General features: G+C 38.7%; 3 protein-coding genes across 9 annotated transcripts; 2 read left to right on the top strand and 1 right to left on the bottom strand.

Annotated features, from left to right (window-relative positions):
• Positions 1-73,754: 73,754 nt before the first annotated feature.
• Positions 73,755-316,791, top strand: ATG10 (autophagy related 10). Of its 7 annotated transcripts, none has more exons than XR_004349287.1 (12): positions 73,906-74,050; positions 88,809-88,925; positions 131,054-131,161; positions 189,493-189,526; positions 213,302-213,440; positions 227,443-227,540; positions 302,158-302,255; positions 302,937-303,052; positions 303,377-304,332; positions 307,059-307,216; positions 313,029-313,138; positions 316,316-316,791. XR_004349287.1 is itself a non-coding variant. In XM_032627481.1 (8 exons), the coding sequence occupies exons 2-8, from the start codon at positions 88,818-88,820 to the stop codon at positions 303,412-303,414; spliced, it is 705 nt and encodes a 234-aa protein (XP_032483372.1). In that variant the 5' UTR covers positions 73,755-73,789; positions 88,806-88,817; the 3' UTR covers positions 303,415-304,625. The 7 variants fall into 7 exon arrangements, 1 of the variants encoding a protein (XP_032483372.1); XR_004349286.1 differs by having other exon boundaries at positions 88,806-88,925; XR_004349283.1 differs by lacking the exon at positions 189,493-189,526.
• Positions 316,792-321,032: 4,241 nt separating this feature from the next.
• RPS23 (ribosomal protein S23) lies at positions 321,033-322,866 on the bottom strand. The gene is made up of 4 exons (XM_032625052.1): positions 322,762-322,866; positions 322,140-322,299; positions 321,356-321,476; positions 321,033-321,227 (listed from the first exon to the last, which is right to left on the bottom strand). Exons 1-4 carry the CDS (start codon positions 322,763-322,765, stop codon positions 321,081-321,083), a joined length of 432 nt encoding a protein of 143 aa, XP_032480943.1. The 5' UTR covers positions 322,766-322,866; the 3' UTR covers positions 321,033-321,080.
• An 11,594-nt stretch (positions 322,867-334,460) lies between these two features.
• On the top strand, positions 334,461-363,952 carry ATP6AP1L (ATPase H+ transporting accessory protein 1 like). The gene is given in 12 exon segments (XM_032626538.1): positions 334,461-334,624; positions 335,316-335,433; positions 338,573-338,754; positions 345,886-345,932; positions 346,174-346,242; positions 347,749-347,959; positions 353,188-353,238; positions 359,011-359,096; positions 359,099-359,250; positions 363,668-363,679; positions 363,681-363,768; positions 363,771-363,952. Coding segments are annotated over 12 exon segments (1,362 nt in total).
• Positions 363,953-558,936: the final 194,984 nt, after the last annotated feature.

Below are 558,936 nucleotides of genomic sequence, written 5' to 3'. Positions count from 1 at the left end.
TGTGGTTCTACTTAAAAATTTGAACTAAAGAAAAGGATTCTAGTATTAAAACATGTATTTTAAAAAATTGGTAACCAGGCCTTATTCTTCCAAATGGTGATTGAAATTTACCCTATAGATAATTGGATACTAATAGTCAATATTAGTATGAAGTTCTAGATTATATGCATTTCATATATTTTAATTTAAATTGGTTCTTTAAGTAAATGCATCAAACATGTTTCTACAGATAAAGATGCAGACCAAACTGGATAAAATCTTCTCTTTTGCTCTCTTCACATTCAGCAGCCTTCTCCTTGATTTTGCCAGTATACTACCTAGCTCTTTCAAAATGAAGAGAAATAAAATAGATACCATAAGATGAGAAAAGAAAAAAAAAAAGCAAGTTTAGGTTTCTACAAACTACCCAGCACTCACCTGGTGGGAGTCTGACATGTTATGTATAAATGGCTAGAAACCTATTAGATTCATACTACTATGTAACAAGAAATTTATTTTCACAGCTCCATTCCTTCTCAAGAATTTCTTCCCTAGGAATACAAACGTTGATTGATATCAGATTAATAACAGCACACATTTTCCTAAGTTTTTTGCACGTTACGATTAGTAGTAAGAGTTCCCTTTCTAACATTATGGTGACTGTAGCCATGTTTTCCTGGGGTCATGGAATGGCCTATGTTTTAGTTTCCCTGGGCTCTCTGGATTTCTAGTTAACTGATATTTCAGTGCCTGAAATTTTTCAGTGATCATTTCATCCTTCCTTAATTCTAAAATGTATTTGATTACGGAATTAAATTTGAATAGACTATTAAAAAAAATCCAAGCATGAATATTTCTTGAAATGGTCGTTTTCCCGATTAGAACAAACTCAGTTTGCACAGTGATAATTCACAAGCATTTTGAATTCCAGTTATGAGCTTCTTTCCTTTATTAGAGCAATTCAGATGCATGAAAATGGAAGCACGTTTCAAAAATATCAGGAGCACAGATTTCCCTTAAAATTTTTTTAACTTTCACAGAAAATTAAGGTTTTCTGGGCTATAATTTCACTTTTTTTTGACACTCTGATAGGTGTATGGCTTTCCTCAATACAGCTGTTTTCCTTCACTACCTGTGGTGATGTGGTAGCAATGTTAAAAACCAAAGGCATGCACTAAACTCCTGCAATAATATTTCTAAACTAATCCAACATGAGGAGAAAAGTGATTAGAAAGGTGACAGTTCCCAGTGGAAGATGGATAAGCTATTTCTAGAAACTACCATTACTACTGAAAAAACTAATTGCTTTCCTCCTGTTTTTGGATATTTCCACCAGTTCAGGAAGGACAAAGTGTGAAGAAACTTCACCTTGCTGCTACTTATAATGTTTCTTTCCTGAAACTGCACAGAGCTTTGGGTCTCCAAAGCAAGTTTTTGAGACAATAGACTAATGTGCTTAAGAGAAAAAAGATGAAATGTTTCTGTGTCTATGAATGAGTAGATCAATAACTCACTGTTCTTTTGATAAATATTATGGAGTGCCTACTATGTGGCAGGCACTGAGCTGGACAAAAACAAAAAATATAGAGTCTTTGCCCTGGATGGGCCTATATATTAATTCTAATGTGACGTTAAGTAGTAGTTGTCAGTCGGAAAAATTACTATGGTAGTCCCAGGATAAGGAATGCCTCAAATATCACCCCGGTGCCCTTTTACGGCCTTGCAAAATTTGTTTTAAGCCAGTTCTACCAAAACTTACATTAGGCTAGCAATTAATTATGGGTGTGGCATATATATTACCCTTTTTTAAGTTCTATAAAACTCAATAAAATATACTAATAATACATCGTGAGATATGGGAATATTTGGGCTGACAGCTGAAAGCAAGAGCCTCAAGAGCTGTCCTAGTGACTATTCTCCATGGCATTGTATTGTGGAAAGAACATAAGCTTTGATCTAAATCCAAGTTCTTCAAGCTATTAATTGAATTAGCAGGAGCAAGTCACTTAGTTTTCCTCAGTCTTGGTGTCCTTATGTGTAGAACAGAGCTAAAAATAATTTCTGCCTTGCGAGATTATTGTGAGAATGAATTGAACTAATATATGTGAAAGCACTCTGTAAAATTTGAAGTCCAGTAAAAAGTTGCTTTTTTATAGCAAATTCACAACAACGCCCATTAATCAACATGGAAACATTGCTCTAGTCATAGTACCAACCTTTAAGATGAAGGATGCTTGTTACATCTGTCAGAAACCCTGATCATGGTTAATATTACCATATGGCTAGTTAACATTTTTAAGTAATAGCTATTTGATTTCATGGGAAGAAAGATCCTATTTCTTTTCTTGAGAAGGTTGCAAACTATTTAAACTTTATATAAAACTGTACTAATAAAAGGGCAAACCAAATGAGAATCATTTCCATACTCACATGACAAAGTGATAAGAACTTATGTCATAAAAGGAAAGGAATTGTATTGGTTGGGATGGTTTTGGTTGAAAATAACAGAAGATCTAACAAACACTAGTTTAAGTCAGAAGGATATTTATTGTTTATTTAACAAGAGTCTAGTTATACACAATCCCAGGGCTCAATGATGTTAGGGCTCTGGGTCAGCATCTTTGACATTATCTTCATCTTCTATCATGTTGCTGCCTTATGTGCAGTCACAAGATGTATGTTTCCCTTCCAAGCATCAGTCCTTTACATCAATATCTCAGACAGGAAGAATAGGAGCACTCCAAGGAAATCAAACTATTACCCAGAAAGCCCCTGGAGATTCACTCTTACATCTGATTGGCCAGAACTGGCTCACGTGACCACCACTAACTGTAGGGGAAGCTGAGAAAACAAATATCCAGCAAAAGACCTTATGGCCATACTGTAAGGGCCTTAGACCAACCATGATTCATTTCTTGGGGCTAGGCACATTGTGACCAAACAAAATCAGGGTTTTAATAATTAGGGTAAAGCAGAGTGGAGAAAGACTGTTGGAAAACTCCCTGATGGTATCCATCTGAGATATTTTAAATGTGTGTCTACAACTAGTTAATGAGCTAGACCCTATACAAAAGAAATATTGTCCTTGCCTTTTAAGAAAGATTCTAAGAACCATAGCCTGAGTTGTAAGGTTCTGGTAAAGAAAGTCCAGTAAAGCAGCAAATAAAATATTATATATCATAGCAAAGAAAGTCAGGCTAAAAGCCGTTTGCCTCTATCCCCCCTGAAGCATGTCGAGTCTGTGACTCAGTGGTTGCTTTCTCTCTTGTGAACTACTGATCTTCTGAAATGGTTATTGTAGTGTTTTAGCCAACAAGTTCTTACCCATCTAAGTATGAGTTCTGTGATTAATTACAAGGTGTAGAGCTCTCTTCAACCCATCAGCCTTTTCTGTTAATTTGTTTAAAATTTTGTTTCCTAGGCTGGGCTTTGATAATACAAACAGAAACAGTTAAGAACCAACTCCCACCTGCTAACTCAAATGAGGGCTGTGCAATTTGCCCTCTTTTCATGTTATATCTCACTGATAGCTGACTTTACAGCATTCCCTGTTTTGCTTAAGCTAGATCTAAGTTGTGACAAATTACTTTTTTATAAATGCTCTCTCTTCAGCTCCCACTGTATCTAGCCAGAGACACACCACCTTATGATTCCACTGCATATCCTCTGAGAAGGAACATTAGTTTCAGAAGGAACATTATCTGAGGACAGCCTAGAAAGGTGATGACAATGTGTATTCGTTCAGACTTTGGATCCCTACTAAATTTTATTTTTATTATTTTATATATTTTTTGCGGTACGCAGGCCTCTCACTGCTGTGGCCTCTCCCGCCTCGGAGCACAGGCTCTGGACGCGCAGGCCCAGCGGCCATGGCCTGCGGGCCCAGCCCCTCCGTGGCATGTGGGATCCTCCCGGTCCAGGGCACGAACCCATGTACCCTGCATCGGCAGGCGGACCCCCAACCACTGCGCCACCAGGGAAACCCCTTACTAAATTTAAAAAAGTGATCAGTCTTAGGGTTTATTTCTTTTGGCACTTAAAAAAGCTTGCTTTTTCCTCCCTTACAATCTTAATAAGTTGTAATAGCATTATTGTCATACCAGATATCAGATGAAATGAACCCACTGGCAAAAAAAAAAAAAACATCCGAAATAATAAATTTGTACAATTACGACTTCTCTCTGCCCTCCTCCCATTCAGCTTACTCCATCTTTCAGTCTGGTTTCAGATATTAGTAAGTAATGGAATAATACACAGGAAATGAATAGCCCCTCCCCTGCCCTGTAAATCAGAAAAGTCATTTACAGGAGCTGAGTGATGGAGGGAGAGATATGTGGCAAGGGAATTGAACCTTAATGGCCACTCAAGAGCTATAACCATCTACCTCTCTGCCAGTCTGTCTGTCTGTCTGTCTCTCTCCTTCCCTCCCCTCCCCTCCCCATCTTTCTCAATATTGCCCCTCCCCCATTTTCTTTCTTTCAGTTTCTTTCCCAGTTTACAAATCTCTCAGGCCTGGGAACCTATTGTCTTATTGGGAGGTGGTCTGTGTGTTTTAAACATTGAATTCCCCCAAGTGCCTAAAGTCACTCCTTAGGATGAACTTTCCCTTGACAATGGGATGCTTGGTTACTGGTCCTCCCTGGTGGACCCTGTTTTTGATCTGTGTGGTTTTCTGCAAGATGTTAATTGTGTGGTTCAACCTTATATTGTCATGAAAGAAGTCAGAGTCATGAGAATAATCAAGATTTGAAAATAAAAAAGTCATCATAACATTGTTTAGAATGTACTTCCTAGTTATATGCAAATATGGCCACTCTGAGAGTTTTCAAAATTCAAGCAAGAAAATGGATAGTTGTATCAGGTTCTGAAGCAAGAGATATAAGGAGTTATCATTCTTTTTATCTACTTTCTAATATTTCTTTTCCTTCTTCCAACTTCAAGCTAGGAATGAACTCTATCACTTCTCAAGACACCAGCAGATCATCTAAACCATCTTCTAAACCTTGATTATACATTTAGAATCACCTGGGAAACCTCAAAAAATCTTAATACTTGAGTCTCTCCCAGAAATTATTATATCATTGGTCTTCAGTAAGCCCTGGGCATCAAGATTTTTTAAGAAGTCCCAGGTGTTATAATACCCAACCAAAGTTGAGAACCATTGATGGTTAGGGAAGAAGTTGTAAAACAATGATGGAAAAACATGTTTGGTGGGCAAGTCACTTTGTGAAAGACTATAGACGTTATGCTATAGGTTTGGCTGCTGTAATAAAAATCCAAAATAACAGTGGCTTAAACACAACAAAAGTTATAATCTCTCTTATATTACAGACTGAGCTAGTGGGCATCTCTGCTTTGAGAAATTATTAGAGGCCCAAGGTCTCTTTATTTTGTTGCTTTGCTCTCAATCACACGGTTCAGAACAACTCGCCACTATGTCCACATTCTAGTTAGCAAAAGGCACACTCTTTCTTTTTTTTTTGCGGTACGCGGGCCTCTCACTGTTGTGGCCTCTCCCGTTGCGGAGCACAGGCTCCGGACCCGCAGGCCCAGCAGCCATCGCTCATGGGCCCAGCCGCTCCGTGGCATGTGGGATCCCCCCAGACTGGGGCACGAACCCGTGTCCCCCGCATCGGCAGGCGGACTCTCAACCACTGCGCCACCAGGGAAGCCCAACACTCTTTCTTCTTAAGGAAACAATCTAGAGATTGCACATGTCACTTCCATGTCCCATCTAACAAACCAGAACTTAGTCATAAGCCCACAGACAGTTGCAAGGAAAGCAAAGAAATGTAGCCTTTAATGTGAGCAGCTATATAGCCTGATAAAACATGGGCTTCTATTATTCTGAGGACAAAGGAGGAATACTGGAGGAAAACTGGCATTCTTTGCCACAAACATCTTATTGTCTTTCCAAGGTGAAGTCTTAGAGGTTCTGAAGTAGTTGGATTCAACAGGAGGGAAGGAATGGGAGAAGAGGAGAGAACTCTGTGGTTAGAGAGAGTGAGTTCCGTGTTCAAGGTATTGGAGTAGGAGTCATCCAGAAGCTGGCTTGGGTGAGTCAAGTAGCGATAGATGAGATTCCCAGAGTAAAGGAAGTGCAGGGACGATGGGGCTACAAGTCTCACATGTGGAAGCCACTGTACAGAAGGCTGTTGTCACCTGATCCTCTGCTGTGAATGCTATTGCTTTTCCCACCCCATGTATTTAATAACGAAAATAGAATGCGGCTATTTATCAGGTCATATCCTGATCCTTGGAAGGGCTTGGAAAGAAATGATTTTTACAGCATAGGATTGCAAAAACTGACGCTGAATGAGGGATTTACACTTTTCTTTCAAACCCAGGCCACTGTTGGTGGGCATAGAACACTGGGTGTGTTGATTGCTAACATGATTTATTGCTGTCCCTGTGTATTCAGCTACATTCTATGACCTTTCTTTCACAGTGTCCTCTGCCTTGATAAAATCACTCTATTCTATGTCAAGTCTTTTTAATTCTTTTTCTGAATCAAGTAAGAAACAATTTCCAATGGATTCAACTCTAACTTTTTTTGCTCATTGTTTGTTCCCTGGAGACTGAATAATACATTTAGAAGTTGAAGAATTGTAAGCTGCTGCTTTGTACACAGTGTCTTTAACTTTTTTGTCTAGGTTTTCAGTCTAGCTTCAGATGAACCTTTTATTTTTTTCTTTTTTACACATGAACTTTGGGTGTCCAACGTTAATCACTTGCGTCTGTGACTAACCATTTGTGTCCCCCAAATATATGGAATCATTTAACTGGGCACATGGTGGGGGATAATTGTACATACAAGAAAGAATGGTAATTAAGCAGTTATGCACAAAAGTAGTATTGCAACAAAAAAAGCGGGGGGTGTTGGGAAAGGACCTGAAACTTTATCCTCTGGTGGTCCATCCATCTACCCATCTACCCATCCATCCATCATTCCATTAAAAAAATCTTGCAAAGTGTGAGTCTCTATAGAACTTACTAAGATTCAAAGATTGTTATAAAATGTTTCCAGTCTTTAAAGAGTTTATATGTCATAACTTGAGCAGACCCAGTTTTGAGAAAAGAAAGGAAGTTTGTCAGGAAGAAAGGAAGGAAAGGAGATTATGTACCAACTGTGTTCTAACTACTGTGCCAAGTTTTACATACATCATCTAATTAATCATCAGGACTAAGAAAGACAAAGGCTATATCACAATTTGGTAGAAGAGTATAAATGCATAAATAACTATAACCACATGTCATTGGTACTGTAATAAGAGTAGGAGCCCAGATAAGGGACAGGCTGATTCTGCCTAGGATGGACAAAGAAAGCTTCCCAGAGGAGCCCTGATTTCATATGGGTCCTGATGAATGATCGGGAGTTGCCCAGGTAGAAAGATGGGGAGGACACTGTAAGTGAAAAGAACAATGTGCACAAAAGCATAGAGATGTGAGGAGTAGGGCAGGTTTGGACACTGTTGAGTGGTTGAGTGCTAAGAGGAGAGATTGGAGAGGTGGGTTGGGATTCTGTTCGTCAAGCTAAGGCATTTGAATTGTATTCTGTACGTAATGGGGAGCTATTGAAAGTTTATAAGCACGGAAGTAACATGATCAGGTTTATGTTTTGGAAAGATGACTGGAAAAATAAGCAAAGGAGGAAAAGACTAAATACACTCATTTTCACCTAGCAAATATTTATTGAGTACTTACCATCTTCCAAGCATCTTCTAGGGGCTGAAGATATAGCATTGAGCTAAATAATCAAAAATTCTTGCCCCCATGCAGCTTTAAGGAGGGAAACAGTCTATAAACAAATATATGCATATAATCACTGAGGTGGTAAAAAGAGCTGTGGAGAAAATAAAGCAGGAAAGGAAGATACATTCTTTGCAATTGGGTGAACACTTCACCCTATATATTGTAAATCCCACTGAGAAGGAAGGGAACATTTGAGCAAAGACCTGAAGGAAGAGAGAGCAAGCCATGTGGTTATCTGTAGGAAGAGAATTTTAGGCAGAAGGAATAGTGCAAAGCCCTCTGTATTATATGAGAGTTCTGAAAACCCTAAAATGACAAAAGAGAGGGATTTAAGATTTACATTCCCATATTTGTATGAAGGAGGCACTGAGCCAAAGAAATACTGATCACCTCTTACATATCATTGAGAACTTCTACTCATTTGTCTAAAAGTATTTGAGTTTGACAGGATCTTCTTTTATAGATCATTATGGGGCCTGAATTTTAGACAGAAGTAACTAAACTGTTTCCTGCTATCACTCAAGACCAGCAATTTTGCATTTAAGCGGTGAAGCCCAGTTATCATGCCAAAGCCAAGAGAATAGTTCTTTGTTTCTTTTGTAGTTTTAAGCTATTCATTTCATTTTCAGATGCTCAAAATCTGCACTTGATGACCACATTTAAGGGAACTCTCCCCCAAACCTAAGGGAGACACTGATTGGATGGCACATGTAGAAACCCTTCAGCAAATAAACAAGATGAGTAAAATTGGGAATGTGTCTGGCTGATCATGGTCTAGCTGAGTGCATTGCACACACGGAGTTAAAAATGAAGCCAGAATCTGGAGTGATATCATTAGTGTATACCATCCTGGAACTGTAGTCAGACCACACACATATTTAATGCACTGAACCCACCTTGAAATGCCCCTCAGCCCCCAGAGAATGAAGTATTAGAAAAAATCACGGGGCTGGCAGGAGGATGCTGAGTGATCCATTATGCTGTCAATGTCACAATTCATCCTGAACAGCAGAATAAAGTTAATAGGGGAAGTTCTTTAGTGCTTGTTCAGCTGCCTGCCACCCAACTCTGTGGCAGAAAAGCAAGGAGGAAATAGATATATCATTATAGAATGCATCAATAATAAATTATAGAAATGTCTTATATATAAGGAGTAGTTCCCTATATTTATTTGAAGTATCAGTCTTTAGGATTGTGTATTTGACCACTCAATGCCAAAAAAAAAAAAACAGTCAAGTCTTTTTTTTAAGACTATTGATATTTTAATAATAAATTAATAGTATGAGTCAAAAATATTGAAGACAAGAATTGAAAAGTGTCAAGAAAAAAGAAGAGAAGTAATATATTTCCTAGTGTTCAATAAATAAAAAATTGGAATAAACGTATCTATTTATAGTGTACGTAAAGAGCATCTCTGGAAGTCAACTCTTCTATCTGAATTTTAAGTGCTATTTTTCAGCTCAGAGAATTTCATGGTTTATAGTAGAATATTTTCATTCCAAATCTATGTACCTTTACCTCTTAAAAATATTTCCTAAACTCTACCAGCATTGCACTACTTGGTTATGGAGTCAAGAACTTACACAATTCAACTAAAAGCTATCAAACATTTAGAGGTTAAACACCTTCTGTGTTCAAGGTGCCGACTGGGCAACGTATTGCAGGAAATGCAAACTGAGTAAAATCTAGTGCTTCCTCCCAAAGACCATAGGAGGTAAAGTAAAAAATTATAGTAGATGACACAATGTGTTCAGTGCCCTAAGGGTTCAAAGGAGAGAGAGAAGACCATGGGTTAGAGAAATCAAGGAAGGCTTCAAGGAAAAGTGACATTTGACCTAGAACCTTAATGGATGGATAGGATTTCAATAGGCAGAGATGAGGTTGGTTTGAGCAGAGTGGGGAAAACAATTCAGGGGAAGACAGAACTTATTTGAGAGGAGAGTTTCCTGTTTTGCTGGAACATGATGTATGTATGTGGGAGTAGCCAGCCTAAAGCTGGAAGGTGGGCGGCAGTCATGGGGTCTCTGGACTTCGATGTCAGCCTGCAGTCTGGACTCGATTCAGTCAGCAGTGGGGCTCCATCGAAGTCGATGGATGTGACATGATGTGACATGACACCACTCTGTTTATGCTCTGGTGCCCATGCTTCTGTACTCAGTCACATTCGCCTGCTGAAAGGGTGAGGCTGGTTCTCCAGCCCTGGGGGACAGATTGGTTCTGTACTACAGATTTACTTAGAGGGCAGAGCATGGTAGGAGGTATTTGGGTAAGTTCCTCCCACTCCCCCAGGGATAATCTAGCTGCTGAATGTGGACTGTGACCTGGCTATTTAAGTGTCCTTTGAGCTCCTGAACATTTTCAGAAGTGAGGGAAAAAAACATCGTCATCCACAAATATTTTTTTAAGTGTAAATTCAAAATAAATTAATATAAAATAAATTAATTAAATAAAAATTAAAATATTTTAAAGATATATTTTAAATTCACCTACTAGATGAACAGCAGCAGTTTTGCCCTGTTCTAGATTGGTGGTAAAATAGCAGTCTTAGCCAGAAGCAAAATAAAAGCTTGAACTCAGAATAGGAAAGGGCTAAGGCTAAGGTTGGTGCACCGAGTAGATAGGCTATGGAATCCTTGCCTTTGCAATGCTGTTCTATTATATATTAATTTCTCAGATAATTTTTTTACATTCTAATTTAGGAGAAGCAAAGATAATGTTAGGTATTTAGCAAGATACAAAAGAAGTGATAGCCATCCAGAAATACAGAAATTCAAAAGAAACTTTAACCTGTTAATAATGTGCATCATATAGGGCTCCCCTGGTGGTGCAGTGGTTAAGAATCTGCCTGCCAATGCAGGGCACATGGGTTCGAGCCCTGGTCCGGGAAGATCCCACATGCCGCGGAGCAACTAAGCCCGTGCGCCACAACTACTGAGCCTGCGCTCTAGAGCCCATGAGCCACAACTACTGAGCCCGCATGCCACAACTACTGAAGCCCACGGGCCTAGCGCCTGTGCTCTGCAACAAGAGAAGCCACCACAATGAGAAGCCTGCGCACCACAACGAAGAGTAGCCCCACCCGCCGCAACTAGAGAAAGCCCGTGTGCAGCAAAGAAGACCCAACGCAGCCAAAAATAAATAAATTAAAAAAAAACTCACTTAAAAAAAAATAATGTGCACCATATAACATGATATGTAGTAGAATATAAAGTTCCAGAGTGTTTTCCCCTGGGTTATGTTCAGCACCTATAAACCCTGTTTAAACATCATCTTGCCACGGGGCTGTTTGCCCTGTTTGTCCATTCTGGGTACCAGAAGATCGGCTGCAGTGGTTATTTGGGTTTGTATTCCACATACAGACTTTTAACAGTACCTAAAAATGGTTCTTTAATCGAGATTTTTTAAAGACACAGAAACCTTAATTAAGAATGGCTGAAACCCTTGTAGGATGAGAACTTTACAGTACAAACTCTTATTTGATAAGATCAAAAGCAGTATTGTGTCAATTAATCAAAAAATTTGGTTAAAGTCCCAACTCCTAAAAAACAACAAAACATGCTCTGGCAATATTTTGATGTAGAGTCAAGGTCTTTTTTCCCCCTGAGTGCAGATCTGTGTTTTAAAGACTTTCTTACATAAATCACATCCACAATGCATCTATTTCTAGTTTCAGTTTATTTAAAGTAAAGCAGACATTTCTGAGGCAGTCTGAATCTAGAACCTGAAGGGACTTTTATGATTCCTATTACAGTCTTTTAAACATTTTTTTGCTCACCCCTATTGCAACAATAATTTTTTTAGTGGTTTAGGGTTATTAAGACTTTCCAATGCAGTCAACTTAATTTTCAAAATAACAACTACTCTCTTTTTTTCTATCCTAGTTTGTCGATTTTCATAATATTTAATTAAAATATGCTTAATTTAATTAAATAAAATACTACAATCACAATTCTAATTAACCCAAACAGGCTTGGGAACAAATACAATGAACTCTTGGTTAGTAAACCACAGCAGAAGTGGGAGCAGAAGTCCTTGGATATATTGGAGAGTAGTTACTGCCCTCATGTGCTCAGCCTGTTGTGCATATCAGAAAATTTTGTCCACAGAGGGAATGGAGAACATCTGTGAATCTGGCAAGTTAGTTAAGTGGAAGTGGTTGAGAGTTTCTACTGTATACAGTTAGTTAAGCAGTTAGTTTTTGTTAACTACTCAGAATAGCTATGTGATTCTAGATAAATATTACTAAAGAAATGGTTAAACACACGCAGACATACACATACCTAAAGCAAAGGTATTTTTCTTAGGTGTGGGGAAAGGAAATGTTGGCTCTGGCCCTATTGTGAGTTTCCGTTTGTATGTTGTTGGTATTCTTAAGTGTTCTACCCTGAATGTTCATCTGTGCTGTAATTTCTATATATCAGGGATTTTATATTAATTACAGAATTTTTAAACTCCTTAAAATATAGATAGTGATTATTTTATAGGCTTTTCTAAGAATTAGTGAAACAACGCATGTAGAGTGTTAATCACTGAGCTGATGAGCTTTACCCTCCCCCGCCATCTTCTTCCAGTTTGAATGCAATTGTCCAAAATCCGGACTTTGAGTAGAGTCTTCTTCAAAAGCATATTGACCAACTTGAAGGGGTTCCCACTGGCCAAATTTGGAATAATCCGAGCATCAGAATGAACAATAACAGGAAATAATTAAACACATTAAGTTTTAAACATATCTATGAATTCATGCACGTAGGAAATAAATTTAAAAGAGAGGGGAAGAAGGGAAAGCTCTTCTCTAGAAAAAAAAAAAACGCCAATTAGCAAATGGAGAAGAAATAATAGAAATAATAAATTACCATTTTACAATCACCATAGTAATTACAATTATTTAGTCAAAAATCGTCAGTGGATGCTAAAACAATTGGGTGAGAGAACACTGGGGAATGGGATGTTCAAACAATCTTGCCTCATAGATTCTCATTTACTACAAAGGGAAAATACAGCTTTAACAATGGAGAAATTTGGTGAATACTACCTTCAGCAAGAGACTATACATAGCATCACCAATGAGGTACAAGCTGGCATCACGAGGTCCCTAATTTGTTGCACACAAAGTCATCTGTGTAGTATTCCTGCTCTGACTCCCCAAGTCCCAGTTTAGCCTGAATCTAATTATGAGAAGGCAGTCAGACCCATCCAAATTGAGAAACATTCTGGAAAACAAAACAGTATCATCAACAACAAAATATGTAAATCGATGTGGCGAAAGAGAGAAAAGCTGGGAAATGATTTAGGTTAAAAGAGACTAAAGGGACAATTGGGGAAATTTGAATATGGCCTGCATAATACATAATGTTATCAAATCAATGTTAAATTTCCAGTTTTATGGTTATGTAAGAGAATGTCTTTATTCCTAGGGGTAAAGTGTCAGAAAAACAATAATAATAATAATTGTTGTGTTTATGTGTGATGTATAAAAGCATATAATGAGAGAGACAGAAAGCAAATGTGACAAAATAATTGGGGAATCTCCATAAAGGTTATATGGATGTTCATTATACTTGGAAACGTTCTGTAGGCTTGTAATTTTTCAAAGCAAAAGCTGAGAAAAATAAATATATCTCTACAGCTCTAGGTACTGCCCTTCCTAATTTGCTATTACACAGATTAGTGCAATGTTGGATCATCCAGTGCAAATTGTACCATTGTCCTCTGTCACCCATTTATGTTTGCTCTGTTACATGCATTCTCTCCCATAGCCACCACTTACAGCAGAGCATACAGAACCAAGGATTTTCTCTTGCACAGTAAAGCAAAACCATCTCCAATATCTTGAAGGAGATCATATGCAGATCTTAGTGAAACTTGATAGTGGAAGAAGACATAGCAAAGAGCAAACCTTCTGACAGGGCCTCAGGGGTGCTTGCTAGAATTCCCACTAACTGCATAGATTATTAACCTAGTCACCAAGATGCCCTATGCAATACTTTAACTTGAAGTACGCATAACTGAGACTGTTAGGAAAAATAAACAGGCCAAAAAGCTGACATGAGAATTACCAGAGAAAATAAGGTAGATGGCAATCATATGACACAAGTCTCTACTAATCCAGTTAAAACTCAAAAGTTCAGCAGAAGTTTTCTGACCAAACAGGTCCAAATGGAGGCCCAAGTGGAAGAAGAGCTTGCTCCACTGAACGTTCCCGAAGGAGATTCCAGTGAGCAAAAGCGATAGGGTCGTCCCTGCAACTCAAGCACAACAGAATCACAAGGTGTAACTCTGTGACCGGAGCAAGATAACAGCACTGTGGAAACTTTGGTCTCTTTAAGAAAGGTGTGGGCATTTTCTACGTGCATGTCACAAAACAGTCCTGTCAGCAAGATCTAAGTATAAGAAAGGGAAACTCTAAGGTACAATCCAAACAACAAGATGAGAATATATACACAGGCAGGAAGGTGTAACAGAGAGGTTAAGGGTGACTTTCCACCGATAGGGTTGATTAAGACATTCAACTCTTCAGCAGAATAAGTGAGAGTGACTGTTTTAAAGACTGGCAAAGTTTGTGTGTAATAATTCTCTTCTTCAAACTAAGAACTTCCTTTGGTGGTAGTAGAAAAGGTCATACTTGTTTGAGCCAGATGTTAGTAGCCTGGAATGGGAAGACATTTTGAACAACAACAACAACAACAAAAGTATTAGGAGAAATGTGAAAACCAAAGAGCTAAAGCAGACTGGCCATGGGAATTAGGGAACATACATACTGTTGCTTCACCTACATGGATTTTCTGACCCTAGGATCAGGTGCTATAGGAATCACAAACATTCTAAAGAACATAAAACATCAGAAAATAAAAGGGGCTTTAAATATGATAATACACATGGGATAATAACGTCTGAACTTTTCAAGTTCTTGCTATGGACCAGGCAGGCAGAGTTCTAAGTATTCTAACTCATTTACTCCAATTCTCTGAGTTAAGTGCCACTATTCCCATATTACTTATGGGAAAATGAAAGCACAGGGCAGTTAAACTACGCAAGGCAGAACCAGGGTTTGAAACCAGGCAAACTGGCCCACGTGCTCTTAACTACTGTTCTTTGCTGAAATGTTATTAAACCATTACAGTAATCTTTTTGTAGACCCCTTAATGGCATGGTAAAGTGTTTTAAAACATTAAAAACGGTGGCAAATATGTATACGCAGGATGCTCCCAATTTTAAAAATATGATGATTAAAGGCGAGAGAGAAACTGAGGGAGAAAAAGCAAGCATGAGGAACACTGAGAGAGAAGATAGGAAGGCAGTATGCAAGACGTCAGTGCTAATCTCTCAATGATGGTTTCTCAGTAAATTTTATCTTCTTATTATTTTTATGAAATTTAAATTTTTTCTATGGTGAAAATGTATCATTTTATAATTTTTTTAAAAAGCTACATATAAAAGAAATATTCTGGAACTTAAAAAATAATCATGTCAGATATTCATAGAAGCAGACCTAGTCATCGACTCACTGTTCCTCGAACTTCACCATGTACCTGCCACTTACACAATTTTTGCCATACGAGTTCTACCTCCACTCTGATTTACTTAATAATCCTTTCAATTAAATCACTATTTTAATTTAGCATCCTAAGTAATATATATGAAATAATATTTTTGCTATTATATGGGTTTTTTTAATGTAAATAAACATGTAACTCTTACAATGTCTTGGGCAACCACAATATGAATGGCCACTTTGGGAAAGACTATGCTCCTCCAATACTGGCTTCAGAATCACTTAGGTGTACATGACAAAGAGGCAGATTCCTGGTTTATGGAAGCCTGGAAACCTGCCTTACAAACAGACTCTCTGAGAGATTTTCATCAGCCTAAAGTTAAGAACTGTCATATTATGGGTTCCCCAAGAGGATGTATAATGGTCAAGGATTTGGTACTGACTCTGAGGTAAGTAAAGAATTTAGCAAGATAACCAGGATGCCATCCAGAACTGTACCATCAGACCACCCCAGGAGACAGATTGTGTACAGCATTAGTGATAACCTGGTGATGGTAGAGGGGAAAGGCTAGTTATTGCAAACTAAATGAAATCCCTTGTTTCTTTTGTTACCAAAAAAGACACCCTAGAGAGTGGCTTTGCTGTCTTGTTTTAGTGACAGTTCTTACTGCTGACAAATCTTATCGCAAAATGTATTAAGTATGTGACAGTTCAGATTAAGGTTGAGGTAGACCTATAAAAGTAGGGACAGAAAGCTGCCCCAAATCCAAAGTCCAGAAAGGAGTTGCTGCAGCAGAGGGAGCAACAGAAGCTCATGTGAAGGAACCAGTTAAAGAGCTGGACACTGTGGGCAAAACAGAAGTTGGCCAACCAGTGGGAATCTTAGGTATGAGCTGACCTGAAGAATTGAATGAAGAAAGTTTTCAGTTTAATTTCCATGTCGGAAGAGACCAGGCTTTGTTGAGAAGGTACCTTGATGATCCCTCTGCAGAGTGGAAAGAAGCCTCAGAGCCTGGAGAAGAAAGCCGCTCTGCATAACCAGGAGACAGAGCCGGAAACGGCCTGAAGGGAAGGGGCTCTGTGGCAGCTGCCAGCAGGAAGAGCTGCTTGAGGCTTGGGAAGAAGTGTCTAAAAGGGGTGTCTCTGTTGAGATGCTGTCATTGGGTGAGGTGACCCTTCTCCATAAGTTACCAACAAAACCACACATATCACAAGGTGTGCAGACCAGACTCCTGGAAGCTAGTGAGGGAGGAGCTGACAGCTGCTATGTGGGTTATACAATTAATGGAGAATTTGCAGATGCGTAAGACCAGAATAGAGAATGGAGATGACTTTGTTCGAACACATAACAGAGGTCTGTGGGGTGATGAGGCCCGAGTAATCTAGTCCAGGTAGAGGTGGGCTAGGAGAGAAGCATCATGTAAGGAGACGTTCTTGGAGGGATTTCACACAGTGACAAAGGTAGAACCTTCACTGGGTTACTGCCAGGAGCACTGGGGCTAGGGAGTTTGTAGTTTGTTAGTATCACAAAAATCCAGAGGAAGAAACTTTGCTGTTAAGATAGACAAATACTTAAGCAATTGGGAGGAACATTCTCTGGTAACAAGAGAGGCATGTATGAGTGCAAAATCAATGTAAATGAAATCATGCTGTAATCGGAAAAGGGTTTGATAAAGATAGCAAAGAGAAAACGTGGAAAGAGGACCTGGAACAAACACTGTCCTGTGACCTGGAAGCTGTTCTCCTTCTGTTGCAAGCATAGCCTGGGGCCCTCAGGACCCACTGACCTGGTTACCTCCAGCCTAGCAGCCCTTGGCTTATTGGTTTAACTATATTTCCTATACATTCTCTGAGTCTGTTATTCCTCTTCTGAAATGTGTAATTGCTATTTATTTCTAACTTTTTTTCTATTATATACACATCATTTTGAAACCTGATTCCATTCTTAATATTGGTGGTTCTCAAGAATTTTCTGGTCCTCTTGAATTCCTTTTCCCTTAATGTTCACATTAAACCTTTCCTAACTGTATCTGCCCACTCCCCTTCCCCCTTTCCCAACATGCAAAAAAAAAAAAAAAAAAAAAATCCAGGATAGCTGACCAGCAAGGTGATTAGAAAAAGAAGGGAAGGGAAGCTAGTATTCTGTGGAATTGGTGGCTCCAAGCGTGGGTTAATGGATGGTTGGGACCATCCACTGTGTCACATAACACTCTGCAAATTGACTTTGCCCTTTCATATTTAAATGATACAGGTGTCAACGAAGATATGAGATGGTATCAAGTTTGTCATGATTCAATGAATGTGCATCTGTCTTCCCTCGTTCCACCAAGGGAAATGCATTAGGCTGGTGATGGTCAGCTGTCCAGCTAGGCTGGACAACTAGGCTGAGGGAGCACCAAAAAGGGGCTTTCACTGCATTTTGTGCCCCCTACCATTTCATCCTAAGACTCCAACCAAATTACTTTACATGGTGGCAAGAACTGCTCTGGGCTAGCCGCATCATCTGGGCCTAAAATTCAGATGTCAGAAACAGTTTCCTCTAGGTTATAGAACTATGTTGTCAAGCCAGCCACAGATTATAAAATAACCTCTGGGCATGTACACGAACAGTCACACCACAACACTGTGATGACGACCAGTCTGTGGGCACATGCTTTCATACATCCAGTGGGCCTTGGACCCAAGGAGGCACTGAGCATAGCAGGTCTGAACTGGCCACCACTAGTAGCTAAACTGTTTGAGGAAGGCAGGGACTGGGCTTGCAAAGGAACTTGCAGCAGTAAAGAAAAGGGAGGCACTGGGCAATGCAGAGTTGGTGGTGTAGAGCAGCTCCAATCGGCTCTGAGACACGTTGCTGAGAGTGTGACCAATACTGCAGGGAAATAGCCTGACTCATACCCTTAGCGCCTGAGCACTCACAGCCAGAAGGCCACTCTCTAGCACCCCCATGCACTCTGCTACCATCAGCTGAATTCTATACTTACTAAGATTCAGGTTATTTGTTCCTCAGCCTGTTTCATGCCAGTTAAACGTGTCGTTATTAATAATAAATAAAATATATAAATATATGAAATATGAATGCAAAAAGAAAAGTTGTTTCTATGAAAACTTGGTTGAATATTTTGAAAACATTCAATAAAAGTAAGTTGCTGGGCACTGGTTAAAGTGGAAAAGCAATTATAAAAATTTAGATGGACTCTGCATTCAGTTTGTCCAACAGGTGTCTTTAAGTTTTTGCTTCCTTTTAAAGAAATTATAACTGGAAATAGTACTGGATATACTATGGGTGCAGTTTATGCATGAAAGAAAAGGTAGAACTCCAACCAACTGACCAACATTCAAAGAAAAAGCCTTTATATCAAAAGCTTGGCAAAAGAATGCAGTTATTTTAATTTAAAATACAAATTTGATGTGTATATCCATGATATTTTTATGATTCATCTCTTTAACATCTTCCATTAACCAACCAACTCCCTGTCCTGATTACATTTGATTAAAGGGTCTCTGTGGAACTCCCTCATTCATTATTCTGTTGAGATCCAAGGAATGAGGAATTCCCATGATCAGTCGCTTCTTCAAGGTACAGGGCAGTAGCATTTCATAAAGGAGGAAGTTCTAAAGATCTTGTGTAATTCAAAGCTTTAATTCCAGCCTAATCATGAACAAAAAAGGACAGGTATTCCTAGTTATCAGCTAAAAGTGGCACCATGATAGTGTTACCGACCTTCCAGAGTGGGTCCCCAACAAGAGTCCTTCTTCCTGGTGTTGTTCGCGCTGATAGAAGGAGACCGAGTTTGGTTCAGAAGCAGAAGAAAGTTTTATTCTTTGATCAAAGAATGGAGAGGTGGGAGCTCCCGCTCTGGAGTACACGCTCTCTGAGACGGGCGGTTGGCGGGACCAGTTTATAGGGTTCATCTGCGGAGGGAGGGGCAGTGTCCTTGCCCGTTGGGGCAGGTGTGTTGCGCAAAGCACACCATATCTCAGTGCCAGCATCTCTGCACTGGGAACTCCAATCCCATGTCTTAGGTGCAAGGCCTCTGCAGGGCCCCACTACAGGCAACTGAAACTAGACTAAGCACAAAAGAAGTGGTTAGACCTTATATTGTATCATCTAGATTCCATCTTATTTTTCCCAGGACCCCAGTGGGCTTTGCTGGTGACAATAGTGATAGCAAAACCCAATTTATAAAAATCCCTAACATACCAGCTTTGAAATTGAGATTCTTGATAAATTTAGAAGCAGTTTCAGAATTTGCATTCTTTCCATTTTGTGCACAAAGACGTTACTATTTTATACTACATCATTTCAAATTGTCCTGTATCAGAAGCAACTCTCTTTTTCTGGGACAGTAGAAGTAAGCCTCCTAAAGAAGATGGTTCCAGGCAACACCTCTCTTCTTGATGACGCAGGCCTCTCCCCTTGAGCTTCGTTTTGGCATAGAAGCTTATGCTCATTACAAGCGTTGACCTTCTCTGAGCTTTTCCCTGGAATAAGTTACTTTTTAAGCTCTTCTCTTTCTTCAGATGCTATGAGTCTCTAGCAATATCAGTGGGCTTCAGCTCATTTAAGTTCTTCTTGAAGCTTGTGAATGACTTTGCAGGTTGTTTTATTTTAAAGTATAGGACCGAGATACTTATCTACAAATAAGTTTAACATATCTAGGCAATTTGATTTCTTCAACATGTCTTTCTCCATCGCTAGGTCTCTGACCAGAATGTCAACTCTAGTCCCTTAATAATACTTTCAGATGACCTGTTAGAGTCCTTCAGGTTAAATATGAGGCACTGATACACATTATCTTGGCTTTACCAAATGGCTTTGACCAGAGCTTCTCATACTGAATTCTAGGACCTGGAAAGGTCAAGAGGCAGTTCTGAGGGCATTACAGAAATCAGAGGAGCAGAGACAAGGACTCCAGCAAAAGGAACTGTTCTCTTCCTCTGTGCCTTCTGTCTGAATTTCCCAATTTTATTCTGAAATAGCTCCTTTACCTGGAGCCCCCTTATGCAGTTACATCAATCAACTGACCTATGTGTAATGCCCAGAAATTGAGCAGAAAAAAGGCCCCAGCCCCTAAACTCCCAAACTTGTTAAAAGGACATGCATGATGTTTAGGCCCTTGATTCTTTTTTATAACAGCTTTTCTGAAAAGTCAGTCACATATCATGAAATTCAATCTTTTAGATGTACAATTCAGTGGTTTTGAGTGTATATATATACTGTTGTGCAACCATCACTGTGATTTCACAGCATTTTCATCACCCCAAAAAGAAACCCCAAACTCACTAGAGTCACTTCTCATACCAGCATCCTTTTAGCTCTAGACAACTACTACCTTTGTCTCTATGAATCTGTTTATTCTGGATATTTCATATAAATGGAATCATACAATATGTGACCTTTTTGGTATCTGGTTTATTTCACATAGCATAATGTTTTCAAGATTTACCCATGTTGTACCATATATTAGTATATCTTTTTTTTTTTTTTTTTTTGGCGGTACGCGGGCCTCTCACTGTTGTGGTCTCTCCCGTTGTGGAGCACAGGTTCTGGACGTGCAGGCTCAGCGGCCATGGCTCACGGTCCCAGCCGCTCCGCGGCATGTGGGATCTTCCCAGATCAGGGCACGAACCCGGCAGGCGGACTCTCAACCACTGCGCCACCAGGGAAGCCCAGATAGTATATCTTTTTTTTATAGCTGAATAATATTCCATTGTATGGATATATCACATTTGTTTATACATTCATCTTTTCTTTGCTTTTTTTTAACATCTTTATTGGAGTATAATTGCTTTACAATGGTGTGTTAAGTTTCTGCTGTATGACAAAGTGAATCAGCTTTACATATACATATATCCCCATATCTCTTCCCTCTTGTGTCTCCCTCCCACCCTCCCTATCCCACCCCTCTAGGTGGACACAAAGCACCGAGCTGATCTCCCTGTGCTATGTAGCTGCTTCCCACTAGCTATCTATTTTACATTTGGTAGTGTATATATATATATATATATATATATATATATATATATATATATGTATATTTATTCATCTTTTGATGGACGTTTGGGTCTTTTCCACCTATCTGCTATTGTGAATAGAGCTGCTATGAACGCTTGTGTACAGATTTTTATTTGAACACCTGTTTTCAATTCTTTTAGGTGTGTGCCTAGAAGCAGAGTTGCTAGGTTATATGGTGATTTTATGTACAACTTATTGAGAAATTGCCAAACTGTTTTTCATAGCAGCTGCACCATTTTGCATTCCCAACAGCATTGTATGAGAGTTCCAGTTTATCCACATCCTCTCCAATACTTGCTGTTTTCTATTTCAAAATATTATTATTATTATGACCACCCTCATAGATATGAAGTGTCATAAGGTCAGTCACCTTATTGGTGTTTTTATTTGCATTCCTGGATGACTGACAATATTGGGCATCTTTTCATGTTCTTATTGGACATTTGTATACCTTCTTTGAAGAAATATGTATTCAAGAAGTTTGTCCAGGAGATATGGGAACATATGTATATGTATAACTGATTCACTTTGTGATAAAGCAGAAACTAACACACCATTGTAAAGCAATTATATGCCAATAAAGATGTAAAAAAAAACCCTGCATAGTCTGTTGTTTTGTTCTTGAGTTGTGTGATGGTGAATTTTATGTGTCAACTTGGCTAGGCTATGGTACCCAACTGTTTAGTCAAACACTAGTCTATGTGTTGATATGAAGGTATTTTGTACATGTGATTGCCATTTATAGTTGACTTTAAGTAAAAGAGATTACCCTTGATAATGTGGGTAGGCCTTAATTCTATCAGCCTTAAGAGCAAAATCTGAGGTTTCCTGAAGAAGAAAGAATTCTGCCTCAAGACTAGAAATCTTGCCTGAGTGTCCAGCCTTTAGGCCAGACCCCATAATATTGTGAGCCAATTCCTTAAAATAATCTCTTCATATGCATGTGTGTGTGTGTGTATAACTACATATATAATATATATGTATACATGCTTATATATATTATATATTTATAAATAAATATTATATATTTATATATGTATATATGTGTATACACATATATAATATGCAAACACGCTCACACAGTATACATATACATCCTATTGGTTCTGTTTCTCTGAAGAACTCTGACAGATAAAAATTGCTAAAGTTCTTTATACATTTATATATTCTGGATACTAGACCCTTATCAAATATATGAAAATAGAATCCATGTTTGGTTAAGCCACTTCAGCTGAGTTTGTTACATGCAGCCGTAAAATCCTAAATGAATCTCATAAGGGTTTTAGAGAATCAGATAGGATAATGCATGTAGAACAATTAAAACAGTGCTTAATACATAACTCAATGTTATTATTATTTTCACACATCTGAATTCATTTAGAGAAATGAGCCCTGCTCACTGAGGCTTAAAGATATCATTCATTATTCAGTAAATGCTTATGAATTCCTATTATGTATAACACACTATATGATGCAAGGTCAGCTTCATAGCATGCGGTCTGTGCAGTCATACAGGGCCCTGTGCCTGGTTTAATGCTCTGTTGTCATCATCTTAAAATTCTTATCAAGTCTTGAACAAGAGGCTCTGCATTTTTATTTTGCACTGGGCCCTACAGATTATGTAGCCACTCCTGTTATAATGAATAGAAAATTCTTTTTGCTCAGAACAGTAACTGATGTTTCTAAAAATTACCACGTGTTATTCAGAAAATAAAAATTTTTGCTGAATATACTCTGTTTCAGAAGACTGAGAAATATACAGAAATATCTTACCAAACACAATGTAAATAAATGAAGTTTGGACATGTAACAGGTAAGCTTACATTATCTGAAAAATTCACTTATTTAGAACAGTCAAGAGCCTGATAAATGAAATATCAATATATTTTGCAATAACAAGAAAGACAGAAATTGTAGGCTTTGTTATGGTAGTAGTTATTAGGGGTTGAGGAGTTTGCACTGCAGAGGTTTTGGGGGTTATGAAATAAAAGTTTTGAATTAGGTATCTTCTCCCCAGTTATTATTGGTTACATACAGGAGCTCGCTCAGAGACATTGGACAAGTTGCCTAACTTCTCTAAATCTTAGTTTCTCTTTCTGTAAAAATGAGGATAACATACAGCTCACAAGTCTATGCAGAGAATCAGATATTTAGCACTGTGTCATATGAGGTACAATAAATGTGCTTTTCTCTGAATTTTCTCTTTCAAAGATGTATTGAGCACGTACTATGTGCTATGCCTCATTCTAACCATTGTGGACGTGTAGCTGGGTAAAGGTCCTTGTTCTCAAGGAGATTATATTCTGGTAAAGAAGGACATGATAAGTATGAAGAGAGATAAATATAATCACTTCAGGCTGCAATAAGTGTTAATGAGGGTTAAATGGGTGGGGGGCTGCTCTAGCTAAAGGGGGGGTGGTCAGGGAAAAGCTCTCTGGGAAGGTGATGTGTGAATTGAGATCTGAAAGACGAAAACGAGGAAGTCAGGTGAGGATCCCAGACAAGCACATTCTTAGCAAAAGGCACGGCAAGAACAGAGGTCCCGAGAGTGAAATGAGCTTGGCTTTTGTGGAGACAGTGACCAGAGCACAGGAGTCAGGGAGCAGGGTGGCCTGTGAGAGCAAGAGGACAGACAGGTGCCAGGTCAGGAAGGGCTTTGAGGACAAAGGACAGCAATTTGAATTTTATTCTGGTTCACAGAAAAGCCTTTGGAGGGTTTCAAGCAGGGAAACTCTATAATCCAATTTTATGCTTCAGGAAGATTCCTCTAGCTGGCTGCTCTGTGGAGGACTCAGAAGGACTGAAGGTTGGCAAGAGTGGTGGCAGTGACCACTTACTGGGGGTGTTGCATTAATCCAGGAAAAGGAAGATGGGGGCTTCGACTATGGTTGTGGTCTTAGGAGATGGTAAGAGGTTGGATTCAGGATACACTTCGGAAGCAGAACTGACAGGACTTAGTTGGACTGAATATAAGGGTTAGGAAAGGAGAGAGCTTTTCGTTTTTCCCTGATGAAAAATTTAATACATGTTCACTATAGAGAACTTGGAAAATTCAGGAAAGTATTCAGCAGGCTACCTGTTTTAATATGTAAACTTAGCTTTTTTTTGCACAAGAAGAAATCTATTATTATTGTTATCCTTTTGAAGATTTCGGTGTACCTTAGCTTATTAGAGGCATGGGGGATTATTCAAGTTAGAAAACAGAGAGAGAGCGGGAGAAGGAGAGGGAAACAAAAAAAGCTGTTTCACCCTGTTTAATACAGACTTTCCTAACCTTAGTTCAACTTTAAATTTTTTTGGTGGTTGTTTTGTATAACATCTACTATCAGCTCTGTCAATGATCACCAGAAAACAAGATCTAATACTGCACTGGATCTTTTCCTCTCATTTCTCACTGCTTCCCTTATGTATAGAGTTAGATTTGCAGGTTCTAAACTCAGGACCATTTACTGAGTGTACCAACACAGTTCTTGCACTGGCTTTATTCCTTCTCTTAATATTCTAGGAGGCAGGGACTTCCCTGGTGACACAGTGGCTAAGAACCCGCCTGCCAATGCAGGGGACATGGGTTTGAGCCCTGGTCCAGGAAGATTCCATATACCTCGGAGCAACTAAGCCTGTGCGCCACAACTACTGAGCCTGTGCTCTAGAGCCCGCGAGCCACAACTACTGAGCCCCCGTGCCACAACTACTGAAGCCCACGTGCCTAGAGCAACAAGAGAAACCACCATGAATGAGAAGCCTGCGCAACGCAATGAAGAGTAGCACCTGCTCGCCACAACTAGAGAAAGCCCGTGAGCAGCAACAAAGACCCAACGCAGCCAAAAATAAATAAAATTTTAAAAATATATATTCTAGGAGGCACATGGTGTCTGGATTACATTGTTCTATAGTATTTTCAACTGTCTTGCTAATCCACTGCTGTTTCTTCTAACAGTTATTCTTACAAAAGCGGTAGGGAACTTGTATAAAATTATGTTTAAAATTTACATTGTCTTCCAAATATCTTATTTTTCTCTTAATGGAGAAAGTGACAGCCAGTGGAATATGAACTACATTGATAACATACAACTAGTAGCAATGAAAGAAACTGAGTTTTAAACTTGAGAATGCACATCTAAGGTGTTTATAAATTTATACAGTCAAATGTCCTTAATTTAATTCTCCATTTAATTTGTAATTTGGGAGCGACAACACTCGGTATTTAGTGAGGTTCCAAGTATCCAGGGCAGGGGTTGGGGGAGAGGGAGATGGTAGAACAAAAATATTTCCTTTGTCTTTTATGACTTGAAATTGTCTAAAATGTGATGAAGAAAAAATACCTCATTTAAAAAATATATTTTGGGATAGGTATTGGTAATAATAATTAATAACGAGTGCTTTTATGCCCCAGAAGCAATTGGTGCTGCTTGTCCCATTAAGGTGGACATGGTGAGCCTTGATTATACTCAGCTTAATTTGAAGATTTTAATAAAGGAAAAAACTTGTAGGAAGTGTGGTATATTATCATACTTAAAACAGCCAATTAAATTAGTCTCCTGATACCAGCTACTTTATAAATTCATTTATCACACAAGTTATTCTGACCTTTCCACCTCTTCCTGGATAAGGATGGTAGCAATTTCCCAGTAGCAAAATTATTGTTTTTTTTTTTTTTTTTTACAGAGCTTCTTTTCCAGTTTGAGTTTCCTTTCTTTCTGCACTTCTATTCTTGAATCCCCTTCTGAGAGACTGGAGTCCCATTTACACACTGGCAAGAAAAATGCTGTTTGGAAGGATATAGGAAGCTGCATCTTAACGTCCAAGCTAATTAGCCACACCTAAACAGTTCACGAAGGCATTTTGCTCAATACGGAGTATTTCCCTTATTCAAAAAACAGAAGAAAGTGTTGATCATCTATTGAAGCTTGACATACTCGCCAAGCAAATGTCAATCCTTTTTTACACCATTCAGTTTCATGGGTTCTAATACCTTTTTCCTAAATTTTAATGTTGATTCCTACATGTTAAATGATGATCCATTTCTCACATGCAATATTGACATAGATCATTCACTCAGCTAATTGAGAATGTTTCCCTTTATCAACAGTTTTTCATGGTTCAGGGGCACGACATCTCTTTCTAAAAAAATAATTAGAAGGTGACTCTAGCCTTTTACCAGATTTGAGAGATTTGAAGAAAATAACTATCTTTGCAAAAATTGCATTTGAAGTCAGTCTTTCTAAAAGATAAAGATAAAGAATTTTCCAGAGAAATAAGGGGGGCAGGGGTCATGGATGGAAGAGAACTTCCATTTACTGAGTACCCATTATAAGCCAGAAACTGTGCTTGGAGTTTTACATGAGTTTTTTCCTTTAACACCATGAGGCGTTTATTTATTTGCATTCTGTGGTGAAACCGAGGCCCAGAGAGGTCAAGTAACTCATGCAATCAGCTGATGGATGCTTGGCCTGGGCTCTAACACCAAGTCTGTTGGACTAGATGCCATGCTCCTTCCATTTCACTATACTTTGCTGCTTCAGTTGGCAAGATCAATGGGGTCCCCATATTCTGAGGGTTGCAGCAACTCAGTGATCAGAGCTGGTTCAGATTCAGAGTTCCCTTGACTGTTTTCTCAGTGGTGTTGATAGAGGCGTGGGAGGCTCTTATCCCATGTAACTTTGATCTCTCACCCATGGTCAAAAGCAGGCAGTCTCTTAGCGTGAGGCTGAGATACTGAAAAGCTCTGTGCGCTCTTACACAAAGAAGCAAGACTATCACTGCTTCCTATCAGTGTTGCTCTTTGTTTTCTCTTGGTAGCTGGGATTTTGTTCTAAGGAAGGACACTATTATACATTTTCCTCTGTGCTACTCACACATTTGCTGATAGCCACTCAACCAAGTGCATGAATTACTGAAAGGTTCAATCACCTAGTATTTTAGACTATTACTCATAGTAATAAACTGTTGGGATATCTACTGAAGAGAGACCAACAAAGCATCATAAAAGCAGCATTCCTGTGCTTATACACATTCATAAAGATCAGCGCTAAGAAGAATTTCCATATTGCTTTGGATGTTAAATTTCCCTAAACATACATAGTCCAATTTTCTGAGGCCACCCTTCAAAGGACTATCTAGTTCTTTTAAAACAAATAAAAAATATGTGTAGCTCAGTATTGAGAGGGAAGACTGGTCTCAGGGATTCTTTTGTTTTTACAAAATATATTGGCATTTCCTCCTACCAAAATACCTATGACTTGTCCAGGAAGAAGCATCTTGATCCAGAGCTATCTGAATTATTTTTCTAGCTTCAGTTAGCACTCTTCAGGAAGAAGTCAGCCTCTTGAGCTCCAGCCTTCATATCTTGGGGCACTGTCTGAGATGACCTAGATAACCTGAGTGAGGCAGGATGGACTAGAAAAGGCAGGTTAAGGAGTTACCTCTCCTACAAGGGTGAGGCAGGCAGCGGGGGCACAGGCCCAGCTGCAGGCGCTGGAAGTGAGTCCAGTCCAAGAGCAAAGGAAGTCTGCATCTGACCTGGTTGTTGTCTAGCCAGAAGGCTGCCAGCTTGGGGCTTGATGCCAAAGGATGAATCCAGAAGCTGTCGGAGATTGAGAGTTCCAGACCTTTGCCTGAGGTTCAGGAGCAGCCTGGGGACTGAAAAATAGGATCAAGGTGAGCTTTAGTTCTAGAAGAACCCATAATAGTTAAATTACCAAGGAGAAGAAACACAAAAGGGCAGCAGTTACAAGACCAATGAATACAGTGGGAACAGGTCTTCCAAGCCTGGGTGTCAGACCTAAAGCAGACACTGCATTCCAGGCTTAATTTCCTTAAGTCATTCCTGAATAATGTTGGGCCTGGGGAGCTCGGTTGTAGGGAAGGGGTTGTCAGAATAGCTGCATTTGGAGCCCAGGGACCCCCTAGGAGGACAACGTCAGGGACTGGGAAAAAGGCCATGGGGACAGGCTGTATTCACTGAGGTTGTACATCTGTGTGTCAGGAAGTCAGGCTGGAAAGAAAGGGCACAGGTACTCCAGATGAGGGCTCTGGGAAAAACATGCCTTCTTTCTATTGCTGTTGGCTCTTCTGAGGCTGTGGAGATCTACCTCTTTTGTTCTCCATGGGACCCTATTAAAAGGTTTCTTGTGTTCAATTTGTATGTGGTTTTCCCATTCCTATGGGTTTCCTGAAAATTCGAATACAGGTTTCAGATGACCCAGTAATAATTTATAGATACCATGGCTCAATGACTTTGCCCTGGAGACTCCTACCTCTTAGAGAGTCTGCTACTTGTTGAATGTTGAAGGATCCAGCAGAGCAACACAGAGCCAAAACCACATATGGAGTTGGAGCCCCATATGGCACTAGAGTGGAATTAATTGGAGTAGCAATTGCCATTCTATTTCACATAATTTTGTGTTTTTATTCCATGGAATTTTAGCCACAAGAACGTTATTCACAGGATGTGTCTGTGGCATGTTTTGCACTGACGAACAAAAGGGAACACTGCATCGACCACGATGCAATTACACTTCCTTCTGCACAACTTCATCCATGCCTGACATGTGGAATCTGCCCAGGACTGGCTGTGAACCCTGCAAAACCGTTGAACGATAAATTATTGTCATCATGCCTCAGAAGGCTGTGTCACATTTGCCTGCAACCATTGTACAGACCTACCTTTTAAAAATAGATGTGTTTTTGCACTCTTGAAACTACTTATTTTCTTACTCTTTGTCACAACCAGCCTAGTTTAAGCTGACGGTAAAAAGAGGTTTTGGAGGTTTTCCACCACAAGGTTATTTAAAGTTCTTTGAGCTGCCGCCAGACCTTCATTTAGCATTTTAATAAACTTCCTGGGCCAAGGAGTAATTTTCCTGTATCCTCTTTGTCCTCAGCATGAAGTAATAGTACAAAAGAGGGTCATCATTTTTAGGCCAGTCACCTGCATGAATTATAAAATTATCCTTACGAACAACCAGATGTAAGGTCTGGGATAGAGAAAAGGGGATCAGACTTTTTTCTGTGATTAACATTAAAAAGGGGTGGTCATAGACACATCAAGGGTTTAAGAAAGTGCCAACAGAAATATTTTTCACACAGATAGTTAGAAAGGACTTTAAAAGAAACTGCACATACAGTCAAGTTACAGGAAGATAACTAGAATTAAATTGCCTAAACTTTTGCTTGCTGGTGGTGTCCTTATCTGGAGCCTCTCTAAAGGCAGAAGTACCAATAGACTCCTATGTTTACATGGTGATATGGAAATCGGCCTCCAAGACAGTTGTAAGGCTCCCCAGAGAATTTTTTGGAAACTGCATCTCTGGGTGCGGTGTGATGTCACTTTTCAGTGTTTCTAGGCATTGTGCCAAAACTCAGTGTTCAGGAAAATAATTGCAAAAATGTTTAAATAATTTGCATGATGTTTCTGAAAGCAAAGGAAAAGCTGCCTGCTCCATTCCCAAAGGAGATTTCAAGACACAATCAATGTTGGGCCACAAAAACACTGTTTAGACAGAATAATTATCAGCCCCTTCCCTTCTCTTTCATTATTAAACTGAGGTCTATTCCCTCTGAGGGTTTCACCTGGCATATGGAAAGACTGTTTTGCTAAGTCCCCTTTATGGATGTTCAAACAGGCTAAGTAAATTCAGAGTTTACTAAATTGGCTCTTTCATGTACATCATTTGACATGAAGTTGCTTCTACGTCATGATTAGCTTTTTTGTTTCTATTTCATGTTATAATCAAGTATGATGGAATTATATAGGATGCTTTCAAACTACCAGAATTCTTGAAAATGTATCCCAATGCTGAGTTCATTTCATTCATTATTGACACCTTTAAACTGAGCTCAAAGGACCCTAAGTGACAGGGTCATCAAAACAACACACAGAAGGATGCAGTGGGTGGAATCGTATTAAGACAAAAAAGTGAAGTCGTGTTTAAATTGTGTTACAGCTTTCAATGCCCAAATTACAGTACAGTTATTTCTTTAGGGATCTACTTAAAGTACTGTTTGAATTGAATCAAAGTTATTTTTACAGAGATTCTTGAAATGACATTTTGTGATTTAAAAAGACATGGCTATTCTTTATATTGTAGTTTATTGATTTTGATAGTTTAGGAATGAATACATTGAAAAGTGGCACTGTTAGAGTACACACCAACACAATTTTACTCTCTCCCCTACCCCCATACTGCCTATTCAAACCCACTCTGTGCAACCAGTTTTTCCCCTGCCTTGTGGAAGGCACTACAGTATTAGGATAGATAGATAGATAGATAGATAGATAGATAGGTGATAGATAGATAGGTGATAGATAGATAGATGTATATACATACTTAGCTAATAAAATGTCTTTGGACACTTTTAATCTAAAAAGGCTAATGTTACTAATTAATGCCTAGTTCTGTGTAACTGTTAAAGACATTAATTTGAAGTTAAGCACCTTTTCTTACTTCGGGCCTTTAGCAGAAAACAGGGTGAAGTTAGCTTCTTCTCTTTTGACTCTGCCTTCTTTTCCTTGCCACTCACTGTGATTTCTGACCCCACCAGGGTTGGGATGTGAGTGAGGGAAAGACGTAAGGAAACAGGCAAAGATTTACTTGACTGGTATACTTTTTTTTTCTTTTATTTATTTATTTATTTATTTATTTTTGGCTGTGTTGAGTCTCGTTGCTGCGTGCAGGCTTTCCCTAGTTGCAGCAACTCTTCATGTGGTGTGCGGGCTTCTCATTGTGGTGGCTTCTCCTGTTGCGGAGCACAGGCTCTAGGCGCGTGGGCTTCAGTAGTTGTGGCTCATGGGCTCAGTAGTTGTGGCATGAGGGCTCTAGAGCACAGGCTCAGTAGTTGTGGCACACAGGCTTAGTTGCTCTGCGGCATGTGGCAGCTTCCCAGACCAGGGATTGAACCTATGTCCCCTGCACTGGCAGGCAGATTCTTTTTTTTCTTTTTTTTGCGGTACGTGGGCCTCTCACTGTTGTGGCCTCTGCCATTGCAGAGCACAGGCTCCGGACGCGCAGGCTCAGCGGCCATGGCTCACGGGCCCAGCCGCTCCGCGGCATGTGGGATCTTCCCGGGCTGGGGCACGAACCCGTGTCCCCTGCATCGGCAGGCAGACTCTCAACCACTGTGCCACCAGGGAAGCCCATGGCAGGCAGATTCTTAACCACTGCGCCACCAGGGAAGTCCCTTGACTGGTACACTCTTGATGTGTTGACACTCTTCAGACTTGGTGAATGTTTACACCTGACTTTTTCCCTCATGAGCTCATCTATAATTTTTTTTTTTTTTTGAGACTCCCACATCATTGGGTATCTCTTACCTGGAATGTCCAGCAGAAATGTATCTCCTCAAAGTGGTCTTTTCTGATGCCTCCATTAGCTCTTGAGTATCTAGCAGAAAACTTGTACCTCTTTATGCTGAGGTCTCCTCACTCTCCAGGTGATCCTTCTGGGCAGAACCTTAGACAACTCTGGCCTGTTTTGCTCATCCATAGCTTAGTCTGGTCCACAAAACGCTGATCTGGTGTCAGTTATACTACAGTTATTCCCCTCTGCACTGTGGCTAAAGGTAGCTTAAAGCTTGAGCCAGTTTATATTTTTTCAGGCCTGTATCAGACATGCAGTCCCAATACTAGGAAACACATAGGATACTTCCTGCGTGGTCCCAAAAGAGGTCCTCTCACATTTGAGGTGAAGAAGTATCTCCCATCCTACCTAGCTTTTAGACTGTTAGATTCTCAGCACAACTCTCTCCAAATACATCCTCTCTCTTGACCTCTCTAATCTCTTTTTTCAGGGTAGAGTTGGTAGTTTTTACCAACTCTTTTGGAAGTTCTTCTTAGGTGGCCTCAAAACTCACTTTGGAATGTTGCTGTAGAAGGAATCCAAAACTACCGCAAATGACTATGCAGTTTGTACCCCACACAAAGATATCAAGCTACAGGGATGAGTGAGTGCTGAATTACAGCCATTCCTCCTCTAGCAGCACAGGGTGCCAGAGGGGCACTTTACTGCAATTCACCTACCCAGTGGGATTGCTTTTCTGCTAATTTGCACAAAGGCACCTATTGCCTTGGAGCCCTGGTTGAAACTGAGACAGAGTCCCATGTGAAATCCCATTTCATTTAGATGAGTTACAGGATTAGCGTTTTCTCTACATGAAAACCATCTACAGATATTGATGGCACCTGTGACAACTGTTCAACAGCGTCAAAAAATTACCAGGAGGCCAAAGATGTCATCCTGTGACTTTTCATTTGAACAAAATATCATATTTTTAGAGTTTTTTTCAACAAGAGCTCCAAGATACTTCAATGAGGAGAGAAAAGTCTTTTCAGCAAAAGGTGCTTAGACAACTGGATATCCACATGGAAAAAAAAATGACCCCTACCTCACACTGTGTACAAAAATTAACTCCAAATGGGTTATAGACCTACATGTAAGAGCAAAAACTATACAGGTTTTAGAAAAAACATAGGAGCAAATTTTGAGGCCTTGGATTAGGTAATGGTTTCTCAGATATGACACCAAAAGCACAATCTACCAAAGAAAACATAGATCAAATGGACTTAATCAAACTTCAAAAGTTTTGTGCTCCAAAGGACACCGTCAAGGAAGTGAAAAAGCAATCCACAGAATGGGAGAAAATGTTAACAGGTCATAAATCTGATAAGAATATATGAAGAAGTCACAATAAAAAAAAGAGACATGCTAAAAATGGAGAAAGGATTTGAATAGATATTTCTCAAAAGAAGACATTCAAGTGACCAATAAGCACATGAAAAGCTGCTCAACAACATTAACCATCAGGAAATGTAATCAAAACCACAATGAGATACCACTTCGCACTCACTAGAATGGCCATTAGAAACAAAAACAAAAAAGAGATAATAACAAGTGTTGTGAGGATATAGAAAAATTAGAACCCTCATACACTGCTAGTGGAAATGTAAAATGGTGCAGCCACTTTGGAAAACAGGCTGACAGTTCTTCACAAAGTTACACATAAAGTTACCATAGATCCAGAAATTCCACTTCCAGGTATAAATACAAGAGAGTTGAAAACATGTCCACACAAAAACTTGTACCTGAGTGTTCATAACAGCATTATTAGTAATAGCCCAAAAGTGGGAAAGAACCCAAATAACTATCACTTGATAAACAAAATATGGCATATCCATACAGTGGAGTATTATTCAGCAATAAAAAGGAATGAAGAAATGATTCATGCTACAAGATGGAAGAATCTTGAAAACATTATGCCAAGTCACAGAAGTCAGTTACAAAAAACCACATACAATATAATTCCATTTATATGAAATGTCCAGAGTAGGCAAATCCATACACACATAAAGTAGATTAGTAATTGCCTGGGCAATTTTATTTTTGGACAGTGCATTGCTAATGTATAAACAAAAAATTGATTTTTGTATATTGATCTTGTATCCTGCAACTTTGCTGCACTATTTTTTTTTGTTTGTTAGTCTTTTAGTGGATTTCTTAGGATTTTCTTGAATACAAGAATATTTCATCTGCAATAAAGACAGTTTCACTTCCTCCTTTTCAGTCTGGATGCCTTGTATTTCTTTTGCTTGCCTGACTTCACTGGCTAGAACCTCCAGAAGTATGTTAAATAGAAGAGGTAAAAGCAGGCATCTTGCCTTGTTCCTGACCACGGGGGGGAAAGTGTTCAGTCTTTCACTATAAAGAATTATTTTGCTGTGAACTTTTTGTAGATATTCTTTTGTCAGGTTGAGGAAATTTTCTTCTATTCCTAGTTCGTTAATAGGTTTTTTTAAAAAATCATGAATGTATGTAGGATTTTGTCAAACACTTTTCTATGTCTATTGTGTTGAATATATGGTTTCTGTCCTTTATTCTATTAATATAGTGTGTTACATTGAATGATTTTCATATATTAAACCAATCTTGTATTCCTAGGGTAAATTCCATTTGGTTATGGTGAATAATCCTTCTTATATATTGCTCGATTTGGTTTGCTAGTATTTTGTTGAAGATTTTTGCATCTACATTTATAAGGCCTTTTAAATTTAAAATTTCTCTTAGCCTGTTTGTCCACTTAACTGACCATTGTGTCTTTAGCTGTGCAAAATTTTCTAGCTTTTATGCAACCAAACTAGTGAATGTTTTCCTCTATGGCTTCACAGTATTTTTTTCTTGCTGAGAAAGATTATTCCTACTCCAAGACCATAAAACTATTTATCTGTGTTTTTCTTTAATATGGTCACTATTTTATTTCTTTTAATGTTTAGAGTGTTAATCATTGGGAGTTTACATTTATATAGGCTTTAAATTGAGGACACAATGGCCTGTTTTTTTTAATCATTCCTTTTAAAAAATTTTTAAATTTTATTTTATTTATTTTTTTATACAGTTGGTTCTTATTAGTCATCAATTTTATACACATCAGTGCATATATGTGAATCCCAATCGCCCAATTCTGCACACCACCATCCCCACCCCACCGCGACTTTCCCCTCCCCGGTGTCCATACGTTTGTTCTCTACTTCTGTGTCTCAACTTTTGCACTGCAAACTGGTTCATCTGTACTATTTTTCTAGGTTCCTCATACATGTGTTAATATACGATATTTATTTTTCCCTTTCTGACTTACTTCACTCTGTATGACAGTCTCTAGATCCATCCACTTCTCAACAAATGACACAATTTCGTTCCTTTTTATGGCTGAGTAATATTCCATTGTATATATGTACCACATCTTCTTTATCCAGTCTGTTGATGGGCATTTAGGTTGCTTCCATGACCTGGCTATTGTAAATAGTGCAGCAATGAACAGTGGGGTGCATGTGTCTTTTTGAATTATGGTTTTCTCTGGGTATATGCCCAGTAGTGGGATTGCTGGATCATATAGTAATTCTATTTTTAGTTTTTTAAGGAACCTCCATACTGTTCTCCATAGTGGCTGTATCAATTTACATTCCCACAAACAGTGCAAGAGGGTTCCCTTTTCTCCACACCCTCTCCAGCATTTGTTGTTTGTAGATTTTCTGATGATGCCCAGTCTACCGGGTGTGAGGTGATACCTCATTGTAGTTTTGATTTGCAATTCTCTAATAATTAGTGATGTTGAGTAGCTTTTCCTGTGCTCTTGGCCATCTGTATGTCTTCTTTGGAGAAATGTCTATTTATGTCTTCTGTCCATTTTTTGATTGGGTTGTTTGTTTTTTTAATATTGAGCTGCATGAGCTGTCTGTATATTTTGGTGATTAACCCTTTGTCCCTTGATTTGTTTGCAAATATTTTCTCCCATTCTGAGGGTTGTCTTTTCATCTTGTTTATGGTTTCCTTCGCTTTGCAAAAGCTTTTAAATTTCATTAGGTCCCATTTATTTTTGCTTTTATTTCCATTACTCTAAGAGGTGGATCAAAAAAGATCTTGCTGTGATTTATGTCAAAGAGTGTTCTTCCTATGTTTTCCTCTAAGAGTTTTAAGGTGTCCAGTCTTACATTTAGGTCTCTAATCCATTTTGAGTTTATTTTTGTGTATGGTGTTAGGAAGTGTTCTCATTTCATTCTTTTACATGTAGCTGTCTAGTTTTCCCAGCACCACTTATTGAAGAGACTGCCTTTTCTCCATTGTATATCCTTGCCTCCTTTGTCGTAGATTAGTTGACCATAGGTGCATGGGTTTATCTCTGGGCTTTCTATCTTGTTCCATTTGATCTATGTTTCTGTTTTTTTTTTTTTTTGCGGTACACAGGCCTCTCACTGTTGTGGCCTCTCCCGTTGCGGCAGACACACAGGCTCAGCGGCCATGGCTCACGGGCCCAGCCGCTCTGCGGCATGTGGGATCCTCCCGGACCGGGCCACGAACCCGCGTCCCCTGCATCGGCAGGCGGACTCCCAACCACTGCGCCACCAGGGAAGCCCTATGTTTCTGTTTTTGTGTCAGTACCATACTGTCTTGATTACTGTAGCTTTGTAGTATAGTCTGAAGTTAGGGAGTCTGATTCCTCCAGCTCTGTTTTTTTCCCTCAAGACTGCTTTGGCTACTCGGGTACTTTTGTGTCTCCATACAAATTTTAAGATATTTTTGTTCTAGTTCTGTAAAAAATGCTATTGGTAATTTGATAGAGATTGCATTGAATCTGTACACTGCTTTGGGTAGTGTGATCATTTTCACAATATTGACTCCTCCAATCCAAGAACATGGTATATCTCTCCAACTGTTGGCATCATCTTTAATTTCTTTCATCAGTGTCTTATAGTTTTCTGCATACAGGTCTTTTGTCTCCCTAGGTAGGTTTATTCCTAGGTATTTTATTCTTTTTGTTGAAATGGTAAATGGGAGTGTTTCCTTAATTTCTCTTTCAGATTTTTTACCATTAGTGTATAGGAATGCAAGAGATTTCTGTGCATTCATTTTGTAACCTGCAACTTTACCAAATTCATTGATTAGCTCTAGTACTTTTCTGGTGGCATCTTTAGGATTCTCTATGTATAGTATCATGTAATCTGCAAACAGTGACAGTTTTACTTCTTTTCCAATTTGTATTCCTTTTATTTCTTTTTCTTCTCTGATTGCCATGGCTAGGATGTCCAAAACTATGTTGAATAATAGTGGTGAGAGTGGACATCCTTGTCTCGTTCCTGATCTTAAAGGAAATGCTTTCAGTTTTTTTCTTCATTGAGAATGATGTTTGCTGTGGGCTTGTCCTATATGGCCTTTATTATGTTGTGGTAGGTTCCCTCTTTGCCCACTTTCTGGAGAGTTTTTATCATAAATAGGTGTTGAATTTTTTCAAAAGCTTTGGCTGCATCTATTGAGATGATCATATGGTTTTTATTCTTCAATTTGTTAATATGGTGTATCACATTGACTGATTTGCGTATATTGAAGAATCCTTGCATCTCTGGGATAAATCCCACTTGATCATGGTGTACGATCCTTTTAATGTGTTGTTGGATTCTGTTTGCTAGTATTTTGTTGAGGATTTTTGCATCTATATTCAACAGTGATATTGGTCTGTAATTTTCTTTTTTTGTAGTATCTGTCTCTGGTTTTGGTATCAGGATGATGGTGGCCTCATAGAATGAGTTCGGGAGTGTTCTTCCTCTGCAATTTTTTAGAAGGGTTTGAGAAGGATGGGTGTTAGCTCTTCTCTAAATGTTTGACAGAATTCACCTGTGAAGCCATCTGGTCCTGGACTTTTGTTTGTTGGAGGATTTTTAATCACAGTTTCAATTTCATTCCTTGTGATTGGTCTGTTCATAATTTCTATTTCTTCCTGGTTCAGTCTTGGAAGGTTATACCTTTCTAAGAATTTGTCCATTTCTTACAGGTTGTATGCATTATTGGTGTAGAGTTGCTTGTAGTAGTCTCTTAGGGTGCTTTGTATTTCTGTGGTGTCTGTTGTAACCTCTCCTTTTTCGTTTCTAATTTTATTGATTTGAGTCCTCTGCCTCTTTTTCTGGATGAGTGTGGCTAATGGTTTATCAATTTTGTTTATCTTCTCAAAGAAAAAGCTTTTAGTTTTATTGATCTTTGCTATTGTTTTCTTTGTTTCTATTTCATTTATTCCTGCTCTGATCCTTATGATTTCTTTCTTTCTGCTAACTTTGGGTTTTGCTTGTTCTTCTTTCTCTAGTTCCTTTAGGTGTAAGGTTAGATTGTTTATTTGAGATTTTTCTTGTTTCTTGAGGTAGGCTTGTATAGCTATAAACTTCCCTCTTAGAACTGCTTTTGCTGCATCCCATAGGTTTTGGATCATCATGTTTTTATTGTTTTTTGTCTCTGGGTATTTTTTTATTTCCTCTTTGATTTCATCAGTGATCTCTTGTTTATTTAGTAACGTATTGTTTGGCCTCCATGTGTTTGTGCTTTTTATGTTTTTTCCCCTGTAATTCATTTCTAATATCATAGTGTTGTGGTCAGAAAAGATGTTTGATATGATTTCAATTTTCTTAAATTTACTGAGGCTTGATTTACGACCCAAGGTGTGTTCTATCCTGGAGAATGTTCCATGCACACTTGAGAAGAAAGTGTAATCTGCTGTTTTTGGATGGAATGTCATATAAATATCAATTAAATCTATCTGATTGTGTCATTTAAAGCTTGTGTTTCCTTATTTATTTTCATTTTGGATGATCTGTCCATTGGTTTAAGTGAGGTGTTAAAGACCCCACTATTATTTTGTTACTGTTGATTTCCTCTTTTATAGCTGTTAGCATTTGCCTTATGTATTGAGGTGCTCCTATGTTGGGTGCATATATAGTTATAATTGTTATATCTTTTCTTGGATTGATCCCTTGATCATTATGTAGTGTCCTTCCTTGTATCATGTAACATTCTTCATTTTAAAGTCTATTTTGTCTGATATGAGTATTGTGACTCCAGCTTTCTTTTGATTTCCATTTTCATGGAATATATTTTTCCCCCCCTTCACTTTCAGTCTGTATGTGTCCCTAGGTCTGAAGTGGGTCTCTTGTAGACAGCATATATGTGGGTCTTGTTTTTTAATCCACTCAGGAAGCCTGTGTCTTTTGGTTGGATCATTTAATCCATTCACATTTAAGGTAATTATCGATATGTATGTTCCTATGACCATTTTCTTAATTGTTTTGGGTTTGTCTTTGTAGGTCCTTTTCTTCTCTTGTGTTTCCCACTTAGAGAAGTTCCTTTAGCATTTGTTGTAGAGCTGGTTTGGTGGTGCTGAATTCTCTTAGCTTTTGCTTGTCTGTAAAGCTTTTGATTTCTCCATGGAATCTGAATGAGGTCCTTGTCGGGTACAGTAATCTTGGTTGTAGGTTCTTCCCTTTCATCACTTTAAGTATATCATGCCACTCCCTTTTGGCTTGTAGAGTTTCTACTGAGAAATCAGCTGTTAACCTTATGGGAGTTCCCTTGTATGTTATTCGTCATTTTCCCCTTGCTGCTTTCAATAATTTTTCTTTGTCTTTAATTTTTGCCAATTTGATTACTATGTGTCTCCATGTGTTTCTCCTTGGGTTTATGCTGTATAGGACTCGCTGTACTTCCTGGACTTGGGTGGCTGTTTCCTTTCCCATGTTAGAGAAATTTTTGACTATAATCTCTTTAAATATTTTCTCTGGTCCTTTCTCTCTCTTTTCTCTTTCTGGGACCCCTATAATGCGACTGTTGTTGCATTTAATGTTGTCCCAGAGGCCTCTTAGGCTGTCTTCATTTCTTTTCATTCTTTTTTCTTTATTCTGTTCCACAGCAGTGAATTCCACCATTCTGTCTTCCAGGTCACTTATCTGTTCTTCTGCCTCAGTTATTCGGCTAGTGATTCCTTCTAGTGTAGTTTTCATTTCAATTATTGTATTGTTCATCTCTCTTTGTTTGTTCTTTAATTCTTCTAGGTCTTTGTTAAACATTTCTTGCATCTTCTTGATCTTTGCCTCCATTTTTTTTCCGACATACTGTATCATCTTCACTATCATTATTCTGAATTCTTTTTCTGGAAGTTTGCCTATCTCCACTTCATCTAGTGTTTTTTCTGGGGTTTTATCTTGTTCCTTCATCTGGTACATAGCCCTCTGCTTTTTCATCTTGTCTATCTTTATATGAAGTTGTTTTTTGTTCCACAGGCAGCAGGATTGTAGTTCTTGCTTCTGCTGTCTGCCCTCTGGTGGATGAGGCTATCTAAGAGGCTTGTGCAAGTTTCCTGATAGGAGAGACTGGTCCCAATGGCCTGCTTTTTAAAATTCATTCAGTAATTCACCAATTTATTAAAATTTGTTCAATAAAATTATTAAACACCTGAGAAGTGCTATACACCATTCTAAGCATTGTAAATACAAGTGTAAAAACAAAAAAAATCAACAAAAAAAAACAGGGTCTCTGTTCTCATACAGTTCTCATACAGTTGGAGAAGAGATTCAACAAAAAAATAAACAGGTAAACAAGGTAATTTCAGATAGCTAGAAGTGCTATGAAGGAAACAGAACAGGATGATATGATGGAGAATAATAGAGCTTTGTTAGATACTATGGTCAGCGAAAGCTCCTCTAGGATGGTACATTTACCACTTTAATGATGAAGATCTAGTCATTGGAAGAGCCAAGAAAAGAATGTTCAAATCAGTGGGGAAAGCAAAGGCAAAGGCTCTGGGGCCAAAGCAAACTAGGTGTATTCAATCAGCAGAATGAAACCGCTGTGAATGGAGTGAAGGGAGTGAGATGAAGAATATTACTAAATAATTCTCAATGGTGAAAAACTGAAAGCATTTCCTCTAAGATCAGGAACAAGACAAGGATGTCCACTCTCGCCATTATTATTCAACATAGGTTTGGAAGTCCTAGCCACAGCATTCAGAGAAGAAAAAGAAATAAAAGGAATACAAATTGGAAAAGAAGAAGTAAAACTGTCAGTGTTTGCAGATAACATGATACTATACATAGAGAATCTTAAAGATGCCACCAGAAAACTACTAGAGCTAATCAATGAATCTGGTAAAGTTGCAGGTTACAAAATTAATGCACAGAAATTTCTTGCATTCCTATACACTAACAACAAAAGATCAGAAATTAAGGAAACAATCCCATTCACCATTGCAAAAAAAAGAATAAAATACCTAGGAATAAACCTACCTAAGGGGGTAAAAGACCTGTACTCAGAAAACTATAAGACACTTTTGAAAGAAATCAAAGATAACACAAGAAATCAAAGATGATGGAGAGATATACCATGTTCTTCGATTGGATGAATCAATATTGTGAAAATGACTATACTGTGCAAAGCAATCTACAGATTCAATTCAATCCCTATCAAATTACCAGTAGCATTTTTTATAGAACTAGAACAAAAAATCTTAAAATTTGTCTGGAGACACAAAAGACCCCGAATAGCCGAAGCAGTCTTGAGGGAAAAAAACGGAGCTGGAGGAATCAGACTCCCTGACTTCAGACTATACTACAAAGATATAGTAATCAAGACAATATGGTACTGGCACAAAAACAGAAATATAGATCAGTGGAACAGGCTAGAAAGCCCAGAGATAAACGCACACACCTATGGTCAACTAATCTATGACAAAGGAGCAAGGATATACAATGGAGAAAAGGCAGTCTCTTCAATAAGTGGTGCTGGGAAAACTGGACAGCTACATGTAAAAGAATGAAATTAGAACACTCCCTAACACCATACACAAAAATAAACTCAAAATGGATTAGAGACCTAAATGTAAGACCAGACACTATAAAACTCTTAGAGGAAAACATAGGAAGAACACTCATTGACATAAATCACAGCAAGATCTTTTTTGATCCACCTCCTAGAGTAATAAAAATAAACAAATGGGACCTAATGAAACTTAAAAGCTTTTGCAAAGCGAAGGAAACTACAAACAAGATGAAAAGACAACCCTCAGAATGGGAGAAAATATTTGCAAATGAATCAACGGAAAAAGGATTAATCTCCAAAACATATAAACAGCTCTTGCAGCTCAATATTGAAAAAACAAACAACCCAATCAAAAAATCGGCAGAAGACCTAAATAGACATTTCTCCAAAGAAGACATACAGATGGCCAAGAAGCACATGAAAAGCCGCTCAACATCACTAATCATTAGAGAAGTGCAAATCAAAACTACAATGAGGTATCACCTCACACCCGTTAGACTGGGCATCATCAGAAAATCTACAAACAACAAATGCTGGAGAGGGTGTGGAGAAAAGGAAACCCTCTTGCACTGTTTGTGGGAATGTAAATTGATACAGCCACTATGGAGAACAGTATGGAGGTTCCTTAATAAACTAAAAATAGAATTACTAAAAATAAATTGTACATATATACAATCCAGCAATCCCACTACTGGGCATATACCCAGAGAAAACCATAATTCAAAAAGACTATGCACCCCAATATTCATTGCAGCACTATTTACAATAGCCAGGTCATGGAAGCAACCTAAATGCCCATCAACAGACTGGATAAAGAAGATGTGGTACATATATACAATGGAATATTACTCAGCCATAAAAGGGAACAAAATTGGGTCATTTGTAGAGACATGGATGGATGGATCTAGAGACTGTCATACAGAGTGAAGTAAGTCAGAAAGAGAAAAACAAATATCGTATATGAATGCATATATGTGGAACCTAGAAAAATGGTACAGATGAACTGGTTTGCAGGGCAGAAATAGAGGCACAGATGTAGAGAACAAAGGTATGGACACCAAGGGGGGAAAGTGGGGTGGTAGTGGTGGTGGTATGAATTGGGCAATTGGGATTGACATATATACACTAATATGTATAAAATAGATAATCTTCTGTATAAAAAATAAAATTAAATTTAAAAAATAAAAGGATATTACCAGATGAGGCAGAGAGTTGGGTTGGGGCTAATTCATCCAGGGGATTTCAGACCACGTTCAAGAAGGCAGTGAGAATTATTAAACAGGAGAACATCTGATTGTTATATTTTTAAAGGGTCCCTTTACTACCGTGTGGAGAACTAATTGTAGTGGGACAATAAAGTGGGGGGATCAGTTAGAAGGGATGATGATGGCTTGAAGTCAGGAGGTATACATGTATACGGAGAGAATTAGAAGATTTGAGATGTATTTCGAAGACAATAATAATAACTGATGTTTATTGAGCACATAATGGGCAACAGCTATTGTTCTAATTTCTTAACAATTTATTAATCCCTACCATTATCTTATGAATCAGATAATGTCATCATCCTTGTTTTATATATGACAACTTGACCGAATGTAGGTAGGTTACCCAAGGTGATATAACTGGTCGATGATAGAACTGGGATCTGAACCCAGATAGCTTGTTTCCAGGGCTTATGCTCTTAAGCACCCATTTTTAATTTCTCTTGAGTAGAGCCCATGGACATGCTGGTAAAGTGAATGTTGGAGGTTGAAGGAAAAGCAGAAATCAGAGATGACTTAGGTTTTGGGAAGGTTTGGGGATTATGCACTTGGTGGATAGTGGTGTTATTTACTCAGATAGGAAATATGAGGGAAGCTATAATCTAGGGATGGGTATATATGTTTGGTGGTGGTGGTGGGAGGGTGGTAGCAGAAGAATTACCTGTTCTGATTTAGAAATATTGTGGGGGTTTTTAACATCTTTATTGGAGTATAATTGCTCTACAATTAGTAGAGCAATTACTTTAGATTTTGTTAGTAGTTTTAGTATAGTAGTTTTTGTAGTAGTTTAGTAGTAGTTAGTAGTTTTTGTTAGTTTCTGCTTTATAACAAAGTGAATCAGCTATACATATACATATGTCTCCATATCTCCTCCCTCTTGCGTCTCCCTCTCACCCTCCCTATCCCACCCCTCTAGGTGGATACAGAGCACGGAGCTGATCTCCTTGTGCTATGTGGCTGCTTCCCACTAGCTATCTATTTTACATTTGGTAGTGTATATATGTCCATGCCACTCTCTCACTTCGTTCCAGCTTACCCTTCCCCCTCCCCGTGTCCTCAAGTCCATTTTCCATGTCTGCGTCTTTATTCCTGTCCTGCCCCTATGTTCTTCAGAACAATTTTTTTTTTTAGATTCCATAAATATGCGTTAGCATACGATATTTGCTTTTCTCTTTCGGACTTACTTCACTCTGTATGACAGATTCTAGGTCCATCCACCTCACTACAAATAACTCAATTTTGTTTCTTTTTATGGCTGAGTAATATTCCATTGTATATATGTGCCACATCTTCTTTATCCATTCATCTGTTGATGGACACTTAGGTTGCTTCCATGTCCTGGCTGTTGTAAATAGAGCTGCAATGAACATTGTGGTACATGACTCTTTTTGAATTATGGTTTTCTCAGGGTATATGCCCAGTAGTGGGATTGCTTGGTCATATGGTAGTTCTATTTTTAGTTTTTTAAGGAACCTCCATACTGTTCTCCATAGTGGCTGTATCAATTTACATCCCCACCAACAGTGCAAGAGGGTTCCTTAAGGTTTATATCAAGTAGGCAGTTTAATGTATGATGTTAAGGTGTAGGAGCTAGGTAAGGGCTAGAGAGAGTAATTTAGGACTCATTGGTAGAGAGCTGGTATTTAAAGCCAGATTCCTAGATAATGTAGATCTAAAAAAGAAAATAATAAGTCCATGTTCAAGTTTTGGTACACTTAGATGTAGAAATAGAAGCCAAGAAATGAAACAGAAAAGGAGCAGCCAGCAATGTAGGGGGAAATCTAGTAGAGTGAGGTGTCTTGGAAGTCATGAGGCAACTATTCCAAAATACGATTTATTGAACAACCAATGCCTTTCCTCATTAATCTGAAATGCCACTTTTATCCAATTTTTACCCATGTTTACCCAGGTTTATCTCCAGACTCTTCCACTCTACTTGTCTATTCTGCCCTAAGCACAAACAAGGTGCTGAATCAATCACTACCTTACCTTAGGCTGTAATTTTCAAAAAGATTCTGACTGTTCTCACATATTATTTTTTCTGCATTTGCACCAAATTGTCATACTCCAAATAATCCCATTGGAATGGCTTTGAATTTATACAAGCATGTGGAGGAATATTGACATCTTCATAACAGTCAGTTCTCACCAGGAAATATTCTTCCATTCAGGTGTTTTCCTACATCCTCAGCAACGATTTATAGTTTTATTCCTGGAGGTCTAGCTTGCTTGCTCGTAAGTTTATTCCTAGATAGTTTATGGTTCTGGTTGCTAACATGTATCAGCTTCTTTTTATTGCACTCCTTAATTGACTATTGCTGGGTTTTCTTAGAAGTCTTTGTTGTAGGCCACAGACAGCAACTCTGACCAACTTAAGCCAAAAGGGAACTGAGTGGAAGTGGATGGGGGAGTTTATTTGATTAAAAGGAGATTAAAGAACCAGCCTCAGAATATGTAGTACTTTTTATAATAATAAGAAAAGTTATTTTGATTAATACATTTTATAAAACTAATAAAGTTAAAATGTAGTAAAGAAGTTTAAAATGGGAACATATTAATATCTTTATTATATAAATAACTCCTAAAACTATAAAACACTATGAACCTAAAAAGTAAATGTATAAAGGACAAAAATAAACACTTTACAAAGTAGAAAAAAACAATTAACAAATATATGAAAAATTATTCAGGCCTCACTAGTAGTAGAAGAAATGTCATATAATAAGGTATTACTTTTTGATATGTCAAATTAACAAAATTTTGTGGGTTTTTTTTTTTTTTGTAAATGATTAATTCTGGCAAGGGTTTAGGAAAATTGTATCCTTATCCATTACTGGTAAAATGTAAAATGGTATAAGAAGTGTCAAAAGCCTTAAAGATGTTCCCAATTATACTGTCATCGAATTAATGGTTATATTTTCAGTGTTCTATCTTTTGGAAGTGATTCTGAATGTAGAATACATTTTATGTGTGAAGATGTCCAGTTCAGCTTTATTTATGAGATAGCAAAAAAAAATTGGAAGCAGCTCAAATGCAGGAAATGGTTAAGGATAGTATAGCACATCCACTTGGTAGAATGTTAAATGAAATTTAAATGTGAGGTTTATGAAAGCTAAATAATAACTAGAAATGCTAATGTTAACATGTGGAGGGAAGAAAACCACCCAATTGTCTGAAAGGAATACACTCTAGTGGTTATCTTTGTTTCCTAGCACTTAGGTGCCTTTTTTTCTACTTTTCCAAAATTTTTCCAGATTTTCTATTGTGAGTACATTTTGTAATATAACAAAAATACAAAAAAGTTTCCGCTGGGGCCTGTGTCTACTTTGAGGTGATTGCTCTTTTAATTCGTATTTCCTAACGCCCAGGAGCTCATACACGAATTTTTCCATTTTTCCTACTCCTTGCCTCTAAACATCAGTCTCTCTGCACCCTCTTGGGTGTCTCTCCCTTTTCAAGGCTAACTTCTCTTCTCTGGAATCATGCTCTGTCAGTTTCCCTCAGTCTTCAGCATTTTCAGTCTCTTCTTCTTCATAGGCTCTTTCCCCTCAAGCAACACTATACACAGGTCTTATCTTTATTTGAAACAATCGTTACTTGACCCTTTTGCTTTTAATGCTCACAATCCTTTTTCTTTTTTACCATCACACTTCTTTATTTCATTATAATCATGTTTTTACCTTTCTCACTTCTACTCAAAACACATCCTTGAGGGTCACTATCACTTTTCTACTTTGTATATATTGAAATGACAGAGGTAGAGTTTCTCTTCTGCCCTTACATTTCCCCCAAAGTGCAATCCTAGCCCTGTGCTCCCCTGGTTTGCTCTCTCCCTTTAGTCTTACTGTGTTCTGACTTCATCTATTTCCTCCATGTGCTAATTCCCTGCCCTGACCAAGACTGCAGCTTTATACAACTCCAGGGTCGTCAAGTACCTCCTAGTCCATTTGAATGCCACCCACTGCAATTATGCAGTACACGGCCTGTGTGTCTATATGCTGTGACTTTGGCCTTGACCTCTCTCCTTAGTTGTTCTCCTTAGTTGCTACCCAACATGTTAGACTGCACATCAGATGTCCCATTGTCACCTCTAATTTGTGTGTGAAAAGTGATTGCCTCACCTTATCTTCCAGACTAGTTCGTTTTCCACCTTTCTATCTTCATACAGTGAAACTCCATTCAACCAGTCCTCAACCCCAGGTCCTAAACCCCAGGATCATATCCTCCCTCCTAATGTCTTATCTTTCATCCCCACCAAACTCAGGCAACTGAGTTCTGTTTTTGAAACCAGTACAGACCTAGAGAGAATTCTGGTTGCAGTAGCCTTAGCTGGTCCTAGAGAAGATGCTCCACTGGGTGTGAGGCAAGGGGACTGGTGTGAATGGTAGTGATGGAGAGAGTCAGAGGTCAGAATGAGAGCAGTAGTGTAAGGGGGTCAAATCCAAAGTGAGAGGGATAGGTGTACAAAGGCAAGGGATTGGTGTTGAAGACATCAGGAACAAGTGATGAGAACACAGAATGTAAGATTAAGTGAAAACTCAGGCTGTGAGGGGTTGGGGTCTAACCCTGAAAGGTACTTCCGCTTACGTGGCATAGGGACTCATCCTTTAAAAAGTGGCTAGCCATTCCCACTGCCACTATCTTAATTCACTGCTTCAGTGCTTTCACATCCTATTGGATCTTCTCTATGCCTTCTCCCACATTAGGTTAATTTTCTCTATTCCTTGCTTTGAGCACCTGTCTTAGTCTGTTTGGACTGCTATAACAACAGCACCATAGCCTGGGTGGCTTATAAACAACAGACATTTATTTCTCACAGTTCTGGAGCCTGGTAAGTCCTAGATCAAGGTGCCTGCAGATTTGGTTTCTGGTGGAGACTACTTCCTGGTTCACAGACAGCAACCAAACATCATATCCTGGAGCAAATAAACCCAGAAGGAATGGGGCCTGCTAAGTAGGTAAGGGTGGTGTGTTTGTGTACTTGAGGATTTGTTTGAGATTTGGGCAGCAGCAGCCTGGACAGGCAGTGGGGTCCTGGGTGGGTGCTCACATAAGAAGGCCTACCAAGTCATTCTAGATGGGGGTCCACCAACGGGGGAAACCAAATAGAGAGCCAGAGGGTTTATCCAAAGAGAAGCCAGTCAGAAGAAACTATATCCCAGATGAGATCAGTGTGTGAGCAAAAGTGGGAGGGAGGAGGGTCAGGCACCCTTAGTGAGGGATTTCAGGCCACTGCTGCTGTCTCAGCTGCCTTGTACAGTCACTACAAGACACAGAGTGACCTTCAATGTGAATAACACCTAAGTCTGCATCTCCTTGTAAAGCAAGGGTCAAAAACACCTGGCTTTGGGCTTTTTGTGCTCTTCTTTAGGCCACCCCTGCAAAAGAAAAACAGGACTTATCAATATCCATATGCAATAGGATGAATGCTCGTGGAGGTCAGGATCTGAATCTTTTAAGGAATCACGAGGCATATGGGAGAAGCAGCATCATCACTGTCCAGATGATGCTTTGTTAAATGCTTCCCTTTCACCAGGTCCCTGCAGTGCAGTCTACTGCCTTAGACATTCCTGGCTAAACCGTGGACTTGGATGAAAGCCAAGCAGCTGAGGGTGAGTCTAGGTAAGATGGAAGGTGATGCTGCTCAGGGGAAAACAGCTGGCTAATGGTGTTCAATTTATCTTGGCTCTTCTACCTCAGTAATTTTCCATTTTTATCAAATCTCAATATCTGATATTTCAGTATCTGGGATTGTTTCTGAGGTCTCAAATGATAGCTCAAAAGGTCAGGAATGTGATACCATGATGAGAAATGATATTAGAAGCATCACATACAAGGTCTTATGTTTGTGAGAAAGCCGGTATATAGGTATATATACAGACAACTGTGTATATTTCAGGTCACCAAACCTTAAAAAAGACAACATGGATTAAAAACAAAAAAGATCCTTACAAGGACAACTAAAAATACTAAAAGGTGATGGCAGTTCTTGTTATGAGAACAGACTGAAAAGATTAAGGCTCTTCATCCTGCAAGGGGCATAGACTGCAGCCTGTAAATCAAGAAGCAATGGGAAGGCTAGTGAAAACACTACTTTGTCCATCAGATCCCATGACGCAGCCACTGAGAGGGCCACTTAAAGCTCAGCAAAGCTTCTGTCTCCTTTCAGGACACAGACAGGTAGGTGAAAATGTACACATTAGGTAATAAGAACTGTGTTATTTCATGGGTTGTGCAGACTGATAATATAAATATGTATGCTTGATGAGAGTTTATAAGCATTGATCAATGATTCATAATGTGCAAACTAGTGAAAAATACTCCTGTTGCAGACATTTGAGGTTGTAGAGAGGGATAAATCTGACATTTTGGCTTGGGCAGATCAAACATATGACCTAGCATGGCATTTCCTACACTATTTTGAGGCACCTCACTTATCATCATCTATATCTGTATTTTTATTCCTATATTTTTATTCTATTGATAAAACTGGTGTGCTGTCTCTTTTTTTATAGTAAAATGGTTTAAAATATATATACTTCTTTATGCCATTATGATGGCTTGGGGAAAAATGAGGTCATCTGCCAAGTAATTGAAAAGTTGTGTTTAAACAGAACGTGCGAATTGCCTGGTGGGAGTTTGTTAAAAAATGCAGATTCCAAGGCCTGCCTCAGTAGTCTGAAGTGAGATCCAAAAATCTATATTTTTAAGTCAATTCAGAAAGGAACTGTGAAAAAGTAGTTAGTCCCAAGACCATGATTTGAGACACAATGAAGGAAGAGCATTTCCTTCAGCATTGTTTCTAGCCTATACAGTGCCTTAGTGATTGAATCAAACACTTGATTTCCATCTGCCAGAAATTAAATATACAAACTACAGAGGTAAACAGCACTCCAGAGCTGTGCAGTACACAACCTGTACACACGTATGCAGCCTTGTTTTCTTTCAAGCCTTCAGTTTAAAGCTTAAACGTCCTTTGTGCACAGGAAGCACGAGAGAGCAAGTGCATCTGTCCCTGGCAGGAGGCCCTGGCAAGAGACTTCTTATTGCCTTTTCACCCTTGTTATCATAATTGACTTCCAGCCAAAGCACGGACATGAGGAGAGACACCTCAACAAAGCAAAGGGTAGGTGAACAGAGAGGTGGTTTTAGTATGAGAGAGGTAGTTTTTTCATGAAAAAAAAAAAGCTATAAATAGTAAAATTTATACTGATAATTTAAAAATAGTAACAAGACTGCAGATTTGTTACGTTATGTACTTTATAAATTTATTTATTTATTTTTGGCTGCATTGGGTCTTCCTTGCTGCGTGCAGGCTTTCTCTAGTTGCGGAGAGTGGGGGCTACTCTTCGTTGTGGTGCGCAGGCTTCTCATTGTGGTGACTTCTCTTGTTGTGGAGCATGGGTTCTAGGCGCGCAGGCTCAGTAGTTGTGGCTCGCAGGCTCTAGAGCACAAGCTCAGTAGTTGTGGCACACGGGCTTAGTTGCTCCACAGCATGTGGGATCTTCCCGGACCAGGGATCGAACCCATGTCCCCTGCATTGGCAGGCGGATTCTTAACCACCGCACCACCAGGGAAGCCCATGTTACATATTTTAAAAAATAATTCCAATAAAGAACTTCAAGTCTGAGTCACAAAACAAGTTGCCACTTTTACCTGACATTTCAGAATATTTGTCATTTTACATTTAAGATTTCCATCTACAAAATAGCAACTTTCAGTACGATTTCAAATACCTTATATTCTAGGCTCCACACAAACAACCATCAGTTCACATCTCTAGATGCAACTATCTCTTCTTACAATGCAAGTTTCATCATTATCTCATCCACTTTCTCTCTCCTGTCTTGTTTCCTTCTACTCTGTGTATTTCTCCTTTCTCACTAGTGACACATGTTACAAGCCATGTGGCAGTTTCCCAACACTGTCACTCAGTTTCACCCAATTTTCTCCATCCCTCCAGTCGTCACCTCAGCCATCTGCCATAATCCTATGCTTGGATTACAATGTTCAGCTCTTTTTGGTGTCTCTGCCTCCAGTTTCTTCTAAGCTATTCTGGACATCACAGACAAAACAATTTCCTAAAATAAATTTTTCAGAGTATACTTTTCCTTGTTTAAGAATTAAATGACCCAATCAGTTGACCCACACCTCACCTGTCCAGGTTTTCTGTTGCTATTTCTTTCCTATTGATTTCAGCACCATTTACCATGTAAGTGATTTTATCACTAGCTGAGTTCCTTTGCTCAAATGCTCTCCCTGTGAAGACACCTTAGGGAAAAGAGCTTTTCATATATATGCATTTAAGTACACCCTTCAATGGCGGTTGCCTAACTTGGCTATGCTTTGGAATCACTGGGAGAGATTTTAAATGACACAGTACCGTTCACCAGCCCTACAGGTTCTAATTGGGTAGGGCTAGGTCGGGCCTGGACTCAGAGATGGTTTAAAAGTTCTGCAGGTGACTCTGGTCAGCAGTTTTACTCAGTGCTGGATACACAGCAAGTGTTTAGTAATTAGGGAGAGAGTGAATACATTCCATTCCTTGCCTTAAAATCTACCAACGTTCCCCATAGCTCTCAGGATAAATATCAAACCCTAGTTTAGCACACAAGACTCTTCATGATCTGGCCCTTTCCGGCCTCTGTTGATTTATCTTCTGCCGTTTCCCCCATTCAGCTTTTGCCACACTCATACTGAACATTCCCTCTCCTCAATTCTTAACCATGTTCAATTTGTGCTTCCTAGGGTATAGCACATCTTATTTTCTACGTCAGTGTCTGTGCCCATGCCTTATCTCTCCTACTGGATTGTAAACCGCTTGAGGACACTTCTCTCCCTAACGCATCTTTGTCTCTCCCACTGTGCCAACACAATATCTCGCACATATGTTTGTTGCTTAAATGAATACATTTCACTAAAGTCATTGCTAATAAAGCCTTGTTGTATGAATGAATGCATTTCTATTTTCCTTTCATTGTGCATTTTAGATCAAAAGTTATTGTGGAATGCAAATGTTCTTTACACCTTTTAAAAAATGCCCCTTCAGATGGAGTGTTGACATGATTTTTAGCACATAGTTTGTGTGTGAAACAGTAAATGAAGTTAACACATATAAACTTTTCATTAAAATTGCCATTGTTGAGGATATAACTGAGAGTGAAAAAAGGAGGGCCCACATTCGTCTCAAAGTATAATTATACTCATGGTAACATGTGAACAACCTTAAGTATGTTTCCATTTAAATTTAGAATAAATTGTTCTTCATATCTGCTTGAAATCTAGAATAATGATCCTCCAAGTGTGGTCTAGGGACTGCCTAGTCACGATTCCCTGGGGTATATTTTAAATATAAAAGGGGTAGCCCCACTCCAGATACCTCCCAGGTCAAAATTCCCAGGGTATGGGAACCTAGAATCTGTATTTGTAACAAGCTCCATACATGATTCTTAATGCCAGAACAGTTTGATACCAACCTGTCTAGAATTAAAATAAATGCTCCATTGCATTTATTTAGTATAGATAATGGCTTGGTTTTAGAGCATATTCTTTTTTCTTTATTTTTCTAATAAATTTATTTATTTTATTTTTTTATTATTTTTGGCTGTGTTGGGTCTTCATTGCTGCACACGAGCTTTCTCTATTTGCGGCGAGCGGGGGCTACTCTTTGGTGCGGTGTGCGGGCTTCTCATTGCGTGGTTTCTCTTGTTGAGGAGCACAGGCTCTAGGCATGTGGGCTTCAGTAGTTGTGGTGCACAGGCTTAGTAGCTCCGTGGGATGCTACTAACATGTGGGATGTTCCGGGACCAGGGCTCCAATCTGTGTTCCCTGCATTGGCAGGCGGATTCTTAACCACTGCATCACCAGGGAAGCCCCTGGAGTATATTCTTATTAATGAAAACTACTTAGGTGAAGATGTATTAAATTAAGGGCTAGTTTGAATACAAGATAAAAGAACAAGATAAAAAATCTCTTTGGTATTCATTAGAATGATATCTACAGCTAAAACTTTCTCCTTCTCTTGAAATTTCTGAGGTACTTTCTCAGCAAGAAAAATTTTAGAAAGGTCCCATGCAACGTATAGATACAACGTTGTATGGATACAACAGTTATATTTTCAAAATATTCTCAGGAATGAGAAATTTACAATTCTTGAGTCTTTGACTGTGTTGTTGACTTCTTTAGTAGTTCTGTGTCACTGCTAAGACATCAGGATACAGTCTCCATTATGTGATGTCACAACAGCAGCAGCAGAAGGCAGTTAAAGACCCACTAAAGTGGTTTTATAAACTCTTTCTCCAGAATCCCTTTTAAGGGTTGGACTAGTCTGCCTGGACTGCCACAATAAAATACAGTCTGTGGTATTATTAAGCAACAGGTTTAAACAACAGACATTTTGTTTTATCACAGTTTTGGAAGCTCATCCATGAGCAGGGTGCTGGCAAATTTAGTTCCTGGTGAGGACACTCTTCCTGGCTTGAAGATTGCCACCTTCTTGCTGCACCTTCACATGGCCTTTCCTTGTGCTCACTGAGGGGTCATGGTGGAGACAGAGGTCTGGTCTGATGTCTCATCCTCTTCTTATAAGGACACCAGTTCTATCCAATTAGGGCCCCTTCTTATGACCTTGTTTATCTTTAATTACCTCCTTAAAGATCCTATCTTCATATACAGTCACACTAAGAGTGAAGACTCAACATACGAATTTGCAGGGGACATAATTCAGTCTATAACAAAGGTGTTTTCAGTGCCATTGACCTTGTTATTCAGTCTTCCAACTCTAGGCATTCACAAATATATTCCATTCATTTCCACAGGACTTTTCTTTCAAATATCAGTTCTCAGTGACCATAGGATCTTGTTGGGATCAGCTCTAGCCTTTACCTAATTTAACTGTTTATGCTAGCTCTCATAGCTGAAGCCACTGTATGATAAGGTCTGTTGTTAGTGGGCTGTAAAACTGTTTTTAAGTGGCCTTGCATTGTAGGCTTCTTCATGATGAACCCTGTTTTGAAGTCAGTGCAATGATAAAATGTTGGCCTTATCTATGGTGCAAGTTACTACATATTTGCCTCATAGAACACTAAGCCCAGTGACATTTGCTTATGAGAATAACCCTGTTGGAGGTGGTATTAGTGGACATCTTATCTAAACAAAAAAGGGCCAGCTCCAGGTTGTTATCTCTAAATACAATAAATACAGTTATATCTAAAACAGTGCTATCCAACAGAATTATAATGCAAGCTGCAAATGTAATTTCAAATTTTCTAATAGCCACATTTAAAAATGAAAAAGAAATAGGTAAATTTATTTTTTAAAGCATACTTTATTTAACCCAGAATATCAAAAAACATTCTGATTTCAACATGTGATTACTATTTTAAAATATTGATGAGATCTTTTACATTGTTTATTTTATTTTTTTACGGTACGCGGGCCTCTCACTGTTGTGGCCTATCCCGTTGCGGAGCACAGGCTCCGGACGCGCAGGCTCAGCAGCCATGGCTCACAGGCCCAGCTGTTCCGCGGCATGTGGGATCTTCCCGGACCGGGGCACGAACCCGTGTCCCCTGCACTGGCAGGCGGACTCTCAACCACTGCGCCACCAGGGAAGCCCATACATTGTTTATTTTTAATAAGCTTTTGAAATATGATGCACATTTTACACTTACAGCACATCTCAATTCAGACTAGCCACAGTTCCAGTGCTCAGTGGCCACATGTGGCTAGTGGCTACTGTGTTGGACAGCACAGGTCTAAAGTATCCAAATCTGGATATAAATCCCACAGTTTCAGAGCTGGAAGAGAAATCCAGGATGTAGATTTCATTTTTTTGTCATGTTAAATGTATCCATCTGGTATACATTTCCACACAGTAGGAAACTTCCATCATGTTTTTTCTCCCTGTGGTATTAAGTGTCTCTCTTTTAGGTGTCAGCATTATGACTTAAGTTCCTCTTGACAATCAGTTGGTCAGGTGTCCATTCTGATATGAATCATTTCTTTGTCTACAGTGAGGCAGACCTCTTGCCATCTTCCATCACAGGACATCTATCTTGTCATCTGCCATCACAGGACAAGGTGATAAGGTACGCTCATTAGGGGAGCCATGTTCTTTCAGTCCTAGCCATTTAGTGCTCGAGGCAGGAACTTATTGAAAGAATTAACACAGCTTCCAAAAGTTTCTATTGACTTGGTAGTAGCTTAGGCACCAGGAGATTATGGCTCCTCATGTACAGACATGTATTTGATTTAAACTGCTTTGAATTTTTATTCATCTTTCTGAATAATAAACCTCACCATCATTCATTAACCTTTGGAAGCAATGTAGGCTTTTCTTTATTTGGCTTACCCTCCCATTGTCCTAAGTCAGATTTTTAAAGGTCAAATTTCAAAATGTAATGGGGTTGATATTAGGATTGGTGAAATTCTTTAAAAGAAGATACTGACACTTCCCTGGTGGTGCAGTGGTTAAGAATCTGCCCGCCGATGCAGGGGACATGGGTTCGATCCCTGGTCCGGGAAGATCCCACATGCCACAGAGTAACTAAGCCTGTGTGCCACAACTACTGAGCCTGCGTTCTAGAGCCCGTGAGCCACAGCTACTGAGCGTGTGCCACAACCACTGAAGCCTGCCCACCTAGAGCCTGTGCTCCGCAACAAGAGAAGCCACCTCAGTGAGAAGGCTGCACACCACAACGAAGAGTAGCCCCAGCTCGCTGCAACCAGAGAAAGTCGACACGCAGCAACAAAGACCCAACACAGCCATAAATAAATAAATAAATAAATACACCACAACTGAACTCCTTGGCCACCGGTTTCAGGTGGAAACATGTCAATCTCATACCCGAGTAGCTGCCTCTAACTCCCCATTGTATTTGTCACAGCTTCTAACGTAGCACCCTGCATGTAACAGATGCTCCACAGATGTTTTTTGAATAAATAAGGAAATGTTTTATAGCTAGATATTCCAGTTGAGCCTAAACTGGAATGCATGCATCACTTTACCAAGTGATATGCGTGGAGAGTAAAGAAGTCCTTTCTATGTTTCGGGCCAGGGACCAAAGCAACAATGAGATGGAGGGGACAAGGAGACATCTGATCATCTAGGCCTACTCAGTACTCAGGGACCAAGACTAATCCCTGTGGAAAGGTCATTCTCCCCATTTCTACATCTAAAGAGCCTGGATCCAGTGTAGAGAGGATAGAAGGTGTCACTGAGCAAGTAGGCTGGCAACTATTGAATTTTAAAAGGAATTCAGTTTTAGCACTAATGATATATTGAGCTGCTTGAATAATGAAGTTCCATAATAGTCATCAGAAGAGCTATTAACTTACATCAATAAAACACACTCACACATACACACACACACACACACACACACACACACACACACACACATATATATATATGTTTTTAATAGTAGAACTGAACATGGCTAACCTGAATTGAAGGTACATTTTTCTAGTGAGGATTTGCCTCTGCTTCTGCCAGATGCCCTGGGGCATTATCGAGCTAGAAGCATTTGGCACAAACTTTCCTAGACCACACAAATAAATGTAAATACCAAACCCAGTGTGGGCAGGTTTGTGCTTTTGAATTCATCATGTAAAAACTTTTTTCTCCCTCAGCCCATAATAAGACCTGTGAGAGACAGCTTTTCTTTATGGTTCTTTTTCTCAGCAGAGCTTTTTCTCTCTCATCCTCTCACTGTAGCCCTTCAAAGCATCTTGGCTGATGTTTGTAAAGGCCTCAATTCAAACTCTCCATTTCTTGGTCAAGGTTTCTTCTCCAGTCTCCAACATTGCTTTCAGTCATGAGGCTCTAGGTTCCTTTTATTGGCAAACCCCTCAGAGTAGCCTGTGGTATCTCCTTACCACTCTGGTTTCAGCTCTCTTTTCCACTTTGGTTATGGTGGATTTCCCTTTGTTATACAAAGAGGCTCAAGGTGAACACCAATCAAAGTACCTGACAAAGGCAATCACAAGTACATAGGTCCCCTGTCTCTCGCTATCTGGTGACAAGGTAAACTTGGTCTGGGGTGTGGCAGGATGCACCATAAGGCTGGGCCACAGGCAGGGATGTGGCCTTCCTTTATACCAGTTAGTGTGAAAATAGTCTTTCATGGGGTGGGGTGGGGGTGCTGCTTTAACTTGAGAATCATTTTTATCTAAGTACAGAATTCTTGGTGGCAAGTTATTTCATCTCAGGCCCTTAAAATTATTAATATATTGCCTTTTGCCTAATATTTGTATTATCTCTGGCCAGTCTACATTTTATTCCTTTGTAAGTCATCTGTTTGTTCTCTCTGGTAACTCTGAGTAGTTACCCTTTGTTTTCGATGCTCTGTAGTTTCATTATGATGTGTCTGGGTATATTTATTTTTATTTATTTTTCTTAGTATCTATGATTCCTGAATCTTAAAATTCTTATTCTGCTATTCTTAGAACGCATATCCATCAATTCTGGAAAATTCACATTGGTATCTTTTCAAGTATTTCTTTTCTCCCGTTCGTAATATTCTTTTATCTTGGAATTCCTATATTGGCCCTCTTCTTCTAGTCTTCATATCTATTAACTACGGTGACCAATCATCCAGTTTGTTCAGGACTGAAGCGTTCCCCAGGATGTGGGATTTTCAGTACTAAAACCAAGAAAGTCCTAGGCAAACCAGGATCTGTAATTGTAATTGTATTCTCTGTTTCAGAGCTATCTTCCAGTTCATAACCTCTCTTTAGCCATGATTATTAAAAATTTTAGTGAGTATATTTTTCACTTCTTGAACTTTTATTTTTCAAATAAGTTTTTCTTCTTTTTAGAGTTTCTCAATTTTTAAAATAGAATTTGGATTCTAAAATATCTTTAGTATGATTACAATTTTATATGATAGTCTCTATCAGAATTTCTGTTATGTAAAATTCTTAGGATGATATCTTATTATTTAGTGTGTCTGCTGACTCTAATTCATGGTGGATTATTTTCATCCATGTTTTATAATTTTATATTTTTAAGCTCATTTTCAGAGATGTTTATTCTGTATAATCCTGGACAGTCTAGTTAAAGTGTATTTCTTCAGAGAAGTTTTGTATTTTCCCCTTCAAGATACCCTAGGTATATCAATAGCCTAGGATTAATTTTATTATAATTTCTTAATTTGAAGGGCTCCAGGAGCAGGCAATAGTATAAATTTGAACTCTATAATCGTGGGAGTCAAAGACCTATGGTTATAAATTTTTGAGGGAGACTTTTCTACCCAGAACTCAGTCCAAAGTAAACAAACTTTCTTATCCAGTAAGTGGAAATTCTGTTGACTCTTTTACAGGGGATAAAGTTTTAGGTAGATCTTTCTTCATAGGCATAAAAACCCAAGTCCTTAGATTGCTAAGACCAGCAAAGCACAGTGCCTGGTCTGGTTTTCTATTCTATTTTAATTTGAACACCTGTATATTTCCCATATTTTCTTGCAAGATAACAATATAATGATAATAACAACAATAGTAAAATCTAACACTTCTATAGAGCATATATAATGGGCCAGATATTTTCTAAGCATTCTACATTTGGTCCTCATATAACCCTTTATATAATATGTAATAATATCTTTCCAACCTTCCAGATGAGGATACTGAGCCACAGATAAGTTAATTAACTTGCTTAAGGTCACACAGCTATTAAGTGGCGGACCTAGGATTCAAATCCATACATTGTGACTCCAAGTTCTGTATTTTAATCATTAAAAACACTACTTCTCAATTATGGATTTAAAGTAATATTTTTTCCAGTATTTCTTACATAGTAGTAGCAGAGTTTTCAGTTTATTTCAACTGTCATATTTCCAGGAAAGGAAATCCCAAATCTTGATTTTAACATTTCATCATTGTGCTGGTTAATTTTATGTGTCAACTTGATTGGGCCACAGGGTGCTTAGATTAAAGCTTATTTCTGTCTGTGAGGATATTTCTGGGTGAGATCAGCATTTGAACCAGTGGACTCAGTAGATTGTCCTCCCCACTGTGGGTGAACATCATCATCCAATCTGTTGAAGGCCTGAATAGAACAAAAAGGCAGAGGAGGGAGGAATTTACCCCTTTTGCTTTCTGCCTGCTTCCTGAGCTGAGACATTGGTCTTCTCTTATCTTTGGACTAGAATTTACACCATCAGGCCCCCTGATTCTCAGGCCTTCAAACTCAGACTGGAATTACACCACTGACTTTCCTGGGTCTCCAGCTTGTAGATGGCAGATTGTGGGACTTCTCAGCCCCCATAATCTGTGAGCCAGCTCATCATAATAAACCTCCTCATATATATCTCCTATTGGTTCTGTTTCTGTGAAGAACCCTGACAAGTACAATCATACTCTATTTTTTAAAAAATAAATAAATAAATGTATTTATTTATTTATGGCTACATTGGGTCTTTGTTGCAGTGCATGGGCTTCTCATTGCGGTGGCTTCTCTTGTTGCGGAGCATGGGCTCTAGGCACGTGGGCTTCAGTAGTTGTGGCTCATGGGCTCTAGAGCACAGGCTCAGTAGTTGTGGTGCACGGGCTTAGTTTCTCCGTGGCATGTGGCATCTTCCCGGACCAGGGATCGAATCCATATCCCCTGCATTGGCAGGCAGATTCTTAACCAATTTGCCACCACGGAAGTCCCAACAATCATACTCTAATTTTCCTGATCTTTCAGCTTCCTATTTATTAAGAAATTTCAATAAAAATGTATGTTTATTGCAATGGTCCATGCTATTTGTATTTCAGCATTTCTAAGGGATTCCCAAAGAGAGAAGTTTGTAAAAGAAAATCTTGAATTTTTTAAGATGAGGAGAGATGTTTAAATTTGAATGAAGAGTTGAGGGATATAATAATAATAAGTGAAATCACTAAAGCTATGGTAAAAGGTAAATGATTGCTGTAGTCCAGTTCTTTTCAATGTGCAGCCTCCCAAAGGCAGCATCAGCACACTTGGGAACTTGCTAAGAGCTACAGATTCTTGGCCTCACCCCAATTTTACTAAATCAGAAACTTTGGGGGAAGGGGTAAAGGCCAGAAATCTGTGTTTAAACAATCTGGGTAATTCTGATACACCCTAATGTTTGAGAACCATTGGTATCACCTATTTAGGATTTAATTTACTGCAAACACCATTTTTTTATAGTTGGATGTTGTTTTCCATGCGATCATGTAAGTTTCTGTGCATCATAAAGTATTAACCCTCAAGCTGAAGTTTACTGCCTCTCCAGCTAAAATAGGGATATTAGATTCCTTTTCAACTTCTCCTTCCTATTATATTGCAGCATTGTAGTACTACTTCCCTTTAAACATGTGTTTTGTTTTTGCTTTTTTAAAGAAGTTTTGTCATTAGATGGAAAAGTAAAAAGTTTGGAAGTTAATCCTTTTTTTTAAATGTAAAAAAATATATGAACACCACTACTCTTTTGCATTGTTATTTAGTAAGCAGTAGGTGAGTCTTTGGGTCTTTTACAACAGATCAAAGATATAACCCTAGTTTTATGACTTGACTATCCTAAGTACTGACTAAAAGTAAGCTATAGTAAAGCTGCCTCTGAAGTTTAACAGTATATTAACTAATTGTCAAGATTGGTTCTCCAGGGACTTCCCTGGTGGTCCAGTGGTTAAGACTCTGCGCTCCCACTGCAAGGGGTGCAGGTTTGATCCCTGGTCAGGGATCCTACGTGCCGTGTGGCCAAAAAAAAAAAAAAAAAAGATTGGTTCTCCAGCAATTATTTCTATGTCCATGTTTAAAATATTTTGATGTTGTTCTTTCCTTTAGCAAACATTTATTTGTCACCCTGTGCTAGGTACTGTGCTAGATGCTGAGAATACAACCATGACCAGGACTGACACGGTCCCTATCACCACAGAGCATAAAGGTTGGTGGAAAGATAGACAAGGGCACAGGTGATTACAATACAGCATGATAAGTGTTATGATAGGTGAAGTACAGGGTGCTATTGGAACTGTTCTCAATAAAAATGCAACGTAACTACTGTCTGAGTGACTTATTGCTCTTGATTATAAAATATGCTCACAAGACTGAAGCTAACTCCTACTCATCCTTTAGAAGACAGCTCAGATTGTCATAGCCTCACATTCTCCACCCTGCCCCCACATTTGAGATCAGGGTCATTCCTACATGCTTCCATCAAACTCTGTATATGTTTCTTACAGTACTTCTCACAATATATTCCAACAGGCTATTCAAATGAGTCACTCTATTATACTCTAAACCCTTGGAGGGCAAGGGCTCTGTCTTATTTGTCTTTGCAATTCTAACACAGTGCTCGCACCCGTATCCTTTGGTACTCTTCTTATTGCGTGATTTAGGTTTGCCTTCCGCTACGGATCGCTGTTATATTCTTTATCATCTTGGAAAAAGAATGCCCTTTTTAAAAATTGATATTTTCGTTGCAAGGAATATGAGCTCATTATAATCCCTTCCTCCCAATACTGATTGTTGTATAGAAGGTATACCTTAATATTACCCCAAAACTGATGTTTTGAGGTAATAAGGGTAGAGGGAGTGAATAATGAGAATATTATGTGGTACATCATCCCCACCCCTCCTTAATAAATATGGCATACTGAAAAGATGCAACAGTGATGGCCATAGAATCTCTTTGGGGAAGTATGGGGAAAAGAGCATATGTTGGATGGTCGGAGTTATGGACTGAAGTCACCATTTATAATTTCTTTGGCCATTGAGCATCCAAATGCTCCCCCTATTTGAGAGAAATTCCCCATTGTGTGAGTCTTGGTGAGCATTATGGCTCCAACTCCCTCTCCAAAAGCCCAGTTAGCTAGATATCCCCTCTTCCCAAATCCCAGCAGTGAGGGCATGAGCAAAACCAGGGCATGAAACCTGGTTTTGGCCAATCAGACTTGAGCATTTGAATCTGAAGTGAATCATTTGGAGGGTAAGGATGGTTATGTTCCCAGGAGCCAGTGGTTCCAGCATGGTGTCTAGCAGTATCTTTACTTTGGCGGGGTCAGCAGAAGTATCCTAACCAGATTTGACTGTAACCCTGTTGTGGTTCCTACTGTCTGATTGCCCTTGGTTCCTGCCTGTTTTTTCAACCTGGTTCTTCAGTCTTCTTGTTGATTCTATGAGCTCTTTGGTATTCTGCCAATAAATTCCCTTCCTGCTAAAATTAGCCAGTCAGTTTCTATTGCTTGTGAGCAAGAACTTCATCTTTATACTGCTTTTCTCAAAGTGCTTTGTGTTTACTGAATAAGTAGTTGTTGAATGACCAAGTGGCTGTCATTTTTTACTCCTTGACCAAGTACGTTTTCTGTGGGACCATATTTCTGATTCTAACATAAGTCAGAAGAACTTTTATTTTATGAAATATTAATAAACATTTTCTGGAACACATAAGTTCTATAAGACAAGTGATACCAATGACAAATTTGCAGTGCAGCAGGAAGGTAGGGGGCCTCTGGCACAATCCTGTGGAAGTTGGGGAGGCAAACACAGGACTGAAATCCCTGAACCCATTCTAAGCCAAATCCCTCCTCCTAAGGGAAGGTCAGCTTGTGTTTCCGCCTGGTATCTGTTCACTGAGCCTCATCCACAGTGAAACCCAAGGTGGCAAGCCTCCCACAGGCTTTACTCAGCCCTAAAAGCTTATGCTCAAGCCTCAGGTTGTGAGGATGTGCTGGGAAGGCTAAAGGGAATGGTTGGCTTCAGGATTTGAGGCTTGAACAGTTTTGTACTCTAGGAATGTGGGTGTATCATGAAAGTTTTTGTTGCTTAACATTCTTCTTCCTTTTTAGTCTCTCTTCTCTCCCACAGCACAAGTTACAATTGATTTTTAAAGGTTTTGATGGGTTTTTTTGTTCCTAATATTATATCTTATCATTTCATTACATTTATTTATGGAAAATTTTACCTCTGATAACTTGCCATTTTTAGTTTATATTTTATCTTCCCGATACTATTTTTATAGAAAATTATTAATATATTGATTGTATTTATAGATTTGGTGATGTAAGAAAACTTTTTCGAAATGGATCTAAAAATTTGAATGTTAAAAAAAAATTAGATGGTTGAATGTTTATCTCTGAAATTTACTGATTATAATTGAAAAAACTATTATTGGGTAAAGCTTGCCAAGTGAATAATGATCTTACATGTCATTTACATGTCACATGTTATCTAGTTATAATTCATTTGTAGTTCTTTTCACCGCTCTTATCATTTGGTACTCAGAGTAACGATCCACAATAATGTTTCTAAAAACATCTAGGAAATTTTCCATCTTGCACGCATATATCATTTAAATTTAACTTTCATGTAGATCTTAGGTATTATGTTTTAGAATAACATACAGCTCTGCAGTTGTTTTGCTACTAGAGCATTCTTAACTGATTTCCATATCAATTGATTCTACGCCTTGTTGTGATGTAAATAAGCCCTAAAGATAGAGTAAACTAGTGTTTGCTCTTTAGTAAACAGCTCTATCAGTGACTTTCTCAAATATACAGGAAGGCTTATCAACATTATCAATATCAATGCCTGCCAGACTGTGTACATATCTTTTTTTCATGCGAAAGCTTGGTTGATTTAGCCTTTAACATTCCTCCAACAACAGATCTACACAGCCTCACAACATGCTCCGGCTGAAAAGTTTTTTTCTGCTTATCTGTCTAGGCTCTTGCTGACTAAAGACTCAACTCTATTAAGGCAGGGGCAGTGCTTTGTCTTCACTGTATTTCCAGTACCTACCACAGGACCTGGCATATAACAGATTCTTGATAAATTTGTGAAAAGAATGGATGAATGTTAATAGGCTTAACAGTTTCCATTTTTCATAGAAAGAGCCAGTATGAGGTAGACCTACTTGTGAAGGTTAATTTTATGTGAACTTGATTGGATTAAGAGGTGCTTAGATTGCTGATAAAGCATTATTTCTGGGTGTGTCTGTGAGGGTGTTCCTGGAAGAGATTAGCATTTAAATCTATAGACTGTGTAAAGATCACCCTCACCAATGTGGGTGGGCATCATTCAATCCTTTGAGGGCCCCTGAATAGAACAAAAAGGTGGAGGAAAGGTGAATTTGTTTTCCTTGCTTGAGCTGGGACATTCATCTTCTTGGCGTCAGCCTTTAGACTCCTACTGGGATTTACACCATTGGCTCCCCTGGTTCCCAGGCTTCGGATTTGGACTAGAACTACACCACAGGTTTCCTGAGCCTCCAGCTTGCAGACAGTATATCGTGGGACTTCTTGGCCTCCAAAATCATGTGAGCCAATCTGTCACAGAAACGGGGACCCTTTCCAGGGCCCAGGAGTGAGCTCTTGTCTAACACACGGAAATGAATTGTCCGAGGAGACACACGTGCTGACAAAGCAAGAGACTTTATTGGGAAGGGGCGCCTGGGTGGAGAGCAGCAGGGTGAGGGAACCCAGGAGAACTGCTCTGCCACGTGGCTCACAGTCTCAGGTTTTATGGTAATGGGGTTAGTTTCTGGGTTGTCTCTGGTCAATCATTCTGACTCAGGGTGCTTCCTAGTGGCGCACGCATCACTCAGCCAAGATGGATTCCAGCAAGAAGGATTCTGGGAGGTTGTTAGGCCATATGGTCTGGCGTCTCCTCTCTCCTTTTGACCTTTCCCAAATTATTCTGGTTTGTGATAGCTTGTTAGTTCCTCATTCCTTACCAGGACCTCCTGTTGTATGACAACTCATGCAAGTGGTTACTATCATGCCTGGCCATAGTGGGCAGTTTCGGTCAGTGGTTCCCCTAACAAATCCCTCATAATAAATGTGTTTTCTACATATCTATATATATTCTATTGGTTGTTTCTCTGGAGAACCATGACTGATATACCCACTTGTTTGAAACACAGGTCTCTTTGAGGTCCCCACTTTATTTTAGCCTGGCTCCTTTACTCACAGCCTAGAAGTACTACTTGCATTCTCCTAGCTACAGAATGCCAATTCCAGATCATTTTCCTTTCCTATCAAGCAAAATTTCTCTTGAGTTGGTTCTATATCACCCCATCTATACCATTTCCCATCCTCTTCATCACCATATTTTTCTTAATCCTCCATATTCATCTAGGTTTTTGGTACCAGGCTCACTGTCTTTCTCTCCAACCCAACCACTGCAAAAATTTCAAGGCCTTCATGAATGACCCATCAACTACCACACTCTCATAGTTCTGTGGTGTATTCAATGCTAATGGCTTCACTTCAGTCTACTTCAGCAACCTACCTTGCAATGACCTTTTGGTCTTGTCTTCACCTGGAACTAACTGATATACCTGGATTCTCACACATCAATTTCTTCCTCTCCAAACATACCCTCCTATTCTGCCAGTCCTCTCCTGTTTCTGTAAACCTACTCTCTTATTGACACCATGATGATGTTTAGTTCCTTGATTCCTCTTCTTTTCCAACTCTGTTGGTCCCCTCTCAGCATCACTTCCTTACCACCCAGTTCAGACCCCAGGGAATCTCACTTTTATCACTCTCCTACTAGCAACTTTAATTAACCCTGCTCTTTCAATTCTCTTCAGCACCTGGCAAGCCTGCAATTCTGGACTCATTCACTCATCTGTGTTTTATACTTCTTCACCCAAGCAGGATGGGTGGTACTGAGAAAAAAAAAAATCACAAAGTGTAGTGTAGGAACTAGTATCTCCACAAATATAGGAATCTAGTCTGAGCTGTACTCTCAAATCCTATACATCCTTTCTCAGCTTCTCTTTTTTCCTTTAAAGACTATTACAAACTTTTGTTTTTTAAGCCCTTTTCCTCACTTTCGAAAACTGGCTCTGCTAACTTCCCATTTCACAGAGAAAGTAGAAGCTACCAGCAATACTTTCCTCGGGGCTTCTCTGGTGGAGCAGTGGTTAAGAACTCGCCTGCCAATGCAGGGGACATGGGTTCAACCCCTGGTCTGGGAAGAGCCCACGTGCTGCGGAGCAACTAAGCCCGCAAGCCACAACTACTGAAGCCTGCGTGCCTAGAGCCCGTGCTCCACAACAAGAGAAGCCATCGCAATGAGAAGCCCATGCACCGCAACAAAGACCCAATGCAGCCAAAAGTAAATAATAAATTAATTAATGAAAAATAAATAAATAAATACTTTCCTCAACTTGGCCTCCACAGCACTTCTTTCCTCCCAGATACAAAAGCATCTGTTTCCACTCCTAGCACTACATCTTTCTCCTTTGCCCTCCTTCTAGTTAATGCATATTATTATTTAGGACTCAACCCCCTTCCTTTCTCCTCAGGGGCTGTGTTCCTCAGTTATCTCTTTTCCTTTTAGTTCTTGGCCTATAGACTGGATCAACTCATACCCCCTTAAAAAGTGAAATACCAAAGTACCTTCCTTTGGCTCTGATTCTCTGCTGCCTTCCACCCTATCTTTGCCTGCTCTTCATAGAAAAGCTTGACATCTCCACTTCCTTGCTGCTTCCTTTTGCTGTTGTTGTTTTAAAAGACCCATCTACTTTGTAATCCATCAGAAACTGACTTAGACCACCACCATAACAACCAAAATGCTTTGCTAAGTGATCAGTGTCTTCTTAAGTTCCAAATCCAATGGTCACTTTTCAGTATTTATCTTCCTTGATTTCTTTGCTTTATTTTTGATACAGTTAACCACTCTCTGGAACCTCTCTTCTTGGTTTCTCCTGTCCCCCTCCTAATTCTTTCAGAATCCTTGTGGACCCTTCTACTATTTTTAAAATATTGATGTTCTCTAAGATTTCACCCTCAGATCTCTCCTCACTATATATACTCTCCCTTGAATAGTGCCTTTTGTTAACATAGCTGCAACTATCACCTGTATATCAGCGACATCCAAATACAGGGGAGTGATTTTTTTTCCAGTGGGAATTACGATTTAAAGTCAGCATGAAAGGCAAAAATAGAGTAGAGTTAAAATTACCTTTGAAAAATCTCCTAAAATACTGTATACACGATTTTAAATATATATACTACCCACCAAGAAATCCTACACAGCCAGTTTTCCTCTGCTATTGGAACAGAAGGTTGTTTCTTTAGTTGAACACCAGATGAAGTTGTTGGCTTGCATTTAAGGGGCCATGTTATAAGGAAAATATGTTTTTGTCTTTTTGCCAAGCACGTAGAGTAGAGCTAATATGTTAAGTAAGTCTAGGAGATAACTCCACTGTATATATTTTCAGCCTGACTTCTTTCATGAGCCCTGGACTTATACACCAAACTACCTACTGAATATCACCTTTTGGATATGCCAATCCAGCTTGTTTTAGTTAGAGTTCTAAAAGCTGAAGAAGTGAGATAAGTCACATTCAACTTAGCAAAGGCATTTATTAAAATGATAACAGTGATGTGACAAGGGTTTAACTCACATGTGGAGTGCTTTCCTATCTTCTGGGTTGATGTTCTTATTCCAGGCAGGTGTCCTTTAGCATTACACAGCTGCCGCAAGCCAGTCTGCCTGGCTGGAGCCATAGGCAGCTTCAGATTGGTGGAATCTCTAGGCCAAGCATCACACAAGCCAGTAACCTCTGGCTGAACACCTTTATTAAGACTAGTGGAATTCATAAGCATCAAGGAAGGCATTTCAATTCTTTACTGGCCCTTTCAAGTGCTCTGCTTCACCCATATATATATCACCTTAAAGACCATCCTCATGAAGCCATCATGACCCATCAGCCAAGCGAAATTCCAGCATTTCCCCATTGACTGGACTGAACATTTATTACAAGTTGTATGTATTAAGAGCCAATTTTAGAGACAAGTCTATATATAGGGCAATAAGCATCACCTCCTCGAAAAGGGAACCCTCCTACACTGTTGTGGGAACGTAAATTAGTGCAGCCACTATACAGAACATTAAGGAGATTCCTTAGAAAACCAAAAATAGGGTTACTGTATGATCCAGCATCCCACTCCTGGGCATATAACCAGAGAAAACTCTAATTAGAAAAGATACATGCACCCCAATGTTCATAGCAGCACTGTTTACAATAGCCAAGACATGGTAGCAAACTAAATGTCCATTGACAGATGAATGGATAAAGAAGATGTGGTATATGTATACACTGGAATATTCCTCAGCCATAAAAAAAAGAATGGAATATTGCCATTTGCAGCAACATGGATGGACCTAGAGACTATCATACTAAGTGATGTAAGTCAGACAGAGAAAAACAAATAACATATAATATCATATGGGGAATCTAAAAAAAGATACAAATGAACTTACTTAACAAAACAGAAACAGACTCATAGACATAGAAAACAAACTTATGGTTACCAAAGGGGAAAGGAGGGGAAAAGGGATAAATTAGGGGTTTGGGATGAACAGATACACACTACTATATTTAAAATAGATAAACAACAAGGATCTACTAAATGGAACAGGGAACTATATTCAATATCGTGTAATAACCTATAATGGAAAAGAATCTGAAAAAGAATATATAACTGCATCACTTTGCTGAACACCAGAAACCAACACAACACTGTAAATCAGCTATACGTCAATAAAAAGTTGTTTTGAAGAAAAAAAAAGCTTCACCTCCCCTTCATCATACACATCAAACAATATAAAGAATTAAAAGCATCATAATACAAAGCAGTCAGATATTACATCAAAAATGTAGCAACGACTTTGGCCTGTTTCAATCCATATTTAGCATTCTAACAGCACATCACTTCAATGGGACTGGACAGCTTTCATGGTGTCCTCCTTCTTCCTGTCATCATTCATGTTCCATTATATGCTTTTTTTTTTTTTTTTTCTTTTTGCGGTACGCGGGCCTCTCACTGTCGCGGCCTCTCCCATTGCGGACGGAGCACAGGCTCCGGACGGGCAGGCCCAGCGGCCATGGCCCACGGTCCCAGCCGCTCCGCAGCACGCGGGATCCTCCCGAACCGGGGCACGAACCCGCGCCCCCTGCATCGGCAGGCGGACTCCCAACCACTGCGCCACCAGGGAAGCCCCATTATATGCTTTTTATTAGCATGCCTTGAGTATATATAGAATAAGGATGTCTCTTTACATCCTTCTACTATCTATGCCTACTTCTTTATATTATCAGTACCTTAATTTGAGGAAGACTGAACCATGCAGGGACATTCAACACAGTCAACTCTGGGTTGCAGAAGGTGGGGAACTGCACATTTGGAATGTCCCATTATTATCCTTTGCTGGCCATCACATTTTAGCTTTCCTCCCTTTGAAGTTGACCTCTTTAACTCCATTGTTATTCTCTTTAAGAACAACAGGATATAATCTATATCCAGATAACATTCCTTTCTTTGTGTCAAATAGATATTCAGTAAAGATTATAAATAATTTGCTCCCATCTAAAATCACAGACATCAATTTTAATTTTTTATATTGGAGATAGCATTCTTTATTTTTATTATAAAAAGTAACATATAGATAATACATTATTTTTTCTTAAATCTGAAATAACAAAAAAGTATGAAGAGTAAAAGTCATCCATAATACACTTACCTAGGAATATCCATTATTAATTTTTGGTTATAATTTACCATTTTTCATTAGGACCATAAATGAAGTCATACTTTAATACACTGATTTGTACCTGGTCATTTTTCCATTTTAGAAAACACAGATTACATGATTATATTAATGATTGTATTATTCCATTGCTTCTATGTATCAATCTCATAAATTTGAAAATGTATATCTTTTTGTTCTCCACAGCCCTGCAAAGCTGGGATTATTACTAATTCCCTTATATAGAAATACAGATCCTGAGGTTCAGAGTGGGTAAGTGACTGCTGAAAATTTACATACCAAGTAAGTGGCAGAAATAAAGGTTGCTCTAGGACTTCTTGACTCCAAATTGGTGCCCTTTCCACACAGTGTGTCTCCTGTCTCTGTAATGAGATAATGCAGATGAAGGGGCTGGACAAGTGCACCCTATTGTTATTTATTTAAAGAGACAGCCTAAAGGGAGTCATTGCCTCAGGAACAACTTCTGATTTGGTCTGAATCTAGGGCAACTTCCTGAATTAAAACTGCACAAAGGCTTCTAGGGTTGCAGATTGAATTCTTCTTTATGCAAAACATCATTATAACACAACAGTATCAATATGCAATTGAATCCTACAATAAGAATTAATTCCTGATCAGTGAACATAGCCATACAACATTAAAGAAAACAGGTCATTATTGAAAAAGGACATTCAAATCTGCAAGCTTAACAGCAGACCCTACGTATGTACATTGATCTTGTCTCATTACCCTTTTCCCCCCTTATTTTCTTCACCGAATGACAAGTGGAATGTCTAGCAGGGGAGGGCATCTTGCTACATTGGTCTAAGGAATCTAACCTGGGGCCTAGAAGGCAAAGGAGGTTGAACCAAAAATTCTGAAGAGTTTATGAGATTCTATAGTTCTCTATTCTCTATTCATTGCTTGCCAAATCAATGGATTCTGGAGACAGAGTACTGCAAATATCCTGTTGAACTCTTTTTTCCCCACATGGTCCAAAGGTGTTGCGCATTCTTTTGTCACTGATAATTTGCTATTGATCTACTTTCTCATTTATGTCTTCTTGGCCCTCACACTACGCAGTTGGTCAAGATTTTGGTTTCCCTGGGGCAGCTGTCCTCTTATGCCTCCAAAGACTCTGGATTGACTTTCCCTTCAGGGTCCTGGACACTTCATTGAGACTTGGGACTAAAAGTCCACAGTGAGAACTTATTCCTATGAGGTTTTTGGGTACAAATTGCCAGGCCTTATTAAAATATAATTTTCAGAAAAAGATAAAATGATGACTTTCATACAGATATAAAAAAGGGCACATGTTAAAGAATTCATTTTACTCATATAATATGAGAGAACCAGGCAAAATGGGACAGCACTGATTTTTCCATGGGTAGGATGGGACAAATAAAATCACTACTGGAAGGACAGAAGTTACACATTTATCAATTACCCATGACTTACAAAGAACAGCAAAATAACTCAAAGACAATGAATAAGGCTAGAATCTAATAACCCAGAAGAATATGTTATAGACATGCATAATTTTTTTAATACCCCTCCTTCAAAAATGAAAGAACATAGGGCCATCCCAACCAATTCCAGTGGAATAAGACAAGTAACCTGGATAATATCAGACCACTGCCAGAGTGATCCCTTTAGAACATTGAATTTCCCTGACAAATTTAAAACACAAGTTATAATTCCTAAATGTCCTCAAATGTTTAAAAGATAAAAATGTCCAACCAAGAATATTAGAAAATGGAGTAAATATCAAAATTCACTAAAATATTCCATAATTATTCATACCAGCTTTATTTATAATAGCCAAAAGCTGAAAATAACCTAAATGTCCTTCCCAGATGAATGGATAGATAAACTGTGGCAACCACCAATTTTTTTACTGTCTCTATAGTTTTCCCAACTATAGTTTTTTCCTCTCATTCTTTAAGGTAAGTGCTATGTACACAGAGCTTCAAGATAAGTTTCTTATCTCTGTCGTCCAATCAGATTAGCTCCTCTCTTTCTTTTATGTAATTTACCTTTTCCTGAGGACCTCCTGGAAGGTGGTAGAGGACATCTGCCTACTACAGGCTGCAGCAGAGATAGCTATTCTCCCCCTGTATCTACTTTCCCCTTCTTCATTTTAATAAAAGAATCCCACTTTGTCAAGGTTTGACTGAGCCCTTGGCTACCTAGCTAGAGACTGCATTTCCTACTTTCCTTGTATCTTGGTATGGCCCAGAGGATATGTGCAGAAAGAATATGTATAAAAGTATTCATTGAGTAAAGGAAAACACTAAATATAATACAGTTTGTATAACCCTATTTTGGATTTTTTTTCTCCCACTTTACAGTGTCTCAGCAAAATAAAATAAATGACAAGCCAGAAGTCTCAAGTTCTATGAGGCCCTGTGGGAAACATGGACATTTAAAGTGGAATGGACAAACAGAAACCTGTGAGGGTGAAAACAAGAATGGTCAGGGAGCTAGAAGGAGAATCAAGGGATTATGGTTTTATGGAAGCTAAGGGAAGCAAGACTTTTTTTAGAAGTGATCAACATGTCCAAATGAAACAGAGAAATCCAATAAAATAAGGAATGAAAATGATTAATGATTCATAGATAATTACCCTTAGTCTCAGTTTCATATCGATAAAATGGGTATCTCATGTGGTTATTACAAGATTAAACTAAACATAAGCTTCTGGTTTGTGGTAGGTGCTCAATAAATTTTATACCTTCCTTTCTCTCTTTTTGTGATTAACTCATTGTTTTATTCTAATACTAATTACTAGTGAGAAGCCCTGCTCAAGGCTGGGTAGGCACTGATGACAGACAGCACTAAAGAACTGTGTAGTGTACAGCCTGCCAGTACTATCCCTTGCCTGGAAGTTACCTGATTTACTTTTAGTTTCTTTGGTTTTGGCAGGTGAATTATGAAACTTAAAAACATCTCAAATGCAAAAAAAAAATTTGTTAACATGGTGTGTTGTTAATGCACGAAAAGTGTTTGTAAATTACTGAATACAATGTAAAGCAACACATTCTTATTGTATTAAAGCTTTATGTTTTTACTTATTTCTATTTTTTGGCCCTGCCACACAGCTTGCGGGATCTTATTTCCCTGAACCTGGGTCAGGGCAGTGAAAGCACGGAGTCCTAACCACTGGACTGCCAGGGAATTCCCATAAAGCTGTATGTTTTAAAGATAACTGCTTAAAGTTGGAGACACCCACCCACTGAAATTCTCATTGCCCTGTGATTTTTAAAAAAGCAAGTGGATAATTTTAATTGTCAGCTGTCTGATTTATATCTATAGTTGCTCAAACATGTTAGGACAGTTCATCTTTACTAGCAGAATCTTTTTTAAAATTGAGTTTTAAACTATTTTACATGCAGTAAAATCTATCCTTTTATGAGTTTTGGCAAACAAAGATATAGAACACTTCCATTACCCCTCAAAATTTCAAGCCCCTTTTTAGTCATTCCCTTCCCTTGGTCACTACTGATCAGTGTTGTCCCTTTTTCAGACCCTTTTACTTTTAAACAATTATAGGCTCACAGGAAATTGCAAGAATAGTACATAGAGTCCTGAGTACCCAACACCTAGCTTTCTCCAGTGGTGACATCTTACATAACTGTCATACAAGATCAAAACCATGACCTTCATGTTTGAAGGCAGATTTTCCTTTCACTTCTTTGCCTGTGTTTACTCTTTTCTTTTGACACAAATTTAATTCTGTTGTGTTAAGAGGAGCAGATGCTAGTTTTCCCTTAGATGTCTGCAGTTGCATTTTCAGTATTTCAGTTGGATCACCTCTGTTACTCCTACATCTTTCTCTAGTCTTTTCATTATTCCACCTTTTCCCAATTTAATTCTCCTGCTAGATTTTTTTTTTTTCCTGAGCTTTGTGACACAGATGGTACTACTGTCAATTCTCAAATCCCTAACTTTTACCTCGGTCCTTAAGTTTCAAAGGGGATGGTGCTTGTGCCTAATTGTTGTGTTCACAGTAATTTTGCAGCTTGCGTTATGAGAGCCGGCACGGTTCTCCAACCCCCGAGACACGTTCTAGGGGCACTAAACGGTTCAGCTCCGTTCTTGCCCTACCTTTCACCATTGGTCATCCTTTTATTTTCCAGATACTTGGCTGTTTGTTAGAGGAGAGTATGCAGAGTCTCTCGAAACCGCTGGCAACCCCTCCTCTCCCTCAATGCGCTGCCTTTGTAACGCGCTGAGCAAACAGCCGCAGTTCGGCTCTTTAGGCCGTTGAAGTGTGGGGCGGGGCCTCGGCGGCTGCCGTAGCAAACTGCAGGGAGGTCACGCCTTCCGGCCCCGGCCCCACGCACGAGGCCCACGACGTCAGCCGCCCGCGCAAGCCTAGTCCTAGGGTGTGCGGGAGGTCCAGTGCGCATGCTCTGACTGGGTCGCCTCTGGCGACGGAGGCTGAGGGAGGGGTAGAGAGCGATCTTACTAGTGGGCGTCTCTGCTGGCTGGCTCTGCTCCTGTGCCACCGCCCTCTTGGCCCCCGGGGGCCCGTTGCTCCCCTCCCCGCTACCGGTGGCTCGGCGGTACCTCGCAGGGTGAAGGCTCCCTCTCCCCGGCTCCTCTTCCCCCCACCCCGTCGCCCCGCCCACTCTGGGCTGGGCGGCAGGGTCAGGGGCCGAGCGGAGCCGGGTGAGTATTCCCACAACCTTTGCCGGCCGTCTCTTTCCGGCTCTGTTTCCCGCACGGTCCTCTCCCAACTGCCGGGGTAGAGAGGAAGGGCGGGCGCGGGTGGGCGGGAAACAGCCCAGCCCCGAACAAAAGACTGGGGAAGCGGGGCTCCCGCCGGTGAAATGCAGGCCGGGTCGCGCTGGAGCCGCTGCGCGGGGGCGAGCCGCTGGCGGGTGTGGATCGCACTCCTGGGCCACCATGGAGACCTCACCCTCGATTTAGGTAGTTACAGACCTGTGTTTAAAGCCTGTACGGAGACAGAAATTCTTTGCCTCGTAACTTTGAAACAGAGGATATGAAGTTACTGGTGATTCCAGTGGTTAAGTGCCACTTAACTTGAAGGAGTTTCTAATCATTAAGAATTAGGAGATTTTCTTCCAAATAACGTATCTACTCAGCATTTGAAATCACGAATGGGGGGTGGGTGGGATAAAGGAGTAGTTAACTGATTTGTAGAAACAAACTTTTATGATGGTAGAAATTATAAACATCTCTGACAAGGCGAAAGGATAGCTACATGTCTTTTCAAAGTCAAAATAGAGCCTTGTCTAATAGGCCCACCTGAGAATCAATTAATTATCTAGGGGACTATACTTTTGCTTGACATAGTATCGATTAGGGCCCAGGCTTTGCAGTTACTTTATTTTGGTCTAATGGAGCAAATTATTTCTGACTGGGAGAAAAAAATACTACTGATGATTATAGTTTTATAATCCCTATTTCCAAGATTTTTATAATTTTTACCATTGAGCTTGCTCCTTCATTATGAGTTCAGTAAATCTTTGCCACAGGCTCACTTTGTATGAATCATGTTTATAACGTTTCAAAAATGACACTTCGACAGTGGCCTCACTCTTAAGTGGCAAAAGCTTAGTTTATACTTTTCAGAAGTGGAAGGCATAGGCCCTATGTAGTGTTCAATTACATTATTAGAATCCTGCATAGAATCCTCCTTGCTTCTGAAGGGTCAAATATGGACAAGAGGAGACATTTACAAAGTGAAAACTTGGCCAAAAAAAAAAAAGTTGAGTATTGAGAAAGTCAAATTAAAGTCTTGCAATTACAAGGTTTAAAAATTGATATTTTACTTGAAACTAGTGGAAACAGTCTTTTCACTGGTTCTAAACTGGATTCATTGGATATACAATAGAATGTTACAAGATTATGCTTTTAAGTTTCTGAGAATGATAAGCAACCCCTTAGGAAAAACAAGTAGGGTAAAGTTTATCTAAGTAGTTTCCTTAAGGCTGGGCTTGATTTGGTTATTAATATCTTTGAAGCCTAGAGACCTTTTGGGACCCTAGAGGCAGTGTTTGAAACATAAACATGCTCAGGGAACCATAACAACAACAGAATGCCCTAGAGATTATTTGGTGATTAACAAATGTCTTCAGGGGCCAAGTGCAGCTGGGTATAAAACAACTGGAAAGTAGGGAAACAGAGAAGAAACCCTATGTAAAAGCATCCAGATTAGGGAGAGGCAGCTGAAAACGATGTAGACCCAGATGCTCCTCTAATGTACCTGGTATCCCAGGCTTTATTGATCTTGTAGGTTTATAGGACCCAGAAAGAGTATTTACTAATATGAATTTAGCTTTGAAGTTAGAGTTATTTCATATCACTGTCATGTAATAGCTTTTCGAGAAAAACTTTTTAATCATCTCTTCTGAGTTCAAGAACTTACAATAGTTTCCTGTTGTCCTCTGTTTTAAATAAAATCTCTTTAGAGTTTTAAGGTGATTTAGAAACTGCTCCACTCCCCCTTCCCACCCCCAGTATTCCTATATTCCTTAATATTCCTAACACTCTCTATTTGGGCTCTTTACCTGTCTACTCTGCCTCATTTCAATCTGTTCCTAGATTCACTGACTGCCCCCACTCTTCATCATTTTTTGTAGCATCTCTGCCTTTCAGTATCCTTTTATACTTCTAGGATTATCTGAAATGTAACTCTTCTACTAGAGCAGAGGCTCTGGTTCCAGACTGACTGCCTTAGGTCAAACTGCCACATTTAACAGCTGTTACCTTGGACAAATTGCTTAACCTCTCTGTCCCAATTTCCTCATCTGTAAAATGGTGAAAATCACAGTGACTACCTCATAGGATTGCCGTGAGGATTTAACAAGTTACTATAGTTTTGTTACATAATAAGAGCTGAATACATGCTATTGTAATGATTATTTAATCCATAGTAATTCTTTAGACAGTGGTTGTACAATTTATCACTAATTTTTACTGTCTTTTATTCTCTAATGTTCTTTTCAGTTTGAATCTTTTCTTATAAATTTGATTACAAACTGTTGAGGGCAAAGATCATATATTATAATCTTTTTAAAAAGTCTCTTAAAGTTCTCCCAGGATGATTCTGGGGGCTCGATATATTTTTTCCCTATCTTACTATCTAGTTTTCTATTTTCTGTTTTCCATTTTCTGTTGCTTATATTTTAAAATGTATACCCTATTTTGCTCTAAAAGTACTTACAGTAGATTATAAACTATATATAATATAAAAACATACAAAATAAAGGTAAATCAGTCATGAAAATATGAAGCTTGAATAGAAAGGTGAGGTTGGGGTGCATTATACTCAAATATATACTGTGACCAGTTGTATAGTTGTTAGTGGTGGGATACAGACTGAGTTATGAGCTTCATGATGGTCAGAGGAAAGAAGGAAACATATCACTTGCTGAGGAAAAACATAGCTTCCTTGGAAGTATTTAGTGAGTGAAATGCACATTGTGATCACAGATTTCAAAGATATGCATGTAAAGTCATACTAAGAAACCCTAGGGTTAAGTTCTCCAACCTTGTTAAGCCTACTTCTCATTTTTTCTCAAAGGGGGCTCAACTGCCATTTTTATGGAACTGTTTCATACATTGCAGGATGCTTATCATACTTGGTCCCTGAGCACTAAATGGCAATAGCAGACTACAACCTCCACGCCGCCTTTGTGACAACCCAGTGTGATCCTACTCATTTCCAAACAACTCCTTCAAGAGTGGTTCCTCCTGATGTTGGGAACCATTGGACCTTATCTGCCCATACTTTATACAACCTATGCTTCAACTACTGCCTTATTTTATTTCCTTTTAACCTAGCATATTCTTTTCAGGCCCTGTCTTGCTGGAGCACTTCCATCTTTTTGACATGCTTTTGTCTCCACTTGGTAGACCCTTATTCAAATTTCAAAATTCAATTCTGCGTTTTCCAGACTCCCTTTTTTTTTGGAGTCTTTTCTGATTTTCCCAGAAAAAATTTGACACTTCTTCCTCTGAGGACACACACATAGCAAGTGCTAGGATATTGTAGGTGCTGAGTGAATGAATGAAAAGCTTGCGGAAATAAGAAGGCACATTAATCTAGCCTTTAATGGAGACTTTGCAAGAAGAAAAATTTAGAGGGACTGTCTCTCCCGTTACAAAAAAGTCCAATAGCTTTTTTTTTTCCAAAAAATAATGACACTTGGTAATATATTTTAAAAACACATTGCTCTATCATATATTCAGACTATTTAGACCAGCACTGAGTCCATAACCTCTGATACAATGTTGATCTTTTTGTACCTTCTTATTTGTTGAATATCTTTGGCCAAGGTCATAAACCTTTAGTTCCTGGTTTTGGTCTAATGAGCATATGTTCTGACTAGAGTTAGTTCTACAAGTCCCACTGTTCAAAGGCAGCAAAAGAGTTTGAGCTGATGGATCATTTCAAATCATCACTGTCAGAGGAACAATTTCTCTCATGTGCATGCAGAGAAGTCTTGGTTTATGTTAAAAAATGATAATCTTCTTATAAAAGTAATGACACCGGTATCAGAAAGATTAGATGTCATATAAATCTGTTGTTTGAATGGGAAAAGATCCAATTGATGAATAGGCTTAAAAGTTTAGTTGAAGAAAGGTGCTATAGAGAGGTAGAGATATGTAAAATAAATTCATTTAAAATTTTGAATTTTTCTTTTGTTCCTTACAATTTTTACTTAATATTTACCGTGTGCTTAACTCTGTTATAGATGCTAAGATATAAAATTATAAGTCACAGGTCCTCAGCTGTTTAGACATTGCTCTATCATCTTCCGATTTTCCTTGCTGTGGAAGAGATGGCTGAGGCTACACTGATTTTTGTTCCTTTGTAGATAAACTGTTTTTTTCTGCCTGCATTTTTGTTTTCCTTTTTGTTCTTTAAATAAAGATATTCCATAGACTACCTGTAGGCACAGGTTTCCTTCTAGCAGTTTTCTCAAACATAGTGAGTCCACTCAATTTATAGAAGTAAATCTCTTTAATCTTTCTTTTACCCAGATCAGGAAAAATTTTTCAATGGTATGTTTGCTTATGATTTCAATTCAGAAATGCCAGTTATTTGTAGGTTGGATCTGTGTTCTTTGTCCTTTCTATCAATCAGTATGCATTGTTTTCATCTTGGTTCTTTTCCTTCTGTGTTTGGAGATCACCTCATGTGTATATGCTAAAATGTTAATGAGATTCTTTTCCAGCTTCTATACTTCTCTCTTTTGCCTCTTATATAGAGTTTGTCTAATATTGGGTTGGCCCAAGTTCGTTCTGGTTTTTGCATAACATCTTATGGAAAAACCCGAACGAACCTTTTGGCCAACCCAATATTATATGTTTGAATTCCCTTCCAGTTTTTTCTTCTTCAGTTTCCTTTTTAATCTTAGCTGTCTTTTTCCTTCTTATCTCTTGCTTTCAGAGGCTGCGTTTTTATTTTTCCTTTTTCTTTTTCAATTGGTAAATTAGATAATTTCTAAGTTTTTCTCCTGATTCCCATTGTAAGCCCATTATAGGAGCAAGCTTTCTCTCTTCCTCTTTATGGCAGTGCTCCTCTTTCGTACGGTGCACAAGCTTCATCTTGGCCCTGTGCTATTATTGAGGTTTTTGGTTTTCTTACCCTTGACAGAAGAGGGACTTGTGTAGGGATGGTGTTGCTCATTCTTGTCAGAGTGAGTAAGCTACCTTCATCCTCCTCACTACACTTAGATGCTGGGGACTCTTCTTCCTCAGTGTTAGGTTGGAGAGCATGTTGATAGATACAACCCAATTTATGAAGGATAGATCTTTCTGTACTCAGGAGAGGTCTTATTTTCCTATTGTCTAATCTTTCAGTCCTATGTCTCTAATGAGGGGAGTATTTTTCTGTAATTTGAAGTGGTTTATAGTTTTTTTTTTTAAATAAATTTATTTTATTTTTATTTTTTTTTTTGGCTGTTTTGGGTCTTTGTTGCTGCACGTGGGCTTTCTCTAGTTGCAGTGAGTGGGGGCTACTCTTCGTTGCAGTGTGCGGGCTTCTCATTGCTGTGGCTTCTCGTTGCAGAGCATGGGCTCTAGGTGCGCAGGCTTCAGTAGTTGTGGCACATGTGCTTCAGTAGTTGTGGCTCGTGGGCTTTAGAGCGCAGGCTCAGTAGTTGTGGTGCACGGATTTAGTTGCTCGGCGTCATGTAGGATCTTCCTGGACCAGGGCTCGAACCCTTGTCCCCTGCGTTGGCAGGCAGATTCTTAACCACAGCGCCACCAGGGAAGCCTGGTTTATAGTTTTTTGAGTTTAGTGGTGAGACCGTATTCTTCTGAGGGCTCATACTGTTCCCCGCAGCTACCTATTGCTGACACCTTCCACTTCTGGCCATGAACATTATATCATTAGTAAAGAATGTTCTTGAAAGAGAATTACTAATGGGTATTAGAAGCCAGTTGTGGCATATGCCAATTTCTCTGGTGTAAATATTCCCACTGTGGTCAATTTCAGGCTGTCAACATGATGTCAACTGGCTCCCCAAATTCCTGAAAACTTAACTATTGACTCTTTGATATAATCCAGCTCCAGCATGCCACGGCATAAAGTCCCACTGAAGGAGATGTTCCCTAAACTCTTGGAAGATGGTGGGGGTTGAGGAAAGGAAACGGTCTCATGAACTCTGTCCTCAGCCCCAAGCTGCGGGGCCACTGCAGGCTCTTTTTTTCTGAAGGAAATACAGAATTGAGAGTGAGATGCCTTCTTACCCTCTTCCTAACTGGACCTTTTGCTGCAGAGGCCATAGCAAGCATCAGCTACCAATAAAGCTACCCCAAATCCCTCAGTTCTAGTTTAGGTACAATGTTGTATCCTGTTTAAAGTTTGATTTCAGATGTGTGTTTCAGTGGGAAGGCAAGGAAGGAGTGCTGAGCCTGCTGGCCAACTGCTGCCAAGCCTGAACCAGCTTCCTTTCTTTTGCTGCTTCCTGTGCTATTTATTGGATTACTGGGGTCACACCTGCTGTGCCCTGCCCAGGCTGCCAAATGCCTTGAAATCCAGGCCCATTAATACCCCTATTAAAATGATCTCTCTTTTGTCTCAGTGTTCTAGCATGAATCCTCCTCAAAAGTATCTCTGGTGCTAATTACAAATGCTTATTTTGGGGCCTTCAGAATCAGGTAGTTTCTGGTCTGAGCCTAGGATTCCACATTAAAATTTGTACCCTGGGTGCTTCTTTACTCTCTAAAATTTGAGGACCACTGCCTGAGGATCCTGCTAGGTAAGTGATTAACTAATCTAAATTAATTCAAGCCAAGTTCTCATAAAGATAATAGGTTGAATTCACTTCCCTTGCTAGTAATTGCATGTTTTTTTAGGAAAGAGTCTAAATCTAAAGTTAAAATGCAGAATTGCTGCAGGGAGGGACAAGTACAAGTAGGCAAGGAAGTTGCCTACTTTTATTAGTTAAAAATGATCTTTAGGGCTTCCCTGGTGGCGCAGTGGTTGAGAGTCCGCCTGCCGATGCAGGGGACACGGGTTCGTGCCCCGGTCCGGGAAGATCCCACATGCCACGGAGTGGCTGGGCCCATGAGCCATGGCCGCTGAGCCTGTGCGTCTGGAGCCTGTGCTCCGCAACGGGAGAGGCCACGACAGCGAGAGGCCTGCGTACCGCAAAAAAAAAAAAAGATCTTTAATGTTTAAAGATATGCATAGTACAATATGTTCTGTGATAATCACATTTTTGTAAATGATCTAAGTTCTGGGGAAATTTAGTTATATGTCTTAAAGTGTTTTAGTCTTGTTATGACTCTAATATATATTGATTTATAGGTTCATCAAAAGAAATGTCTCTGACCAAAAGCACAAAACAAACAAAAACAAAGAATCAGTTCCCCACACATTAGATTAAAAATCCTATAAAAAATGTGGAGAGCTGTAGTGAAAAAAATTGTTTTTAAAATTAAGAAGGATCATTTGAACAATGATTATATACACAGTGTTAGAATTCGTTGGGGCCGCATTTCTGAAAAGATATTTAATAGCAGCAGAATAAGCTTCTTCACACTGTCTACTTTAGGGCTAACCTATAGTTTAGAAAGACTTCTTTCACTTGGTGAGGAAAAAAAATTATTCTACCTTTCCAATCTTTAGCCTCTGTTGGAGCACTTAAAATAAGGTTTTGATTGTTTGAGCTTAAAAAAAACAAACAGCTGTTCAGCAAGTGTGAAAACTCAAGCAAAATAGATGTATTAACAGTTTACACCTTATGACATGAAAGAGCTCTGACTCATTTCTGACTTTTTCTTATAAGAGATGAGAGGTTCATTGTTTAGGATAAGATGAGAATTGGAAGTAGTCTTTTACTGTGAGTTCATCTGTGTTCTGTTGTCACCTCTGGTCTGAAGATAGCTTAAGTCTGGAAACATAGGCAGTTCACATGTCTCAGGTTTTCCATGTGCAAAATAAGGATTATTCTTGCCATTATTGCTTGATAAGCTGCAGTTGTGGTTATTTCCATTTTTGACCATAATTTCAGCCATCTCTTAATAGAAAGTTCTTAAGATTCTAATTTCTGTCTCTACTAGTCTAGGAACTTGGTAAAGGACCAGAGTATTACAACTTGAAAAGTACATATAAAAATGTTAATTGAATTATATTTTCCTTTTTAATGAGTTGAAATATTCTAACTTGAGCAAAGAGGCAATAATTACTCAGTGATATTTCATTATACCATATTATGATGATTTGAATTGAGATGGATATCATTTTAATATAGTATAATTCCTAATTTTGTAATCAAACCATAAGTGTTTTTATTATTGTATGTAACATCCTTCAGCAAAGCCCGGTCCTTAGATAATTTTAAAAGTATTCAACCAAATATTAATTAGTGCTTTGATGTTCAGTCATCTTGCTAGTGGCACAGTGCTGTTAATTAGATAAACTATGGCTATTGAGTGAAATTTTATGTTTTGACTAACATTTTGAAGAGTTCAGTAAACCTCAAGTAACTGGAGGGCTTAGGGAATGGAGTGTTTTCACTTAGTTCAATTTTATTATTAAGTGAGGGTTTGTTTGGAATTTATAGAATGTTCCAAAATGTATTAGTATTCTTTATGAATTAAATTCAATTTTTTTTGATTTAGTATCTCTCAGTATATGTCACAGTCATCATATAGTCGGAAAAATGATTTCTCTAACCACTTTGTTTTGGTCTTTCTATTCTCGTTCTGTATCCTCTCCCTGAGTGATCAAATGTGTTCTGTTATCTATGAAATGCTGATTTAGAATCAATATTTCTAGCTCAGATTTCTCTTTCCTCTTGAGTTCCAGATCCATCTCAAATTTCCTGCTAGATCTCTTTGCTGGGTATTCCATAGGCATTTCAAACTCAAACTCCGTAGTGCTACATTAAACCCATCTCACTCCCCAGACCTGCTTTTCCTAGAGGGGTCTGTTTCAGTCAGTAGACCACCATTTAAGGCAAAGAGCTAGGACTCTTTCTTGAACCTTTTCTCCCATCAATCCCTTACATACCAAGGTCAGCCAGTTGTTGTGATGAGTATACTACACTATCAAAATATCTTTTGAATCCGTCTCTCTTCTACCCTACTGCCAATCTTTGGCTCTGTTTAGCATTATTTTGTCTCTCCTAAATGATTGGAAGGACCTTTTAACGGGTCTTCAGTCTGGTTAGATCTGTAGTCCCTTTTGGAAACCAGAATGCAAATCTGATCAGTTTACTACCATTTCAAAACCCTTTAGAGCCCTCAGGCTACAAGGCTGTCTTGTCTTCATCAACTGTGGTTTTCTCAATACCCTTCCTCTACCTCTGTATTTCAGTCAGACAAAAGTTCTTCAATTACTAGACCTTCTCTTACATTCTTAGGCTTTTGCACAGTCTGTTCCCTTTACCTCCTCCTTTTGCTGTTAGCTTCTTCCTTTTACAGACTTCTTAGATGTCACTTTCTCAACTTGTATCTGCACTGAAGCACCTTGTTACCCAGAATTCTTTGTGTAAACTGGAGATCTCACTTACACCTTGAAACATTTGACTGCCTTTGTAGAAGCCCCTAGAGTTTATCGACTCTTCTGTACTTGGTTCCTGTACTTGGTGCTTTCTCTTCCCAAACTTGTTCTCCCACTGTTCCCCTATTCCTCTCCATTGTGATCTCAGGAGCACACATCCACAGCAAAAAAAACTTGTCTAAACCCTTAATTCATTATTCCCTTTACTACATTCTGTGGAGTAAGATGTTAAAAAGTGTTCCCAGGAAAAAGAATTTTGTGGTCAAAAGAGTTGGGAAACCCTTAGTTAATAGTTTCCCCATATAAATGTGCATTGTGAATCTCCAGGGTGGGAGTGGTGAGTGGATGTAGTGTGGATGTTTCCACACGTATCTTACATGATGTTAGCATCTGCACAGGTTAGTGCTTCCACTAACTCATTTTAAAGGAAACTTGACTTAAAAAACAAACAAACAAACAAAACCCAAAAACTCTTTGAATGGAGGCTTTTTCCTCTTCTCTACAAAGCTCAGGGTACTGAGATTGCTGGTAACCCCCACTTCTGAAGAGCCAACTTTAGGTTACTGCTTCTCCAGCCTCATGTAAATATTCCTGCTCCTTTGAGGCTCATGAAATTCAGCTCTACCAGGTATGGCAAGGTAGACTTTTTTCTCACATGCTGTCCCTAATCACTGGTAGTTGCTGCCTTGAGGGCCATCTTGAGAAGGAATCCAAGGCTGTGTTTGGCTATCATGAACACAGGTATTGGTTTTTAGTGATTATTCTTGATGGACTTGGCATTATATACCACATATTACTTACCACCTCTGTGCTCTATTGTCTTCTACCATTTGCCCCTTGTCATTTCTAAATCTCCTAGTTTAACTTACATATTTTTTAAAGAGCTCTCCATTCCCAGTAGCTCTCAGAATAATCCTAAATGACTTCAGTGTCCATGTGGAAGACAGTAAACATTACACGTCTTATAGTTGTTTAAACTTCCTGAGCTCCAGTGACCTTCGTCTCCAAGCTACCTTATATACTTATTTCCATGGCCACAGCTGAGACCTTCTCAATTTCTAAATCTCATAGTCTTCCCATCTTCCATTTCCCTCCTTTCACTGCAGTTGTCCTTTACCCTCTTTCATATGCAGTATTTCTTGATACTGCCATATTTTCCCAGCCCCTTTAACCTTCTCTTGGCATCTTTTCTTTTCCTACATAATCTGGACCGCTGAGCTGTTCTCACTAGCATATTCTGTTTCCTCTTTCACCCTTATCCTTTCACTGACTCAACCCAGCAAAACCTCAACTTGCATGCATATTCATTGCAGCCCTCTCTGCTTGTTCTGACACTTTGGGAGCTGAGGACTGCCGAAGGCAACCACAATACCTCACAGAGTGTTGCACTGCAAATTCAGGCTCGCAACCTGTGCTGGACCTTCACTTGTACCTGCTCATCTTAAAATGCTGACTTCTCTTCTTCTTCACCATCAATTCCGAATCTATACTCGCTTTCTCAAACACTCTGCTTTTATCATTATCCTCTACCCCTGCATCTGAAAATCTTGTGATCATCACACTTTGTCTTCCTTAATTTGGGGTGCCATTGAAAAACTTCTCTAATTTTTATATTCATCCTCAAATGCCTTTCCTCTGATTGCAAGGGACAAGGTGTTAATTGTGTTGTTCAAATCCATCCTGTGCTGATGACCACATCTCCTCCTAGCCCCTTTAGGATATTGCTTCATCAGTCACTTTCTCTCTTTGGTATTTTCAACTTTTACCTCTCTCCAACCCCCTTTGCTCAGCTTAAACATATATTCATATCTCCCTTTCTTAGGAAAAACAGTATCCTCCCTTAAGCCTATGTGCTGCTTCTGTTACCAATTTGTATCACTTTTCAATCAAATTTTTTGAAAAGTAGTCTACAAAGTTTTTACTTATTTCCTCACTTGTAGTTTTCTCCTCAGCCCACCACAATCTGGCTTCTCTCTCCACCATTGCTGAAACTGCTCACTAAGGCATCAATGACTGCTTCATTTTCAAGCTCCATGGATGTTTTCAGTCCTCTTCTTAATGGGCCTCTCTTTTCTTTTGACATTGTTGGTTCTTTGTTAGCTATTCTCTACTCCCTGGGCTCTGTGGCACTGCTCTTGCTAGGATCTCCTAATGCCTGACTCATTCTCTAGCTCTCTTGTTCGTTCCTCTTCCTCAGTAGGTCCCTTAAATGCTGCTGCTCTGAAGGTTTCTTCTTCAACCCACTGCTCTTCTCACTATGCACAGAGGTTCCTAACTTTCTGGTTAAGACCCCTCAAACAATCTGTTGAAAATTATAGAATCTTTCCTTTCCAAAATATAGATAGACATATACATACAAAATTTAGTGTAAAATTTCATGACCCACCAGAAGGCTTATTAAGAATTTGCTATATGCATTCCAGCTGGGCAGTATTCACCCTCATGGTTTCATTTGTCTCTTTTAAACAGATGACTTGCAAATCTCTTAAGTTCATTTTAGCTTTGCCTCCATAACTTAAGATGCATATTCTTTCTGCCCCATTTCATTGCCTGGCTTTAGATTCTCATGATATCTCATCCAGCAACAGCTTCTAACTCTCCTCCCTGCCCTCAGGCTGTACCCTTCAGATCCATCTTCCACAGAACCACCGATGATTTACTATTCTGACCTTTTCAGCTCCAACGTCTGATTCTCTGTTTCCTGTGGAGACAGTCCAAACTCTGGCATGGCACACAAGTGACCTTTCAGGAAGTTCATCACTATTTTATCTGGTATCTTTGAGGCCCTTCCCATCCATTTCTCCTCCACTAGTGAGGGCAGACAGATTTAACTTGCATGGGATTTGACTATCTCTGTCTTACTATACTCTCTTTATCATGTTGGTGACATCAAACTTGCGGTTCTGTACACCCTTACTTACCTTGGTTCACACTGTCCTCCCCACTTGGACCACTATTCTAACCCTTGTGCTTCATTCACTGACAATTTGCCCTGCAAAAACTCCTACTTAACCTTAAAGGTTTATCTCCACCCTCACCCCAGACACTTTCGCACACCATCCCCTCTTTGTAAGGAACTCTTCTTGTGCCTACCATAATCTGTGCATCACTCCGTTGTATATACTTTAACTCGAAGTCCTCTTTTCCATTGCTGTCAGAATTAAGAGTTGAGCTGTAAATTGAGAAATTTGACTAAAGCTAGAGTTAAAAAAATACATTTGTACTTAAAACATTTTATTTCAACTTAAAACATATAAACATTCATTTGCGAATTTTCTCATGTATGACCAAGGCATTTTCTTTGAGTATGGATACTTGATTGGAATTCATTGTTCATTCTTAATTGTAAATTTCTAGTTTTGGTTTAAAAGAAAGAACTCAAGCCACTTGTGCCGCAATCTGAGTGCATAATCCTTGATTTGTACGATTTTTTCCCCCTCAGCCAATCTTTTCAGTTGTATTGTCTATAACTAGTTCAATAGTAGTTTGTTTTTTCTTATGAAGACTTACCTTTATAATCTTTCCAAGTCTTTATAAAGTCTACGTCATAGAAATAACAGTTGTGTTTCTTTTTTACTTACATTTTATTGGTTTGGTTTGTGTTGCATTTAATTAAAGTATGTATTTATGATACATGAATATGGTTTGTGAAAGTACACTCAACTGATAGGAGCAGAGATGCTTCATAAAAAGCATGCTGTAGACATCAGTCATTGTTTTACAGAGGGAATAGACGCTGTGTCAGTTAATCTGGCAAGTTGAATGGAGGTTGGTCTTATAAGAGAGTTTCTGCTGTAATTATTGTCACTGGTTATCTCCCTTCATTGCAAGATAAGTTCTTTTTTTTTTTTTTACAGTTCATACTTCATTTACTTATTCATTCATCCAACAACTGTTTATCAGGTTCAGTCTAGAGCCAGGCACTAAGCTGGGTGCTGGGGGTACCAAGATGAATTAGACTCGGATCTTGTCTTCAAGATGTTCATGGTTTAGTGGGGGAAACAAGGTACATCTTGATGGAAGCATCCTGGAGGGACACCTGTAGAATGTGTATGAGTTTGCCAGGTGGGTAAACGCTTCTGCAACCATGAAGGACAGAGAAGTAAGCAGCTGTAGAGTGAATGTCCCCCAGGTAACCTTTGGCAATGTCTGGAGACATTTTTGGTTGTCACAACTGGGGAAAGGGACGCTACTGGCATCCCAGTGGATAGAGACCAGGAATGCTGCTCAACATCCTGCAATGCTTCATTCAAGATAAGTTCTTACAAGGCAAGAACTATACACTTTTTCATTTTTGTGTATCTAACCTTTACCTATGCACAGTGCCTACTACTTACATACAATATGTATTTGTTGGATGAGTGAACAAATTCTTATGTAGGTCATACTAAATTTGAATATTCAGAAAGAACACTGGACTGAGAATCAGCTAGTATAGACAGATCATTGGCCCTGGAGCCAAACTGGAGTTTGAACTTTTCCTCATTTGTATTCTTGAGCAGATTACTTACTCTTTTTCATTTGAGGAATGAGGATCACAGCAGCCTTTGGGCTGTGTGAGGATTAAATGGGAATGTGAAGTGTCTAGCATAAGCACCTGACATAGTAAGCAGTTAACAAGTGCTAATTGTCCTGATGATGCTTATCACTAATGAGGAGAATGTGGGAATTCACTTGGTCCAACTTTTCTCATAGACTTGAACTATATAATCTGAGTTTCCTTCCAGCTGCTCTAAAATTTTCTTTCTATAAACAATGTTTCATGTTTTAGATAGATTTATATAACAAATATGTGGGTAATCCTTGATTTTGGCACATTTGTAAACTCAATAAAGTAGGTAATTAATTAGGTGATCATCACCTTACACCTTGCAAAACAAATACTTTCAGGCTTTAGAACATCTTTTGTTAGTGAGTTGAACTCTAATATAAGGTGTGAAGAACAGCCCAGCTCCACTAATCACTGTGATGCTGTCTATATAAGAGCTAAGGTAGGAGATAGAGAAGGAAGTGTGAGGAGGTTGTTTGGAAGCATTAGCTTAGAAGAAGTGAGATAATGAACACTTGAAAGTTAATTTATGGACAAACTAAGCTTTTTGAACCATAGATACGTATTTGTTATCAATACAAAGCTAGGTTTTGGGTTTTCATGTTTTTTTGTTTTTTTTAAAAAATAAATTATTTATTTATTTTTGGATACATTGGGTCTTCGTTGCTGCGCACGGGCTTTCTGTAGTTGCGCGAGCGGGGGCTACTCTTCGTTGCAGTGCGTGGGCTTCTCATTGTGGTGGCTTCTCTTGTTGCGGAGCACGGGCTCTAGGCACATGGGCTTCAGTAGTGCGGGCTCTCGATCACAGACTCAGTAGTTGTGGTGCACAGGCTTAGTTGGTCTGCTGCATGTGGGATCCTCCCGGACCAGGGCTTGAACCCGTGTCCCCTGCATTGGCAGGCGGATTCCCAACCCCTGCGCCACCAGGGAAGTCCCTGGGTTTTCATGTTGATCACATTTTGTTCCTGATTAAAAAAGGGGGATAGGGTGAGAAAGATGGAAACAAAACACTTTTTTTTTTGGACTGGCTCTGAGGTTATTTTCCAATGTACATCCCAAATTTTTGTTTGTTTAAAGAAATAAGTGAATTAGCTGAATTCTTTTCAGTATTCATTCCACAGCTGATGCTAATAGTTTTTATATTTCAGTTGTTATTTAGTATGGAAGAAGATGAGTTCTTTGGAGAAGAAACGTTCCAGCATTATTGTGCAGAATTCATTAAACATTCACAGAAGATAGGTGATGGCTGGGAATGGAGAACTTCAAAGGTAAGAAAATTTTATTTTCTATTTCAATGGGGTTTTTTTTGTTCCCCCGCCCCCACAAAAACCTCAGTAATTGAAAGTAATGTATGAAAGCTAGTTTGATTTAGTAGAAGGCTTAAATTGAAGAATGTTTTAAAACAGATGTCCATTTTATTACTTCAGCTATATATACTCATTATAATTAGGCTAATGAAGTATTATCTACAAAAGTCCTTAGGTGAACTGCTTCAATTTAATAATAAGAGTTGTTAGCATATTAATTATCTGAATGTAAACAGGTGCTTCTGTGGTGCTTCAAACCATTTGCTTACACTATTAATTTTCTTAGGAAACTACTTTTGTCCAGAGAGTGGAAAGATAATCCAGAAACCAAACCATAGTCAAATAATCACAAATTCTGAAATATTGAGGACTGTATTCACTGGGAATTTCTTAATAATATAAATACTTCCAAAACATTCTTTCTTTTGATTCTATTCAGTAGTAATAATGTAAAAGGTCTATGTACTCATTTATTTCCACACATACATTTAGTAAGGTTCTCTGCCAAAAGCTCTTTAAGAGTTCCTTGAAATACTGTTCTTAGAGAATAAGTAAGTTTTCTCTACTTGACATTTTATCTGATCCATGAAAAAGTGGTGAATCCTGATTCTCTGCTGATTAGCTGTTTCCTATATGAAATCTGAGAAATGAGAACAGTTTTGAGCTTATTCCTATGATTCAGATCTAGAGGCTAGGGAAATGCAGGCCTTGATCAGATCTAGATTGTCACTGGGAGGAGAAGCCGTGATTCCTCTTGGGTCGTATATCAGCTAAGCTTTGACAGGGGAGCTCATGTGAGGGTTCAGAGGTATAGAGTCAATTTCTTGTGGTGGATTCTAGCCCCACTCTCTAAGCTAGTGATGGGACAGTTCATAAACTTTTAAGACATCTCTTGCTGTAGGATAACATGACCTTACTAGCATCTTTTATTAATTTTGTTCCTGAGTATTTAAAAATTTTGTTTGCTATTGTTTGAATTTTTATTCATCTTATTTCTTCTATGATTGTTATTGACATATAAAAGAACTGCTAATTTTTGTATATTAATTTTGTAACTATTCAGTCATCTTACTGAATTCTCCTGTTAATTTTCATAATTTTTCAGTGATTTCTCTTGTGTTTTCTAGGTAGAGTGAGGTTATCTGCAAATGAGGACTTTTTTGTTGCCTTCTTTGTAATATTTCTCCCTAATATTTATGAACTGAGTAGAAAAATGTTAATAGTAATAACAGCTCTCTTTGTCTTTTTCCTGACTTTAATATTAATGCTTCTGATATGTAATGATTAAAATGTTGGTTGTTTATTCATTGAATGAGAATAGGTTTCTGACCCCTTTTGTCCTGTAATAATTTGTGTGATTATTCCTTGGGAACTTTCCCTTTTTACCAGGTTAAAAAAAAAAAAAGAATTTTTCTTTTATCTTAAGTTGGAAGCAGGATAATAGAGATTCCTGTTACCATTTCAGTGACCTAGCAGAGTTGGGGAGCAGAAAGGTAGGAAGTTGGGTCTGTGTGTGTATGTATGTGTGTGTGTTGGGAGACTCTGGGGAAGATCTCCAAGAGACAAATTTTATGTCAGAAGTTTCTTCACTGAATTTGTTGAAACTAGTGCCATAAGAACCAGTTTCCAGGATTTGTTTTTATTCTGGCCTGGCCTCTACTTCACGGATGGGTATGGCTGAGTCTAGTTTCTTGTTTGCTGCCACTTTCTGCTGAGTTCCCTACCCTTTGGAGTAAGAATTGCACCTCTAATTATTTAATGTGGGGGTAAGCCTGTAGATATCAAAACAAAACAAAACATTCATCAGAGAAAATCTTTATAGCCTTAGGGTAAGGACTGCAAACTCAAAAGTCTGTGAAGACCTGGTTGGGTAATGTAAGTGGGTCAAGCTGCCAGGGACAAGACAGAATGGAGACTGAGTCTTGGGGCCTGTGGCAGACCAGAGTGCTTGGCCTGAGACCAGGTTGGAAACATGGGCCTAGGGGTTTACCAGATCTTCCAAGAAAAGTAAAAAAGATTTGGGGATAAAATCTAAATTTTTAAAGGTTGGCAACTAATTAAAAGAGATATTTTTTAAACACAGTGAGGACCAAACCCAGCATGCCAGTGATGTATAATATGTGGGCTCTGTGTGGCCAGTGGGTGACTTCTGGGACTGGATGCATGGTGTTGACAGTGGTTTCTCACCCAGCCCTGCCTCAGTGCATGCTGTTGATCTGAATTAGGAAAAGGGGCTCCAGCAAGGAGATCCCTCTCTTCTGTATTTTGGAATGTTAGTATTTTTACTACTTAATTTCTGCAGTTCTATACCCAGTTTAAGAAGGAAATTGTGAATCAGACACTTTATTTCCTTTAACCTTCCATCTGTATTACATCTCAGGCTTTGTGGGACTGTTTGGAGACAATACTTAGAATATTCTTTTACTTTTTAAGCTCCAGAAATTAATTTTTATATTAAAAATAGTTGTATTGATGTATAATTGACAAACAATAAACTGCACATATTTAAAGTGTATAATTTGATCAGTTTTGACATATGTACGGACCCTGAACCTTCACTACAATCATGAGAGTGAACATATCCGTTATCCCCAAAAGTTCCCTAATACAACTTTTTAATGCCTCTCTCTGCCCCTTTTTGCCCCTTATTTTTTAAAAAAACCTTTGTTTATCCCTGTATGTAGAGGCTCCTTTAAAGAGTACATATATTGTCACTCATACCTTCAGGTTTGTTCACAAATCACTTTGGTACCACCCATTTTATTTTTTAATTTTAAAATAATTATGACAATGTTTAGAGAATTGGTATAATTCAACTTTTTATATAAGGCAAAGCATCATTTTTTCCTGCAAAGTTGATGAGAAAAGCAATGTGAATTAATGAAACATGTAAATAATTTAAAATTTTTAAAAGGAAGAAGTTTCTTAAAATAATCAAAATAGTCCTAATTTTTATATCTGGAGGTATGCAGATTAAGGAGAATACTTCTAAATCAGTATTTTTTCAGTGGGGCTTAATTCTGTTGGCATCTGGGCAGGATAGTTCTTCTTGTGCTCCTACCCCCATCATCTCCAAACCCTTTAGGAAGGCAGTACACTTTTGTTGAGAGCCATTGTTTAACATGATGGTCTGTCAGATATTAAAGATAGTGGTTAATAGCATGGGCTTCAGAGTTAGATAGACCCGAGTACAAATCCTGACTCTACCATTTACTAACTGGATTTTAGACAAATTACTTAATGTCTCCAAACTTCATTTTCTTTATCTATAAAATAGGAATAATAGTAATACTCACCTAACATGGCTATTGTATACGTTAAATGAGATTTGCATTCAAAAAGTTTAGCACAGTTTCTGGCACGTGGACAGTTACATTGTGGTTATAAGTTTTAGTTGGTTGTTTGAAATTTTCAGCATCTTTTGTTATAGAAATAAAGCTATGAATGAAATTGTAGTTAGGTTTTCAGAAACCTTCATGAAAATCTATTAGCACCAAATATACTGTAATGGTCTGTAGTGTATTGTTCTGAATTCTTTACAATAAGGGGAGCAGAAGATGGTAAATAACAATGAATGCAATTGTTTGAAACACATTATAGGGTTACGTTGTTTTATTGCACTTTGCTTTATTGCACTTTATGGATATTGCATGTTTTACAAATTGAAGTTTTGTGGTAACCCTGCCTCGAGCAAGTCTATTGGTGCCACTTTTCCAACAACATTTGCTCAATCGTGTCTCTGTGTCATATTTTGATAATTCTCACAGTATTTCAAACTTCATTATTATATTTGTTATGGTGATCTGTGACCAGTGATCTTTGATGTTAGTATTGTGATTGTTCGGGGGTGCCAGGAATCCTGCCCATTAAGACAGCGAACTTAATAAATGTGTGTGTTCTGACTGCTCCACTGACTGGCCATTGCCCCATCTCTGTCCCTCTCCTTGGGCCTCCCTATTTCCTGAGACACAGCAATATTGAAATTAGGCCAATTAATAACCCTACAATGGCCTCTAAGTGCTCAAGTGAAAGTAAGCATTGCCTATCTTCACTTTGAATCAGAAACTGGAAATGATTGAGCTTAGTGAGGAAGGCATGTCAAAAGCTGAGTAGATCAAAACCTAGGCCTCTTGCACCAAACAGCCAAGTTGTGGATGCAAAGCAGAAGCTCTTGAAGGAAGTTAAGTGTGCTACTCCAGTGAATATGCAAATGATAAGAAAGTGAAACAGCCTTACTACTGATAAGAAGAAAGTTTTAGTGGTTGGGATAGAAGATCAAACCAGGACAACTTCCCATAAGCCGAAGCCTAATCCAGAAGAAGGCCCTATCTCTTCAATTCTATGACAGCTGAGAAAGATGAGGGTGTTACAGAAGAAAAGTTTGAAGCTAGCAGAGTTGGCTCATGAGGTTTCAGGAAAGAAACTATCTCCATAACATAGAAGTGTGAGGTGAAGCAGCAAGGGCTGAATGTAGAAGCTGCAGCAAGTTATCCAGAAGATCTAGCTAAGATCATCAATTAAGGTACCTACACTAAACAACAAATTTTCAGTGTAGACACAACAGCCTTCTATTGGAAGAAGATGCCATCTAGGACTTTCACAGCTGGAAAGGAGAAGTCAATGCCTGGCTTCAAAACTTCAAAGGCATAAAGGCTGACTATCTTGTTAGGGGCTAATACAGCTGGTGACTTTAAGTTGAAGCCAGTGCTCATTTATCATTCTGAAAATTTTAGGGCCCTTTAGGTTATGCTAAATCTACTCTGCCTGTGTTCTATAAATGGAGCAAAAAAGCCTGGATGATAGCACATCTATTTATAAGTGGTTTACTGAACATATTAAGCCCACTGTTGAGACATACTGTTCAGAAAAAAAGATTCATTTCAAAATAGTACTGGTCATTGACAATGTACCTAGTCACCCAAGAGCCCTGATGGAGATATACAAGATTAATATTGTTTTCATGCTTACTAACACAACATCCATTCTGCAGCCCATGGTTCGAGTAATTTCAACTTTCAAGTCACATTTTGTAAGAGATACATTTCGTAAGGTTATAGCTGCCAAAGATAGTGATTCCTCAGTTGGATCTGGGCAAAGTCAATTGAAAGCCTCCTGGAAAGGACTCACCATTCTAGGTACCATTAGGAACACTGTGATTCATGGGAAGGAGTCAAAATGTCAACATTAACAGGAGTTTGGAAGAAGTTGACCAATCCTCATGGATGACTTTGAGGGGTTCAAGACTTCAGTGGAGGAAGTCACTGCAGATGTAGTAGAAATAGCAAGAGAACAAGCATTAGAAGTGGAGCCTGAAGATGTGACTGACTTACAGCAATCTCATGATAAAACTTGAACAGATGAGGAGTTGCTTCTTACGGATGAGCAAAGAAAGTGGTTTCGTGAGATAGAATCTACTCCTGGTGAAGATGCTGTGACGAACTGACAACAAAGGATTTAGAATATGACATAAACTTAGTTGATAAAGCAGAAGCAGCGTTTGAGAGGACTGACTCCAGTTTAGAAAGAAATTCAAAATGGGTAAAATGCTATCAAACAGCATTGCATGCTACAGAGACATCGTTGGTGAAAGAAGTGGTCAGTTGATGTTGCAAACTTCATTGTTGTCTTATTTTAAGAAATTGCCACAGCCATCCCAACCTTCAGTGACCACCACCCTGATGAGTCAGCAGCCATCAACATCGAGAAAAGACACTCCACCAGCAAAATGATTATGACTCACTGGAGGCTCAGATGATGGTTAACATTTTTTAGCAATAAAGTATTTTTTGTTCATACAATGTGTTTTTAGACCTAATGCTATTGCACATTTAATATAGTGTAAACATAATTTTTATATGCATTGGGAAACCAAAAAATTCATGTGACTTGCTGTATTTTGATATTTGCTTTATTGTGGAGTTCTGAAACCTAGCCCTTTATATCTCCAATATATGTCTGTATATATCTTAAAAATCCATGGGCTCATAATGTTAGAGAAGGAGGGAGGGATGGGGGGGTGGGGAAAAAGAGAGAGAGAGAGAGGGAGGGGGAGAGAGAGAGAGAGAGAGAGAGTGAGTGGAGCAGAAGAGACTCCAAACCTAACTCATTGAACACCATTGGGATTATCTAGGGCATCAACTCATCAACTCCTTGGTCTGAAAATTGTTAGTCAAAAGGAAAGAAATAAGCATTTATCCTGTCTTTCCTGCATGAATTATATCTCATAGTAACTAAATAGCCTAATTTGATAAGGAAAATTGTTTTTTCCCTGAGAATTCCATCTAATAAATATGGAAAGGATGATAGAATTAGAAAGTCACCACTTTTCAATCCCTAATGAAATGAATTAGTCAACAATAATCAGTAGATGAAAATATAAGGTGAAAAATTGATGTGAAATTTACAAAAGAGGGATTGACCTATCACTACCTGAACCTAGCATTCAATCTTATCATTACTGAAAATAGGATATCCAGATATTATGTACTTTCTGAAGTTTTATAACCTGAATCACAGAGCACAGTCTATGGAATATTCTTGCCCCCAAAGATAAACCTGAATAGAACCAATTAAGGAAGACAAGTGATAGAGGACCAAGTTAATTGACACCACAGGAAGCAAATAGAAAAATTCAGAAATCTAAAGGACAGTTGACCCAGTTTCCTTAAAAAGTTAATGGTAGGATAAAGAAGTGAGGAGGAGGACTGCACTTCTAACTATTTAGAATTAAGGACCAGTTTTTTGTTTTGTTTTGTTTTTAAAATATCCTTGGGGCAGCGACCAGTAAGCTGTCCCGGTGCGCAAAACTAGTGTGCAGCTCAGATCATGTGAGACTCAATCACGGGAGGGTGAGATTACCAGCCTGGTTCACTAGATGGGTCCACTGACCATGCACTTGGGTGTGTTGACAGTGTCAACTTGCTATGAAAGTTTCCAAGTCCTTACTTTCCTTTTCTGAATTTATCTTATTGACCCATAGCAAAGAGTTTGCAGATTGAGAACAGTTTTGGGACTGGTAATTTACAATTAGTTCTTGAATTGGCACCAGTTCAGACCACATTTTGAGTAGCACTACTCTAAATTAATAGAAATCAGGAGACATAGCCTAATGTAATGTGTGAACCTTCTTTGGACCCTGACTCAAATCAACTGTAAAAGGACCTTTTTTGAGACAGTTGGGGATATTTGATTATGGACTAAGGTATAAAATGATACTAATGATGTTAGCAAAGAAAAAAATATACCAGGGATAGATGAAGCAAATGTGGCAAAATCATGACATATATTGAATCTAAGTAATGTGTATGTAGGTTTAATTTTGGTACTGTTCTCTCTACTTCTTTGTATATTACATATATGCTTCCTTTTCTTCAGTGTCATCACAATTTATTCTTCACCCTAAACTTTATTCATGATAGCATATGTTCTTAGCCTTGTCTTAGATTCAGAGCCTTTTTGGGAATTTGTGCAGTTTAAAACTTCAAAGCAACTTGCCTTCTAAAATTTTTTCTTTTGTTTTTGTGTTTTTACTCACTGGATATGAGTACATTAGTTCTGTGATATCACCTTTTACAGGTTATTGATAAAATAATTTCCCATAGCTTTTCAACTATATTCTCTCACTTTTGTATAGCAGAAACAGGAAGAGAGACCATTCAGGTACTGAAAACAAAATATTCTATTCTATTAATACTAATTTTGAGATTAAATTTTATACAAATAACTAGATTATTTTGTATGTTACTCGTTTTTTTAAAAAAATTTTAAATTGAAGTATAGTTGATTTACTTTGATTTACAATGATATGCAGAAGAATTGTTTATTTTATTTTATTTTATTTATTTTGGCCGCATTGCACGGCATGCAGGCGGCATGAGGGACCTTACAAGACCAGGGATCAAACCCATGCCCTCTGCAATGGAAGCACAGAGTCTTAACCACTGGAACGCCATGGAAGTCCTGTTATTCTTAAAGAAGAATTAAAAGGCCTCTGCTCCTCACCCCCTATTAACCCCTGTCTCTTCAGTTAAACCTACTTGATTATATTTTGAAATTTCATAGCAGCACACTAGAAATATTTTGATTATTTCCCTGACAGCTTAGGAACCCTTATTGAAAGGGCTTATTTCCTAATTTATATAGAGTAAAAATTTAAAATTTTATTCTTAGAAATTTAAACAATTTGAATTTCTTTTTGATTCCTGATTTTTTTTTTTTTTTTGCGGTACGCGGGCCTCTCACTGTTGTGGCCTCTCCCGTTGCGGAGCACAGGCTCCGGACGCGCAGGCTCAGCGGTCATGGCTCATGGGCCCAGCCCCTCCGCGGCATGTGGGATCCTCCCGGACCGGGGCACGAACCCGTGTCCTCTGCATCGGCAGGCAGACTCTCAACCACTGCGCCACCAGGGGAGCCCTTGATTCCTGATTTTTAATTCCGTTTTAATTCCTTCCTTTCAGTAGTCTTTCACTATGATTAATTCACATTGATTTTCTTAAAACCCTTCAACATTATCCTAATTACATCAAATTCATATTTTTAAAATAGATTCTAAAATATTTCCATATCTTACTTCATTCCATCTTTTAACACTATCTTGTTAGAAAACCCACCCTACCCTTCCCATCAATCCTGCTGCCGTGCTGAATTTCTCACTTTGTTTATTTGCACAGATATCTTTTTTTTAATGTCTTACTATGAAAAATTTTAAGCATACAAAAGCAAAGAGAATAGTATAATGAATTCCCATGTACCTATCACTTAGCTCCCACAATTACCAACTCACAGCCAGGAATATACTGTTTTAAAGCATGTATCATGAAGTGACATGATATATCTCAATTAAGTTGACTTTCTTTTTTCACCTTCCCCCATATGTCTTAAAATTATGGGTTTTTCAAGTGCACTCTAAATTTATCATTAATATTAAAATTAATAATCTCAGAAAAAGACTCTAGAGACATAAAATATTATTTCTACAAATTTTTATTTATTTAAAAAATTATGGTAAAATACATATATATAACATAAAATTTATCATCTTAACCATTTTTAAGTGTATAGTTCAGTAGCCTTAAGTACATTCACATTGTTGTGCAACCAAGTTCCAGAACTGTTTTCATCTTGCAAAATCAAAACTCTATACCCCTTAAACACTAACTCCTCATTCCTCCTTCCCCAGCCCCTGGCAACTACCCTTCTACTTTCTATGAATTTGACTACTCTAGGTAGTTCATATAGGGGGAATCATACAGTATTTATCTTTTTGTGACTGGCTTATTTCACTTAGCATGACATCTTCGAAGTTCACCCATTATTTCTACAAATTTTGACTTAGGGATTTATAAAGTAGAGAACTAAACAGAGAATTGGGGGGTGAATTTCCGTTAGATGATGCCATCTTGAATTACATAGCCTCATTCTGTTAAGAGATTTCATTTCTTTTATTTTGAAGCACGACATTATTAAAGAGAGTTAAAAATGCTTTCTATGTGTGTCTAGTAAGACTAATTTTTCATCATGTCTCCAATTTGCTGATATTATATAAATCCTACTGGCTAGTTCTATCAGAAACATAATCAAATTCAAGAGTAAATAATGGAATTAATATCTTAAATACAGTTATTTTACTTTGCCTATGCATTCATTTTTGTGGTATTTATACATTGAGTTGTTGGAAGTAAGGCTTTCTATTTTAAAGGTGAAATATTAACTATCCTCTTATACTTTTTGATCTCTATGTACACAATATCCTTAGACAGATTCTTTGCTAAAATTTAGTGACAATTTTAAGGTTTATGAAAAGAATAGACGTTTCCCACAGGTTTCTTAAGTATAATATTGCTTTATGTGAGTAACAAATAAATACATTTGTTGGCTTGAAATACTTAATTTTGCTTAACTTTTATTCTTCTTCCTCCAGCTTATTAAAAACATTTTTTATATATCCCAGTATTAATCCTTTTTAGGGTGGCTGTGAGCATGTTATTGCTATTAGTTTTAGTGTAATGCTGTATTTGTTTAAGTCATCTACTGTGAGTTAATGAAATATCATTTCTGGCCCCAAATGTCACTAGATAAAGATTAAATATATTGCATTCACATAGTCTCTTGATTAGACTAAAGTAGAGTTTTTTTAGTTTATCTTTGGAGATTAGGAGAAAAATGCACTTGGAGCAGCATGCTGTGTTTTTGTAACAAACATTGACTCATAGTTACACTAGGTTTTTCATTCATAATTTATTGTGTGTTATGATATGATCTGTCACTTAAGCATATGCAAATCTTAAGCAATCACTTCAAGAAGAACAAGTTGTATTACTTGTGAATTAAATATTTTTGAACACCATTTTTAAAGACTATCAAGAGTATCAGAAAGGAAAGCTGTAATACTTTACAAATTTATCAATTGAACTTAAACAGTGAGAGTAATTGTGCACATTTAACAATTAAAAGCACATTCTTGGCTAACAGTGATGTTTGGGTTTGTTGGGCAGGCTGGCAGACTCTATTTCAAAAAGTCTCCTAGGGAGTTAACACTGGTAAGTTTATCAAGCCCAGGATCTGACCCTCAGATTCAGATAGAATAGAATGGATAGAATGGAATTCAGATAGAATGTCTCTCAAAGAGGGATCCACATCGAGCAATGTCTAATTATATATATCCTTTGACATTTGTATCCTGATATATATATATATATCAGAATCTAATTTATTAATTTATAATGAATAGAATTGTCAAATGAACTGGAATGCTCCTGTCATTGTGATGATTCATTTTGTTTTGTAAGTGGGCAAATCACAATTGCGTGAACACAGAATGAGTACAAATTCTCATGTGTAGTTATATGAATGAAATATTTAGTGGCATAATCTAAGAGTGGCATCATACATCTGGCTCTGCAGTAGGGATAATCTTACCATTTGAGGCCAAGTTGTTTAAAGTAATGATATGTAGGGTAGGAAATCTCTTTCTTGAATAGTGTAGTGGGCAATGCTAATGTTTCCTCCACTGATCTCATTTTTTTTTTTTTTTAAGTTTTAATGACTGACCAGTCTCTTTAAGTCACCATTTGATTATAGCCAAATCTTGCAGACTGGGGAGCTATTCTGTCTCTTTAGGGTAATTTGCCCATCTGCTCTGATCTATTATGAGTTAATTTCATGCTTGAACTCGAAAAATGCTTATTTCTAAAGCCTTGGATTGGGCCTCCAGTTACAGACAGCATTACCCTGATCTTGAATGTTTGTAGAAATAGAAAAAAAAAATCATAAAAGAATCACATTACCCTAATACAATTGTGATTGTTTTGGTGAATTTCCCTCATGTGTAGACTTTCATTTTTAGGTCCTCTTAAACACGTGTTGCTAAATTTCCTAAATGGGATTTTAATGGTTGTTCTTTTAAATTTAAAATATTGGAGTGAAATTACATATCTAAAACATTATCTTCCCTTTTAGGAACAGAATAGGTGTTCACTTTAAAGATTGATTCTGCTAGGTATATGTTGTAACTGGTTACCTAAATGAACTGTCATACTGCTTCTAGTGCTTTTAAAAATAATTATTTGGTGCTTTCCATGTCATCTGACATAGCAAAAATATGGTTTCTTTTCCAATATATATGGCTTCATTTTGGTCATATTGTTTTAGTGACAACTTCCAGAACGAATTGCATGCTATAGCAGCAATCACATGTATTCTTGCTTTACAGCATCCTTTTTTAGGCTGACAACACTTTGTAAGTATATGGGGTAGTCTTTTTTTCTTCATTTTGTGTCAAGATAACTTAAATAAATGAATAAACTTGGACACCGAGATAACAATTGACCTGCCCAAGTCTGAGCTACCACTGGAGCAAGGACCCAGGTCTTTGGACCACTACAGTCCCAAATTTCCATTTATTTATCTGCTTCTAAATAATAGCCTTTGTACAAAGTTTAATCACATAAGTGATCTCACAATTAGAGTTCGGTAACCTCAAGCTCCGAAAATTGAGCTCCTCATCTTTCAACCTCCTGTCAGTTGACTTCTTTGTTTTAGTAGATGGCTCTACCATCCTTCTGGCTCAGGCCATAAACCTGAAGGCTTTTACATTCCTCTGTCTCCTCAATACCTAGACCTGATGGATCATTATATCAGTTTATTCCACCTTTAAAAATCTCTCACATTGGCTTACCTCTGCCTCCTCTGCCCTCCTTTCCCATTGCCACTGTCTTGGCTCAGGCCATTGTTTCTGCTTTCTGTCTCTGATCTCGCCCTCTGCCAATCTGACTTCCACCTTGACAGAGTGATGTTATAAAACGCATTTCCAATCCATTACTCCCTGGTTAAGATCCTTTAGTGATTCTCCATTATTTCAGGATATAGTTTAGGGTCTTTAGCTAAGCATACACAGCTCACGCCTAAAAAAGATGCACTATTTTGAGTCTGGCTTTGTTTGCTCAACATTCATTTATGCATAACTTTATGGTCAGTGATTGGTCCGAGGTTATGCTTGGACACCTGAGCATGATGGATGGAGTAAGACTTCCACCCTTCCCAAACCATCTATATGTGTGTTGGGGAGCACATTCAAAGTTCAGGCAGGTTTCTACTCTGCCCTGCCTTCTAGTTTCTTCCATGTCCTCTGTTCATGTGAGCAGCTCCACCATCAGCCCAGGACTTGAGGACAGTATGGTTTTCTTGAGGCATGTGGGTGGAGGCAGCCAGGGTGGTTTGCAGAGTTCAAGCCCCTCTGTGGTCTCTCATTTCCAGGATCTACCTATTACCTTTATGGTTTTGTTGTCGGGAGGTTGCTTGTCCCAACTGGGATGGCTACCTCAGACTTGCTCCTGAGATTGCTACATTTGCTGGCGATGCTGCTGGACTGCATATTTTCATCTTTGGCTCCAGATCAATTGAACCTCTCTGGCCTTGAAGCTGCCCTAGCCTATGGTCCAGGGAGAACCCTATCCCTGACCACCTGACCACAGGGGAGGGATGGCAGCAGCCCCAGGCAGGAGTGTCACAGAGTCCCACTGTTCTTACCCTAGTTTCAACAGTGTTTCATGAATAAGTACTTCTTACTAAGTTATTTGACTTTGGTTGATTACCAGAATCCTGAAATGTTTTTTTTTTTTTTTTAAACAATTTTGAATAATTTCCAGTTGTTTTTTGGAGAAGATTTGAAGTCCTGCCTCCTGACGCCACAGGATGATTTTAATTTGCATTTTCCTAAAAACTAGTTCATTTGAGCACCTTTTCATATGTTTATTAGTTTATTGTACCTTCCTTTGTGATTTGTTTGGTTAAGTCTTTTGCCCATAATCACTACATATTTTTCTGAGATTAAATTTAAGCAGATAGGTAACCCCACCCTCAAGTTTGGCTTAGAAGCCTGCCCCTTCTCTGTAGTTTCATATAATTGACGCTCAATTTTGTATGGTGGTTATCTGTATACTTGCCTGATTCCCCACAGTAGTCTGAAAGCTCCTTGACTGCAGGAATTTTGTTTCTGTACCCTCACTTCTATATCTTTGGTGCTGAGTGTAGTAAGCACTCTATATGCATTTCTTTTTTTTTAATTTAATTAATTAATTAATTAATTAATTTTTGGCTGCATTGGGTCTTTGTTGCTGCGCATGGGCTTTCTCTAGTTGAGGCGAGCGGGGTCTACTCTTCAGTGCGGTGCACGGGCTTCTCATTGCAGTGGTTTCTCTTTGTTGCGGAGCACAGGCAGTAGGCGTGTGGGCTTCAGTAGTTGTGGCATGCAGGCTCAGTAGTTGTGGCTTGCGGGCTCTGAGTGCAGGCTCAGTAGTTGGGGTGCACGGGCTTAGTTGCTTGGTGGCATGTGGGATCTTCCCGGACCAGGGCTCGAACCTGTGTCCCCTGCATTGGCAGGCGGATTCTTAACCACTGCACCACCAGGGAAGCCCTCTGCCAGGTTTTTTATTTGTGTAAATGCATCTCATTGTACTTCATTTCATTGTATAATATATTGTTTGAAATAAATGGGTCATTGACTAGTAGTTAAAAACCTATTTGTTTTACAAGAATTTTCATTAAATAGTAAAATTCCTTTTTAGTAGAATGAATCATTGGGTCCAATGTTATTATGTAATGTTATCGGCGACCTCTAAATTTATTGCTGCTAAGCTCACTGGTAAATTCTTTGATCTTTTAGTAGTATTTGACAAGGATTGATCATTCTTTTCTCCTTGAAATACTTTTTTCATTTGGTGTCCTTACTCTCGGTTTACCGCCTATATTACTCTTCACTCCTTTTCATAACCTCATAATATTAGGGCACCCAGGCACACTGACTTTCTTGCTGTTCCTCAAACACACCAGACAAACACTGCCTCCTGGGAGCCTCTGAATTGGCTGGGCCCTCTGTTTAGAACCCTCATCTTCCAGATATGACTAACTGCCCCCATCCCTCTGTCCTCCCATCCCACGTGTTTCCTCACGTGTCACCTTCTTTCTGAGGCTTCCCTGACCACCCTATTCAATATTTCAAACTACTTGGTCCACCTACCTACAGCCTCACTCCTGATTTCCCTTATCCTCTTCTACATTTTCTTTTTCTCATACTATTATTCAGCTTCTAACATGCTCAGTAATTTAGTTATTTATTATGTTTATTGTTTAATGTCTCTCTTTCCCTGCTCAGGCTATGAGGACAGAGATCTTTATTTTGTTTGCTGATATGCCCAAAGTAACTAGAATATCATTGGGTATAAAGTAGGTACACAAACAGGTATTTGCTAAATGGATGATTGAATATCTGATTTTCTGGAAAAAAGAAAAACCTACACTTTGTCTGAAGAATTTTATTAGACAAAAAGTTTTATTTGAAAAAACATGAGAAATTTAAAAAAAATGCCAATGTTCTTCTTTCATACCTTAATTGATGAATTAGGATCCATGAAAACACCATAAAATTTACATAGAAAGTTAATAAGTAGCATTCAAATAACCTCTTCAGGGCAGTCTTTTTAATAAAACTGGCATTTCTGTAAAAATGGAATTCTTCCATAATTATATGCAGTATAGTAGAATTTAATGCATACTTTAGATTTTAAAATAACCATATAACAGTGTATTGAGTGGGACCTTTTTATCTTGCTTCTGAATTGCAGCTAAGGCCCCAAGCTGAGGACAAAAGACTTTTGAGTAACTGATTTTCTATATTTGGATTGCTATGAATAATCTACTAGCCACTGGGGTCAGAAACCTGCCTGCAGAGACTGCTCAGAGGAACCATTCCTGAAGAACTGGGATCCCCCACCCCACCCCAATATGAGAATAGGATTCAGCGAGCAGAAGTGCAGAGTTGTACTGAGAAACAATTCCCTCCCTCACAAACCTCTCTTTGTTCTCCAAAGAACCACTTGTGAAGTATGGAGTACTTTACAGTTGGGAGAGGGGACATTTCATTGCCTAGTTGAGCATTGCCTTATCCATGGACTTGCTGATCTGCTGTTTTCTGCTGGAGCAAGGCTAAAGGGAGTTGAGAGTAAGAGTGGGAAGCAGGGGACACTGTTCAATCTGTTTAATATGGTCACTTCAGAGAATAGCTGTGCTGGACCTATTTTTCCATTGTCCTGCTCAAGCCAGGAGGTGTAAAGGGAACTCAGCAGTGGTAGGGTGGATGGTTACTGTCTAGATCAGATAAATGTCCCTGCAGGATATTCTGAAGAGCCCATTTAATCACTCATGAGGGAGCCAGCAGCTGCATGCCTGCCACACGCAGGAGCAGTCAGTGTCAGCCAGAGAAGCAACAGCAAACAACAAGGAGAGGACTGTGACTGCAACCAGTTTAGCAAGGGGATGATTCTCCTTCCTGCTTCCAGTTCTCAAGCCATGGGCTCCTGGACGAAGTAGTAAGGGGCAGAAGGTTTCTCTGAGCAAGACAGTGCTTCATTTCTCCATTCTAAGCAGCAGAGAGTGTGGGTTGAACTACAGGGAAAAAAGAACTTCAAATTGATTTTGAGTCTGAAATCTTCAGAATAACAAAAAGGGCTTCCCCGGTGGCGCAGTGGTTGAGAGTCTGCCTGCCGATGCAGGGGACACGGGTTCGTGCCCCGGTCCGGGAAGATCCCACATGCCGCGGGGCGCCTAGGCCCATGAGCCATGGCCCGTGAGCCTGTGCGTCCGGAGCCTGTGCTCCGCAGCGGGAGAGGCCACAATAGTGAGAGGCCCGCGTACTGCAAAAAAAACCCCAAAAAACAAAAATAATATAAGATTGAGTCTTAATTTTCTGAAGTCTTGAGTTCTAAAAACTGAAAGCATCTAAAAAGTTATAGATTGGGACCAAGTTGTTGTTTAAGGATCCCTAATATATCAGTTAGGAATTGCAGCATAATAAGTCATTATAAAACTTAGTGGTTTAAAACAATAACCATTTATTATTCCTCAGAAACCTACAAATTGGCTGGACAGTTCTGCTGATCTGTGGCAGGCTCAGTTGATCTCCATAGGGCTTACTTATATATCTACAATCCAGCCGAGTATTGGCTGGGAGCTGGCTAGTCTAAGAGGGCCTCATCTAAGAGGGGTGATTCAGTCTGTTTCCGTGTTCCAGCAGGCTAGCCTGAGCCTGTTCTCATAGCAGTGGTTAGGGTCGAAAGGAAGAAAGTAGAAACACTCAAGCACTCTTTCAGACCTTTACTTGAGCTTTTCTTGGGGGGCCAAGCTCAGAGTCAGTGTGGAAAGGCACTACCAAAGGACAAGATATAGGGAGATGTGAAAAATTGGGGTCACTAATGCAATCAATCTGCCACACCTATCAGGTGGGAAAGGAGATTCCACACAGGAAAGCTAAGAGCAGTTATTGGAAAAAATAAATTCATTTCATATTTCTGCTCTGAGGAGTAGACCCCTTAATCACAGGTTACAATTGATTTGGACTGCATAGGCTCTTAAAACAGAGACTGTTTGTTCTACATATTCTTTCTAATATGAATTTACCCCAGAAGTCATTGTTTAAAGATCCTGGTGTTTTAATTTGGGGGTCACACTGAATTTGAATGTATATAATCTACCTAATATATCAATAGATAATATCTAAATTTTATGTATCAGGAGAAAACTATATACAGAAAACATGGAATTTGGAGATGAATGGCAGAAGATATAGCAAGGAAAGTTACAAGAGGTTGCCTCTGGGTAGGCTGACCAAAGTATGGGGAGGGGTAAGAAAGGGGCTGCTGATTTTTGTTTTAACTGCATTCTAGGCAGTTTGACTTTTTAAATTATGTACTAAATTACTTTGATTAAAATCAGTAAAAATTTTTTTCTATAGAGGAAAGTCTATTTTCAAAGCACCATCACTGTGCTGTTATTTACATATACCTCATTTAATTTAATCCTTACAATGTCTCTATGAGTTAGCTGTTGTTATATCTACTTCAGATGAAGCATGTGGGACTAGAGAAATTAAGTGACTTGTCCAGGGTTACCTGGTCTTTAGGTAAGAGTCAGGGTCAAGATTGGAACCAACGTGTGTCTGCTTTCAAAGACTGTGGACTTAACCCCCAACTTATAGTTTAATATTGAATTCATCGGGCTTCCCTGGTGGCGCAGTGGTTGAGAGTCCACCTGCCAATGCAGGGGACGCGGGTTCATGCCCTGGTCCGGGAAGATCCCACATGCCGCGGAGCGGCTGGGCCCGTGAGCCATGGCTGCTGAGCCTGCGCCTCCGGAGCCTGTGCTCCGCAACGGTAGAGGCCACAACAGTGAGAGGCCCGCGTACAGCAAAAAATGTATATATATATATAGAATTCATCTACTTAGTTAGAAGCTGAAGTTTAATCTGCTCTATACCAGAGACCCATGCTATTTTGTAGCCAACACAAAAGAACTGGAATATATGTATTTTTTTCCTGCTATCAAATTTTAGTTGCTTCTTAACAGCACCTAGGCTTGAAATGGAAAAACAGCAATTGAGTAAATTCTTTCAGTGGGAATATGATGAATATTCAGCATGTAGAAATTTTCTCTGAGGAAAAAACATTTACTTTTATTTAATAATTTGAGTATTATATTAGATGCTTAGATTTTAGATATTGGATTATAATAACACCTATATTTAGATTTTTCTTGAAAGGTGTATTTATAGTATAAGAAAAGCATTTATAATTAGAAGTTTGATTAAGATGAACTGTTCTGTTTTTATGAATTTTCCAAGTTATCAATATCCAGCTATATTATCTTTAGGTATTGAATTTGGTACAAACTTCATATACTAATTGCCCTTAACAGTTGCTGTAGATAATTATTGCAAAATGTCATTGAAAAGACAGAATTAATATATTAGTTTAGTGCACATGGTGATTTAAAGATTAGAATATGTTAAATAAACTGTGTCAGAAATTATAAATAAACTGAAATGAGTAAATTTATCCTTAAATTGCTAGACAAGTCTTCACATTTAATGTTACATTAATGAGTTTTGTAGAGACTGTTTAGAATAAAATCCCTTTTTCATCAGATGTTGCACATATGCCTTCACTGTTTGTTTTTCTTCAAAGTAAAACTTAATGAAACAGCTAATAAAACCCAATTTTACTCCTGATCCTCAAAAGAAGCAAGCCCTTGAAGTGTGCCCACTGTTTATTCTTTTGCACTGGTTTTTGCTACTTTTCAGCATGTAAATTTTCCAGTAATGGAAAACAGTCAAAGGCCATTAAACCGTTTCTTCCAAGTCTTATAAACCCAGCGTTTATTTCTTATTTGTAAAGCAGTTGCACAATGGAAACATGCTTTGCACACATACAGAGAAGTTTGGTCTCAGATCTTCATGTTCACCTCCTGCTGACTTCAGGAGGGTATAGTGCATGTGCATTTAAATGGATCTTTATTATGTAAATAATCAAGAACCAGAATAGGGATTTTAACTACCCTAAAAAAGTGAGAGGTTTCAAAATGAAAGGTGTATATGAGACACCTAGACTGTGTTACTCTCGTAAACCTGAAAGTATGTTCAATTGGTGAATGGCTTACGAAAAAGGATCATCTTGCATGAATTAGAAATCTATAGATGGCAGATGTGTGTATACCCCAAGTAGCTTGTTCACTAACCATAGCATATGGCATCCTCTGTCTTCCTGCTTCTTTATGGAGAGGATTGTTTGGTGATAGGATGGAGGTAGATATTTGGGTTGGGATGAGAGAGCATTGCTACTCAGTGTGGTCCTAGATTGGCACCAATGCAAGAAGATAAGTAAAGAAATTGAAAACAAGTACTTAGAAACTTGTTAGTAATTTGACAGAGTAATTTTATGTCTGTCAAATATAAATTAAAAAAAGATACTGACAATGGGGGAGGCTATGCATGTGTGGAGGCAGGGGATATATGGGATATCTCTGTACCTTCCTATCAAATTTGCTGTGAACCTAAAACTACTCTAAAAAAAGTTCTTTTTTTTTTAATTGGGGCTTGTATTTTGTATGTTTTGGATTTTTAAATTTAATTTTTATTTTTTTCTAGTAATCCATTTTTAGTGTTTTTCACAAAAGTATGTCTATGACAGATTGGAAATAAAAATCCTGATATTTCGCCACAGATGGCTTGAAAAGCATTTGGTCTAAGATGAGATTTTCAAATGTTGATTTATGTCCTTTTGCCCCATTACATAACATTAGATATTAAAATTTGAATAAAAAGGAAAGACCATCATTTATAATTCCCATACCCTAACAGAACAGCTTGATGGTATTGAATGGTTAATGAGCTAAGGGCTGCATAGTAGAACCTGAGGTGGAGATATTCTGATTCCCATTAAGTGCAGGTCCATATGCTCTAGTGACCACTGAGTGAGAGTTGGTGTTGACATTCTCATAAGAAAATCTCATAAGAAAAGCCTGACTAGGATCTTGTGTCCAAATGGAAGTGGGCCATTGCCAAATAGATATTTTTTAAAATAGGGTAGGTTTTAGGTGGAGGAAAGGAAAGAACAGAGAAAGCTGAATTACGTACTTTGTGGCGCTTTTGAAGGATCAGGAATTTTGGACCACCATGGGACATTATGTGGGCCTTGACAACAAAGGGGAAGTAGAAATGGGAGAGCATCAATTGACAAATTTCATTTACTTTTCAGTTTTACCTAGCGTATCTTAGTGCTACTAAAAATCCTCACGAGGCATGCCTCTTTGGTATGCATTTTATTCATTGCTGATACCTGGACAAGCAATCAGAGTATAAAGCTGAGATTTATGTGTTATATAACCTCGAGTCATAAAAATGTTCATAAGTCATAGAAATAGAGGCTTACAGTTAGGAGGTCATATAATTCACCTTGTTCCGAATACTGCTTCTACTAAGGCTGCTTATGATGCATTAGTTGTTTTGTAGCCACTCTATGGGTTCTGCCCTTGAGGGTGGGAGGCCGGAAGGGAGATATCCTGGGTGTATCATGCAAGAAGCACAGGTCTCAAGCCCTGGTTGAGCTGGAATGAGACTTACCCAGAGGATTGTCCAAGAATATGCTGAGCTTGGGAGAGAGATAAGCTGATCCAAGAGGAAGCTGAAAGTTGACTACTGGATCAGAGCTTCCTAATTGCCATGCCATGCACATTGCTGTGCCCACTGCTGTGCTGTGAACAGGCTACAAGGGGCCTCAGGATACTACGGTCATAATTCATTAACAGTGTTTTGTACCATCATTCAGAAATTTATAGTAGTTGAAATGATATTTGAGTATTATTTGAATGGCTCCCTATGTAAACTAAATTCAGTAATTATTTTGGACCAAAAAGCTTTAGGTGTGTTACTTGTGACCTGGAGGTTCTCTGTAGTATCCACGTCATATTGCACCTACCCTTGACATTAGACCTTGAATCATTCCAGTATGTCTGATTACACACTTGTGATATACTTGTCATTAGTAAGCTCTTTTTTATTCTTAAAATTGTGATAAAATATATACCACAAAAATATATGTAAAACATAAAGTGTACCATTTTAAGCATTTAAATTAAAATATTTTAAAATTATGGGAAAAATACATAAGATTTACCATCTTAACCCATTTTTAAGTGGTTCAGTTCAGTAGTACAGTTTAGTAGTATTCACTACATTCATATTGTTATACAGCCATTACTAGCACCCTTCTCCAGAAGATTTTCCTCTTAGTAAACTGAAACTCTTTACTCACAAAACAACTCCTTCTGCCCAACCACCATTGCACTTTTTGTTTCTATGAACTTGACTGCTACCTCATACAAATGGAATCATATATTTGTCCTTTGCAACTGGTTTATTCTACTTAGCATAATGGCTTCAAGGTTCATTCATATTATAGAATGTGTCATAATTTCCTTCCTTCTTAAGGCTGAATAATATTCTATTGTATATATATTACATTTTATTTATTCATTGATCTTTTGATGGATATTTGGGTTGCTTTTATCTTTTAAAATTTTGTTTTTTAATGCATGTAAAATATTTGTATTTTAATTTCAATTTAATTTTGCTATCACCATCATCATTTTATAATTTTTCTGACAGAACTTATGTATGATTGTTTTTATTACTTTTATTATCATTTTCTGATACTAAGTGTTGCTAAATAAAACATTGAATTTTGTTGCCTTTTGATTTATTTACTTACTTATACTTAGTTTTTGCTTTTGGTGTTAACAATTAGCCAAAGTCACATTCTTGTTAGAATTTTGTAATGAATTATTGTTTTTGGAAATTATTTTTTTCTAAAAATCAAATAATCATTGAATGTAATTTAATTAAGTTGATTAATTAAAAGGCTTTCTAGTTTCAGGAAATAAATTGTCAAACTATTTTAATCATATATCTACCAGTTTATGCATTACATATATTCTGTGAATATTTCAAAGTTTTAATTTTTGGAGTGATAAATGACTATTTGTTTGAATTTTCATGAAATTTGTTTTTAAAACATTTTAATGAACACAGATTTCTCATTCCTGTAAACAGGTTTTATGTGGTTGTAAAAGCCTATTGGCCCTATTCTTCATATTTAACAAATACTTAAATTTTACAGATATTGTACTTACTTTTCCATCTTAATGGATAACTTTTTATTAGAGCTGGAAAGCCGTCAGTTTCACAAAGAAACACAGTATGAAAAAACGTTGAAGTCACTAGTTAGGTAATGAAATGCGAATCGTCTCAAACTTTGATGTATGTGCCTGTGACTTTTTCCCCTTAGCCTAAATGCCTTCCTGGCAGGAGAAGTTATGAGATGAAGACACAGTACCAAGCAAACTGCACTGACACCTCACCCCCAGCTATTTCAGTTTATTTAGATTAAGCTAAATAAACCAGTTACATGGTCACATCATTAAAAGCTGAAGCCGAACTGCCTCCCACAAGGATGGAAGCTGTCATTTTACCAGCCAGGCTAGAAACTTAGGCCAGTAAAGCAAAAGAGATGGAGAAGGTGGCACTCTCAAATAATACTTGTAAATGTATTGATGATATGTCAGATGGCATAAAGGCAAAATTAATCCAGATTATTATTAAATCAAACAAGCTTTTATGTCACATTGGTGAATCTACACATGTTAGAAACTGCCAAATTCTGGCACAGGTAGAATTCCTAAAGAGAAACGCTAGGAGGAATATTGGTTCTCTGTAAAGAAGTACCAAAACAAATTACCGGGGATGAAATACTGAAGGTGGTAAATTCATACTTTGAAATAAATAAGGTATTATGGAAACATACTTGAATTTGTATTACTGGTAGAGTGACCGCAGTGACAGGACGGCATAACGGCCACACATCAAGAGTCATGAAAACACTGAGATTCAAATAATACGATGTTTTATTCACAGAAAAACTCTGTTGTGTAAAAGTTTGCCTGTATATGAGTTTCACATAGTCTCATATATCAAAATGGAGAATCTAATGTAACTGAAGCTGCTTCACTCACATTTGTTTTTGGCTTCATGTGAAGAAATGGGATTGGAATACAACTTTCCACTGAAGGGCAGAGGATGTCCAACAAAGAGTTTTGCAAAAGTTTATGAAAGAATTAGAAGTTGTTTTGGTAAGCAATTCTTACTTTGAAGATTTGTTAAAAGGTAGTTACTTGGCTTTAAAAAATAGCTTAGGGCTTCCCTGGTGGCGCAGTGGTTAAGAATCCGCCTGCCAATGCAGCGGACAAGGGCTCGAGCCCTGGGCTGGGAAGACCCCACATGTTGCGGAGCAACTAAGCCCATGCGCCACAACTACTGAGCCTGTGCTGTAGAGCCCTCGAGCCACAACTACTGAATCCCGCACGTCTAGAGCCCATGCTCCACAGCAAGGGAAGCCACCACAATGAGAAGCTTGCGCACCACAACGAAGAGTAACCCCAGCTCGCCACAACTAGAGAAAGCCCACGCGCAGCAATGAAGACCCAGTGCAGCCAAAATAAATAAATATATTTTAAAAAAAAAAAGCTTAGAGAATTCCTTGGTGGTCCAATGGTTAGGACTCTGTACTCTCACTAGCCATGCGGTGTAGCAAAAAAAAAAAAAAGAAAAACATAATTAGCTGAATAAATGAACTTAATTAATAGAAAATTGCCAGGACCTCATGATAACGTATTCACACGTACTGATAAAACTTATGGATTCAAGTCAAAACTTCAGCCTTGGAGGGGCTTCCCTGGTGGCGCAGTGGTTGAGAGTCCGCCTGCCGATGCAGGGGACACGGGTTCGTGCCCCGGTCCGGGAAGATCCCACATGCCGCGGGGCGCCTAGGCCCATGAGCCATGGCCCGTGAGCCTGTGCGTCCGGAGCCTGTGCTCCGCAGCGGGAGAGGCCACAATAGTGAGAGGCCCGCGTACCACACACACACAAAAAATTCAGCCTTGGAAATAAGGAGTTAAAAAAGATTCACTTGTGGTATTTAGTCTGTGTCACAGTTTGAAGAGTAAAGAATGATTATTAAGACAAGTAGAGCAACATCTTGTATACTTAAGGAAAAGCTGCTTCACTGGTTAAAGCAGCTTTTCATTTGTATTTACAATTATTCATACTATCATAAGAAATTTTCACATTTCATTTGTTGATGAAAGTAAAGGAAAATCTATTTGTTTTACTGAATGATGGCACTTTTGAAGTACAGTTTAGATTTGAATTATCCAAGTTGTGGTTAGTGATGAGAAAGGAGTTTCCATCATATGGAGAAAAGTGATAAATACTCCTTGCTGTAGAGACAGAAAGTAGATTAGCCTGGGGCTGGGAGTAGGAATGGGAATTGACTATAATAATTGTATACTATAAAGAAAATATATTTAAGATTTTTTTCACCAGCTTTCATATAGACACCACCAAATACCTTACAGTTTACTCCATTATACTGCTGTTCAAATATGAATTTTTATGTGTCATGATGTGAAAAGGGTTAGGAAGCACTGGACTGAATCATATGACAATCTGGAAGGCTGAGGCAGGAATGCTAACTGTGATGGGTCCCAAATTCAATAACTAAGAGATATCAGAAAATGGAGTAAAAAGCAAGGACTGGGAGAGGGTAAAGTTTCAGGAAATATATTTACCAACTGGGCATGTGTAGTGTCTTATGCCTTACTGATATGGGGGATAAGGGCCAGCAGTAGTGGGATGCATAGATGGCAGGAGGGTGATGAACCAGACTAAGCTGGATTAAGCCAGATAGCTGTACAGATGGTTTCTGAACTCTGGCAGTGTGGTTTTCAAGTCTGTGTGCTTGACTCTATGCCATACTGCTTCTCAAGTCTGTAGTGATACTAACCACCCATCTCCTTCTAAACTCCCACCCCTGGTCTCAGGCAGATTGTTCTTATGACTTGGGCCTTTTCCTGTAGAGAATGCAGCCTACAGTGGATGCTATAGTAGGGCCTCCTCCTAGACTGTGACTCGGATGTTGCTGGGTCCCACTTCAGTTGCTTGTTTGGGGGAAAGCTAAAGAATAAAGTCTGATCTTAAAATGTTATCAGAACATTTACTCTGCAGCAGCCCATCATTTATGTGCTGTGCCGTAGAATATGGTGGCCACTAGCCACATGTGGCTATTCAAGTTGAAATTTAAATTAAATAAAGTTAAATAAAATGAAAAATGTGGTTTCCTAGTTGCACTCGCTGCATTTTAAGTGGCTACTGCCTACCATTTTGGACAAAACAACATTACCATCATTGCTGCTGCTTTTGTTGGACAATAGCATTCTCACTGGTCCCCTTCTTCACGTATGCTCCATCAGAAGTGAGAGCTCAATTCCTATTGGCTTCTAACTCCTCAGGCTGCCTTACTTCAGTGGCTGGCCCCACTATTTCTGTCTTTCCTCATATTGTGATAGACAGTGATACCAGAAAATAATAGATTTCTGTGGTCATTAATTGCTGGTTCATACAAGATTTACTTTCTTAAAACAGTTCTGCGATACTGTTGATCTTGTTCTCCTTACTTTATCTTGCAAGTATAACAATTACAAACTGAGTTCTAAGAAATCTCTTCATGACAGCCTGTCACACTTTGGCTCCTATTGAACTTGAAGGCATCTATATCTTGGGGCTTAAAGTTGTGCTTTGCTGCTAAGCAGAGCTCGTGTATTTGTGTAGCTGGATTTTTGAGCCTAGTTTTAGGATTTTGCTTTTATTCATGCCAAATATCATCTCATTTTTGCCTGACTGAGATTTGTTTTAAATTAAATCTTGATTTGATCTGATAAACCATTATTATTATTATTATTACACCTAGCTTTTATAAGCATACCTTTGTAGGCTGGCTAAAAAGAAGTCATGTCAAACGAATCTATTTCCTTTTGAGAAGGTTACCAGATTGGCAGGATGCTATAGAAGGAGTGAGTTTCGTCTCAACCAGATAATTTAGAATGTTTTCAGGGGTGGGCCGTTAGGTGAATAAGGACTGCAGAAAACATCGAATTTGAAAAACCTGAGAATATTTAGTCTGGAGAAAAATAAACTATTTTAGATATTCAAAGGACTGTGTTGAGTGAGCACTGTTGATCAGAAGGAGAATTTATTGTTATCAGAGGAAGTTTTCAAGGTTAGTTATGAGAAATATAAAGTGTTGTTTGTATGTTCAGGGGAACACAAAGGTTCCCAAGACCTTGGAGCAGCACCACATAAGAAGGGGTAACTGCAGGATATTTCCATTCTTGCGACCACAAAAGTGAAGTGAGCCAAAAAACACAGTGGGAATTAAACGAAGTAGGGTTAAGTTTTCATTAAAGGCTGTGCTGTGCATTCACCACTCCTGGTTGCCCTGGCAACCAGGCTCCCTCACATGCTAATGACATTATAATGAGAAAAAACACATGCAAATGCAGTAAATAGTAATTAGAGGCACAGCCATACATGGAGTAGTGAGCTCTACCTTGGGAAGGTCTGAGAAGGAGCTGGTGAAGGGTTTGTACTGAAGACAAAGAAAGAAGTGATGAAAAACATTGAGTTATGTACAAAAGAGTTAAGTTGAGCCTGCATCGAGTATGCTTTAGTATTTGTCTCCTGCAAATACATGTTGTTTCTCCAAGCAGAATTTAGTCAAAGTCAGAAGTCATGCAATTGTACATCCACATTGTCTTAACAATTCTACCTGTTGGCGTCATTAAGTGGAAAGAATCTTAGCTGTATTTGCTTTAGATTTGGAGCAGCTGTAGCAGCCTGCTCCTTGGAGTGCTCTCTGCCCACACTGGGCAGGGCTGGGCTCGCCCAGACAAGGTAGTGGAGCCAGAATATGTAGCCAAGAGTCAGTCTTGGTGAAGAGAGAGTCTTAAATGTGTTACTTCGGATGAGACAAGTAGGACCAGTGAGGGACTATATTTGGTTAATATAAGGTGACACATGCTGTCTGTGTCACTGGAAATGTGTCAGGAGACACTGGGTGACTGCCTCTCTCAGGTGTGATAGGTAGGGCTTTTGTTTGCCTGAATGGTTAGACTCAGAGTCTGTGAATCTGTGCTTGATTTCATTCTCTTCCCTTTATTTCATTATTCAGGCTCTTCTTTTCTGTCTTTTCTATTTTTATTGCCACAGTCTGTCTGTGTATCTTTCTTGGAAATGGCTAGAAAATGTTACATTACCTGCTTCACATTATCCCAATTCTTTGATTTATCTTTTTTGGTGTCAGCTGAATAGAAATTGCAATAGCTTTTGAGGTCCATAAATGTTTACTGTTCTTTTCTCTTCTCTAAATTAAAAAAAAAGTTTTAAAATTTCATAAGAAATGCACATATACTTTTGTAAAAATCTACACTAGTATATTATTAAAAATGAAAGTAATTTAGACATATATGTCAAAATGTTTTAAGTGCCTTTCAGCTACCTCTCATCCCCCTGCCAATTCCCAGTCCTAAACTTCTCCTTGGAGAAAACCAGTGTTAACAGTTTGGAGAGTAAACTTCAAAATCTCTTCCTATGCACTCATATATATGGTTATTATAATGTACACTATTAAGACATTTATTCATATCTAACACTTATTGAGGGATTACTATATGCCAGACACTGATCTTTTTTGTATATTAATTCATTTAATCCTTAGAACCGCCATTTGAGGGATTTTATAGAAGAGAGAAAGGTCAGAAAAGTTAAGAAATTTTTTCACGGTAACAAGCCAAATTTATATCTGAGGAAGTCTGATTTGGAGCTCATGCTTTCTCTCATCACACTATCCTACCTGCCCTGCAGGTAACATATACATATATGTTTTCTTTTTCCATATATGTGGAATCAATCATTTCATATGATTGTTCTTAAAGTAATTTTTTAACAATATCCAGAGGTTATTCCATATCAATAACTTCCATCTGCCAGGTTTTTTTTTTAATTGTTACATTTTGTTCTCTTGTTCAGATGCACTATAATTTAAGCTTGCCTCTGTTGATGGGCATTTAATTTTCTATGGCAAATGATACTTTAATAAATGTCCATGCAAAACAATTTTTATGTGTACTTATTCTTATTTCTGTAGAATAGATAAATAGCATTATTGAATGAGAGGGTATGCTCACTTGACATTTTGACAGATGCTGAAAAATTGGCACAGCTATTACTCCCTTCTTGAACTACTCCTCGGTGCCTGAGATGCTGACCTTGTGGTTTCCTTCTACCTCTCAACTATTCTTAGTGGCTTCTTCTGCTGCTTCCTCCTCATCTCCCAATAGCTCAACTCTGGAGTGCCCCAAGGCTCAATCTTTGGACTTCTCTTCTCCAATTAGACACTTTCTCTAGGAGATCTTACCCAGCTCCTTGGCTGTAAATACTATATATGCACTGATGACTCTTGAAATTGTATTTTTAACACCTATTATGTCCCTGAACTTCAGGCTTTTATATCCAGCAACCTGACATACATTTGAGTGTCTATGAGGCAGCACATTTAACTCACTTTCGCTTAACCTTCCCCCTCTCCCTCACAACCTACTTTTTCCACATATTTCCCTATTTCAGTAAATATTAGCTTCTAGTTGCTAGGGACAGGAACCTGGCATTCCCCTTGACTTCTCTCTTTCTCTTACATCCCATGTTTAATCCATTAATAAATCCTACTAACTCTATCTTCAAAATATATCCATAATCAACCACTTCTCACCACCTCCACTGCACCACTGTAGCCCAGGCTGCCATTATTTCTCGCCTAGCCTGTTGCAATAGCTTCCTAACTAATGCCCATTAGGAATCTGGTCTCTAAACAGCAGCTACAGTGATCTTTTAAAAATGTGAGTACAATCATAACAGTCTGTGCCTCAGAATCCTCCAGTGACTTCCGGTCTTTGTCAGAGTAAAATCCAAAGCTCTGACCATGACTTACATGGCCTAAATTGTTCGCACCCCTCTCCTCTCTAGTCTTAAATTCCATCATTTTCATGCTCCTTCACTCTGCTCCAGCCATATACTATCTCTGCTGTTTCCACTATGGAGTCTAAGTGCAGCTCATTCCCATTGTCTAGTGTGTTCATAAAGGTAGCTTTATGACTTATTCCCTACTTCAGTCAGATCATCCCTCACCTTATCAGTAAGGTCCCCCTGTCTGTCCACCATATGTAAAATAGCATCTTCCTAACCCTATCACTTCAGTCCCCCTCACTCTAATTTATTTTATTTTTATTGCACTAAAACCATCTACTGTACATATTCAGTTGTTATCTTCTCTGCCCTGCATCTGTTCCTCCAGAGTGCAAGCTGCCTGAGGGCAAGAACTTCTGTCTGTTTGGTTCACTGCTGTATTCCTAGGGCCTAGCACACCATGTTATATGAACTAAGTGCTAATATTTGTTGAATGAATAAATGAGTGAAAGAGAAAGGCAAAATTTCTCTCCTGACTGGAGCAATTTATATTCTTAAATAGTATATGAGTATGCCCATTTTCTCATACTCTCTAGACTATGAGATATTACTGATCTTTAAAAATTTTCATTCTAAAAGATGAAAAATGATATATTGTTTCAATTTGCATTTTCCTCATTACATTGGTGTTGAGCATATTTTTATATGCTTATTGGTCACTGGTATTTCTTCTAGGAATTTCTTGTTTATGCCTTTTGTCTCTTTTACTGTAGTTGTTTATCTTTGTAATAGTGATTTGTAGAAGTAACTTATATATTACAACTATCAATCCTTCATTTCCTATATGTATTGCAAATATTTTTCCCCAGACTGTCACTTCTCTTTTAACTTTGTTAATAGTATCATTTGTCAAACAGGAGTTTTTTAATATTTAATAAATCTGCCAGTCTTTTGCTTTATGGCTTCTGGGTTGGTGTTTTGCTCAGGAACTCTTTCCTAACTTCAAATTAAGAAAATATTCTCTTATATTTTCCTCTAGACCTTTATTTTTTATGTTTAGGGCTTTAATCCATCTGGAATTTATTTTAGAGATTGTGAGATGTGGTAATGTAGTTTGTTTATTTTATTTAATGGTGAACTGCTTGACTTCATTTCATTATTGACTCCATTCTTCCATCTGTGATCCAAATTCTCTTTTTATCATATATTAAATTCCAACATGTAAATGTGTCTATTTCTAGACTCCATACTCTAATCCCTGATCTATTTTTCTTTTCTGTCATAGTAACATAGATTTTAATTATTACTAGTGCTCTTTAGTTGGTTTTGATATCTAATAATCCTATCATTCGTTGTTTTTTAAAAATTAATTACCCCATGCATTTTCTTTTAAAAGTAATTTTAGAATCATTTCACAAGTTTCATAAAAAACTTGTTGGGATTATTTTCATGTCCTACAGTACAGTAATAGAGTTTCCTTGACATAATGATAGGTATTTTCCTGGATATTTGACAATTTGTGTTCGTACCAGGAATAGTGTATTTTATCTTTATGATTTTAACTGATTATTGCTACAGTTGTAAAGTTACTGATTTTTATATGTTGATCTTTTTCCTGGCCACTCTCTGAAACTTTCTTATTTTATTACTTTTTCTGTTGATTCTCTTAGATTATTTAAACAAACAATGAAATCATTTGCCATTTTAATCTTTTTCTTTGAGAACTTTCTTCAGGCAGTGAGCTGGGACACTTGTAGAGCTTACCTTGTTTATTTCCTTTTCCTCAGAGATCACTGTCCTACACTGCCTGTGTCCAACATCTTCAAACCCCAATTTCATATATTTTTTGTTTGGTTTTCTAGTTGCTTAAGATGGGAGAGTAGATCTAGTCTCTGTTATTCTATCATGGCTAGAAGACCAAAGAAACACTTAGACGAATGCAAAAATTCTTGAAGGATACCAGTCTATCGCTTTATTATATGAAATGTAAATTTAATGAATACTGGTTTTAAGCTAAGATTCTGTTAGATACATGACCATCAGTTCAGCTGGTCTGTTTTTAAACCTATGGTTGGGAACACAGCATGGCGAGAACATGATTAATTCATGGAAATGAGGAAAGACTCTCTACGATTTGTAGCATAAGTGTGGGGTGAGGTGGTGAGCTTCTCCTCCTTCTCTATTGCATTGTGTCCACCTGGCTTTCACACAACTCCTGCCTTGATGCAGAGGCAACCTGCTAATGTCAAGCTATGGGAAGCAGGAGTTCTGATGGAAGATACAGAAAGAGAGGGAATCAGTATAAGAGCTTTAAACACGCACAGGCTTGGAATGGAAATGACTATGAGGGCAGAGATTGTGACTAATTCTGGAAAATATGTCAGGAAACTTTTGTTACATCAATAAAAAAGGCTCAGTGGACAACATCCTCCCTCTCTCCTTCCTCCTCTTCACTCTTCTCTGCCAGCAGTCTGAGTTTGCCACGTTTCTGGTTTTGATCCAAGTAGTGGATATTGAATGCTCTTTTTGGCACGTAGGATGACTCCAGTAAAGTCTTCAATCTCACATTATCCAGGTCCCATGCATAAAAACAGTGAGTGTACTACTGTTCAGCCTTCTCTAAAAGCTGTCAGTACTTTCATCCCCATTATTGGTCAAAACCCTTTTGTTTTCCCGCAACAGCCGTGAGAGTCTGGCCTAGTATCTTCAGGTTGAAACAGCTTCTGAAACACTGGCCTCCCTCAGCTGTTCTGGGCAACTACCCCTGTGTTAGGTGCAGGAGCTGTGGGACTGCCTTTCTCCAAGCTCTTGCTGCCTCTTCACCTGTACTGGGCTGAATAGTGTCCCCCCAAATTCATGTCCACCCAGAACCTGTGAATGTGACTTTATTTGAAAATAGGGTCTTTGCAGATGTAATCAAGTTAAGATGAGGCCATATTGGATTAGCGTGTGTCCTCAATGCAATCTGACTGATGTCCTTCTAAGAAGAGGGAAATCTGGACACAGAGATATAGACACACAGGAAAGAAGGCATGTGAATACAGAGGCAGAAATGGGAATGATGTGTCTATAAGTAGGCAACAACCAGTACCTAGAAGAAGACAAGGAAAGATTCTCCCTTAGAGCCTGAAGAGAGAGCATGGCCCTGTCGATACCTTGATTTCAGACTTCTAGCTTCCAGATGACCTGTGAGAGAATTAATCTTTGTTGTTTTAAGCCACCCATTTTGCGGTACTTTGTATGCACCCATGCCAGGAAGGCCTTTCTCACCTTCCTTTCCTTCTTCCCACCCGCACAGCAGGATCCTTTTCCCAGTAAAACTGCTTAAGATCAGGCATCCTTCATTTCATGAAAAAATAGGAAACTTAATAAATTATTTGTATGGCTTTGCAAGGACAGTGCTTTGAAATGAAAGTGACAGTTTGCTACCCTGATAATTTGCTACTGTCTATAGAATTTCTTTCAATTTATTTTATTAAGTACAAAATTACTTTAATACTCTTAATTTCCTTGAATAATTCCCTTATAACAGGTAATTTTATAAAAATATTATTTATGAGAGGAATAAGATTTGGAGTAACTTTAAATTTAGAAATCAAGATGGAGAAGCTCAGAACTTGGGTCATCTTTGTTTTCTTATTTTATCTATGATATTAGAAAAGCAGTGATAAACCTTTGAGAACATTTCATCTAGAGCAAACAAAATATGGTAAAATCTCTACAAACTTAAATTGAAAGTAGAAACAAAGACAGAAAAAAATTTTTTTCTATAGCAGGCCCCCATCTCCTCTCCAATCAGTTATAGCATTTGTTGGCTAATCCTTGGGCACAAATAAGCAGGAATGCTCTTGGAAGCAGAACCAAATTGTTTAATATAATAAAAAGTATGAGGGTACACAGGGAACTGAAAGTTGAAAAATCAAAATGGGCAGTTTGGAAAACCTGAAAATAAATTATTAAAAGGTGAAAGAGGGAAAAGAGAATGAAATTCCACAAAAATGCTTAACAGTGAAACAACATTGTAGAGATATCTGTTGAAAGTGTTAATAAAGAAAATGGAACCAATGTGATCAAAACTAACTTTTGATGCTTTGGCTCCAAGAAAGAGAGGGATTTAGCATTATTTAAACTATAACCACTTTTTAAAAATTTGCATGAAATAAGCAGGCTGTGCAAGTACACATCAACAGGTATGTGTGTGTGCTCATCCCTGCCTCCTCTCCCCAATAAGGTCATCAAATTGGTCCAGTAACCTCCTTTTCTGGGCTAACAAGTGGCTGATTTTCTTCTGCTCTTTATTCCCTGGGGTCACTGCACTTGCTGTGCTTTTTTTTTTTAAATTTTTGAATTTTATTTTATTTATTTTTTTATACAGCAGGTGCTTGCTGTGCTTTGACCTGCCTTTGGGGAAGGGGAGAGCAGTGCGTTCTACTGCTCATCTAGGAAGTCAGAAGGGGTTAGAGGTAAAAAGCAGAGGGACTTGGTAGGGTAGGTCTAAGAGTCCTGTCAGGGAAAGGGAGTAGGACTATTGTAGGAAAACTAACTAAAATGAGCACAGTGCTGGGGTTTTCAATATGTCTTCATTGAATGGAATTGAAAATTGAAGGCCCTAAGTGGTGTAAAACAATGTCCACTTGAGAAGCAAAGTGAAGGTATACCATAATTAGGTAGTGACCTAGGAAAGAAGTATTGGCCTTATTTTGGTTTAGCAACTAAAGGGTAAGTTTAAAAAGGAGAGAAAATAAAAGTTAATATTGTATGCAAGAACATTTTATGGTTCTTAGAGTATTATTGATTGCAGAGAGTGGAAGGAAAGCACAGTATTACATTTTTCTTTCATGGATTGGATTTTTATATTTAATTAAATAACTTTTACAAGGAAAAACAATACATGATCATTGTAAAAATTCTAATAATATATAGATATATAAAATACAGATGAAAATATTTCCTTCCCTCTCCTCTGACTCAATTTTGTAGTTTGTTTTCTATGCACATGTAAATATATGTACGTTTATAACATATTTACGAAAGTGGGATCATTGTTTTGTAGCTTACTTTTTCCACCTAACAGTACATAATGGACATCTTTCTTTGTGAGCATATATAGAACTATCTCATTATTACTGATAGCTACATAGTATTCCATCATATGGATGATTTAAATTTGTTTAAAGGAACCCCTATTGGTGAAGAATAACTCAGTTATGCTCACAGTGATCCCTGCAACCTTTAACAATATATCAATAATTTTAATTCCTGATTTTTCATTTTTGGATAGTAACTATTGATTCCTGCTGTGATAGATGAGGAATTTAGAGTACTTATACTATATCCCACATTCCTTTCTGTTCCTCCTTCTGATTTTTAAATTAATTATATTATTATTTTTACATCATCAAGATTTATAATATTTAGATTCTATTCAGTAACTGTAATTAGTCCTCTGTGCTTTGTTTATAGGTTGATTAGAACTTTAAACCTAATAAGAGTCTGTAATGAGTATGCTAATGTAAACAAGAGTAACTGCTGAACTAAGTATTGTAAGAGAAGGCCGTATAACCCTCTGACACATGGCTGCCTTAGAGAGAATATTTCAAGTTAAAATCCCACAGATTCTCTTTTAGTTTCATACCATGACCATGCTAAGAAAAAGCTCTTTTAAACTGGGCAGAGCCAGAGAACCTCCAATTAAGGACCAATGGTCACCATGTTTTGTGGTTTAATTCCCAGGTAGTGAACCAATGTGTTCAGTAGTCATTCACACCTTAGGTCACACAGATAAAGGCAATAATCATAACGGGTTATGCTGTGCAAATGGTGAAACAAGGGGGTATGGGCCTCTGTTGGATGCGACCACACATCCAGAAGAAGATTTAATTCTTTCCCAGAAGGACAGCTGCTGCTCCCTCAGCTGGAATTTATTATTATCTGAGGTGTATCTCCAACCCTCTCCCCCAGAAAGTATGGAGAAGGTATTGATGGACTATTCAATAAATGGCTGTGTCATGTTTAATAAACTCCAAAATACTATAAGACCAAGGAGAAGACCAAGGTCTTTTTCAAAGGTGAAATATGTTATATACCTACTTTTACTTTTGGGTTTTTGGTTTCTTTTGAATTTTTGCCTGAGTCAAAGGCTGGCAGTTACCCATGAATCATTTTGACTGGATCTGGTCACTCTTGATACTGACTCAGAGGCATCAGAGTCAGCCATGGTCAACATCCACACACATATTGGGAAGGTGTAGCAGTATCGGTTAGTGAGATTGGGTGGGGGTTGGGGCACGAGGAGACGTTTTAATATATTCAAAATTGTGTTCTGGAGGATCTCTAAATCCTTAACAGTTACCTTCATACACCATCTAACTTTCAGGCTTTAACAAAAATGAACAGATATTAGTTTAGTGTCTGACTTACCCAGTGTAAGCTTTGCTTTTCAGCAGCAGTTTTTCTTTTTTTTTTTTTGACCCCAAGATTAATTAGCTCTGGGCAGTTACTGGTAGTATTGGTTTGATCTCTTACAGAGGAAAGAACAACCACTTGAGATCTGTGGCTTAGGTTTGGCCTGTCCCTCAGGGTTCCATTGGCCTTGAAGGTCCTGTTGTTTGTTCAGTGCCAGCAGTGACGTAGAAACTTCCTCTTGTCTTAATTCCTCCCCAGTGGCCTTGACAAGCCCTTCCTGCAGCTGATCATTATGGGCAGTTAACTTGAGTTTATATCCTATATGCAATCCTTTATTCCAAAGCAGGGTTGAGGCTCTTAGATAACCACCTAATTTTTTAGACAGCAGTGTTTTTCTAGAGTAGATTGTTAAAAGCTTATTAAAATTCAGCTACAAGAGCCCCATAGTTATTTGAGTAGCTCGATTCCAGCAGGCATAACATAACTGTCTGAGTGGCATAGCTTTTGACAGCTTGTAGGAAAGCAGACCTAAACATGTTCTATTAGGAAATCCTTAGTATGCAGTCAGTACTACACTAGAAAACTTGCTTGTCTCTCTAGGGTTCTATAAGGCCTCCAGAACATTTTCTCCTGAAAAGTTCAAGTTGGAATCCATTGCAGAATTGCGCTGGCCTGGAGGTATATGTTCAAAAGGCAATCAATGAAGTATTTGTTTAACATGAAGTGTTTTTTGTATATAGGCACAAAAGGGTTTGTACACTAAAAAAGTAAGTTTCCTTCCTAACCTTCCCACCCTCCTTACCCAACCTCAGAGGTCATTACTCATACCAGTGTCTTGGGTGTCCTTTCAGATATCTTCAATGTACACAAGCATATGTGTTTATATTTAAACAAATGGTAGGATAATATACATACATACATGTGTTCTGCATATTTTTTACTTAATGATCTATTTTGGTTATTATTCCATATGAATACTTACAGTCACTTTTTTATGACTGCATAGCATTCTGTTATTTGGATATACTATAATTTATTTAACCAATCCTCACCTATGGGCATTTAGGTTATTTCCAATACTGTGCTATTAAAACAATACTTTAATACATATCATTGCATGAATTTTACTTTCTACATGTGCAATTGTATCTGTACGATAAATTCCTAGAAGTAGCATTTCTGGATGGAAGGTATGTGCATTTTAAGTTTAGATAGTTATTGTCAACTTGCTCTACAGGGAGGTTATACTAATTTAAACTACCCTGCCCTTGGCAATGTATGAGAGCGCCTGCCTGTTTTATCCACATCTTTGTCTACAGAGTGTATTTCACGTTGGCTTTCTGATCTTTGCCAATCTGATAGGTAAAAAATGGTATCACATAGTTTTAATTTGCATTTTTCTTATGGGTAACGTTGAACATATTTTTATATGATTAAAATCCATGTATACTTCCTGTTTAGTGAACTATCTATTTATATCGTTTGCTTATTTTTCTATTGGGCTGTTCCTCTTATTGGTTTGTGAGAACTATTAATATACTGAGGAAATTAAAGCTATTTATATATTGAAAAAATTAGTCCTATTCTATGATTTGAGCTACAGATCTTTTTTTCACATTTTAATATTTGCCTTTTGACTTTATGGTGTTTAGAATTTTTTCCATGCAGTAGAGTTTATCATTATTTTACATGACTTTACATGATTTTTATTTACTTTTTAAATATCCTTTAAAAGCTTTTAGGGAATTCCTTGGTAGTCCAGTGGTTAAGACTGTGCTTCCACTGCAGGGGGCACGGGTTTGATCCCTGGTCGGGGAAATAAGATGCTGCAAGCCTCGCAGCCAAAAATAAAAAATAAAAAAATAAAAATAAATAGATAGGGCTTCCCTGGTGGCGCAGTGGTTGAGAGCCCGCCTGCCGATGCAGGGGACGCGGGTTCGTGCCCCGGTCCAGGAAGATCCCACATGCCGCGGAGCGGCTGTGCCCGTGAGCCATGGCCCCTGAGCTTGTGCTTCCGGAGCCTGTGATCCGCAACGGGAGAGACCACAGCAGTAAGAGACCCGCGTACCGCAAAATAAATAAATAAATAGATAGATAGATAAAAGAGTTTATAATCTTCCAGTGTTTTCATTGTGAACACATTTATGGTATTGTTTTCCTCATTTAAATCTTTATTCCTTGTTTTGGCATAAGGTGAAGGGTATTCCATCTAGATGACCTGAGGAGTTTTGACCGTGAGGATGTGTTCTCTTTTTATTAGTGGTGTCTGGGTTACATACAGCACCTGCATTTCCTATTAGTTTCTCTTCTACAGTGACATTGTGGAGCAACCTGCTTTGTGGCAGTGGGCAGCAGGGAGTCCTGATGGCAGAAGTGTAGTTGGACATGGGAAGGTTTTAAGTTATGAGATTACTGGCTGTTACAGATGACCAGGTCAAGGCTGGGCAAGTTGCCAGAGAGTAGGGTTTGAGGTGGTAGTGAAGACCATATAAAAAGCAGTCTCAGCACAGTCGAAGCTCCGAGATGAGCATCCACAGAGGCAAGTTTAGTATATGGAGTGCTCCGAGTGAGCCCTGGAATTCCTGAAAGTTGGGAGCTGTTTGTGGCCTTTTCTGCAGAGGCAGCTGCAGAGTCTGTGGCTGGCTCTGTTCTCAGAGTTCAGAAGGGGACTCCAGTGAATTTAGTGCAGTGGTTCTCTACCCTGGCTTTTCATTAGAGGCTACTGGGAAGATTCTTACTTCACCAGTCTGAGGGTGGACCCCAGCAACAGCATTTTGAAAACTCCTCAGATGATTCAGATGTGCAGCTAGGGCTGAGAACCACTGTTTAATGCAGTCAGTTTGCTGTCCCTCAGGGATTGCAGTGCTCCCTGCCTCAGTGCTTCCAAATGTGCACACAAATCACCTGGGATCCTGTTAAATACAGATTCCAATTCAGAAGGTCTGAAGTGGGACTTGGGATTCTACATGTCTAACAAGCTCCCAGGTGACCCTGAGGCTGCTGGTCCCCAGACCACACTTTGAGTGGCTTGAGCTTTTTATTCCATGTGCAGAGCCTGGCGTATACCAGTCCGCGAGCATCAGTAAAGATCTTTCTGCCATGATCCTGCTCTCTGGCAGAACTCGCTTAGTGTAGTAGAAAGAACACAGGCCAAGAGGCTTGCCTTCTACTTCTAGCTCTGCCCCTAATTAGCTGTAAGACAAGTCTCTTAAAAGTGCTTCAGTCCTTCACCTTCTTATCGCTAAAGCAGGAGGGTTGAACTGGGTAAGCTGTAAGGTTCCTTTTGTTCCACCTCCTCCCATGCAGGTCTGGGGTGTTTTCAGACTCTGTGGGGATGAGGTCTTTATGTGGAGGTCAGTCTAGATTCTACAGTAAGGACCCTGGCTTCCCTTTGCAGGCTTTCTTTCTCTAGGGATGGGGCCTAGATCCTGATCTTAGAATCAACTGGAGGAAGTAAAACTAATCAATGTTAAAAAATTAAAGGAGGTTAATGTTAAATTGTAAGTACAAAAAGAATGCAGGGAAGCTAGAGCGGAACATCCACTGGAATTTTCAGGGGGAGGTTTGAGTTCAACTTTGTTTACTGGCCTTGATTGACTGTAGTGCCAGTTCAGAGGGCAGTTTTCATACCTTTATGTTTGTTGTCTCTAAAAAAGCATCCTTCAACAGCGAAGAATAAAATATTTTCTGCCTTAAATTAAAATGATGTGGGAGAAAGGCCTACTTATGTGGAAGTAAATGTTTGAAATGCTATAAAACTCTCCTTTTTCTATATTTAATTTTTCAAGGCTAATCTTGACTATTAAGAGGTTGATAGTGAAAAGAAAATCACCATGACCAAATATAGGCTGAGTCAAAAACTCTTTCGCACCTCCCTATAGACACTAATAAATAGTATCAGAAATTGCCTAAAACAGAGATTTAAATTGCTTAAATTATAAATAATACTGAAAATAATGTCTCTATCTTAAAAGATACCAGATAATTTATTTAGATTTTATAACATAGGTATACAGGAATTTCTGACTCACCTCTTTGATGTCAAAGGAGGTGTATTTTGCATTGTAATTAGAGTTTTACTAAATTGTAGCTTCCCTTAGGAAGAGGTTGTATGACCAGCACTCAGGTATAGAAAATATGAAATAGAACGTTTATCCTCATTTGATGAATTATACTCAGTACACACAGTTTAGTTCTGACTTTTCTCTGAATATCCTATGATATTTTTTCTCTGTTGCTAGATTATTTTTATTAAAAAAATTTTTTTTTTTGCGGTACGTGGGCCTCTCACTGTTGTGGCCTCTCCTGTTGCGGAGCACAGGCTGCGGACGCGCAGGCTCAGCGGCCATGGCTCACGGGCCCAGCCGCTCCGCGGCATGTGGGATCTTCCCGGACCGGGGCACGAACCCGCGTCCCCTGCATCGGCAGGCAGACTCTCAACCACTGCGCCACCAGGGAAGCCCTGAAAACATCTTTATTAATAGATGATACAAATATTATAATTATAAAATCAAAAATAGTCTATAAACAAACTTAGCAAAGTTGCTGGCTACAAAGTCGCTAGATTATTTTTAAATTGCAGACGGTGAGTACTTTTTCTCAGAAACACATACTATTATGGTTTTATTGTATTTGGTAAATCTTTTATATAATCAGGTATTGATTATCATAATGAGAGTGATGATACAATACAGTAGAAAGTCTCGTTTTAGACTACGAAATGCAATATAGGTCACTTTATAAAAAGATTATTTTGGTTACAAGTGACAGAAAATCCAACTTAAGTTGGGTGAAGCAAAGAAGGGACTTTTGGGGTCCATGTAATTGAAAAATTTGAGGGTAGAGCTAGCTTCAGGTGTGATTGGTATAAATAGTGTAATCGGGATCTGGTCTCTGCATATTATGGCCTTGCTTTCCTCTACATTGGCTTTATTCTCAGGTTCCATTTAATCACATGATGGCTGCCAACACCGCCAGGGTTTTATCTTTCTGGTTCAAATCTAGTAGAAAAGAGAATAGCTTTCACTAGAATTTAAAACAATAATTCCATCTACAAAATGTAGAACTTTAGTGAAATAATAAAAGATGATAGTATTCGATGCCTAATAGCTTACTTTACAGGCAGGAAGGATATTCAAAATATTTAACAACCTATGGTAGTGGCATCAACCAGTCTGAATGAGTTGGCTGCAGTCAATCAGAACTAGTGTTGATCATGACCAAACAGCAGGGCGGCCCCTGTGTGAGTCCTGGCGGGATGACAGCCTAACTAACTGGGAGGTATTAAAAAGGTGCCACCAGATTTCTCAGAAAATATAGTTTCTGTATTAGTTTCCTAGGGCTGCCATAACAATGTACCACAAACTGTGTGGCTTAAAACACAGAAATTTATTCTCTCACAGTTCTGGAAGTTGGAAGTTGGAAATCAGGGTGTCAGCAGGGCCATGCTCCCTCCAAAGTCTCTAGAGAAGAATCTTCCTTTGCCTTTTCTAGCTTCTGGGTAGTTGATGGCAATCCTTGGCATTCTTTGGCTTGTAGTAGCCAAATTTCCCTCTTCTTATAACTACACCAGTCATATTGGATTTAGGGTCTAGTCTATTCCAGTATGATCTCATATTAACTTGATTACATCTGCACAGACCCTATTTCCAAATAAGGTCACCAACAAAGTTCCCGGTGGACATGAAATTTGGGAGGATACAATCAACCCAGGATAGTTACCTAATATCAAATGCTCTTACATAGTTGTCATGACACAAATTTTAAAAAATACTCAGTATTAAAAAAAAAATACTCAGTATTAAATAGCTCACAAACACTCTAAAATTGTCTTATTTTATAGTTAAAAACTGGATATTTTAATCTTAGTAAAAGTATTTAAGTAAATTATGAATTTTTTAGTTTGGATGCTATTTTGTATTTTTTTTTTTTACTACGTCAAATTAACCATGTTTTTCTTAATTATAATTATTTTAATTCTGTTAAAATATGAATGTTAGTGTGACATTTTGGTGGAGAATTAATAATATTCATTGATATGTGAGTATGTTTGTGCATGACAAGTTATTACATTTTTACACAACTTCATTAAGTTCAAACAAGTTTTGCCTTAAAAAAAATGAAACTTACCACAATTAGATGAACATCATCCATTAGTGTATTTAACAGCAAGTATAAAAAACAGAAGAGAAATGCAACTGGTGAAGGGCTTCGAAATCATATCTTACAACAAACATTTGAAAATGGTGGTAATTGTCTTCAACTCTTTGAATAATGGCTCTGTGGAAAAGAGTTTAGACTCCAGAGGGCAGAACTAGAACCAGTGAATTAAGGTTAAAGGGAAATATTTTAGTGCAATGTAGAACTAAACTTTCTCAATGAACAATGTGTCATATGCCAAAATGGAGGTGGTAGTCATATAAGGGAGTGAAGTGCAGGTTCCTGGAAGTGCTTAGGAAGGTGCTGAATGATTACCTCTCTGGGACCTTTTAATGGAGATCTTCCCTTGAACAAGAAATTGAAATAGAGGGTCCCTTCTAGCTTCAAGATGCATGTCCTCCTAAAATTTCTATTTCTGTATATGCCATGAACATCAGTATTAATTATGTGACAAGATATTTCTATAAGTTTAGATATTTTTAAACAGCTGCCAACCCATTGTGTTCTATGAATTCTATGCTTTGAAATGCTTGGGGAATAAAAGGGATTTAATCTAAGAGAAGAGGAAACATCATTAATAGGTATGAAAAGTAGGGGATTAAAATTTCTATTTATTGAGTACCTACTATGTACGGGGTATTGGATGAGTTTCTTTATCCATATTATCTCATTTAATATACTTAGTTTTTCATTGCTTGGTTTGGAACTTACGAGATGCTGTAGATCTTAGAATGATGAGTTCTTACAATAATTGGCATTTTCTTATGTATTGTTTGGTGATGGAACACAGGACTGTTCTGATGGCTACATGTGCAAAACACAGTTTCAAATTAAAAATGGGACTGCAGTGTCACATCGAGGAACATCTGCCCGTGTACAAACATGTCTTCCCATGGAGGTGAGTGATTTAACATGTCATGTTTTTCTTTTCAGTCTTTGTAAAGTATAAAGTAAAAATTTAAATCTGATAAATAATATATTTTAAAAATTAACTGCTATCAGATCCTGGACCTGCTGTAGAAGTGAACATCATTTGTAGGAGGTTATTTAAATCTGATAAATAATATATTTTAAAAATTAACTGCTATCAGATCCTGGACCTGCTGTAGAAGTGAACATCATTTGTAGGAGGTTATTTTCTATAATATTGAGAGCAGGAACTGTGGTAAAGTTAAGATTCACTCCGGATCTATACAGATTGTAGTAAGCCTTCACCCTTTTGCTTTCTCTTGCATCTAAAGACCACAGATGCCTTCCGTTGCCTGTTGATTTTTTCCCAGTAAAATCCCACCAGGATAATACAGGCCTATACCTCAGCTGCTTAATACATGGATGGAGATCTCTTTACCTAGTCTGCCTTTAATTTTTCTCCTATGTCCTTTAAAATATGCTGGATCTGGGTCTCATTCCTTAGGCAACTTTAACCTTGACTTGAAAATCTTGCTAAATTAAAATTTAATAAGGTGCTAATAACGGCTTAATGGTTTTCTGGGATATTTTCAATTTTCTTTTTATCAAAATGCAAATAGCCTTATTGTACTTTATATTGTTAATAAAGTTTTTTATATATCTATTGTAAAAATAAACAGTAGAGAAATATATTAAAAGAGTAAAAAAACTCCCATATGTCCTTCAACTGGAGGTAACCACTATTAATATTTTAGTAAGTATCCTTATACATATTTCTGTCATACACACACATACATACTTGTGTTCTGCAATGAACAAGCATAGCATGGATATCTTTTCATGTCAGTAGATGTAGATATCCATAGTTCTTTTTTAACATCTCCATTGCATTCCATCCTATGGATGCACCATAATTATGTGGAACCCATATTGAAGTAAAATACTTGAATTTTAAAATTGAGGGGCTTCCCTGGTGGCGCAGTGGTTGAGAGTCCGCCTGCCGATGCAGGGGACACGGATTCGTGCCCCAGTCCAGGAAGATCCCGCATGCTGCGGAGCAGCTGAGCCCGTGAGTCATGGCCGCTGAGCCTGCGCGTCCAGAGCCTGTGCTCTGCAACAGAAGAGGCCACAACAGTGAGAGGCCTGCGTACCGCAAAAAAAAAAAAAAGAAAATTGAATTGGTGGGAATCTAATTGCTTTAACATAAAGAAAGAACTCTAATGCTTAGAATTCTGAGTATCCTGGTAAAATGGGAAAGGAGACTTTTTTGTGAAGGAAGAGTCCTTTCTTAGGACCTGTTAAATCAGTCCCCTTTGACAGTCCAGCACTAACCCCCTCTGCCTGTGTATGATGCTGGCCTGGAAGTAACTCTTGCCTGTACAGTTTAGTTTGCAAGTTATTCCTGAGGGTAGGTAATAAGGTAAGTGCCCCCGAGTAGGTGTTCAAATCTTGATTACTGTTTCCTGGTTCAAGTAACCAACATCCTATCTGAAGCCAAGCATGTTGGGAAGCTTTTCAGTTCATTATATATTAGCTTTAAAAAATGCACATGGAGGGCTTCCCTGGTGGCGCAGTGGTTGAGAGTCTGCCTGCCAATGCAGGGGACACGGGTTCAAGCCCTGGTCTGGGAAGATCCCACGTGCCACGGAGCAGCTGGGCCCGTGAGCTACAAATACTGAGCTCTGCGCGTCTGGAGCCTGTGCTCCGCAGCAAGAGAGGCCGCGACAGTGAGAGGCCCGCGCACCGCGATGAAGAGTGACCCCCGCTTGCCACAACTAGAGAAAGCCCTCGCACAGAAACGAAGACCCAACACAGCCAAAAATAAATAAATGAATAAATAAATTTATAAAAAAAAAAAAAAAAAAAAAAAAAAAAAAAGAAGAGGCAGAACTGGGATTCAAACCCAACCTCTCTATTAAAAAAAAAAAAAAAAAAAAAAAAAAATGCACATGGAGATGATGATTTAAGAGATAAATTACTAGTTTTTGCCTAACAAGTTGTCAGACATTTGAAAAGCACTAAAAAGTGGTGTTGACAGTGTGAGGGAACTGACACTTTCTGGTTGATGTTTTAACTTTACAAAGTTTGAAGATGTGCACATACTATGAACAGTCTATTCCAATTCTAGGAATTTAGCTTCATAAAATATATTTTTTCAACATTTTTTATTTTCAACATTTCCCAACAAATTTCAAACACATATGAAAAAGTTGAAAGAATTTTGCAGTGAACATCCATGTACTCATCACCTGGATTCTACCATTAACATTTTGCTGTGCTTGCTGTATTACATATCCATCCCTGATTCATGTATCAATACATCTTTTTTGATGCAGTACTTTTACATCAAAGTAAATTGCAGACAAATACTTATAAAATAATCAGAAATGTACACAAAGTTTTACATGCAAGTATGTTCATTTTACCATTATTTATAATAGGAAAAATAGAAACTAAAATGTTCAACAGCAGTGGATTAGTTACTTACAGCACATCTTTGTGATGGAGTTTGTGATTCAGTAGGTTTGGACTGGGGCCTGAGAATTTGCAATTCTAAGTTCCCATGTTATGCTGATGCTGCTGGTACAGGGACCATCACACTTTGAGAAACCACTGCAGTACTTTATAATACAATTCTTAGCATATTTGAGATGGTGTACAGCTGAGATGGTTAGCTAATATGATGTATGGTAGAGTTGATATTGCAATAATCTTGATGAGATAAAAAATGTCTTAGGTTGAGCCTGATATGGAGATTCCTGTTAAAGTGACTTATTAGGGATGTGTTCTTAGGAGAAAAAGAGTGCCAGAAGCAGGACAGAACAAGGGATAAAAGCTAAGGAAGATTGTGGTCTCACTAGAGACTAACTTTAGTCTCATCTCCTTGAAGCTCTGGAGTACAGATACCCAGAATTAGTCCTACTTTGTGTCCTTGAGGCTGACCTTTTGTACTCTGTAAGTTATTGGTTTGTCAGTCAGTCACTGGCTGACGTAGAGATAGACATAGCTTCCCAAGCAAGATGGCTCCAGTATTACTGAGAAATTCTTCAGAGAAGGAGGCTGATGTGTGTTATCAGCCAACAATTACACCGGCCTTAAGGGGACCTGGGTAGGGCACCAACAGCGTCTACTACCAAAGGGTAATCTGAAGCCAACAAAATGGCAGCTGTAGGGAAATTTATGTATAAGGTCTGCATTGACATGACGGAAATTTGTTTGAGGAAGAGCGAGTGATTTTAGTTGACCATAAGCTCAAGATAAGTGAAAAGAATGCCATGGATGCTAGAGAAAATAACTGGAACCTAAGCTACACTAATGAAAGCATTTATAAATGGATTCCAAATATTGACTGGGGACCCCTGGAGGGTCCCTGAAAGAGGGGCCCCGGGAGGGACCCCTTTCAAGGGGTCCACAAGGTCAAAACTATTTAACAATATTAAAGTATTATTTACATTTTTACTTCCATTCTCCCCGAGTTTTCCAGAGGCTACCTATGTGTGATATTGCAACAGAATGAATACAGAAATAGTTATAGGAATCCAGTTGTCTTTAATTGAGTCAGACATTAAAAATATTTGCAAAATGTAAAACAATACTGCTTTACTTACTCATTTATGTTATTTTAGAAAACATTTTTCATAGAAATTTGCTGTTATATTGCTATGTATTTTTAAAGTGAATTAACAAATTTTTTTAAAAATTCAATTCTAACTTCTAATATAGTAAATATCCATATATATAACTCTCAAACAAAAGTTCCTTGGAATCCTCACTGAATTTTAAAAGTATAAAGGAGTATTGAGACCAGAAAGTTTAAAAATCAACTGATCTAAAGGAAATATTACATTATTACATGTGAAGAGCAACATTGATAGCTAGAATGCATAATGAATGAATCCATAAATAATAGCTGAAAATAAATCATAAGTAGGGTTTATCCAATCAAAGAAGCATGCCATGGGTGGGCTTGAAAATATATTATTATGAGGACTATTTGGGAGCTCTGAAGACCTAGGAAGGTTAGTTGTCTTAAGATATCTAGAAGGCTTTCCTGTGGAAGACAGAGTAGACTCATTTTGTTTCTGAGGATAGAATTAGTTTGTGTCTGGAAATTATTCTAGACAAGTCTCTCTACTGTCTAGAGTTGCCTACAGTGAAATTGGTCAACTTGCGAAGTTGTGAGTTCCCTTCCCTTTCATGGAGATGTTCAGCCACAGAGTAGATAACCCTTTCTCCATAACAGTAGTCACTGATGGAAATGTTCAGATGCTTAAAGCACCAGGCAGATGATGAGTGAGTGAAGTGGGGTGATGGGAAGTGGTGGGAGCTGTGGAGAAGTGGAGAGGGAATGGCTCATCCAAAGGGGTAGTAGAAATGCAGCTCCAGGTGGGTTTAATTGAAAAACAAACAAACTGCAGGCCAAATAAACTATGTGTATGTGTTCAAATGGTCTTTAGGCCACCAGTTTATAACCTAGTCTCTAATATTATAGAAAGGAGTCCTGCATTGTGTAGAAGACTGAGCCAGGGGACCTCTGAATTCTCTTTAGAATTTAAAGCCTGATCCATATCTGTATATCACATTTCCTATTTATTTGAAAGAATGCCTCTACTAATAGTTGCTTTAAAAAGATTTTTTAAAAAATTGGCCATGTATGAAGTGCGAAGTCAACTCACTTCTTTGTTCTAACCAGAACCGGCAGTCTTGACTGTAGAAGGGTAGCTGGATTCATGATTTTTATGCCTGTGAGTTTAAACCTTTACTAAACAGGATTTTAAAAATCAAAGTGAAATATAATGGAACATATAAGTGAAGTAATTTGTGAAAATCATAAACTATGTCTTTTTTGAATTTTTAAAATATAATTTAAAATGATACTTGAAAGAGTGAGATGATATTCAGAAATCTACTAAATATATTGGGGTAACTTAGTTCTGGTTTTGGGGAGCAGGAGTTCTTATAGGTTAATCATTAGATAAGACATTTATTGTTGAGAGTAGTTTATATGATTTGCTTGTGACATTTCTGAGTTTGTGAAATAACAAGACTGTGGCAATTTTTGAACAAGATCTTTTCTTTGGAAAAGAAAAGAAAATGAGGCAAAGAGAAATTCATTGCCTCAATTTAAAATCTTATAAATGTAAGTGAATATTTTCAACAGGAGCCAACATAATCAACACTGGTTCTTGAATATCTTATTATATGTAACACTAATTTCTTTTTTTTTTAATTTTTATTTATTTATTTATTTATTTATGGCTGTGTTGGGTCTTCGTTGCTGCACACGGGCTTTCTCTAGTTGTGGCGAGCAGGGACTACTCTGTTGTGGTGCATGGGCTTCTCACTGCAGTGGCTTCTCTTGTTGCGGAGTACAGACTCTAGGCACACGGGCTTCAGTAGTTGTGGCATGCAGGCTCAGTAATTGTGGCTCATTGGCTCTAGAGTGCAGGCTCAGTAGTTGTGGCACATGGGCTTCGTTGCTCTGCGGCATGTGGGATCTTCCCCGACCACGGCTCAAACCCGTGTCTCCTGCATTGGCAGGTGGATTCTTAATCACTGTGACACCAGGGTTAATCCGTAACACTAATTTCTATAAATGGATGTTGGTGCTAATACTTCACTTTATCAACTTAGGACTTTTTGGATTTAACTGAAGACTTTTCTTAGAGAAATTAAGATATCATTTAACACTAGTGAAAAACATGATTTAACATGTTAAATGCTTTAACAAATATGAGCTTATTGTGGAAAGTCTTATAAAGCCTTATTTACATAAATAAAACAATAGTTTGAGAATAGAAGTGGGAGCAAAGGCTCTATATTCATGTTAGACAATTTTTTGAGGAAAATTAGTCATTAACCTTTAAAACTCATGTGAATATTATTGCAAAATAATTACTAAACTTTAAAAATGTTTTGTGGGCTTCCCTGGTGGCACAGTGGTTGAGAACCCACCTGCCAATGCAGGGAACACGGTTTTGAGCCCTGTTCCGGCAAGATCCCCCATGCCACGGAGCAGCTAAGCCCGTGTACCACAGCTACTGAGCCTGCGCTCTAGATCCTGTGAGCCACAACTACTGAGCCCACGTGCCTAGAGCCCGTGCTCCACAACAAGAGAAGCTACCGCAATAAGAAGCCTGTGTACCTCAATGAAGAGTAGCCCACACTCGCCACAACTGGAGAAAAGCCCATGTGCAGCAAAAAGATCCAATGCAGCCAAAAATAAATAAATAAGTAAATTTAAAAAATGTATTTTGTAAGGTTCTAAATTAACTCACTGGCCAATAAAGACTACAATGACTAGAATAAAGAAACAAGGTGTACGTTTTTTTTTTTTATCATGTTTAACATTAAACTACTCTAAATAAAAGGAAACAATGAGATGAATATTCAACATGGATATTGATTGTTAATAATGAGTAGTAAAAATTATTAATGAATGCTTAGAAGAGGGAAACGCCTGAAAGTCCTTCCTGTAGAGCTAGCTTTTGTCTGACATTGCTTTGCATTTTATTTTTATCTCTAACTTCTTCATTTATGAAATTCTGAATCATTTTCATAGAATAGAGATGGCCCAGTTTTTCCCCTTTGATTCATTCAATTTAGATACCCATAAATATTTATTTTAGGTTGGTCAGTTTTTTTTTATATTATTGAAGTTTGGATTCTTCTGTCTGAAGTTCCATTTCTTCCTTTTGATGAGGTATCAGAGATGGGTATTGAGAATATTTTATTTATTCATTTACTATCTTCATTTCTTTAAAGCCTGAGGTTACACCTTCAGATTAAATTTTTTAAAACTATGAAAATGATAGATTCATAAAAATAGTAATAGCATGCTACTGGAAAAAGGAATTTTTGTCCTAGGGCCTTGTAGTCCACTAACTGGGACTTGCCTTAGTCCAGGGCAGGTAGAATATTATAGGGAGCCCTGAACAAAAAACAACCTATCATAAATTCCCTGAAGCGTAAAGCTGAGAATCAGTAACAGGAGATGATCTCAATTGCCAAAAGAACATATTCAGAGATTGATGATCTTCTGATGTAACCAGGTCTTCAAATATACACATTTGCCCTAAGGATGTTATTAAGTGGCTTCTAGGATGAGTAATATTTTGTATGTCTGAAATAGACTCATATGTCAGAATATTGTGGGGTTTTTTTAATATATAATGGATAAATGACAAGCTACTGTTCTCAGTGTTAACAATTTCTCTGTAAAGCAACTGCTATTTTTAGACTGACGTATAGACATGTTGATAAATGTAAATGATGAGTAATAAGCATGATTACCACTAGTATTTGAAAATGTAATTATTAAAGTAATGCTAACATACCAGAAAGTCTGTTATATTTAATGTGTGTAGATGCAAATAAAAGTACCTGTAATAGTCAGTCAGTATTTATTTATTGATTTAATGAATCTAATGCTGATAGATAAGTGGATTTTTAAAGTAAATAACTATTAATACAGTAGACCCCAATCCCACAATACCATTTTTGTGTTTTTCTTGAGGTATTATGAAAATGTTCAAAGGCAAAGTAAATTTTAATTTTGTCTAATTTAGAGTGTAAATATATGCCACAGAGTAAGACGCATGCTCCGCAGCATGTGGGATTTTAGTTCCCTGATCAGGGGTCCCCTACATTGCAAGACAGATTCTCAACCACTGGACCACCAGGGAAGTCCTGGAATCATGGAATCTTAACCACTGGACTGCCAGGGAAGTCCTCCTTAGTTAAGTTGAAAAGGTTAATTTAAAAAATATTTTCTGGGGCTTCCCTGGTGGCGCAGTGGTTGAGAGTCCGCCTGCCACTGCAGGGGACACGGGTTCGTGCCCCAGTCTGGGAAGATCCCACATGCCGCGGAGCGGCTGTGCCCGTGAGCCATGCCGCTGAGCCTGCGCGTCTGGAGCCTGTGCTTCGCAATGGGAGAGGCCACAGCAGTGAGAAGCCCGCGTACCATAAAAAAAAACCCAAACAACAGCTATATATATATATATATATATATATATATATATATATATATATATATATATATTTTTTTTTTTTTTTTTTTTTTTTTTCCTGGAGTGAAAGAAATGCCCATCAGCATAATATTCTATGCAGGGCTCAAAAAGTCTAAAGAAATTGAATGTTGAAATGGAAATGTGAAATATCATGGAAAACTGCAATCTTTGGATGTTTAAAAGATTGGGTTTTTTTAGCTTGAATGAAATTAGCTACTTGGCAGGATTTTTTTTAAGTGTCAGATAAGGACTATTATATAGAATATTGTTTTACTACAAAATTATTGCCTAGAACTAAGGACATTCATATATGTAGATTGCTACTTATATAATTGGACCAATATAGCTCCCAATATTTCTTTTACTAGTACCTAAAATGCTCCTATTAAGGAGGCTTTATTAAAAATGTGGATGGACTATTTTTACAGGGAGAGAACAAAACATTTTCAGACTGGAATAGTGGTTCTCAGCCTTCCTCCTAGACTCTAAGCACTGACCTGGTTAGATCACTTTGATCCCCACTGTGTCCTTAGCATCTAGCCCAGTGCCTGGCATATTAATGCCAGAAACTAATGTAGCCTGTACCTTGATTTTTCTGGATTTGAACTTTCTAAAATTCCCTTCTCTTTGAAATACTGTTAACTTACTAAAAGTCAGCAATGTTACAATAAATATTTTGTCATTATCAATTTTTTTGTTTATTAAATGGTACTTATTAAATGAAGTGGTCAGTAATATTTCTTAAAGTTTATTTTTGTATTTACATGCCTAAGGGTGAAAAATAACTTTACATAAAATAAATGGAAATATCCAAGTATTGTCTGAAATCTGTTGTTTGTAGAAGTGCCAAGGTATATTAAGATGAAATTTCAATCACCAGTTATCCCAAAGGACCGAAAGTGACGTATTTGACAGAAGATCTTTTTCAAGAAAAGTTTGCCAGCTTCCACACTGGAGCTTTTACATATAAGATGATTGGTAGTTTAGTGTTCTTTTTTAAAAATAATAAACAAATGAATATTTCAGGAAACCTCTGATAGACTGAATCAGGTGGAACTGATTTAATGTTATGGATAATTACATAATTAGTGCTGTAAAAAATAAACCATACCGTCTACTTGATGGACTGGAGCTGCTGTGAAGGAGGTGTGTAATTATACAATCAGCATCCTCCTCCTATGCTGATTCTAGGTAATCCTTTTTCTTCCTTGTCTGAGAAGGGGCTTCCTGTCTTGTGTTTCTTGACGTTAATTTTAAATGAACAGAGCTGAGCATTGAGCAGTTTCCAGTCCCTTGATAAGTCTTTCCATGCTCCAGGTCTGAGTGAGAGCATCCTCTGAGACCAGTGGCTTTCAGACTTTTTTGATATATACCCACACTAAGAAATACATTTTACATCAGGACCCAGTACACTCCATACACACATACCTGAAACCAAGGTTCATGAGAAACAATTTTTATTTTTGATCTACCTACTTATCAATCTATTCTGCTCTATTTTGTTTTTTTAAAAATGCTGAAGTCCACCAGTTTACTTCAGAACCTCCTAACAGCTCATGACTCACATTTAGAGAATGTTAGTTAGATCCTTGATGATTGCTAATGTCAGTGGAAGGGATTCAGAGAGTAGCATAATGGGGCTGCCATGGGCTTTAGGTAGCAGGTGGTGTGGCATGGTTGAAAGAGCAAGGGCTTTGGAGTTGGGAAAATTTGGTTTTAAATCCCTACTTTTCCTCACTTTAACTGTGTACTTTTTTTTTTTTTTTTTAAACATCTTTATTGGGGTATAATTGCTTTACAATGGTGTGTTAGTTTCTGCTTTACAACAAAGTGAATCAGCTATACATATACATATGTTCCCATATGTCTTCCCTCTTGCGTCTCCCTCCCTCCCACTCTCCCCATCCCACCCTTCCAGGCTGTCACAAAGCACCGAGCTAATATCCCTGTGCCTTGCGGCTGCTTCCCCCCAGCTATCTACCTTACTACGTTTGTTAGTGTGTATATGTCCATGACTCTCTCTCGCCCTGTCAAAACTCACACTTCCCCCTCCCCATATGCTTAAGTCCGTTCTCCAGTAGGTCTGCCTCTTTATTCCTATCTTACCCCTAGGTTCTTCATGACATTTTTTTCCCTTAAATTCCATATATATGTGTTAGCATACGGTATTTGTCTTTTTCTTTCTGACTTACTTCACTCTGTATGACAGATTCTAGGTCTATCCATCTCATTACAAATAGCTCAATTTCATTTCTTTTTAAGGCTGAGTAATATTCCATTGTGTATATGTGCCACATCTTCTTTATCCATTCATCCGATGATGGGCGCTTAGGTTGTTTCCATGTCCTGGCTATTGTAAATAGAGCTGCAATGAACATTTTGGTACATGACTCTCTTTGAATTTTGGTTTTCTCAGGGTATATGCCAAGTAGTGGGATTGCTGGGTCATATGGTAATTCTATTTGTAGTTTTTTAAGGAACCTCCATACTGTTCTCCACAGTGGCTGAACCAATTCACATTCCCACCAGCAGTGCAAGAGTGTCCCCTTTTCTCCACACCCTCTCCAGCATTTATTGTTTCTTGATTTTTTGATGATGGCCATTCTGACTGGTGTGAGATGATATCTCATTGTAGTTTTGATTTGCATTTCTCTAATGATTAATGATGTTGAGCATTCTTTCATGTGTTTGTTGGCATTCTGTATATCTTCTTTGGAGAAATGTCTATTTAGGTCTTCTGCCCATTTTTGGATGGGGTTGTTTGTTTTTTTGTTATTGAGCTGCATGAGCTGCTTGTAAATTTTGGAGATTAATCCTTTGTCAGTTGCTTCATTTGCAAATGTTTTCTCCCATTCTGAGGGTTGTCTTTTGGTCTTGGTTATGGTTTCCTTTGCTGTGCAAAAGCTTTGAAGTTTCATTAGGTCCCATTTGTTTATTTTTGTTTTTATTTCCATTACTCTAGGAGGTGGGTCAGAAAGGATCTTGCTGTGATTTATGTCATAGAGTGTTCTTCCTATGTTTTCTTCTAAGAGTTTGATAGTTTCTGGCCTTACATTTAGGTCTTTAATCCATTTTGAGCTTATTTTTGTGTATGGTGTTAGGGAGTGATCTAATCTCATACTTTTACATGTACCTGTCCAGTTTTCCCAGCACCATTTATTGAAGAGGCTGTCCTTTCTCCACTGTACATTCCTGCCTCCTTTATCAAAGATAAGGTGTCCATATGTGCGTGGGTTTATCTCTGGGCTTTCTATCCTGTTCCACTGATCTGTCTTTCTGTTTTTGTGCCAGTACCATACTGTCTTGATTACTGTTGCTTTGTAATATAGTCTGAAGTCAGGGAGCCTTATTCCTCCAGCTCCTTTTTTCGTTCTAAAGATTGCTTTGGCTATTCGGGGTCTTTTGTGTTTCCATACAAATTGCGAAATTTTTTGTTCTAGTTCTGTGAAAAATGCCAGTGGTAGTTTGCTAGGGATTGCATTGAATCTGTAGATTGCTTTGGGTAGTAGAGTCATTTTCACAATGTTGATTCTTCCCATCCAAGAACATGGTATATCTCTCCATCTATTTGTATCATCTTTAATTTCTTTCATCAGTGTCTTATAATTTTCTGCATACAGGTCTTTCGTATCCTTAGGTAGGTTTATTCCTAGATATTTTATTCTTTTTGTTGCAATGGTAAATGGGAGTGTTTTCTTGATTTCACTTTCAGATTTTTCATCATTAGTATATAGGAATGCCACAGATTTCTGTGCATTAATTTTGTATCCTGCTACTTTACCAAATTCATTGATTAGCTCTAGTAGTTTTCTGGTAGCATCTTTAGGATTCTCTATGTATAGTATCATGTCATCTGCAAACAGTGACAGCTTTACTTCTTCTTTTCCGATTTGGATTCCTTTTATTTCCTTTTCTTCTCTGATTGCTGTGGCTAAAACTTCCAAAACTATGTTGAATAAGAGTGGTGAGAGTGGGCAACCTTGTCTTGTTCCTGATCTTAGTGGAAATGCTTTCAGTTTTTCACCATTGAGGATGATGTTTGCTGTGGGCTTGTCATATATGGCTTTTATTATGTTTAGGAAAGTTCCCTCTATGCCTACTTTCTGGAGGGTTTTTATCATAAATGGGTGTTGAATTTTGTCGAAAGCTTTCTCTGCATCTATTGAGATGATCATATGGTTTTTCTCCTTCAATTTGTTAATATAGTTTATCACATTGATAGATTTGCGTATATTGAAGAATCCTTGCATTCCTGGAATAAACCCCACTTGATCATGGTGTATGATCCTTTTAATGTGCTGTTGGATTCTGTTTGCTAGTATTTTGTTGAGGATTTTTGCATCTATGTTCATCAGTGATATTGGCCTGTAGTTTTCTTTCTTTGTGACATCCTTGTCTGGTTTTGGTATCAAGGTGATGGTGGCTTCGTAGAAGGAATTTGGGAGTGTTCCTCCCTCTGCTATATTTTGGAAGAGTTTGAGAAGGATAGGTGTTAGCTCTTCTCTAAACGTTTGATAGAATTCACCTGTGAAGCCATCTGGTCCTGGGCTTTTGTTTGTTGGAAGGTTTTTAATCACAGTTTCAATTTCAGTGCTTGTGATTGGTCTGTTCATATTTTCTATTTCTTCCTGATTCAGTCTTGGCAGGTTGTGCATTTCTAAGAATTTGTCCATTTCTTCCAGATTGTCCATTTTATTGGCATAGAGTTGCTTGTAGTAATCTCTCATGATTTTTTTTATTTCTGCAGTGTCAGTTGTTACTTCTCCTTTTTCATTTCTAATTCTATTGATTTGAGTCTTCTCCCTTTTTTTCTTGATGAGTCTGGCTAGTGGTTTATCTATTTTGTTTATCTTCTCAAAGAACCAGCTTTTAGTTTTATTGATCTTTGCTATTGTTTCCTTCATTTCTTTTTCATTTATTTCTGATCTGATTTTTATGATTTCTTTCCTTCTGCTAGCTTTGGGGTTTTTTTGTTCTTCTTTCTCTAATTGCTTGAGGTGCAAGGTTAGGTTGTTTATTCGAGATGTTTCCTGCTTCTTAAGGTGGGCTTGTATTGCTATAAACTTCCCCCTTAGAACTGCTTTTGCTGCATCCCATAGGTTTTGGGTCGTTGTGTCTCCATTGTCATTTGTTTCTAGGTATTTTTTTATTTCCTCTTTGATTTCTTCAGTGATCACTTCATTATTAAGTAGTGTATTGTTTAGCCTCCATGTGTTTGTATTTTTTACAGATCTTTTCCTGTAATTGATACCTAGTCTCATGGCGTTGTGGTCGGAAAAGATACTTGATACAATTTCAGTTTTCTTAAATTTACCAAGGCTTGATTTGTGACCCAAGATATGATCTATCCTGGAGAATGTTCCATGAGCACTTGAGAAAAATGTGTATTCTGTTGTTTTTGGATGGAGTGTCCTATAAACATCAACTAAGTCCATCTTGTTTAATGTATCATTTAAAGCTTGTGTTTCCTTATTTATTTTCATTTTGGATGATCTGTCCATGGGTGAAAGTGGGGTGTTAAAGTCCCCTACTATGAATGTGTTACTGTTGATCTCCCCTTTTATGGTTGTTAGTATTTGCCTTATGTATTGAGGTGCTCCTATGTTGGGTGCATAAATATTTACAATTGTTATATCTTCTTCTTGGATCGATCCCTTGATCATTATGTAGTGTCCTTCTTTGTCCCTTTTAATAGTCCTTATTTTAAAGTCTATTTTGTCTGATATGAGAATTGCTACTCCAGCTTTCTTTTGGTTTCCATTTGCATGGAATATCTTTTTCCATCCCCTTACTTTCAGTCTGTATGTGTCTCTAGTTCTGAAGTGGGTCTCTTGTAGACAGCATATATAAGGGTCTTGTTTTTGTATCCATTCAGCCAATCTGTGTCTTTTGGTGGGAGCATTTAGTCCATTTACATTTAAGGTAATTATTGATATGTATGTTCCTATTTCCATTTTATATATTGTTTTGGGTTCGCTACTATAGGTCATTTCCTTCTCTTGTGTTTCGTGTCTAGAGAAGTTCCTTTAGCATTTGTTGTAAAGCTGGTTTGGTGGTGCTGAACTCTCTCAGCTTTTGCTTGTCTGTAAAGGTTTTAATTTCTCCATCGAATGTGAATGAGATCCTTGCTGGGTAGAGTAGTCTTGGTTTCAGGCTATTCTCCTTCATCACTTTCAGTATGTCCTGCCACTCCCTTCTGGCTTGTAGGGTTTCTGCTGAGAGATCAGCTGTTAACCTTATGGGGATTCCCTTGTGTGTTATTTGTTGTTTTTCCCTTGCTGCTTTTAATATGCTTTCTTTGTATTTAATTTTTGACAGTTTGATTAATATGTGTCTTGGCGTGTTTCTCCTTGTATTTATCCTGTATGGGACCCTCTGTGCTTCCTGGACTTGATTAACTATTTCCTTTCCCATATTAGGGAAGTTTTCAACTATAATCTCTTCAAATATTTTCTCAGTCCCTTTCTTTCTTTCTTCTTCTTCTGGAACCCCTATAATTCGAATGTTGGTGCGTTTCATGTTGTCCCAGAGGTCTCTGAGACTGTCCTCAGTTCTTTTCATTCTTTTTTCTTTATTCTGCTCTGCAGTAGTTATTTCCACTACTTTATCTTCCAGGTCACTTATCCGTTCTTCTGCCTCAGTTATTCTGCTATTGATCCTATCTAGAGTGATTTTAATTTCATTTATTGCATTGTTCATCGTTGCTTGTTTCATCTTTAGTTCTTGTAGGTCCTTGTTAACTGTTTCTTGCATTTTGTCCATTCTACTTCCAAGATTTTGGATCATCCTTACTATCATTATTCTGAATTCTTTTTCAGGTAGATTGCCTATTTCCTCTTCATTTGTTAGGTCTGGTGGGTTTTTATCTTGCTCCTTCATCTGCTGTGTGTTTTTCTGTCTTCTCATTTTGCTTATCTTACTGTGTTTGGGGTCTCCTTTTTGCAGGCTGCAGGTTCGTAGTTCCCGTTGTTTTTGATGTCTGTCTCCAGTGGCTAAGGTTGTTTCAGTGGGTTGTGTAGGCTTCCTGGTGGAGGGGACTAGTGCCTGTGTTGTGCTGGATGAGGCTGGATCTTGTCTCTCTAGTGGGCAGGTTCACGTCTGGTGGTGTGTTTTGGGGTGTCTGTGGCCTTATTATGATTTTAGGCAGCCTCTCTGCTAATGGGTGGGGTTGTGTTCCTGTTTTGCTAGTTGTTTGGCATAGGTTGTCCAGCACTGTGGCTTGCTGGTCGTTGAGTGAAGCTGGGTGCTGGTGTTAAGATGGAGGTCTCTGGGAGATTTCCGCTGTTTAATATTATGTGGAGCTGGGAGGTCTCTTGTTGACCAGTGACCTGAAGTTGGCTCTCCTACCTCAGAGGCAGAGCCCTGACTCCTGGCTGGAGCACCAAGAGCCTTTCATCCACACGGCTCAGAATAAAAGGGAGAAAAAGTAGAGAGAATTAGTAGAAGTATGAGGAAAGAAAGAAGGAAAGGAGGAAAGGAAGGAAGGAAGAAAGAAGCAAAGAAGGAAAGAAAGGAGGGAGGGAGGGAGGGAGGGAGGAAGGAAGGAAGGAAGGAGGGAAGGAAGGAAAAAAAGACAGAAAGAAAGATGATACAGTAAAAATAAAATAAAGTATAATATAGTTATTGAATTAAAAAATATTTAGAAAAAAAAAAAGGGACGGATAGAACCTTAGGACAAATGTTGGAAGCAAAGCTATACAGAGAAAATCTTACACAGAAGCATACACATACACCTTCACAAAAAGAGGTAAAGGGGGAAAAATCATAAATCCTGCTCCCTGAGACCACCTCCTCAATTTGGGGTGATTCGTTGTCTAAAGGAGGGAGGGAAGGAAGGAAAGAAAGAACGAAGGTAAAGTATAATAAAGTTATTACAATTAAACTTAATTATTAAGAAAAAGAATTTTTTAAAAAAAAGTCATGGACGGATAGAGCCCTAGGACAAATGGTGGAAGCTAGAGTATACAGACTAGATGTCACACAGGAGCATACACGTACACCTTCACAAAAAGAGAAAAAGGGAAAAAAATCATAGATTTCGCTCCTAAATTCCACCTCTTCAATTTGGGATCATTCCTTGTCTATTCAGGTATTCCACAGATGCAGGGTATATCAAGTTGATTGTGGAGCTTTAATCCGCTGCTTCTGTGGCTGCTGGGAGAGATTTCCCTTTCTCTTCTTTGTTTTCACAGCTCACAGGAGCTCAGCTTTGGATTTGGCCCTGCCTCTGCGTGTAGGTCGCTGGAGGGCGTCTGTTTTTTCGCTCAGACAGGACGGGGTTAAAGGAGCCGCTGATTCGGGGCCTCCGGCTCACTCAGGCCGGGGGTTGGGGGATGGGGGAAGGAGGAGCACTGCGTGCGGGGCCGGCCTGCGGCGGCAGAGGCAGCGTGACGTTGCGGCAGAGGCCGGCGTGACGTTGCACCAGCCTGAGGCCCGCCGTGCGCTGTCCCGGGGAAGTTGTCCCTGGATCCCGGGAACCTGGCAGTGGCGGGCTGCACAGGCTCCGCGGAAGAGGGGTGTGGAGAGTGACCTGTGCTCGCACACAGGCTCCTTGGTGGCGGCAGCAGCAGCCTTAGCGTCTCCCGCCCGTCTCTGGGGTCCGCGGTTTTAGCCGCGGCTCGCGCCCGTCTCTGGGGTTTGCGCTTTCAGCCGCGGCTCGCGCCCGTCTCGGGGGCTCGCGCCCTCAGCCGCGGCTCGCGCCCGTCTCTGGGGTTTGCGCTTTCAGCCGCGGCTCGCGCCCGTCTCGGGGGCTCGCGCCCTCAGCCGCGGCTCGCGCCCGTCTCTGGGGTTCGCGCTTTTAGCCGCGGCTCGCGCCCGTCTCTGGAGTTCCTTTAAGCAGCGCTCTTAGACCCCTCTCCTCGCGCACCAGGAGACAAAGAGGGAAGAAAAAGTCTCTTGCCTCTTCGGCCGGTGCAGGCTTTTCCCCGAACTCCCTCCCGGCTAGTCGTGGTGCACTAACCCCTTCAGGCTATGTTCAAGCCGCCAACCCCAGTCCTCCCTGAGCTCCGTCCAAAACCAAAACCCGAGCCTCAGCTCGCAGCCCCGCCCGCCCCGGCGGGTGAGCAGACAAGCCACTCGGGCTGGTGAGTGCCGGTCAGCACCGATCGTCTGTGCAGGAATCTCTCCGCTTTGCCCTCTGCACCCGTCGCTGTGCACTACTCCGCGGTCCCGAAACTCCCCCCTCCGCCTCCCGCAGTCTCCGCCCGCGGAGGGGCTTCCTAGTGTGTGGAAACTTTTCCTCCTTCACAGCTCCCTCCCACTGGTGCAGGTGCCGTCCTTATTCTTTTGTCTCTGTTTTTTCTTTTGCCCTACCCAGTTACGTGGGGAGTTTCTTGCCTTTTGGGAGGTCTGAGGTCTTCTGCCAGCCTTCAGTAGGAGTTCTGTAGGAGTTGTTCCACGTGTGGATGTATTTCTGGTGTATCCGTGGGGAGGAAGGCGATCTCCGCGTCTTACTCTTCCGCCATCTTCAAGGTCCCCCCCTAACTGTGTACTTTGAACATGTTACTGAACCTCTTTGAGCCTCAAATCCCTCATCTGTAAACACAGATTCCAAATATTTGAGGGAGTCAGGAAGTGGGGAGTTGGGGGCTCTATATTAAATTATGTCATGTTAGAAAGCCCCTGACCGTTGCTGAGAAAGTGGTAGGTGCTTCATAAAGTTTATGTTCCTTTCCCCACTCCTTTTCAGTTTCAAACACCTCACCTGGGGAAGGGTGTGGTAATAACCCCTGCCTCACAGGGTGGTTGTGAGGATCACATAGGATAATGGGAGCCAAGGATTAACTAATGTTAATTTTTATCAGAGCATCCTTAAGGCAGCATCACTGTTTCAGAATAAATCTTTGTGCAAGTGGAATAGAGAGTCCTGCAAAGGTTAAGTGACAACACTAGAAAATAAAACTGGTTCTGAAATTCTGTATTATGACTTAGTAGCAAGGATGTTTTGAGATGTAGTGGTATTGCATGTGGATATTGGAGAACTGCTACCAAAGCTGCCAAAGGATGATTTATAGTGCCTATTATAAATTACTATATACAAGTTGTTGCATTTTACATTATATATAGAATTTAAAGAAACTTAAAAATTATTCAGCAGAGGATTTTGCTTCATCAAGACCTGGAAAATGAACATCAGAAGACAACTAATTACCTATTGTATAATATTTCTGTCATTTTCTTTACCTTAACAGGAATGCAGTATAATAATTTAATTGTGAGACATAGAAGAATGTAGCCTCCATCTCACAGCTTGAAATCTTGGGAGGAAGGAGAATTTTTATTGTATATTTGTATGTTTTTATAAAAGCACCTTCTTTACTTTAAAGGTGTTATAGTTTTTACTACTTCTAAGTTAGTTCATAACTTTGAAATGCTGTTTCCTCACTAGTTTTAATTTTTTATTTTCTTGCCTGAAAGAAAACTCCTTGGTTTTGATACTGTCTGTGCTTCTCTCTTCCATTCATCTTTTCTCTAGAATTTTACTGATGTTGTGATTATTTAGTGGTAACCTGGGCTTTGTTGGTTGTGGGGAAGGGACGTAAATCAGACAAGGCAAGTATAAGACCATGACAGATACAAAGCATCTTTTCTATATCTCTTATTCTCCATGGTATTCAACTCTGGTTGTTCTGAAATATTTCACTCTCATTTTAGGCCTGTGCTGGTTGATTGCACTTAATTTCGGTTTCATTTCTATGTTTCCAGTACCTTACATTGTGTTAGGAAATCACCTAACACTTTATGTTACGTTCAAATCACACTTATATTCAGAAGAGGTGTGGCTCCTTTATGACAGAAGTACCTTTTTCTCTGCCAGAAAGCTCATTTGGGCTTAACCAAAAAGAGTTTCAATGTAAATTGAATATTGATAGAGAAGGGAGGTTAATTGGCCTTAGTAACTTGGTTGCTAAGGAAGCATTTTCCTGATTGGGAGGAAACTCCCCTGGGTATTCTACAGCTTCTTGTGGACCTAAGATGCTTTGTTTTATCTTACTTTCTGTTTCTGAGTTGGAAGAGGAAAGAGCAGAAAGCTATCATAGGAATGAAAAGCTGTGGGAAGCAGATGGTTGCTCTCTCTTCGCTACAGAAAGAGAGAGCTAAATACTGACTAGCAACAAGCCAATGCCAGCAAGGACTCTTTGTGTAAGGCAGACAGTTGGAAAATACTATGAAGGCAAGATATAAAGAGCTTGCATAGGAGGACATAGAGAGGTTAGACTAGGGTTTTTTCAGTGCCTGGAAACATGTAGGTGAGAGAAATTAAAGGGTATTTTTAATGGACATCCAACATCCATGTTAAATAGCAGGATTAAATGTTTTCTGTATGACTGAGTTTATTAAGAGGAGTTATTTAGTTTGTATTTAGTTATTTGCATTTTGAAGGTTTTGTACTATATTGTATATTAAATTTAGTTAATCTGTAATTATTTTAATAAAGAATGTTTAGTTACAGACATCTCTGTTACTGTGTAGTTTATTGAATAGTAGTACTAAAAGTAACTTTGGAGTAAACAAATTGCACATTTTTCATTGAAATATTATGTTTCAAAACAAAAATGCCTTTGAATATTGGTTATCCATATATGCTAAGCTTTAGGTAATACTTTAAGTAATTTGTGAAGTATTATTTCTGCATACTAAATTATGCTCCGCTAACCTCAGTAAGTTAGTGCCTATATTTTTTTAAATTTCATTCTTTTAACTCATCACTTCATTCAACAAATATTTTTTAGTATCTACTGAGTGTTAGGCACTATGTTAAAGGATACCAAAAGGAATAAAACGCTCCTCAGAAGCAGTGACATACGTCTCAGGAGAGTTTAGAGAAGAATATTTTTTCTGGCATTTTATGGTTTGTGTTAGGTTTTTTAGGTTTTCTCCATAACTAGTATTGAATATTATTATTTGTACTGAACATTATTATTTAGTTTTTTATGATACTTTTAAATTGTAAAATTCTTTTAAATAGTATTATTTGGATCATTTTTATGGACATACTTAAAGAGACAACCAGAATTTCTTGGCTTCTCCTATAACCCTGAAGTGCTATAAGAGGATACATAAGTCCTCCTTGGGAACCTCTCTGGAATTTATCTTTAGTTTTTGTGGTGTAGTTCTTGTCCTGTGAGTGTGACTGGAAGATCTTAGAGAAAAAGCAAAATGTGATGATCCTTTTGAGGGCCTCTGATTATAATAATATTCTCAGAGAAGCTAGTTTAACATGTATTACTTAAATATAACCAGAGGGCTAAATATATGAGTGGTCATCAGTGATGAATTTTGCATTGAAAGGTCAGACGAGATGACCAAGTAACAGACCAAATTGGACTCCTTCAGAAGAATAGTATTAGAATAATATGAAGAGTACTCAATGGTCCTCTTTCCTTTTTAATTTGGATGTATAGGTACATTCTGATAGTTAAAAATATATATGTGCTAAGTCTACATTTTCAGATTTATCTGCTACCTAATTTTAATCTTGCTTCACAATTCATTGGTTTAGGCTTTTTATAACCTTTGTAAGTTGGATTGTCTTTCAAAGATTTGAGGTTTAGTAAATGAAAGGTGTCATTAGGCATAAAGGAGAGCAACAAATATGAGATTCAATGTTAAAAGGTAAATATTTTATAGATTTTTGAGCAGAATGATGAATAAATGAGAAAAACTCGTGTATGTAATAATAATAATACTTAGTGACTCTTTGGATGTCACATTTATTTTAACTTAGTATTCATTAGTTTATAATAGGAGTATTGTTTATTTTTTTATAGTTGTGAAAGAGACTGCACTGAGCTGAGATTTTAAAAAATTGTTTTTTTTTTAAGAACTCAACTGCTTCTATTAAGATGAAGCTCAGCTAGTAAACTCATTAAGTAAGGACCCTAGGCAGTTCTCTAGCTGAGACTGAAAGCACGGTACTGTAGATATCTTTGCATTATCGCCATGAATGACCTTGAAGGAAGCCAGCACTTCATAAAGCAAAATCCTCTCTGTGCCACTTCATTCTGATTTGATTGATGCCTTAGCAAAAGCTGGAAGATTTCCTTTCCTTTATAGTGTGGGGCATATACTCCTTATACTTCATAGATTTTGCACTTGTCTGGAGTATTTTGTTGGCAGGTTCTTATGGGTTCTGATCTTTCACTGACTGCAGTACAAGTAAGCAGTGAAATCTCTCTCCTTTGATCAATTATTACTAGGGAGTAAGGTCTTGGTGCATTGGGATCATGGTTTTTAAGAATGGAAATATACTGACTTTCTAACTTGAGTGTAATACAGCCATTTTTCTTCCATCATAATCTTTCCAAGCATCTCAGTAGGTCGAAGGGTTTTAATACTGAGGTTTTATGATTTATATTATTCAAAGGATATAGATTCCTGTCTAGCCACTATTCACTGTGCTTTCTTAGATTGATAGTTCCCCTTCCTTTTAGTTTTTTACTTTAATGTGCAATGAAAGTTTTAGTATACATTTTTATACTCAAAGAAGAAGGCACCAGAAATCTTAGAAGATAAAGTGATTATTTTGTCTCTTTGGAGTTCCTTGGTCATTTACTACATAAGAAATTATAAGTAAGGATCATACAAAAGTGCAGTCATTTATTTGTCTGCTCTCACCTTGCTGTAGGAACACCAGGAGGAAACTTTTCAATATTTTGGCTCTGAAAAGTATGTAAAAGCTACATTAGGATCCTTGAAGCCAAGTATTTAGGGATTAACACATGCATTACATTGGGTGGGGGTGAAGCTGATACCAGCTTCAACCTGGTGTATTGCAGAGACCATTTAGAGCCTTTTCCTCTCTACCAGGGAGCCTGGTCAGCCAGTGACTCCAAACCGCAGTGCCTCACTTTCCCTCTCTGAGATCTGAAACTGGTACTCCTGACCTACCTCTGCTAACCTGACTGAATTTTGCACCTTGCTTTGCTCATCTTTCTGCTTTTCTTTGTACTTGGTCCTGTGTGAATCTCCATTTATTTCTGAACTCAACCTTGTAAGTTGATTCGCATTCCTGGTCTCTTCCTTTGTTTCACAGTTTGCTTTGATGCTCCATGGTTCTGTCTGGACTAAGCCAGTCATTCAGTTTTCTTGATAAACTGCAAGTCCTGACCCCTAAACTTCTGTTTTATGAAGATAAAGGGGTACAATGAGACTGGCTTTTTTTTTCTAGACCTCTTGGCCACAATGATTTATAACAATCTATACATCCTGGAATTCAGTGAAGTGACTGTGTGAGAGTTTTTGAAGAAGGTAGTAAAAATATAAGAAATACAATTTAGGAATACCTAAACGCCTATTCTTTTATATCTTCTCATTTGTTGAACCCAGAAATATCTCAGTAAATAGGAACTTAGTCATGCTGAGTTTTTTTTTCCCTTCAATTACTTGATTAACATCATGTCTCAAGGGCAGCTTCATTCTGAAGACCCTCTTGAGAGTCTTTGAACATGCTTAATTTATTCTAAATTCCTTTTATAACATATTTTCTGACTGATGAACTTCTAGATTTTCTTTTAAAAGTGCATATGAGTGCATTGGGACTAAAATAAATTCTCAGCCTTTTATCCAACTGTTAGTACTTTTTCTTTCTTTCCTTCTTTTTTTTTTTTTTAACCAAGTTACTAAAATGGTTAGAAACTCATTCACCTTCATGAAATAGAAAGCAAATTAAGAAGTTATGGAAGTCTTTAAGTCATTTTGAGTTTATTTTTGTGTACGGTGAGAGGGTGTATTCTAACTTCATTGATTTACATGCGGCTGTTCCAACTTTCCCAACACCACTTGCTGAAGAGACTGTGACATCATAAAACTCCTAGAAGAGATCATAGACAAAACATTCTCAGGCATAAATTGTGCCAGCGTTTTCTTAGGTCAGTCTCCCAAGGCAATGGAAATAAAAACAAAAATAAACAAATGGGACCTAATCAAACTTACAAGTTTTTACACAACAAAGGAAACCATAAACAAAATGAAAAGACAACCTACAGAATGGAAGAAAGTATTTGTAAACAATGCAACGGAAAAGGGCTTAATTTCCAAAATATACAAACAGCACATACAACTCAACAACAAAAAAACAACCCAATCAAAAAATGGATAGAAGACCTAAATAGACATTTCTCCAAAGAAGAAATACGAATAGCCAATAGGCACATGAAACGATGCTCAACAGCTCTAATTATTAGAGAAATGCAAATCAAAACTATCCTATGAGGTAGCACCTCACACCAGTCAGAATGGCCATCATTAAAAACTCTACGAATAAATGCTGAAGAGGATGTGGAAAAAAGGGAACCCTCCTACACTGTTGGAGGGAATGTAAGTTGGTACAGCCACTATGGAAAACTGTATATATTGATAAGCTCCTCAGAAAAGTAAAAATAGAATTACCATATTATCCAGCAATCCCACTCCTGGGCATATCCAGACAAAACTTTAATTTGAAACGATATATGCACCCCTGTGTTCATAGCACAATATTCACAATAGCCAAGACATGGAAAGAACATGAGTGTCCATCGAAAGATGAATGGATAAAGGAGATGTGGTACATATATATAATGGAATACTGCTCAGCCATAGAAAGAACCAAGTAATGCCATTTGCAGCAACATAGATGCAACTACAGATTATCATACTAAGTGAAGTAAGTCAGAAAGAGAAAGACAAATACCATGTGATATCACTTATATGTGGAATCTAAAATATGACACAAATGAATCCATTTACAAAACAGAAACAGACTCACGGACATAGAGAACAGACTTGTGGTTGCCAAAGGAGAGGAGGTTGAGGGAGGGATGGGGTGGGAGGTTGGGGTTAGCGTATGTAAGCTATTATATATGGAATGGATAAACAACAAGGTCCTACTGTATAGCACAGAGAACTATATTCAATATCCTATGATAAACCATAATGGAAAATAATATTTAAAAAATGAATGTATATATATGTATAACGGAATCACTTTGCTATACAGCAGAAATTAACACAACATTGTAAATCAATTATATATTTTTTCCTCTATAGTATTTTAATAGACTTTTTTTAGAGCAGTTTTAAGTTCACCACAAAATTGAATGGAAGGTACAGAGATTTCCCATATAGCCCCTGCCCCTGCACAAGTTATGGCCCGTTATCAACATCCCCCAGCAGAGTGGTACATTTGTTACAGTTGATGAACATACATTGACACATCGTGATCACCCAAAGTCCGTAGTTTACATTATAGTTCATTCTTGGTGCTGTACATTCTATGGGTTTAAACAAATGTATAATGACATGTATCCATCATCAACTATATTTCAATTAAAAAAAAAGTTATGGAAGACTGAGGTTTTACTAACTAGAGATATATTCATAATTTTTACAGATAGTCACAATCAAGGTTTTTTTTAGAAACCAATTTTGTAAACTAGGTATATAAAAAATTAAGGTAGAAAATTTTAAATTATTAATGATACATATAGAATGTAGAATTGCAATAAATACTCAATAAAGGTTTAAGAAATTGTTATTCCATTAAGCTAGCAAAAAGAAAAAAAACATGGATAGTTGCAAAAACTCGGTAAGAAGTTTGAATAAGGTTTTTAAAAAAGGTTTTTCTGGGACTTCCCTGGTGGTCCAGTGGTAGAGAATCTGCCTTGCAATGCAGGGGATGCGGGTTTGATCCCTGGTCGGAGAACTAAGATCCCACATACCGTGGGGCAACTAAGCCTGCGCGCCACAACTACGAAGCTTGTGCGCCACAACTACTGAGCTTGTGTGCCTCAACTAGAGAGCCCGCGTGCCACAAACTACAGAGCCCATGCACTCTGGAGCCTGTGCCACAACTAGAGAAGAGAAAAAAATCCCACACCACCACTAGAGAGAAACCCGCGGGTTGCAACGAAAGATCCCACATGCCGCAACAAAGATCCGGTGTACTGCAACGAAGACCTGATGCAGCCAAAATAAAAATAAAATAAATAAAATATTTTTTTTTAAATAAAGGTTTTTCTAGTTTGTTCAAAAGCTATATTAAAGGACTATTGTATTTATTTCTAATTATTTTCTATTAGGCCCTCAAATACACTTAAAATGTTAAATTATTTTATTTTTATTTATGAAGTGATTGTTGGTTAATCACAATATGAATTTGGGGATAATAAGGGATTAAAATGGATACTATGAGTTGGAATAAAAGCTTAAGACAGTAGATGCCAAACAGTTTTTAACTGGGTCAATGGTGGATTCAGTTCATGATGTTTATTGTATTTTTCACCAAACTATCATTTCCCATCACTCATCAATTCAATTTTCAATCTTTATTGAATAACTACTATGTACTATTTTGTATAGCGAAAAAATAATCAAGACATTATCTTGAATTTCAATAAATGTTTAAAAGCCACATATTTTAATAAATAATCTGAGTGGATTCTACAAAGAAAACGTTTTCTGCTGTATTACTATTATTAATGCCAATTATAATTTCTAATATGAAATAATGGAATAAAATTAAAAGTGGCAATAGAATTAACAAAAATAAAACCATGAAAAACAACAATAGACAAAACAGTAATAGCTTTAGAGATATGATTGAAATAACATATGTATATTATAATTTTGTTTTGCATGTGCCTGAGTGATTATGTTTTAAGTATGTTTTGGTTCTATTATATATTGCTGCCTAAAAAACCACTGCAAAATTTAGTGGCTTTAAGCAATAACTGAGGCTAGAGTCACTTGAAGGTTCAACTGAGCCGGATATCCAAGATGGTTTGAGGTGCCAAACACTCATGTGAAACTGGGATGACTTGAATAGTTGAGGCTGGCAGAGCATCTCTTTCTTTCTATGTGCTCTCTCCACGTGGCAGTCTTGGGCTTCCTCTAGCATGGCTGTTTCAGGGTAGTTAGATTTCTTAGCTGGTGGCCTTCTCTCCCAGAGAACATAGTCCAGGAGACTCTGGGCAGTTGAAGGACTTCTTATAACCTAGCCTTGGAAAGCATGCAGCATCACTTCCTCCACATTCTCTTGGGCAAAAGTGAGTCTCAGGGCAAGCTCAGATTCAAAGGTAGAAAACCACATAAGGGCATGTGTACACTCAGAAAGCATGGTTTATTGTGGGGGGAGAAGGAGAGAGGGGAAGGAGGAGAGATATCTTTAGAGATTAGCTATCACAATGTGAAATATTCATTCATAAGTGGACAATAATCATTTCACCATATTTTTGATATAATTTGTATCAACATACTTCCAAAATTAAAAGTCACATTAATTTTATACATAACAGTATTTTATAGCCAAAATATACTTTCACCTGAAGATTAGTAAGAGATTTAGTTGCAATGAGAAAAATAAATCTTTTGAAAATAATTGCCTTAATGCTTTCATTTCAGTTTATGTTGAGTATGTCCTGGATACAAGGTACTGCCAAAGTCATTAGGGGAAAGATACAGGGAATTATAAGACCCTGTTTTATAAGACCCAGCGCTCAAGCAACATTAGTTTTTGAGACAAGTTTTACCCATCAGGGGTCAAATAGTACTCCATAAGCACTGACAACTTTTCACGGAAGGGAGAGATAAACATTGTCTGAAATTATTTAGGAAGTCTTTATAAAAGACGTTCATAGGCCTTGTATCCTGAAAACTACGAACCACTGATGAAAGAAATCAAAGAAAATCTAAATAAATGGAAAGATACACTGTGTTCACAGATTGGAAGGTTCAACATAGCAATGATATCAGTTCTTCCTATATGTATATATATATATATATATAAATTATATATTATAATGTATTATTATTATATATAAATATATATTTACATAGTTCCTCTTAAATTTCCAGCAAGATTTATTGGGATATAGAAAATATTGTCCTAAAATTTATAGGAAAAGGCAACGGAACTAGAATAGCTAGAAGCACTTCTAAAAAGAAGAATAAGTGAGAAGAATCAGTCTACCTGATTTTAAGACTTCTTATGTCAACACAGTAATCAGATTGTGTGGTATTTGTGGTGTGACAGACACATAGAGCAATGGAATAGAGCAGAGAATCCAGAAATAGATGCACATAAATATGTCCAGCTCATTTTTGACAAAAGTGCATAAATAATTCAACTGAGGAGAGATAGCCATTTAAATAAATGGGGCTGGAGCAATTTGGACGTCCACAGGCAAAAAATGAACCCTTACCTAAGTCTCACATCTTATACAAAAGTAACCCAAAATGGATCATGGACTTAAAGACAAAATATAAAATATACAAAGCTTTTAGGAAGAAAATAAGAGAATCTTTGGGATCTAGAACTAGGCAAAGAATTTGACTTGAGACCAAAAGCGCAATGCATAAAAAGAAAAATTGATAACTTGGACTTCCTTGAACTTTAAAACATTTGCTCTGCAAAAGACCCAGTTAAGAAGATGAAAAGAGAAGTCACAGAGTGGGAGAAGATATTTATAAACTACATATCCAACAAAGGACTACTATTGAGAATATATAAAGAACTCTCAAAACTTAACAAACAGTCCAATAGAAAATAGGCAAAAGACATGAAGAGTCACCAGAGAGGATATACAAATGACAAGCAAATGAAAAGATACTTAACATTAGTAGCCTTTAGAGAAATGCATTACACACCTATCAAAATGGCTAAAATAATAATAATTTAAAAATGGTTATAATACCAAATGCTAGCAAGGATGCAGAGAAAACAGATTCACTCAAATGTCATTGGTTGGAATGTAACATGCTATAACCACTCTGGAAAAAGTTTGGCAGTCTCTTAGAAAAATTAAACATGCAACTACCGTATGACACAACAATTACACTCCTAGGCTTATCCCAGAGAAATGAAAATTTATGCTCATACAGAATCATACACAAATTTTTAATAATAGTTTTATTTGTAATAACCAAAACCTGAAACAACCCAGATGTTCTTTCATGGGTGAATGATTAAACAAACTATGGTACGTCTTATAGTCTGGAATACTACTCAGCAATAAAAATCAGCAAAGTATTGATACACACAGCAACCTGGATGAATCACCAGAGGACTATGCTGAATGAATAAAACCAATTTCAAAGGTTACATAATATATGATTCCTTTTATATAACATTCTTAAAGTGATAAAATTTTAGATTGGAGAACAAAAAACTGATTGCCAGGGTTAAGGAGAAGATGGGGTAGGAGGGAGATGAGTGTCACAAGGGATCTTTGTTATGATGGAAATGCTCTGTATCTTGACTGTATCAATGTCAATATCCTTGTTTTAATTTTGTACAATAGTTTTGCAAGATGTAACCACTGGGGGAAATTGGGTAAAGGATCTGTATTACTTCTTACAATACATGCTTATCTTACATGTGTGTTTATAATTACCTTGAGATTAAAAGTTTAATTAAAAAAGATTTTAGATTTCAAAGGCAATAATGGGGAGAATGAAGGTACTTTTTAATATAATTAGAAAAATCCTACTTCTTCAATACAGGTGATTTCCATAATCTATTAGAAAAATCCAATGAAAGAACAAATTACACAAGTGTGATAAGCTCTTAAACATCTTAGAGATTTTAGTATATTTTGGAAAGAGGATACTTATTGACTGAGGTGTATTGATGTGATTTCAAGCAACAGGACCAAATCAACTGGAGCAATACTAGCAATGTGGGACATTTTTTGGAAAGGAAGTAAGATGTAGGCAGGCTATCTTTTCTAGGGACCCCATTTAGAAATCAGCTTCTTTGCTATTTCTACCTTTTTTAAGCTTTTTTCCTCACTCCAATTCAGTGGCTTTCATGAAACTTGCAGGAGACCTGCATGTTGACAAAGTCCTACCTGGAATTTAACGAGATCTGGGTTTTTTTGCCGTATTTTTGTAATGTGGAAAAAATTGACTTGAATTTTATCCCATAGTTGTAGGTAGCAGTGAAGTCTTTTCAAGAAGCATTTTCTGTTGGATTAGAGCTGACTTAAGGTCATTTGGTTAATACATAGTCAGGGAGCTGTAGAAACCACATTACAAGACCAGGGTTAATTAGTACCAGCAAAATCATATTACAGTCAATATAATCTAAAAAGCTTTCTGGATAATAAGACTATTTCCATGACAAAATGTTGGAAAACATATGTTTCTGATTTTCTTCTTGAAATGTAGAAAAATTATATTTATAATAAAGTATGCATATACATACTTAAAATGGAAATATGAAATTTTCGTATTTATGAAACACTACCAATTTGGCTTAATAGCTTCTGTATTTGAAGGTGGGTTTGACATTTTTCTTTTGGATTTGTCTCATTATGGTGTCCTCAAAATTTAATATACAGTAAAAGTAGCATTCAAATCAATGGAGGAAAATGGTTATTTATTAAATGTTGTCAGGATAACCAGATACCTATTTGGAAAAAAGATTGGATACCATCTTCCTATCATATGTCAAAACAAATTGAACTGCTAAATGTACAAATTCAAGTATTAAAGCCCTAGAGGAAAATATAGGTTTATATTTTTATAATATGAAGTGGCAAGGGCTTTCTAAACATGACAGTAATAACCAAAAAATGTGTGTTTCTGATACCTATTTTTCTACAATAAACCATCCCCAAACTTAACAGCTTAAACCAACAATGATTTATTATTTCTCAAGATTCTGTAGATTGGTTAAGTTATTCTTCCATGGGTCTCACCTCTCACCAGATATAAGGCTTTTTTTATCTGGTGGCTGTGACCTCTCCCTCCCTGTAGTGTCTTATTCAGTTGTCTAGCCCAAGCTTCTTTACATGGTGGCTGGGTCTTGAGAAAGTGAAGGCAGAAGCTATGAGGCTTGTTCTAGACTCTAGAACTCATATTCACTTCTGCCACATTTTCTTGGTCAGAACAAATTGCAAGGTCAGCCAGATAAAAGGGGGTGAATAAATAGGCTCTGCCTCTTGAGCAGCAATATCACAATGCAAAGAGATGCAGACATAATGAAGCATAATTCATTGGGAACCATTATTATAATCATCTCCCTCAGAATCTCTTGCTATCTAAACACTCTGCCTAAAAACAGGAACAAAGTAGATCTGGTTAAAGTTTTGGATAAATCTCTTACTCTTGTTCAGCTACTTGCTGTCTGAAACTTAAGATCTAAATAGATTTGGATAATCTGGTGACCTTGCAGTCTGCATTTGCCAACTACATATGCACTATCCTAACTTGGAAATCTCATAGCTTTATCACTGGCTTTAAGCAATTTGATTATGATGTGCCTTGGTATAGTCTTCTTCATGTTTCCTGTGCTTCAGTTTTATTGAGCTTGGATATGTGGGTTTATACCTGTATAAATATTTATATGCCGCCCCCTCCACCATTCCTTTCCTTCAGGGACTGCAATTACATATATATTAGTCTACTTGAAGTTTCCCCACGGCTCACCAATGCTCTGTTTATTTTTTTATTTAGTCTTCGTCCCTCTGTTTCATTTTGGATAGACTTACTGCTCTGTCTTCAAGTTTGCCAGTCGTTTTTTCTGCAATGACTAGTCTTTCTTTAATTCTTTCTTAGACATTGTAGTTTTCATCTGTAGAAGTTTGGTTTGGATCTTTTTTTATATCTTCAGTGTTTCTGCTTAACATGTTCAGTCTTCTAGCTCAGGGGATGACAAATAAGAGCTCATGAGCCAAATCTGTCCTAGCAGATTTGTTTTGTAAATAAAGTTTTATTGGAATACAGCCATGCCTATTTGTTAACCCATTGCTTATGGCTGCTTTTTGCATTACAATAACTGAGTTGAGTAGTTTTAACAGATTCTATGCAAGCCTACATTTCTTACTATTAGGCCCTTTATAGAATAAAAAATGCTGACCTCTGTGCTTCCTGAATATATGGGATACCATTATAATCACTGTTTTACTATGTTTATCTACTAATTCTACCACTGATGTCATTTCTGAGTCAGTTTCAACTGATTGATCTTTCCTTTCACTACAGTTTTGTATTTTTCTGCTTCTTTGCATGCCTGGTAATTTTTGATTAGATACCAGATATTGGTGGGTTGTTGAGTGCTGGATATTTTTGTATTCCTATAAATATTCTTCAGCTTTGTTTTGGGATACAGTTAGGCTTTCTGAAGGCAGTTTGATTCTTTTCAAGTCTGACTGTTAAGCTTTGTTTGTTAAGTGGGACCAGAGCAGCCTTTTGTCTAGGGCTAATTTTACCCGTCACTGAGGCATAGCTCCTCTGAGGAATTTATCCAATGCCTCAAGAATTATGACTAGTAGGAACCTGAATTATTTCCAGCTCTATGCAAATGTCAGCTATTGTTTCCACCAATCCTTTTAGATGGTTGTTTTCTTGACCTGTGTTGTTTCCTCATACACATAAGCTAATCCGTACTTAGCTGAAGATGAGAGAGACTTCTTTTTCTGTGTAACTCTCTCCTTTCTGATTCTTTGCTTGGCCTCCCGGATTCCCAGTTCTATCTCCTTAACTTGAAACCTTTTGGGCTCTGCCTGGGTTATGGCTCTGTCCTGTGGCCCGAAAAATCTCTCTTGGCAATAAGCTGGGGCAATCTTAGAGCTTACTTTGTTTGTTTCCCATATTTCAGGGATCACTGTCTTTTGTTGCCTGATGTCCAATGTCTTGATGAATCATTCTTTCATATATTTTGTCTAGTTTTTTAGTTGTTTCAGGTGGCAAGATAAATCTCTTCCCTGTTACTTCCTCTTGGCTGAAATGGTCTTCAGAAACCTAGAAACTTTAGATGGCAAGTAACATTTGTATTTTACTATATTAAAAACAAATAACAATATTGTAGAGGATACTGTAAACTAAGTTGAAAGACAAGGTTATAAACTGGGAAAACTATTTGCAATTATTGTGCCCTCCTAAGCATTGAGAGCTCCAATATAGAAGCAAGTCTCGTAAATCAATAAGAAAAAGATGAACATTTCCAACAGGAAAAGGGTATTTTTGTTTGTTTATTTACTTTTGTTAGTGGGCAGTTGATAAAAGAAGAAATGAAAATGACGAATAAATACATGAAAAAATTTCTGTCACAATGCTATTCAAAGAGATACTAATTGAAATAACCAAGAGATACCATTTTTCACCTGTCATATTCTTAAGGAAGATAACAAATGATGATACACATGGATAGCAAAATAGGTACTAATACACGTAGGTAAGAATGTAAATTGTCACAATTTTCTTGGAATGCAGTCTGATAATATGTATGAAAATTTAAAACAGTTACTTGATTTAGTGATTCCAAATCTAGGTGCTTATCCTAAACAAATATTCCTGCAAGTTTGTAAAAAAAAATTATTGTAGAATCACCAATAAAAACTAAAAATAATTTGAATGCCAATTATTAGTCAAATAGTTAATCTTTATATGTGCAATTATTTTTATTTTTTAATTCTACAATAATTATCTTTACTATTTTTTGCAGTTATTTCTTCAGTGGTTAAATATATGTATGTATATACATTCAGGGTATCACTATTCTTTCACTGTAAACAATGAAGTAAATATATGTTTATTAACAAAAAAGATGTCTTCAACATGTTAAGTGAAAAAGGCAGGTTATGAACTAGTACGTATAGATGATATCTGGGAAATATACACATACAAACATACATGTATATACACGTACAACATTTCTTTGAAATGTAGAATTACAGGGAATTTTTTAGTTTCTCATTCTTATATACTTTAATTTTTCAAAATAATAAGCATGTAAATAATGAGCTTGTACACTCAGGAAAGAAAATGCTCTTTCTATATTTTAAACAGGAAGATATCAGAAAGGAAACCTTCACAGAGAAGCCTTAGAAGGTTCCAAGAAACCGGGTTGTAAAATGGAAATGACACCTGTGATTTGTCAGTTGGTAGATCTGGTTAGTAGAAAAAGCAGGACCCAAGTTTGAGTCCTGGCTCTTTCCTTTATAGGTGGGGTGATTGTGGGCAAATTACTAAACATCTCTAATAGTTTTTAAAGTCTTTATTTTCAAATGTAATATATCATATAATTATTATATTTATGTCACAGGTAATAAAAAGTGCTCAGCAAAGAGTAGTTTATTAAATTTTTAAAATATAAAATAAGGGAATGAGAATAGTTTTTACCAGGCATAAAATCTATTCGGATGATGGGATGAGTTTATTATTATCATGCTGCAATTAGCAAATACTAATTATCTCTGTATGAGAGCTGCTATCTTTAATTTCAATTAAGCTCAATTTTTGTCTAAAATACGATCTTCAATTAAGAGAATCACAGAGTATTTTGTTTCATTTCATTTTAGCCAGGAGTGGTGTCTGTACTTACAGCTGGTAGTTCCTCTTGTCCTATCTTTCTTCAGTGTGCCACAGCCCACCGTGGCTCCTACTTCTGGCTGGGGAGAGATGGCTTTAGGCAGGAAGTGCAAAGACTTATATTACTGCTGAAGAAGTGGGCCAAGTGACTTGGTACCCTTCCTCCTGGGGATCTCTCTGCCTTCTCTCTGTTTCTAACCACTCCTTCACTCCTAGAGATAGGCTGGCTCTGAAGAACAAGAGGAACCTTGTCTTTCTTGAAACGAGGTGTATTACTTTAGTAGGAAAATTAATAGACATTAATGATTTGAACTCTTCAAATAAAAAACATTTCTTTACCCTTATGCAGCCTTATGACAGCCCAGCTTTAGAGACTTTACAGAGGCAAGAAGTCTATCAGTTTCTTTCCTTTCACTTAAATATAGTTTCTTGCCACTAATATTGTGAAATAAGAATCAATGTTTATTTCCAAAGACATTACTAATCTTTTAAATGAAAACACTGGCACATCAGTTATCACATGGATGTTGTTTTATAGTCAAATAAAGACTCGTAAAGCCTCAGTTCTACGGTCTTTCTGGGTTTGAAATATTTTTATGCACTGCTGTGAGAAGAGCAGGTGCACTCACATCTATTTCTAAGATTTGTCTATTTTATCAGGTGATTTGGGTTTAAAATTTCTGCAGATGTCAATTTCAGTCATTTTTGCTGTTAGTAGAGCAGCTTAGAAGTTAGCTCTTATAAGTCTAGCTTCATATTTATTTTAGAACAACTTATACCTGTAACCTATTTTATCTCTCAGATATGTTTCCCATGGAGTGACTTAAATCCAAAGTTAGCTCAAAATGGAACCCTCCCCCATTGGAATATTGCTGTTTCAATATTTTGCAGTCTTTTCTAGTCCATGGTATCAACATTGCTTTGCAGTTTCTTTTGCTGCCCTCTAGCCCTTTGGCTTCACCCTCCATTATTGTATTTCCTTGATGAGTGCCTGTGTCAGGCTCTGAGGTGTTAAGGGGAGGGCGCCATAGGTTGTGGGCTAACTATGCCGGCTTTATTATTCAAGTCTTGAGAGCTTATAATGGGTCCCGTCTATCCAAAATATTACAAAGTTTGTTTGCTGTTGTTAGTATCCTAGTGAGACGTGGGGGCAAGCCTGGTAACTTAGCATTTCATCCTAAAGTAAAAGTCTCTATGAACACATTATGTAGACTAATGCCCTTACTTAACAAAAGAAATCACTAATTAGTAACTTCATATACTTTCTATACTGTGCTCTGCTACACTCCACTGCCCCAATTTTCTTGATAACATCATCTGATCAAATAATACCTTCTATCCCTGTCTTTCATGTTTATATTATTATATATATTTTTCTTAAACTACCTAAAAGAAATAATTATAAAGAGATACCTATGAATTACCTACAAAGAAATATCTTCTGAGTTACCTCAAGGTTAAGGTAAATTAGCTGCATTTACTTAGTAGTTGTGTATGCTTTTTGAAGCAATAACATAATCTATTTTTAACTTTAGCAAAAGTAAATCCTCTGCAAAATTATAGTTAGTTATATCTAAAATATCTTAAATTGTTATGTGTTTTGTAAAACAGAATTTTAGGTCAACCTTGATTTTTTTGGTTAAGGAAGGAATTTTCTTTCTTGAGGAAGAATACTATGTAAATACTAAAGTATTATTGTTATTATGGACGCTAATGACCTTTATCCCTATAAATATTAACATTAAAATTTTAAAATACCTTTCTTTTTGCCAAACCCGAACATTCCTGAATAAAAGATCAAAGGTCGCAGAGCTATGATAATTCAGTACTAAAATATCAGAGTATTTAGAAAGTCTGTTTCACAGTTGCTTAAATTATGTGAAAAGGTTTATCTAAAGGTCTAGGACCATCTTAAATTATAGCATAATATTTGCCCAAAGAAGTCTCAAGAGAGCTTACAATAGATCCATGCCACAAGAGTTTCAACCTGAGCAACAAAATAGCCATGTTTAAACACTAAGTCAAACCAGAAACATGAATCATTTTCTTCATTTAATTTAAAAAGAAATTTCCAGTAATTTCCCATTATATTAGCTTCATTTTAATAATTGAAGATGCCAGACATATAGGGTACAAAATAATGGGCATATTTCTACTGTAGCAGATTTTTTTTTCACTATTATTCATATCTCTCACAAAACCAAAGCAATCTTGTAAAATTGAGGTGTTGTTTACCATACCCCTGTGTTCACAGTGGTGTGGGTCTGGGAGAGAATTATTATATGGAGCTGGAGAACTAGAAGGAAGGGAATGGACATCTTAAAACTGGTTTAATAATATCAACAAAAAAACAATAAAGATGCTATATGGAAAAGGATGAAGTATTGCTCTAAGGAAATCTTGTTTCCCACTGTGACATTTAGTCTGGATTTTCTGTAGTATTGATTGTCTCATTCAGCATGGTCAGGAAAGTTATTTTTCAGCCCCAAGCTGTCAAAAGCTAAAGCTTTTGAATACTAAGGCGTTGAATACTTTTAAATTAGATTAGTTAATCAGTTTTGAGACACAGGAATGAAATATTTAAGTCTTTTCTTAAGTTTAGTATTTTAGTATCTAAAAAAATAGAATATATGGTAATAGTGAACTTAACTTTTTAAATTGAGCTCAGCTTTTTCTTTTAAATTATTTGCTCATGTTAGTTTAAACTAACACTGTGCAAATAAAGGGATCATTGTTTCTTGACTTCCATACTTGATTTGACCTAAAAACAAAGCTCTTAGTTAATGGGACCAGTGAAAAATTTTCAGGTCACTTAGAGTTGATTAAGATTTATTGAAACAATCCTAGTCACAGCAAGAACAATGTGAGTTTGCAAGTGCTGTATAGTTCTCCTTTATATGGTCCCCAACAAGTCAGCCTGACCAAATTACAGGGACCTTTGCCCAGCTTACCCACAACCCATAGACTTGTTGACAGCATTGAAGTAAAATAGAAAAATGAACCATATAAGAGCAATAAAACGGCATTACATCTTGAATTTAATTTAATTTAGATTTAAGTAGGGACTTGAACTGACGTGAACCGTGAACCAAAAAAACTAGACAAACCATACTAATTTGTAGATCTTCTTTCTTTCACCAAAAGGAAAAGAAAAAGCTATCTGAGTGATCAAACTGCAACTTCACCTAGATTTATATTTTCTCAGATTACTCATTGGAAAAAACCGAAAAACCAAACTAGAACAAATATAAATATTTGCCAGCCAAACCTAAATATATTATTCAATTGGGAAAAAAAAGAGTTTAGCTCCCCAAAGAAAAGAATGGATGCAGTTTGTTCTCTATTTCATGGTAGTTAAGTGAATTTAAAAAGTACATTGATTAATAAAAATACTTAATAGTTAATTTTAAAGCAGCAATTGTTTATATATTGAATAATTTTAGTTAAGAGATAACTTATTTAAGGGATATTGGTATAATTACTAATTGACAAAGTACTGTAATTTACTTTGTATGATTATCTTTTTATGTTTAAATATTATTTCTGTGTAATTTTTTTATAAGTGGAATGACATTTATAGATATAGAGAATTGTTAATTTACAGTGACTACATCAAACTAGCAGGGACAATGTAGTCAAATATCCAAATGCATTGTGTATGTTAGATTGTGCCTCTTGTTCAGAAAATAGTGATATAGCTCTTTTAAAGTCAATAATAGTAATCATAAACAAGATAATCCCATCAGCACAAGTCAGTCTTACTCTGCGTGTAGCAATTTAGCATAGTATTGCACTTAATAAATTATCATTAATCATAAATACATTTTTACATGTGCATATTTAAGTTCTTTAACATTTGCTATCTTGGTTTTTCTGTAGGGCTAAGGTACAAGACACTCATTTGAAATCTGAGAAGCAGCATAATCAGTCTTTTGAAGCCCACTGCAATCAATATCTATGCAAATTAGGTGGTTATGGAATTTACACAGCTTTGTCAATCAATCACTAGTCAAGTCTCCGCCCTACACTCAAAATACTAATAGATTTTTTTCTTTTTAAAGAGACAATGACTTCTTTCTAAGTATTTGTTATATAGGCTAGTGCTATTACTTTGACTGCCTCCTCTCCCCTACCACCTTTTTCCTGCACACTTACCCCCCGCACAGTGAGGCAGCCCATGCTGCCCGTCTCTCTAGGTGGCAGGTGTCAAGATCAGGGGCTTCCTGAGTGCCACCCATGGGCATCTTATGGCCCTGTCCTTGGCCCTGAGTTCTTGAAGGAACACATTGTGGGACCCAGAGCTGGTTGGACCAGCATCCTTAGAGTATTGATCAGGTGTTACCTGCCCACTGAGAGAGAGGTCTTCAGTGGATCACTAAAGGGCTCCGTCTTTACCTTGATCATGTCAAATTCTTACCAAGGACTTGGTGGGGACACAGAACACTTGCTAACCAAATAATCAAAAGATAGAAGCTAAGACGGATAATTAATTAGGTAGGCTACTAAAATTGGGGTTCAAAGTTTATTTCTGTTATATGGAGTAATGGAATATCTAGATTTTTTTTGGCTTCCTATAACCACAGTATGAATCTTTAGTCCTGAGGATGGCTGAAGAAACTAATGCGTAAGTCTGTCTCGGAATGGAAGCAAAAGGAAGTTAATAATCCCTCTGTTCTCCACTGGTTAGATCACATCTGGTGAATTGTAGAGTTCTATTCTAAAAATTTTAAGGACTCTGAAAAGCTTGAAACTGTATAGAAGAGGATAACTCAGATGATGAGGCAGCTGGAAATTTTAAGTTTAAAGTAGAGAGGATATAGGTAGAATGTGATGTTGCTCGTCAAATATTGAAAATGTATCTGCAAACTCAGTATGTGAGTTAGGAATTAAGTTCCTAAGTTATGGGTACCAAGAGTGCACACATATGGTTATTTTCTTGTGTAAATAAAGTCTGGGGACAGATAGTCCTGGGCTAGAGAAGCAGCTCCACAGAGTCATTGAGCACTCTGACTCTGGTATCTTCAATGAATGATTGTTTCTCTTTTCAAGATCACGTCATAGTAAGTTGCTGGAGCTCCTGCAATCACATCTCTATTCCAGACAGCAGGAAGAAGCATAGGTATGGTGTGGGGGAAGGGCACACCTTCTGCCTTTTAAGAAACCTTCCCAGAATTTCCGCAAACTCTTCCACTTACGTCTTTTTGGCCATAGCTTGGTCTCATGGCCACACCTGGCTGCTATCGAGGCAGAATAGAACCAGTAGGTAAAAGTTTCAAAAGGGCACCTTTTATTTATTTATTTTTTTTTGCGGTACGCGGGCCTCTCACCGCTGTGGCCTCTGCCGTCGCGAAGCACAGGCTCCGGACGCGCAGGCTCAGCGGCCATGGCTCACGGGCCCAGCCGCTCCGCGGCACGTGGGATCTCCCCCGACCGGGGCACGAACCCGTGTCCCCTGCATTGGCAGGCGGACTCTCAACCACTGCGCCACCAGGGAAGAAAAGGGCACCTTTTTTAGAGGTACCGATGTTACTGTTGTTGAACATTCAAAAGCAACTAGGAAATTGCCTATCAGAGAAGTTTTAGGGGAAGACCTGATAGGTACAGTTTCTTCCAACACTATGTGCCAAGACTATTTCAATATATGTGTGCATGGGCCATGCCGAGTTTTAGTTTGATTAACTTTTCTTATAAGAGATTTTGATAAAATCAGATTTCTGCTAACTACATATCAATAATGATGTGTTCCTTAAAGTGAATACTTAGTACACAAATCTTGTTATCATGTTATTCAGAAGCCACCATATTCTTTAAATGGAAAGCACTCTAGTGAAGTAGGATTTTGTGGACACATAACTTCACGCATTTAGCAATCTTTCTGATACATGAATTGTTGTGCCTTATGAATTTTGTTATTAATTAACTTGCCACAGGAAGTATTGATCAACTGATTGACCCAAATTTCACTCAGTATAGCTATAAGACAGATACATTTTAATATTTGTGGCATATGAAATGTGTAGGTTCAGTTTTATTTTGTGGTGGATTTTTATTTTCCCTTGGTGTCTGAATTACATGAGTTTCTTCAGAAAATATTGAGTTGTTGATGTGATGTGTATTTTGGATTTGTATTCACAATTCTATAATTAAGAGATCTAAATATTAAAGTTATAAGTTTTGTAATTTTAGACAATAGTACACTGCCTGGACCGTAAATCTATAAGAAGTAGACTGAAAACACTCTAGTACTTCTAGGCCAGTGCTTATTCTATAGACACAGGTAATATTCAAAAGTTATACACAATAGTTGTTGGAGAGCTGCTCCATTAGAAACAGAAGAAGAAAATCTATTGCTTGCTAAACCAGAAAAATGTCATATAAAAAAGAAACTTTCTTTTCAAGATTCCAAATAGGTAAACGAAATATCAGTAAGAATGCAATTGTAAACACTGTCAAATTGTGCTCTTTTAGAGACTTAAATGAATTTTCCAGTACATAAAAATACTGTTATGTGTACATAACTTGGCCTGTACACATTTTCAAGGTATAGTTTTGTTTTAGTTACTCACAGAGAACAGTTCTGGAAAACATTTTTGCTTCAACCGAGAGTTTTTATGGTGTAAAGCATAAAAGGACAGGGTTGGGGGGCGATGCCCTGACCTGATACATACTAGACCATGGACAGATCAGCTCTGCTTTGTGGAAGCAACTGTGGGATCCCAGCTGTTTGTTCCTCCTTTTGCTTGACATCGAGGCCTCATTTCACACCCAATTTGAATACTTTTGGTTTGAGGACCCTTAACTTGATCTTCAGATGGAATCCTTAACTAATGTGATATGTACTGCATTGAACTGACTTGAGCCAAGCCTTCTAAAGACCACAGTTTACTTTGCTGGGAGAAGGATTAAAGTGGAGGGATTGATTACCTTTGTCTCTTTCCTTCTTTCTTCCCAACTCTTCCCCAAGAAAAAAAGGACAAATCTTCTTCCACCACTTGCTTTTTCTAAAACTTTGCACAAATAACTCAATAGGCCTCAGGTTCTTTATCTGCAGATAAGGATAATAATGCCTATTATGTAAGGATTATGGCAATTAAGTTCAATAAACATCTGAGTTCTTTCTGGGATCTTGGTCTAGTAAAATGTAAAATTATTTTGTTGTAAAGCTTTTAGCACAGTACATAATGATCAACAATTGTGATTCCCTTTGCATTCTAAAATGAGGTCCTCATATAACAGGGACCCCTATGATCCTGTAGTCTCAGCTGTTATTCCATGGGCCTCTCAGTTTAGCTGTGCTTGCTGGGTTGAGATTCACTCTTACATAAACCTACCTGCCCCTTTCTCTTCTTTTTCTACAGCATGTCTATGGCTCGTTACTAGGTCTATTCCTCACCTTCCCTCCCTTGTCCTGCTTCCCATTTGTCTCCCTTTCCTGCCCCAGAAAAAAGACTTATCTTTCTTTTAGAAATTCATGCTAAATTGCAGTATATGTGTGTATGCCTGGGGTGGGCTTCAGTGGCTCTCCCATTTCTTCTGCCTACAGGTTTCTAGGTTGGTTGGTTTGTTTGATTTTTAAAGCTCAAGAAGTGTTCACAAGGTGATCACACCTATGTATCCAATACCCAGATAAAGAAGAACGTTACCAGAACCACAGGACCCCCTCTAGGCACTTTCAGTCGCTATCTGCTCTCCAACAGTTACACTAATCTGATTTCTGATACTTCACATTCATTTTGCCTCTTTTTCTGAACCTTATATAAATATATCATACACCACATGTTCTTTTGTGTGTGTCTTCTTTTTTCAACATTTTGTTTGTAAAATTCATCCAAGTTGTATGTAGTTAGTTGTTTGTTCATTCTACTTGTATGTATACGGTTGCATTGTGTGAATTTACCACATTTGTTTATACATTCTTTAGAATGATGGGGATTTGGGTTCTTTCCATTTTTTGACTATTACAAAGAGTGCTGCTGTTAACAATCTTATACATCTCTTTTGCTCAGTATCTGGACATATTTCTGTTGGGTTATACTTGGGAGTGGAATGGATGGGCCAGAGGGTATGTATATGTCCATCTTTAGTAGATTATACCAACACAGCCTTCCTAGGTAATTGTAATAATTTATACTCCTACTTGTTTCATAGTTTCAAAAGAGCCTACTCTCTGTCCACAAGGTGGAGTAAATTAACTCTGTCGAAATTTTCTCATTTCCTCCTTTCAAAATTAACTGTCAATTTTTAGATAATGCTAAAATGTTTCTATCAATTTGGGATCAAACTTTGAGCAATTATAAAATATCAATATATTGGGTTGGTCCAAAATTCATTTGTTTTTTTCTGTAAGATGGCTGTAGTAGCACTTAGTTGTCTTTGACTTCATTCAAAACAGTTTTGTTAGATTGTATTGTGACAGCTGTCATATCAGCATGCATTTAAAAAAAAATCAAAATTGGTGAATTTTTTTGTAGCCATTTTAATATTGAAAATGGAAGAAAAACAACATTTTTGGCATATTATGCTTGATTATTTCAGAAAGGTAAAAACGCAACTGAAACACAAAAAAAGATTTGTGCAGTGTATGGAGAAGGTGCTGTGACTGATCGAACGTGTCAAAAGTGGTTTGCGAAGTTTCGTGCTGGAGATTTCTGGATGGTGCTCCACCGTTGGGTAGACCATTTGAAGTTGTTAGTGATCAAATCGAGACGTTAACTGAGAACAATCAATGTTATACCACACGGGAGATAGCCGGCATACTCAAAATATCCAAGTCAAGCATTGAAAATCATTTGCACCAGCTTGGTTATGTTAATCGCTTTGATGTTTGGGTTCCACATAAATTAAGTGAAAAAAAAAACCTTCTTGACCGTATTTCTGCATGCGATTCTCTACTTGAATGTAATGAAAACATTCGGTTTTTAAAACAAATTGTGATGGGTGATGAAAAGTGGATACTGTACAATAATGTGGAACGGAAGAGATCGTGGGGCAAGCGAAATGAACCACCGCCAACCACACCAAACTCCGGTCTTCATCCAAAGAAGGTGGTGTATCATGTATATGGTGGTATTGGAAGGGAGTCCTCTATAATGAGCTCCTTCCGGAAAACCAAACGATTAATTCCAGTAAGTACTGCTCCCAATTATACCAACTGAAAGCAGCACTCGACAAAAAGCGTCTGGAATTAGTCAACAGAAAACACATAATCTTCCATCATGATAATGCAAGACTGCATGTGAAAATGAAAAGTGTGTCTTTTATTTTTACGTAAAAACCAAAGGAACTTTTTGCCCAGCCCAATAAAAAAATTAAGTACAGGTAATCTGTTTTTCTGTATAATATTCAAGGAACTGATTTAACATTTGATTTTTCAGCCGAACTGAGTAGTAAGTTAACTGACCGGATTCTGTACTGGTTTTGGCTGCCATATTGGGATTAGCTGAAGGCAATAGATAGAAGAGAGTTATAACACTTTAATAGTTTTTTCTTAAATGCCATTGTCTTATTAAATTAACTTTTAAGCAAGGGTTCGTGAGCTTTCTTGGAACACCAGCTCACAGGATGAATAGCTGACCTTTATGAAGCACTTACTGTGCAAAACAGCTCTCATTTCATCCCATGGTAACCTTCCTCGGTAGGTGTTGTCATCAATCTTTGTTTTTAAAATGAGGAAATTAAGACTCAGACAGGCTAAGCTACCTGTTCCCCAGTGCTGTGTTGAGTCTCTTGGACTCCGTTCTCACCCATCACACCATCCTGCCCCCAGCCCTGCCACATGGCTAACATGGCTACCGGCGTGACATTTCTAAAACTCAAAGCTGAGCATGGCACTCCCCTGCATAGCAGAGTTTGACTTGCTATTAAATTAACTTTTAAGCAACTTTAGAGACCGGCTGATCTTAAAGGAGACAATTTAACCTTCATCGTTGTAGTTCTATGTGAGATTATATCAAACCATCATAGATAAGGCCTTTTGTTATTATTGTTATTTTCTATGGAAAAAACATCTGGAATATAAAGTTATATTCATCTATATGTATTCTTGTTTCAAAATGTCTAGTGTTTATTGATGCTGTAGGTATTTTGAAATGAATGTGACATACATGAGTTGATTTTGTTATCAATTCATGCTGCATCATAGAGTCTAGAAAGGATTGAGTTATTATGATGAACACGTAATAATGTCAGTGTTTGATGTCACACACTTGTGCATAATGACATCAGCACAGCTGGAGCTTGATAAATGGACTTCCCTGATATTTTCTCTACAGAAAATGTTCAGTAATTTCAATCAGAAATGAAATTTTCTTTACAGAAATGTTCAGAAATTGTTCAGTAGTTTACTGCACTGGTATTGGCTAATAGGTATGCAAGAAACATAACTATTACTGGTTACTACTGTTTCCATTTTGCAACAAACCACATCATAAGTTTCTTGTGTTCAGTCATCACTGGGTATATATTATGTTAAATGAAAAAGAATTACATATTCTGAATATTTTTCTCCCACACTTCAAAATGTCCTTTTCAGATATTGTCTAACTGCCAGCTAATTTACAGCTCTGAAACCTTGTTGTTGTAGCATTTCAGAATAGAGTATTCAATAATTTAAAGTGAAATGAATCACTGTGTGATGAAGAATTGCTGTTAAATCTTTTGTGATATAAGTGTTTCTTTGCTACAGTCATATATGTAATTGTACATTTCAATGAGATGCCCTCTGAACATTAGAGGACATGTTCATGAGCTGAAATTCCAAAAACAAATCTAACGATTTGACAGCCCTGCTCAAAAGACAGCAGCTCAGCATTTTAGAGGTTTCCATGTATTAGATGACAGAGTCAGGATGAGCCTGGGAACATCCTCTGCTCTCTGACCTTCTGCCTACTCCTCTGTGTCGGGCTTCCATTGTCTTATGGTCCTGACAGGGAGGCACCCACTCACCAACCGGTCTCTCACTTCAGCGATCTCAGTGGCAGGGGGTGGGGGCAACAGTCACGAATCCCAGCACGAGAATGCCAGCAGTAGCTCACTATGGTGGCTAAACCCTTGTTCTTGTTCTCATGGTGATTTTTTTAAGGGAAAATAATTTCCAAGCTCTGCAGAATGGATTTAACATACTATTTTGATGCTCTCACAGCTGATTTCAACAAAAATTCTTAGTGCCTAAACGTTAAAAATGGAATAAATATTTTCATAAATTCTTTGAAAGTAACAATAAGCAGATCCAAATATATTGACTATTTTTCCTATTTGGTTTCTTCTGACTAGACTAGTGCTTTTAATATTACTGCACTTCATTTTTACGGATAATCAAGAATGTGCATGAAACCTTAATTTCCAGCACAGAAGGATAATTGCTCAGTGATCATTTACTTTCTTTAAAACATAACTGAGGGCTTCCCTGGTGGCGCAGTGCTTGAGCGTCCGCCTGCCGATGCAGGGGACACGGGTTCGTGCCCCGGTCCGGGAGGATCCCACATGCCGTGGAGCAGCTGGGCCCGTGAGCCATGGCTGCTGATTTATTTTTTGTTTTTTTTTTTGCGGTACGCGGGCCTCTCACTGTTGTGGCCTCTCGCGCTGCGGAGCACAGGCTCTGGACGCGCAGGCTCAGCGGCCATGGCTCACGGGCCCAGCTGCTCCACGGCATGTGGGATCCTCCCGGACCGGGGCACGAACCCGTGTCCCCTGCATCGGCAGGCGGACTCTCAAGCACTGCGCCACCAGGGAAGCCCGAAAAAGAGCTATTTTTAAACATGCCATTAAAATGGTATATGAAATCAAATGGCATATGAAAACTGTACTCACCTTGGTGTTTTTTTCTGACCTACACCTGTAACTTAAAGTGGACCTAGGATCTGGTTCACCTATTTTAGTCATGGAACCATAGGAAGCACCTTGCTGATCACTAGTAGTCTGAATCCTTACTTGAGAAGTTGGGAAAGAGAGCCAATCCTGTTCAGTGATTAGCTCAATAACAGAGGTAGCTCCGGTATCCACGCCACTTACATGAATTCACTGCTCTTTCCATTTGGCTGTGGTTTACTGTTGTTTTTAGTTTCAGCAGCAAGGTGTTTTAGATTAAAGAGATTTTACAGTACAGTTAAAAGCATAGAAAACATGAATTTAGTAGAAAAGACACTGATCTTGAATAGTGATGGCTCTGCTGGTCTCGAGATAATCTTTCTATGGTATCGGGTCATAATCATTTTTAAAAAATTTGACTGTCATTAAGTCATATCATAGCTCTTGTACAAATATGTGCAAAAACAACTGAATTATAGTGTGTGAATAAACATTCCCTGACCCCAAGCTGATTTTCTTACCACTGTTTCTATGAGCAAGCAGAGGACCATTTAAAGTAAGAAAAGTGGAGGGAAATAGAGAAGTATAAAGGGCAATTTGAACAGTAAATGCACTGTGGTATCCGTGGGACCCTTCTCCAACTTTATGTGATAGCGTACAGTATAGAAAAGGTTCTTTCAGCAAGTGTTTAGGAAAATATGTTCCAAAAGATCTGCATAACATTAGTGTAACCAAGTGTTCCTCTCTGTGGCTTCCTGTTTTGGAATTAAATGCCTTCAGGATACTCAGAATAACTCTGTTTAGAAACACAAGAAGAATTTAACCTCTTATGTTCCAAATCAGTTTAAAAAACTATAGGTTAATTAGAAAACAAAAATATCTCATCTTACTTTGTTTCTCAATAGTTTCAGCTAAACTTAAAAAAATTTTATACATAAAGTAGGTGGGGTGGTATAGTTAGAAATCAAAGTTATAAACAGGAGTTCTTACAGGAATTATTATCACCAAAATTGTAAGATCAGTTTTGTTTCCTTATAAACAATTTTCATAGACTAAACCTTTTTGCACATAGGATTATTTCCAAATGAACTCAGTGAAAAATTTCTACTCTTGTTATCTGAAGGAGGTTCATACAGGGAACAGATAAGCTGAATCTGTGGTTGCTTCTTTGTGGTGTTATTGTTCAGCATTCTTAAGTTGCTGCTGCAAAGCCAGCAGAGGGAGCACCAAACAATATTTTTGTTTAGCTTAAAGCTTAATAATGTTTTTTAAACTCTTTTCTCCATTTTCATTTAAAAATATATCTACAACTAATCATTTATTGATTATACAGTTTTTACTATATAGATTTAACTTTCTCTGTGTTTCTAATTCTTGTTTGAAATTAAAAGACTTAAAAGGGTATTATTTATGCTATTCAATTCTACGTATATCCGTTAAATGTCTAATGTATATAAGGTAAGTAATGGAGAGTCAAAGGTGAATACTCCACAGTCTCTGTCCTTTAGGTATTTATAGTCTAGTTGAATAGAGAGAATTATAAAGATCCTTCTATTTACAAGGTAGAATATGGGCCACTTATCTTGATAAAGAATCATTGGAGGTATTCTTGAGAGGGTGATATTTGAATTGGACCCTGAAGGAGAGGTTTCCTAAAATGAAAATTCTAGATTGGAGAGAACAGCATAAATGAAGGGTGTATTTGGGAAAAGGAAACTATAAGGGTGTGGCTTGACAGAACATGAGTGATAGAGGGGATGTACTGGGAAATGAGATCAGAAAGCTAAGGTAGAGTCAGATACAGAGCACCCTGAAATCCATGCTTAGTAGGTTTGGTTTATTCTTTTGGCAAAGGAGAGTAAATTGCAGACGATTAAGAGGAAACAAATGATGTTTTTCACTCTGGGTAAAAGGTTGCCTGGAGAACTGAGAGATTAAAACTGGACACTTCTGTACTAGTTCATGGGAGGAATATTCTATAATAATAATATCTTTCTTTTGTATTTGTATGTATACATATCACGCATGTGTATATATAGACACTGATATATATGTTTTTGTATATATTTTCACATACATACAATTTATACAACAGTACTGTTCCTAAATCATATATGTAAATATATATCCTTCAGAAGTATCCTGTGATTTAAAGATTTGTACTAAAAATGTAATGTGTACATTTAGCTAATGTGTACCAGGTCTCATAGAAAATTCAGAGCAAAGCTGGTACCCAAAAGAATGCCTAGGTTTCAGTCTCTGTGACCAGGAAATTGAACAAGTTACCATTACTCCCATTGGAGATGTAAGGGATGACAGGCTGGAGTGGAGGTGGAGGGCAGGGATTATTCAACACTGGTGTATCAGACTGGAGATGCTGGAGGGCATCCATCCTTGTAGAGATGTCTAGCACATACTTCCAGTTTTAGGTTTGGAGCTCAGAAGAGAAGCCAGAGCTAGAGTTTGGGAGTGGATGAGATTATTCAGGGCAATTAGACGGAGAAGAGGAGTGAAGTGAGAACCAAACCTTGGGGGATGCCTACATGTAGGAGGATAAGGAAAGGAAGAAGTGTGGGAAGAAGCCTGCACAGACACTGATAGAGCTGCGAGTAGTCAGGAAAATGCCCCATTTGTCACTCAACAATATGTGCATCACTGCTGTGTGCAAAGCACTGAAGCCTCTGTCCAGAGTGTAAAGGAGGGGGCCTGAGCAGAGTCAGCTGCTGCAAGGGACAGTTTAGGATGGGGACTGATGGGAGGGTCATTGGGTTTGTTTATTCAGGAGATCAGACTTCCTAAATAGTTCCTTTAGTTGTGTACTAAAATACAAAGTAGACTTCCACCTCACAGCTCTGTTTATGCAAAGTTAAAAGATCCAGAGGACCGCCCCTTGGCTCAAAATTTATGGACTGTAACTTTGATATCCAGGTGTGTTGTTTGTGGGTCAAACTCACTTGTATAGTTTTCAAAAGATGTACAATGCCCTTGTAGCCTTGATTACTTATCTTTATTTTATGACTACTTTGTATTTGATTTTTTATAACAGAGAAAAAAGTCATTGTCTTTGCGTAAGTTCATTGTAAAAAATTAAAATACAATGACGAAATTTAAAAAATCACCCCTTAAATAACTACCATAATACATTAGATAACCAGAAATAGAACTTCCTTCCCTTTCTACTTCCTCCTCCTTCCCTTCTTTCTTTTTTTCCTATTGCTTTGTTGATCATAGTATGCCTTTTATTTTAAATAAAAAGGATTAAATTTACTTTTACTTAAATTTATAAGAAGGAAAAGAAACTAAAGGTACCTAAAAGAATTGTAGAGCTTCCAAAGAAGTGCTTCTTGACTACAAGACATAGTATATATTTCGGAAGATCTGTCTACAGTCAAGAAATGAGATTATGACAAATATAAGGAGGTTAGAGTTACTGTTTTATGATACACGTTTCTGTTGAGACCATTTAGATTGATTGCTTTTGAAAGATTCACATGTATGCTCTACCTTCCTGTCCCCTCTCAATTTGTGTTTGTTACATTAGTTGTACTTGTTTAAGCTTTATGACATTTACATCATTTTGTAATTAAGGCCTATACTTGTTTAAATCTAGTTCTATATTTAACTGGAGTTCAGTACTCACCATGATTTTTTTTTTTACCCTGGCGTTTCCATCCTTGAATTTTAATTTTGATTCATATTTTAGTTGTCTAGTTTCCATCAATAAGTGGAATTATTTAGGAAGGGCTATAGACAGCTCTTTCCTGTTGAGAACATATTTTGTTGTATTTATCCTATGCAGACATCTTGGTTAGGAAGACTGCTCTGGGGACATGGTTTCATTCCTTCAGAACTATACAAACACTGGTCAGTTGTCCTCTGCTGTTGAAAATTGCTGTGGAAAAATCCAATGCTGGCTTCATTGTTCTCAGATTTGTGCAGGATTTCCTTTTTTTCTTTTCTTCTCTCTTCCTTTTCTTTCTTTAAAATTTTTTTTCTTTTGGTATCCTCTGTTCAACTTTAATGTTATAAGCATGTGGAAAATGAATTAAATTGAACCTTTATTTCACAATATGCCCCAGAATAAAATCCCAGATGGGCTGAATAATTAATTTTTTTAATAAGACCCATACAACTAGTTGATGAAAACACTGGTAGCCCTCTAATCTTTCTTAGAATCTTCAAGATAGAAAACATGAAGAAATGATCTATAGGTTTTTCTGCATCAGAAAGGAAAAAAAAACCTCAGAAAACAAAAACCAGCAATAAGTCCTAATAATATGAAAGGAAAAATTGCAAGAGGTAAAATATTCACAGTAAATGTTAGATGATAGATGTTTGTTGTGTATGTGTTTTATATATGATAAAACCACTGCTGCAAGAGAAAAGTGGGTAAAAGGCACACAGAGGCATTTCACAAGTGGAAGAATTCAAGAGACTAGAAGACTTCTAATAATTTCATGTAGGCATAAAGGTGAACTTTTAAGAAAGCACAAAGGAATTTCCCTATTTTGAATACAGATACTCTCATATGTAGTTACCGATGTTGGATTAAATAAACTTAATTATCCCTTCAAGCTGTAAAATTCCATGTTTCTGACATGTGTATATCAGATCCTTGCTATTAGTTTTTCTCCTTGATAAGTTCAGGAACAATGTCTTATGCATCTTTCTGCTCTTCACTGGTGCATAGCTCAAACCATATCATGTACTTTGCATGTACTGGTCCTGAAATAAATATTTAAATATTGAATAACAATTGTAATGAATTTTTAAAAATTAATGTCTGTTAACTTATTTTATAAAATATGAGGGGGTTTAGACTGTTTTGTATAGATACGTTAAAATTTATGGTGATTAGTCTTATGCTTAGAATTTTGATAAATGCATTTTATTACTTGAATAGAAAGATTTATTGTTTTATAGGGTAATCGTATACCTAAATCTCATTTTGCAGAATTCAGTTGTTGTTAATTTCAGTGAATGATCATATACAGAATTGTATTTTTAGACCCTGATTCCTGTGAGCTGCAAAGAATTTTGTTTGCTTTGTACATGGTTTATTGGACATTAATGCTAAAATTATTTAAAAACCTTTGAAAATGATTTTAATGTGAAATTGTGGCATAAAATGCACATTGCATATATGATTAAAGGTTAGTGATAATTGATCATTTTTGTTATGTTGATTTAAATAGGGAAATTGAAGTTTTTCGCAAATAAAGGGGTATATTCAAAGTGATAAAATGATTTTATAGGCTATTTAACAGCAAACTTTCTTTGGAGAACCATATTGTGGTTAGTGATATTAAAACTGGTATCAGCCTTGGGATATCAAATATATTTATTTTTAACTTTTATGTAGATACAGTTATTTAAATGTACATTTCAAGTACATTTCAAGTGTCTTTCAAAGTAATTTTGAATGAATTCCATTTGAGAAGTGAGGAGCTAGGTTTGTTAGTTATTAAGCCAAATATAGTAATATAGCTTATTTTATTGATCTGTGATTTTTAAAATTAAGAGTGAGAAAAGTCACAGATGTAGTTTGTTGACATATTGCAATCCATATGTGTGCTTTTCTGATAAGGAAGGTATAGCATATACCATCTTTCCAGAATATTTAGCACCAGATTTATGATTTTTCTAATTTGGTTTGTAGCTTGCCAAAGAGCATGTGAGTGCATATTTGATCAGAAGCATATTTTGCCTTGAATCAGATGAAGAATACTTAATGAGTCAATGCCAAGAAGCAATGCAGAGATGATGCAGACTAGCAGACTAAAAAGGCTTTAAAATGCCTTAATGTGAAATATAATAAAGATAAAGTAATGTTACATAAAAAACCCAGTTTTTCAGTTTTTCATGCCCATCCCCTTAATAAAATTCTTTACCAAAACTATTAGGAGTGATATTTTGTATTTATGTGATGCATTTTGCATTTTCAGTGGGGTGAAGACTTATTTCAAGTGTATTGTACTCATTCTCTCTTGAGGGCTGAGAAAGACAGGAAATGTACCTTTAGGTACCAGTAGGTCTGCTCTCTCTAGCAAGCCTCCCTCTAAGACTGAGTGCTAGAGATTACCAATTTAAATTAATTTTTTTCTTTTGCTTGTTTGATAGGAAAAAAAATTATCTTTGTGTTGATTTGTATTTCTTGCCTTATCAGTGAGGTTAGAAAATTTGCCGGTTTATTCTGCCACTTGTATTTCTTCCTTTATAAATTGCTTATCCTTGTTCTTTGTCCATTTGTCTATTAAGGTCCTCGCTTCTTACTGGTTATGAAATTCTTTATTTGTTAAGAAATAAACAAATACACACACTTCGTTGTGTATGTTACAAATATTTTACCTAGTATTTTTGTATTTTAACTTTGCAGTGGTTTTTTGGCATATATAATTTAAAAAATGATTAGAGCTAAATCTAGTAATCATTTCTTTCTATGCTTTCTTTCTTTGTTAAGATTTGAAAGACCTGTACAACCCTAAATTATATAAAATTTTCTTTCTTTTGAAACTGTGATGTAGGAGGGAGTAATCAGACAAAGCCTTCATATTGCTTAGTTTAAATAAGTTATAAGGTATTACCTTTGTTGGACTGTGTGATTTTTTATTTATAATGACTCATTTACAGATATCCCATAGATATGATTGATTTTTTTTACCGCAGGTTGTGGAGGGCCCTTCCCAAGTGAAGTGTCCAGTGTTCTGTGTTCTTAGTTGTTACCATAACACTTCTCCACTGTGGAAGAAGTAGAGAAAGGAGAGTGAGGGATTAGACCTTTCCAATGACACTCTCTTCTCTTCTTCTCTACTTGAAGAGCACTTTTACTTACAGAAATTATAGAAATGCATAATTATTTGATTTCCAGGCTAGTCCACAATAGCAATAATAGTTTTTTTCCCACTGTTCATTGTATAAAATGTCAGCCATGTTTTGAGTTAATTGTGGTTTTAAGGGTAGCCTGGGAACCTGAACAAAAAATGGTTTCAAGTTCAAAACAGGTTACAAATAAACTTTGGAAGCATAGCCCATTTGTAGCTTGTGGTTTGCTGGTCAGTCTTCTTGAGGAGCCATATCTAAGGACCCTGGACCAGGAATGGTCAATTGATCTTGGATGACTCTAACGAGTCCTCAGGGATTCTGCACAGCAGATTTACAGTAAGACTTGTTTTGTAAGTTCTGTGAGGTAAGAGGCAGTCTAACTGGTGCATAGGTATGCCTTCTGTTTAGGATCTAGAGCAGAAATACCCAGTAGAATTTCCTGCAGTGATGTAAAATGTATACCATAGTACTGTTCACTTCCTGATCAGAGAAATGTTCTGTATCTTTGCCATCCAATATGGTAGCCACTAGCCACATGTGGCTCTTGAGCACTTGAAATGTGGCTAGCGTGACTGAGAAACTGAATTTTTAGTTACTTAATTTTAATTAATTTAAATTTCAGTTTAAATAGCCACATGTGGCTAGTGGCTCTTATATTGAAAAGCATAGATCTAGAGGTTTATATTGAGTGGAGTACAGTCCTGAGTTTCACTAAATCACAGAATTGACAAGTCAATTTAATACCTATTAGAGGTTTTCTCCCTTATTATCTGATAAAAAATGTCATGGAATGTGTAGCTCTTACTTGGATCCTGTTTAGAGGAAACCAACTATGAAAAGTTTAAAAGACAGTTTTGAGACAATCTGGGAAATTTGAACTTGGATCAGGCATTAGGTGGTTTTATGGAATTAGTGCTAACTTTGTTAGGTGTGATAATAGCAATGGGTTTGTATTATTAAAACACAACAGTGAAGTTTTCAGATGAAATAATATGATACTTAGGGTTTGCTTTAGAGAAAAAAGTATTTGCCGGCGAGTGGCTGAGACAAGATTGGCCAGTGTTCACAGATCTTTAGCTAGCTGAATGGCATATGATGTTCATTATACTGTTTTTATGCTTTTATATGTGGTAGAATGTTTTCACAATAAACAGTATTGAACTGGGAGAGCTCCTTGTTTGTCATTTCAGCCGGTTTTCCAAGTCCATTTACTCAGTCATTAAATGGCAGAGTTAGGATTCAGATCTGTCAATTGGCTGTAAGTTCTGTTCATTTTCTATGACATTGCACTGTATCATATTTTGGACACATGGTTCTTCATCCCACCTGCTCCATGACCCTTGACAAGTTGTCTTGCACATTTCTCTCTCATGTGGATACGGCTAAATTTGGTAGCAGAGCTGGCCACATAAGTCAGCAGAGGGGAGAGCTTTTCATAGCAAGTTGGATCAGGTTGGAATATTACAGAATCCAGATTTGGGGGCTGAATATAAAAAGTAGCTTGGGAGCAAAACCAGAGGAGCAGTCCAGTAGCAGATTTGAGAGGATAGGAAGAAGCAAGGTCCAAAGAGATCTGAAATGGATAAGATGGGACCAGGTCAAAAGGCTGAGAGCATAATTTATGTAGAAAGTAAGGATGATGACTGCTAATTCTTACTGGGAGACAGTTGCATAACCTGCAAGGGCAGGTTAACTGACTTGGCATATAGCCATATTGACATTATTTATTATGAAATGTATATACCACTATACCTGCTCATCTCTATTTATTTAATCTAAAATAATTGTAATAGTATAGAATTTTTATCTGGAAGGTACTGTTGAGGTCATTTAATTCAACCCATTTATTTCTAAGTGTTACCAAATTCATATTGCATTTCCAGCGGGTAATTGGCATTGAGTTATGTACCATAAAGATTACAAAATTACAGTTATGTATGCTCTCAAGAAGATTTTGAGATGAGTAGATAATAGTTATGATTATTGAAGTAATGCAAATATTTGGTTAAACTGATTATTGATTAAAGTAGAGAAGAATAATTTTATTTATAAAATAAAATTTATTTTATTAATACAACTTATGAATTGTATTTACACTTATATTTCTAATCTCAGGGCTATTGTTGAGCAAGAATTTCTCACATCAATAAATGAACAGCCACACAGTGTACATTTTAACATTATTGCAAGTGTCCATGTTTTATATTTCATACCAGGAATAGGGGCGGGGGGAGTTCAGCAAACAAACCATTAATGCAGGAATAAATTAGTGAGTGGAATGTTTGTTATACAGTTGCCTCACTAGGACATGAATATTTAAAAGCAAAGTAAAACAAGACATTATTGAATAGCATCATATTGGCATTGTGATAGTTTTCTAATTGTATTTATTTGCACCTTTTATGGACTATTTGAATATTTCTTTTTGAGTTCCATTTCAGAATTATTTAGTTAAAGCCAAGAAAAAATTGTTCCTCCTCCTGTACCCAAACTATTCTATAGTCAAAAGCAATAAGCTCACAAAATCAATTTCTAAGTTTAATGGCAGATATTTGAATTTATTAGGTACTATTAAGTTAGGACTACTATACTCATTTGTTCATTCATTGATTATTTCTTTATACTTATTCATTAATTTTTTTTTTTTTTTTTTTGGCCACACTGCGCAGTTTATGGGATTTTAGTTCCCGCCCAGGGATTGAACCCCGGCCCTCGGCAGTGAGAGCGTGGAGTCCTAACCACTGGACCACCAGGGAATTCCCTTTATTCATTAATTTAACAAACTTAATATGTGTTCCCATTGAGGATGAAAGTATAAATAAGACATAGCCCCTACCCTCACGCTGCTCACATTTGAGCTGAGTAAACAGTAAGTAATTGTGATTGAGTATGCCGACTGTTATAGTGGTGGTAAATGCAAAGGGCCATGGAAATATTATGGAGGAAAGGATTAGCTAGGAGATGGAATGGGGTTGAGGTACAGACATTTTTCATGGAAAAGAACCTTGAAGAATAAATTGAGGTTGATTATATTTCTTGTTACATTAATAATGGCAACTGTGAGAATCAGGGTTTTAAGGATCAATAGGTGTCATCTCTCCTTAGCTCTGAAGGTACTTCTGCTTCCATTTTTCCCCACTGTCTGCTTCAGATGCTTTTTTGTACTGCAACCTTTGATCTCTGTTCTATCTGGTTTTATTCTTTGGATCCTGGTTGACATCTGGTCCATTTTAGATTACTGACCTGACTTTCAGCTATCTACTCTTAGTCTGACCTGGCACTCTCAAAGTACTCTGCTTCTGGTAACTGCCCCTCTCCTTGACCTACTGCAGCTTCAAGCGAGAGGAGCTTTGTTCATATGATCTGGCCAGACATTCAGAATCCTACTCCAGCCAAGGACTCCAGTGTCTTCCAGCCAATTTTATTTTTTCTGAGATGGCATATTAGAAAAGAAAGGTCTAAGAAAATGCAGGTTTGATATGGCTCAAGACCAGGGTGCAAGAGGATTGAGAGGGATGTTTGGAAAGGCAAGTGAGGGTTGGACTGTAAGAACCATAAAAAACTTGGATTTGGCGCTTTATTTTTCATACCAAATGGGACCCATAAATGGTTGTCAGGAGGACTGTGACACCATCACATCTATACTTTGGAAAGAATGGTGTCATGACTGGACCATAAAGAGGAGAGATTGCAGTCAGGGAGACCAGTTAAAGGAAAGAGAAGATGAAGCCCTGAACTGAGCAAGACAGTAGTGATGGAAAAGAAGAAATCAATCAGAAAAATGTCAGAGATGGGACTAGTAAGATTTGGAAACTAACTGGAAATTGAGCAGGGAAGGAAAGAAAAATATTCAAGATATTTTCCAAATTTTCTGGTATGTGTGATTAGATGGGTTATTTTTTCCTTTGTCATTACAATTGTAATTAATGTAAAAATTAATTACATTTGTAGCTATTTGTTTAATGGCTGTCTTTTCCATTGGACTGAACTCCATGAGGGCAGGGACTTTGTCTTTCTTGCTTATATCCTTATTCCCTAGTACTAGACACAGTGTCTGGCTATACTGATACACTCAATAGTTATTGACCAACTAACTAGTTTATTTGTTCAATACAACTTATTGACTACCAGGCACTGTTAAAGATGAATTTTAATACCTTTAACTAAAACATGAAATACGTGAGGATGAGGAAGATTAGTGAAAACATAAAGGATTATATTTTGTACACATTGAATTGAGATGCCATGAACATCTACTTGGAGATTGAATCTATCTAAACTTCAAAAGAGCGATCTTGGTAGTAGGCAATTCAGATTTGGGATGAAAGTGAAACCTGAAGCTATGGAATATTTGAGATTAATAGAGTAAGAAAAGTGAGGCATAATAATGGCTGAAGACAGAATTCCAGGGAATACAAATATTTAAGAGATAAGTAGAGAAAGAAGAGTTAATTAAGGCAACTGAGAAGGGTGTCCAGAGTTTTAGGAGAAAATCAGGGGATAGTGTTGTCACCAAAGGGAAATGAGGAAAATCTTTCAAGGAGGAGTATGTCTTGGGATATAGTATTTGTGAAATTTGAATCCCTAGAAGAGTTCTTGGAAGTCAGGACTTCCTGGACTATTCTCTCTCTCTCTCTCTCTCTCTTTCTGCGTCAGAATTTATGTCTTAACTCTTTAATTTATGGTCAAATTACTTTAAACTGTGGGTACTTTCTATTACCTTATAATTCCCTCTATATGAGTATTGTTCAGGCAATACAGCCTTAAGATTGTTGCCTATGAACTGCAAGAGGAAAAGACAAAAATTTAGAAATAAGTTTGTGCTTTTAAATGAAGTGTATATCCTAAACTAATTTTCTCTTCAAATTTTTATGGCTCCTTTCATTTGAATAAATTTTACTTTTCAGTTGTGATAACACTTTTAAAGCAATTAAAGACAAATGAATCATTATAAATGATTGTTAATGCATAAGGTTATTATTGTAACATTCGTGAATCCACTAATGTGTGAGGTAGAATGGGGAAGCTGTTATTCTTTGGTTTGTAAGGCTTTTTGAGTTACTATGAGTTTTATTTTAAACAACAATGAAAATCACAATCTCCCTTTTATTCTCCTGATTTTCTTTGGAAAAACAAATTATTTTAGCAATAGCCTGGGTTCTTTACCATTCAATCAGTCAGAGAGAACTAAAAGACAGACAATATAAAAACTTTCTTTGGAAATTAGAAACACTTAAGAATTTTTTGGCTGCAGGAATCCACTGCTTATGATATACAAGTGTATGTGCCCATAAAGATCTGTTTTGTATCTCTAAATTTATAAATTGTATGGGATGTTACTCATTTAGTATGACACATTTCCTTATAAATAGACTCCATCAATACTGTACTGTGCTTCCACTAGATGATCAGTAAATTTGGGTTGAAAGATTAATTGTTGACAAGATTTAGAAGCTACCTAATGTTTCAAAAATGCTTGACTACGGATGGGGGTGAAGGGTAAGCTGGGACAAAGTGAGAGAGTGGCGTGGACACACATACACTACCAAATGTAAGATTGATAGCTAGTGGGAAGCAGCCGCATAGCACAGGGAGATCAGCTAGGTGCTTTGTGTCCACCTAGAGGGGTGGGATAGGGAGGGTGGGAGGGAGATGCAAGAGGGAGGAGATATGGGGATATATGTATATGTATAGCTGATTCACTTTGTTGTACAGCAGAAACTAACACACCATTGTAAAGCAATTATACTCCAATAAAGATGTTAAAAAAAAAAGCTTAATATAAAAAAAAAATGCTTGACTTGTTGAAATTATATATTGGGTTGGCCAAAAAGTTCGTTTGGGTTTTTCTGTACAATCTTACCAAAAACCCAAACCAACTTTTTGGCTAACCCAATACAAAATCGAGACCCTTCTGGTTCTCCAACAATTGTTGCACTTAGTAGAAACTATCCTGGCCATTGGTATTTTTTGGCCAGGTGCCAGGGAAGTCTTCGATAACACCATATCTGCCCAGGTGCCATTAGTTCAGCAGGAAGTTTCAGAGCCTGTGGGATATACATGGGGAAAAAGTCACAAAATAAATGGATGGAATATGTATTTAGGAGTAGTCAGGCAGGCAGGGAAAAACTGTAGAAAGAACATTTGCATTTTTGGTTTAGGCAAATCTTACCTAAAGTAGGATGAAAGTAACTTAATTAAGGGGGATTATTCTAAACATTTTTTCCTTGGCTTCTTGATATAGAGATTGATTTTGGTAATGGATAAAAGAAGTGACACAAAAGAATCCCTGCATTTACTTTTTCTGTTTGTTTGTTTTGTTTTTATTAGCTTCATCCATTTCCTCTAACGAATCTCACTGTCTTTGTTGATACCATACTCTCTTTTCCAGGCAACATTTTAATCTCTCATGGCTGAGCAGAAAAGTAAGTACTGGACCCCAAAGGAATGATTGTAATGCAGCCAAGATTTAAGCCAAGAGGCAGTAAGGTGATTTAGAGGTCAAATGGCCTGGATCAGGCTAGAGAGTAGAAGTATTATCTACCCATTTAGGTTTAAAGGGTTCTAATATTTCTGGCAGGAAGATTTATATTTATTACCTTGAATATATTTGAAATCTTAATAACGTGTGCTCATACGTCTTCAAAGTATTCGTTAAATGAGTGAAATGATAAAATTACATTCTGCAAGATGGGGTTCGGTAACCCTGGACCTAGGAGTAAAGGTTATACCATCCTACAGCCTTTTTCCTTGAGAGGTCACATCACCATTTCTATAGTTAATTCTTCAGATTGGTGTAAAAAGAATTGTTAATTTGGGGGTATCATGGCCATAGATGACTGCAGTCCTGTGATCCTGCTAGCAGGAGACACTGAGAAGGTGACATAGGACATAAATGCCCTCTTCAGGCATTTCCTAATTTGCGTGGGTCCTTTGCAAAGCTGTGAAATAGACTAAGTTTCTTTTGGAAGCTGGACATTTTTGCTTTATTTATGAAGACTGCTTTTTACAATTAGAAGTTGGAGGCAGTGCCTGTACAGCCTAGTCTAACCCTAAACTACTTGTTAAAACAAAAGGAAATGGTTAGATTAAAAATAGATTATCTACTTTTTGTTTTACTCCCCTGATATCTGTGGACCCTTTTTTAGTATATCCAGAAGATGAAATATTTTGGGCATGTTTGTAGAAAGTATATTATCAATAAAATATTACTCTTTAAATTTTGGGATTTATTTTGGTAAGAACAGAATTTGAAGCCATCTACTGAGAATTACAATTAGAGTAGGATATAGGAATTAATAACCTGTAATTTAAATATTTTTGTTATTGAAGCCTATCATGCTTTAAAGGGTTTCTTAAACTGATATACCCAATTTGAACACAATCATTACTAATTAAGAAACTTGCTTCTGAGGGTTCAACTTTGGTGGTCCTTTTCTTAAAGTATCTGTGGATAGTACAGAAAATGCCTGACACCCTCTTTTGGTCTCAAGTCATAATCCTAGTTTGGAAGGGGGCATAAAAGTGAAGAGATAATGCTAAATTATTATCTAAAAGTTATCAGTCACCATGTACCCAGAAAAGACTGAACAGATGAAAAAAAGATTAAGCTAAGTTGGGCAAAATGCCCAGAGATGCCAACAAATGTAGCTTACTTTAGACAAGAAGAAAGAAAGAAAGAAAGAAAGAAAGAATAATAATAATGAATATATAAAAATTATGCTTAAGAGTCAGGAATTTCCTTTCTTTGATTAAGGTAGTTTCTTCTGTCTTAAGGATAATCTATTTTTATAACTCAAAATTCTAATTAAGGAGTGTAATTACACACACACACACACACACACACACGAGTACAGCTATTTAAAAAAATAGCATGAAAGGTCCCAATTGCCTACCAGATAGCCTCATGTTATAGTCTCAGCTCCGAGGTGGTACTGATTCTACCTTCTTGCCCTGTCACTTTAGCCTAATTTTAAAAACCTTAACTTGCCCTTAAATTTTACAAAATGCAGTGTTTCGTCATTAAATATGTTACCTGAAGGATTTTTTATATGCATTTTATTGGATTGAGGAAGATCCCTCTCTTTCTAGTTTGGTGAGTGTTTTAATCATCAATGGGTGTTGAATTTTGCAAATGCTTTTTCTGCATCTATTTGAAAACTGTATGGTTTTTCTCCTTTATTCAGTCATTGTGATGAATTAAATTGATTTTTGAATGTTGAACTAACTTTGCATTCTTGTGATAAACCCCACTTGGTCATGTGTTAACATTTTATATATTGCTAGAATCAGTTTGCTCAAATTTTGTTAAGGACTTTTGTGTTTATGTTCATGAGGGATATTGATTTATAGTTTTCTTGTATTTTCTTTTTTGGTTTTGTTATCAAGGTACTTCTGTCCTAATAAAATGAGTAGGCAAGTGTTTATACATCTTCTCTTTTTGTAAAGATTTTGAGTAGAATTGGTACTATTTCTTCCTTAAATATTTTATGGAGTTTACCAGTGAAGCCATCTGGACCTGGAGTTTCTTTTGTGAGAAGGTTTTAAACTATAGCCAATTTCTTTAAAGGTAGAGAGCTACTTAGAGTATTTATTTATATGTTTTGTAGTGAGCTTCAATAACTTGTTCTTTCATGAAATTTATCTATTTCATATGAATTGTAAACTTTTTAGTGTACAGTTCAGAACATTTTCTTGTTATACTTTTAATGTCTGTAGGATCTTTAGTGATAGTACCTTTTCATTTCTGGTTTTGATGATTTTTGTTCTTTTTTTCTTGATCAGTTTCACTAGGTGTTCGTCGATTTTATTGATCTTTTCAAAGAATCAGTTTTTTGGTCTGTATTTCCTCTGATTTGTCTATTTTCTCTTTTGTTGATTTTGCTCTTATCTTTGTTATTTCCTTACTTTTATTTGCTTTGGGTTTACTTTGCTCTTCTAAAGGTTGAAACTTAGGTCATTAATTCTGGACTTTTCTTCTTTTTTAATATAAGCCCCTAGAGCTATAGTTTTCCTTCTAAACACTGATTTGGCTGAATCCCACAAACTTTACTTTGTTATATTTTCATAAAGAATGAGGTATTTTATAATAACCTTTGTAAATTTTTTAATTTGACCCATGGATTATTTAGAAGTGTGTTGTTTAATTTCAGAATATTGAGAGTTTTCCTAGATATCTTATTGGCAGTGATTTCTGATTTAATCACATTGTGGTCAGAGATACTCTGTATGGTTTCAGTCCTTTTAAATGTATTGAGACTTGTATTGCCGAGTGTATAGCCTATCATGGTTAATGTACCACGTGTACTTAAAAAGAATCAATATTTTACAGTTTGGGGGGCCATACTATTCTAAAAATATAAGTTAAATCATAAATCCTCTATGTCTTGACTAAAATTTAGTTTAGTTTTTCTATCAATTGCTGAGAAAGAGGTGCTAAAGTCTCTTACTATGGTTGTGGATTTGTCTATTTCTTCTTTTAATTCTGTCAGTTTTAGGCTCTGTCATTAGGCACATATACACTTATGATTAAAAATGTATATGTGCCTAATGACTTTGTTGAAAAATTGACTCTTATCATTACAAAGTATCCCTTTTTATCTTCAATGATATTCTTTATCTTATAGTTTACTTTCTCTGGTACTAATATATGTACCATATATCTACTCTAGCCTACATGTTTATTGTTTACATGATTTATCTTTTTCTACCTAATTATTTTTCTCTTGTAGACAGAGACTGCTTTTGCTTTTTCTTTTAAAAATCCATTCTGATAATCTCCATCTTTTTTTTTTTTTTGGCGGTACACGGACCTCTCCCGTTGCGGAGCACAGGCTCCTGATGCGCAGGCTCAGCGGCCATGGCTCACGGGTCCAGCCGCTCCGCGGTATGTGGGACCTTCCCGAACCGGGGCACGAACCTGTGTCCCCTGCATCGGCAGGCAGACTCTCAACCACTGCACCACCAGGGAAGCCCAATCTCCACCTTTTAATTGAAGTACTTAGTGCATTAACATGTAATGTAATAATTAATATGACTGATTTAAGTCTGACACTTTTTCTGTTATCCCACTTTTGGTTTTTGTTCTTCCGTTTCCTCTTGCCTGCTTTCTTTTGGATGAATTTTTAGAATTTCATTTTGATTTCTCTATTAACTTTTGGGATAAACCTCTTTGCACTATTTTTTGACTTATTATATATTACAGTATACATTCTTAACTTTCTGCAATCTAATTAGTGTTAATGTTATGCCACTTCACATAAAATGTAGAAACCTTGCAGTTATATACATCCATTTACCACATCCCTCACTTTATATGTTATCCTATATGTTATATCTACATACATTATAAACCTCACATGATAGTGTTATAATTTTTTGCTTTAAGCTCTCAGGTATTTTTTAAATATAAGATAAAATTATACTCCTTAATATTTACCCAAATATTTACCATTTCCAGTGCTTTTTATTCATTCCTCAAAACCTGAATTCCCTATGGTATCATTTCTCTTTAGCTTGAAGAATTTCTTTGTCATTTCTGTAGTGTGGTCTGGTGACAATGAACAGCCTTAGTTTTCCTTTATCAGAAAATATCTTTATTTCACCTATATTCTTAAAGAATATGTTTGCAAGATACAGGTTTCTTTAAAGATATTGTTTTATTGCCTACAACGTTTCTGATGAGAAATACATGATAATTCTAATTGTTGTTTTCCTGTATGTAGTGTGTTGTTTTTCTCTTGCTACTTTTAATATTTTCTCTTATTTTTGGTTTTCATCAGTTGATTATAATGTGCCTAGGTGTGGACTTATTTGCATTTATTAGATTGTGATTTTGTAAACTTCTTGAATCAGTAAATTTATTTCTTTCACCAAATTTGGGACACTTTCTGCCACTGTTTCTTCAAATCTCATTTTTCTGCTCAATTCTCTCTCTCAACTATTCTTCTGGTAATCTGATGGACAAGCCTCAGATTCTCTGTTCATGTTCTTTCAGTTTTTTTTCCTTTTTAAGACTGGCTGATTTCAATTTGTCTACTGTGTAGTTTAATAACTTTTTCCTCTGTTGTCTCTAGTTTGCTATTAATCTCATCCATTGAATTTTTAATCACAAATATTTTTATTTTTTTAGTTCTGATATTTCCATTTGGTGTTTTTTGTTTGTTTGTTTGGGTTTTTTTTGCTTTGTTTTTTGCATTTCCTCTGTCTCTCATGAAATATCCTGTCTTTTTAACTAGTATGAGCATATTTTTCTTTACCTTAGTGAGTATCTTATAATAGTTTCTTTAAGGTCCTTATTTAGTATAGCTGACATCTGGTTCAACTTTTCTCAGCAGATTGAGTCACATATTCCCTGCTCATCCTATGTTGAATAATTCTTGAGTGTATCTTGGATATTTTAACTGTTATGTTTTGGAGGCTCTGGATTTAGTTACATTCTTCCAAAGAGTGTTGATATTTCCTTTTAGCATTCAATTAACTTGGATTCAAACTGCAAACTGCCATGCCTATAGTAGGCAGTGGCTGAGATCTCAGTTCAGTTTTTTACAACTTAGCTCCCAGCTGCTTTCAGTTTGTTCCACACATTCATGCTCAGGAGTCAGCCAGAGACTTAGACTGAGTTTGAACATGGAATTTAAGGTTCTTTTTCTTTATCTCCCTCATTTCTGGGGCTTCCTCCATATTCTCCAGCAGCTGTGGTTGCTCCAGGCTTTTTCTCCCTGTTTCTCTACTTAGAGAGGTGATGGGACTTTTAGCTGACTTCCTTCTGCCAGTTCCTTTGCCACCACCACTTCCACTGCAGCTGCTTCTAGAGAAGAATAGCAAAAAACAAGTCACTTGCTCCAGATGTTGACTCCCCTCAAAAATCTGTCTTCCTTAGTTGAGTCTCCAAAGCCTTCAAATAGGTTTTCCCCCCTGGAATGTATATCTGTTATTTAGAGGAGGATTGGTCTGTTAGGCACCCTTCCATACTTTACCACTTGGGCATCCTCTGCTCTATCACTAAGTCTGAGTCTCTTAGCATCTTCAGTTCCTCCTTCTCAACTGACTCATTCCATTTAACTTCCAGATAAACCCAATTTCAGATTTACATATATATATTTTTAAAGCTCTCACTTTCACATTGGTACCACCTCAAGCTACCTATATGTTATCTTTCTGTCTTTCTATGTCATTTCTTAATAGGGTTATCTATTTTTAATACTTATAGTTCCTCACCACAAGTTTATACCACTCTTTATAGTTTTGCATTTTCTCTTAGTATGCTTTTGATATTTCTCTCTTAAAAGACATCAGTGATAACTGAACCATCAATTCAAAATTTCTCCTCAGACTATCCTTCATTTCTCTGTAACATTCAAGGCTGTTGACCATGGTCTGCTGGAAGCTTTCCCTTCTGCGACTTACATGTCATTTTCCTTTTTTTTTTTTTAGAAATAGTATAGGCATGTTATTTATATATTTATTTTAAATTTTATTTATTTATTATATTTATTTTTTGGCTGCGTTGGGTCTTCAATCCTGTGCGTGGGCTTTCTCTTCTTGCATCGAGTGGGGGCTACTCTTCATTGCGGTGTGTGGGCTTCTCATTGTGGTGGCTTCTCTTGTTGCGGAGCATGGGCTGTAGGCATGCGGGCTCAGTAGTTGTGGCTCGCGGGCTCTAGAGCGCAGGCTCAGTAGTTGTGGCACATGGGCTTAGTTGCTCTGTGGCATGTGGGATCTTCCCGGACCAAGGCTTGAACCCATGTTCCCTGCATTGGCAGGCAGATTCTTAACCACTGTGCCACCAGTGAAGCCCCCATATCATTTTCAAATCTTTATTTTTCTTCTTTATCTGTGAAGTTCTCATTGCCAGCTCCCCTCGTCCTCTATCTCTGAAATGTGGTATTCCTCAAGACTTTTTCCTGGCCTTGTCTTATTTTTCAATTAGAAATCTCATCTACTACTACTGGAATTGTTCCAGTTACTCCTTTTATGCTGATGACTCAAATCCAAAATATATTCAAGCTTTAAAGTTATATACATGGGCAGAATTCTGGCTCTACATCTTACTAATTGTGACCTTAGGCAAGATGTGTAGCCAAGATCTTTAGGACCCACTCTGGGTAAAACACTAATACCATATAGGGTTGCTTATCACATTGGCATGCATAGTTTATAGTATACATATAATTTATGGTTAATGCTCAAATGTTGGTAACAATTATTAAAGCCATTTCTACAGTACCCGTCTCTCTTCAGACTTTTGCCCTACAAATTCAATGGACTATAGAATCCAGATGTCTTAAATCAGCATCTCCAAAATAGTACCTAGTACTGATGTCCCTTTTACAGTTAATGACACTATCATCTTCTCAGTTATTCAGGCTCAAAACATTGGTATTGTCTAATGGATGGGCTTCATTTTGGCCCCTTCCATTCAACAGTGATTTGCTTAGACAAATAAATACTCTCTAGGACCATCTCTCTTATTTGTTCCCTCTTTCCCACTACTATTTCTAACTATTTTTTAAAAAACCTCTTATGATCTCTCTTGAGGGTCATTCTATTTAGATAGGCTTCTAACTTATCTCACCAGGTCTTTTCTCTCTAATTTCCCATTCATCCTTCAGTTTGTTTCCAGATTATCCTTTTGAAAACAAATCTCTAATCATATTACTCTGCTACATGGATAATCACCATCGTCATCATCTAACATTATTTTCTTATGTGCTAAGCAGTACCCTAAATATTTTACATGAACTGTTTCATTTAGCCCTCCCAGCAGCTCCATAAACCAGATATTATCATTATCATCTCTGTTGAACAAATGAGGAAGCTGAACCTTAGAGAGCTTGATTAACTTGTGATGTCACCCAGCTAATAAATGGTGCAATCAAGTTCTAAGCCCAGGCAGAGCAACTCCAAAGTCTACCCTCTTAATTTGTTAGACTGCACTGCTTCACAACTACTTCCTTATGATCACCAGTGCCTATCAAATATAGTTCAAGTTTGACACTACCTAACACCATACACAAAACTAAACTCCAAATGGATTAAAGACTTAAAGGTAAGACCAGACACTATAAAACTCTTAGAGGAAAACATAGGAAAAACACTCTTTGACATAAACCATACCAAGATCTTTTTTGACCTACCTCCTAGAGTAACAAATAAAAACAAAAATAAACAAATGGGACTTAATGAAACTTAAAAGCTTTTGCACAGCAAAGGAAACCATACACAAGACAAAAAGACAACCCTCAGAATGGGAGAAAATATTTGCAAATGAAACAACAGACAAAGGATTAATCTCCAAAATATACAAACATCTCATGGAGCTCAATATCAAAAAAACAAACAATCCAGTTAAAAAATGGCAGAAGACCTAAATAGACATTTCACCAAGAAAGACATACAGATGGTCAAGAGGCACATGAAAAGATGCTCAACATCACTAATTATTAGAGAAATGCAAATCAAAACTATAATGAGGTATCACCTCGCACAAGTCAGAATAGCCATTATTAAAAAATCTAGAAACAATAAATGCTGTAAAGGGTGTGGTGAAAAGGGAACCCTCCTGCACTGTTGATGGGAATGTAAATTGATACAGCCACTATGGAGAACAGTATGGAGGTTCCTTAAAAAACTAAAAATAGAACTACCATACGACCTAGCAATCCTACTACTGGGCATATTCCCTGAGAAAACCATAATTCAAAAAGAGACATGTACCACAATGTTCATTGCAGCACTATTTACAATAGCCAGGACATGGAAGCAACCTAAGTGTCCATCGACAGATGAATGGATAAAGAAGATGTGGCACATATATATGATGGAATATTACTCAGCCATAAAAAGAAACGAAATTGAGTTATTTGTAGTGAGGTGGATGGACCTAGAGTCTGTCATACAGAGTCAGGTAAGTCAGAAAGAGAAAAACAAATACCATATGCTAACGCATATATATGGAATCTAAAAAAAAAAAAAAAATGGTACTGATGAACCTTGTCGCAGGGCAGGAATAAAGAGGTAGACATAGAAAATGGACTGGAGGACATGAATTGGGAGGGCAAAGCTGGGGCAAAGTGAGAGTAACATCGACATATATACACTACCGAATGTGAAATAGTTAGCAAGTGGGAAGCAGCAGCATAGCACAGGGAGATAGGCTCAGTGCCTTGTGATGACCTGGAGGGATGAGATAGGGAGAATGGGAGGGAGGCTCAAGAGGGAGGGCATGTGGGGACATGTGTATGCATATGGCTGATTCGCTTTGTTGTACAGCAGAAACTAACACAGTGCTGTGAAGCAATTATATTCCAATAAAGATCTATTAAAAAATTTTAAAAATATATATATAGTTTAAGTTCTGTACTTCAGTCCTCTACAATCTGACTTCAGACTAACAATTCTATCATATATTAAATCTCTCATACAACTATGTTCCAAACAAACAGAGTGACTTGCTAAACTGACCATGAGTTTCATTTTCTTGTACCTTAGATCTTGCCATCTTTTCTGCCTGGAATAACCTATGCCTCATAGGTTGGAATCATCCATTATTCAAGCTAAATGACACCTTTTAAGCTGAGACTTCCTGCATCCTTGTAGGATCCAGTTAGGATTGAGGTCTTCATTTGTAATCCCATAAACACTGTTTACTTCTTATGCAGGCATTATAACAGTTTGATGTGTGTTGTAGTCACTTGTGGAAATGACTCGTGGGTTTATCTGTCATGTTTTTATTTTTGAATCTACTCAGTATACTGTTTTAGGTATACTAGATGCTCAGTTAATGTTTATTGAATGAATAAAAGTTTGTGATTGTGGACCTCAATAATTAGGATTATTGCTTTGGATTTCTGAAGTATATGAGCTTGAGAGGCAGATATGGAAATTATAAATGTGTTAATTTAATGAAATCACCTTTTTAAAAGGACTGAGACTTTTCTAAATAATCATACTTTAAAATATTTGCCTCTGAGTTGGGTTTTGATTTTCCCAGGGGAGTTTTTGAAGGTTTAAAGTTCTAATATTTTAAATGGGAATTTTAAAACTGTTCACCATGGGTGGACCATGGTAAAGAGAGAGCTCCAAGAATGTCAGTGAATAAAAATACTCACATAGCTAAAAAGTTTTCTAGGAACTATAACTGCAGTTCCAAAATAAGCCCACTTCACAGAGACTTGAACATACAAATATAATAATTGCAAAATTTTATTGTTAAAGAGATTTGGTCAAACATTAGGCTGATATGGTTAGTCATTGAAGATGTTCTAGGACAGAGGAATTTTAAGCCAAAATTTAATAAGTTAAATTTAATAACACCCTATGTTCTAATGGTGAAGGGAGACTATTCTTGCACAGGGATGGATTAGACAAAAATTCAGGTGTAAAATAGAGCTGATGAGTGCAATGGTGGTTATAGAACAGAGGGGTGATGTATTCCTTCTGGGTGTATGGGTTGTGATCTCCTTTTGAATATTGATAAGTGTCTCATCAGATCCCTCAGGCAGTTCTTAAATATTTCAGCCACGTGCATAGTCTCTGTTTTCTTTCTGTCTCTCCTTTATCTTTCTGTATAAAAGTTTTGGGGACTAGATTTTGGTGACAATATAATTGGAGAATAGAAGCATAAAGCTTGTTTGTGTTGTTATTTTGTTTAGTCTTACTCTAGCTTTCACTTTTTATTGATGCTATTGGCTTTTTATCATAATTTGTCTTGTCTCTCTTCTCTCTTCCTTTGTCCCCCTTCCTCTTCCTATTTCTTTTCTCTCTTCCCCCCTTTACCCCATTCTCTTTTTCTCCAATGTTTCTTTTTTTTTTTGCGGTAATCGGGCCTCTCACTGTTGTGGCCTCTCCCATTGCGGAGCACAGGCTCCGGACGCGTAGTCTCAACGGCCACGGCTCACTGGCCCAGCCGCTCCGCGGCATGTGGGATCTTCCCGGACCGGGGCACGAACCTGTGTCCCCTGCATCGGCAGGCGGACTTTCAACCACTGAGCCACCAGGGAAGCCCCTAATCTAGTTTTTCCTCAGGAATTTATTTAGTGCCTTTTGTTCAAGGAGGTCAACACACTTCTATCTATGTTATTTTGTTTATGCTCAAGACAAATCTAAAATCAAACAAAGGCAGAAGGTACCAAAAACCTACATTCCTACAGTTCTTGAGCTACAGTGTGTTTTGGAATTCAGATTTGGGGGATTTTAGAATAGTAGTATAATTAGGTAAAAGTAGATTCTGTATTATGTTACATTCCCAGCGTTGTGTGAATGAAGTCGATCTCCAATGGTGAATTCTCTGGCTGATCCATGGGGAGGTGGTAGAGTGGTCTGGTCTGGAGAAGCCTTTTCTGGACCCTCAGATTTCATCATGTTGGGTGTAAGGCTGGGTTTGACCCTTTGTTATTTATTGCTGTAAGTGATTTTCTGTTCACTTTCTTGCAAGAATTGCTTGAGTTAAAAGTTGAAATTCGTGACACAACTTTAAATACATTTTTTTAAAAAAAGTGAAGTTCATTTATCGAGGAACTGAAATCATTAATTATGTTGTAGCTCCTCACCTTTTTTATGATACACGTATTGCTGTGGGTATAGTGCTCTAAAACATCTGCTCAGTAGTCCGTTACAGCGGTACAAGAATGCTTTTACATGAAGGCAATAAAGTAGCAGATGCTTCTTAATGACAACTTCCCAGTTCATTTAGGAAACAAGTCAGTTCTGGATTTGGTTTTTCCTCCACGTGTGGCACCTGTGCAGGCAAACGATTCTAAAGAGGTTAGAACTGACAAATCAAGTCCCTCTATGTAATTTTTTAGGGTGCTCCAAGTTAGTCTAAAAGCCTTATCTAACAGCACTTTAATGACATTAGCATTTTCCTTACTATGCAAATAATTCTCTACCATTGTAAGTAACCAGGAAAATACATTAATTCAGTATTACCAGCTTACGCTTCTTTTATTTTATTGTTTGGAAACTTCTGTTGCATCCTGATTTATCATTAGCATTACAAATAGAAAAAGTGGTTGAATGCCTATGCTTGGTAACAGGGAGAATGGGGGTCCAGGATTTGGAAGTCACATTCCTTCCAGGAGCAATTTCTGTTACCTCAGAGACAGATCGTGAGGCTCTGGTCATGTCCACATGCCACTTTGCACCATCCTTGTCCTTAGCAGGTTTGGCCTTCTCCTCAGTACAGTAGGCAGTCAGTCCCCTGGGTGTGTTCTGAAGGGTGCCAGGGAAGCCGCCGCTGCTGCCCCTCTTCCCCCATGTCTGGTTCTCCTGTACAGTAACTGCGTGGTCAGTGATTCATTTCAAAGGAAACTTCTTTTCAAAGGAAAAGACTCTTGGTAAGATGCACATTTCTAGCCTGTAACATTTACTGTAAATGAGTTTTTCAAGTCCCTTTCCTCTGAAAATCAGAAGGGCGAATTTGGAAGTCTTGTGCTGAAAGAGGAAGACAAGGGCATGAAAAGGTGGGTATAGGAGATGCTAAGGATCAATTTTTTCTTCTTCATAATTTTTTAACAATGGTCTGGGTCAACGGCATAGTCTTTAAAGTGGATACGTGCACCCAGGGGGCTTGCAGAACAATCCATTGAGATGTGGGAAATAATATTAGAGCTACTTTTATACTTTGTTTATTTTTTTAAATGAAGCTTTACTAATATTTAAACGTGGACTCACACTGGGTCTTCACGCAGTTCATTTGTCAGAAGACCAGAAGTCCTATATGTTACTCAAGGCATCCGAAAGGGAATGGGGAGCCAGGTGCTAGGAAGGGGCCAACATTGCTGGTTTACTCCTACAGGCTTTTGTTATGTATCACAACTTATTGTGCCCTGGATTTAGTGGGATGATCTCATCCAGTTTTAGTTAACACAACTCCTACTTGTCAGACTAGGGACTTTAAAGATCCCTGCCAAGAAACTTTAATGAACAACAACAAAAACAAAATGGCAGAATGTAAAAACGACGATATAATCTGATCTTTCAAAAAAAAATTCTCTCTCCAAATTTGAAGTTAAAACTTCTTGAGATAGGATTTATATTTACTCTTATTAATGATCACCCTCAACCTGTGTGTATGTTGTGCCTAATGATCACATGAAGCTCTCTGTGTTGATTGGCAACTCACTGAAAAGCATCTAGAGCATGAAGACAAACCTCTTAGGACTTGGAGAAATGACTGAAATGTGTATGTCATGATTTACTAGGCACAGCCAGTGATATATGTCTTCCACGTGGGTCATCTTTTTTAGCTGTTGCAACCATTAAAATCACCTACCAAAAAAATGGAGAAAAAACTGAAGCCAGACTTTTGAAATGCCATGTCATAATTAAGATTTAAAGCAGAACAAACAAAAAATTCTGTAGCGTATTCAGTCAAATTGCTGTCATCAAAATATTACTGGCAAAAAAAGTGTCTGTACAATTACTAAATAACTGTTTTTCAATAACACTTTATTTACTGTGTTGATTTACACATTTGGAACCCAGGGCTCTTTGTCTATGTGCAGATTAGAACAAGATTCTTTATGAAGAGGAAGGAAGTCACATCTGGTTCTTCGGAGTCCGTTTTGAATTAAGGCTGTGCCCCTGTGCTGGAGAGAGAGGCAGGACTGCCGGGCAGGCAGGATCTGGGCGTTTGGTGTCTGGGTGTATGGTCATCCAGGACTGTGACCAGGGCTGGGTGCTCAGCAGCACGGGCTCTGAAGCCAGGAGCCCAGTGAAACGCTGGCAACTCTGTGCTCATTTGCATGTGATTTACATGTGTGACCATTTAGGTGCTAACTTTTGCAATGGGTACTTTAAAATCAACATTTCTGCAACTTTATTCAGCCACAGCCACTGCCCCATAAAGCTGAGGGCAAAATGGGCAAGATGCCCAAAGAGGAGATGAGGGCAAGGGGCCAGTGAAGGTCCTGTGGTGCTCAGAGCAAAGAGCAGAGCGGGACGCCTACTTCTATCAGTGCCCAGATCATCACCTAACTAAAATAATCACTGGGAAAATATTTTTCCCTCATCTTTGTCTTATCCATGAAGGTTTTCAACTTTAATCTTTTAAAATGTACATAGTATATTACACAGAAATACATGTTCATAACTGATCAGAAGGTAAATATACACACATTAAAGATGAATGCTTAAATTTTTTGATTCCAGGAATCACAATCAAAAAAGTTGAGAGACCCCTGATTTATAGGACGGAAATGATAACAGAGAGTTTATGCTCCTTCCATTCACTTATTTCATTGAACAAATATTGATTGAATGCCTACTATTTGCCAGGTACTGTTCAAGATGCTTGGGATATCTTAGTGAATAAGTTAGGCAAAAACCATGCCCTCGGGGCACTCACGTCCTAAGGGATGTGTGTGTGCCATAGCGTAGCCTTTCCCTGACCCCAGACCAGATGAGGCCCCAAGATACATTCTTATATTTTTATAGCACTTGCGACACTATAATCAAAGAATTGTTTATGGAACGATTTGGTTTTTCCTGCACTCTCCCTCTGGTTATAAGCTCTCTGAGAGCAAAGACTGTGTCTGTTCTATTTCACCACTAACTCTCCAGTGGTGGCACCATGCCTAGCGTATTGTAGATGCTCATTAATGGTTAGTGAAAGAATATTTGCTCTGTCTGCACACACTGTGTACATGTGTACACATGTATGTGAGTTGGCTCAAAGCTGAGAAAGAAAGGCGTGGGGCATTCTCAAGCAGAAACTATTGCTGAGGGCAGGACGTGTAGTGACAGAATGAAGTGTGCAAGGAGAATTTTTAGTGTCTGCAAGAAGAGCTTGTTAGGAAGAAGCTTGGGTGATTAGAAGTGTTCCTAAAAATCTATCTGGGTGGATGATATGGTCATTGGACTAAAAAATAAAACTTGCGGAATGGGGATTAGGATATTAAAAGGGTCAATCCTATATAAAACTGGTTTATATTTGAAAGAACTGAAACAAAAAAGGTAAAAACCACACACAAAAAATTTTTAGATGTGGTAAAATTATGTATACTCTGGGACTCTGTGCATTTTCTCTAGTAGCATTTATTGTGATGATAATTTTAATGATTTGTGTGATTGTTTATCATATCTCTTCCCTTTAGGGCACAATGTCTGCTGTTGGTCTCCCCTCTGTTCCCAGATCCTAAGACAGAGTCTAGAACAAGGGTTGGCAAACTGTGGCCAGCTTCCTATTTTTGTACAGCTCACAAGCTGAGAACGGTTTTTGCATTTTTTTTTTTTTTTCGGTTTTTGCATTTTTATATGGTTGAGAAAGAATAGTGTTTCATGACACACTAAAATTATATGAAATTTAAATTTTAGTGTCCATAAATAACATTTTATTGGAACAAAGCCACAGTCATTAATTTACATATTGTCTAGGCTGCTTTTGTGCTACAGTGGCAAAGTTGAGTGGTTTTGACAGAGACACATGGTTCACAAAGCTTAAAAAATTTACTACCTGACCCTTTAAGAAAATGTTTGCGGACCCTTGATGTAGGATATAGAAAATACCCTATAACATTTGATGAATGAATAAATAAACTGATCAGTATACCTACTATGTGTCGGATAGTTTTATAGTTTATCTTGTTTAATACACTTTAAACAAGGAGAAAGTGCCGTCATTTAACAAATAAGGAAACTCAGGCTCAGAGGGATTAAGTGGTCTGCTCATCCAGAGAGTGCAGAGTCAGAAACTGAGCCCAGGTCTAAGTACAAATTCCATGCCCTTTTCCACATTTGACTATACTATGCTTCTCTAATATCTAGATGTTTTTATCTGAGATTTGAATATACACTTCCACTCCAGTAGAAAGATGAGAACGTTCACTGTGCTCTCATTGCTGCTGCAATAGTATTGTTTAACCACCCCCCAGCCCCTATCTTTGTCCTGGCACAAGCACGAGGTATGCGCTTGTGGAAATTTTTAAGGGGTTCTCCTAGTAAAAGAGCCAACAAGCAAACAAATGAAGCCTATTCACATCCACGTAATCCAGAGACAGTTTTGAGGAAAGGGAAGGAACTCAGGCTCACTTGTAGAACAGTTCACAGCTGATTCCTAGACATGATGTTTCTTGTGCACATACCGAGACAGCCCCTCCTGAAATTACTAGTGCTTGCCTTTTGGTCTGTTTATCGAGACCTTATCAGTTTCACTCTTTGGCAATGAAAGTTACTCATTTCTGGATTTGAGTGTAGACGTTTATTCATATGCTGAAGGAATTTGCAGTTTATTCATCAAGACAATTAAAAATCTCACGTGTTTAAATTAGGGTAGTGCCATCTCTTACCTTAGAAAATTACTTCAGCCAAACTTCAGCCTGTTGGATTCAATTATCATCATTCTTTGAAGGCTTAGAATTTATCATCCCTTCAGGAAATCTAATGAAACATTCTAAGATAGAAAAAAATAGAAAAGGGGGAAAGTTCACCAAATGGAGACACAGGTCCTTTAATAAGGTTCTTCTTACTACTTATAAAAATACAATAGGGCTTCCCTGGTGGCGCAGTGATTGAGAGTCTGCCTGCTAATGCAGGGGACGTGGGTTCGTGCCCCGGTCCGGGAAGATCCCACATGCCGCGGAGTGGCTGGGCCCGTGAGCCATGGCCGCTGAGCCTGTGCGTCTGGAGAGACCACAGCAGTGAGGCCCGCGTACCGCAAAAAAAAAAAAAAAAAAAAAAAAAAAAAAAAAAAAAAATACAATAAAAGGAAATTAAGGAAGGCCTTAAGACGGACTCATAGGAGTGGGCACACTATGGTCTATGGACCATAGCTTGTTTTTGTAAATAAAATTTCACTGGAGTATGGCCACCTCTATTTGTGTTTGTCCCAGAACTACTGAGTTCAAAAGCAGAAGTTTGGGAGTGGAGCCCGAGAGTCAAATGTTTAACATCCCCTACTCCCCCAAATCCCATCATCTGTGCAGAGTGAAGGAATCCTGGGCCTGGAGCCTGGGGGCTTAAATTTGTGCTCTGGCTCAGTTTCTTACTTGCTGGGTGACCATGGGCCTTCCTCTGGAGCAGAGGAGCAAATGGCATAACGTACACAAATGTCCTTAGAAAAACTGTGAACTGTTGTAACTGAGGCTGGTCTTTCTTATGTAGCATGCAAAGGGTAACTCTGAATAGAAACACATTTGACTGATTCTGAAGCTCAGAATACTAGGTAAAAGTCTTTCCCTTTTCCTTTACTCAGTCATGATTTACATAAGTAATCTCTTGTTTTCATATCCCTTATCCTGCTAATTCTTTTGCATTTAACTTCTCAGAAATCTTAAAAAGTAGATGAGAAGAACCTGAGTTTTCCTTTAAAAAGTGCTTCTGAGTCCTTATTTTTTTCTAAGAAAACGATACTTTTTATATATTGTTCTGATGTAAGGACTGATCATCATGGACATATGTTAGGTACCTCTAACCATTATTACTATTCCCTTCTGCCGGGGAACCTGTGTTCTCTGGCACGGAATCTCAGAGGCAGCCTTTTCTGCAGTCCGCCTTGCGCTCAGCTTAGTTGCTAGCTGCCCAACTCTGGGTTCAAGCTGTCTTGCTGTCTCCCGCACAGTCCTAAAGGAAACATGGCCTTCGAAGCACAATGGAGCCAGCAGTAAACATCCAGAAAACTGCCAGATGTGCTTTGGCAGGTTTCTGTGTCCCCTCCCTACTGCCTTGCCCTTGAGCATGCCAGGCTGCATCGGATTTAATCCCGCACAGGAGACAGATTCTTTCTCTCAGTGAGAACCCACATTGGCCATGCGGATGCTAATTCGCTCCCCTCTGATGGAACTTGGAGAGCAAAGAATGGCACCCCTTTCTTTCCAAAAAAAAATCAGGAGTAGTGATAGTGTTACTGGGAAAGGGGGAGGCTCACTGAGATGCTATCCTTGGGACCATCTTGGTACCAGTGTCACCCCAGATGCTGTCAGACACACGCCTGCCTGGTGTTGAACTCTCTCTTGCATACTGGATGCAACATTTACAGTTGCTAAAAGAATGCCATCACTTGCAAAGTTCTTGTGACAATCACGCACTCAAAAGCCACAGAGATCATGAAAAAAAGAGTCATTCTAGGAGTAAAAATAGTGAAAAAACCACCCCACTGTAAAATAATGAGCACGTGAAACAAAACAAAACAAAAAGGGCCTGCTTACTTAGAGTCCCACATAGGTAGGTTATTTTTATAATTCATTTAAAATGTTTTAATAATTAAAATTCTTCCTTTCTTAAGGAATTAATTTTTCAACGATTTGTCCAAAGGCTTTGTCAGTCTTTATCACTTCTGAAAATATTAAAAGGATGTTGGCTCAGGAAAATCAAGTGAAGTTTGTTACACAGTCCATCTTTCCATTAGATGGAAAGATTAGATGGTTATGTGTCCACTCATGGATGCAGCTAAAGACTGTCCTGAACCAGTACTGTCCCTCTGTCACTCTTTGGCTTCTTTGCTACGATTCTGGCCTGTAACTGTTAGGTTTGAATTAAGAACCTGATTGGTGGAAGATAAACAAATAGAATCTCTTTCCCTCAAGGGACATTATGAATAAATCTCATTGCTTATGTTTGCTCAGTAATAGTAATAGAGATTTCTAGTCATAGAAAAAAAGTTTTTCTTCCTCCAATTACTTTTCCCTGTAGGCTAAATAGAGATATGGATCTCATTTCCTAAGCACAGTACACTATTTGGATTTGCTTTCAATAAAATATCTATGAAGTGTCTTTAGCATGATCACTATTTAATGAGATTTAGTTGTAAAGCTTAATTCATATCAGATTTTCTAAATGAGAGATCACTGTCAACTTATTGTTAATTGAATTCAATAAAATCAAGGTTTCTATAATTAATGTGAACTACTTAACCTTTTAGCTCTTTGAATGCATGTAACTTTCTAAACACAGGTATCTTCTCATTTAATGAAATAGCAACATTTTGAGGAAAATAAATGTACATGTGACTCCTTTTTCTATTAACACTTAATATCAAATTAAATATATCCAAATCCTCTTTAAAACATAATAAAAGAAAAGTAATAAAATATTAACAAACGTACTAAAAATGTTAATAGTAATCTGATGGTGTCTAGAACATCAGTCCAAATTAAGTATATAACAGTTAAGAAAGGGCATTCTCCAGTACAAATAACAGTGGTTTCAGGATCAGTAGATGTGGGTCATAGGCCTGCCTCTGCCTCTAATTATCTGGGTGACTTTGGGTAAACCACTAACCTTTTTGGGCCTTCTTGTTTGGATCAGCAAGGTGAGTGTTGGGCGAGATGGAATGATTGAAGTTCCTTTCACTATTAGAGTTCTGTGATTCTGTATCCTGTAACATGGTAGCAGAAACTTTTGTTACCTTAAAAAAAATTTATGAGAATTAAAAATATTCAAAAAATTAGATTGAAAGGTATAAAGAACCTGCAGACCCATCAATCAACCCCAACAATCATCATTCCTTGGCCAACCGTGCCCCTTCCACATCTCCATCCACTGACACCTCTCCTGTGTTATTGTAAGGCTAATTCCAGACATCAGCCTCTCTTTATCAATGTAATCCCTCTGCCATCTGTACTGTTAGCCCTGAGGTCTTAGATATTGTATTTTGTTTTTAACGAATCTCAAATTGTCTAGCTATTTTTTCCTTTTCATTTTTTAATTGAAATTTTAAGATAAATACAGATTCACGGCAGTAATAAGAAATAATCAGAAAGATCCCACGTACCCTTAACCCAGTTTACCCCAGTGGTAACATCTTGCAAAATTATAGTGTAATATCACAACCAGCGTATCGGCATAGATACAATCCACTGATCTTATTCAGATTCCCCATTTTATTTATACTGATCTATATGTGTGTGTGTGTGTGTGTGTGTGTTTGGCTGTATACAACTTTATCACATGTGTAGGTTCATGTATCTACCACTGTAGTCAAGATATAGAACAATTCCATCATCATGGACTCTTCATGTTATTTTGTAACCATACCCACCTCCTTCTGCCCATCCCCTCAACACTAATCTGTTCTCTGTTCTTCATTTCTAAAATTTTGTCATTTTAAAATGTTATATAAATGGAATCATACAGTCTGTAACCTTTTCAGATTGGCTTTTATCACTCCATAATTACCGGGAGATTCACTCAGGTGATTGTGTGTATCAACGATTTGCTCTTTTCATTGCCGAGCAGTGTGGGATGATGTACCACAATTTGTTTAACCATGACCTGCTGAGGGACATCTGAACTGTCTCAAGTTTTTGGCTATTCTGAATAAAACTACTATGAACATTTGTGTACAGGTTTTTCATTTCTCTGGGATAAATGCCCAAGAGTGTAATTGGTGGACTGTATGGTAATTACATGTTTAGTTTTATAAGAAACTGCCATATGGTTTTCCAGAGCGACTGTACCCTTTTATACTCCAAGCAGCAATGTATGAATGATCTAGTTTCTTTGCATCTTCACCAACATTTGAAGATGTCACTGTTTTTTATTTTAGCTATTCTGATAGATGTGTAGTGATAACTCATTGTAGTTTTAATTTGCATTTCCCTGATGGCTAATGATATCGAATTATTTTTTATATGCCTGTTTGCCATTTGTATATCATCTTTGGTGATCTTTTGCATTTTTACTCCTCCATTTACTTCTTTTCAGAATTTAGGGTCAGGGTAGGCTTGCTGGTAAATCACCTATGATGTTTGTTATAATATACTTAAACGGGAGGAACCAGATCTGCAACTGCTGCAGAAAATATTGCTTACCAGTGTTCTCAGCTCTGTGTTAGAGTCTCTGGGAACACAAAGATGAATAAGACAAGAACCTTGGTCATTAAGTTCTAAAACCATCTGGCACTTTGGGAAAGGGAAGCAGAAAGTATGTAGAAGTCCGAGATTTCCAAATTGCATGACTTCATAGGATGATATTTGCATGGGCATCATGAAGGTGACCACGAATGATGGAAAGATCCTAGCAGAAACAGGCCAAGAATTCAGTTCATTTAATATGAGTTAAGGATGCAAAAATGTCTTTGCCTGTAGGTGGCTGCTCAGAGCAAGGGGCTGGGTTGACATAGCAGCACTCGCAATTAGAGGACAGGTACTCCGGCCTTCAAATCCTACAAAGGTACTCAGCTGCCAGTGAGAACAGTGACTGGAGTGAAACTTCTGATAGCTCTTGAAGAAGCTTTTTCTGTCCCCTCTCTCTTATTCTGTGGGCCTCCAAACTGTTCCAGAGAATCTGAATCTATGTCTAATTGATCACCAGTTGCAAGAACCTGGGGTCAACCCCAGCACATACCTGAGTGCTTAATTTGAGTTTGGGTGAAGGACAGTCTTTCCGGGAATTTTATCCTCCCTAGCAGGACTGAGTCTCAGGCAGATTATTTCTGAAGTTTTGTGCAGAAATTAATGACCGAATTCAATATTTATTTACAAACTGGACAGTGATGGTCTAAGAAGAGAAATAGCTTAATAGAGAAGAATAGGGAATAAATACACACATACACACAAATCTAATTTATGGTAAAAGTGGCATTAAAAATCAATGGGAAAATGATGGTCTATTAGAAATCGTTTGGGAAATATTCTTACCTCACACCATACACAAAAACAAAATTCAGATGGATTAATGATCTAAATGTCAATTTAAAAACATGTATGTATGTGAGAGAGACAGAGTATGTGTGTGTAGAATAGAGGAGTTTAACATTTTTATATTTTTTAAGGATGAGGTGGGACATAGCAGGAGTCCTTCTAATGAAGATAGATAACTCAGAAGCTGCAAACAGAAAATGTACAGCTTTGACGACATGAAAGTAAAAAAAAAAATTTATGATAATATGTACAAGAAACAAAGTTAAAAAAAACTGAGTGAAAGTGTTTTATACACACACACATACATACCACACATATACTTGCACACCTTTGTTTTTCTATGGTGCAGAGATGTATATATTTCTAGTAATAAGTTATTATTTCTAATATACAAAGAGTTTGTATAATTCAATAAGAAAAAATGGAAATTAAATATCAGAAAACTAGGAAAGGAATAAGAACAAGCACACCAAAGAAGAATATAAATTACCAATAAATATATGAGTAGATGTTTACTTTCACTAGTAATCAAGGAACTAGAAACTAAAACAAAAATATGACATTTAAAAATTCATCAAATAGGCAAAAATTAAAAACAAATAGTATTCAGTATTTATGGGAATTGGGAAAGGGCATTCTTTTACATTTTTGCTGGTAATATAAATTGATACAGCCTTTTTCTGAGGACAAATTGGCAGAATCTATTGAAATTTGAAATGTACGTACTCCCTCATACATTAATGTCACCTTTAGGAATCTGCACCATAGAAAAACAGAGGTGTATAAAAATATATGTGCTAAGATATTCATGGCAGCATTAGTTGTAGCAGAAAATTATAATTAACCTAAAATATCTAGCAATATGGAAATGTTTAAAAAAACACACACAAAACTATGGCATAGTCATATATTGGAATGTAGTGAAGTCATTAAAAGAAGGAACAAAATCTGCAGCACTGACATGGCAGCACGTGCTAGTATGTTCATGAGTGAATAAATCAAATCAAGGAACATATGTATATATAGCATGACTTAATTGGGGATGCAGAGGTGGGAGGGTAGGTGGATGTATGTGTATAAACGTGTTTGCAGACCAAAAAATAAAAACGACTGGAAAAATACACAATGACCTTTTGAAAATTGTTACAAATCTGAGGTACTGAAGTGCTGGGATGAGGGGAGTTTCACTTTTTTTTTTTTTTTTTAATGTACTTGTGCAGTGTTTGCAGTTATTTTTAATCACAATGATTTAATAACGTTACAAAAGAAAAGAAATTAAAAATGCTAAAGAACCCAATCTTTGACCAAAAAGAAAGAATTTTGGTTAGAAGAATTGCTTTAAAAGAAGACGTATTTATCTTTGCCTAATGAAAATTTAAATAAAAAAATAGACAAAACTCTTCCTTGCTATTGTATTAATTTTCTGTATCTGGAATATTTATTTTAGTGGTTTCTCTTTGGTTATTTAATTCATTGTGTTTAATTGATAGTGTTTACTGGAGTTTAGTGAAAAGCTATTTTGTAAATATCTTCAATTGTGATTTACCTAGTGTAATATCTCCCCCAGTGAATTGACTGTGAGTGGGGAATTAGTAAAGCAGATAACATCTGGAGAGTAGTATGTGGCTTTACTTATCTCTACAGGAAACCTTATTTCATATTGGTAAAGTTCGAAATCTTTCCTGTAGCTCTTCCCGATTGTTCATTGTTGTTACCGTTTTAATGAGAGGGAGAAATGAGCCAAACCAACCTGCTTCTTTCCTTCTACTAAATTAATGTCAAAGGAAATTCTTCAGCCCAAATAAATAAGTGAATGTGGATGGAATCAGATTCTGACTCAACATGTTCCAATTAATTGCTTCCAAACGTTAAGATACATTCTTAAGAAACCCCACACATATTAAAAAATCAACCAGTGGAGAATGATTAGGTGAGAAGTGAACTAGCTTAGAACCATCTTTGTTTAAAAAACCTCATTTAAGTTGACATTAATATTTACCATCTACTCTATTATAAATCAAGATTTATTGTAGAAATGTATCAAAGATAACACAATAATAAAGAAAACAGATTCATCTCAGGTTTTGAAATGTACCTAACAAATTCAGCCTCTTGCAAAATAGCTTTCTTATTCAAAATGGAACTGGGAATTGTTCAGCACACAGTGAATCACCTTTTGGCAAGTACAATAGAATCTTTAGGGACATTTCGCAGTATCTTGTTCAATTGTTAGGATGTTTTTAGCTTTCACAGGTAAGGAAGAAGGTAGCTTGTATAGTCATCATCTTGTTGCTAAAATTGTACAGTAAAGATTTTTCAGAGTGGCTGTTGCAATAGATCTTTTTACTTTTTTTTTTTTCTCTTCCTGTTTCTTTACCCAGAGCTGCTTTGTCTCTCAAAAACAATCTGGAATTACTTAATGCTGTTTTCTGGTTTTACTATTTACCCAGGACTCAAATGTTAAACATTAATGTGGGAAACTCCCTTTTCCTTACCTCATGGTCCTATATTTATTTAACTGTTATTTTGCAAGAAGAAAACCTCATCTTTCTCTCTCTGTGTTAAAGGACTTCTTTTTATTGACAGACACATTTAGTTTTTGTATTTGCTTTTTTTCAGGAGGCTTTAGAGCCACCCCTGGATGATTTTGAGGTGACGGAGACCACCACGGCAACTGAAGTGATTAAATATGAGTATCATGTCTTATATTCCTGCAGCTACCAAGTGCCTGTGCTTTACTTTAGGGCAAGCTTTTTAGGTAAGACCATGTTGGAAGCTAAATGTAAATTCATAGCATTTACATATAAGGCAGAAAGCAGATTTGGAAAATTATTCTTGAGAGAAAAAAATAGAGTTAAAAATAAGAAAACTGTGGGTGAGGTAAGGTTTTACCAGTAAATTTTCTCATGCTTTAGAAAGAGTATCAAGACTTCAGAGTGAATGATATCATCCCAGCCTTAAGTCTGATCTTCAGATTCTTGGCCTCCTGCCCAGCGTTGACTAAGCCCCCTGGCCCTTTTTCTTTTCTTTACTTTAAACAAGGAGGAACAACTTAAAGCTACAATGTTTATTTACTTCTAACTTTACAGTAAAAATTTCTTTCAATCTCAAGTGATCCCATTAACTCAAAAGTCCCCATGTCTCCTTCCCCAAGCACAAATTATTATTTCAGGAACTGTTTATCAATCCATTTAAGCTATATTTTAAAATAGCACTAACATTTCCTTCGGCCATCTATACATCTCCAATACCTCAGCTTCCTGCGATGCTGTTACTCAACTCATCCCCCTTGCCAAGAAGGTGGAACACCCTGTCTCCTCTGAGGCCTTGGCTAATAAAGCTTATTTAATGAGCAGCCACGTGGAGCCCTCACCCTGCAGCGCAGCCGGGACTCCCCCCCTTCATGTCCTGCGACTTAACCGGGTCAACATCTTGAGGCCCCTCCACCCTGGGCTCAGAGACAACCCCAGCCCACCCCTACCCTATCTCTCCTTTTCTGTCTGGACTTATCAGCAGCATTTTGCATTTTGAACAGGCTCCTAACCTTTTCTGGATAGCTAAGACATCTGAATTTAGCCAGTGATATTTTATTTTTAATTAAAAAGTAGCTTAAGCTGCTTTGAATGTGTATTTGGTAGATTTAATCACTTGCTGCCTTATATTGTTTAATGGTCTCTAATTTTGCAGTGTTGGCGGTTTAACAAGCACTTAGGATTTAAAACACAAGAACAAATTCTCATAGACTCCCTGGTGAGAAGATTTTACTCTGAGGTGCAGCTCCTAAGAACTGACAATTTGGGGTAAATTTTCAACATGGAACATGGGGAGTTGAGGACACTGATAGTTCACCAATTCACAAACTCTTGCTGTAGATTTATCCGTATGATTATTACAGGCCTTTAAAACACTCACTTTATTGTAATTCTATTGGGTTTGGAGCCCAGAGGTTAAAGGAAGTTTCTTGTTAGTGAGCTGTGTTATACTAAAAAGTAGAAGGGGATACATATATTTACCAGAGGGAAGAAAAATGTCCTTCTAGGTTTTGGTTTGCAAGGGCTCTACCCAGTACCTTCTGGATTCAAAGCCCTGTCAAGGCTGCAGGTAGAGGAAATAGGACACTACTTCTTCAATACTGTACTTTCATATAATTAGTATTCACCATAAGCAGTTAATCACCAGAGAAGAGCTCCCAGAGACAAAACAAGTTGTTTAGCTTGTCAGCGTTAGGGAATCGGAGGTGCTGAAACATGACTGCTTCTAGCTGGAAGTGGGTCTTGCCGAGGCCGGCGGATGAGCTCATACGTGTACTTTGCTCTTATGTGCCAACAGCTCCCCTTACAGTACAGCACAGTAATTGTTCCTGCAAATCCAATTATATTTTAATGAAATTTGTATACTTCCTAAGATCTTTTCTTCATGATGATTTTCTATTTCTTAAAAAAAAAAAAAAAAAAACCTAGCCTTTTTGGATCCTATTTATATATTTTTAAGATGCTCTTCATTTATGTTTTTATAAAGGAAATCAAAATGAGTCATTTATTTTGTGTGGAAGCATTTCTTGTTCTCCACCCTCCCTACTCTGTGTTCTATAGAATGAGCATTAGGAATTTTTTGATTCCGGAATTCACTTAGTGGTTTTTCAGGTACATTAAAATACCATATTTAATTTTTTTAAAGCATACTGAATGTTTTCCTGTGAAGAAACATGAAAAATGGTTCTTTCCTTTATCGTAGTCTAATAATTTCTTTTCTCTTTTCTACCTAACTTAACCTAATGAGTATTCTAAAAATGTATTGGCCTTTACTCTGGTGTCAGAATTTTTCCTTTTTTCCCCTCAGTCCATTCCCTCTTTATTTGTTACGTGATTACTCTGGCCCTTCATCTCTTAAACAAATCTCTGTCAGTGTGGTGAATGGATTCCTAACATCTTCCTCTTATTCCAGGTCCAGATTTTTCTTTGTCTCATTCTAAGAGAGTTCCGACCTAGAAAAAGGATGGCTATAAAATTTCTTGCTCAGGGGTCTTTTTTTGTTGCTTCAAAAATAGTTCACTTAGCCTTGTTTTTGACAGATATTTAGGATTTTTTTTTTTGCATTTGACTCAGTAAAAATTAGTTTCTCTGCTTTGCTCTAAATTTTATTTCAGTACCTCTTTTTTTAGGTAAAGAAAGTGGTAAGTAATTCCCATTTAAATTGACATTACCTTTTCTTTTATCGACTGGCTTAGATGCCAGAGGAAATCTTTATTCTGTTTCTTGAAATGCATATCATTGGACTGTGATTACCTCTTATTCCTTGATATGTCCAGTGTCCACCAAGCCAACTACTGCCTAAGACTCAGCTTACATGCCACTTACTGTTGTCACCCCCATGTCATATCATATCACATTATATTATATATCATGTTGCACAATATCAGAAAAATATTTGTTTACTTGTCCCCTATAAAATGGTAAGCTAGAAGATAGGGGTTTAAGGTAAAAAGAGGGAGGAAGGAAATTAATAGTGAGTACTTACAATCTACAAAGTTATAAACTTTATTCATAGCTCTGTGTGTGTGTGTGTAATACATATGTGACATATGTATTCTTTGTCTTACTCATTTTTATACCCACAGTATCAACAAGTATTTATTGAATGAAACAGTGAGCAGGAATTTCTAACCATTTTTGCATATAGCCCAAAGATGGAAATCTAGCCATCTTTGCATATAGCCCTTGTGATGGTGCCTTATTTGAACTTTTCTGATGAGTTATATGGAAGGGAGTAATGCTGTTGTCTCCAGGAAACTCAGAACCTAAACCGTCTATATATCTTTACTCTTTAGTCTGGTGCTTCCCAGAGACAGCAGGAATGCTTGACTGGGGAAAATAGAAAGTCCTGAGGACTCAAAGGTGAGCATCTAAGCTAGGTGGGCAGCCCTTCCACTTCTATAAACACATATTTTTATTTGATCCTTGAAGGCAGACAGCTAAGGTGAGACAGCATTCTGTTTCTGGGCATACGCAGAAACATTTCTACTACTTGGCCATACGGGAACTCCGTTCCCTAGGGTTTAACATGAATTTAAGAGAAGAAATAAGTCCTTCCCAGCACTCTTTTTTCCCTAACCACTCTTGCCATTTTAGGTTTAGGAGAGGTGGGGGGGGCACGCTTAATACCATTTGCTACCCAGCAGTGGGTGAGAGGTAATTGCACTTCTCTCAAGTACTAATAAATAGCCTACATTCAGACAGTGCTTTGTAGTCTATGAAGTCCATTCTCACAAAGCACTCTTGTCTTCAAGGGCCCACCTTTTTTTCTCCCCCACTATTTTTTTTTTAAAATAAATGTATGTATTTATTTATTTTTGGCTGCGTTGGGTCTTCGTTGCTGCACGTGGCCTTTTTTTTAGTTGTGTAGAGTGGGGGCTACTCTTCATTGCGGTGCTCGGGCTTCTCATTGCGGTGGCTTCTCTTGCTGCGGAGCACAGGCTCTAGGTGCGCAGGCTCAGTAGTTGTGGCGAACGGGCTTAGTTGCTCCGCAGCATGTGGGATCTTCCCAGACCAGGGCTCAAACCCGTGTGCCCTGCATTGGCAGGCGGATTCTTAACTACTGCGCCACCAGGGAAGCCCTCCCCCAACTATTTTTGAAGCGCACCACGTTAAAGAATTATTTGTAGTGTGCGAAAGGCTTCTAGCTGCTGCTCATCATTCCAGCACCTTTTTATGTCCCAGTGTTCACTTTTGAGGGCTTGACTTGGTCAAAAGCTGATGGTAAGTGTTAGAAATGTGGTGTAAACCTTAGAAATATACATAATGGCTTTGGGCTTCACCAGACTCCTAAGCTTACCTAGTTTTACCTTTCATTACAACTAGAGATTTCTACATTTATTTCAGCTTGAATTCTGATTAATTTCTTCCCTGTCTCTCTTCCTTTCCTTTGTTTGCGATCTCTATTGAAAAATAGGCCAAGTGGTTCTTCTCATTTTCAAAATATTTAATTCTTTGGTGCTGACATATGGGTTCTTCTTGGGAACCGTTCTGACATATTTCTTTAATTAGTTAGAAGGGCTGCTTTTGAATAGGGAAGGAAACAACATTTCTTCCATTCAGCAACTGAATGTCTGTTCTTTCTGGAGATCCATTCTATTATTGGCCCAGGGAGTAAGAGTATAGAATTAAAAATGTAGCCCAGATATTTCACGTAGAAGATTTATCCGCTTGTTATATGCTTGAATGATGCTCATGGAGAAACAGGGCAGGAGAAATAGCCAGAGAATAATTCCTTCTTAAAGGCAGCATGACCAAACCAAGATAAAGCCCAGCTCAAAGGAAGAATAACGAAAAGGTTGGAAATAGAATAGTATATACATCATCAGGGAGGAGGAGGAAGAGGCTTGTCCCTGGTGTGGAACCGGAGGGAGTCTTTGGACCGTATAGAAGAAAATGACAGGAAAACAGGAAAGACGGGGGTTGGAGGAAGTTGGAGAATAAAAGTAAAATATTCATAGCTCTGCCCAACAATTTTCAAGGGAACATAACAGGTTGGCTTTTCTGAAGAGGCTGGGAAAAGCACTGGATAAGGGGAGACAGGTGAGTGCCAAGCTGTAGGGCTGGAAAGCATGGCGTATTTGGGGAACAATGAGAGGCTGGTTTGAGGAAAACCTCTATTCCAAATTGTAGAAGAAGTGGTTGGAAAGATATGTTGAGGTAAAATTATGGAAGAGATAATGGATGGGTTGGGGTTGGAGGGTATAATGAAAGGGTGAAAGAGGTTGAGCAAAAGTGAATGGGATCAAAGGAGGGGTTTTCTAGAGCAGGAAGTATGACTGGGTAGAGCAGAGAGAGAATTGATGAAGGATGAGAAGAAATTATGAAGAGTGAAATTTAAGAAAAGGAATTTGGCGTTTTTTGGTATAGTTGTTAGAAATATTTAAAAAAAATTTTAATAGTCTCTTATAGAATGAACTGGAAGGAACATATTTTCAGGGAAAATAGAGTGAGAGTGAAGGCTGCTTGTTGAACAGGAAAGAAAGGTGGATTAGAGGGGTACTTAAAGATTAAAGCAAAAATGATTCTAGTTAATTATTATAATGACCAGGAAATAGAAAATGACTTGGCAGACAATTTAGTCTTATTTGGTAGTAGAGAATCTTTAAGAAAGTTCATATATGCCACTTATATTTAAATAAACCATAGGTCTAGCCAAAGTCATAATAATGCAATGGAACATGAATTTTAGTGCATTAAAAAGAGATTCTAGGGGTTGAAATGAAATTTGAAGAGCAAACAGTGAAAATTATTAAGAAAAATAATGAAAAATTATTTAACTAGTATAAATATATTCAAACCGAAAAGTTTAAGTAATAGAGGGAATTTAATGAAATTATTTGTCGAACCAGGTAAATGTTTGAAACGTTATGGGGAATTAGGGTACAAGTAGGATGCTGGGTTAGAACACATGATGGGGATAGAATCCCATTGAAAAGTCAAACCCTAATTTTAAAATGTATTAAAGAAAAGGTGCAACAAAACTACAGGGACACCTAATTAGCTAAAAGGTTTATTCAAACCTGTGTTAGTACAAAGCATCACATACACAAAAAGCAACAGATTTTACATGGATTCAGAGGACAGGAAGAGGACATGAAAAGGCAGACAAATTTATTTTCTTACCAATAAGGGACTATACTTTAGCTTTCCTGGACAAATAAATGTGTTGTGGACCATAAAGAAGAAACATTTCTTTGCTTACTCTTGACAAAACAAGCCCTGTTTGAAACATCCATTAAAATGTACATGAGTGCCTACTGTGTGCACAGCACAAAAACTCATTAGCTTATTTAAAAAATATGCTGAGGAAAATCACTGCATAACTGGAAACTAGTATATTGGTTTTCTCCTCCTTTAAAGTCACCAAAGCAGAGTTCGTTAAGTCCATATATTAGGTGCTGTGCTGAGAAGGTGATCATGGGAAGGAGATCAAGTTGGATGGATAGTCAGGGTGCTGCTGCAGGTGTTAACAGGTCCATGTTCTGTGGGGTACTGAGATTGGAAGAAAGCCAGGAGTCCAAAATGCTGAGTACTGGTGTGCCAGAGCAAGAGGTTGGAATCCAAACCTCAGAACACTTTGGGTAGGATTGAAAGTAGAGTGCATTCTGCTTTAGAACCGGCAGACCTAATGTAGATATTCATCTGGTGATGTGGTCTTCGGAGTTCTGATGAATAGCTGTATCTCAGAGTTGGTGTCTCAGGTACCTTGTAGACCCAGTTTTGCTTCCCTTGGGACATTTTCTGATTCAGAGATTCTTCAAGAAGGTCTTGTGTGTACTTCTACTAGGTTAAGTGTTTAATTTAAATGAGAGGATATAGCATCACCTGCATTATTGTAAGTTCTTAACACAGTTTGTGGACAGTTTAAGGTGACCCCCAAATTACTCCTCTTTGTGCTGTTGGGCATATTTCTCATAAAGATGGATTGCAACGTACATAAGCTTTCTCATGTAACTGAAAGATGTCTTACATTTATTTTCCACTCAAAATTACTAGACAAATATATGACATTTAAAGCATTGGGGATGATAATTTTGAAAATTGATAAATATTAAGCAAGACTTATAAACCATTTATCTGGGGTGTATTAGTTAGGTTAGCATATACTTAGCTGCAAATAATTGAACCTTCCCATGATAAAGCAGAAAAGGATTTATTGGAAGGGTAGATTGTAGAGTCAACTGAAGGCACAAGTGTTAAGATGTCTGCCTCTCTTTGGCTTTAGTGGTATGGAATGGGGTTCTGCCTACCACTTATTCTGGAATTTATCTCCCAAGTAGGAACTATGTTGGGATGCTGAAAAATCAAATATTCACTCTATCTTCATCTACTTAACACTATAGATTTATATGAGGGTTTTACATAAATGAAAAGCTTTTTTTTTTTTTTTTTTTTTTTTTTTTTTTGGGTTACGCGGGCCTCTCACTGTTGTGGCCTCTCCCGTTGCGGAGGACAGGCTCCGGACGCGCAGGCTCAGCGGCCATGGCTCACGGGCCCAGCCGCTCCGCGGCATGTGGGATCCTCCCAGACCGGGGCACGAACCCGTGTCCCCTGCATCGGCAGGCGGACTCTCAACCACTGCGCCACCAGGGAAGCCCAAATGAAAAGCTTTTAATCAATGAATTTTTAATCATGATTGTTCAGTCTTTATTCTTAGTAATAATTGTGCTTATTGCTCTAGAAATAATATTGAACATCCATCTATCCAAGCATTGGAAAATACTTATGCACAAGACATGAAAATGCTTCTGGAATGCATAGATGAATAAAGGAATCAGAGATGATTGATGCCCTCAAGGAGCTTACAGTCTACTGAGGGAAACAAGACAGGTTTGAAATTCACTGTAACAAGTAGAATATGTTAAGGGCCATAAGAGAGGTAAAAATTGTCACCAGGCAGAGAATAGGTTAGTGGTTGACAGAGGCTGGGTGGGTGGGTGGGGGCGGGGGTGAGAGAAATGAGAACATGTTGGCTAAAGGGTACAGATTTTCAGATATAAGATGAATAAGTTCTGGGAGTCTAATGTACAGCATGGTGACTACAGTTAACAATACTGTATTTATACTTGAGAGTTACTAAAAGAGTAGATTTTAAATGTTCTAACCACATTAACACATATACACACACACAAATGGTAAATATGTGAGGGGATGGATGTGTTAACTAACTTAATCGTGGTAACCATTTCCCAGTATATACATATATCAAATCATCATATTGTACACCTTAAACTTACACAATGCTACGAATCCATTATATCTCAATAAAGCTGGTGGAAAAATTACCACCAGGCCTCAGAGGGCAGAGATTACCTTGAGCTGGAGGGATCAAGAGAGGCCCTGGTTGGACTTGGGATTTGTCCATGCATTGATGAGGGAAAGGGCAGGCCTGGCCTACTAAGAAACCTAGGAAAGGCAAAATTCTAGATACCCCTAGGTTAGGCAATGCTGGTAGAGACTACTAGTGACAACAAAAACAACACCACAGGGGCATCCCTGGTGGCGCAGTGGTTGAGAGTCCGCCTGCTGATGGTGGGGACACGGGTTCGTTCCCCGGTCCGGGAAGATCCCACATGCTGCGGAGCGGCTGGGCCCGTGAGCCATGGCTGCTGAGTGCGCGTCCAGAGCCTGTGCTCCGCAACGGGAGAGGCCACAACGGTGAGAGGCCCACGTACCGCAAAAGAAAACCCAACAACACCACAACTAATATGTGTGTATCACTTTATAGTTTACAAAGAGCTCCTGGGTACTGGTCAGAATGCAGAGTCTGGAGCTGGAACGCCTTGGTTCTGATTCCTCACTCTGCTAATTACTATGTGACGTTGTAGAAGTTACTGAACTTTTTGTTTCCTTTCTTTCATCATCTAAAAAATGAGATAATAATAATAATACCTACTTTATAGAGTTTTAAGGTTTGTGAGCTAATACGTAAAGTGGGGCTTGGCATGTAGTACCTTCCAGTAATGCTGGCTGAGTTCTGTGTCTTTGCCCTCACAATAACACTGTAAGATAGGAACTGTTACTCTCCTCAAGTACAGTCATACAAACTGAGTGCTTCGCGGGGTTAAATGGTTTATTTATTCAAGGCTACATAGAAAACTATGGAGTTAAGACAAACTCTCTAGCCTTTTTATTTTACTGCACAGTGCAGTAACCAAAATTTAAGAGACATTAAAGAGAAGTTGCCATAATCTGTACTTTTGGAATTTTCATTCAGATTTCTTGAGGTTCATACTCAAAATGCAAAAAATGTATGTAGGAATAAATAAAAATTACAGAATTAGCCAGCAGAGTAGCTGATGAGAATGTACATGAACAATTAACACTCATTTCATATCACAATATAATTTTCTCACTGAAGCAAAAATGAATTTTCCCGTTTGATGGAGCGTCATCTCTGCCTTACTGTGGAGTGTGACATGAATTTTTATAGACTTCAAAGCTCTCTTGAAGACAATATATTGAGTAATGACATATTTCATTGTGAAAAATCCACCCTTTCCTTTTTATTTCTAGTGACCACATTCAGAACATTATTCTTACATTTACTCTAAATAATTTATATTCTCTCTAATCTTCTTTTTAGGAGTTATGAAATTTTAGTGAAAGCATGCACCGCAGGTTAAAGGTGACTTCAGCATGCTTGCACTAGCGTTAGGTAGTGCTAGTGAAATATCTCATGCTGTTATTTGATTCATGAAAACTAATAGCCCTGAGAAATTTAATTTAGAAAGCTGAACATTTTGAGTAGTATATAGATTACTTGACATGTAGGTTATTATTCAATTGAGAGATTTTATATGAAAATGTTAAATTAAATGCTACTGGCAGTTGCTAAAGATTGTACTTTTTAATTATTCTATTTTTCATCCAATGTCTCTGCCTCTTTTGTCATTGACATTTTATTATAGGTTGCTGGGTTCCTTTAGCTCAAATGTGTATTATCATTCCAGGTGATAGAAGCACATAGTAGGCACTCAATAAACACTTGTGAAACAAATGACCTTAATTTACCATGCTCACTTTGTAGGTTGCTGCTGAAATTATTTCAGCTTCTACTTCTCTTTTTCAAGTATGCAAGGGATTTTACTGAGCTTCTCAGCTTCAGTGTGATTAATGAGATTTCTAAGCATGTTGAAATTGGTGCTATCGAATATCTTGGGTCTGAAACTAGGGAGTTGTTGATTGAGTATGCCTATGTCTCCTCTGACTGAGGCCAGACGGAAAAAATAGACCCTATAAACAGGGCTTAAAGTTCTTGATTGAAGATAACTTCAGCTGAACATAAAGGCACAAAATAATGTTTCATGAGTTTAACCAAGTATTTGTTTATGTCCACATTTTAATTTAATTTAATTTTTATTGGAGTATAGTTGCTTTACAATGTTGTGTTAGCTCCTACTGCACAGCAAAATGAATCAGCCATACATATACATATATACCCTGCCCTGTGGATTTCCCTCCCGTTTAGGGCACCACAGTGCGTTAAGTAGAGTTCCTGTGCTTTACTGTATGTTCCCATCAGTTGTATTTTATGTATTTTATACATAGTATCAATAGTGTATATCCACATTTTAATTTTAAGTTTTGGGTCTTCAGTTTTCATAAATAGATAGATAGATTCAAAATCACAAAATTCTTCATGTTTCTGCCATATTTAAGGTTTTATGATGTGATTTAAGAAATATATTTGACTATCTCGTTTCAATGATTTCAGTGGGATATGTGAAGCCTCCATTTTGCTTCTGTAATACAGTCATATTTGAATATATTTTGCATGTCAATTGCATATGTCATGGTTTTGAAGATATTGCTGATCAGGTCAGCATTTTTTGTCTTTGAATACAGGATCACAAAACTAACTTTTGTATGTTTTTTCTCTTGAAGGTGTGAGCTATGACTAGGCAAACCGGTGATGAGGGCTTAGGGAAAAGAATCCACATCATACTTCATTAAATCATTATTGTCATATCTGTATGTGAGAGACAAAGCTATATTACCCAGATCTTCCGTAGTGTAAATGGTTGGCAGAAACTGGAGAGATTGACACTCTTGTCAAAGTAACTTGCGCAAGCACTCATTTGATCATCATTAATATGTGTGTTTTTAAACAGTTTTCTAAACACATTAGAGAATCCAATCACATCCATTCACTTAAAAAACACTCTTCTCTTTGTAGCAAGCAGGTAGCACTCTTATAGACATACATAAAAGAGTATCATGCATCTTTCTATGTTTTGAACTTATTTTTTATTCCTTGTGATTGTCTCTTATTCTGAGCTAGCCAGGTCATTTTTTAATTCTTATATTTAAGGTGTTAAATTTTTTTCTCTAAATTACGTGTTGCCTGAAAACTTATGACACATACCCTTAATTCTAGCATCAAATCTGATGAAAATATCCTATAACATTTGTTTTGGGTCTCTCCACATTGTTGCTAGGCTGCTGATTATTGCATTTTGTATGAATGTTTCCAGCAGGGTATGCAGGGTTTTGACAGTGGTAATAGCCAAACCATTTACTCCATCCTTAGATTTTTAGCTGAAATATTTTAAGGAATAAAATTGAGATCATTACTGATGACCAGATTTTAAACCCAGCATTCTTCTCTAGGTATGCAAAGCCTTTCCCTGTCTTAGAGGAAATAAAGTTAAGGAAAGCATCCTTTCACGTGTCATTTATTCAGTAAATATATATAAAGCATTTGCAGTGTGTGAGTGAGGCTTAGAACTGCACAGCAGGGCTGCTGTGGTGAAAGGACAGATGCAGTCTTCACCCTCAGAGGCAGCACGGAATAGCAGGAGGAGCATTGAACTGTGAGTCCTGAGATTCCAGCTCCAGTGCAGTCATGAGCTGGCACATGATTTTGGCAGATGTATATTTCCCAAGACCTTGGTCGCCTTATCTATAAAATTAGTAATTATACCAGCTATAATATTTTATTATCCTACAACTTGATTTCTTTTAACTTTGACACCTGAAAATTATTTTAAAAGCATGTCACCTTTTAATAATTTGATTATTTCATTTGCTATTTGACACTGACGTACCTAAGATGCTATTCCCCTCTTCCAACATCAATACACACACACACACACACACACACACACACACACGTGTATGTGCATATTTTGAAGATGTGTAGTGCTTGAGATTAAAATTTGGCCCTATTCTGTAAATGTGTTCAGAAAATAATATAACACAGATATTGAAGGCAGCTTGTTTTAAACTTGTAGCTAAACATGACATTCAAATGTTAATTGGATGAATAAATCTTGTTCATTTTACAGACATGGAAATGTCAATGGAATAAAACAATTTATCACAAGATAATGGTTTCCTGCCACCAGATAAATGCCAAGATGAAGATACTTATTGAAAATGTATCAAAATATTCTATTGCTATTTATTGAAAATAAAGGTTGAGAAAAGTTCAACTTTTCAGGTCAAACATGAGAAATGCCCTGCCTATGGTATTAGTATATTACTGTATCAAACACAATGTGCGTGGTATAGCAACATGAGAAAATTCTAAGAAATAATGGTCTATAAATGAACCTTTTAGCTTTAAGGTATGAGAATTACTGGAATGGTGCAATGGGGGCTAGGAGGAGATACCTAATATATATTGAACTCTTGTTATGTGCGTGACACAGTCCTGGTGTGTTCACTGATATAAACTGTTCACAGAGCAGGATTTTTTTTTTTTTTTTTGGCTGCGTCGGTCTCTCTTAGTTGCGGCACGTGGGCATAGTTGCCCCGCGGCATGTGGGATCTTAGTTTCCTGATCAGGGATCGAACCCGCGTCCCTTGTATTGGAAGGCAGATTCTTAACCCCTGGACCACCAGGGGAGTCCCAGGAACACGATTTGAAAAGGATTATTATCCTCATTTTTTCAGGTAAAGTTAAAAGCAAAATAGTAAATCAACTATATTTCAATTAAAAAAAAAAAAGAAGCAAAATACCTTGCAGTCATATACAGGATAAGTGCCAATACTAGGATTCACACTCAGCCCGGACTTCAAATTTTGTGCTCTTCTCCTACACCCCACATCTTTACTTGTACTCCATAAGTCTGAATGCAATACCTTTTGGTTTGGGGGGCTTTTGAGTAGATTATTTCCCCAAGTTTTGTTGTACCTGATGACCAAATACTTCTTTGGATCTAATATGCTGATGAGTCTTCTTTAAATGACGTTGTCCACTTACCTAAAGAAAAGAGCACACCCATAGGTCTTGAGGACTTGGTTAGCTCTAAATGGGCCAAGTAGCACTAAATTCTAATTTAAGACCACCTTCTTTTCAACAGTGTGTGGTTTTAAAGTCCTTAGGTAATTCCCTCTTTCTGCTTTTTTTCTGAACCTAGATGTCTATTTCTCCACTTTACTTAACCTTGTGTCATAGTATTCTTCGTAAAATACATTATTTGGGTGATTACGAATATAGGTGAATAATCGAAGTTGCTCAAACAAAGAAAAGGAGGTTTATTGTTCACTAAAGCTCTTACTGATCTCTTCATGCCAAGTCCTTCTCAAGTCCCTCCACCCCTAAGATCTCTTCTCCACCTGCCACAAACAGTGGGTGTTAATGTCTCCCTCCTCTGGACTCTCAGAGAACTGCAGCTTTCCTCTGGCATTGACCATTCTACCTAGGATTTTAGTATCAATATTTACTGATGTACTTGTCATAATTTCCCTAGTAAGGAAATACTCCTTACTAGGAGAAACTGTGTGCTTTCCTCCTCTCTATTCCCCATGGTACCCAACAGAGTTATTTGAACATTACAGATATTCAGCCAACAAAAGGGTGAAAGAAGCATGTGTATGGTCTCTGATTTAAGGATTAGAGGAAGTATTAAGACTTCAGAGGTATCTATAGTACACCCTTGTGAATATATGAGTCTACCTGGTCCTTTGCCGATGCTTCTATTTATCAGTTCTCTAAAACACATTTGGATCATTTATTTTGTAAAAATTCCTAGAGGCAATAAATGAGCAGATAATTTAACTGTTAGATGGTTACAAAGGGGACAAGATTGAATGTTTACATTTCCCTCAGGAAGAAAATAGTAATTCATATAGCACTCTTTTGATATATAAATGGTGTGTGTAGTAGTAAAGATTTTTTTTAAATCATAATATTCTTTCAGTAGTTTTAGATAGACATCAAGCACCATTGTGTCAAATGGATTACTAACTGGCAGTCTTTACCATGCACTTTCACAGATGGAAGCCCTTTAGCTCTGAAGGACATATGGGAAGGAGTTCATGAGTGCTATAAGACTCGGCTGCTGCATGGACCGTGGGACACTATTACCCAACAGGTTAGAGAGTATTTTCATTGTATTGTATGTGATTCTTACCCTGTGCTCGTCTTTTCTTCTAGTTCTCTCTCCTACTTTTTTTTTCCTGTTTCACTCCTCTACTTCCTTACAGATTTCAGTTCAAAGACAGTTTCCTTTAATACATCTTCCCAGATCCAGGCTTGGTTTAGCCTATCTGTTATAAGCCCTCATAGCACCCTGTAATTTTCCTTCATAGTGCATCTTACAGGTTTAAATTATCGATTTGGATTTTTTTGAAAAAAATTTAATGTCTGTCTTTTCCATTATACTGTGTACTCCCATGTGGGCAGACCCTGGGTTTTTTTTTCCCTCTTCACTGTATACCCAGCACCAGCACAGTATTTATCATACAGTAGGTATTCAAAAAAAAAATGTATTAAGTAAATGAGAATAGAAACAAAGTTGGCATATACACCAAGAAATAGATGATTTAGCTTGTGTCACCTATAATGCTTCAGAATTTTACTAATAGGTGCATTTGCAAAACAATTAACTTTTGATTAATAATAAATTTGCAATAGTGATCTGAAAAAGTTGAGAAAATAGATCTACAAAAGTAGATATAAAAAAATAGATTTGCGGGCTTCCCTGGTGGCGCAGTGGTTGAGAGTCCGCCTGCCGATGTAGGGGACGCGCGTTCGTGCCCCGGTCAGGGAGGATCCCACGTGCCGCGGAGCGGCTGGGCTCCTGAGCCATGGCCACTGGGCCTGCGCGTCCGGAGCCTGTGCTCTGCAATAGGAGAGGCCACAGCAGTGAGAGGCCTGCGTACTGCAAAAAAAAAAAAAAAAAAAAAAAAAATAGATTTGCAAAAGTAGAGAAAAATAGATTTGTCAATCATATAAGTCATTATTACTGCCCTGCTAAAATCAGTAGTTAATTATTTTAGAAATTTAAAAATACTCATCATCTTTCAACCAATCATTTTCTCTTTAAAAATAATTTTTACTTATATCAAAAATCTTATTTTTTCCCAGCCTCTGTTAAGCTTAATCAAAGCTTCCTTTAAAAATAACTTTATCAGCCACCATTAGAATTTTTTTTTTTTTTTTTTTTTTTTTTTTTTTTTTTTTTTTTGCGGTACGTGGGCCTCTCACTGTTGTGTCCTCTCCCGTTGTGGAGCACAGGCTTCGGACGCGCAGGCTCAGTGGCCATGGCTCACGGGCCCAGCCGCTCCGCGGCATGTTGGATCCTCCCGGACCATGGCACGAACCCATGTTCCCTGCATCGGCAGACAGACTCTCAACCACTGCGCCACCAGGGAAGCCCTCAGCCAATAGAATTTTTATGCCCTCTTACGTGTTTGATCACAATAATGACAGTTTACCTCCCAATCAACTTAAGAATCCTTAGCATCTCATAAGTAGTTCTTTGGCAATGACTGCAAATGACCATTTTCTAGGTTTTAATTGAGGACAAAACTAGTTTTTAAGTATATGAATCACACTGCCCCTCAAATTAATCCTTTTCTTTCTCTTCCTACTGTCACCTTCCTAGTTCAAGCCCTGTTGCCTCATCTGGAACAATTAGTAAAACCTCCTACTTTGGTCTTCTGCTCCTTTCCTCCCTGCTCCTTCCCTCTAGTCAATTTTTCCTAACAATGCTGCTCTTATCTTACCCATGTGCAAACCTGCAATAGCTGTCCAAGGGGCTATGGTATGTGGTCTAAATGCCTTGCTGGCGTTCCAGTGGCTGCCATTCCCTGGGTCCTACCAGCCCTTTCAAGCTGTTCTCCTACGCCTCCATGCTACACAGTTTCAGCTCCTGCCAAGCATGGCTGTTCACTTCCCCAAACCCATTTTGTGCAGTTTGTTCTTGGAATTCTTTCCAGGTTTCATGCTTTCCCTGTTGCCTTTGTTCTATCTTTATATATCCCCCTCGTTCTTTCATATGTTCCTTTTCTCGGAAACTACTTCTGCTTACAAAAATGGCCCCCTCTGAAATGCCATTTCTGTAGACCAGGAATCAGTGGTTGCTATGAAGAAAGATAATATAATGAGATATATAAGCAAATCCATCATAAAGATTTTTGGCAAGCGCATTTTATTTTATGCAAAGTGTTTTAGATTAACCTTTAAGTATGTCAAGGTAAGTGCTAAGCGTTTCAACTTCCAGTGTCTTGTAAGTGACCACAAACTGTCCAAAAATGTAGAGTCAGAATCCACAGGACCCAGAAAATCTTTGGTTGTGAGAGTCAAGGAAGATGGCAAAGGATAGAGGAAGGGAGCATCCAAAAATATATATGTATTTAACTTCAGAGCCTTTTTTCTCTGCTCCTTCTCAATCACGTTTAACATTGTGCACCTGAGCCCGATTCTTATTTTTTTCTTTTTTCTGTCATTAGCATCGCTATCATTAATTGTGCTATAGCACAATTCCACGTGGTCTATGTCATTTGGGTTTTAATTCCACATGTCTCTGTTCCGGCTTGTGACATATGAATAAGATTTTGAGGTCAACCATATTTTCTTAGTTACCTAATATGATGTTGCCAATAGATTTCATTCCATTGATGGAATTCCTAAGTTGCTAAACCAACCACATGAACAAATCTGTATGTTGATAGTTTTTAATGAAATTGACTAGTATCTTTTAGTTTCCAGGCATTTAAGCATCATACAGACAGCCTGTTAGCAGATCATCTTTTTCCTACTTGTCAAAGCATGGTAGTAATGATCAAATCCTATCACAATAAGCATTACTATCTCAATACCAAGTATGAGGCCCACTTATTGGGAGGGATATTTGATATAACCAAAGTACAACATAACTATAACATTTAGATGTTCCTTTGGGATTTGTCTTATTGGGATTGATCTTGTATCCCCACTTTTGATAACACACTTTGTTTAAGCTTTAGAACTGCTCATCTCAGTGTATGTCCAGGCATTGAAGACCTAGCAAGGGAAACTCATTTGTTGTCATTGTACTAACTTGGTATTTGAAAGTCATTATGAATATTTACTTTGGAGGTCTTAGCTTTTAATCCCAGTTTAGTTAATGGGTTGCTATTTATGTGCTGTTCTTTGCTTGAGATCTTTGAGAGAGTGTGTCCTCAATTTTGTAAGGCTCCATGTGGAGAAAAAATAGGGTGTCCTCAGTGCTGTGAAGGGGAGGGTGTGATACAGCACTGGGGAAGAATGAGCTGATAGAATATTGGTAGCATCAAATGGTAGATACCATTTTGCAGGATTATTCTAAAGAACCATTAGGTTGCAGACTGAACATGATAATAATATCCTGTCCTCCAGAGTGGCTTAAAAACAAAAGTAGCCTTTGCTTAATACAACATGCATTTCACTTCATTTTCAGGCGTGACAGTGCTCATATAGTTTATTGCTCTTCATCTTTAATAATCACACTTCTGTTCTCTCAGCATTTGTCTTGATGATAAGGACCTATTCATGTCAGATATGAACTCTCTGTTTTGAAGACAAGCCACTCATGAATCTCATACATTTGATTATGGTGATTACTTACCTGCTTTTGTCCAACATTACGGACTACCTATTATCTCAACCCTGCAGCCTAATAAAGAACTTCCAGAAGAAGAAAGTGAACAGATGCCTAGGTTCGATCTGCCTAAATTTGGTACAGTGAGTGTTACAATAATAATCACTGGAAGGTGTGGGCTCTATGTTTTAGGTAAAGAACTCCTGTAATCTTGGCATGAGTTAAAATTAGAGGATAAGAAATCATACTTTCAATTTTACTCAAAGATACGTGTAAATACACATATCTTCATATAAGTGTATCAGATAAGTAATTTTTTCTTACCATCTCCTTTTTTTAACTTTATATGGAAAATTACAAACATAATATAAAAGTAGAGGTAATAGTATAGTGTACTTGCAAACTAATGACCAATCTTATTATTTTGGTATCTCACCCAATCTGGAATTTTTTGGTAGCAAATCCTAGACATCATATTATCTCATCCATTCTCATCCATAAGTATTTAAGTATGTATCTTTAAAAGATAAGGGCTCAATATCAAAAAAACAAACAACGCAATCAAAAAAAATGAGTGGAAGACCTAAATAGACATTTCTCCAAAGAAGACTTACAGATGGCCAAGAGGCACATGAAAAGATGCTCAACATCACTAATTATTAGAGAAATGCAAGTCAAAACTACAATGAGGTATCACCTCACACTGGTCATAATGGCCATCATCAAAAAATCTACAAACAATAAATGCTGGAGAGGATGTGGAGAGAAGGGAAACCTCTTGCACTGTTGGTGGAAATGTGAATTGATACAGCCACTATGGAGAACAGTACGGAGGATCCTTAAAAAACTAAAAACAGAACTACCATATGACCCAGCAATCCCACTAATGGGCATATACCCTGAGAAAACCATAATTCAAAAAGAGTCATGTACCCCAATGTTCATTACAGCACTATTTACAGTAGCCAGGACATGGAAGCAACCTAAATGTCCAATGACAGGTGAATGGATAAAGAATATGTGGTATATATATACAATGGAATATTACTCGGCCATAAAAAGGAATGAAATTGGGTCATTTGTAGAGATGTCTGTCATACAGAGTGAAGTAAGTCAGAAAGAGAAAAACGTATAATATTGTATAATAACGCATATATGTGGAATATAGGAAAATGGTATGGATGAACCTATTTCCAGGGCAGGAATAGAGACACAGACGTAGAGAATGGACATATGGACACAGAGGGGGAAGGGGAGGGTGGGACAAATTGGGAGATTACGATTGACATATATATACTTCCATGTGTAAAATAGATAACTAGTGGGAACCTGCTGTACAGCATAGGGAGCTCAGCTCCGTGCTCTGTGATGACCTAGATGGGTGGCACTAGGGGTGGGGTGGGTGGGAGGGAGGTCCAAGAGGGAGGGAATGTAGGTATACATAGAGCTGATTCACTTTGCTGTACAGCAGAATCTAACACAACATTGTAAAGCAATTACACTCCAATAAAAAATAAAAGTGAATAAAAGATAAGTGCTCTACAGAGATGTTTAAAGCAGCTTTATTCATAATAGCCCAAATGGAAACAACTCTGAAGTCCTTTAGGAGCATGGTTAAACAAACGGTGGTACTTCCTTAGCACGATACTACTCAGCAATACAAAGGAACCAACTATTGATACGCTTAACAACCTGGATGAATCTCCAGAGAATTATTGAGTGCAAAAAGTCAATCCCCAACTTTTGCCTAGTATATGATTCCATTTAGCTAACATTTTTGAAATGAGAAGATTATAGATTGGAGAATAGATTGCAGTTTTCAGAGGTTGTGAGTAGGAGGAAAGTGGGTGTTGTTATAAAAGGCAACAAGGGAAGCTTGTGGCAGTGGAAATGTTCTGTATCCGACTGTATCAATGTCAGTGTCTTGGTTGTGATAATATACTATTGTTTTGCAAAATGTTACCACTGGGGGCACTGAGTGAAGGGTATGAGTGATCTCTTTGTATCATTTGTTACCGCTGTGTGTGAATCCACATTTATCTCAAAATAAAAAAAATTATTTTAAAAAGGTAAGGATTCTTAAAAAACATAACCACAATTCTGTTATCACAACTAAAGTTGTTAATAATTTCTTAATATCATTAAATAAGCAAATGTTTGAATTTCCCCAATTGTTTCCTTTCCTCCCTTCCTTCCTCCCTCCCTCCCTCCTTCCTTCCTTCCTTCTTTCTACTTTCCTTCTTTCCTCTCTCCCTTCCTCCCTCCCTTCCTTCCTCTTCTTTTTTAAAATAGTTTCTTTGAATCAGGATCCAAATAAGGTTTATACATTAACATGGTTAACATCTCAAGACTTTTGAAACTAAAATTCTCATTCCTTCCTTTCTTTTTTTCTTGTAGGTTTTGTTAAAGAAAAAAGTTGTTTGTCCTGTAGTATTTGCAGTCTGGATTTTTTTTGATTGTATCTCTGTGGTGTGTTTACTATGTTCCTCCCTATTTTTTATATACACTCCTAGTTAGATCTGGAAGCTTGATCAGATTCAGGTTTAGTATTTTAGGGCAAGAATACTTCATCGGTGATTCTGGGTACTTTTATAAGGAGGCACATAATATTTGGTTTTTGCTCTTTTTTTGTGATGTTAGCAGCCATTGATGATTATTGCCTAGACCCATTAATTCATTAGAGGGGTTGCAAAATGGTAATGTTCTAATTCTATCATTCGTTATTTATTAGCTGCACTACTTCTGTAATGACAGAGTTTCCCTAACCAGCTTAGTTACTTGAGGTGTGCTTTGTATAGAAAAGGCAGGATAAATGCTTGATTCTTTCTCTTTATGTTCTAGCTTTCAAGATAATGAGTTGGTTCTCTAGCATCCTCCAAAGGTGACCAAGAACGTTTTTTTTATGGAGTCATGGATATAAATGTTTTATGTATTTCAATTCATTGTAGTGATTTTTATTGATGCTTGGTTTGTCTCATCTTTGGCCAGTGTAAGTCTCTCTCTCTTTTTTTTTTTTTTTGGGCTGGGCTGTGTGGCTCATGGAATCTTAGTTCCCCAACCAGGGATCGAACCCAGGCCCACAGCAGTGAAAGTGCTGAGTCCTAACCACTGGACTGCCAGGGAATTTCCATGGCCAATGTAAGTCTCTAAGTTGGCTCCTGAGTTATTTTGATACAACCCAAGTAGCTTTGATGGCTTCTTGCTTTTTTTTTTTTTTTTGCGGTACGCGGGCCTCTCACTGTTGTGGCCTCTCCCATTGCGGAGCACAGGCTCCGGACGCGCAGGATCAGCGGCCATGGCTCACGGCCCCAGCCGCTTCGCGGCATGTGAGATCCTCCCGGACCAGGGCATGAACCCGTGTCTCCTGCATCGGCAGGCGGACTCTCAACCACTGCGCCACCAGGGAAGCCCGACTTCTTGCTTTTTGATATGACAAGTTGATGCTCAGACTTGGGCATTCTCCAAGGAGGCTTGTCCCCTTCCAGAGTCCTTATCTAGGTGCTGCACCAGACAGAGTGGATTTAACTTTGGGCACTACCACTTACTAGCTGTATGACCTTGGGCAAATTACAAAAACTGTCCGTGTCTTATTTTTCCATTAAAATTAATGGCAGCATCTACATAGAGTTGGTAGGAAGAGTAAGAGAGAGGGTTGTATACAAAACTCAACCTGTGTCATCTCCTTTCAAATATATTCTTTCTAACACCTGAACTGTGTGCTTTAGATTTGGAAAACTAAGACTTTTGAGGTACCTTGTTTTCTGATTTTACATGTCTGGGGAAGGCTGTCCAAGTGCAGGTAAATGAATGGGTTTGGGTGGATAGAAGTGGAAAGAAACTCAATGATTATTTTTCCATGTGATCCCACACAAGTGCTGTGAGAGAACTGGACCAGGAGGAGCCTTGAATACACATTCTGTATGCCTCAAATACCACTAATTTCATTGTGAAGATTTTAGCATGTCTAAAACATGCAAAGGTATGAGAATTAATTTCAGTGAGTTTTCATATTTCCATGATAAATCTCTCAGGGTAAAAAACCAAACACACACACACACACACACACACACACACACGAGACACATACACAATAAAAAATCTAAAACTCCTTAGGTACCCTTTGGTAGATAGATTGCTTTTGACTCTCAGTGATGCAGGAAGTCACTGGTTAAGGATTCTTAAATAATGAAGCTTGATATGTTGCCTGGTGATTTATAATGATGGCTGATAAACTGATGATTTAATTGTGCTTCCTCTAGTAATAATCTTAAGTGCTCAAGTGAAGTTCCAGTGATTGGCTTTCTTCTGAACTCAGTCTCCCTAGAGTCTCTAGGCATCTCTTTTACACAACATCCGGTAACTGACTTTTAACTGTTCCTATTTTAAATAATACAAATCAATTAAAACACCCAGCTGTTTAACAAAACTTCTCAGTGTTGGTGTAAGTCTCGGTGGGTATTTCCTGATGGCTCATAATGACATCAATTTAGTGCACCTGGTAGGATCAGTGTGAACTGGAAGTGGCTTAATTCTTAAATGACAAGAAAATTAAGAAGCCTTTATGGATTGCTGCTGCTGCTGCTTCAGAATCACTGCCAGCTCCACTGCTGGCTCTTTCACAGTAGAGTTTTATTTAAATGGGACTGCAGACATCATGTGATTGTTTTCTCTGTAATTTGCTACTAATTTGTTGATTCTGAGTTTCTAGGTATTTATTCTGGACATTAATTCGTCACCTTAGTGGGTAGGTTTATAATCCTGTAGTAATTATATCTATCTTGCAGACTTTTTGTAGAAACCCTCCAATGTTTTAACAGTACTCAGTAATTCTACCACACTTCCCTGTTTTAGGAGAGTGAATGCTTCGTTGTGTGTCACTTTGTTTGGTATCCTGGGGTAATGATGACAGTGCTATTTTCCTTTGTTGGTAATTACTTTTAGATTGTCAATCTGCACATGCATTATGACTTTTAATGTTTATTGAATGTTGATGCTGTGGATTCCATACATCATCAGAGTACTTCACTCTCCATATTCATTTTTTTAAAATCAATTCAGAAATATCCTCTGTCACTCACAATCTATTGTGCTTTTCTTGTTTGGGGGTAAAAAACACATTTTTGTAAGTTTTATTTGTTCCTCAGACTTTCCTTATATTAAGGGGTACATGAAAGTTCTTTCTCATTATCTTTGACTAAATAATTAATTTTTCTCAAATTTTTTTTGACTTTACACCCTGGAGTGTTTTAGAAAATCTTAACTTCATACTAAATGCTATTTAGGCGTTGATATAATATTACTTTCTCATCCAGCTTTTGATTACTAAGTTAATTTCTAGAATGTTTTATTTTATTCCATTTCAATGAGAGTTTAAGACACATAGTTAAACAAGGAATGTATTTCTTATAATAGCCAGCTTATTCATTTATATTTGGGTCTTATTTCTTTAAATTGAAATTTATTTCAGTAGACAATAAAAACAAGAGACTGGTTAGTTAACGTTTTTTGTTATATGTATATCTGGTTGAGAAGAATATTGCTTAGCTTTTTGCCATCAAAGTTGCACTTTTGACTCAGCATATGACTTGAATTTATATGAGGGCTTTCTTTAAAGAATTTTCCAGCATTTCATTGATCCTTAGAACTTTTATTCCTAAAAAAGGAGCAGTTTAAGAAATAGAGACATAGATCTAGAGAACAAATGTATGGACACCAAGGAGGGAAAGCAGGGAAGGGTGTTGGTGGTGGTGGGATTAATTGGGAGATTGGGATTGACATATATACACTAATATGTATAAAATAGATAACTAAGAATAAAAAAAAGGGAGCAGCTTATAAATGTGAAAATAAAATACCATTTAAAATATTTAATAATTAATTTTAATATTACTCATCTTAACACATTTCATTTTGATAATTACCTCCCATCGATTTTTAATTTTTAATAAACATCTTAGTTCCAAAACTTCAAGTTTGAGGAATATTTATATTCTCATTTCTAGTTTTTGAGAAAGAGGTTATTGATGGGTGGGCTGTAAAGCAGCAGCTAGAAGCAGGTAGACAAGCCTGGGGGAGTGGAAAGGCAGGCACAGGACCCAGAGGGGATAGAAGATGGACTCTGCAGACAGGCTTATCCATATATCTGTAAGGGTATAAGCTTCCTAAGAAAGATGCTATTTGTTTTATCTTATCTCTGGCACAGTGGTTGCTGCACATTCATATTCTGTAATACAATATTCCACCTTTAAAGAAAATTCTATTTCCTATCCCTTTTGCCTTTTCTTTTCACCTGTTGTTTACCTGGTTCTTTTCCGTGTCAGCTGTTAAATTCCCCATATTACGTTTGCAGTCTATATTTCAAAGTTTAAAATTTGGCAAATAAATAGAGATACTACCAAAGTATATAAAGTGTGTTTGTAAGTCATTGCAATTATTTTATTGCATGCTGATGTTATTTTTTCAGTACATTAACTAATTTCTACTTCCCTCTGTCCAATCTGAATTTCAAAAATATTTAAAGTCGTGTATATACATACACTCAAATGTAAGATTAATACATATACTCTAAAGATCAAAGCAAGTGAGTAAGAACTAAGTGATAGAGGGGAAAAGACAGTTTTACAGAAAACCTAGACTAAGGGTCATATCTGAGCTTTCTAGAACAAAATAGGGAAATAGCAAAAAAGGGAAAGCCAATTAAATGTTGCTTTCCTTCTGTTATGAAATGAAAGTTTATCAAGAGAGACAAACCTTTTTCTTATATTAAATTTTAGGAAGATAATTTTACAAATATAAAAATATAATCTCCTTTATAGATACTACTTAAGCCACCTTTAGAAGATGGAGAGGGAGTGATGTTCAGTTGTAATTGTGTGGAAGAGTTATAGTAATGTTCTGCATGTGTGTAGATTTACACTGTAAAGGTCCTTATTAGCAGCTTGCCATTCAAATTCAGCCTGTAGATGTATTTTGAGTGCCTGGAAAGTTTTTTTGAATTTGAAAGCCTTTGGACTGGTTATGTGCTCTGTAGTTAATCATGGTCACTTCCCCTTCCTATCACCTTATACCCTATTTCACTTACTTTGCCCACCTGTCTTCTAAAGGCATATCGGTTTGCCTATTCCATTATTGATACAAGATAAAAAGAAAGTTTAGAGATTATGTATGATTATGAATCTTAGTACATATCTTGGACTATTTTCAAATAAAAGTGCTATCACTTGAGCATAAAATTTTTTAATAACTTATTTTTTCTGATTAAAAACGTAATACATATGGATCATTTTTTTTTTTTTTTTTTTTTTTTTGCGGTACGCGGGCCTCTTACCGCTGTGGCCCCTCCCGTTGCGGAGCACAGGCTCCGGACGCGCAGGCCCAGCAGCCACGGCCCACGGGCCCAGCCGCTCCGCGGCATGTGGGATCTTCCTGGACCGGGACACAAACCTGTGTCCCCTGCATCGGCAGGCGGACTCCCAACCACTGCACCACCAGGGAAGCCCGTGGATCACTTTTAATAAAATACAGAATAGCATAAGGAAAAAATAAAAATTGCTCAATCTCAAGCATTATAAATTACCACTGTTAACCTTCCAGTGTATGGCTTTTTAGAAATATTATATATATATATTTTTATATAATTATATATATAATATATATTCACACATATGTATACATTATATATAAATATACACAAACACAAATGAGATCATACTATGCGTCTGGTTCTTTTTTGAAATTTACATCACAGCTATCTTTTCATGCCAATATTTAAATACATCTAAATTTTCCTTCTAATCACTGCTTAGAATTCCATTCTGAAGCTATACCATAATTGTTTTAACCAATTTTATGTTGTGAACATTGAGTTCTTTTACAATTGTATTATAAACAGTTCCTAAGTGAACATCTTTGTACATACAATTTATGCAGTTGTCAGATTATTTCTTTGGAATAAATTCTTAGAAGTTGAATTGGTGAGTCAATAAGCATTCACTTTTAAAGATTTTGTTAGATATTCCCATGTCAATCTCAGAAAAGATGTACTAACTCCTCCCACCAGCAGTATATTAAAGAACCCTTTCCCTAAGTGCTGGCTGACACTGGCCATAATTGTTCTCTTTCACATGTTACAATCTGATGTCAACCAGACTTCTGATTGGAGACATGTATCAAACAATCGAACACCAAAGTTACTGATGAAAAAAATGTAGGTTTTTCTCGCAGTTGATTGGCACATACATTTTAGACACCGAGGAAGTCGATGTATGGTCAGAATTAAAGGGTCTGCTTTGCATTCTTGCCAAGACATAGTCTTGTTTCTGCCGTCCAGAGAAGCCCGTAGGAGTACCTGCAAGCAGGGCTGAGGCTTTTCTTTGTAAGCTTTATTAGGTTTGCACAAATGATTGAGCAGAATCCATGGAAGCACGAAGTCCTGCTCCTTTAAGCATGGAAGATAAGCTCTTGGATGGCAAGATTTTTGCAAGCTGGAGTTGTCAGTCATCCACCTCACCCAGATAACAAGACAGGAGTGGAATATTTGATAGTAACATTGTATCAGAGCAGGCCAGCCAGGATGAGGTTACTATTAATACACCTCCCTCCAAACAATAAAAGGGTTAGCATTTTGAATACTTTCAAAATACTATCCATTTGGGTCCTGAAGAACATCTCCTAAAACTGAAAATTTGGTTTTGGCACAGTTGTGCTTGAGCTGTTCCCCCTGGCAGTAATTGGCTGTGAGATTAATGTATTCTTTAAGTAGAACCAGGTCATCACCATATAGACGGGTGCTTGTCTTTCTGTTTGCTGTCACAGGAAATCAAGTACTCACTTCTAAAAGCTCAATCAAATTGGAAATGAATTGAAAAGTGTGGGGCATGAATGCAACTCTATTATATAACCTTTTAAGATTAGAATTTATCTTGTCTAAAGGTTTTTCAGTCCAATAGCTAACACTTAGGGAGCATTTCCCAAGTGCCAGGTATTCTAAATATTTTACATTTATTATTTCACTTAATCTTCCGAACACCCATATTAGGTTGATTCTATTCTCCGCATTTTAGAGAAGGGGAAATCAAGGCATAAGGACATCAGATAACATGCTAAAGGTCAAACGTCTATTAAGTGACAGAACCAGGATTTGAACTTATGTTCATGAACTCATGAGTTTGAGAACTGCATCATTATCACCATGCTTTAGCTCCTCCTGCAATGTTTATCTTATTCTCAAGATGTTATCATATAGATCTGATCCATTTTTGTGTCATGGACCCCTTTGAAATCTGATGAAAACTCCAGGACCTTTTCCTTGACACAAAATTTTGCAACCCTATTAAAGAAGAACATCCAAATCTTTGGAATTTGTAGTGGCTGTCGTGGATTAGAACTCAACATCCATTCCACCCTCCTTCTCTTGTTCCTTTCCTGTATTGCAGACATTGGAAAGTTAAAATACCATTCTCCATTTCCCTCTTTAAGAGGGGTCTGAATTTGATTTAGGTTCATCATATTGGTTGCATTCGTGCAGGATTTGGAAGGCAGAAGTGTTGGAGACTGTACTTTGTTGGAAGCACTGTGGGTCATGAGGGTTGTCTGTGTGGCTCCAGTGTCCAGTCACTAGCTTTGGGTGTGTCAAGAGGCAGTGGATGGGGCGACCATTTTGCTGGTGTGATTGCAGCAGGTGTAGCATGGCCCCGGAGGTGGCCACAGTGGAGGCAAGTTTCTGATCATGGGAGTTGGGAATATGATTCTGGAATGGCAGATTCCTGATCTGAAAAGAGGCATTATGTCCCATGGTCTCCAGTTCTCCAGGGAGGCTCTGGGAATTGTTCCTGGAAAGTAATCTAGAATGTGTTTATTCAGCTCTCCCAGTGAGGGCTTCAGTTAGACAGAGGAGATTCCATTTTTTGCAACTGAATCTTGACCGATACAATATTATATAGCTTGACCTAAGGATAGTTTTTTCAACAGGTTGGGAGTTTGGTTCTGAATTCAGAAACATTTGGGTTCTTATTCAAGTTCTACTTATTAACAGTGACACCAAGGACTAATTATTTGACATTTCACCTTTCTCTTTCACAAAATGGGAAATTATTTCTATATGGGGACTATTATAAGGACTACTCCATTGGGTTGTTGTGAGAATTACTTGAGTTAATTCATGTGATGTGCCTAGCATAATGCTTGACCCATGATTGGTGCTAAGAATGTGAGCTCTTATTTATCATTAATCCTTAAATACTGTGAAAAGAAAAAGCAGTGGGCACAATTTGTGTTTTGGATAAAATACAGCACTGCAGTGGTCAATAGAATAATTGTTGAGCTTCAAGTTTCCTACCACAATATATTCACAGGCTCAAACTGATAGTTTATTGAGGAGGAAGCTGATGTAGAGTACTTACGGGTCATATTCACTTAGTTAACTAGATAAAAAGTTTGGTAGTTCTCATTCAAATAGCATTCAAAACATTCTGGTAGCTAATCTTCCTCAGGAGAGACCTTCAGCTTTAGATGGCTATTTCAACATGCTGCTCTTTATGTGATGTGGTTGGCAAATCATGGGAGGGATGTCCCAAGGCTGTTAGAGCAGAAGTAGCCCATCTGGGCCTGTGAGAATCCATCCACAATGCTGCTCTCCGAGCCATGCCATGAGCACTTGCACTCTAGAAACTGTTGTTGTTATTGGGCTTGTGGCTAAACCTACAGCTTCCCGTAGAGATACAGAAATGTCTTAACATATCCTACAATACATCTAGAATTGATTAAAAAAAATTTTTTTTAAAGTAATGCTGGGGGCTTCCCTGGTGGCACAGTTGGTTAAGAATCTGCCTGCCAATGCAGATGACATGAGTTCGAGCTCTGGTCTGGGAAGATCCCACATGCCGCGGAGCAACTAAGCCTGTGTGCCACAACTACTGAGCCTGTGCTCTAGAGCCCTCAAGCCACAACTACTGAAGCCCGCGCACCTAGAGCCTGTGCTCCGCAACAAGATAAGCCACCGCAATGAGAAGCCCGCGCACCACAAGGAGGAGTAGCCCCCACTCGCCGCGACTAGAGAAAGCCCGCGTGCAACAATGAAGACCCAACGTAGCCCAAAATAAATACATAAGATAAATAGATTTAAAAAAATAGTAATGCTGGGAATAAATATTTTTAAAAATTGCTACATGTAAGAAAGTGAAGTAGATATTAAGGCTTATTTTCCAGTAGCATTAAAGGGTAAGGAAACACAATCCAGGCACAGTTTGTTCAATTATACTGAATAGCTAACAAGGCTAACTAAATTAAAAAATAAAAGAAATGTTCTTCAGTTTAAGGGCAAAATGTCTCCAGAAATTTTGCACCCTTTGTGCAGTAGAAACTGTTTCATTAAATCACTGCAATATCCCCAGCACTGCACTAGTAATTGTGGTGGAGCCAGAGGAAGTACAGGGTATTTTACGTGACTAGAAAAACTTGTGTTATATACTGAAGAGAAAAGGGTCATATATACATGGGCACTGTGAGATAAACCACTTCCTGGTTAAAGGAGTTAAATGGAATACATGTCTAAGTAGCTTCCTCTAATCAATATGCTCCTTTCTGCCAGGCTTTCTCCCCATCCCCACCCCACCCCCACCCCCAGCCTTATTCAGATAGTCTTTAACAGCCAAGAACACCCTCACATGGTAGTTCAGGCAGGTTTTGAAAACTTAGACTTATTAATATACAGCCAGTGGGGAACTCCACAACAGGACAGCCAGACAGTCAATGCTGTAGACCTCAGAAGGTTGCTTATGTAACCCGTTTAAAGGTTCCGAAATCCTTCCTCCTCCACTGTGATTTGAAGGTGGTCATAGAATCAAATTAATTGCAAACAGCTATTAAAGGAGAAAATCTGTTTAATTAAGAATCCTGTAAATTGATCACTTTGAATCCTCAGAAGTCCATCTCCTAGGTAGAAATAATCAGCAAATTGCAATTATTTTCCACATTTTATTTGAATTTATTCAAAGGCATGTTTGGCATCAGTGTCACCATCAGGAAAGGCTAAGTGATCAAAAGCACTGTTCTCTTGAATATGTGAATGATATTTCCCCTTGGACTTTAACTTAGGAGATTTAGGTTATAACTTTAACACAAGTTTGGCTGTTGTTTTCCCCATTGATCGAAGTGGCTGTCCCTAGAGGTGTGGACCATATGGAAACCGTCTTCTCAAAACAGGCCCTTCTTCTACTGATGAAGCTTTAATCAAATCATTATCATTTCATACACTCCCATCTCCTAAAGTTATTGTGTCAACTAACCTGGGTTTCACACTGGGTTCAGGGAAGTCCCATGTGTGAGTTGGGGTATCTTGGGGCTATAATATGTGTATGTTAGGGTGTATGTGAGGGTGTGAGGGGGATGAGGGGACATATTTGGAAGAGGCCAAGTAAGGTAGATGGGTCTTTGGAGCTCTGCCCCTTACTTCAGTCAAAGCACGTCCACTTTCTTCTGTTTTTCAGTTCCTTGTAAGGTTTTATTTTGCAAAAAGTGTTCTGCTGCTTTAAAATGTTTGAAAACGTCTGAGCTAGAGGACATATTGCCAAGATATAATTCAAAAGACTGTCAAGTTAAAGCTGTACAACTAACAGTGCTTTGTTCCTTGACAAGGGGAATTTTAAACATGGCAAGTCTGTCTTTTGAGAGTTGAATCAGGAATATATAAGTCCATATTATTTCCAGCAGGTTGCTCAGAAAAAGATCCTTTTGGTCTTAACTGAGATCATTGTGGCCAGGCTTACCTTTGCATCTGTTGTAGTTATTTTTTGCGGAGCATTGAATAAAAATAGTTCTTAGAATCCACAGCCTTGGATACGACAGTTCATTCTGTCAAACTGAGGCAGATTCTAACAACTAACGATATGGCCCAGAAGGAAGGTGATCAGGGTATTTAAACTGAGCTCTCCATCCTGGCTCTTCATAGGAGACAAACTTTTGGCCCTCTGGGTATTTTCTGGAGCTCCTTTAAAATCAGAAAATGTAGCCAGTTAACTTTGGAAACTAAGGATCTTAAGTTTTTACAGCTGCCAATAGTGTCTCCCTCGCTATCTCAACTTAACCTGTACTTTAGATAAAGCTCGCCAATCTGCATACACACCAATGTAGTTCAGGGAGATCATCCAGGATGACCCTTCTTCCTTACTTGTGTGTAGTCTGCTTTCACCCTTGTCTCAGTCATGCCTGGTTTCAAGTACTTTGTTGTGTAACCCTAGTACCGACCTTCTTTTGTCCTATGACCTTGGTACTTGAGAGATGTCTTCCTGATGCACAAACCTCAGCTCTCTCTTGTGAACATTGGCTTTGGTCTTGTTACTTGAAGAAAAATCCTCCTATCTTCTTCTGGCCCACAAACAAATTTGGCAGGACCTACCTAACCATCCCAAACTCTTCAGCCAAGATGAGAGGTTTTCCAAACCGGTCTAAGGACAGCGGTGGCTTTCCAGGTAGTGGTTTGGAAATCTTAGGTGCCCCTTATTTTATGTCTATCTGTCTGTCTATATCTATTGATAAAATGATCCATATGCCCATACCAAGTTCACATTCAGGGGTTCAGGGGACTAACCTCAGCTGAATCGAGTGCCCTGAGCACTCTTGCCAAGGGCTGGTGTTTAGCAGGAAGTAAAATCCATTTCCTAATGTATGAATGTTCTCTCAAGGTCCTGGTTACTGCATGATGTTACATGCTCTATCTGTGGAAGGAGAAGCCCTCACATATTTTGGAGTGAAAAATGTGAGGAAAATTGGGAGAGAGGGAGGGACTGGGTCTGGGGAAAGTTGATTAAGGGGATTCAGCTGTTAATGTGGTATATTTCCCTCTAGGTTTTCATTTAAGTCACCTGCTCAATTCTAGATTTAATTTGTAGACACTCTTAAGTAATATTAGATCATATATAAGCGAGCAAAAAGAAACCAGATTTTCATTTAATAACCAATAAAGAAGGTTAGGATAAGGATGCATATTTTCTACAGGTTTTCTGTAGTTTTGATGTCAACTTTGGACTCACTCCCAAAAGCAAAGATTCCACAACCTGAATTCCTGGTCTAAGAGGTTATTCTTCTTTCATTCTGCAACATTCTAAGAACAGGCAGCTATTGTATTTTTAAAAAAATTTTTATTGGAGTGTAGTTGCTTTCTAATGCTGTGTTAATTTTTACTGTACAGCGAAGTGAATCAGCTATATGTATACATATATCCCCTCTTTTTTGGATTTCCTTCCCATTTAGGTCACCACAGAGCATTGAGTAGAGTCCCCTGTGCTATACAGTAGGTTCTCATTAGTTATCTATTTTATACATAGTATCAATAGTGTATGTATGTCAGTCACAATCTCCCAATTCATCCTACCCCTCCGTCCCTTTTCCCCCGTGGTATTCATACATTTGTTCTCTACGTCTCCAGGAGGGAACAGTACTAGAATAGTTTCTTGGGATTTGGGGACTTATTGAAACTTTAATTGCTGTTTTGTTTGACTTTTCACATTGACTTTTCTGAAGACCGAACACCCTGATTTCATCAGTGGAAGTATTACTTAATGGTTTTTCTTTTTTTTAATATTTATTTTATTATTTATTTATTTAATTTATTTTTGGCTGCATCGGCTCTTAGTTGTGGCATGCAAGATCTTCGCTGAGGCATGCGGGATCTTTTGTTGCAGCGTGAGGGCTCTACGTCGCCCCGAGCAGGCTTCTCTCTAGTTGTGGCATGTGGGTTTTCTCTCTCTAGTTGTGGCGTGCCGGTTCCAGAGCGCGTGAGCTCTGTAGTTGTGGTGTGAGTGTTCCATGGCCCATGGGCTCTGTAGTTTGTGGCATTCAGGCAGCCTCTCTAGTTGAGGCACATGAGCTCAGTAGTTGTGGTGCACGGGCTTCGTTGCCCCATGGCATGTGGGATCTTAGTTCCCTGACTAGGGATTGAACCCACATCTCCCGCATTGTAAGGCGGACTCCTCACCGCTGGACCACCAGGGAAGTCCCTACTTAATGGTTAATATGATTATTTTCCTTTAATGTCCTATAAGGAGCATGATGTGCCTTAAAGGTCTTCAGGTGCATGTGCACATTCAGCTCACACTGACATGTTATATAGCTAATTTTCCCCTAGTTTTTCCTGCACATGTTTCAGCTCAAAGCAGGCAAGTTCCTCTGATCATTTATCTTAGCTGCAGAGATTCTTCAATTCTCAATGTTAATATTGATTTCTTCTTATAGTGAAATCTGGTAGAAATTTTGAAATTTAGGGTGGGATTAATGGATGACTTCTAGTATTACGAAAGAAAACAAGGAAAGAAATCTCCAAGTGAGACAAAAATTGTTTTACCGATTTAAACATTTTTTTTCTGAATATTTACTGACTTTTCTCAAAACATGAAAACTGCATTCTTTCTTGGTAGAATTTGTGTGCTTGTGAGAGACTGTCTCAAACTTTTCTTTTTTAATTAATAAATTTCCTACATGTTAATAACTAGAATGTGCGTCATTAAGATATATTGAAAACCACATAGAATCTATAGCAAGAAAGAAGTGGATTAAAGGTTGAAGCTGCCTCTTACGAGTTATATGCCTTGAGGCAAGTTACCTAAAATTCACATTGCCTAGTATAATATAGCAACACCAACTTTCTTTGGGGTCGTATTTGTCTGATAAACTTTTCTCTGTCCTTTAATTATTCATCTTTCTCTGTTTGTTGTTCTTGATAAATAGGACATTAAAAAATTATGTACAGTAAAATTCACTTTTTTTTTTTTTTTTTTGCTGTATAGTTCTCTGGATTTTGACAAATGTATAGAGAAGTGTAACTCTCACTACAAACAAGATGCAGAGCTGCTCCTTCACACCTGCCCCATATTCCCTAGTGCAGCCCCTTGTCCTCAATCCTTTCTCCTGCCCCAACCTTTGTGCTCTGTACCTATGTTTTCCTTTTCCAGAATGTTGTATATAGATTTATACAGTATATAGTGTTTTAAGTCTGGCTTCCTTCACTCACCACAATGCATTTGAGTTCATGTTGCTATATATCAATAGTTTATAATTTTTTGTTGCTGAGTAGCATTCCATTGTATAAGTGTACATTTTCTTTATTCCTTTACCACTTGAAGGACCTTTGAGTTGTTTGTACTTTTCATTGATTAAAAATAACACCCCATTATAAAATTCTTTAAGGTGGAAACATGGTAAAATTCATTAACATGGTTTTTGGTTGATTTAAGTTTTATTTCTCTTGGGTAAATACTTAAGACTAAGGTTACTAGTCCATATGATTTTTATAAGAAAACACCAAACTGTTTTCCAAAGTGTTTGAACCACTTTGCATTTCCACCAGCAATTTCTGAGAGTTCCAGTTGCTCCACATCCTTACCAGCCCTTGATATTGTCAATTTTAAAACTTATTTTAGGGCTTCCCTGGTGGCGCGGTGGTTGAGAGTCTGCCTGCCGATGCAGGGGACACGGGTTCGTGCCCCGGTCTGGGAAGATCCCACATGCCGCGGAGGGGCTGGGCCCGTGAGCCATGGCCGCTGAGCCTGTGCATCCGGAGCCTGTGCTCCGCAATGGGAGAGGCCACAGCAGTGAGAGGCCCGCATACTGCAAAAAAAATAAATAAAAAAAAAAAAAAAAAAAAAAACTTATTTTAGCTATACCAATTAGTGTATTATAGTATCACAGTGTGGTTTTATTCTGCATTTGCTTAATGACCAATGGTGTTGAGTATCTTTTAATGTGTTTGTTTGGTGTGTCTGTATTTTTTTTGGTGAAATGTCTTTTCAAATCTTTTGCCCATTTTTTGATTGGATGCTTTATATTCTTATTGTTGGCTTTTGAGGGTTCGTTACATATTCTAGATACAAGTCCTTTACCAGAAGATATGTGATATACAATACATGCTGCCACCATGTGACTTCTCTTTTTATTCTTTTAACAGTATTTTTCACAGAGCAAAAGTTTTAAAATCATGCAAAGTCCAGTTTATCAAAAAAATTTTTTTAATGTACTGTACTTTTAGTATTATATCAAATAACTCTTTGCCTAGCCCAAGATCACAAAGATTTTTTATAGACATTTTATAGTTTTACTTTTTATACTTATGTCTATGAGTTTTATACTTATGTCTATGAGTTAATTTTTGAGTAAGGTGTGAGGTCTGAGTTCATGTTTATTTTTTACATGTGGCTGTCCATTTGGTCCAGCACAATTTGTTGAAAAGACTAATCTTTCTTGATGGAGTTGCCTCATACCTTTGTCAAAAATAAACTGACCATATATGAGTGGCTCTATTTTTGGACTTTCTTTTCTATTCCATTGATCTATTTTCTATTCTTTCACTAATACCACACTGTCATGCTTATTGTAGCTTTATATTAAGTTTTGAAATCAGAGTATAAGTCTCTCAACCTTGTTCTTTGACAAAATTGTGTCAGCTATTCCTTTGCCTCACAGCCTTTCCTAGGCTGGTTTGGATCTGTCCCGGACATGCACTGCTTGGGAGTGAGCTTGGGCCTTCTGTTTGTGTGCAGAATTAGGGGATCCATTTCTCCAGCTCTCTATGGTTTCTCCCACACTCTCTGGATCTCAGAGGCTCCTTTTCCTGGTCTTCTGGCTAGAAAGAGAGGGTTTCTCTTGGAGTTTTAATTTCTTGCTCTGCGTGTAGTTTCATATTACTAGGACTACCCTTGAGACAAAGCAGCAGAAGAAAAGAGAGAAGAAGGAAAAAAAATAAACCCAGATATTCCCTCACATCTTCAGACTACCATGTCTCCTTTTCCCACAGAAATGTGTTTTTTTGTTTGGTTTGGTTTTTTTCGAAGTTTTAGGCTGCCACTGCAGTGCAGGTCCATGACTGGGGCCATCCTTGGGGCAGGACTGTGAGAGAAGAAAGAGGGGGGAAAAAATCACATAGATCTTCCCCACCCTCTTCAACTCACAGGGACCCCTTTTCCTGGCTGTCTGGCCAGTGTTTTTGTTGCCTGCACTCCTTGCACAACCCCACACTGGGCAACCCGTGGGTCAAAGCCAGGAGATAAAAGAGGAAAAGCCAGGGAATTTACTCCCCTGGAAGTTTTTCTTCAAGTTTTGGCTTCTCTTTCCAATCTGCTACTACTGTTAACTTTTCAGAGTCCTAGAGTAGTTGCTTTTAAAATTTTTGGGTTTTTTTTAGCTTTAGTCAATCGGAGAGATAGGTTGTAGTGGGCTTGCTCCATCTTGGCTGGCACCAGAAGTATAGAGTCCTTATGTTTTAGTGCTATTTATATATTTTTCTCATATTGCTGTACTGAAAAAATCCAGTCTATTAGTTTTGCCTTTAAACGAGAGAGTTTAATCTGTTTACTTTTATTGTGATGTATTTCAGTTTTTCTCCTACATCTTATTTGTGCTTCTGTTTGTCTTCCTTTTTGGTTTCCTCGTATAGCATTCTTCTAATTTTAAAGAGTTATGTAACTTTTATGAGATTCCTAATTTTTATCTCTAAAATGGAGATAAAAGGATCTAACTAGAATGTTATTTTCAAGATTAATGAGGTAAAATATTTAATGTATCTAACATGTCCCAGGTACAGTAAATATAACTTAATAAGATTAATTGAACATCTATTATGTGTTCAATAACAGAACAAATATAAATTACTGCTCTTATGAGCTTACATCCTTGCAGGGGAGACACCAATAAACAAAATAAATAAGTAAACTACATAGTCTGATAGAGGACAAAAATTGCTATGGAAAAATATAAAGCAGGGAAGGAGTTAGGGAGAACAGTGGGAAGGTAGAGTTGACAGCTGTAAACTGGCAATTTAGTTTCCTTCTGTATGAGAAATAGTACTGCTTTGTCCTTTGCACGTTTCTTTTGCATAGCATTTTATATGTCATTTTGCAGAGCAAGTTAATATCTCATATTTTGTTTTTATTCTCATTCATGGATTCAACAAATGTAGGCCCCATTTGTGCTAGACTCTGGGGTACAATGGAGAGCAAAACCAGACCTGGCATCCCTGTGAAGTCTTAAGGGATTTTGCTACATTATTTTCATACTAGATGAAGTCAATGATGCAAATGTATTTATCTCTTCCATACTGTTTCTTGAATTTTACTATGTAATAGGACATTGTAATAATTGATAGTTTAGCAAGATTGACATGGTCCGTATTTTCATGAATCTTATAATCTAATGAGAAGACAAACCTTTAAACAAACAACTGCAGCGTACTCTGGCTATAGTATGGAGAAGATTGGAATGGAGGAGGACCGAAGGCAGGAGACCAGTTAGGAGAAAGAAGTAACCCAAGAAAAATATGATGATGGCCTAGATGGGGGGTGGAGGTGTGTGGAGATAAAGAATGATTCTAGAGATAAAGAGGAAGTTTATTTTAGGAGATGGAATTGACAGTGTTGGGGAAACTGGGTGACGGATGATGCCAGTCACAGAGGAGGGATGGGATGAATTCAGTTTTCAAGATCCTTAAAGTTTAAAGATCATGCAAGACATCTAAGTGTCATATCTCTGAACCTCATGAGAACATATCAGGAATATGTATGTGGATTTGGAAGTTATCAGTAATAAATAGTAATTGAAGCCATGGGAATAGAGGAGGTCACCCAGACAAATGTGAAATCAAAAGAGAAAATGGCCTAAGAGAGAATTCAGAAGCATACCATTATTTAAGCGAAGAGTAGAAGACTGCCTATGAAAGGCATTGAGAAAGGGTGGCCAAAAGTGTAGGAGGAAACTCAGGAGATTCTGAGACCCTGGAGCCTAGGGAGGAATGGGTTTCAGCACCTTGAGCTTGTTGTATTCAGAGAAGCCAGGTAAGAAAAGGCTGAAATGTGCCCATTGGGTTCAGTAACGACAAAGTCATTTGTGTACTTGTGATGAGTAAACAGATTATTGTGGTTTGATGCCTCAGTGGGGAGATGAGGAAGTAGACAGAGTTAATAATTGTTTCATTAATTGGGAGAGAAAGATAGGATGATTCTTGGAGAAGAAAATGAAGGGGAAGGAGGGGTTTATTTTTCATTGTAGTTGATTTGTTTGTTTTTAAGATGGAAAGGACTTGAGTGTTTTAAAAACTCATAGGAAAGAGCCAACAGAGAGAGAGGATGTAGAAGGAGAATTGAGAGAGCAAAGTTCCAGAAAAGGTGGGGTTGATGGAGGGACAAGAGATGGCTCTTCCTTTTTAACAGAAGTTATAGAGAACAAGATATGGTTATGGATTCAGATGTATTTTTAGTTTGGCAAGAAAAATATATTTTATGGTTTCTAAATTTTCTGTAAAGTTGGAAGCAAACTCATCTGCTGACAGAGAGTGATTTCAGAGCTTTAGAGAAAATGGAGATTTGAATTCCTTCTATGGGGATGGAAACGTAGACTAGAGAAATAGGACAAGGAGGAGGCATGGTGGGTCCACTTGAGATGTGCCCAGTTACATGATCTTCTCAAGCAGTGCAACCTGGATGGAAGTGCAAAATAGAGTCAGCCAGAATTGGGATTTTGCCAGGTGTTAAAATGGAGAGACAGTAGACAAGAAAATTGCGAATACTGGTAAGAATGTGATTGAAGTGATAAAGAGTAGAATCTAAGTTTAATAAGGAAAAGAGGAGGTGAGCTCATAGAAAATGTGGACTAGAGGTTCCCATGAGATCAAAGAACTGAAATCTTGGGGATCTTCTAAGAGATCAGAAAAGATAGGATATTTTGGTCTGGAAATGGTTTTAGAGGGGGAGTGACTGTTGGTGTTGATAAATTCCTCAGTGTGACTTTTGGTGTGCTTAGCTGAAGTGGAAGTCAAGAAAGAGAGGCCAGGGTGTTGCATGGATCATCCACATGGATATAAAGTCAACTTGGATGATGGCGGCACTTGAAGTAGAAGAAAAGACTATGAATCAAATGCTAAATTCTTAGAGGCTACATCAATAAATAGTAGCAATGAGAAGGGGGAACAAATATAGGAAAAACATTTAGGAACATACATAATATTTCGGTGATAAAAAAATTTGAGATGGAGAAATTTTGAATTCTTGTGGCTATTTGATGATATTTAGAAATCAATGTTAATTTTTTTAGATATGATAATATCATCATTAACTTTGAGAGATATATACTGAAATATTTATGGAAATATTTATGAAATGATGTCTGAGATTATCTACAAAATATTCCAGGTGTAGGGGATAGGGAGTGTAGAGTAGGTGAAGGTATAGATGAATCAAGATTGTACAAGGGTTTATAATTGTTGAATCTAAGTTATGGTTATTAGAGAGTCCATACATGATACTGTCTACATCTCTGTGTGTTAGAATGTTTCCATAAAAAATTTTTCCATAAAAAAAGTGAAATATACAAATAAGACCAAAGGCTTCCTAAAACAAAACAAACCCAAACACTTTCCATCACCCTCAGAATATTTAAAGAAACAAAGAAAACTCCAAGAGATATCTCTATATAAATTTTTAAAAATTAAAATGGCAAGAAATGTCCCTTACTTTTTTAGTCTTGATTTTGCTAATAAAATCAGTATTCTCCTTGTTTATACACTACAGTATTTCACAAAATTCGTTTATATCCTCTTGAAACTTTCATTTCTGGCTGATTTCTTGCTATTTTTGTCTGTCCTTCTAAAAGTTCTGACATGAATAACTCTGGTAGCTTGGACCTTTAACTGACTTGCTTTTTCTTCATTCAGTGACCCAATATGTATTTCTTAATGAATGTGTATCAGACAATAAACAAAGGAGAGCAAGGGGAAAAATAATAACAGAAATGGGGTGGAGGTAGAAGGTATGAGAACCCAATGGCATGTGCATCAACGGAGCTGATTTTTAAAAAATATTTTCTTATCGAGGCATAACATACATACGCAAATAAAATGTATACAGATCATTAATTATCATGTAGTGATTCTACCTGTGTACCTACCATTCAACCAAGAAATACATTCTAAAATCTCAGAAGCTCCCACCTCATACCTGCTCCCAATCACTTTCGTTCCCTTCCCTGTAAATAAAGCCATTGTCTGACTTCTCAAACCTTCCATTCATTTTGCCTGTTTTTGAATTTTATATAAATTGAATCGTATACCATGTATTGTACTCCTTTTTTTTTTTTTTTTGGCTGCACCATATGGCTTGTGGGATTTTAGTTCCCTGACTAGGGGTTGAACCCAGGCCCTTGGCAGTGGGAGCACAGAGTCCTAACCACTGGACCGCCAGGGAGTTCCCAGTATTGTATTCTTTTTTTTTTTTTTAAACATCTTTATTGGAGTATAATGGCTTTACAGTTGTGTGTTAGTTTCTGCTTTATAACAAAGTGAATCACCTATACGTATGCATATGTCACCATATCTCCTCCCACTTGAGTCTCCCTCCCACCCTCCCTATCCCACCCCTCTAGGTGGTCACAAAGCACCAAGCTGATCTCCCTGTGCTATGTGGCTGCTTCCCACTAGCTATCTATTTTACATTTGGTAGTGTATATAAGTCCATGCCACTCTCTCACTTCGTCCCAGCTTACTCTTCCCCCTCCCCATGTCCTCAAGTCCATTCTCTACCTCCGCGTCTTTATTCCTGTCCTGCCCCTAGGTTCTTCAGAACTTTTTTTTTTTTTTTTAGGTTCTATATATATGTGTTAGCATATGGTATTTGTTTTTCTCTTTCTGACTTACTTCACTCTGTATGACAGACTCTAGGTACATCCACCTCACTACAAATAACTCAATTTCATTGCTTTTTATGGCTGAGTAATATTCCATTGTATATATGTGCCACATCTTCTTTACCCATTCATCTGTCGATGGACATTTAGGTTGCTTCCATGTCCTGGCTATTGTAAATAGAGCTGCAGTGAACATTGTGGTACATGTGTCTTTTTGAATTATGGTTTTCTCAGGGTATATGCCCAGGAGTGGGATGGCTGGGTTGTATGATAGTTCCATTTTTAGGTTTTTAAGGAAACTCCATATTGTTCTCCATCATGGCTGTATCAATTTACTTTCCTGCCAACAGTGCAAGAGGGTTCCCTTTTCTCCATACCCTCTCCAGCATTTACTGTTCGTAGATTTTTTGATGATGGCCATTCTGACTGGTGTGAGGTGATACCTCATTGTAGTTTTGATTTGCATTTCTCTAATGCTTAGTAATGTTGAAAATCCTTTCATGTGTTTGTTGGCAATTTGTATATCTTCTTTGGAGAAATGTCTACTTCGGTCTTCTGCCCATTTTTGGATTGGATTGTTTGTTTTTTTGATGTTGAGCTGCATGAGCTGCTTGTAAATTTTGGAGATTAATCCTTTGTCAGTTGCTTCATTTGAAAATATTTCCTCCCATTCTGAGGGTTGTCTTTTCATCTTCTTTATGGTTTCCTTTGCTGTGCAAAAGCTTTTAAGTTTCATTAGGTCCCATTTGTTTATTTTTTTAATTTCCATTTCTCTAAGAGGTGGGTCAAAAAGCATCTTGCTGTGATTTATGTCATAGAGTGTTCTGCCTATGTTTTCCTCTAAGAGTTTGATAGTGTCTGGCCTTACATTTAGGTCTTTAATCCACTTTGAGTTTATTTTTGTGTATGGTGTTAGGGAATGTTCTAGTATCATTCTTCTACATGTAACTGTCCAGTTTTCCCAGCACCACTTATTGAAGAGGTTGTCTTTTCTCCATTGTATATTCTTGCCTCCTTTATCACTAATAAGGTGACCATATGTGCGTGGGTTTATCTCTGGGCTTTCTGTCCTGTTCCATTCATCTATATTTCTGTTTCTGTGCCAGTACCATACTCTCTTGATTACTGTAGCTTTGTAGTATAGTCTGAAGTCAGGGAGCCTGATTCTTCCAGCTCCATTTTCCTTTCTCAAGATTGCTTTGGCCCTTCGGGGTCTTTTGTGTTTCCATACAAATTTTGAAATTTTTTGTTCTGGTTCTGTGAAAAATGCCAGTGGTAGTTTGATAGGGATTGCACTGTATCTGTAGATTGCTTTGGGTAGTATAGTCATTTTCATAATGTTGATTCATCCAATCCAAGAACATGGTATATCTCTCCATCTGTTTGTATCATCTTTAATTTCTTTCATCAGTGTCTTATAGTTTTCTGCCTACAGGTCTTTTGTCTTCTTTGGTAGGTTTATTCCTAGGCATTTTATTCTTTTTGTTGCAGTGGTAAATGGGAGTGTTCCCTTAATTTCTCTTTCAGATTTTTCATCATTAGTGTATAGGAATGCAAGAGATTTCTGTGCATTAATTTTGTATTCTTCTACTTTACCAGATTCATTGACTAGCTCTGGTAGTTTTCTGGTAGCATCTTTAGGATTCTCTATGTATGATATCATGTCATCTGCAAACAGTGACAGCTCTACTTCTTCTTTTCCGATTTGGATTCCTTTTATTCCTTTTTCTTTTTCTTCTCCGGGTACTGTGGCTAAAACTTCCATAACCATGTTGAATAATAGGTGTAAGTGGGCAACCTTGTCTTGTTCATGATCTTAGTGGAAATGGTTTCAGTTTTTCACCATTGACCACAATGTTGCCTGTGGGTTTGTCATATATGGCCTTTATTATGTTGAGTTAAGTTCCCTCTATGTCTACTTTCTGGAGGGATTTTTTATCATCAATGGGTGTTGAATTTTTCAAAAGCTGTTTTCTGCATCTATTGAGAAGATCATATGGTTTTTATCCTTCAACTTGTTAATATGATGTATCACATTGACTGATTTGCATACACTGAAAAATCCTTGCATTCCTGAGACAAACCACACTTGATCATGGTGTGTGATCCTTTAATGTGCTGTTAGATTCTGTTTGCTGGTATTTTGTTGAGGATTTTTGCCTCTATGTTCATCAGTGATATTGGCCTGTAGGTTTCTTTCTTTGTGACATCTTTGTCTGGTTTTGGTATCAGGGTGACGGTGGCCTCTTAGAATGAGTTTGGAGGTATTCCTCCCTCTACTATATTTTGGAAGAGTTTGAGAAGGATAGGTATTAGCTCTTCTCTAAATGTTTGATAAAATTCGCCTGTGAAGCCATCTGGTCTGGGCTTTTGTTTGTTGGAAGATTTTTTAATCACAGTTTCTATTTCAGTGCTTGTGATTGGTCTGTTTATATTTTCTATTTCTTCCTGGTTCAGTCTCAGGAGGTTGTGCTTTTCTAAGAATTTGTCCATTTTTTCCAGGTTGTCCATTTTATTGGCATATAGTTGCTTGTAGTATTCTCTCATTATCCTTTGTGCAGTGTCAGTTGTTACTTCTCCTTTGTCATTTCTAAATCTGTTGATTTTAGTCTTCTCCCTTTTTTTCTTGATGAGTCTCGCTAATGGTTTATCAATTTTGTTTATCTTCTCAAAGAACCAGCTTTTAGTTTTATTGATCTTTGCTATTGTTTTCTTCATTTCTTTTTCATTTATTTCTGATCTGGTCTTTATGATTTCTTTCCTTCTGCTAACTTTGGGATTTTTTTGTTCTTCTTTCTCTAATTGCTTTAGGTGTAAGGTTAGGTTGTTTATTTGAGATGTTTCTTGTTTCTTGAGGTAGGATTGTATTGCTATAAACTTCCCTCTTAGAACTGCTTTTGCTGCATTGCATAGGTTTTTGGCTGTCATGTTTTCAGTGTCATTTGTTTCTAGGTATTTTTTGATTTCCTCTGATTTCTTCAGTGATCTCTTGGTTATTAAGTAGTGTATTGTCTAGCCTCCATGTATTTGTAATTTTTACAGATTTTTTCCTGTAATTGATATCTAGTCTCATAGCATTGTGGTTGGAAAAGCTACTTGATAAAATTTCAATTTTCTTAAATTTACCAAGGCTTGATTTCTGACCCAAGATATGATGATCTATTCTGGAGAATGTTCCATGACCACTTGAGAAGAAAGAGTGTTCTGTCGTTTTTGGATGGAATGGCCTATGAATATCATATAAGTCCATCTTGTTTAATGTATCATTTAAAGCTTGTGTTTCCTTATTTATTTTCATTTTGGATGATCTGTCCATTGGTGAAAGTGGGGTGTTAAAATCCCCTAGTATGATTTTGTTACTGTTGATTTCCCCTTTTATGGCTGTTAGCATTTGCCTTATGTATTGAGGTGCTCCTATGTTGGGTGCATAAGTATCTACAATTGTTATATCATCTTGTATTGGCCCTGTGATCATTATGTAGTGTCCTTCTTTGTCTCTCATAATAGTCGTTATTTTAAAGTCTATTTTGTCTGATATGAGAATTGCTACTCCAGCTTTCTTTTGATTTCCATTTGCATGGAATATCTTTTTCCATCCCCTCACATTCAGTCTGTATGTGTCCCTAGGTCGGAAGTGGGTCTCTTGTAGACAGCATATATACTGGTCTTGTTTCTGTATCCATTCAGCCAGTCTATGTCTTTTTGTTGGAGCATTTAATCCATTTACATTTAAGGTAATTATCAGTATGTATGTTTCTACTACCATTTTCTTAATTGTTTTTGGTTTGTTATTGTAGGTCTTTTCCTTCTCTTGTGTTTCCTGCCTAGAGAAGTTCCTTTAGCATTCGTTGTAAAGCTGGTTTGGTGGTGCTGAATTCTATTAGCTTTTGATTGTTGGTAAAGGTTTTAATTTCTCCATTGAATCTGAGTGAGATCCTTGCTGGGTCCAGTAATCTTGGCTGTAGGTTTTTCCCTTTCATCACTTTAAATATGTCCTGCCATTCCCTTCTGGCTTGCAGAGTTTCTGCTGAAAGATCAGCTGTTAACCTTATGGGGATTCCCTTGTATATTATTTGTTGTTTTTCCCTTGCTGCTTTTAATATTTTTTCTTTGTATTTAATTTTTGATAGTTTGATTAATATGTGTCTTGGCATGTTTCTCCTTGTATTTTTCCTGTATGGGACTCTCTGTGCTTCCTGGACTTGATTAACTATTTCCTTTCCCCTATTAGGGAGGTTTTCAACTATAATCTCTTCAAATATTTTCTCAGTCCCTTTCTTTTTCTTTTCTTCTTCCAGGACCCCTATAATTTGAGTTGGTGCATTTAATGTTATCCCAGAGGTCTCTGAGACTGTCCTCAATTCTTTTCATTCTTTTTTCTTTATTCTGCTCTGCAGTAGTTATTTCCACTATTTTGTCTTACAGGCCACTTATCCATTCTTCCGCCTCAGTTATTCTGCTATTGATTCCTTCTAGAGAATTTTAAATTTTATTTATTGTATTATTCATCATTGTTTGTTTTCTCTTTAGTTCTTATAGTTCCTTGCTAAACTTTTATTTTCTCCATTCTATTTCCAAGATTTTGGATCATCTTTACTATCATTACTCTGAATTCTTTTTCAGGTAGACTGCCTATTTCCTTTTCATTTGTTTGGTCTGTTCGGTCTTTACCTTGCTCCTTCATCTGTTTCTTTGTCTTCTCGTTTTGCTTACCTTACTGTGTTTGGGGTCTCCTTTTCGCAGGCTGCAGGTGTGTAGTTCCTGTTGTTTTTGGTGTCTGCCCCCAGTGGGTAAGGTTGGTTCAGTGGGTTGTAGGCTTCCTGGTGGAGGGGACTAGTGCCTGTGTTCTGGTGGATGAGGCTGGATCTTGTCTTTCTGGTGGGCAGGACCACATCTGTCAGTGTGTTTTGGGGTGTCTGTGACCTTATTGTGGTTTTAGGCAGCATTCTGCTAATGGGTGGGGTTGTGTTCCTCTCTTGCTAGTTGTTTGGCATAGTTTGCCCAGCACTGTAGCTTGCTGGTTGTTGAGTGGAGGTGGGTCTTACCGTTGAGATGGAGATCTCTGGGGGAGCTTTTGCCGTTTGATATTACATGGAGCTGGGACGTCTCTGGTGGACCAATGTCCTGAACTCGACACTCCTACCTCAGCAGCACAGGCGTGACACCTGGCCGGACCACCTAGACCCTCTTAGTCACACGGCTCAGAAGAAAAAGGAGAATAAAAGAAAGAAAGAAATAAGACAAAATAAAGTTATTAAAATAATAAATAATTATTAAAAATAAAAAATTAAAAAGTAATAAAAAAAGAAACAAAAAGAAAGAAGAGAGCAATGAAACCAACAAACAAATCCACCAATGATAACAAGAGCTAAAAACTATACTATGAAACAAACAAAAAAAAAAATGGACAGAGAGAACCCTAGGACAAGTGGTAAAAGCAAAGCTATACACACAAAATCACACAAAGAGGCGTATATATACACACTCACAAAAAATGAAAAAGGAAGAAAAATATATATCGTTGCTCCCAAAGTCCACCGCCTTAATTTTGGAATGATTTGTTGTCTATTCAGGTATTCCACAGATGCAGGGTACATCAAGTTGTTTGTGGAGATTAATCCGCTGCTCCTGAGACTTCTGGGAGAAATTTTTCCTTCTCTTCTTTTTTTTTTACAGCTCCTAGGGTTCAGCTTTGGATTTGGCCCCTCCTCTGCATGTAGGTCGCCTGAGGGCATCCGTTCTTCACTCAGACACGACGAGGTTAAAGAAGCAGCTGATTAGGGGGCTCTGGCTCACTCAGGCCTGGAGGAGGGAGGGGTACGGAATGCGGGGCGATCCTCAGGTGGCAGAGGCCGGCGTGACTTTGCAACAGCCTGAGGTGTGCCATGTGTTCTCCAGGGAAGTTGTCCCTGGATCACGGGACCCTGGCAGTGGTGGGCTGCACAGGCTCCCGGGAGGGGAGGTGTGGATAGTGACCTGTGCTTGCACACAGGCTTCTTGGTGGCTGTAGCAGCCACCTTAGCATCTCATGCCTGTGTCTGGGGTCCACGCTGTTAGCCGCAGCTTGCGCCCGTCTCTGGAGCTCGTTTAGGTGGTTCTCTGAATCCCCTCTCCTTGCGCATCCCAAAACAATGTTCTCTTGCCTCTTTGGCAGGTCCAGATTTTTTCCTGGACTCCCTCCTGGCTAGCTGTGGCGCACTAGCCCCCTTCAGGCTGTGTTCACGCAGCCAACCCCAGTCCTCTCTCTGGGCTGTGGCCTCCAAAGCCTGATTCTCAGCTCCCAGCCCCCGCCGGCCCTGGTGGGTGAGCAGACAAGCCTCTCAGGCTGGTGAGTGCTGGTCGGCACGGATCCTCTGTGCGAGAATCTCTCCGCTTTGCCCTCTGCACCCCTATTGCTGTGCTCTCCTCCGAGGCTCTGAAGCTTCCCCCTGGCCAACCCCCGTCCCCGCCAGTGAAGGAGCTTCATAGTGTGTGGAAAGTGTTCCTCCTTCACGGCTCCCTCCCAGAGGTGCAGGTCCTGTCCCTATTCTTTTGTTTCTGTTTTTTCTGTTTTCTTTTGCCCTACCCAGGTACATGGGGAGTTTCTTGCCTTTGGGGAAATCTGAGGTCTTCTGCCAGCGTTTAGTAGGTGTTCTGTAGGAGTTGTTCCACATGCAGATGTATTTCTGATGTATTTGTGGAGAGAAAGGTGATCTCCATACTCTTCTGCCATCTTGAAGGTCTCTGGCCCATTATTGTATTCTTTTAATCCTGGTTACTTAAGCAAAATATTATGTTTGTGAGATTCATCCATGTTGTTGCAGGGGTTTATTAATTTTCATTGCTATGTAGTACAGTATTTCATTGTATGACTACACTACAATTTACAGTATTTATCTTTTACTATTGATGGACATATGGGTGCCCCCCCTCAAGTTTTAGTTGTCTTTTGATGCATATACATGTGCATTTCTCTTGGGTATGTACCAAGAATAAAATTGCTGTACCATAAGGTATGAATATGTTCAACTTTAGTAGGTAAAACCAAACAGTTTTCTAAAACTATTTTATCAACATACACTCCCATCTGCAGCATAGGGATTTCAGTTCTTCCATATTCTGACTACTGTTTGAAATTGTCAGTCTTTTAAAATTTAACCATTCTGGTGGATGTGTTTTGGTATTTCACTATGGTTTGAATTTGATTTCCCTGGTGATTAATGAGCTTGATACATTCTTTTATGGAGTGCCTGTTTAGGTCTTTGCCATTTTTTCTATTGGGTTGCTTGTCTTTTTCTTACTGATTTGTAGGAGTTTGTAATATATTTTGGGTATGACTTCATGATGGATATATGTATAGCATATAGCTTCTCCTGTGTGGTAGACTGACTTTGGATTTCCTTACTGGTATCTTCTAATAAACAGAAGTTTTTAGTTTTAATGTAAGCTAATTTATGAATCTTTCCTCTATGGTTTTTGCTTTTTGTAGCCTGTTTGAGATAATTGTGTACTACAAGGTCATGAAGATAGTCAATGTCCAGTGCTGTTCAATAGAACTTTTTGCAAAGATGTTAATGTTTTTATCTGTACTGTCCAATGGAATAGTCACTAGCCACATGTGGCTGCTGAGCCTTAGAAATGTGGCTGGTGTGACTGAGGACCTGGATTTTAAATTTTGTTTTAATATTAATAAATTTAAATAGCTACATGTGGCTGTTAATTGTGCTACTGGGCAGCTTTGTTATCTAGATGGTTTATTATTTTACCTTTCAGATTATTTTGGTGAGCCACTGGGAACTGCTTTTTGTTTATGGTATGAAGTATGGGTCAAATTTCATTTTTTTCATGTGGATATTTGATTGGAACAGGACCATTTATCAAAAGATTGTCCTTTCAACAGTACTCTGTCACCTTGATTACATGTTAAGTTTCCACATATGCATAGGTCTGTTTCTGGAATCTCTGTTCTATTCAGTTGCCTGCCTTTGTGCCAATACCACACTATCTTTATTACTGTAGGTTTATATTGTCTTGATATCTAGTAGAGAAAGCTGCCTAATTTCATTCTTCTTTTTCTTAGGTAGTCTTAACTTTTATAAATTTAAACTTTATAGGCAGCTTGCCAATTTCCACAAAATCATGCTGGGATTTTGGTATTAAATTGGATCTAGAGATCAATTTGAAGAGAGTGGAAATTTTTACAATATTGACTCCTCCTATTCATGAATATGGTATATCCCTCCATTAATTTAGTTTAAAATCTTTTCCTTTAATATTATTTTATAGTAGTCTACTTATAGCTCTGACATATCTTTTGTTGAATTTTCTTAGCTTCTTGCTTTGTCTAGGGCCTCCAGTACATCGTTGAATAGAAGTGGTGATATGGGTATTTCATTCTCCATTTCAGAGGAAAAACTTTCAATATTTTATTTTATTTATTTATCTTTACTGAAGTATAGTTGATTTATAATGTTGTGCCAATCTCTGCTGTTTGCATTAGGTTTTATTTTAGGTATTCTTTTTTTTTCAAATAAATCAAATATTTTATTTTTTTGTTATCCTTCAAAATTCTTCAAATCCAAATGTTTACATTTTTATATAATAGGTATACTTTATCTGATTAAGAAAGTTTCTTCCTATTCCTAGTTTACTCGGTGTTTTTGAGATGTTAATATTTTTAATCAAATGCTTTATCTGCATCTTTTGAGATGATCATATGATTTTTCTCTTTTATTCTTTGATATGGTAAATTACATTGATTGATTTTCAAGTGTTAAATCAACCTTACATTCCTGGAAAAAAAATACAATTTGGTTTTAATACACTGTCCTTTTAATATATTGCTTGATTTAGTTTGTTAATATTTTGCTTAGGACATTTTCATCCATATTCATAAGAGAAATTGGCATTTTCCTTTCTTATAGTGTCTTGTCAGTTTTAGATATCAAGCATATGTTACCCACATAAAATGGGTAGGAAAGGGATCTTATTTTTCTATTCTCTGGAGGAGTTTATGTTATGTTGGTGGTATTTTTTCTTTAAATGTTTGAGAGAATTAATCAGTAAAGCCATCTGGGCCTGGAGTTTTCTTCATGGTAAGGTTTTTAATAAAAGATTTGATTTTTTTTAATACATATGATATTATCCAGCTGTCAGTCTCATTGTGGCTCCTTTGAAGGTAGTCTTTCTTTTTCTCTGGATGTTTTCAGGATGAACTTCTTGGTTTTTTAACTATTATATATCTATGCATTATAATCTTTATATGTATCTTCCTTGAGATTTATGGTTCCTTTTGAATCAGTGGCTTGATGTTTTTCATTGGCTTTTGAAGTTTCTTGGCCATTTTCTCTTTAAATATATTGCTTCTGCCCCAGGATCTCTATCCCCTCTTGATGACTCCAATTACAGGTATTTAGACCTCCTTACCATATCTCGTATGTCTGTTAGACTCGTCCCGTGCCATCCCCCCAGCCCCCCACACACACTTTTGCTTCTCTGTGCTTCATTCTGGATTTTTTTTTCTGACCTGTCTTCCAGTTTCATCTATGTAAATCTGCTCTGAAAGCCTTTCATTGAATTCCAGATTTGAGTTATAGTATTTTCAGTCTAGCGTTTTTATTTAATTCATTATAAAATCCCAGTTCCCTACCAAAATGCTCAAGCTTGTCTTAAATGCATTAATAGAAGTCTGAAGTCAATGTCTGCTAACACTTTTCTCTGGTTCATGTGGGTTGTTTCTATTGTCTGTTTTATCTCTTGGGTTTTGGTCAAGTCTTTTCATTTATATAAGTTTAATAGCTTCTTTTTATTAGGAGCCAGATGTTGTGCATATAAAAAGTTTACAGGGGTAATTTAAGGCTCTGTGACATGTTGTTTTTCTCCAGAGAGGATTTATTTCTGCTTCAGGCAGGCATCTAGCTTAAGACACTAGCAATTTCTGCCTATGTTGATCCAGCTAAGGACTGAGATGTTTTGAAGCTGGGCTTCAGTTGCTATATGGGCTGGTCTGTTTTCAATACCCTTAGTTTTGAAGTGTAGTCCTTCCAAATCTCATTCAAAATCTTCATGTGCTTACCAGGGCCTCTCTTCCTTAGTAGACCCTGAACTTTCAGAATCAGCAGTTGCAAAGGAAAAGGCAGCTCCAAATGCCAGGCTCCCTTTGCTGAGCTTCCTTCTTCTCCATATTCTTTGTCCTACAATCCCATGTTTTTGTAACTCTGATGCCTTCAAACAGATGTTGTTAAATTTTTTCCAGCTTGCCTAGTTCCTAGTGGGAACCATGCTAGATATAGAACTCATATGAGCTGGGGCTTTGGAAGATAGTTGGGAGGAACTGTTTGGAATTGTCAGTGGGGAAGGATCACTCCTGTCCTAGCTCCAGGCACTGAGTTTCTATTTGAGAGGGCTCCAAGGGAAAGAGACCTTAGGGGCTGTCAGATATTACTCAGGACAAGAGTTAAGGGATTCATGCTGAGAAGAGGCTAAGGAAGTTGGAGAGCTTGGGGAGGGGCGAGTTAATATAAAAGTGTTTATTTTTTTATTTTAGGATAGGTTGGTTGAACTAGATGACATCTAAGTTTCCATGTAATTTGAAATTCTAGGATTCTATTAAATGAGCTGGGCTTCCATTTAGGTTAATTAGAAGTTTAATTAGAACTTAAAATTTCTCCTATAGAGATAAGGAGGCTTATCATCATAAAGAAAACTTCCGGGTTTTAATTTCAGCACAATAGCTCCCAGTTGTAAATTGCTGAACCAGCTTCTTTCTGTAATGCACAATGGGATTCTAAAATCTTAAGTCTAAAGGGAACCAGTTGCAATATTATCTGCTAGGAATTTACTGTTCTGTGGATCATTGTGTAGTATACACTTATGGAAACTGCCTCATTTCCTCATATCTTATACTGCATTATGTTTTTATTATTTCTTTTATACAGTCTACAGGTTCTGGGTGTTTCTCTGCTCATGATGTAAGTGCCTCCACTCATCTAACCTCTCCTGGGTCTTCATGCTCATTATCTTCTGTCCTTTTCTCCCCTTTGTTTCCCACTGCTCCCTCCATGCCATACTTTTCACTATGCTGTCTAGAATTGCTCTTCCATGGTAGAAAGAGCTTCCAACATTCTCAGCCTTTCCACTGAATATTCCTTTCAGCTATTGTCCTCAACTGAATCCTGGCTCTCCCAAGAGGATCCTGCTGCTCCTGCAGCCTTCTCTTTCCTGCATATCTCAGACTGCCTTTTTGGCTCATGACTCCTTCTTCCTTGTGTAAAATCTCCAGCTCCTTTCAGGTCAGGGCTGACCTGAAAGTCTACGCTCTTGACTGCTCTCATGTACAGCTTCCTAGGACTCCCCTTCGTTCACATACTTGTGGATTCCTACTCTAGCAGTCCCCCGACTTCACTGAGTCCTTCAGTCAATTCACCCCTCTACTTTTTACTGTTAACACCTCTGCACCTCAGTGTCCTCACATCTCTCCAGACCCAGTGTAGGTTCCATGGCCTGGGTCAATAATCATGCTCTTTCAAACTTTTTATCATCTTGTATCTCTCTTATGTTGTGCCCATATCCAAGCAACTGAACATCCCTGTGGAAAAAAATCACACAAACACATTGTCAAGGCTCACTTCAAATTGATGACCACAAATCTCAAAAGGATGTGTAGAACTACCAGGTCATTCAATGCCACTCCTCTAGTAAATTCACTTTCCCACTCCTCAAGGGCACTATTTCACACTGTTTCCTCTCACAGCTCAGCTTCTCTTCCCCACTCTTATCTCACAGTGAGAATAGATATAATCAGGGGAGAGCCCCTCATCTTCTCAGCACCAGTGCTTGAGCCTACTGACACCTGTACCCACACACTCTGCCTTAACTCCTGTTACCATGGGAAAAGTGGAACTACCCCTTGCCAACACTAAGCCCTGCTGTGTGCCCTGGGCCCTAAACCCTCCTCCTTCTCAAGGATGTGACTCTGGCAGTAACGCCCTATTCCTCTAGCATCATCATGTCTCCCTGCCACCCTGCCACAGGATCCTTCTACTGCTTTACGAGCACCTTTATTTTCACCCATCTTGAGAAACTTTCTCTTCAAAGATTATGAATAGGCAGTTCACAGATAGGTACAAACAAACATCTTAAATATTTGAAAAGGTACTCAAGACCACTCACAAAAAGAGTAAAGCAAATTAAAACTATATTGAAAGGACCTTTTCACCATACCATGTCAGCAAAGATAAAAAGTTTGAAAACATAGTAATGAGAAGAGTATGGCGGAAAGGGTATTTTCACACAGAGAAGTGGGAGAAAATAGGTACAACCTCAATGGAGGTCAATCTGAGTATATCTAGAAAAATTACCAAATGCATATGCCCTTGGACCCAGCAGCCCCACTTCTGGAGTTCATCCTGTATTAGACCTACAAGCGTTAGAGTGCCTCCAGGGCTTTGTGGACCTTCTGTGTCTACATTCTCTTCCTAAGTGGTTCTACCCACTTCCTTGTCTTTTAAGTACCTTTTATACACCAGTGACTCTAAAGTCAGACCTTCAACTGAGAGATTCCTGAGCACTCCGGACCAGCTCATCTCAACAGTCTACATGATGATAGTTTGATGGTATCTCAAACTTAAGGTGGCCCAAGTAGGATTGATTCTTCTTCCTCCTCCCTAAATCCACTCCTCCTCTCACCAAGCCTTTTTAATTTCATTAAATGACTCCACTACCCTCCCTGTTTCTCGGGCCAAGAAAACTAACAACATCTTTGATTTCACTTAATCCTGAACTTTTGGCGTCTATTTATTCCTTGACTTTATTCCATTTTTAACTTCTTTTAACTTGAAGATTTGACTTTGCTTCTCACTCTCCAATTTCTGTTTTAAACTTCCTCTTTGGACTTGAGACAAGTTATAGTTTTCCAGGCTAAGAGATTGGTTCCTCCTGTCCATGATACTGGCTTGTTATCTCTCCCTGCCTTGGCTGCATCTAACTACCTCTCCCAGTCCTACCTGGTGACCTTCCTTCCTCTGGCCACCACCTTGCTTCAAGTTTATGGGGAAAGCTCAGAGAATGCCAGCCAGAGTCTTAAGTGACTGATATGGAAAACTTAGAATGCCAGTGTATTAATTTATAGTTATGTGTTGTAACTGCCATGTGAATGGGAAAGCTGGTGTCAGCTAATCAGCATTGAGGAAGATTATTGGAAGCCACTTTATAATCAGAATATTATATGGTGAGTCTAGAAATCTCAGCAAAGAAGAGTTAGATAATTTTAAAGGTAACAAATAGCTCGGTGTGGCCAACTCCACCATGCTTATTTCTGCCAATAGACTAGTCACTTTGTCATCTGGTCTAATAGAATATAGGGTTCATGAGAGCAGAGTCCATATCTTTTATGCTCACCATTAAATCCAAAACTTAGCCTGTGGATGAATATGCCCAGAGTTCCCTGTCCTGGATGGTGCTACATGAGCACTGCCAAACTCTGCTCTCTGTTTCCCATTTTCCCCTTGATCTCTGCTAATTCTCTCTCTTCTGTTGACACATTCTTTCTGAATCATTCAAACCAGAATTGTGCTCTCTCCACTTTGAGCCTTAGATATTGTCTTTTAAGGTAACTTTTGTACAAATTTAATCCCAAACACTTAGGGTTGATTTCACCAGTTTAATTACGAGGTTCTGCCTCACTGTCACCTAAACTACTCATTGGCCTAATTGTGTATCAGAAGCTAGAAGCGTAAGACATCTACTCATACCCATGGATTTCCACCTGTTAATCTTTGAACACTGCTTCATAATCCATGGATATTTAAATATGAATGCCTTAAGATTTTTCTAAAAATGTAACTAATCTTAAAGAATAGAGATTTACCACCAAAAAAATGTGCCACAGAATCTGAAGGCAACAAGAATATAGTTGACTTCTTTGACAGGTAAAACTAGAACAAAAAAAAAATAGGTATGATAATGAGTTAAATGTATGATATTTTGTAAGCTTGATAAGGATACTTTAGTAGAAGCAGATGAAGACTACTAATTTACAGAAGATTTGCAGTTGCATTGTTGTTGCAACAATATAATTGGGTTCCAATTATAATTATTATTATGATTAGACTAATGAGATACATTTTTTAATATGAAAAAAATTCATTCAAGGGTTGTTCTTACCTTTCATGTGTAGAAGAATCTGAGTAATAAAGCATCACTATCTACATATGCCAGGACTTTTGTGGTACCTGAGAAGAAGATAATAAGCCCCTTGGAGCCAGGGATAATTGCTCAGACCAGGCTGTGGTTTACCAAAACCTCCTGCGGGAGAAGAGTGTATCTCTCAAGGTGGAGGGGCTCTCTCATCAGACGGCAGTTAACACTCATCAGAGTTCCTGTGGGGAACCAAATGCAAACTGGCAGCCAAGGAAGTGTACACAGGACCATCTTCCTCTGTTCCAGAGGACAAGGACCATGTGTGTTTCATTCTCCACAGCTTTCCCTGTACCTAGCCAAGTGCCTGGCACATAAGAGGCTCTTGCTAAATATTTACTAAATAGTATGAATGATGACATTGTATATTTTACAGCTTTTATTTGTTGTTTATTGCAGTATAACAAATTACCCCAAAATATAGTGGCTTAAAACATTTGCTACCTTCCATTTTCTGTGGATCAGGAAAACAGGCATGGTCCTCTTGTTCTGGGTCTGTCACAGAGCTACAGTGGTTCCCAAGGCTCGACTAGGGAGGATCCACTTTCTAGCTTACTCACATGATGGCTGGCAGGACTCAGTTTCTCACAGGCTGTTGGATGGAGGCCTCCCTCGGATCCTTGCCATGTGGATCTCTCCATAGAGCATCTCACAATGTGGCAGCTTGCTCCATCAGAGTGAGGAGGTGAGAGGGCAAGAGAGAGAGCTACTACTGTAGAGGTCAGAGCCTTTTGTAGCCTAATCATGGAGGTGATATTCCCTCACTTTGGCCACATTCTGTTCATTATAAGCAAGTCACTAGATCCAGCCCACATGCAGGGAGAAGGGATTGCACAAGGGAATGAATACCAGGAGATAAGGATTATTGAGCCATTTTAGAAAGCTGCCTACCAAACCTTGAGTTTCTTTAAATGATGACATTCTCAGAAAAAGAATATTAATTTTCATATGTCTTTAAAAATTGAATTAAATATGCCATAGTTATTCAGAAACATTGGTTCATTTTTTTCCCCTGAAAAAAACTCCACAAAGGTCAATACCAATAAGTACAGCACCTGTTTTGACCATATTTAAAAAAATATTTCCAGATTGTTACATTGTAATAAATAATGACCTTCTGAGAATTCAAAGACCCAAATACAAGGGAGTGTATTGCAGCAGGCTTAATCAGTGTTTAGTGATGATGAAATGTAGAATCGAAAAGCCAAGGATAGAAATCAAATTGCGTTTCTACAGAAAGATCCTCAACAATTGAAAAACTGCTCTATAAAACTAAAGAACAGCTTGATGATTTAGAAAATAGAAACTGCAGAAATATTCTGTAGATCCTAGTTATGTCCCCACTGCTTATTAGCTTGCCTGTTTGAGAGCAAAGAGGAAGGGCAACAAAAAGAGATTCAAATTAGTGAATTTTGCTCTGGCCCTGAGCCACACTGGCTTAGGACTATTAATGCTAAGTATATCCTGGACTAAAAATAAATCTTCTGCCCCTTTATTTTCAAGTAACTTTCCTCCTTCATATCCAAACCAGAACACAGACACATATTATTAATTTATATCGAGACTTATTTGATGGATTCTTTAATGAATGGAGTTTGATGTTCTGATATGGTAAAAATTATTCATTATATCCACAGTAATGTTATTGTTTTAAAATAACATAATCAAATTAGTCACCTCAGCAACTTCAGGAATGCTAATTGTATATGTATAGAATAATAGGTCAATGACAGACTGGCAACACTTTAGCAAAAGCCACTTCTAGATACTTAACCTATGGCCAGGAAATGTCTTAGCCTAGCAATAGATTATTCTACTATGTCTGGACAATAAAACTCATACTATTAAGAGTTTTCATTAGATTTATTTGCGTTTACAACTATAGGAGTGAAGATGGTACCAGCAGCTATATTCTCTTCTTATTTGAAATCCAGCTCATAGAAGCAAGATGCTTAACCCCTCTATAAGATTGCTTAGATCTGTAGTGAAATTAGAAAGGTCATGGGCTTTGCAATTAGACAGACATCAGTCTCTGCCTAGTTTCTTGATAGCTGTGTGACCTTGAGTAAGTTATCTAACTTCCCTGGAAACTCAGTGTCCTCCTATATAAAATGGGAGAAATGATGGTGATGATTATGGTAATGATGATGATGATCACAGCTAACATGTGTTAAGTGCTTATTATGTACCAGGCACTGTGTTATTTTTAGGTGCACTAGTTCATTCACTCCTCATAGTAACCCTATGAGGTATAAGTGTAATTCTTATCCCATATATGTCCTATCACACACACGTACGAATTCTTTCAATCTGTCCATTACATGGTGGTTTTACCATTACACACACACACACACACACACACACACACACATGAATTCTTTCTATCTGTCCATTACATGGTGGTTTTACCATTTTCAGCTTATCTGTCCTTACCCCAGAACCATAATCACAGATTTTGGCTAGACTCTGACTCTTTCCTAGTAAAAGAGGCAAATTCCTTGTGGAAGCTTATAGCCCCACAGATTATTAGGGACTGTTTTTGCTTTCTGTACCATGGTGGTTCTTTTCTGCTATAGGTTCTCAATGCTTTTTTCTCTATTCCTAATACTTTTTTTCATAATGACTTCTTTGGTGTGAATAACCTTGAATTCATATGTCTTATTTTCACCTTTGGGGCCTGTGTGTGTGTGTGTGTATGTGTGTATGTGTAGAGAATTACCATCGCTATTATAGCTTGCTTGTATTAAACAAGTTCAGTTGTTTTTGGTACAATATCCAGGAGGGAATGGTGGAGATAGACCTATCAATCACTGGAGTATGTCAGTTTCCTCCATCTCTCATTTACTATCCAGATCTGGGGTCTTTTTACATGAATCCAAAGTCTGTGCTTTTTCTAATATGTAGTTAACAATCTGAATGACACGTTCTTTATAGTACCACAATAATCCCGTCCATTACATTACTTAATTTATGGGAGTGCTAACACCAAAATCGATAAACATTATTTCTGACATGTCAAGAGTGTTAATGGTGTGATTAAAAAAGAAAAAGATTCAAAAATCTCTCTGCACAGAATCCTTTGATATACTGTTGTTGAGGCATACCTACCCAAAGCTGCGATATGGAAGACTTAAATCATTAAGACTCTGTCAACTTTAAAAATGTGTGTCAGAAGCTATTTTTAGCCACACGAATCTTTTATGCCATATTGTGGAATTCTGTTAGCAGATAGAGGGAGAGACTGTATGTTTCAGAGAAGATTGTCTCAGGTTGTTTTGAGACATATCAACAGTTGCTAAGGAACCGTCGCTAATGCTTCTGGGAAATTCTATAATATTTCACTTAGAAATCGGGAGAAATTTTTATAGAGCAAAGCTTCTTAGACAAGGAAAGCGTATGAAGGGTGATATTAGGGAACAGCTTCAAACTGGTAAAAAGTATTTTAAAGTTTCCTAGAAGATTGAGTTTAAATGGGGTTTCTCAGCACCATATAATCGCCTCTTACAGAATCCTGGAAGCTTTCATTTACATCTGATTTTAGAACAAGTAGCATTTTAAAATCTGGTCACATTTTAGTTTATTTTCCGTGATTGATGTCTTAAAATGGAGATAAGCACTTCTTTTCACACAGAGAATTAATTAGCATGCTAGGGTGGTGGTTCCACTGATTCTCTTCTCTTTTACTGAAACGCTATATTAATAGTAAGCACTTAATAGGCACTGACTGTTTACTAGGTTCTACAAAGATATAGTCTTGGCATGTAATGGTTTTAGAACCCAAATAGTCCTCTCTGATTAGCTGCGGCATTGTCGATAGTGAAGAGACTTTCGCCAGCCACTTTCACTGAGGCTTATGTTGCTGGGGGAGTCAGGCTAGCAGCCTAACAGCCAACTCAGTGCACCATCCCGGTGAGGACCTGCCGCATATCAACATCCTGTTACCTGTGGTCTGCCTGGCCACAGAGAGAAGGTTTGCTCCATACAGAAACATTACTTTTAGACAAGCTGATTTGGTCTAACTGTTTGGTCTACATGCTTCGTTACTTCCAGGCTTATTAGAGTCTGAGGAAAATGTAGCAATAATTCATTTTTTCTTTTTCTCTCTCATTCACGAACATTAAGTGAACACCTGTCATAAGCAAGGAGCTGTGGTTAGTGCTGGGGTTAGGACGCATTTAATACACAGTCCTTGTCCTCAAAGAACTTATATTCTGGTGAGGAGACAATTCTGCGAACAAGCAATTGCAAAACAGTAGGATAAGGGTCACCATAAAAGTGTGTAAGGAGCTGAGGAAGGAACAAGGGCAGTTTTTCTGCCTGGGCAAAGGACTCATAGATGGAGTTGAATATGAGTATGTTAGTCATACACACGGGGAAGGGGGTGAGAGGGAGCAAGCAGTGTACAAAGGGTCCCACAGGCATGAGCAGAAAACAGGCTTCCGTCAGCCTTGACGCTGGTGCCTGGAACCCCAAGAGAGGCTCAGAGATAGAGCAGGACAGTGCACAGAGGCCCTGCCATTGAAGGCTTATTCTTTCAACATATTAAACCCCTGCTCCCCTTTTTTGGTTAGAAGACCACTGCAGTGGGCCAATAATAACAGGGATGGAAGAGAATGTAGACTGTGAGGAAGGAAATAACATTAGAGGGAAATATTAGGAGGGAAAATATGTATGACTTGATGAAGGCATGGGGGCAGGGCTGCTGGTTGGGGAAATACATGACCCGACCGTCCTCCAGCACGTAGAACTTCTTCCTCTCGTGTTCTGCATCTCTCTATGGCCCTCTCTGTGCTCCATGCTGCTTCGTGAATCCAGGCCTGTTCTCCTGTGGTTCTCTTTGTCTGGAACACTTTCCCACCTGGCCTAGTGATCTTCTCTGAGCTAGCATGGCTTGCCCTTTTGATGCCTCTGCATTTCTCTATTTAGGATACCAACTGGAAACTGTTCAATGCGGTATCTCTCCTACTTATGTACAACCTCTTCCACAGTAGCGGCTGTGTTTTGTTTTTATTTGTGTAACATGCATAAGCAGGGTGTTAACCTTTGTGTAAGTAAGAGCTAATAAATGTTCATTGATGTGAACTGGTCTGATAGAGTTTGGTTGTTTTTTTTTTTTTAAACTACTATATATGTTTTTTGCCTTCAGATTGCAGGTGGGGTGCCAAGTGCAGTAATACTTTAGAAAACACCCAGATGTCAGATAATCACAAGGACAGGGCAAGCCAGGCAACATGTCTTGGTGTTGCCACTTGTCTTGGTGTCTGTTCATTCTGAGGTTTTTCCAACAGCCGGAGAAGCCAAGAGCCAAGACAGCATCAGGCCATTTGACTGGACTCAGAATGTACAATGTAGAGATGGTTCAAGGACCTGATGCTGGCAGTGTAAGATGTAGACATGCAAAAATGTAGATACAAACAAATAAAGTGAATTCTAGCTAAGTATCAGGTGAATGATTCAGACTGTTCTGTGCTAGAGGACTATAGAGGAGATGTGGAAGGCCAATAGCCCTTGAGTATATAGTCAGCAAATTCAACATAATGCTGAGTCTGAAGACCTGAGTTTGCGTGCCAATCAGAACATTCACCAAAGAAACATTTTGCTAGTCTTTCAGTGAATGTTGACAGAGAAGCTTGTGTCAAAGTTGCATTAAATGTCATGCTTGAAGTAGGCCAAATTGTGAAACTGAATAGTGCATTTCTTTCTACGTTAGAGAAGCAGAAGCTATCAGAGAACACGTCTGTGATGGTTTGATTAGTACCCTCTCCCCAGGTTTACAGGAAGCACCACAATATTCTTGATGATTCTGTGCTTGTTTTAGCTGAAACCATCTAGTCAGACAAATCACTGGTCATCACAAAGTCCACAATACAAAACATGGCATGGAGCGTGTTTTGTTGCGAAGGTAAAGGTTCCTTGGATGTATGGAGGAGAACTCAGAATTATTAATACTAGACACCTGCCTAAGACCAGCCCATTGAATACCATATACAGTTGACCCTTGAACAACACAGAGTTAATTCATGCATAACTTACAGTTGGCCCTCGATGTCCACAGTCCCACCACAGCCATGGGTTTAACCAACCATGGACCATGTAACAGTATTTACTATCAAACAATATCTGCCTGTAACTGGACCCATGCAGTTCAAACCCACATTGTTCAACAGTCAACTGCATATGGAGTCATGATAAATATCTGATACTATTTTTCCTCTGATGTGGCAAGACAGGATGTAGTTACTGATGCATCAACTTCCCAATTTAAGAATGGAACTAAATAGAGTTCTTATCACAAGGAAAAAAATTGTTTTGTTTTTGTTTTTTTTCGTATCTATATGAGATGATGGATGTTAACTAAACTATTATGGTAATCATTTCACAATATATGGAAGTCAAATCATTATGTTGTACACCTTAAACTTATACAGTGCCATACATCACTTATATCTCATTAAAATTGGGGGAAAAAAAAGAATGGAACAAAATAAATGAGAAATAGTATAACACAGTGATTAAGAATATTTGATTTAGTGCCAAACTGCTTAGATTCAAATGCTGGCTTTTCAAAACCAGTTGTGAAACCCGGAGCAAGGTAATAATTCTCTTTGTGCCTCAGTTTCCCCATCTGTAAAATGATGACAATAGTAGTACATACTTCATGGAGTTGTTACATGGATTAAATAAAATAATAAATATAAAATGTTTAGAATAGATTGTAGCACATAGTATGCAATCACACAATAAATATTAGCTATTATTGTTATTAATGATCTTATCTCAAGTTGATGATAAACATAGTCTCTATGAATTCATTCACCAAATTCAAAATTAACCTTACTACGTGGCTAGTATGAGACATAAGCTCAAATAACAAACGTCACTATACTTAAGTAGAAATAAATTCATGTTATTTTGCCATGAAACAGTCATCATGGGGTGGATGATCTGGTAGTGATTATCACTTTATGGAACTCTGTCACTGGGGTAAATAGCGACCCACATGGAGATTACCCCAGGCTCTGGGAGGCCGAAGATATTCTTCAGAATTTCAAAGCATATCAACTGCGAGGTTGCATAGGGATGAGTGGAAATGGACATGCCAGGATAACAATCAGGACACGTTGTTCCTTCAGGTTTCTAAGAAAACAAGTATCAAGCTTAAGAAATTCTATCACCCCATCTCTGATACAGTCCAAAGAATAGCCTTGTAATTTGTATGCCATCTACTTGGTTTTAACAAAGCATTTGAATCTGGTGAGCACATTGGTAGGTTAGAAAATACTGCGAAGACAGTCTGCGTGTGGAAGTTTATAAGCATCATTTGTTTACTCTGCAAGGAAGTGATGGTGAGAGTTATAGATGCAGACAGATAGCAAATATGTTTACAGTGACTAATAGCACCAAACAAGCCAGCACATGTATACCATTATTGTCAGCTATTTTTTTTTATTTGTTTGTTTGTTTGTTTTAAGATGCCCTTTGTTGCCTTCAAAGATTTCGATTCACGTATTAACATGAAGGTTAGGTCAGATAAGAATGCATCTAATCTCTGCCGTATGTAGATGGCCAAAGCAAATTATTATTTGGAATATAAACAACCTTATTACATGTTGTCTGCATACCAATGACTGCACACAGGTGTCTCACAGTCAGAATGATGAATAACAGTGGTTGGGTTGGTTTGCCTAAGTTGTGCATCACTTTGGTCATATTATCAATCTCCAAGAAGAGAAAGATTCTCTGAAATTTCTCTGGACCACCCCTGAAAGTTAGAGATAAGTTTCATCATCTCAGTGGCATCATCTTTTGCAATCAATCAGCAATAGCCACCAGAGATTTAGTGGTAGTGTGTATAAAAGGCGCTGTGATAGATAGCACTGTTCGGGAAATGGAAATCTACAGCATGGTCTCCTTTTCCAAAGATGGGGCGATAATGCACAGATTACGTAGCAGAATTAATTAATAATAAGTTATAAAGTGAGATAACTCTTAAGAGGTGCTGCAGGCAGTATATGGAAAAGCACCAGATCACTGATAGAGATATAAGAAGAAAGTTTGTTTATTGTAAGCTGAAATGGTTCTGGAAAGACTTCTTGAAAAGAGAGAGATAGAGATGGAAGTGGAGATGGAGATGGGGAGAGAGAGAGAGAGAGAGAGAGAGAGAGAGAGAGAGAGAGAGAGGGAGGGAGGGAGAGGGAGACAGAAAGGATTATTCTAGGTAGGTGGGACCAGCACAGACATGAGGAAACACGAGGTATGCTGAGAGTAGAGAACAAACCCAATTAATGACAGTATAAACTACATGAAGAGCCAGGTTACTAGGAATTGCATACCTTTGAGGATATGCAATGGCAGGTTAGGGTGTGACAAGACACGGGATAACTGTGAGTCTCTAGGATATGAACAGCAGAAGAATGTTCATATGAACAATGAAGGCTTCACTCTTGTCTGTGAGTAGGGTACCCTGACAGAAGATAAGCCTAGAAAAATATTAATAGTTTGATGCCAGTTTGCAGGGAAACTGAATAGAGAGAGGGCCGTGCAGTTCAAACTTTATAGGTTTGGATTTTTTACCTAAGGGTCACAAATCCCCAAGCTTCAGGATATATGTGAACCCCTTGAATCATAGGCAAAAACCTGTGCATTGTTCTTATTGGATATTGAAAGACATTCATGCCCCCTGCCTCCAAATTAACCTTCACTTAATAAGTAATGGATAATAAGGAATGATTTTGAGCAAGAGTGACATAAAATTGGTAATTGGGATGATGACTCCGGTATCTGTACAGGGTGAGGGACAGACTGGAGCAGAGGACACCAGGCGGGAGGCTGCAGCAGGCTGGAGGGACAGATGTGGCTGTGACAGCCCCATGGGTGGGACTGACAATCTTCAAGGAGGTAGAGGGAAAAGGAGGTGTTTAAAGGAAAGCTCTCCTTTGTGGGATAATGTCAAAACATTTGTGGAGAAGATGGGGAAATGGGAGGTAGTGAAGTTCAAATCAGTTTCTAAAGAAATCAATCAGTTAACATTTATTTATTCAAGCCTCTTGAGTCTTCACCATGTTGATGTAAAGCCTTTCATATAAAAACTCTATTCCTGTGGCAATGAGAGCTTAGACTTACCTTGCAAGGCCTGATTGGAAAGACGTATTAAAAATAAGGACATTAGGGGCTTCCCTGGTGGCGCAGTGGTTGAGAGTCCGCCTGCTGATGCAGGGGACACGGGTTCGTGCCCCGGTCCAGAAAGATCCCACATGCCACGGAGCGGCTGGGCCCGTGAGCCATGGCCGCTGAGCCTGCGCATCCGGAGCCCGTGCTCCGCAATGGGAGAGGCCGCAACAGTGAGAGGCCCGTGTACCACAAAAAAAAGAAAAAGGACATTAGTGAATTGTGAACTGCCAACTCATATGAATGCTGAAATTAAGATAGTTTCTTTCAAAATTACCTGATTTCAAATTTCCAGTTAAATTCGTGGAAGTTGAAATGTCTCTAAATATTTTGGATGCCTCAGTTGTTGCAGACATTTAGTTGACCAGTTTTCACTCTCTCAGTGTCACACATTCCCAAGTCATGAGATTTCAAATTTTGTAGGTGTTTCAGAAATAGACGAGTCCCTCATTGTCTCAGTGGGTTGACCATATTTAATGAAAGAATATTAGAATTCTGAAAAATAACATATTCTAGCTGACTATACAGTAAAACAAACAAACTAACTAACACCACCTTGTACCTTCCCCTGAGGTAATACAAAGACTTGGGGACCATCACATTAGGGGAAGATTCATATTTGCTCTTGATCACCTGAGTCAGTAAGGACAATAAATCTTCTGGGCTCTAAGTTAATCCCACCCAACTGTTTGTAGTTGAGCACATCTGGGAGGCAGAGGCCAAGTGGGAACTGTGGAGAGGAGACACTGTCTTCAAAGGTCAAAGCACTTACCTTTCTAAGCCGATTTCAAGTCAGTCCAGCTGCCACAAGTGGTCTCAAAACCAAAATGGCCTTGGCCCCATTATCTGACACAAATATGGCTGTGGCAGAGCCACTCGTCAGGGTCTCTGCTGCCTTAGCATGTGCCGAAGCCATTTTCCGACAGTCTGGTGCCTTCCTTGACGCTTTCCACACAGCGGGTATATTGAGGAGCATCTCCGTGCCTACTGGGTGATTGGATGGCTCTTTGGCGGTCTCTGGTGATAAACATTAGATACGCTTTTAGAGGGAACAGCTGAATACTTGACTCCATTTGAGCAAATGCAAAAACAAACATTTGAATGAATCTGCTAAAATTCTCTGGTGTGAACTTAAGTCTGATACTGACTTCTAGCTATAACTCAGAAGGATCTCTATGTTGTTGATGTATTATATAGAGTGGCACCTTAGGGTGAATTATCTATATAGTATTTAAATATTCTCTCTCTCTCTCTCTCTCTCTCTCTATCTCTTTCTCTCTCCACCAAAACCTCTCCTTTCTCCAGTGGTTCTTCTAACAGGAATTCCTAAGATGTGCCTGTGTACATGTCTGTGGGTATATATAATTGTGCTGGGTATAATTAATTTTTGATTACCAGATCTTCATAGATATGAGCATTAAACCTCTTAATTATCACAGTTACAAATGTCCATTTGGTAACTTGCTATCTTGTGTCAGTAAGCGAACTGGACATACTGAGTTGTTATATCAAAGAGAGCTTGTATTTCCACACTGCATGCCACTAAGTACATGAGGGTTCTTTTCACTTCTGTTCTTTTTAATTCTTGATAGAGCATGTATAATCAGTGACATAAACATCATCCATTAGTCAGTTCAGCCTTCCCTGAAGTATTAGTATTCTAAACAATCCTATTACCAAGGCATTATTTTGATACTTTATTAAAAGTCCTACAGCTCTAGCACTGCTATACTCAAACACAGCTTTATGCAATTAGGATTATAATGGAAGCTTTATTACAATGGTATATAACTTATATCATCCTAATAAAAGTTCCTGTACATAGCAATGCTTTAATAACGTTGTTTCTGTAACAGTGATTCCTTAGTAATGGAGCTTCTTTCATGGCAACTTCATGATTAGGAAATGATGTCAGTAATAGAAATGCAAATAAAGATTTTGAGAGGAGCGTTTGATGCATGGCTCTATTACTGACCTGCTCTCTTTTCATGCATTACATCTAATCATTATAAACCTACCATGTAGATTATAGTTTTGCTTATTATTCTCCTGTAATATTTTAGCATTTGTGTCCTTCCAAATTATCAAAATTGACTGCCATTTTAAAATAAAATTCAAGGGTTAAAATAATTTTAATTAAATTTTGTTTCTAAAGCATTCTGAATGTTTCACAAAAACTTCCCTTTTATTGTATCAAAGATTGAGTGGACCAATAACATTCAAACTGGGGTATGTGTACCCCTGAGTGGATATGAAGACATCCCAAAGGATATGTGGGTATAGAAAGGTTTAAAGGAATTAATATCCAGATCTTCTACTTCCATATGTACCGTCTCATAAAATCCATCTGCCTCGAAGGCCCTTACGGAGATTTTCCTACCACACCTCCCCCTTTTGCCTTTCTCCACCTAGAAAGGCATACATCGCACCCACCCTATCCCTTACCATGTCATATTGCTCCACTCTCCAGGCCCCAATCCATATGTGTGTGTGTATATATATTTTTTGTTTGTTTGTTTGTTTGTTTGTTTGTTTCAGTACGCGGGCCTCTCACTGTTGTGGCCTCTCCCGTTGCGGAGCACAGGCTCCGGACGCGCAGGCTCAGCAGCCATGGCTCACGGGCCCAGCCGCTCTGCGGCATGTGGGATCCTCCCGGACTGGGGCACGAACCCGTGTCCCCTGCATCGGCAGGCGGACTCTCAACCACTGCGCCACCAGCGAAGCCCCCCAATCCATATTTTTAAGAGTCAGGAAGTACAGGATTGTGGTTAGTGCCTGGGCTCTGGAACCAGGGAGCGTTGTGGATACAGGCTCTGTGACCTTGAGAAGTCTAAGCTTTCTCAACCTCCGTTTCTGCATCTACAAAATGGGGATAGTAATAATAGGGTGTTGTGAGGATTAAGTGAATTCAAGCATGTGTGAAAGAAGTATGACCTGTAGTACAAGCTAAATGATGCTATTAGCCCATGATATCCAAAAATATTTCACTTTACATGTTTATTTATCAAATTTTATAATATATTGTTTTTGCTCAACCGAGTACTACCAATAATTATAATGACAACCCAATCACACATCTTAGTTAATACCTAGAGCAAAATGGTCACAGGAAATTTTACAAAGTACACTCCTTTCTGTATATATATTTTTTATTTACAAGAATGTGATCAATAAAATGCTTTTAACCATGAAATATACATTAGGATAAAGTTCTTTGAGAGAAGCAGAATGGAGATGAATTCAAGGAGAAAAATATAAAACATCCAATTGAGGGTGAGTTTTGACAGGGCGGGAGAGAGTCATGGACATGTACACACTAACAAACGTGGTGGGGTGGATAGCTGGGGGGAAGCAGCCGCAAGGCACAGGGATATTGGCTCGGGGCTTTGGGACAGCCTGGAGGGGTGGGGGGGGGGGAGAGTGGGAGGGAGGGAGATGCAGGAGGGAAGACACATGGGAGCACATGTGTATGTATGGCTGATTCGCTTTGTTATAGATCAGAAGCTAACACACCATTGTAAAGCAATTATACCCCAATAAAGATGTTAAAAAAATAAATAAATAAAAAAAAAAAAACAAAAAAAAAAACATCCAATTGTTCATATATTTTTAAAATGAATGATGGTGGGGATCATAACACTGGGGCATTTATTTCTGATTGAGTGCATTTAAGAGAGTGACAATAGTATTATTTAAAATTGTATGTTTAAGTAAAACAGAATGTTTCTAAAGTTGTTCATATTTACAATACTCTAGAAATTACATCCTTTGCAACTATTTAATGAAAAATTTTAGAGGTCAACTATGTGCCTTTGGGTTTTTGGGGTTTTTTTTGCCTTGGGGTTTGTAGATACATACTTTTAAAATATAGGTATGTGCAAGCAAAAACATTCAGACATTGTAATAAAACACTGTAAATTGGAGTAATGGTGTAAGTGAAAGTAGAAATATAAAATTAACTTCATAATTTATGTTTTCTGAGTACTAGATATTAAGAATATAGATAGTAAGAATAATACCTTCCTTATCAAGTTTGGAAACTATGTAAAATTCTAGAATTTAGAGACTCCTCTGGCAGAAAGTTGATTTGACTCTGTGTAGACTAATTTGGCTGAGTATCTCTGGTGCTTCACAGTAGGTCAGTGTGAAGACTACAAGTGTGCTCCCAAGTTAATTAGTAATGTTTGGGAGAGAGCCTTACCTTTGAAGAGGGAGGTGGATTTGTCCTTTGATCTGCTTATGGAAGGTGTCCTCTCAGAGTGGATCCTGTTGAGGCAGAAATGGGGAGGCTGTACTGCTGGATGGAAGCTCTGAGAACTTTACTTCATGCTGGAAAAGGCACCTGTTACTGCTACTGGAGGAGCACCAGCTCGGACAGGAAAGAATGAATGGCCCCCTTATGAGGGACTTGCTACAAATGGGCTATTTCCTATGTAAAAAAAAAAAAAGTGTTGAAGAAAGTGTGTATGCCCTCAGGTGTGTTTACTGCCAATTATATTTGTATCAGTTTGATGGGCACGATTTTAGTTCTCATTCTTATTTAGGCCATGCCTCAAAATGAAAGTTTAGATGCCATTTTCTTCCTGGGCAAGTTTCAAGTCAGCATATCCATAGTTGTAACCATAATGAATATACAATTTTGTGAGCTGGTTTTCTCACTTAACATTATTTTCCAGACCCTTGCCAAGGAAAGTAGAGCTTCTTAGACGAGTGATATGATAATACTGTAGCCATATTTATACCAAATGGCACAGAATCTGAGGAGAGCATAAACTTTCGTTAATGTGATTTGTGCTGGCCTATTTTCCTGACCTTCTGAGACCCAAGTACCAGCTTGTTGGAGACTCAGGTCAGATAATGCAAGCCTGCGCTGAGAGCTTGGGCGTTGGCATACCATTCCTCAAAAGTTGCTGACCCTACCTCAGCCAATCTGGAAAAACAGCATCCAGGGACATGACGTGTTTACAAACTTTCAAGAGAGTTACTCAACCCCATCCTGAGCCCTAAGCCTTCTTCCATATGTTCTCCTGAATCGAGTCAGTAATTCCCAAGGGTTGCATCCTATGGCCAAGTCAAAAGTGGCATGAAGCCTAAGCTACTTGCTTAGAGTCTTTGTAGAGTCTGTGTGATGTTTTTGTGAAATATTTCAAAGGATGTTTTAATTTGTAACATTGACAGTGCTACTTGAAGCAGTGAGGGAGTAGTCAAGCAGTTTGCATTGGTGGCAATATAAATTAGCTTAATAATTATGGAGGGAAAGGTGATAATATAGATTAACAGCCATGTAAATATCCCCACTGTTTCTACTCATTCCTGAAACTTGATTATACACACACACACACACACACACACACACACACACAATTTATAACAATATAAAACTGGAAAATAATCTAAATGTCTCACAGTGGAATATCTATTATGATATATTTGCCAGATGAAATGTTATGTACCTAAAAAGAAAATTATGAGGATTATGCAAAATATAGGAAAACATATATGAAATAATGTTGAGAGGTAAAAGGAAAATTGAATCATAAAATTATATATTCACTGTGTACATAACTATGAAAGATAGATAGGTGGGTAGGTAGATATCAATAAAATTGGAAAGAAATCAACCTTTAAGAGGAAGGAAAAATAGAACTCAAGGATGACCTAGTCTGAAGCAATCATGAGATTTATTGACTTTGCTGGTCTGAAAGGCGATGGGGAGAAAATAATGGTGAGCTCAGATAACCTCATTCACCAGAGGGCAGACAGCAAAAGCAAGAAGAACTACAATCCTGCAGGCTTTGGAAAAAAACCACATTCACAGAAAGATAGACAAGATGAAAAGGCAGAGGGCTATGTACCAGATGAAGGAACAAGATGAAATCACAGAAAGACAACTAAATGAGGTGGAGATAGGCAACCTTCCAGAAAAAGAATTCAGAATAATGATGCTGAAGATGATACAGGACCTCGGAAAAAGAATGGAGGCAAAAATCGAGAAGATGCAAGAAACGTTTAACAAAGACCTAGAAGAATTAAAGAACAAAGACCTAGAGGAATTAAAGAACAAACAAACAGAGATGAAGAATAAAATAACTGCAATGAAAAATACACTAGAAGGAATCAATAGCAGAATAACTGAGGCAGAAGAACAGATAAGTGACCTGGAAGACAGAATGGTGGAATTCACTGCCACTGAACACAATAAAGAAAAAAGAATGGAAAGAAATGAAGACAGCCTAAGAGACCTCTGGGACAACATTAAACGCAACAACATTGTCATTATAGGGGTCCCAGATGGAGAAGAAAGAGAGAAACAACCCAAGAAAATATATGAAGAGATTATAGTCGAAAACTTTCCTAACATGGGAAAGGAAATAGCCACCCAAGTCCAGGAAGCGCAGAGAGTCCCAGGCAGGATAAACCCAAGGAGAAACATGCTGAGACACACAGTAATCAAACTGACAGAAATTAAAAGCAAAGAAAAATTATTGAAAGCAACAAGGGAAAAGTGACAAATAACATACAAGGGAACTCCCATAAGGTTAAAAGCTGATTTTTCAGCAGAAACTCTACAAGTCAGAAGGGAGTGGCATGATATACTTAAGGTGATGAAAGGGAAGAACCTACAATCAAGATTATTGTACCCGGCAGAGATCGCATTCAGATTTGATGGAGAAATCAAAAGCTTTACAGACAAGCAAAAGCTAAGAGAATTCAGCACCACCAAACCAGCTCTACAACAAATGCTAAAGGAACTTCTCTAAGTGGGAAACACTAGAGAAGGAAAGGACCTTCAAAAACAAACCCATAACAATTATGAAAATGGTAATAGGAACATACATATCGATAATTTCCTGAAACGTAAATGGATTAAATGCTCCAACCAAAAGACACAGGCTCGCTGAATGGATACAAAAACAAGACCCATGTATATGCTGTCTACAAGAGACCCACTTCAGACCTAGGGACACATACAGACTGAAAGTGAGGGGATGGAAAAAGATACTCCATGCAAATGGAAATCGAAAGAAAGCTGGAGTAGCAATACTCATATCAGATAAAATAGACTTTAAAATAAACAATGTTACAAGAGACAAGGAAGGGCACTACATAATGATCAAGGGATCAATCCAAGAAGAAGATTCAACAATTATAAATATATATGCACCCAACATAGGAGCACCTCAATACATAAGGCAACTGCTAACAGCTATAAAAGATGAAATTGACAGTGACACAATAATAGTGGGGGACTTTAACACCTCACTTACACCAATGGACAGATCATCCAAACAGAAAATTAAAAAGGAAACACAAGGTTTAAATGACACAATAGATCAGGTAGACTTAATTGATACTTATAGGACATTCTATCCAAAAACAGCAGTTTACACTTTTTTCTCAAGTGCACACTGAACATTCTCCAGGATAGACCACATCTTGGGTCACAAATCAAACCTCAGTAAATTTAAGAAAATTGAAGTCATATCAAGCATCTTTTCTGACCACATGCTATGAGGTTAGAAATCAATTACAGGGAAAAAAAACATAAAAAACACAAACATATGGAGGCTAAACAATATGTAACTAAATAACCAAGAGATCACGGAAGAAATCAAAGAGGAAATCAAAATATACCTAGAGACAAATGACAATGAAAACATGATGATCCAAAACCTATGGGATGCAGCAAAAGCAGTTCTAAGAGGGAATTTTACAGCAATACAAGCCTACCTCAAGAAACAAGAAAAATCTCAAATACACAATCTAACCTTACACCTAAGGGAACTAGAGAAAGAAGAACAAACAAAACCCAAAGTTAGTAGAAGGAAAGAAATCATAAAGATCAGAGCAGAAATAAATGAAATAGAAACAAAGAAAACAATAGCAAAGATCAGTAAAATGAAAAGCTGGTTCTTTGAGAAGATAAACAAAATTGATAAACCATTAGCCAGACTCATCAAGAAAAAGAGGGAGAGGACTCAAATCAATAAAATTAGAAATGAAAAAAGAGAAGTTACAGCAGTCAACGCAGAAATACAAAGCATCCTAAGAAACTACTACAAGCAACTCTATGCCAATAAAGTGGACAACCTGGAAGAAATGGACAAATTCTTAAAAAGGTATAACCTTCCACAACTGAACCAGGAAGAAATAGAAAATATGAACAGACCAATCACAAGGAATGAAATTGAAACTGTAATTAAAAATCTTCCAACAAAAAAAAGTCCAGGACCAGATGGCTTCACAGGCGAATTCTATCAAACATTTAGAGAAGAGCTAACACCCATCCTTCTCAAACTCTTCCAAAAAATTGCAGAGGAAGGAACACTCCCAAATTCATTCTATGAGGCCACCATCACCCTGATACCAAAACCACACAAAGATACTACAAAAAAAGTAAATTACAGGCCAATATCACTGATGAACATAGATGCAAAAATCCTCAACAGAGTACTAGCAAACAGAATCCAACAGCACATAGAAAGGATCATACACTGTGATCAAGTGGGGTTTATCTCAGGAATGCAAGAATTCTTCGATATACGCAAATCAATCGGTGTGTTACACCATATTAACAAATTGAAGAATAAAAACCATATGATCATCTCAATAGATGCAGAAAAAGCTTCTGACAAAATTCAACACCCATTTATGATAAAAACTCTCCAGAATGTGGGCATAGAGGGAACCTACCTCAACATAATAAAGGCCATATACGAAAAACCCACAGCAAACATCATTCTCAATGGAGAAAAATGGAAAGCATTTCCTCTAAGATCAGGAACAAGACAAAGATGTCCACTCTTACCACTGTTATTCAACATAGTTTTGGAAGTCCTAGCCATGGCAATCAGAGAAGAAAAAGAAATAAAAGGAATACAAATCGGAAAAGAAGAAGTAAAACTGTCACTGTTTGCAGATGACACGATACTATACAGAGAGAATCCTAAAGATGCCACCAGAAAACTACTAGAGTTAACCAATGAATTTGGTAAGGTTGCAGGATACAAAATTAATGCACAGAAAATCTCTTGCATTCCTATACACTAATGATGAAAAATCTGAAAGAGAAATTAAGGAAACACTCCCATTTACCACTGCAACAATAAGAATAAAATACCTAGAAATAAACCTACCTAGGGACACAAAAGACCTGTATGCAGAAAACTATAAGACACTGATGAATTAAAAATGATACCACAGATGGAGAGATATACCATGTTCTTGGATTGGAAGAATCAATTTTGTGAAAATGACTATACTACCCAAAGAATCTACAGATTCAATGCAATCTCTATCAAATTACCAATGGCATTTTTACAGAACTGGAACAAAAATACCTAAAAATTTGTATGGAGACACAAAAGTCCCCGAATAGCCAAAGCAGTCTTGAGGGAAAAAAGCAGAGCTGGAGGAATCAGACTCCCTGACTTCAGACTATACTACAAAGCTACAGTAATCAAGACAGTATGGTACTGGCACAAAAACAGAAATATAGATCAATGGAACAGGATAGAAAGCCCAGAGATAAACCCACGCACCTATGGTCAACTAATCTATGACAAAGGAGGCAAGGATATACAATGGAGAAAGACCGTCTCTTCAATAAAATTAGAAATGAAAACAGAGATGCTGGGAATACTGGACAGCTACATGTAAAAGAATGAAATTAGAACACTCCCTAACACCATACACAAAAATAAACTCAAAATGGATTAGAGACCTAAATGTAACACTGGACACTATAAAACTCTTAGCGGAAAATATAGGAAGAACACTCTTTGACATAAATCACAGCAAGATCTTTTTTGATCCACCTAGTAGAGTAATGGAAATAAACCAAAAATAAACAAATGGGACCTAATGAAACTTAAAAGCTTTGCACAGCAAAGGAAACTACAAACAAGACAAAAAGACAACCTTCAGAATGGGAGAAAATATTTGTGAATCAACAGACCAAGGATTAATCTCCAAAATATATAAACAGCCCATGCAGCTCAGTATTAAAAAAACAAACAACCCAATCAAAAAATGGGCAGAAGACCTGAATAGACATTTCTCCAAAGAAGACATACAGATGGCCAAGAAGCACATGAAAAGCTGCTCAACCTCACTAATTATTAGAGAAATGCAAATCAAAACTACAATGAGGTATCACCTCACACCAGTTAGAATGGGCATCATCAGAAAATCTACAAACAGCAAATGCTGGAGAGGGTGTGGAGAAAAGGGAACCCTGTTGCACTATTGGTGGGAATGTAAATTGATACAGCCACTACGGAGAATAGTATGGAGGCTCCTTAGAAAACTAAAAAAAGAATTACCACATGACCCAGCAATCCCACTCCTGGGAATATATTCCGAGAAAACCATGATTCAAAAAGACACATGCACGCCAATGTTCATTGCAGCACTGTTTACAATAGCCAGGTCATGGAAGCAACCTAAATGCCCATCGACAGACAAATGGATAAAGAAGATGTGGTACATATATACAATGGAATATTACTCAGCCATAAAAAGGAACGAAATTGGGTCATTTGTAGAGACGTGGATGAATCTAGAGACTGTCATACAGAGTGCAGTATGTCAGAAAGAGAAAAACAAATATCGTATATTAATGCATACATGTGGAACCTAGAAAAATGGTACAGATGAACTGGTTTGCAGGGCAGAAATAGAGACACAGATGTAGAGAAGAAACGTATGGACACCAAGTGGGGAAAGTGGTGGTGGGGGGGGTGGGGTGTGATGAGTTGGGAGATTGGGATTGACATGTATACACTGACGTGTATAAAATTGATGACTAATAAGAAACTGCCGTATAAAAATTAAATTAAATTAAATTAAAAAATTAAAAAAAAAATAATGGTGAGCTCAGAGCTCAGCCTTTAAATCAGGGTTCATTCCTGAGTTCATGTGGAAAGCCTCTGTATTTACTGCTACTGATTTTCTTTTTCGACTTTAGACTCTTTCTTGTGTCCTAGACTTTCTTATCTAGAAAATACAGAACTAGATCCAAAGTATAAAAATCAGTTTTTAGGATTCTGACAGAAGTTACTATGGAGAAATGTTTGGTCAGGAAATAGGATTAGAGTGTACATTTTTTTAATCCTGACATCATTAAGTTGCTTATATTTTAATAAAATATCTTTAAATATAAGAAACTGCCATTCTTGCCCATATGTATCAGCCTATTCCTCTTTCTAACACTTGTTTGCAAAATACCAGGATATAATTATGGCCTGAAAGAAAATCCATGATTATATTTTTATATAGAAGAGTATGATTTCTTAATACCGTAGCCTATTAGTAGCATTGTTTTTGTTTCCTGGTTTCAAATGACTAGTAGTCTAAAAACTGGGGGAGTATCTCATTGTAGCTAAATTTTTACAGGTCCAATCTTTACCTAACATTTTTCATTATTAGATGAGTAACGGATTTTATAATGGGTTTATCACATCCTTAGGAATTTTCTTCATAGACTCTCTTTCTAGAGCACTTCTAAAGAGAAAAACTGATTTTAACTTAAAGAAATCACTAGGAATCTGCTTCTGGGAATAAAAAGAACATTTTAATTATCAAAACTGGGTAAGAGTCAGGAAGGAAATACCTGTTAGCTGTAAACTGGGGTGTTTTGTTAGAAATTTATGTTGATTATATTTACATAAAGAGAAGCATTGTGGTATTTTAAAAAATCATCTTAAAGATTAATCTGTATGTTGTTCTGTTACTTTAAAATTCTATTTGGCATCATCCTAAAAAGTAATTATACTAACAGACTGCTATTTTATTTTGTGTTGCTCATAAAACATCTTCCTATGTGATAGTTGCTAGACATTAATATCTGGTTACCAATAAATTAGGCTGTTTTGTGAGTTTGTTCTTGAAAATCCTTGACTTTCTAATTGCTGATTCACCACTTTATTATACCCCAACATAATCTAAAGTGGTGTCACTGTTTTAGTGAGTATCCCAGAAATAAACTTAGCCAAAAATTGTCACCGTTATGTAACGTAGTGGAAGGGAAAAAAAAAAGAAGAATTAATGCTTGGAAAGCACAAGCTCCCTATTGTTTTCCTTTAAGACAAAAATAGAATAAATGTAACGCCTGCAAGTTGTTTCATGCTCAAGTGCCGCATTTAGTCTCAGTAGGCTTGGTGTTGGTAGAGAAAGACTAAGTTCTATTCTTGAATCTGGACATGAGTCTTGACTCCATAATTTCTGAGTGCCAGAGAGGTGGATAAGCCACCTCTCTGAGCAGATTTGTACAAAATGGGTGGAGGCTGAATGAAGGTTCTTCGGTGTGACCCTCCCACAACTCAGGGATTTGACCAGAGAGACAGGAAACCGAGTGTGTCCTCTACTGCCAACACCACCCATCACGTACTTTTTAAAAATGGATGTTTCCACCCGAACAGAACATTTTAATAAAAACATTGATATGGACCATAACAAGGCTTTTTAACAGAGACTTAAAGTCCTTTTTGTCTTCATTTAAAGCTGCTTTATTTTTCTTTCTGTGGTGCTGTATAAAATCTCATCAATATACAAAATCATTCTGAGCTCAGATTTTCTCATTTTCTCTGGATGAGAGCTTTGATTAGCTTTTTGCAAGTTCTTCATTAGTAATTGGCTTGTGTTTTTGTTTTTGTTTTTGGCTGTTGTCTCTAATAAGTTTATGTTCTATCAAAGAATTATTTGAGGATGGTCTGAAATATGCTATTCCATGTTATGTTACAGAATATTACAATTTAATATTCTTTATAAAATGCAACCAACAAGTGCTATTAGCATTAAATGCTCATTTCTTCCTTTTGATGCTGATGGCTGGGGTGGGTTGTTCCGTCTTATCATCATGCCTGACCTAGTTGTGCAGCCATTCCTGTTTAATTAATAGACATTTACATAAGCTCTTTTTTCCCCCAGCAAGCTTTATAATCGTCTTGTTGGTTATCTCCTTTCACCCTGTGAAGTATCAGCAGTGCTATTTCCATTTTGCATATCAAAATACAGAAAGATTAAATTATGTACAACAAATTGATAAGTGAATAAGTTTGAGAATGCAGAGTTCTGGCATATTAATGGTGTTGCTTAAAGCAACAACCCATATATAGACTCTATAAATATATTAAAACTCTGCTCTCTAATCCAGGAGTCACAGTTGGGACTGTCAGCAGCCCAAGGAGGGAGCCCTTTGTAGATTTACGCAGGGGTGGGAGAATTAGTTTCTGGACTCCCTCTGGAGCCATGAAAAGAAAGTTTTTGTTAGCAGAAGAGGTCGTATCTAAGGACTATTGCTCTGGTGTCTGTAATTTTTAATAAAAATTCTAGGAAGCCGGGCTTCCTTGGTGGCACAGTGGTTGAGAGTCCGCCTGCCGATGCAGGGGACATGGGTTCGTGCCCCGGTCCGGGAAGATCCCACTATGCCGTGGAGCGGCTGGGCCCGTGAGCCATGGCCGCTGAGCCTGCGCGTCCAGAGCCTGTGCTCCGCAACGGGAGAGGCCACAACAGTGAGAGGCCCGCATACCGCAAAAAAACCCACAAAAAACTTCTAGGAAGCCTAGTGGCTTCTGTGCAACATATGAATTTGAGGAACTGTCTATTTTTTTTTTAATCCACCTTTCCAAACACCACTAGAATTTTATTCCCAATTAACTGGCCACAAAATGTCAACAGGTACAGCTAGAGCAAAGCATAGCTTGTGAGGACCTTTCTTGGGTACTTGGGCATGACTTTCATTTCTTTCCACATTTTTTTTTCTTAAATATTTTCTCACTGTCTTTCTAACTATATCCTCATGCACTTATTAGGGGTAAAAATGTGTACCAGGGTATATCTTCTTTCCCCCCTTTTTCCCTTTTTTTCAAAACTATAAGAGAGGATTGCTCAAACTTCAAACCTTCTTTGTCTTGTGTAGGTGTTGATTATTTCCAGCAAATACTTTGGAACTTAGAGGGATTACCTCAATCATTTAACAACACACCAAAAAAACAAAACAAACAAACAAACAAAAAAAAAAACCAGGCATTTTTTTTCTTCTTCAGTTTACCAAACCTGTTAGTCTTACTCAAAAGATGGAAGTCTCTGTGCCTCTCACTTAACTCCCTTCCCATTAAACTTAGAGTAGCTTCTTCCTGTCTTCAATTCTACTGCCATACTCTTTCCCTGCTCCAAGCCCTGCCCATCCTTTAGGGTTTGGACCAGGTTAAATACCACATCTTCAGGAAATCTTTGCTACTCGCTCCTCCTCCCAGACAAAACTGACCTTTTCTTTCTCTGAGTTCCTATATTCCTGGGTTTGTGCCTTTTAAATGTTGAATCGCACAACTACAATAAGCATTAGCTCTGCTGGGTGAAAACAGTAGTTGAGTTCCAGGCATGATACCTGGGTACCATGAGTATCATTCCAAGGAACAAACCTTCTTTCCATGTGTGGGGTCTCAGGCTTGGCCACCTCTGCATCGTGGTTTTCCTTTAGTTTACTGGTGAGCTCCTCTATGGCCTAGGTACTTATATGTCTTTCTTAGGAAACCCTCCATCCTACAGTGGGGAGCATCTCTTTCTGTGCTAGTGCCACTGTGATCACCTACACAGTTTTCTGTGGAGTGTGAAGCCTCCCCATGCCTTCTTTCCAAATGATGAAAAAAAAAAAAATCCCTCCCACCGAGGGCGTCTCTCTTGCCAGCTTTTCTTGTTACTGGTCACAAGTCCTATTATTCATCTCCCATCATTAGACCAGGTGACACTGCTATTCTCCTTGGGGATCTGCTTTTCCATTCTGTTTAGAAATCCTAAGGGAACGGAAGTGAGTAGTGACAAACTTACTTTACCTTTGGAACTCTCTGCCCTTGAGGTGCAATCTGGGACTTTCAGTCCTGGGCATGTAACTGACTGTAAACCTCAGGAGTTGAGATAATAGGGTGTTGTTTTATATCTTTCTAGTACTTCAAACTGAAAGTAACCTCTGTGAAAGCAGATTTTGCTTCTGTCTTGAGTGTACTTATATTTCCAGTGCCTAGAACAGTGCCTGGTACATAGAACAGGCTCCATAAATATTCGCTGAATAAATGAGTGGGGAGGTGGATGGCTAGATGGATGAATGTTTAGCATAGAGTCTTACCCACATTAGGTATTCAGTGCTGTTTATTGAATGCATGAGCAAAAATTGCATGAAGTAATGAAGGAGTGAGTTAAGTAGAAAGGCATGAGTTTATTACATATTTTAGTAGTATTTGATCTGCTTCTAAGTCTGAGTAACAAACCTTAGGGGAATAAGGTGGCATGGCAGAGGGAAGGCTAATTCACAGAACTAAAATATGCATCTTGCATCAGTTTTTTAAAATGATAATGAAAGATATTATTTTTAGGCTTCCCTGGTGGCGCAGTGGTTGGGAGTCCGCCTGCCAATGCAGGGGGCGCGGGTTCGTGCCCCGGTCCGGGAGGATCCCGCGTGCCGCGGAGCGGCTGGGCCCGTGAGCCGTGGCCGCTGGGCCTGCGCGTCCGGAGCCTGTGCTCCGCAGCAGGGGAGGCCACAACAGTGAGGGGCCCGCGTTCCGCAAAAAATAAATAAATAAATAAAATAAAATAAAAAAAAGATATTATTTTTATGTAGAAACCAGTAGATTTTAGAATATATTGTATAGAAGACATAAGTTTTTTACATATAGAGTTATTCCTAACCATACCCTCAAACTCTCCTTCGTTCTTAGGTACACTTTGGAGGAAATATTTCAAAAACCAGATATTGAATTTCTTATCTGGGGACTCTTATAAATGTACAGGAGGTGCTGCCCCTGGTTTTGTGCCAAGGAGAGAGAATGTTTTGGTCTCTTTCGTGGAGGCCATTGGTGATTCCTGCACAAATATTCCCCTTTATGAAACAGGCTGCATGTGCCAGTAATAATTTACTTTGGCATAGTAAGATGTCTTTTTCTATGCAGTAATTCCACAAATTATTGTTGCGTGCCTACTAGATGAAAGGCATTGTCCTGGATGCTGAGATTAAAATAGTAATCAGAATATTTCTTCTACCCTCAAGAAATTATAGTAGAGGAGGACTCCTGTAAATAGTCAATGTCCTATACAGAACAGTGAGGAATTAAGCAGTAGGCTTAAGCATGGGTGCAGTGGGAACACAGAGGGGGGGCACCTGATACAGGGTTGGGGTAAAAGAAAGCTGAGATCTATAGGGAAGAAAAGGACATTAGTAGGTGAGGGGGGGGTGGGGAGGGTGTTCCCGGCAGAGAGAACGGCATGTTCAAAGGTCTGGAGGTAAGAAAAAGCATTGTGTTCGGGGAACAGCAAGCCGTGTCATGATAAACTGTACATAAATATAGGTAAATATCTGGTTTTCTGATTCTGAAGAGGATTTTTTTTTTATTGGAGTATAGTTGCTTTTACAGTGTTGTGTTAGTTTCTGCTGTACAGTGAAGTGAATCAGCTCTATGTATACATTTATCCCCTCCTTCTTGGACCTCCCTCCCCCCCATCCCACCCATCTAGGTCATCAGAGAGCACCGAGCTGAGCTCCCTGTGCTATATAGCAGGGTCCCACTACCTATCTATTTTACACATGGTAGTATATTTATGTCGAACCTAATCTTCCAATTCAGCCCACCCTCCCCCTCCAACCCTATATCCACACATCCGTTGTCTATGTCTGAGTTTCTATTCCTGCCCTGCAAATAGGTTCATCTGTACCATTTTTCTAGATTCCACATATATGTGTTAATATATGTTATTTGTTTTTCTCTTTCTGACTTATGAATAGGATTTTTTAAACATAAAAATGATAAAAGAAATAACAAAGGAGAAAAATTATTGATTTCATTATTTAATAATACATTTCATATCTAAATCATCATGAAAATAATTTAATGACAAATAATCTGGAAATAAAAAATGTTTTGACTGTTTCAGCAACTTTTCTGAGAGCAAGGGTAATCTGTTTATGTACCATTGTATTACTAACATTTGACCCGGTGCATGGCTCACAATGGTGGCTGAATGAATGAAAAGAATCAATATCCTCAAAAGATACTAAAGAACTAATATAAATGAATAAGAAAACCAAACAAATTATATGAAAGGAAATAATAAAAATAAGTGCAGAAATTAGTAAAACAGAAGACAAAGGACTGATTGACAAAAGACACATATGATGGGACTGGCACATAGTAGGCACGCGATAAATATCTGTTCAGTCAATAAAAAGCAACAGAAAACTATGAACATGTGTATAAAATATCTGAAAGGGAATTCACCAAATGGAATAAATCTGAGTTGGGCAGTTTTAGATAATTCTGTTTTTATTCATTGTTCTTTTCTGTATTTTCTGAACTCTCCATGTATTGCTTATAATTTTTATGAAAATACATTAATTTGAAATTTGAAAAAATAGATTTTTAAAGAAGTGGACTGGAGAGGATTAAAACCAGGGACGATCCTTGACACCAGCTCCAGTCAATGGGATGAGGAGGTACGGTGCTCACTTGGATGACTGTAAGGCATAATCTCTTGGAACTTGTTCTCCAAAGTGGCAATAATAAAGCCTATCTCAGAGTTATTGGGAAAGGGGACCCCTGCAAAGCTCTTAGTACAGTGCCTGATACTGTAGGTGCTCAGTGGCCATTTTCCTTTCCTAGCCTGAGGAGGCAGGATGAGGGAGATACCCTTCTCCATTTCTAAGGCATGTGCCCCGAGTGGAAGGCAAATTTGATCAGTCTGGAATGTGAAACTGGATGAAAGCTTAGCACGTGAAATTATATTTGTGCCGTCCTGGAGCGCCAAGAAAATTAAGAAATGAACCAAGTAACTCATCATATTTATTAGATGTAAGAATGAAGGTGCAGTATTATCATTTCCTTATGATAGTCATATCTAATAGTTCTGAAACCAATTCACAGTATTCATGTCAGACTTATTTTATGAGACATTTAACCATTGCTAAATTAAATTTCATAAGAGATTGTGCCACTATAACTCCTCTGGAGTTACAGAGACAGAAATCTGACCCATCATTTCTACTTTCACGGAAAACCATTTAGCAGAACTTTGTTCCAGTAGAAGTGTTTATTGAGTTGTAAGCCTAACACAGTTCATTGGCTGCCTGCATTTACACACTGACATTTTTCCCAGCGCAGATTTGCATCAGTTCATTAGTACTGACAGCAGATGGTAGCACTTTCACACAAATTTACCTTCTGAATTGATCTAAGAAATGTCACTAAAGCGATCCTGACAGTTTTGATGTTCTTCCATTTCTGAAAATGGTATGTTAAACAAATAAGGTGTAGGATTTTAGATTTTTTTAACTCTAACACATAATTCCTAAACCAAGCAAAGATGCTTTTATCTCTGATTCTGGCTGTCTGAAGGAGAAAGTAGAAAATGCAGATAATCCTTCCTGATAGTGTAAACCTTAAAAAATCTCCATTGCAGAAAAAAGGCTTTTGAAGAATATTATCCAGATTGTCTACACTGATCAAATGCCTCAAATTATTTGTAAATTCTCTACCTTACTTTGTCTGAATACAAATTGCTTGGCTTACAGGATAAGCTCATTGAATGTGACTGAAAAAAAATAGTATTGGCTCAAGTCACAAGGCTAACTGATTAATAACATACTTAAAGGATTTATTTAACAACAAGAAGGACCTTTTGAGTTCTAAATGCTCTCAAAAACAATACCTTTACTAACATTCTAATGGCAGGAGCACATGTTAGTACTGACTTAATTTGGCTAAAATACAGTAACTTTGTTCCATATAGTTTTATCCCCTCCCTTCCTTTGTGCTATTATTGTCATGTATATTACATTTATGTATGTTATAAACCCAACACTACAGTATTATAATTTTTGCTTATATAATCCTATGTGAAAGTAATTAAGAGAAGCAAATATACTTAGCTCATTTTTTATGCTTACCATTTATGATGCTTTTTATTTTTTCCTGTGGATTTGAGTTACCCTCTGGTATCTCACTAATACCCTCTGGTATTATTGCCTGAAGGACTTCCTTTAGTATATCTTATAGGCAAGTCAACTAGCAAGGAATTCTCTCAGTCTGTTCCTTGAGAATGTATTTACATTACCTTCATTTCTGAAGGACAGTTTTGCTGGATATAGAATTCTTGACTGACAGTTCTAGGGTTTTTTTCCCCCAGGACTTGAATATGTCTTTCTGTTGCTATGAGAAGCCAGCCATTATTGTATTCTTATTCCTCTTTATGTGATGAGTTCTTGCTCTCTTTGCTACTTTTAAGATTTTCTCCTGTCTTTGGCTTTCAGCCATTTGACTATGATGTGGCTAGGTGTGGATTTTTGTGTTTCTACTTAGGGTTTGTTGAGCTGCTTGTATCTGTAGCTTAAATGTTTTTCATCAAAGTTTAGAACTTTTCAGCCAGTATTTCTTCAAACATTTTGCCTGCCCTTTTCTCTCTCCTTTCCTTCTCAGACTCCTACTACGGGTATGCTGGTATGCTTGGTATTGTCCCACAGGTCTCTGAGGCTTTGTTCTTCATTTTTCTTTTTCCCTTCAGATTGAATAATTTCTATTAACATATCTTCAAAATCATTAATTCCTTTTATTGCCATCTCATATCTACTGCTGAATCCATCTAGTGAATTTTTTATATCTGTATTGTACTTTCCAACTCCAAATTTTTATTTGGTTCTTTTTATAGTTTGTGTTCTTTGATTGAGATTACCTATTTGCAGAGTCATTATCATAATTTTCCCCTTTTAACTCTTTAAATAGAGTTTTCTTTAATTCTTCAAACAAATTTATAATAGCTGCTTTGAATTCTATGTAAATCTGATGACCAGGCCCACTCAGAGTCAGTTTTTATTCATAGATTTCTTTCCCTTTGTGTGTATCTTTTCTGTTTCTTTGCCTGTCTCATAAATTTCTTTGAAAACTAGACAATTTAGGTAATATATTGTAGCAATTCTGGATTCCTATATTTTTCCCTGAGGGTTGTCTCTTTGTTATTGTTGCTGTTGTTTTTGTTTGTTTGTTTTAGTAGCTTTCCTAGGTTTTACCTGCAGAATTTGCCTACTCTGTAAGTGTGGCCATTCATGTCTCTATTTTGTCTTTCATTCTTATTTTCATGTTTTTGCCTGACTTCCACAGGGTCACCAGCTCTCTCTGCATGCCTTGCTGGTTAGCCAGTGATTGGACAGAGGTTGTGCTTATATACCTCAAGCCTATAAGCCTTCCCTCATTTGTTCATGGATGTGTGTGTGGGTTGGGAGCACATCCAAATTTCAGTTAATGTTCAAGTTGTCATCAGCTTTTACTTTTCATCAGGCCTTCTTGTACCTCCCTTGAACATGTGCTTAGTTCCCATCAGCCCAGGATACCTGGAGAACTTACCTAGCCCTTCTACAACTGTCTCACCTCCAAGATCTCCCTATTAGATTTTGTTGCTAATGCTACAGGGCAGTAGTTTTCTTTGTCTTGGAAATCAAGTCAGCCCTGCTAGCAGCACAGCTACTGATTCTCATGGCCAGCTCCGCTCCCGTAAAACTTCCCTGTTGAGGAGCCAGGTGGAGGTCGGGGAGAGTATGAGAGTATTTCTAGGCAAGAAGGCTGAAGACTCTCTCTGTGTCTGACTTGAGGTTCTAGCAGCTTTTCATGAGTTAAACACTTACCAAATTTTTTATTTGCCTTTGGTTGATTTCCATATCCCAGAAGTGGGTTTTTTTGACAATTTTTTTCAGTTTTAAACTTGTTTTTCAAGGAAATTTGTTGACCTCTATATCATTCTGCTATAGCTAGAAGTCTACTCCTATTGTTATTTATTTATAAAACTTTTCTCAAGAGATTACACAAATGTCCCTTATTATAATTCCTATTATAAGGAGATCAACATCTCATAGCTTGGCTTTTTTAAACCAACGCATCTTACCAAAACAATATAATTTTCATGTTTAAAATACAATTTAAACATTTGATTTTTAAAGGCAGTCGTTGCTTTAAATATATTCTATCTAATTATATAAATGTAAGTTCTTAACATAATAAAAGACAAAGAATTTTTTTTAATGTCGCCAAACCTGTATTAAAGAACTGTCCAAGCTGATCTAAAAGCTCTTCTAAGGCATGAAAGTCCCTATTATTTAAAAAAGTGTTTCACATAAGCATTACCATGCATTTTATTAGAATATAACCTTAAATGCTAATATAACTGTTTTTATTTTGTTTGAGGAAAAATGAATATTAAAATGCTGTAGATTACTGAAGGGTTTTTGAAGTGCCTGAACTTGTTTTTAAATTCTTTAAATTATTTTCCATTAATTTGTCCTGAATACCAATATATTGATAATTCTAATTGCCATATATATGGTACATAGACTTTTTACTAATTTAGAGTTTTCTTGCCCTTGGTTATAATCAGTTGTCAAATGTTCCTAAACATTTCGACACTGGTCAGTGATATTTTTCCTGTGCTGCATAACTCTATAGGAGCTTTTTGTTTTTACATATTGAAATTGGACTTTGTTATAGGGTATTATAAGACCGTATTCTGGATGTCTGAGTGCTACTATCCTTGTCTGTTTGGATAACAATGGGTTTAATAATAATAGCCAACTAAGTGCTTATTATATATGTCAGGTACTGTTTTGAACAGTTTTCTGGCATTTTTTCATTGAAGTAACACAGTCAGTCTATGAGGTAGATACTATCATTAGTCCCAGTTATCAGATAAGGAAACAGAGACATGAAATGATTAAGTGGTTTGCCTCAAAGCTCACAGCTACTGAGTAGTGGAGCAGAACTTAAGTCTTAACTACAGATCCCAAGCCTGCTTTTATCTACTTGCTATATGGAGTGAGCAAAAGATGACTTGTAGACATGAAGTCCAAGTCTTTACTAAGGAGCATCAAATAAGCAGAGCTACAATGTGACATGGGCTGACACCTGCTTAGAAAGTGGACCCCCGAACTTTAAGTGTGTCTGTAACTCTCAGATGTATGTTATACTCTGATGTGGTTATTCTTCTGAGGTCTTGTAAACGTTAGGCCGCAGACCTGTAAGGAAGAGGCAAGGTCTTGTCTATATGATGAAGCCATTCCTCATGAGAGTTACCATCTCCTCAAGGAGACTGAATTATTAGGGGTTAAGATTCTTGGAGGACACTCTTGCATAGTGGTTGTGAGTGCTTCCATCCACCATGCAGGCCAGGAAGGGAAAGCCCAGCCAAGTTCTCTTCCTAGTGTCCCCCGTGACTCAAATGGGCCTGGGAGCCCCAGTATTGTAACACTCTGGATCTTTTAGAGCCCTGTTGCTTAGTGTTCTCTTACCCTTTCAGTATTCCCAGGCTTTCAGTAGAGTCTTGTTTGACTAGTCCATTCCACCTCAGCTACAGGATACTTGGGCTCAAGTGTTTAAAGTTGGGGGAGTTTCCCCATGAGCGTGAGAGTGGCCATGGGAAACAAGGGCTGCCAAGGGGAGGGTGAGACCTGGAGGAGTGGAGGCATGGCTGAGCTGACTCTCCCCTTCATGAGTGTTCCATGTAATGCCATCTTTGGAGGTCTAGATTTCATTTTATTAAAGAAGGTAACATGTCTTCACGGATTTGGTTACTGCTCTTCATTCCTTCCAGTGTTTACTACACAAGTAATCCAAAAAGAATTTAGACTAAATTTAACCTTTTAAATCTCAGCTCTATAAACAATAATTATTTTAGTCCAGGATGATTCTAAAATTCTTTCACATTTCCTGTGTACATTTCCCGTACTCATTTCCCTTTATGGTCTTCTGTATCCATCAAGTTTCTCTGCACAGTTGGGTTTTTCTTGCCATTCTGATCTCTGTTTAAAGATCACCTCTTCAGTAAGGCCTTCCCTTTCACCAAATCGAAATTATTACCACAGTCCCTCCAAAATCACATTACCCTGTTTTGTTTTATTCATAGCACTTACTATTATCTAGATTATCCTGTTTACTTATTTGTTCTATGTGTTTATTGGCTGTCTCCTGCACTGGAATGTAAGTTCCATGGGATCAGGGACTTGGTTTATCTTAGAAATAGTGATCTCTGTAACTAGATCCAGAACTATTCCTGGAAGACACATAAGAGATGATCACTAGATATGTGATGAATTAATAAATATTAGTTTAAGGCAGGTAAGGGGGGCCAGAGTCAAGTTGGACAGGAGGACTTGTGATAAGCATAACACATCTGGGGCTGTGACCCCAGCATCTGGTTAGGGACAGATATGAGGGGTAGGGAGAGAGCAGGAGATGGGAGCTCAAGCTCTGTGTGAGAATCAGGACCCTGGGCAGAGACATCCAGAGGTGGCACTCAGGGAGACATACTCCAACCTACTCCCAGTGGATAGCTCAGCCCTCACCACACGTGCACACGCGTGCTCGCAAACACGTGCATCTCCATGCCCAATGTCACCCATACAAATGGAACTATTCCTCCCATTTCTTATGGTTGGGTGTGTTCACTTGTGCACAGCCATGAATGTTTTAGGGTTGGACAGTGGAGGCAGCAGGATACAATTCTTCCCGTGGACAGCTCTGAGTTCAGCTTCTCCTTGGACTGGCTGAGAAGAGAAGAAGCCAGGAGAAGAAGCTAGGCAGCCCCTAGTCAAGATCCAGCCTACAGGCTTGTTTTATTTGGCCCACACCATGTTTTTAAAAAATTGTGCCCATATTTAAATTTAGGGGGTTTTGCATAAAAATCTGGATTTCTAGGTTATTTTGACAAATGGGAAGACCTTGCACACCAAGCCTGCACCCCACATGGCACAGCTGGCTGAAGCAGAGTGGCAAGCACAACCTCGGCTGGGCTCTCCAGGTCCCCACAGTCCTTGTCACCTGCTGGTGTAGTTAATTGGCCTCACCCCTTCGGGTCACTTGCCTGGTCTTCATAGGTAGTTGTCTTGGTCTCTTTGGGCGGCTATAGCAAAATACCACAGATTGGGTAGTTGATATACAACAGAAAGTTATTTCTTACAGTTCTGGAGGCTGGAAGTCTGAGACCAGGTTTAGGTCTCCAGCCCTCTCTCGTGAGGGCCCTTTTCCAGGTTGCAGACTTCTCTGTGTGTCCTCACATGGCAGAAAGGGGCAAGCTAGCCCTCTGAAGCCTCTTTTATAAAGGCATTAATCTCATCATGAGGGCTCCACCCTCATGACCTAAGCGCTTCCCAAAGGCCCTACCTCCTAATACCATCACACTGGGCATTAGCATTTCAGTGTATGACTTTGTGGGAACACAGACATTCAGATCATAGCAGCATTTGGGTTTGCAATCTCTGGCATAATGGCTAATGCACAATGTAAGCAATTGATAAATTTATCAACAATAATTGTTTTTGCATTGGTAGAATTTATGCATAGATCACTCACTATTATAGAAACCTTCTAGGGCTCCCCAGTGCTTGCCAAATGATGTTCACATCCCTAACTTGGCAGCAGTCTGACCTGTATCTTACATCCAGTTATTCTCTCATAAAGGCAGTGGAGTTCCATCTTACGGACTTTGAACTTACGGAAACAGCCCCGTAGGCTTGGGGGAGACAGAAGGAGAGACACAGATAAACAGAGAAACTCAGGGAGAGACAGACAGACAGACAGAAGCAGTGCAATTTAAATAGTGCCAGCTGGTCCCCTCTTCCACACCACCACCTATCCCGTCTACTCACTGGACATGTGCCCACTGGCACTGGATGCAGTTATGCCTGAAACAATTAACATGTTGACAAAATTTATGTAAGAAAATATGTGAATGATTTTGGTCCCCTTACCATTGACAAAGAGATGAATGAAATGCATTGTTCAGATGGTCAGGCTCCTGGACTTCATGGATATCCTTGAGTTAAAACTGAAGAATAATTATAGGCCAAAGGAAACACTAGCTAAAGAACAGTTAGAGGGAACTGATAAATGTATCTGCAGCTTGTATTGAGTGTCTGTCCTTTATCGATAAATGGTTTCTTCTCACCAACTTTTCCTCGTGTTTGGGTTATCAATTATATTTCAAAATAGGAATCAATCTGTATCTTAATTTTATAACTTGAAATTTAAAACAAACCTTTATCTTAAAGGAGTAAACCAGATTATGGATTTTAACTTTTTCAAGGTAACTTAAGCTGGCAATCCTGGGCCAACTCTGATTCTTACAGGAGCATCCGATACTTGGACAACCCTTTTTCGTACTTCATCCCTGCAAGACTAATGAATTCATGACTCCTGTGTTAAAGAATTCTCAGAAAATCAATAGGTAAGAAACAACATCAAGCTACATTGGCTTTCACTCTTATTTTAAAAGTGTAAATCTTTTTATGTGATTCTAAAAGCTAAGCTAAAAAAGAAATATTCTTTGTAATAATAGTAATGGCTAACATTTATTGATTTTTTTTTTTTTTTTTTTTTTTTTTTTTTTTACTGTGTGCTAGGCACTGTTCTAAGTATTTTGGATATAGTAAAGCACTGGATTCCTGTAACACCCCTCCGAGCTAAGGACCATTATTTTGCCCAGTTTGCAGAGGAGGAGGCTAAAGCACAGAGGGGCTAAATGACTCCGCTAAGGTCACACGTCTAGTTAAGCGGTGGAACTGTCATTTGAACCCAGGCACTTTTGCCTCCAAGCCATGCACTTAACTGCACTCAGCTACCTTAGCTAATGTTGTCAATTGCATCAACTTGGAATCATGGAGGGAAGTCAGGAGCCCCAGTGCCTTGACCTTCCCTTCAACTGCTTTAGTGAGGGATGGATCCTCAGCCTCTTTGGCCCTCGAGTCCCTGTTAAGCAATGGGCTGGCATTTGGAAATGCTGAGATTCCAGGTGCTGAGCGCACGTCTTTGAAGAAAGCCTCGTTTCTATGATGGTTGGTAACTGATTTTCTACCACTCAAACAACTACAATGGAAACAGAGTTTTCTGTGTTTCACTTGTTTCCCAGGAATGTCAACTACATCACGTCATGGCTGAGCATGGTAGGGCCAGCTGTCGGGCTGAATCTGCCTCTGAGTTACGCCAGAGCAGCCTTTCAGGATGAAGGAAACGTCTACAGACAAGGTAAAAAGAGAAGCCTGCGCTGCATGTTTCACTGTTGCAAAGATCCTGGTGTCTCTTTTGCACTTGGATATGTCGTCCCTGCTGGCACCACCATGTATTAAGTCTGCTTTCCTCTTTAACGGACTGGGCACTGACTTGTTTGTTTAGTTTTCCAACCAATCAGCACCCACTCATTTAGGAAGCTTTTGGCTTTCCTATAATAACACTCACCCAACCACAGAGCTGAGTGGTTTTATTTTAGAATTGATATTCTTGAAACAAGTCTTCACTGCTCAGTTAACCTTCTTTTATTTTCTTGGCTTTTGTTTTGTTCTTGTTCTTCAGATTCTTCTATTGAGCCAAAGAGCTTAGAAGAACTCTGAGAGTTTACGTGGCCGGCCCTGGTTTTAATGGGACCAATATGGTGTGAGATTCAGATCACCGAGATTTTGACGTGGATTTTTTTTCCCTTAGAAGCAAATGTCTGCAGCAACTGATGTACTCTATGTTTAGAAGACACACTGCAAAGACACAAATCACTATAAATAGCAAAAAAGGAATCTAACTTGGTAATAGAAATACTGACATCATCAGGGCACTTCCAGGTCGTTCCCTCATGTCTCTGAGACTCGTTCTCTTCACCTTTAATTTGAGAATAACAAGCTACCTCACAGGGTTGCTGTGTGAAGCACATGAGAGCCTTAGTGTATGAGAAAATATGGTAAAGTATTATGCAAATATTCATTAAATGGTCACCTTTCTTATATTTGATTGTCATTCACCTAGGCTGTCAATAAGTTTAATAGTCAGTAAGATATTAAGATGAACCATAGAATTTTCGGTTTGGGGTTGCCTGTTTTGTTTTTCATTTTAACTTGCTAGGGTCTTAAACTAAGAGAAAAACGTAATTGACTCTTTAGAGCATCTAGATTAGTGTCTGTCAGTGGGGGATGCACTTTAGAGTCACTTGAGGATCTTTTACAATTACAGACGCTGGGGCCACCTGCTGGAACAGCCCCTCTGGGGTGATTCTGATGCACATGCTCCTGAAGAAGTTCTGGTCTGGATGTACCTTTCAAGTGGCATTTATTTGTGTTGCTTTGGTCTCCCAGTAGGTCTTTTCCAATTCTGTGCATAGCTCCTGCAAGATGGACTTACTTCCTAACATTGCCCGGACCTTGCCCCGAGAATCTGGATAGCAAGGAAGTCTAGGAGGCATTTGGAGAGGCGGCCTACTTTGGAGAAGCAGTTAGGATGAGGGGATTATCTGCTGGCGAATAGCAGAGGACCGTGACAGCCCTGTGAGTCTCTAGGTTAAGGGCTGTACTCTCATGAAGGGAACAGAAGTAGAGAAAGGGTTAATTCAAACTGCTGGAGAAGCTAAAAGCAAATTTTAAAACGCTGAGCTGCACATATTCTTGCTGGAATGAGAGCCTGCTTACATGCTTGTTGGGCATTTTGGTATTTACCACTTAACATCTTTTCAGCTTCTGCAAGGGATTTCCACCTCCCGCCCCCGACTCTCCCTAATGTAAACACAGATTTCTCAGCAAGTCATTTCTCAAGCCATGTCATTTCTAGGGTAAAAAAAAAATTGTAATAATGTGTCATCTGGATGATGTACTCGTCTGGAAATACTAGTTATCCTTTTTGAACAGATTCTGAGATGACAGTAGTCTGTCAGTTTGGGGGCAGTGTGTAGTTTCTTTTTTTTTTTTTTTTTAATAAATTTATTTATTTTATTTATTTATTTTTGGCTGTGTTGGGTCTTCGTTGCTGTGCGTGGACTTTCTCTAGTTGCCACAAGCGGGGGCTACTCTTCTTTGCGGTGTGCGGGCTTCTCATTGTGGTGGCTTCTCTTGTTGCGGAGCACGGGCTCTAGGCAGGTGGGCTTCAGTAGTTGCAGCACATGAGCTCAGTAGTTGTGGCTTGCAGGCTCTAGAGTGCAGGCTCAGTAGTTGTGGTGCATGGGCTTAGTTGCTCTGCGGCACGTGGGATCTTCCCAGACCAGAGCTTGAACCCATGTCCCTTGCATTGGCAGGTGGATTCTCAACAACTGCACCACCAGAGAAGCCCTAGTTTCTTTTTTTTAAGTTAATTTTTTTTTAATTCCCTGATTGATGAAGACCTAAAAACTCACCAGTGGCAGAACAAAGTTCTGAAGATCTCCTGTAGGTTGTAGAGACCACCCTCCCCAGACAGATGCTTCTCCTCAAGCAGCTCTATTTTTTTCAGAATTTTTTTCACTTAAACTTTTAATTTTTGGTTGATAAAAATTTCCATTTTTTAAGAATGCAGTTAAATAACAGACTGTTATCCCAAGTGTCATAAAATTAGAAAATATTTTGTTTTGTCAAAGTAACAGTTCTTTCTCTGCAACATGAGGGTTTTTTTTCTTCGGGGTTTCCTCTCCAGCCAATACAATGCAAAGCCCCTTCAGTGAGGAACAAGACTGGTTAAAGCTGCTACAAGTCAGTCTCCTAAACTCTACTTTTGTGTGATCTTGGAAAAACGATTTCACCTCTTTGGTCCTCAGAGTCTTCATCTGCACCATGAGGAAGCTCAGCCATGTGAATTTTGAGGCCCACCTGACTCTTGGGTCTGTGAAATTGGGAGAGGTCTAGGGAGCTGGACGGTGAGGTTGGTTTGCTACTAGCTGCGTGGCTTGAGCTAATTTTCTTAATCTCCTTTAGTCTGTTACCACTTCTGTTTTAAAAAGTCCGTTAATATCAATCCCACTCGCCTAAGAAGGGCACAGAGATCGAAATGGTGAGTGAGTCTGAATGCACTGCATAACTAACACAGTGCCGCATGGAGTCAGCGGGAGAGGGTAATCTGCCCTGCTGCCGTCGAGGCACATGCCTGCCCCTTCCCACCTCCGTTTGGGCCTGACTTCTCCCCAGGCGAATGGGCTCCTGGTCGGGCGCCTTCTCTGCCCACAGCCTGACTGTCCCTCATGCTGGTTCTCACCTGGAAGTGTTTCCCTCCCCATCTCTCTGCCCAATTCTCAACCTGCTATATGTGATCCACTCTTGACAAAGCCATCTCTGACCACCACAGCCCCCCGTGTTGGACCTCTCCCTTTGTTATCCCTGTACTTATTCATAGAAGCATTTAACTATCTCCTTTTCACTCTGATTTGATGGATAATAAGTAACTTCTTGAGCCACTTTTTTGGGTATGTTGTAAGGTGGCATTCAGGAAGGGTTGCTGTCTGCCCCTCGTAAGTGATCCAGGGAAAGCTTTCAGTCTGGGGACCCGAGTGGGTGGGCTAGTTCTTTGAGTAACCATGGAAGGGTCAGAGGGTGTGCTGATCATCAGGTACTGGCCTACAATCTGGAGGTTAAAAAAATGAAACTACCACCCCCCACCCAATATATATAAGATAAGGAGGAAAAAAAAGTCAGAAGTGGGTTTTTGCATCCATTTCTCCCAAGATAGGTATAGTTTTTCTTAATACTCTCAAGATATTAGGAAACAGAGATCTGCATTATCAAAACTAGTTCTACACATATATATGGAATCTAAAAAAAAAAAGTTCTGAAGAACCTAGGGGCAGGACAGGAATAAAGATGCAGACGTAGAGAATGGACTTGAGGACATGGGGAGGGGGAAGGGTAAGCTGGGACGAAGTGAGAGAGTGGCGTGGACATATATACACTACCAAATGTAAAATAGCTAGTGGGAAGCAGCCGCATAGCACAGGGAGATCAGCTCGGTGCTTTGTGACCACCTAGAGGGGTGGGATAGGGAGGGTGGGAGGGAGACGCAAGAGGGAGGGAGATATATGTATATGTGTAGCTGATTCACTTTGTTATAAAGCAGAAACTAACACACCATTGTAAAGCAATTATACTCCAATAAAGGTGTTAAGAAAAAAACAAAGAAAAACTAGTTCTTACATAATTCAGAGAGCTGATATTCCAGTGAGTTGGAGTTTTGGGGGGATTAAAATCTGAGAGTAAGAATATGCAAAGATTCACTTCGGCAGATACTTACTGAGTTCCTCTTGTGTGCTGAGCCCTAGGCTGGGTGGCAGGGGCAGCAGACCGAGAGCCCTGACCCGGCTCATACGAATGCCCCAGTCCAGTGGAGAAGACAGACAAGAAGAAGATTGATGGCACGACGTGTGTTGTAGCAGTGGTGTGGGAAGCAAGCACCAGGGAAGAGTCACAGAAGAGGAATGTGAGTAGAGTTGTGAAAAACTTAGGATTTAGCCAGGCCAAGAATGGAGGAAGGAAAGACCTTGAAGTTACATGTGGGGAAGTGGTAAAGAGTGAGGCTGGCTAGCAGGACTGGGGCCAGGTCTGGAGGAGCCTTTATTGCCACACTGATGATTTGTATTTGGCCTGAAAACCACAAAGAGGTGCTGAGGGAATTCAAGTAGAACAGTTAAAGTGATCATATTTGTATTTCAGAAAGAACTCGTATTTTTAAAAGGACTAATCACACATACACTTTGTTGGTTTTTTCACCAGCAGGCACTGGCCCACAAACTTTAGAAGAAACAGGAGTGCAGAAAGGGCTGGGAGTATGTCAAGGACAGTTTTTGAATTTTGCCTAGCACCTTTCAAAGCAAAACCTGCCAGTGTCCTGAAAAGTCTGAGTCCTGGTTTACTGTGTTATTTGGGGCAAGTCACTGCACCTCTCTGAATCTCTGTTTCCTAACGTATTAAATGGAAGGAAGGGTATTAGTTCAAGTAAAATCAATTTATTGTATGACCAGTATTTTTTTATGAAATAGAATATGTCTAGGAAAAGCATTCCCTGGGTTTCCTTTACTGTCACAATACTATCATACAGCACATCTGACGCTAGATGTTATGCGTTTTCCACACATCAGACAAGTCTGCAACACCAGCTAAGTGTTCTACAATTTAGTTCAGTTCTCATATCATCTACCTGAAGTTAGTATCAGATCCTCCAGGTTAAGTGTTCAGTCCCATAAGACTGCCCCACTTAAGATACCAGTTGCAAGTCCCAGATTGTCACCTGTATTTCTAACTGACCAGCTATAAATCTGGGTTCCAATGACCCCCCTCCTTGTGTCCAGTAATTTGCTAGAATGACTCACAGTACTCAGGGAAACACTTACTTATGCTTATCAGTTTGTTATATAACAAAGGATATGATAAAGGATACAGAGGAGGAGCTGCACAGGTGAGGTCCAGAAGGGTCACAAGTGCAGGAACTTCTGTCCCCCTGTGGTTGGGGAGCACCACCCTCTTGGCATGTAGACGAGTTCACCACCCTGGAGCCTCTCTGAACCACGTACTTTTGGAATTTTTATGGAGGCTGCATCACATAGGCATGATCAATCATTAACTCCACTGCTAACCCTTCTCCCCTTCCCGGATGACGGGGGATGGGGCTGAAAGTTCCAAGCTTTTAATCAGGGCTTGGTCTTCCTGGCGACCAGCTCCCATCCTGAAGCTATTCAGGAGCCCACCAAGAGTCAACCCATTAGAACAAAAGCCACTCCTATCACCCGGGAAATTCCAAGGCATTTAGGAGCTCTGCGCCAGGAACTGGGGCAAAGACCAATATATGTTTTCTATTAGTTCACAAGTACATAGAAAAAAGTGCATTGCACATAGTGAGGTTATCATTGTTTTGTGAAACTTTGATTTCAACTAGAAGTAGAAACACAGACATAGAAAATCTGTGTCTATGGTGTGTGTGTGTGTGTGTGTGTGTGTGTGTGTGTGTGCACTAGGTTGTGATGTAAACGTATCTCTAACTCCAGGGAGCAGAGATTTGAAAACTAATAGGCAAATAAACTCCCTTCCAATTCTAAGACCTTTGATTCCCTTCTTAAGCTGCTGACCGGTAAGTTGCTAAACGTTGTTCTGGAAGGTATAGGGAGTACTTAACTATCAGCATGCCCATGGAACTGATATGCACATAGGTTCTGGAAGCGCCCCTTCTGGGTTTTTACAGGGCTTGTCTGTAAAAGTGCTTTCACATTTTTATTCTTAAATTTCTTAGTGTTCTTTATAGCAGTTCTGTAATGTAAACCCCTTGCTTTTGTCTAACTTTTGTGTTGTCAATAGCGACACCTAGTGGTCAAAGAGTCCTATTGCAAATATCTTGTACAGACTTAGAGCTGAAAAGTGATTTTAGAGATCACCAAGTCCCATTTTGTAAATTATTAAAAACAAACTGGAATCTCACATGTATTCCTACATTCATATAAACTTTACATGAGAATAAATAAAACCTATGGCTAGGTGGTGATTTCTTGGGTTACTTTAAAGCTTTTCAAATACCCAGAGATCACTGTTAGTAATAACAGTGAAGCAGAAATTTAACAAAGCATGCCCTGATAGGCTAACAGGAAGTCATAGTTCAGTATATCTGCAGCCGTTGGTGCATTGGTATTTACACGTGCATGCCAGATCTTCAGGGTTTAGTATGGTGCCTGGCACTTGGTAGTACTCAATAGATCTCTGTGGAATGTTTGTGTATGTGGGTGATCACTGAGCCCAGGGGAAGCCTCCCATGGTTTCCTTTCTGCAGACGCTAAGGACTGGACCTGTTTTGCTCCTGGGAACTGACACCCACTCCTCTATCCTTTGAGAAGATTCATTTCCCCTGCCACCAGCAGCAGAGTGGGAGGAGGTTTCCATAGCCCCCTCCTTCAGTAGGTTCAGAGAGAGAATACCCAAGCCCTTTCCTGCGTAGTGAGAGGAGATGGTTAAATATAGTAGCATATAGTAGTTAAGGGGAGTGAATTCATTTCCATGTATCAAAACAGGCAATTCTCGGGGCCTCCCTGGTGGTGCAGTGATTAAGAATCCACCTGCCAATGCAGGGGACACAGGTTCGAGCCCTGGTCTGGGAGGATCCCACATGCCGCGGAGCAGCTAAGCCCGTGCGTGTGCCACAACTACTGAGCCTGTGCTCTAGGGCCCGCAAGCCACACCTACTGAACCCACACACCTAGAGCCCATGCTCCTCAACAAGAGAAGCCACCGCAATGAGAGGTCCGCGCACTGCAACGAAGAGTAGCCCCCCCGCTCACCACAACAGCAACAAAGTGTGCGTGTGTGGCGCGCACAGCAGCAAAGACCCAACGCAGCCAAAAATAAATAAAATGAAATAAATAAATTAAAAGAAAAAAAACAGGCAATTCTCGTAGAATGTTGAGTTAAAACAGAAAAAAAAGCTAGATGCTAACTATGCATGCCACTTAACACTATATAAAAAATACACTAATACCACACATTTTCTGTAGTACATATACAGTATATGTATCTAAAAACATTAAAGTGGTCAGAAGGACACACAAAACTTGTAAGAGAGGTTACCTCAGAGGTGGAGAGTGGGAACTTGGACTGGAAGTGATCAAAGAAGACTTGGGCTCTTTTTTAATGCAGTATACACATGTATCCAGAGACTGCAACACTAAAAATTCACTAAAAAAAAAGATTTTCGTCCTTATAATTTGGAAGTCGCAGAAAAATTTGAAGGAGAAAATTTAAAACTTACTTGTGTTTATAACCCAGGGATACTACAGTTAAAATTTTGATATATTTTCTTGTTGTGGTTAAACATATTTAATTAGGATCATTCTGTATATGGTTTTACACCCTGATTTTTCCCACTTAACATTTTATGTGCAGCATTTTCCTATGTCATTTAACATTCTTTGAAGAAAAACAACTTAAAATGACTAGTATTTCTTTTAAATCAAAATGTACCAAATAGTTTTAGGGCTTTGGGGGTTGTTTCTAATTCTTCACTGTTTATTTAACATGCATTCAACTAGCACTTATTTCCTGCATGGTTAGGAGGACCTGTGCTAGGGATATAGTGTTCAGTAGGGTTCCCCCTCCCCCCAGAGCTTTCAAATGTAAGATATGTGTGCAGAAATAGTTGCTCACATTATGTTTCTCTGGGTTACACTGTTACTAAGGGAATGAAGGGATCAAAGGATATGGAATGTTTTAAGATTTTTGATTCATGTCGCTAAACTGTTCTACCAGTAAGGCTATACCAATTTACATTCCCCAAAGCAGTCTGTGTTTTACCATTTCCTAAAATCAATGAAAATGATTTCAGTTTATTGTGCTTTTATTATTGAACTGATCATTTTTCTCATCTAGTCTTGCTAAAATTTGCATGGATTCTCAGCTTTGTTTCTTCCTGATGTGTTACATGTGTCTCAGTGCTCCTAGGGTTAGTTTCCAGCTTCTTTATTGTCCACTTGATTGTTCCATATCTTCATTTTGCCCCTATCAGAGCTGACTGTACTGGTTCTGGTAGGAACAGAGAGAGTATGGCAGTTAAGCAATTAGGACATGTATGTAATTTTAAAAAATTATTATGGGAAATTTCATACATACCGAAAAGTAAATAGTACAATGAACTTTAACATACCTATAAATCAGAATCAGCAGTTACCAAGATTTTTGCCGTATTTGCTTCATTTAACCCTTTTTTAAAACTTTATAGTTGCTTAAATATTTTAAAGCAAACACAAACGTTGTGTCGTTTGTTTTTACAGGCACACACTGCACATTTTTTATTTGATCTATTCTGTCAAGTTTTACTTCAGTCTTAGGTGTTAAAACATCTTTGGGTTTTTGCCCTCTGCATTTATTCCTGAGGTTGGGGCTTTATACACCCTCTTTCTGATTCTGTATTTACCAGTGACATTGTGGAACTTTTCTCTAAAATGGCCCACTGCTCCATAAGTAGGTTAGCTGGTGCCGTCAAAGCAGTATGTGAAATGTATAGGTTGCAGGTTCTGCAGCCTGGATCATGCATCCACAGATCCTTACCACTCTGGGGACATTTCATAAATGATGTCAAATCACAGGCAACTTCTCACGACTGTTCTCAGCTGTGATTAAATTGGAAAATTATGTAATAATCCGCTCACTGATGTACAAATTTAAACACTAGCTGGTTTCTTGGGAAGAAACCATTCAAAAATCTGAAAAATATATAGATCCCTTTTCCAGAAAAATGTATGTGTTGGGTATGTGTGTGTGTGTGTGTGTGTGTATGCATACACGCACAGGTACATATTTATATCAGAAAATTCTACATACAGTTTCAGGAGATTCCTAGACCCTCTAAAATATAATCCTAGATCAAGACTCTTAGTCAATAAATCGTTCAAAATGGCTTTCTTCTATCTCACACACACACACACCCATACATACACACACACATCTATGTTATGTCATGGGCAGGAGGAAAAGGGGTATGGTGACGGGGGAAAAAACCTACCTAATTATAAACATAAGAAAATGTGTAAAATATAGAATAAACAAAGTCAACTATTGTATATACTGGAATTAAAATTCTAAGGAAATACCTGGAATCTATCAGGAACCTAAGGGGGGGGCAGTGTGGTCCAACTTACCTGCAAACACACACAAAAACAGAATCCCTGAAGCTGTCAAGCTATATAGAGAAAACATATCTTCTTATAAACTGGATAAACAAATTCACCAAGCTATTGGGGGAGAAAGATATGACAAGACAATCTATTTCATGTCATTGTTTCCAAAGCAGGTGTTAATGTCCAAAATGTGTTTCAACAAGTAACATTTCCCTCAACTGTTCTCAGCTGTGATTGACATAAAAAAAGAATTATTTAAAATGTGGCTCACTCTGCCCCCTATTGTACAGGTTTAAACATTCACTGGTTGTTAAAGAGGTAAGAAAGCATTATAATATATCAGCATCTAACCTCATCTTATTTGAAAATTTGGGTATGCTCAGCATGTCCTACACTTGTAACCCAGCCAAGTAACATGACCCATTGTTCAACTTCTAATTAACTACAAAGAGGTTTAGAAAGCTAGACTTAAACAAAAACTCCTACCTACACTATGAGTAGATTAGACAATTCATGTCAATAATCTATTACCACAAATAAGCAGATCACTGGTAAGGACCTGCAGAGGAAGCTGACACTTCTCAGACTGCAAGGTCTGAAGGGGTGATCGGAGGCCACAATTTCCTCCTCTCCCTCCTACAGGAAAAGCTCTCCTTATCATCAGAATTGCTGTTTGAAAGCTTCAGATCCTCTGGGAAGCAAGGGAGGTCAATGATGTTCATCAAGCCTGGCTCAAGTTCTAAGGGCTGTATGTGAGTGGCTCCCTCATTTTGAAGATAGATACCACATATTGAAGGCTTAAGTGACAGTCTGAATGAGGTGGCAACTGTTTGTGTGCATATTTGGAAATGTTGGTTATCTGTCACTCCTGGGTCCCCTCAAATGATCACTCTAAAATATTCAGTTGTTAAATGTTCTAATACTTTGCTCTAAAACTCCTGTGGTGACAATACCATGACAATAAGCTTTAAAAAGTCCACTTGTTTTCCTCACATACTAGTAAATATAACATCATTTTACCAAATAATACGGATAGAAATTGTGCTAGAAACGAAGAATGCTTAGTACATCCTGCCAAGGCAGTCCCTCAAGTACAATATCATAAGAAATGTGAGTTAATACTTGGATGATCCATTTTATTTTAGACTTTATAGGTCAGAATAAAGATTATACAAGCAGCTGTTAGTGAAAATTTTATTGTAATATGGTAATTTATGACCTTAGTCTCTTTTCTCAACTTTGTATAAAATCAATAAAGACACGTTAGCTACTTTGACAAACGTGAAACAGGCTCCAGGAATGTTACCCACAGATGACTATTATAACAAAATCCAGGCATTTACCTGGAATGAATTCATCTATACAAAGATATACATTCAAATTTGCATAGCTGTCAAATTAGAACTGTCTCTCAGCTCTATCAAAAAAGGAAAAAAACCCCATATAGTTGAGGTATTGTGTATTTCCATAATACAGTTTACAACAAAAACTCTTATTAAATACCCAGCATTATGTATGCCATAATTCACGAAGGAGCCACCTGTAAGGTAGTGTTTATTATTTTGCTATGAGGTGCATCTCCTACAGGAACAGTTTAGAGGACAGATTATTTTTCTAGTTTCAGCTATGCCAATTACTTCGGCAAATTATTTCAAAAATACTTGAGCTATTTTTGGCTTCTGACTTATAAAATGAGGTGGCTGGAATAGAGCAGTAGTATCCCCATAAGTGTGGAAAGCAAGGGGATAGCTTCATAAAGACTGCCTGATAGCTTGTCGATAAGACAGATTTTTTCCAGAAATACTGTAAAGATTGTTTTCCAGAAGATCCGGAGTATTTGTATAATCTAACAAATACCTTAGGGACTCTGACGTTCTGGATTTGGGAGCCACAGGACTAAGTGATCTCCAGATTCTTTCTGCACTAACAACTTCTGATATGTTTGGGGTTTGCTAGGCAAATGTAAGAGGTCATAGAATTTAAATATTTACTCATCCACAATTTTTAAACCTTTTAATTTGTAACTAAGACTCACAAGAAGTTGCAAAAACAGTATAGTTTGTATACTTCACCCAACTTCCCCTTAATAACATACTTGATAACCAGAGTATATTTTCAAAACCAGTAAATTGACAACAGTATTAACTAAACTACAGAACTTGCTTTATTTCATCAATTTTTATATGCACTTTCTGGGCACTATGAAATTCCATCACAAGTATTGATTTGTGTAAATACCACCACAATCAGGACACAGGACTGTTCCATCACCACAAAGACACTCCCTCCTGCCACTCTTTTATTGTTTGTCTCTATCCCTATCATTCATCCTTGGCAGCTACCCATCTCTTCTCCATTGCTATAATTTGTCATTTCAAGAAGTTCATATACATGAAATGATACAAGACATATGTAACCTTTTGAGATTGGCTTTTTGTACTTGGCATACCACTAAGATCCATAGAAATTGTTGCACGCAACAAGTGTCTTTTACGACTGAGTAGCATTTCATTTATGGATGCAACCAGTTTATTTGCCCACTGAAGGACATTTAGGTTGCTTCTAGTTCTTGACTATCACAAATACAGTTGCCATGAACATTTGTGTACAGGATTTTGTGTGGGCAGACATTTCATTTCTGTGTGATAACTACCCAGGAGTGCAATTGCTGGATCCTAAGCATATGTTAACTTTATAAGAAACTGCCAAACTTTTCTAGAGTGACTACCATTTCAGAGTCCCACCAACAATCCAGTTGCTCCAGTCTTTCCAGTGCTTGGTATTGTCAGTATTTTTAATTTTAGTCATTTGCTAGGTGTATAGTGATATCTCCTTATGATTTTAATTTGCATTTTCCTAACGGCTGATGTTAATCATCTTTTCATGTGCTTGTCATCTCTTCAGTGAAATGTTTGTTCATTCATCCATTTTGTAATAGGATCGTTTTCTTACTTTTGAGATTAGGGAGTTCTTCGTGTATTTTGGCTACAAGTCTTTTATTGGATATGTGACTTGCAAATATTTTCTCCCAGTCTGTAGTTTCTTTTTTTTTTTTTTTTCTGTAGTTTCTTTTCATCCTCTTGACAAGATATTTCACAGAACAAAAGATTTTCATTTTGATGAAGACCACTTTATCCCTTTTTTCTTTTTGTGGAACGTGCTTTTGGTGTAATCTCTTAGAACTCTTCACCTAACCCTAAGTCATGAAGATGTTTTTGTCTATAATTTTTACAGCTTTACTTTTTATATTGATATATGATCCATTTTGAGTTAATTTTTGTAAAAGGTGTGAAGTTGAGGTTGAAGTCCATTTTTCTGCTAATCGAAGTCCCCACTATCTATTGAAAAAAGTATCTGTCCGCCCCTCAATAACTTTTGTATCTGTCACATAGCTGTTGGTCATACCTGTGTAAGTCTATTTCCAGTCTCCTAGTTTATTGATGTGTGTCTGTCCCTCCTCCGACACCACACCCTCTTGATTACTATAGCTACAAATTGTCTTAAAACCAGTTTGTGATTCCTCCACCTTTATTCTTCGTTTTCGATATTGTTTTAGCTATTCCAGTTCTTTTGCCTTTCCATACAAATTTTAGAATTAGCTTTTCTATTTCTACCAAAAAGAGCTGCTGGGATTTTGCTTAAATTTTGCTCCCAAGGTTACTGCCTCATTTCCCTCCCTAGAACTTCGAGAAGGATCCAAGAATGAAGGGGCTTTATTCACAGGTGGTGGGGAAGTAGGGGGTGGGATGGAGGGAATACACAGGAGGCAGAGGCAACTCACATCAGGGTCAAACATTTGGGTCTGAGGCACCTGTGGTGGATTTATGGGTCAGTTGTCACAGGACAGAGGCGTCCTGGGTGTACCCAGGAGACAAGTGCGAACCATTGTAGCAGGGTGTTTTAACTCCCAGGCTTGTTCATCTTTATAGGTTTGGCTGAGGTCTCAGCACTGCAGGAGCGAGACGCGGGAGTAGGTGGCTGTCTGTTCCACCCGGCCTTATCGTCCGACCCCTCCTCCCTTCTGCGCGCCCGCCCCTGAGCAGAGCTTCCTACTGCCAGGGCCCCACCCTCCCAGCACCTGAGCCCGGCAGTTAAACTGTGACCCTCAGCAGCCTCTTCTGTTACAGGCAGGCGAGGCCCAGGGGCTCCCCATTTGGCTCAATTACACCCATCTGGAAGCATCTGGTCAGCATTTGGGAATGGCTTAACCAGTAACTGTGCAATTAGAGGCACTAGGAAACATTGGGATGGAAACCAAGAACTGCCAGTCCAGTTACCACATACAAATGTACCAAATTACTGACACTGCAGAAATACAAAGGATCACGAGTTAATACTACAAGCAACTCTATGCCAATAAAATGGACAACCTGGAAAAAATGGACAAATTCTTAGAAAACCACAACCTTCCGACACTGAACCAGGAAAAAATGGAAAATATAAACAGACCAATCACAAGCACTGAAATTGAGACTGTGATTAAAAATCTTCCAACAAACAAAAGCCCAGGACCAGATGGCTTCACAGGCAAATTCTATCAAACATTTGGAGAAGAGCTAACACCTATCCTTCTCACACTCTTCCAAAATATACCAGAGGGAGGAACACTACCCAACTCATTCTATGAGGCCACCATCACCCTGATACCAAAACCAGACAAAGATGTCACAAAGAAAACTATAGGCCAATATCACTGATGAACATAGATGCAAAAATCCTCAACAAAATAGAAGGAAACAGAATCCAACAGCACATTAAAAGGATCATACACCATGATCAAGTGGTTTATCCCAGGAATGCAAGATTCTTCAATATACGCGAATCAATCAATGTGATACACCATATTAACAAACTGAAGTAGAAAAACCATACAATCATCTCAATAGATTCAGAAAAAGCTTCTGACAAAATTGAACACCCATTTATGATAAAAACGCTCCAGAAAGTAGGCATAGAGGGAACTTCTCTCAACATAGTAAGGGCCATATATGAAAAACCCACAGCCAACATCGTTCTCAATGGTGGAAAAATGAAACCATTTCCACTAAGATCAGGAACAAGACAAGGTTGTCCACTCTCACCACTATTATTCAACATAGTTTTGGAAGTTTTAGCCACAGCAATCAGAGAAGAAAAAGAAATGAATCCAAATTGGAAAAGAAGTACAGATGACACGATACTATACATAGAGATGACATGATACTATACATAGAGAATCCTAAAGATGCCACCAGAAAACTACTAGAGCTAATCAATGAATTTGGTAAAGTAGCAGGATACAAAATTAATGCACAGAAATCTCTTGCATTTCTATACACTAATGATGAAAAATCTGAAAGAGAAATTAAGGGAACACTCCCATTTACCACTGCAACAAAAAGAATAAAATACCCAGGAATAAATCTACCTAAGGAGACAAAAGACCTGTATACAGAAAACTATAAGACTCTGAAAAAAGAAATTAAAGATGATACAGATACATATACCACGTTCTCGGATTGGAAGAATCAACACTGTGAAAATAACTATACTACCCAAAGCAATCTACAGATTCAGTGCAATCCCTATCAAACTACCAATGGCATTCTTCACAGAACTAGAACAAAAAGTTTCACAATTTGTATGGAAACACAAAAGACCCCGAAGAGCCAAAGAAACCTTGAGAAAGGAAAATGGAGCTGGAGGAATCAGGCTCCCTGACTTCAGACTATATTACAAAGCTACAGTAATCAAGACAGTATGGTACTGGCACAGAAACAGAAATATAGATCAATGGAACAGGATAGAAAGCCCAGATATAAACCCATGCACATATGGTCACCTTATTTTTGATAAAGGAGGCAAGAATACACAATGGAGAAAAGACAGCCTCTTCCATAAGTGGTGCTGGGAAAAATGGACAGCTGTAGGTAAAAGAATGAAATTAGAACACTCCCTAACACCATACACAAAAATAAACTCAAAATGGATTAAAGACCTAAATGTAAGGCCAGACACTATCAAACTCTTAGAGGAAAACATAGGCAGAACACTCTATGACATAAATTATAGCAAGATCCTTTTTGACCCACCTCCTAGAGAAAAGGAAATAAAAACAAACAAATGGGACCTAATGAAACTTAAAAGCTTTTGCACATCAAAGGAAAACAGAAACAAGACGAAAAGACAACCCTTAGAGTGGAAGAAAATACAAATGAAGCAACTGACAAAGGATTAATCTCCAAAATTTACAAGCAGCTCATGCAGCTCAATATCAAAAAACAAACAACCCAATCCAAAAATGGGCAGACCTAAACAGACATTCCTCCAAAAAAGATATACAGATTGCCAACACATGAAAGGATGCTCAACATCACTAATCATTAGAGAAATGAAAATCAAAACTGCAATGAGGAATCATCTCGCACCAGTCAGAATGGCCATCATCAAAAAATCTACAAACAATAAATGCTGGAGAGGGTGTGGAGAAAAGGGAACCCTCTTGCACTGTTGGTGGGAATGTAAATTGAGACAGCCACTATGGAGAACAGTAGGAGGTTCCTTAAAAAACCAATAATAGAACTACCATACAACCCAGCAATCCCACTACTGGGCATATACCCTGAGAAAACCATAATTCAGAGTCATGTACAATGTTCATTACTGCTATATTTACAATAGCCAGGACATGGAAGCAACCTAAGTGTCCATCAACAGATGAATGGATAAAGAAGATGTGGCACATATATACAATGGAATATTACTCAGCCATAAAAAGAAACAAAACTTAGTTATTTGTAGTGAGGTGGATGGACCTAGTGAAGTCAAGTCAGAAAGAGAAAAACAAATACCGTATGCTAACACATATATATGGAATCTAAAAAAAAAAAAAAAATTGGTTATGAAGAACCTAGGGGGAGGACAGTAATAACATGCAGACGTAGAGAATGGACTTGATGACACGAAGAGGGGGAAGGGTAAGCTGGGACAAAGTGAAAGTGGCATGGACATATATACACTACCAAATGTAAAACAACTAGTGCGAAGCAGCTGTGTAGCACAGGGAGATGAGCTCAGTGTTTTGTGACCACCTAGAAGGGTGGGATAGGGAGGATGGGAGGGAGACGCAAGAGGGAGGGGATATGGGGATATATGTATATGTATAGCTGATTCACTTTGTTATAAAGCAGAAACTAACACACCATTGTAAAGCAATTATGCTCCAATAATGTTTAAAAAGAAAAGCATATGCAAACTGACAATGTATTTAGCTCCTGCTCTAATGAAAGAGATATTTCTCATCTCTCCAAATCCTGTGGAATTGATTAGAGAATGGTACTATGTGTGTACGTCTATATTTGATATCTTTGGTTGAAATTTTCAGTGGAGATAGCCTGTTAAAGATAGAACATGTCTACGAAAACCAACTTGCTCACTAGTAATTTGGTACACTCCCCTGGTATTATTCAAGTTGTGTGTGTGAATAAAAGCTTCCCCCTATTAAAAAACAGAAAAAAGTACCATATTAACATGTACGTCTTAGTAATATGTCAAATATATTTCAATTAAAAAAACAAAAAACAGCCTGTCTCCACCCTCGTGGAAAGACAATCACACAATTGCGACAAGTATAAGCACAGAGAGTACAAGTATAAGCACAAGTATGAAGTGTGAATTTGGGATCAGAGAGGTCTGAGGTGGGAGGAGCAGCAGGTGACCTGCCAGGCACTAGCTGAAGCTGGCTGGGGAATGCAGGTTTGAGCAAGTGAGAGGTCGTGCTGCTGAGCAGGCAGAGAAAAGACAACACACAGGGTCTCCTATGCCAGGTATGGATACTGGTCTTGATCTTAATGGGAGATAGTAAGCCAAAAATTTCCATTTTCCAAAGATCTTAAACATAACTCAGAGAACAAATTAACTCATACCTACTAATGCTGCCAAAAGCAGTTCTTCAGATCACAGATTTAATAAGGCTAATAAATTTTAGATATAATTTTACCATTTTTTCCCATCAAAATCGTCAAGCAATTTGTGGACAGAGGACCCCTATGTACCCAACCAACACCCACTTCAATTATCAAAAGACAACCGACCCATCTGGACCATTTCTACCTAGTCACTTCCACTACTTTGTGTGCCTCAAAATAAATCTCAAGGTCAAAATCTTTATTACTGACAAGCTCAAGACAAGAGTACTTAGATCAATCTTTCCATAACTGGTCTCCCTTACGCCTTAATTTGCCTGGGATACACTTCCATTAACTCCTGTCTACTAAACTGTGTAGTGCCTAAGTTTTGCTATCATAAACACAAAATTACCAGATGGATCCTGGTGACCTTTAGATAAATGAAAATCACGAGAGCAGGGAGTAACCTGACCATAGTATCTATCATATTGGGTCCCTAAGGAGATGGATCCAGGAATGTACATTTCTCAGGGATCCCAAGATGATTCCCACTAGAAGCTCGGAGTTTTTTAGGCCCTTACACAGGAACACTGTATATTTATTTCAGACTTAAGCAATATTGTTTATTCCACGGAGAAGGGAAAATATTTGTTATCAATTCCATTTACTCTAGAAAATCCTGAATTAACTGTTTTCTCAATCTCCTAAAATTGGTAAAGCATACAATGCATCTCTGTGGTGAGAAAAGACACAAAACATATTTTTGGCATATGGAAATTTATTACTATCCTGCTTTCATCATCAAAACTTATGATCTTGGTCTTTCCTTCTTGCCTTTATATAAGGCCAAAAGAGAGACATTGGCTACTTTGACAACCTTAAAGCGGACTCCAGGAATGTCACCAACAGCATGACCTTTGCGACCAAATCCAGCAACCAGAACTTCATCATTTTCCTGGAATAAAATCAACAGTTTACTTCTGGTGTAAGTGGCAATCACCAAAAATACCCATTTATCCTATAAACAACTGAGGGAAACAGTTGCTACCCCAAAAACAGAAGCTAACAGACTAAAACACTTACCTCAATAAAATTCAAACAACCATCATTGGGTACAAAGGCAGTGATTTTTTTGCCATTCTTGATTAGTTGAACCCTGACACACTTCCTGATGGCAGAATTCGGCTGTTTGGCTTCAACCCCTCTGAAACATAAACAGCATGTAACACAGTAAGTTGGCTTTCTGAAAAGGGACACATTTTAGTTCATTAAGCGTAAAACTTATTAGAAATTGTAGTATTCCTACCTTTTCAACATAATCCTAAATTGCTAAACTTAAATGAAGTTCTTCTTTAGTCTTAGTTTCATTAGACAAATAGGGGAAACTTCTGGCCTCTTTATAGTTGTAAAACACAAACCAAGAAATAGAGCTAAAAATCCTGGATTCAAATCAGTACCACTAAATTTGATGGGATCATTTAGTAAAGTCAAAAAACAGTTGAGTGCTTGCAAATTCATGTGGCTCAATCTTAGCTGTAGAACAAAACTTCTCCATATTAGTTTTCTCACCGGGAAAGATGTAATTGTAAAGATGAAATAGTTGATGGGTGCGAATTACTTAGAACAGTTTCCACATGTATTAAGCTCTCATAATGTCCCTTGTTTCATTATCGCTACTTTCTCCCCTCCGATGCCACCCCAATTCCTTCCAAACTAATGTTGAAAGTTTAAAAACCTCTGGAGGTTATTTAACTTCCCAAAAGACACAGACACACAAAGACCTAGAATTTACATCAAGCCGCCTTTAAGCGCATCTATCCCGAGTTACCATACTAAAACCATGAAACAGCGATGGACTTTCACTTACACTTTTTCAAGCACAATTCCCTTGGCATGCGAGGCACCTCCAAAAGGGTTGGCCTTCAGGGCTGTGCCCAAATGGGCTTTCTTGTACTGCTTATCATGCCACTTCTGGTCTCGTCGGTGGCTACGGAGCTTCCTGGCAGTACGAAGACCGCGACACTTGCCTAAAATTGAAAATCACCTTAGATCCCCAGTAAAAACACCCAAATCTTATTTTACATTATCTCAGGTACTAGCCTCCTCTAGACTACAGGCTGGTAGGCTCTGACATCACACCCTGGCCCTAGTCCGAACTGCAAAGTTTCCCTTGAACCATCTAAGACGTGGACACAAGCGCTCCAACAGGTGTGCTCTCCCCAACGAATGAAGCCCCGCGCCAAAGCTCGGGGGGAAGCGGCGCCCTCCCCAACATCCCCGCATCCCTCTCGAACTCCGGCTCCGCGGCCTCCGAGCAACCCTGGCCCCTTCCCGCCCGGCCATGTGCCTGCGGCAGCGGCGCTCCCCCGGCGCTCCCCATCTGCTCCCCACCGTGGCTCCCCCTCACCGTTCTGCTTCTATCTGCCCGCCCGTCCCCGAAACCCCAGTTTGCACGCGAAGCCCCCTCACCCCGGCCCGGGACACCTCACCCATGCTGCCGGCGCCACGGGCCTAAGCGAAAGAGAGAAGCAGCGCAGGAAGGAGCCACAAGCCATCGCGAGCAAGCCCCGCCCAGATGAGGACCCTTGCGGCTGTCTGCGCAGCGCCTGGTCCGGCTGGCGCCTCTCGGTAGAAAACGAGAAGTCTGCGCCACTTTCCAGAATCTGCGTCCTGTTTAATTTGTGCCCAATTCAGAGATATCTAATTTGCACTGGGGTTTATTTCTTTTTATGTGAATGCCTTGGACAGAAGGAACAGGGACTACCAATCCCAGAAGCCTTTGCACGAGCCCCGCTCATGACGCAGGCGCCCTGGGCAAACCCACAGGGCGGGCTTTGTGGCGCTGGGTCGGAGGACGGAGAGGTCAGGCGTGTGGTTCTATGTGCTGTCGAGTGGAGGCCTTTTGCGTACAGTTTGGAAAATTAGACCTCGGAGCCTTAACTCCTACTCACAAGAAGCACAGTAAATTGAAAAACGTTTAGTGAAGCAAGGTGACGTAGTATTTAAAAACCCATGCTTTAGTGAGAGACCCGGCCTTAAACCTCAAAGCTGCCGTCTTACTTGTGGAATCTTGGGTGATTCATTTAATTGAGTCTTTAAACTTCAGTTTCTCCTGGAGAATGAAGTAGATATGAAAGTTTTCTGGGATGTTGGTTCATTCCACAACTAGTTTTTAAAATGTATTCTCTGTTCCCGGCACTGTTCTAGGCACTTGAGGATACAACAGTTAACAAGAGAGTGCAGGTTTCTGCTCTTATAAAGTCTGTATTCTAGGTATGAGTAGACAAAATATAAGTGTATTTAAAATAAAAAGATAGTTTTATATATGGATAAGGTGCTGTAGAGAAAATGCAATTGGTTAGGTGATAGTGACTTGGGGATGTAGGTGGCTACCTTGGGTAGGGTGGTGTTAGAAGGTATCCCTGTGGCGATTACATTTGAGCTGAGATCCTCAAGAGAGGGAGCCATTCAGACAAGTGTATGGGTAAAGCCTTCCAAGAAGAGGGATTCTCCATAAGTAGCATGGGCTGGCGCTTCTCAAGAACTGAGGGATCAGGGAGGGGGGAGCTGAGTGCTTAGAGTAGTGTGGTGATAGGTGAGGTTTGAGAGGTGCACAGGGTCATATGGAGCCTGTAGACCATGGTCAAGACTTGGTTTACTCTTCCTGTGATTGAATGCCTTTGGAAAGTTTTCAGCAGGGGAGTAACAAGATAGGGTTTATATTTTTATAGTTTCACTCTGGCTGTTGTGAGGAGAAAAAAACTGTAAGAGATGAATCTGTGAAGCCAGTTGGGAGGGTGTTAACGCTACTTCAGTTGGGAGATGATACCCTTCTCAGTCCAAGGTGGTAAAAGTGGTTGGATTAGATTTACAGTTTGATGGTAGAGCCAACAGGATTTGCTCAGGACTGTAGGATGTGAGAGGGAAGTTAATTATAATTTGCAACCTGAGCAACTGAATGACTTGTGTTATTTACAGAGTGGGAAATACTGGGAGAGGAGCAGATTTAGAAAGGGATATTAAGGGTGCCGTTAAGGATGTGTTAATTTTGAGAAGCTTGTTAGACTTCCAGGTAGGGATGTGAGGTGGGCAGTTGGATATACGGGTATGGTGTTCAGGAGGGTCATCAGTGAATAGATAGCATTGAAAGCCATGGCTCTGAGTGAGATTGTTTAGGGGATGACTGTAGGTGGAACAGAGAGAGGTTGGAGGCCTGAGCCTTAGGCGCACGGAAACTTAGTGGTATGAAGAGAAGCAGATGAAGCGAAATAGACTGAGAAGGAGTGGCCAATGCCGTACTCTAATCAAAGCCAAGTGAAGAAGGTGGAAGTGAGCAAGTGTGAAGGAAGGGTAAGATGAGGACTGAGAATTGTATTTGGATTTGGCAATGTGGAGGTTGTTGGTGCCTTTGTCAAGAGGGGATCCCGTGGAGTGGTGAAGATGTAAGCTTGATTGGGTTGGAGTCAGAATATGGGAGAGAAGGAACTATAGACAGCAATTATGGACAGTTTTTGCAAGGAGTTTTTCTATAATGTGCAGAGAAAGGGGGCCATATCTGGAGAGGATTGTGGAGCCAGGATGGATTTAAGAGGGCACATTTTATGACATTTTTGTATACTGATGGGATTATTCCAGTAGAGAAGTAAAAAATAGATAATTCATAGAGAAAAGGGATGACTGCATGAGCAAGTCCTTGAGTAGACTAGAGGGGTGCCTAAGTGGAGGAATTTCTTTTTTTGGCTGCGCATGCGGCCTGTGTGATCTTAGTTACAGTCCAGGGATCGAACCTGCACCCCCTGCAGTGGAAGCGCAGAGTCTTAACCACTGGACCACCAGGGAAGTCCCTAAGTGGAGGAGTTGACCTGAGGAATAATAACAATTTATCTACAGTAATAGAGAAGGCAGAGTATAGGGGTACAACTGCAAGTAAATTGGAAGATCTGTTGATAAGAAGACGTGGAACTTCTCTTTTGACTACTCTTATCTCAATGAAATTAGCAGGGTCATCAGTGAAGAGAAGGAGTAGGGAAAAGAGGTTTGAGTAAAGGGGGTAAGATGTGAAATCACGTAGGATAACAATGCTAGCATTAAATAGTATTTACTGTGTGCCACATATTTTATGTGCCTTACATATATTAACTCATTTAATTCTCATAATTCTGAAAGGTAAATACTTTTATTACCTCTTTTACTGAGGGATAGTGTCTTAATCCAGTCACACTACTGTAACAGAATACCATAGACTGGATGGCTTATAAACAGCAGAAATTTATTTCTGACAGCTCTGGAGACTGGAAAGTCCAAGACAAAGGTGCTGGAAGATTTGGTGTATGGTGGGAGCCCGCTTCCCGGTTCATAGACTCTTTTGCAATAACCTCAAGTGGCAGAAGGTCCAAGGCAGCTCTGGGGTCGCTTTTATTTATATTCTGTTTTTTTGTTGTTGTGTGTTTTTTTTCCAGTTTTATTGAGATATATTTGACATTTTGGACCCTCCTTATAGGAGTACTAATCCCATTCATGAGGGCTCCACCCTCATAACCTAATTTACTCCCAAAGGCCCCCCACCTACTAATGCTATCACATTGGGGATTAGGTCTCAACATGAATTTTGCCTTCTAATTTAGAAGTGTGGGAGGATAGATTGACAAGAGAATGTAGGATTGTTGAACAATTTTGAGGACCCATTTGAAACCGTAGTTACAAAGTTACATCAGCATGGTTTTGTGTATTGTTCAGATTCATTCAGTGTAGTGACTGAGTAGGTAGAGAGTTAGCTTTTAACACGACTGGGAGTGGGATCTAGTTAGGTGAATGTGATGGAGGAAGGGCAAGGGAGTTGAGAGTATAAGGAATCTCTCTTTCCATGAGATTGAAGCTGGAGGAATAAAGAGCCAGAGATAGGCAAAACAGTTCTGAAGGCCTGGCCCTACCGGATATGAGCAATTTCTATGAGACTAAGTAAGATAGTGCAGCATTAGTACAGAAGTAGATAAATTGACTAATGAATAGAATAGAGAGCTCAGCAAAAGACTCCTATAGAATTAGTATAGAATATTATTAAATGACAGAATTAGATGTCAGATCAATGTGTAAAGGAAGGATTGTCAAACAGATGGAACTACACAAAAAGTGGTTACCCAAAGTAAATTGAATCACCATCTCAGGCTAAAAACAAAAATCAACTCCAGGCAGGTTGAGGGCCTGTATGTCAGCAATATAATTTTAAAATTCTTCATAGAAAACAAAGGTGAATATCTCCATGAACTTAGGAAAGGAAAATATTTCTAAAGAAGAAGAAAAGAATGATACATTTGACCATATTAAGAACCTTTGTTCAACAAAAACACCTGAAAGAAAGCAAAAAAACAAGTTACAAACTGAGTTGATATTCACAGGAAGTGTTCATATAAAGTTGGGATGGTTTGTTGCTTGAAAGTTTAGTAAAACATCCTGTAAAATCATCTGGGCTGGGTGTTTTCTGTGTGGGAAGGTAATAAACCTCAGCTTAACTATCTTTAATTAAATCTCTCATTTAAACTAAATCTCTTAATTTACAGAACTATTTGAGAACTGTGATTTCTTCTTGAGTCAGACCTGGTAAGTCATTTTTTTTAAGTTTGTTTCATCTAAGTTTTCAAAATTGTTTCATAAAGCTGTTATGACATTCTCTTATGCATGAATATATGTATTTTTGTATATATGTATATATGTGTTTTATATATATTTGTTTTTGGAAGGTTTTTAACAGTGAATATATAGTACTATATATAGTATATAATACTATACAGGTTATCTCTTTCATTTTGAGTGAACTTTGGTAATGTGTGCCTTTCAAGGAATTTGTCCATTTCATCTAAGTTGTCAAATTTATGGACATAAAGTTGTTTGTACTGTTCCTTTATAATCTTTTAAATATCTGTAGATTTATAGTGATGTCTCATCTTCCATTCCTGATATTGGTAAGTTGTATCTTCTTCCTCTTTTTTTCTTGGTCAGTTAGAAGTTTTGTAATCTTATTGATGTACTCCAAGAACCAACTTTTACTTTCACTGATTTTCTCTATTGTTTTTCTGTTTTCATTTTTATTGATTTCTGGTCTTTTTTATTATTTACTTTCTTCTGCTTGTTTTAGACTTAAATGGAAGCTTATGTCATTGATTTGCAGTCTTTGTTCTTTTTTAATATATGTAGTATGACTATCCTTCTAAGTACTGCTTGAGCTGCATGCTGTGAGTTTTGATATGTTATATTTTAGTTTTAATTCATTTCAAAACATTTGCTAATTTCTCTTTTGATTTTCTTTTTGACCTATGGATTATTTAGAATTGTGTTATTTAGTTTCCAAATATTTGGAGATTTTCTAAATATCTGTGTTATTTATTTCTAATTTAATTCCATTATGGTCTAAGAACATCCTTTTTTGATTGCAATATTTTTAAAATGTGTTGAGGTTTGCTTTATGGACCAGAATATAGTCACTCTTGGTGCATTCTCTATGTACACTTGAAAAGAAAGTATATTTTGCTGAGGAAGAATGTCCTATAAATGTTAATTAGCCCAAGGTGGTTGATAGTGCTGTTCAGGTCTTCTGTATCCTGTATTCGGGATGATAGTGACATTATGTGGAGAGAGTGGGGATCAGAGTTGGATGTTGGGTTATGTTTACTTTAGGTAGTGGGTTTAATTATTATATTATTATATAAACCAACAAGTAAATAAAGCATGAACTAATGGTCAGAATGCGTTATGAACCAAGGATTTTGATTACTATAGCTATGAAAATTTTTTTAAAAGGATTTAATTTTTGTTTTTGGAGCTTTGAATTTTTTACTTCGTGATAAAGAACTTATTATGTAATTTGGAGCCTGAAAGGAGACAGAATTTCCTTTGACCTTGGACCCTGAATTTTCTAAAAGGGTACCCAAACAAGAATCAGCTTGAGGAATTAGAGGAAAAGATAGCTGCCATGGCTAAAGTGTAGTGAGCCAGCTGGAAAACAGAGGAAGGTGAAGTCCGAGAGGTGGGCAGGATCAGCTCACGTCCAACCTGTAGGCCAGGATAAGGAGTTTGGGTTTTATTCTGAGTGTGATGAGAAGCCACTGGAGGCTTCAGGTGAAAGAATGACAAGATCTGATCTGCATCTTAAAAATATCACTGTGCCTGCCATGGTAGGCCACCACAGAGGGACAAGAGAGGACTCGGGCTATCCAAGGAGGGGACTGTTGCAATAGAATAGGTGAGAGATCATAAATAAGTAGCATTGGAGGTGGAGAGATGTCATAAGGGTCAGGATATAATTTGGAGTTAGATCATGTTGGAAAGAGCAAAATCATTGACATCATCATCATCACTATCACCACCACCACCATCATGAACATCTAACAGATACTGAGTACTGTTTAGTGTCAGGCTTAGGATTTCACATGCATAATTTCTTTTATCTTTAAAACAACTCCTATGTGGTAAGTGCTGTTATTAGACCCATTTTACCATTTAAGTTGAGACTTAAAGAAGTTAACTTTCTTAACCAGAACACATTTGTTGGTTTCCAGATTGGTTATAAGACACAATTTTGATTTTTAAAGAGTTTAGAAAAATTTTTGATAAATGTAAAGTAAATGTGTTGCAAAATTGATGGGAAATAATTTTCTAGCCAGCAAAACACCAGGAAATCTAAGGGGTATAGTTGTTAAGATTAAAGTATTCTTAATATAAATTGCAACCCCATATCCATGGGTTACTAGAGATATGTGAAAACCGACAGACACTTTGTCACAAAAGATCCTGTTTGGTAGTTCTTAAAATGTTGGGGGAATGGGGGCAGGAAGGAGAACAAGTTTTTCCTAGTATTTCCTCCAAGTAGAAGGTGTTAAATTAGTTTAACTCCTTATTTCTCTGCCAGTCTACTCATTCCATGCCAGGTGAGATGAGGTGACATCTCTCTTCATGTGGTAAATTTAGAAAAAATAGTTTAGGCATGTTCAGTTCTTCCTTTTTTCCTTTTTGGGACCCAGCCTGCCATGGAGCACACATTTCCTCCTGTTTCTTCTGGGGCAGGCCTCTCTTCCCTATTGAGAGCCTAGTGCTGCTGTGATAGGCTGCCATGTCTGTCTTCTGCAGGGAGGGGTTCAGTTACAATCCATTTTGCTCCTGCGCTAAGCTTTGTCCTCCAACCTGGCCTTTCATAGTAATAAAGATGGTATTTGGGCCTCTGCTTGTCTTACTCCTTGTTTTATATCTCAGTTTAGCACTCAGGTGGGGCAGAAGAGTATTATTATTTGACTTCTCTCAGAGCCCGCCAACTAAGAAGAAAGGTTGATCTTCATAAATTAGATCAGTTGATGAGGAGACTTAGGTCAAGGGTGATGCTGTTTCTTTGTTCTGTATGGGCAAGAAGTTAGCTTTGGGGAAGAATGGCTAAGAGTTTTAACAATGTTGACAATTGATTCTGGAGCATTTGGAATGGTTAGAAGTTACTCCTAGTGTTTTAGCTATAAAAATGGAGGCATTAGTTGCTGTGGAAGTGTGACAAGATAAAATAACAGCTTTAGGGGGCTTCCCTGGTGGCGCAGTAGTTGAGAGTCCGCCTGCCGATGCAGGGGACACGGGATCGTGCCCATGCGGCGGAGCCGCTAGGCCCGTGAGCCATGGCTGCTGAGCCTGCGCATCCGGAGCCTGTGCTCCGCAACGGGAGAGGCCACAACAGTGAGAGGCCCGCTTACCGCAAAAAAAAAAAAAAAAAAAAAATAACAGCTTTAAGTGGGGAAGAATAAGCAGTAAAAGTAAGACCAGTGCGTATACGCTCTGTATAACTACTATTGATAAATGTTGAGTGCTTCATTTTACCTGATTAAATTATTAAACACAACTTTTCCTGTATCCAAAATTAATGAGATTTCTTATCCTCTCATTCTAGCTACTTTTTGATGTAGTTGTTGTTTCTTCTCATATACCTATTCTGTGGAACTAAAGAAATATGTGTATTGCCATATAATCTTACTAACATTCAAGCCTGATCTTTAAAATCTTGTTATTTAATTAAACCTCTGTGTAGGATCTAAGGGGAATTGACAGTGCTGTTCTTTGATGCCCTTTGTGAAGTTCCTGGAAGAGAGTTATCATTTTAATATGCATGTTAAAAGTTGTTCTCCAGGTGTTCTCTAACTTGGCTGAAAACCAAACAAAAGAAAATAGGCTTCTATTTCATCAGGGACCTTTGAATTATAAGAAATGAAAGATAATTTTTCTCACTAGGAAAAGAAAATAACTTTCTTCACTCAATGGAACATTAAGTTTTAGAATCTTATTCCCTGGAGAGGTTTAAGAACCTGTAGATGGGCCAAATCTGTGCTGTCTGAGTTCAGTGGGGACCAGTTGATGTTTGTGATGGAGAATGGCTGGTGTCACTCTTTCTGCCTTTTCATTCCATAGTAAAATGAAGTTTCACCAGGACTATTTGTAGATTATTTAAATGTAATAATATTATAATATATAAATATAAAACTTTTATGAAAGTAAATGTGTAAAATTATGAGCATTTTCTGTTACTAAGATTTTTATTGTTTAAAGGACTTTAAATAAGGTTAACAAGATTTTTTTCCATAAATTGAAAAAAAAAGAGAAAAAGAAGGAATGAGGAAGTGGAGGAAGAGAGGAAGAAAAGAAGTGAGGGGTTCTGGGTTTTTATAGCTACACAAAGGACAGAGGTAATTTTTCCACTGCTCTAAAACATTACTTTTTGATCTTGTTGGTTCTAGCAGTCATTACTGATTATGAAGATAACCCAAATGAATGAATCTATAACCAGTTCATATATAAGATCATTTTTTGTACTATGTGCCAATGAATTTTGAAATTTACTTATATAGGTTTTCAGTTAAAATTTCCAGGCTTATGTTAATTATGCAGCGGACAACATCTTGGATTTTACCGAGTAGTTGTACATAATGCTCTGAAGTACTAATTTTTGTCCAAAGAATCCATTTTGCTCTTTCTATAAACAGCTTAAAGTATAGGGCAACATCAAATAGCACATATTCTCAATGTGAGTTTTATTTTATGAATTAAAACTCTGATTCCTGTCTGTTGAGGTGAGGACTGTGCAGGTGCCTGTGAGAGCATTTTTGAGAGTAGTAGAGGCATTTTCTTCCCTAGGAAAGCTGCTTCAGCTCTTCAAAGGAGATAGTTATGACTCATCTCTTATCTCTTTATCTATTATATACCTGCCTCTCTCCCTCTCATCTAATCAGCCGTTGCTTGGAGTGGAGGTGGGACTTCAGAGAAGTTTGCTAGGTGAAACGTCCCCAGAGTGTTTACCCCAGCAATTATGTGTTCACATCTCTGCATATCACTCGTTGAGATCTTTTTTGGGGTGAAGACTAGGTCCTTTTTACCTTGTATACCTGGCATCTAGCATATGACAATCAATGTTTGCACAATGGACAGATTTATGAAACATCAGACCTCCTGGTTCAGTTTAGCTTGAGAAACGAGAATGTAAAAGTGTGCCACTAATTTGGCACATTATCCACATTCCACGAAGTCAAAGGGGGATCTCAAGTAAGAAACATTAACATTTAAATCAAAAGCACTTGTGTTGGGGCTTCCCTGGTGGGGCAGTGGTTGAGAGTCCGCCTGCTGATGCAGGGGACGCGGGTTCGTGCCCCGGTCCGGGAAGATCCCACATGCCACGGAGCGGCTGGGCCCGTGAGCCATGGCCGCTGAGCCTGCGCATCCGGAGCCTGTGCTCCGCAGCGGGAGAGGCCACAACAGTGAGAGGCCCGCGTACCACAAAAATAAATAAATTAAAAAATTAAAAAAAAAAAAAAAAAAAAAAAAGCACTTGTGTTTCATTTGCTAACCTGATTCTAATCAACTCAAGTTGATCTGATGAAAATTGGTAGAAATCATGGCAGCAATTAGGCTCTGAACTTGATAAAGAGTCCGTATTAGTCTGGATTCTCCAGACAAAACCAATAGGAGATATATACATATATATGCACACATATGAATATGAATATATGATTTAATATAGGAGTTGGCTTTTGCAGTTATAGAGGCTGAGAAGACCCAACATCTATAGTCAGCAAGCTAGAGACCCAGGAGAGCCAATGTTGTATAGTTCCATTTGTAGTCTGAGTCAGACAGGAAAAGACTGATGTCCTTGCTACAAGACAGGTAGAGAAAGTGAAGTCTCCCTTACTCTACCTTTTTGTTCTGTTTGGACCTTCAGTGGGTTGGATGAGGACCACTCACCTTGGAAAGGGCAATCTGTTTTGCTCAATCTGCTGATTCAAAATGTTCATCTAATTCCGAAACACCCTGAGAGACACAACCAAGTATCTGGATACTTAACAGCCCAGTTAAGTTGACACACATTAACCGTCACAGAGTCATACCCCTGACAAGGAGCAAGAAGTACATACATAATATGGTATTTTGCTAATAAACTAATGTAATGTGGGTTTTGTCCATTTGCATTTTCAACCTACTGAATTTGATGGAATACTTGAATTAGTTGATTTTCTAGCTACAATTGCCTAAATATTCAGGCGCTAGGAGTCACAGCCATGTGGCGTGAAGTGGGAATTAATTATGTAACATTTTTGATAGGTTTATTCATTATTCTGTACACTTTATTTAGCACCAACTTGGACCAGCAGCGTCTTGGTGTACATCAGTTAATTAGACATGTTCCCTGCCCTCACGGAGCAGGCCTTCTGATGAGGAAACACAATGCAAATAAGTAACAAGAAAATAAATGTCTTGGTACAAATTGTGATATATGTTATGATGAGAGTGAACAGAAGGCAGGGAGAGCTAGAGGGGTGTGAGGTGATCCCTACAGAAGGAACAATATGTGCAGAGTCATTGAGGTGCAAAAAAGCGTGGCATATGGAGGGTGTTGAGAAGCTGAGTGCAAGCCAGTGTGCTGGAGCATGGTGGAAGAAGGGTGGCCATAAATGAGGCGAGAGAGACCAGGAAGGGCCAGGTCATGCAGGCTTTGTAGGAGGTATATGGATTTGGATTTTGAATCAGCGTGCAAAGACCATTGTAATTGATTTGAACATTTGACTAATGTGATTTTCAGTCTGAGAGCATTTGGATGAATAGAGACTGTGGTCTGACAAACGCTAGATGCTCCTTGAAGTAAATTTTAGAATTAAGATAGATCCATTTTTTTCCCATGTGAACTCAATTCTGTATAGTTATATATGATTATGGAAGATAGATTTTTGATATTCATATTTTCAGGTAACATTTCATTTAATAATATATAGTAAATCAGAAAATGAAGCAAATCCAAGTATTTTCAGTTGAAAAAAAGGCAGCATGGATGTACAACTTCCTGTTCTCTCATGGAAAATGTTGAGGGAATATTTTCCATGCACCTCTGTATTTTCTGTTTATCTTGTAAGTCACTAATTGCTCTTCGTTTTGGAATATCTTTAGGATGTTTGTATAGCGAACAGCCTTGAAAGGTAGAAATAATGTCTTTATCTGTAGCAGAGGGGCAGGTTTGTTTATAGCCTTGGAAACTCAGGGTTTTTCTCCTGAAATGAAACCCACCGTGTATACAAGCATCCATCTGGGCCCGCCTATATTGCTTTATGGGCCAAGGGAACTAACACAAATAGACTGATGCTCATACTGCTTGTTCTGTGGCGAGTAGTAAATAAAGTCCTTTGTCTCTGACCCATGAGTCTTGTCTTCTGCTAGTATCCATGAAGCCATAACAGGCTAACCTGTTAGCTCCCAAGTTGGGAAAAACCTCAGACCTTCAAAGTTTTGGACAGAGACCCCTTAAGCTGTCTGAGCAGGCAGGTACAATGCCACACAGGTGATACCCTGTGCTTTGCAGTCTGCAAGCTATCATATTAGCATTTTTTTGGTCACTGATTTTCTCCTCCAGAGTCACAAGATGAGCTATTCTCAGACAATCACATCTTAAGTGTGACTTCTATTCTAAAATACATGTGTGAAACCTACTAACTACTAATTATTCTGCCTTAAATATTCTTAACCAAGTGGGAAAAAATTTCGACACCAGAAAGAATGCTATATTAAAATTTTAGAATTATCCAGTCATAAAATATATTAAAATGATACTTGATTTAAATAAAAAATGTTGTATATGTGTATGTGCCTGAAAATATAAAGGAAGCGTATTTTCAAGAAAGTTTGTTACATGATAAGCACTAAGGGACTAACACTGTGGTTTCTGAGTGTTCACAGAACCATTATTATCACAGTACAGGATCACCATGGGCTTGGGCTCTTACCTCCTCCTGACCAGGCGTTTGAGGAGCAATGTGATCAGCTACTCCTTCTACTACCGTGGGAGACTATGAGGTATTGCTCGGGCAGCTGGAGATGTTCTGTGTTTGCACTGTCCAGTACAGCAGCCACTAGCCACATGTGGTTATTGAGCACTTGAAGTTTGGTTAGTCTGAATTGAGATGTGTATAAGTGTAGATTAAATCAATATACCAGATTTCAGACTTAAGGCAGAAAAGGAAGGTAAAATATCTCATTAATAATTTTAAAAATTACTTATGTTTGGAATAATATTTTAGATGTATCAGGTTAAATAAAATATATTATTAAAACTAATTTCACCTGCTTATTTTTAATTCTTTCAGTGTGGCTACTAGAAAACTTTAAATTACATATGTACAATAGCTCTTATTTTATTTCTACTGAGCAATGTTTTAGATCTTTGCTACTCACAGAGCAGTCCTCAGGCAAGCAGCATCAGCATCATCCAGAAACTTGTTAGAAACAAAGAAGCTCATGCCCCACCCCAGACCTACTGAATCAGGATTTGCATTTTTAGAAAATCTCATGTGATTTGTATGCATGTTAAAATTTGAGTAGCAGAGAGTCCCTAAGACTAGGATTGCCAGATTTAGCAAATAAAAATACAAAATGTCCAGTGGAATTTAGATTTCAGATAAACAACAAATAATTTCTTAGTATAGTATGTCCCAAGTATTGCATGGGGTATACTTAGTAATAAAATTATTTGTTTTTTTATCTGAAGTTCACATTTAACCAAGTGTCCCGAATTCTATTTGGCAACACTGCCTATGACAAAACTCCTCCTGCCCAGACCTGTCTTGCTCCTTGAAATTCCGTGGAATCAGGAAGAGGACAGAAAGGTAAAAGGAAAGGCAAAGAGTGGAAATTGGGTGCAGTGAAAGAACAGAGAAGAAAGGAAATACATGCTGAGAAGTAGGAATAAGATGGGGCATGGACAGACCTTTTGTATTTTATAATTTTTATTAGCAATTTTCTTCCTTCTGTTTTCTCCCACTTCTCCCAGTCATTGTGATTTAATCTTCTCATTTTCTATAGGGCTCCCTAGAGCCATGTTAGAAGATGGTATTTGTGCAAAGTGGACAGTGAGGAAGGTAGTATCTCATCAGGGTCAAGTCCCAAGTCTTCCTATAATGCATCCTCTCTGAAATGCCACTTACAAATAGCCCCTTTCAGCTACCAGTAGTTTGCCATTAAAAAGATCAAGGTTCTTAAATGTCAAAAATGCTGACACTTGGGCTTCCCTGGTGGCGCAGTGGTTGAGAATCTGCCTGCTAATGCAGGGGACACGGGTTCGAGCCCTGGTCTGGGAAGATCCCACGTGCCACGGAGCAACTAGGCCCGTGAGCCACAACTACTGAGCCTGCGTGTCTGGAGCCTGTGCTCCACAACGAGAGGCCACGACAGTGAGAGGTCCGTGCACCGCGATGAAGAGTGGCCCCGCTTGCCACAACTAGAGAAAGCCCTCGCACAGAAATGAAGACCCAACACAGCCAAAAATAAAAATAAGTAAATTAAAAGAAGGCTCAACATTAAAAAAAAAAAAAATGCTGACACTTTCATTTTGGAGGATTTTCTTTATTGTGGCTTTTTAATTGTATGTTTTTATACAAAACAACTGTTAGGAATTTTGTTGTTTGTTTGATGCTTGTTAGGTGGTGGTGGGTTGAAGTGGAGGCTGGCAAAGAAGGAATAACAATAGATATTCTTTATTTAGCTAGGCATTGAAGTAAGAAAAAGCTTTCATCTGTGTTAATTATTTAAAATTTTATTATATTGTGCTAAAAACACAATATGAGATGCAGTCTCTTAACAAATATTTAAGTGTGCAGTACAGTATTGTTAAGTATAGATGCAGTCTTGTACAGCAGATCTCTAGAATGTATTAATATTGGGCTTCCCTGGTGGTGCAGTGGTTGAGAGTCCGCCTGGCAATGCAGGGGACACGGGTTCGTTCCCCGGTCCGGGAAGATCCCATATGCCGTGGAGTGGCTGGGCCCGTGAGCCATGGCCGCTGAGCCTGCGCGTCTGGAGCTTGTGCTCCGCAACGGGTGAGGCCACAACAGTGAGAGGCCCGCGTACTGGAGAAAAAAAAAAAAAAAAAAATAGGCTTGAATGTATTAATATTGCTTAACTGAAGCTTTGTGCCAGTTAATTAGCAAGTCCTATTTCCTCGTTCCCCAGCCCTTGGCAACCACCATTCCACTCTTTGATTCTATGAATTTGCCTGTGTTAGACACCTCATATAAATGGAATCATATAGTATTTGTGACTGGCTTATTTCACTTAGATAAATGTCCTCAAGGTTCATCCATGTTGTCACATATCGCAGAATTTCCTTTTTATTTAAAGGCTGAATAATATTTCATTGTATGTATATATCACGTATTGTTTATCCATCCATCCATCAACAGAGACTTAGGTTTTTTCTACCTCTTGGCTATAGTGAATAGTGCTGCAGTGAAAATGGGAGTGCTAATATCTCTTTGAGATCCTGATTTCAATTCTTGTGGATAATGATCCATAAGTGCAATTGTAGGATCATATGGTAGTTCTATTTTTAATTTTTTGAGGAGTCTGCATATTGTTTTCCATAGCAGCTGCACCATTTTGTATTCCCACCAGCAGTGTACATGGGTTCCGATTTCTCCACATCCTTGCGAACACTTCTTTTTTTGATAATGACCACCCAGACAGGTGTGAGATGATGTCTCTTTGTGGTTTTGATTTTATTTCCCTGATGATTAATGACATTGAGCACTTTTCATATACATGTTGGCCATTTGTGTGTCTTCTTTGGAAAAATGTCTATTCAAATCGTTCGCCCACTTTAAAATTGTGTTATTTGTTTTATGCTATTGAGTTGTAGGAGTTCCTTATATATTTTGGAAATTAACCCTATATCAGATGTATGTTTTGCAAATATTTTCTCTCATTCTGTAGGTTGCCTTTTCACTCTGTTGATTGTTTCCTTTGCTGTGTAGAAGCTTTTTAGTTTGATGTAGTCCTATGTCTGTTTTTGCTTTTATTGCCCATGCTTTGGGAGCATAGCCATAAAATTATTGACGAAACCAACGTCCTGAAGCTTTTCCCCTATGCTTTCTTCTAGGTTTTAAGTCTTTAATCCATTTTGAGTTGATTTTTGTATATGGTGTGAGATAAGGATCCAATTTCATTCTTTTGCATGTGGATATCCAGTTTTCTCAACATCATTTGTTGAAGAGACTGTCCTTTTCCCATTGTATGTTCTTGGCACCCTTGTTGACCAGTTACCCTTATGTGCATGTATTTATTTCTAGGGTCTCTAGTCTGTTCTATTGTTCTATATGTCTGTCTTTATGCCAGTACTGTTCTGTTTTAATTACTGTAGCTTTGTAATGTATTTTGAAATCATGAAGTGTGATGCCTCCAGCTTTGTTCTTTCTCAAGGTAGATTTGGCTATTCAGGGCCTTGTTTAATCTTCACAACAATTCTTTGAGTTAAGTACCTTTGTCTCCACTCTGCAAATGAAGAAAAGTAACTTGCCTAATATCAGATAGCTAGTAAGAGCTGGAGCTGGGAATGCACTTGAGTGCTGTCTGACTCCAAAGCCAGTGTGCTTTACCATTGCATTTCATGCCTCTCAGCAAATAGAGAGTCATGAATTCAATAGGACACATACATAAAATTAGTTTAGCCTCAGAGAGTTTTACTTAGTTATTCACCTGAAAAATGCCTATGATATTGTATACTTCATAGATTTTTGAGGAGAATTTGTTTCCTGAAAAGCATTATGAGATTCTGAAGAGAGTACCAAAACTATGCCAATTTCTAAAAAGAGCTTAATAATCTTTCATTGCAATGAATAATCAAACAACCTAAACAGACTCATTAGTTTCACTCTGTACTCTAAATTAAGCAGTATCAGGCCCCTCCTTCCACCCTCTCCCACACATAATACATCCTGGAAAAGCTATCTTTTTATTGGTTGAATATATTAGTCAGTCACAAGGCGTAAAAAGTACTGCCTCTGCTCTGTTTGCATTTATGAATTAACAGATGTGCCTGGTTTGAAAAATGGATTCATTTCTTGGTGGGAAGAAAAATTAGTTTTTCACTTTATTTTTTTATGTATGGGATTTTCACTAACCTTGGACCAGTTACTTGCCAGGAAGAACATAAGGTGAGTAAGTGCACATCTTTTAATATGATGCGTCTGCAAACTTCAGTGCAAGTATGAAATTATGTGGTTCTGTAATTTCTTTATATTGTTGCGTAGCTACATTTGTTAACAATTCAAAATGGATATACTAGATTAGATCATTTGGTAGCTACTAAAATCATTGAATGAGAGTTTATAAATAAGAGATTAAAACATAATCTTTATTGTAAGAGGGAAGAGTTAATTTATTTGTTCAAAATATCCAAGAAACATTTGTATTATGTATCAAAGTATATCTCTATGAGAAAATGACTCAAATCAGTGTTCTTGTTTCCTTTATACTTATAAGTAAATGTTAATTTCGGTTTCTCCTGCTGTTTTTATGTGAGAAGAGAGTAAGAAAACACTTAAAAACCTCAGAAATATGTTACCTGTCCCCCAAAGAACAGGTATTAAATCATTTTAACTAGTAGGAGATGGTAATTGTGTGGAGTACATACTATTTAAAACTAACAAGCAAAATTTCTATTTCTATTTCCTTTGTCCTTTTGGCTTCTTTCCATACCATGTAAGGGAACATATAGAGATTTCTATATAAAGAAGAACATGCAAAATCTGAATAGCAATTAACTTATGTCATATCCCCCAATTACTCATTATGTGCTCTCACAACAAATCCATCAGGGGATTTAGTGTGAGCACAAAGGAAGGTGTCAAGCAGGATGATCTGCCAAAACTTGTGTTAAGGAATTCTTAAGTCATCAGCTAATAAAAACAGTAAGTACAGGTATTTTTTATTTGTTTCCAAATCAGTTAGTGCTTTCCTTCAGGTTCACTTTCAAGTAATAAGTGACCTATACTCCTTAGGTGGTTAAAGCTTAGTAATGTTTCCTCACCTGGTTTATACAGAAATGACTGATTTATGTATTACACTGGTAAAATATACACCAAGAACTGTAAAAATCCCAATTCTGTTTTTGAAGCAAGATTAATGGGTTTAAATAATTTTAGTTCCAGAAGAGAACGTAGAAATCATACAAATCAGTGATCCTTTGAATCTAATAATATGTCATATTAATTCATTATGAAGGAAACAACAGTTGCTGTTTTGTGAATGTTCTTTCATATCATAGATCTGGAATTTAAAATATATTTCAATTCTATGAGTAATTCAAGGTTCTTAAGTCTCTAGGAAGGGTGATTGTATTTTAAGCCTGATACATGTTACCTGAGCTTAGAGAAAGTAGGGGTCATCACTCTTCATTTACATATTCCTTCCTCAAATTGGGTTTATACTTAAACAAAAAGAAAATCTTTTCCCTCTCACACAGCACCCCCCGTGATCTCCCATTTCCCACTTGCCTTTCAGAGTTTGTTCGTTCATTAAGTTGTTAGTTCATTTATGCATGTAACACATAGTTTTAATACTTGATACTTTTAAATAGGCACAGTGCTAGGTGCTGGTTGTACAATGGTGAGCAAAACAGATATAGTCTCTGCCCTCATGGACCTTTAAATCTAGAACAGAGGTGCTCATTAATCAAATGATATTATTACAAATAAACTGTGAAATGTGCTTTGAAAGAAAAGTATGGTAGACTGTGAACACATATAATAGGGGGATCTGAACTAGTCTGAAAAGTTAGGGACAGTGTTTCTGAGGAAGTTATATTTGAGCTGTGATATGGAGGACATGACAAGGAGGTAGGGAGAAGGGCAGGATGGAGAACATTCCAGGTAGAGGGGACAACAGGTGCTAAGACTCTTATGAGGGAAGAAGGGAACATGAAGCATTCAGGGAACTGAACTAAAGAACGCTAGTGTATCTGGAGGAGAGAGGGGCGGAGGCAAAATGAGCACAACTAGCAGGCTGAGGCCTTTCAGGGCCTTGTAGGCCTTGGTAGGAACCTGATCTTCACCCTGAGCAGAACCATGAAGGAGCTACTTCACCTTCATCTTCATGAAGGCATACTTGGGAGACTCATGATGGAACACCTGGTAAATCAAAAATATTTCACCAGCCACTGCAAGCCTAGGGCTCTTGATTACTTTTCATGTACTGCAGAGTTCCCTTTTACTGGAAAAGGGTCTGAATATTTTAGTGCTAATGTAGGTTTATTTTTTTTACATTAAAAATCAGTGTTTCTTAGTTTATTCACATGGATAATTTAAACCAGATAATCCTTTAGTTCTCCTTTAGTTCAGAGATCATGTAGTGATGTGAAAATGCATGTGTACTGTGTTTTGTCTTTGGTTGAGATTATGGCTTCCTTTAAAACCTCATTAGTTTAGGCTTATGGGTGTGGGCAAGGCCTATCCAAATTAGAGTTTATTTGAAAAAGAATATAGCAGCATTATTGTATGTCCATAGATTCATTGAAATGAAAATAAGCCTATTTTGTGTGCTAAAAGCTTTTCATTAGTGAACATGTGGAAATTTTTAATTAGTAGAGTCTCAAGCCAAGCATATTAATGATATGATAACTCATTCATTTATTCATCTACTTTTATTCAGTAAACATTAAACTCCTTTGCTGACTAGATATTTTCAAATGACTTGATATATTATTATCTTATTTAGGTAAAATATATCTCAATTTTATGTTTTTGTTCATTAAAACATTTTAAAATTGAATCCTTAACCTTGTATCATGAATTATGATTTTTGGATAAAGTTCAAATTAAAAAAAATTAGAAATCTATTTGTATATGGTGATATTAGAAAGCTTGAAACTTTTCAAGAAATATTTCTGGAGTATTAGTCTTTCTTTCATGTATTCAGTTACTGTTTAACTTGTACTATAGAATTTGGAGTTTAAGTAGGTAGAGATCTTTTGGCTAAAGCATATCTCTATTGTGGTTATATGATTATTTTGATCGGAGCCTCACTCTTGCTGCTCAGGAAATTTAATTTCTTAGTGCTCCTAGGTGTGATTTGAGTCAGAGGACTGATTAATGCTAACCGTACTCACAAGAGACATAGTATAAATCAGAATGCTAATTTATAAATTTTTAAAGTAAGGCATCTTTTAAAAAAGAATAAATTAGAAAAATTTATCAAAGTAATACATATACATGGTTAAAACAATCAAATGGTACCAAGACACATAATAAATTATTTAAAAACTGTCTCCTATTTTGTCAGCTTTTCTCTAGTAACAAACAACTGCAAAATTCCAGAATCTTACAATCTCAAACATTTATTTCTCACCCCTGTTACAGCTACAGGTGGGCTGCCATGGCCCTGCTCCAGCTCTGTTTCCCATGTCTTCTCATTTCAAGACCCAGACTTGAAAGAGCAGCCTCTATTTGGACATGCCATTATCATATCAAAGAGAAAAGGGCAAGGGGTGGTAGACGCATGTAACATCTCTTAAAGTTTCTGTGGAACTGGCACATTATTGCTTCCACTCATATTCCATTGGCCCATATTCCAAGACATATAGCCAAGCCTGATGACGGGGCAGGAAATATTCCCCCCACAGGGAGATACTACAAGGAATATGGCCAAATACAGGGATACATTCATCTCTGGGATTGCTGTTCCTAGGCAGTTAGTTGGGAACAATCCCACTTGCCTTTCAGAGTTTGTTCGTTCATTAAGTTGTTAGTTCATTTATGCATGTAACACATAGTTTTAATACTTGATACTTTTAAATAGGCACAGTGCTAGGTGCTGGTTGTACAATGGTGAGCAAAACAGATATAGTCTCTGCCCTCATGGACCTTTAAATCTAGAACAGATACATACACTGTATGTATTAAATATTATTATTTAAATGATATATGCAGATGATTTCTCAATTTATACGTTTTAGATTTTGTGTAACAACTTCCTTTTATTATCAACAGAGTATTTAACATATAACATGGTCTCTCAGATCCTCCTTTTGCGTAGAGATCTCCCTCTAGGTTTCCCTTCTTCAGAGCCCTTTTGTCCTGTTGCTCCGATCTGGATTGATTCTCTCTAGGTCTGATGTGCAGTAGCCATCCTTAGGTTTCTCTTCATTGTTCTTCTGAGTTTGATCCACTGTTTATTAGAACGTATGCTTTCCTCTTTCTTGGTTTTATCCCTTACTTTGGTGGAGCATGTCCTCCATTAGCTTTTGAAAGGGTGTAAGAAATACATTTTCTGAATCCTTGCATGATTCTTGTTTTTTATTTCTGGAAGCTTATAGGACATTTTCTTTCTTCCAGTCTTCAAAATGTTACAAGTACCTTATCTCACAACTATCAACTCAGAATGGATCCTCACATAGCTAAATGTAAACGCTGAAACTTTAAAACTTCTAGGTAAAATGCAAGAAAAAATCTTTGTGACCTTATGTTAAGAAATGTTTCTTTTAGACACAAAAAAATGGACAATAAAAGAAAAACAAATTCATTAGACTTTTGAAATTTAAAACTTTTGCTTTTTGAAAGTCACCATTAAGAAAATGAAAAAGATATAGAATGGAAAAAATGATTTTCAATGCATATATCTGACAGAGAACTTGTATCTAGAACATACAAAGAATTCTTTCAACTCATAAGAGGACCATGAACTTATTTTTAAAAATTGGAAAAAGTTTTAAACACATACTTTACAAAATAAAATATATGAATGGCGTTAGACACAAGAAAAGATGCTCAGCATCATTAGTCATCAGGGAAATGAAAATTGAAACTACAATGAGATAGCAACCCACACCCATTAGAATGGCTACAATTAAGCAGACTGACAATACCAAATGTTTTGTCATAAGAATGTGGAGCTACAGGAAAGCTCACATGCTGAAACTGATAGGCAGTTTAAAAGTTAAACTTACACATTATGACTCAGCCATTCTACTCTGGGTATGTATTCAAGAGAAACAAAAACGTATTCCACAAAACCCCATAAATGTCCATCAGTGGGTTCATAGACAAAATGTGGTATATCCATACAATGAAATATTTCTCAGTAATAAAAAGGAATGAAATATTGATACATGTAACAAAATCAGTGAATTTTAGTCATTAAAAATCTGGAAGAGGGGGCTTCCCTGGTGGCGCAGTGGTTGAGAGTCCGCCTGCCGATGCAGGGGACACGGGTTCGTGCCCCGGTCCGGGAAGATCCCACATGCCGCGGAGCGGCTGCGCCCGTGAGCCGTGGCCGCTGAGCCTGCGCGTCCGGAGCCTGTGCTCCGCAACGGGAGAGGCCACAACAGTGAGAGGCCACAACAGTGAGAGGCCCGTGTACCGCAAAAAAAAAAAAAAAAAAATCTGGAAGAATCCAGGCACCAAAGAATATATGTTACATGCTTCTGTTTATAATTGGAGAAGATACAAACTAACCTAAAGTGACAAAGTAAGTCTGTAGTTGCCTGTGGCAGAGGTGAAGGAAACATCACTTCACTGCAAAAGTGCATGAGGAAACTTTTGTGGGATGTAAATATTCTGTATCTTTATTGTGGCAGTGTGTCATAGGTATATGTCTATGCCCAAATCCATCAAATTGTACACATTGAATGGACTAATGCAGTTTACTATACTTAAATTATATGTCAATAGAGCTGATAAAGTGAAAAAATAATTGCATGCATATATGAATTTATTAACAGCATCTAGTAGAAATATAGTTATCAATTTATCATCTTAAATTCTCACTAGCTGTTAGAGGTTGTATTACAAGGAGAGTGGTGCATTTAATTTGTAATTGGTTCCATATAATTAATTCTAAAGCATTTCACTATAATATAGATTTAGTAACTCTTTATATCCAAAATTATGTTTTGCATATAGATAATAATGTATAATATATATATTTCTCTAATTGTAAAAGTGTTGGGTTTATATGATAGTTATATATATAGGTCTTAGATAGGAATCTCTAAATATAGAATTTGATCTGTATTCTCATATATTACAGGTACAACTTATGAAAAATTAAAAATATGCAGTAAACTAAAAATTTTTATGACATGATACAATTGGAGATTTAAACTGATGTGATATTTAATATTAAAGAATTATTAATATTTTCTAGATATAATTGGGTTGTTACTTTTTAAAGTCCTTATCTTTTAGAAATACATACCTAAATAAATATAATTTCTGATATTTTCTTCATAATAATACTAGAGTGGGGAAGTGGGTGGGCACATAGGTAAAACAGGATTGGTTATGACTTGATAATTACTAAAGCTGGATGATGGGCACAGGTACTTGGGGAGGGTGAAGGAGCTTATATTTTTCTGTTTAAATTTGTGTATGTTTGCAATATTCCATGATAAAAAGATGTATATATCTTCTAACATAGCAATTTCACTTCTAGGAATTTATCTTAAGGAACTTCTCAGGAGTATGAACAAATAATCCATGATAATGTTCAATGTAGTATTGTTTATTAATTGGAAACAAGTACTTAATAAGTTTTTAGTTTAAATAAATTAATACATTTGTATGATGTAATACCACATGGAATTCAAAATTATGTCAGAAAAATATGTAATAACGTGGGAAAATATTTGTGATATATTTTTAAGTAAAAAAAATTACACACTTTAAAACGGGATGTTTATAAAAATCTGTTTAAATGATATAAAAAATAAATTATATTTGTGTGTAGGGTGTGTATGCATGTATGTAGAGTGAAACACTGGAAGGATATATTATTATAATTTATATCTTCATAATTTTCAGAAATACCTTTTTGGCAACAGAGTCTGTCTTTTTTTTAAATAAAAAGGGTTGAATATTTTTGCTTTAATATGTTGACTGTACAATGTGATATAAAATTTCACTGTAAAATATTTTATTATGTTTTATTATTTGGTTATTTGATTTATTATTTGGTTATTATTTATTTTTGGTTGAACCTCAGTGTCTAGCATACTGCTTGGCACATAGTAAACTCTCAGAGTAGATTGTTTATTCAATGAATGAACATTAGGGTTGATATTTAAAAATTTTTTCTACTTTAAAATTTTCAGTCTTTTCCTTATTTTCTTTGAAGAACATATATAGTATTACTTTTTAAATCAGAAATTCACTATTCAAAAGTGAACAGTTTTGACAGGCTAAGGTTCTCCTCTACTCTGAGATGTAACAAACCAAAATGTCCTTAAAATTACATATAAAATCTAAAATGTAGATATTTGTTCAGCATCTTTTTATTTTTGTTTCTTCTAGTTTCAGCTCTCCAACATCTTCAAATAAAGAAGTGGTTATGAACAATGGTAAGACTTGTAATTTCCCTTATGATTTCTTGGGGGGTGGAGGAAGGGTTCTGTCTGTGATGGGCTTCCCTGAACACCAGTACTGGCATCAGCAGTCTGATGTGAAAATCTCTGAAACTACAGTATTCTAAATTATGAGCCAAAAGAGACTTAAGCCTGTGCTTAGCATATTATTGTCACTCAATTACATTAATAAATATATGACACTTAGCCTTTGTACTCATATCATTTTATTTGACAGATCAGCAGAATAATGGAGGAATGAAACCAGTGCAGGATTTCACAATAGGAATCACACAGGTATGAACATGTTAGGAAACTAGATTGTATCATTAAAAAAAGTAAACACATTTCAATCAGGTCACAGCCACTGTGAAAATATAAGTAATAATTCTATTAATAACTAACATTCTTGCTTGAACTTTAGGTGAGGAAATGTATTATGGTAATCTTATAGTTGAGAAAACACTTAAGTTTCACTTGCTGTCATATACAGTATTTTCATTACAATATTCAGTTTTACTTTTGTTCCTTTCCAGATAGGATCACTATAGTAACAGTTTATCTTTGGTTACTGGTAAACTTGGGTTGCTGCCTGTTCAATTTCTCTTTTATCTCTATTTACACTGGAGTAATTGGTATGGAATAGTTGCTCTGGATAAGTGAAGCTTCTTTCGGATAGAGACCTGCCTTTATGATCTCCAGAGTGACATACTGAAGTGCATTGTCTTGGGCTTCCTGGAAATCTGCAAAGGTTTCATAAGATGTAGAATAAGGTTAGAATACCTTGCTAGTTTATGTATATTAAATGACCTGGAACTACACTGTCCAAGAGAGTAGACACTAGCCACATGCTGCTATTTAAATTTAAATTCAAATTGGATAATGTTAAGTAAAATTAAAAATTAAGCTCTTCAATTGTACTGGCTACATTTCCAGTGCATAATAGCCAATATCACAGGAAGTTCTGTTGGACATTAACGGTCTGGAGAATTACGCTTGATTTTCAGAAACCTCTTGTTTTCTTTGTTTAACATATTAATGAATTTATTTAAAGTTCTGAATTATTTGGGTTCTTATGATATTATTTTTTGAAAAGATTACCGCCATTAGTTTCAAGGCATGGTGAATTTTAAAAAAAAATTAATAGACTTTTTTTTTTAGTAGTTCTAGGTTTACAGAAAAAACTGACCATAAGTACACAATATTCCCATATACCTCTCCAGTCTGCAGCCTGCTAATTTCCCCTGTATTTAAAATCTTTCATTAGTGTGATGCATTTGTTAAAACTGATAATCCACTACTGATACATTATTAACTAAAGTCCATAGTTTACATTAGCATTCATTCTTTGTGTCGTACATTTTATGGGTTTTAACAAATGTATAATGATATCTATCTACTATTACAGTATTATACAGACTAATAGTTTTATGGCCCTAACAATCTAGTGCACTCCACCTATTTATTCCCTCTTCCTCCCCCAGCACGGTGACTGGTGACTTTTTAAAGTCATTATTGCTAATATTATTACTTTCAAAGTTGGTTTTTGGTTTGTTTGTTTTTATAATTTGGTTCTTTACATTTTTGGTGCTTTGTGGAACTGGGTTCATGTGCCTTTCAGGTATACCTATCATTTTTAGGCTTGATAGGTCCACCCATCTTTTCCCCACAATAACATGGACTCTGAAGCTAGCAGTTTCAACAGGTTTTGAATTGGCTTTTTTACTTCCAAGAAGCCTTTTGTACCATGGATACAAATTCGTATCTTAAATTTCATTTATTTGGTTAATTATGCTAACTACAATCTGAGCAGACAAAGATTTAGAAAAAGAACCTTGGAATGCATCCAGCCATCATAGCCCGGTTAATGTCTCCGTGGATGGAATTCCCTGCATTCTCTTTTGGGCCAAAAGAATAACAATTAAATTTAAGAATCAGACCTGGCTGGACCTTAGAGATGAAGCCATTGGCCACAAGGCAACAGTGGACGCTGGCAACTCAAATTGCAGTGAAGGAAGTGCCATGTAACTTGACTGCTTTGCTGGAGCAAGCCCTTAGGGCGAGTGTAGCCTGTTAACTGGGTGGTCCAGTTTTCTGTCATTTAGGAAAGTAGAAGTAGGCTCCTTTGTACATGACCCTGACATACATTTCTGAGGAAACGTCTAATGTCTAAAATGAAAGAACAAGTCAGAAATTAATTTTTTTAATTTCTTATTTTTTTCCCCAATAATTTTATTCTGAACACTTTAGCTAATTGTTATAATACTTTGTGGAAGTTCAGGATTCTGAAAATGAAGTTTCCCAAACTCGTTCTGAAAAAGAGAAAGAATTCCAGGCTCTATGTCAACTCCAAATGTGAGGTGTCAAACTACTTTTGTCCCAGCAGGAAGGAAATTGCATATCGGTGAGCAGAGTCATACATATTCTAGTGGGTGAAACAAAGAAAGCTGACTCCATCTAGCCAGGGCAGATATTTGATTCTAGGAAGTGTTCTGAAGTTATGGAACATTGCCTGTTTGCAAATGTGCAAGGGTAACTTTGAATGGCCAAATTTCAGAGAATTCTTTAGGACATTTAAAAAATGATTAGAATAATTATTTTTGAGTTGAGATAAGCAGATTAAACAACTATCCCTATCGAAGAGGAAGTCAATTTCCAGTGCCTTTCTCTGCTTTTCAGCCATCCAAGCAGATATTTTTTGCTTGTATTTGTTTTGGTCCAGAGGGAGGAAGTCTGGCATGTCCCACTTGCTTTCTATAAAGCTCCTTGCTTTCAACATTTGTTGGCATAATGGAGGCTTTTGGAAGATTCTCTGCATTTGTTCTGGCCTGGTTTAGATGGGCAGAATGCTTTGTATAAACCATAACATGCTCCGTGTTTGTGTGTGTGTGTGTGTGTGTGTGTGTGTGTGTGTTTCTCTGTATTATTCTTATATACTTTGGTGGGAACACTTTTTTATTTCTGAACTTCTCATTTAAAAATTCTTGATGATGGGTAAAAAATGGATTATATTCATGTATGCTTACAAGTTACATTACAAGTTTTAGTAAGTATGTTGCTATTCACAATGACTATCTCTTATCAGAGAGCTAGGGAATTGTAAGCAAAATCCAGAGTCCTCCCGGATTTGTTTATTCTGTTAACAGCATAACTATCAAAGAGACTCCAACATTGCTGAGAGCTCAGGACTGTTTCCTCAGCCTCTAATTAATTCCCTACAGTGCTCTTTATTTGTGGTCAGCTGCGGGGAGAGAGGCTGATTGCCTGGGGATAGTCTTGCCTGTCCATGGCTGACTGGCCCTCCTTGATTCCATTTATCCTGACCCCAGGGAATTTGTGGGGTAGATCAGGGCACCACAGCTTTTTGCTGGACTTTAGAAACCTTGATTATCACTGGGAACCTAGAGAGAGAAAGAATGAAAACTTAGCTTCTAGGCCCAGTTCTGCCAGTGAGCTCTGTGACTTTATAAACAGGAGCCACTCTAGGATCATCATGAGTGAGATGGAGATGGTGGCATCTATTACTAGCAGCTAACAGGACTGGAGCACTTGGAATTGGCCAGGCACCTTGTGAGGACTTCACAGGTATGTTATCTGTTATTCCTCACAATGCTATTGCGAGTTAAGTCCCTGAGTCACAGGTACAGTTATCATCGGTGTTTCAGGTGAGGGTGGGCTTAGGAAACTTGTTAAGATCATACAGCCTGTATGGTAATAGAGCTGGGGTCTAAAACATCTTTAACAATGCCATTTTCCCTCCTCTCTCTTGGCGCTATCTCATTGCAGTGTGAAAATCAAATGAAGAAATGTATGCATGAGAACTTTGCCAAGTGCTACTCAAAGTATAAGATACTAATGACAACTAGAGTAAAATAGTGTCTAGTTACCTGGTAGAGAGGCCTAAGGAACCTTTGGTTTTCATAATACACAAGTTAATGATTTTTTTTTCTTTGTCACTGCCCAAGAATTCTAGTGGGTGAGTTCTGAGCGTGTATCATCCACCTTTTGGAGTCCTGCTCAGGTGAGTGTGCAGGCATCCTGGAGAGCCCTCCCAAGGGCATGATGGGGAGGCTTCCCAGGATGTGAGGCATTCAAGGACCAGCTGCTGAGACTGTCCCTGATTCCTGTGAATTGCATAGATGAGTGAGATGCCTTTGTTATGCTGGCAAGGAAATCTTATATTCAAGAACCAGAAAGGGAGTTGCGGAAAGAACAAACCCAAGCTAAGACATAACCATGTAAGGTCAAAAGCACAGATTAAAAAAAAATGACCATATTTTAGTGCTTGGAAACAAAATGTTCAGGGAAAGGCAAATTGTTGGCAGACAGATTTGCTACAGAAGTCTTTTTAAATAGTGAAAGCCTTACAAACAGCGCATAATCCCAGCATCTGTGTGTATTTTGAATTTAGGCAATTAAAGTCTCAAGAATTCAGAATCTGTTTTAAACATGGGAGGGTAGGGCGCTTGGAAGAGTAAATGAAGCTCTTTTTTGAGTGACTCCCTAGGCTGTATTTCCCCTTTATGGTGCAGCATGTGGTGCAGTGCTTGGCACATAAAAGAATCTCACTGAATGATTGCTGAATTTGCTTTGTTGAAATTGGGCCTCATGTTCTTTACTCCACAGCAGAGCATGTTAACAGCTTTCATTGAAACCAGGACTGCTGGAGAAAGCTCTTGGGACATCAGAAGCATGGAGGCCATTGAGCTGCTCCACCAGAGATTCGGGTGGGCGCAACGTGGCTTTGCTTGGAGCTTCAGTTCATTAGCTGGAGAGCCAATTTGTGGGTAACTAAGCTATTCTGATTCCTTGGAAGAACTAGAGAACTTCTGTTAGAGTAACTGACCAGTCACATTTATAAAGTACAATCCAAGAAATGCACTTCATTTCTTTAAAGTATTTTCGGTAATTTGTAACAGATTATCAGAATATTGTTAGAGAAAAATCCTCTTGAAAACTTGCTTTACCGAGTAAATTAGCTTATAAAGTGTTTGTAAATGAGTGCTTCTAAGGAACCTAAGCTTATGATGTTAGGAAATAAAGATACTTCTTTTAGCGATCTTATTAATATGGTTAATTTTGTGAATACTCCTTCCGTTTCTCCATAAGTAGTAGGAAGATAAACGAGCTCAGTCACTAACATTTCTATTTCTTGATAAGTGGGACCAAATTGATGAAATTATATTTGTGTGATTTTTTTCAAATTTGTAATTGGACATTTTATAACCACCTACTTTGGCTTTTTTGTTTTTATAATGTATATTGAGGTGTTATAACTTCAAGACATTATAATGTCACATATCAGCGTCATCCTTTATATATTTAAATTTCTCACATTTTCCCATTTCAATTGTATTTAGCTTTTCATCATTCTTATTTTTCAACCTTTTTGAAATTTAAATGAAATATAATAAACTGCACATATTTCAGGTATACAATTTGGTCAGTTTTGACATACATTTATACCTGTGAAACCATCATCACAAGCAAGACAGCACACGTTTTCATCACACTCAGAAGTTTCTTTGTGCCCCTTTGTAATCCATCCCTCTGCCATTCCCACCTTTCTAGGTAACCACTGTTCTGCTTCCTATTGTTATAGATTAGTTTGCATTTTCTAGAATTTTATATAACTATAATCATATAGTGTACGCTTTTTTTAGTTTAGCTTCCTTCACTTAGTATAATGATTTTGATATTCTTCTACATTATTGCATGTGTCAAAGGAGTATTTCTTTTTACTGATGAGTAGTAAGTATTCCTTTGTATGGATATATCACAACTTATTTATCTTGATGGAAATTTGTTTTTCCTCCAGTTTTTAGATAACTTTCCAAATAAAGTTGCTGTAAATATTCATGTACAAGTCTTTATAGGAGCATATATTTTCATTTCTCTTAGGTGAATACCTAGGAGTGGAATGGCTAGATCATATGGTATGTGTATGTTTAGCTTATTAAGAAACTGCCAAAAGGTTTTTTAAAGTGGTTGTAGCGTTTACCTTTCTACCAGCGTTGTATGAGAGTTCCAGCTACTTCACATCCTTACTAACATTAGGTATGATCAGTGTGGGACTACAGAGAAAATATTATGTTTCTGTATGGTTAGCAATTTCTAAACAAATTTTGCTCGGACCTGGGTTAAAAGATAAGTCTTGGGGTTAGTAAGGGATGTACCTCCTCACAGGAATGTGATTACATGTCAAGGAGTAATGAAACTCAGCACCATTGACATATTCCAGGGCTTGGAAACCCAGAGAAGCTTCTTATCGTCTCCTTGGAGACTTTATTTACCTACATGGGTATTAGACATGCACCCATTTGTTTCCTTTATGGTGAGCTGTTTGCTCCCATCCAAAAGCTATTAAAATTCATACACTTTTATTTTTCCAAGGAAAATTTCTGACACTAAAGAAGCACATGTCTTTCTCCTTCTCTCAGGAGTTGAAGGAGGAACGACTGTCTCCTATATGAGTTCCCAGGTTCATAATTTTAGTGTTCCTTACCTGTGTTGTAAATCCCAGTATGTGTAGGATGGCATCTGGCTTTCAGCAGGGGAAGAATTTGGCTAAAAGGGGAACCAATGTGGTTATTGCTCTGGGTTAGTGATAATCTATCTCCCCTCCAGGAAATCTTGTGTTAATGTTCCAAATAATGTGAATAAATATAGATACTAAAAGCTTAAGAGTGTTGGGTTTTTTTTTTGAAAAAAGTTTTAACCATACTGATTACTGTACTACGGCATCATATTGTGGTTTCATTTTATATTTGCTTGATGACTAATGATATTGACATCTTTTTATGTACTTACTGGTTATTTGTATATCTTCCTTTGTGAAGTGCATGTCTCTTGAACACTTTAAAGTTGGGTTTTCTCCTTATTATTGAGTTGTTAGTGCTATTTGCTGTATTTTGGATACAAATTCTTTGTGTATATGTGTTGTGAATATTTTCTCCCATTCTGTGACTTGCCTTTTTCGTTTTCTTAACAGTATCTTTTGAAGAGCAAAAGTTTTTAAAATTTGATAAAGTGCAATTTATCAGTTTTTTATTTTATAGTTCATACTTCTACATTTTTTCAAGAAGCTGTTTCTTACCCCAAGATTGCACAAATGTTATTTTATGTTTCTTCTATGTGTTTTATAGTTTTAGTTGTTACATTTAGACCTGTGATCCATTTGGAGGTAATTTTTGAGTATAGTGTGGAGTAAGGGTTATTCCTACTTTGATGGTCTGTGTTTCTGTTTTCTAAGGTTGTCTCTGAAGTTTGGTGATGCTGAAAATCCCAGAGGTATTGATATAAGGTAGGTATGGATAGCACTTTGGAATGTCATAGGTTCAGCACTTCAGATTAGCTCCATATAATTTATTCATTCAACGTGTAAGTATCAAGGGACTGCTGTGTGCCCAGTATTGTGACACATGAAATGCCACATTTATCTAATTACACTGAAAAGTCAGTGATGTTATGATGGGATCCTATAGTAATACTTTCTTTAGTTTCTACCAAAGCAACTATACTTTTTCCCTCTTCCTTTAGCGACCTAGAAAATACATGAACCTGAGAATGTGATACCTCTTGCCTCTGAGCAAAGAATAAAATATGTTAAAGCTCCAAAACTGAGGCTCTAGTTTGAAGTTATTTTCTGTATAGCTCCTTACAACTGAGTCACACTTATCATTTAACTGTAACTAAAAATTCTCTGTTAGCTGAATTCCCCAGCAGACAATCAACACAGGCCTGCATTTTTCTGTGTTTATGTATGGAATAATGCATCTGCCAACATTGGCTTATCCAAGCAGTTAGGAACTGCTCCAGGGGTGGGGAGCAATTTGAAGGCATTAAACATTTTTTTCTTATAAAAATATAATGCTCCTTTCCTATAGGAGCAACCTTTTAGTGGAGATAAGCAGCCGTGTCTTTAACATTTCTTGAAAAACCAGAAGGATGTGTTAGGGCAGTCTTTCCTAAGCTGTGTTCTATGGAACACTTTTGCTCTGTGTAAATGTTTATCATATTTCCAGAAAAGGGGTCCTGTGGTCAAACGTGTTTGAGAAAGACTGCACAGCGTGTCCTCTTGGAGATTCACGGTATAAATCTGTATGTTGAAGTTTCTGTGAAGACGCGCTCTTAAGGAAGATTGCTGCACTTGGTGACTTTGATTAACCTAGCATTTCCTGTCTTTTCTTTTTGTTGCTGATGGTTGTTCAGCAGTTAGTTGTGATTTTGGTGTTTTCATAAGAGGAGATGAGCTCAAGTCCTTCTACTCTGCCATCTTGTCTCCAGTCCCCCTTCCTTTCTTTTTTTGCCTCTAACCTAGCATTTCCTATGTTTAACCTTGGAAAGCTCTTTCCTCAACATGTGCCTACATATCATGGGATAAGAGTGTTTCACTGGTCATAGTTTAGAACATGCATGCCATCATCTTTCAGAGACACTTTATAGAATCTCACAAGGTGACCAGACACATATACATATCTGTTTGATATAGGAATGGGGAATATTTTTGATTCAAATAGCACCTTTTAAAAATTTTTCCCTAGAGGAAAGTAGCTTTTTGATTATTATTTTTTCTGATGGTAAAGCTATGTGGCTGACATTGTCAGTGTACCTTGTCTATATACTGTTGGGCATTTCCATTTGAGAGCACTATAGTCCACCAGCTCAACTTTTTTTTTAAAAGATGATTTATTTATTTATTTAAAGACTTATTTATCATTTATTTATTTTATTTATTTTTGGCTGTGTCAGGTCTTAGTTGCAGCATGCGGGATCTTGCGTTGCGGTGTGTGGGCTTCTCTCTAGTTGTGGAATGCAGGTTTTCTCTCTTTAGTTGTGGAGCACAGGTTCCAGGGTGCGTGGGCTCTGTAGTTTGTGGTACGCGGGCTGTCGTTGAGGCGTGTGAGTTCAGTAGTTGTGGCGCACAGGCTTAGTTGCTCCATGACTTGTGGGATCTTAGTTCCCTGACCAGGGATCAAACCTGCATCCCCTGCATTGGAAGGTAGATTCTTTACCACCGGACCCCCAGGGAAGTCCCCACCAGCTCAAGTTTCAACTGCCAGCCTTTCTTTGCCTAAAAGCTTTCTCTGGCCAAAGGGGCCCACTGCCTCCCATCTGTACCCCAGCAATGACTGAAAGAAGTCTGTAAATATCCTAGCTCCCTCACCCTCGGGTGAGATAACTCAGAGGTGTGTGTTCTACACTGTCTCCCAGGATTCCCTGTGGGCATTAAGCCCCTGTCGTTCACGGTGGAAGCTTGCTTACCTTTGTCCTTTGGGGCTGCCTTCCATTCCTCTGTCATTTCTCTTCTCTCTCTTCTACATACTTTTGTTTGCTTGTTTGTTTGTTTTTATTTGCAATACTTCATTAAAAATTTTTTTTAATTGAAGTATACTTCAACTATAGTTCATTTACAGTGCTGTATAAGTTTTGTACAGCAAAGTGATTCAGTTATACACACACACATATATGTGTATGTATATATATATATTCTTTTTCATATTCTTTTCCATTATGGTTTATTTCAGGATACTGAATATAGTTCCCTGTGCTATACAGTAGGATCTTGTTGTTTATTTATTATATATATAGTAGTTCGTATCTGCTAATCCCAAACTCCTAATTTATCCCTCCCCACCCCTTCCCCTTTGGTAACCATAAGTTTGTTTTTTATATCTGTTAAGTCTGTTTCTGTTTTGTATCAGTTTTTAGATTCCACATATAATTGAGCATGTGTAGAGATGTGGATGGACCTAGAGACTGTCATACAGAGTAAAGTAAGTCAGAAAGAGAAAAACAAATATCGTATATTCACACATATATGTGGAATCTAGAAAAATGGTACAGATGAACCAGTTTGCAAGGCAGAAATAGAGACACAAATGTAGAGAACAAATATATGGACACCAAGGGGAGAAAGAGGAGAGGTGGGATGAACTGGGAGATTGGGCTTGACATATATACACCAATATGTATAAAATAGATAATTAATGAGAACCTGCTGTATAACACAGGGAATTCTACCTCACTTTGCTGTACAGTAGAAACTAACACAACATTGTAAAACAACTGTACCCCATTAAAGAAAAAAAACAATAGAATACTACTCAGCCATAAAAAAGAATGAAATAATGTCATTTGCAGCAACATGGATGGACCGAGAGATTATCATACTAAGTGAAGTAAGTCAGAAAGAGAAAGACAAATGTCATATGATATTCTACATTTTTTGGATGACTAAATTCCCCAATAAATTTGGGATCACCTCCACAAAATACTTGTATTCACATCCTTGTCTCAGGGTCTGCTTCTGTAGGAGCCCAAGCTAAGACAAGGTTATATATATCTGTTGAAAACTGAAAGATTGGAAAATACTGAGCTATAAAAAGAAAATGAAAATCATTCATAATCCAACCACCATTGGTCATCACAATTAACATTTGTGTTTTCTATTTTTACTTTTTTTTATTGTGGTAAAAGTTACATAACATAAAAGTTACCATTTTAAAGTGTTCACGTCTGTGGCACTTAGTACATTCACAATATTGTACAACCATCACCTCTGTGTAGTTCCAGAGCATTTTATCACTCCAAAAGGAAACTCCCTACCCCTTAGCAGTCGCTCCCCATTCCCCCTCCTAGCCCCTGGCAACCACCAGTCTGCTTTCTGTCTCTGGATTTGCCTGTTCTGGACATTTCATATAAATGGGATCATACAACATATGACCTTTTATGTCTGACTTTTCCAACGTATCCTTTTAAAAGAGCAACTTGGAAGGGCAGGAACAGAAGTAGGCACTGAGCTGTTCCATCCACCTCCCTCCCTCCTTCTCCTTGTTTAACAACAGGCACCCTGTGTGGTTGCCAGGGGCTCTCCTGGCCTGCTGGAGCACCCTTTGCCTGCATGTCCACCAGAGGGCCAGACATCCCCCAGGGCAGCCGTAACCAACAGGCGTTTCCAGATATCCCAGCAGGACAGAGCCAAAGTCGCCCTCCAGGGACCCTGCTGGATGTACGCCCTTACTTGTTCTCCCCTCCCTCTGCCTGTTTCACATCTTTCCTCTCCTGTCCTCCTGGGATTTTCTTAAAAAAACACTTGCCCACAAATCCTTGCTCAGGCTCTACTCCAGGAACCAGCACAGGTTTGAGAGGCCAGGGCAGAGGGTGTCATGTCCCCCAGGCCCATGGGCATGACATTCCTGCCCTCAAGTGGGCCAAGAGACACAGAACCAAAGACCCTGTGGGCTGGACAGCTGTTTGGCAAAACGACCCGGTGTTTTCACCAGGAAGGATTTTTTCGAGCAGTTCCGTTGGTGCATTAATGTTCCCACCACACTGAGGCTGTGTCAGAACAGCCTCAATCTCAGGCCATTATCTGAAACAGGGCTGCAAACAATGTGGCGGGCTCCACCCCAGCCCTGAGCACAACAGAAGTCACTTCCAGGGAATCCAGAGCCAGCCTGCCCTTTCTGGGAATGGCTTGTCTGTCCCATTGCCCTCTGGAACAGCTGACTCCAGAGTCCAGATCTGAGATGTCCACCACCTCCATCCTTCTGGCCTTCAGCGTTCTCGGTGGTTTGTTGCAGTGGGCGGGGATGGCCAGACTCAATTGCATCCCTCAAAAAACCTTTCTGTATCTGAGTCAGGAGCCCAGAGTGAGCAGGGGCTGTCCCAGATAACAACGAATGTTTTATAACAACAGGCCAGCACAGAGCATTCTATTTAAACAAGCACAACCTATTTTACAGATGAGGAAAGCAAGGCCCAGTTGGGTTGTTTAACAACACTTACCATACCACTAATAAGAGCTGTATTTCTGAGAACTCTTTTGGCTGCATAAAGTCAAAAGGTAACTGATTAATAGGATTGAAAGTGTTAGCTTCAGACACTTAACTTACCTCACCAGGGCAGCATCTTTTTCCATCTCTTGGCTCTGCTGTCCTTGTGTCAGTTTCATTCTCAGGCTGGAAAGATGGTGGCCAGCTGACAGTTATCCACTTAAGCAACATAAAAGAACTCTGTTGCTTGATAGCTATAGCACAGCTTACATCTTATTGACCCAGCCTGGGGCATATGCCTCTCTCTAAACTGATCACAGTGATTAAAGGGCCACCATACACTGATTGGCAGGGTCCGGGAGACCACTGAGAGGGGAGAGGGTCAGCCCTATACACACCAAGATGCTGTTCCCAGAAGGAGCAGGAACATAACCTACAGGTGGGCAGAGCCAGGATCAAAACCCAAGCTTTCACCCTGAGCTATACTGATCTCAGCTGCTTTCTTTTTCTTTTTTCCATTAAAAAAAATTGAAATATAGTTGATTTACAATGTTGTTAGTTTCAGGTGTATAACAAAGTGGGTAAACATATTAACATTTTGATCTCTGTCTTTCCAGAATTTTTTTCTATGCAGTCACACATTTTTAATGAAAAACGTGATTATGACATATGCATGTTATAACTTTTTTATTGCTAGAGAATATTCCATTCCAAAATGGCTAAGAGTAAGGGCTCTGGTCTCAGATGGGATTCTAAGCCCAGCTTCAGTGCTTACTCTCTGAGTAAACTTGCACAAGTTAGTTACTTAACCCCCTTGTGTCTTAGATTCCTCATCTGCAAAATGAGGATAATAATATTCTCTATCTCATGGTGTTGTAGTGAAGATTAAATAAAATATACATAAAGAATTTAGAGAGATGCTTGACACATAGTAAGAGCTATTTTATTTTTGACCATTATTTATTTAGCTACTTCTATATTATTGTCCATTTAGTTTTTCTCAATTTTTTTGCAATAATAAAATTTTTTTAATTTTAAAAAAGAAAAAATACCCAAGCTTTTTGTGTTTTTCCTTTTGTAGGAATTTGTATTGCTCACTTTGGGGCGTTCTCCTGTTACTTGCTTTCATTCCCACCCATCAGGAGGCTCTTGTTCAGAACTAGAAAGTAAAAGCCTCTCTCTGAGCCAGTTCTACTACCTGACAAAAGAGGGCGCAGTTGTACTGTTCGTCAACAGTGTCCTGCATCAGCAAATGTAAAAGTGCTTTGGGGGTAATACTGTTTTATAATCATTGTCAGATTCACCCTTACCAGTTACAACAAATTGTCCATCCAGAGCTGGTTTAATTTGCACCGAGTCGAGGTTATTTTCAATAATTCAATTCAGCAACTTTTAATGCAACTGGCATGTTTGCTCTGTCAAGTTACTCCTACCACTGCCAACGCGTCAGCAGCCTGCAGCGGTATGATGCCCTTTTGTTGCCCAGTGACACCAATGATATGTCAAGCCTGTGGGAGGTCACTTTTGTTGATTTCCAGGTAATAAACTAAAGCATATGCTCAATGCACCTGTGTGTTTGGTGCCAAAGAAATTCTGTTTGTTTGAAAACATAGATGTTTAAGGAAAAGAGAGGAGTAGATATCTTTAAAATTATATTAGTATGAATTATGTTCCTTATCTTCTAAGGTATGAAATAGAATAGGATCAAGTATTTCCTCTTCCTGCACAGTGATCCCCCCTGCCCCCCACAAGGACTTTCTTTTATATAAAGGTTTATCCAGTCACTAGTAATTATCAGCGAGGAATGCCAGCAATGTAAGCCAGAGTGAAGCTGTGGCATGAGCCCAGTGACTGACACTTCCTGGAGCAAGAGGCCCTTCTGGGGAGAGGAATTGTCGGACATTTATTTTATTTCCTTCAGGGAAAGGAGCAGTGATCCTATCAGGGCAGATAAGAAGTACATCTGAAGTGTGAGTGACGGCTTTGGCATTTAGCATAGGAATGAAACTGTCAGCCAGGGAGTCAAAAATATCCTAAAGATCCTCTTGAAAGTATTTGGGGAAAGGCATAGAGGCATAAGAAGTTCCTTTTCACCAACAGAATCATGGGCTGAGAGACATCTGTCAACTTCCTCTGACCTGTTTACCTGTGAAAAAAGCTTAACTTGTTCTTCCAACTCCCTGAAATAGGCAGGGTTTTACATGTGCCTTTTATGGGTTCTTCCCAATCTTTTCCATATATAAATATATATTTATTCCCCTTCCCCCCAGGTTGGAGAAGTGTGGTGAGGTAGTTTGGGGTAGGGAAGGAGTTTGCATTTGGGAGTTCGAAAGACATGGTTTTGAATTACTTCTCAGCCACTTGGGCAAGTTACTCCACCCTCTCGATTTCTGACCTGTCTTTATGGATGTAAAGAATTCATGGCCTAATATATATGTGGCAACACCCAGGACCGTGTTAGGCATGGATTAACAATAACTAATCCTTATGAGTCCTCTTTGTGTGTTGGCACTGTTGTAGTTATTTTACATATTTTGTCTTCGAAACTTATCATAATGCTGCAAGATAGCTGTTATTATCCCTGTTTTACAAGTGAGATGACTGAAACTCTGATGATTACATAATTGTTCAAAGTGATATAATTGGTAACTGGTAGAGGCAGAATTTGAATTGTGGACTGGCTCCAAAGACAATTTATAATACATGTAATATATATATATCTATTTATATAATATTTATAAAGTATATATTGTATCTATTTCTCTCACACTTTTAAAAGAGAAGTAGGTGGAAAGGGGAATGAGGGGGTAATAATGAAAACAAGGAATAATTCACACATAATCTTGCCTAACAGATGAATTGACTGATTTATAGCTCTACCTTGTTCCAGAAATGACTTACAATGACTTATAGAAATACTTCAAGAAAAATAACTTTGAAAAATGGGCAAACCACTTCACACCCATTAAGTTGATTATTATAAAAAAAAAAAAATCCCCAAACTGAAAATAACAGCTGTTGCAAGGATGTGGAGAAATTAGAACCCTTGTTCCACATTGCTGGTGGAAATGTAAAATGGTGCAGCCACTATGGAAAACCGTATGGTGGTTCCTCAAAAAATTAAACATAGAATTACCATGTGATTCAATAATTCCACTTCCGATTATATACCTAAAAGAATTGAAAACAGAGACATGAACAGATATTTGTGCATCCATGTTCATAGCAGCATTATTGACAGCAGCCAAAAGATGGACATAACCCAAATGTCTATCAGTGGATGACTGAAAAACAAAATCTATCATATACATACAATGAAATATTATTTAGCCCTAGAAAGGAAGGAAATTCAGATAAATGCAACAGCATGAATGAACCTTGAGGGTATTATGCCAAGTGAAATAAACCAGACACAAAAGGACAAATATTTGTATGATTCTACTTATGAGGTACTAGAGTAGTCACATTTGAAGACAGAAAGTAGAATGGCAGTTGCTGGGGGCTGGGGGAAGAGGGGACTGGAGAGTTAGTGTTTAATTGGTACAGAGTGTCAGTTTTGCAAGATGAAAAGAGTTTTGGAGATGGATGGTGGTGATGGTTGCACAATGATGTGAATGTACTTGATGCCCCTGAACCATACACCTAAAAATGGTTAAGATGGTAGATTTTATGTGTATTTTACAATAAAAAGTATAAACCAAAAAATGGGAAGACATGGGATTAAGGAAAACAAAAGGAGGAAAAGATCAGCTAAACCACTAGTGAGGCTGGTACACAAAACCATGAGACCATCTGTCTGCCCTGGCTGGAAGCAGCACAGTAATTTCGCTCTGAAGCTCTTGAGCAGCCAGCATGAGAAAGAATCACCCTTCACGTGTTCATGGGGTTCATAAGACTACTGAGAATGTGCTTGTGAGGAGCACATTCATCCCTGGTGTTGTGCAGTGCGTGACAGCATCCTCAGCAGCAGCCTCATGGGGGACAGAGCACTGGGCGTCAGAGGTGGACCTTGTAAAACACTCTTCATGTGGACAGATGCAGAAGCAAGCCCAGTCCAGGGAAGAGGTAGTGCTGGTGGTGATGGAGGTTAAGGTATGCATACAAAAGGCTGCGTTCCACATCTACAGCTTTGCTGATCTATCTGGTTTATTCTAGGAATAAAGTATAGAGTGATGTCACATGCATGGCAAACTCAGGTGCCTCAGGTGAAAGCTCATATGCCTCAGGTGGGCCAGCTGGGGACTTCGGCAAAATGTAGCCGGCATCACAAGAGGTATATTTTATAAAACTTCAGCTAATTTTTGCTTTGTAGGAATGCAGGCCCAATCTTGCTGGATCTTCTGACTTTTCAATTAAAGATAGAAATGTAGATTCCTGGGGGAGGTTTTCAGGATGTTCAGAACTCTGGGCCAAACAAAACTTACCTGTGGGCTGGATACAGAGTGTTTACAATCTCTAGTCCAGAACGTGGATAGACAATGTGTCCCTCAGGCATCCTCCACAGATATTGTTCTCAGTCATGTCTTAAGAGGTAAGTGGCAGTCAGCGTGAGGGCATTTTCTTTGGCTGGAGTTGCAGCATCAAATGAGGCCATCTTTTGTCATTGAGGAGCTTGACTCTTCGGGCTAGTGCCTGAAGAGAAGGCCACTTTGCCTCTTCATAGACAGGCCAAGTATCCTAAAAGCCAGGCCAAGAGTCTCCTTCAGCAGTTGTTTTGTTTCAGTCTAAGCACAGGTAGTTGGGCAAGCAAGGCCCCTAATGTCTATGGTATGATGGGTGGCTACAATCATTTTAGCATGGAAACATGGTAAAGTGTCCACCTAAGTCTTAAAAATGGATCCTCAGTAAAGCATTCATGGGTAATTCAATTTTCTGATGTACCCTTTTAAAACCAACTAGGTGACTGAATGAGTTGTAGGGTTATATTCTAAAAGCTAGCCGAATGTGGAAGCTGCCTTCTACAAATGATTGTTCTCATTTAGAATCATTACTCTGTAGACTCTGTAGCCCCTGTTTCTTTATTGTGATAGTATTTAGATGATGGGGCCAGTTGTCGATTTGAACCTCTCCTAGTTCCAATTAATTAAATCACTTCATTGCACATATGAGAAAGCTTTTCTTTCAATTCTCTGAGCAGACTGCAAGTGGTATACAGGTCTTCCAAAAACAGTACCAAGTCTGCATGGTACATCTGATAAAGAAGGAGAGTTAGTGATGGGGGGAAAAAAAGACACAATATACCAGGAGTTACGGAGTTGTAAACTGAGAAGTGCCTCTGAAACCAGACTGCTAAGGTTTGAATTACAGCTTCATTGTACTTAATACTGTGTGACTCTGGGCAAGTTACTTAACTTTTCAGTGCCTGTTTCCTCATCCATAAATTAGGATAAAATAGTAACTTATTCATAGGCTCTTGTAAGTATTAAATGAGTTAAGGCAGTGTCTGGTATGTTAAAAAAAAATCTTCAATAAGTGTTAGCTTTTATTATCTATATTTTACGTCACTGGGAATCATATCTTCCCTTAAAAGACTCTTCCTATCTACTTCCTGTCAATAGAATCAAAGGCAGAGAAAGTGAGAATTACTATTCTTTGCGAAATTTATATTAACACATAAAATTTTGAGTAGGCTTTGAATTTTAGAGACAACAGACGTGGTTTTAGGTGAACTAAGGATCAGATAAAAGAGGTTTTATTTCAGAGCCTTGAATTTCTCTGGCCACTTAATTATGACAACCATATATCCCAGAGTTTCTGGGTCAGTCTTGATTTAAAATTAAGTTTCACTGTCCCCAAGAGCACACTCACATTTGTTAGATAATGTGTTTAAATTATTCAGCAAATATGGCCTCAGTATTTAAATTTGACTGATTAGGGCTCTAGAACCCCTAGCCCAACTGTGAAGCAGATTTTCAGAGGAAAGAGTATGTCACTTCAGCTCTTTCCTCTTGACAGATCCAAGGCTTTACCATTAAGGGGGGGGCAGTTTTCCAAGGCCCGAGACTGCACCTCTTCCTTCTCACCAGCCATTCCAATCAGCCTGGCAATGTCCCTGATCCTGCCCTGCACATGTTCATCTACCTGTGCTATCTGGACTGGCACTATGATTTCATCGCCTCTCCGGCTCACTTCTGCCAGTTGAAAGCTCGAGATGCATCAGAAGAGAAGGAGCTGCTGAGGAGCCAGGGAGTCGAATGCTATGAACTGAGAAGCCAACAGATCTGCAAAATTTATGTTTAACCGCACAGGTCCCTCTTCCTCAGGAAGTCCACGATAGGCTCTGAAAGGAGGTGTTCCTGTTGTGTGCTGTTTGACTTGTGATATAAGATTTTCACCAAAAGGCTTGATTTTCTTTTTTTAAAGGAAATACATGCAAAGAATACATTTTGGAACATCCACTGGCCTTCTTAGATAGACTTGGAGCAATGATAAAGGTATCTCAGGAATCCCACGGAGATAAATATGATTGCTGCCCCAAGGTGTCTTGAAAGTAAAAGAATATTTCAAGTTAGGGACACCCCCCCCAAAAAAAGGATGCAATATAAAGAAGGGAAAACACACTTGGTCTTCCTTGCCTTTGTCAGTTTGGATGTGATAAATATAGAAATGATAAATATAAGGTTATCTGGAAGTTCAGAATTTAAAGTATTTTGTAACATAGTTTGCATTTCTCAGAAGTTATATCCCAATTTTGTTTTAAAAAATAGTCTTTTTTTTCTCTGTCACAGAACTGTTTAGGGAAGACTCCTGTCAATATGGTGGAACACTTTATTCAAGGGCATTCTTGTCTTTTTCTTTGCTATTCAGAGGCAGCCCGGTTCAGTTTCTGAAGGAGCAATAATAGTCTTATTTCACTGTGGTGCCAAGACTTGCCTCGTGCGTCTGATTTAGACTTCCATCAGCTCTCCTAGGTACCACTTAAAATAAACAACTAAGCTAAATAAAAACAATTTGCTTACTATGCAAATACATCTCCAAGTCCCCTTCCAGTGAGATAGCATTCCCTAAAGAAATTCTGGAACCACCACTCATCTTCTTATAACCATTTTCTTCCACATGGATTTCCCCATAATCCTTTTCAGTTCTTGGCAGATACTGAAGAATGGCTCACTCTGCATCCTCACCAAAGCTTCTCTAGTATGCCTTCTGTGTTAAAGAGATCTTATGTGTAAAAACTACATTGCATTTCCCTAACTAGGGTTTCACACATGAGCTAGGTTCTACTAAGATACCCTGCACAAAACCTCGAAAGCAGTTGAGAACAATGCAAGATAGGGGGTCATGCACAGAGAAATTGGATCCTCTGGGCAGCTGTGGTGATGGGTCTATAGTCTAGTCTCATCTTTGATGCCAAGTGTGACTGATCATGACTGTGGGATTTCTGGTAAAACAGTCTCATGTTGGACATTTCTTTTGGCTGCAGTATTCTTGGCTGTGAATGTAGATTTGGTTGCAGCCCTCTCAGAATTCTGTAAGCTCCTATTAGTCTGTAGTGAATTCCTTTTTGTTTTTTTTTAATTGAAGTGTATTTGATTTACATCCTTTCTGTTTTAATACCTGGAGTAGATTCTGTAGCCTGCAACTAAGAATCTTAATTTATGTACTTATTTGTACCAAAGATGGTTGCAGGGAGCACACCCTCAAGAAAATGGGAATCTAGGATTGATTATCTGACTCTGTTTAGCTTAAAATTATAGGGGACTTTGTTAGCATTAGAGGATGGAAACTGAGAGCCCGCGCCATTACATAAAGAAATTTTCATTGTGGTTGCTTTGAGTGTCCACTGGTGGTATAAATGGTTGCTGTGAGAGGCTGTAAGTACATGAAGGGTCAACGTAATTTACTGTTCAAGCTGGGACACTTTTGAAAGTAAAAGTGAATGTCATTGACCATTCTAAGATAACAGACATAAACGGGATGGCTCCAGGCAAACTGGGGTATATAGTCACCTTAGGTATGGTGGTAATCCTGTAAGGTAGGCTAGCTCTTTCTAGCTGTGCTGGAGGGTTTACAGAAAGAAAATGATAGCCCAGGATTTTAAATTCACAGCTCAAGGCATGGTGAAAAAAAATCCAGGGAGTTTCTATAACTGATCTGCAAGGATCTCTTACCTCTTGTCAAAAGGCTGACATAGTTGAAAATCACACACAGGTCTGATCCTGCAAATTGGTAAACTGCATTACATGTGGAATTCACAGCCTTACCAGGTCTCCTACATATACAAGAGAACATTTGTTTCAAAATAGAAGGAGACTGAAATAGGAATGGTAACTGTTGGGAGAATTTAGACAACGTAAGGTATATTGAATCCCAAACTCCATTAAGTTTTTCTTGCTAGCAGAATCATCCTCTCTGAGATAAAATGATTCTTGCCTTGCTTGAAGGTCCTGTGATGACCTCATCAGAGACAGTTACCTTGCCCATTTTCCTCAATGCCTCTAGACAATTAGTGTCATATTCTAGCATATTCCAGGGAACCAATTGCAAAGTTAAATATGGGAGAATAAAATTGCAAGGTTTTGCTAATTTATGCAGCATAAGACCTGGGGAATATATTTGTGAATGGATTCTGGAGGTGCTAGCTCAGAGAGTGAGGTGTATAATTTTAGATCAGGCTGAATCTTTTGAGATAGGTTCTCTTACCAGATTTTGGATTAATTGTGGTGGTTTGAGCAGCTGGGAGTATTTCTAACAGTTTTCTCAGTTGGTTGCTTACAATCTGAAACTCAACAGTGACAGACACAAAATAAAATAGGCCAGAAATTTCTTGGTATACTATGGAGAAAAAAAAAATTTAAACTTAGAAAATTGGGATATAGGAATGGATTTATCATGTATAACCTGTTCTCCATCCTTATAACTATTTTCCTCTGTGAAGGACCAGAGGATACTCCTTTTGTCATAGCACTGAGAAACACATTGGGAACATGGTATCAGCATTTTTGAAAAGTGTTCCAGTAACTGTCCTCTGTAGTCTATGGGTGAAGGTAAGAGGTGCTATCCTTGAACTAAGGATTCCACTTAGTCTCATAGGGAATCTGGGATCCTGGAGTGGCCGGGGTCAAATAGCAGCAGAGCAGCCTTAAGGGGCTGAAGGGTGGAGTGTTAATCAGATTAGTTATGTTTATTAATGGTATTCTATGGTAGATTTGGCTAGACAGTCCATTGGAATACTTATTTATCTTAATAATAATAATAAATGATCTAGTTCTGGTGTAAAAAAGACCTTACTTGACCCATCATGGTGGACTCGGAGCTGAGACTGTTCATGACTTAAGAAGAGAGCCCTTGACTGAAGAAGAGACCTATTAAAAGAAGGTCTTTGGTCTTCGTATCTAATGTTGAATATTATCATGAACAATTGTATGTTTGTCCATCAGGTATCTGTCTTTTTGTATCACTTCTGGTATGTTCTGACTTTTAGGTAAAAAACTGACACTATTCCAATGGGTACTTTTATTATTAACCTAGTATATATGTGATTATTTTCCTATAATTGTTAGTGATGCAGGAGCACAGCCTAAGAGATGTCTGTCTTCCTGGGAGGTCTGGAAAAATATGGCAAAGAAAGTGATGTTTGACATGAGTAGCAGTTAACCAGACAGGGAACATGGAAAAGGACAGATATGGCAGAAGGAAACACATATGCAAAGATTGGACCTTATCATGTGCAGGGAACATGATAAATACATGTATATGGGTTGGCACATACAATGTATTTGGAGAGTGAAAGAGAGATGCAGCTGGAAATGGAGAGAGGAAACAGATCCCTGTGCTCAGGTAAAGACTTAGAATCATGACTTGAGTTAATGGAGAGACCATTGAGAGGATTTTGGAGGATTCAGAGGTTGGTTCAATAAGACATAGTGACCAGGTGGCAAGTCACAAATGACTGGTAGATAACTTATTTTGGGTGCTGGTGGAAGGTGATGCCGATCTCTGCAATCAGGGAGAAACAGGTGAGGGTGGGAGTGGGAAATGGGAGATTCCTGTAGGCAGGTCCTGTAGTAGAGGTCCAAGTAGGTGGTTGAATGTATGGATATGGGGTACAATGAAGAGGTCTGGACTAGAAATAAAAATTTGGAAATGTAGTAGCTGCTGTCAGAGTCCACCCTTGCACCTTACCATTTCAATGCATCTTGGCCCATCTCTCCTTCTTCAGTAACTGCCCTCAGAGGCTGCTCTGCCTGTGTTCATGGCAGGCTAGAAGTGCTGAGGAATTAATGTCCCCTGGGAGTAACCTTCATATAATGACTCTCAGGAGTTGTGTATAAATACCCCAGCTCATTTTCCCCTTGACTGGAATAACTAGAGTGTTTACACCATTTCCTGGAGCTCCTCAAAGACTATGCTCTTTTGCCCATTGGGGCATCTTTGCTTGATAATGTTCATTTTATTAACTCCCTTCTTTGCTCTGTCTTATTTCCTGCTCCCCTAATGATGTTTCCTGGCATCACCTCCAAAATAAACTGCTTGCATTCAAATCCTTGTCTTGGGATCTGCTTCTCAGGAAACCCAAACTAAGACAAGCAGTAGTGGTCATAGGGGGAAGGTTGAAAACAAGGTGGTAGTGGTGATGGAGAAATGAACGAGATCAGCCAAGGAGAAAGGGTAGTTTGACAATGGATCTCTGGGGAATGCCATTATTTACAGAGTAGGATGAGAAAGAGAACTCTGTAAAGGAGCTAGAGTAGGAGCAATCGGAGAAGAAAGAAGGCAAACCAAGAAAAGGACATTGTCTTAGAAATTAAAGGGAAAAAGGCTTTCAGGATGAGGGGAGTAGTCAGTTATGTCAAATTCTGGAGACAGATCAAGTAAGAAAAGAACGTAAGAAGTGTTTATTCCTTGGATTGATCAAAAGGAGGTCATTGATGAACATCAAACTTCATGGAAAAAGAGAGATTAGAGATACTCTGGGTATTTATTGCCCCAGTTTTCTCCTGGAGGGAATACCTTGGACTGGTTGTATCCCTTCTCTGAAGGGCACTGCCTCTTTTAACATGGCCTCCTACACATGACTCTCTCCTGGCTTTCAGTAATTTCTTATTCCCTTGTGTCTTTGAACTCAGAGGTGATAACAACGCCATTGATAGTAGCCCCAGGTTACTGCATTGTCCCTTACGGATCTGCTGTACCCTACTGGGACCTGCGTAATGGTTTCTTTGTAAATAAACCCTCCTTAAATTATCCTATTTTGAGGGTGCCTGCTTCCTGTTGGGAATCAGACTTATATAGAGGTTTAGAAAAATTAAAATTTATTTGTTGCAATTTTTTATAGCTAGCAGTTTTTCAGAAAGAATTTAAAACATTTTAGTAAGATAGAAGAAACTTGAGTTATGTTGTAGGGTAAGTTAGCAGTTCTGAGGTTGTGGTGGATTTTTTTTTTTTTTTTTTTTTTGCCTCCTGTGACATTTTGAACGATGATGTTCACATGTGTAATACTCTCCCATAAACGTGCCCATATGTTGTTACTCTGTGCACCAATTTTCAGGGCCCTATAGCCTGGTAGTCTCCTGAGATCCCTGCTGCATAAAGGTCCATGGGTAACAGAAATAGGTAGCTACAGGCTACAGACAATTCCCAGGTAACAAACTGAGGCTTTCTTACTTAAAAAAGCATATTGGAATGTGAGAGTGTGTTATTATAGGGCAGCCCTTGACTATTCTCTGATTTATGCAAATAGTATAAACAATCATTGCCAACAAGTTGTATGGGCATCCCATAAAGTTGATTGCCTCTATAGTTGGGAACCCCTGGACTGGAAGGAAGGATATAGAGTCCAGGGTGTAGAGAAAGGTTAAAAATATATACTCCAGAGAGGGGAGAAAATTGGTGGAACAAGGTCCTCTGTGTTATAGATTTTCTTCTGGGGATGGGGTGGGGAAGGTACTTGTGCTTCTTCAGTGGAGACACATAGAAGGAACAACCTTCCAGGGAGAATACTGAACAGTTGTCCCTTCTGTCTCTATCCCTGCTCGTGGTTTTCATGACCTCACCTTTAAGAGTTAGACGGTAATGAAATGAACAGATCCAGTTTTCCTGTAACTCTTTGGGACAATCTTATTTCAGATTCCTCTCTTTATGGTAGAACTTGCAATGTTTGCTATATGATACTTTCAGTTACTGAGATGAGATCAACAACATTTTATAAGGACCGAAAGAGCAAAACCTCTAGTTCCAAATAAATGGAATTTAAAATGTGGTTTGGACCTTCTGATATTTTATGAAGGAAAAATAGGACAAATGTTGGTAGTCAAATTTAGTTGTTCTAATGTTTATTATTTTGTAACACATGTAACCCTGATGGTGGCCACCTGGATGTCCCCAAACCCTCTGGAATCATCCTTTAGTTTACTCTCCTAATAGAGTGGCTTGAGTCTCCTTAATATGAGAAATAAGTCTGTTCCCCAAGATAGCTGGGAATTCAGCAGGAGGGTGGATTCGTGGCATGAGCAGCAGTGACTTGTATTCTTGTTGTTTCTTCTAGTTCTGATTTCTTGCCTCTTTTGATTTTCAGACACCCCCTCGGTAGCCTCACCTTCTCCCATTGCTCTCAGTTCCTGGAGCTGCTGTCTGACATTGACACGAGTGTCACAGACTTTTGCTGAAAGTTAGAGAATAATATATGGTGTAGCTCTTAAGGAAAAGAGCCTTTCTGCCTCTTCAGAATTCTTTCTTTTTAATCTACCTGGATTAAACTGCAGTCAGGTTTAAAATAACATCTCTTCATCTATTGACCCATCACTCTCTCTCTTTCCTTTATCCATCCATCTGGTACATATGTAAGATGAATGTGGTTTTACAATGTTAAAAAAACTTGAAAGATGTTTAAAAAGTCTATATGTTTAGGCTGTAAAAGATGCATACTAGCTCTTCAAAAGTTATCACAGAAAAGCTTAGGAAATATGAAACAAAGAAATTTTTGTGTTCTTAGTAAAATACTTAACTGTAGAATGCATATTATCACAGTTTTTAAGAAGCTAAATTTTATTTCCAACCCTATTACAGTGATAAAGTGTTCATTTTTATCCAGCAATGGCATTCTGAGCAAAGCTCATCTTTGGCCTTAAGAGTTTGTTATTACATTTATGTGAGGCATTGGATTTAGAAACCTACTCAGTAGTCTCAGTTCTTCTCCTTAAACAAGGCATACTCTTGTTCCTACTTCAATGAATCATTTCAGTGAGTCCTGAAAATCTCTTTATGTGTTACAAATTTTTCTGCTTTTTGGAGGATCCAAGGTCCAGGATATTATGCCTGTGGAGATTTGGATTAAATGCTCTAACCTTGATTAGTCTTTCCCCCCTTTCTGCAGCTCCTGTGCCCTCGATTCCATCCCTCTTCTTGTTGAGGATGTGCATGTTCCCAAGACTGAGCCTGATTTTCCATTACAGCCCCTTCTTACAGTGATGTTTTCCTTAATGCAGACTGAAATGAGTTCACTTCATGTTTAAATGCCTTGTGGTTAGAACTCAGGACTTGCCAGCCTCCTCCATTTGTTTGCAGTTTGCATCTATTTCACCCTGCAGCTGCAAAAGAGTTTTCTGATTTGGTTTCAGGGTGATCAATTCTGAACTGACCTCGAGTGCAGGAAAACCTCTGCAGGGACAGATGCAGATTTTGAAGCACTATTTAGAAGACCCTCTTTAGGAAAATGAATATAAAATTATAAATATAAATTAGGCATAAAGCTGATTATCTATTTAGAGAAAACAATAACAAAAATTTTAAGAGTTGACTGAGTTTGAAATAGTTTATTTTTACAACTTTTTCAAAAACCTACTTTCATGAGAATGTAATGCTAAGGACCCTTCTAGGGCCATGGAAGAGACCTGTATAAATTGTGTGTGTGTGTATGGGATTTTTACAGAGATTTGACATTATACACAACTGTGGATGCTGGTTAAATAGTCTCTCTGGGCCTGTTGTATTCATGTCACATGCTAAAGCTTGAAGTCTGCATAGCAAACAATTGGGAAGGGAAGATGGATGTAAAGTGGGGGAGAGCAAGGACAAGCTAGAATCCACGAAGAGGAGCCAGGATCATGAGAATGAACTGGGACCTGTGTCAGTCTTCACTGCCTTCATCTTTATAAAATAGTGCCCTTTTTTACAGAGCTAAATAAATGTCTCAGGAAGATGTTGAAGGAGGATCCCAGGAGAAGGTGGAGCAGCTGCAGGCCTGGGTGCTGCCCTGTGGCCAACAAGGTAAACCAGCAGATCAATGATAATGTGCTTGAGCTAAAAATGTACCTGACTCCACCTTTTGAAGGTTAAATATAATATGGCTGCTGCTTCACTTCCACCTTCTAAATCTCATGCAAATAGGTCTCTCAGATATGGTTCACCATAACCAGAAACATACAGAGAAGAGAATGCTAGGAAACATGGTTCAGCCTAGATATACTGATGTATTACAAAACCACCATAGTCTGCCCATTGTCACCTTGCCACCCATATACATCTCTGTAAACTATACTTATTTTAAAAATAAATACATTAACAAAGTCATACTTCTGCCTAACCTGATACAACTACCCTACATACAACTGAAAATATGCTAACCCTTTACCCCCTAAGTGGATACTAATTCCCTTTTGTGTTTTTGATCATGTTCATTCTTAAGTTATTCAAACTCCCCCTTTGTTATCCTGTAACTTAAATACTGAGATATAAGGTTAACAATTATCCAGATATCTTATGTTAGTTGCTCAGGAAATGGGAGTAGAAAAGAAAATAAAAGTATTTGTTTAGTGTATAGTATTTTGATATGATAAATTCATATCAAAATAAGGAAGAAATACAACTACCATACTTCTCATTTCTGCACTTAGTTACATGGTCTAGCTAGTATTTATAATTGCCTTCTTCTGCTGGTTGGAGTTCCTCTCCTGGTGAGGTAACCTAAACATTTATTCCTGAAGTTTCTGGACCATTAGTAGTCTTGCATGAATTGACTTGTTTTAGTTTTCCATTGACTTTAATCACATAACAAAGGAATGCTGAAAGGCTCTCCCAGGGTTTCCCTCTGCCCCCACTGTGCAGTAGCAATCCAATTTCCTCTTGATAGTGAGGATCAATCACCAGGATGATTTGAGCAATCCAGGAGTTCCATACTATTGGCATTTTGGGCTAGATAATTCTTTGTTGTAGTGGGCTGTTCTGTGCATTGTACGATGTTTAGCCACATCCTTGATGTCTAACCACCAGGTACTAGTTCACTCTCCTCCTGCAATTATAACAACAACAACAAAAAATGTCTCTAGACGTTACAAATGTCCTCTGGACAAAATTGCCCCCAGTAACCCTTTTCTTTTGCCAGTCGATTCATAGACATAAGGACCCCAAAGTGGCTATGTGAAAGTCTCAATTTCCGGTTAATGGAATCACTGTTTTGTCTCTTGCTGAAAGCATTGCTCTTTGGGGAACTACAGCCTCCAAATCAGCCGAGCCTAAAGTTGCAGGGATGGAAAGCAAACACTTTGTTAGTCAATCACTAGAGGTATTAGTGAGAGCTGCTATTCCTATTTCTATTCCTTGATTCCTAGATTCATGAATCCTGGTTATGGGAGAAACAGGACTGTACATCTGTTGTCAGGTTATATACTACCTCCTGGTCCATATTGCCATAGCTTTGAAAGGTACTGTCAACTATCTGGCACTATAACTGAGTGTTCAAAAAGCCATTCCATTGTTCTATCAAGTCAGCTACTTCAGGATGATGAGCATCATGGGAAGACCAGTGAATTCCATGGGGATGGGCCTATTGGTTGCACTTCATTTGCTGTGAAATGCTTGGCTGGAAGCAATGCTGTATTATACCATGATGGTGGATAAGGAATTCTGTAAGGCCACAGACAATGGCAGAAGCATTGTGGGCAGGGAAGAGAAATCCATGCCTATGGTAAGTGCTTATCCAGTGAGAACAAAGTGCAGCTCCTTTCATGACAGAAGTGGTAATGTAATCAGTCCACCATCAGGTATCTGGCTGATTGTCCCTAGGGAATGGTGACATTTTAGGGGCTCAGTTTTGGTCTCTGCTGCTGAAAGATTGAGTACTCAGCAGTGTTGTATTCAGATAAGCCTTGATGAGTAGAAGTCCATTTTACTAGGTTCATGCGTTACCTCTATCCCTGCCAATATGGCCATTATATTTGAGCCCATTTGACAATAACAGAAGTAGATGGAGAAAGAAGTTCACCGACAGTCCCAGAATATCTCATCCTATCCACTCAACTATTAAAATCCCTCTCTGTTGAGGTCACACTTTGGTGAGCATACACATGGGACACAAAACATTTTGCATTCTGTGCCCATTTAGAGATGTTTATCCAATACTTCTCCAGATCTTTATGTTACCAATTTTCCAATTGTGTTTCATCTAATTCCTTGACCACCCAGCCAAACCATTAACCATACCTCAAGAATTATTGTAGACCCATACCTCTGGTTATTTTTCCTACCAGGAAAAATGAACAGCCAGGTACATCATTCAAAGTTCTGTCTACAGGGAGGATTTCCCTTTACCACGGTTCATGAAGGCCATCCCAGCAAAGGGCTATAGTGCTATAGCCACCCACTTTCAGGTTCTGCCTGCACATATTAAGTAGAACCATCTGTAAACCAAGCCTGAGTTTTTTTCTTTTTCAGTTAACTGTTCACAGAGAACTCCCCACAAGGCCATAGGTGTGGGTTGAGAGAGAAGGCAGTTATCAAGAGTGGGGGTATGGGCATCTCGGCAACTTTCTCATGCAGCTGACTTGTGTCTTCAAGACCTTATTGAGCCTGCTTTCTATCTACCACTTTTACTTGATGATGGAATGCCGCAGCTGTACATGCCTAGCTTTATGGGCTTGGTGAGTTAGACTATCTACTTCATGATGGGCACTTCAGGTCACATGGTAACTTGGTGGCCCATGGTCAAGTAGAAAGCCAAAAGCTGTTTCTCAAAAGGAGAGTAGTTATTTGCACAGGATAGCGTGGTTCTGCTTCAAAATCCTAAGGGTTTTCATTGTGTTTCACTAAGAGCAGCCTGCCACAGGCTCCATACAACGTCCTTATCCATCACTGACACTTCAAGCTGACTCTTTATGCACAATCTCCCAGGATTTCAGCTTTTGTTTCTCATTACTCCTAATTATACTTACTTCTAGGGGAAGGATATATAATTCCTAAACTCTTGGTGTATGTGTTTGATATGGACCCTGGGGTGAACAGAATAATGCTCCTTCCACGAAGCTGTCCATGTCCGAACCCCTGGAATCTGTGAATGTGTTAGCTTTCGTGGCAAAAGGGACTTTGCAGATGTGATTAAGTTAAGGGTCTTGAGATGGGGAACTTACTCTCTTTTATCCAGGTGGACCCAATGTAACTGCCAAAATTCTTATAAGAAAAAGAGGGAGACAGGAGAGAGACAATCAGAAACCAAAGAATGCAAGTGGCCTTAAGAAGTGGAAAAGGTAAGGAAATAAATTCTCCTGTAGAGGCTCTAGAAGGAATACCACCCTGCTGTCACTTTGATTTTAGGACTTCTGACCTCCAGAACTATAAGATAATAAATATGAGTTTTAAGCCACTAAGTTTGTGGTGATTTGTCACAGTAGCAGTAGGAAATCTTGACATGAAACTGGACCCAAAAGGAAACGCCAAGTGTCTGGGTAGAGTCCTCTCCCTCCCTGTGCACTCCTCCTCCCCTTCCCAGTCTCCATCATTCTCCACAAGACTGGCTCCAGGAAAACTATTGAAGGACACAAAGTCATTGCAAGACTCTTCTTTCTACCCCTTCTGTACCCTGTGTCTTTATGTAAACCCCTGGCTACCTGAGGTTCCTGAGTTCTTCCTCTGTCCCATCAACTTTTTTTCATCAAGCCTTTTAAATTCTTCTTTTGCTCAGGATTTGAACTCTAATAGAAAAATGATAAATTGTTATTGAATCCATGACTTCTATTTTCAAATATATCTGAAACACATTTATATTTCTATAGTGTTTTCTTGCAGACTCTAAGTCACAGAAGGAGTTACTCTAACGATGAAAAATTTCAGTTTTGTGGCAAGCTAATTCTGGGAAATTTGGAGTCTTTCAAATTACTTCAGGTAAATGCCAGTCTACATGCAGGGCATTTTCTGACTGCTTATTGCTTATCCCCAAGTGTCCATTAATGTTTCCTGTTGTTGTGTCTGGAAAATCATAAAATTTTCAAAGGTTTTTGCTGTTCATGTACAAACTTGCATTTGGGATGTTATTTAGGATCCACAGCTCACTGAAGTTACTAAGTTATCTTGTCTAGTTTGTTTTGTTCTTAGGTTCTGTTAGATGTGATAGTAAGACATTTTCTGCTGCTCCGTCCTCTGTGTCACTCAAATCATTGTTGCTGGTCTCCTTGGTACTGGTAGCCTGGATGAGTAAAGTTTGTGTTAGTGGCTCTGGAAAGACTGTGAGTCCATGCAAGAATGGGAGAGGTGCTTAAGGAAGATGCACTCTTCCATCTTTGTAGCCAAGGAATGTCAATTGAAATAGCACACCAAAGAGATACTGTTTTTTATACTTTGATTTTCTTTTTTTATCTCAGCTTTATTGATATATAATTGACATATAGTATTTTGTAAGTTTAGAGTGTACAACCTATTGATTTGATACACTTACATATTGCAAAATGATTACCACCATAGTGTTAGCTAACACCTTTGTAGTGTAGCATAATTACCATATCTTTTTTGTGGTGAGATCATTGAAGATGCAATCACTTAGCAACTTTCAAGTATACAATACAGTATTATTAGTTATAATAAACATGTACATTAGATCCCCAGAACTTATTCATCTTATAACTGGAAGTTTATAGTTAAAGAGATACTTTTTTTTCATTTTGGTGCTGCCGTTTTATTTTTATTTTTTTAATATATTTATTTATTTATTTATTTATGGCTGCACTGGGTCTTTGTTGCTGCGTGTGGGCTTTCTCTAGTTGCAGTGAGCAGGGGCCACTCTTCGTTGTGATGCACGGGCTTATCATTGCCGTGGCTTCTCTTGTTGCAGAGTACAGGCTCTAGGCGCGTGGGCTTCAGTAGTTGTGGCATGCAGGCTCAGTAGTTGCGGCACACAGGCTTAGTTGCTCCATGTGGCATATTCCCGGACCAGGGCTCGAACCCATGTCCCCTGTATTGGCAGGCGGATTCTTAACCACTGTGCCACCACAGAAGTCCCTGAAGAGATACTTTTAAATTGCCATGGTCACAATGCACCATCTCCACCCTGGCAGAGTTTGCAGTGCTGTTCTTTGGATAGAGTCTTCTCTTAGACTATTAAAACCAGCTGTCTAAGGCTTTCCAGACTCTAGGCTTCAGGCTTGCAACCATCCCAGTCCACAGTTCGGCTTTGTGAGCCCACGCCCTGAATTTGGTCCTCTCTGTCCTATGACTCTGTATATGACAGGAGGAAGCCAGTAGGGAAATGGAAAATAGCTTTTCTTCTGGGGCCTTAGGGCAGAGATGGACTAAGCACCATTCCACATCTCTTTTGTTAATAGACCCTACCCTAGGCCTGGGAGGCCACCTGTGGTGGACTTTTTGCAAAATGGCCACTATTATTCCCTTCTCTTTATCTGCATCACTTGTGATGTAACTGTGCAGTTGCTTACCTTAAGAGGTGGAGTATATTTCCCCAGCATTTGAATCTGGGCTAGCCTGATGATTTATTTTGGAATGCAGCAGAAGTGTTGCTGGGTCGATTCTGAGCCTAAGGATCTACCTGTTCTCCTGGAACACTGTTCATCTGCCAAGTAAATAATCACGGGGGCAAAGCTTGCTAGAGGACGAGAGACCACCTGGAAGAGAGAGAAGCCATCTGAGCAGAGGTCACCCTAAACTAGCCAGTGCCAAGCTGTCCCAGCAGCTGACCACAGATGTCTAGTGAGCCTGGCTGAGACCTGAAGAACTGCCAAGCTGAAGTCAGCCTAATTGCCCACCTGCAGAATTATGGCTAAAATTTGGTTGTTTTCAGCCACTATGGCTTGGAGTGGTTTGTTATGCAGCCAAAGTTTATTGACTTGTCATCAAGGTTAGAAGCATTTCCAAATTACAAGTTACATGCACTGCTGAATTATCACACCTGCCACATAAGAGGAAAGAAAAGGCAAAGGGTGAACCATATATGGAAGAGAAGAGATATAAAAGGAGGAATATATAGGCAGGTTGCTATTACTCTCAGGTAGTTCTGATTATAATCCAGTTTCTTCTCCCACTAAATGGATCACTTTACAATTCAACTGGAATCTTTTCTTTACAGGACTCAGGAACTCCCCCACACTGGCTTAAGTAAAGGAAAATTAGTCTCAGGGGTATCTCATGGATCCCAAGTGTCTGGATCCCAGGACCCAGCTAGGTCTTCTTGAGTGACTGGCCCTAGAACTGGGATATAGTTTGGAACCAAGTGAGCTACTTTTTCTGCCTTGTTTTTTCCACCTCTTTCTCAAGATCTCTCATCACTTCTATATGTTTGCTTCACTTTTTCTCTCTTCACTTCTCTGCTTGCACATAGCTTCATTGTGCCCATTCCAAAATAGCAGGCTCAGACTCCAGTCCTCAGGACCTTCTAGCTCACCTTCCATAAATTCAAATTCTCATTCAGAGAGAATCCTATTTGGTCCACTGTGGGCCAGTCAGTTATGCTTGAGTGGTGGTTGGCAAGGCCAATAAAGATACCCTTTTTTTTTGCTTTAAAAAAATTTTTTTTTAATTATTTTTTTAAACATCTTTATTGGAGTATAATTGCTTTGCAATGGTGTGTTATTTTCTGCTTTATAACAAAGTGAACCAGCTATACATATACATATGTCCCCATATCTCCTCCCTCTTGCATCTCCCTCCCACCCGCCCTATCCCACCCCTCTAGATGGTCACAAAGCACTGAGCTGATCTCCCTGTGCTATGAGGCTGCTTCCCACTTTTTTGACATTGGGCAGGTATCTTTTGTAAGAACCAGAGGACTGCATTAATTTCTTAATCTCTACTACTGGCAGGAACTACACCTTACTTTCTGGAACTCCTTTTTTACCAAGTTACCAAATAGATTTTTACCTTTGCTTTCCAGTGGAGGATCAACTTCTGCGTCCTTCCATTGGAGGAATATGAATGACAATAATCAGCAATTTCCTTTCCTGATCAGGCTGGGGCAGGGCTTGGAAAGTCTTTTTTAGCCCTGAGTCCTGCCTCGTATGTCTTTATGATGCTCCTGGTGTCCCAAGACTCAAGACTTCCAGCCTCTCCTTCCTATGAAGCTAGCTTCCAGTGTCCTTAACATTCTACTCAGCATCTGGGTCTGCTTTCCTTTTTTTAAAAAATTGTGTTTTGTTTTGTTTTATTTTACAGTAGTCAAAATCTAGAAGCCTGCTGATCGAGGCACTCTCTAATAGCAATTTATAGTTATATGGATTTTATGAAATAGAAAATTTTTAAAAATAAATCTGGGTACTGACATATGGTTACCAGGTCTATATTTTGCCACAGAAAGCCATTATAAGCTCCCATATCCAATCATCATCATTTAATGTTAGATTGAAACCAAGGAAATTGCCATTTTTGTAGGTCAAAAGCAGTTGAATATTGGCAATTTCCTGTGGTTCAATGTAATATATTGAAGCATGTTTTAACTTGAGAACTGTAGGAAGGATATACTCTTATAATAAAGAACTGACCTTTACAGTGAGCTTATTTAACTTTATGAAAAATGCACTACACTTTCCTTAATTTTCTTATTTCATCATGAACCATGAACACTTTATAATGGTCTGGCACTAGTTTTTGATGTGTCCTTTTTTTAAACACAGGTCTGGGGAATCACATCTGTGTGATCCTCCCAGGATCACTCTCATTCCTAAGAATGCTTTTTTCCTAGCCTCTGAGGCAGGGTTCTGGCCTTCCCTTGATTCAAAGTCATTTTCAAAGAGCAGTCATCTTCTCTCTGAGGCCCTCTCAGACTGTTGTTGGGTGAATCCTTCACTTGCACCAAACTTGAGTATTTAGGGGACATGTTTTCAGCACTCAATTCATTGTCACATTCCCCCTCATGAAGAACATGGTTACATTTACGAAAGGAGCCTCAGTAACCTCCCATGGTTCCGCAGTGAAATATGCGAACCAGTTTTTCGATCAACCATGAGTTAAAGATCTTCCCTTTGGATTGTGTTTCTTGCACAACTTTTCTATCTCAGACAACTCCCCCATCACCCTCTATTTCCTACCCAAGGGATCTTCATCTCTTACAAGCAAGATCCAGACAGATTGTATGACAAACTGGCTTTGGTTATTAAAAACATCTTTTTAGCTCTTGGCACAATAAGCAAAACCACCCCTGATGAAAAGAAAGTCTCTCTCTACCATATGGTTCTTGAAAGAAGTACAATTTTCTGAATTTACTGTACATGTGAAAACAATAAACAATTTGCATTTCTTTCTTTTTGTAGTAACTCAAACTCTAACCTGAGGGTTTTTAAAGAATGGATTTTGTAATTTCAACATTGTACCACTTTCTGAAATATTACTGATTCTCAGCAAAGTAACTAAGCCTTAGCCAAATGTTTCAGTTTATCTCTCTTTTTTTTTGTGAATCTGTAAATGCGTCAGAAAAACGTTTACTGTAATGTTAGAATGTGCATGTGTTGGCATTAAAACTGTGGTTTTGTCCCTACGGGGAATCAAATGGAAGCAAAATTACAGTTAATTCCTGGTATCTATGGTAATGGGGAACAGACAGAGTTTGTACCAGTAATATTTGAAAAATTTATTTTAGAAATTAGGTTGAACCTTGTCCTACATTAAACCTTTTGCCAGAGATCCACAAGTAGTCAAGTTGTTCTTTTCCCTCCTTCTCCTGGTTCACCAGACTCTGGGGTAGAGAAATGGCCAGCAGGAAAGAAGGGTAGAATCAAAAAACTTATTCACAAATCTCATGATCATTAGATTTTTCTCAGCATGTTGACTATAGCTCTTTTGTGGGAAAAGGAAACTATAGGAAAAGAGGATGACAGTCTTCCTGTTCCTTTAGTAAGGTGTCTTGTCTTTCCTTATGATTTAAGAGATAATCATACACTGAAACTCATGTTACCTCCTTTCCAAATTCAGTTTTCAGTTTGTAACTGAAAAAAAGAAGTAAAAGGATTTTAGAGAATTCTGAAGCCTCTTTGAAGCTATTCTCTCAGAAAGGGAAGGTTTGAAATACAGCTGAATGGGAAGGAAGAATGCTACCACAGAGCCTTCTACATCTGGCCAGTAGCCTGCAAGAGAAAAGATTTATTTTATCTGGTTCAGTCTCTGACTATTTGAGAGAAGGAGATGATATATAAACTCTTTATGGCCTCATGGCTCCCACAAGGGTTTTCAATAGACTGGAGGGGCAGAGTCTCACTTTTTCTGGATCTGGAGTGTTTCTTGAATGCAAAAGCTCATACACTTGTAGGGACAAGAGTGCATTGCATTTGTGGTGTCCAGATGTAATGCTCTAATGATGTAAACCACTAATTTGTGCTGGAACTATTATTGCTGGAACTATTATTGTTATCCGCTGAAGAAGACTTGGAAAATGACTTCCAGTTTTAAAAAGTCCTGGAGGACTTTCCTGGTGGCACAGTGGTTAAGAATCTGCCTGCCAATGCAGGGGACATGGGTTCCATCCCTGGTCCAGGAAGATCCCATATGCTGCGGAGCAACTAAGCCCATGTGCCACAACTACTGAGCCTGCGCTCTAGAGCCCATGAGCCACAACTACTGAAGCCTGCGTGCCACAACTACTGAAGGCTGTGCTCCGTAACAAGAGAAGCCACCCCAATGAGAAGCCTGCACACCACAACAAAGTGTAGCCCCTGCTTGCCGCAACTAGAGAAAGCCCATGTGCAGCAACAAAGACCCAATGCAGCCAAAAATAAATAAACTGATAAATAAATTAAAAGTCCTGGAGAATTTTGTAACTCACTGCTATTCATAGCGGTAATCCTTACACAACTCTGCGTGTATGATTACGGTATGGTAGGGATGGGGAAACCTTAATTAACTACACTAGAAACTCAAAATACAAATGAAATGATGGTTTTAAATAAGCCTGGATATCATAATTAGTCCCAGATGGTTCCTTTGTAGTTAGGAGAGTTCTCCCAAACAGCTACATTTCTTTGTTTGAATGTCAAAATAGAAACTGAATTAGACCCCTGCACTGTGTCCTCACACTCACAGCTTTTTGGGGGTTTTGCTGCATAAACTTTGGGAGATGTCCATTGAGACAAAGAGATTGTGTCCTCCATAATATATTCTTTAGAAGGCAGCAGATGTTCTCTGAACCAACTTTTACAATCTCAGAACCAAGGGTTTTTCTTTCCTACTGGTTTTCTGGTTTGGAAAATGGAAAACATTTTCTGTTTCTATGGTTCATCTGTTCAGTAGACTCACTGCCTTGGGGGAACAGGCCTCATAGGCCTCAGGGTATCAACTCCATTTGCTGTAGGAAACCAGATTTATCATCAGATAGGGAGCTCTGATTCCCATGAAGAATAGTCAGGCAGAGCAGGGAGAGGTGTCTTTAAGCAAATACTGTTTGCTACGGAAAACCAGGGAAAATCAAACCAAAGAAAACACACAGCTGATGCCAAAGAGGGTGTTGTCTTTAGTTATTTCCAAGAGACATCAGTTGTTCCTTGATATCTCTAATAGAAAACTTGTCAGAATAAGTAAATTTATTTCCAGTTCTGTCCTACTAACAAGTTTTGCCGATTAAATTAATTGGTTGCAGTCATCAGTAAGGAAAATGGAGACACACCCAGGCTTTTCCTATAAACGATTCCCCAAAATCTGCATTTATTTGTTTTTGGGATCCAAGGTTCCTTTAGAAAATCTTCAAAATATTTCCCTTTTAAGTGGATGGGTTAACACACTCACTCTGTTTCTTCCTCACTCAGAGAAGACTAAGTTAATGATTCGTTGCTTGTCCATCAGCTGGTATTTGATTCACAACAGGATGAAGTAGGCCTTATTTCTCATGATGTAAATGGTGGACTTCTCAAAGTCCATGTGACAGCAAGGAGTGGAGTAAGGCATTTTGTGTCTAGTCAGATTCATTTGTATTTAGAGTCAAAAAATGATATTTATTATGTAATATTTGGGTGAATAAACAATGGTATTTCCTCCCTCTCTCTAGATCAATATATTCATTTTACCTTTTTTTTTTTTTTTTTTTTTTTTTTGTGTACGCGGGCCTCTCACTGTTGTGGCCTCTCCCATTGCGGAGCACAGGCTCCGGACGCGCAGGCTCAGCGGCCATGGCTCACGGGCCCAGCCGCTCCGTGGCATGTGAGATCTTCCCGGACCGGGGCACGAACCCGTGTCCCCTGCATCGGCAGGCAGGCGGACTCTCAACCACTGCGCCACCAGGGAAGCCCAATATATTCATTTTATATGCTCTTTTATTTTTGATTAGTAATATAATAGAGTAACAGTGTAGTATTATATTACTAATATAATAAAAATGAATGCATTTTGTAATAAATGTAACACATAGGTGACCAGTGACTCATACTAAAATTAAGTTTTACTGTGGAATAAAGATTACTCATTATGTGTAACTACCAGCTTTTCAGGAGCAAACTGAGACTATTTCTCCGATCAGGTGAAACAAAACCATCCCCTAGTTTTGTATGAGATATCTAATGGAATAAGCAAAATATATTTCCCCTTTTGCAATAGGTGGATAATTGCTGAAATTCTCCACTTTCCTCTTTAGTGAGTATATCGATTTCTGCATTGAATTCAGTGCATTGAATAATTGAATACCGCAAGTTTGAAATAGAAATATGTATTTCACTTACTGATATAAAAACGCCTTGTTTTTAATCACCCCATTATTTGTACTTTTCCCAAAGGACATCTTGCTTTTATAGCTAATTTGAAACAAATGATCAATATGCAAACACTGACTAACCAGCAAAATTGTCATCAGCTTGGCATTCTCTTATCAATATCAAGGTGATATTGATTATGCATTCAGGAATTATCAAATGCTTGAGTATCATAATACCATCTAAATTATAGTGCATATGTTAAGTTAAATTATAGTACATCTTCTATTAATATTTATATAGTTTATTAATATATCACACATACTGTTGATTTTGGGCTTTGTGCCTATAAGCTCATATAGATTCATATAGCCCTATTATTATATTTAATACCTTCTTGATGGAGCTGATTTCCCAACTGTGGCATTTTTTTTTTTTAGATTAGGAGCACTGAAATTTTGGTATTAGAATTGTGAGAAACTGGGCAAGTCATTTAAATTAGTTTTATATTATTTAAGAATGAAAATAAGACTGCTGTAAGACAGTAAATATGAAGTGTCTGTTATTAATGCTATATAGCATTTGTCATCCTTAAAATAGATATTTGGAATAAGTGATCTCTCATTTATTCATCATTCATTTACTTACTTATTTGTTCATTAATTCAGTAAATAGATATTGAGCACCTACTCTGTGCCAGATACTCTGGTGGGTGCTGAGATATATTGATGAGAAAATTCAGATACAGACCTTACTTAGAGTTTAGTGGAATAATAGGTAACATTTATTGAACATCTAATCTCCAGTTACCTTCAGAATTCAGACATTCCACAAATCTAAGAACCATTCAATTATATTATAGAATCTTTAATCCTGGTGGAAGTCCGGGTGATAAAAGTGAGAGCCTGCCTATTCCTTGCTCACACCCTTAAACGTGGAGAGCAGAGGGCTTGGAAAGGTGACATGGTGGGAATGTGAGTGGAAGAGTAGGTAACTACCCTTGGGAAGCCCATGGTAGGGATGGCTTTATTTTTGTTGGAGGGTGAATGTAGCTCTATGTGTTTGTTGGGTACATGAAGGTGATGATTGTGTTCAGATTAAGGACAAGCAAAGTGCAAATCTTGTCTTTTAGTGATTGAAGGAATGTCCACACCAGCCTGGGAAATACACACTCTGGAAAAATACCTCTGAGGTCTTCTGTTTTGAGGTCTTTCCATTTCTTCTGTTGTCTAAAAAATTGTGTTTTCTCTGAGATCTTTATTGATTTTACTCCTCTATGGAATGAGGAGTAAAAGAGATGCCTTAAGGCCAATGAAATAAAGGAAATCACTTTTCTGAAAGGAATTTATGTGTTAACCCCTCTCTAGTCTCTTGAATTTCTTGGGCTTGCCACTAATGGATTGGAGATAATAATCTTGCCCATAGTTGTGTTTCTAAATGAACAACTCTCTGGATATGCTGAGTACTATTCTTTGTACAGTAGATTTGTTAGGGGACTGAAGAGAGTAACAGTAGATTATTTGACTAGATTTTAGTGCAGCATCTTTTTTAGGATTTGATGAAATATGACCTATGAAGCGAGTTATGGATGTGCTGGACAATATGGGTTTTTTGACCTATGGGTGAAGACAGACTGCGAGAATCAAGGGCTGAGACTATATAGATGTCTACCACATTCTGGAGAGACAGATGTCCTAGGCATTGAAGAGGTTGTGAGGTGCAGGCTTATTGAACATCTTTAGAAATATTTTGCTGAAAGAAGACAATAACACATAACTGACATTGGGTGAAGTGTATTAGGAGAGCCTTCCAATGCCAGTGAGCAGAGGCAGCCAGAAAAGTCTAAAGCTTGGTAGGTGATTTTTGGAAAGTGTAGCTCATTTGAGAAAGAGGGGATAGAGGTTAAAATTTGATGAACTGGACACAAAGCTGATGCTTATGTTGACACTGATGAATGGCAAACTCTATGTACTGGGAAAATGACTTTTAACCTGAACCTTGATTCTCAAGAAAAGCAGATGGACAGAGAGAAGTTCTAGAAATGAGCAATTCAGATGGGGAAGGTGAGAAATGTTTGAAAGAAACAAGCAAGTAGAAGAACTAAAGGTGATTATATGAGCATAAGGAACTCATTGTCTACCTCAGTCTATTTTATAATATTATAAAGAATTATTCCTGCCAGGAAGAATTATACTTCAAATAGGGTAAGTATGTTGAGAAGGAGAAAGAGCAATAACTTTTTTTTTTTTTTTTTTTTTTTTTTATGCGTTACGCGGGCCTCTCACTGTTGTGGCCTCTCCCGTTGCGGAGGACAGGCTCCGGACGCGCAGGCTCAGCGGCCATGGCTCACGGGCCCAGCCGCTCCGCGGCACGTGGGATCCTCCCAGACCGGGGCACGAACCCGCGTCCCCTGCATCGGCAGGCGGACTCTCAACCACTGCGCCACCAGGGAAGCCCGAGCAATAACTTTTAAAACTCAGAGTAAAGTTCCTTAAATAAGAGGGCTATTTTAGACCATATGAAAGGTAACACTGCCAGGGGTCAAGGAATCCAACATGTGTAGAGTACAGAGCTTTGCCCCTAACTATCTCAGGAGCAGTGGCCCCCCTGACCCCTCAGGTTGTACACTGAGTGACTTCTTCTTTTGGGGGTGTGTCCTGAACCTTGTATTCTGACTATTTCACCCTCTCAGATCTGCGACTATGAAGGGCCACATCAAGGCTGCCATTTCCACCATTGATGGTGTGATGCTACACAGAGTCTGAGATGAATTAGATGCAGGATTGAGCCCTGCCAGGTGACATGCGGGATGCATAATGAACATCTGCAGGAGTAAAGAAATAACCATGAAGGCTTTTTAATAAATTGGTTTGACAGAAAGTTCATATAAAACTTAGGCACTGAAAATAAATTTCAGAAGTGTTCAATTAATTTTGAATAACCATACAGGTATTCAATAAATATTTGAAATGAATCAGTTAGGAAGCAGTGTTTATTACATGTCTAGTGTGTTCCTAGAACTCTGATAGAACTGTAGGAAAATCTTTAAAAAGCTCCAAGGAGTTTATAATTATGTTGACGTTTAAAAATAGATGTACTAAATTCTTAAAATTTTTATTTAACAAACATTTATATATATAAAGAATATTATGTACTCAGGATTTTTCTAGGTGCTTTATAAATATTAACTCCTATACTCATCTAGATTAAAGGACCCTTTATTGAAGTGAATTTATGTAGGACTTTTATGTGTGAGTCTTTTGAGCAGAGGAATATGAGAGGTTAGATATGTACTGTGAATTTGTGAAAGCCTAGAAATGGACTCTGATCTATTATTTTTCATGTCCAGAGTGCACTCCATGTACATTTGTCAAGTAGGCAAAATTTGCCTACATGTTATTCTGCCTTCTGATGTCAACTGAGCCCTAAGGTTGTTTTTTGCTTCATAAAGTCTCTCTCTCTGGTTTCCTGATTGAGTTTATCTACCTGTGATGTCTAAGACACTGGAGTAGGCTGCACACTGTTGCCAGTGTTGGGTGCCAGGAATTATGGTAAGCTGTTTAGGGTGCTATGTGGGATGTGTTTTGGGAAGGTGTCCAGTGATTATTCTTGTGTCTGAAGTTTTTGTCTTTCAACAATGGAAGATGTAGTGAATTTAACCAGTTAACATGATGGTTTAGGCTCATGCTGACTGGAAGTACCCCTCACCTTTCATGAGAAAACTCCAAGCTACGGGTAAATTATGTTGAGGAATTGGGTTGCAGGAACTTCTCTTTACCCACAGGATGATTTAAAACGTTCAAACTGAAGTTACAATCCCCATGCTCCGTCCTCACCAGAGCAGACATTCCTCTAGTGGAGGCGCCAACCTGATCCCATCCAAATTCAGTGTCATTCCTAGAATAGCTAACAATCACTGCTAAACATTTCCCAAGTAATCCTAGCTAAGAATAGTGTCTTATTTCTAGAGCTCTGACACAAGGAACTCAACACCCTGTTGGACTCAGATAAGCCAAACTTTTTTTTTGAGAGCTTTGTCCAAGTGAGACTGAGAACGATGGAGCCTGAGAAAGACTCAGGTTGATGGAGTCTAGTAAGACTCTCTATGTCATCTGTGACATGGCATTGAGTGATGATATATGAGACTAAAAGTGCCTGTGGGTCTGCCTAAATGCTAAATCAACTACCTGTCAGTGCCTTGGGCACCAAAGAAACATTCATTAACTCTGCCCAACAATCAAATTAAAATTTCACTCTTACTATCTTGCAGTTCTTAAACACTAGTTGGTACATCTGATACCTTTCCTACTTGTTCTGCTACAGTTTGTTAGAAAGCTGAAGCTCTACCTTGCTTTATTAAGCCAGAAAGACATATTTCGTTTTTAAGAGGTTTGGGGGCTTATTATTAGTCCCCAAATTTACTATCACCTTGTAATTGATATGGTACTTGATCGTCCTGAGGATTTTGAGAGAGCAAGAATTATCATCCCGTTTTTATTAATAAGAAGTAGAGGCTCAGACAGGTACCTACTCATGGTTCATATTTAGCAAATGACATATATGAAACTAGATCCCAGGTCTTTGGACTTTTCTTGTGTGATATTCTCATTACTTTATCCCATCTCTGCTCACATGCCCTAGTGTCCAAGGCCTGGTCCCCCACCTGCTCCAGCTCTTGTATCTGCTTTAGTTTGGCAAGAAAAAAAGGCTTTGGGACTAGGAATAGGTCTGTGCCCACAGCACAATGTTTGAGGCAAATGCTCTAATTTTCTCCAGTACCAAAAAGGATCATTTCTATAATATTTATTGTATGATTTTTCTGTAACCCATAAGAAAATTACAATATCTTTTTGTCTGAAGCACAAATTATATTGATTCAGCATGGCTGCATTTGTTTAACATAGATGGTTTGCATACCTTGTGCTTTCTTCTTTGGCCTGAATTCTTCTTTCCAAGTTAGAATGTTTTTTCTTCTTTGGCATCCATTAAAAATCATCAGTAACATGGCCACCCTCCAGAAACACTTCTGTAATGCCAACCACAGGACTCAGTGTCTAAAAATAAGAATTGAAAATGAGATTTAAGTTAATGCTCAGAAAGAAATCTTTCCATGTGTCTTTATAAAAATTTGGTAAAACCTATACTAGGGAGGAGTGTGAAATACATGAAACCATTATTGCTACTTCCTACAAAAACTTTGGCTGAGTAATTAGTGAGAGCTTGTCCTTTTTTCTCTGGTTCTCTCCTATTAGCTGCGTTTCATTCTTTAACTTAAGGTTATGTAAATTCAGAGGAGATTCTTATTCTCATATCCAGAGCCCACAGCTGCACAGGCTTCCTGGGAAGAAGCATGACTCCTCACTAATGATTCCCAAGCTCTTGAAGTTTATATTTTCATTTGGCCATCATTTGTTTCTTCCTTTATGGAACTGATTAAACTCACCAAATGATGAAACATGAAATCAGATAGTTTTGGAATGGTGTGGGCAGTTTAAAATTTTTTAGAAATTTAGTGTGGAAACTGTAAAATTTACCAAAAAATAAAAATCAAAATTAATTAGCAGGGATTTCCCCACCTTTTCTTCCATCTAAAACTCCCTTCTCGTTTGTTCCATAAGAATAATTATATCCTAAAACAAATCATTCATATTTACTTTTTATATGCTTTATTTAGTTTTCCCCTATATTTTTCATCTTACTTCTGATTTTGAAGCACACAGTCTAATGATAAAGCTTTAAGTTCAGTCTGGTCACTTACAATTCCTCAAATGCTCCAAATCTGGTGTGTTACTAGCCCTTCCTTCCTCCCTTCCTTCCTTCACACAAACTATCGTAGAAATTCTTAGGGCAGACTGTTAGGTATTAGTAAGTGTTATGATTACCTTTTCTAGAAGATATGAAAATAAAAATCAGGCTGAATCCAAAGATGAGACAGTAAATCCATTTAATATGTAACGATTCCTGACTTTTTTCTTATTGCATTTTCACAGCTTTTATATGTGTTTGGAGAAGTGTTAGGGACATTAAATCTGGAGAATAACAGGACAATTCTGCAGCTGTTTTTTGCTCTTAGTAGTCTATAAACCTCATGGCACCGCATCTCATACCTTCACCCAGATTTCACTTTAGATTAAGATATTTAGTCACTCATCCAGGTTTGTAATGTGTCAGCCTTATTGTTACTTTCTAAGAAACCTTAGTTTGTTACTTTCTAAAGTTGACTGTTTTGTCTACTGTGGATTGATACAAACCTAAAACTTATTTTTTCCCAGAATAATTTTGTTCCCTATTGATTTTTTTGGACTCAGATATTTCTGGCAGACCTTCTCTTGTGTACATAAATTATGATGTCACAAAGTTATGGATTTTAAATTTATATGGCAGCCCTTAGGGCGTATCCATATTTTTTCAATAAGACAGTCTTTTGTCCCAGGCTGAACCTAGACTGATCAGCTTTCAAAATGTTTTCTCTTGAGTTTCTGGGGTCATGCTAGGACCCACTGAACCAAAAAAAGGACTAACAAGTCTATGGTTCATAGCCCATAGGGTTTTTTTTTTTCCATTTAATTTCATTCCAATTTACTTCATCTCATTTTTACCTCTAATATTATACTCCTACTGTTTTTCAGCTTTATTGAAGTATGATTGACAAGTAAAATTGTATATAAAGTACAGTGTGATGATTGTATATACATACATGTTGTGAAATGATTACCACAATCAAGTTAACATATCTATCTCCTCATATGATTACCTTTTTTTTTTTGGTGGCAAGAATACTTACAATCTATTCTTTTAGCAAATTTCAACTATACAATAATTATTAACTACAGTCACCATACTGTACACTAGGTCTCCAAACTTTTTCATGTTATAACTGAAGTTTTGTACCCTTTGGCAAACATCTCCCCATTTTTCCCATCCCCCAGCTACCATTCTTCTCTTTGCTTCTGTAAAAAGTTCTGTTCAGCTTTTTTAGATTCCACTTGTAAGTGACACCATGCCATAATTGTCTTCCTCTGGCTTATTTCAGTTTTCACAATGTCCTCTAGTTTATTCGTGATGTTGCAAATGGCAGGATTTCTTTCTTTTATTAAGGCTGAATAATATTTCATTAAATACATAGATTTTAGACATTTTATTTATCCATTTTTCTGTTGACACTTAGGCTGTTTTCATATCTCGACAGTTGTAAATAATGCTGACGTGAACATGGGAGTACAGCTATCTCTTTGATAGTTATATCCAGAAGTGGAATTGCTAGATCATATGGTAATATAGTTCTATTCTTAATTTTTTGAGGAAACTCCATACTATTTTCCGTAAAGGCAGTATGAATTTACATTCCCACCAACAGTGTAAAATGGTTCCCTTTCCCCACACTTAGCCAAAACTTATCTTTGGACTTTTTGAAAATAACCATCCTAACAGGTGTGGGGTGATATCTCACTGTGGTTTTGGCTTGTATTTCCCTAATACTTAGTGATGTTGAGCATCTTTTTATACACCTGTTGGCCATTTCTATGTCTTCTTTGGAAAAATATCTAGTCGGGTCCTTTGCCCATTTAAAAAATCTGATTAGTTGTTTTTCTGCTATTGAGTTATATGTGTGCCTTATATATTTTGAATATAACTTATCAGATATATGGTTTGCAAATATTTTCTCCCGTTACATAGATTTTCTTTTCATTTTGTTGTTTCTTTTGCTGTGCAGAAGCTTTTAATTTGATGTAGTCCCTCCTGTTTACTTTTGCTTTTGTTGTTTGTACTTTTGCTGTCAAATCCAAAAAATCACCAAGACCAATGTCAAGGAGCTTTCCTCCTATGCTTTCTTCTAGGAGTCATATGGCTTTAGGTCTTATGTTTAAATTTTTAATCCATTTTGAGTTGATTTTTGTGTATTTGTGTGTGGTGTAAGGTAAGATCCAATATCATTCTTTTGCAAGTGGCTATCCGGTTTTCCTGGAGAAAAGGAGATTAGTCCACCTGTGATATGTCCGATTGAGATGTGTCCACTTGCAGGCAGCATGTGTCCTGTGGGATGGTACACAATTGGGCCTCATGGATGATCTATCACATAGTCTGCACTCATTTGGTAAACTGAACATGTGACTTGTCAGGAACTTTTTTCTTCAGTGCTTTAGCATGTGCCTTGTAAGGGAAATTTAATCCATATGTGTCAAAGATTAATTTACACTTAAAATCATTAAAGCACTGTTCTGAGTTTTTGATGTCTAACAAGTCTTTTGACTTTTTCCAAGCAGTTCTAAGTGCTTTGTGGAGGGTAAACCTAATGCCCAGCACCAGAAAATTCAGGTTTTCTCCTTGAGTCTAAAATTCATACTTCCATCTTACAGAAAAGTTCCTTAGTTTCCTAAGTTAGGAAATAAGTTCCTACCTGCTTCCATTTCTAAGTGACTCAGAGCAACAGAGCTCTGGAAGGGCAAAATATGATATAGCGTGATTTACACATCTGGCCCCTATCTGGGCCTGTTTTCTAACTTGGCAGGAAGTACAGGATGTATTTTACTTTCATCTACCTCTGCTTCATTGCATACATTGTGCAACACAAACACCAGATGATTCTGAATTCATTTGGTCTATGGAAACAGAAAGGAAGAAGCCCTTTTTCATTGCAAGGATTTGGGACAAACATATTAAAGAGCGTGAATACTCAGAGAAGTATTATGTTTTCATTCTTTCCAAGACTAAAGCTACTCTGGTGGATCTGTGTTTTGCCAACAGTCTTAAGTTCCTCACCTTACTAATAACTTCAGTTATCTTGGTTAGGTTAGGGCTGATCCTAGGATGACGTGGCCATGCAGGGAAGGCTGCTGCAATAAGGCACCTCTTTCAGTATCTCTTCCTTCTTTTTCCCCTTTTGGCATTTTTCTTTCTTTTTTTTTTTTTTTTTTCTTGCGGTACGTGGGCCTCTCACTGTCGTGGCCTCTCCCCCTGCGGAGCACAGGCTTTGGACGTGCAGGCTTAGCGGCCATGGCTCACGGGCCCAGCTGCTCCGCTGCACGTGGGATCCTCCCGGACCGGGGCACGAACCCGTGTCCCCTGCATCGGCAGGCGGACTCTCAACCACTGCGCCACCAGGAAAGCCTGGCACTTTTCTTTAACTCTTTCCCTCACTCATCTCTCCTTGGAGACTGTCCCAGGTCCTTCCAGTCATCTAGGAAAACATAGATAAGTTAAGTCCTATGAAGTTGTTTCTGAGAATATGCTACTCTCCTAGGACTGGTGACAAATTGAGGCAGGGATTATGTGCCTTTCATTTCTGTGTTCCTGGTGTCTTGGACAGCGTCTGGCATACGATTGGTACTTAAGTCATGTTTGCTGAATAAATATAGTATCTTTGTACATGAGACAGTCAAGCGAAATTCAAGACTGAGCACCTGACCATGAAATTTCAGTTGTTGACCTAATCTCAATAAACATCCTTGTCTTTCTGTATCTTGCCTAGTGGCTTCACCCATTCAAACCTTAAATACACAGCAGAAAATATACCAACTAATGACAGCCCATGGGGCAGTGTTTCTGAGTAGAAGTCTTTCCCCTATCCTTCAATCGCCCCTGGAAGTGTAGGAAGTGTCCTACCCTCAGGACAGAGTGAGGCTGACCCTTCTCAGCCAATTGGCTTGCCCTTGCATGCAGTGTGCACTTGCTTTCTGGGAGATTCTGGTCTCTTCTCTGTGAGTTGAAGTTTTCACCTCTATAGTGGGAGGGTTAGGCTACTTCAGTCATTCCATACCTTTCATTTTAAAAAATTAAAAAAAATTTATTGCATAGTTAATGTACAATATTATACAACTTACAGGTGTACAATGTTATGATTCACAATTTTTGAAGGTTATACTCCATTCATAGTTATTATAAAATATTGGCTATATTCCCTGTGTTGTATAATATATCCTTGTAGCTTATTTTATACATAATAGTTTGTACCTCTTAATCCCCTACCCATCTCTTGCCCCTCTCCCCCCTTTCCTATCCCTACTGGTAACCACTAGTTTGTTCTCTGTATCTGTGAGTCTGCTTCTTTTTTGTTATATTCACTAGTTTGTTGTACTTTCTTAGATTCCACATATAAGTGATATCATACAGTATTTGTCTTTCTCCGTCTGACTTATTTCACTTCACGTAATACCTTCCAAGTCCATCCATGTAGTTACAAATGGCAAACTTTCATTCTTTTTTACGACTGAGTAATATTCCATTATATGTATGTACTGCATCTTCTTTATCCATTCATCTGTTGATGGACACTTTGGTTGCTTCCTTATCTTAGCAATGATAAATAATGCTGCTATGAGCACTGGGGTGCACGTGTCTTTTTGAATTAGTGTTTTTGTTTTTTTCAGATATATACCCAGGAGTGGGATTCCTGGGTCATATGGTAGTTCTAAGTTTAGTGTTTTTGAGAAACCTCCATACTGTTTTCCATAGTGTCTGCACTGATTTACATTCCTATCACCAGTGTATGAGGGTTCCCTTTTCTCTACATCCTTGCCAATGTTTGCTGTATTCTTGTTGATGATAGCCATTCTGACAGGTATAGGGTGATATCTCACTGTGGTTTTGATTTGCATTTCCCTGATGATTAGCGATGTTGAGCATCTTTTCATGTGCCTACCTTTCATTTTGTATGGCAATTTTTCTGAGCATAGTTAGGCTTTAGAAAGGATTCGGCCTCAGGTTATTTGGGAGAGGGACATGGCCAGTCTATTTCTGGCTATCCCTACTGGTCTTCCTACTACTATTTTGAGAACTCATGTAAGCCAATTCACCCAATGACAGTGTCAACTTATTTTGGTGATTATTGGTAGCCTCCAACAGTTGGAAGTAAGTGGTAACTGGAAAGCTCCTTCCCTATACCCCTAGCCACCAGGTGTTAGGAATCAGTGAAAGCAAGTCTCAGGCAGAATTCTACTGTAATCCAACATTTACTAGCAGGCAGTCGTGCAATTGGCTTCATGAGGTTTTTGTCCTTTTAGGCACTTGGGCTGAACACGTTGCATGAACATTCACTTTAAGGCAGTAGAACAATATTCTTGGAAGGGAAAAGTCCTTTTAGTTTAACAGGCAACATGGAGGACTGGACCACACCTAGGGTCTCACACTGAAGGTGAATGTGGCAAATTTTTATACTTTGTTCATGCAAAGGTTGGGGTGCCTGAATAAAATTTTCATTTGACTGCAGATCTAGAATAATTCTTATTTCACCTATGAAAATTTATCTAATATCTTTATTTAAATTAATCTTCTGGTGCAGATTTGGAAAGCCATATGGAAAGCTGCTTGCAATAGACTCCTCGGAGAATGACCGATTGATTAGGGTCTTTTAAATTCTAACTAATCGCCCCTGGGGAGTTACATTAGTTAAGGTTCACTTACAGATTCCCTGTTTGAGGGCAAGTATTTTAGAATAAATTAGACACTGTATCACAGCATTGAGAATTGATAGTCTTTACGATCCTATCAATAAAGATGAGATTAGGCTCCTTCTAAATATATGTACACAAAAGACTAAAATGTCAAACTAAAACAGTTTTGAGCCCAGGTTAGAAAGTTTTGCATGGCTCTTTTACCGTAACATCAAATGATATTCAAAATGATCTCAGGCATCTGTTGTTTTTAATGTGCTTATTTTAAATGAAAAATTGAAGTAATGCTTTTTAAAATGAAATTGTTTATGTAATCAATTTATTATTCACTACACAGTCTACATAGGTACTTTTTTAGAGTCTTGACATATTTTTGAATAAGTCATTTTGATAGTTTTAAAAATTATATAATATGGCACCTTTGTGAAATCATGTATTTGTATAAGGGAATGCATTTTAGTCACAGCAGGGAAATTTCATCTGACTCATTCAAGCGTGACTCTTACATTTGTTAGGAATATGGTCATTGTATTCTCATAGTAAAAGATTTTTTTTATTTTGTCATTATATAATTGCAGTTTTAGATACAGAATTAATTTCTGTCATATCTTGCCAAAATAATTGGCCCCATTTCCAAGCAATCCACATTATTTATTCATACTCTGAGCATTTTTTCTAATATAGAAAGGTTTACCCTTTATCATCCATTCATAAATCCAGACCTCAAAACCCATCACTGTATATACATGATGGTTAAATATGGCCGTGGGATGTCTTGCTTCATTCAGTCTATAACTCTCTCTGAGTGCCTACTATGTGCCGGGCACTGTGCTGAGCACAGGATTGGATGTGTGTGTGCAGCAATAAGCCAACAGTTGTGTCCCTAGCCTCTTGGAGCTACAGCCATGTACCAAAGGGGAGATGTGTGTCGGATTAATTGGCCAGATAACAATCTTGTGTCTTCCCACTCTGAGTTTCATTGTGAGGTCAGCAGTTTTCTTGCTGATTTTGTTTCAGGGTATGTGTGTGTGTGAGGGGTACCAGAGAAAAGTAAAATATGACAGCAATTAATTAATTCTGTATGTAAAACACTATCATTCTCAAAGTTTTAATTGCTACTCATATGCTGATAACTCTAAAATATTAATCTATAGTTCTGATTTTCCATACTTGTATGCACATACTTGTGTGCACAGTGGAGAGGTGAGGGCATTCTGAACCTCTGAATGCCACAGCTACTCTCCTTTCTCTGACAAACTCGGTAGTTTTACTCCCAGGAGTTTTCTTAGTGCTTGGCAACAGGAACCCAGAGGAGCCTCAGATGAACAGCAAGGATGTTTGGGGCTGTGGTGGTCAAAGAGGCATCCCCAAGAAAAAATTTGCTTGTGATCTTTGTTAGAAGACATTTAAAAGTCTCTTCCTATGCAGAGCGATAAGGCCCTTGTGGAGAGCCAGATTCCCTCTCAAACTCACACTCTTATTTCCTGGGGAAGAGGTCACGTCGGCTTTTGTGACTTGATTTGAAACCACTGAAATTGAATGTGCCAACAGACAGAAGAGCTCTGTGCAGGGCTGTCGGCACAACAAGGGTGACAGTGTGAACCCTCACGGCACACCACGCCAGGGCCTGGCCAGAGACGACAGAGGGTGATTCATGCCCATCTGGGGCCGCTCCGCTCTGTGAACTTTGGCAGGAAGTGTATGACTGAGGGCTTTTGTAGCTCAGGGGCTGGAGGATGAAACATGAACCATTTCTGTTTCCCTGCCTTGTTCTCATCTAAGCCCAGGAAGTGGAATGGGCTGAGGGCTGAGGAGACAGTGGCGCAAGCTGTTTCTGGAAGGCTCATGCTGGCTTCCCACAGGACCATGGGACATTTTCTGCTGACCCCTGTCAGGCTGACCCTAACCCGCTCAGTGTCGGGAATGTCAGACCTCCTTTCAAAATCAGAGCAACTCGTCAGACACGAATGACCACAGGCCGAATTGGCCTCTCCCCAAGGATTCAACCTTGGTTGTTTGGGGTATTGAATTTGGTGGTTTCTGAAAAGTGCTCGTGGAGCTGCAGAGGATGCCGGGGGGTATCTATCCCAGCTACATGCTGAGCATTGAATCCTGTAGCCTGTGTGCTGGCCTGGTTCCCAAGCAAATGAAGGAGTATTATTAATAATAGGTTGTGTCTAAGAATTGCTGGAGAGAGGGAGCCACGCACTAGTCTTCTCGCCTTTGCTTTGAGTTCCATATTTGTTCAGTTGCACAAATCTACCCCCTCCCCAAATCTGATTAGAGGGCCCAAGAGAGCCTTTGTTTCTTTACAATTACACAACTTTTTAAACTTGAGCATAGAGCTGCTGAGCCCTCATTCACAGAACTCCAACTCTGTGTCCGGAGGCCATTCATAAGGTAACTGTTCCCAAATGCTCAGTTGGCCTATAGCAGGAGGATCCCAGGTTTGAGGTTGGGTACACTGGTCATCCTGCTGCCCTCCCCTACCCCCAAGGAAGGACACAGGCTGATAGCCCCCTCCTTGGTTTGGTGCCAGGTAAGCCCTTGAGACCTGTGGATGGAGTGATGGGGGAGACTCACACCCTCATCTTTGCCCTCTTCCGCAGCGTGGGACTCTACTGAGGCTACTGCATGGTGTGCATTTCTGTAGATGTATCTTTGGCTCTCAAGATGCAGAGTGTTGGCTGGTCCAGTGCTGGGGGCTGCCAACAGGGGTGTCATGTGCTCTGCGTGTGTTTTTGTGTGATTTTAACATTTCCATCTGGAGTTTTCCTGCTCACTGCAATAAGACCTCTCTTCGGTGTACGTTTAGCTCTCTTCTATCTGTCTTGGTGAGGAAGAGAGATGGTTTTAAAGTAAGAAGGGTAGATGTTCTCTCACTTTCTCCCTCACCATCAACATTCCTTTTGCCCTGTTTTTTTCTGGCAGGAGCCAGCTCTGCTCTGGGCAGTCCAACCCTGTAAACTGGGCACACCCAGGATCTACATGAGATCTCAGCCCTGGGCCACCTGAGAAGAGCATCCCTCAGGGGAGCAATGTGATCTCCCACCCAGTGGCAGAGTAGGGTGTGGTCTCTCTGAAGGGCAGAGAATAAATACCTTCACCAAAAAGGGGTCTGAGCCCTGCCTCCTTCATGGCATCTCGGGCTAAATTCCTGAATGATGCAATGAGTGAATTACAGGGGAAAAAGAGACAGACATGAGCTTGATTTTTCTGTAGTCCCATGGGCCTGCCCTTTGTCCCCCAGACAGTGTGGCTAAGATGAGATGTGGAGCTGAAGGGCAGGCCCTCCTTGGACCTGTGTATGTGTTCATTTTGTAGTCATGCCTTGTAGCCATGAATTCTAACCACTGGTCCATGCTCTGCTTCTGACATAATCTACTTGCCCAGGCTGATAGTAGCTTCTCTCATTTAAGGATATTTCTTCTTATGGGTAATCATTTTCTAGTTAATCATTTTCTTTTAATTTTTTGATTAAAGGAGACCTGTAGAAATGAACTTTTGTCAGAGATGATCTCTTCAGGCCTAAGTCTAAACTGTTGATCTTCTCAGAGAATGAGGGCTGGTTCTTGAATTTCAGACACTTTGGCATTTACTGGGGAAACTAGGAGAATGGAGGGAGTGAACATCAAAGCACTGTATTGAATATAATGGTGGGCAGGCTTGCCAAAGCCTGGAAATGATTTTCTTCTCCTAGCACTAAGACAATCGGTCCAATTTGCCAATTGTTGAATGACCAATTTGCTGAATTTACCGAATTTACTAATTCACCAAATTACTTTTACGCATTTATAAAGACTTGAGCAATTGGTGTGGGCTGGGTTGGCAGGGCCTGAAAAGGCTCTGGGGAGTCAGAAACAATGGTCTCTGCAAAACAGCCCTGTAGGCAGGCAGGGCACAGGGGACTCCAGGGGGCGCCACTGACCAGATGGCCATGTGCACTGGGTAAATGGGTTGGGAGTTAGATGAGGATTCACTGCTGAAATACAAAGCATTTGTGACAAATGCTCAGTTGTTTTTAAACCAATTCTTACTTTTTTACCATTCTTGTTTTTGAAAGTTGGCTCACCAGGGTGGACTCTTCACTGGCTACTTTGCCTTACACATTCTCATCCTCCTACCATGTGTCATTGGTTTGGCTCTGCATCTCTCCTCTTTTCCCCTCTCAGTCTGGAGCGATACCAAGTCCCTCTCATTTTCTCCTGTGGAGCTCTAGCAGGACAGTTTAGCTATCTCCTTTATTGCTTTTGTTCCTATGACCCTTGTACCTTCAGGGTCCCTCTTCTACCACAACAGGCTGCCCAAAAGAAAAACAGTTTCTTCCCTAAACGCAATCATAGTGCCAAATCTTCAGCTAATTAAAATATTTTTCCTACACATAAGTATGCTCTTATGATTTTGGAAAATAGAAGGAAAATAAAACTAAAATTTTTGCAAATTCAGTGTGATAACCTTCATATATTAGGCACTCAATAAATATTTTAGGAATTAACAAATAGTTGGTTTTTGTAATGAAATAATATAATAGTTCCCTACTCTCTCTCCTCTGAAGTTGTAGGTTTGGAAGGGTGCCAGGAGATGGACTTTCAGAGCAGACTGCCTCACTTGGTTTCACCCTAGATCTTAGGTGAAAAAGAGGAAACTGAGCTCAGCAGATGGAGTCAGATTAGGGGCTAGACACAGAAGCTCTTGCTAGGAAATAAGAATTTTGTCCAGAGTCTCTGCTGACTTCTCAGAATCCTCAAGTGTGGCATCTGGGGCTGGGTGGTCATGGGCTATAGGGTCTTTGGACGAAAGGTGAGAACACAAGACAGCAGGTCTTATATTGCACAATTAAAATGCATATATATAAAGGGGATTTGAAGGAATGACTTAAGTTTTAAGAACAAAGGCAAAATGCCCCAGGGGAGAAGGTACCTAAGTGAAGAAGGGATCTAGATCAGTGCCTCTGGTCAGTGGGAATCAGGTCTTGGTGGGATTAACTTCTAGACTGGTAGTATATGCATTGTGTATAAAATCTTAGTCTGCTTGGGCTGCTATAACAAAATAACATAGATTGGCTTAAATCACAGAAATTCTGGAGGCTGGAAGTCTGAGATCAAGGTGCCAACATAGCCAGTTTCTGGTGAAAATTCTTTTCCTGACTTGCAGACAGTCATCTTCTTGCTGTGTCCTCACATGGAGTGGGGAGAGAATACCAGCTCTCTGGGGTCTCTTCTTATAAGGGCACTAATCCCATCATGAGTGCCCCGCCATTATGACTTCATCTAAACCTGATTACCTCTCAAATACAAAATCTTCAAAGGCTGTCATATTGGAGGTTAGGTCTTCAACATATGAAGTTTGGGGAGACATGTTTTAGCCCATAGCATTCTGCCTCTGGTCCACCAAAATGTATGTCATTCTAGCATACAAAATACATTCGGTTCATCCCAGCAGCTCCAAAAGTCTTAACTCGTTCCAGCATCAATTCTGAAATCTAAAATCCAAAGTCTCATCTAAATATCATCTAAATCAGACATTGGTGAGACCTGAGGTATGATTCATTCCTGTGGCAAAATTCCTCTCCAGCGGTGAACCAGACAAAATACAATTCCTTCCAAAATGCAGTGGTAGGTCAGGCATAGAATAGGCACTCCTGTTCCAAAAGGGAGAAATTGGAAAGAAGAAAGCGGTGATGGGTCCCAAGCATGTCCAAAACCTAGCAAGGCAAATTCCATTAGCTCTTAATACTTGAGAATACTCCTCTTTGGCTTGATGTCCTGCTTCCAGGCCCACTGTGGTGGCAGTGTCACCCCAGGGTTCTAGGCAGGGGTCTCACCTGCTAGGCCAGGGTCCCAGCCCATGACTGTCATGCTGGGGTCCTGCCCCCAAGGCTTTGGGAGGCCCCACCCCTAAGGCTTCAGGTTTAGGCCATCTGGCCTGTGAAACTGAAGCCGGGGCTCTGATGATCTCTGGGGGTCATTTCCTGCTCTTCTTGATGAATAGCACAGTTAAATAGCTCTATCTTCCAGTCCTGTCAAGTGCAAGAAGTTCAATGGCCTTCCTTCACTTCATCCTGTCTCCATGCCCTTCAGTTCAAGCTGACGGTATTTCTGCTCATAAAATCTCATAAGCTCTTTGTTGATAATCTAGCTACATACTTGGTATTTTCTAAAGAACATTCTTTCTCATTTTTTGTAATATGAATCGGCTGAGAATTTTCTAAATCTCAACGTCTAGTTCCATTTTGCTTAACAATTCCTTCTTCATCTCTCTCCTTTCGCATTTTACTATCAGCAGTCAGGAGGAGCCATGCTGCTCCTTCAACAGTTTGCTTAGAAATCTGCTCACTTAAACATCCAAGCTCATTGCTTGCAAGTTCTATCTTCCACAAAACACTAGAACACAGTTCACCAAGGTCTTTACCACTTTATAACAAGGGTTGCCTTTCCTCTACTTTACAGTAACATGTTCCTCGTTTCTGTCTGAGACCTCACCAGAATCATCTTTAACATCCATATTTCTAGTTTGCATCTCAAAACTTATCCAGCCTCTACCTATTTCCAAGTTCCAAAGCCACTTCCACATGTTTAGGTATTTGTTACAGTAGCACCACACTTCTCAATACCAAAATGTGTCTTAGTCTGCTTGTGCTGCTGCAATGAAATACCATAGACTGGGTGGATTAAATAACAGAACTTCTTTTCTCACAGTTCTGGAGGCAGGAAATCCAAGATCAGGGTGTCAGCACAATTTGTTTCTGGCGAGAACTGTCTTCCTGAGTTGTGGACAACTGCCTTCTTGTTGTGTGTTCACTTTGTGGGAAGAGAGAGAAAGAGAGAGAGGGAAACTCTCTGATATCTCTTCATGTAAGGACACTAATCCCATCATGAGTGCCCCACCCTCATGACCTCATCTATACCTCATTATCTCACAAAAGCTCCATCTCTGAATAGCATCATATTGGGGACCAGGGCTTCAACATTTGAATTTGGGAGGAACAAAATTCAGTCCACAGCACTGATTGAGAAACTAGCTTGCTTTTACACAAAGACCATGGTCCTAGGTTTTGATATCCATGATAAAGATATTGTCAAGTGTTGTTCAGTTGTCTCTGCTATTTCTAAACTGGGTCGAGCTAAGAAAGCAAACCAAAGCAAAAGTCTACCTGCTTCTCTTTTCCCCTCCTCTTAACCCTTTGATTAAAAAGCTCTCTGACACCATAAATGTCTGAGACATGACTCCCCATTAATCAACCATTTATAACTATGAATATGTTTATTTTTTGGACCAAACATGATAGATTTTCTGGGAAATCCTATGCTTCTATGAATGAGAGGAGACTGCCCAAAGATGAGTCCAGATTAAGTAGGTCCTTCTGGGCCTGTTTCTTCTATCACTGGCTTGACCTATTCAAATCCAGACCACTCAGAATTGAGAAGGGCTTCATCTGATGTGGTGATTTTTAAAAATGAACTAGAGGAACGTGTTTATGATCTTGGACTAGAACTTCAAGGCAAAGCAAGAGCTCCGTAAGATTTATAGATGATGTGTTTGCAGCCCACACACCATTCCTATTGAGGTGATCCACCTCTTTCTATTACTGAGATATGATTAGTTCAAAGCCAAGAGGAATTACAATCTAATTCTAGAGAAATGTCCTTCTAGTACATATTGGTCAGTATATATTTTAATATATGATATATATATATAATTTTAGTAGTTAGATAAGAAAATTTGGAAGAGTAAAACAAAATTTAGGTATAAAAAGTATACCAAATAAAGCATCAGGTTAAAATAGATACTTATATTTCTTTCACCACAAATCTATAGAGATTATTTTTATTTGTTGGGAAGGATCATCTCTGAAAGAAAACTTAGCTGTTTCTTTTTTTTTTTGAACATTTAAAAAAAATTTTATTTTATTTTTTGGCTGTGCTGGGTCTTCGTTGCTGCACACGGGCTTTCTCTAGTTGCGGTGAGCGGAGGCTACTCTTCGTTGCGGTGCGCAGGCTTCTCATTGCGGTGGCTTTTCTTGTTGCAGAGCATGTGCTCTAGGCACACGGGCTTCAGTAGTGGCGCCTGGGCTCAGTAATTGTGGCTTGTGGGCTCTAGAGAGCAGGCTCAGTAGTTGTGGCGTCCGGGCTTAGTTGCTCCGCAGCACGTGGGATCTTCCCGGACCAGGGCTCGAACCCATGTCCCCTGCATTGGCAGGTGGATGCTTAACCCACTGTGCCACCAGGAAAGCCCAGCTTCCCTGTTCTGTTTCCTGAGCTTCACAATGAACTGAGAAATCCAGTTCTTTGTGAAACTAAAACTCAGCACTTAATGTTGAATCCCTTGGGATAGTCCATTTGATGCCCCTGAAGAAACACTTTCCTGGCAGAAGAAGGGTGAAAAATCAAAGGCAGCAATAGCATATTCTTGTATTTATCTGAGAGTACATGTTGGTATGTATGAGAATCAAGTAACAAAAGACCAAGTGAATGTCAGGGTGAAGCAAGATGTAGGAGCCCTTTGAATATATGAGAGAAACTCTCAGTTGGATGCTTTGAAGGGCAAGGTGGTTTTTGTTCTGTGGACAACCCAGGTAAAGCAATGAAAATGGACAACAAGGGCCCAGTAAGGCTCAGTGCCCTCAAAGGCACATAAGGCAAATGGGATTATAACACAGATCAAGAAGAGAAAGAATAGAGAAACAAAAGTAGATGGAAAAGTAAATGACTCAAACTATCCATTATTGAAATTTCCAAATGTTTCCTTAATAGAGATCACCAAATTGTAGGTCTTAATTTTGCCCCATTAACATTCCCTCATCTTGCTTCATTCTATTTATTACAAAAATGAGTTCCTATTCTGACCGCTTGGGGTCTCTAGAGAATCACTGATCAGCTTCTGAACCTGATAACCTGTTGGTTTTTATCAACCACTCTAGGAGGTAGAGGTGTTTGTTTTTCAAACAGGAATAGTCACATAGTCACAGGCAATCCAGGGCCTGAATCTTAAATTTCCAAAGAGTAAAAAACATTTATAGTTAATTCAGTGGGTAGCTACCTATTCAACTCCAAGCTGGCACAGACCATCATCCCTCAAGCATATCCCTTGCTATATTCATGATAGAAATTCCACTCTTTCACTATTATTTCTTAGAGTAACAGCATTGCTTCTTATTAAAAAGGCAATGCCCACAGGGGACTAACTTGTACAATCATTATAAGTAATTTATACCTTAGTATGAGTTACTCTGTTGGAATTTCCTCAGTGTGATTACTAAGGACAGACAGATCAGGGTGGGTGAAGAGACAATGAGGAGAGCAGTAAAAGAGGAGGTGAAGACAAATTTCATCTACTTCACACCACTGCAGAGGTCTGACCCTGGGTCCTCTTCCCACTTCCTGCCCCTTGGTGAGTGCTAACCCTGGGATCAAGAGAACAAACTGCCCTCAGCTTCCTTAAGCTCTCATATTTGAGACGATGACTTCCAGACTTTCCAGGGACACTGACACTGTCACCTCCAGAGTCCTCAGTGTGTCTCCTTTCCTGGTCACACAAACTATAGCTATTTTGGGTATGACTGACATTTCTGGTAGTGTCAGTGATGACAAGGGCACATTTCAACAGTCCATTATCTAGAATGCTCATGTAATTATTTGAATTATTTGTAATGAATCACTGATGAAATCTAAGGAAGAATGAAGTCACCCCAGTGTTTGGAGGATTCACATGGGAAATTTTACTTTGATGATCTCTCTCATTTTTATCTCAAGAATTTTGGATACTATTTCCTGATGTATTCTGGTGTACCTTACTTTTTCATACATTTATCCATCCATCAAACATTCATCGAGAGTCTGTTACTTTCCACTTATCCTGAAGTGTCTATGAATAAAAAGGTGAATAAGAATAGGGCAGGGGTTTTATTAATTCCATCAATCAATGGGAGAGACAGATGTGTAAAGGCAATTACAAAGTGCATGATGAGTATGGAAGTACTAAGTGCTTTGGCACCAAGAGAAAAAAAGACTTAGAAAAGTAAAGATGTTTTTCTCAGCTTTTTTGAAAGCAGCCATCTGTTGCTGTTGTTGTTGTTATTGTTATTTTCAGGGAACACTAGTCTTTCTGATAACTTACCTTGATGCCTTTGATACATTTTTTTAATTGCTCCCAGATGCTTTAAAAGGCACTGACCAGGGGCTTCCCTGGTGGTGCAGTGGTTGAGAGTCCGCCTGCCGATGCAGGGGACGCGGGTTCGTGCCCCGGTCCGGGAAGATCCCACATGCCGCGGAGCGGCTGGGCCCGTGAGCTATGGCCGCTGAGCCTGCGCGTTCGGAGCCCGTGCTCCGCAATGGGAGAGGCCACAACAGTGAGGGGCCCGCGTACCGCAAAAAAAAAAAAAAAAAGGCGCTGACCACAGGCTTGTAGGGTAGAGTATATGAAAAGCAATCTAGCCAGGTCCTGCTGGTATAACTCATTCTGCGGAAGCAACCTCTTATCTAATTCAAGGGAGACCAGTGACCAGTGGGGCTGCCCATATGCATACAATGGATGTCTTGCAACTCCTGGGTCAGTAGTGCTGGCACGTGGACAACTCCCTACTGAGGGGAATGTTATAAAGTGCATTCGTTCTTCACTTCTACAGTTTTTCAAGGAATGTGGCCATCCATCTCTCAGCGACCTAATCTTCCTTTGGAGACTTGCTTACAAAACAGACAATTAGGTGAGTGTCTTGAGATTTGGAAGTGTGTATGTAAAGAAGGGAAGAGAATAAACTCTGTCTTTTGAGCAGGGAGGTGGAATGGAAGCTCACCACCGCCCTGGGTCCAGTAATCTCAGTAGGCTGTCCTTCTGCTGAGGATAGTTTCCTGCAATTTGGTATGAATATGTTTTATTTCTGAGCCAAGTAGCATTTGTACTCAGTTCTCTTCATGTGAGAGCAGGAAGAAAAAATTTCATCTCTTTGTGTCTTGGGTGAAAACACATATTTTTTTTTATAATGAAGTAATCCATTTGGCTTTTTATTTTTAGGTGGGCATGAACTTCTATTAATGCCAGACCATCCTTTTTCCTTGGAGAATCACTTCTGTTTTTTCTTAAATTAAATAGATACATCATTCTGTATTTTCTTTTCTCTGATACTCTTACTGGGAAAAATATTATTTTTCAAGCCTCCAAACCACAAAGTGAAACAACAGGAAACAGTGTTCTTACAACTGGGAAGATGTGTGTGTGTGTGTGTGTGTGTGTGTGTGTGTGTGTGTGCGTGTGTGTGTATAGGGGAAGGGGGAGAGGTGAGCGGTAGATAAGCATAACCAGCATGTTCTGATGTCATGTACAGCAAGCTATTAAATAACTGAATATATATGAAGACCTAAGTGGGAAACTCACCAACCAGGAATTAAAAAGATTTCTGAATCTAAGCTCTAACTTATTTTCAAAGTACCAATGTAGGTTGGTTGACATTTACCACATGCGCTTTGTATCAGGCATTGTGAGAGCAGATTGTGGAGAATGTGGGAACCTGAGATGAACAGTTGCCAAGTTAACATCTTTATGTCCCTGAACAGAGGAAGGGATGAGGTTGTCATGAGATTACTCGGGGAAGGCTCGTGCATCATTCTCCCTGTCTCCCTTTCACAACTAACATGACTTAGAAATCCCAGAGGCCTTTTCTTTGTCTTTCTGCTTCTGTGCTTCAGGGGACCCTGTGTCAGGCAGTCATCACATGGATGCCCAAAAAAGCCCAGAGTGTGTAATTATCTGTGCATCCGGTGGACAGAAATTTACGTAGGTTGCTATCATCATCTTATTCCTCCCCCCACCCCCGGGGGGCTTTGGAGCTAAGACTACTCATCACCATCTTCGAGGAACCAATTTCCCTCTTTGATACCTTTGGATGCTGGGGTCTTAGAACAAATCTATCTCTTGTGAAAATGACAAAGTCTAGAGGGGGATTGGAGAAGAGAATGAGGCCATTAGCAGCTTGATAACCCAAGAGCAGAGAAAGTTATTTCAGGATAGGTTTTCTTGCTTTGGACGTCATATGTCTGTCCCAGTTTTAGGAAAAGGAGCTCAATGGCTGCATGAGGCCTGGACAGCCCTCTATTTGAGGTCTTTAATCCAGGCCTTTGTTTGCCATGCCTTAATGTCACCAGGACCAAGGGTGATGGAGCCAAGTTCAGATCAGCATTGGAGAGAATGCTGTCCTCACCCTGTCCTCTGCTCGAATTTTCTCAGATCCATTAGAAGGGCAGGGTAGGGGGCCACTGGGCTTTAGGTTCACATAACTGATGGGCCTCAAAATTTGACTTCTGAAGTTATCTTCAAAAGAAGACATATATGTGCTTATTAAAATTATTCTTGGATCAAAAGCATTCATTTGCTAAATGTAAACATATTAAAATATAATTTTTGTCACCGTGTTTCAACATTTATTCATTTTTAAATATATTCATTAAATTTCCAAATTTGGAATTGGCTCAGACCTCTCTCAGCCTCTGAGAGGCCCCTAATTTACCATCAAACAGAAGCCAACATTTGAGGTCCCTGGGGCTTTTGTCCCATGCCAAATGACCCAGCTGGTTCCCCTGCTTATAGATCCAAAGAACAGATTAGATTCACTACAGCTCCTGATTTTCCTTATATGAGTACTTCAAAGTGGGTCTTGGACATCAGTTTTTAAACTTTACTCTGCACACTTATAGAACTCTAGCACTTTTTGACTCATGAGAATTAATATTTTACCAGTTGAAAATAGTGCCCTAATTGAGGATATTTCTAACTATTTTAAGTGGAAAAAAGGCTGAAATTTCCAGACTACACCAAGAAAAAAGTGACATTGAGTCTGCCAATATCTATCTGGTACTCCATAGGAACAAAGCAGGGGAAATGAAACCCAATATTTGGGTTGTGTGTATGTGTGTGTGTGTGTCTGTCTGTCTCTCTACAGGTGGCAGATCAACAGGTTTGTGTGGCCGAGGCTTCATGCATACACATATGGAACTAGCTCAGGTGGTGGCCTCCAACTGCAAAAAATTATTTTGTCTTTCTCGGAGCTGAAAGTACTACCAATATTATTTGAGCAATCCATTTCCATTTGGATTTGGAGACTTTAGGCTCTAAAACTTTCCAAAAGAAATGTCCAGTTGGGCCAGTAGGGAAAGTCATGATGCAATCATAGTGTACTTATTTATTGTTTGATTGCAGTTTCCTGAAGATACTATGTTTATATACTATAAGGCATATTTTCCTTAAATGTATTATATATGTATTTTTTGTTCTAATTTTTCTGATCATAAAATAATGCATGCTTCTTGTAGAAAAGTTGGAAATGTAAACTATAAAAAAGCTAAAAAATCATGCATATTCTCAGCAAGTGTTATTTTAAGCTAACTTAATTCTAAAAGAAGTTTTATTCTTATTACTTCCTATGCATGCAGTCATTTCATTGAAAATAATGATAACATAAGCATTAGAGTTTTATGCTTGACCGTCTAAACCTATTTACTGTGACCCTAAAATACTACGAGGACCTGTTGAGATGCCGTCTAACATCCAGAAATTATGTGATATGTGTCCTGAATCTTCTGTTTCTGTTTTAAAATGAGCAGTGGGATTAATACTTATTGTTTCCTCTGTATCTGCCACTGGACTTAATTCTTTACATGGATCAACAATTTTAACACTTACAACAACTTTATAACAAAAGTGCTATTGTTAGATTTCCATTTTACAGGTGGAAAAGTTCAGATAAGAGATATTAAGTAACTTGACCAAGGTTACTCACTAGTAAGTGGTAGATGGGATTCTGACCAGCCCCTGTGTTCTGAAACCCTCAGAATCCTTCTCCTAAACTTGAAAGTGCTTAGTTTCTTAAAGAGATAAGGGCCCAGCCACGTCAGTCAGGACATATTTGAGAACATGAAAGGGCAGCAAAGCACATCCCTTCACTTTGATTTCAGCAGAAACACGTCCCCTGTATCAAGTGATGACAAGCCCCATGGGGGCTGTGCTCAGGCGACAGGCTGGAAATGCATGTGTGTGGCAGGCAGCCCTGTGAGATCACATCCGAAGACTGGCTGGACTCATTTCAGACCTTTGGAGTGTTGATTTAGACAAGGGGGAGAAGACGCAAACCCCTCTTCTTTGGCTTAGAAGATTATGGATCTGCAACTTCAAAAGCTGTTTGCAATTTTATATTCACATCTCACTGCCAAGGTGCTTGTCTCATCTTAAGTCAATTAGCTGGGGCTGCTCTGAGTAATCTGGGCAGTTTCCTTCTGCTTTTGGAAGGCAGTAGCAGGGGCAAGAAGAGGGGCAGGCTGTGGAGAGGTACGCATGGTTGAGAGGATGATTCTAGTGAAGGAAGGGTACTAGACTGAGAGGAGGGAGCGAAGGAGGAGCAGGGAATGAGAACTGATGAGGGGGCAGGAGAGGAAAGGAAAGGCCCTTTCCTAATCTGTGCTGCTGTGGGAGGGGTGACGATTCAAACAGAAATCACACAGAACCCAGCGTCAGACAGACCTGGTTAGAGTTCTGGCTCTCCAGCTTTGTGACCTTGGTCAACATACTAAACCCCTCGAGCCTACGTACCCTTTCCTTGCACTGTTTGTTCTATTGTCTCTGTTTCTTGCTGGACTCAAGGTAATGAGTTGCCCTAACGTTGCCTAGGTAATGTTGCCCTAACGTTCCATGCCCAGCTTGATCTAGAAGGAAGAACGCTGGTCTGGGAGGCAGGGGTTCAGGATTGATATTCTGTCTTTACTCCTCATCAGCTCTCTTACTCTGGGCAAGACAAAGCTGCAGCAGCTTCCAGTTTCCTCACCTGTCAAATCTGTAATGTACATGCCCTTCTCACCTCACAAGGTTTTTGACTCAAAAGGGATCAGGTATTTGAAAAGATTTTGTAAACCTAAAAGGATTATACAGTCATCCCCTATTATCTCTGAGGGATACGTTCCAAGACCCCCAATGGATGCTGAACACTACATATACTATGTTTTTTCTTATACATACATACTTATGAGAAGGTTTAATCTACAAATTAGGCACAGTAAGAGATTAACACAATAACTAATAATAAAATAGAGCAATTATCACAATATACTATAATAAAAGTTATGTGAATGTGGTGTCTTTCATCCTCTCTCTTAAACTATCTTACAAATTTAATGCCTTTTCCATCTTAGCTGTGGCCATAACTTCTGTTTTTTGAGGAGTGATAGCAAAACTAGCACAAATTTCTTTTTCCTTCTTCGCAATTTCACTGATCGAAGATTTGTTCCTACCGTGGATCTTAGCAACCTCAACATATGATTTTTTTCATTTCTTAGTAAGATGAGAACGTTCACCTTTTCACTTACGAAGCACTTTATAGCTTCTCTTTGGCATATCCGAATTGCCAGCATCATTACTCTTGTGCTTCAGGGCTGTTATTAAATAAGGGTTAAGTAAAACAAGTGCTTGTGTGGTAACATACCATGACAGTGGATCTGATAACCCAGATGGCTGCTAAGTGAACAATGGGAGGCATACTCTGGACAAAGGGATGATTCACATCCAGGGCAGGATGTAGCAGGATGTGGTGAGATTTCATCATGCCACTTTGAGTGGCACACAATTTAAAATTTATGAATTGTTTAGTTCTGGAATTTTCCAAGTAATATTTTCAGACTGCAGTTGACCACGGGTAACTGAAACCAAAAAGCAAAATCGCAGATAAGGGGGGACTACCGTACAGTGGAGCTATTCTAGGTGCCGGGCTAAAGGTGCAACTGAGCACAAAATGTTGTTGGGTTAGTTGATTTGCACTCAGGGATGACAGATAGGTTTCAATTTATAAGCCAACTCTCACTGACTGGTGGTGGCTGCTTGGAGTTCCACATGGAGAGGAATTCTGAGACTTTGGCTAGGCTCAGTGGAAGAGTGCTTGTATTGATTATTAATGTCTGCCATGGGCAAAGGAGTAGAAGTGACTCATGTGCCGTATGTTTGTCCTTTTACTCTAGGCCAGTGATTCCTAAATCTGATTGATCATTAGATTCATCTAGATACTTTCCTAAAACTGCCTCAGGCTGCAGATTTCTGATTTAGTAGGCCAAGTGTGAGACCTGGGGTTAGGGCAGAGAACCTTCGTTTTTTAAAAAAGACTTTCTTTCCAAGGTATTCTGATAGTTGTGCAGTTTTGGGCATCCTCGCTCATATCTAAATTAGGGGAGGGGCGGAGATTGAGTCTCATGGAGCTCTGAGAGTTGAAAGAACAGGGCAGAGAAGAGTTAAGCAACTTTTCCTGACATGGCCAGAAGTTTAAATAATGTGGATCAGGCCTGTGGTTTTTAGTAGGTTGCCTAACTCCTTCCCCATTAAACAAATTGGTTGCATTGTCTGTTGCGATGATTCTACTGCTGGCTTCAGGCCAGATACTTTCTCCTTGTGTTTCAGGCACTGGCTCCAAAAGGGCCAGATCCTGAGACCCGTTCCCCACCCCTGTCTCCTACTTTGAGTCCACATCAGTTTGTGACTAGTTTTCATAAATCAGGAAAAAGAAAAATAAGATAAAATTAGCTTCTATGTTAACTAGATGTGCTTTGAGATGTCTGCTTTATATTTAATCATGTTGACTTTAGCTTTTATTATGAATCAAAACTGCAAACAACATTATACTTGCGTATGTACCTCCCAAACGTGCTGAGGAAGCAGCCTATATTTCATCATATGAGAACAGTTTGTGTCTTCAAGTGACAGAGGTGCAGGAGGAGAACAGTAAGGAAAGGGATGCCTGTGTCCCATTCCTGTTCATCTTCATTATCTGAGCTGACAGATGGCCAACATGTTGGCTGAGAAAACTTTTGGAGAGAGAAGAAAAATTTAAACTTTAATTGAAAAAATGAATTCCTTCTCATTCAAGTCCACCATAACTTTGGAGGCTCTGGTGCTGTTGTCAGCCATTTTGTTAGAAGACCCAGGCCAGCCTTCCCTAGAGCTTGCCATAGTGGGGACCCTTGGCCTAATTCGAGTTCTGCAGAAGAGCTCTTGGAAACGGTCATAGCCTTTTCTGAGTAGGAGTAACTACATCTCTGGTTGCTTGAGGAGTAACTTGGGAGAGTAGTAGTTCTGAGTAATGGAATTGTTTTAGTGCTCACAGAGTGGAGATGGGGGCCAAGTTAAAAGTGTTTGCTACTGTAGGAATCTTGATTATCAAGGAATATGGGTGCAGGAGCTCTTTTTCTTTTTGCAGAAGCTGACACCTCTGAATCCTCCCTGTATGAACTATATATAAACTAAGAGTCAGTATTCTTTTTTCTACCCTTTCTCTTTCAATCTGAAACAAAAATACACATGTGCCCATAGGAGAGAAAGGAGGAGTTATAATACACAGTACGTATACTGTGTGTGTACTAAACCAGGGGTTGCAAACTGGCAGCACAGCACATGCTGTGAATTTGGCCCTCAGATGTGCTTTGTTTGGTTAGCACAGTGTTTGAAAAACTGAGTGGGGATGCACACCCCAGTTTCCATAGGCTCCGACTTTCTTACACCTAGGATTTTTATAATTTACATCAATAATTCTGGTCACTGAAGCTATTGGAGTTTGGGACCGGTGGATTAAATCTTTGCCTGTCTTGCACTTTCTGAGATCTTGTGTAAGAGTGAAAAGAACAAACCCCAAAGCATTCTGACATGAGGCTATGGCAGTCATTTCTCTGAGGCAGTGTATCATTTTATAGCATTTAATTTTCTATGTAAGGGATATATTAGTTATAACAAATGAACCTTCAAATTCCAGATACTTGAGGACATGTACTGACTCGAACTTTGAGGGATTTTAATTTTTTGCTTTATTTATTTATTTTTTTAAGGATGGGAGTGAGAGGAAATTCAGGGGCACCTAAGGAGGCAAAAGGGCAGGAATGATTGATGGCCATAGAAAGTCCTGACAAATTTGTAGTCAATATTGTTTGTCTAGAGCAGCTTGTATGACAAAAGAAGTGTCAGCAGCTGCCTGAATACTCATTCTTCAGGACCTGGCCTTTGAGTAAAAATAGGCGGCTTGAGTGAAATGCCTGTCGTGGTTAATTGGAAAAATCACTCCAGATGAGTGAGGGAGGCTGACAGTTATGCATTACATGAAGAATTGAGTGTGTCTTACAAGGTTGATACAGGCACCAAAAGTGACTGGCTTTAGTCTTTCCCTAGTTAAGAAGGCCATGGAAGGATAAAACCTAAGAAAAGAAGCAACATATTATTGCAGATTCATACACCCTGTAAAAGACTTCTAGCCCCATTTGCTTCATGGTCACCCTCAATTCCTTTCTTTTTTTTTAAATTTTTGTTCTGTTTTTGCTTTCTAATGACTCCATGGAACAGGGACCAAGGACAATTTTAGTGAACTTGTGAGAGGAAATGATAGACTGATACTCTCTCTGCTCCCTCCCTCACACTTTCTGAATGTGAGTATTTGCTTGGCTCTGTGGAACTGGTCAGAAACAGTTCCAGCCATTGCTCCAGTGCACAATAGGCGACGCTCACTTTGTCATTTAGTAACTTGTTTATCTGTCAACATTTCTCACCCTCAAATGATGTGGCTTCTGAGAGAGCTGTGGTTTCTCATCCAGATGAAGTCTGAGAACTTATGATTCTGTTAGGGCTGGAGAGCTTGGTGGACAACTGGTTCTCTGAGCTTCCAGGAGCCTGCTGTCTCAGGGCCATCACCACCAACACTTGGATGTGTGGGTACAAATCGGTCATGGGCCTCTTCAATTTAATTTTCATCTTTGCATCCTGCGTCTTGGCATTGTTCTCTGTAGTGCCATAGATTTTTGAGAAGCAGAGGACAGCTTTTTGGCTTTAGGCTTCTGAGTCTGTTTAGCCTCCAAGGCTTTAACCATCGAGCTCTAAAGTAATGTTTCATTTGTGTTGTCTTGTGGTGATGTGTAGAGGCTGGTGGCATTTTATGAAAAGGATGTGGCCCTGAAGGCTTTGCGTAATTTAAAACTTGCATAATTTAGGCAATAGCCTCAACTCAGTTTTACAATTCATTTGGCTTGGCAGCTTTGAAATTATGTGATCCTTGAAAAGAACTTAAATTTGGGAGATTTACGTTACTTCAAATTTTGAACATGAAGAGATTTTATTAATTTTTAAAATATCACACATTTCAAATTTGCATGGAATATAACCAATCTAGGGTATTCTATTGGGGTTTATGTTTGGTTCTCTTATAATTTTTTAGAGCATACTCTCCTTTCTGGGGCCAAGTATCCAAAATCTGCTTATATAGAAATATAGGTCTAAACCTTTTATAAGAGAGAGGGTAACCTAACAGGACTTGGAAAGAAAATTTGAGATCATTTTGGGGGCTCTTATTACTACTTTTATACGTGGCAGCTTGGAAATGCCTCAGAAACAAATCAATTTAATTGAATTCAATAAAGATTTATTTAGTACCTACTAAAGACCAGGCAGTGTAGCAGACATTGGGGCTGCCATAGGATCAGGAGTTCAAATGAAGTCAGTGAATTGAAACTAAATGTTTCAAGAGTTTTAAACTAAAACCAGCCATGCATGACCCTGAACATTGCTTAATTTTTCTTATTCTCTATATTTTTATTCTATTCTTTATGAAGATGAACAAAACATTGCCAGTTTATGTGAGGAGAAATCTAAAAGTATTTAGGACATTTGGGGAATGCCCAGAGAGGTAATGGAATATCTATAAATTATTTTATTTGAGTTTTAAGTATAAAACTTTTAATTTTCACTATGGGGGCTCCATGACATTTCCTAGCTGTGTGTCCTTGGCCAAGTCACTTAACCTCTCTGTGCCTTCATTGTCCCTTCATTCAAATGAAGGAATAAAAGCAACTATCACAAATAATTGTTATGAAGGTTAAATTGAGTTAATATTTGTAAAACTCTCAGCACATGCCTGACATATTCTAAATGATATATTACTTTTGATAAATAATATCTTTTTAAAATGTTTTCATTCAATATTTAAATTTTGGTATGTATGGAATGCTTGTACAATGGAATCTTTGTCTATGATATAGAAATCTTTCAGTGCCAATTCAACTTTCATTGTCCAGAATGACAGCTCTAAAAGTTCTAGAAAGTGGAACTTAATATGTACTGACTCTAGAACTCAACCCAGGTATCAAATTGTTTTAATGAGATTTATTTCTCTGGTGAGAGGGTGATTCAGAAAACATTCCAATCCCAGTTAATGCAGTTTTAAAGTGTAATTGTAGTCTGGAAGTGTAGGATTAAGTGGTGTTTATACTCTCATAAATTCTGAGCTCCGTGATGTCACTGATGGTCCTGAAAATGTATTTTTGTTAAGTGATTTTAAAAGTGAAAAAAAATGTGGCTAAAATGTCGATTCTTTGTTCAAATCTGTTCAAAATTTGCTTTTTTGGAGGAATTTTTCATTTTCTGAGAAAAATCCTATCGAGCTTGTTGGCACATATAAATATGGATTCACTAAATGTGGGTTTACTTAAAAATAAGATATGCCCAACTAACCTCATTTCCTTTTTTGATAGAGTGGGGAGACTGGTGGGGAGGGGAAATGCCACAGACAAAATGTGTCTGGATTTCAGGAAGACCTTTGATAGAGTCTCTTATGACGTCCTTGTGGTAACGATGAAGACATATGAGCTGGGTGATAGTTAAACTAGGAGGACTCATGGCCAGTTGACAGTGATATGCAAAGGGCATTTGGGAGGGAGGCTGCAGGGCTCTATTTGTGGACCCCACCTTTTGAACATCCTGACCTGAGATTTGGATGATCTTAATAGAAAAGAAACATTAAGAAATGAGAATAAAGAAAAATACGAAGTTTAAAATAAATAAATTCTTCCTTTTGGTTAAACATGTAGTGTGCATTTGTGGGCTGGGGGAGGTCTCACTTTCTGGATGAGGAAGGCTGAGAATTCTTACTGACTGTGAGCTCTGCCTGAATATCAATTGGGTGTAGGCGGCTGTGAGAATCAAGGTCATCTTCAGCTGCCTTTAAATAAGAAATATGGTTTTGACAAAGGAAGTAATAGTCTCACTATGCTTTGCTGTAGTCAGACTACATTTAGAGTGTTGGACAGCACTGGACATTAGATTTGTATTTTGTGGGGAGAGGTGATAATAAGCTGGAGTGAACCTCAAATGTGAAAAGCCTGGAAAACTAATTATACAAGTAAGAGTTGGACGACTTAGGGAGGGTTAGGTTGGAGAAAAGAAGGCTCGGAGATGGGGCTGGTGACCTGATACTTGATTTCAAATATTTAAAGGCATGTCAAGTAGAACAGGGATTAGCCTCCTACATAGTTCTAAAAGACAGAATAGGACCAAACGGTACAAAGCATGGGGCGACAGGAGTTCTTTAAGCGATAAGGGCTGTCAGATAATAGAATGATTGCTCATTGTTGGATAAATTCAAGGAGAGGGGACAGGACAGCTGTTTAGGAGAGTTGTGGAGGCCATATGTCAGGATGGCTAAAAGCACGGGCTTGCGGCTTGAACTGGTTGATGTTTGAGTTCTGGTTTCCCTAGTGGCTGTGTGAACTTGGGCAGTTTATTTAATATCTCCATGCCTCAGAGTTCTCACCTGTATAATAACAGTTTCCTTCTCCTGTGGTTGTTTTGAGGACTTAAATTAATCCCTGTGAAGTGCTTAGCACATTACCTGGCACCTAGCAAATACTTGACAAATGACAGTTATTACTATTAGTAGTCCTGCTGTGAGGGAATATTGAAATGGATGGTCTCCTTTCCAAACCTAACATTTTATATTTTGAATCCATATAAGGTATTAAAGTGTCAAACATATCTAGGTCATAGTTGTAGAAAACCTTTCATTGCATTGGAGTCTCCCTTCTTCCCATTGCTTCACCTCAATGCTCCCTTCAACTTTTTCAGGGGTATATCCTGGAGCACAAGCATCAGTCTTCTTTTTGTCAAATATATATCACCACAAATGAGGTGGCAGTGGCCTTGAGAAGACGGGTTCCATTCCAAAGACCTAGGGGTATGCTTTTGTTCATTTTCTTGGGAAATGGTGATCACATTATACAGCAAACTGGAGAAGGATATGCCTAAATTAAAATTGTGTTAGAGAATTTTATGCCTACCAATTTGTTATTGTTTCTATGCCTTGTATTAATATGAGTTCATAAGTATTGAAATAATTGTTTAATTAAAAAGAATTATTGTTAGAGAACAGAAGACAAATACCACAGAGGCGTAACCATGTATTGTGTATTTACCTTACTTCCTGGTTGGATCCTGCCACAGTTTTCTCATAGGACACCCACGTCACAGATGTCCATTTCCAGGAGTCCAGCTTCTCTGTGTCCTTTTCCATAGTCACCTCCTGTCTCTAAATTGCCTGAACACGCAGCAGAAAGTCACCAGAGGGCATTCTCAGACCATCTGTTATCAAGGGACTCCAGCTGGGAAGTACCAGACAATTCTCACTTAGGTCTACTTTTGGATAAAGAGGCAGTTTCTGACTCTCACTTGGAAACACTTGGAGCCTGAAGGCTGCCTTGCTAAATAAACCAGCACCCCACTCTGGGGTATCAGCAGAGACATTTTACTGAGTCACCACAGACTTCACATCTTTCTGTTCCTGTACTGATACCAACTAAGGCTGTCCTCAAAATCTGGACAGCCCACATGTCAAGCAGAGAGACCTCTGGCCGGAGGATCCAGGGACATGACAAATTTGGTTTCAGCTTTGACTGATTTCTTGACCTTCAGCAAATTACTTTTGTGCCTCAATTCTCAGTTTTCTCCTCAGTAGAACAGAAGACTAGAAAGAATGCTTGAAGATCACTTCAAGTTCTAACAATCAATGACTGAATTGCTTCCTTTCTCCTCCCTCCCTCCTTTCCTTCCTGATTAAAGGAGAAACTGGGATTTACTGACACTGTGTTTTGGGCAAGTGTGTTATGAGCTTGTAGTGCTGAAGAGATAGTCTCTAAAGGAGACCGGACAAAGCATACCGGACATTCTGGAGTTGGAGGCTAAGCATCTAGGTTCTGAGTGTAGATTTCCCCCACTCAGGATTACCAGACTAGGGCGTGCATGTCTTCAGGGATGGAACAGCCATGGGACCATTATAGTCCAGGACCTTGGAGCATTGGAGCATTGATTCTACTCAAGAATTCTGGGGAAAAAAAAGAAGAGATGTTTTATGTTAAACACAAATATTATGAAATATAGTTTAAATGTTTGCATTTTTATTGTGAAATAGATTTCAAAATGTGGGGTTTGTAGTTGAATGCTTTGGGTTACACTTCTGGATTTCCTAGAATTAGAATTATTTCCTCATTTCATTAGAGGTTCCTTGGAGGCAAAGTTTAGGAAAGCTTAACCCTTGGAGTATGTTACGAAAGTATCTTAGGTTGGCTTTCCTAGAAGCAGAGCCTGAGGTAGGCATTCTGCTACATGTAATTTACTAAGGTTATGCTCTTTAAAGAAAATAGCCTTCTAATAAGTGAGGGAAACTGAATAGGAAAGAGGAAACAGCTGAACAATGATACAGTCTCAAGGAACATAATCTGATTTATGGGGGTAAGGAATAAATCACATCATAGAATTGAGTACGCTTGAGGCAAGAGGGCTGAGATTTTGTATCTCCATATCAGTTAGTCATTGTCTGCAGGCTGTCCCTGCATGAAGACTGAGAGGTGACTCCCTTCAGTGGGAGTAGGAAGGAAAAATGGGGGGCATTCCCCAAAGAATGGAACAGCTGTGTGCAGCCATTGCAGCCAGTGGTGTGCTGGAGTCGGCTCATACAGCTCATAAAAGCTGGCTGTGTGCACTGCTTCCTAACTCCCCATTCAGTCACCTCATCCTGGTAGTTTGGAATCAGCCATAATGGGAGCATTTGCATCATGAAAACTAACGAAAGGTACAAATCGAGAACTTCTACACCCCCACCAAGAACTAGTTGTTAAACATTTACTGGCACACCCCTGGCCAACACTCTCAACTAAGTGATGGTGCCCTGGCTGGTGAAGGGCATCTGGGCAGGACACCGACAGCATCTATTACAGAGGCGTTACTGAAGACCTGCCCACAAATGATCTCCCCAGCTAATTTGTCAGTTGGCAAGCCATTCTTTTAGGCTTTCCCTAGCCTCTTTTAAAATGTACACAGTATTGGGAGGCATAGAACTAATAATTCACAACAGGCTGGTCAAAACAACTGATCATGTTTACTAAAGTGCAAAAGAAGGGTAGAGTAGAGGTAAGGAAAGAGCATGTAAACTGAATTATCTGCAGTAAGGGACAAGGAAGGACTGTGCTATTATGCTTAGGGACAGAATTTAGGATAACTATGGCATATAGTATTTTCTGGAAGATATTTTTCAGAACTTATTTAAAATACTACACAGGGGCTTCCCTGGTGGTGCAGTGGTTAAGAATCCGCCTGCTGGTGCAGGGGACACGGGTTCGTGCCCCGGTCCGGGAGGATCCCACATGCTGAGGAGCGGCTAAGCCCGTGAGCCACAACTACTGAGCCTGCGCGTCTGGAGCCTGTGCTCCGAAATGGGAGAGGCCGCGACAGTGAGAGGCCCGCGCACCGCGATGAAGAGGGGCCCCCACTCGCCGCAACTGGAGAAGGCCCGCGCACAGAAACGAAGACTCAACGCAGCCAAAAATAAATAAATTGATAAAATACTACACTTTCCTGAGATGATGGAGGGTGAAACGTTTTATTATGGAAAATTTATTAGGAAAAATTTCAAATATACAAAAGTAGACAGAATAGTATAATAAACTCTCATATACTCATCATTCAGATTCAATAGTTATTAACTTATGGCCAATCTTGTTTCATCTATACCCTCATTTGCTTCCCCCTGGGAGTATGGGATATTTTGAAGACTTAGTTAATTGGATAAATGTTGAATGTGGTCTAGAAAAAAGCCAAATTCACTAAGGACAGGGGAAAGTTTTTTGACAGAATGAAGCCCCAGCAGCTATGACCACTTTTCCTAACATATTAGGATTTGGTAGGAATCATTAGAAGACACACGAAATGCATTACATGGGAACTGTATTCTGATTAACCTCAAGATTTTTTGTCTCCAATTCCTCCTGAAATGAAGAGCTGGTGATGGAGAGAAAAGAGAAGAATTACAGGGTTTCTATCAAAGGAACTCAATACTCTTTGCTGTCTAAATATTTCTTACCCTTGGGCTTTTTCTTTTTGTTCAGATACATAGGAGCAAAATATTAGGACAATTCTAAACGATCTCCCAACCTAAGAGCAAGGCTTGTCACATCACAATGAGGTAAAACTCTTGACTCTTATTTGATAGGCAAAGAAATTTCCATAGAAATAGAAATAAGATTGGGCCTTCTTATAATAGTTTTACTATACTTACAGGGGTGGATTATAGTCACTGTACTTTTCGTTTTCTTTTTTCTTTTTTTTTCCTTTCATTGTCTTTGAGGATTTGGGGTAAGAGATGGCCTCTGACTGTTTTCTAAGAATAGCAGGTTTCCTTCTCTCTGCTTTCTGACCATTCTACTTTCCTTCTCACTAGTTGTAATTCCAAAGATAATGCATATTTGAGCCCTTGACCAGCTGGAATTGAAAGAATAAGTAATGGGGGCCCAGGAAGAGCATGTTTGGAAAATTAATAATTAATTCATCATGAATGAATGAGTTAAGGAAGACTTGGTTTAGTCATTATGTGTTTATCACTAGAATCTTTTACTAAGGTTAGTTGGAAGTAGACAAATGACTTGAAAAATGAGACCATTGGGAACTTCAGGAAGCCAGTGCTGAGGGAGGAGTAGATGTAATAACAGCAGAGAAACAGCACTGTCTAGATTACTGTCTTGCTATTTTCTAGTAAATTGGTTGCAGCTAGTTTATTGGAACTGCTCATGATAAAGCCTGGTCCTTTGTGCCAGCAGAGAACCTGAAAAAGAAGCTACTCTGATGCTGTAGACACGTGTGTGAGCTGTTTATCGACAGAAGATTTTCACTTGCTGGTTGCTTGGAAGAGGTTGTTGACAGGTTGTAAGCCTGGGCCTGTATGGATCACAGGCAGAAAATAAAAGAAAGCATTCTTTCCTAAGGGATGGTTACTGCCAAAGATTGAAAAAGGCTGTGCAAGTTATCAATTCCTACCCATCTCTTCTAGCTAGTAAATCTTGATGATATGTTTGTTAAATTAAAAATTGATAATATACTGGCTGAATTTCTGTTGAGGTTTTCCCACAGTTATTGGGAATCAGACTTAATTCTTTTAGTGGATTTCTTGGTGTCTTTCTTTGAGCCCGCTTTTCATTGTTTTCTTTATACTGAAATGTCATGATCTCAGAGTAAAAACAATGCAATCAAGCTGCATGAATATTTCTTTTTTTTTGGCTGCGTTAGGTCTTTGTTGCTGCACACAGGCTTTCTCTAGTTGCAGCAAGCGGGGGCTACTCTTCGTTGCGGTGCGTGGGCTTCTTACTGTGGTGGCTTCTCTTGTTGCAGAGCATGGGCTCTAGGTGCACGGGCTCCAGTAGTTGTGGCTCGCGGGCTCAGTAGCTGTGTCATGCAGGCCCTAGAGCACGCGGGTGTCAGTAGTTGTGGTGCGCAGGCTCAGTAGCTGTGGCACAATGGCTTAGTTGCTCTGCCGCATGTGGGATCTTCCCAGACCACGGCTCAAACCTGTGTCCCCTGCATTGGCAGGCAGATTCTTAACCACTGTGCCACCAGGGAAGTCCCAAGGTGCATGAATATTTCTGACATCTCATCAAACAAAAAAAATGTTTCCTAGAACATATGCATGTGTGTATGTATAGTAAGAGAAGTTTGATCTCATTTTTTAATAGGATTTACTATTTTAGAGCAGTTTTATTTATTTATTTTTATTTTTGGCTGTGTTGGATCTTTGTTGCTGCGCACGGGCTTTTCTCTAGTTGTGGCGAGTGGGGGCTACTCTTCATTGCAGTGCGCAGGCTTCTCATTTCAGTGGCTTCTCTTGTTGCGGAGGATGGGCTCTAGGCACACGGGCTTCAGTAGTTGTGGCGCGCGAGCTCAGTAGTTGTGGCTCGCGGCTCTAGAGCGCAGGCTCAGTAGTTGTGGCACACGGGCTTAGTTGCTCGGCGGCATGTGGGATCTTCCCGGACCAGGGCTCAAACCCATGTCCCCTGCATTGGCAGGCAGATTCTTAGCCACTGCGCCACCAGGGAAGCCCTAGAGCAGTTTTAGATTCACAAAAAAATTGAACGGAAGGTAAAAGATTTCCTGTGTAACCCGTACCCCCATATATGCGCAACCTCCCCAGCTATCAACATTTTGCATCACGGTGGTACATTTGTTACAACTGATGAACGTATACTAATACATCACTATCAAGGACGTGATGATGCATCATTACCACCAGAAGTCCCTATTTTACATGAGGGTTTATTTTTGGTGGTATACATTCCATGGGTTTTGATAACTGTATGATGACATGTATTCACTACTATAGTATTATTCAGAATAGTTTCAGGACTTTATTTTTTAAAACCTAAATTCTTACATAACTTTTTTTAAAATTCTTACACAACTTTTTTTCTCTTTGGCTGCCCCAACCTGTCCTCCAGACAAGCAGTATTCATGGTGATTACATGTTACAGTATGCATAGAAGTACATGTTATAAAAAGTACAATTAGGCAAAAAATTTTTGTCAGAGCATATACTTAGTGAATAAGGGGGTAAGAATTTTGAAATGTAAAGTCGTTATCCCAAACAATAATTCCCTGAAAGAATGAGGATGTTGGTGTGTATTTAGTCAACCTAAGAAGAGGGCTCCTTCAATTCAAGATCATCGTTGGGCATTGATTCTGGTAGAGGCCAGCAGACAACAGGTCTTCTTCAAAAACACTTTTACAAGAATCTCCTTTGAGTTCCTTTTGAACTTCTGTCACCCAAACTCTTTCAAAACGCAGAAAACATACTCACCTGGGAATGAGTTCCCATCAACTTGATTCATACTAGTTTATCTTTATGGTGGAACAAGCAACCAATACCTTTAATTTCCTCAAGTGGTCCTGGGATAATCTAAGGCAACCTAAGTGATCAAGTGCTAAGTCCTCTTGACCGTAGATACATGGTAATGGCTTTAGTCCCCTTAAAATTCTAACAGCATAGTGAATTTATGACCTAAAGGCCAAGTTAAAGAAATTCACAGCCCTTATTATGCATTTAATTTGTTGTGACAGGGATAAATGGATATAGAGGATTAAGATTAAATGAAGGATAAAAAATGTAGATTAGGAAAGTGGTGGAACATAAATGTCAAAAGTGTAGGGGAGAAAAAATAAATTTCCCCCTAACCTTCATTGTTCTTTGCTAAAAGCCCCTGTAAAAGAGACAGACTTACAGGAGGAAACAAACAAACAAAAATTTTAATGACATGGGTACATACAGGAGCCCCACAAAGATATGAGACTCAAAAGGCAGCCCAAAGATTGAGGCTCATATACCATCCTGAGCTAGGGAGAGGGATAGGGTCTGGGATTTCAGAGTGAGGAAATGCAGTTCATGGGACGGTGAGAAGAGGAGATTGGTAACCAAAGATTACCCTGATCTTAGAAGTTCTCATCACAAGAAAAAAAAATGTAACTACGTGAGGTGATGGATGTTAACTAGACTTATTGTGGTGATCATTTCACAATATATATATAGATATCGAATCATTATGTGGTACACCTGAAACTAGTATAATGTTGTGTGTCAGTTATATCTTAATAAAAACAAATCAGAGGTTGCCCTGCCCTGTAGATAAGTCTCAGGTAAAAAAGTGATTACTGGTAATAGTTCTCTTCCTGGTACATGTTTCCTTTCTAATGTAAATTTTCCTTACAAAAGGGTAACTTCTACTCTGTTTTCAGAGCTTCACTTGTGTCTGCAGCTCAAAATAATCCTTATGCCAAAATGACATATTTTGGGCTGGCATGTTCTGCTACCCTTCAAAAAGTGTATGGTTAAAGAGAAAATGTGAACTGCTACCAAATGTACATATCAGTTCTTCAGCCCATGGACATGTGTATTAGTACTAATTACCGAAGGGCAGAGCAGCAGTGAGATGAAGAAAGAGTTTGGCTCTGAGGCTCACAAAACTAGGCAGATGCAGATCTACCTACTTCCTGGGGTTGCTGAAAGGATTAAAGGAGGTAACATTGTGTGAGAAAAGTACTTTTTTGTGATCTACAAAGCTCTAGTTACAAGCAGATATTTTAACATAAGAATTGGCACTTATTCCTAAAGATCTTGTGACAAAACTAAGATGAATGAAGCAAAATGACATATAATCAAATTCTAAATTAGGTTATATATGTAGATGATAATTACTTTAGGAGACCAGGCATGAGAAAAATCCAAGTTAATTGAAGTGCTTAGTGAATGTTCCATGGAAGAGAGCAGACTTGAGCTTGTCCTTTAAGTGCAGGTGAAATATGCCATGAGAAGTATGGATTTGGGGAGAAGCATTCCAATCGGGGAGGACTTTAAGATAGTATACGTTGGAATGGGGAAGCTGTGTGAGGAGATCTGTGAAGAAATCTACAACAAACAGTATCTATTTATTCATCCAATAATCACTTATGGAGCTCCAACTCTGTACCAAAGACAATAAACCAAGGTCTGTGGCCTCAGGGACTCGTATCTGGAGTACCTGTATTGAAAATTGTTGGACAGTATGGTAGAGGTAAGGTTGGAGGAATATAGGAAAACTAGTCAGTGATGAAAAGTGAACTTGAACTATGTGATTATGATCAAGGAGCATGAGAGGAGAATTCAGAGGTAGGAATAACACTAAGGTAAGAATGAAGATTAGTTTCTAGACTGAATCTCACTCCCTACTAGCAGTGGGTCCTTGAAATTTGTTGCTTAACTTCTCCCTAACTTCTTAGTTTCTTTAAGTGTAGGCGGGGATGGTAGACAGTATGGGCAGACCACTTGTCTTTACCTGATATTATTGGTAAGGTGAGGGTTTGGGGTTCCCAGTGTCAAGGGGAAAGCAGTTGGAAGTGGAAGGTAAAGAGAGTATAAAGAAAGAAATGTAGAGGACTGGGAAAATAGAGAAAACAGAAGCATGAGGAAAGCAGGGATAAACAGGTAAAATCCACAAGAAGATGATTTCAAAAAGAATAGGAAGCACATTCAAATGAAAAGTAATAGGAGGCAAAGCCAGGGGAGAAAATGGCTCTCCAAATAGTGGGTGGCAGCTGCAATGTCAGGGAAAGGGCTAGGTCTGGAGCTTGAATGGCTGCTCAACTACCTGATCATTTAATGACTTAGAGCAAGTTACAGCCTCGTTTGGTTCGTGGGTATAATGCAGCAAGAAACACCTGACACATAGTAGGCACTCAGCAAATATTTAAACGTGTAATCTATTTTTACTGTAAATACAGGTACTTATGAGGGTAAAACTAAATAGCATACAAGTTGAACATAAGGGACAATAAACAAAGTGAAACAAACAGGATACTCAGGGTGGTGTAGCTGTGAGGCTAAAAGTCCAGGATTTTGACATACCTTGGCAAAGGGTTATTTATTTCTTCTTTCTCCAAGGCGGTGATATTTACTGATGAGGTAAAGCTAATGAGCATCTACTAGATTTTCCTGCCAGTAGCTCACTGATGTTGCCCACCTGCTGTTTCTCCCCAGAGGTCACTTCATTAAGGAGTATTTTTTATATGACACCTCATTAGGCTGTCCATACCTCCAGGATGCCGTATGTGGGAAGCCATTCAGCAGGAACCCTGGTACTTCCCGAATACATGAGGGTGGCTGCGTGGGAGATAGGCTCCTGACCAAAAAAGACCCTGCATTCAGCAGCCCTTTGAAGGAGAGGTCTTTGTGGCCACAAGCCTGGCCCTTGGTCCAAGTAGCTGATGCTGTGGTTGTGCTTTGAGTTAAGGCATGAGAATCATGAAGAGGTGTGGGTTTGAGGGATGGTAGATCATAAGGCGCTGTGGCCACAGCAGTGGTTTGGTAACATATGTCTGTGACTGAGCCAGAGGGCTGACAAAGGAAGAGATATCCTCGCACTTGATACTGGAGGGAGCTTGAGGTCTATAGATGCAGCTGTTCGAGGACTCTGAGAAGCAGGGTAGGTTTTTTGTTTTTTTTTTTTATCTGACTTTTAATTAGATTATTTCAGCTGAAACTGGAAGTCAGATATTGAATAAATATCTCCAAACTTAGTTTAAGTAATATGAGAACCTATTCAACCTAGCTGTCTGGAAGGCTTGGACTTGAATTTTTTATTTTATTAACAATTTTATTCTCTACTATTTGCCAAGCTTTGGTTCAGGCATTTTGCTGAGTTGAAAACTGTGGAAATTTGTTGTAATTGGAGGGGAAAGAATCACATGCGGTTTCTTCCAAAACTTTTTCCAATTTTTTTTTGTTGTTGTTGTTCTGAATTCCATGGGAAAATTACCCAGAAGGGTTATTTTCTCTTTTAATGATGCAACAATGTTTGGTTTGCTTTGCCTGTTTTTATTTTCTAGCTACATTATAATTACGTTTTCCCACACAAGTTATTTTCTTTTCCAAATTAGTAGATATAAAATTCTGATGGCTCTTTAGGGAGCTAATCTTCAGATATTCTCTCCTTGGGGTGTCCTTTGTGTGGGAATAGATGATGCTGGACAGCCAGGCCCTAGTCTACCCGCTTAGTGGTAATCCATCACCCCAGGCTTTTTAATTAGCAGTTGCAGGTGAATCACTAATTGGTCTCACATTTGCATACATAAGCCAGAGATCTGCAGGTTTAGAGTTATAAATCTTAGTCATTAGGGCAGGGCATAAATGTCAGAATTCATTGTTCATCCCTTACAATTGCCTCATCAGCTCTGTACAAAGTGTTGTTTTAGATTGGTAATTTTAAGTGGGTGAAAAATGACTTGCTGTATTCGTTAGAAAAACATGGTGTTTTAAAGAAGAAAGCAGTTAAAAAAAAAAAGCAAAGGCACTTATACAAGGCTTCTTGAGATAGCGGCAGTGGGACATGGTACTTGAAAAACGGCACTTGGTTTAATTTTGTTATTGCTTTGAGTTCTTTGGTGGCATTAGCATGGTAAACATGAGCAAAGAGAAGGCTCGCAAGGAGTTTATACTTTCTGAGACAGATCAGTTTAAGAAACAACAGGGAAGGCTTCTTTACCTTGGGCCCATATTGACTTCTTCTTTTAGGAACGTGAGAGCAATTCAGGTTTACTCACATTGTATCTCATCAAAGGTCAGTCTATTCTCAGAACTCATCTTGACTGCAATGAGTGAGGATGCTGTGGGCCTTCAGGTGGCTACTTGACTCATCAAAGTTTATGATCCTCCATCTGTCTGGAGGCAGAGATGCTCTCAGCTCCTGGTCATTTTTGAGAACATCCCAATTGATAATTCAGCTAAAGACATAATTACCAACATAATATCCAATACTATTTACCAAAAGAATCACATGTGTTGAGAGCTAGACTATTCATTATGTTCATAATGGAGCTAGGCTCCATTATGAATGGAGTCTTCCAGAAATGGAAGTAAATTATTTGAGTTACTTTTAAAATTACTTTTGGTATTTGGACTTTATTTTCTTGAATGTAGTATTACTCCGATCTTGGACCACATAGGTCTCCTGGATTTTATGGGTTACATACATATTGAATAAAATTTGGTGGCAGACCTGTGGAGGGTTTGAAGTGAATTAGCACCATCACTGACTTGTTTGTGAATATTCTCACTCATCTTCTGGGCCTATGTTATTCACTACTGTGCCCATTCAGTCCTTGGAAAAGGGAATGTGATTTTTATTGGCATATCAATTTGGGTTTCTCTATGGAGTTATGCACAGCAAAATTATTGGCAACATTCTGATTTCTTACAAGCTTTATCTTTTAGTCAAGAAGTGTACCACTCTATAGGCATATTGAATATATGTGTTATAGTTTATCAAGTGCTCTTTTAATATAAGAGGTATTTGGCAGTCTACCCCCAAAGAGATTAGCCACGTTGAATAAAACATTTCCAAATTTTATTTAATTCCAAATATTCCAAAAATTTAAATAGTTCCTGACTGTAAAACTTTCTATTTGGAAGTTACTTTTGCACTGCAGAAGAACTGGTTAATATTGCCAATAAGTTGACTTCTGCGGCATTAAGTTGTAAACAACAGCTGACTCTGAGTTGGGCTGGTTGTGAACTTATACAGATTACTCTGTTGTCACTGTTGGAGGTTGGGAGAGAAACATCTCTCTTGCCCTCTCTGCAAATTCTTTTTATAACATCGGTGATTCTTTGGACATGATATTTATTTCCCATGAAGAAATAGCATTTCTTGATAAGCAGACTTGTTTTCTCCATCAAATACCTTCTTTTTCAAATTAACACTGGTTCTTTATTCTATTATAGTTATTCAGTAAAAGGATGGAAAGAAATTTTGGTGAGTCAGTTGGTAGTAGTCAAAATTGTCTGTTTTGGACTCAAAAAAACCTGAGTTCCTCTCCATGATCTACTTTTTTTTTAAAATTTAACATCTTTATTGGAGTATAATTGCCTTACAATGGTGTGCTAGTTTCTGCTTTACAACAAAGTGAATCAGTCATACATATATATGTGTTCCCATATCTCTTCCCTCTTTATATATTGCATGTTCTTAGTAAGTTGACTTCATCTCCATGAGCTTCAGTTTCCTCCTCTGCAGGATGTGGATAATAATAGTAACTATCTGACAGAGTTATTGTGGGGACAAAGTGAGGTTATGATCACAAATTACTCAGCACAATGACTAGCTCACCGTAAATGTTCAATAAATATTAGCTACTAATATTGTTAGTAATAATTTTATTAGTGCCATAGATAATAAATGGACATGTAAACCTGAAAGACTGACATTTGAGTCATTTAGCTGTGAACTTTCTATGAACTTCCTTTTTCTTTGAAAGAAAAAGATTAAGGTTTTTAAAAAACTGACACGATCTATAACATACGATATAAGTGATAAAAGAGAAATAACCATTGTAACCTATTAACTGAACATCATGTAATTTTTTTCTTTTGGTTGTACGGAATTTTAACAAGTGTATTTTCTATCTTTGTTGAAGTTATCTGGAAACCCTATGTAGGGTTTTTGAAACTTATGGAAATTGCAAAAGCTCCTTGTCCCTTCTTCACATCCTATGTATTCACTCCTATTCTACTCTCATTTCTACCGTTTAGACCAGTAGTTTTCAACCATGGATGAATTTCAGAATCACCCAGGAGAAAATATTTGCAAATCATATTTCTGATAAGGGGTTAATATTCCAAAATATATTTAAAAACTCATACAACTCAATAGCAATAAAACCAAACAATTCAATTAAAAAATGGGCGGGCTTCCCTGGTGGCGCAGTGCTTGAGAGTCCGCCTGCCGATGCAGGGGACACGGGTTCGTGCCCCGGTCCGGGAAGATCCCACATGCCGCGGAGCGGCTGGGCCCGTGAGCCATAGCCGCTGAGCCTGAGCGTCTGGAGCCTGCACTCCACGACAGGAGAGGCAACAACAGTGAGAGGCCCGTGTACAGCCAAAAAAAAAAAAAAAAAAAAAAAAAAAAAATGGGCAAAAGATCTGAATAGACATTTTCCCAAAAAAGACATAGCGATGGCCAACAGGCCTGTGAAAAGATGTTCAGTGTCGTTAATTATCAGAGAAATGCAAATTAAAACCACAATGAGATATCACCCCACACCTGTCAGAATGGCCATCATCAATAAGAACACAAATAACAAATGTTGGCGAGTATGTGGAGAAAAGGGAACCCTCCTACACTGTTGGTGGGAATGTAAATTGGTGCAGTCACTATGGAGAACAGTATGGAGGTTCTTCAAAAAACTAAAAATAGAACTACCATATGACCCAGCAATTCCACTCCTGGGTATATATCTGAAAAAAACAAAAAACACTAATTCAAAAAGATATGTGCACCCCAGTGTTCACAGCAGCATTATTTGCAATTGTCAAGATATGGATAGCAACCAAAGTGTCCATCAACAGATGAATGGATAAAGAATATGTGGAGTATATATACAATGGAATATTACTCAGCCCTAAAAAGAATGAAATTTTGCCTTTTGCAACTACATGGATGGACTTGAAGGGTATTATGATAAGTGAAATAAGTCAGACATAGACAGATAAATGCTGTATGATATCATTTATATGTGGAATCTAAAAAAATGCAACAAACTAGTGAACATAACAAAAAAGAAACAGACTTACAGAGAATAAACTAGTGGTTCCCAGCAGGGAGAGGGAAGGGGAAAGGGCACAATAGGGGTAGTTGATTAATAGGTACAAACTACTATGTATAAAATAAATAAGCTGCAAGGATATATTGTACAACACAGGGAATGTTGCTAATATTTTATTCTAACTATAAATGGAATATAACCTTTAAAAATTGTGAATTACTATATTGTACACCTGAAACTTACATAATATTGTAGATCAACTATACTTCAATTAAAAAAATATATGAAGAACTCATACAACTCAATAGCAAAAAAACCAAACAATTCAATTAATATAGGCAGGAGATCTGAATAGACATTTTCCCAAAGACAGATGGCCAACAGGTACATGAAATCATGCTCAACATCTCTAATCATCAGGGAAAATGCAAATCAAAAACCACAATGAGGTATCACCTCACAGCTGTCAGAATGGCTATTATCAAAAAGACAGTAAATACCAAGCATCGGAGAGGATGTGAAGAAAGGGGAACCCCTATTTACTGTTGGTGGGAATGCAAATTGGAGCAGCCACTATGGAAAATGGTGTGTAGATTCCTCCAAAAATTAAACATGTTTGTGAATGTGATCCAGCAATTCCACTCCTGGATATTTATCTGAAGAAAATGAAAACACTAATTTGAACAGATATATGCACCCCCATGTTCATTGCAGCACTATTTACAGTAGCCAAAACATGGAAACAGTGTAGATGCCCATCGATGGATAAAGATGATGTGGGGTATATATACAATGGAATATTATTCAGTCATAAAAAAGAATGAAATCTTGCCATTTGTGACAATGTGGATAAACCTTGAGGGCATTGTACTAAGTGAAATAAGTCAGAGAAATAAACTGTATGATGTCACTTATGTGTGGAATATTAAAAAAAAAAAAAAAAAAAGCATATGGTTACATAGAACAGATTGGTGGTTGCCAGAGGTGAGATGTGTGAAATAGGTGGAGGGAGTCTAGTTATAAAATAAATAAATCATGTGGATGTAATGTACATCATGGCAACTACAGTTAATAATATTGTATCGCATATTTGAAAATTGCTAAGAGAGTAAATTTTAAAGTTCTCATCACAAGGAAAAAAATCCAGAAAAGGCAAGAAAAGCATGACCAGGTGTTGTCAAATAGCGCTCATCTCTAGCACATAGGGATTTGTCATTTCATTACATGTTACTTTGAATTTTAGGTCTGGAAGAGCCCTTAGAAATCATGTGGTTTAACTTCCTTGTAGACTTTGGTTCTTAAAACTAAGGTGGATTCCAGTTTGTTTATTTTTAAACAAAATGATCAAAACAACCAATGTTGTCAACTCATTTTTCTCATCGAAGGACAAAACAAACTTATTGGTGTGGAGATCTACCGGGAGGAAATGCATTTCTGCATCTAGCTGCTGCTGAGTGCATTCTTTTCTTCAGGGAGCCTATGTTCACGGCACATTTGCAGAATGGTTAGCTCTTATTCCTTGTTGGCCTTGTGCCTACTTGTACTTTAGTGATATTAACAGCTACTAAGGAAATAAGACTTTTGGAAAAAGCTTTATAATCCTGGTCGTTCCAAAGTTTTATTGAATACATTTTTACCATGAAATAGCCTCGAGAGTTAGGCAGACTAATAAACCAGACATGATAATCACTTCACGTGTATAGCAGAAATTATGCTTATTCCCCAGTGAAATAAGACTTCTCAGGTCTCAGTGGAGACAGATGAATTTATCATTCTGTAGCAGCAGGGTGGGTCATAGCCTGGGTGGCAAGCTATGTAAATATTAATGGAGATTCCAACTCAACTGTGTTTGCAGTAATTTCGATGTCATGTTAGCAGCTGAGGGTCAAGGCCAAAAAAAGAGAGAGAGGAAAAAATGGTGTGGGAGGGACTTGGATCTTTTCTAATGTAAGGAAAACCCTTCTGTTTATTTTTTGAAGTTCTTTTTGTCTCTTCAGTGTCTGTGGCCATCTTAAAATCTCAACATGATGCTGGGAGAACACTTTACTCTGCAAATCCACTGACACTTTTGCCATAAGGTTATTTGACCTCTTTCTTTCTAATTTTACAGTGTCAGTCTTTGAGCTGAATAATTTCAAACAGATTTGCCTCCCGAGAACCCTTTTCTTTGTGGAGCAAACCATGAAGAAACACTTGACTAGCGGGTGAAATGACAAATACTCTCAACCTCAAAACTATTAGAAATCAATTTCTCAGGCATCAGATCTAATTATTCTCCCTTCCCCATTTCAATTCAGGAATCCCAAGGTTAAGGAAAAGCAGCTGAGAAAACAATATTCTTGGTTGATGTTCATGTACTGCCCATTTTTTATGTAAGTAAAGGATAGGATGGGGAGACAACTTCCAAGATATGCCCCTTTAATTGCCAAAAAAGACACAGAATGTTCAGAGAAAGAAAATATCTCTGCTATTATGCAGAGATAACAATGTTGATAGGAATATTGGAATTCCACTTGTCTAACGGCTCTCAGAATGTGCTCTCTATTGCCAACACCAGGTATTCTTTTAGTTGGGAGGAACCTAACAAGGAAGAGCTGGAGGTCCAGCTGATATGGCTGCCCAGATGGCCAGGAGGGAAAAAGGGGCTCACCTAGGCTGCTGTGAAAAGGCAAAGAATGTCTGGGTGACACTGGAATGTGTTTGTATGTGTGGAGGTGCAGAAGTAGCAGGATGACAGCATGTAGAGGGCATTTGAAATTAGAAGGCAGGAATAGGAAGTTGCACTGCTAAACGGGGTAGGTGATCTTTGGATCATTACAACAGACCCCAAATTTGTAGAACAAATAGTTTGAGAATTAATCTTCCATCCTAGGCCCTGTTTCCCTGTGTTAAGTTATTCAAGTTATCCAAGATAATTTGAAGATGAGGGATAGTTTCCATATATATATACTTTATAGCAAGTTTAGTGTTCAAGCTCCTTTAGAGTAAAATTTTATACATAAAATAATAGTCACATTCATTATGTAACTCTTGTTGAAGTCTAAGACTATTTCTCTTGTCAGGTGTTCTGGAGATAGAGAACAACAGATGGAGTAATTAAGACATGTTTTGATTGCAAGTGACAGAAGCCCAACTCTGCCTAGCTTACCAAGAAGGGAATTTATTGGCAAACATAACCAAGCTATGGAAAGGGCAGGGGTATGGCCTACCTCAGGGCCCTGGAAGAAGAGCCTACAATGCTATTAGGTCTCTCTCTTCACTCTGCTTCTCTCAGTATGTTGGCTCTATTCTCTCAGCCTGGCTTTCTCTGTGAGCAGCAGCAATTCCCACTGATAGTTCCAGCCTTGTGCTTCCCAAAGCTTTCCACTTGAGAAGAAGCATCTCCCTTTAACTTCTATATAAAAACCATCCAAGGGCAGGACTGTGATTGACCCAGTTGGTGTCAATGTCTACCCACCCCCCAACCCGCCTTTTACGGTCTGGAGGGAATGAATACTGTGATTTGGCAGCCCAGCTTCAACTACAACATCATGTTAGAGTCAGGCAGAAGTTTCTCTCTTCAAAAGGGGAATATTGCAAATGTCCCTTCAACTGATAAAAATCTTTCTTTTCAACCTGAAAACTCTCAGTTATCTGTCGGGCTTTAGTTTTCTAGAATCGTAATCTTAAGAATTAAACTGGAATGGATAATCGATTAGAAACTCCTTGAGGACAGGGGTTATATTTTATAAACTTTTATCCTCTGCTTTTGCTCAGGAGAATTTTGAAAATATGCTAAATATTGACTTGGTTTGGATTACTTGTGATAATAAATAGATTTGTAAAATTAATAACAATGATGGTGTTGGGATTACTTATGGGAAAACTTATGAACTAAATATTAAAAAGGGACTGGGTGGGCTTCCCTGGTGGCGCAGTGGTTGAGAGTCCGCCTGCCTGCCAATGCAGGGGACACGGGTTCCTGCCCCGGTCCGGGAAGATCCCACATGCCGCGGAGCGGCTGGGCCCGTGAGCCACGGCCGCTGGGCCTGAGCGTCCGGAGCCTGTGCTCTGCAACGGGAGAGGCCACAACAGTGAGAGGCCCGCGTACCACTAAAAAAAAAAAAACAAAAAAAAGGGACTGGGTGAGGTTGTGAGTAGGTTGGGTAGTTAGAGAAAGTTAGCAGTTTCACTTATGTTAGACCTTATTTAAAGGTTTTTTTTTTTTGAGGTGGTGCTTTTTAAAAATTATTTTTAGAAGATAAAAGAATCTTAGATTTTGGACAACAGGTTTCCCTACATGATATACCTCACTTGAGATTTTCAAAGTCTTTGTTAAAAGTGCCTTTTATAATTTTTCATATCACATTGTAGGAAGGGCCAGTGTCATTTTGAACACTATTAACCATGCCTGATACCCCCTTTCCACCATAAATTAAGGTAGAATGTTGGTTGAAGTGAAGCTAGATGGATCAACCTGTCAAAAGCACCGATTTATAATTCTGCTACTCACATTTCTTACACACTGCTGCCCTCCCTCTTGTTGGCTCACACAACTTTGAAGTACACAGGGAATGAACTAATATGGTAGCTCCTATACCTCTAACTAATCCTGTCTAAAGTGTCTCTACTGGAAGTATTTGAGAGACGTATTTATTTTTCCAGTGTGATTTATGTAAACTTTTGTCCCATTTGAAAGTGGCATATTAATGCCTAATTCTGGAAAAAAAAAAAGGAGGGGGGAGGTAAAAACCTTCTCTGCCTGTCTAGACAGAGCCTTGTTAGTGTATGTCTGATCATACGGGGGCTCATGGCGGTAATATTAATCGGTGGGAAATGAGCCAAGGAAAGACAGCCCTATCTACCAATTAAATTTACTGAGCTTACAGGGTGGTTTATAAAGTCAACATGCTGGGCAAGGTTTACATCTGACCAGGGTAATTGTTGTTTTCTGATCCCCAGTTGGCCGTCAGCCACTCCAAACACAAGACAGATGTTGGCTTTACTAGGGTCAGGGTTATCACAGGGTGGGATGAATAATCATTGGCTCTGGAGTTTGCTACTTTTCCTTTGCTGATGAATAAGAGCAAATAAAATTATTTCTGAATGTCTTGTGGGGTGGGGTGGGGTGGTTTCATTTTGCAAAGCTGGATTGGGGCACTGGAAATCAACATCACAGCAGCAAACTTCTCGTGTCTCTGACATTTCTTAGTTCAGTTTGATCTGAGGACAACTGATTCACTATCTCGAAGGGCAAAGGTTAATGCCTTTTCATAAAGATAATGATAAACACAAACAAGGTATTCACTCTGATATATTGGTTTCTTATCCGGGGGATCAAGGCAAAAATGTGGGAGAACTGAAAACACAGAGTTTGAAGTAGCATCAAAGTAATTTGTTGGTTTTTGAAGTAGGAACTTTTTAATTAAATGTTTTCTTCTAATACAATCGAGGTGTATAATAGCATGAAACCCAATGAAAACTGTGAAATTCGGAGATGTTTTCTGTGTTTGCTATGTGTCAAGTGTGCAAACCCTGCACATGTGATTCCCACCCACTTGTGTTTGTCTTTTGGGATGGTTTAGTTTCCATTAGGTGCTAGGAAAACTAGCCATGCACCATGGTCCCCCCAGGATGAGAGCCAGACTTGAAAGAATCCTGTCTGTGGAAAGGCAGACTTGTGGTGGGAGCAGAGTGATGAGCCCCAATGCTGGGGCTTTGGGATCCATGTTGGGGGCTGCCAGGAATGTCATCTGACACTGGGCAGCAAGTGAGAGCAGGAGGCTGCAAGTTAGTAAAACATTGGGTGCACTTCTGGAAGAGGAAAATACACACAGCCTTTAACGAGGCTGGAAATATATAGCTAAGTTGACATAATTTATTCTGGGAATTGCATGTTAAATTGTATTCCAGATACCAGGTTATATTTGGTGGTTGACTAGAAAATAGTATACCGTTTGTCTATTTAAGGCTAAAGATCTCCAACATTGCCTTTTAAGCCTACAATTGCCCATGAAAATAAACAGATATTTCCCTCCTTGCTTAAGCTGCCTTTCTCATCTGCTCATTCTGGAATGCTCTTATAAAAGTTATCTGCCTCTCTGACCACATTTATCTTTCAAATTCTTTTTCATTCAATGGCGGTTCCTCTCATCACCTCATCCACGTTATGCTCCAGACTTCGCCTCGCTTTGGCTGCACCCAGATTTTCCGGGCCTGGCCTCATTCCCGTCCTCCTGGCTCTCAGTGTGTGGTCACCCCCAGGCCAGCCTCCTCTCCCTGAACTCCTCCTCCTAAGTCTCCCTGGTGGCTTCCTCAAAGCTCCTGTGGTCTGCCAAGCTGAGCGCTGACCCCTTTCTTTTGGAAGATTCCTTTGCTCCCACATGACCATTGCTCCCTGAATTGAGGGCTCTTAACCTCTGACTTTTCCAGCTGGAGCCTCTCAGCCTAACTGATGCTGTCTAATCGTGCTTGCATGCCTATCGGGTGCTTTCTTATTATCACTTCCATTTATCAATCATAATGTTTTGTGGTCATTTTTGGCAATTTCTTCTTGCTTCTTCGCCTACATTAATGCGTCTTCAGCATTAACATTTATGAGATGCTGCCTGTGCTGGACGTGAGGACCCAACACAGTAACCTTCCCTCTGCAGGCTGTCCTCCTCACCCCAGGGTGTGGTGGACAAGCCCATCTGTTCATGTTGGCTGGGCTGAGGCAGACAAGGCCTTGAGACCATTGGTTATGTTTTGATGAAGCTATTTGAAAAGTCATCATTTCAGGCAAGTTTCCGCCCTCCACGTGCTCCTTCACAAAGTGATTAAAACACAGATCTGACGGTAAAATGATGAGTCATTAGGTTTATGGAGACATTAGGCAGCAGAGATGTAGTTATGGAATTCCAGGTCACAACTTTTTATCATTTTTTTTGGTTTTTTTTTTTTTTGATTCTGTGGCATCACTGCTGTCTTCTGGAAAATTTTATTTTGGGAAGTTGTCTGGCTGTGAGTCAGTTTCTTTGCCTGAGAATGTTGTCTGGGATAGTAACAGAGCTGTATTGTATTTTTCCTTCTATCTCCCTCTTTTTTTTTTTTTTTTTTTTTGTGCAAAGGAAAAATTTGGCCAAAATAACCTGTGGGTTAGATTCTGAGTTTATAATTGGCTCAAGGAAACTCTCCTGTTAGAGAGTGGAAAGGAGAGTGGGAGATGATGGATAGAATTTTGGCTGAGAGGCAGTGTCCCCTACTGTCCAGAGGGACCGTAGGTAGTTGTTCCTTTCTCATTGTTGCTGGGACAGTGGCTGACTTGGTATATATGGGCCCTGGCCATTCTTTCTGTCTTTTCTGTGCTGCTTGATGCCATAGAGAATGTGGACTGTGGAAGGCCTTTTACCCTGTTCAGAAAACCAGAAAATTTCTATTTCTGTATCGTAATTGGGCTACATGTGTTTGTTAAATACAAACAAACAAGCAAACAAAATAGAAATCCCAACTTCAGAAACATCAGGGACCCTGTGTTCAGGAATTGGTCTCTTATATTCTCCCTGTGAAGCTAAGTCTGAGAGTCATATACACAGTGAACAAAAAATGAAGTAAAAATAAAATATTGTAAATCTCATAATGTCCAGAGATTTCCCATACTATGTGCTTCTGCTTGGCATTCATTCATACTTGACTTACCTGAAATGACCCTGCCATTGATGTTCAAAATCAAATTCTATTTCAGATTTTTTCTTACATAATGTCATCATTCTTCTAAGACTCACTGAGGAGCCTAGTACTTTTATGAAAAACTATCCCATGATGAGAACTGTGTAACACAGTGTTTTCCTTTCTGGCCTGGCCATTGAGAGCTACCTTTGGGGCTTAGTGGTAACATATCCTCAGCATAGGTTTTCTAGTACATAGTAGAAAGAATAAATGTCTCTCTACTATGTGACCTTTTTTGACTTCATATTAATGGTCATTTGCATATTTTTCTTTTATTATAACATATCTCAAATAATTCTGAGGGAATTTCTGACTTAGAGATCACTTAATGGCAACAAAGAGACGCAAAGAGCAGTGTTTATCAACCTCAGAGCTGTTGACATTTGGGCAGCTGGATTCGGCAGGAGGAGCCAATCAGGTCACGATGCAGATATGAATGATGCCTCTGCCAGACCACTGGGGGGATTCTGGACTGAAGTGTGCCTGTGGAGGAGTCCTGCACTGGGTGAAAATGGCTAAGCCCTTGTTCCGTCCGTTTGCTTGGTCGTTTGTTGGGTTATCAAAAGAAATGTGATTTTGGTCACCACCACTAATCACTGGCCACACCCAAGAGGAGTGTGGGCTCAGGTGGCACACTGAGAGGTTGCTGAGGTTGCTGACAGTTGGAGACTATCAGCTAATCACATTCTTTGAAGCTGGGCAGGGAGATCTGCCAAGGTTACTCTGCCCATTGTCTTACATCTGTTTTCCTATGAACTCCTTTATACCGCTCTGTCCATAGACCCTCTTCCCCCTGTTTTCCTATGCCATTGAGCTTAACAGGATGGCTTTAAGGGGCCCTATTTTGTTAGTTGAAATATTAACAGAGTCTGAATAGACTTAATTGGATACTAGTTGGGGTTAGGTGTCCACTCATGGGCCAGTCTACTACAGTGTCACAGAGAAGAAACATGGCTGCAGGGCACCACTTTGGTGGGTAGAAGTTCTCAGGGAAGGAATGCCTCGAGCTGGGATGATACCTCCAAAAGTCCCTCCTGCAAATGTGTGATTATGTGCAGAGTTGGAACGTGAAGCCAGGCCCTGTGCCTTTAAGGGCAGTACGCTTGCTAAAAACATGGTGTCTTTCACTCTGTCCATCCTTTCCTTGATTTTAACCCATCCTGAACATGGCTGCCAAAAGGAATGTTCTTCCAAACCTAGCTACATGTTGTAGAACCAGGCTCACCATGGCTCCATGGCTCACCATGGCCAACATGATTAATTCTAAAATAATTGAAAACCCTTTAAGACTTGCTCCATTGAGCATTATAGACTTAACACTAATCAGCTACTCTGCTAGAGCATAGACTATAATATCCCTTGAACATGCCAACACATTCCTTAGTGGAAGAGCTGTGTGACAGAACCTAGTTCTGTCCAGCATCAAATTCAGAGTATTTCTACTTTTCATGCTGCCTCTTCACCTTGTTAAGTTCTACATAACTAAAGGTCAAGTTCTACTATATCTACCTAGCTCTTTCTAATAATTCCAGTGATTAATTATGTTCTCTATTTAATCATAACACTCAATTAGTATTTAATGATATCATGCTTTATAATATATTTAAGTGATCATGTGACTATATTTTCCCACTAGACATAAGCCACTTGAAGTCATGACCATGGATTCAGTGCCCCATTCAAAAAGTGGATGAGGGACAGCTCCATAGGTTTAAGATTCAATAGAGGCAGAAACAAAGTTCACTAAAAACCAGAATAAGCCCAGAGCAAGCTGTCAAATTACAAATAAACAGAAAATGAAATATGATAGGAAGTTATGAAACAAGGATAATTAAGACAAGATAGGAATATATTTGTAAGATGGAAGTAAAATTCTAGAAATAAATAAGCAAGAATAAGTATCTTGTTTTTGATGTGTTGACAAGACTCCTGAGTATACTAAACGTACGCAGCAACATGTCTTGATTTTGTAGTGAAGTTTTGTTTCCCTGTATGAAATCTTTGTTAGAATGAATTCAGATTAGCTTTAAAATTATCTCCCGAAAAATATACAGAAATGTATTGAAAAGAGAAGGGCTTATTCTCTATTATTTATTTTACAAACAAGCTTTAATTATATCAGAACCTAGTAATTTCAAGTTGATAATTTAGATGTATCTGGAATGAATTATGGCATATATACAAAGCACATGTGTAACATAAACATGATGATGTACAATTTAACCTATTTAAAAGATATTCTAAATACATTAAAATAATCAATTAGCATATATATATTTAGGTATTGTTCTTCATTAATATAGTTCATGTTAATAATTGTAGTTGAAAACACCAAATCATATTTTAAAATCATGTAATTAATATTTTTGGATTTATAGAATAATATTACTGCTGATTAACTTGAATGAATGATAAAATCTTCAATAAATCAAATATGTCCTAAGTCTTGTCATATGCAAAGTGCTGTGACAAATAAAAAGAAACATAATTTAGCTAGGAAGGTATTTAATAGTAATTAAATTTGAGTAACAAGAAAAAAATTACAGTTGATGCAAACATTGCCAAATGAGATCAGCAGATGGAAAGAGCAATGTAGGTTGAATGGTGTCAAAAGGTTATAAGGAAGCACTTTGAAGTGACTTATAAAGATCATAAATGTGGTCAGGTAGAGGGGATGGATCCAGCATGCTAACCAGTCTGGCAGTCTGTGAATAGAAGCTTTTAGCATGAATTAAGATTCCTATAGGAGGAGAGTAGGAAGGTAAATTGGAGCTATATTATGGAGAAGTTTGAATGGTAGGCTAATAAATTTGAACAATGATAAGTTATTGAGCATTACTATAGTCATTTCTCACCAGAAGGTTTATCTACCTTCACTCAAAGTACATTCATTATCAGCCATTTGTAAGAGGCACTGTGCTAAGTATTATAGGAAGTTAAAAAATTAGCAATGATGACTTCTGCCCTCAAGCAGTTGATGGTCTACTACATAGGAGAAAATATGTGTATATAAACAACTATTGAATAAGTCAGAATATGACAGGAGTTACAAGAGAAGTGTAAACCAAGTATTAAGATAAAACAGGGGAAGATAAATTAATTCCAGCTGGGAGGATTCAGGAGCACTTGAGGAAAGAGCAGGCATTTCAGTTGGTCCTTGAAAGATGGAAGAAATTTTGACAACACCTTTTCTCCATGAGGGGAACATGCTTTTTAAATAGGAAAACCAAGGGCACAGGAGTAGGAAATTACAGACAAATTAAAGGCCTAGAGAGTAGTTTAGCTTGGCTAGAATCCAAAGACCATAAGGAGGAGGAATGAGAGGTAAGGGCAGAAATGCAGTGGGGCCTGGATATGGAGGGGCTTTAGTGACAAGCTTAGATGCTTGCACTTTATTCTTTCCTCTTTTATTTCTCAACCATGAATGGTTGGGGAGAGGGTGAGTCTTAAAAAAGACCTCCCCTGAAGTTCTCATAAGCACCTCCAGGGATTCATGTCCTGGTGACTGATACACACATGATGAATGATAAGAACTGTACTTTGGGGTAATTACTAGGGAAGGAGAACAGTGGTGGGATGAATTAGAAAGGGAAGTTACAGGCAGGAAGCAGTTTTGGGAGCTATCACAAGGTGACAGGTGGGTCTATGAGGGTTAGAACTACTAAGTTCTTTCTTTTCCTTCCCCATCTTATTGAGATATAATTGACGTATAACATTATGTAAGTTTAAGGAGATTTGATATATGTATATGTTGTTGAATGATTACTGCAGTAAGATTAGTTAACACATCTGTCACCTCACATAGTTACTACTAAGTTCTTAATTGGCCTCTCATCAGTCTACACTTTCTGCATGGACAATGGAAATCCAATGACTGACTAGATGTGGGGATCAAAATTAAGGAGGAATTAAGGATAATTTCATGATTTAAGTCTTTGTTGACTAAAAGATAATATCTGTCTTAAAATTAAGCAAAACATGGAAAAAGCAGAGTAAAAAGAGTTATTTTCGTTGCCTGCAATATAGTGCATTTGGGTCCAAGATTTCAAGCTGGCAGACCAAGCATGTTTATTGACTTGCCCTCCATCTCTAATCCAACTGATGTCACAGTAAAATGGTTAGGCTAGAAATTCATAACAACCAGGAGAAAGGGAGGCAGAAGTTATAAGAAAATGAGAGCTTAACAAATTTCTGGAAGACAGAACACAGAGAAATGTGAGGAGGGACACAGAATAGAGGAAGTAGCTGACTGCTGGGCATATGGGAAATGGAATGGAAGATGACTGGGCTCAAGCTGGCAGATGTGGAATGCAGAAAACCGAAGTGATGGTTTCAAGGTTGGTCAATGCAATATGATAGGTGCATCCTTCCCTACCTCCACGCATAGAACTGCTAGGAAGCCTGAGAGCTATGGAGCAGCAAGAACTCCTGGTGGATCTTCTCTGCCTGGAAGCAGTCCAAATGCTCCAATAAAAATATCCCTTCCAATATATTTGTTGGTGTGAAAGAGTTTCACAAGCAGTGTTCTGCTGAATTAAACTGTCTGAAGAAAACCAAGGCTTCTAGAGAACTACTTTCCTCACTCTGACCACCAGTTTCCCTCTTGCCCATTCAACACTTAAAAACCTCACAACCCATGAACACATAATTTATAGTCAGTCTTCCTGCTCAGGGGAAGAGCCATGCCTAAAAACAGTGCAGAGGAAATCTCAATCAGTTATCTAGAATGATAAACACAGATCTTCATTCTTAAACATAAATGGAATCCAAGATTCCAGACATTAGAGAAAAAATAGTAGTACTGAAAAACATTGAGATAAGAAAATATATTAAAATATGTTACAAATATATAAAAATATATATTGACTCTGGAGGAACTAGAGGTAATTTAGGGAACAGAAGAGAACTTTAAAAAATTCTGTCCCGTTAGTATTGCCATTAAGATTTAAGAAGATATTACATCCATAAAACAAAAGCAGGTTGCCATGAAAAAAGAATAAGCAAAATGAGAAATGACTTTTATAAACTACAAATGATTGCTGAAAAGTAAAACTCCAGTAACATCAAGCAAAAACAGACAAAAGCACCAAAATATTAAAAAGAAGATATGATAAATCTGGAAGGTCCAAAATCAGATTAGCAGGAGTCCCAGAAATGGAAAGCAGAGAAAAGAGAGAAGAAGAAATGAACAAAATAATGAAAGAAAATTTCCCAGAGCTGAATGTAAGATTAGGAGAATTCATCATGTGCTGTTAAGGATGACTAAAAATACCCCCCACAGATACATTTTTATGAAATTTCAGATCATTTGGGATTCAGATAGGAAGTTTTCAGAAAGAAAAAAATTCCCTTAAAAGGATGAAGAACCAGACTGGTATCAGACATCTCATCAGTCATATGGGGTGTTTGAATAAAATAGAATTATGCTTTCAAAGCTCTGAGGAAGTTATTTTGACACAAAATTTCCATAACCAATCTATGAATCAATTAGGGTAGAAAAAAGACATTTTCAGACATGCAAGGATTCAGAAAATTTGCCTACCATGTATCCTTTTGAAGACATTTCTCAGTGACAGCAAAATGAGAAAGGAAACCCAGAAAGAAAACATAGTGTTTTCAGCCAGATGTGCAGTGTGGGAGAGCCCAGGATGAGAGCTGGGGTGAAGTGGAGGGCCCAGGTCTACAGGAAAATGTCTCTTGGAAAAAGGAGATTTTGTTATATGGTTGAGAGTAAATTTCAGGATATAGTAGAAGCATATATTTCTTCTATTTATAAGAAGAAAACAAGATAATTAAACATCTCCTCCTCTCTGTCCTCCAAACCAGATCAAATACAAAAAGTATAAGAAAATCATGGACCAAATGTGGAGCAAACAGAAATTTGACAGGATTTGGTATAACTGAAGCCACACAACAAAGTAATTCATTTGACTCTTATGTAGGATTGCTGTCCTTGGGGTCATGCAGCACAGGCACATGGGACTTGAGAAATAAAGGTAAACTAGCATATTTCTTGGTTCTGCAGTAAATAATATTTAGATAGTTACAATGACATAGATAACTGTTTATTGGTTTTTAATTTTTAGAATCTATACACAGACCATTAAAGACAATTACAGTTACAGTACAGAACATAAATTATAAAATTAAAGGTTTAGATAACAGGACTTAGAAGAGATAAGGAAGAAGGAAAAGTGAAGTAAAGGGAAGGGGACTAATAATATCTTTAACTCCTGATACAGTGGGAAGTTGGTAGATCAGGTCAAAAGTTTACAGAATAAGAATACAGATTTAAAAATATTTAAAATTCCAGATGTTACAGGGAGAGTAATTAATAATGATAATCAACAGCAACAACATACAGGGAGGATGAGGAGGGATGAATTAAGTGAGCTAAATGGTCATCATTCATAAGCTTATCTTTGATTAAAAAAAAGAAAGAGGTAAACAACAGAGGAAACGAAATCCAAATGGTTAGAAGTGCTTACCACTAGGGGAGAGATGGTGGAGGCCATTGATTTCAGCTAAAAAAGTAGTGCAGTTTAGTAAAACTAGACACCTGAAAACCAGAAGAAAGAAAATACCTGAATATTCAATGGTAGATAGGTCTGAAAATTTTCTTATGAAACAAACAAACAAACAGGTATATTTATAAGACCGAAATCTGCCTAATGGGCAAGGACTGAGCAAACAGTCGACAAAAAGTTCTAGTAGGTGAAATCAAGAGGTCAAGTTTGAGAATCAGAAAACTGAGTTAGGGTGTGTATAAAAGTTAAACTTCGAGGGAAAGATGTTTTCAGGTAGTTTGCTGAGTTAGGAAGTACTGAGTTCTGTGGTAGTTTCTTAGGTGTGTGGTAGTTCCCAGCTTAAAGAGTTGTAAAATGTGTTGTTTTTCTGATTATAAAAGTAAATAGATGTTCTTGCAGAAGATTAGAAAATTAAAGTATAAAGGAACCCCAAACGTAATTAGTATGTGGCACCTTATCACGCCCAGTATTTTCACTTCTTTCCTTGAGGTACCAAATGAAATAAACTCCCTCCTCCAACCCCACTACCAGGTCAAAATCACTTACTAGTGGCACGGCAAGAATCACTAGCTAAGCAGGTAAAGTAGCTTAGCTTAGCTTGCTCATGATTCACGAGTTCATGATGTTCCTGGCCGCGGAATACTTCTCTTGCCCTGCCATTGCTGGTTTGGCTGCGGTAGGCAGCTGTCACGGGAGTAACTGACTGATGTAGACTCAGGTGTTACTCTCCCGGGGTGGTAGCGTGAGCAAACAGGAATTTAGTATGCATAACACTCATCAGAAGAGCTCAAACAGTACAATTTCCATAGCTTCAGCTGGTCAGGAGTGGAGACTAGAAGGCTGAATTTTTAAACAAGGACTCTAAGTAAACTTGCTACTGCATTGCGGCCCATGGGCCAGCGATGTTGACATCACTTGGGAGCGTATTAGAAATGAAGAATCTTGTATCCACCCTAGACCTGCTGAATCAGAATTTACATTTTGATAAGATCTCCAGGTGATTTGAGAAGCACTGGGCTGGGTGATCTTATAATTGTTCTGGGAGCCATTTTGTGTAAAACACCACCTAGCTGCTTTTAATTAAAGCAATCCACTCAGAGCCAGCAGCAGTAGCTTCCCATCACCATCTCCTCTCCGTCCGTCTCTTCCTCTTTGGGGCTTCAGTCTTTTCACTGATATTCAGGAGGATGCTAACCACAACTTTTTTGGGTTTAACCTGAGTCTGAATCAAAGGAAGGAGGCCCTGAAGACTCCTGAGGACTTTCAGGATGATGGGTAAGCTGGGCTGAGGGAAGATGGATATTCACAGTGAGAACGGCTAGCAGGGACCTGAGGGATCCTTTCTAGTGGGGTCTTCCTTTGTTCACTGCTGAGGAATAGAGCAGGTATCAGAGTCAGATATCTATGTTTTGCAAGGTCTGTGGTATTCTGTGGTACTTTTATGCTTTGCACACAGCAAGCAAGACAATTAAGTAAATTAGCACTCGTTCTTTTTTTTTGTTTTTCAGTTTAAATAATAATTTTATTCCTGTTATGAGTGGAATTGTGTACCTCTCCCCCAAATTCATATTTTTAAAACCTAATTCCCAGTACCTCAGAATGAATTAGCACTTGTTCTTAGGTTTCAGCTCCAAGAGAAAACAAGCTATAAATAATCACAATTCAAATTCACAGCTGAGGGGTTTTAGTAGTTGATCAGAGGCTTGACCTCCAGAACACTGATTATTATGGGAAAGGTTCGTGCAGGCCAGAAAATATTTAAGTGGGACTAACATTTTGAAACTATAAAATAGGAACCCTTTGATGTAGTTATTTTGGGGAGTGAAAATTTAAATTTGTGTTTTCTTTACATATTTTACTTCCTTTGAAAGTTGATTGAAAACAGTCTGGGGTATGTACGTCAAAGTTATATTTTATTTGTTGCTGGCTTGTCTCTTGCCTCTGGGCAAGAGTATGTGGGGTTCTTCGTGCCCAACAATATGAGATTTCTTTCTATGCTTAAAACATTCTTCCTCAGAATGGACTGTAGACCTTATTGTAACGTGTGATGATTCAGTTGCTTAGCACACGGTTCATTCTCTGGCTGCTCTGGATATGGGTACACTGTGCTTGTCTTGGGTTTGAGCCAAGTCTGAGCCACGTCTGTCTGCACTGGCTGGCCGGCTGTGCTCTGACTCTGGTCAGCACTGGCTGTTACTCTCCTAGTCATCTTTTTATCTTTCTGCGTAATCTTGGGCTTAATTTTGTTCCTGCCTTTAATACTCCCATGTGGCTTCTTTCTTTATTTCTTTTTTTATAAAAACATCTGTCTGAAACTTATATAGTCATCCTCATGACCCCTTGGTTATTTACAGTAATGTTCCTCTTCTTGTATGGAACTGGGGTCTACGAAAACTCCTTATATAGAACATGAAAGAAATTAGCTGCGAGTTTGTGTAACTCTTTAGATGGCTGTGAGGATGTTCAGGTCATTTTCTTCTTTGGTCTCTCTGACTGGTACCTGTACAAAGGAGAAGTTACCTTGGGGACAGAGAGTTTGTCCTCCCTCCCCCTGAAAAATATCCATTGTCTCCGAAGACGATAATATTGTGTAGGCACTTTGATCAAACTGATGCAGATAAAAGTAAGACCTATTATATAAATTAACTGTTAGATTACTTTTCCGGAGGAAGTTTATCTTTTTGCCTTTCTGTTTTTGTTAAGTATCACCTCTTGATTTTTCGTTATTCTTCTTGATACATTTACTGAGGGATTAATTTAAGAGCTCTCAATTAGAATTAACAGGGTTTGTCTTTCGCTTACCTTTTGCTGGTTATAAGATTAGTGGCTAAATTTATTAACCTCAGTGCTTGCTTTAAAACATAATTTGAAGTAAAATGGACATGTGGAAATTTTCGATGTGATGAACTTGTACCGTACATTGTGTTGGTCATTAAGCTACTATGTACATTTGTCAACACTCATCAAATTGTACACTTAAAAATTGCCAAATTATGTGTTATAAATAGTACCTCAGTAAAACTGATTAGAAAGAAAGAGTGCTAAGTAAAAATGATCCAAATCTTAGACTTTCCTACCCCATATTAGCACTGCTTCCTTGAAACCACCCCAAGTTACCTTCTTCCTTTTGTTCCTTACGTATTGTATTAAGTCTGTCTGGGCTGCTTATAAAAGAATACCATGGACTGGGTGGCTTATGAAACAGACAGAAATTGGAGCCAAGAAATTGGAGTGCTGCTGTAACAAATAGCAAACAAATGGAAGCAGCTTTGGAACTGGACAATGGCTGGAGGCAGGAAGAGTTTAAGGTGTGTGTTAGAAGGAGCCTACATTGTTGTGGGTCGACCTTTACAGGAGATTCTGGTGAGAGTCCAAAAGAAAAGAGGAAAGATGTAGAGAAGGACTCAATCTTAGAAAATACCGAAGTAATCCTAAACAGAATGTGGGTAGAAACAAGGACAGTAAAGGCCATTCTGATGAGGTTTCCGTTGGAAATGAGGAACGTGTTATTAGACAGTAGAGGAAAGGCCATCCTTATAAAGTGGCAAAGAACTTGGCTGAATTGTATTCATGTTCCAGTGTTTTATTGAAAGTAGGACTTGAGAGTGATGACATTGGATATTTAGTTGAAGAAATTTATTTCTAAGCAAAGTGTTGAAGGTGAGCCATGGCCCTTCCTGACAGCTTATAGTAAAATTTGAGAGAAATGACTTAAAGATGGAATTGTTAAGCAAAAAAAAGAACTTGAAGACTTGAGAGTTCTCAGCCCATTCATACTGCAAAAAATAAGAACACTGAAGACGTGGCCAAGTGACTGATTGACTAGATGAGTATGGATCAGCCATCTCAACGGAAGCCAGGAGCTATTCTCCAGAGCAATAGAAGAATGACCCAGAAGGTGATTCAGAGAGAACCAGCGCTGCCAGTCCCATCACAGGCCCCTAGTGCAGGGAGAGGGGGTTGCAGTGGCAGGCAGGGTGGTTTCAGAGGAGGGGCTGCTGCGCCTGCGGGCCTTCAGCGTGTGATGCCAGCGCCGCCTCACATCACAGGCTCTACCCCCGCCCTCTGGTTCAGTGCTCCTTGCTCCTTGCCCATCCCAGGCATGGCTGCAGTGGGCCCAGCACAGCTCAGCCACTATGGCCAGCCCTCCAGAAGGCACAAGCAGCAAACTGCGGTGGCATCTGCATGGCTCTGTCTCAGCCGGCATATGCAGAGTACATGGCCGCAGGGGCTTAGCAGCCTCCACCTAAGTTTAAGCGTAGAACTGCCTAGAGCCTTGAACCTGACCCCAGCCCAGGAGAACTGTGGCATTGGGAGGATGGGGGCAACCCCACCAAGCCGTGGGGATGATGTTGCCACCCTAGTGGGCCTGGAAGGCAGAGCATTGAGCCAAAGCGGATTATTCTTGAGCCTTAAGGTTTAATGTTGTCTGCCTTGTTAGGTTCTGGATTTACCTGAGGCTGTTACTCCTTTCTTCTCTCCATTTCTCCCTTGTGAATCGGAATGTCTCTCCTATGCCTGTCCCACCATAGTTTGGTTTCACACGTTCACAGGTGGGGAGGAATTTGCCTCAGGATGAATCATGCCTCAAGTCTCACCCAAATATAATTTAGATGATATTTATTTATTTGTGTAGTTATTTATTTATTTATATTTGGCTGTGCTGGGTCTTACGGCACGTGGGATCTTCGTTGCCGTGTGTGAGATCTTTAGTTGCGGCATGTGGGATCTAGTTCCCCGACCAGGGATTGAACCCGGGCCTCCTGCATTGGGAGTGTGGAGTCTTAGCCACTGGACCATTGGGAAAGTCCCTAGATGATATTTAGATGAGACTTAGGGCTTAGACTTTAAAGTTGATATTGCAACAAGTTAAAACTTTTGGGGCTATTGGGATGGAATGGATATATTCTGCATGCTAGAAAGATAAGGATTTGGGGGGTCAAGGGTGGAATGCAATAGATTGAATGTGTCCTCCCCCAGATTCATATGTTGAAACCTACTCCCCAACATGATGGAATTTGGAGGTGGAGCCTTTAGGAGGTGATTAGGTCATAAGGGTCAAACCCTCATGAATGGGGTTAGTGCTCTTATAAAAGAGGCCCCAGAGATATATGTATATGTATAGCTGATTCACTTTGTTATAAAGCAGAAACTAACACACCATTGTAAAGCAATTATACTCCAATAAAGATGTTAAAAAAAAAGAAGAAAAAAAAAAGTGGCCCCAGAGAGCTTCCTTGCTCCTTCTACCAGTGAGGACTCAGCCGACATTCTATAAACCAGGAAATGGGCTCTCACCAGACACTGAGTCTCCAAGTGCCTTGATTTTGGACTTCCCAGAACTGTGAGAAATAAATGTTTGTTGCTTAAGCCACCCATTCTATGGTATTTTTGTTACAGCCGTCTGAATGGACTAAGATCTGTGTTACATTCTTGGTTTCACCACTCAGTGCTGGTCATAGGAAATGGGTTCTCAAGGTCCTGTCATTTTCACCAGATTTGTGCTGATTTTTCTTAGAGAGTTTAGGTAAATCTAGTATGAAGCAGATCCTTGTTAACTACCACTCTTGCTGCTTATAAGGAATAGTCAGAGGAGCAACCCACTCATCACTGATCAGATATTTGCATGTGTTCACTCATTGAATAATTATTAAATGCTTATTGTGTTCCAGGCTAAACAGTAATACGTGTGCTTAATTGCATTTCTCTGGTCCTTGTTCATGAATCCATAGCCTAGGCTGGCTTTCCAGAATCAAGCCAGTCTCCTGATTTTGCACTGCTCCATTGTCTTTCTGGAGTTAAAAAAAAAAAAAAAAAAGATCAAAATCCTAATCCCCTCCCTGCTTCAAAAAACTGCTTGTGTGTTATTTCATTTTTATCTCTTTCTATGTATTATGTCTGCCAAATAAGACTGTAAGGTCCATGAGGGCACACACCGGGTATCCTTCATGCCAAGCAGAAAACTTGCCATGTGCTGAGTCGTTTTTAAATTTATGTTCTTCTAGCAGCTGATTGCTTCTGTTATAGCATTTACCACACCTGACTAAAATTATCAACTTGTGTGGGTGACCTTGTGAAATTATAAACTCCTAAATGGCTTATGGTTGTTTTTTTCTTTTAATTGTATTCTCAGTGCACAACCTAGAACTTGGTAAGACATTCAAAAACCTTATTGAAAAAGCAGGTTTATTAACATGAGGGGTGCTGAAAGACACAGCTAACCAAAATATTTACCCCTTTGTTCTGAAAAGTTACTTGAAATTGCTACCTCAGATTTCACACTTTCATTCTGAAATTGTATTGTGACCTATTGGGGACCACACGTTATCTGCGTGGAATAATAACCCTATGAAGCTAACAGCCACGTTTAGTTTGGCTAGTGTTTCTCAAATGCTTTTTGGTGGTGATCCATTTAAAAAAAATATTTACCCTGGGCTTCCCTGGTGGCGCAGTGGTTGAGAGTCCGCCTGCCGATGCAGGGAACATGGGTTTGTGCCCCGGTCCGGGAAGATCCCCCATGCTGCGGAGCGGCTGGGCCCGTGAGCCATGGCCGCTGAGCCTGCGCGTCCAGAGCCTGCGCTCCGCAACGGGAGAGGCCACAACAGTGAGAGGGCCGCGTACTGCCAAAAAAACAAAACAAAACAAAAACAACAACAACAACAAAAATATTTACCCTGAAAACAGGAAATAAAATATAGGTACACATGTACAGATACATATATACAGAATATGTATATACAGAGACCATAGTTACACCTACCTTTAGCCTTAATTACTACTGTGATGTACTCTGATATTTTTTTCTTCTCTTATGTTCTATTTATAGTTTTGAAAATACAGGCTGTAGGATCTACTTTATTGATTTCATGCTCACTAATGCAGTTTGAAAACACTGGTTTGGTTTATTGCTTAAACCATTGCCATTATCACACATCTATCTGTGCTAGGTGTTGAAAAGAAAAAAAAGATTTCTGAAATATAGGTCTGAACATTGAGTGTTGCCAGGGGAGAGATGTTAGGTAAAGAAAATATCCTGGGGCCCTGGATTGGATGAAAGGAGGGCATTCAAAGAAAGGGAGATGTGAGAAGAGGCTACTAAAGATAATTTCTCCTATATCCCATTGCATTTTAAGTCCAACATACACCTGTCTTTCCAGCTGGATTGCGAACACTTCTAGGACAGGAACTATACGTTATTCATCTTCATAACTTCATTGCCTAATAAGGGACCTGGGCTCAAGGAATATTTACTAGGTTGAGGGTAAAATAAAGAGCTAATACTTATCAAGCACTTACGATGTGCCACACAAACATGTGAGTAGATGCTGTTGTCTCCCTGATCAAATCCTCTTACCTGCTAATGAGGACTGCTTGTTAATGCTCATAGCTACCCTCTTCTTCACAGAATTACCAGTTGGCCCTTCCCTCCCTCCCTTTCCCAAGCCTCTAGCCAATGACCAGTGACCGACTAACTCCAGAATATGAAAGCCCACCCCCTGCCTCAAGATGAGACCAACTCTGTAGTATAGTTCCTGCTCCAGAGCTTCCCATGGATCAGGCTAAAGGTAGTCTCCAGCTGAGACCACATCCTTGCTCAGCTTTCTTACTCTGCTCTGTTCTACTTCTCTTACTCTCTCAAAAAATCACAATCATGAGAAGCCCAACCTGATACTCTGCTTCTAGGGAACCATCCTAAGAACCTGGTTCCAAGCAATTTATAGTATTGTCTAATTATTTTGTCCTCAGAGCAAGTCTTGGAGATAGCTATTTACTGATGGGGAAACAGGCACCAAGCAGTGAAGTCACACAGTGGTGCCCTGAGATACACATAGAGACAGTCTGATCCATGCCAAGGCTCTGCCCCATCACACATACTACATCCAGGCTTGGGACTGTGTCTGGCTGACAGGACCAGTGGGCACACCCCTGTTGGATGGGCACTTCAGGAAGGGTGGCTGGTTCTCCAGTTCTGCACATTGACTTATTTTATTAGCACTATTGCAGTTACAGATAACATTATTTAAATTTTTGAAAGGTACAACATAGAAATATTTATCAGTTTATTCCAAATTTTGTAGGTAGATAGAGGAAATCTCAACTTCCACCCTATCAATTCAGCAACAGAGAATTCATTTTAAAGGTAAAACTAACATGAGAGGTGATATTTGTATACTCTCAGTTTTTTACTGAACTTGACTAATCCACAGACATCTGATTGAAAACTTGCTAGTGCTGGTGGTTGGAATCCAGTTTGCAGTAAGTCACTTGTTCATTGCCAAGGTTAACAGTTTCTAAGCTACAGAGAGATGAGGAAAGTCTTTGTAGTCAGTAAATTACCATTTGCCCCTTTTTGAAAAGCATGATTCTGGGTTTCTGTTTCATTTATTAGCTCTGTGGTTGCTTCTGCCTGTTCTTCTATAACTAGATTATCATTCGCTGCAGCCAACGCCACATATACTTATCACAGTATAGGAGTTTTTAGGGTTTTCTTTTTAATATTGACATTTTGAGTATCGAGCACTTGGTTATTTACTGCCCAAAGTTAATAAAGGATGCAAAATACCATAGCAGTTCAGCACATTTTTGGTATCAGAACATGCTTCAATTTTCTAACTGTGTGACACAGGGTATGTTATTTAATATATCTGAGCCCCATTCGGTTTTTTTTTTTGAATTTTATTTTATTTATTCTTTTATACAGCAGGTTCTTATTAGTCATCCATTTTATACACATCAGTTTATACATATCAATCCTAATCTCCCAATTCATCACACCCCCACCCCCCACCACTTTCCCCGCTTGGTGTCCATACGTTTGTTCTCTACATCTGTGTTTCTATTTCTGCCCTGCAAAGCAGTTCATCTGTACCATTTTTCTAGGTTCCACATATATGCGTTAATATACGATATTTGTTTTTCCCTTTCTGACTTACTTCACTCTGTATGACAGTCTCTAGATCCATCCACGTCTCTACAAATGACCCAATTTCGTTCCTTTTTATGGCTGAGTAATATTCCATTGTATATGTGTACCACATCTTCTTTATCCATTCGTCTGTCGATGGGCATTTAGGTTGCTTCCATGACCTGGCTATTGTAAATAGAGCTGCAGTGAACATTGGGGTGCATGTGTCTTTTTGAATTATGGTTTTCTCTGGGTATATGCCCAGTAATGGGACTGCTGGGTCATATGGTAATTCTATTTTTAGTTTTTTAAGGACCCTCCATACTGTTCTCCATAGTGGCTATATCAATTTACATTCCCACCAACAGTGCAAGAGGGTTCCTTTTTCTCCACATCCTCTCCAGCATTTGTTGTTTGTAGATTTTCTGATGATGCCCCTTCTAATTGGTGTGAGGTGATACCTCATGTAGTTTTTACGTTCAGGCTCAGTGGCCACGGCTCACGGGCGCAGCCGCTCCGTGGCATGTGGGATCTTCCTGGACTGGGACACGAACCCGCGTCCCCTGCATTGGCAGGTGGACTCTCAACCACTGCGCCACCAGGGAAGCCCACCTCATGTAGTTTTGATTTGCATTTCTCTAATAATTAGTGACGTTGAGAAGGTTTTCAGGTGCTTCTTGGCCATCTGTATGTCTTCTTTGGAGAAATGTCTATTTAGGTCTTTTGCCCATTTTTGGATTGGGTTGTTTGTTTTTTTAATATTGAGCTGCATGAGCTGTTTATATATTTTGGAGATTAAACCTTTGTCCATTGATTCGTTTGCAAATATTTTCTCCCATTCTGAGGGTTTTCTTTTTGTCTTTTTTATGGTTTCCTTTGATGTGCAAAAGCTTTTAAGTATCATTAGGTCCCATTTGTTTATTTTTGTTTTTATTTCCATTACTCTAGGAGGTGGATCCAAAAAGATCTTGCTGTGATTTATATCAAAGAGTGTTCTTCCTATGTTTCCCTCTAAGAGTTTTATAGTGTCCAGTCTTACATTTAGGTCTCTAATCCATTTTGAGTTTTTTTTGTGTATTTTTGTGTATGGTGTTAGGCAGTGTTCTAATTTCATTCTTTTACATGTAGCTATCCAGTTTTCCCAGCACCATTTATTGAAGAGACTGTCCTTTCTCCATTGTATATCCTTGCCTCCTTTATCATAGATTAGTTGACCATAGGTGCGTGGGTTTATCTCTGGGCTTTCTATCTTGTTGCATTGATCTATATTTCCATTTTTGTGCCAGTACTCTATTGTCTTGATTACTGTAGCTTTGTAGTGTAGTCTGAATTCAGGGAGTCTGATTTCTCCAGCTCTGTTTTTTTACCTCAAGACTGCTTTGGCTATTCAGGGTCTTTTGTGTCTCCATTACAAATTTTAAGATTTTTTGTTCTAGTTCCATAAAAAATGCCATTGGTAATTTGATAGGAATCGCATTGAATCTGTAGATTGCTTTGGGTAGTATAGTCATTTTCACAATATTGATTCTTCCAATCCAAGAACATGGTATATCTTTCCATCTGTTTTTATCATCTTTAATTTCTTTCATCCGTGTCTTATAGTTTTCTGCCTACAGGTCTTTTGTCTCCCTAGGTAGGTTTATTCCTAGGTATTTTATTCTTTTTGCTGCAATGATAAATGGGAGTGCTTCCTTAATTTCTCTTTCAGATTTTTCATCATTAGTGTATAGGAATGCAAGAGATTTCTGTGCATTAATTTTGTATCCTGCAACTTTACGAAATTCATTGATTAGCTCTAGTAGTTTTCTGGTGGCATCTTTAGGATTCTCTATGTATAGTATCATGTCATCTGAAAACAGTGACAGCTTTACTTCTTCTTTTCTAATTTGTATTCCTTTTATTTCTTTTTCTTCTCTGATTGCCGTGGCTAGGACTTCCACAACTATATTGAGTAATGGTGAGAGTGGACATCCTTGTCTTGTTCCTGATCTTAGAGGAAATGTTTTCAGTTTTTACTATTGAGAATGATGTTTGCTGTGGGTTTGTTGTATATGGCCTTTATTATGTTGAGGTAGGTTCCCTCTATGCCCACTTTCTGGATAATTTTTATCCTAAATGGATGTTGAATTTTGTCAAAAGCTTTTTCTGCATCTGTTGAGTGGTCATGGGTTTTTTTCTTCAGTTTGTTAATATGGTGTATCACATTGACTGATTTGTGTATACTGAAGAATCCTTGTATCCCTGGGATAAATCCCACTTGATCATGGTGTATGATCCTTTTAATTTGTTGCAGGATTCTGTTTGCTAATATTTTGTTGAGGATTTTTGCATCTATATTCATCAGTGATATTGCTCTGTAATTTTCTTTTTTTGTAGTATTTTTGTCTGGTTTTGGTATCAGGGTGATGGTGGCCTCATAGAATAAGTTTGGGAGTGTTTCTTCCTCTGCAATATTTTGGAAGAGTTTGAGAAGGGTGGGTGTTAGCTCTTCTCTAAGTGTTTGATAGAATTCGCCTGTGAAGCCATCTAGTCCTGGACTTTGTTTGTTGGAAGATTTTTAATCACAGTTTCAATTTCATTACTTGTGATTGGTTTGTTCATATTTTCTATGTCTTCCTGGTTCAGTTTTGGAAGGTTATACCTTTCTGAGAATTTGTCCATTTCTTCCAGGTTGTCCATTTTATTGACATAGAGTTGCTTGTAGTAGTCTCTTAGGATGCTTTGTATTTCTGCAGTGTCTGTTGTAACTTCTCCTTTTTCATTTCTAATTTTATTGATTTGAGTCCTCTCCCTCTTTTTGTTAATGAGTCTGGATAATGGTTTATCAATTTTGTTTATCTTCTCAAAGAACAAGCTTTTAGTTTTATTGATCTTTGTTATTGTTTTCTTTGTTTCTATTTCATTTATTTCTGCTCTGATCTTTATGATTTCTTTCCTCCTGCTAACTTTGAGTTTTGTTTTTTCTTTCTTCTCTACTTCCTTTAGGTGTAAGATTAGATTGTTTATTTGAAATATTTTCTTGTTTCTTTAGGTAGACTTGTATAGCTATAAACTTCCCTCTTAGAATTGCTTTTGCTGCATCCCATAGGTTTTTGATCATCGTGTTTTCATTGTCATTTGTCTCTAGGCATTTTTTGATTTCCTCTTTGATTTCTTCAGTGATGTCTTGCTTATTTAGTAACGTATTGTTTTCCCTCGATGTTTTTGTGTTTTTTACCTTTTTTTCCGTGTAATTGATTTCTAATATCATAGTGTCATGGTCAGAAAAGATGCTTGGTATGATGTCAGTTTTCTTAAATTTACTGAGGCTTGATTTGTGACCCAAGATGTGATCTATCCTGGAGAATGTTCCATGTACACTTGAGAAGAAAGTGTAATCTGCTGTTTTTGAATGGAATTTCCTATAAATATCAATTAAATCTATCTGATCTGTTGTGTCATTTAAAGCTTGTATTTCCTTATTAATTTTCTGTTTGGGTGATCTGTCCATTGGTGTAAGTGAGGTGTTCAAGTCCCCCACTATTATTGTGTTACTGTTGATTTCCTCTTTTATAGCTGTTAGCAGTTGCCTTTTGTATTGAGGTGCTCCTATGTTGGGTGCATATATATTTATAATTGTTATATCTTCTTGGATTGATCCCTTGTTCATTATGTAGTGTCCTTCCTTGTCTCTTGTAACATTCTTTATTTTCAAGTCTATTTTATCTGATATGAGTACTGCTGCTCCAGCTTTCTTTTGATTTCCATTTGCATGGAATATCTTTTTCTGTCCCCACACTTTCAATCTGTTGTGTCCCTAGGTCTGAGGTGGGTCTCTTGTAGACAGCATATAGATGGGTCTTGTTTTTGTATCCATTCAGTGAGCCTCTGTCTTTTGGTTGGAGCATTTAATCCATTCACATTTAAGGTAATTATTGATATGTATGTTCCTTTTACCATTTTCTTAATTGTTTTGGGTTTTTTTTTTGTAGGTCCTTTTCTTCTCTTGTGTTTCCCACTTAGAGAAGTTCCTTTAGCATTTGTTGTAGAGCTGGTTTGGTGGTGCTGAATTCTCTTAGCTTTTTCTTGTCTGTACATCTGTTGATTTCTCCATCAAATCTGAATGAGATCCTTGCCGGGTAGAGTAATCTTGGTTGTAGGTTCTTCCCTTTCATCACCTTAAGTATATCATGCCACTCCCTTCTGGCTAGAATTTCTGCTGAGAAATCAGCTGTTAACCTTCTGGGAGTTCCCTTGTATGTTATTTGTCATTTTTCCCTTGCTGCTTTCAATAATTTTTCTTTGTCTTTAATATTTGCCAACTTGATAACTATGTGTCTCAGCATGTTTTTCCTTGGGTTTATCCTGTATGGGAATCTCTGCACTTTCTAGGCTTGTGTGGCTACTTCCTTTCCCATGTTAGGGAAGTTTTCAACTATAATCTCTTCAAATATTTTCTTGGGTCGTTTCTCTCTCTCTTCCCCTTCTGGGTCCCCTAAAATGCAAATGTTGTATTTAATGTTGTTGCAGAGGTCTCTGAGGCTGTCTTCATTCCTTTCATTCTGTTTTCTTTATTCTGTTCCACCACAGTGAATTCCACCATTCTGTCTTCCAGGTCACTTATCCTTTCTTCTGCCTCAGTTATTCTGCTATTGATTCCTTCTAGTGTAGTTTTCATTTCAGTTATTGTATTGTTCATCTGTTTGTTTGTTCTTTAATTCTTCTCGATCTTTGTTAAACATTTCTTGCTTCTTCTTGATCTTTTCTTCCATTCTTTTTCCGAGCCTGGGTCACCTTCACTATCATTATTCTGAATTCTTTTTCTGGAAGGTTGCCTATCTCCACTTCATTTAGTTGTTTTTCTGGGGTTTTATCTCGTTCCTTCATCTCATACATAGCCCTCTGCCTTTTCATCTTGTCTGTCTTTCTGAGAATGTGGTTTTTGGTCCACAGGCTGCAGGATTGTAGTTCTTCTTGCTTCTGCTGAGCTCCATTTGTTAATCTTTAAAAGTAAGAATACTTTCTACCTTATAGGATTGTGGTACTAGTTTAATAGGATGCTTAACATGGTACCTAATACTACAAAAGTGCTCATTAAAGCCAGTTCCTGTTGTCATTATTATTATTATTACTATTACTACCTGTTGTTGTATTTTAGCCACCATCATTCATTCTTTTTCTTTCAGTAACACTGCCCCAATTTCCTTTTGGTGAATGGCCTCTCTGCTATTCTGGGCAATCTTGTTCAGATTGTAATTTAAGGATATTTGACCTTCCTTAGTTGAGGGGTCATATGTGTCCTAAAATAGGCTATTAGACTCTTCTGGGACTTTGGTGCCTTAGAGGGAAGATGCAAGAATGGAGGCTAAACTAACAAAATAACTAGAGCAGATTCATCCTTATGGCAGCTTTGTTGATATGGGAAAACTCAGGAGTAGCTCTGGTCCCTTCCCTTCCTGAGCCTGCTTCTTCAGGCCTTTGGTTCTCTGAGCCATACCACATCTTGAAATGAATTCTCTTTTGCTCGAATTACTCAGAGTTGGATTGTTTTTCTTGCAACCAAAGAATGTAAGAGGATATTAATTATATAAATATGATTAAGGTCAATTTTTCAAGGCAGGAGAACTGCTGTGAGTCTGAAATACATTATTTCTTGGACCTACTATTATACTGTTCTCCTTACTGTAGGCATCCATGAGCTGCAAATATTTTGAAGACTTCCCTGTGGTAAGATCCTTACTCTTGTTCACTGTTATACTCCTAGTAGAGGACCCAGTGCTCAGTATTTGCTGAATGAAAAGAGGAATATTCTCAGCCTGCCTTCTCAGTTAACATCATTCTTGGGGTTAGAATGGTGTTCTAATTCTTTTATGGGAAGTAGACCTTTTATACACAGCTTCTTCTGAGTATAGAGTTAAGCATTATGCTAGTACTCAAATGTAGTACTCCACTAATCCTTACAGTGATTTCAAGAGGTGGGTGTTTTTCATTTCCATTTTCCATTAGTAAACTGTCTCTCAGATAATTTAAGCAAATCGCCTGAGGTTACACACTTAGTAAGAGAAACAGTCAGGAGTTGAACCCAGCTCTACCTGATTTCCAAAGTTTAATTATTTCTCGGCATACTGTGGAAACCTCTAAAATATTTCCTTTATATCATGTCCTTTTGTTTCCTATTCTTTTCATTCACAGAATTGTCTGGCATCCTCTTTTTGTGCATTTCCTTAGGGTAAATACAAAGAATGGTGTTATGACTATCAAGTAATGAAACTGACATGTAAACAAGTATGTTAAAACTTGCATGTTCACATGAGTGTTGTCCCCTTCGAAGTGCTCATTGTGGGAAGTTGTGCTTTCTATTATTAACATATTGTCTGCAAGCCTGTGTCTCATTCTTTTGAGTGCCCTTAATGCAACAATTCTTTGTTCTTTGAGAATACATTTGATCTTTAAAATAGCCAAAGGCATTTGAAGGGCAATATAGTGAAGAAGATGGACAATCATGTTGTGAAGGACCATTTTTAGTGAAAAATGACGTATGAGTGTTAAGTGTTGAGACTTGTCCATTGTGGCATTTGAATTGTTCTGAAGGTTGCTCTCCAGGAGGGACCCCTAAACTCTTTTCTTTCATCCAGCAAATATTAGGACCTGTGCCAAGCACTGGATATTTGGTGATAAACAAGACAGACATGAGTCTAGTCCTCATGGAGTTCTTAGTCTAGCAGTGAACAGATATAACAGCAAACAATGGGTTTTCATTACTTTGGGGACACATGCACCAGGAAAAGCCCAGGACAGGATGAGCACCCCATCTCTCAGGAGTCAGGAAGGCTTCCCTTAGTAATTGCTAGGTGGTAGGTGAAGAGAGCACAAGGGTAAGGTAGGGTTTCTCAACCTCTACAGTACTGACATTTGCACAGGATTCTTTGTCGTGGGGCTGTCCTGTGCACTATAGGCTGTTTAGTAGCATCCCTGGTCTCTACCAACTAGATGCCAATAGCAGCCCCCTCCAGCTGTGGCAATCATCATAGTCTCCACACATTGTTAAATGTCCCCTGAAGGGCAAAATTACCCCAGGTGAGAACCACTGGTGGAGGTTAGAAAGGAGTGTTCTGTGCAGAGGCAGCAGTATGTACAAGTCCCCACAATGGGAAAGAGGAAGGGAAGCATACTGAGGAACTGAAAGAGTGCTAGAAAATTATTGGTGAGACAGTTGTACAGTTAGAATAGTTTGTAGTCTCCATAACAAAGTCAGGCATCCCTGTCCTATTTGAGAGATAGTTTCATCTCCTACTAGTTGCTAGAGCAGTGCTGTTGGCATCCTGCCTTTGATGTGACCCATTGCTATTTGTTACTGGAAAACACTTTGACATTCTCAGGTGAATGGCATCATTCCTTTCAGTGGGAAAATCATCCACCATAGCTTTCTTATTCCTGAGGGGACTGATTTTAAGCCTCTATCAGTTCATTTTTGTTGCTGTATGAGCCCCAGAGTGTGTGAATGTCCCAGTTTGAAGCCTGTCATCCTCACGAGACTGGAAGGTAGGAACAGCTGCATCTGTTTTGCTCACATAGCATCTTCACTGCCCAACAGGCATGTAATAGACTCCCTGTAACATTTATTGAATTATGATGGTACAGTTGTCCCTTGTATCTGTGGAAATTGGGTCTAGGACCCTCCACGGATACCAAAATCCGAAGATGCTCAAGTTTCTTACATAAAATGGTGTAGTACAGTTAGCCCTTCCAACCCACAGATAGGAGGGCCAACTGTACTTGATCATGGGAAGGGGAGGAACCCAAAGGAAGAAGACTAAAAAGAGTAAGTAGGGAGGTGAGAGGAATTCGATTTTTTTTTTTTTTTTTACTGGACATAGGATAGAATCTTGGGCACTTTTTATGTACCCCCTTAAAGGTTTGGTTGACTTCAGCTTATATGTGGCTTAGACAGAGGTCAGATGTGATAAGAATTTGCTTAGAGTTTACGAAGATTAAAAAATACATTTTAAATTGTTTATTTGTACTGAATAGGTGCTCTACTGTATTGGGAGAACTCTAGTTCATAGTCTGACATTTCAAATCAGTGTATTTGTACCTAGTTGGCTTTGCAGGAGAAACAATGAAGAAGGGCTGGGTAAAATAAGGAAACTTTCTTTCCTTTAGTCAGCCTGAATTGTTCAGGAACCTGACCTCCTTAAGATGGAAGTTGTCCCCCTGGCATGAGGTGGGGCTGGAAGTGTGGGGCTTGCAGCTTCCTCCTCTGCCCAACTCACATTTATTTTCTTACCCAGTTTACTTTTTTTTATGTTTCACTGCCTTTCCCCCCTTCACTGAAAAACATGTCTGAGATAACAGAGAATCTTGGGTGGAATTATGTTTAGGGCCAGGCCAGTACTAAAAAACAAGTTACCTTAAACAGTAGCAAATTAGCATTTTGTGGACAGCAAAGGTTTACTTAGGAAGTTATGCCATGTAGTCAAAAGCTTTCCCACAGGTATGAATGTAGGTTGGGTTGAGGAGAATATTTCTCTAAACCCCAAAGCACAGTCACTGATGGTTAGTGAGTCATTCTCAGATTCATGTGCAAGACCTTCTAGGTTGGGTACAATAGGGCAGGGTTTCAATTTTCTTCAGCAGCCGCTTGTTGAGCAAGACCCGTGTTTCTATTGGCTCTGCCCCATATATATATGAATTGCTATTCATATGATTGATTATGCATCGCGGTCGTATGAGGAGTGGAGAAATTGTTTTTGACAAACATTACTGTTTGGAAATACTTGACCTAAGTAGGTTCAGGTGTTTTCTGAGAGTTCACAGTTGGAATGAAGATGGAACTTGAGTTGTGTATCAAACAGAGAAAGAGAAATAGAGAGATACAACTCATTGAATTTATATATATTGATATTTTCTGTCCCTGATGTGATTACATTCTTTAATTCCCCCAGTTAAGATTTTAAACCATTTGTAGGGAGGAAACTGGGTTTAACTAGTGTTTCCCAGCACAGATTGTAGCATAAGTACCTACAGACACTTGGTAAATTCTGACTGAGGGCAAGTGTGTACTCCTTGGTACTTGGTATTTTCCATGAGAAGCAAACCCAGTGCTGAAGCATCGTTCCTCTAGGTTGGGATGGTTTCCCGAAAGCTTTCAGTACGATGACACAGATTACCTGCAAGACTAATTGCTCTACCACCAACCTTGTTTCATAGGCAACTCATGCCCAAGGGTAAAATAACACGCACACTGAGGCAAATTTTCCAACATGTGCCCCTAAACCTTCCCCCTGAATGGAGAAAGTGACCTTTTGGTGAACAGATATTCTTTCACCTTCACTGTTTTAGAAGTTGTTAACACTGGGCCAGCTACATGATTGATGCGCGAGCTTTCCTCTTTTCTGTGGAGTAAGTTCTACTCTTTCCCCCTCAGAGCTGTGAGCTTTTTATATTGTTTTCCTTTGATAAGGTGGCTGGGCTACCCATAAATTTGAATGTATTTTTTAATGAGCTGGTGGCGCTGAAAGAGTGTTATTCTGCTTTTGTAGTCTTCTGGTTTTTCTTCTGCAGCTCACACTACTGGTTAAACCTTTTGTGAATGTGCCCTTCTATTAGTAATCTGTTTGAAATTAAAAAAAAAAATTTAAGATGGGTTTCTTACTTATGGTTTAGTTTGTCTCAGGCAAATGAGAATATCTTTTTTAAGTCTGTTAAAGAGGGCAAATCTTTTGAAGTCACTCTTTCCAACAAACTTCAGAGTTTTCCAAGTGGAGGAAGTATTAAAAGGATAGAAAACCCAGTGCCTGTACCAATTTTCTTTAATAATTTTAAATTTGGAGATATGAGGGTGGATACTTCCTCAAAGCTCATTATTGCACACTCTGACAAAGGGGGAGATTGAGGCAGTGTAGATGCGTGATTAAGAATACGTATTCTGGGAAGAAGTGTTTGACCTTGGGCAAATTACCTATCCTGTCTCTGCCTCAGCTTCCTTGCCTGTAAAATGGGAATAGTGGTAAAAATAGTACCTACCTCATAAGGCTGTTGTGAAGAGTTAGTGGGTTTAATATATACAAAGTGCTTAGGTCAGAATGCCTGGTGCATTGTAACTGCTTCCGGAATGTGAGCCCTTATAGGGTCTCCAACAATTCTGCAATCCCAATAGCTCTGAACTCAAACAATAGTTATTTGCTATTTTAAAAATAATTTATTTTGTGGCAAAACTGAACATGAGATAATATGAGACTATATTTGTCTTTATTCCATTTAATGTGAATATTTATAAGTTTTGCTGTGGAAAATGTTAATGTGTTTGATGTGGAGTGCTGTCCAATACACTAGATGAGTTACATATGTAAGGTGAATGCACCATATTAGATTTCCAAAGTCAGAAAAATTCTGAATTCTGAAATACATCTGACCCAAAGAACTGGACGTATGCAGAGATAGGACAATATATTGGCAAAAATACTCCCTGTTAGATACCCATCCTACTTCTTGGTTACATCCCTTGGTATTTCCTTGTAGGAATTAAAGAAAATAGAAATTTCTCAGGCTATTCACTCATTTACTAAATACTTATTGAACCCCTACTATGTGCCAAACACCCCTACTTTCAGGGAGTTGATTGGCCAATGGTAGCTTTACTTCACTGAGGGCCTACTATGTGTAAGACTTAATCTAGATCCATGATTAACATCATCTCTGATCCTGTAGAATAATCAGTTCTACAAAAGAAGAAACAGAGGTTCAGAATTGCTAGGTAACCTGCTCACAGTTGGTGAATGCCTGAGCTGAGACTTAACTCTGGTCTGAGTGGCTCCATAGCCTCTGTTCTTTCCACTTCACCATGTTACATTTGACTGGGAGCACTTGGAACTAATGGCTCTTAAAGAGGGTCTTGTAGATTTTTATCTCTGTGACATGTCATGTTCTGTAAGGCCTTGCAAACAGGAAAGGCCCAGCCCGAGGGTGGGCTCACTAGTGTTCTTACTGCTTGACCTCCCTGGAAGGGTTGTGTCATGACCTGCAGGAGGCATGTGAGCAGCCAGAGGGCTAGTCAGCCAAGTCACAAATGAAAAGTGTGCAGTGGGGTATACATGAAATATTGGAAAACTGCAAAGTCAGTTTTGTTTAACAACTCTTTCTAACATTTTTATGGAAGTAAAATATGTATACCATGAAAATCACAGATCTTAAGTTTCCAATTCAATGAATTTTGATAAGAATTATACATGCATATCTAAACCCTAGAAAGTGTCTTGCCCTCTACCAGTCAAACGTTACCCTGTAGGCACCACAGTTCTGATTTTTCCCTCCATAGCTTGGTTTTGCTTGTTCTTGAGCTTCATATAAATGGAATCAAACAGGATGCACTGTGCTGTGTCTGGCTTTTTTTGAATAATACACTGTTTCTGAGATATATCTAAATTGTGGTGTTATCAGTAGTTCATTCTTTGTTATTCTGTGTAGTATAAAATATCCTACAATTTATTCTTACATTCTCCTGTTGGATATTTGGGTCGTTTCCAGTTCGGAGCTATTGAATAAAGCTGCTATAAACATTGTACAAGTCACTTACGGACAAAATTTTTCATCGTTCCAGGGTAAATAACTAGGATTAGAATTGCTGGGTCACAAGACAGGTGAATGTTTAATTTAATAAGAAATTGCTAAACAGTTCCAAAGCGGTTACATACATTTTATACCATTAACGGTCTAAGAGTACTAGTTGTTCCTCATCCTGGCCAATCAGGTACAGTCAGTCTTTTTAATTTTAGCTATTCTAGTAGGTGTGAAATGGTAAATCATTGTGATTTTAATTTGTACTTATTTGATGAGTAATGATGTTAATTAAGTATATTATTACGTGCTTATTGGCCATTTGTATATTTTCTTTTGTGAACTGACTTTGCAAGGCTTTGTTCATTTTTTTATTGGATTCTTTGTCTCTTTATTATTGAATTGATTTTAGGAGTTCTTCATATACTGGGATACAGATCTTTCTCAAATGCATGTAGCAAACATTTTTTTCCCCATTGTGTGGAAAACTACAAAGCTATTTTTTTTTTTTACATCTTTATTGGAGTATAATTGCTTTACAATGGTGTGTTAGTTTCTGCTTTATAACAAAGCAAATCTGTTATACATATACATATGTTCCCATATCTCTTCCCTCTTGCGTCTCCCTCCCTCCCACCCTCCCTATCCCACCCCTCTAGGTGGTCACAAAGCACCGAGCTGATCTCCCTGTGCTATGCAGCTGCTTCCCACTAGCTATTTTACGGTTGGTAGTGTATATATGTCCATGCCACTCTCTTACTTTGTCAAAGCTTACCCTTCCCCCTCCCCATATCCTCAAGTCCATTCTCTAGTAGGTCTGTGTCTTTATTCCTGTCTTACCCCTAGGTTCTTCATGACATTTTTTTTTCTTAGATTCCATATATATGTGTTAGCATACGGTATTTGTCTTTCTCTTTCTAACTTTCTTCACTCTGTATGACAGACTCTAAGTTCATCCACTTCATTACAAATAACTCAATTTCATTTCTTTTTATGGCTGAGTAATATTCCATTGTATATATGTGCCACATCTTCTTTATCCATTCATCCAATGATGGACACTTAGGTTGCTTAGGTTGTTTCCATCTCCTGGCTACTGTAAATAGAGCTGCAATGAACATTTTGGTACATGACTCTTTTTTTTTTTTTTTTTACATCTTTATTGGAGTATAATTGCTTTACAATGGTGTGCTAGTTTCTTCTTTATAACAAAGTGAATCAGTTATACATATACATATGTTCCCATCTCTATTCCCTCTTACATCTCCCTCCCTCCCACTCTCCCCATCCCACCCCTCTAGGTGGTCACAAAGCACCGAGCTGATCTCCCTGTGCTATGCGGCTGCTTCCCACTAGCTAGCTATTTTACATTTGGTAGTGTATATATGTCCATGCCACTCTCTCGCTTTGTCACAGCTTACCCTTCCCCCTCCCCATATCCTCAAGTTCATTCTCTAGTAGGTCCGACTTACCTCTAGATTCTTCATGACATTTTTTTTCTTAAATTCCATATATATGTGTTAGCATACGGTATTTGTCTTTCTCTTTCTGACTTCACTCTGTATGACAGACTCTAGGTCCATCCACCTCACTACAAATAACTCAATTTCGTTTCTTTTTAAGGCTGAGTAATATTCCATTGTATATGTGTGCCACATCTTCTTTATCCATTCATCCAATGATGGACACTTAGGTTGTTTCCATCTCCTGGCTACTGTGAATAGAGCTGCAATGAACATTGTGGTACATGACTCTTTTTGAATTATGGTTTTCTCAGGGTATATGCCTAGTAGTGGGATTGCTGGGTCTTATGGTAGTTGTATTTGTAGTTTTTTAAGGAACCTCCATACTGCTGTCCATAGAGGCTGTACCAATTCACACTCCCACCAGCTGTGCAAGAGTGTTCCCTTATATCCACACCCTCTCCAGCATTTATTGTTTCTAGATTTTTTGATTGTGGCCATTCTGACTGGTGTGAGATGATATCTCATTGTAGTTTTGATTTGCATTTCTCTAATGATTAATGATGTTGAGCATTCTTTCATGCGTTTGTTGGCAGTCTGTATATCTCCTTTGGAGAAGTGTGTATTTAGGTCTTCTGCCCATTTTTGGATTGGGTTGTTTGTTTTTTTGTTATTGAGCTGCATGAGCTGCTTATAAATTTTGGAGCTTAATCATTTGTCAGTTGCTTCATTTGCAAATATTTTCTCCCATTCTGAGGGTTGTCTTTTGGTCTTTTTCCTTTGCTGTGTAAAACTTTTGAAGTTTCATTAGGTCCCATTTGTTTATTTTTGTTTTTATTTCCATTTCTCTAGGAGGTGGGTCAAAAAGGATCTTGCTATGATTTATGTCATAGAGTTCTGCCTATGTTTTCCTCTAAGAGTTTGATAGTTTCTGGCCTTACATTTAGGTCTTTAATCCATTCTGAGCTTATTTTTGTGTATTGTGTTAGGTAGTGTTCTAATCCCATACTTTTACATGTACCTGTCCAGTTTTCCCAGCACCACTTATTGAAGAGGCTGTCCTTTCTCCACTGTACATTCCTGCCTCCCTTATCAAAGATAAGGTGACCATATGTGTATGGGTTTATCTCTGGGCTTTCTATCCTGTTCCATTGATCTGTTTTTCTGTTTTTGTGCCAGTACCATACTGTCTTAATTACTGTAGCTTTGTAGTATAGTCTGAAGTCAGGGAGCCTGATTCCTCCAGCTCTGTTATTCGTTCTCAAGATTGCTTTGGCTATTCGGGGTCTTTTGTGTTTCCATACAAATTGTAAAATTTTTTGTTCTAGTTTTGTGAAAAATGCCATTGGTAGTTTGATAGGGATTGCACTGAATCTGTAGATTTCTTTGGGTAGTAGAGTCATTTTCACAATGTCAATTCATCCAATCCAGGAACATGGTATATCTCTCCATCTGTTTGTATAATCTTTAATTTCCTTCATCAGGGTCTTATAATTTTCTGCATACAGGACTTTGTCTCCTTAGGTAGGTATATTCCTAGATATTTTATTCTTTTTGTTGCAGCATTAAATGGGAGTGTTTTCTTGATTTCACGTTCAGATTTTTCATCAGTAGTGTATAGGAATGCCAGAGATTTCTGTGCATTAATTTTGTATCCTGCTACTTTACCAAATTCATTGATTAGGTCTAGTAGTTTTCTGGTAGCATATTTAGGATTCTCTATGTATAGTATCATGCCATCTGCAAACAGTGACAGCTTTACTTCTTCTTTTCTGAATTGGATTCCTTTTATTTCCTTTTCTTCTCTGATTGCTGTGGCTAAAACTTCCAAAACTACGTTGAATAAGAGTGGGCAACCTTTTCTTGTTACTGATTTTTCTTAGTGGAAATGCTTTCAGTTTTTCACCATTGAGGACGATGTTGGCTGTGGGTTTGTCATATATGGCCTTTGTTACGTTGAGGAAAGTTCCCTCTATGCCTACTTTCTGGAGGGTTTTTATCATAAATTGGTGTTGAATTTTGTCAAAAGCTTTCTCTGCATCTATTGAGATGACCATATGCTTTTTCTCCTTCAATTTGTTAATATGGTGTATCACATTGATTTGCGTAAATTGAAGAATCCTTGCATTCCTGAAATAAACCCCACTTGATCATGGTGTATGATCCTCTTAATGTGCTGTTAGATTCTGTTTGCTAGTATTTTGTTGAGGATTATTGCATCTATGTTCATCAGTGATATTGGCCTGTAGTTTCTTTCTTTGTGACATCCTTGTCTAGTTTTGGTATCAGGGTGATGTTGGCCTCATAGAATGAATTTGGGAGTGTTCCTCCCTCTGCTATATTTTGGAAGAGTTTGAGAAGGATAGGTGTTAACTCTTCTCTAAATGTTTGATAGAATTCGCCTGTGAAGCCATCTGGTCCTGGGCTTTTGTTTGTTGGAAGATTTTTAATCACAGTTTCAATTTCAGTGCTTGTGATTGCTCTGTTCATATTTTCTATTACTTCCTGATTCAGTCTTGACAGGTTGTGCTTTTCTAAGAATTTGTCCATTTCTTCCAGGTTGCCCATTTTATTGGCCTAGAGTTGCTTGTAGTAATCTCTCATGATCTTTTGTATTTCTGCAGTGTCAGTTGTTACTTCTCCTTTTTCATTTTCTAATTCTATTGATTTGAGTCTTCTCCCTTTTTTTCTTGATGAGTCTGGCTATCAATTTTGTTTATCTTCTCAAAGAACCAGCTTTTAATTTTATTGAGCTTTGCTATCGTTTCTTTCATTTCTTTTTCATTTATTTCTGATCTGATCTTTAGGATTTCTTTCCTTCTGCTAACTTTGGGGTTATTTTTGTTCTTCTTTTGTTCTTCTAATTGCTTTAGGTGCAAGGTTAGGTTGTTTATTCGAGATGTTTCCTGTTTCTTAAGGTAGGATTGTATTGCTATAAACTTCCCTCTTAGAACTGCTTTTGCTGCATCCCATAGATTTTGGGTTGTCGTGTCTCCATTGTCATTTGTTTCTAGGTATTTTTTGATTTCCTCTTTGATTTCTTCAGTGATCACTTCGTTATTAAGTAGTGTATTGTTTAGCCTCCATGTGTTTGTATTTTTTACAGATCTTTTCCTGTAATTGATATCTAGTCTCATAGCGTTGTGGTCGGAAAAGATACTTGATACAATTTTCAATTTTCCTAAATTTACCAAGGCTTGATTTGTGACCCAAGGTATGACCTATCCTGGAGAATGTTCCATGAGCACTTGAGAAAAATGTGTATTCTGTTGTTTTTGGATGGAATGTCCTATAAATATCAATTAAGTCCATCTTGTTTAATGTATCATTTAAAGCTTGTGTTTCCTTATTTGTTTTCATTTTGGATGATCTGTCCATTGGTGAAAGTGGGGTGTTAAAGTCCCCTACTATGAATGTGCTACTGTCAATTTCCTCTTTTATGGCTGTTAGTATTTGCCTTATGTATTGTGGTGCTCCTGTGTTGGGTGCATAAATATTTACAATTGTTATATCTTCTTCTTGGATCGATCCCTTGATCATTATGTAGTGTCCTTCTTTGTCTCTTCTAATAGTCTTTATTTTAAAGTCTATTTTGTCTGATATGAGAATTGCTACTCCAGCTTTCTTTTGGTTTCCATTTGCATGGAATATCTTTTTCCATCCCCTCACTTTCAGTCTGTATGTGTGTCTAAGTCAGAAGTGGATCTCTTGTAGACAGCATATATATGGGTCTTGTTTTTTTTATCCATTCAGCCGGTCTGTGTCTTTTGGTGGGAGCATTTAGTCCATTTACATTTAAGGTAATTATCAATATGCATGTTCCTATTCCCATTTTCTTAATTGTTTTGGGTTTGTTATTGGAAGTCTTTTCCTTCTCTTGTGTTTCTTGCCTAGAGAAGTTCCTTTAGCATTTTTTGTAAAACTGGTTTGGTGGTGCTGAACTCTCTCAGCTTTTGCTTGTCTGTAAAGGTTTTAATTTCTCCATCAAATCTGAATGAGATCCTTGCTGGGTAGAGCAATCTTGGTTGTAGGTTTTTCTCCTTCATCACTTTAAATATGTCCTGCCAGTCCCTTCTGGCTTGCAGAGTTTCTGCTGAAAGATCAGCTGTTAACCTTATGGGCATTCCCTTGTGTGTTATTTGTTTTTTTTCCCTTGCTGCTTTTAATATGCTTTCTTTGTATTTAATTTTTGACAGTTTGATTAATATGTGTCTTGGCGTGTTTCTCCTTGGATTTATCCTGTATGGGCCTCTCTGTGCTTCCTGAACTTGATTAACTGTTTCCTTTCCCATGTTAGTGAAGTTTTCAATTATAATCTCTTCAAATATTTTCTCAGTTCCTTTCTTTTTCTCCTCTTCTTCTGGAACCCCTATAAGTTGAATGTTGGTGCATTTAATGTTGTCCCAGATGTCTCTGAGCCTGTCCTCAATTCTTTTCATTCTTTTTTCTTTCTTCTGCTCTGCAGTAGTTATTTCCACTATTTTATCTTCCAGGTCACTTATCCGTTCTTCTGCCTCAGTTATTCTGCTATTGATCCCTTCTAGAGTATTTTTAGTTTCATTTATTGTGTTGTTCATCATTGCTTGTTTCATCTTTAGTTTTTCTAGGTCCTTGTTAAATGTTTCTTGCATTTTCTCTATTCTATTTCCAAGATTTTGGAAATAGAATCTTTACTATCATTATTCTGAATTCTTTACTATCTTTATTCTGAATTCTTTTTCAGGTAGACTGCCTATTTCCTCTTCATTTGTTAGGTCTGGTGGGTTTTTATCTTGCTCCTTCATTTGCTGTGTGTGTTTCTGTCTTCTCATTTTGCTTATCTTACTGTGTTTGTGGTCTCCTTTTTGCAGGCTACAGGTTTGTAGTTCCCGTTTTTTTTGGTGTCTGTCCCCAGTGGCTAAAGTTAGTTCAGTGGGTTGTGTATGCTTCCTGGTGGAGGGGAGTAGTGCCTGTGTTCTGGTGGATGAGACTAGATCTTGTCTTTCTGGTGGGCAGGTCCACGTTTGGTGGTGTATTTTGGGGTGTCTGTGAACTTATTATGATTTTAGGCAGCCTCTCTGCTAATGGGTGGGGTTGTGTTCCTGTCTTGCTAGTTGTTTGGCATAGGGTGTCCAGCACTGTAGCTTGCTGGTCATTGAGTGAAGCTGGGTGTTGGTGTTGAGATGGAGATCTCTGGGAGATTTTTGCCGTTTGATATTTCGTGGAGCTGGGAGGTCTCTTGTGGACCAGTGTCCTGAAGTTGTCTCTTCCACCTCAGAGGCACAGCACTGACTCCTGGCTGCAGCACCAAGAGCCTTTCATCCACACGGCTCAGAATAGAAGGGAGAAAAAGTAGAAAGAAAGAGAGAGAGAGAGAGAGGGGGAGAGGGAGGAGAGAGAGAGAGAGAGAGAGAGGGAGGGAGGGAGGGAGAGAGGGAGAGAAGGAGGGAGGGAGGGAGGGAGGAAGGAAAGAAGGGAGGAAGTAAGGAAGAAAGAGAAAGAAAGGAGTGAGGGAGGGAGGAAGGAAGGAGGGAAGGAAGGAAGGAAAGAAAGAAGATAAAATATAATAAGGTAAGATAAAATAAAGTTGTTAAAATAAAAAATAATAAGAAAAAAATTAAAAAAAAAAAAGCATCGGACGGATAGAACCCTAGGACAAATGGTGGAAGCAAAGCTATACAGACAAAATCTCACACAGAAGCATACATATACACACTCACAAAAAGAGGAAAAGGGGAAAAAATCATAAATCTTGCTCTCAAAGTCCACCTCCTCAATTTGGGATGATTCGTTGTCTACTCAGGTATTCCACAGATGCAGGGTACATCAAGTTGATTGTGGAGATTTAATCTGCTGCTCCTGAGGCTGCTGGGAGAGATTTTCCTTTCTCTTCTTTGTTAGCACAGCTCCCGGGGCTCAGCTTTGGATTTGGCCCTGCCTCTGTGTGTAGGTCGCCGGAGGGCGTCTCTTCTTCGCTCAGACAGGACGGGGTTAGAGGAGCAGCTGCTTCGGGGGCTCTGGCTTACTCAGGCCGTGGGGAGGGAGGGGTCCGTATGCGGGGCGAGCCTGCGGCGGCAGAGGCCAGCATGATGTGGCGTGACGTTGCACGAGCCTGAGGCGCGCCGTGCGTTCTCCTGGGGAAGTTGTCCGTGGATCCTGGGACCGTGGCAGTGGTGGGCTGCACAGGCTCCCCGGAAGGGAGGTGTGGACAGTGACCTGTGCTTGCCCACAGGCTTCTTAGTGGTGGCAGCAGTAGCTTTAGTGTCTCATGCCCGTCTCTGGGGTGTGCGCTGTTAGCCGCGGCTCGCGCCCATCTCTGGAGCTCCTTTAAGCAGCGCTTTTAATCCCCTCTCCTCGCACACCAGGAAACAAAGTGGGAAGAAAAAGTCTCTTGCCTCTTCGGCAGGTCCAGAGTTTTACCAGACTTCCTCCCGGCTAGCCGGTGCACTAATCCCTTCAGGCAGTGTTCATGCTGCCATTTCCCTCCCTGCGCTCAACCGAAGCCCAAGCCTCAGCTCCCAGCTGCGCCTGCCCCAGCAGGTGAGCAGACAAGCCTGTCGGGCTGGTGAATTCCGATCCTCTGTGCGGGAATCTCTCTGCTTTGCCCTCTGCACCCCTGTTGCTGTGCTCTCCACCGCGGCTCCGAAGCTTCCCCCCTCCGCCGCCTACAGTCTCTGCCCGCGAAGGGGCTTCCTAGTGTGTGGAAACCTTTCCTCCTTCACAGCTCCCTCCCACTGGTGCAGGTCCCGTCCCTTATCCTTTTGTCTCTGTTTATTCTTTTTTCTTTTGCCCTACCCAGGTACGTGGGGACTTTCTTGCCTTTTGGGAGGTCTGAGGTCTTCTGCCGGCATTCAGTGGGTGTTCTGTAGGAGTTGTTCCACATGTAGATGTATTTCTGATGTATCTGTGGGGAGGAAGGTGATCTCTGCGTCTTACTGTTCCGCCATCTTCCCCTGGCCTCCCAAAGTCATTTTTTTTAAAAGTAAAATTTTCTCAGTGAGATGGCTTTAAGGTTTTAGTTTCTTCCTCATTCTGATTACAGTATTTGATAGAATGTTTTCCTTTTTCAAGCAGGTTTCTTTGCAATTGCCAAGAGGAGAGATATTGCAGGAAGAGTTCTCATTGCTTGTGTCCTCCCAATTTTTCCCCTTATAGACACTCCTCTGATGTTATAAAGGGAACATGTGGTTCGTCCTGTAAAAATTTATTTTACCCTGTTTAGGATCACATTTATTTAATTAGAGGAAATTAAAATGGGCAAATTAAAACAACAAATCTAAAAACTGGTTTTTCCCCCCAAAAGGAACATCTAGAAAGATATGGTAATTGTTTAAAAGTTTTCTTTTTAGTTATAAAAGTAAACACACTTCATGCAGAGTAAGCTGGCAAATATTTTTAAAGAGAGGAAAACTGAGTACTGAAAGTTAAAATCACCAGTTCATTTAAAAAGTAAATAAAACAATCCATAGATTTCTAAATTTCACAATTAACTCCTATTTTGCTTTTGTTAAACAAACCATGGTGTATTTCTTTCTAAAGAGAAATGTATTAACAATTTGGGAGATAACACTAGAATTGGCTCTTGACCACATAATCAAGTGACATCCTTGAAAAGGCTGAGAGATGGAACTGGGCTCATTAATTTCCAACATCAAATCTACTGCATATATCTTCCTGTTTGAACTCTCATGTAATTGAAGAGAAACAGTGATCTAAGGCCACATTAGGGGAAGGAAGTATGAATTTCAGCCAAATTTTATGCCCTTGAGTATGTACTAGCTGTAGCTATGAAGCATGTTTCCCATTTGGACAGTAGTAAAGTTGGGTGACTGTTCAGAGCTTCTTCTTACCCTTTGGGCTTTATCCTTTCAAGGACAGGACACATCCAAGGGTGGGTTTCTAACCAGGTTGCTTTCCTAGCTCTTTTGGTGTGTTCCTATCCATTTGAGGAATCAAGTTTCCTCTTGATTCCTGGGTCATTGTTTCTGTTATGGGCTGAGTTGTGTCCCCTCAAAATTCATATGTTGAAATCCTAACTCTCCAGTACCCCAGAGTATGACTGTATTTGGAAATAGGGTCTTTAAAGAGGTAATTAAGTCAAAATAAGGTCACTAGGGTGGGGTCTAATGCAATATGATTCATGTCCTTAAAAGAAGAGGAAATTTGAACATAGACATAAACAGAGGGAAGACCACATGAAGACACAGGGAGAAGATGGTCACGTAAAAGCCAAAGGGAGAGGCCTTAGAAGAGACCAACCCTGTCAACACCCTGATCTTGAACTTCTCACCTCCAGACTGTGAGAAAATACATTTCCATTTAAGGCATCCAGTCTATGGTACTTTGTTATGGAATCCCTAGCAAACGAATACAGCCTCTAATGGATCATCACTTGACCACTGTGAATATTAAGTTCTACTAGGTCAGGGCAGACAACCAACTAAATGGCAGCCCATGTATTACTCAAAGGCTCGGAACATTTACATCAATCATTTCTCTTTTTTATTCTTTTAGTACTTTTTAAAAATCAAATAGTCGTAGTTTATAGTTTCAAAATATTACATAAGTTTAGCATACTATATATCTCCTGAATTCTATGTGATTTTCTACAAAATATGCATTCATGTAAAATGTATCAAACAAATATGTTTTCGGACCTTCAGAGCAAGGGAAAAAAAATCTTACTTTAGATGTTTGATCATAAAACTTTTTTATTCTTGGGGGAAGTTACTGAACATTTCTGTACAACGATTTCCCCTCTAAAACGGGGGACAATAATAGTACTTACCTCTTGGAATTTTTGAGGATCAAATAAGATTTTTACTTAGAATAGCACTGGCGCACAATGTTTGTTAGAAAAAAAATGCTTTGGAATCTTACTGATTTTTAAAAGATTTAGCAGCTCAGGAATGAATTTGCACAAACATACATACATATGCAAATATTTTTTCTCTTAATATGCTCGTATTGATTTTTTTTTTTTTTTTTGTCCGCACCACACGGATTGCAAGATTTTAGTTCCCTGACCAGGGATCGAACCTGGGCCCATGGCAGTGAAAACGCAGAGTCTTAACCACTGGACCACCAGGGAATTCCCTCTTGTATTGATTTAATACCAGAACGGAAGGAAAAACTTTGAAGATGCGGGTACCTACTCTGAGAAGTGGTGTTATCTTTCCTGTTCTTTTTTAGTACTTCTGAGTTGCTTGCCTTCAGGAGAGAGCATCTGACCCTTAATAAAGACCCACAGGCCTTTCGACTGCTCTCCTTCTGGACTCCATCACTGCAGGATGAGACCAGGACCACTTCTGAGGACTGACTTTTGGAACCTCTGACTCTCCCTCCTGCCCTTTGTTTCCTGAAGTCTCCAGTTTATTAATGTGGAATTGGGAGAGGTCATCTTCCTGAAGGTCAGTGAAAACTTTTTTTTTTGGATAGGTAAGAAGTAGATTTATTAATATAGGATGCTTGTGAAGGATACAAGGGGGCAGGCAAGAGGGCTCTGCCCTGGGGTGAGAGAGGATGGTCATGTCCCAGGTCTCCGGCGAGTTCCTGGGGCGGACCTCCAAGTGAGGGCCCTTGGCTTTGCGCGGGAAAGAATTGAAGAGTGAGCCATAGTAAAGTGAAAGCAGGTTTATTGAGAGAGATACACACTCCACAGGCAGAATGCAGTCCATCTTAGAAGGTGAGATCCCCTAAGGTCAGTAAAAACTTGGTGCTCCCAGGTCCTCAAACATACATGGAAACTTCCTCTGCTCAGAAATTTATCCCTCCTTCAGGAAATTCATTAGGGTTGGTAAGCATTAAGGGAAACATTCCTGTTAGCTATGACACCTTAGAGTTTATTACTTAAATCAGATAATCACATTCCTCCTCCTGATGTGAAGCTGAAGCTGGAGGTGAACTGGTGTTTGAATGCTGGTGATGAGGCAAGAAGGTGGGCCTGAGCGGCAGGAGGGTGCTGGAGAGTGCAAGAGGTTGTGGGAAGGATACAGACAGCACTGGGAGGGGGGCACTTAGAGCGGGCAGCAGGATAAACCAGTGCTGTTTGCAATATTGTTCAGGGCCCTTGGAGCCTGCTGTTGCCTAAAGAGGACAGTTTCTCCACTCACCTCCTCCCGCCCTCGTTTCTCCCCCCACCGCCCCATTATTTACTTCTGGGTGAAGGGCAGCCCGAGGCACAGCACTGCTGTAGATGGAAGTTACCCTCTCAGGCCTCATCTTTTATTACCTACCTCTCCCATTTCTCCCTCAGATTCCCTTCCTGCTATGCCCAGGCCTAATCTCAGTCCAGAACCTACTGTTTATTCCTAGCTGGCCTGGGTCAGGGCTCCCACTTGGGGCCCACATTCAGACTTGTGTTCCCTCCTCTAGAGATACTCAGCACATTCTCACCCCTTTGCCTACACAGTGTCACTTCCTTAGGAGGCCTTGTCTGAGCCCCTGAATGAGGTTAGGCTTCTCTAAGACATATTCCCGGTAGCATAAACCTATCCTTCACAGCATCTGCCTCAGTTGGCAATGGCACATTTATCTGTATGATTGGTGATTAACATGTATATCTTATGTTAGATTAGAAACCCCATGAGGGAAGACACATTTGCCTTTTTTACCACTGTGTCCCAGGCCAAGTACAATGTCTGGCATGGAGTAAACTCTTGATAAGTGCTTGTTCTAATGAGTCAATGAGGACCCCTTGGAGCATGCTTGTGATTCCTCTGCTTGACATCCAAGGAATGAAGCCATCCTCATCTTCTAAGGAGGCTAGTATATGAACATGAACTGAGTAGTTTGGAGAGTAGACCAGGCATTTTCAACACCTCCTAAAGCTCTGGCCCACTTGACTTCTATGCCCATGGATCTTGGGAACATTAGCTATGGATGGGTGTAGCATGGGTGGTGGGGTGCAGTGGGGCTGCTTTTTCATAAGAATTGCTTGCTGGTGGTTATGGAGATTTATGAGTCATGATTTATGGGTTTATAACTCCCTTCCAGAAGAACAGAAATTCATTAAAGGTCCTTTCCTCTGTAATTTCAACTATTGCTTTCTCCTATGAGGGAGGACTATAATTACCTAAAACCTTATTTGGGCTGATTTTGCAATTGTTGACAAATGGTAAAAATTTGCATTTTCTCTGGATTTTGCGCAGTGCTGGTGTATTCATTACTTTATATGGTTATAACTCAAAGGCTTTAATAGAACGACTTATTTCTCATTTCTGTGGTTAGTAAAAATAGAAAAGTGAAGTCTCACTTTTGTAGTTTGTTGTGGAATTTTGATTATTTGTTTGAAAAGAAGCTGTTTTTTTCCACAACCATGAAACAACTGCCAGACCTTGCTCCAGTGTAACCTATACCTGAGTTATGATGATGAGAGCTGCTTACATCTCTGTTACCTACAACACGTATGTCTACGAGTGTTAAAAAGTACCAGTGTGAAACCGAGTTTTAGAAACACTTGGAGTTATTCGAGGTGTCCTTTTTATTTTCTGAGACTGGAAGCTGGACTGTTCAGTGCTGAGTGAGAGTTTCTAGTGCTTTGTGCTCCATGGTGAGGGTGTGGGCAGTGGAGATCGATGTAAAGGTGTGAACTGAATGATTCATAGTCTGCTTATTTAATGTTCGTGGAGCAAAAATACAATTACCTAACTGAGACCAGAGACCATGCCTTCTGGTTGAAATGGATTTCATTCCACTGAAGATTTGAGCTTCATAGTTGATCTTAATATTTCATAATTGTGAGAGACCCTCTAGGTCAATGGGAATGAACTGAGAAAGGGACTAGAGGACCGGTTCCAACTCTCCTACTTTCTATCCATGTGACATTGGCCAAGACATTTAACCCCTGACATCTCACTTCCATCTGTGAAACAGAAATTGTAATAGCTGTCCTAACCTGCCTCGTGGGGCTTGTGGTGATGACCAAATAAGACAAGGTAGGTCGATTGCAAAAAGGATTGTGTAAATGAAAGATATTATTTCACTACATCACATTATTTGTTTTTATTTTTGCATGTGTAATCCTATTTCCTCAACCTATTCTAAGGTGTAAAAAAAATTAGCCATACTTATTAGTCATAGTTCAGTTAGAGAGGCAGAAGCACTAGGAGATATAATATTGATATTTGTTGTTATAGCCATTTAACTTTACACAATTATGGAAGCTGGTTAAACAGTAGTCTTGGTGTCTGATGCTGGAGCCCAAAGTCCACAGGGTAGGCAGTTTAGAAGGGAAGATGGATGTAAAGTGAAGGAGAGCAAGGACAAACTGGAAGCCATAAGCACATACTGGAACTCATGTCAGCTCTTGTCATCTCTGGCTATTATGTGTATGCCATGAGGGAGAAGCTGTTGTCCCTTGTCATGGAGTTAAATACATAGCTGGCCTAGAAACTGGGAAAGCCGAAAGAAGATCTAGGGGAATCTAGGGAAGCTGCAGGATCAGCTGCTGCCCTGAGCCACTGTGTTGAGTCAGCAGATCAATGATAATGTGCCTGAGCTGCTAAAACAGCCGCCTCTACCTTTCTAAGCTGAAAAACAATATGGCTGCTGCTTCACTTCCACACTCTGCGTCTTGTACAAATATGTCTCCATAGTACATCCTGATGTGCAACGTATAGGCAGGGCTGGCAATATCGTTTGCGGGGCTAGTGTGAAATGAAAATGTGGAGCCTCTTGTTCTGAATACAAGAGAACTGCTTTTACCTTTCTTCTGCTATCTCATGGGACGCTCATGGGGTGAATGCACACCTCACAGGTGCCTTGGGCCCTGTACCATGACTCAGCATCCAGAGACCACATCACCAATTCTCCCTACCACATGCCCAGTACCCGACCAGGGGTGGAGGGTGGCAGCAGCCAATATGAGGGGGAAGGAGAATCCTAGGGAGGTGGTAAGAGGTAGGATGTCGTGTGACCCAAGGCTCCAAGCCTCCAGGACATGCTCCAGCAACCCACTGGGCTTCACTTTTAAAACACAAATTCAAAGATAAAATTGGTAAGAAATTTAACAGAGAGCATTGAACTCCAGTGTGGGGCCACTTTTGAGAACAGATCCCTGTGCAGTTGCACTTTTTTGCAAATCCATCAAGCCTGCCCTGCATACAGGGAAGGGAATTCTGGGAAGTGTAGTTTAGCCTAGCCAAGTTGACACATTACAAAGCCACCACACCATGCACACTGCACTTTTTTCAAGGGCAATATCATTATGTATTGAAGCAAATAAAATGAAGGGCTATGCACATAGCCTTGTTATTTTTCTGACAGTCTGGTAGACATAGGCACAATCCTTACTGTGGCATTGTCACCAGTGTTTCTGAACTGCTGCTTCCCCTTGGACCAAGACTTTTAACATTGTTGAAGACATACTATTACTCACCTGTGCCAGTCCTTTATAATTGAGAACTCTAAATATTATAGTTGGGTTCCACTGGCTGATGGGGATATTTGTATAATTGAATTTTCCACCTCAATAATGCAGTCTTTGAGATTTCTCAGATGAGATGTTACAAGATGCATGCTGACCATCTTCTTGGGAAAAGTAGCCCTCTATGGGCCTCTACCTCCTTACCTGTCTAGTGCAAGGCCCTGAGTACTCTCTTCCTGAGCCATTGCTCACAGCTGTGCTTGCAGAGAACAACCTTAAGAGATGAGGTAATGTCACATTCTGGGACAAAGAGCAGGATTGCTATAAAAGTACTGGATTCCCCAGGTTTAGTGTTTATATTCATTTTCTAGGGCTGCCATAACAAAGGACCACAGACTGGGTGGCTTAAACAGCAGAAATATTTTCTTATAGTCCTAGAGTCTAGAAGTTTAAGATCAAGGTATTGGCAGGGTTGGTCTCTTCTGAAGTCTCTCTTCTTGACTTGTAGATGGCCACCTTCTCTATATATCTTCACATGGTCTTCCCTCTGCACCTATCTGTGTTCAAATTTCCTCTTTTTATAAGCACAACAGTCATATTGGTTTGGGGCCAGCCCAAATGACCTCATTTTAACTTAATTATCTCTTTAAGCACCTTATCTCTAAATACAGTCACACTGAAATGCTGGGGGATTAGGATTTCAACATATTCACTAGGCGGGAGACAAAATTCAGCAGTGTTCCTTTCTATAACACCACCCAAGCCCTCCACATCATCACTGCAGGACTTTGGGGTCAAGAACACAATGAACACAAATCATGCTGCTTGCTGTGATATGAGTAATAAAGCCTTTGTCTCTGACCCAGGGATCTTTTGTCTTCTGCTAGCATCCACGAAACAGTAACAGGCTAAACTGTGAGACTGTAAGTAGGGTAAAATAAGTTCCAGATGTGATATACCTTGCATGTGGTATTGAAAACAAACATCCTCAATAACTTCTCATGATGGATCCACAAGTAACAATGACAGTGATTTTTTTTTTTACATCTTTATTTGCATATAATTGATTTACAATGGTGTGTTAGTTTCTGCTTTATAACAAAGCGAATCAGGTTTACATATACATATGTTCCCATATCTCTTCCCTCTTGTGTCTCCCTCCCTCCCACCCTCCCTATCCCACCCCTCTAGGTGGTCACAAAGCACCGAGCTGATCTCCCTGTGCTATGCGGCTGCTTCCCACTAGCTAGCTATTTTACATTTGGTAGTGTATATATGTCCATGCCACTCTCTCGCTTTGTCACAGCTTACCCTTCCCCCTCCCCATATCATCAAGTCCATTCTCTAGTAGGTCTGTGTCTTTATTCCTGTCTTACCCCTAAGTTCTTCATGACATTTTTTTTCCTAAATTCCATATATATGTGTTAGTATACGGTATTTGTCTTTCTCTTTCTGACTTACTTCACTCTGTATGACAGACTCTAGGTCCATCCACCTCACTACAAATAACTCAATTTCGTTTCTTTTTATGGCTGAGTAATATTCCATTGTATATGTGTGCCACATCTTCTTTATCCATTCATCCAATGATGGACACTTAGGTTGTTTCCATCTCCTGGCTACTGTGAATAGAGCTGCAATGAACATTATGGTACATGACTCTTTTTGAATTATGGTTTTCTCAGGGTATATGCCTAGTAGTGGGATTGCTGGGTCTTATGGTAGTTGTATTTGTAGTTTTTTAAGGAACCTCCATACTGCTCTCCATAGAGGCTGTACCAATTCACACTCCCACCAGCTGTGCAAGAGTGTTCCCTTATATCCACACCCTCTCCAGCATTTATTGTTTCTAGATTTTTTGATGATGGCCATTCTGACCGGTGTGAGAGGATATCTCATTGTAGTTTTGATTTGCATTTCTCTAATGATTAATGATGTTGAACATTCTTTCATGTGTTTGTTGGCAGTCTATATATCTTTAGAGAAATGTCTATTTAGGTTTTCTGCCCATTTTCGGATTGGATTGTTGTTTTTTGTTATTGAGCCGCATGAGCTGCTTGTAAATTTTGGAGATTAATCCTTTGTCAGTTGCTTCATTTGCAAATATTTTCTCCCATTCTGAGGGTTGTCTTTTGGTCTTGTTCATGGTTTCCTTTGCTGTGCAAAACCTTTGAAGTTTCATTAGGTACCATTTGTTTATTTTTGTTTTTATTTCCATTTCTCTAGGAGATGGGTCAAAAAGGATCTTGCTGTGATTTATGTCATAGAGTGTCCTGCCTATGTTTTCCTCTACGAGTTTGATAGTTTTTGGCCTTACATTTAGGTCTTTAATCCATTTTGAGCTTATTTTTGTGTATGGTGTTAGGGAGTGTTCTAATCCCATACTTCTACATGTACCTGTCCAGTTTTCCCAGCACCACTTATTGAAGAGGCTGTCCTTTCTCCACTGTACATTCCTGCCTCTTTTATCAAAGATAAGGTGACCATATGTGCGTGGGTTTATCTCTGGGCTTTCTATCCTGTTCCATTGATCTATTTTTCTGTTTTTGTGCTAGTACCATACTGTCTTGATTACTTTAGCTCTGTAGTATAGTCTGAAGTCAGGGAGCCTGATTCCTCCAGCTCTGTTTTGCGTTCTCAAGATTTCTTTGGCTATTCGGGGTCTTTTGTGTTTCCATACAAATTGTGAAATTTTTTGTTCTAGTTCTGTGAAAAATGCCTGTGGTAGTTTGATAGGGATTGCATTGAATCTGTAGATTGCTTTGGGTAGTACAGTCATTTTCACAATGTTGATTCTTCCAATCCAAGAGCATGGTATATCTCTCCATCTATTTGTATCATCTTTAATTTCTTTCATCAGTGTCTTATAATTCCCTGCATACAGGACTTTTGTCTCCTTAGGTAGGTTTATTCCTAGATATTTTATTCTTTTTGTTGCAGTGTTAAATGGGAGTGTTTTCTTGATTTCACTTTCAGATTTTTCATCATTAGTGTATAGGAATGCCAGAGATTTCTGTGCATTAATTTTGTATCCTGCTACTTTACCAAATTCATTGATTAGCTCTAGTAGTTTTCTGGTAGTATCTTTAGGATTCTTTATGTATAATATCATATCATCTGCAAACAGAGACCGCTTTACTTCTTCTTTTCCGATTTGGATTCCTTTTATTTCCTTTTCTTCTCTGATTGCTATGGCTAAAACTTCCAAAACAATGTTAAATAATAGTGGTGAGAGTGGGCAACCTTGTATTGTTCCTGATCTTAGTGGAAATGCTTTCAGTTTTTCACCATTGAGGACAGTGTTGGTTGTGGGTTTGTCATATATGGCCTTTATTATGTTGAGGAAAATTCTGTCTATGCCTACTTTCTGGAGGTTTTTTATCATGAGTGGGTGTTGAATTTTGTCAAAAGCTTTCTCTGCATCTATTGAGATGATCATATGGTTTTTCTCCTTCAGTTTGTTAATATGGTGTATCACGTTGATTGATTTGCGTATATTGAAGAATCCTTACATTTCTGGAATAAACCCCACTTGATCGTGGTGTATGATCCTTTTAATGTGCTGTTGGATTCTGTTTGCTAGTATTTTGTTGAGGATTATTGCATCTGTGTTCATCAGTGATATTGGCCTGTAGTTTTCTTTCTTTGTGATATCCTTGTCTAGTTTTGGTTTCAGGGTGATGGTGGCCTCGTAGAATGAGTTTGGGAGTGTTCCTCCCTCTGCTGTATTTTGGAAGAGTTTGAGAAGGATAGGTGTTAGCTCTTCTCTAAATATTTGATAGAATTTGCCTGTGAAGCCATCTGGTGCTGGGCTTTTGTTTGTTGGAAGATTTTTAAGCACAGTTTCAATTTCAGTGCTTGTGATTGGTCTGTTCATATTTTCTATTTCTTCCTGATTCAGTTCTGGCAAGTTGTGCATTTCTAAGAATTTGTCCATTTCTTCCAGGTTGCCCATTTTATTGGCATAGAGTTGCTTGTAGTAATCTCTCATGATCTTTTGTATTTCTGCAGTGTCATTTGTTACTTCTCCTTTTTCATTTCTAATTCTATTGATTTGAGTCTTCTCCCTTTTTTTCTTGATGAGTCAGGCTAATGGTTTATCCATTTTGTTTATCTTCTCAAAGAACCAGCTTTTAGTTTTATTGATCTTTGCTATCGTTTCCTTCATTTCTTTTTCATTTATTGCTGATCTGATCTTTTTTTTCTTTCCTTTTGCTAACTTTGGGGTTTTTTTGTTCTTCTTTCTCTAATTGCCTTAGGTTCAAGGTTAGGTTTTTTTTTTTTTTTTTTTTTTTTTGTTTATTTATTTTTACTTGTTGACAGTTTGCTTTATTTATTTACTTATGGCTGTGTTGGGTCTTCGTTTCCGTGCGAGGGCTTCCTCTAGTTGCGGCAAGTGGAGGCCACTCTTCATCGCGGTGCGTGGGCCTCTCACTATCGCGGCCTCTTGTTGCGGAGCACAGGCTCCAGACGCGCAGGCTCAGTAGTCGTGGCTCACGGGCCCAGCTGCTCCGCGGCATGTGGGATCCTCCCAGACCAGGGCTCGAACCCGTGTCCCCTGCATCAGCAGGCAGATTCTCAACCACTGCGCCACCAGGGAAGCCCAAGGTTAGGTTTTTTATTCGAAATTTTTCCTGTTTCTTAAGGTAGGACTGTACTGCTATAAACTTCCCTCTTAGAACTGCTTTTGCTGCGTTCCATAGATTTTGGGTTGTCGTGTCTCCATTGTCATTTCTTTCTAGGTATTTTTTGATTTCCTCTTTGATTTCTTCAGTGATCACTTCGTTATTAAGTAGTGTATTGTTTAGCCTCCATGTGTTTGTATTTTTTACAGATCTTTTCCTGTAATTGATATCTAGTCTCATAGCGTTGTGATCGGAAAAGATACTTGATACAATTTCAATTTTCCTAAATTTACCAAGGCTTGATTTGTGACCCAAGGTATGATCTATCCTGGAGAATGTTCCATGAGCACTTGAGAAAAATGTGTATTCTGTTGTTTTCGGATGAAATGTCCTATAAATATCAATTAAGTCCATCTTGTTTAATGTATCATTTAAAGCTTGTTTTTCCTTATTTATTTTCATTTTGGATGATCTGTCCATTGGCGAAAGTGGGGTGTTAAAGTCCCCTGCTATGAATGTGTTACTGTCGATTTCCAGTTTTATGGCTGTTAGTATTTGCCTTATGTATTGTGGTGCTCCTATGTTGGGTGCATAAATATTTACAATTGTTATATCTTCTTCTTGGATCGATCCCTTGATCATTATGTAGTGTCCTTCTTTGTCTCTTCTAATAGTCTTTATTTTAAAGTCTATTTTGTCTGATATGAGAATTGCTACTCCAGCTTTCTTTTGGTTTCCATTTGCATGGAATATCTTTTTCCATCCCCTCACTTTCAGTCTGTATGTGTGTCTAAGTCAGAAGTGGATCTCTTGTAGACAGCATATATATGGGTCTTGTTTTTTTTATCCATTCAGCTGGTCTGTGTCTTTTGGTGGGAGCATTTAGTCCATTTACATTTAAGGTAATTATCAATATGCATGTTCCTATTCCCATTTTCTTAATTGTTTTGGGTTTGTTATTGTAGGTCTTTTCCTTCTCTTGTGTTTCTTGCCTAGAGAAGTTCCTTTAGCATTTTTTGTAAAACTGGTTTGGTGGTGCTGAACTCTCTCAGCTTTTGCTTGTCTGTAAAGGTTTTAATTTCTCCATCAAATCTGAATGAGATCCTTGCTGGGTAGAGCAATCTTGGTTGTAGGTTTTTCTCCTTCATCACTTTAAATATGTCCTGCCAGTCCCTTCTGGCTTGCAGAGTTTCTGCTGAAAGATCAGCTGTTAACCTTATGGGCATTCCCTTGTGTGTTATTTGTTTTTTTTCCCTTGCTGCTTTTAATATGCTTTCTTTGTATTTAATTTTTGACAGTTTGATTAATATGTGTCTTGGCGTACTTCTCCTTGGATTTATCCTGTATGGGACTCTCTGTGATTCCTGAACTTGATTAACTATTTCCTTTCCCATATCGGGGAAGTTTTCAACTATAATCTCTTCAAATATTTTCTCAGTCCCTTTCTTTTTCTCTTCTTCTTCTGGAACCCCTATAATTCAAATGGTGGTGCATTTCATGTTGTCCCAGAGGTCTCTGAGACTGTCCTCAATTCTTTTCATTCTTTTTTCTTTCTTCTGCTCTGCACTAGTTATTTCCACTATTTTATTTTCCAGGTCACTTATCCATTCTTCTGCCTCAGTTATTCTACTATTGATCCCATGTAGAGTGTTTTTAATTTCATTTATTGTGTTGTTCATAGTTGCTTGTTTCATCTTTAGTTCTTCTAGGTCCTTGTTAAATGTTTCTTGCATTTTCTCTATTCTATTTCCAAGATTTTGGATCATCTTTACTTTCATTATTCTGAATTCTTTTTCAGGTAGACTGCCTATTTCCTCTTCATTTGTTAGGTCTGGTGGGATTTTATCTTGTTCCTTCATCTGCTGTGTGTTTTTCTGTCTTTTCATTTTGCTTATCTTACTGTGTTTGGGGTCTCCTTTTTGCAGGCTGCAGGTTTGTAGTTCCCGTTGTTTTTGTTGTCTGTGCCCAGTGTCTAAAGTTGGTTCAGTGGATTGTCTAGGCTTCCTGGTGGAGGGGACTAGTGCCTGTGTGCTGGTGGATGAGGCTGGATCTTGTCTTTCTGTTGGGCAGGTCCATGTCTTGTGGTGTGTTTTGTGGTGTCTGTGGACTTACTATGATTTTAGGCAGCCTCTCTGCTAATGGGTGGGGTTGTGTTCCTGTCTTGCAAGTTGTTGGCATAGGGTGTCCAGCACTGTAGCTTGCTGGTCGTTGAGTGAAGCTGGGTGCTGGTGTTGAGATGGAGATCTCTGGGAGATTTTTTCCGTTTGGTATTTCGTGGAGCTGGGAGGTCTCTTGTGGACCAGTGTCCTGAAGTTGTCTCTTCCACCTCAGAGGCACAGCACTGACTCCTGGCTGCAGCACCAAGAGCCTTTCATACACACGGCTCAGAATAGAAGGGAGAAAAAGTAGAAAGAAAGAGAGAGAGAGAGAGAGAGAGAGGGAGAGGGAGGAGAGAGAGAGAGAGAGAGAGAGAGAGAGGGAGGGAGGGAGGGAGAGAGGGAGAGAAGGAAGGAGGGAGGGAGGGAGGGAGGAAGGAAAGAAGGGAGGAAGTAAGGAAGAAAGAGAAAGAAAGGAGTGAGGGAGGGAGGAAGGAAGGAGGGAAGGAAGGAAGGAAAGAAAGAAGATAAAATATAATAAGGTAAGATAAAATAAAGTTGTTAAAATAAAAAATAATAAGAAAAAAATTAAAAAAAAAAAGCATCGGACGGATAGAACCCTAGGACAAATGGTGGAAGCAAAGCTATACAGACAAAATCTCACACAGAAGCATACATATACACACTCACAAAAAGAGGAAAAGGGGAAAAAATCATAAATCTTGCTCTCAAAGTCCACCTCCTCAATTTGGGATGATTCATTGTCTATTCATGTATTCCACAGATGCAGGGTACATCAAGTTGATTGTGGAGCTTTAATCCGCTGCTTCTGAGGCTGCTAGCAGAGATTTCCCTTTCTCTTCTTTGTTCTCACAGGTCCCGGGGCTCAGCTTTGGATTTGGCCCCGCCTCTGCGTGTAGGTCGCTGGAGGGCATCTGTTCTTCACTCAGACAGGACGGGGTTAGAGGAGCAGCTGATTCGGGGGCTCTGGCTCACTCAGGCCAGGGGGAGGGAGGGGTACGGAGTGCTGGGCGTGCCTGCGGCGGCAGAGGCCGGCGTGACGTTACACCAGCCTGAGGCGCGCCGTGCGTTCTCCCTGGGGAGTTGTCCCTGGATCCTGGGACCCTGGCACTGGCGGGCTGCACAGGCTCCCCAGAAGGGACGTGTGGATAGTGACCTGTGCTCGCACACAGGCTTCTTGGTGGTGGCAGCAGCAGCCTTAGCGTCTCATGCCCGTCTCTGGGGTCTGCCCTTTAGCGGCTCGTGCCCATCTCTGGAGCTCCTTTAAGCATTGCTCTTTTTTTTTTTTTTTTTTTTTTTTTTTGCGGTACGCGGGCCTCTCACTGTTGTGGCCTCTCCCGTTGCGGAGCACAGTCTCCGGACGCACAGGCTCAGCGGCCATGGCTCACGGGCCTAGCCACTCCGTGCCATGTGGGATCTTCCCGGACCGGGCACGAACCCGCGTCCCCCCCATCGCAAGCGGACTCTCAACCACTGCGCCACCAGGGAAGCCCTAAGCATCGCTCTTAATCCCCTCTCCTCACGCACCAGGAAACAAAGAGGGAAGAAAAAGTCTCTTACCTCTTTGGCAGGTCCAGACTTTTCCCCAGACTCCCTCCCGGCTAGCCATGGCGCACTAACCCCTTGCAGGCTGTGTTCACGCCGCCAACCCCAGTCCTCTCCCTATGCGCTCCGAATGAAGCCTGAGCCTCAGCTCCCAGCCCCGCCCGCCCCAGCAGGTGAGCAGACAAGCCTCTCGGGCTGGTGAGTGCCAGTCGGCACCAATCCTCTGTGCGGGAATCTCTCCGCTTTGCCCTCCGCACCGCTGTGGCTACACTCTCCTCCGCGGCTCCGAAGCCTCCCTCCTCCGCCACCCGCAGTCTCTGCCCGCGAAGGGGCTTCCTAGTGTGTGGAAACCTTTCCTCCTTCACAGCTCCTTCCCACTGGTGCAGGTCCCGTCCCTATTCTTTTGTCTCTGTTTATTCTTTTTTCTTTTGCCCTACCTGGGTACGTGGGGACTTTCTTGCCTTTTGGGAGGTCTGAGGTCTTCTACCAGCGTTCAGTTGGTGTTCTGTAGGAGTTGTTCCACGTGTAGATGTATTTCTGGTGTATCTGTGGGGAGGAAGACTCCGCGTCTTACTCTTCCGCCATCTTCCCCTACACCCAATGATAGTGATTTTAATACTGCCCTGCCTATTGAGAAATTACCAGTTGGTTCTATTATTTTCCTTCTTGTTGGGGTGAAATTTGTCCTTCAACCATCCATCCCTACCCAAGGCCTTTAGATCTTTTACTTTCTCTTCATGGAGCATACATGTGTCTAGGACTCCTGAACAGTGGCGTGTCCCCAGGTGGTGAGTTAGTGTTGGGATTCACTAAGAATAGCTTCAACTCCACTCCCTGCTTTTGTGGCTGAAGAGTCCCTTTTCTCACTCCTGACTTCAGGAGAAGTTTACCAGTCTTTTTGTGACTGTGTATCTCCAAGGACATGTATGGCTGCTGCAGGAGAGCATCTGGGTTGTGAGGTAGAGAGATGTACTTCACTCAGGGGCCTCTACCCTTCAGATTTTAGGGAATGATGTGAAATTTCTTGCCAGGAAGTCTGGTAGAGAAGACATTCTAAGTTAACAATTTAATCCTTCCCCACACCCCCTGTTATAGGTGGGATTCTCCCTGCCTCTGAATTCATATATTTAAGTACTAACTCCCAGTACTTCAGAATATGACTATGTTTGAAAATATATCTTTAAAGAGGTAGGTAATTAAGTTAAAATGAGATTACTAAGGTGGGCCCTAATAACCTTCACTAGAGAGAGAGAGAGAGAGAGAGAGAGAGAGAGAGGGAGGGAGGGAGAGAGACTTTCACCAAAGATGAGTCTGCAAAGCAAAATTCCAAAGCATGTCAAGAAAACTAATACCTGAACTAACAGCCTCCACATTAAAGAGTTGAAAGGAAAATTCTCGTAAGTGCTTTGCTGACTCAGGTGGGGCTTTTGCATAATAGTCTTTCTCTCACAGTTTTAACCTTGTAGTCTGATGGCAAGGTGAGACCTTAGGGAGACTGCTTCAAGAGTGTCTCGCTTAGCCATCAGCCTTCTGCTGTTCCTGCAGAGTAAAGCATCTTGTAACAAAAGACCTTATTTACAACTTATAAATAGGGTGCCCTTCAGGATGTTACTGTAGACACATTTCCATGAATATAGACTTGACAGGAGAAATCTTCTGACATTGATGCTTTGGTTTTACCCCCTGAACACTAATCAGATGTACTAGGTAATAGAAATAGACTTCACTAATTAGTGGAAATGCTGTACCGGCGTCAACCGCGTTGTCTGGGTCAACCAATATACGGAAACAAACACAGCTTCCCATGGCCGCGCAAGTATTGTATAGCTAAGATCTTGGTGGTAAGAGTGTTGTATATGCTATTAGATTCAAAGTGATTGTGAGGCTTCTGAGTTCTTGCGGTATATGCAAAAATGATTTAAAGTGGGATGCCGTCTCCACCTCAGTAAAGAGTTTGTTTGTTGAATGTCTACATTCCTGTGCCTATTTTAATGCTACCCATCTGTTAGCTGAGTCTCAGAAAGAAGACATTTGGCCAGTATCCCATTGCCAGTCACTGCTTCATGTTCCTAGGAGGCACATACACCAAATACTTTCTCAATGCATTTTCTATATAGTGAGTTAAAGATTTGTCCCAAGATAACTCTGTGACCTGCTATGCTGGTGTCCTAGGCGGGACCACATGTAGATTGAGAGTATTCCTTTTGCCTCTCTAGACTAAGGTCTCTCCTTGGTCCATCTCTTCTAGGTTCACTCTCTCTCTTAGCTCTCTGGACACCACTGTTCTCACTGAAAGGAGGTGTTTCTAGAAAGTGACTTCAAATAGAGAATTTCCCCTTAAGACCTTGAATAGAGCTGGATTAAGTGGCCTACTCTATAATAATAGAGTTTCCAGTGGAAAAGTGACACCAAGATTTTTTCCCTTAGAAGATAGAAAAATATCATCTAAAAATTTACAAACATGTATGTCTTTTATAGTAAAGATTATAAAAGCCTGACCCTTTGCTTTGGGCAAAGCAACTTGAGTTAGCCCTTTTACTCTGGCAAACGTAAGGCAAATACTTTTTTTTTTTTTTTTCCTGATTTTGGGGAAAATACTTGAATGCTTCAGTCATTAAATGTTTTGTTTAGTAATTGGCAAAATTTTTCCTGTGAAAATTAGATATGTTTTCCCCCTATATTTGGAATTACACTACTCTATGCTTAAAATTATAATTTGTATTGGGGGGAGGTGTATGTGTGTGTGTTTGTATGTGTGACTTACTGTTTAATCATATGTGTATGTTACTCAACCACTTGCAGGAAATCAAAAGTAGAAATTTGATTATGGCAAAGGTGATGTGCATGCTTGATCTTCTTACGTCCTACTGGAGGTAAGATCAAGAGCTTGACTAAGTGGTAATAATATATGCTAGGCTAAATTGCTGGTGTCCCACATATGATCTGATCTCATTTTGATTAAGCCACACTTTGAGAAATGTGTTCTCCAACTTAGAGATTCTTTTTGAATTTCTAGCATAGGTTTTGGTGTCAGACTAAAGACTTGGATGGATATACAAACTCAAGGGAATGGCTACTCCCAAAGAGATACATCCACGGGAAAGGATATTTCTGGAGTAAAAATTAGACAGCCTTGAATTGAGGAGAAAAGGATGCTATTTTCTTTGTAGGGCCAGTGATTGGTTGGGCCCTAACCCTGAGGCATGAACATTGGTGTGTGTGGAGACAAGGCAGGAGCCAAACAGGAAGCTGGCTTGGTAAGAGCCTCCGAATTCAATTTGGGCCTATGGATTCTTGGCGTAGCTAATATTAGCAAGAATTTTAAGTTATTCTCTGTTACATTTCTGTTATCTTCTAACCATCAGCAAAGACCTTAAAAGTTACAAACTGATCTCTGTGGACTGAGGAGTCCTGGTCCATATTTCAGAGGACTAACACGCAGGAGAGTATTGTTCCCGCCCCAAGGCTAGAATGGAATTTCTGGCAGCAGGCACCAGTGAAGGACTGCCGAGTCCAGCAGAGGAGCCTCTCTTGAGGGTGTGGTTAGAAAAGGCAGCGCGTGGTAGGGCGACTAGGACGCGCTAGGGCAGAAATTGGTGAGCATTCTTGGAAATTGTTAAGTAGGTCTAGGCCTAGATTCCAGGAACTGGGATCATGGGCCCTTATGTATTGGTGATTTGGGAATACATAAGAAGTGCAAACTCATTTTCTAGTCACAGATTGGTAACGGATTGCGAAGTTATGTCTCCCCCTCAATTTGGACTCTCCTCCTGAACTCCTTAGGCCTTTTGAGGTATGAGGGGCTCTCCTCTGTGGGAGGAGGCCTAGCCCTTCTGCTTTCTCCATCTATACAGAAAGAAGGAAAGAGAAGAGATTTTGAAAGGGAAGGAATGCACAACAGAGAAGAGGAGACTACTTGAAGAGCTTATTTTCCTTCCACTGAAGACTTTGTCCTTTGGCCCTGCTTAGCTGCCACATGCTGAGGGCTCCAATGAATCTCAGTCCCACTTCAGAGCTCTTTCTCTGTGGGTGTCATAAGTTAGCTACTGTCAGACTTCATGGCTACCACCATCCTAATCTCTTTTGAAGCTGCCCTCTGCTTCTCCAGCCCCTCACCCACTTCTTCCACCATGGGCTATCACATGCTACCTTCTCCCAACCAGGGCTGTGCACCCATCGGGCAACGTGGGCACGGTGTCCAAGACCTGGGGATTTTCACAGGCTTACAGGGAAGATTAAGTCCCCCCAAGATCTTATTACCCACAAAATCCAAACACCTTCAGAACAAAAATGAATATATCTTGAATTAAAAGTTTATGAGCCCTCATAGTAATTTGTATATATTGAGTCCAGAATATGCAAATTACTTTTCACATGAAGCGTGGCTGCATTCTAAAACATTCGTTTTATGTGGGTTGGGTGTGGCTTTCAAAATTGGGAGTTCCTGGGTCCCATGAGGGCCTTAAAATAGAAACTAGTTCTCACTGCCCCCTCTACTCTAGCCCCTGCCTCAAATCTTTTTCAAATTATCCTGTCACTCACCCAGATGTCTTCAGCTAGAGTTAATGTCTAAGATATAGATGATATCTAAGGTATCATCCAACAAAAAAAAATATGATAAAAGCCCAATGAAGAAAGAAATGCATTTCCTTCCCAAGGCCAAAGTCCCTGGTGCTCAGACCACTATACTACAGGACGCTGACTTGGAGAACTCGCCATCTGGCTTAGGGCAATGCAGGTGTTCTGTTGAAAGGGAAGTAAGTCAGGCTGGAGAGAGAAGCAAGATGCTACGTGGTTGATTTCTTCTCAGCCAGTCCCCAGTGAGCAGGCTGCTGTTTTCAACCTGCACCTGCACCTTCCATCCATCCAGAGCTGGGGTCACCTGGGATTTGGAGCAACTGGTTGCCATTTTGTTTGGTCCTTGGAGGCTGGACCTTGCCTGATGCCAAGAAGGTACTTTTCTTTTCCTGATCATGGAGAGACTGATACTAAATATGTCATTGAAGGAGTTTCCCAATTAGAAATAATGAACTTTTATCATCAATTCTTTAGACTTAAGGCCACTGTTTTGTTATATGTAATATACTAAATAGAGAGAGTCTGGAAATCTGTACATCATAATCAGTGTGTCAGTCTACCCAGCTCCCTGTTTCAAGAAGCAGAATCTCAAGGCTCCCTCTTCCTAGTACCATAGCTTTCAAGTACTTTAAGGAGTTGAGTCTGTAGGCTGGAGGATGCAAGATGTGAAATAGGAACCATGCGCCAGGCCTGGCAGGGCGACAGCTTTCAGCAGTGAAGCGTTAAGGCCAATAAGCTTATTCTGAAGCGCAAGAACCATTGGAAATTGAAAAATACATCCGGCCCTATGTCAACACCATCACTCTGAGTCTAGTGTGCTGATGGAAAGATGGTATCATGGTTTTGCATGGCTCCAGCCATGGCCTAATTTTATTGCCCATCTCTGTTAGGGGATCTTAGTTTGATGACTGTTGTCACAATGCCCAAAGAACATTGGTTTGGGAACTCAGGAGACCTGGATCATGGCCATTAATTAGCTGAAGGATTTTGGCCAAATCCCTTAATTTTTCGGTGTATAAATTTCTCGTCTGTAAAAATGAACATAGTAATACTTCATATGTTATAGAGTTATGGAAGAGTAAAATGGGGTAAAATGTGTGAAGAACTTTGGAAATACATGTAACAACTTCCCAGGTGAGGGAGCTGAGGTCAAGTAAAAAAATAACAAGTTAGGAGCTCAAAGACTGGGATTCTAGTTTGAGCTTTGCCATTCATTTACTGACTGTAGTCTAGATGGGGCTCTGGTGCCTCAAGAGTGCATAGTAATCATTATATTTCACAAGTGTTACAAAGGTTAAATGAGATATTGTTTGACGTTATCAACCACTCATTGCTGTACAAATGTTAATCAAAATAGTGATTAATTTGGTGCCTTGCTATTCTCAAGCTGAGTAGCTGGCTAGTTTTTATTTAATTTAAAATTTTGGTTATTATAGTCCTGATAAGTATCAGATTTATCGGACATTGGATTCTCAAGGCTCGACTCTAGCATTGCTCATCCACACTGCACAAAAGAGAAGGCAGGATCAGTGCTCCGGGAAGCCCTTTCACTCCTTGGCTCTCAGGACCACTTTTGCTGGTAGGCAGCACATTCCAACACTGCCCCTTTCAACGGCTTGCACAACTAGAGGTTTGGAGGTGCATTCTGAGAACACTGCCTAGTTGACGCTCAGAAAGGATACAATGCTTGGCATCATTTCTTTGAATTGAGCAGCTTCTGCCAGAGCAATCGGCCAAAGCCCCCTGGACCTTGCCTGCTCTCTGTGAGACACCGAATAGAGAATCAGATTCAAAATATCTGGACAAACCTCAGAGGGGTGCAGACCTGTTGGCTTCCAGGCAGAAAGGAGCCATGCTTTTTGATGAACTTTGTGGAACACTCGTCTTGGGAGTTCTGTGTGCGCCCTGGGAGGCCCTGCTGCATGAGGAACGAAGCATCAGGCAGGCTCTTCCTGTTTCTTTGTTTCTTGCCCTTTCTCCTCTGGCTCCTCAGTGGCTTCACAGTTGATATCAACAGTGTACAGGGCAGAAAGCTCAAGATTGCTGCTCCTGCTGTTTTTCCTTTCACCTGGCTTTGCTGCTTTGGGATTTGAAGCCTGCTGAATTTCAGTTCCGGCTTGTTAGGGCTGCAAACGGTTAACCTTGTTCTCTGATCTGAGGGACAAACTGTCTGCTCCATCCTTCTGTCTATCTCCACAGTTATCCCCACAGAAGGGAGCTGCAGCCAGTTGGGCAAAAAAAATCAAACCATTGTTTGTTTACATGTTAAAATCTGAGAAGCTCCTGCAGTTTCAGGAAAGATGTCCTCATTGCAGAGCCTCAAAACAACTGTTAATAAACCAGTGGTCATGTGAATTGATTCACGGGCCATGCCCAAGTAAGAGAAAGTCAGAAATACATGAACAGAAAGACACTTCCCAAAGATAGATGGGAATAGAATATATTTACATGACTTCAGGCACAAAGAAATGAATGCAGGTTCTCTTGTTCTCATGTCTTACTGAAGGCTGGAATAAAAACTATCAGAATGATTGAGACGGAATTGGCTTTTGTGCTTACAGACTGTACTACAAATGGTGCAGCTAGAATGAGTACTTTTTATACGAAGCCAGTCAATTGCCTGTAGCTGATTTTGTTTCTGGTATGATTTGCTCTCCAGTCAACCAAGTAAATATTTTGAACAATAAATGAAGAAACAAAAAAAGAAACAAAAAGTAATGGGAAGAAAGTCCAGACCAGGAGCTGCAAAATTTATGGGTTTATTGCAAATCCACGAAGGGACTTGAGGCAGTTACACCAGGATAGATTTTCCTTCCTCCTCATACCATGAATCTTCTTTTCCAATACATTTAGATGTGATTCTGTAGAAGAAATTTATTTATTCTTTTCTTGCAGAGGGGATAGTTGGTCCTTTTTCTTCTTTTTGCTTTCCTGAACTAGGGCCTCTGCAGAAGGTATTTAAGTTGGAGGCTACTTGACATATTGCCTCAGTCAGCAGACGGCATGTGCCATGGGAGCTGCAGTCACAGTCCCTGAGGTATTGTAGGGAAAAAGATTCCCTCCACTCCTACTAGAAGGCCATTCTTGGAGTAGGGAGTGGGGCTGTCAGGGGGTTTAGATGTTGAAAGGTGTCTGCATGTCCCCAACTTCTTGGTGGACCACGTTCCTTTTTGGTAGCCTGTGAATCAGAATGAAAGTTGGAGCTCATGCAGCTGTGACTCAGAGAGCCCCTTTGTGCTCTGCCGACAAAAGATAGAAGCATGGAAAGCTGACCAGAACCAGGAGCAAGTCCCCAGTTCTTCCTGCAAAAGAGAGAAAAGTGGAAGAGCCTTTTCTTCTTCTCATTGGATGACTCAAATGTGGCGATAAAGGTGGGGCAGTTCAGGTACTGTTTGGCAAAGGGGTAGCCTAGTAGCCAGCACTCCCTTGGTTTCTGTAGGGCAGAGCCGATATCCAGCAAAGGAGCACAGTGATCACTTCCAGTGATCACGACATGACCTTCCTTGTCTTTAGTTGGTTGCAGAGGGTAGTGCCAAGGAATGGAACAGAGAGACCGTGAGAGGAGGAGAAGGCAATGCCTTGGTATAAAACACTCACCCTAGTTTTGTGTAAAAGGAGGATGGTGTGATAGGGGGTTCAGTGCTCAGTTTGTGAAGGACTATGGAATTCCATTCATATCTGAGTAACTAGAAGGGCGTGTCTTAGGCAGGTTGAGACTCATCAAACTATCATCATTATCATTGTCATCAGATCACAGTCAATCTTTGCTTAAGTAGCTCTATGTGATTGTTCTGTGACAATACTGTCCTAAGTGTTTTATATATACTGTTTCACTGTCGATAAATGTAGAAACTGAGGCATATAGGGTTTAAGCCCCAAGTTACTGTATAGCTCATTTGCTGCAGTTAGAATTTGAACCCATGACCACCTGATGACAAGGCCTGGTCTCTTAGCCACCTTGATGTTCTACCTCTGAAGTCAGGTTGTGTAATCTTAATTGAAGGAAGGAAACCAGAAGCTTCCTTTGTAATAGATCTGGGCCTGTCTCAAATCATTATCATTACATTTTATATTAAGAAGTACTGAAGCAGAGTCTCTCTGGGTGGAGGCCACCTTCCATAAATGAGTTAGGTGTCTCATGGGACCACCTTGAGATATTGTTGAAGGAATGTAGGACCTACCTTTGGGTCTGGCTTACTGCCAGGGAGGAAGTGAGAGACTGGGGAGATGGGAGATCTTTGTGTCCCCGGTTTCTAACTCCTGCCTCAGAACTCTAATAAAAAGAAAAGTTTGCTTTTCCTCACAGCCAGTGAACTCTTGCCTTGCTGTGACTCTTGGGCCAGTGTAGGTAGAGCTGCATGGTTTCTATCTTATTTTTGGTTCTACAGATGTCTGTATTCAGTCTTCCTGTGGCTGGACTAATTGCTTTCCCTGAAGAATCTTGACGCTAAAATGTTGCAAACCCTATTACTAGCTGTGTGCCATCTAAATGAATCTCACTGCTTTATATAGTCTAAGACTGTTTCACTGTCTGTGTACATGGAGAATTGTTATATCTCCCTGGTGCACTGTTCCTTTCCTTGTAATGTAATAACCATCTTTATCCTTAACGATTATTATTATTTTTTGCCTTAAACTACATTTAGTTTGATATTAACATAGTTTACTATTTTCTTTCAATTTGTACTTGTCCAGTTTATCTTTTTTCATTCTTTAATTTCAACATTTCTTTATTCCAATGTTTTAAATGTACTTATTCTAAAGAGCATAGGGTATAGTTTTGCTCTTTTTATTCAATCTAGCAATCCCTTTTAATGGGTAAGTTTAGCCCAGTTATTACCAGGAGATTTTGATTTATTTCTATCCTTTTTGCTTTCTCTTTTTCCTGCCTTTTCTGTGTTTTTTTTTTCCTTCCTGCCATCCTTTATATTGATGGACTTTTCTTGATTACCTCTACTTGTTTAAAGTTATATATTCTAGTCCTATTCTTTGTAATGTTTACCTTAAAAAATCTAACATGCATTCATGCCATAAAATCAAAAGTTGCTCACTGTATCTGTATTTCTCATAAATGTTACATCAACTGTATAACAATTTACCATCAATCAAGACCCTGCTTATTGTAAGTTATTGTTGTTTAGTAGTTTAGTGACACCTAGTATTTATATTACTTATTACTGTATTAGTTAGGGTTCTCCGGAGAAACAAAATGAAGAGAATGTGTATGTATGTATATACTGTGAAGTAACAGAAAAGAAAATATATTGATTTCTGCCCCCGGTTCCTGGTACAGAACTCCTAAAACCCTTGGAAATTCCAAAGTGATAGAGTACCAGGAACATCTTTTGTTCTAAGATTTGTTCTTTGCCTCTGGTTCCTGACCTGAAATTCCAAATCCCTTAGAATTTCCTGGGTGTTACGAGTGTCTTTTGTTCTAATGAGGTGACTCTTGGTGACTCCTCGATGGGGGCTGGTCACCATAAAGACCAAGCCATGCTTAGAAGCTTAGAATTTTCAGCCATACCCCCCATTCTCCAGAGAGGGGAGAGGGGCTGGAAATGGGGCTGGCAGGCTGGAGACCCAGGGAAGCGTTACATTTCAAATCCAAAGGTGATCTCTTGGCAGAATTCCCACTTCTTCAGGGGAGGTCAGTGTTTTTCTTAAGGCCTTCCAACTGTTTGGATGAGGCTCACCCACATTGTAGAGCACAATTTGCTTTACACAAAGTCTACTGATTTAAGTGTTAACCAATCCAAAAAATATTTGCACAGAAATATCTGTAAAGTTTCACTAAATACCTGGGCACCATGGCCCAGCCAAATTGACATATAAAATTAACCATCACAATTACCTGCATTAGTTATTCGTTATCGTTATTTTACATAGTCAGGGATTTGTTTAGATTTACCTACATGTTTACCATTTTTTCCCTATATCTAATTCACTGTTTTTCTAGACTGAAACTACTGAGAAAAAGTAACTATCAGATTCACAATTTCATGCCCAGGTAATTTATTATTTGAGAGTTAGAGATAATAAATCCTCATAGGGACATTTTATTTATCATGGTTTGAAATCACTGTTTGCTATATCCAAGGATCATATTTTTGATCAATTCTGAAAGATTCTAAAACATTTTCAGATGTTATTTCTAATATTGTCTCTCCACTAATTCTCTTTTGGAGGAGACTATTGATTATGTTGGACATTTTCATTCTTCCTTTCATGATTTTTAACCTCTCTTTCGTATTTTCTATCTCTTTATCTCTCTGTGATGCATTTGGGATTAATTCTTCACACCTAATTTTATTTTACTTTACTTTCTTTGGATGTGATTAATTTGCAGTTTGAACCAACAGTTGAGCTTTGAATGTCAATGCCTTTATCTTTAATTTCTAGAGTTCTGTTTTTTCTCTTTTCTTCAAATCTACCCATTCGTTTTAGATATTGTTTTATACATTTTTCTGTTTTTAATTTTCTTTTATGTCTTTATTTTCTAATTAATTAATTTACTTAAAAAAATTTGGGGGGCTGTGTTCGGTCTTCGTTGCGGCGAGTGGGGGGCTACTCTTCCTTACGGTGCGCAGGCTTACATTACGGTGGCTTCTCTTGTTGCGGAGCACGGGCTCTAGGCACACGGGCTCCAATAGTTGTGGCTCATGGGCTCTAGAGCGCAGGTTCAGTAGTTGTGGCGCATGGGCTTAGTTGCTCCGCAGCATGTGGGATCTTCCCAGACCAGGGCTCGAACCCATGTCCCCTGCATTGGCAGGCGGATTCTTAACCACTGCACCACCAGGGAAGTCCTGTCTTTATTTTTTAAACACACTAATTCTATACGTTCTTTCTACTAATCCTACAGTCTAGAGTTCTTGGAGTTTAATACTGCTGTTTATTGTATCTGCTTCTCTAGTTCATTTGAATTGTTTCATAGATGTTTTGTAGTTTTCGGTTATAAGAAATCTTTAAGCAGGGCTTTGCTTGAAGACTTTTATCTGGCCTGTGTTGGACATATGTCCCTCAGGAGTGGTTCTGTCTATGCTAGTTACCCCAGGTATCATTCACTTTGGGTCTATTTCTTTCTCTTTTTTTAATATGTATAATAGTTTGCAAATTGGGAGTTTCAGACTAGCAGATGCAAACTTTGGGCCTGTTTCTATGTTATTTCTCACCTGGTGGATTCTTGAGCAAGTAGGAAGTATAAATTTGAACCCCAAACCCAAATGTGAGATACCTACCCTTATGTATTTACAGGGAAGACTATATCTCACCCACCCAGATCCCAGGTCCAAATAGACAAGCTTGCTTGTTATTTCCCTAGACTAGTGGAATAATTTTTTCTAAAATACCCTTGCAATGTAGGTGTAGATCTTTAAAGATCCCAACTTTATGTGAAGATCTCAATTCCATCTCCTGCCTGTCCCACATATGTGTTAGAACTTAAGCCCTTTAGGTTCCTGAGGCTGGCAAACCAATCCAAGGATTTTGACCCTGGTTTTTACTTTCTCCTTCACTTTTGATTCTTAGAAATTTCCCTTACATTTGCATGAAATCAGACATGCATTTAAAAGGGGTGTGTGTGTGCGCATGCACGTGTGTTTAAAAGCACTAAGAAAGAATCTATGCGTATTTAGTTTCATGAAATGGATAGAAAGATAACTATAATTTTTTTTGTAAATCTACTCCCATGACTTTCTGTTGGCCAGTAGAGCAAAATTATACTCCTACTCTAGAAGTTTAGCTGTCTTTTCCTGTATCTGTTCTTTCCACACAGATGTATATCTGTGTCTGTCTATCTGTCTCTCTGCCTCTCTCTCACTTTCTTGTTCTTTACAGTGAGTCATTATTTTCTCCAATAACTGGCTGACTTTCTTTCTCATCTCGTCAGGACCATTTATTATTATTATTATTTTCGCCTCAAAACAGCTTTCACCTCAAAAAGCCTTTCATAAGGCTCCCAAACCGGAGATCAGGAATCTCCTAGTGTATCTTAAAGTTGATTTCTGCCATAGCAGCCTTTCTCCTGACCTTTCTCTTTTCTGTGATTCCTAAGGGCAAGACAAACACAGTCCCTACTGCTGACCGGCCTCAAGTTCCTAGAGAACAGAAACTGTGCCCAATTCAGAGCCATGTCAGTCAACAGCAAAGAGTACAAAGGATTAGCTTTTTGACATGAATATGATATTCAACAGCAAGAGAAAAACCAAGGGCCTAGGTACTTTACAAACCAAAGTTTAGGTCAGTTGTTGCAAAATATATTTTTATGTGATACTCAAGATTTATTTTTAAGTAATAAATTGCTCCTTTCAGGATCATGCTGTTCAGAAATTGAGCAAGTACAGAAGCCACTGGGGAAATTAGTGAATTCCCTAAGTTTTGGCAGAGTATGTAGTTTTGTTGCAATCTTTACTTTTACTATATTAAACCTTAGGAAACCACTTTGTATAGGCTGGGCTCTTGTTCTGTCTGCCAGAAGAAAAGTTTCACAAGCAGAGTAGATGCATATCTATTAATTTATAGCCCAGAGGTTAAAAAGCTTAGGGACTGTTATGTCTAAAGCTCATGTTTTAAATTTGAGAGATAAGTTATCGGTGTCTATAAAATAGGAGTATATTCAACATAGTCAAGCTCTGATTCTGTTCTCTTCCTCCATTTCTCCATGAATTCTCCAGAAAAAAATACTTTTTTTCTGTATTAGGTGATGGAAAACTTTGTTCAAAATGTTTTTGGAATTATATTTTTGTAAACTTCTGTATTTGTTCTCTATGTCCATTAGCTTTTTCTCATTATTTAAGTTACTCATTGCTAGATGTCCTCCAGTAACTAATCTTTCCTCCTCTTCCTTCGCCTCCTCCTCCTCCTTTTTTTCTTTTTTTTTTTAAGTATGAGAACCCCTAAGTTTAGCTTGGCCTGTATAACCCTAAGTTATATAACTTGGCCATATAACTGGAGACTACATTTCTCTCCTCTTTTGCAGCTAGGTGTGGCTAATAGGATGTGAGCAAAGGTTATGCAAGTACCTTATGGTTCATGGTCTTAGAGGGGGTTCTTAGACAGCCATCTTCCTCTCTGTTTTGTGAATCTACTCAACCAAACAGTACCCAAAGGTCTTGCAAGAGACCACAGGGAGAAAAGACAAAGAAAAGTTCATGGGCTAAACGGCTTCACAGAGTCTTTTTGTTTTATATTTACATATTTGTAATATTTGTAACATACTTTTACATAGCATTTCCTTACATATAATTCTATATGAGACATGTTCTGTATAATTTCATTTTCTATAAGTAGATGATTAGAGTATAATGTGATAAAGTCTATAATACAAGTATGAATCAATGCTGCAGGAACAGAAAGGAGGGAGCCTAGACCAGATTGGTAAGGCTAAGGAAGGCTTTCTGGGGAAGAATGAGCTTGGTCTTGAGAACTGAATAAACTTATCCAGGAGATTTATCCAAGCAATCAGTGGTGGGAATAGCATTCCGGGAAGAAGGAACATTGTGAGCAAAGCCACTGCAGCATGAGAGAACATGAGGGACTCTGGGAAGTGCACATGATTCATTACATAAGAGTTGGGGAGTAGAAAGAGATAGTGTAAGGAAGGGGGCTTTGTATGCCATGCTAAGGTATTTGAGTTTTACATGAAGTCAATGAAACTGGAAGGATTTTAAACAAGGAAGTGAGATGATTGGGTTTACATTTTAGGATGGCCACTCTGGCAGTACTGTGGAGACTACATTGAAGGAGCCCCAAAACTAAATAAAGCTGTGAGATGCCTCTGTGAGAGAAAGGCGTGGTTGATTATATTCACAAAACAGAGACTGAGATGGCAGTACTGATACATCAGCCTGCAATGTTTTTCCAGAGACAAGAGGGGAGCTTGATTCCTTTCTGCTATATAATCAGAATCTACAAGTTTGTTTCACTTCTTTGAGAATATTTTCCCAAAGGCTGATCCTTTTTCATTTTGTGTCCTGGACTTCTTGATAAACTGGAACAAAGTTTCTTAATGTGTTCATCCTTTTAAGATGTATGAACTTCATTGTGACCTTGTATGCCTCTCTCAAGGGTATTTGGAGTATAATTGGAAAGGTCTTTACTGCCTACATTCACTGGCTGTTCAACACAATTGTTGCTAGTTTATAAGCCCATATCCTGAAGTGATAGTCACATATTTAATTCCAAGTTTATTTCCTGTTCCTCCAAGAAAGAGTCAACCAAGTTATCTAACCAAGTGTAAATGAGGTCACAGTTCTGCACATAATGTGACAGTTTTTTTAATATGTTTCCTTTAACAAGAAAGACTTTGAGCGTATGAACGTGGACACTTTTTGGGATATCACCTGGTGTTTTGTGAGCAGTGATATTTTTCTTATTTACTGAATGTCAGAATTCCATAAGGGATCAAAGAACTCTGTTAGGCAGATATAACATGAGCCTATTGTCAAATCACTTTCTGTGGTTAATATGCAAAGCAATGAAAAGGGATGCAAAATGTCAGCAGAAGCAATGGAAATGTGTTTGATTTTGGTCACTGGTCATACAGGTCTGTGCTATATATTCAGGGAAAACTCTGCCTGTGATAAGTCCATGGTAGAAGTACAAGGTAAGTCAACCAGATTTTTGGTGTCAGCTGACATTATGTAAGAAAACACCACTGAATTGTTTTGCAGGAAAAAATGTCCTTAGATTCAGAATTTTGGATGTGGCTTTGGTTGTTTTCAGAATGTCTGCGCTCAGGAGGAAGTTAGGTTGAGTGATCACCCCTTTGTTCTTAACATATCCAGCCATAGGCTGGCTGTTTTGTACATGTGGACAACCTAATAATGCTCCCTGACCCCAAAATTGTTTTGAAGTCAGCAGAAGAAGAGGGACCTTGTGACATTTAGGTAGGACAAACTTAAGACATTTAAAAGGGGTGTGTAAGCTAGGCCTGAAGTCACAAGCTGGCAAACTTTAAAAGCCATTAGAAAGGGGAAAGTGATAATATGTATTTCAAAAAGGTCATACTATTTATCTAGTGAAACAAAAGGAGCATAGTTGTTAGTCAGCAAATGGAAGTGGGGAGTGCAATGCAGAATATTGCAGAAGGGTCACAACATTGGTTTAAGGGAGTAAAACATTAGGGGTCTTTTTCTTAGTTGAGGTTTTAACTGAATATGTGCTGTGCAATTCTGTTGATTGATTGTGACAGCTGCTTTCCTCTTTTGAGGCTTCCAAGTCCTCAGAGTTTTCTGGAAGGGCTAGATGCCAGTCCCTAGGGTGAGTGCTGCAACCCAAGAAGCCCCATTTAACCCTGGGGTGACCCTCTTTAACTGCTGGGAACCAGTAGGCATGTCCCCCCCCCCGATGTCTGAGAGGCAGATCTCAGCTGTGAATCATCCCTGTCAGTAGCTTTCACGGTAAATTTGGGGAGCAGGGGGAGTGGAGGAAAGAAGTCAACTTTTCCTCAACTTTATGTTCTTTTCAGCTCTTCTCTGTGTTTATCTTCAGTGAGAGGTTTGATTTTCTCATTTGGTTCAGGGGAGTCTTAGCTGTGTCCCCATTCTGGGCATAGAAGAAAGGAAATCGTTTTTCTATAACCTAGATACTTCTTTTGAGTTCATGGCTTCCACCCCTTCCCCACCCGCTGGCAACAATTTTGGGCAAAATGAGATTGGCTAAGTTTGTTATTTTAGATGGGATTGCTGATTAAGTGGCACTTGGTAGGCCATCTTCCCCTCTTCCCCCACCATGATAGTGATGGTCTGGGCATCATGAGGGCTTCATCAGAACACTTCGCAGTGTAACTCTCTGGAGAGAGGATAGAGACAGACACACAATATGCTCATATATACACATATTGGTTATTGAGAAATGAATATGTGTAAATGTGCCAGTGCTTGGACTGGTAGATGGTTGTATGCTGGGAAGTGGGTAACTTCTGACAAGTTTGAAATTTGGAACAGAGGTTGAGGCTGGAGACAGTGTCCCCTTTGTCCAAGAAAAGCAGGCCACTGGTCCAGCCTTGTGCCTCAGGTGTCCCAGGCTTTGGATTGACTTTCTCCAGCTTTTTAAATTGCCATCTGGTGTCTGGGACAACTGGAAATGTCAGTACATGATGGACAGGGTCATCCCACAAGGATCACTCTATTGTCCAGCGGGGTGTTTCTTTTTCAAGACTGAGTGAAATTGAGTCAACATAATGGTGCTGACAGGCAGATTATGAGTGACTCAAATTGTTTATAGAGACAGATTGGCAAAAACAAAAAAACAAAAAAAATTTGCCCAGGTCTCAAATGCTCAAGGGGTGGCCCCCGGCTGGAGATACAAATTTGGAAATAGTTTGTCATTAAAACTCATGGAACAAGATGAGATCATCTGGGAGTGAGTGTAGATAGAAAAGGAGCTCACAACAAAAGTCCCTAGGGGTTGTGGCGTTGGCATGTCTGCATTCAGACTCTTTGTTTTTTGCTTTTTTTAAAAAAAATTTATTGGAGTATAATTGCTCTACAATGGTGTGTTAGTTTCTGCTTTATAACAAAGTGAAACAGCCATACATACACATATATCCCGATATCTCCTCCCTCTTGCGTCTACCTCCGACCCTCCCTATCCCATCCCTCTAGGTGGTCACAAAACACCGAGCTGAACTCCCTGTGCCATGTGGCTGCTTCCAACTAGCAATCGATTTTACATTTGGTAGTGTAAATATGTCCATGCCACGCTGTCACTTCATCCCAGCTTACTCTTCCCCCTCCCTGTGTCCTCAAGTCCATTCTCTACGTCTCTGTCTTTATTCCTGTACTGCCCCTAGGTTCTTCAGAACCTTTTTTTGTTTTAGATTCCACATATATGTGTTAGCATACGGTACTTGTTTTTGTCTTTCTGACTTATCTTAGCTTGTATGACAGTCTCTAGGTCCATCCACCTCACTACCAGTAACTCAATTTCGTTTCTTTTTATGGCTGAGTAATATTCCATTGTATATATGTGCCACATCTTCTTTATCCATTCATCTGTTGATGGACACTTAGGTTGCTTCCATGTCCTAGCTATTGTAAATAGAGCTGCAATGAACATTGTGGTACATGACTCTTTTTGAATTATGGTTTTCTCAGCGTATATGCCTAGTAGTGAGATTGCTGTGTCGTATGGTAGTTCTGTTTTTAGTTTTTTAAGGAACCTCCATACTGTTCTCCATAGTGGCTGTATCAATTTACATTCCCACCAATAGTGCAAGAGGGTTCCCTTTTCTCCACACCCTCTCCAGCATTTATTGTTTGTAGATTTTTTGATGATGGCCATTCTGACCGGTGTGAGGTGATACTTCACTGTAGTTCTGATTTGCATTTCTCTAATCATTAGTGGTGTTAAGCATCCTTTCACGTGTTTGTTGGTGATCTGTATATCTTCTTTGGAGAAATGTCTGTCTAGGTCTTCTGCCCATTTTTAGATTGGGTTGTGTGTCTTTTTGATATTGAGCAGCATGAGCTGCTTGTAAATTTGTGAGATTAATCCTTTGTCAGTTACTTCATTTGAAAATATTTTCTCCCATTCTGAGGGTTGTCTTATTTTTTTTTTTTTTTTTTTTTTTGCGGAACGCGGGCCTCTCACTGTTGTGGCCTCTCCCGTTGTGGAGCACAGGCTCCAGGTGTGCAGGCTCAGCGGCCATGGCTCACAGGCCCAGCCGTTCGGCGGCATGTGGGATCTTCCCGGACCAGGGCACGAACCCATGTCCCCTGCATCAGCAGGCGGACTCTCAACCACTGCGCCACCAGGGAAGCCCCTGAAGATTGTCTTTTTGTCTTGTTTATGATTTCCTTTGCTGTGCAAAAGCTTTTAAGTTTCATTGGGTCCCATCTGTTTATTTTTGGTTTTATTTCCAATTCTCTGGGAGGTGGGGCCCAAAAGGATCTTGCTGTGATTTATGTCGTGGAGTGTTCTGCCTATGTTTTCCTCTAAGAGTTTTAAAGTGTCTGGCCTTACATTTAGGTCTTTAATCCATTTTGAGTTTATTTTTGTGTATGGTGTTAGGGAGTGTTCTAATTTCATTCTTTTACAAGTAGCTGTCCAGTTTTCCCAGCACCACTTATGGAAGAGGCTGTCTTTTCTCCACTGTATATTCTTGCCTCCTTAATCAATAAAAAGGTGACCATATGTGTGGGGGCTTATCTCTGGGCTTTCTATCCTGTTCCATTGATCTATATTTCTGTTTTGTGCCAGTACCGTACTGTCTTGATTACTATAGCTTTGTAGTATAGTCTGAAGTCCAGGAACCTGATTCTTCCAGCTCCGTTTTTCTTTCTCAAGATTGCTTTGGCTATTCGGGGTCTTTTGTGTTTCCATACAAATTTTGAAATTTTTTGCTCTAGTTTTGTGAAAAATGCCATTGGTAGTTTGATAGGGATTGCACTGAATCTGTAGATTGCTTTGGGTAGTAGAGTCATTTTCACAATGTTGATTCTTCCAATCCAAGAACATGGTATATCTCTCCATCTGTTTGTATCATCTTTAATTTCTTTCATCAGTATCTTATAGTTTTCTGCATACAGGGCTTTTGTCTCCTTAAGTAGGTTTATTCCTAGGTACTTTATTCTTTTTGTTGCAGTCACAAATGGGAGTGTTTCCTTAATTTCTCTTTCAGATTTTTCATCATTAGTATACAGGAATGCAAGAGATTTCTGTGCATTAATTTTGTATCCTGCTACTTTACCAAATTCATTGATCAGCTCTAGTAGTTTTCTGGTAGCATCTTTAGGATTCTCTCTGGATAGTATCATGTCATCTGCAAACAGTGACAGCTTTACTTCTTCTTTTCTTATTTGGATTCCGTTTATGTCTTTTTCTTCTCTGTTGGCTGTGGCTAAAACTTCCAAAACTATGTTGAATAATAGTGGTGAGAGTGGGCAACCTTGTCTTGTTCCTGATCTTAGAGGAAATGGTTTCAGTTTTTCACCATTGAGAACGATGTTGGCTGTGGGTTTGTCATATATGGCCTTTATTATGTTGAGGTAGGTTCCCTCTATGCCTACTTTCTGGAGGGTTTTTCTCATAAATGGGTGTTGAATTTTGTCAAAAGCTTTTTCTACATCTACTGAGATGATCATATGGTTTTTCTCCTTCAATTTGTTAATATGGTTTATCACATTGATTGATTTGTGTATAGTAAAGAATCCTTGCATTCCTGTGAAAAACCGCGCTTGATCATGGTGTATGATCCTTTTCATGTGCTGTTGGATTCTGTTTGCTAGTATTTTGTTGAGGATTTTTGTGTCTGTGTTCATCAGTGATATTGGCCTGTAGTTTTCTTTCTTTGTGACACCTTTTTCTGGTTTTGGTTTCAGGGTGATGGTGGCCTCATAGAATGAGTTTGGGAGTGTTCCTCCCTCTGCTCTATTTTGGAAGAGTTTGAGAAGGATAGGTGTTAGCTCTTCCCTACTTGTTTGATAGAATTTGCCTGTGAAGCCATCTGGTCCTAGGCTTTGTTTCTTGGAAGATTTTTAATCACAGTCTCAATTTCATTGCTTGTGTTTGGTCTGTTTATATTTTCTATTTCTTCCTTGTTCAGTCTCGGAAGGTGGTGCTTTTCTAAGAATTTGTCCATTTCTTCCACGTTGTCCATTTTATTGGCATAGAGTTGCTTGTAGTAATCTCTCTTCATCCTTTATATTTCTGCAGTGTCAGTTGTTACTTCTCCTTTTTCATTTCTAATTCTATTGATTTGAGTCTTCTCCCTTTTTTTCTTGATGAGTGTGGCTAATGGTTTATCACTTTTGTTTATCTTCTCAAAGAACCAGCTTTTGGTTTTACTGATCTTTGCTATTGTTTCCTTCATTTCTTTTTCATTTATTTCTGATCCTATCTTTATGATTTCTTTCCTTCTGCTAATTTTGGGGTTTTTCTGTTCTTCTTTCTCTAATTGCTTTAGGTGTAAGGTTTGGTTGTTTATTTGAGATGTTTCTTGTTTCCTGTGGTAGGACTGTATGGCTATAGACTTCCCTCTTAGAATGGCTTTTGCTGCATTGCATAGGTTTTGGGTCATCGTGTTTTCATTGTCAGTTGTTTCTAGGTATTTTTGGAATTTTTTTTTTTTTTGGTGGTACGTGCGCCTCTCACTCTTGTGGCCTCTCCTGTTGCGGAGCACAGGCTCTGGACATGCAGGCTCAGTGGCCATGGCTCACAGGCCCAGCCGCTCCGCGGCATGTGGGATCCTCCCGGACCGGGGCACGAGCCCGCATCCTCTGCATCAGCAGGCGGACTCTCAACCACTGCGCCACCAGGGAAGCCCTGGATTTTCTTTTTGATTTCTTCAGTGATCTCTTGGTTGTTTAGTAATGTATTGTTTAGCCTCCATGTGTTCGTATTTTTTACAGATTTTTTCCTGTAATTGATATCTAGTCTCACAGCGTTGAGGTTGGAAAAGATACTTGATACAATTTCAACTTTCTTAAATTTAACAAGGATTGATTTGTGACCCAAGATATGATCTATCCTGGGGAATGTTCCATGAGCACTTGAGAAGAAAGTATATTCTGTTGTTTTTGGAATGAATGTCCTATAAATATCAATTAAGTCCATCTTGTTTAATGAATCATTTAAAGCTTGTGTTTCCTTATTTATTTTCATTTTGGATGATCTGTCCATTGGTGAAAATGGGGTGTTAAAGTCCCCTACTATGATTGTGTTACTGTTGATTTCCCCTTTTATGGCTGTTAGCATTTGGCTTATGTATTGAGGTGCTTCTATGTTGGGTGCATAAATATTTACCATTGTTATATGTTCTTCTAGGATCAACCCCTTGATCATTATGTAGTGTCCTTCTTTGTCTGTAGTAACAGTCTTTATTTTAATGTCTATTTTGTCTGATATAAGAATTGCTACTCCAGCTTTCTTTTGATTCCATTTACATGGAATATCTTTTTCCATCCCCTCACTTTCAGTCTGTATGTGTTCCTAGGTCTGAAGTGGGTCTCTTGTAGACAGCATATATATGGGTCTTGTTTTTGTATCCATTCAGCCAGTCTATGTCTTTTGGTTAAAGCAGTTAATCCCTTTACATTTAAGGTAGTTATCAATATGTATGTTCCTGTAAACATTTTCCTAATTGTTTTGGGTTTGTTATTGGAAGTCTTTTCCTTCTCTTGTGTTTCTTGCCTAGAGAAGTTCCTTTAGCATTTGTTGTAAAGCTGGTTTTGGTGGTGCTGAATTCTCTTACCTTTTCTTATCTCTAAAGGTTTTAATTTCTCTGTTGAATCTGAATGAGGTCCTTGCTGGGTAGAGTATTGTTGGTTGTATGTTTTTCCCTTTCATCACTTTAAATATGCCCTGCCACTCCCTTCTGGCTTGTAGAGTTTCTGCTGAAAGATCAGCTGTTAATTGTAAGGGCGTTCCCTTGTATGTTATTTGTTGCTTTTCCCTTGCTGCTTTTAATATTTTTTCTTTGCGTTTAATTTTTGATAGTTTGATTAATATGTGTCTTTGTGTGTTTCACCTTAGATTTATCCTGTATGGGACTCTCTGTGCTTCCTGGACTTGATTTACTATTTCCTTTCCCATATTAAGGAAGTTTTTAACTATAATCTCTTCATATATTTTCTCAGTCCCTTTCTTTTTCTCTTCTTCTTCTGGGACCCCTATAATTCAAATGTTGGTGGGTTTAATGTTGTTCCAGATGTCTCTGAGACTGTCCTCAATTCTTTTCATTCTTTTTTCTTTATTCTGCTCTGTGGTAGTTATTTCCAGTATTTTATCTTCCAGGTCACTTATCTGTTCTTCTGCCTCATTTATTCTGCTGTTGATTCCTTCTAGAGAAGTGTTAATTTCATTTATTATGTTGTTCCTCATTGTTTGTTTGCTCTTTAGTTTTTCTAGGTCCTTGTTGAACGTTTCTTGTTTTTTTCTCCATTCTATTTCCAATATTTTGGTTCATCTTTACAATCATTACTCTGAATTCTTTTTCAGGTAGACTGCCTATTTCCTCTTCATTTATTTGGTCTGGTGGGTTTTTGCCTTGCTCCTTCATGTGCTGTGTGTTTCTGTGACTTCTCATTTTGCTTAACTTAATGTGTTTAGGTCTCCTTTTCACAGGCTGCAGCTTCGTAGTTTCCGTCGTTTTTGGTGTCTGCCCCCAGTGGGTAAGGTTGGTTCAGTGGGTTGTGTAGGCTTCCTGGTGGAGGGGACTGGTGCCTGTGTTCTGGAGGATGAGGCTGGCTGTTTCCTTTCTGGTGGGCATGACTGCGTCTGGTGTTGTGTTTTGTGGTGTCTGTGACCTTATTATGATTTTAGGCAGCTTCTCTGCTAATGGGTGGGGTTGTGTTCCTGTCTTGCTAGTTGTTTGGCATAGGGTGTCCAGCACTGTAGCCTGCTGGTCACTGAGTGGAGCGGGGTCTCAGCGTCGAGATGGAGATAACTGGGAGAGCTTTCACCATTTGATATTACATGGAGCTGGGAAGTCTCTGGTGGACCAATGTCTTGAGCTCAGCTCTCCCACCTCAGGGGCACAGGCCTGACACCTGGCCAGAGCACCAAGACTCTGTCAGCCACATGCCTCAGAAGAAAAGGGGGGGAAAAAAAAGAAAGAAAGAAAAAAATAAAATAATTTTATTAAAATTTAAAAAATTATTTAAAAATTTTAAAAATTTACGTATTAAAAAAATAGAAAGAAAGAAGAGAGCAACCAAACCAAAAAACAAATCCACCAATTATAACAAGCACTAAAAACTATACTAAAAAAAAAGAAGGGCAGACAGAACCCTAGGACAAGTGGTAAAAGAAAGCTATACAGACAGACTCACACACAGAAGCATACACATACACACTCACAAAGAGAGAAAAAGGAAAAAAATATATATATATGTCTATATATAACAAAAAAAGGGAAGAGAGCAACCCAATCAATAAACAAATCTACCAATGATAATAAACTCTAAATACTAAAGTAAGATAAACATAAAACCAGAAACAAATTATTTGGAGAAAGCAAACCCCAAGTCTACAGTTGCTCCCAAAGTCTACCTCCTCAATTTTGGGATGATTCGTTGTCTATTCAGGTATTCCAGAGATGCAGGGTACATCAAGGTGATTGTGGAGATTTAATCCATTGCTCATGGGGCTGCTGGGAGAGATTTCCCTTTCTCTTCTTTGTTCGCACAGCTCCCGGGGTTCAGCTTTGGATTTGGGCCCACCTCTGTGTGTAGGTCGCCTGAGGGCGTCTGTTCCCCACCCAGACAGGATGGAGTTAAAGGAGCCGCTGATTCGGGGGCTCTGGCTCACTCAGGCCAGGGGACGGGAGGGGTACAGAGTCCAGGGCAAGCCTGCGGTGGCAGAGCCCAGCGTGATGTTGCACCAGCCTGAGGGGCACTGAGGGGCGCCATGCATTCTCCCAGGGAAGTTGTACCTGGATCACGGGACCCTGGCAGTGGCGGGCTGCACAGCCTCCTGGGAGGGGAGGTGTGGACAGTGACCTGTGCTCACACACAGGCTTCTTGGTGGCAGCAGCAGCAGCCTTAGCGTCTCATGCCCATCTCTGGGGTCCGCGCTGGTAGCCGCAGCTCCCGCTCGTCTCTGGAGCTCGTTTAGGCGGCGCTCTGAATCCCCTCTCCTGGCGCATCCTGAAACAGTGGTCTCTTGCCTCTTTGGCAGCTCCATACTTCTTCCCGGACTCCCTCCCGGCTAGCTGTGGCGCACTAGCCCCCTGCAGGCTGTGTTCACGCCGCCAACCCCAGTCCTCTCCCTGGGATCCGACCTCCGAAGCCCGAGCCTCAGTCCCAGCCCCCGCCGGCCCCAGTGGGTGAGCAGACAAGCCTCTCAGGCTGGTGAGTGATGGTCGGCACCGATCCTCTGTGCAGGAATCTCTCCGCTTTGCCCTCTGCACGCCTGTTGCTGTGCTCTCCTCCACGGCTTCGAAGCTCCCCTCCCCACCCCCCGGAGTCTCCGCCCGCGAAGGGGCTTCCTAGTGTGTGGAAACCTGTCCTCCTTCACAGCTCCCTCCCACTGGTGCAGGTCCCATCCCTATTCTTTTCTCTCTGTTTTTTCTTCTTATTTTGCCCTACTCAGGTACGTGGGGAGTTTCGTAGGAGGTGTTCCACATGTAGATGTATTTCTAATGTATTTGTGAGGAAGAAGGTGATCTCCATGTCTTACTTCTCCGCCATCTTGAAGGTCTCTGCCCTCTGTGTGTTTTTTGTTTGTTTGTTTGTTTTGGTAAATGGGCCTCTCACTGTTGTGGCCTCTCCCGTTGTGGAGCACAGGCTCTGGACGCGCAGCCTCAGTGGCCATGGCTCACGGGCCCAGCCGCTCCGCGGCATGTGGGATCTTCCCAGACTGGGGCACGAACCCGTGTGCCCTGCATCGGCAGGCGGACTCTCAACCACTGCACCACCAGGGATTCTCCCTCTGTGTGTTTTTGATAGAGATCCACTCCAGCAGTGATGGGAGGCTTCCCCTCATCTGACGGGTTTTCTTACACAGATGGGCTACAGTACAGAAATGCAGGCAGGCATAGAATACCACCTTATGTGACTGCCTAGCCAGATGGTTTCGTGGTTTAATTATTTTTCTTCCTCATCTAGTGTGTGTAGACAAAGCCAATGTAAAATGACTTCTAGAAGTAATTATTTAGAAAAATCACACAGATATTTCTATTGGGAAGAAAGAGAGAGGTTTTCTGGGGGAAGAAATAGACTGATGAGTGTGTATGTGTCGGGAGGTAGGGTGTGGATAGGGTGGGGCTGCTTTTTTCAGCTTTTCCACTTATTTCTACTTATTTTGGTCCATTCTTGTATGGTTTCCTGGAGCCTGGATTTATTATCTGCTTGAGCCAAAACAATTGAATAACTAACACTTTACTTTTGGCTTCATAGATATAGAACTGGCATTTTTATCTGAAAAAATATTTTTTTTAACATTAAGCAGTTCCCCACTCTTCCTTCAATTGTCTGGAAGTTTTAGTTCTGAATCAGAATTATCAGCACTTGCCTGAATCCTTTCCTTGATTCCTTACATTAGGTAAACACTTTCCCATCTTCCTGGTCCCTAGCATAGAGACTTGCACCAAGAGGGTACTCAGTTCAGATTTACTGATGTTTCTTAAGGCTATGGTTTGGTAGAGATTAAACACAAAATAGAGATTGCAGAATGATGAGTTTTTTAAATTTATATCCATAAAAGCCCAAAGATTAAAATAATCATCCTCCACCATGAAGGCAGAGCCCCTTGAATTAAATAGGTCAAAAATATCTTTGTAGCCAGTGGTTTTGTACAAGATGGAGCTAACTAGAGCAGTTTCGGCTTTAAACTCAGTGAATTTGGTGCTCTGGAATAATGCTTGAGGAGTTTCCACATCAAATAAAGCATTTGCTTCTCATGAACTTACCCTTGGCTTCCCGTGTCTGTGATACTCTAAGCTTTCCAAGATGACATCTTAGCACTCTTGGGACGGGGAGATTTACTATATGTGAATGAATCCATGCAGAGTTGTCCGGGAAACATGAATCACTCCAGGACTTCCCTCACTGTCCACTGACAAGGTCGTACACACAAGGGATCTAATGGGCCACTCTGAACAGGGAGACGGGCAGTAGGAGAGTGTAATACAGGGCTCTTTTCCAAGACAGGAGAGTAGAGTTTACTGCTGACAGTATTTGGGGCACGATCACAGATGAAGGGCAGAGCTTGTTTCTCACTCGTCTGCAAAGTCCAGAGAATCATGTCCTTGGACAAAACTGCTTGAAAACATGAGGGCATGGGAGGGAATAGACATGGAAGAATAAAAGGTCTTCGATAGGATGGGACAGGGGGGACTGGATTGCCAGTTACTGTCAGCTTCTCCGTATATTTAGACTGTAGATTTGCTGCTGCTTCTATGTGCAAGTTGAACCCACCACTCTAGGTGGCTAGAGGCTGGGCCAGTCATTGGCCTCCTGTGAGCCATGGCTTCTGCAGGACTGGACTTGTATAAGTGGGTGACTAGGTGATCAGGTGTCTATCACCTAGGCAGTGTACTGTGTGACCTCATATAATCACGAGTATATTCCCCATTAATCTGTCTTACAGCTGCTTTGTTGGTTGGTGTATGTGTGTGTATATAGGGATATCTTAGTTATCAGTCTGTATAGAGCTTTCAGGAGCTCCAGAGCATGAGGAAACCCAATATCTGAGGGCACTGGAAGGAGGCTGTGTGTGTACTGGGGTGGGGCTGGGGAAGGGGGGTTTGCGACAGAGGGATAGAAAGAGTTTTCCTAATTTACAGTTTCATCTGAGCCGGCCCTGACCATTAGGGGTCAGGGCTTCTGGATGAGAAAGTAAAGTCCTGGTGCAAATAAGCCTGTATTGTTAACATTTTTTCCCAAGTGGGTCTTTATTCATTTTCAGATTTTACTCTTGTAATTCTCCAACTAAATTCTTCTGAGTTGAGATATAAAGAAAGATGAAATAGGAAACATTCAAGAGTGAGCTTGGGGAACAGTAGTTTTGCAATTTGTTAAAAAGGGGATTTCTGAGAATGACGTTCTGCTGAAATAAATCCAACCCTGTTTGCCTTTATGGAAAACAGGATCTGTTCTTGAACAGATCTTTCCCTAGCCTAGCTGCTTAGAAGAATGTTAGGTTTCCCTTCCTTAGCCCTTTTAATTGGGGGAAGGTTGTTAGGTTGCTTTTGATTCCTGATTAGTCCTGGAAATCCTAATGGACATTCGACATGGAAAATGTGTAATTTCTGAGTGGGACCTTGGGAATGTCGACACCTTTTTGAACCAAAACATCACATCAAACCTGGCTCTGAGAAATAAAAATGTAGAAACGATTCCATTTCCTTTATGGGATCTATAGCTCTGGAAAGGGTACTTCTTCCCTTGGCAGGTTATGTATTGGAGGGCAACTTTATTGGCTGTGGATTACCATTGACTTGGTCTGAATCCTGGCCCTGCCTTTTATGTCTGACATTGAGCAGGTACTAATCTCTCAGTCTCAGCTTTCTCACAGTACCTTCTTGGCATCGTGCAGATTAAATGAGATAATGAGAGTGAGAGTACATAGTGGAGGGTTAGGAACATGGGCTCTGGAGAAATTGCCTGGGTTCCAGTCCTGACCCTGTTACTTGCAAGCTGTTGAACCTTGGCCAAATCACCTAATCCTCTCCTGCCTCCCTTTCTTATCTGTAAAACGGTGACAATGGTACCTACCCTATGCATAGGGTTGTTGCCAGGAGTAAATGAGATGATCGATGTAAAGTACTTAGAAACCTGACTCATAATAAAGAGTTTGCTGTTGTTATTAAAATGGTTTTCACATACGAGTGTTCAATACAAAATAGCTAATAGAATTACTATTAAGCAGATAGGTTTGTTCTCTCTTTTGGTCATTTGGGTCACAATGGCCATTCCCCAAAGCCGTCAATTTGCTCAGAATTTCCACCAACTCTGTTGTGGATTATCTCCATCCTTTGCTCCAAATCACTGCATCTTGTATTTGAATGACCTCATCTCTTCTGGCAGTGGCCTCTGCCTTCCTTTCCAGAATCACAGAGGGACTGTCCTTCAGTGTCCCATCTCTAAGCTTATAGGCCATAAACTCCATTTGCTTATGAAGCCACACATTGTTGAGACATATTTCTCCCCATCTTTACCTTCTTCCTTCCATCCTTCCATCTTTCCACCTCTCTCTCTCTCTCTCTCTCTCTCTCTCTCTCTCTCTCTCTCTCTCTCTCTCTCTCTTTGTCCCCTTATCATCTTTAAAATGCCTCTGCCTATATAAAGGGACTTGAAAGACAGTCCCACCAGTACAATTCATATCTGCAGATTCTGCATCCAAGGGTTCTGCATCCATGAATCCAACCAACCATGGGTTGAAAATATGAAAAAAAATTCCAGAAAGTTCCCAAAAGCAAAACTTGAATTTGCCACACATGAGCAACTATTTACATAGCATTTTTAACTATTAACTCAGCATTTTCATTTTAAGTATGATAAGTAATTTAGAGATGATTTAAAATATACTGGAGGATGTGTGTAGGTTATATGCATATACTACACCATTTTATATAAGGTACTTGAGCATCAACAGATTTTGGTATCCTCAAGGGTCCTGGAACCCATTCCCTGAGGATACCGAGGGATGACTGTATTTCCCAAGCTCTATTTTGCAGGTAGACGACAAAGATTACTTCCTATAGCTAGGTTGGCAAACAAAATCTTCCACTTACTGATTGTGACTGACTTGTGGTTCTTAAGTGGCAACCGTGTATTCCGACACTTTAAATTGTCACTTCTTCAAACGCTCGATTCCTTCTGCTATATGACTTCAGCTTATTAAGAACTATGTAGGAAGTTAGTGAGAGGCGATGAAGCCTTTCTTCCTGGAATCAACAGCACCCAGAAGTGAAAAGGACCATTTTACCAAGGCAGGGGAATAGCCCACACCTTCCTCTCTCCCAGACAGATTCTAGAAACTCCAGGCTTCCAGAAAGAAAACCTGTGATGAAGAGGGGGTTCATGTAGAAGATCATGCTGGGTAAATGCACTTCATGAATTGTGAGGGAGGGTTCCTCTCATTTCCTCAATTTGCTTTGGGAAACAATGGGGTGGGAAGTTGAGAAAGGAAAATATTGTTCACGTGCAGAACATGAAAGCACTTTACGTTCATGAAGTATTGGAGGTTACTCGCTGGGGGCTTAGGCAAATCACTTAATCGTTTTGAACTTTATTTTCCATTTAACAAAATGAGGATAATAATATCTGCCCAGCTTACTTTTTTTTTTAGATGTTGGGGGTAGGAATTTATTAATTTACTTATTTATTTTGGCTGTGTTGGGTCTTCATTTCTGTGCAAGGGCTTTCTCTAGTTGTGGCAAGCGGAGGGCCACTCTTCATTGCGGCACGCGGCCCTCTCACTGTCGCAGCCTCTCTTGTTGCAGAGCACAGGCTCCAGACGCACAGGCTCAGTAGTTGCGGCTCACGGGCCCAGTTGCTCCGCGGCATGTGGGATCTTCCCAGACCAGGGCTCGAACCCGCGTCCCCTGCATTAGCAGGCAGATTCTCAACCACTGCGCCACCAGGGAAGCCCCCAGCTTACTTTTTGAGAACCAAAGTTTTATACATATATACTTTGTAAAGTGTAAAGTCCCATTTAAATGTAAAAAAATTACGTTTCTCAAAGTACTCTCCCATACTTAACATGTTTTACTTTCTGTCTTCAATTTATACAACAAATATCTATTGAGAGTCTGGGGCACTAAGAGACATTGATGTGACCTTGTAAGAGCTCATGGCCGTGTGTGTGTCTGTGCGTGTGTGTGGCAGGGGGGTGGTGTCAGGGAGAGATACCCAAGAAGGGCATACAAGAGCTGTGGAAAGTGCAGAAGCCATCTTTCAAATAACAAGGCCTGGGGATAGATTAGCTGACCAATGAAGACAGTATCATAATACTTTACATTCGTGAGGGGTTTTATAGTTTACAGAGTTCTTTGATATTGGTACTTCAGCCCTTCCACATAGTCCTTCTGAGATGTAGGTCATATTAGGTCTCTTTGACAGATAAGAAAACTGAGGCTTAGAGTCCTGAAGTGACTGAACAAGAGTCCATAGTGAGTAATCTAGGTCTTGACTTCAAGTCTTCTCTCTTTTACAATAACAGTTGATGACAATAGAGAATCAGAGTCTAGATAACCTGAGTATGAATGAATTTATACAAATTCTGGAATAATTGAATAAAAGGGAGAGGTCACTTTAGGATAAATATAAGGAAGTTTTATTACCTGCTTACCTATAAAAGTAGAAGGTGTTGAATTTATAAATAAATTATCCAAAGGATAAATTCCTGAGGAAATCCCATAAGTGACATTTCTTCACACCAAAACACTTCAAGGGCAAAATTAATTCTTTCTAAATTTTTTGTGTGACATCCATAGCATGAGGTCAGATTCACTACAATTTCTTGCAGCAAAAATTGACGCTCCCAACCCTTAAACAGGTGTAAAGGATCATTCATACCTGACATGTTTTACGTGAAATTAGATACAGACCAAAGAGCTCTTATTAATAACTAAAACTTTGAAACTAAGCTTCTTAACAACTTTTTGGGAGAATCAGCAAGAAGGAAAGACATAGTATTTAATTTGTTAATTTGTTTCATCAACATTCATGGAGCACTTTCTGGAGGGTGAGACACAGAGTGTCTCATGAAAGTACTGAAGGTGTATAGTGATGAAATTTTCTGGGCAGTGAACCAGTGCATCTTTCCAGATTATGGATAGCAGAGGCTGTGGTAGGTAATACTGTAGCAATTCTGTGCTGGCTGTGTCTTTATGCAGGAACCTAAAAAATTGGGTTGGTGGGGGTGGACACAAAGTTTTCATTTGGTTTCATTTCACTGAAAACAACTTAATTCTGATGTTACCTTTCCAGTGCTGAAATGCTGGTCCCCTGCATGGCCTCAGAATGGGACATCATCCATCTGTGTTGTATTAGAAGGAAAGACCAACATTTTTTGGCTTCATGTTCATGGTAGCTTAATTTTCAACAGAAAGGGAAGATTTAAACAAAAGATTTCTTGTAAGGAGAGCTCTTTTCTCCTTTACTGTTAGAAATTATAAAAAATACAAGCTTTTCTTCAAGTTGGTATTGTTGTACTACCACCCTTAATAAAAAGAAAACAGGATAGAAAATCTAAATAGCCCTGTATCTATTAAAGAAATTGAATTTGTAATGAAAAACCTTCCCATAAAGAAAAGGAAACAGGACATGACTTCATGAATTAACATTTTGCTTTCAGAAACTGGTTTGTGTATTTTGGCAGTTAAATTCTGCTCAACTTTGGAACAAAATGAAGGTCCATGCAGTGGTGGCTAAATGGAGGAATGGACACTTAATTGAATGGGAGACACCGACTGTGGCACCTTCACAGAGGCACTCTTCCACCCTTAGTTTTCATATGGCTAAAATGGTCAACTGAAGGCTTCTTTGTCTTTTTTTTTTTTTTTACACTAAATTGAGTGATCACTTTAGTGTGTGAAAATGAAGTTCAAATGTCCTTAGGAAAAAATGTGTAATACAAAGAAACATGGTGAATGCAAAATTAACATCTTTTTAAAAAATATTTATTTATTTATTTGGTTGCACCAGGTCTTAGTTGTGGCAGCCCGGCTCCTTAGTTGCAGCTCCCAGACTCCTTAGTTGTGGCTCACCAGTTCCTTAGTTGTGGCATGTGAACTCTTAGTTGCGGCACACATGTGGGATCTAGTTCCCTGACCAAGGTTCAAACCCAGGCCCCCAGCATTGGGAGCGTGAAGTCTCATCCACTGTGCCACCAGGGAAGTCCCCAAAATTAACATCTTGAATTGTGACTGAGCCTGTGAATTCTGACCCTCAACACACAAGAAGTTCATGAAGAGTTGGGTTCATGTGGACTGACTGACTTCAGAAAAGCCATTTTCTACACACTTCACCTCAGCTTCAGCCTTTACCTCTATGCTGAAGGTTTCCAAATTTATAGTTTGTTTTTTAGTCTTTTTCTAAAAATTCATCTTCCTGTTGAATATCTTTTACCTAGCTATCACAACAGACCTTAAAATCAAGATGTCTAAAACTGAAATTTTCATTTCCTCCTACAAATTTCTCTCTTCTTGGTGACAGCATCTTCATTCTTCCATTTAGGCATTGGTCTGACCGTCTCCTTCTTACCCAACTTTCAGCCAGTTGTTAGGAGAGAAGGATGTACTTGAATCTGCAGATTCGTGATGTTTGTTAGGGATAGATTCCTAAGACTCCAGAACCTGTAGATCTTCAATAGTACTATAAATATTTTTGTCCCATAACATGCAGCAAAATTTTAGTTTATACTACTAAAGACAAATAAAGAAAATAAAAATCTGCACTGAAGGGAAAAGATTGAGTAATCAGCTGGTCTCACTCACTCACTCACTAAAAGACTCCTCCCAACATAATGTGCCCGAGTTAAGTTACCAACTTAGCAAAATGGTACATTACAGGGAACCCTGACTGATTTAACTTTCTGGGCTTGGCTACATACTATGGCCCTGAAGGTCCATGAGGTTTATTAATTTTGCTAGGCTAACAAGACTAAAGCATTTCATAAAACAACTCCAGCCAGTGTTCCAGCCAGCATAAGAATTGTTCAACAAAGTGGGAATTAAACAAGTGAAAGTGGAAAGGCAGTTAACTTGTGGTGTGAGGATATGGGCAGGAAACATATAACTCTTAATGGAAATGGAATGTGGGAAAAGCTAGGAGCACATATAAACATTTCTGTGAAGGGCCTAATGAAGTAGCTTCAGTTTTTTCATTTATATCATAGTGCTTTTAAGGGGAGAAATTACATGCAAGTGGTGCATTTGTGAATATGGGATTCTTGAATGTCTAGGGAAGTATTCTCTGTGCGTGGTAAGGGTCCACAGAACTATGTCATGAATCTTTGTTTGCTTACAAATGTTAAGATCTATGATATTTCAAAAGAAATATCCATATTTACATACATATACATGTATATGTATGTATATATACACACACTTGTAGATGTACATGTATACATAAGTAGATGCATGTGAATTTCTTTGATTTTTTTTTTTGTACTCTTGCGTATCGTTGATGAAAATTCTCAGTCAGTCCTGCAATGTAGCCTTTCTGATGTATATCAATCCTGACATGAAACAACTAAATTAATCCATGGCCCCTCATCTAGGCTCCCAACAATTGTAGCTGTTTATTTTCCTTGTTAGAAATTGAATTTAGCCCACCAGTACCTTTCATAAAGATCAGCAGATGGTAATTGCTTTCCCACTGAGTTGGGTTGGGTTTGAACCAATGACCTATGTGGTGAAAGCTCTTTTTTCAGTCTCTTGATCCATCCATCTGCCTGGTTAAAATCTCAAAGTTGAAAAAATATCTCAAAAGTACTTCTATGTGTTGTCTTGATCATCAAATTGCATGTCTAAATATAAAATCAATTTATAGAGCAACTTTGCTAAAAGAGTCTTTTTACTCCTGATGTTTTAGAACATTTTTTCAAAAGCAAGTTTTAGGGTTGGAGTCAAGAAGTTGGCAAGTATGAGTTTCCAAATGTTATGTGGAGTGCCTTTTACTTGGTAGGAGGGATAGATTATTTTAGTCTAGGTACTTTATCCAAGTGCTATTTGTTCTCCGTAAACAATTAAAAGTTTAAGTGCAGGGAACTAAGGTTCCCAAATGAAGTATGGAGTAGCTCTAAACGATGAAATTTACTGAGAATTTCAGGCCACTGTGAAATCTCAATGTCCTTCTAAAAATGGAAATAAGAGAAAACTAGTGTGATGGTGGTCCTTAACTATTTTCCCTTTGGTCTGAGCATTTCCCATGGAATAAAACAAAAACAAACACAAGAAGAATTATTTTTTTATGGCTTGTCAATATGGGTATCAGAAACTTGATTCATTTTTGTGGGGATCAATGAGGTCATGTGTAAAAGGCTGGTGGATTCCTAGACCTTGTTGCTTTAAACATTATGTAAACCAGGCCATATCTTTCCCCAGAAGCTGTAGGCTGGTTACAATTCAAGGTCTCTGTAATTAACTCATGACCCAGCAGTCTTTCTGGTGGAACATTGTGCTCTTCCTTTTCTCAGTAAGAAAGCACTCTGGAATGACTAACTTGGGTAGATACACTGAACCATAATTTCTCCCCAATCTGTTCTGTCCTTTACTTATTGCTACCAGTGCTTGCTCACAGCATCAATTCTGGCAGCATTTCCTTTGTAGCAGCTTTCCATTCAATTAGAGGCATCTTTGAGTCTTCTTTTCCCACTTCCCTTACTCTTCAGGACACATCCACCTCCAGTGGCCCTGCTATCCAAGAGATCAGAAGTTCTATAGACTCTATCTCCAGTACAGATTCTGACTGGTTAACTTATCTCTATTTCCACCATCCTCACCCTTGATCAGGATATCATTTTTTTCTCCCTTTGGTTACTGCTGTAGCTTCCTAACTGAATTCTCTGCTTCCATTCTTATCTCCTGCAATCTATACTTCACATGGTACTTGTCATCTTTTTAAAAAAACTGTACATCAAATTATAGCTGTCTTCTGCTTCCCATTGTACTTAGCTTAAAGTTCAAATCCCTTAATCCTATGTGATTTATATCTTATCTCAACATGTGCACCTTTCCCCCTGGACCATTGTGCTCCAGCCATTCTAGTCTTTTTTAATCTTTCTTTTTTTTTGACTCCTCAAAATTACGATACTTAAATCTAGACCTGTGTACTTGATTTTCTGCCAGGGAATATCCCTGTGCTTCCATCCCCTCCTCCTCAGATACTACCTAGCTAGCCCCTTCTTGCCATTCAGATGTTGTGTCAAATGATACATCTGCGAAAGTGTTCCTCTGATCACCCAATCTAAAGTAACTATCAGGTCACTCTCAGACAAATTATTCTATTTTAATCCTTTTCAGAGCAATTAACACCGTATAATATTTTTGTCTGTCTTTCTCTTTCTAAGCTATCATGAAACTATTTATTGTTTTTCTTCCTCCACTGGAATGGATTGTAAACTCCATGAGAGCATGAATCTGTCTTTAAGCCTCAGTGCCTAGAACTATGAGTTTGGCACATAGTAGGTGCTCAATAAATGTTTGTTGAATAAACAGTTAAACTTGTAGCATCTAGGCTAGTCATTAGTCATCAAGACTAGAAAAGATGTGTTCACTCATTTTTCTGCCAGACACAAACAACTCTGTTGTTGCTTCTTAAATTTTTTTAATTGATTTATTTTTTAAATGAAGGCTTCTTCCTTTCTTTATTTACTTTTGGCTGTGTTGGGTCTTCGTTTCTGTGCAAGGGCTTTCTCTAGTTGTGGCGAATGGGGGCCACTCTTCATTGCGGTGCGCGGGCCTCTCACTGTTGTGGCCTCTCTTGATGCGGAGCACAGGCTCCAGACGCGCAGGCTCAGTAGTTGTGGGTCACGGGCCCAGTTGCTCTGCGGCATGTGGGATCTTCCCAGACCAGGGCTCGAACCCGTGTCCCCTGCATTGGCAGGCAGATTCTCAACCACTGCGCCACCAGGGAAGCCCTGTTGTTGCTTTTTTTAAAAAAAATCTCCATGATCATACTTTATTTTCTATTTTCACTCTGTACGCTCATCCAACTTCTTGTCACTCTAGAGTATGTATGTCACCAGTCTCTTACTTGGATTATATGATTTAGGCTCTTACTCCTTCAATCAATCCTTTCATCATATATATTCCCTATGTAAAAGAGCTTTAACATTCCCCAGTTCTTTAACATAAAGGAATTTATTAAAATATTATTTAAAATGTTAAAAACAACATTAAAAAGAACAAGGAAAAGAAATCACACTTAACCAACATCCTAATAGGATTGTCTTTCCTTTCTCACTATTCATGTTCCAATCTATCCACACATGGTATATTTTTACATGGCCATAATAAGTGTGTGTACAATTCTGTGTCCTACATTTTTACTTAATATTCCATAAATCAATCGTGCTTTCATCATATATATTCCCTATGTAAAAGAGCTTTAACATTCCCCAGTTCTTTAACAAAAACGAATTTATTAAAATATTATTTAAAATGTTAAAAACAACATTAAAAAGAACAAGGAAAAGAAATCACACTTAACCAACATCCTAATAGGATTGTCTTTCCTTTCTCACTATTCATGTTCCAATCTATCCACACGTGGTATATTTTTACATGGCCATAATAAGTGTGTGTACAATTCTGTGTCCTACATTTTTACTTAATATTCCATAAATCAATCGTGCTTTCATCATATATATTCCCTATGTAAAAGAGCTTTAACATTCCCCAGTTCTTTAACAAAAACGAATTTATTAAAATATTATTTAAAATGTTAAAAACAACATTAAAAAGAACAAGGAAAAGAAATCACACTTAACCAACATCCTAATAGGATTGTCTTTCCTTTCTCACTATTCATGTTCCAATCTATCCACACGTGGTATATTTTTACATGGCCATAATTAGTGTGTGTACAATTCTGTGTCCTACATTTTTACTTAATATTCCATAAACAGTTTCATGTTATTCCATAGTTTTTCTATTTTGTTTATAATGATTACATAATGTTTCATTGATTCTGTGCCATAATTAAATGTCCAGTAATAGAATGGTTGGACTATTTCCAGTTTTTTGCTAATATAACAGTTGTAAATGCTGAAGTACACATAACATTTTTTCTTTTCAATTATTGCTTTTGGAGAAATTCCAAGTCATAAAATTAATGAGCCAAAGGTTGTAATAAATTTATGTATATGTGTATGTATGTATATGTGTATGCATGTATATATATAGTGTGTGTGAGTGTACTACTAAGTCTCCCTCCAAAAGGCTCATTCAATGCTATAAACCATGTATAAATACTATTATTTCTCCTGAAATTTGCCTGGAATAGGTTTCTTCTTTTGTAAAATTTTGGTTAATTTAATTGTTTTATTATTGTTTTTACTTGCAGTTTTATTTATTAATTGCAAGTTTTAAGATTGAATGTGTTTCCATATGTTTGATTCTTATTAGTATTTCCCTTGTGTGAATTCACTGCCCATTTGTTAACAGAGGCTTTGGTGTTTTATATTTATATTAACTCTTTCTTGAACTCAAACTTTGCCTTATTTGTCTGCTTCTGTCTTTTTCCTAATGTGGCCTCACCTCACCTCTCAGATCCATTAACAACTGCCGTATGACAGCAGGTCAGATCAACTTTGTTGACTTGTCTCCATTGGGTGATGGGCAGCTTGATGTTTATTCTTACTTCTCTGCCTTTTGAAATCTTGTTTCACTTGATTTAAGTGAAGCAAATTTTCTCCCTTCTAGTTCTAAGTCCTTTTATACCCACAAAGTCCCAGAAAATATAGATTTCTCTGACTTCATTTTCCTGACTTCCTCTCTTCCCTTATAATCACCTAGAGCAAGACAGCATCTATAGTGATAAAAATGTTAAATTTGGAACTTAGAGAGAGAATCTCTAAAAAAGAGGTGTACAACCTTAACTGATAATAGTCCCCCTTTCTGCTTTAATTCTCCTTTAATGGTGGCTCATCTATAACTTTTCTTCCAGGGCCTTAGGGTAACTAAAATTGGTAAGAGTGTGTAGTCGGGGTGACAGGTAAAATGTGATCTATGCAATGGTACGCTTAGGTTTTTGTTGTTTTAAATTGTTATCTTTATGATAAGTGTTATTTACCCACTGTCACAGAACAAATAGATTTTTTTTGAACAAATAGATTTGTTATCTATATTTCACAATTTGAACAATTTGTTTAACATAGTAACATCCATTTCCAACAGGTAAAGCAAAATTTTCTCTTCTGGCAAATGAATATACAGATGACCCTTAAACAAGTCCACTTACACGTGGATATTTTTCAACAGTAAATACTACAATACTGCATGGCCCATGATTGGTTGAATCCATGGATTCAGAGGAACCTCAGATATAGAGGGCCAACTATAAGTTATACGTGGATTAACCCCTGCCCTGTTCAAGGGTCAACTGTATTTCACTGGGCTATTGTGAGGAGCCAGTATTGACATATGGAGTTATATCTTCTTGCCACCACTCCATTCTTACCTGATACTACCTTAGTTTTCTGTTTTAGCATATCAGTCAGCCCTTCAAATACTTGAATACAGTTATCAGTGTTCTATTTCCAAGACCCTTTTTCAGGTTCAACAGCTCTAGTTTCTTCAGCTAATCTTTTTTCCCCCTTATTTACTGCTGATATCTGTTTTTATTTTTATTGAAGTATACTTGATTTACAATATTATACTAGTTTCAGGTGTACAATATTATACCAGTTTCAGGTGTACAATATAGTGATTCAGTATTCTTATAGATTATCTTCAGCTAATCTTTGTAGGTCACGATTTCCAGAATCTTCACCCTCCCTACCTTCTTCCTCTGGATGCCCCCTCTCTTGTTTAAATGAAAACTTTGAAAAGTGGTACCCCAAACTGAGGAAACTATTCTCATCATGGTTGGTGCAGAACAGACCACAGTGTTACCATTCCTCCTAAAAAGTGTGGCACTCAGGACAGCCTTACAAGCATTCATTGTACACTTCCACTGCTAGGCATTGTGCTAGACACTGTCCTCTACTTGGGTTTCACATGTTACTTCTATCTCTCACATTAGATTGCAGGCACTTTGATGATACTAAAACAGTGATTGTTTCTCACATCCTCCTTCCTGTTGTTCACAGGGCTGAACACATATAAGGTGATCAAATAAATCCTTTCTAATCACTTGTTGATTCCTTTGAAGCTGCTGAGAGCTCTTTAAGAAGTGGTTCAGAGAGGACTTACTTAAGATTCCATGTTGCTCCCCTCACGTACGTGGTCACCTAGAAGGATGGTCTTCATTTTCCCAAGAGTGGAACAAGAAAAGGAAGAAGAGTGTAGAAGGGAATTGACAAGAAGGTCAAGTGAATGAAAGTGGACCATTTTAAACATAGCCTTTGACTTCTGAATTTCAAAGAACAATTTGTAAAGAGGACTCAGCACATCTTTAAAAATAAGTATTTCCTGAAATTGACCAAAATCAGCTTTATTCATGTAAATACCTCCTTTCTATCCGTACATCCTATGGTTTATAGTATATCCTGTCATTTATAGTTTCCCTACAAAGAGCACAGAGGAAGAAAACTACAAAGACCTCACCTGGAGTATTTCAGCAAAGGGAAGAAGTCAAGTTATGAGAAGTATGTGGATGATTCCTAGGTTGTGAAGCCTGAGCTCACCCGCTCTAGCCCTTTCATTGAACGGTTTAGGAGCGTAAGACCCAGCGAAGTAAAGTTACTTGACACAGATCATACAACTAGTGAGAAGGGCAGAAATAATGTAGGATACAAGTCACTTGTCTTCCATATAAGTGTTTTTTTTTTAACACGACATTATATTGTTTTCTATTTTTTAAACAATTTCTTATTTCACAATAAAGAATCTATAGTCCGGGACACAATTTAAAATCCGTCAATATCTCTTTGTTAAAAATGTTCCAGCTACTATGAATGCCAGGGAGACCGCAAGTTCATTTATTAAGCCAGGTTATTAATGTGTTTTGAAGATCCCTAGGGTCACTTGACCTTCATCATTGTACCTATGAGGCAGATAAAACTGCTACTATTGGCTTGTAAAACACAAATCATCATGCACTATTGCTTAATAATTTATAACCTTAACTGGAAAATGAGTCTTCAGTAAACTTGTGAATAATAATTTGTGAAATTTTTACAAGTTGGAGAGCACCCAGATACAAATTGGTGAGCATCTGGAGAGTAGTCCTTTATTCCACAGGCTTATAGAAGGTTGGAGCAAATGATTGTCACTTAGAGAATCTGAGCTGCTGAGTTTTCTTTTTCAAAACTGGATGACTGGACTTTTCATCTTTCTATGATATTGGCTTCCTTTCAGCTTTCAAATAAGAGTATAAAATAATTGGTAGAAAATCAACCAGGTAGAAGAACCCCAAATATATGAGAGTGTGTTTAGCTTTTTGAGAGAGTTTTCAGTTAGATCTAGTAGCTTGTGTATATATTATTTTCTCTACTCATTTCCAATATGAATGCTGAAGATTAACCTTTTTGAAATCAAAATTGAATTCATGAAGAACATAAGAACTAGTTTTTAATAGCTTTACTGATACCTTTCAGCCTCTCTTTCTGGACATCAGTTAGTGTATGAGGTGGTCTGAGGTACTCGGAAGAGAGGGAGTAGTGGGCTGGGACACAGTCCCTCATTCTGCTTCGTGTCTAAATGTGTACAAGTTTCTCATCAGTTAAATAGGACGTGAGCACTAATATTGCAGGTGTCTCTGACCCATTGGAAGACCTGTCTTATTCCAGGCAGGCATGTGTTCAGGGCCTGGCCCCAAGCATCTGGATGTTTTATAGCATATTGTTAACAGCTAATTAGAACACATTTTGTTTTTAGTCTAGGAAAGTCACTAGAAAGCTATTCTACAACTGTCATTTGAGATTATATATGTAGTAACTGCAGCTTTCCTCTAAAGCAGATATTCCTGGAAGAAAACAGCTTTGTGCAGTGACTGAATATATTCTTTCCTTTAGGTTTCATTTCCAGGACTGTATGATAAAGGGTCTCCATTTAAGCTACTTGTACCTTCCTGCCTGAAGCTTCATACACCCCAGTAATGGCAGTCCTGATAAAGTCAATGTGCTTTGGGTATGAGGCAGGGTAAGGGACCAGGAGAAGAGAGATATGGGAAGGTGATGGGGTAAATGTTGGCATCCCAGGACCAGAGTGCATCAGGAGGACTGTATTGGTCTTCTAGAGCTGTCATAACAAATGTATCACAGAGTGGGTGGCTTAAACATCAGACATTTATTTTCTTACAGTTCTGGAGACTGGAAATCCAAGATCAGGGTGCTGGCATGATTGGTTTCTGGCAAATTCTCTCTTCCTGGCTTTCAGACAGATGCTCTGTGCATACACATCCCTGGTGTCTCTCTCTCTTAAGGACATTAATCTTATTGGATTAGAGCCCCACCTTTATGACCTCATTTAACTTTACCTCTTTAAAGGGTCTATCTCCAAATACAATCACATTGGGGATTAGGACTTCAACATATGGATTTTTGGGGAGACACAATCTGGGCCATAACAGGGCCAACATTCCCTTATGGCTTTACCAATAGTTACTATGGCTTTGTCAAACAGTTGTCAGTTGGTTCAGGAGTAACAATTAGACTTGCATGTTGTATTGAAAAAATAAGCCTAAAGGATGATCTTAACCACATAGGGAACTGAGGCCAGGCAGTCGCAGGAATGTTCAGGGAAATCTTTAGGGCTGTAGAAATTCTGTTTAAATCAGAAATCCTACAAGTCGGAAGAAGACAATGAACCTTACCAAGTGACCATGTTGGTGGAGGTAAGCATTCTAGAGTAACTACTCAGAGTGTGATCCATTATTCATCTAGTTCTCCATGCTGCTTCTCTCCTATTTGCCCCAAGCTAGTTGATATGTCAATATCAAATGAGGCCTTTCCCTTGACACCAGGCTTTGTGGGTGACTGATCACCTCATTGAAGGTGAATTTAGGACTTAGTGCTTCATCTTAGAAGTTGGTGGTGGGAAATTAATGTCTCCCTTAAAATATGTGGCAGCTAATTTATATGAATCATTATAGCACACTCAGAATATATGTCAAGGTCTCCTACAGTTAAGATGTTAGATGCTGCTAATCAGTCTCTTGACATTTGAGAGATGAAGGCAGTCAATCTATATTTGATGATGGTTACTTCAGATATAAGGCAAGTCTTTTGTGTTTTCATTTAGATTTTTAAAATATTCCTGAAATTAGGCTATAACATGTCTCCTTTTGACATAATAAAGGCCTGTGTATATGACACATATGGCACATTCCTTTAGTGATCTTTCAAAGCAAACCTATTTCTGGAGGTTCAGCATTTTCTTAGGAAAACACTCTCAGAAATAAAACTTTGGTCAAGCATTTGTTCTTTGATTTAACAAATTGTTCTTTGATTTATCAAGTGCCTGCTGTTTGTCAGGCACTGTGCCTGGTGCTGAAGAGATCAGGTAGACAAGTTACTTATTCTTGGAGCGTAGATTCTCATGTGGGAATAAACATTGACTGAACAAATAAATACACAAAAGAAAGATCCAACAGGGCTAGGCATATATTTAGGGCTAGGCAGATATTTAAAATAGGGTGCTCTGAAAGGTGGTCAAGGGATATCTATTTGAGGAGGAAACGCTTAAGTCACTGGCCATGCACTGATCAGGGCAAAGGCATGGCAAACCCAGAGGCCAGCAGGTGAGAAGTTTCTACAGCCGAAACAAGCTTGGTGTGTTTATAGAACTGAATTAAGACCATTATTGCTGGAGCATAGAGGGTGAGAGGAGAGAGTGTTATAAAATGAGTAGTTTAGTGATGCTGCTGGAAGCAAGCTTTGTAGAACTTTGGAGAAGTGGAGAGTTCAGATTTTTATCTAAGTACCTTGGGAAACCACTAGACATTTTTGAAATTCTACTTTGTTTGCTTTGAGGAGACTGGATTGGAAGGGGCAAGGGTGAAAACTGCAAGACATGTGGAAGGTTTTTTCAGTAGTCCAGGATGGAGATGAGAATGGTTTAGTCTGGCGTGGCAGTATTGAGGATTGAAAGAAGTTCATGGATTTGGGTTACATTTGGATTATGTTTGGCTGTATGGCAGTATCTTTAAACTGGAGAAATCAGAAAGAGGGGCAGGCACAGAGAGAGCAGAGGGAGGGAGTGGAAATCAGGATTGATGATTTCCTTTACAGAAAATATTCCTCTCTAGAGCCTGCCTTAAATTTTGACATTTTAAAAAATCTTGAACTTTTATTTCTGAAATCGATTAATACTAATCTATACTCTTGCTTTTTAAGATAATTTAAATTTATTAGCTCTCATCAGATGTTTTATCCTTCCTGTAAACTTTAAGATACTTTTATCCAAATACCCACTGCCACCCCAACCACACACCAACATAAAATGATAAAAAATTTCCATTCAAAATCCAATTAGAATGACATTGAGATTATTAATTTTGGGAAATTTATTCTTTTTCATATGTTGTCTTCCCATCCATGAACATGGTATATTATTCCACATGTTCATAAAATTTTATTATTTTCTTCATATAGGATTTGTGCTTTTCTTATTAAACTTATTCCCAAGTATTTTTACTTTTTGTTGCTATTTTGAATTGTTTTCCCTGAATACCATATTCTTTCTTTAGGTGATTTATAGCTGAAACAGAGAAAAACTATTGCTTTTTTTTTTTTTTTTTTGTAATTTGTGCTGTATTCCACACCCTACCAAATTCTTTTATTGATGCTATTAGATTTTTCCATGAATAGATTACATTTTCTAGTCATTCAGTTGTCAACAAAAAGAGGCTTTTAAAAACTCTTCTGTTCTAATGCTTATATTAAATGCTTAGTCATTTAATTTTCTTGTATTTATTAGAACTTTTGAAACAGTGCTAAATAATAATGGTGATAGCTGAATTTAATTGAAATTAAAATTGAAATTTTAGTGGTTTACCATTACGGAAAATGTTCTTGGTTTTTAGTAAATGTCCTGATTCTAATACATTTTATCTTACTGGGGATTTTTATCAGGAATGGTTGTTGAACTTTATTGAATGAAGTTTCAGCATTTATTGACACGATATTTCTTTATTTTGTTGGTACAATAGATTATGTGGACAAAACTCCTGATTATGTTGATATATAGATTATATTGATATAATACCTTGCTTTCCTAAAATAAGAATTTCTTGGTCACAGTGTATTAATATTTTGATATATTGCTGAATCCATGGAAGTCAAATTGAACAAATATGAATAAGGACATAAATGAAAATAAAAATATATGACATAAAGAAATTTTATATTTAAAAATTTTAAATACGTTCCATAAACTGTATTAAACATATATATACATAGAAAGAAACTTACAAACCTCAAACATAATATACATTTTCACAAATATAACCTTTGAATGTTTATTAAAATTGAGTGTGTACCTAGCCACAAATTCCAAAAAAGTCAGTGTTTTACAGGCTACATTTTTACTTAAACACTAATGAAATTAAAATGAAAAATTAAATGTGATAAAAACTATCTCTATTTAAAAAAGCACACCCCCTGATAGACCTTGTATCAATTTTTAACTCAAAATTATAAAACAAAGGAATATACTTTATGCAAAAAAACTATGGGACACAGTGAAAGATAGAAAAAGTTTTATGGCTTTATGTGCTTTCACTTTTAAAGACATAAAAAATTGTACACCATAAGAAATTAGAAAAAGCACAGATTTCCAGGATTTATACTTCGTCTGTTTTGCTTTCCAATTTCCATCTTTTTGTATTTTTGTGCTATGATTTAAAATACATCTTCCATATGCTCTTCCAAACCACTAGTATGGGTCTCAAAAATGACTAACTTCTATTTCAGTCAGCCACTGAGTAATTTATAGGATAATTTTTTTTATCTCCCCAAAACGCTACTTTATGCTGTATTTGAACTTAAGTCCCCATGAGGAGTTCTTTTAATTTCTGTTTACCTTTGCTATACTTCAGCCACTTCCCTGAGTGGAAGTTCCATCTGTTCTGACTGGCTTTTCTCCCTGCTTGTTGAGCCTGTAAGCAGTCTTCTGACTCAGAAGAGGTAGACAGGTTGAACTTGTTGGTAGAAGAAAGTGAGTTGTTCCAGGCTGCTTTTCTTTCTTTTTTCTTTTTTTCTTTTCTTTTTTTTTTTTTTTAAGAATCCTCTGCTCTGATTTGACTTAAATTCACTTTGTGTTAAGGATTTCAGTTTGTGATAATCATGGGTGAACTTACCAGCCAATTTTCACTTTGGTGGAGGCCACAATGTCAAGGACATGTTAGAAATTAACTATGGATGCTGACAGAGTGAAGATTATGGGACATACAAATGGAATTTGGAAAAGATGGAAGATCTGTGTATGTCAGATGGTAGGTAAAGCATCATGGAAAATATGGAACATAAGAAGGCAGGTTATGGACAAGTAAAGGAATGAAGTTGATGGGTAGAGATAGTAGTATTATAGAGAAGTTCTAGTTCTGGGCTGAAGATGTTTTCTTTTTCTTTTTCTTTTTTTTACATCTTTATTGGAGTATAATTGCTTTACAGTGGTGTGTTAGTTTCTGCTTTATAACAAAATGAATCAGTTATACATATACATATGTTCCCATATCTCTTCCCTCTTGTGTCTCCCTCCCTCCCACCCTCCCTATCCCACCCCTCCAGGTGGTCACAAAGCACCGAGCTGATCTCGCTGTGCTATGTGGCTGCTTCCCACTAGCTATCTACCTTACATTTGGTAGTGTATATATGTCCATGCCTCTCTCTCGCTTTGCAACAGCTTACCCTTCCCACTCCCCATATCCTCAAGTCCATTCTCTAGTAGGTCTGTGTCTTTATTCCTGTCTTACCCCTAGGTTCTTCATGACATTTTTTTTTCCCTTAAATTCCATATATATGTGTTAGCATATGGTACTTGTCTTTCTCTGAATGGATAAGGAAGAATGTGGCACATATATACAATGGAATATTACTCAGCCATGAAAAGAAACGAAGTTGAGCTATTTGTAATGAGGTGGATAGACCTAGAGTCTGTCATACAGAGTGAAGTAAGTCTGAAGATGTTTTCTTGATCCTGGAGGCCAAGAAAATTTCTTTAAAGTTTTTGGTTAGACATTATGAAATCAGTATTTAACAGTATTAGTTGACGACTGGAGTGAAGTGAGATTGAGATCAACACTTCTTCGGAGATACAGGGGAAGACTCCAAGTTGACTAAGGATTAAAACCTGATGTCTCATGGATTCTATTATTTGTATAAAATTTTTTGTATTGAGAAGTTTCTATTTGATTTTACCAAGAATATTTTTACAAACCAAGATGGCATAGGAGATGAGTTCATAACAAGTCACTATAACTATTAATAGTGGTGTCTGGAAGTGGGGCCAGAGAGTGGGGGTGGGGGGGGGTGGATCTCATCTAGTGTGGATAAGGAAAAAAGGCACTTCTTAAGAGGGTTAAAAAAGAGCCAAAAAGGCTTCCCTGGTGGCACAGTGGTTGAGAGTCCGCCTGCCGAGGCAGAGGACACGGGTTCGTGCCTCAGTCCGGGAAGATCCCACATGCCATGGAGCGGCTGGGCCCATGAGCCATGGCCGCTGAGCCTGCGTGTCTGGAGCCTGTGCTCCGCAACGGGAGAGGCCACAACAGTGAGAGGCCCGCGTACCGCAAAAATAAAGCCAAAAGATGGGAATTCAAGAGTTGCCGTTACGTGTCCATACTACCCAAAGCAATCTACAGATTCAGTGCAATCCCTATCAAATTACTAATGGCATTTTCCACAGGACCAGAACAAAAAATTTTACAATTTGTATGGAAACACAAAAGACCTCGAATAGCAAAAACAATCTTGAGAAATAAAAATGGAGCTGGAGGAATCAGGCTCCCTGACTTCAGACTATACTACAAGACTACAGTAATCGAGACAGTATGGTACTGGCACAGAAACAGAAATACAGATCAATGGAACAGAATAGAAAGCCCAGAGATAAACTCACACAACTATGGTCAACCAGTCTATGACAAAGGAGGCCAGAATATACAATGGAGCAAAGATAGCCTTTTCAATAAGTGGTTCTGGGAAAACTGGGCAGCTACATGTAAAAGAATGAAATTAGAACACTCCCTAACACCATACACAAAAATAAACTTGAAATGGATTAAAGACCTAAATGTAAGATTGGACACTATAAAACTCCTAGAGGAAAACATAAGCAGAACACTCTTTGACATAAATCACAGCAAGATCTTTTTTGACCCAACTTCTAGAGTAACGAGAGTAAAAACAAAAATAAACAAATGGGACCTAATGAAATTTAAAAGCTTTTGCACAGCAAAGGAAACCATAAATAAGACGAAAAGGCAACCCTCAGAATGGTAGAAAATATTTGCAAACGAAGCAACTGACAAAAGTTTAATGTCCAAAATATACAAATAGCTCATGAAGCTCAATATCAAAAAACCAAACAACCCAGTTAAAAAGTGGGCACAAGACCTGAACAGACATTTCTCCAAAGAAGACATACAGATGGCCAACAAACACATGAAAAGATGTTCAACATCACTAATTATTAGAGAAATGCAAATAAAAACTACAATGAGGTATCACCTCATACTAATCAGAATGGCCATTATCACAAAATCTACAAACAACAAATGCTGGAGAGGGTGTGGAGAAAAGGGAGCCCTCGTACATTGTTGGTGAGAATGTAAATTGATACAGCCACTATGGAGAACAGTATGGAGGTTCCTTAAAACACTAAAAATAGAGCTACCATATGACCTAGCAATCCCACTACTGGGCATATACTGAGAGAAAACCATAATTCAAAAAAGACACATGCACCCCAATGTTCATTGCAGCACTATTTACAATAACTAGGTCATGGAAGCAACCTAAATGCCCATCAACAGAGGAGTGGATAAAGAAGATGTGGGGGCTTCCCTGGTGGCGCAGTGGTTAAGAATCCGCCTGCCAATGCAGGGGACACGGGTTCGAGCCCTGGTCCGGGAAGATCCCACATGCCGCGGGGCAACTGGGCCCGTGAGCCACAACTACTGAGCCTGCGCGTCTGGAGCCTGCGCTCCACAACGAGAGGCCGCGACAGTGAGAGGCCCGCGCACCGCGATGAAGAGTGGGCCCTGCTCGCGGCAACTAGCGAAAGCCCTCGCATAGAAACGAAGACCCAACACAGCCAAAAATAAATAAATAAATAAATGTTTAAAAAAAAAAAAAAAAAAAAAAAAAGAAGATGTGGTTACATATATACAATGGAATATTACTCAGCCATAAAAAGGAACAAAATTGGGTCATTTGTAGAGACGTGGATGGACCTAGAGACTGTCATACAGAGTGAAGTAAGTCAGAAAGAGAAAAACAAATATTGCATATTAATGCATATATGTGGAATCTGAAAAAGTTGGTATAGATGATCTTATTTACAAAGCAGAAATAGAGACCCAGACGTAGACGACAAACGCATGGATACCAAGGGGAAAGGGGGGTGGGATGAATTGGGAGATTGGGATTGACATATACACACTATTGATACTATGTATAAAGTACATAACTAATGAAAACCTACTGTATAGCACAGGGAACTCTACTTAGTGCTCTGTGGTGACCTAAATGAGGAGGAAATCCAAAAAAGAGGGGATATATGTATACATATAGCTGATTCACTTTGCTGTACAGTGTAAACTAGCACAATTGTAAGGCAGCTATCCTCCAATAAAAATTTTTTTCAAATCTATGACAAAGGAGACAAGAATATACAAGGGAGAAAAGACAGTCTCTTCAACAAGTGGTACTGGGTAAACTGGACAGCCAAATGTAAAACAAATAAATTAGAACATTCCCTCACACCATATACAAAAATAAACTCAAAATGGTTTAAAGACCTAAATGTAAGACATGAAGCCATAAAACTCTTAGAAGAGAACATAAGCAAAACACTCTGACATAAATTGTAGCAATATGTTCTTAGATCAGTCCCCCAAGGCAAAGGAAATAAAAGCAAAAATAAACAAATGGGACCTAATTAAACTTAAAAGCCTTTGCACAGCAGATGAAACCATCAACAACATGAAAAGACAACCTATGGAATGGGAGAAAATATTTGCAAATGATGCAACGGACAAGGGGTTAATACCCAAAGTATACAAACAGCTCATACAACTCAATATCAAAACCCCAAACAATACAAGCAAAAAAAGGGCAGGTTTGAGTAGATATTTTTCCAAAGAAGACATACAGATGGCTAACAGGCACATGAAATGATGCTCAGCATCGCTAATCATTAGAGAAATGCAAATCAAAACCACAGTGAGGTACATCTCACACCTGTTAGAAGGCTGTCATCAAAAAGACCACAGATAACAAATGTTGGCAAGAATGTGGAGAAAAGGGAACCCTTGTACACTGTTGGTGGGAATGTAAATTGGTGCAGCCACTACGAAAAACAGTGTGGAGGTTCCTTAAAAAACTAAAAATAGAATTACCATATGATCCAGCAATTTCACTCCTGGGTATATATTTGAAGAAAATGGAACTAATAATTCAAAAAGATACATGCACCCCAACGTTCATAGCAGCACTATTTACAATAGCCAAGACATGGAAGCAACTCAAGTGCCCATCAATAGACGATTGGCTTAAGAAGATGTGGTACACATATACAATGGAATATTATTCAGCCATAAAATGAATGAAATACTACCATTTGCAGCAACATGGACCTAGAGAATATTATGATTAGTGAAATAAGACAAAGGCAAATACTATATGATATCACTTATATGTGGAATCTAAAAAATAATCCAAAATTTTTAATACAAAACAGAAACAGACTCACAGGCATAGAAACTTACTTGTGGTTACCAAAGGGGAGAGGGAAGAAGGGAGGGACAAATTACGGGTATGGTATTAACAGATGCAAACTACTGTATATAAAATAGGTAAGCAACAAGGACTTATTGTATAGCACAGGGAACTATACCAGTCATCTCGTAATAACCTATAATGGAATATCATCTGCAAGAATACTGAATCACTATGCTGTACACCTGAAACTAACACAATATTGTAAAGCAACTATATACTTCAGTTAAAAAAAAAAAAGAGTTGCCATTACAAGATCTAGAGATTTAGGAAGACCACTTATTTTTCCAGTCTTAGGTTTGGTGTTGAGCTGATTCTTTGGCTGCCAGCTACTTCTGTGAGTTCAGATTTTCATAAAGAGATGGTCTCTTTTGGAAATAAATTCCTTTTCACACATTCTCTTCACAGAAAAAAGAAAAGTATGCAGGTCCTAAGTCGTCAAAGGATCATCTTAGTATTTGTCTTTTATCTTCTTTCATTTGAAAGGAAATTTTGATGGGCTCCTAATATACCTATCACAAAGTATGATGGATTTAAAAGAATTGAATATGAAAATTTTGTAATGTTTAAGTGAGTTATGAAAACTCCCACAAACCACTATAAGAATCTCACTCCAAAGATTTTGATAGGTGAAAAGTTGTACTTGATATTTTATTGTAAGTGGGTAATTTTGCAGACTTGCATACAAATGTGAACATATTTATCACTTTTTTCCCCTAAATTATTTGTGCTTTTTGGCATTAAGAAATCATTTTCTACTCTCAGGTCAAAAAGATATTCTATGTTTTCTTCCACATATTTTTACAGTATTTCACATTTAGATCTTTGATCCACTTGAAATTTATTTTTGTATTTTTCTTGTAGAATAAAGTAGGGGTCTAATTTTATTTTCCCCCTGACACCACTTATTGTGGGATATATCCCTTCTCCCAATGATTCAGATATATATAATCCATTCCTCTAGATGAATGGGTCCATTTTCTGCGCTCTGTATTCTGTTCCATTGGCTCATTTCCTACTTCTATGCCAATACCACATCATCCAAATGACTATAACTTTATACTGTCTTGGTCTTTTGTCGGATAAAACCCTCATTTCTTTGTCTTTATTATAAGACCCTCAAGTTCTTTGTCTTCAAAACTGTCTTGTCTGTTTTATTTATAAACTATTGCCATATCTTCTACTTTCTTTTTCTCCTAGGATATTAAGGGACAGTTGTTCTGTCATTATTGAAGCAAGCTGACTAAATTGTTTGAAACCACCACTCATCACTTTTTTAAACTCTTTAAGATATTTTATCTGTAAATGGGAAAAATGAGTACCACCCTCAGAGTGATGGATGACAATGCATTTAAAGTTTCTCAACCTTTTGAAACATCAGTTCCCTAATCTGTCATAATACATTATTTGTTAAGATTAAACAAGCTAATATATCAGTGTAACACAGTACCAGCACATAAATAGATGCTACTTTTTAAAAGTCATGCACCAAAGCTTCGGGGTGGGAAAACTAAAGGCATGTGTAAGGGTTGTGTGTAGGTAACATAATTTGGCAAAGAGTGTTGATGCAGAAAAGTGGAAAGAGATGAATTAGAAAGGAAGATAGGGTCAGAAAACAAAAAAATATGCAAAGCTAGGGAGTTTAAAGAAGAGAACAAATTTTAGTAAATAGTTGGCATTTGCTTGACATACACTATTCATTTATTCCTCTGCTCACCCTGGAGAGGTAATGATGATTATACCCATTGTACTTAGGACATCAAACAACTCACTTAAGTCATTCAGATAAGTGTGAGGCAGCTGGAATCCTTAATCGGAGACATAGTCCCCACATGCCACTGCCAGCCAGCTCAGAGCTGTCCAAACTGCAAGCTCAGGTGGCTCCAGCCAATCAACAACTCTCATAGGCCTTGCTTTTCTAATGTGGGAGAGAAATGATGGTCTTTTGGCTTTGAAAGTCCTACTTCCCCTACTCCAACTGCCTTGCAGGGGCCCGGCTCTGCCTGGGCTGCATCCGACTCTGCTTGGCAGAACTTCCCCTCAGAGCCTGACTTTGGTCTCTCATCTTTATTATTTTTCTTTAACAATAATATTCTTTAAAAGGAAGTGAAATGCAGTTTTCTCCCTTCCTCCTCATTCCTATATCCTTTCTCAGTTGCCTTTGAAGCTGGTTTTTTTTTCAACTGCTATAAAAATCAAGTTTGAACATTACAAAAGTTCTATTTCAGAAAGTGACTCAATAATAAAAGTGACATAAAATCTACTAAACAGGTCTTTGAAAGCTTACGTGCTTTTATTCACATCCAGACTTAAATTTAAGGGAAAATCATTACTAGAATTATGGAGTCCTTACATAATGATAAAAGTTTTAAATCACAAGGAGGACTGTGATTTGCTCTCCACAGCTGTCTTCAGGATTAAAGGATTTATCAGATCAGCTACTGGGAGTGTCACCTGAATATAGCCCTCAGCTGTCAGTCTCCTAGAGAGATTGGAGACTCCTCAACCAAGTTTATACCCTCTTCCTGGGGCAGATCAAAACAGATGCCTGATAGACCAACGTGGGACACTCTGAAGGGTCAATTCATCTTCAGAATTCCTCACATGGTCAACTGAGACATTCCATTGAGACAACATTACATCTTCACTTCTCTCTCTGGCCAATCCTGCTTTTATCCCTTCCCTTCCACAGGTGTTGAATGCCAGAGTACTCCCTAATAAACCTCCTAAGTGCTAATTTCTGCTTCAGAATTGGCTTCTTGGGAAACCCAACCTGTGGCAGATGGTACCAGAGTGGCCCAAGAGAGAAAATGTGAGGATGTGATTTTGAGGCTATTTCAGCTGGTCCTGGAGACTCCAAAACTGATGGCTGTTGAAGCACAAATAGCCCCTGGAATATGATGGCAAACAGTGCAATTGTTAGAACTTCGCCTAGAGGTAAATTGGAATGGTATACCACTGGAAGAAAATGCATCAGTTCAAGAGACGTTTCCAGCATTTGAGAAATGTGGGAAAATAGTAACTATAAGGAAAATGGAATAGGATGGCCACTGTTACCCTCAACTGATGCTGTGAAAGAAAATAACAAAAAGCTGAGAACATTTAATTGGCAATTAAAAGCTAAGTGTGAGCTGGGACAAAGTGAGAGAGTGGCATGGACATATATACACTACCAAATGTAGAATGGATAGCTAGTGGGAAGCAGCCGCATAGCATAGGGAGATCAGCTCGGTGCTTTGTGACCACCTGGATAGGTGGGATAGGGAGGGTGGGAGGGAGGGAGCTATGTGTATAGCTGATTCACTTTGTTATAAAGCAGAAGCTGGCACACCATTGTAAAGCAATTATACTCCAATAAAGATGTAAAAAAAAAAAGCTAAGTGTGAAACAGATGCTCTCCTCGGTAGCCTATAAAGCAGTGCTTAAAGCGGAAGAGCAGAGAAAACGCCACCCAGCCATGACAGTAGTAGAGCTCCAAAATGGGTTAGGTGCCCAGCCAAAGCAGATCTGCTACGGTAGGACCTTGAAACAAGAGGCAGGGTGGTGGTTAAAAATTTTGTGGACCCAAGCGTTCTAATGAGTAGCAAGGTTAGAGAAATAGCTACACAATCCTGACCCATGGAGAGTTTTCTTTTTTTTAACATCTTTATTGGAGTATAATTGCTTTAAAATGGTGTGTTAGTTTCTGCTGTATAACAAAGTAAATCAGCTATACATATACATATATCCCCATATGTCCTCCCTCTTACATCTCCTTCCCACCCTCCCTATCCCACCCCTCTAGGTAGACACAAAGCACCGAGCTGATCGCCCTGTGCTATGTGGCTGCTTCCCACTAGCTATCTATTTTACATTTGGTAGTGTATGCCACTCTCTCATTTTGTCCCAGCTTACCCTGCCCCCTCCTCGTGTCCTCAAGTCCATTCTCTACATCTGCGTCTTTATTCCTGTCCTGCCCCTAGGTTCTTCAAAACCAATTTTTTCGTAGATTCCATATATATGTGTTAGCATACGGTATTTGTTTTTCTCTTTCTGACTTACTTCACTCTGTATGACAGTCTCTAAGTCCATCCACCTCACTACAAATAACTCAATTTCGTTTCTTTTTATGACTGAGTAATATTCCATTGTATATATGTGCCACATCTTCTTTATCCATTTATCTGTTGATGGACACTTAGGTTGCTTCCATGTCCTGACTATTATAAGTAGAGCTGCAATGAACATTGTGGTACATGACTCTTTTTAAATTATGGTTTACTCAGGGTATATGCCCAGTAGTGGGATTGCTGGGTCATATGGTAGTTCTATTTTTAGTTTTTTAAGGAACCTCCATACTGCTCTCCATAGTGGCTGTATCAATTCACATTCCCACCAACAGTGCAAGAGTGTTCCCTTTTCTCCACACCCTCTCCAGCATTTATTGTTTGTAGATTTTTTAATGATGGCCATTCTGACCAGTGTGAGGTGATACCTCATTGTACTTTTGACTTGCATTTCTCTAATGATTAGTGATGTTGAGCATCCTTTCATGTGTTTCTTGGCAATCTGTATGTCTTCTTTGGAGAAATATCTATTTAGGTCTTCTGCCCATTTTGGGATTGGGTTTTTTGTTTTTTTTGATATTGAGCAGCATGAGCTGCTTCTATATTTTGGAGATTAATCCTTTGTCAGTTGCTTCATTTGCAAGTATTTTCTCCCATGTTGAGGACTGTCTTTTTGTCTTGTTTATGGTTTCCTTTGCTGTGCAAAAGCTTTTAAGTTTCATTAGGTCCCATCTGTTTATTTTTGGTTTTATTTCCATTTCTCTAGGAGGTGGGGCAAAAAGGATCTTGCTGTGATTTATGTCATGGAATGTTCTGCCTATGTTTTCCTCTAAGAGTTTTATAGTGTCTGGCCTTACATTTAGGTCTTTAATCTATTTTGAGTTTATGTTTGTGTATGGTGTTAGGGAATGTTCTAATTTCATTCTTTTGCATGTAGCTGTCCAGTTTTCCCAGCACCACTTATGGAAGAGGCTGTCTTTTCTCCATTGTATATTCTAGCCTCCTTTATCAATAATAAGGTGACCATATGTGTGTGGGTTTATCTCTGGGCTTTCTATCCTGTTCCATTGATCTATATTTCTGTTTTTGTGCCAGTACCATACTGTCTTGATTACTGTAGCTTTGTAGTATAGTCTGAAGTCCAGGAGCCTGACTCCTCCAGCTCTGTTTTTCGTTCTCAAAATTGCTTTGGCTATTTGGGGTCTTTTGTATTTCCATACAAATTGTGAAATTTTTTGTTCTAGTTTTGTGGAAAATGCCATTGGTAATTTGATAGGGATTGCATTGGATCTGTAAATTGCTTTGGGCAGTATAGTCATTTTCACAATGTTGATTCCTCCAATCCAAGAACATGGTATATCTCTCCATCTGTTTGTATCATCTTTAATTTCTTTCATCAGTGTCCTATAGTTTTCAGCATACAGGTCTTTTGTCTCCTTAGGTAGGTTTATTCCTAGGTCTTTTATTATTTTTGTTGCAATGGTAAATGGGAGTGTTTCCTTAATTTCTCTTTCAGATTTTTCATCATTAATGTATAGGAATGCAAGAGATTTCTGTGCATTAATTTTGTATCCTGCTACTTCACCAAATTCATTGATTAGCTCTAGTAGTTTCTGGTAGCATCTTTAGGATTCTCTATGTATAGTATCATGTCATCTGCAAACAGTGACAGTTTTACTTCTTCTTTTCTTATTTGGATTCCGTTTATGTCTTTTTCTTCTCTGTTGGCTGTGGCTAAAACTTCCAAAACTATGTTGAATAATAGTGGTGAGAGTGGGCAAACTTGTCTTGGTCCTGATCTTAGTGGAATGGTTTCACTGAGAAGGATGAGAACAATGTTGGCTGTGGGTTTGTCATATATGGCCTTTATTATGTTGAGATAAGTTCCCTCTATGTCAATTTTCTGGAGGGTTTTTCTCATAAATGGGTGTTGAATTTTGTCAAAAGCTTTTTCTACATCTACTGAGATGATCATATCTTTTTCTCCTTCAATTTGTTAATATGGTTTATCACATTGATTGATTTCCATATATTGAAGAATCCTTGCATTCCTGGGATAAACCCGAGTTGATCATGGTGTATGATCCCTTTAATGTGCTGTTGGATTCTGTTTGCTAGTATTTTGTTGAGGATTTTTGCATCTGCGTTCATCAGTGATATTGGCCTATAGTTTCTTTCATTGTGACGTCTTTGTCTGGTTTTGGTATCAGGGTGATGGTGGCCTCATAGAATGAGTTTGGGAGTGTTCCTCCCTCTGCTGTATTTTGGAAGAGCTTGGGAAGCATAGGTATTAGCTCTTCTCTAAATGTTTGATAAAATTTGCCTGTGAAGCCATCTGGTCCTGAGCTTTTGTTTGTTGGAAGATTTTTAATCACAGTCTCAACTTCAGTGCTTGTGTTTGGTCTGTTTAATTTTCTATTTCTTCCTGGTTCAGACTCGGAAGGTTTTGCTTTTCTAAGAATTTGTCCATTTCTTCCAGGTTTTCCATTTTACTGGCATAGAGTTGCTTGTAAGTAATCTCTCATGATCCTTTGTATTTCTGCAGTGTCAGTTGTTACTTCTCCTTTTTCATTTCTAATTCTATTGATTTGAGTCTTCTCCTTTTTTTTCTTGATGAATCTGGCTAATGGTTTGTCAATTTTTTTTATCTTCTCAAAGAGCCAGCTTTTAGTTTCATTGATCTTTGCTATTGTTTCCTTCATTTCTTTTTCATTTCTTTCTAATCTGAACTTTATGGTATCTTTCCTTCTGCTAACTTTGGTGTTTTTTTTGTTCTTCTTTCTCTAATTGCTTTAGGTGTAAAGTTAGGTTGTTTATTTGAGATGTTTCTTGTTTCCTGAGGTAGGGTTGTGTTGCTACAAACTTCCCTCTTAGAACAGTTTTTGCTGCATCCCATAGGTTTTGGGTCGTCGTGTTTTCATTGTCAGTTGTTTCTAGGTATTTTTGGATTTCCTCTTTGATTTCTTCAGTGATCTCTTGGTTATTTAGTAGTGTATTATTTAGCCTCCATGGGTCTGTATTTTTTACAGATTTTTTCCGGTAATTGATATCTAGTCTCATAGTGTTGTGATCCGAAAAGATACTTGATAGGATTTCAATTTTCTTAAATTTACCAAGGCTTCATTTGTGACCCAAGATATGATCTATCCTGGGGAATGTTCCATGAGCACTTGAGAAGAAAGTGTAATCTGCAGTTTTTGGAATGAATGTCCTATAAGTATCAGTTAAGTCCATCTTGTTTAATGTATCATTTAAAGCTTGTGTTTCCTTATTTGTTTTCATTTTGGATGATGTGTCCATTGGTGAAAGTGGGGTGTTAAAGTCCCTACTATGATTGTGTTACTGTTGATTTCCCCTTTTATGGCTGTTAGCATTTGGCTTATGTATTGAGGTGCTTCTATGTTGGGTGCATAAATATTTACCATTGTTATATCTTTTTCTTGGATCGGTCCATTGATCATTATGTAGTGTCCTTCTTTGTCTGTAGTAATAGTCTTTATTTTAAAGTCTATTTTGTCTGATATGAGAATTGCTACTCCAGCTTTCTTTTGATTTTCATTTACATGGAATTTCTTTTTCCATCCCTTCACTTTCATTCTGTATGTATCCCTAGGTCTGAAGTGAGTCTCTTGTAGACAACACATGTACTTGTTTTGTATCCATTCAGCCAGTCTATGTCTTTTGGTTGGAGCATTTAATCCATTTATATTTAAGGTAGTTATTGATATGTATGTTCCTATTACCATTTTCTTAATTGTTTTGGGTTTGATATTGTAAGTCTTTTCCTTCTCTTGTTTTTCTTGCCTAGAGAAGTTCCTTTAGAATTTGTTGTATAGCTGGTTTGGTGTTGCTGAATTCTCTTAGCTCTTGCTTGTCTGTAAAAGTTTTAATTTCTCTGTTGAATCTGAATGAGATCCTTGCTGGGTAGAGTAATCTTGGTTGTAGATTTTTCCCTTTCATCACTTTAAATATGCCCTGCCACTCCCTTCTGAGTTTCTGCTGAAAGATCAGCTGTTAATCGTATGGGGATTCCCTTGTATGTTATTTGTTGCTTTTCCCTGACTGTATTTAATATTTTTTCTTTTTGTTTAATTTTTGATAGTTTGATTAATATGTGTCTTGGCATGTTTCTCCTTGGATTTATCCTGTATGGGACTCTCTGCACTTCCTGGACTTGATTTATTATTTCCTTACCCATATTAGGGAAGTTTTCAACAATAATCTCTTCAAATATTTTCTTAGTCCTTTTTTATTCTCTTTTTCTTCTGGGACCCCTATAATTCGAATGTTGTTGCATTTAATGTTGTCCCAGAAGTGTCTGAGAATGTCCCCAATTCTTTTCATTCTTTTTATGTTATTCTGCTCTACGGTAGTTATTTCCATTATTTTATCTTCCGGGTTACTTATCCATTCTTCTGCCTCAGTTATTCTGCTATTGATTCCTTCTAGAGAATTTTTAATTTCATTTATTGGGTTGTTCATCATTGTTTGTTTGCTCTTTAGTTCCTCTAGGTCGTTGTTAAACGTTTCTTGTATTTTGTCCATTCTATTTCCATTTCCATTCTATTTTTCTATTTTAGATCATCTTTACTGTCATTACCCTGAATTCTTTTTCAGGTATTCTGCCTCTTACCTCTTCATTTGTTTGGTCTGGTGGGTTTTTACCTTGCTCCTTCATCTGCTGTGTGTTTCTCTGTCCTCTCATTTTGCTTAACTTACTATGTTTGGGGTCTCCATTTTGCTGGCTGCTCTGCTGGGCAGGACCACGTCTAGTATTCTGTTTTGGGGTGTCTGTGAACTTATTATGATTTTAGGCAGCCTGTCTGCTAATGGGTGGGTTTGTGTTCCTGTCTTGCTAGTTGTTTGGCATAGGGTGTCCAGCACTGTAGCTTGCTGGTCATTGAGTGGAGCTGGGTCTTAGTGTTGAGATGGAGATCTCTGGGAGAGCTTTCACCATTTGATATTACATGGGGCCAGGAGGTCTCTGGTGGATCGATGTCCTGAACTCGGCTCTCCCACCTCAGAGGCTCAGGCCTGACACCTAGCCAGAGCACCAAGACCCTGTTCAGCCACACGGCTCAGAAGAAAAGGGAGAAAAAGAAAGAAAAAATAAATTAATAACTTTATTTTATTTAAATAGAAAAAAATTATTAAAAATAGAACAATAAAAAAGTAATAAATAAAAAGAGAGAAACAAAGAAGAGAGCAACCAAACGAAAAACAAATCCACCAATGATAACAAGCCCTAAAATCTATACTAAAAAAAACAAAAACAAAATGGACAGTAAGAACCCTAGGACAAATGGCAAAAGTAAAGTTATACAGACCAAATCAGACAAAGAAGCATACACATACTCACTCACAAAAAGAGAAAAAGAAAAAAAAATATATATATATATATAAAATAAAAAAAGGAAGAGTGCAGCCAAATCAATAAACAAACCTACCAATGATAATAAGCTGTAAATACTAAACTAAGATAAACATAAAACCAGAAACAAATTAGATGCAGAAAGCAAATCCCAATTCTACAGTTGCTCCTAAAGTCCACGGCCTCAATTTTGGGATGATTCGTTGTCTATTCAGGTATTCCACAGATGCAGGGTACATCAAGTTGATTGTGGAGATTTAAGCCGCTGCTCGTGAGGCTTCTGGGAGAGATTTCCCTTTCTCTTCTTTGTTTGCACAGCTCCTGGGGTTCAGCTTTGGATTTGGCCCCACCTCTGCATGTAGGTCACCTGAGGGCATCTGTTCTTTGCTCAGACAGGACGGAGTTAAAGTAGCAGTTGATTAGGTGGCTCTGGCTCACTCAGGCTGGAGCGAGGGAGGGGTACGGCATGCAGGACGATGCTGCAGCGGCAGAGGCCAGGTGACATTACAACAGCCTGAGGCGCACTGTGTGTTCTCCCTGGGAAGTTGTCCCTGGATCATGGGACCCTGGCAGTGGCGGGCTGCACAGGCTCCCGGGAGGGGAGGTCTGGATAGTGACCTGTGCTTGCACACAGGCTTCTTGGTGGTAGCAGCAGCAGCCTTAGTATCTCATGTCCGTCTCTGGGGTCCATGCTAATAGCCACGGCTCCCACCTGTCTCTGGAGCTCGTTTAGGTGGTACTCTGAATCCCTTCTCCTTGCGCACCCCGAAACAACAGTCTCTTGCCTATTCGGCAGGTCCAGACTTTTTCCCAGACTCCCTCACAGCTAGCGGTGATGCACTAGCCCCCTTCAGGCTGTGTTCACGCAGCCAACCCCAGTCCTCTCCCTGGGATCCAACCTCTGAAGCCCGAGGCTCAGCTCCCAGCCTCGCCTGCCCCGGCGGGTGAGCAGACAAGCCTCTCAGGCTGGTGAGTGCCAGTCGGCACCGTTCCTCTGTGTGGGAATCTCTCCGCTTTGCCCTCCGCGCCCCTGTTGCTGCGCTCTCCTCCGCGGCTCCGAAGCTTCCCCCTCCGCCACCCGCAGTCTCCGCCCGCGAAGGGGCTTCCTAGTGTGTGGAAACCCTTCCTCCTTCACTGCTCCCTCCCACTGGTGCAGGTCCCATCCCTATTCTTTTGTCTCTGTTTTCTCTTTTTTCTTTTGCCCTACGCAGGTACATGGGGAGTTTCTTGCCTTTTGGGAGGTCTGAGGTCTTCTGCCAGCGTTCAGTAGGTGTTCTGTAGGAGTTATTCCACATGTACATGTGTTTCTGATGTATGTGTGGGGAGGAAGGTCATCGCCACGTCTTACTCCTCTGCCATCTTGAAGGCGCCCCCCCATGAATAGTTTTGGAGATAGTTAATGGAAGATGGTGCCCCGAAAGCCTATTTTTTTGTGTGTAGAGAAAGGTTTATTTCAAGGGCCAAGCGAGGAGAATGGGGCAGGGTGCAAGTGTGAGGTGAGGATGGTGAGGTGCCGGGGAGTGAGTTGGGGTAGGGGGGTGGCTCATCCTCAAAAGACCTGAACTCCAAGAAAAGGCATCTTCTTAAAGACAAAACTACTAGTCAGTGACCATGCCTTTCATTCTAATCAGAGCAGAAAAACTGTATTCTCCATTTTTCTTCAGTAGAGCAGTCAGCACACACGGCATCACTTTTTTCCTCTTTGGCAGCCCTAAAAGAACGCTCCTTTAGAAAATACTTTCTGAAGTGCTGTCTGGAGGTTTATTTTAGATGTGACCATCTGTTTGAGGTGCAAGGGTTATTTGAAAAGGAGCTCTTTCATTTGTCTTTGTGGGAGGGAGGTTGCCCCAGTCAAAATGACATCACATTAGTGGGGCACCTGTGAAACTATGCGGGATTTGGCTCAAGTACAAAAGACTTTGTTTTCCTTTTCCTTTCCTATGGTAGTTAACTTGATTTCTTCTCTCCATAAATTCTTTAATTGGTTTAATAAAATACAGAGTGCCCTTTTCTAGTAGTTCCACTGTGAACATTTATGTAGTGAAGTTTAAGTAACCGAAACATCGCATTTTTTGCAAAAAAGAAAACTTAAAAGTTTTCAGAACAGCTAGAAAATACTTAAAAGAAGAATTTTAAAGCAGTAGGGCTTTCTTTGATAATAATTCTCACGTTTACATTAGTTGCTCTTAAATAAAACCTCCCCTGGCATTCTGCAGGCAATAAAGAAGGCATAATCCTTCTTATTTTTATTTCTGTAGCATGTGAAGTTTTACTAGTGGGAGGGTTAAGCTAATTTTTTAAAAGACAGAAACAAGAGAAGAGATTTAATATTAACTGTTGCTGTGCCCTAAGGCTAACCAGACAGCTGGGGATTGCCCCAAATTGATGTAAGGTTGTAGCATTTTCCAGGAAAGGCTTAATTTTTCTTTTGAGAGAGGACCTTATGTTACGATAGAAGTAGGGCAGGAGTTCAGAATTTCAGATCACCTACAGATTCATCACTGACCCTTCAAATGACCTCACCTGCTTCCGTTATTGTTAAGAGGTAAAATTTACTAGGTGAAGGGGCACAGAGAGGAAGCAGTATAAGCAGAGCCTGGTGAGCATTACTGTGGTTGAGAGCTGCCTATAGGAACTGTGGTCTAGTAGGGTAGAGCTGCCGCAAGGATCATGGCACTGAAGTAGAAAGTGTCGGGGAAGAAATATCCTAACCTGACACCTCTCTCCACTTACTGTCTGAAATCCCAGAAGCCAGAAGGCAAGGGAGCCTGGGTGATGCCATTATGGTGGTCACATAACAGTGCAGAAAATGGCTATTGGAAGTGGGTGGTCATATTTCCTTATTTCTTTTCACCCTGTGTATTAGTTTTCCACTGCTGACAAAACAAGTTAAGCCACAAACTTAGTGGCTTAGAACAACATAAATGTACTCTCTTATAGTTCATGAGGTCAAAACTCTAAAATACGTCTCACAGGGCTAAAGTCAAAGTGAGTCTGTGTTCCTTAAAGAGGTTCTAGGGGAGAATCCATTTCTAACTCTTTTCCAGCTTCTAGAGACTCTGCCTGTGTTCCTTGGCTCATTATCCCTTGCTCCATCTTCTAAGCCAGCAAAATCTGGCTGAATTCTTCTCACATTCCATATGTCTTGCTCTCCCTTTTCTGCCTCCCTCTTCTACTTACAACTCTTGGGATTACATTGGATCCACCTGGATAGTCCAGGATACTTTCCCCACTGCAAGGTCACTGGATTAACAAACTTAATTATCCTTTGCCTTGTAACCTAACATGTTCACAGGTTCTGGGGATTAGGTCATGGACATCTTTGGAGGGGTCATTATTCGCCTATCACACATTGTTAGTTTAAAGAAGTTACCTAGTGGAATTCCTTGGCGGTCCAATGGCTGGGATTCTGTGCTCCCGCTACCAGGGGCCTGGGTTTGATCCCTGGGATCGTCGGTGAGGGAGCTAAGATCCAGCAAGTCACAGGGCTCGGCCTTAAAAAAAAAAAAAAAGAACAAAGAAGTTGCTTAGGAATATTAGGACTCTGCTTTTGCCTCACAGTGTAGCAGATAAAGTAATGACCGATGGTCCATCTAAGTATACTTTCAGAATTCTCCTGTGCATTCTCTCCTGGTATTTGTCACTGAACGAAGCATGAAGATGTCACTAGTGGAGTATATACTGTCACAGATCTACAAGGATCCCATTTGAACACAGTTTTGAATTAGAGATCTTATCAGTGCTTCCCTTATTGGAACTCTTCATGATATTTCAGGATGTTTTAGGTTCTGGCCTTGGCAAAAGATCACATTTTAGGACTGTTATCTTCAACAGGTGTTCAGTAAAGTCTCTGAGGGAAGGCAAGCCTATAGAGTAGGTCATGCATCTTTCTCAGGTGAGGGAGGAAAATGCACCATAACCACTTCATATTATTGTTGGTCCTTTCAGGGATTTACAGCTACTTTACAAATTAGATTCATTTGAGGACTGAAGAAAATGCCTGTTTTCTTCTATTATCTGTATTACAGCTGACCTAACTCAATTTACTTATACACAGTTCTTAAGTTCTTTTTGGTAGATGATGGTAGCCAGCAATGGGTGCAGGTTAGCTATGCCTCTAAAAGTTTGCTACCAGGTTATAGTCAAAGCAAGACTCCAACTAGGTTTTGTCACACATAACAGGTATTTATTAAGTCAACGTTCATTAACAAGGTGACACAAACCATTTTATAAACCTTTTCTAAAGGCTTGATAAATTTCCAGGTCCATGTTCTTTTAAGTGCCCTGACCAAAACCACACAGCGCAGTGGCTACAACAGCATTCCAGAGACAGCATTCTTAGCACTGCCATCAGTCAGCCAGAAATCGTCCTAAGAAGATGTTTGGATGTAAGACTGTTTAGAGATCAAGCACCAGGGTCCATCCCCAAAGGTAGAAGCCATAGGCTAGTGCACGATTCTTATATCCTGTTTTAAACTGTTTTAGCCAATTAATATATCTTGAATGACTTTGCTTTCACCAAGGAAAGGCCATTTCTAATATTCATTATGCTAGAAAATAGGCCACTTTTTCAACCAGGTGATATTTGTTTTTGACATTTGCTATGTTAATAATCAACTCCTGAGGTGTTGAGGGAGCTTAGATTAGCTGATGAAGCTCTTGTGATAGCTGCCTCTGAAGTTAGGCCTTTTCGTGTTTTCCTAACTGACCACTCCTGGACTGTTCCTCTTCCATTAGAGCAACTGACTGCTTCAGAATGAAGCTCAACTGACTGATACATGTATAATATCACACTGCTTATGTTGAAGTAGTTGAAACTTTATGATAGGCATCATAGAAATCAGTAGTGAAGCTTTTAAAGCCCACTAAAGGAAAATTGCAGGGTTGACTTACTTGTTGATCAAGAGAAAAGAATTTGTGGCCTGTGAAGTTGAGTTTTCTGGGCTACTGTAGGTTTACTATACTGTAAATATGTTCTGCATTCATTTGACACTAACCAGTATTCACTTAACTTCAGTACTGGGCATAGCTCTTTAGGTATATATCTTCAATGGAGAAATCATCTCAAGCCTGTGATTAAATCAGTGTTGGGAGTTTTAAGGGGACCCTATAAAGAATATCCTTTGAACAAACAGAATTAAGACAAAAGAGGAAGGCAGATAAAGGTAAGAGTATGGCCAACACGTGATACAAAGAATAGTGGTTAGATCATGGACTTCAGATCATATGGGCTGCATTTGAATCCCAGGTCTGCCACTTCCTGAAGGTATCACCTAGGGAAAGTTGCTTCCACTATCTATGTCTCATATTCTTAAACGTAAAATGGGGATAATAAGAGTATACCTACCATAAAAGGTTGCTGTGAGGATTAAATACTTAAGAAAGCGCTGAGGGAAGAAAAAAGTGCCTAGTACATGGTAAGAAGTATGTAAGTATTAGCTATTATTATTGTTGGAAAATGGGCCTACTGTTACCAATCTCTAGAATTAAGAATATTTTACCCCAGTCTCCTGCAAGTCATGGCAGGCCTGGATCAGGCAGGCCTCACCCATAGAGAATCTACTCAGGTAAAACTTGCAGCAGAGAGGCTAGGAGGAGAATTCCCCCTCACAGCAGGCAGCTGGCCTCCAAGAAGACACGCTGAGCTGAGCGTGACCTGTTTACTCTTCTCAAATTTACAGATCAGATGAGTTGATATACCTTCTCTGAGATGAAGTAAATGCACAGAGAGCGGCCAGGAGTATTTAGGAAAAACACCCCCTCACAGAAAACAGGAGTAGAGAAAAGACATTCCTCACAATTGGCCTTTCTCATAGGACACTGTGAGGACTCTTCCAATTGACAGCAACAAAAAGCCAATTTTAGCATAAGTATAAAATGACATTTTAAACTCATATTACTGAAATGAATTAAGTGGAATGGCCTCACGCATGAAAGGTGCAGATAGTTAAAAATGACAGCTTTCTTCCTCTGTCCATCTCTCATCTCTGCTTGACTCTGTTCAGGTTCATGTTGTCTCACTGCATATAGATTTTCTTCATGTGGCAGAGAGGAAGACCACTACCAGTTCCCCCTCATGCTCTTCTAACTCTGTGACACAAAAGTCAAGGCCTCTTCTCTTTTACCTTCAAACTGAAAACCCTGAGGAGATGCCCACCTCTGAACTAGCTCCTTGGCTCAAGTGATGGTCTGGTTGGGCCACCTCCTGTCCTTTGTGGTTAGTCAATTGGGTTTTATGCTTGGTAGTTCAAAAACAATCACATTAGAAGGGAAGGCCCCTCAACTTTTTCCTTGGTTCCTGAGGGGATCCTGGCCTATTTGCTTGCATAGTGACTGACATGATATTGAATGAATGAATTTCACAACCTTTCAGATTGTGAGATTGAGAATCTCACTAGTTTTTCTATTTTAGACTATTCTTTATCTTCGTAGCCTTTAAAATGTGTTTTAAAATCTATTTTTCTGGGCTTCCATGGTGGCACAGTGGTTGAGAGTCCGCCTGCCGATGCAGGGGACACGGGTTCGTGCCCCGGTCTGGGAAGATCCCACATGCCGCGAAGCGGCTGGGCCAGTGAGCCATGGTGGCTGGGCCTGCGCGTCTGGAGCCTGTGCTCCGCAACGGGAGAGGCCACAACAGTGAGAAGCCCGCATACCGCAAAAAAAGAAAAAGAAAAAAGAATCTATTTTTCTGAGTCCTTAATAAATAATCATAATTATATCTTTTAGGGGATTTGTAGAGATAAAAAATAAGCTGTTTCTGATATGACTTACAGCAACCAATTAGTTAGGAGCATCATTGGGTTGCAAGAAATCTCTTAAATCAGGGAGCTATCTGGCCAGATAAAAAGCCAGAAGAGCCAATGTAGTTTAGAAATAATGGAAGGAATGTAGCAGTCTAAACATTAGCAATTAAATGGAGACTGTTAAATCAGCTCTTCAGGCTAGGAGAACTGAGAGAGACTTATAAAACGAGATGTATCTATTTTTCATGGACGTTTGAACTCGTTCATATTCCAGTTCCACCAGCTTCTCCTTGTATTCCTTGCTGAATTAGAGTTTTTTGTGGCATGGGATAAAATAATGTTCAGCCTGGTGTTTGGTAATCAATAGACTATAATGCTTAATTTAAATCCTTCCTTACAAATTCAGAGGAAAGATTTTCACTTTTTGATTTACATACAAGAACAGAGCCAGGGATTAAGAATTTTAGGGCAGGGGGTTTACTTGGGAATGCCATCCTAGGGAGCAGGGGTGCAGGGAAGGACGAGTGAAACGACGAAGAACATTTTTAACGAAGTTGGACACTGCTGCAGGTGGCTCTCGCTTCTAGGGACCCTTACAAAACATGTCTAGGAGCCCATTCTCCAAAGGCCTGCCCCGGGGGCATTAATTTTCTGTCACTTCTGGTGTGCACATGCATGAGTTTTCAGTAAGGTTTTCTTGGGTAGCCCACCTTGGGATGTCAGAAATCCCAGGCAGGAAGGAGAGGAAGGGTGGATCAGGAGGCCTTTGAAGTGCTCAAGTGGTGTGTGATGCACCAGCTGTCTACTGCTGTGCACTCTTCTAACAGCCTATCTCCTGACGTTAACCATATCTCATTCCCTCACATACAATCATGTGTTTGCCAGGAAGCATCATCTTGGGGAGGGCACTATGCCTGGATCTGGTTCTCAGAACTTCTTTGAAGGCCCTTCTCTGGGATTTCCAGAATCTATTTAGGGCTATCAATTTGGTTTGTCTCTTCTAGTCTATAGCAGCTATGATAGTTAATTTTATGTGTCAATATCTCTGGGTCACGGTGCCCAGATGTTTGATCAGACATTATTCTGGATGTTTCTATGAGGATGTCTTTGGATGAGATTTGCATTTAAGTCAGTGGGATTTGAGTAAAGCAGGTTGCCCTCCACAATGTGGGTGGGCCTCATCCACCCAGTTAGATACCTGAATAGAACAAAAGACCGACTGACCTCTCCCCTGAGCAAGAGGAAATTCTCCAGCAGTTTGTCCACAGATTTCATCTGCACATTCTGCTGTTCCTTTTCTATAGCAGACTGATTTTGGACTCAAACTGCAACTCTTTCCTAAGTCTCCAGCCTGCCAGCCTTCTCCATCAGATTTTAGACTCGCTAAGCCTCTACAATTGCATGAGCCAATTCTTTAAAGTAAATCTTTCTCTGTATATATACAACCTATTGGTTCTGTTTCTCTGGAAAGCCCTACTAATACAGTAGTCATCACAGCTTCAGAGAGAAGAAGGAAGGGTTTTTTACAGGGCTTAGTGGATGGGGCTCTTAAAGTAATTGAATGGCCTGTTACCTAGAGGTCTTTGTTAATATCTGAAAATTAGTGGTGGGAAAATGCCGCTTAAAATAACCCATTTCTTACAGAACCAAAATTTCATAGGAAAGTTAGAAAAAAGTTTCATTTCTTTAAGGATTCACCTTAAAGAAAACTCATCTGTGTCCATGCCACTCTCTCACTTCGTCCCAGTTACCCTTCCCCCTCCCCGTGGCCTCAAGTCCATTCTCTACATCTGCGTCTTTATTCCTGGCGTGGACATATATACACTACCAAATGTAAAATAGATAGCTAGTGAGAAGCAGCTGCATAGCACAGGGAGATCAGCTCGGTGCTTTGTGACCACCTAGAGGGATGGGTTAGGGAGGGTGGGAGGGAGACACAAGAGGGAGGAGATATGGAGAGAGATATATATATATATGTATAGCTGATTCACTTTGTTATAAAGCAGAAACTAACACACCATTGTAAGGCAATTATATTCCAATAAAGATGTTAAAAAAAAAAGAAAACTCATCTAAAGTTGTAAAAATCAGTCAGTTTTAATTATGTCAAATGAAATTTAGGTGTAATTGCAATTATGTACTATTAGGTCAAAAGGTATATTGTGTTGAATATTTTGCATATAATTAAATTTGTAACAAAAATATGATGCACTTTATGTTGACTTTGGCAGCACAATGAGTAGTTCAAACATTTTTTTCTTTTTTGCGGTACGCGGGCCTCTCACTGTTGCGGCCTCTCCCACTGCGGAGCACAGACTCGGGATGCGCAGGCTCAGCGGCCATGGCTCACGGGCCCAGCCGCTCCACGGCATTTGGCACCCTCCCAGACCAGAGCACGAACCCGCGTCCCCCGCATCGGCAGGCGGACTCCCAACCACTGCACCACCACGGAAGCCCAGTTCAGACATTTTGACAAAGCAACCTTCTGACCCCTTCATCAATTTTCTCAACAGCCTCTTGGTATTTTGATATTCATTCTCTTGAAAGCTGGTGTTGCCTTAACTCGTGTTGATTGTTTTCTTCTTCGATTGCTGACCAGGTTAGCAGATTCTCATTTGTCAATGTCTTATGTAATACGTGAATGTTTCTCTAAAATCCCCTTCTATGGCTTCATCCAATTTTGTGCCTTTCAGTAGATTTGCAGTTTCACTTGGAGAGAGGTTCGTCATACTTGCATTGTACTCTTGGCTGTTGCACACATTGGCAGTTAAAGACTCTCCAAGAAGGACTCAGGCATGATGCGTTGAGATAGAAGCTGATGGTTAAACAGGGATGATGATGGTAGAAATAAATGGGGTGGCGCTGGTTCATCAGTGGTCAGTTCCTTAGTGTTATGACCAATTTTGTTCCCCTCTAGAGCAAGTTACAACCTGTAATTGCAGGGACTCAAACGGGGAAAATAACAAGGAGTCCTTTTATCTCAAGACCGCTAGAGGAAGCTGGGTCTATCTCTCCAGGGCTCCCCAAGATTGGCTGAAACCCAATTCCAAATCACATGGCCCAGGTTGCTGACCCCTGCTTCAGCTGTTAGACCATAGATCCCACTCTGCATTAGCTCGCAGTAGCTTGACTGTATTTCAGACTTTAAAGACATGTCAGAAACAGATGAGTCATGTTTCTTTTGGAACAGATACCAAATTCTGCTATTTTATCTTGGATTTCCATAGAGACTCCTTCAGACAGGGCCTATGTACTTGGTAATGTTTATTGAGCAAGTTGATAGAGTTGATGAACTCAAGCTGCCACTTTAGACAGTTTCTGATTTTCTTTGTCTGCATGGAGGCAAGGTGACTTTCATCTAGAGCACATACACACAGTTTGCAGGAGCTTGAAGCCTGAAACTTCAGCAAATTGGTTATTTCAGCAAATAGCTTTGAGAACCTGAGCTGGTATGTCCAGTGACAGGATGTGAGGAAAACGTACGCTGACTGTTCTTCGTTGGGGGTCAGGTTCAGTACTGTAAGGAAGTAGCCAGGCACTTTGCCCAGAGGTCTGTCTGGACAAAATTACCTGCGTATTTGGCCTTAGGTGTGGTATAGTGATTAAGTGTGTGGCTTCAGAGTCACAGGGCTGGGTTTGGACACTGGATCCTCTGCTTAGACATTTTATGATCTCAGTCTAGTCCTCTTATTGCTCAAGTCCTCAGTTCCCATGTATGTAAATTAAAAACATTAATGGCACTTGACTCCTTAGGTTACTGTAAGGATTATAAAAGATGATACTTGTAAAGGGATTATACCAGATGTTCCCAAACTTTCTCAGCTCATGGGGCCCTCAGGGTCTCAGTCATTTTTCATGGGGTTCTCAAGCCAAAAGAAATACCTAACGGCACAGTGAGGATGCACAGGTGTAATTCAGGTATGACTCATGATGGAAATATGGGAGCTGAATCTTTCATTTATTAAGTAGTTAGGGCTACATATTTTAATACATATTTATGTCCTAACAGCTTAGTGGGTGCTTGAAAAGATAATACATGTACATTGAAAGATTAAACATATTTTTCTTTCTTAACCAGAGTGTTTTACCCATGTGATTATGTGTTTGTTGGACACTGTTAAATTTCTCAAACTTTGAAATCAGATTGGATGTTGCCACTCTCATTTCCTGTTCTACATTGATTTTCCTGCAGTACTTGCTTTTTATCACAGTGCCTGTGGAAAACCCAGCTTCACAAAGATTTAATGTCATCAAAAGGAATGTAGTGTGACCTGATGTTGAGGGTGAATTACGTCAGGTTAGTAGGTCATGCAGTGTTCTGTAAGTGGAGAGGGTGATGGTTTTCCTCGTAATGCAGAATAGCTCCCAGAGTTCCTTTGCGTTCACTGTGCTGCCCTGAGGCAGGATACCATTTAATAAGCTTGGGATGACACTGTCTGGCACTTTGACCCCTTATTAATTGGTATCCTGAAGCCCAGCTTTCCTACTCTGTTTTCACATGTCCTTAAAAGCTCTTCCAGGTGACTTATACATATAACATGCTTTGTTGGGGAGGAATGACACTTGAACAAGCACAGTGACAGAGTATGTTATCTGATGAAGTCATCATCACTCAGTATCATCTGGAAGAGCAGTTGGGTAGCTACTTTGCACAACACCCTTCTAGATTTTCATTTTATGTGTAGGGCACTCCTGAGAACACAATATGAGTGATGTTCCTTAGAGCTTTGCAAAATGGAAACCCTGGAGTATAGGGTGACAGGCGTCCTGCTAAATACTTCCTATGGATTATCTCATTTAATCCTTAAGAAAACCTTCAGTAAGCTTAGGAAAGGCAGTATGCCTTAATAATAAAGTTGTTTCTGGAAATAAAAAGTTGGTGTCAAAATCTTGGCTCTGTTGCTTACCCATAGTGTGATCTTGGTAAAGTTGCTTAAGCTCTCAGTGCCTTAGTTTCTTCATCTACAAAATGAGGCTAACAATAGTCACCTACCTTACTGAATTTATTATGAGAATAAACTAATTTGTGTGAAGTCCTTTGAATAGTGCCTGACAGCTGATAAATATTAGCTTTTACTGTAAGTACTCTTACTATCTCTATTTTACATATTACTATTTATGATAGAAAATTGAGGCTTTAGAGATCTTTAAAAGCTTGCCTAAGTTTATATAGCTAGTAAGCAGTGAGGAGAGGATTTGTCTTTCTCCAGTTACAGTGCTCTGGGGGAAAAAAAACTGTCTCCCATTTGAGAGGGCCAAATGTCACCTAATCTACAAGAAAACTTAAAAATCTCAGGTCACTGATATACCCTTATAATTTAAACTC

This window comes from Phocoena sinus, chromosome 3 (genome assembly GCF_008692025.1).
Source record: "Phocoena sinus isolate mPhoSin1 chromosome 3, mPhoSin1.pri, whole genome shotgun sequence".
NCBI classification, from domain to species: Eukaryota; Metazoa; Chordata; class Mammalia; order Artiodactyla; family Phocoenidae; genus Phocoena; species Phocoena sinus.
This window is presented reverse-complemented; position numbering and strand designations above follow the sequence as displayed.

Bases quoted from the DNA above. Each gene is read 5' to 3' on its own strand.
- ATG10 (XM_032627481.1), top strand. From the start codon at position 88,818: ATGGAAGAAGATGAGTTCTTTGGAGAAGAAACGTTCCAGCATTATTGT. The intron at 213,441-227,442 runs GTAAGACCATGT...GCACTTTCACAG, and splicing joins CTTTAGGGCAAGCTTTTTAG to ATGGAAGCCCTTTAGCTCTG. The intron at 303,053-303,376 runs GTAAAAAGAGAA...CTTGTTCTTCAG, and splicing joins AGGAAACGTCTACAGACAAG to ATTCTTCTATTGAGCCAAAG.
- RPS23 (XM_032625052.1), bottom strand. The intron at 321,477-322,139 runs GTAAGTGAAAGT...TTTATGTTTCAG, and splicing joins GGAATTGTGCTTGAAAAAGT to AGGGGTTGAAGCCAAACAGC. The intron at 321,228-321,355 runs GTAAGTGTTTTA...ATTTTATTCCAG, and splicing joins GTTGTTTGAATTTTATTGAG to GAAAATGATGAAGTTCTGGT.